The sequence below is a fragment of the Topomyia yanbarensis genome, chromosome 2 (genome assembly GCF_030247195.1).
Source record: "Topomyia yanbarensis strain Yona2022 chromosome 2, ASM3024719v1, whole genome shotgun sequence".
Classification (NCBI taxonomy): domain Eukaryota; kingdom Metazoa; phylum Arthropoda; class Insecta; order Diptera; family Culicidae; genus Topomyia; species Topomyia yanbarensis.
Window position 1 is genome coordinate 74510355 of NC_080671.1, and position 576716 is coordinate 75087070.

At 39.1% G+C, this 576716-nt stretch overlaps 4 protein-coding genes across 4 annotated transcripts; 3 read left to right on the plus strand and 1 right to left on the minus strand.

Moving 5' to 3' along the window:
- Nucleotides 1-34392: 34392 nt before the first annotated feature.
- On the minus strand, nt 34393-153155 carry LOC131679530 (zinc finger protein 335-like). The gene is made up of 6 exons (XM_058960270.1): nt 153025-153155; nt 43569-45608; nt 43054-43472; nt 35232-35613; nt 34723-35058; nt 34393-34432 (listed from the first exon to the last, which is right to left on the minus strand). Exons 2-6 carry the CDS (start codon nt 45575-45577, stop codon nt 34393-34395), a joined length of 3186 nt encoding a protein of 1061 aa, XP_058816253.1. The 5' UTR covers nt 45578-45608; nt 153025-153155.
- On the plus strand, nt 145920-324020 carry LOC131679531 (another transcription unit protein-like). Its single transcript, XM_058960271.1, has 2 exons — nt 145920-146065; nt 323120-324020. The coding sequence occupies exons 1-2, from the start codon at nt 145920-145922 to the stop codon at nt 324018-324020; spliced, it is 1047 nt and encodes a 348-aa protein (XP_058816254.1).
- Nucleotides 324021-379308: 55288 nt separating this feature from the next.
- LOC131679532 (uncharacterized) lies at nt 379309-380209 on the plus strand. The gene is made up of 2 exons (XM_058960272.1): nt 379309-380079; nt 380147-380209. Exons 1-2 carry the CDS (start codon nt 379309-379311, stop codon nt 380207-380209), a joined length of 834 nt encoding a protein of 277 aa, XP_058816255.1.
- Nucleotides 380210-381060: 851 nt separating this feature from the next.
- LOC131679533 (uncharacterized) lies at nt 381061-384726 on the plus strand. The gene has a single exon (XM_058960274.1). It carries the CDS (start codon nt 381061-381063, stop codon nt 384724-384726), a length of 3666 nt encoding a protein of 1221 aa, XP_058816257.1.
- Nucleotides 384727-576716: the final 191990 nt, after the last annotated feature.

Sequence of the window (576716 nt, forward strand, 5' to 3'; positions counted from 1 at the left end):
AAACAGTACAACAAAATGTTAGAAAAACTTGAAGAACTGTGTAATAACGCCCAAACAATATCACTCAGAAATTCCACAGATGCACTCTTTTCAATGGCATTCTTGATTAATAATAATAGTTGCCAAATTAGACAATATCTTCTCACAAATTGAGTTTTATTGGATTCTGAGATGATTATGACTTTCATTGGTTAAGTTTTCGACAAAAATAAAAAAATCAGTTTGGACAAGGAAACGTTATTTTCAAATAATTTGTTTTCCTTAAAAGTGCCCAACTTGAATTTTTGATGGTAGGTAGGGAACATATTTACCTATCTTGGAACAAAATTTCATCCAAATCAGAGATGGTTTTTTATAAATCGGCCTTAAATTTTTAAAATCGATTTTTTTCAGTGTAGAAGTCGATGAAGAATTTTTCTAATGTTTTTATTGAAAAATTTGACTAATTTTGAGAAAATCACTTCTACAACATTTTTTTTGTAGGATTTGTCTTTTTTGGACAATAGCCATTTAAAAAACCTGTTTTAATCCACCTAGAGGTGCAATTGTGCCTTTCTCATTTCTCCAAACTATGATATAATAGCTGGTTCGTACAATATAACATTATGGAAATCTCTTTCATTCTTATTACACTTGGCAAGTACATATATAAGAGCACCTTTTTGCATTCATCGCGGTATCGGTTTGAATCGGAGTTTTCTATGTGATCGCACTCCACAACCCGTAACTCCGGAGCCGGAAGTCGGATGGAGATGGAATTTAATATCAGTTTCCGGGGACGCGACACCTTTCATTTGAGACTAAGTTGATCAAATCGGTCTAGCCATTTTCGAGAAACCAATATAACCGTTATTCTGAATTTGGATACTTCAGGATCCGTCGATGGTGGCCAGTGTGACCAAAGAGCCTTTGAATGACTGTTGGGGACCTAGATCTACAAATTCAACAGTTGTGTACATTTTGGAAAAAAAAATTTCACCTTTTTACATTCATCGCAAAATTCGTTGGAATCGGGATTTGCTGCGTGATCGTGCGTATCACCCTGTAATTCAGGAACCAGAGCTCGGATCCACACAAAATTCAACAGTAGCTGATAGACCTTTCATTTAAAATTAAGTTTGTCAAAATCGGTTCAGCAAATTCCGAGAAACCGATGTGGACAAATCAACAAATTTTGTTTTGTAACCATACTCTTCAACTCGTAATCCGGATCAAGATGTCGGTTGAAAATGAAATTCAATAGCAACCTATGGGAATATTATACCTTTCATTTGAATCTTAGTTTGTAAAAATCGGTTCAGCCATCTCCGAGAAAACGATGTGACGCAATGCTCAACTGCATATTTTGCCTTCCATTTGAGACTTGGTTTGAGAAAATCGGTTCAGTCATCACCGATGAACCGATGTGACTTTAATTGTGGAATATGCCCGAAATTTCGGACTTCCGGAATCGTCGATAGTGGACAATATATTCAAAGAATGTTTGATTGGCAATCAGTGATCTAGATCTGCGATTAGAAGTAATTTGGTGACCATTTCAATAGTTTTTAGCCTCTGAGGTATTACGATTGTACCGATTTATATGGAAAATTCCAGTGTATCCTTACCAACACCCCTGTAACTCCGGAAGCAAGAGTCAGAACCGAATGAAATTCAGCAGCAGTCAATGGTATTACTGTATCTTTCATTTGAAATCAAGTTTGTAAAAATCGGTCGATAATTCGTTGTGGAATGGGTGTGATATTATTTTAGGAACTTGGCGGGTTCCCCGGGGGCGTCATGAACCGTCATAGGTGGCCAATGTGGTCAAAGCTGCTTTGATTGATCATTAGTGATCCAGACCCGCAAACTAGAGTAATGTTACATCAATTTTAATATGTTTTACATCATTTGAACATCATGGTGGTACCAGTTTATATGGGAATTTGCTGTGTGACCGCACTCTTCAACCCGTAACTCCGGAACCGGAAGTCGGATCAACTAAAAATTCAATAGCAGCTTATGGGAGCGTTATACCTTTCAGATGAAACTAAGTTTGCGAAAATCGGTTCAGCCATCTCTGAGAAAATTGTGTGAGTTTAAATGACACACACACATACACACACACATACACACACAGACATTTGCCGATCTCGACGAACTGAATCGAATGGTGTATGACAACCGGCCCTCCGGGCCTTGGTTAAAAAGTCGATTTTTACAGTGATTGCATAGCCTTTCTTTATATGAGAAAGGCAAAAATGTAAAAAAAAGTTTGACCCTTTTCAGAAGACAGTCTAGATCATTTTTGGAAAAACAAAGTATGCAAAGTGGCTTTTTGTGACAAAGTCTTCGTGTACAGAAAGTTTTATTAAAAACTGAGATAGTGTTGCCAACTCTGAATACGATTTAGCTCAAAATTCGTCCATTATTAGACGTCAAATTTGAAATGTTTTGGTAAACTTATGAGTTTTAGCTGGAAATGTGAATAAATTGGCTGTTAACTCGAGGGAAAACAGAATGCTAAATAAGAACAGTTTCAATCAATCCTTCCCGTCGTACTCGACCTAAATTTCTTTATTTTCATGGAAAACCTGCAGGAGCAGACTTGTTTAGTTTATTACATGAATTTACCAAAAATCAACTTGCAAACACGTTAACTTACAAAACAACAACATAAGAATCGGAGCTTCAAGATTCTGTCATCTACTAAATGACAGTTTTCACGACGCCACTCGCGTTACGGTTTGCTACTGATGAACGAGTGTCCGAGGAGGTTAATCAAGGTTGTCTGACGTGCTCCTGACGGGCACACCTCTGGCGTTTCTGCTAAAGTTAGACAGACCTCTAAAAACTTAAAAATCTGGAAATTATCATTGAATTGTTAATAAAAAACAACACACCCAAAAGCCGGCTGTCCGGAGCTGAAGTTGCTTGTTTCGAATTCTCGGAAATTGATCGCGTGCGACTTTCGTACATATTGCTAAGATCATATTGTCTACCACGAAATACCTCCTGATCTTTTTCCTTTCCTATTAACACAAAAGGCCCGTGATGCTCGTGGAGATGCAGAGGTAGTCTCAGTCTCTAGCAACGAACTAACATTCCTTTCCTTCCTCGGTAGAATAGCGTTGGACGTGGCCGGCGTCGTTATTGACCATTTTATGCAAGTGTTAAGTCAAGGAAACATGCACAGTGAGAATGATTTACTCCTCCCAAGCATTTTTTTTTTTGCTTCATTGTGAATTTTCACTCACTCGGTCAATATGAAATGCAACTACGTTCAGTCTACTTAAGCTAAGCTGAGCAAGCTAATAGAATAAAGAGACAATTGAATTTTACAAATGGGTAGTGTGCAAAAATTTCAATACCTTGGAAAAAGGCCCTATACAAAATTTGATTTCAATCGGACATGATTAAGAGGTACTGCAAAATAGCCAATGGTCAGAAATTTTCATCCGTCATAATCATCGAAGGGGATTCTTTTGAGTTTCAATAAATCGATTTCGTATTTTTGTTGCTTAGATGTCTGAGAAATGCATTAAACGTAAAAATCTGGTGAGTGACGGGCATAGGGTAGTTGGTAAATTCATTGTCTTCTACGTAACTCGCCTGGGTTAGAATCCCAAGGTGAAACCTTAAAATTAAAACCTTTAAAAGCGAAACAAAAAAAAATGCGTCAATTCCGAAAAAACATTATTTTTCGAGATATTTTATTGAAAATCTCAATTCAAAATTTCTCCCAGAGAAGCCACGGTTTTCAAAACAAAATATTTTTCTGTGCGGATATGTTCTAGGTTCTAATAGTTTTCTTATAGCTACTACTTGTACCTAATATTGAATGCATGCAGCTAGACACAACTCTATGATATTTCATGAAAAAGTGCACGGAACAACAAATATTGGTAAGTAATGTCATGGACATAGTCGAAGTGCTTAGGCTGTTAATACGCTGCTGAAATTTCTCCATCTTCTGCATGGTTGCATTCAAATCAGCTATTTCGGTATTTCTGGTGTAAATCCCGATATAATGATATACGTACACTGGAAAGGAAATTATTTAAAAAAAATTCAAACATCTATGCCCTTCGTCAAGTTTACAGAAAAAAATTAGTATAAGTCATATGTTTTACTTATGATTATTGACAGGGCCGGCGTGTCACCCTTTTAACCCGAGTGGTTAGTAAGATAAGTGGTGGAGGTGGTACGCCAAAATGGGACATGTTGTGACATATGGGGAAGTAAGCTGAAACGTTACGTAACATTTTTTTACTGAAGAGAATTTTTTTTGAAGAATTTGTTAAGTAGTAGGGGAGGGGCGATAGAGAAATTTGTGACAATTTGTTACATGGGGGAAGTGGGAGTCAATTTTGGGTAATTTTTGTGTAACGTAATTTATGAATGGTCCCATAGGGTGTGCGATCATTATATGCACGAAACTGGCACGGCTGTGCATCATTGGAATGATGACTGGCGGCCGTCATGGAATATATTGCCACCGAATACTTTGAGCAAATTGACGATTTTTTCTTATGTTTAATTGTGATACGTGTTTCGAAGTTCATGGGATGACAAAGGGGCTACCTTAGCAATGGTCGCTGCTTGGTCGAGTTGTACGAACTAATCATGGCGCAGATAATTACTGTCTTCACAAAATCAATTACTTACGTTATTTTTAGTAAATTTATATTCTACTGAATTATTTACAAAATTGTGGCACTTTATTGGATTTTGAGAATAACTTTTTTTCCTGCGTAAATGCGTGGTCTTGGTTTTTAGCCAGATTTCGATTTCGCGGTTTCATCAGCAAATCAGAACTTCGGTGCTTCCGAAACTCGGGATCACTCATTTGCTACGTGACTACAAGTTGTGTTATGCTTTTGAATTTAGCGTCTATCTGGTGCCAAATCGGTGTCATACTAATGAAATGGAATTAAAACGCACTCTGATGCGCTCGAAAGTCTATAATTAAAAATAGTGATAATCAAAATTAATTGCATTTCTTCATTCCGGGGTGAAAATCTTAAAACGAACATATCATTGACATTAATTCCGATGATCTTTAAAATTTGAACATAAACATCATAAACATCAGGATGATCTGTAAACTAATTTCTTGTTTTTATGGTGAAATCTTAAAGTCAATGAACAGTATTTGTTGATTGCAACTTTGCTATAAAACTGTTCCATCGCGAACACGCTCAACCCCATTTGATGTGTCAGACCTGATGTACGTTTGCCACATCTGAATCCGGTCTGATAGCAACGAAAACAGATCACAAAACACCCGTTTTTTCATTCCCGAATTCTGCGCTTTTATTCGCTTCCCTGCCATTGGCTGATATCCCGGCAAGCATCCATCTCGAGCTGCCTTACCCTTCTGATGGTGCAACACGCTGGAAAAAGGCGAGAGCGATTTTATCAAAATGTCAATCATTCTATCGAGCTCCGGTCTTATATCGTGCTGTGGAGAGAATCTGGCTATTCGATCCAAGCCAGCCAGTCAGGGTTTTGTATCCCGAGGGAACCAGTCACTGTGATATACTCTTGACATCTCTTCCCAGATAAGTTTTTCTCGTTCACTCTGCAATGCTCGACCGTGCTCTGGTTGTAGTTGTGCAAATATAAGGTTCTAGATTTTACACTCGTCTCGTCGGAAACTGGAAAGTGCGGAGAAAAGTAACTGACTGGCAAATACCCCTCCCAGTAAAATGGAAACCTTCCGACATCGTATACATCAAACATTTTCCCTGTGTATACACAGATTGTATCGAGCTGTTTTCTGCTCGTTTTTCTGGATGAAGCTGGAAAATGTTTTCTCAGGTTCCTTTCACAGCTGCCGGGGAAAACAGACACCCATCTGAAAAATATCTCCACTGCTGGTTGAGTGAGAGATGTCGGTCTACTTTGGAATGCTTTTGACGTAACGCATAATGTATGCTACCGAATGGCTGCGTTGTGTATTTGCATATTTATGTAGAGATAATATTTTCTTAAAATGCTTCTCTCATATTTTCCGAGATAAAGTTAATTTGGGAGGCATCCTGCTGCCATGTTTTACACCCTCTCTGCTGATGGTTGTCCTGTCTTGAGGAAAGCTTTGGTTGGTATTGTATCGAGCAGGTTCTTGCCTTTAGTGTAAGGCATGATTGCTGCATATCATTAAATTAAAGCTGAAGTGAGGACAAATAAATGGAAGACCTTAACTCGCACGTGTTCCGCAGCAGTATTTATATGTATCACGTTGTACTTCTAAATAAGCCATAAGAAATATAGAATAATATTAATTCAATAATTAGGAAATGCCAAAATAATCTACAATATAATGCACTCGGTAACTGAAGATGTGTAAGAAGATAACATTTAACAACTTTTCAAGAATAATGTTTTCATAGTGTTTTCAAAACACAGTATTTCGTTTTCTAGATTTATTCGAACTTATTATAGCTTCAAACTGATCTTAGAATAAATTAAGATTTCAACTAAAAAATCTCTATACATTGCACTGGTACGCAGTATTCTGGAATATGGATTTACCATCTGTAGGTCGCATCAGACCGTCCACTTTAATCGAATTGAACGGATGCAGAAGAATTTAAGGGGGTGTCTGGCGTAATGTACTCAAACTGAAAGTCAAAGGATGAACTGTTTAGACGTGAGGAATTTAGCTGCGCAATGCTCTACAATGTTTGAAAACAATTCAATTGGAGAAACTTAACTCAATAATCTAGACCTCTCTAATATTTCATTTATTATTATTTCTGAAAGATTTAAGGTAGGGTGGCTCTTGAAACATCTGGTTTCTTATATTATCTTTTCATGTGTTAGAGATTTTTAGAATATTAATTGGCATTTTTGACGAATAAATAAGGTTTCTATCTATTTTTGTTTGGACAGTTAAAAGCGTTTTTTGTGAAGTTGTCCTACTAGAGCTGTAAAGCCGAGTTCTAGAAAGACCTCCCTGTAAGAATTACTCACTACAATTGCAGACGAGCCGTGAAATGTCATCCACTAAAACACTATTAAAACCAATTGCAGCGGGACGTGATTCTAATCGTGATATTGAATGCACGGTTCAGATGTACGGATGGAGGGACTTTATGATGGCATGGGAATGAGCGTTTATTTGAGACCACGCAGATTATAAGTGCTATAGCTTTCGCTAAATCATCGGGGCGTTTTTATGTTTACGAAAGCTTGGGCGTTGTTGTGAGTGGATGATAACGATTGCACGTTCGTCTTTGTGTATCATCGTGAAGGGTCCAGGCATTTGTATATTAACTTGTTCGATAGCGTGGGCTTCTGTATGTCGTGTGTGATAACGTGTATGCAACTTCGCGTTTTGATTTTTTGGCCATAGGGTAGAGATTTCCGGACGTGATCGATTCATGATCACGCGAACACGGATGTTTGTAGGTTCACGTTTGAGAACGCGTCTGTAAATTTATAAGTGCTAGACGGTTCACTATGTCACCGGGGTGTTACCATGTTTGGAATATCGCGGGTGTAGATATGCGTGAATGATTACGAAGGGCTGCTAAAGACCATCTGGTATATTTTCATCTTCGGGTGTCCAGGTATGGAACACTCCAATTTTAAAAAACTCCCAAACTAGGGCTCATTGCCAAACCTAGCACCTCCAAACATAACTTGGCCCTAAATCCACTTTTTACATTGTTTCGATCATGACATAAGTGCGTCAAATTTTTTGACATTAAAAATGTCTTACTCCACTATCTGGGGCTAGGTGTCATTCTAAAATTTAAACTATCTCCCATGTAACGAAACTATGTAAGGTTTGCACGCTTATAACTCCGATATTACTATTTATTTATTTATTTATTTATTTATTTATTTATTTATCACGCACATCAACAGGCCGTACTCGGCCCCAATGATGGAAACTTAAACTAATTACATCTAAAAAACTGCAGGAATCGATTTCTCAATGATATTCGAGACAAATGAAAGTCGAACAAGTGCGACACACGATTGAAGAGGCGTTGTAGTCCCGTGATAGCGGCATTAGCTGTTTGAATAGTTCGTCGAAACGGCACTCTCAGAAGAACGTTTCCGCGTAACGTTCTGGACCTTGCTTGGATGTTAACTCGCTCTAGTAAATCTGGAGAATCGATGCGTCCTGACAGAAGATCAGAGATGAATAAGGCTCTTGCAGTTTCTCTACGACGCTGGAGAGTATCGAGCTGGATGAGTTGACACCGACTCTCGTAGCTTGGTAGACGAACAGGATCGCGCCAAGGCAGGCGTCGAAGAGCATACCGTATAAATTTTCGTTGAACGCCTTCAATTCGATCGCTGCTGTTCATGTAATTCGGGTTCCAGACCGCCGAACAATACTCCAGCGTAGAGCGCACTAAAGAGCAGTATAGGCTTTTGAGACAGTAAATGTCTGTAAAGGATTTAGCCGTACGGAAAATGAAGCCCAGGCTTCGCGATGCTTTACCAACAACATACGAAATGTGATTCTTAAATGTAAGTTTCGAATCTAACAGCACTCCAAGATCCTTAACGCAGCTCACCCGGGAAACAAGAGCTCCAGACAAGTTATATTCAAACTCAATGGGATCTTTTTTTCTGGTGAACGATATCACAGAACATTTCGCCGGATTCAGAATCATTCGGTTGTTTTCACACCATCTGCTGAAAGTGTCGAATTGCTGCTGCAAATATTGTGCGTCCGATCGGCTCCTAATTCTGTTGAAAATTTTTAGATCATCTGCATATGACAACCGTGGTCCTTTCAGCTGATAGTTTACATCGTTGAAATAGAGAGTGAATATTAATGGTCCGAGATGACTTCCTTGCGGAATACCAGTCGTTGCGGAGAACAGTTTGGAGTATGCATCACCTATGTTCACACTGAGTTGACGGCCAACGAGATAGGATTGAAACCATCGCAGGAGTGATCCACTGAAGCCAAGTTTTTCCAATTTAGCGACTGCGATATCGTGATTGATTTTGTCGAAAGCTGCAGATAAGTCAGTATATATAACATCAGTTTGTTGATTCGCATCAAACCCTTCGGACACAAAAGAGGTTAGAGATAGTAGATTCGTCGACGTAGATCGATTCGGCATGAATCCGTGTTGGTCTTTAGAAATATATTCCTTACAGTGAAAAAACACTGACTCCACCACGACTAACTCAAAGAGCTTGGAAATGGCACAGAGCGCAGATATTCCTCGATAATTGTCAATGTTTCTCTTATCACCTTTTTTGTGGACAGGAAAGATGAAAGCTGCTTTCCACAATTGAGGAAAAATCGCGGTTGTCAGTGACATTTTGAATAGTTGACAGAGAGGTTCCACCAAACCAGATATACACTTTTTCAAAAACACAGCAGGGACACCATCTGGCCCAGGAGATGAAGATGCTTTAAGCTTGGATGCTGCTGATACAATATCCGAGTGCTCCACATGAATCTCACTCACTGACCGTTCGAGTTGGGCCACGCCGCTAGCTGCAACGTCAATCTGCTGCGAGGACAGAGTCTCACTGACGAACACACTCGCAAATTTAGAGGCGAACAATTTGCATATGGCTTGTGAATCATGCCCAACTTCACCATTCAAGAACATTGTAGAAGGTAAGCCGGTTTCTTTCCGCTGCTCATTGACGTATCTCCAAAACGATTTAGGATCCGACTTAAGCTTACGTTGCATTTTTCGTTGGTCGTTTGAAAAACAAAAACTGTTCAGTTTTTTAAAATCGTTATTGAGCCTTACATAATAAGCTCTAAGTGACAAGGTACGGCGTTTGGTAAACTTTCGTAATGCTGCTCTTTTCGCAGTTTTTAGCTGACGTAGCTCGGCTGTCTGCCAGGGGGATTGATCACTTCGTTGATTACACTTTGGGACATGACGGTCGATAAGGTAGCTCATTATATGGCAGAACGTTTCAGCGGCGGAGTTCACATCATCCTTGCTTAGCACAGAATCCCAGTTAATACTTTGTAAAATATTCAAAATGCTGCTATAGTCGGCCCGCTTATAATTGTAACACACGGTGGGCGCGTGGCTCGAAAACTTCATAGGCGGTACGTCCTGGAGTGTAAGATGTAGAGGCGGATGGTGGCGAACATACTTTACTAGCGGGGTGAGGGCGGTGGAAATATACGGCGATTGATCTCTGGCATTGACGAAGCATAGATCTAAAATCCGGTCGTTCTCGTTCGTGGTGCTGTTGATCTGCTGAAGTGTAGCCGTGCTATAGCCATCCAGAAGAGTGATGCTGCCAGGATGAAAAACAGATTCGTCTGGGTCGGGTTGTAGAAATCCGTTATGAACGGAACGCCACTTTATTGTAGAAAGGTTGAAATCGCCGATAATCATGATTTCGTCAGTGAGTTGCGCCATCGCGGAAACAGAAGTCAATGATTCAGAATGAGAATCAACTAGTGCAGAGTCGCGAATTTTATCGGGAGGGAAATAAACCACACATATATATAATGTTCGATTTCCCAATTTTATCGCTGCCCATACTTGTTCGATGCTGCTCCAAGCGTCATTTGTTATATGTTGAACTTTTAATCCACGACGCACAGCGAGCAAAACATCGCCACCGGAGGATTTGTTGCTGTTGAGAGGGCTACGATCACATCTGAGAACCTCGTAGTCAGAGCAAATCACCTGGCGGGATAGAGTCTGCTCATTTAGCCATGTTTCTGTCAATGCGATGATGTCGTAACAGCAGTCCGAGGTAGCTAGACGATAGGTATTTGCACAGGAATTCATGCCTCCCACATTTTGATAGTATAAGTGGATGGGCGACGATTTTAGGCACGGAAGGCTGACCGGCACTCCTCGATTCATTCGTCTGGAATGTACACCGGGGCGATTGGAATGACTACTAACAGCGGAAGGAGCGGGTGAACTGCATGAATTGGTAATACTCGTGATGGAAGTTGGAGTGCTCCTCAGGAGGTTTCCAGCTGACGGCTGACAGCGATGACTCATTAATTGACAGTCGGAAGCATTCGAGCTAGAACAAACAGTTCCATCAGGAAAAACGGTTGATTCATCAACATAATTTTGAAAATACTTGCCAAAGAGGGCAATTTGGAAGTCCCCCTCTCCATTCCCAGACACAGGGCCGGGACGACTGAAGATACTGCTGACTGCAAGGGGCACGACTGTGCTGGGAGGATTGGGGGATTCCATATTGCTTTCTACGGTGCGTCCCGGTTGCCGTTGATCAACAGGCGAATTGTCGGTGCGTGGTCTAAAATAACTGCTATTTGCGATGGATTTATCCCAGTCGAGGTGTTTTCCGAAACCCAAGCTTCCCGTCATTATTACGTTCTTGCCGAAAGTCGATGAACTCGCGGAAATACATCCCATCCGGCCAGGTATCGGCATTGAGAGCCATTTCACGAAGTTGAGGGTCAACACCAATTTTGAAAGAAATGAAATTAAGCCCGCTCAAATTTGCGTCTTTTTTCACTAACTTCTTCACTTCGACCGGATCGTCCGTTGAGAGGCACTCCTTAACCATAGCACCAACCTCAGCTTCGGAAACGGTGGTAGCAATTCGTGACAAGTAAATCCAGCATTTACTAGTAGCGGGTTGAACAGTGATTGTGGGTACCTTTGCTACATCACCCTTTTTCTTGCCACACGTTAGACTAGGGACATCGGATTTAGAAGGAAATTTATCATCCTCCGTCTCGCGAGCACGTTTGGCTCCAGCTCTATTTGGAACGGGCCATGATATGGGAGTTGCAGGCAATGTCGTTGCGGATTCCACTGATTTTCTGGTTTTCTCCATTTCAGCCTTTAATGCCAAGCGCTGTTTTATGTGTGTCGGTCAGCAAACGGAACGCTTCGCTCAATGCTGTAAAAGCTGCGTTCACTGCGGAGGATTTCATCAAATCCACACAGCTGTCGCAAAGCCAAAATATATTCGCTGAGTCGTTAATCATGTCCAATTTTGGACGAGTGAGCGTTGAACACGATAGATGCATGATTCTGTCGCAAAATCCTTAGCATTTCAGCTGATTCAAAGTGGTTACCGGCTCGGAGCACTGCAGGCAGATCGAATCCATTGCGAATCGCCTACAGGTAGGCAACAGTAGCTACTTCGCGAGTAAGCTTTCCCGATATGCATCCACGGTTTCACCACAAGGATTCTATCACTACCGACGACACTTTGGGAGAACAAAATGTTTATCAATTGTCACCGCACGACCAAGAATCACAAATTATCAGTCAATTGATCAATAACTGCAGCTTAGGCGAGGGCACAAACTCTATTCTAATTGAGAAATCACTTAATATACACAAAAAAAACGATCCAAAATACGAGAACGAAAATAAACAAACTGATTCACAACAGTGTTACCAGAACTCTTGATGGATTTTAATCATTCATACACCAACCGATTCAGAAACACCTCACTTAAATATTGGTAATAATTTAATATCTCCCCAAGAAAAGTAGACTTTTGGAAATTGGTAAAATTAAAAAGTTCACGAAAAACGGGAAAATTACCATTCGTGAGGCAGATTTCTCAGACACAGCCGTCAAGAGAGGACAGCTTAGTTGCTCAATGAAACACGAAAAGTCATAAATAGAAGCAACGCATGTCCGTTTAAATCAGTTGTTGCTCTTATCCCATACGAGCAACATCGTCTCCGGGCGATGCAATAAGCGCTATCGATTTTCGGTAACGTTGGCATTTGCACACACTCGCACCTAAGTGACTAAACCATATACGGTTAGTTTATAAATAGAGGTGACGCGTACCCGTTTGAATCAGTTTTTGTTCTTATGTCGAACGGGTAAGATCATGGCTGCAGCGTCTGGGCACTACAATAAGCGGTAGACGCTATGCATTTTCGGCAGCGGTGGCCGTGTGCGGATTTTTCGGGTACCAGCACGGTGTCACAGAATGATTTGCAAAGTGGGTGGGCGGGGTGGTTTGGATTTAATTCAATACGTTCAATACGGTGTGTGCTGCTTAAGAGTGTTGCGTTTGAAAAAAAAAATATAATAGAGAAAATTTTCAATAGGACGTAAGTAACATTGAGAGCCTCTCTTTGTTTACTTTCTCTTTCATTTATTACGACGTCATTACAACACTTTGCACTAATTTTCCAGTACATATCGATAGCCGATATTATTTATTCTTATGCATGCGTGTGCGTTGTAACTTGTTAATCCATGTTTACGGCGCTTTGTAGCTGCGTAGGGTAAAGAGCCTATTGGTTTTCATGTTTCATATTTCGGTTATATGTTTTTTATCAGTAAGGCATCTGACAACGTGTTTCTGTAGTTATTGCACTGTTCAGCAGCGTAGTATTTTATGTAGGAGAGTACACTCAGGTTTTTTTACGCGGATTTTGAAATTTACGCGGTTTTCATTTATGCTTTTTTTGGAAATTTACGCGGTTTTCATTTACACGGCATGTATCCCCTGCGTAAAAAACCTGAGTGTAATTGCATCGGAAACAATCACATTCCCAGCAGAACTTTTTGTTTTCTAATTTCAAACACTTTTGTTTCGTACTGCACACAACGGAAAATTTTAAAACAGAACTTACCGTCCCAGCAGCAATTGAAGCGGGTGTTCTTTTTCGATTCAAATTCAAGCGTTCTTAAGCGTTACTGGACTTAAAATTGTTTTCCCAGTTTATCCAGTCAGAATATCTGTCCTACCCTATGTATTTAAAACACAGTTCTAATCGCGTTTTAAAGTATACAACAAATAGAACGGTTGGGTATACTAATTTAAATTTTAAAATAAATCTGTTTTAAATTATGAAACAAACCGCTGTACTGAAGATATAATTATGTCAGTCCTATTACCACATAAAACACCTATATAACATAAAACGCTGCAGAATTGGTTTAATAATACAATGTTTACACTACAGAGTTATAACACGTTTTAATAATTAGCAACAAGAAAAATGTCACCAAGATAGCATAAAAACCCGTTTTAACTGGTAGTGCGAACGTTGCATAACAATGTAATTTATCAAATAATTTCATTTTTTCCACCACTAATCGATCAAGAAATACTTAAACTTAAGATTGTTTACTTAAGTTCATTAGTACATTATTGAAAATTTAAATGGAAAATGAATTTCATATTTCATGGAGAATCTGTATATTTCCTTTTGCGGGCGTGGGCTTCCTCATCACAGCTCTCAATATGGAACTTTTCTTTTGAATATATTTTCTGGACAGACCAGCCTATTTTTACTAGATGGATCAGCCAAATAATGCCAATCACCTAGTGAGATACTTGATTAATTAATAGATTACCGTTAAAAGACCTTCAATAAATTATGTTTTGATGGGGAGGGTATATAGCAAATTGTAACATATGAAAACAGGCGAGTGAACAAGAACGTGAGTCGATATGTGTGATAGATAAAATTCATTTGCACGCTCTTGAAAAACGCTACATTTTTAATGTCACCGTGGTCGTGTCCTGTACACAACCCTTTAATTTTTTTTTCTTCACACCCATCTAGGTTTGGTTTTGCAATACCAAATATTACCAAAAAAATTGGAACTTCAATCGAAATTGCGATGTTACCTAATATGGATGGCCCGCTTGAGAAATTTTGACTTATCTATTAGCGTTCTCTCGAGAAAAACAATGGTTTTGCTAAAATATCTGATAATTCGCGAATTAAATAATATCAATATCATTCAGAATCATTTGATATCTTCTAAAAATAACATAGCATCAGTACATTTTAACTGAATTTTTTAAGTTTCTAGAAGCGAAACGTGTCCATCTTACCTACAGTATCCGTCTTAGTCTACTTTCTCTTTTCCAATGTGTCAAAAAATCAATTCATCACTGTAAGAAGAATTAATCCGATCTTTTGGGTATCAAATGTGGTTATAGGATGAAATTCTTTAAGAATGTTTCAAGTGGATGAAGGGAATTCAGGTCAAGGGGGGTGGGGGGTTCGATGTAGGGAAGGATGGTGTAAGGGGGAATGGGACAGGGTAATGGTGTGGTTGATGGAGGATGCAACACCTAGCCGCATATTGTTCCCTCCATTTGAGGCTTGGTTTACCGAAGAACCGATGTGATTTTATTTCTGGAATGCGCCCAGAACCCGAGAGTTCTGGAACTGTCGATAGTGAACATTATATTCAAAGAATCTTTGATTGGTCTTTAGACTTGCAAATAGAAGTAATTTGTTGTTCATTTCAAAGGATTTTCAACGTTGAAGAATTACGATTGTACCGGTTTATATGGGAAATTCTTGTGTGACCACAGTAACTAACCTGTAACTCCGGAACCAAATGTCAGATATGAATGAAATTCAACAGCAGTGCTTGGGATGATAGTATCTTTCATTTGAAATCAAGTTTGTAAAAATCGGTGACATTAACTTAGGAACATGGAAAGTGCGCGGGAGCATCAAGAACCGTCATAGGTGGCCAATAGTGTCAAAGCAACTTTGAATGATCATTAGTGATCTAGACTAGCGAATCCAAGTAACGTTGTACACTTTTAATATACATATATTCCACCATTTGGACATCATGGTGGTATCAGTGGTGACATACGGTAATTTTCTGTGCGACAGCGCCCTTCAACCTGTATCTTCGGAACCGGAAGTCCGATCGACAAAAAATTCAATAGCAGCTTATGGGAGCGTTATGCCGTTAATTTGGAAAATATATACACACACATACATCCCTCCTGATAACGCAAACTGGGTGGCGGATATATCGGGAACGGCTTTGATACAAGTTGTGGGCAGATTCCCCATTCAAGAAGTAGTAGAACGCTCATACGAGGGCTTCGTGATCGCCAAAACCAATGGCGTTTTCGTGTGCAGCTTTTACGCTCCTCCATGGTGGACAGAAGAGCATTTCAGCCTAATGCTGGAGCAGTTAACCGAGCAGTTGATCAGTGGGAAGCCGGTAGTCAACGCTTGGGCTGTGGATTGGGGCAGTAGAGTAACCAACACAAGAGGGTGTATCCTGCAGGAAGCTCTATCGAAGTTAGACATACTATTGTGCAATGAATGTTCTGTTAGCACATTTCGAAGAGACGGGAGGGAGTCTATCATCGACGTCACATTCTGTAGTCCTTCATTGATGACGAACATGGATTGGAGAGTATGCGAAATGCATACGCATAGCGACCGCCAGGAGATTCGCTACCTGCTGCAGCACGGAGAAGAATGACTGGCGAGCGAAAGTGAAAGACGAAAGCCTTCAACAAAGACCTTTTCGTTGAAGTTCTTCGGCCGGACGGCGGAACCGAGAACGCGGATGCGGCTGCTAACAATAAAGATTGTGACGGCTGGTGACACCACAATGCCGCGAAAACTGGAACCACGCAATAGACGGCGTCCAGCTTACTGGTGGAACGAGATACTTTGTACACTAGGCGCTGTTTGTCTCAGAGCCAGAAGGCAGGCTCAGAGACCAATATCGGAGCCAAGCCCATATGTCTGCTGGTTACACCCGGAAAACTGCTGGAAAGAATAATCCTTAATAGGCTGACGAAATGCGCGGAGGGTAAGCGCAGACTGTCCAAGATACAGTTCGGTTTCCACAAAGGAGCATCGACAGTGGATGCAATTCGGACAGTGCTCAAGAGTGCGGAGAAGGCATCTAAACAGAAGCGAAGAGCAGATCGATACTGGGATGTGGTCACGATGGATGTAAAGAATGCATTTAGCAGCGCCAGATGGGCAGCCAGCGCTGCACAGAATGAGGGTTCCCGACTATCTATGCCAGATCCTGAAGAGCTACTTCCAGAGCAGAGTGCTGCTGCACGAGACGAGCGAAGGGCAGAAGTCAATGCGAGTCACAGCGGGCGTTCCTCAGGGTTCCATTCTCGGTCCAACACTTTGGAATGGGATGTACGATGGAGTCTTAACACTGCGGCTGCCAGGAAAAGCGAAAATCATGGGTTTCGCGGACGACGTATCACTAACGGTGATTGGTGAGACACTTGAAGAAGTGAAAGTGTCGGTGACGGAGACAATAGACGCGATCGAGAGCTGGATGAACGGGGTCAAGTTGTAAATAGCCCACCACAAGACGGAGGTGTTGTTGGTCAGCAACAGCAAAGCGGTTCAGCGGATGCAGGTCGACGTCGGAGGGCACTTGATTGCTTCGAAGCGTGCATTAAAGCAATTGAAAGTGATAATTGACGACAGGTTGAGCTTTAACAACCACGTACACTACGGCTGCGAAAAGTTGGCGAAGGCAACGAACGTTATAGCGAGAATCATGCCAAACGTCGGCGGCCCGAGAAGCAGCACGAGACTTCTGCTATCTACTATTTCGTCATCGATACTCCGATATGGGGTTCCTGCACGGGTTCCATAGGAAGCACGGAGAGGTGAACTTTCATTTGACGTAGTTTTTGTCCGGGAACGGATGCTTTCGAAAGTACTTGCATCGGTTTGGACATGCCTTGTCACCCCTTTGCACGGAGTGCGTGAATGTGCAAGAGACACCGGAAACTGAATGCCCTAGGTTCGAAGAAGTTCGTAAGAGTATGCCTGGTATGACAATAACAATATTATCGAAGAGATGTGCCACGACGAGAATACCCAACAACAGAGTGGTTAAGAGTATGCTCTCCGAGCTGCAGAGAAAGCGGCGAAGGGACCACCATCGACTAGAGAGCCGCCGTGAAACCACAAATCGGGCTTCAGGAGAAATTTCACCGCCGAGGAACACTATGTCAGTGTAAACTAGGTCCACCGCTGGGTACCAGTCGGAATCGCCGGACCAACCTCGAGACCCTACCGGTTAGCTCGTGTGTAGATTAGATCCACCGCTGGGGATTAGAGCGAGTCGACCGCGTCGAACAGCAAGCAGTGGGTCGTTGGGGCTCCAGATAACTGGAAGCTACGTTGCCCCTGAAATCGCTGAACACACCTCAACACCTACTGGCTGGCCCGTTGAGTAGACTGGGCCACCGCCGGGGACTATATCGAGTAGATCGGGACGAAGCGGGGAGCTAAATGGCTCACGGAAACGAACATCGTTATCAGGAGAAATCTACCACCGGGGAATTCACAGTTGGGTAGATTTGCCGCCGGGGATTTACCGACAGAATCGTAACGAAAACGAGAGCTAATTGGCTCACGAAACAAACACCGAGCCGAGAAAAATTCCGTTGCCGGGGAACTCTCAGTCGGTGTAGGGTAGTTCACCGCCTGATAATATCCAAGTAGATCTCGATAAAGCTGGGAGCTAAATGGCTCAAAGAAGGGGGTATCGGTGTGGGTAGAAATTCCTTCGTCGGGGAACTGTCGGTCGGAGTAGGGGGTGAATTCACCGTCGAAGACTATCCAAGTAGATCGTGATGAGGCCGGGAGCTGAATGACTCACGAAAACATAAGCTAAACGGCTCATGGAATCCGCATCTAGACTGCTCAGGGAGACAAGAGGCAAGAGAAGAGTCAAGAGTTAAATCAAAGCTCAAAGGTCGAGCCATTTCATGAATGAAGTTAGGCTTCGTGATAGAGCAGAAGAAGGAGGTGCAACGAAAGTACAACGAGCCCCCCACAAAGTTAAAACTTGATGTAGTTCCGTGGCGAAGAAGGGCGAAAAAAGAGTAAGGAGTATTTTTAGTGGTCAGGCACGAACGTGAGTTGTGAGTCCCGCACAGTGTCAATACACCAATACACTGCAGGCCAGGCTTTTGAAGTTTTTTAAGCCTTACAAAAAACATACACACATACAGACATTCTCGACCAACTGAGTTGAATTGTATATGAAACTCGGCCCTCCAGACCTCGATTGAAAAGCCGACTTGCAGATTGATTGCCAATCCTGTCTATTGAGAAAGGTAAAACAGGTATTTTTAGTTGTCAAATGACAAATTTGAACATATGTTTCATTCAAAATGCAATAAAGATAGATAGTGGAATTTTAAAATTTTCATCTTCAAATATCCATATTACCCAGCAAAGTCATTTTTTTTAGATTTTCATAGATTTCCTATGTATATAAATTCTCAGTATAGAATTGATTTAAATTGGAATTGTTGTAGTTTTCGATTTTTGGGCACATGTTTCCCTATAGTGCAACGTTTCGGAGGGATATTACTTCATCTTCAGAGAAAAGCTGAGTTAAAATTGAAATTAATTAGAGTTCCTACTATTGGATTTTGATGAGACGAAGTCGAAACGCAAATTCCATAACTAATTTAGTTATAGGTTTTGTGCTCTTCACGCGCAAAGATGGTTTTAAATGATTTTCTCCTTAAAGGAAAAAAAATAGTTTTTACCAAAATTATTCCCCACTAAGGAGAAATATAGTATAGTGAATCCTATACATTTCTATTGTAAGAAATGTAATGATCGTGTTTACATTTCTTATAATAGAAATGTATAGGATTCCCGATGTTGCCCCGTTTTACGGTAACCATATTCCAGACTTTTGGCTGCGTAATCAGTTTAAATTTCCAGATCTACAATTGTTCACATAACTTGCTCTGTAAAAATCGCTGATACTCCTGTTGCCTTGTATGGATTATTAAGTAAAGCAAAATTAAGATAAAATCAATATGGTTGGGTGTTTGTGTAGTTCCCGGCATGCTAAATAAGATGTATGGACAAGAATTTCATATTCAGAACAAAGACATGTGACGACGTATTAAAACGTATAACGCTTATTAACTTAGTCACTATAATCAAAACAAAGGCTACAGATATATCTCAACACTATAACACGAACAAGATAAATTAGCAATAAACCCCTCCTGAAAGGTTCAAAATTTGGCGCGAGTCTGCCTCCATCTCCCATACCCTCGAGGAAGAAACTCCGAAAGGACCGCTTCGTGTGTTCAAGATTATTCTTCTCTTAATTGGTGCGCTTGTAATACCCCACACTTTCCATCAGGCACCCATACATATTCGTTTCAACTCCGGCGAGTCGGATCCTCCGAAATCACTACCATACAGCGTCAGTAGTATCACGGACGGGTGTCGTTGGGCAACCCTTTCAAAATATATGATATTAATATGACACATCGGGTGATATACACTGAAAGAGTGCATATATTACAAGTCCCCTACAGCTTCAAAATCTTTTCAAACGGGGGTGGGAAGGATGTAGGTTTTAAGATTTACTACACCACCACCACCTCCACCAACAACATCACCGCTTGCCACCCAATTAGGAACGGCGCAGTTGCTGCGCTAGCGTTGAACCGACATATTTGAGTGGGATTCTGGGGAAAGCGTTCACATCATATTGGAAGGACAATGAACGTGTAGCGAACGCTACACATGTACGGTGTACACTATACATATTCATCCACTGATGGTTCGAAAAATTTATCGAATAAATTTTGGCAGCATATGCATTGCCATCCCTGTTCCCCATTCCTAAAATTTCGATAAGGCCAAGGGTTCGATGGAAGCCAGTTGGAACTAATTACATATTCATACTGTAATTTAGCAGAATGATGTAGTTAAGATCTGTCGGTGTCACCCCTGATAACTGTAGGGTAGTTGATGTTGCATCTTGGTACGATTATTGTACACGAAGGATAATGAATTATTTTTTCATTAATTATGAAAAGTTTTCTAGCGTTTGTCTGCAAGAAATGTCTGAACATGTCGCATGTAATGAAAGTCAGACAAACAGATTGCCACAGTTCAAATCCCATCATCATTATTAAGATTCGCTCAACATCATATTTCGATAACGTTTCGCGTCTGTTGTTGAAAACTTTTCCCAGGGATGAAAAGACTCCCGCTTCGCAATAGGGAACCGTACCACTTCGTCTGTCGTCCTTATTTGCACGGCTCCCCGGTCGATCAAGGTGGAAAGTGAGTGGCACTTTGCTCTCAGTTCGAAAAGCAATCATTCGATTGACGGTTTTCTGTTCCGAACGTCAATGAAGAGCTCAGTTATCAGAAGCACACGAAACTCGCTTATGGTGGTACAAAAAATACAGATGCATTCGGGGCGAGCCATCAGGAAATGGTGAATCTACCGAAAACTCTCCGACTCACACACGGCAAAAAGTGCACCGAAAAGAAATTACGACGGCGAAGGAAAACTATACTTGATTATAATAATAAACATAAAAATTTATCACCACATTTATTTAAGAAATATTCCGAAATGACATTTGCATGAAACGAAAATGTCACACAGAGGAAGATATATATGATAATTGCATCGCTTCCGTTCAGTACGACCATGGCATCAACGCCAAAGATGAAGACACACCATAGTGAGTGTAGCTAGGACCATACGATACCTCTACGTGTATACGTAACTACGTGTACTACTCCTGCTCTAGCTCTGGGGGATGAATGGCCGAAAAGTTTTATCGTGACAAGCTCCTCATGGAGGAAGAAAAAAAATGATGGTCTGTTGAATATGCACTGTACACGAGGGTATAGGTAAACTGCTGATAGCACAGTGCATCTACCGTTGGCGATGCATATTGGAGCTTCATTTTGACGGAAGCCGCGGATGACGATTAGAAGTGAATGTGAATTTCATTTCATGTACGCGATGGCGTTTTTATTGAATGGGATTCGGAACAACGTTGGCTGCCCCATATATTTCGGGAATCGATGACAGTGGTGCCGCACCGTGAAATTTTTAAATTTGATATCGTTAACAGAGTTAAAAATAATCGAAGCTCTTTTTTGAAGGCTGAAAATGAACCTGATGAGATTCGTGGTACCGATAAGTCTCGTTTGCGAAAGAAATTATATACATCTAATACAATCGGCCAACGATGGTCTACTTCCGGACTGAATACAAGCCATTTAACATCATCTACATATTGCTTGATCTAACTAAACAACACTCGGCCGTGTACGAAGAAGTGTCTTGTCTACGTACCCACCTGGGAAGTAGAAATTGATGGTGTAGTCTCCAACTGGGGCCTTAATTGTGAAATATGGGGTCGGCTCCTTCCAGAACCCTTTGTTTCAGTCGGTGAAAATTCTGGATTGCAAGCAATTGCGTTCAGCAAAAATCGAGGTGTATAAGAAAACAACTTATTTTCAACCAGTTTTATTTCAAACCTTTTGCCGGATCTGCTCTTCAAAACTTTTTTTCTTTTGAACGGGGATCGTCTACCTGATCGCATCTTTGTGCCGCGGGGCATTCCGTCATTGCAAATAATTGGACCATACAGCTACCCATTATAGAAATAGGGCACGGTGTGGAAAAGGCGGAGAGAATTTCGAAAAAAATCCTACTGTGAAGATACTCCGCATGAACTCTCGACATTTTGCTCATTCATTTAAGGAACGCTCCGCGAAGAAGAAGGCTACGCTCCCGGCTACGACTAATTTCTACGCTCCCTTGTTCACCAAAGAGCGAGAGTCTCCTAAGCTTCCTAGTAAAGGCCTGCGAGTGTCTCTCGATGGGTGCTATTACAACACCGAATTAAGTGGCTCCTCGTCTCGAAAAGCTTAGAAACTAGCAAGAATTTTCACGTGTGACTTCAAAAACTCCAAACCGTACATCTTCATTTCAAATTGATGCTTTTTCATTCACCAACCAAAATTGTCATGTGCTCTGTAGAGGCCAGTTTAGGTCAAATGTTGGCATGTTACGCGTTTTCAAGCTTACATGAACAGCAAGAAGTATGTTCAGAGAAACAAGCATATCAGAATTATCAAAGTATGCTGGACGTTCCCGAGCATAAATTGTTGCAATTCAAAGAACTATGAAGTCCTAAAATATTATTGTATTACTAAATTTACACAATGTGTGAAAAAAATTGCTGCAGGTACGTTGGCTGTCACTCGCCGCCACCGTCGATCCGAAGAAGGACGAAACGAGAGGTGCTGGCAAAATCTTCAAAAGGCTTCGATGCTCATGGAACTTTTATTACTTTAAATTTTTGAACTATGTCCTTCCCATGGTAATGAAACGCTACATGGAGTTTCAGTCCGAGTCGCCCAAGATTCACTTGCTGCATACCAAAATGGAAGATCTATTCAAAAGAGTTGTCGCCGTCTACCTAGATGAGGATTACGTGATGCGAACGGATTTACGGATGATGAACCCGGTGATAAAAAAAACTAGGTTCCTCTTCGTAGTTTGGATCTGGGACCACTAGTTGCAGACTTGCAAGCTTTACCAGCAACTGTCTCCGTCGCAGACATCGACAGATTCTGTATGACATGTCGTCAATTTCTCGTCGTTAACATGCTGTAATTTTTCTATGCAAAAATATCGACAAACGTCTCGGTGACGAAGCTTTTTGTAGAACGTCTCTGGAAAAAACATGATTTGCGGTGTTACCTTCCAAGCATCAATCATAGTTTTATAGCACACTACAAGTGCATTCTAAGTTGAAAGGAGGTTTTCAAGAGTACCATAATACCTAAATTGTTACTAGGGCTGTCATTCAAAAACTACTTAACCGATTTTTTTCAAACTTTGCAAACACATTCTATGTAAAAAATACATAACTCCTACGTTGAATTTTTGCAGAGAAGAGAAGGGCCACTCGGAATCAAAACTTCTCACAATTCTTTTTAAAATCACTAGCGGCACGAGGTGTCGAAGCCCTGCAAAATACACTGTTAATCAACACATTAGTTCAAAGTTATACGACGTTACTGGTATGAAATATCTAGCAAATTCATCTCCGATAATCCGACAAGTGGTCAGAATATGTTCTTCCAAATAAAAATTGTCATGCAATAATTAACCCATCTTTCAAACATTTACTGCGTTTTTGGGTTCCAAACGGATATTTTGCTTCAAATATTTACCTATCCTTTTCCATCGAAAAACGAAAGTTTTAATGTTGAAGTATGTAAGCATACCTTTACGTTTAAATATCGAAACTTTTGACTGCACAGTTGATTCTTAGCGCACTGACCAAGAAAGATTTTCAATGGATATCTTCCCAAGGATTTAACGTCGCATTTCAATTTTTACGAAATGCCACCTAGGTCTGTAAACCATGATGGGCTTGAAAACTTCAGCGGATTAATCCGTATTAAAAATACAAACGACAATCGTTCTGACTACGCACCAGTGTTGCTACAATTAAATCTGTACTGGGAGTTGAAAATTCTTCGCATTCTGTACCAACACAATGACAAACAGAATCAATTTATATAATTATTTTTTCATTCGAGATAGTGATATACTGAGTTTTTTTTTTATTCATTTCGTTTATTTGATAGGCACAAATGCGTTAGCTTGGCGGTGCCAAATTCTTTTGTTTTTACATTTTGTATACTTTAAAACTAGGAGGTTACAATGTTGAAATATTTTTTTAAAAAAGAAAAATTTTACAGCTATCTTAAGACTAGAAATAAGATTCTATATACAAGAGAGGGGGCGAAAGATTATTTTATGAAAAAATTTTAAAACAAGGAATTCAATAGTAATAATTTTTAGGAAATATTTACAGTTATCTTAAAACTAACAATATAGTTTGGTACACAAAAGGGGGAACAAATATTTATGAGAAAATTCGCAGGTGTTTTAAGACTAGGGATACAATTCTATTTACAAGATGGGGGACAATAGTTTTAACAAAGAGGTAAAATTACAACTATCTTAAAACTAGGAATACAGAATACAAATTTGAACTTTTTTAGCGGAGACTAATGCTTGGTCAAGATATTCAGAGGGGGGCTGTAGAAGCAGTTGTATCAAGGACAGGGGAGAGAAAGCGTAGATGGTGACCGGGAGAGAAGAGCAAAACTTGCAACTTTCGCTCAAACGGGAGATCAGCGAAAGATTACCGCCTCAGTCTAGTAGGTCGGATTGGCGGATGGTATTCTTCGGACCCGCGGGGAATCCTTCAAAAGTCATCGGACCTTGAGTCGCTCTCGCTTCAGTTTCCGTAGTGGTAAGTGCGACGGCGGTTACATAGTTGCAGTCTGGAGCTGATCGGTCCCACAAGGCAAGAGAAAGCTTCTAAAACGAGAAATAAAAAGAGAGGGGCTAAATTGGGATATTTGTCGTTTTTATGAAAGTATAAATAAGGGACATATAGGGGAAATCACGATTTGCCAGTATATCTCGGACTGGGACATTGGGTGGTCTACCTCGGGCCCGAAGGGAATCCTTTAACTGAGACCTGGCGTCCAAGTACCCGGCGCATACCCAGACAACGTGCTCGATGTCGTGATAGCCCTCGTCACAAGCGCACAGACTACTCTCCGCAAGCCCAATACGCCGCAGATGCGCATCCAAGGTGTAGTGGTTGGACATAAGTCGGGACATTACACGAATAAAATCCCGACCCACATCCATCCCCCTGAACCAAGGCTTCGTTGATACCTTTGGGATAATGGAATGTAGCCATCGTCCAAGTTCACCATTGCTCCACGAGGTTTGCCAACTGTTGAGTGTCCTCTGACGACAAATACTAAAAAATTCGTTGAAGCAGATTGGTCTTTCGTATATGTCACCATTTAATGCGCCCACCTTTGCTAATGAGTCGGCCTTTTCATTGCCCGGGATAGAGCAATGAGAGGGGACCCAAACAAAGGTAATTTGATAAGATTTTTCAGATAACGTACACAAGGACTCCCGTATCTTCCCCAGGAAATATGGGAATTGCTTTTTGGGCTTCATCGCACGAAGAGCCTCGATGGAGCTGAGGCTGTCCGAAATGATGAAGTAGTGATCTGTGGGCAGAGTGTCGATGATCCCAAGGGTGTACTGAATTGCAGCTAACTCTGCGACGTAAACTGAAGCGGGATCGTTGAGCTTGAATGAAGCGGTGATAGTATTGTTGAAGATACCGAAGCCAGTGGACCCATCGAGATTTGATCCGTCAGTGTAGAACATTTTGTCACAGTCGACTTCTCGGAATTTATTATAAAATATATTGGGGATCACTTGCGGGCGTATATGGTCCGGAATTCCACGAATCTCTTCCTTCATGGATGTGTCGAAGAATACAGTAGAATCAGAAGTGTCTAGGAAACGAACACGGCTGGGAGTATATGAAGAAGGATTAATGCTCTGTGCCATGTAGTCGAAGTACAAGGCCATAAATCGGGTTTGAGAATTAAGATCGACGAGCCTCTCGAAGTTTTCAATCACCAACGGGTTCAGAATGTCGCATCGGATGAGCAATCGATATGAGAGTTCCCAAAATCGATTTTTTAGCGGAAGAACGCCCGCCAGCACTTCGAGACTCATCGTATGGGTCGAGTGCATGCAACCCAAGGCAATGCGCAAGCAACGATACTGGATTCTCTCCAGTTTGATGAAGTGTATGTTCGCAGCGGAGCGGAAACAGAAACACCCGTACTCCATCACCGACAATATCGTTGTTTGGTACAACCTGATCAGGTCTCCTGGGTGAGCACCCCACCATGTTCCAGTTATTGTTCGGAGAAAATTGATCCTTTGTTGGCATTTCTGTTTCAGATACCTAATGTGACATCCCCAGGTACCTTTAGAGTCGAACCAGACCCCGAGATATTTAAATGTGAAAACCTGGTTGATCGTTGCACCCATTAATAGAAGCTGGAGTTGCGCCGGCTCACGCTTCCTAGAAAAAACAACCAACTCAGTTTTCTCCGTGGAGAACTCAATACCCAGCTGAAGAGCCCAAGCAGACAAATTGTCCAAGGTATTTTGTAATGGTCCTTGCAAATCGGCAGCTTTGGGCCCTGTAACAGAGACCACGCCGTCGTCTGCAAGTTGCCTTAGCGTGCATGAATTGGCAAGACAATCGTCAATGTCATTCACGTAGAAATTGTAGAGCAGGGGACTTAGACATGAGCCCTGGGGAAGACCCATGTAGCTAAATCGCGATGTTGTTAAATCGCCATGCGAAAAGTGCATGTGCTTTTCAGACAACAGGTTTAGCAAAAAGTTATTTAAAATTGGCGAAAGACCATGCTGGTGCAGCTTCTCTGACAGAATGTTGATAGAAACTGAGTCAAAAGCCCCCTTAATATCCAAGAAGACTGATGCCATCTGCTCTTTGTTAGCATAGGCCATTTGGATTTCTGTAGAAAGCAACGCAAGGCAATCGTTCGTCCCTTTGCCTTTGCGGAAGCCAAATTGTGTATCTGACAGTAAGCCATTTGCTTCAACCCAATTGTCGAGGCGAAACAAGATCATTTTCTCGAACAACTTCCGAATACAGGACAGCATTGCAATCGGCCGATATGAGTTGTGGTCGGAGGCTGGTTTTCCTGGTTTTTGGATGGCGATGACCTTCACCTGCCTCCAGTCATCAGGGACAATGTTACCCTCAAGAAACTTGTTAAATAAATTCAACAAGCGCCTTTTTGCAGTGTCAGGTAGATTCTTCAGCAAGTTGAATTTGATTCTGTCTAACCCTGGGGCGTTATTGTTGCATGATAAGAGAGCAAGTGAGAACTCCACCATCGAAAACGGTGTTTCGTTCGCGGTATCGTGAGGAGACGCGGCGCGGTACGTTTTCTGTACCGGGACAGAGTCCGGACAGATCTTCTTGGCGAAAGCAAATATCCAACGGTTTGAATATTCCTCGTTCTCGTTGGTACTATTACGGTTACGCATACGTCGAGCCGTACCCCAAAGAGTGCTCATCGCTGTTTCTCTCGTTAACCCGTCGACGAACCGGCGCCAATAACTACGTTTTTTGGCTTTCATTAGACTCTTCATTCGCCTTTCTAACGACGCGTACTGTAGATAGCTAGCGGGTAACCCGTCTTCCCGGAAGGCCTTATATGCAGTGGACTTTTCCGCGTACAGCTCTGAGCACTCTTTATCCCACCACGGGGTGGGAGACCGTCCATGGGTATTCGCGCTGGGTACTGGTTTAGTCTGAGCTTGATTCGCACTGTCGAGAATCAAGCCAGCCAAAAACCTGTACTCTTCCTCCGGAGGAAGTTCTTGGGTGGATTCGATTTTAACGGATATCGCGGTCGCGTAACTCTTCCAATCAATGTTCCGTGTGAGGTCATACGATACATTGATTGTTTCCGATGGTCTTGAACCGTTAGCAATTGAAATCACGATAGGCAAATGGTCGCTACCGTGGGGATCAGGGATCACCTTCCACATGCAATCTAACTGTAGCGAAGTCGAGCATAGAGATAGATCCAACGCGCTTGCGCGTGCTGGTGGTGTAGGAATCCGCGTCATTTCTCCCGTGTTTAAGATGGTCATGTTGAAATTATCGCAAAGATCTTGGATTAATGTTGATCTATTATCATCATGAAGACAGCCCCATACCGTACCGTGCGAGTTAAAGTCTCCCAGAACTAGCCGCGGTGCCGGTAAGGATTCCGTGATATTACAAAGCGTTCGGTGCCCTACCGAGGCTCTAGGAGGAATGTAGATGGAAGCAATGCAAAGGTCTTTACCTTTGATTAAAACTTGACAAGCGACAATTTCAATGCCTGGTGTCGAAGGGAGGTTAATTCGGTTGAAAGAATAGCACTTTTTGATCCCCAAAAGTACTCCTCCATAGGGGTTTTCTCGATCCAGACGAATTATATTAAAGTCGTGGAAGTTGAGATTTATATCGGAAGTTAACCAAGTTTCACATAATGCGAAAGCATCACATTTTAAACTATTTAGTAAAAATTTAAAGGAATCGATTTTCGGGAGGATACTTCTGCTGTTCCACTGTAGAACAGTGATCGAATCGGTGACCTCGTTCGATGACTTAGCCATCGAAGGATACGATCGCTGCAAGGAGGGGCCATTTAGTAGTCAACTGCTTCAAAAATGTTTGCACTATAGGGAGAAAACGTATCAGAAGGCTTTTAAGAGGATCAGTAACATTGAAAGCTGTGAAAATTAAGTCCACTATGTCAGAAAATTTCATTAGTCCGCTACTGGACTGAGTATCTGTTTGAAAAAAGGGGACACTTGGGGTTTTTGGTATCCCTGGAAGTGGTGGGTACTCCTTGTTAGAATTAATATTTCCAAGTCCTGGAGCAAATTGCTTCGGCTTTTGTGCATCACTTCCGTTGGATTTATTGATTGCGGTTGGCGCACTCTGAGTGGACGACACCTTGGCACCCTTACGAGGCAATGTAGGGGAGGCTAGATTTCTCCTCTTCCTGGATTCCCCTGGGTTAACCAATGATGTTCCCTCTTGTGGGTCGTCAGATTCTTGCTCAACGCCAGCCAAAAGAGCAAAGGAATTTTCGGAAGGGACAGATGGCGAAGCATTCTTTAGCATTTCTGCATAAGAGTGCCTCGAGCGATCCTTAAGGGAGCGCTTAATTTTATCCCCGCGCTGCTTGTACGCCGGGCATGACTTAAGAGCATGCGGAGGGCCCCCGCAGTAAATACACTTCTCAGTTTCTCCACCGCAAGCGTCATCCTCATGCTCTCCCTCGCATTTGCCGCACCGTTTTTTATTGCCACAATAAGTGGCTGTGTGGCCCAGTTGCTTGCAATTGCTGCAGTTCATTACCCGCGGTACAAATAGCCGAACAGGTAGGCGAACCTTATCCAGGAGGACATAGTTGGGAAGAGCAGATCCGGAGAAAGTCACCCGAATCGAGTCTGACGGAGAATAAGTTGTCTTATCATCTTCAGTTTTTGCGGAATACAATTGCTTGCATTCCAGAATTTTCACCTTTTGAAGTGAAGGGTCCTTAAAGCAGCCAACCCCGTACTTCAACAGGTCTTCGCACTTTAGACCCGGTTCGGCGACGACCCCATCGATCTCCACAACTCTACAAGGCACATACACTTTGAATTGCTTCGTAAAACGCTCGCTGCGAGCAATCTGGTTTGCCTGGTCGAGGTCATTTACTATAACGCGTATCTTATTAGCTCGAACACGTGTTATCTGAGCCACGGACGGGTAGTTGGCAGTCAGCTCCCGTGAGATTTCTAGAATATTGGGCGATTTCGTGTTGGGCCGGAAATACACCACCCAGGGTCCAGTCGAACTGGCTGGGTATGTTTTAATACGGGGAGGACCGGGGGAATCAGGGGAGGGAGTAATTTCGGGTTTATCCGGTATATCCATGGGAATATCATTCCCATCCAATGTTACTTCGCCCTCGGCCATTTAGGCACGAGGATAACACGTGGTGTAAACGAGAGATGAAACTTATATTCAGGGGAAAGGGCAGAAGTAGAGACCGATCGGGGAAAGGGAAATGAAAGAAAAAAAAATACTTAGCTTATATAGCGGCGATTCCGGCTATTCTGGTATTCACTTCACCAGCCTGGGCACCGGCGAACAAAGACTGCCTCGAACAATGGTTGACCTTCACTGACAATTTATTCTTGTTCACTTTATGCACAGCACCAGAAAACGAACTGCTTCGATCGAGAGCTCGGAGGGTTATGATATACTGAGTTGGTGCTGATGCTGATATTTGGCTGCGAAAAACCAAAAATTCCGACACGGAATCAGTTGTTTCATTTGCGATAAAATTTCGCCAGAAACCAGTCAAAATTGCGGAGTGTTTGACTGGGTAATGTCAAAATCAGCTCCAGTTCAAATTCTCGTTGTCATTTTGTTTTCAACCTAAGCTGAGGGTTTCGTCAACAAGTTTGTTTTGCTTTACTCCTGCGAACAGAAAAACCCGTCCGACAAACATCTTTCATTAGTTCCGATTCGTTTGATGTTGGATCGAATCAACGGTTTTGTCGGATGATGTGCCCAGCAGTGCGGAGTAACGTCAGAAGAAACTATCAAGAAATAATCAACTGATCCAACACGTCTCATGGATTGCCTAATTGTTAAATAAATCTGTGAAATTAAAGAAAAAATGTGAATATGGCAACTCTGGCTGTGGCTTGTACTGACATTTGGATGCGAGATGTGACAAACCTGGATTCAGCAAATCAAATGAAGTCTATTGGCGATTCTACGCCGAAACCGCTCACAGACAGCGCTGGAAGCAAAGCGTTGCTGATTTGATTCTGTTCTGTCATAGTGCATATATTGGTAAAAAAATAACTTTTAAACACCAAATCACCGATCAATTTGTTGATAATTGTTTATGAAAATAAAGGAACAAATATGTATGAGCCAAATAGTTACAAATGGTTGTAATTTCAGAATAATTGCAAATAAAACTAAATTTCTTACTCGTTTTATTCATATTTCGGCAGTGGTAAGCTTTTTCCGAGAAGAAAATGAAGTTATTGTTGTAAGCTACGACTCACTTGCGGGTGAAAAAAAGCAAACTGTATCACTTTACCAGTTCACGCATGACTAATTTTGGTTTCGCCGCAAATCGCCAATGGGTGCTTACAGAGTGGTGGCGAGAAGCTAAGCTGGGGCTAGTTATATTAAAAATATTAAACTTAAGGGTGTTCCCATAGAAAACGCTTTATAAATCGATAACTTTAAGTCCTACAAGTTCAAGTTGTGCAACAAAATTCTTCATTACGAGCATTTCTAAAATTCTGTCCAAGATACCAACCTTCTACCTCGTCAGCATAAAAAGTTATTTTTTTAGTTTGATCGTAGTAGGCCATGTCTAATTTTAATTTTTATCAGGATTCTTATTCTTAAGAACAATTTGTCCAAAGATACCCTGTGAATATATTCGATGGTTTGGCTTCTAGTGAATTAAGTTCACGTTTTTGGGGTTTCCAACCACTATGCAGCGGTGTCTTTTGACGACTCCTTCTCGATAACAAACATTTATCCAATTTATTGAGCTGAGTCGTTTGGTTCACAACACTAGGTCCAAAAAAATGAAAAAAAAAACTTCAAAGTTTGAGGGTTTCTGTGCGTGTCTTTTAAAATAAACATTAAAAAACCAACCCCCCCCCTTTAAGAATTTTCTGCGCACGGGCCTGATGGCAGGTAACACCGCAAATCATGTTTTTCCAGAGACGTTCTACAAAAAGCTTCGTCACCGAGACGTTTGTCGATATTTTCAACAGAAAAATCACAGCATGTTATTGAAATGATACACTATAATGTACAAAAGTTTTGATTAATTCGCTTCACGCCAATTTCGAAAAATCGCAAAAAAGATTTTTTTTCAAGTTGAAACCCTTATGGAGAAAAGTAAAAATGTGCTCGCTTTCATAGAACCCGCAGATATGATATCTGTCAAAACATTGCTGCCGTTGCAGCTTTCTTCCAAATTGACGTTGACGAGGCAGACAACGAATTCAGAAGACTGAAGAGAACGTTCCGGTATTGACCTTTCGTTTGAAAATTTCTGGAACAAAGTGCCTAGTACGAAATATCCCAACGGCACACAAGAATTTCCTCGGCTCCTTCTGTTGATGAAGAAAAGGTGTAAAGAATTTTCAGGTTAATAAATCTGAATAAAACCGAAAGTCGTATTCAACTGTGGACACGTACCATGGCGGTCATTCGACATGGCAAAGCTTTGTAGCATTGGCTTAAAAAATCACGGATATAGATTATACCGATTTAGTAAATAGAAATTTAGAAATAGTTCGCGAGAAAATATCTACCATGAAAACCAGACCATGATCAAGATATAATATATCACGAATCAATTCATGTCATGTAGCCGGACTCTGAAGAATGTTCCAAAATTTATGAATCAAATCACGAGTAGACCTTTAAATTATGAATAATTTTAATAAAGTTGTGAGCTAGTTTACGTACAGAATATGACATAGCGGAAACCGTGACTGAAGTTCATAAAACAAACACAAATATCTACACTAATAAAATCGTTATTAAGGCGTTACTGAAGGGAAACTGAACATAATTTTAAAATACATAAGTTAGTTCACGGTCCTGTTTACGTAACGTAAAAACGTGATTCTCCAGAATTCATGACACTTTATTCGCGATTTTCGGAACATTTTTCCGTATAGCAAGTTGCTCTCATTTATAAAGTTGTTCATCACATTTTGGACAAACATTCTATACGATTGGTTGCTCAATTTGATTGAAGTAGCGATCCAAATGTGCGAATAGAACTCTAAACGCGATTCGTAAAATCACGGGACAATGAATCGCCCTAAAAGACATTCGGGACCACGGAAGTAATTCAAAAAGAGCGGTGCTGTAAAATGGCATATGACGTACCACTCTAGCGTCCATACGGCAAATTACCATCTAATTTTTATACCACGAAGCGATCATGGCGCAACTATTTCAACTAGCAAATTTGGAGCTACCAGTGAACGATATTACGTCTGTTACTCTGTGGTCCAAATTCATGTTTTTCGTTTTTTTGCTTTTAGGAACATGATAAATTTTAAATAACTATGGCCTAATCTGTACATATTTCCAGAAAACGACAAACTAACCCGGTAGAAGCAATTAGTCGTTAATCAGTTAACCTGGCGAAGATTTCCACTCTCCTTCAACTCTCAGCTCTAAATACTGCTACTCTCCTATTGAGATACCACACAGCTTGTAGATTGTAGATAAACATATAAATAAATCTATTGATTCTAGACCATAACGTTCCGTCCGTCCTGCCCCGGTCAAGAGTAAACGGTAAAAAGCTCGGCTCCAACAACCTGTTTCCTATTTAAAAGGAGGAAATAAGCCTCCCACCCGTGCTTGCTGACCAGTGGATTTGCACAGCACCACCAGAACAAACATCACTTTTGTATAAATCTATCAAGTCAAGTAGCTATTTTCACAAATTACGTTAGATTTTCTGTAATTAACTTTGCATTTTATCGGTTCGCTGTGTGTTATTCTTTCCTCGTTGCTTATTGCTTCTTCGAGCATATCACCTGCCCGAGGACGACGACGACGGGTCTCAGCTCTAATGCTCGAGCTTCATTGGGGGTATAGGAGGAAAAGCACTGTCCAAGAGGTGAGCAGAAACCACTTACAATGAATCTTTCTCTGCCGATAAATTTATTGAAATCCACACACGGTCAAATGAGTCTCTCGTGTGAGGGTGGGTTCCACGGAATTCGTGTAACTTGCAGTCCACTGCTGGAGTGAAGGCCGATGGCAAGTGTGATGCCAAGTCACGGATTAAGCCAAACGACACCGATGGTAATGATGATGATGGTGACATTTTGTTTTTCCCCGAAAACCAAGACAAGGATCCGGCGGGGAAACATCCTGCTGCTACTACATACGGTTGGGGTGTGTAGCACAAATTCTCGGTTAGAGCTAGAGGTGGGCTCACATAATACATAGATTCGAGCAGGATCAACGATGTTTGGACAGGGAATTTGAGGTTTTTGTTTGTCCTAGAGCAACGGCGATAGTAATTTGCCTGTATTATGTTTATCCAGGACCTCCGGTGGAGCTTTTGGATCGGCACCGGCGAAGAGTGGCGCGTGGTTTTTAGGGATCAGTCTTGTCGTATTGACAATTTCTGTCCACATTCAGCTCGCATCCATCGTTCGATAATGTCGGCAGACAACGACAGGGAAACACATACATACACACACACACACACACTCTGCTGAGTCGGAATGGGGGCTTATCTAAACAGTCGTAAAGTATGGTGTAAGGATATAAAAAAGTTTAATTATTTACAGCAGCCTGTGTGTATGCGGGCAGTTTTAGTATCAGCGCTGGATTTTGCAGGGAAGTCAGACCAGCTGTTGAGCTTGGGCTGTCTGATGAGTGTCTCTGTTGTGGTTGCATACCTCATAAAGATGTCAAATTTAGTTCGATTGTTTTTCGATTCTCCGTTAATATAATTATAGATTAGGTAACAGAATGTGTTGAGGTTCGGTTGTTATAAAACATAAATATATGTTGAAACTCAGACAACGGAAGTGTATAGAACTCTTATATTTTAGATTTTTCATCTTTCATCTTTCGATTTGAATTCATTCTTTTGCTAGTAATGTAGCTTTGAAAACTCCTTTCTAATTCCGATTAACTTATTTCAACTAATTTAGAAAATCCCTACTCACCTGCTTCCAAACGCCTTTCCGCAAGTAGGACAAATTTCCGGTTTTTCCGCGGCCATATCAGAACCATCATCACCCGATACGTTGCCCTTCTTCTTTGCACCGCCATGAACGTTGGACAAATGATTCTTGAGATTGGCTTTCCGGGTGAAGCTCATCGGACAGAGCTCACAGGGGAAGATCCTTTCATCCGTGTGCTGTCGCAGATGGCAACGCAGCGAGGCTTTCGAAAATTGCTTCTTACAAAACGGGCAGGTGATTTTCGACGATTTTGCTGCCAGCTTTGGGTCTGTTGAGTGCAAAATTTCGTGGAACAGGAATGTTGCTTGCGAGGCAGTTCTGCTCAAGTTGGTTGGTGAGTTTTTTGATTCAGGAAAAATTGAAAGAAAATAGAATAGATTGTATTTGAGGTGTGAAATGGAAATTTTTTCAACAAATTAGCACGGTCAGCATCAAGCACAGATAACACGCAATGAAAAAGAGAATGTAAGATTAAGGAAGGTGGCAAATACCTGAATGGGCATATTTTGCACTGCCAGGATACGACCGAACTGTCCTCGGTGATGGTGCCGACGATTTCATCAACGTAAACAGTATTATTTTCGGACGCATTATTAGCCATGGCGAAAAAGATTTCTGCTGACGAGGACGAACTGGTGACAATGTTATCATCACAGGCGAAATTGGATGTCGTTGAGGTCGAGCTGGTCGCCGTCGTTCGTCGAATTACAGTTGCTGCCAATGTCGGGGGCAGTGGGTTGGGCTCTGGGTGGTCGTGGTATGATGCGAAACGGTGCTTCTCAATTTCGGGGGTCGATCTTCTTGGTGCCGGTGGGGATGGCGAAAGGTTAGAAAAATGTTCCATCAAGGCCATTGTTTGCATGGGTGCCAGTGCTGTATTGGTCAGAAAATAATATTTAGGTGTTACGTGTTTGTATAACCTTTTAGAAAATTTATTTTATCTCTGGGTGGTAAGCTGTGTTGTGCAAAAAAAATGTTTATGCTTCTTTGATAACCTTGATATTTTTTAAACCCGCCTAATCCATATTCATGCTTCTATAACATATTTGAAATTATGATATGAATACGTGCCTGGAAATTTTATGTTTTCTGTTACATGGCATTTTTCACTTTTCATAACTCACTTGTTATACGCTTTTCGAAACAAATTTGATGAATCGCTTGTGAAAGAAAAAGAAATGCCTTACGCCGGGAATTTGATCACGGACTTTGAACTAGCAAAAACAATTAGATGAAATTTATATTTGTGTTGCCAATAATGCATGATAAGCACCAGATAGAGTATAAACACTCATAGTAATAGACTCGCGGATGTAAAAACCGCAAAACTGGCAACTAGAAAAATAAGCATTTTAAACTGGCATCACCTAAAAATGTGCAAGCTCGAACGTGCTCGACTGTATTCGATCATCTGTTTTTATCATAATAATTTTTCAAGAGGCTCAATATATGAATCCAAAGAGAAGTTATACGATTGATATTGAGCACCAAGAAATAATGAAAACCAAAAAAATATCATTTTTCTTCAGAAGCACAAAGTTGATGAAGAAGAGCATAATAAAATGCTTTTTATGCAGCAAGGTAGAGCACAATAATTATCTTTCTAAATAATATTATTCTAAATAATAAAATACTAATACGAACATGAAAAGTGAAACCTACTGTGAATAACAAAATACATTTTTTTAAATAAAATCGCAATACTTGTTCTGTTTTTATGCATTGCATGACGTCATGCTCGTTTGGCTCCGGATTTTGACAGTTTGTTTGGCTGATGTATTTAAGGTAGAGCATAAGGAAGCTGTGCGATTTTCAAAACCGTTGCTAGGAAGAGGAAATTACCTAGATGCACTAATTATCCACCCTGTCTAGTGTAATTATAAAATCATTTACGTGAATAATTCCATGAACATTATTATTCTTCGCCGTAAGAGTTAAAATATCGTTAATTGCCAACATTCGGAAGAATCGTTTATTTATTTATTTATTTAAGCGATTTGAATGACGTCACCGAAAACTGACATTCGCGGAGGAGTAGCAAGGCTTGTACATATGAATTATGGATTAAAATATTCATTCGGTTGAGTAGTCGCTCACTTCGTAGTCAACCGTGGGTGCGCAACGCTAAGCATAAATCTGTTAGACATAGGGGGAGGGTGGGGGGGTATAAATACGTTAAGCTTAATGTACGTTAGGCATAACTTGCAAAATAAATATTGCAGATTTCAACCTAAGACTCTAAAAACCTATGCTATGCTACACTATCCTCTCAGATAGCTTTAATGAGAGACTGCAAAATCAAATATATACGGGGAGATTGTTTTATATTTTTCCGTGTTTGCAAAGGGGGGAGAGGGGCTGATGCTTACTTAATTGATGGAATATTATTGATTCAGACACATTTCAAGCCCTGTAACCAAAACAATTATAACCGAATGTTGATGAATGATATTCAATAATGAACTAGAAAACAGTTTATATTTTCTAGTGGCTTCAACTTTACACTTGTTTGTCTAATGAACAAACATACATTTTGAAACTTATGAAAACTTGCAGTATTTTGGGTAGACTAAGTATTAGGCTACGAATGTTACGTTCGCAACGGCACCTTGTTTATTTCAACATTTCGACATAATACATGGATATATCTTTGATGGCTACAAGAACGGGTTCGGGTTCTGTAAATTTAAACTTCTCGGGTTCGCGTTTTCAAATTTGAATTTGTCGGGTTCAGGTCGGGTCCGGATTTTGGAAATTTTAAACTTTCGGGTTCGGGTCGGGTTCGGGTTTTTCGAATTCGTCCTTGTTTCTGATGGTCAAATATTATATTTTTTATTCATACATAAAATTTCTTCTCTTCAGATTCGCGAACAGCCCGAATCATCTTATTTTTTAAACGAGCACTCATGAGTCAATATTCAACAATAAGTGTTTCGCATCGAAAATCTCTATGCGATTTATTTTTCATGTTAATCATCAATTAACCAAGTCAAAGAAAATTTGACGGAAAATATTGGTTCATGCGAGTAAAAATCTACAGGAAGTAGAGACATCCGGTCCTGATTGGTAATTTTGATAGTTGCAAGCATTCGAAAAGTTTTCAAAAGTGTTACGAGTGCTCTGAATAGCAGTAATTTTTGATAAATAGTGAATTACAATCGTACATAAAGATTTAACTATGTATATTGTTGATAGAAACATGAATTAAAATAATAATTAAATTTAAATGCAGCACGATTTGTATATTCTTAGCATAGTTGCGATCCATTGACTGTAAAGGCCGTTGCAGCTAGGGGACAATTTAACAATTCCCATATATCGAACTCACAAATTTGCTGGTACTTAGATGGCATCATGGCGGGTCAAATTGAGTAACATTTGAAAAAGGCAATGCATAATCTGCTAATGGCTTGAACTGAACACACAATATTTTTACGATCAAGATCATGAACAACGATACCACTTATAAGGTAATGGTATACTAGCGCTACTATCAAATCAGTAGTACCTACATATACAAACAAGCACTTTCTGTTAGATTATCCCCGGGTTGGGCCGTTGCATGATCCGGATTCCTTCTTGAAAATATATAACTTTCCACGATCTTAAGGAATTGATCGTAAAAATATTGTGTGTTCTGTTCAAGCCAATTGCGGATTTATAGAAGTTTGAAGTCGTTCCGAGAGCTCCATTAGAGATGTCGAAGCATCTCTACTGGCGCACATACCGTACTAGCTAATTATGTGACAACAAGAACGCGTCGGAGAATCTTGATTGACACCCTTCGACACAAGTTTGATAGTATCAACCAGTAACGCGGGTGACGTCGTGTAAACTGTCGAATACGAATTGCCAATTGGCATAGCTTAATTTAATATATGTAATAAACTATACAAAACTACTCCTGCAGGAACAGTTTTTGATAAAAAAAATTAGAAACTTAGGTAAAGTACGACGCACAGTGGCGTAACTATATCAAATCCATGGCCAAAATTATTTCACATGTTTTTAAGCTTTTTTATACGATAACAAATGATGAAAAATGGTTTTTCATGGTTTTAGACAATTTATGACCAAAATATGAAAATATTAAACCTCCTCGCAGTGTGATGCAAAGCCGAAAATAAACGAATTTCACGAGCATTATTATTTTTAAATGTAAACGTGTTCTTGGAGTAATCTATCAGTTTGAGGGAACCTCGCATTGAGATTTAGTCTGTTTCAACTGTTTTCATAAATTAAAACATTTTGTTTCAAGTTCATATGTTTATTTTGCTTTTCTGGTTCGTATATTATAGAATATAGTAGAAAAAATATTCAAGTTTTTGTAAATTCGGTAATAGAAATCTATCCAAGTGATTATCGTATTCAATCTGGATTATTCACGTTAACATTGCCACCCGGAGACAAGGAACTGGAATGAGAAGTTTGCGTAATTTGTTTGATGCTTCGCTTACGTTTCCAAGGCAACTTATGTACGTTACGTTTCATATAGCAAGGTTGGTGGAAGTTATATTTCACATGCTTTTATATGGCTATCGTGGTCATAATAGCTCAAGTTAGTTAATGGACGCAATCTAACAAAAATAATATGGGGGTCTCAATCAAATCGTTCTTGGCATATAAGCTTGAGCTTGAGCTTGTGCGACCGCCCCTGGCCGCTACTCCGTTATCGATCTGGACTAGCTGAAGTTGCACAGGGAATAAGTAGATAAATATGCTTGGGAGTAGCGAAACATCTTTCAATGTGCAACTCCTGGTAAAATTGTTTATCGATCAATACCGGCGCCGGCCAAACCCTAACGTAGATCGCGGGAGGAAAGTGAAGGAATGGTTAGTCCGATACTTGCTTTTGCTAGAGGCCGCACTACTGCGCGCTCCACAAATTTCACGGGAGGAGGATATTTCTCGACGAACATATGATTACGGCCTAAAAGCCAACTGTCAAAATTCACTTTGAATAGAAATTCCAGACAAACCGTTACGCGCCAATCATAGATGTTGGTAGTAAACGAAAGAGAAAAGTTTTCTCTTTCACAAACTGTTGTGAACTGTGTTCGACTAGTAACGGTTTGTTCGAAATTTCCATTCAAAGTGGATTTTGACAGTTGGCTTTTAGGCCGTAATCATATGTTTGTCGAGATTTGTTAGTAAGTATAGAAGTTGGATACAACTTCTTCTTTACCGACGCCAGAGAGGTGACTTCACATCTGGAATAAATATCGATCCATCAACGCATGGACCGGGGACCAAACGGTTAACCTCCCTTCCGAAGGAAGACAACACCACAGATTTTTTCACCTCAAAAAATCTCAATGACCTTGGTTGGAATTGAACCCAGACCAACTGGAATGTGTGGCGGTCACGCTTACCACTCAACCACCGACGCCGTCTCAAATTATTATTTTCATATAAGATCTTTTAAATAGCCCCAATACTGATTTTTTTTAATTGTATTCTCTTAAATTTGAGCAAAAAACACGACATTTTCAAACAGCTGTAAAACACCGAATGCGATTAATTGGGAATGTTTTCTTCGTGGAACAGTGAGAGGATACTCCAAATAATCTTCTCTCTTTAACAGATTTATCCGACATTACCCGACAAGGTACTTTTTTACTAACGAATATGTGGAAAATTGGTAAAAGTGAGCACTTTTATAAAACCTACCCAAAAATGACAAAGAAAAGCTAAAATTGACCTCAATTGATTGTAGTTGCTTGAGTTTGCTATGAAAAGCATGATTTTGATTTATATATTGACTTTGGGTAATTAGTTTTTGAGCAATCTGAAAAATTTAGGGATGACGGCTTTCAAGCTAATAAAATGTGTGAAAAAATCACTGATTTCAAATAATTGCATACAAAAATTATCAAACGAAAACGCTTTTCTTTTTAAGCAAAACGTTAAAGTATGTTTCGAAGAACAACTTAATCTAAAAATATGGACAAATAAACAAAAACAATATTTTTTCTATTTTGGCCAGGATTTGAAGTTAGTTACGCCTCTGTGCGACGGGCAATGTTGTTTGAATCTGACATCATTAGGGGAGAGTGAGTACACTTGATCCCATTTTTGTTTTTTATCATAACTTTTCAATGAAATAAAAATTTCAATTGCAAAGTTCGCCAGCTTGCAATCTATTCGTATTGTAAGAGCTATGAATAATGTTTAAATACGAATACTATGTCCTGTCAGTAATATTAGCAGTTTTGAAAATCATGTCCATACGAGGTTTTTGTAAAAATGTGTGGTAACTTGATCCCCCGCCTACTTGGGCTAAAGAAACAAAGCACTATGACTTATAAGCACGAAAGTTCAGCTAATCACATATCCTGACAAATTACTTAATAAGACTTTCTTTTTAGAAGGACAAACTTTAACCACAGTAGAAATTTATGAACGTGTCCACTGGAAAACAGACAGAGAAAGAATGGCTGGAACGGTGAGAATGAAGAAACGGTGACCTTTATTGGAAACACTGAGAAAAGATATGTCCTCAAGCAGGAATCGAACCTGGGATCTTCCAGTCTCTAGTTGGGTGCGTTAACCACTCCGCCATCGAGGAACTGTGATGATGCCATCACATATTCCCGGTAGTATTAGCTATATATTTATTTTGCGTACATTCAAAATGCCGACAACTAATTCTCAGTGGAAGTAAAAACTGGTGATTAGGTAAATGACATTTCGAAGATTCCGATATTGAGGTGGCTGATTTTTTTTAAATACATTGTCGTTATGACAAGCACCATTTAGCACATTTCGAGAAAACGGTTTTTAAAGTTTGAGATTGAATGTCTTGAAACGTATAAATGGTAAAAACAATTCAGAGAACACAATTGATGCTTCTATCTATTCTGCATTAATCTCTCAAATATTACGAAGATCGGTTGACTATGTTGCGAGTCGCAGTCACACGTGTATTGATCACAAAATTTGTATGGCGTGTCATAATCGTGCATGGAAAATTTTCCATACAAATAACGCATAAATTTTGCACTTTTATTCATATCTTCGGCTTAATTTAATCTAAAAACAATCGGTTAGATGAATTTTGAAGGAAATGTGTCAGGAAATCTAGGAAAAAAAGTATTTTTTGTTCAAAGTGTTGCCAAATATGCGATAATTCCAGTTTAAAGCTTGCTGTATTTTTCTCGCCATTCGTGTGTTTTTATTTTGCCATTATGATTATGCCATTGTGTTTCTCAGATAGTTATACACAGAAAAGCATCTAATACATCAATATAACTTGAGCCATTCCCCAGACAGTGATTTGAAGCAAAAAACTCTTAATTTTTCGGCACATTTTTCGGTATAGCTCAGTAACCAAGCAGAATGTCAAAATTCTGAAAACCTACTGTGATAATCCACTTTTTGGTCAAGCACAGTTCAACCAACTTTTTTGTTTTACAACTGCGCTTTCCGCATAAAATTTAGCAATAATGTATACCATATACACGATCATAGAACAATATGGTTTTAACTCTTTCTACATTGTTCAACGAGTATATTTTCAATAAAACTTCAGGTAACAATAAATTTTACTGCTCAATTAAAAAGTGATACACTAATTTAACATTAAATACACTCATGTACAGGCCGCGTAAATGAAAACCGCGTAAATTTCAAAATCCGCGTAAAAATATCGTGCAAAAAAAATAAAAACCGCGTACAAAAACCTGAGTGTACTAGTTTTCGTAATAATGTAACAGGACATGGCTTAAAACCTGTGATGATTTATGGATGAATCGTCTAAATAAAACCCCAAATTAATTAATTAAATAATTAAATTAATTTCCAAATTCGAAAAACAGTCGATGATTACAAAAAAATGCATAATTGGCTAAATTAGAGATTGACATTATCAGATAATATCGGCAGCAGGACTTTAAGTTCCGTTAAGGGCTCATGTTGTAGCATGGTTCATATCGAATACCTTTATATTTAAAAAATGAATCGATAGTTAAGAACTTTGCATTCTGTGAAATTTAATTCAAAACTGTGTCTAGGGCATGTTTTATACGTTTAATGCCTTAATCCTGCCTGACAGTCAAATTTGGTTGAAACCAATTCCAGCAGTGAAAAAAATCATCTACCAAAAATCAACGCCTCCAGATTAGGAAACCAAAAGTATCCCAGAATGTTCGTGTAGAGGATACAAATTTTCATAAACTTTCACCCCCGCCTGTCATTCAGCTACCTCCATGTGTAATTCGCTAGCTGCTTTCCCTTCCCCCTGCTGTAGGCAGCAAACACCATCTGTTCTGATGAGATGGTAAGCGAAAAATTTATCTGAAACTGTACACATACCTTCCGGCTCATCAGTAGCTGCTGTCGCTGTTGTTGTTGTTGTTGTTGCTCCCGGTGGAGGTGGAATGTTCGCCGTTGTTTCATCCTGGACTGGTTCCGTTTTCCCGCCTAGCACCATCACCACCAACGGTGGCGAAGTCGAAGAATACAGATGTGACTCCTTTTCTATTTTATGATCATTCATATTTACTTTAATTGAATCATTTAGGATAATTGAATTTTCGTCCGAAAGATGCGCACGGGATGTTGATGGGAGAGTTTTCACTTCTGCGGAACCTACTGGAGCTAGTGTTGCCACTGCTGACGACGACGACGACGCCGGTGATGATGTGGCGGAATTGAAAAATGTACAATTTTTGTCACGTACGTGTCTGCCAAGTTCCTGGGCCAGTACGAAATTTTCCCCACATAGTGGGCAGCTACCGGGGTGAAACAAAGATGAACAAGTTTTGTGAGGTATATTAAATTTTGGGGCAAAAAAGTTTAAAACTGACACATTCAACTTTGTCACTTACCTGTATTTAATTTCCGGATGGTCGACTCGCATGTGATTCTTGAGTTCCAAAATATCGACGAGTTCTTTCTTGCAAAGTCGGCATTTTTTCAAGGAAACGATAGGCTTTTTGCGTTTTCTCGCCGACATCACTTTGTGAGCGGTGGTTCTTCGGTGCTGAACCGATTCCTTGGAAGTGCTGAATGACATCTCGCAGATCGAGCAGTAGTAGTTGGCCAATCGATGGAGTTTCTGGCCATGGCTTAGGAGCAGCATCTTATTGTGGAAGGAAGCTTTGCAGATGTTGCAAGTGAAAGTGTTTTGAAAGGCACGCTTAGCTTTAAAGGCGTCTTCGGGAGTACCTTCGTTGCACAACTGGTGGTGTTTCTTGAGTTCTGCGTTATACCGGAACTCATCGCCGCAAAATTCGCACAGGATCGGCGTGATTTTTCGAATAATGATCGGAACGGAACGATTGATAACGGAAATAACTTCCTTGTGGTCCGATCCAAGCAAATGATCGGTCATGTGGTAGTTTTCAGTGCATTCGAACTTGCAGAAACTGCACCAGAACGTGCCACCTTCGCTGACTTGCTGTTCGTGACCGGCAGAGTTCCAATGAAACATAAACTGCTCTTCGGTGTTCGCATAGAATTTACAGGGTTGACATTGGAACGGGGACTGTAGGACTATTCGGTGAATGTTTTTCAAAATTATATCGAAACATTGCTCCGGATGGTTCAACATCCGACGGTAGTGATAGCGAGAGATCAAGTGTTTTCCAAGAAGATTCGTTGGAAGTCGTGTCTTGCAGATCTCACATTTGGTGTAATAGCATTTTCGTTTTCGTTTGCTTTTTCGCGGGGTAGATTTGCGGCTGTCTGAAGGGGTTGCGAACGTGGGTGTTGATGTCTTTTCCGGGCTCAGATTGCTGCTGAAGAAGTCATCGCTCAGATCTACGGAAGGTTTGGTAATTCGTTTGGACAGCTCATTAGGGTAAAGTGTTGGTTTTAGTGCTCTTTCCAGTTCTGATTCTTCTTGGGCCCGCTTTTGATGAAGGTTGGATTTAAGGTGTCTCTCGTAAACGAATCGTGAGGCAAGTTTCCGATTGCAAATGCTGCACCAGTAATTTTCGTCGTAGGTTTTTGATGGTAGAGTAGGCATCTTATATTCTAGCCGGGTTATTTTTGATCCGGGTACCCACTTTCCTTTGGTGTGACCCGGAGGCGGAGAGAAACTCTTATACTCTTCTTCTTCCTCATGCTCGGTTGATTTATCCAGCTGCCCTTCCTGGTCAGGCCAATGACGCCATTGTGATGAAATGGGGCGATTCTCCGGTTTCCATTTGCCCCCTGTGTGAGTCCTCGGTGGGGCATCAAAGTCATCATCTTCTTCACTTTCATCTTCCGATGGTTCTGGGGACTCGTGTTCGAAGAACGAGAACATGGATTCTACTTTTTTGTTGCCGCTAATTTCGCTGACAGCCTTCATAAGTTTTTCCGATGCATGGTGAGGCGCGATCCAGTCGTCTTCGTGATCGTGCTCATGATCGGGATCAGTATTCGACATTGAAGTCGTCGGTTTTCTAACCTTCGCTCGAATAGGTGCATTCAGCTTGGTAGCAGACGAATGAATATTGGTTTTCTTTGAACTGCTCTGTAATTCAAGGGACGAGAAAAATAAATCCGCCCCCAATTCATAATCATAGTTAACATCATTCTTGTAGTCAGTTTTGCTATCCGGTCTCTGTACCGGATCGCTGTGGTGCGTTTCCAAGTCATAGTTGAAGCTATAGTTCGGTAGCTTCTTGTGGTGTTCCGGATCTTTAATTCCCTCACCAAAATCGAATGATGTATAGCCTTGTTCGGTACCAATCCGAGGGCTGGGTCCACTGGTAATCGTCACTGTTGCCGGCTTTGGTTGGACACAGCTTACCTTCCTATGTTTGATGTAATTTTCCAACCCGACCACTGTGCGGCCGCATTTGTTGCAGAGGTGGGTATCGTCCAGCTCGACCTCCTCGTGGAACATGACGCTGCAGTGGAGACTTGTCGCTGGAGGTCTGGAATGAGTAAATCAAACTTTTGGTCTTTGCTGCAGACTGAGTAGAGAGTCAGTATGTAGTCCGGTAATTATGGTCGGCGAGAATAGAGTGTGTAGTTTTCAAGGTGATAAAGAACTTTCTGATAAATATATCATGCAAAAACATTTATTGCCTTACTTTGTAGCCTCGGTCCGGATGCAAGGTTGCTGTTGCCAGCATGGACCGAAATGATAATATATTAGTTTCAGAAGGAAAACATGACGATGATGATGTTCATACTCTTCATCGAGTCGGGATGAAGTGGCCTAGGCATGGCCTCGAGAGAAAGTATGTGTATACATGGGAGACCTGTGTGTATAGGAAAGACGGAACAGCATGAAGGAAATTCTAGATACACTTTTCGAATTGAATCCGTTTGCCGGGATCACTCTCGAATGGCATGCACGGGGGGACCACATGACTAGAAGCGACTTGTACAACAACGTCGTTCCCCAAATGTGAGTACCAGCACCAGGAAGCAGCATCATAGAAGCATATCTGTGTACTAGAAGCTTCGCACACTGCCATACACACATATCAGACGATACCGGGCTTTTGAATATATATGATCCCTTAGGAGGATGATTATACTGCCATCTAGAGCTTGTTACGGTCATAAAACTGAAATCCTTATTTTGATGAATGGCCAAAGTTGTTGTCTAATTGTTGGAATAAATTCTATTTGATATATCACATGGTTATTACACAAATTTATGTACACACATTTCTACATCAGTGGGCCCCGAAAACGAAAACATCCACTCGGTTGCTCACTCTATCTCTCTATCTTTGCTTCGAGACTGGGTATACGGTCTAATTTTCTCCGACACTAGAAGTTTTATGCTTTGAGTGGAAGAAGGGAACCATCTCTCATAGCCGAATGACAGGACCTTGCCGACTGTTTTGCTTCCCGCGTGGGTACGAGTTTAGTTAGAATGGAACACAGTGGGGATGTGTTTACCTGGGCATTTGCAAGTAAATATGCCTAATTAGAGCTCATGACGAATGCTACTAGAATGCGTGTCTGTGTACAGGGAGGGGTAATATGCTTGCGTGAGAACATTCTTCAATTCGATTGAACGGTTGCCACAATGATTAATAACATATTAAGGTTTTTTAGTTGTTTCCAATATTTTGGAAATATATGATTTTAAGCATAATAAGGACTATTAGAAAATAGCGGAACTTAAGTTGTGGTAACACGATTGATTAACTTAATTAAATAAAAAATTTGCACTCACAAAGTCTCTCGTGAATTTAATCATAACTCTAAGATCGTATCAAGTACACTTTTTAAAACGAGTGCAATATTTTGGATCAGGAAGTGAAAATTAGCCAATCTTCACGAAAAAGTTTGCTGCTGGGTTAATTTAAAATTTGAGCCTTTTAAATTTAGTAAACACAATTTGTGACACAAGTTTGAAACAGAAAAATATTTATTAATATTGTTTGTAGCATTAACTATCGATCTAATCACTATTTCTGACAATGACCACAGGTTTACATAGTTGCGCTGTGATCCCCCCCCCTAAACTTGCAATAAACTATTCGCGCGAGAACGGTAAAGCGTGCAGCAATGATGTCTTCAGGAATGCTTTCTGACGATCCAAGACCTTATTATTGACCCTTGACGTGAGAATTCTTCAGAATCGCCGAAGTTATTATTATTTATGTACATTTGCGCCACGTGGTGACAGAGTTCCGATTTAACAAATCGCGGTCTACACCACATATGTATTATTATAAACTTATCGGAAGCATCGAATATTCTAGGTAGTCAGGATCACTTGATTGAAAAAGTTTATAATATCTAACACATATAAACTACCACATACATGGCAACAGTGTGCCGAATAAAAATGACTTCTATCAACACAGCCATATCCTTTTGAATAATTTTGCTGAAAACACGAACTATGTAGGCCGTTCGGAAACAAGGTAAAACGAGGTAAAATGCACAACTTCGCATAAACACTAGCGTGACATAGTGGCATAGTTCCGATCTAACCTGTTCACCTGCTGGACCTTTAGAACAACTTTGTTGAAGTGCGGATAAGCAGAATCTCCCTGGAGGTGATGCTAAACTTTTCGAGGTGTTACTATATTCAGTAAGGGTGTTTCAATACTTTTTGAATCGATTGCAAACTTTTAACGGGTAGTGTACAATCGAGCTGAATATACTGTACAATATTCACCAGACATTTTGGTATGATGAAGTGATATTTATTTATGCTCTCACTTCCAATTTCATCTCGTATAGATCAGAATTCAAAAAGCGGATCGCTTGCGAACAACATACTAACAAAAAATACCTTCCCGTGCCGTTCCGCTATATTGTACGGGTGACATACAGGCATACACGTATGGAGAAGTGGGATCCGTCTCCAAAGACATTCGGAAAAACTTTTTCTCTGGCATTCTTAACGGTGTTCGGGTGATGCGAATGCGGCTGAGCCAACCTATACTGTCTCATTTGACTTTCAAGTGCAGATCATCTGAAGGTATTAACTACCTACACAGAACCCAATGCGCATACCCTGGGAAGACGCCCTCGTGCCAGTGCTGTAACAGGACGGTACACTATGGTAAGCCATGCGCCAAAACTACTAAAGAAAATTCTATACATACTACATACTACATACTACAACCAACAACCATCAAACAGCTGCTGATACACCACAGACAAGCGGCCAAAAATAAAGGCCAAACAATATTCCACGATATCCCCAAGTCAGTGGTCAACATACCATGGGATCAAATAATCATAAAGGAAGACGGTTATACCAGTCACTCGAAAACACAAGAATCGCCAAATATGTAACAGCGAAAATCAAAGCTCATTTCAAATAAAAATTGCTATTTTCACGAAAAACTCCTCCATTTTATGAGTAAAAAACTCTCTTACACGAAAAATTATCTTGACAACTCAAGCTAGGGGTTAAGTATTTTCTACCTAGAATTTGTATGCAAAGTTTGAAATAAATCGGTTAAGTAGTTTTTGAATGGCAGTTAACACCGCAAATCGTGTTTTTTCAGAGACGCTCAAAAAAGCTTCGTCACAGAGTCGCTTGTCAAATTTGTTGCATGGAAAAATTACAGAATGTTATTGAAATGATACATTATGATGTACAAAAGTTTTGATCAATTCATTTTACCCAAATTTAAAAAAAAAAGATCACGAAAAAATTGTTTTCTTTTTTATGTTGAAACCCTTTCCCTTTTGGAAAAAAGTTATAAAAACCCAAACGTCTCAGGGAACGGGTTTGGGCTGCCATCACCCGATCCGCTTAAAAACCACTGCTTTTGCCCAGAACCTGATTCCTTCCCGGCACTACCTTACAGCATTACTTCGGGGAGGGGTTTTTATGTGCATAGCACCCACTCTAATTCAACTACTTAGTAGTTAGTTCCTTCAGTAGGATTGCAGCCCCACTCTCCGACCCACCACCAGTTCTCCAGCATCCAGACAGACTGGCAATTTATGTATGGCAGCCGGAAGCTGGTTGTGAGTCGAGACTTAGTGCACCTCCTCTACGAAGACAAGCTGGGCGGCAAAGTTCAGATTGTCTAATTCACTGAGCCCTTGGGCTTCCTTATACCATTCAGCAACACGACTCGGCTCCCCTGTGCCAGTTTGCACCGCAACCCCTTCTCCCCGCCATTTACTCGTTGAGTTTCAGACTTTTTCGCGAACTACTCGGTCTAGTCTCCGACGGTGGACCTAGCCTACTCCGACGGAGAATTCCCCGGCGAGAGAAGTTCTCCCGAAACCGAACCAACCAGCCAGGTGTTGAGATCAGTTCGGCGATTCCGATTCCGACGACCCGCAACTGGTGGTGTCTAGTCGGGGTCTACTCAGTCTAGTCCCCCACGATGGATCTAGCCTACTCCAACGGAGAATTCCCCGGCGAGAGAGGCTCTAGTAGCTTCTAGTTCACTGGCACCCCAGCGACCCTCTGCTAGTTATTCGACGCGGTCTACTCGGTCTAATCCCCGGCGGTGGATCTAGCCTACTCACGAGTTACCCAGTAAGGGTGTCGAGGTCGGTCCGGCGATTCCGGTGAAGCTGGACGTCCGGTTCACTGGCGCCCGACGACCCAAACCCGGTGCTATGTCGCGTACTACTCAACCACGGCCCGGCGGTTGACCTAGTCTACACCGTTGGAGAGTTCCCCGGCGGCGGAATTTCTCTCGAAACTCGATTTGTGGCTTCTTGTTGGTACCTTCGCCACTTCCTCTGCAGCTTGGAGAGTATACTCGTAACCACCTTGTTGGCTGCGTCCCAGGTATGCTCGTCGTGGCACATCTTTTAAATGATATTGTCCACTGTCGCACCAGGCATATCCCTTCAAACTTCTGCAAACCTAGGGCATTCAAATACCACATGTTCCGGTGTCTCTTGCACGTCCACACATTCCGGACAAAGGGGTGACGAGGTATGTTCAAACCGATGCAGGTACTTTCGGAAGCATCCGTGCCCGGACAAAAACTGCGTCAAATGGAAGTTCACCTCTCCATGCTTCCTATGCACCCAAGTCGGCACATTTGGGACGAGTCGGTGGGTTCACCTACCTTTCTCCGCGTTGTCCCACTCTTGCTGCCATTTAGCCAAAGAGGCCGCTCGGACCAGTCTCCTTGCATTACGTGCATTTCTCATCTGGTAGCATTACACGTCCTCAGTCAGAGTGCTGCAGATGGGGATCATCCCGACGATAACGCATACTGCCCCCGACGACATTGTTCTGTAAGCACTCGCGACTCGTACGGCCATCAGCCGGAATGTCCTGTTCAGTTTTTCACGGTTCCGCTTGGTTTTCAGTGCGGCACCCCAGGGAGGAATCCCATATCGGAGTATCGATGACGGAACAGTAGATAGCAGACGTCTCGTGCTGCTTCTTGGGCCGCCGACGTTTGGCATGATTCTCGCTTCGTTACCTTCGCCGACTTTTCGCAGGCGTAGTGGACGTGGTTGTAGAAGCTCAACCTGTCGTCGATTATCACTCCCAATTGCTTCAGTGCCTGCTTCGATGCAATCACGTGCCCTCCGACGTCGACCTGCATCCCCTGAATCGCTTTGCAGTTGCTTAACAACAACATGTCCGTCTTGTGGTGAGCTATCTGTAACTTGACCCCGTTCATCCAGTTTTCGATCGCGTCTATTATCTCCGTCACCGACACCTCCACTTCTTCAAGTGTCTCACCCATCACCGCTAGTGACACGTTCCCCGCGAAACCCACGATTTCCACTTTCTTCTGCATGCGTGCGTGTGTGTATAATATATATATATATATATATATATATATATATATATATATATATATATATATATATATATATATATATATATATATATATATATATATATATATATATATATATATATATATATATATATATATATATATATATATATATATATATATATATATATATATATATATATATATATATATATATATATATATATATATATATATATATATATATATATATATATATATATATATATATATATATATATATATATATATATATATATATATATATATATATATATATATATATATAATATATAGACTGCCCAGAAAAATAATGAATTTTTGAAAACTCAATCGGCCCACCCCTGAGTCGATTCCTAGTCCCACCAGGAGTAATCGTTCCAAATTTGAAGCAAATCGGACAAGTCTAGCTACCGGACCAACGTGCTTGAAGTTTGTATGGGATTTTTCGACAATTTACATGGAGAAAACCCTCTTGCTCACATTTTCGCCGCTAGGTCGCACTGTATACATCAGATTATCACCAAAAGTGAAACTTAAGAAGATAATTTTATTATCTACAACTTTGTTAAAGACTGCAAAGCGATCCGACTCCAATAGGAAAAGTTATTAAACTTTTAACGAAGTGATGTCTGAGTCAGTTTTGCATGGGGCCTAGCAGTGCATGGTAGTGTATCAGTACTAGGTTCTAACAAACTAAATATTTTTGTGGATTAATGGTTAGATTTAGCTGAATAGTATGTTCGGAAGAACTGCAGTACATAATACGAGTTATGTTTTGGTTAGAAAATTTTAGTTCAATCTGTGACCGCATAGATGGCGCCAACACTAACTTTTCAACGGAGAGAGATAGAATATCAAGATGTTCGGAAGAATTACTGCAATATTCTTGTTCTACAACTTTGTAGAAGACACCTAATTTCTATCTCTCTTCGTTGAAAAGTTAGTGTTGGCGCCATCTATGCGGTTAGATGTGGAACTACAATTTTCTAACCAAAACATAACTCGTATTATGTACTACAATTCTTCCGAACATACTATTCAGCTAAATCTAACCATTATTCCATAAAAATGTTTAGTTTGTTAGAACCTAGTACTGATACACTACCATGCACTGCTAGGCCCCATGCAAAACTGACTTAGACATCACTTCGTTAAAAATTTAATAACTTTTCCTATTGGAGTCGGATCGCTTTGCAGTCTTCAACAAAGTTGTAGATAATAAAATTATCTTCTTAAGTTTCACTTTTGTTGATAATCTGATGTATACAGTGCCACCTAGCGGCGAAAATTTTAGCAAGTGGGTTTTCTCCATGTAAATTGTCGAAAAATCCCATACAAACTTCAAGCACGTTGGTCCGGTAGCTAAACTTGTTTGATTTGGCTCAAATTTGGAGCAGACACTCCTGGTGGGCCTAGGAATCGACTCAGGGGTGGGCCGATGGGGGTCATTTTTTTTCTGTCACTCTAGTGTATATGTGTGTGTATGTGGAAAAAAATGTTACCTCTGATTCTCAGAGCTGGCTAGACCGATTTGCACAAAATTAGTCTCAAATGAAAGGTTGTACCTTCCCATTGATTTTTTTTATTGATTTAACTTCCTTTTCCGGAGCTACGGGTTGAAGAGTGCGGCCACACAGCAAATTCCCATATCAACTGAACTGAAAAATGCTCAAAGGGGGGAGTAAAGGAAAATTTCAAAATCGAATTTGCATTTTTGATGCCAAATGTTTTTAAAATGCATGAAACGCCGAGATTTGATGTAACCTCGATTTTGGCGAAAATTGACTTTTTGGACTTTGCACATTTTTGTCTTTCTCATATAGAAAGGTTATGCAATCACTCTAAAAATCGTCAACTTAATCCCAGAGGGCAGGTAGGGTTATAAATTAATGTGCCGCGTGAGTCAGTAGCTCTTCTGTCAAACAAGTAACATCGTGGCTATATCGTCTCGTACGACAGATTTGAGCACTACGCTTCTATGAATGACGTCATCCTCGACTATTTAACAGTTATGTGTCCAACAAAAAAAAACACCTTTAACAGGCCAACGAGGGTACCCGGGTACCCACAAATTGAAATGCTCATAACTATGGCTTCCTTTAACCGATTTGGACACTTTTAGATATTTTGGATTCAGGAACTCGTCCACCTTTTGATTCTGTACAATAGAACCGGAATAATGGATCTGGTTTTTGGAAATCCAGATATTCCGGAGTAATGTTCCAGTACTAGGATATGATTTGTAAATTTTAACAATGTACTAGCAATATGAGTATCAAAACTTTTCAAATTGTCGCGGAAGTCTGTTCTTTATTGTTATGGGACCCTATGGCAATTTGAAAAATGGAATTGGAATGGAATGGCCACTCACGGCCCCACGGGAACCTGCTCCGGAATGTCCGTTCCGAGGTCAAATCACCAAATGGTTCCAAAACCACGAGATACAGCCTACTGATGCAATTCCAAGAATTTTGATACCCATATTGCTAGTATTCCATTGAAGTTCGCAAATAGTACCCCAGCACTGGAGCCTGCTTCCGGAAACCTGGATTCCCGGGAACCGAATGAAGTAACCCGATTCATTTTTATCAAGTCCAAAAGTGGATGAGTTCCTGAATCCAAAACGGCCAAAAGTATCGAAATCGGTTGGATGCTACGTAGTAAAAAAATTTAGGAGCCCCTCCTCACTCCCACCCTTACTATATCAACAATATTATTAACCCAAAAGCTTGACTTAGTCAAGTTCTAAGATGTCACAAAGTTTCAATTTCCAGCTATGGATAAAACATAGGAATTTAATTAAACTTAAACTTAAACTTAAAAAGGTACCCGGGTACCGCGTCGGACACACAACGGTTAAGGAATATTATTCCTCGGTCTAGTTCATTCTTCCGTCGAACGTCGGGCCGTAAAGAACAGCAGTAGCAGCCAGGCATGTTAAGACAATGCGCTGCGATGAGTTCTACATTTGATCACTGCTACCACTGGGGGTGGAGACGACGACAGGTCTAGGTTCTTGATGTCTCCTTTCCTTGGCTACGATTGGCTGTATTGATTTTACTGATGAAGTCATCCTCGGATACATAGCTTTCAGCATTGCTCGGGCGAGCTCATTCTCTGGTCGAATGTCGGAGCGGAGACGATAGCAGTAGCTGACAGATATATTTAAATTATGCAATGCGCTGTGTACTGCTTTGCACACCTCAACTGTAGAGTTACGGCCAAGGATGCAAAAAGCCTACCTTTTCTGCGACTGTAATTTTTCTGCCTACATTCTCATTTCTCTTTTGACGCTACTGTCGTTCACTATTGCAGGACGCCCAGCGCTGTACGGCAGTCTGTAAGCAAAGCAGTAACATGACAAAGAAATACTGCCCCCAGTACAGCCACCAGAAGCGAGCGGTACAGCTTCTCTTTCCTTATTTTATACTTTTTAATATTTTTAATCTATTCAATATTTTCAATCACAAACGACGGCAATAAATGCGGTTCGTTTACGCCATGACCGACATCATCACTTTCGTGTGCGGGCCTCTCCCTTTGACTACGCAGCGAAAAGTGTACAAAGCGAGAGAACAAACTTTACTACGCCACACGCTCACCGAGCAGTCGGAGTACGGCAGCAAAACAAAAATGTATTCTACTGCTGTACGGGAAAATATACTCGGTTTGGCTACCGTTCTGGCAAGAGCTGTAGTGATGCGTCGCTGTAGCGGGCTCTACGGCTTGTGCAAATGTAAATATACCGAAAAAATGTAGTTTACCAGTACCTTTGGCATCCCTGGTTACGGCACTCAGTGTCAGTGCTTGTTGAGAGCATGCCGTTGCGATGAATATAGTACCGCGTTGCTTTTTGCGGCCCTAGTTTTTAAACTCGGACAAAAAACAAACCAACAGTTCTTAAATTTGGAAAACCGATTGTTTTGAGCTTCGTGGAACGCCTTGAAGCTCGGTTTGTTTACACCGGCACACTCTCTTGCTCATTTCGGTGCGTGTCGGAAAGATTTGATTTATTTAGGTACTCGTTCCGCATAAAAGATTAAAATCTCGGCTAACTGATTTGTACGTATCGAAAGTGTTTAGCCCTAGTTAGCTCGACCCACATCGTAACCCTATCCATTGGGGCCGTACACAAATGACGTTGATTTTTTTCGGCGAATTTGGACCCCTCCTTCCCCCTCGTAGCATTATGTGATAATATTCCCCTCTTCACACATCGTCATAAATTTGCTATACCCATCTACCTACCTAAAGTGCTGCGTCATTTATGCATGGCCCCATGGCACCGTACTGGCTTTCGCCAGGCTTATAGAGGTTTTCCGACTTTAATTGTGGAATATGCCCGGATTCCGGGACTTCCGGAATCGTCGACAGTGGACAATATATTCAAAGAATGTTTAATTGACAATAATTGATCTAAACCTGCGAATCGAAATAATTTGGTGATCATTTCAATAGTTTTTCGCCTCTGAGGGATTACGATCGTAGCGGTTTATATGGGAAATTCCAGTGTGATTTTACTAACCGCTCTGTAACTCCAGACCTAAAAGCCAGAGCCGCATTAAATTCAATAGCAGTCATTGGGATTACTGTATCTTTCATTTGAAATCAAGTTTGTAAAAATCGGTCAAGAAATCGCTGGGAAATAGGTACGACATTAGCTTAGGAACTTGGCGAGTTTCCCGGGGGAGTCATGAGCCGTCATAGGTGGCCAATGTGATTGAAGCTACTTCGATTAATCATTAGTGATCTAGACCCATAAATTAAAGTAACTTTGCCCATATTTTAGGTTGTTTTACATCTTTGGACATCATGGTTATACCACTTTATATGGGAATTCGAACTGAATCGAATGGTATATGACACTCGGCCCTCCAGGCCTCGGTTAGGAATTCGATTTTTACAGTGATGGCTATGCAGCCTTTCTTAATATGAGAAAGGCAAAGAGAAATAACACTCAACGTATGTGATTGATCAGATGTTAGCTATTGACGAGGAGAATCCAAAACATAAAACCTATTTTAATCCACCTAGCGGTGCAATTGTGCCTTTCTCAATCATGAATCACGAGAAAGTGTGCGTTGTTTATATTCATTAAAAGCTTTTAGATGCATATATTGCATTTTATTATTATACATCACATGACAACTATATACACAAAATTAAATCATTATTCGAGTTCTAAAAATTTGAAAAAGAAAAAAACAGCCACGGTAATATTGAACTGAAAAAAGGTGCGAAATCGGCAAAGTCCAAAAAGTCGATTTTCATAAAAAAAATTTCGAGATAACATAAAATCTCGGCGTTTCATGCATTTTAAAGATGTTTGGCATCAAAAATACGAATTCGATTTCTGAAATTTCATGGGGTCCCCCTTTCGAAAAAAAATTTTGAGTTCCGGCTTACATGGGAATTTCATGTGACCGGACGGTTTAGTCTATATTTCCGGACCCATATAAGCGATCCGTACGAAATTTTATAGACATCTGTGGGGATATTATAGCTATCATTTGGGACTAAGTTTGTGAAAATCGGCCCAATTATTTCCGGGAAATTGATGTGAGTTCGTCAATTTTGAAAGATGGCCACTTTTCTTGGGCACTTCCTGAACCATCTATGGTGGTCAATGTAGTCAACGAAAGTTTGGTTGGCCGTCGGTGACCTAGAACAGCAAATTTAAGTTGTTTGAGAGACATTTTAGCGAAATTTTTACCTTTTTTGCTTTCATCGGAGTATCGGTTTGAATCGCAATTTGCTATGTGATCGCACGCCACAATCTGTAACTCCGGAACCAGAAGTCGGATCGGGATGAAATTAAATAGCCATTTACGGGGACGCAATACCTTTCATTTAAGACCAAGTTTAGTTGAATCGGTCTAGCCATCTCCGAGAAACCGATGTGACTGTTATTCTGAATTTAGATACTTCCGCCGGGGCTTCCGGAACCGATGATGGTGGCCAATGTGGCCAAATAGACTTTGAATGGATGTTAGTGACCTAATACTACAAATCGAAGCAGTTGTGGTCATATTTTGGAAAAATTATCACCTTTATACATTCATTGCAGAATTTATTAAAATCGACATTTTCTGCGTGTTCGTACTCATCACCCTGTAATTCCGGAACCGGAAGTCTATCGGATCTATTAGAAATTCAAAGCCAGCCTATGGGAACGTTGCACCTTTCATTTGAGACTAAGTTTGTCAAAATCGGTTCAGCCATCTCTGAGAAAAATGAGTGACATTTTTGGTCACATACACACACAGACGCACATACACACACATACATACATACACACATACATACACACACATACACAGACATTTGCCTAACTCGACGAACTGAATCGAATGGTATATGTCACTCGGCCCTCCGGGCCTCCGTTAAAAAGTCAGTTTTCAGAGCAATTGCAATACCTTTCTATTGAGAAAGGCAAAAATATAACTTTACATGCGAACGGTTATGTGTACCTTGATACATAAGATCCGAAGTAAACCCCATTATGACTCTCCTAGGCGAATCATTTTGTCACTTTAGCGCGTTAGACACAAAAGTTCAGATTTAGTCTGGTCCTCATCAACAACCGTACACACAAGTTGTTTGTCAATTGGATTTATACAATAAACACGTTTCTTCATAACAAGAAATCACACTATTTGTAAGATAAAATTTTAATTCTTTTTTTTGCGCAAATGAATCTCTCCAGTACGCATTCTAGTGATTATTCCACCCATTTTTATAACAAGAACATCATTTGATGTTGTCACATACAAACAAGTATTTCAAGTTATGCAAAATGATTTTTTTCGCCCTGGCCACTTTGTTGGAAGGTATCATCTCCAAGTATCTCATATAGGTCGAACTGGATAGTGATGACTTCTGTAAGCCTATTCGTCATTTGGACCTTCAGTGTTCCGTTTCCTTTCCTTTCCTTTCCTTTCAGACAGCGCGCATTAAATACAAGTAACTGCTTTGTTGTTTGCTTTACGTTGGCTCGGGCAGAAACAGAAAACATAGCAAGTATCGTAACCAACGTCTTTTGTTGTTGAAAATAGACTTTAAGCGATATTGTTGTTTTCGACGCCTACTTTGTGACTATAAGGCGTAATCATAAGTGGGTTTTCTCCTGAATATAGATTCAGCTCCTTAACGGTTTTACAAACATAAAAATAACCTTTATTAATTCTCGAATGAATTAGATACTGTTTTATTTGTTGCGTATAGACTTGGTAGTGGTGGAAGTTCGCGCTTACCGTGGACGACTCGGATATTTGTTGTTAGATGATTATCCATTCTTTTATGGTTCCTAAACTTTTCAATTATGAAACTCCCAATATTGAACGGTTAAAATTATCAAAAAATAGCTTTTGTTTACATTTTTATGCAGCAGGGTTGTGAGAATTGGAATATGTGAAAATAACGTCAATATGAAGGTGTACAGAAAATCCATCTCTTTATGCATAAGTTGGAAAAATTATCCAGGTATTCTATGTACAAACCTAACGTTCTACTAACATATACGCCCTTCATTTTTTTCTATTTCATCAATTTAATTTTTAAAAATTGGTTGCCAACTCCAAGTGTATATAAACTTAAAACTAATCCTTTTGTTCTGGTAGCGTCTAAACGATTTCAAAGAAAAATAATTCCAATGATATTTGTGGATAATCTAACTTGTGTCGCTATTTTGGTTTTCACAGGTAAAAGCTGATCGGTAATAGAAGTAAATTTTTGTCACCTCCAAACACTCAATCCCCAATGTGATTGCTGAAAATCGGTAGATCTGGTAAGATTTTTAAGATCATTATCGACGTGTTTGAATGTTACTGACTCTGACGATTATTACTTATCAGCCGTATTGTTCCAGATAAACCGCATCATCAACAATCGTTCCATTATCCTTAGTGCAATTCCTCCTGGACTCCACACGCCCATCATTCTTACACAAACCTTCCGAAGTGCCGGCTAATTGCCTGCATCATTGCTCTCGTTGAGCCTGTTATTACACATCAGCCCATTCATCGTCTGCACCGAATTCTTCCATGAACTCTAGAAATTACCCTCTCCAAGCCAGGATGGTTCAGCCTAAGTGGAGAGTGATGAATCTCGCGGGAACGAAAATTATTCATTATTTCGAAATGTGCTATCGTCAATTTGTCATCGCCTTGTCTTGCGTGTCGGTGCTAACAATACCTTTGTTGCGGCTGCTGCAAAACATCCCGGCAGCGAATAAAGTATTTTCCTTTCCATGTTGTAAAACATATGGCCACCAAGAGACGCAACGACGATTCCATCTAGCCAATTTCAGAGGATCCCCACTTCCCCGAGCAAGCATGTGAGGGCACATACACACGCACCACGTTATCCTGTGAGCTACCAAACGCAGTTCGCCACTTCTATTTGGAAACGTGCCGAGAAGTGCCAATCTGCAGTACAACAACCTATTCTACTCAAGTCTCTACTCAACGTTCACGGACGGATCCCTGCACCACATGGCTGGTGAAGTTATGATGATGATTGCTGTGAGGAAATAGGCATTCTCCGGTGTGTTAACTTAAATCTACTGTAAAATAGCGAAAATTGCTAACAATCTCCCGATGTAAGTATATTCGCAACAATTCCCCCTCTGTTCTAAACATAAGCCACTCCAGCGAAAGAGGCTGAGCTCTGCAGCACTTCTATTTGTACTGGCTGCCTGGAGGACAAACTTCATACATTTGCGAGAATGATATCGAATTTGCGTTTTGCTACCGAGCGATCATGCCACACACCGTACCATGTCATGCGAGATGCGGAAAAGCGTAGTTGTACCTACTGTATACAAACATAAACAACAGCGCCTACCAGAGCCGGTCGTCAGGTACCTAACCTACAGAGAGTCAGAGCGGCCTCAGCAGCATCATCGTCACCATTCACGCACGCAACCGAATCTCTTCTTGCGGTTTCACTTGGATGGCGCGTTCTGAGTTTGGTGACTTGGTAACCAGTCAGTTTCGTTCCCATCGCATCGCATCGCAGCGAACAAGGTCCTGCCATGGGGGGAGCGGCGGAACCAACAGGATGTAGGTACCATTTATCTTTAGGCTAAACACACGTGAAACGAAACGCGTTAATATGGGAATGTTGTATGGAGCTCTTTGCTTCTAGCAGTCGGTAGCGGTGGCACAATTTTCAAGGCTCGTTGGAGTGCCCTCCTCACACAAGACTGCCGAAAAGGCGAACACGCGTATTGTAAATATGAAATGTACGGCTTCCGTGTGTTAGCCGAGGAGAATTAGGGTGAGCATGAGGTTTTTTTTGTGTCGGTGCAAATGTCAATCCGCACTATCTGGGGTTATTTGTCATAATGAAATCAACATATTCTCGAAGTCATGTGCATGTTAGTTATGGATGAATGGATTTTCCTCTAAACTAAACCATCGAAGAATTTCAAAACAACCAGTTTGAAAGTTTATTGATCTACTGATTTTGTATTTACACTATTGGAAATTGAACACAAAAAATAAAAAGTTGGTGAAATTATTTAAAATCCACACATGAGACTTTAGCTTGCTCCGGACAAAGTCATGGGGTTGAAGTTTCTAGGCCAAGAATTTCTTGCTCCCACGTCGTAAGTGAAAACAGAAAACAGGAGCCCATAAGTCAAGGTACCGACTAGGCCGATATTTGAATAACGGGAGGGTCCAAAACACCTGTCGCCTTTTCTGTGTCAAGCAAATCTCTGAGTCATAAAAATCACGCTACAAAGAAGCATGTATAAAGTTGTATAAATAACTTTAAGAGTAGTTCTGTATCCTTCAAATTCTCAGTTCCCCTAAAGTGAAGTGATCATAAATATACCGTATATGAGTTTGTTATCGTTTCCAACGTGTGTTTTAGTCAAAATATTACCCATATAAACTGCATGTTCGCTACATATATTTCAGCGCGTCCAGAGGAGATTGGAGAATGGGAGACGAATTGTCATCATTGCAAATTCTATGTACATTTTAGAGTATTCCATTATTATGATATTAATGAAAACGAATGAGCTGACAAATTAAGTTGGTTGGTGCAGAACCAGACTACCATTGCCCGAGTACTTTCATTTTCCTTTAAACAACTCATCCTGACCTCAGTAGCCCTTCAATCAATACATCTTTCTATCGGTAGTCACTAATAGTAACGAAAACAAGGAGCGAACTGTATGCTTCATCTTATCCCCTTGAAACTAATTCGCTCTATGGTTGTCTAAACCAGTGGTTTTCAACCTTTTTCGTTACATGTACCCCATTCCGAATATTGATCCTTATCATGTACCCCTTTGGTGAAAATTGCTAACCATTCTGTCAGCAAGAAAAAAAAATATTTTCAATTGAATGAACGCCATAGTATTCCCATTTGAACTCTGTTCCTGTACTTTCTCAGGCAGCAGTTTTATTCTTTACTCACTGAACCAATATGTAAAAGTTTCCTACAGGAATGTTAAAATAACAAGTTAAAATTTACCACGTATAAATCACCCCCTACATTAGTGTAATTTACCCCTGGGGGTGAATTCACCCCCGGTTGAAATCCACTGGTCTAAACGTTTATAAGAATTTGGCTAGACTTTCTCGTCGTTTCAATATTTCTCTATGGTGAATTCGGGCAGTCACCAAGTCTCCAGGTCGCCGGGCACCCAGAGACTTCAAACATCCTAAATCGCGCGCGCTTGTCAGAATATCTTATCGAACCACTATATTACTAACAAATATCCTGCTCCCGTGATACTTCTGGAGTGCGTAGTAGTATATACGGCCTCCAGCAAAAGCAGGTATCGGACTAACATTCCTTCCCTTTCCTTCCGTGATCTACGTTCGGGCATGACCGGCGCCGGTATTGATCAACAAACACTTTGGGATTACCAGGAGTTGCACATTGAAACATGTTTTGCTACTCCCAAGCATAATTATCTACTGATTCCCTGTGCAATTTCAGCTAGTCCAGATCAATTACGGAGTAGCAGCCAGGGGTGGTCGTACAAGCTCAAGCTCAAGCAAGCAAAACCAGACTACCATTGGCCGTTTGACCCGTAGCAAAATATTTTTGGAAGTTTTTTTGCACGTTTTTCGCAATTAACGCGGTGTTTGCAAAAATATTTTAAGTCCTTTTGAATGTAAAAGACTTCAGCTGAACTATCAGAGATATTTTTGCGAGATTTTGGGTGGTTTGAGCGTAAAATGAATTTTTGACAGCTTCTTGAAGGGCATAACTCAAGCGTTTTTTGCATAATTTTACCATAGGAACTACATTGGGTTATTTTCGTTTTTCGAAGAAACGGTTGATTTTATGCATTGCATTACTTCATCAAAATTATCCATGTGATTAAATTGTATCATAAAATTTTTAGAAATAAGTTACTAATTGGCTTAGTTATTTTTTTTTATTCATTTTTTTTATTTGATAGGCACAAATGCGTTAGCTTGGCGGTGCCAAATTCTTTTGTTTTTACATTTTGGATATTTTAAAACTAGGAGGTTACAATGTTGAAATATTTTTGTTCAAAAGAGAAAAATTTTACAGCTATCTTAAGACTAGAAATAAGATTCTATATACAAGAGAGGGGGCAAAAGAATTTTTTTATGAAAAATTTTAAAACAAGGAATTCAATAGTAATAGTTTTTTAGGAAATATTTACAGTTATCTTAAAACTAACAATATAGTTTGGAACACAAAAGGGGGAACATATATTTATGAGAAAATTCACAGGTGTTTTAAAACTAGGGATACAATTCTATTTACAAGATGGGGGACAATAGTTTTAACAAAGAGGTAAAATTACAACTATCTTAAAACTAGGAATACAGAACACAAATTTGAACTTTTTTAACGGAGACTTATGCTTGGTCAAGATATTCAGAGGGGGGCTGTAGAAGCAGTTGTATCAAGGACAGGGGAGAGAAAGCGTAGGTGGTGACCGGGAGAGAAGAGCAAAACTTGCAACTTTCGGGCAAACGGGAGATCAGCGAAACATATTAGCGCCTCAGTCTAGTAGGTCGGATTGGCAGATGGTATTCTTCGGACCCGCGGGGAATCCTTCAAAAGTCATCGGACCTCGAGTCGCTCTCGCTTCAGTTTCCGTAGTGGTAAGTGCGACGGCGGTTACATAGTTGCAGTCTGGAGCTGATCGGTCCCACAAGGCAGGAGAAAACTTCTAAAACGAGAAATAAAAAGAGAGGGGCGAAATTGGGATATTTATCGTTTTTATGAAAGTATAAATAAGGGGCATATAGGGGAAATCACGATTTGCCAGCATATCTCGGACTGGGACATTGGGTGGTCTACCTCGGGCCCGAAGGGAATCCTTTAACTGAGACCTGGCGTCCAAGTACCCGGTGTATACCCAGACAACGTGCTCGATGTCGTGATAGCCCTCGTCACAAGCGCACAGACTACTCTCGGCAAGCCCAATACGCCGCAAATGCGCATCCAAGGTGTAGTGGTTGGACATAAGTCGGGCCATTACACGAATAAAATCCCGACCCACATCCATCCCCCTGAACCAAGGCTTCGTTGATACCTTCGGGATAATGGAATGTAGCCATCGTCCAAGTTCACCATTGCTCCACGAGGTTTGCCAACTGTTGAGTGTCCTCTGACGACAAATACTAAAAAATTCGTTGAAGCAGATTGGTCTTTCGTATATGTCATCATTTAATGCGCCCACCTTTGCTAATGAGTCGGTCTTTTCATTGCCCGGGATAGAGCAATGAGAGGGGACCCAAACAAAGGTAATTTGATAAGATTTTTCAGATAACGTACACAAGGACTCCCGTATCTTCCCCAGGAAATATGGGAATTGCTTTTTGGGCTTCGTCGCACGAAGAGCCTCGATAGAGCTGAGGCTGTCCGAAATGATGAAGTAGTGATCTGTGGGCAGAGTGTCGATGATCCCAAGGGTGTACTGACGGTTTAGTTATTGTTTGGATAACTGTTTGTCATGAACTTTTATTGATTTCGAATTTCTAATGCGATAACAACAACGACGCCCGTGAATGCCCGCGATCACCTATACTCATTCGACAGCTTTTCATTTTCTCTTCAAAATAAACTTATGTTAGTTTTGCGAAAACTTGCGATAAGCAGTCAAAATTTAAAAAAATGAATGGAGACGCATGGTTATTACTGGTATTAAATTTGAATAATCACTTTATAGCTAAAATGATGACACGAATACATGCACAACTTTCAAATAGCATTAAGAGCACTATGGTTTTAGGGTAAACAGGTCAAATACGCTCCCCTTAAGCAAAAATAGCTATATTTCACCATTCGACACTATGATCTCCGCATCAACCACTGTAATTTATTGATATAATAGTTAGAAATTAGTACCCGTTTCATTTTTTTTTTATTAAAAACATCATGATACAAGTATTATTAAACATTTTTCAAAGATGAAGATGTGGGCATACCATCCTCAAAGAGGATGGTACGCCCCACAGCAATCGGTGAGTATGCCCCACAACAATGGGTGGGACGTTTTAGCCAGTGATGAGCTGCTGTGAATGCATGAATAATTCTACACGCACACATTGTTTTACGCTAGTAGTAACTATAATATTCTAGTAAGCTACTTGAAATAGTTCTATCAAATCCGACTGTTTCTAATTGGTTGTAATACTATTGGAAAAAGTGGGGGCTTACATCAGAATAGCTCTTTTGAAACTTTTGTGTATATTGTTGTTTTGCAACATATTCAAAATACCAAACTAACTTAGCTCTTCGATTTCATGAAACGATACTGTTATCAGTTATTTTTACTTTTTAGATAATTCAGGAAACCTGGGAATTTTCCACAGTCAATAAGATTATTTTGACTCAAGCGCAATTTTTTAAAAGGTGTTCTTCGTATTTTTCCATCAACAACAATTAGTTTTTTTCGAAAGACCCATAACATTTCCTGTAACTTTCCCATTAACATCAAGGCGATATTGCAAACCATTTGAAAGCTACGTGAAAACAACCAAAATATTCAACTATACAGGGTCTTTGGTTCATAGTTAAGAACCTCTCGAGGGATGATTGACTGTCTTATTTGGAGAAAAAATCGTATCACACATAGCATCAAATCTCAACCGTTACTAAATTATTGAACTTTTTGTGTTAAAAACTTAGTTGTCTTAAAATAGCTCTAACTTAAAAAGTATACTTTGTATTTCAAACCTTTTAGATTCATTGAATAGGCGAGAAAATTTTCCATTGAATGATGTCCTCACATGTTTCAGTTAATTAGGTTAAGTAACCTTTTCACAGTAATTTATTTAAAATTTTACAATTTTGATCGATTTTTCGTTCATTTTGCGAAAATCTTAATAGTTAACATCACCATTTTAATAATTCAGATTGTTAGTCTTGAAGAGCTGCATAATTTGTTCTTTGTCATGATACACTTATCTTTTCTTGTTTTCATGTGTTTGCGTTATTGAACTTTGATATTTTTATCTCATTTTCACTATTACTAGCTCTTATTGAAAAAGTGTGGCACTTATTGTGCCTTTTCTTATTTTTATTCGAAAGCCAGTAAAATTTTGCAGAGAAAGATGTATTAATACCTTTCAGTTAAGTGCATTTAGCATTATTTTAGAATTAAATTAGTTTAAAGTTTATGTTATTTTTAGCATTTTCGTTAATTTACTTAAAAAAGTAAATAATAAACTCCAACATTATTATCATCGAAATAATGCATCTCAGTAAGTTCTACAATTCTTTCTTTGACTCCATTCAATTATCTCTTTTAATTTCGAAGCAAAATCAGTTTTATCACCTCGCTTCATATGCAAAATCAACGATTTCGAACCGACTACATTCCTTGTCATGCTTTGTTAACTATTGAATTGCAGCGAAATGAAAAGCGATAGGGATAAAGTGTCAAACAACAAGTTATAGAGAATGTTAAGGGACACCAAATGAACAATAGTAATGATAAATTTAGTTGAATAATAATTAGAATGATTACAAAACTCTCCAAAAACGTTAATTTTTAGATATTTTACTAGTAAAAGTCATGCAGTACAATTAACTAAAGGATATTTGTACATACATCGAAAGGAAATTTTCTCAGCTTTCCATTGAAGCCATGGAAATAACGATATAAAGCATATTTTTAGACTCGAGTCTGTTAAACACTTTCAAGTCGATTACAGGAAATGTTTAGTAATGAAATTACAAAGAAACGAGAAAAGATAGGAATATGATGTTGAAAAACAAATTATGAACCGCTCCAAAACGCAACTTTTGGATAATAGATATTGCTATAATCATAATTCATTATTTTGAGAAAATTTACAAAAACCTCATCAAAAACGCCAACTTTTAACCACTTTACAACTTAAAGGTAAATAAAACTAATTAACTGAAAGATATTAGAACACATTTCAATAGTAAATTTTCTCACCTTTCCAATGGAACTAAAAGATTTAAAATACGAAGTATACTTTTCGAGTTAGAGGTATTTTAAGATAAATAAGTTTTTTACACAAAAAGTTCAATAACTCTGTAACGGTTGAGATTTGATAGTATGTGTAGAACGATTTTTTCTCCAAATATGACAGTCAATCATCCCTCGAGAGGTTCTTAATCATGCACCAAACACCCTGTATAGTTTAATCAACAGATCCCATGGTTGAATAATATTTTGATTGTTTTATATAGCTTTCAAACGGTTTACAATATCGCTTTGATGTCAATGGAAAAGTTACAGGAAATATTATGGGCCTTACGAAAAACTAATTGTTGTTGATGGAGAAACACGAATAACTTCTGAAACGGTCGAAAAAAAAACTCAATTATTGTGCTGTTAAAACAAAATTTAAAATATCTCGAGAACTACTACATTTCAGAAAATTTTTGTTATGAGCATTTTGATTTAAAATGGCGTTTAGAATCATATTCAAAAATTAAATTCTACTTTTGACTGCAAATAGTATGAATTATAAAAAATTGTCAAAAGTTGTTGTTAGGAAAACTTTTTTACTGAAAGTTTCTCCATGATATAAGTACACTGAAAAACTTATTTTATGTCTTTAAATCGATAAACATTATATTTTTGACAATTTATGATGGGGTAACGTGAATAATTTATAAAAAGGACATGATTACACGAATTAATTGTTCTTTTTCTAGCAAGATTCCAAATATCCCGAAAAATATCGCATTTTGGAAGATATTTGTTAAATACATTTTTATTTAAAATGATACTTAGAATTATATTCTGCAATAAAATTGCAATTTTGAATGGCAATTAGTATGAAATTTAAAAACATGTAAAAAGTTTTTTTTTTTAAAAATTTTTTGCTTATAATTTCTCTGTCATGTAATTTCAAAATATTTCATTTCTCTTTAAGTTTTTGCTGAAAAAATATAAAAATTAGAAAAAATGGGTTTTTTGCAATTCAAATTTTTATGATAAATTTTTGTTTTTTGTGAAAAATGACACATTTTTTTCAGCGCATATTTTTTCGTGCGGAAGTATTCATTCCCTGTAACTCGTTTTCAGATAGTTTTACTGTTTAAAATAATGCAACCGAACAAAAAAATGTTGAAATTATTGCACGTAGGAACGTCTACGCCCTTTTGAAAAATTGCCCTTGTATCAAAATATTGCAATTGCCAGAGAACATCATGGAGATTCCTAAACCGAACACAAATGTAAAAGTTTCGCTCGAATCGACGATGGTCGTTTTTTGCGGTCGGCCAGTTTCTCATGGAATCCCTCATAAATGGTGCACAAATCATGCAAATATATTTTAAATTGCTGGGATTTGTAATTCTAGCTCACTGACGCCCAATGTAACCTTCTTTCACGACTTTGGTTACCTGCGATGGAACCGGAAACTTCGATGAAGTAACAAAGTCCCTGAATTAAATATCCATCTTTTCCTTCGGGATATCTAATTAAATTTTCACAAACTTAGTTTCGAATGATATTCTTATTAACTTTCATTCGGATCGGAGTTATACTTTCAGAGTTATGAGTTAAAAAGTGCGGTTACACATGAAATTCTCTGAAGTTATCTCACATAGAAAGACTATGCTATGGCTAGAAATTCTGGTTTTTAACCGAGACATTTTTTATACGATTCGACTCAGTTCTTCGAGATGGAAAAATTGTCTATATGCGTTTGTATGTGCTGGGGATGCGGGCATATTCCAAAACCAAAGCCATTTCGGCGATGACTGAACCAATTTTCACTAACCTAGCCGCAAGCGGATAGCATAATATGCGGTTGGGTGTTGCACCCTCCATCCAGCATTACCGCCCTACTCCTTTCGTTTTCAATTTTTTGGGATATACTTTTTAACATCCTAAAGCACATTTTGAACCAATAAACAAAAATACGATTACTATTAACATGTACATTTTTGTACACTACAGTTTGTTCAAATAATATCTGTTTGGACAGACTTGAGAGCATATTGTTTCTAAGTATTTTCAGTAAAATGTCCATACATTTGCGTTTTCTAGCTTCATCAGTTTTGTTATACAAGATACAATTAAAATTTAATATAGGTAAAAAATAAACCGCGTTCAATTCGATTACTTTTCTCCATATCCGGTTTTCCTGGAGCTTACTGAAATGTCAACTACGACCAATTTTCATGCGGATATAGCGTAGTACGTAAATCGATTGCCTTCTACGTAGCTCACCTAAGTTCGATTCCCAACCCCGCACTTAAATTTTTTCTGGAGATATTTCTAACCCGAAAAGAAGTGAATGACCATAGGGTTGAAATATCTGTAAGCGAAATAAAAAAAATGTTCCCCGAATCGAAATGTAGTTCCTTCAATATTTATATTTATTTTTTGATTCACTTTGAAGACTTGTCAATCTTAGAGCAATCTCTTTCATTTTTTTCTATTGAAAAGCAACATTCTTGTTTAAACCCATAAAAAGAAACAAATCGTGCATCGCAAATTATTGAAAAATCTCTTGCCAGACGTGCCATATGTCAACTTTTCGGGCTGATGGTTTTAGATCGATTTTTCTTAAACTGCGTAGAAGCTCTATGGGTCACTGTCTATCGTTTAAACATAAGCAGGTCCAAGCTGGGCGATACCATGAAATAGTATAATATACCTGACTAAGTTTGGAGTACAAAAAATAAATCTAGCAATAGAAGATAGCACATTTTCCCAGCCTAATATTCATCGCTTCACGCCCTGAAACATGCATTACCTCCATGCGCCTACACGGGGTAACACGCCGAAACAACGCGGATATGAGCAGAGCATCTATTTCAGGCGGTCGTCTAATGTGCCCCCATGCCGGCGGTCGGCGCCCTCCATCCCGAAAGCATAATATCGTCATCGTCATACGTAGACTGTTCCGTGCTGAACTTTCGCACGGTGTCGTTTGTGGCATTGCGGCTAATAACCGCAGGAATTTGAAGCGCGGAACATTAAATCAGTGCAAGTTATTAGAGTACTTTAAAAAGCAATTGTTATATCATATATTTATTACGTGGAGCAGCTAGGCAGTCCGCCGGATCTCTTGTTCGCTGGCTGGCAAGATTGGGTTGACGGTATCACCACCTCAGCTAAATGATGTCGCACTCCGTGCAATTTTGGAACAGACCCCGTTGTTGGGTAGTGCACAGCAACCGACGTCGACGTGAGACCGTTCACTAATGGGTGCTGAGAAAACTAGGACTATCGTTGAGCCGGTTAGGAAACTGTTGACCGCAAGCGACTGAGTTGGCAAACACACAGCAAGTTCCGAAATCGTTAACAGCACAACAGGACGACAAGCTAGCGTCTAAATCTTGTCCACTTGCGTACAGAATCCGAAGCGTCGGCTTTTTCGGACGATGAAAGAGTACGCACCTAATAGGATGCCGGTACGGACTTCTGTTTGCATTCATGCGCTTGCATTATGATGGGGCCGGTGTATGGTCCCAGTCTCAACATATAGCGTTCAGACTGGTTGAAGCGTAATGGAAACTGGACACTTCATCTGGCCAGAGTTTAGCGTCTTGTCCCCTCGCGACACGTCTATGCGGTTGTTTTCGGCACGGTTAACGTTGGAAAAAGATGTCGCGACCGTTTCCACCCAACCGGAACCGTGCGCTTGGTTTCACTTTGTGGCGTGAGGAAATTTAATGGGCCTTCGGGAGAATTTTATTGTTTCCAATATCGCACAAATCTTTTGCCTTTGTCTATTTGCAGGACTATGAAGGGCTGATAATGTCAGAGGGGATGCGGGGTTCGAACTATATGCATAGTGGATTGAGGGATCATTTCAGATGAATGTCATAAAAGAAGACTTATTTCAGAAATTTCTACCAGATAAGCACTTTTTAGCTAAAAACTGATGCGAGTCGATACTTGCGTAGAGCATGAACCATCCTAAATTTGTGATATTTCAAAAAGAGGAATGTATATATGTGAGTCAAAATTTCTCAAACGGGCCACCCAAATTAGAGGAAATCACAATTTCGATGGAATATCCAATTTTTGATAGTATTTGACAAGGCAAAATCAAATCCAGATGGGCAGCACAAAAAAACTTTTTTTACCATAGTATTGATATTTGAAGTTTTGGATCGTTTATTTAACATCTGAGAATGGTTTGAATTAAGCATTATTTTTACAATTTGTTTGTTTGACGCGGCTCAAAACGGTAGTTTAACGAAGCCATGGACCTTTTATATGTTTTAAATATGTAAAAATAAAAATATAAACAAATGTTCTTGTATAAATATTGAACTTTTTATTCCGAGCGGAGACCTTCTTTCACGGGGGGCGAAATATTTTTCAGCCGGTGTACTGCCTCAGAAGGTCATTTAATTCTCTCTTGTTCATCACGTCCAGGACATCATTTTTGAAGCTGGCTTGGTGATCGCGATCAGATGTTCTTCCATGCTTCTTGCACTAACAGTTGACCAGTGTAAATCCGTCGTGTTTGTTATTACCTTCCTTGCCAATGTTGCTTACAATTGATTTTGTGGTGCTGGATGCTTCTTTTGCGGTTGTCATTATGGTCTGAACAGCTGTCACAAATTTGGCCACCGTTTGTGGTCTAGGTATTGGTATTGAAAACTCTGTTTTGGGATGGTTTGCCATAAATAAGTTGGAAATCGGTTGATATGCATTCTCCTCTGCATATTCCGCGCCAGATTGTCCATGATGTACTGTCTGATTACAGTACTTGCACGCAGGAGTTTGCCCCTTATGGGTGCATAGCGTAGTTAGTTTGATTGTTGTTTCGTGAATTTTGAGTTTTATAGTGAAGTAGGAGGGAACAGGTCTTTCGACACGCATCCTCTCTACAAAAACACCGTTAGGAGTACCCGGGTAAAAGTTTCTTCAAGTATCAGGTGTAACGGATTCTACTTCTCCGTGTTGCGACATGAATTTTGCAATTGGCTCAGAAGAGGTACGAGGTCATAGGTCACGAAGCCGTAGTCATTTTCAATTTCAATTCTAACGTTGTCACTTTCAACCACATGTTTTGAGTTGTTTTTCAAAGCGAATCTTTCGGCTTTCGCTTACGTGTTGAATGATATCAACACTGCATTGCGAAGATTATGATACTGAAAGCACGCGACTTCCGTGAGCCTAAGTTGTATTTTTAGCTTCAGAAAGTATTTCAATTCTCAGGGTCGTCAAACGGTGGGATAACAAAATTCTCACAAGTTTCCTATCTCATGCCTCCACGCGAGTCTAAGTCTATTGATGGCATTTGGTCCTTAGACCGGCGACGACTGGGTGCTATCAGCCTTCTGTCGATAGTAGCAGAATGAGAGGGTGCGAACAGATCTAGTCGAGAAAACATTGCCGTAAAAATGAATAGTTGATCGGAAATTAGCCCCAATACGATTAATCTGACTAGTATCTATGATCACGGGTCAATACGTATTGAAAATTCGCCGCGTCTGTTTTTATGAACCTAATTTCAAGCTCCGTTATTGCTAACAAGTCCGTGCATCAGGTTAACAATCCTTTATATTTCCCTTAAGTGTTCATTATAATCGCTCGTATACTCGTATTCCACAAACAATCTGATATGGAAAATAAGAAATACTTTCCTTGATTTATAACTATTTGCGCTATTTTTGCCTGTATAAGGTGTTATCACTCGGTAGTTTTCAAGCCAATAAATATATCGTAGAGAAGAAGTAGCGAATTCTTTCCAGATATTGTTGCAATAAATAGTGATCCGGCCCATTACGCATATAAGATTAGCTTTTCTAGGCAATACTCCCACGGTCGGCTGTGAATTGCTTTTGTTTAGGGAACATAGTATACTCTCGGTAGCCGGCTGCCCAGAGTTTAAAAAGAACCAAAAACTAAACAAGATCTTCTCTTTTTCGAGTGATCGTGCACTCGAAGACTAACTAAACAACTACCTAATAAAATGTGCTTTACAGGTCGCATCGCTTGCTTGGAGCGAATCCTAGACCTGATACCCTTCCAAACTACCAACTCCGCGACACCTATGAAAGAGTCTGATGAATCGTCGTCCTTCCGTTAAGTAGGTGGAGCATCAACACTTCCTGTCTACCTTATCCTTTATCCTTCCACGTGAACGATGGAGATGGGGGCGGCCGGCAATGATGGCTATCATGCTGTTGAGGTTTTAATATGGGTCGGATTGGTATGAATTCCTACTTACCATTCCTAAGCAACTCTTATTAGATAATCAGCAGTCAAACATGATGAAGTCAGTGTGCAATCCGCCAAAATCATCGTCACAACGCAACGCAACGCAGAAGGTTTTTCAATTCTCAGGTATTCTGAGTAGAGCTTTTTCGTCAACTTTACTCATGATGTCAAGAATAATCCGATTTTTCCTTTGTTCTCGAGACAATGCCCACTAGATCGAGAGGTCTGTAGTTCACTTGGCTCGATTGTAGGTCTGACTGCGGCAGAGGTAGAAAGTAGCTGACGCACGTACTAGCTACCAGCTTCATGACTGACATACCAGCTATCAGGAAGAGAAGCAAGCCGGTTTATTAGAAATAGATAAAAAGAAATGCAAGACATAATTTACTAATTTAATATACAAAATTAGAAAGTCTAAAAGACGCAGAAAATGGAGAAGTTGTCCTGTTTTAGCTTTAAAAATGCTTTAATCGACTATATGGGTCTGGGGCTAGGTGTAAAACTAAAATTTGAAATTCGACCCGCGTCACGAAAATTTGACATAATTTTAAACGATTGTACTGCCTAATGGGTGTCCAATAAAAAATGAGATTTTTTTCAGTCATGTACATAAAAAACAAAGAAAAAAATTCAACGAGTTCAGTATTTTTTTTAATTAAAAACATAATGTTTATTCTTCAAAAAAACGTCAATGAATATTGAAGAAGGGGCCCTGTCAGCCGTACGACGCAACTTAGTCGCGATGCTCTCACAAGAACGCTGGACGGCACTGACGTCCATCTTCCGGATACTATTCCAGATCGTGGTGGTCAACTGCTTCGTATCCTTGGCTTTTGTACACTAGGACACTGAGGGAGCCGAACAAATCCTCAATGGGACGGCACTGGGGCCAGTTTGTCGGGTTCCTTTCTTTCGGCTCGTACGGTATCTTTTTCTGCTCAAGCTACTCCAGTGTCTTCTTGGCGTAATGGGAAGATGCCTTGTCCGGCTGGAAGACGTACTTCCCATCCGCATGATGCTCCTTTAAGAACGGCAGAAGAATTTTCTCAAGACACTCCAACTGGTACGCTTGTTGATTAACCGCTCGGCTTGAGCCGGCTTTGAAATCCCTCTTTTCGACATGGCAATGTACAGCATAACTTTTTTTATCAAATTTATGCTTGGTGTGGCCGACTTGTCTCTAGAATAGTAGCTATCATTTCCTGGAAAGCGGGTCTTCGAGAGCGGAAAGAAAATTTCGTCGTCCAGCACGAACGACTTCCCGCGGTAATTCTTCGTCATCCACCGGCACTGCGATTTCACGATCGCTATCTGCTCATCCGTGTACTTGGGGAACCGAGTCTTCTTCTGATAGATAATGTCCTCCATTTTGAGGGTTCGGTGAATCAAGGTATGTGAGCAGTGTTATTTTCGGCCGGCGTCACCTAAGCATTTTCAACGCTTCCTTCTTCTTCTTTGTTATCTTCGCCGGACGACCGCTACCGGCCTTCCGCTTCACGCTTAGGGATGCTAGGATCCGGTGAAATGTACTCACGAGCATGTTTTCGTTTCGAAAGTGGTCTACCGAAAACTTTCTTCCACGATGACCATGCGTTTCGTAAAACCGTACAACACGCTCGCGGAGTGCTTGCTGTTTCGACGCCATGCCACCCATTTTTAGGAAGTCTAGAGAGCAATTCTCTTGGAGAGAAAAAAGTTTACGCTCTTAGCTTTAATTACAGAAAGGTATTGAAATCATTCTCATTTTATATTGAATACCCGTTATATCAGTGCTGTTTAATTGGCTTTTCCAAACTCCAATTACTTATACTATAATTTGTTCACGGAAAAAACATTTAATATCAAATAATAGTTCCAGATACTTTATGAAAATTATGTTTTTCTATTTCTATATATTTCGAAAGTATATGAGAGAGCTAATGATAGGGATCAATAATACCCAGTGTTACAGAGATCAAAGACACCGGATGTATGAGGTGAACAAAATTTAAATATTGTTGCATGTGTCGTGAAACTTTTGATTCAAAAAAACAAAACCCTTAGAAAAAATTTAGACAAAACCCTTAGAAAGTAATTGCACTTGAAAATATTCATATATAATTAGTTCGACGATCTCGTACAACCGTTCAAAAAAGTTCAAAACGTTTTGTGTATAGATTATGAGATATGGCCAGATAATAAAATATCCCCAAGGATAAAGTGCCCTCACTCTCCCCTACGAAGATTTCAATTTTGTTCCTTCTCCAACCATTATATTTATTTCCCATGGATAAACACTTGTACAAAAACCGAATAGTCTGATTTAGAAATTTCGAATTTTTGAACAATGATATTCAAAACAAAAATTAAAAATATTTTTTTGTTCTTTCGAATTAATACTAGATTTAGACGTTTCATGTGCATTTCCAAACTCAAGTCTTATCTCCCCTCAAAAAAATTTCTATGTCCCATAGAAGCAATTTTTGCGAGATTACACAAGATCTCTACTTTTCTTTACATTATAAGACATTTTATTCCACTTAAGCTCAAATTTTGCATAGAGGCTTTTTCGCTGAAACATTTGCGTATCATTAGATTTAAGTTACCAGTCCAACTGCCGTGACGACATTCCGGTTATGTCCCGGGCAGCCATCTTTTTGTACAAGCGTGTGAAAAAAAATGCTGTTATGATCTATTGCTGATAAAGGATTTTACATATTCTTCGTGCCAGTTGCTAAGAATATCGATAACATCCATTATCTATAACATGACTACATTATTACTTTACTATCCTCCGACTTACCTTTCAATTCGTTATATATCCTGTAATTTCTGTCCCTTCTTTCGTATTCTTTCAGTAATCATTTTGCATCTGGCACTATGCTAGTCCGTTTAAATTAAATTTTCCCAATCAGACCCAGCTGGTGATAAAATGGATGTTGAACAAGAATCATTATCGGTGTGACTCCGACTTCTCGTTTAAAATCAAACACATAGTACTCGATGGGACCATATCTGAGCTTATTTCGGAACAAACATAATCCGCTAAATATTCTAAAGATTTCGAACAAACTGACGCAGAAATATTCAGCCGTGACAGATATCTGGGAAGCCCACCCGGATATGCACAGAATTGTGATATTCTATTTAAATTAAGCGAATGGCGTTACGGGCGACTATCCTTTTATGAAGGATTACCGCGTCTACCTGCTCGATCACAAAGTTTGACGGTGTAGTCATCGATTCGAGTTTGACATGCTACATGATATACTAAAGCACAGGATTCGCTGTTTCAGCGAACGAAAATTTTGAATACCAATCGTACCGGACGGAAGAAATTGGTGTGTCCCATCCAACTCGTTTCGGGTGACTTTTCTCGGGACTACGTTTGCGTTTAAGTGCGTATTCTTCAACTAGGATCATCTGCCTATGGCATCATTACACTTAATACAAGTAAATGAAACATTGTACCAATAAGGCGTGACAATTGCACAAAGAATCATAAGGATGCGTCTTGTATTGCGAATGCTGAAAAGTGTGCTTATTGTGGGGAGAGCAACATTATCTAATACCATGCGCCACATAACAACAGAGCCTGAATAATCTTAAGTATTACCTTAAACAACGATCGAAGTATTCTTTTGCAATAATACTAAAAAGAGCTTCGCCGCTTACTACGAAAAATGATTATACACTCTCGGTTCAGGAAGAGTGTGAATCTGATGGTCCGCATGTGGAGACATCTTTTACTGCTCCTTAGAACTATAGGCAGATGAGATTCCTTGTAAGATTTAATTTATTCTCTTAAACAAATATAGTGATAAAATATGAATAGGAGTTACAAGGCCGTAGCATGGTCTTTTGACGGCTTTGGTGGAGTGTCAGTAGTGCGCCTTTTTGATGTTTACATTAGCTTTCTTTTGATTCGAATTTCGAACAATAATTTAGTGTGTACCTGGAAATGACACTTCTATCATGACTTATCTTTATTTTATAAAACATATCAAGATTTATACGCCCTTCTAATGTTAGCGCCTTTTTTTTGGGGGCCAACCCGGCCGACTGCGCGTTATATGGAATATGCCCGGAACCCGGGAATTCCGGAACTATCGATAGTGAACAATATATTCCAAAAATCTTTAATTCGTCATCGGTGATATAGGCCTGCGAATCGAAGTAAATTGATGTTCATGTCAATAGATTTTTAAACTATGAGGTAATACGATTGTAGCGGTTATTCTATGAAATTCCAATGGGACCACAATAACCAACCCGTAACTCAGGAACCAAAAGTCAGTACTGAATCAAATTCAATAGCAGACAACGGAAGTATTATATCTTTCAATTGAAATGAAATTTGTAAAAATCGGTTAAGAATTCGCTGGAAAATAGGTGTGACATTAGATTAGGAACTTGGCGAGTTTCCTTTGGGTATCAAGAACCGTCATAGGTGCCAAAGTGGTCTAAGTAACTTTGATTGTTCATTAGTGATCTAGATTCGCACATCTAAGTAATGTTGAACCCATTTGAATATGTATTACAACATTCGGATATCATTGTGTTACCGGTTTATATGGGAATTTGCTTTGTAACCGTACTCTACAATCTGTAGCTCCGGAACCGGAAGTCGGAAAAATTCAAAAACAGTTTATGGGATAGGTTCAGCCATCTCTGAGAAAACTGAGTGACATTATTTGACGATCTCGACGAAATAAATCGAATGGTATGTGACACGCGAGCCTCCGGGCATCGGTTGGTAAGTGGATTTTTGGAGTGATTGCATAGCCTTTCTTTATATTATTCTTTAATAAGGTAATGCAAAAATGGTGTTAGAGGGTTGTTCACAAATAACGGCATATGATGATGTCTGCAAAAACAAATCATCGTGAAAACAAACCATATTGATAATTTTGTATTGTTTTACATATTTTTGAAGACATGCAGCAAATTCCTGATTAATATCGACAATTATGTTACAAAATTGAGGATTTTAGTTCATCTATGAATATCGTAGAAGACATCATTGTTGTACACTTTTGCGTTTTCGCGTAAAAAAAATTTATCACATATTGAATCTTCTGAACTGCTTTGAAATGTGACCAATCAAAACCGTTTCAGTCACAATGAAACGGAAATTCAGAAAGCAGGTAAGTAAATACTGCAAATGGCATTGGTCTACTATATCGTCGCTGTTGTGTTATCTACTTACAAGCGCCATTTAGTAATTATCCAGATAACCCTTAAAACACCGGGACGACTTTGTTACATATTTTTGGTTATATCTTTTGATACAGTGAATCAATTTTCAATCAAAAAACTGTTATATTTAGGGGAATAGTTGCACTATCAAATGCAAAAGGAGAAACAGGGCTAAAATTGACCAATCTGGAGAGATTGCCGGAAATGTACTGTACACATCGTATTTTCTAAAGAAATCCATAACTGATTTTGATGTTTATGAATGAAAACGGGTGAAAACTTCAACTTTTTTCTCTTGAAATCATACAGGAATGCTTCAATTGCTTTAGCACACATTATCGCTTACCTTGCCGGATGTTAGGTTACCGGAAACTACGGAGTCCGGTTCCGGAGGACTAGTTCAGATTTAAAGGTCACTTTCATCGTGCGATACATCAAATCACATTTTCTCGATGAAATAAGACTGACGGAAGAGCAAGGGGGCCATTTTGGGCATACATGGCCATTTTGGGCATACATGGCCATTTCAACATCAGTTCCGGAAAACCGGTGTCTGGTTCCGGAGGATCAGTTCGGATTTAGAGGCTATTCCTATCCTGCAACACATCAAATCACACTTTCTCGACAAGATAAGACTGGCGGAAGAGCAAAGAGACCATTTCGGGCAGACATGACTATTTCAACATCAGTTCCGGAACACCGGTGTCCGGTTTCGGAGGACCAGTTCAGATTTAGAGGTCATTTCCATCATGCGACACATCAAACCACATTTTCTCGATGAAATAAGACTGACGGAAGAGCAAGGGGGCCATTTTTTCTTAAGTCTATATTAGGGGAGAGAGGGTAACAGTGGATCAGCAGGAACTATGAAACATTCGCAATAAAATCATAATGCATGATCAGAATCGTCTCATTCCCTCATATTTCACTAATTCTTTACACGTGTTGCTATATTTTGGAAGAGATCTGATAACTGTATCTCTTTTAATGGATTTCGTTTGTTTTGTGATAGCCAGAGTAAATTTGCAATGAAAAACATTATTCCACCTTTATGAGTTACCATTCATTGAATAAATGTTTAGTCTATTGCTATTTATAGCAAATTTTATGCTCAACATTTGCCGCGAACAAAGTTTTTTGGTAACTTCTCATGGTGCTGTGTAATTTCACAATTTTCATGAATAGACCGATTGGGTAACCGTGGAACGATGGAGTATGGGGAACAATGATTTTCTTTGTTTTTGTGGTCTGTTTCAAAATGTGAATGGGTTCCGATTTTCGACAGTAAATACTACTCATATAGTGCAAAATTAGTAAATTTGGGTAAGTTTTGTAGAAATTGTCTCTTATTTCAGGATTTCAGCTAATATGAATATATGGTGGTTCGATGTTACGCGATGATATAGTGGATTCTTTCGTAAACAAACGATTTTCGCCTCAATATGACTTTAATTCAAAGCGTTAGGATCATTCTTCGTCAAAACAAAAAAATAAAATTTATAAGTAGAATATTTCACTATAGACGACTTCGTGTTTCATAGTTCCTACCCATGGGGCACACTGATACAGCTGGAAAAATATATGTATTAGTTAACAACAGAGTGGCACTATGTATCACTTTTGGTTACACAAATAACAAGTATTATCATCAAAATTAAATTGTAGAAAAAATGTGTTTCATTGTTACCCTCTCTCCCCTACACAATCTTTCTATCATGCGACACAAAATGACCTCCTTGTTCTTCCGTCAGTCTTATTTGGTCGAAAAAACTACAAGGGGCAGCCCTATGGGGTTGCACGAACTGTAGACGTAGGACTATACTACTTAATGTAAAATATTTATTTTCTTAGTACTTAGTGTGTGGGAAAAACACCCGGACCGGTGAAGAAAAATCAAATTTTAGACAATATAATCACATCTCATGTATAGACCAAGCTTTCTAGTTGCTCTCAAACAGATCCTAAAAGTTCAAACACCCTTGGATAACCCTAAGTTTGTAGATGTGTTTCGATGCCACATGATTGTAAAATGGTTAATATTACGTCATGAAAATTCAATTCTTCCGTGACATTTTTTTGCCTGCAAAATGCTCTGTGTGTATGCAAAGGTCATGATTTGTTGGGATATTAGCACTGATCGGAAAAATGCTTTCCAACGCTGTGCATTGCATACATACAGGACATTTTGCAAGTCACCAGAAGCTGTTCATTTTACCACCGCCACATGTTCAACTTACCCACTCGCTATAAACATGTCTCATTTTTGGACATGGTTAGAAATCAAGAATCATGTTTGAAAAAATGTGTTTATGACGAAGTATTTTTACCAGATATGTACAAAACATGTCTAACAAGAAACATATAAGGTGATTGTAATATCTCATTCACTTATTAGTTAGAAAATAATAACTGCTTAACGTGTTCATTTTACCGCCACTTCCCCTACCTACCAACACATTCGCCTCAAACATTGAACCCAAGCGCACAATGCAAAATGAGTCAACGCTGATGATGATGGGTAGAGCGAAAGAGACAACTAGTACCACCACGACACTATTAGCGCATTTCACCAAAATTCAACGCGGCCATTCCCGATTGAAAGGAACGGCCGCGCTTAGCCCATCTGTCATAATATCGTGATTTTGCATTGCGAAGGGCTGAATGATTACACATTTTGTTCCAAAAACAGCCCTGCGTTATGCAACACCTTGTGCAGGTCGATTATACCAGTTGCAAGTGGCGCCAAATTCACCAACACAGCGCAGTGATCTGCTTCGCCAGCCGTTCAACAGGGAACTGAGCGTGTCTGGCCAAGTCCGTTCTTTAAATAGTCGATGATGACGTCATTCATAGAAGCGTAGCGCGCTAGGTACACCAATCTGTCGTACAGGGCTTGGGAAGCGCTATCTACTGTGTGTTAATGCGCGATATTTTGACAAGGTTGTATATTATTTAATTTTTTAATGCTATGATATCAAAAATCTTTGGGTTTATCTGTTGGAATCTATTCTTAGAAGTATTTCGGGGCGATTTGCGCAAAAAAAATCTAAAATTTATCGTGAGATGGCTGAATTATATGCGTTTAAAATTGGACCACTTTTCGTTACATACCATTTTTGTAGAATTTGCAGAGTGCACCCCCATATCGAAAACAAAGACGTAGTCCTACGTCAAAATGTGATTTGATGTGTCGCATGATAGGAATGGTCTCTAAATCTGAACTGGTCCTCCGGAACCGGACAGCGGTGTTCCGGAACTAATGTTGAAATGGCCATGTCTGCCCAAGATGGTCTTTTTGCTCTTCTGTCAGTCTTATCTTGTCGAGAAAGTGTGATTTGATGTATCGCATGATGGAAATGACCTCTAGACCTGAACTGGTTGAAAATTGATTCACTGTATCAAAAGATGTAACCAAAAATATGTAACAAAGTCGTCCCGGTGTTTTGAGGGATAAAATAGATTTTTAAAGTTCTACATTGAATATCTTGATAATTTTAAATATTAGAAACATTTCGGAGGAGAAAATTGATTATTCTGTGGTAATCTCTTTATTTATACGTAGTTAGATTGTCTATAGTGAGAGTTTTCACTTAAACTTTAAATAAAAGTCGCTCGCTTACGCATAATATGTCGAGTCAGAAATGTTTACAGAAGATTTCATATTTAAAATGAAACATCGATAAAGTTTGTGTCGAAAATATATTGAAAACTTTCTTTAATACGATTCCACTTTTTTATCATTTTTCTAAATTATTTAGCTAGTGCTTGTTGATTATATTTAAATTATTATTGGATTCATTCCATCGGGATAATATTTCCATCAGAGCATTTCTTTTATGGCTCCCTAATGTTTAAGTAGATCAAATCCAATATTCCTATCAATCTCCATCCGAACTTTGATCCTATAAAAAATGTATACGAGCGAAACGAGAGTAAACTGTTAAAGCAGAATTATGACGACGCGAAGAAAGGAAGCACAGAAAATTCATCTAATAAAATCTTTGAATAAATTATGAATAAATAAGGCAAGCTTTTATTCAATAGCTGGCTTGCATGTGAGTTCCTTCTCCCAGCTGTCAGCTGCTGGCAGGGGGTGCGCGCTCGGGAGCCATTGAAGGGGGTAAACGACGAGATAAGCAAGCAAAACATGTCCCACTGATCTTGGTCCGTAGAATGTGCGCTGGTATTAGATCGGCCGAAACTGATGGAAAATATTTAGGGGTTCAGCGGGGTGAGAGAGAAAATGCTGAGAGTTTACGGAATCGTGAAACTCGTGGATCTTCATACGTCAGTCTTTTTTAGTTATACATGTTATAGAAGTATTTTCTAACCTTTTCTAAAAATGATTTTATTCAAGCGCAACTACACTTGCCCCGGCATACCACAGATCTATATTGCCGTAGCGCAGAAGAAGCGGAATTGCTGGGAAAATATATCGCATATTATTTTGATTGGATGGGATGGATAGTGCGGTGGCATCACCAGGGTACATCAAAACAGCAGCAGCATCAGCAGAGTAAAGCGAAAGACAGTTACTCTGTGAGTAACACGAGGACGAAAGAAAGATGCTGCCTTCATGCTTCGATGGATAAATGGGCTAGCCCGGTGCGGCGGAACTTGCAGAGAAAATCTAGCTCATAGCCCCATTCGTTTTCAGTGGTTGTTTTTCTTGGCAGTTTCATAGCAGAGAAGTTGTTTCTGGACAGAAGCAGGCATTTTGCTTGATTGAAGCTGGAGCTTTTTGAAGCTATTAGGAGGACAACCAGCGCCCATAGGGTATGTCTAAGGAAAGTTGAGGGCAATGACGGTTTTCTCTATGATAGTCTAAAGGACACAACTAGTTCAATTTTTGTGAGCCTGATGTTGATGATGATGGTGGCGATGGTGCCCTCGCCAGTATCGTAAACATGGGGAGCATGGCAATCCAAAGCAGTGAATTTATTGGATACTCAGAACATGGCATCATAGAAAAGCAATCTTTTTCGGAGCATTAACTTTCAGAACCAGTGTCGACAGACTGGAAGAATTCCGTTCACGAGTTTAGAGTTCATCGGTTTAAGTACATAATTAGCAATCTATCGAACATGGGATGTATTCTTTCATTGGAAATTTCAAAAAAGCTGGCACCACTGCTGGAATTTTCCAAGTCCTTCGAACACAACGAAACTCATTTTCAGACATGACGAGCGAACCAACATCCGACCCATAAGATCTACTGTGTCAATCTTCGTTCCATCCATTTCCATAACCGTAATCATATTTCTTGGAAATGTGATATGGTTTTGATTCCTTCTTTCGTCCGTGCGATCCGGAGAAAACACCCACCAATCCACCCTGTTGGATGGTTATTGGCCACGGCTTCCACAGTTTCGCTGCCAGCCCAGCAGTGGGCACTATTTCACATTGATAGATTCAATACATATACGGGACACGTCTTCCGATAATGTTGCTTGCAGACGACGAGCGCGACAGACGATGGCGAGCAGTAGCAGTCTAGTAGCAAGACGTGGCCTCGGATATTTTGCTATAATGCGGCAAAGAAACGGTGGCAGGGCGGGCGTGCCGACTACTGCCGCACAAAATATAAACAATAACTTAGGATAACCCTCATAAGTCTCGTACGTGTTATTGCGCGTTCCGACGATATTGTGCACATACATATCTCCACCGGAGACTGGGAAAACAAAACAGTTTTGCGAAACACCATTGGAGCAATAGACGGCAAACTCGATGAGAGACTGAGACTGTTTGTGATGGCATCTGAGCTGGCAAAGTATGTAAGCGAAAAGGAATAATCTTTCCGGCGAAGATTGCATTGCAGCGAGCACTTTTCCCGTCATCCTTCGGCAGCCTGATGGGATGTATTTATGGTACGACACAGTTATCTACGATAACGAGTTTGCTTCGTTTGATTGGATGGAATTTGTTCTCGCTTGACATGGTTTCAGATATGGACAACACTTCGTTGATTTTTTTTTGGGTCACGATTTACGATGGAACGTGGTTTTTACAAAAATTGTTTGCGTTGCTAGAATAAAGATTTGTGACAGCTTTTTTGAAACCTAACGTTATTAATTATTGAAAATCGATTGGTTGGCTGTGAATGCTGATATGGGTCAGCAATTGGCTTTGTAGCTATATAAGGCCCTAGCAGCTTCTTGTCATGTTCAGTCGGTTCAAATTCTAACAACCACATTTTGGATCCTATCTCACAACAGCTGAGATTATGTGAGTGATGCAATGATGAGAAATAAGACGCAAATGGAATCATTAAAGTATCAAACAATCACGATACCATCAAAAAGTCAAATGGCCGTAGTTTTCCTCAATTTGTATTCCAACCTCATCACACCACCCAACCCCGCCAAGACCTTATATATAAAGCCGACATCGAAAAATAGGCGAAAAGCTGGGCTAGCGGTTTTCTTTTGGAGCTTGAAAATTAATGAAATGCATCTCTTAAAGTAAAACAAACTGAGCAGCAGGAAAACAATTTTTTAATGCTGTCAAAATTGTAGAGGTTGTGAGATGATATAGCTATATAGATGATATAAAATCTAGGAGAAGCAACCATATACTCCACGTGACTTTTTCACCTGATCTATGGAAAGCAGTGGGGGATAAAAGAAAAAAAATCGTCCAACCCACTACGTCCAGTCTTGTACCACCAGAACGGCGACCGATCTCTTTTCATTGCCAGGCGTTGAGTGTTGATGTTGATGTGAACGCTTGCTATGGAAGATTCGTGAAAATCTTTTATCAAATCTAGGAATGAAACTTGTGCAAAATGGACAGAAAAATTATCAAACATACTGGAATACTGGAGAAACATTACAGTAGACCGGCTGAATTGATACTTTTCAATGATGTGTGGGAAAGAGTGCTACAATATAATTGGAACTCGGTCAAAGTAGAAACCAACTAACGAAACATTTAAATTTGCCCTAGCACAGGTAACATGAAGTATTTTATATAGGGTTTTTTTCTTGAAAGTAGAATCAGAACTAAGTTGTATTTCTTTAGAATATTTGTTGTTGTTTGGAAGTTGAGCTGTTTTTTTATATACCCTTTTCCACCTACTCTGGTCTGGCAGTTTAGAGTGTAAGGCGGTGGTCTCAAAAGCCACTCGTGTTATGTTCGAACTTCAGCCTGGAAGAATTTTAGTGGTCAGCAGGGTCATAGAGGTAGCCCTGAAATTGTCCTGTACATAAGGAATCGGCCGCGAAGTCTATCGAATTAGAAGGCTCTAAATTCCGCTATAGAATGTAGTACTAAGCGTTTGCTTTGCTATAGCATTGTCCACAATCACCCGGCTTAAAATTTTCCTTTACTATACTTTACAATATTTCCAACGAGATATTTTTCAAATCTTGATGATCGGTTTATCTGTTGATAATCAATTGAGCTTCATACAAATGAGATCAAAACACCATGAAAAGTTATATAAAATGAATTAGTTATTGATTTGCGTTACTACTTCGTCTCATCAGAATCCGACAGTAACTTAGTCGCAGGACAAAACTAGCGCCGGATTGACGCTAGCTGCAAAAATGGAGACACTGTGTTCCTAAGCAAACCTCTAGTCAAGCGTGATGTCCCGCCAGAGAAAGAGTTCATTTTTAAGAGGGTTCTCTTCCAATTTTTTTTCGAAAAATCGTTTTTTTTAATTTTATAGATCGAAGACTGAAAGTGTCTAGAATATGTTTATAAAATGTTTTTATTTTGATCCGTGGATTAGTTCCGTCGCTACATGGCTTTAAACGGACCTATGTCCTGAGCATTTCCTAAGTGAATGTCAGGTGTGCAAATTATGTGGCTCTAACGTGAATTTTACTCCGCCGCACCAGGAGTAGCCTCCATCTTGGTGATCGAGTGTTCCTGCGCAACCTACCGAGTACCATCAAGTCCCCTCGTGAGTCCCTATTTTGAAGTGAATAGACGTCTGATGTATGTGATGCGGCTTTGCGGACTTGGTCTTCAAGGTGTCAAAACCTCCGCATTCCGCATTTCAACCAAACACGTTGGTGGCGGTGTTCGTGGTCAACCAGAAGAAGGCCGTCAAAGAAAAATTCTCGAAAATACTGAAGCTGGAAATAATCCATTGTATTTATCCGTATCCGGGGACAGCTCCTGGAACAAACGGGAGTTTTCGTCGCTTTTCGGGCTCACAACCTTGATTGGAAAATTCACCGGGAAAATCGTTTTGCCAGGCTTGTGTTACTTGGAAGTCGAAGGAAGGCACCGCAGAATATTTGGCGACCCCAAATATCCTTATATTCAAAGTTTCATTGATATTAATAAATATTTCACTTTTTTAGTTCGCCCTGTTGCATCCGCCATTTTTAATTTGTCAATTTTGACCTCAAATTCGTGTCCAGCGACTCCAAAAACCCATATATACAATGTGTCATTCAAATTTATAAATGTTAGTTCGCCACATTGGATTCCAAATATAACCTCAAATTCGAACCTTAGAAACCCTTAAATTCACTTATTCTTAGACAAATAGATATTAAATGGTACATGAAAAACCGTTTTCAAATTTTAACACGCGTTTTCTTGAAACAAGATTTTTCGAATATTCGGGCATTCTCGTTTTTGAACCATTCAACCAATCAAATTCCAATTTTTCCCGGCTAAGAGAAGACAACATTCTCCGGCGCTGTAACCTACAAAATCGCAATATTTTCATCAATAACGATTTTTTTACAGTCGGCCAAAGTGAAAAGATCGTTTTGGTTTTCTGCTTGTTGACGACGAATTCCGACCTGTATCGTGCCCGCAGATGAGGTCGGTTTTGAAAACACCTTTTGATGAAGTCGCCATTTTTGACACCTTGCACTCGAAAATTTTGACACCTTGCACTTCAAAATTTTAACTTAGTGACAGGACTGTATAAAAGGTTTGTAGTTTGCCCTTGAAATGAATCAAGTTCATCCACTTTTTTCATCTAGCGAGTAAATTTTTCATATTTACCTAAAACGTCTTACAAGGGGGTTTTCCGGGTTGCTGATTCTGATTCTGACGTCGAAAATGTAAAATCCAAAATGGCGGAGCCAATATGGCGACTGCGTTTGGCTAAATTTCATTTTTTTAAAATGGCCTAAAACGTCTTACAAGGGGGTCGGGGTCACTGATTCTGATTATGACGTCGAAAATGTAAAATTCAAAATGGTGGATCCAATATGGCGATTGTGCTTGGCTAAATTTCATGTTTTTTTAAATTGGCCTAAAACGTCTTACAAGGGGGTTTTCGGGGTTGCTGATTCTGATTCTTACGTCGAAAATGTAAAATTCAAAAGGGCGGATCCAATATGACGATTGTGCTTGGCTAAATTTTTTTATATTGACCTAAAACGTTTTACGTGGGGAGCAGCTAGTTCTATCTTTTTGTCTTTCTCGCATAGAAAGGTTATGCAATCACTCTGAAAATCGACTCGGCTGCACTATTTTCAGTATTTCCTTCATACTCGCTGTCCGTTCTACTCATTTTATATTTCTGATGATAGAGATGTCGGAGGGAGAGTTCTGCGGTCAATGCAGGCGCCAGAAGTACAGTACAAAAGTGCTCGCTGCAATCTCTTATACAGGCGAAGAGACAGGGGCGCCGCTGGTGGCAAACGTCGGATCTAAAGTACCGAGAGTTCAAATTGAAAATGTGCGAGATAAGCTCGAAAACAAAAAAGTGGATTTGACGATTGAATTGATGTAAGAAGGGTGAACAAGCGAAGCAATAGTTTTAATTATAACTTTTATGAACGTTAAAGTTTGTGATCAATGAAGAGTGCGCAGAACATCTTCTCGTATAGAAATCCGCGAAGCTAAGCTGAGCGTCGTCGAATTTTGTAATTATAATATCAGAATCGAAATCAGCGACCCAAACAACATCGGTGAATCAAGTTTTATACTAACTGTAACAAAATTTGTCAATTTCGTAAAATGGTCGTTATTTTGTAGACGCCATTTTCAATTTTGACTTCAAATTCGTAATCAGCGATCCCAAAAAACTCGTAAATCGAGTTTTATGGTCATTGTAACAAAATTCGCAAATTTCGCAAAAAATGACTGCCATTGTGTAGCCGCCATTTTGAATTTTCAAATTCTGTTGTTCATTTTTGCATATTTTGATATTTTTTTGAAAAACTAACCTACGAAAAATTCTGCAAAAAATCTTATTTAGTTCAATGTTTGAGATACTTGCAAGAAATTGTTTAGATCTCTAGGACTTTAAGTTCAGACATAGCCAGTGATGTACCAATTCGGGTTTTTATAATTTTGGGGAAAAAACCCAAGTTTTTTTTCCCGGTTAAAACGGTTTTTTCGCGGGAAGATTGGGTTTTTTGCATTTTTTGATATTTTGGTAATTGAACATTAATGTATTGTTATCCAAACATTTTTATTTTATTTATGAGCATTATTGTCATAAAGTTTTGCATGTATATGAATTCTGAATGGTTTTCCTCGATTGAATCATTGTTATAGCGGTGATCCAACATTTTTTTTACAAATATTGTGGTTAAATAAGTGATAAAACTTTTCAACGTTTGGGCTAAGTCGATTGCGTTTCTTACTGTGAATCCACCTAAACGAACTAAACATTTTTTCTACTGTTGCTGATGTAGTTGATGCCGAAAAAATTCGGATTGTGATTTGTGAGAGTTCTGATTACGGTTCATACTAATGACATTCTGCATATTACTCACTTTTCACCGAACTAAATAGGTATTTTCTAAATTCTGTGTGAATACCTACCTCATTTCGCTAAAAGTATAGCAACCCCTAAAATGAGTAACAAACAGAATAAATTAGTTTGGGCATCACACGATTATTCTAATTTTCACTTGTCAGAGTAAAAATGACTATTGTTCCCAGTATTATATGAAACCAGTTGGAATATGGAATGGACCGAAATTAAAGTCGCACGAACGGAAAATGCTTCGTAAAACCCGTATTAAATATATTAGAATGTGAAAATTGAATTTAAACTTCAAGTTTCAAAATTGGACAGGAGCTTTTCGATTATGTCCTACAGAATAAAAACCGTAAAAAAGTATATCCGGTTCTTACATTTGAGTCATTTGACTTTTCTTTATTCAAATTTTAATCTTGAATGTAACGTTGTACGGAATTTAGTCTGAGCGAATTATACTGGAGGTTCATCCTTGCCGACTTTTTCGGGTGAGAATATTCTAAGCGATTGTCATGCTCAAGGATCTCTGTTCGATTTTTACGCTTGATGTTTATATTCGATTTTTACATGCTAAGATATCTGGAGTGGATTCTAAAAAGTATGTTTCATCCTTGCGACTTTTATTTTCGGTCTCTCAAATGTAAATGCAAGATTCTTTAACCCTCCGGAAGTCGCGCTTATGGCCCACTGAATGAGCAGCCGCTGGTGCCCTAAGACGATTTCGCTAGATTTTCAGAGCAGCGTGCACTCAGTGCACTAGCGCGACTGCCGAAAGGATAAAAAAACATTAAATGAACATTATACATTCGATAAAACGAAAAAAACCCATATTTCGTCCTGGTTAAAATGATTTGGGAAAAAACCCGGTTAAAACCCAAAAATAAAAACTCGGGAAGATTGAATTTTTCCCATCGGTACATCACTGGACATAGCCGAATTTATTGTAAAAAACGAGATTTTCGAGTTTTAATTGTTCATAAAGGATTCGTATTTATTGGCCAACGCTGTCTGGAAATCCAATAAAACTCAGGAGAAGTAGATGGTACGTATACGTCCCAGTGCGTCGCAAAGGGTTAAATGCCATTTCAAATTAAATTGGTCATAACAAAAATTGTGTAAACTGAAGTTGTTTTCTAGATATTTTAAATTTTGATTCGACAAATACAATTATTTTATTTTATTACGACCTTTTCGTAAGTTATTCACGATTTGCTATCAAGAACAGCAGGTTTTTCAAAGTGCACATACAATTTTCCTTAACTTGTCTTTTCACAAGAGGCAATATGGTAAATTATTCGAAAGCTACAAGAAAAATATAAAAATATGATTCAACTACATAGTTGATTCACCATGTAGTTGAATTATTGTTAATTGTTTTCTTGTACCTTTCAAATAGTTCCCAATATCGCCTTGATGTCAAAAGGAAAGTCACAGGAAATTTTATGTGCATTTTTAAAATTCTGATGGAGAAACGCGAATAACTTATAAAACAGTTGTAATAAGAGGATTTTTTCAGTTGAGGAACCATTCATAAATTACGAAACGCAAAAAATGTCCAAAATTTGAACACCCCTCCGTCTATGTAACAAATTTTCATAAATTTATTTATGCCCTCCCTCCTCTAGTACGTAACAAATTCTTTAAAAAAATTGGTTTTCTTCCTCTTTAGTAAAGTTGTAGCTTTCTCCTCTTCCCCCTATGTCACAACATGTTACATGTTGTCCTACACCCTCCCCCTCCTCAAAAGCGTACGTAATTTATGAGTGTTCCCTGCAACAAAATTTAAAATATATCGAAAACAACTACATTTTCGATTTTTTTTTGTTTTGAACATTTTAGTTTGAAATGGCGTTTAAAATCATATTCAATAAAAAAATTGTATTTTTGATTGAAATTAGTATGATTTATGAAAAAATGTTAAAAGTTGTTGTTAAGGAAGCTTAGCTTTTCCCTGATCTAAATACACGAAAAAATCTTTCTGGTGTTTAAAACGATGAACAAATGTCATGATGGAGAAACACGAATAACTTATAAAAAGGGCATAATTTCACCTAATTGTTCTCGTTAAAAGAATTAAAATATTTCGAAAACTACCACATTTTGGAAGATTTTAGTTAAAATTCATTCACTGTTATTCTTCCTATGATAGTTTTCCTGTTTAAATATGACAATCGGATTTTTTTTAGAAAAATAGCAAAAAAATTCTACGCCCTTTTTAAAAAATGCGCTTGAGTCAATATAATCTCATTGACTGTTGATTTCAGTTGGCTGGTCACTATTTTAAAGATTTTCGGACGGATCTTTGTGGGATTTCTCACTTACGACTTTACGAGTTCTTTTTTTCCGTTATTTTGGTTCAGTCTACTCGATTCCTTGAAACAATAGCAAGTGATGTAGTTAGGATGTTTTCGATACATATTTTAATTTTTCGTGAAATGGCGCTTTTAATTCATTAAAAAATTCAATGAAATGATAAAATCATCTGTATGTCGCTGGATAAAACGATTTCGAATATACTGTGAACGATCGAAAAAGATTTTTTCTCGTTATAGTTCCGACCAGCTCGAAAAAATGGTTTCGAATAAAACGCGTTTAAAGTTTTCAGATATTATTGTGGTTTTTCGTTTTTCTGCTGCATCAGTTTTTGGCCCCAAAAGTATATTGTAGGCCAATAAATATTAATTTTATAGGTAATGGTGTTACTTGGGTGCGGTTCGACTTCGTCTCATCAAAAACCGACACTAACTTTTTGTGCGCCGGCTTGACGCAAGACAAGTTTCGGTTTCACTGTGTCTTATCGGCATAAACAGAACTTCTGCTCGGACGGGACATCACGTTTGACCAGTCGATCGATTGAAACACAAACTGTTTCAGTTTAAGGGGTTTGCGTCAAACCGGCGCTAATATATTCCAACAAAAAGTTAGTGTCGGTTTCTGATGAGACGAAGTCGAAACGTAAGTAAGAATTTGTGCCTTTCAAGTGCAAAGACTGGCTTTACCAAAAAAATTTCGTCCTAGTGAGAAATTTTGGTGTTTACCCAATTTTGCTCCTTAGGGTGAAATATAGCATAGGTAATGGTGCAATTCCTTAAATGGATTAGAGCTGGGCGATGCACTCTCTAATCTATTGTTGAAAAGGGCGTTCGAAGGTGCAATTCAGAGATCATATGCTTATTGGCTTCGCGAACGATATCGACATCATTGGCGTTGATCGCAGAGCAGTGGGCGAGGCATTTGTGCCATTTGAAACGGAGGCCGCGAGAATCAAACGGATTATAAACACTGGAAAAATAAAGCACATTGTAGCAGGTGGATTGCGAAGCAGTCTGAATGGAGTTGGTTAGGGGTAAGAAATCAATGGGATACGGTACGAGAATGTCGGCGGATTCATATATCTTCGAACACTAGTGCCATGCGATAAAGATGTTTGCTTATACTTTGTGCACACTACATGTTTAAAATATGTTGTAATAATTAGCAACAAGAAAAATGTCATCAAGATAGCGTTAAAACACGTTTTAACTTGTAGTGTGAAAGTAGTTTTAGTCAGCTAAAATCTCGTAGCCTACAGATGCACATAAAACTTGCTCTATGCAAATTGCTGATACTCCCTGTGCTTCTGTATGGCTATGAGGAATGGCTGTTGAAGGAAGCAGATTATCGAATGCTTGGTGCTTTTCACTTTTTACCTCTGCGTTCTATATTCGTCGGCACAGTAAAAAATTAAGAACAGCACAGACACGTGAACTATAAGTTGCACCAAGTAAACCAACATGCTGGCATCGAAAGGCTGAAAAACCTCAATAGACTAGAGTTCACTGGACATGTAGCGCGAATACCATAAGACACCAGCTAAAGATATGCTAAGTAAAGAACCTGGTAAGGGTCATCGACTTCAAGGCAGACCCGCATTCGCATTGTTGAAAATTTACAATACTTTTAATATTTTTTGTCCTCAAAAAATTGTGCAAAATGTATATCAGATACGTAGTATGAGGCTTGGGCTAATAAACACGTGCATAGAAGCATCAAATGTTCGACACGAGTTTACGAAAGCCAATAAAACTTAAAATAAAATAATCAAGTATTATAAAACAAATCTATATAACACCTGAAAACTCTTAGCTTACGACCTTGAAGTAGCTACCGACGATTTATAAGATCAATCTTTATAAAAGATCAGAATAATCGTAAATCAATTCCACGGCTCATCTCATCGAGGCGGCGAATTGGAAGAAAAAACAATTTTAGAACCAGCCATAAAACCGGAAAACCCCCGGCTAGCGCAACAATTAGTAACACTTTAATTCCCATGAAACTTTTACAGCAATTCGACAGCCAACCCGCGGCCCAGTTGTTGGCCGAACACCGCCCTTCTCCTACTAGGAGCAAATAGATTGTTAAACGGTTTTCCCGCGCGGTTTCACTAGCATGCATTCCGAACAGTTGGTCCACGTAAGACTCCCAAACCCTAACGATCGTCAAGTCTTTGGTTGGGGGTTCAGCAGCCGTGGAAAAAAAGTGTTGAAATGCCGCCATCAAATTCTAATCGTTTTACGAGTTTTTGTTTCGTTCCGGAACCTCCATGTTCGGGTTAAACCGTCGACAGACCGAAAGTAAGTGACAAGCATGTGCCTGCCCAGGCGCTCAGAGCGGAGTCCTCCTGTGCGTGTGATTTGCTTGTTTATTTATGCTGCGGTCATAAAAAGAAGTTAAATATCGAATAAATATTTTATTTGATATGAAATTTTATGACCTCGCTGTACGAGTTGAGAGAAGTAGGATTCGTATTCAAACCGTTTCATGTCATGTCTAAGGTATAATCGAATAAGATGTGTTAACAAAAGGTGCGGACTGCAGGGGAGAACACTCACGAGTTTAAAACTACTGATAAAGACTGAAATACGACTGGTTGAAAGGTGCTACAATATCACTCTCGATTTTTATGGTTCGACTTTTATGGCGCGGTTTCAGTATGAATGACATCAATACAACAGTCTTGGTATAGCGAAGTTCATAAATTTCCGATACAATAAGTAGATCGTCGTTAAATTTTCTTCTATCAAGAAAGGTATAGCGAAGTTTCTATCCTTATTTTTCGAGCACTAAGAATTCAAGTTGGTAAACATTCCCGCTATTCGGTTCTTTATATCAAAAATGAGCCTCTTTGTTGTCCTATAAATTATAACTTTAATATTTGAGAAGTACGTGTGTGTACTTTAAAAGTCCTCAAACAATCTCCCACTCCTACAGCTGTTTCAGCGAAACCAACAGAAATTCTTTATTCCCTGATATTCAGCGTTCATTCCCAGCCGTGTTAAATATATCAAATCTCCTTCGAAGAGGGTGGTTGGGTGCTTGGGTTCAGGCAAATACATGTGCACTCCTTTTTCTGTTGCTGTCGCAACCGTCGGAATATATAAATACCTACCGTAGCAGATCTGCTACGGTGATGAGTTTGTATGTAGATGGAATCATATCAGGAAAAAAATATCCTGTCACTCCTCTGCCATCCAGCATCCCCCATCACCCTCTCTTTTCTCCGACCGTGACAAGTTATGTCTAATCGATGCTGCCGGATGCGCTGTTTGACATGACGACTGGGATGCTATTACGCATCTTAACGTTGCTTTTCTCCACGAGCTGGTGTTTGTAAATACGACTTTCCAGCAACGTTGGTGTTGGTTTTGCAAAAGCTCGAGTTTTTATCTCCAGATATAGAACTACAACCTGCCGTTGAGAAATATCCCTCTATCCTTCGGCCCACGGTTGATGTGCTCTGCTTGATAGCAGCTCAGCTTAGAGCTGCGGTGTTTGGTGTCTGCGGAGCTGTCTCTTAGAGAAACACACGGTTGACGTGGTGAAGCATGGCGTGTAACTTTTGTGTATTGCAACACGAAGGTAGAAGAGAGATTAATTATATCTGGGTGATTTTGTACCGTACTTCATGCAAGCTAATATGAATTTGCGAAAAAAATTTTTTTTTTAGAAAATGGAAATTTTTCGACGGTAAGAATTGGACGGAATTGGAATTGAACGGACTTCTGGTAGTAGTTAAAACGTCTAATTGCTTGAAATGTGTTTACATAATTGAACAATGTTATCCAAATATTTCGAACTATTTTTAAATCAAGAAAAAAAAATTTCGGCAGTCGACAGGTCGATTTCTTTGCTGGTATGGAAGAAAGGTTAACAGTGGAACGGCAGGCACAATCAAACATACGCACTAAAATCAGAAGGCGAGTGTAGGGACTCACGATCGCGTGGAAATGCGAATTTATTTTTGTGCCCGCGTTTATCAGATTATAGATGCTATATAGCTGTGCGTGGATGATCGCGCTTGCATGCAAGGGCTCGAGCGTTTGTATGTTAACGTGTTCGATCGCGTAGGCGTTTGTGTGGCCATTGGTATATTCGCGTGTGTTCGTGTTAACGTGTTTCATCGCCTGGGCGTTTGTATGTCGTGTGTGACAATGTACATGTAACTTCGCGTATATAAGTTACGTGACAACCGTGTTGTCATTTGTATATTTGCGAGAATTCTTGAATCTTTCTCGCGGACAACTAGTATGATGTTTAATTTTGAGTGTACGACTCAGATGTCGGAACTGAAGACAGAGACCTAGCGGACTTGGACCAAGGGCGTTAAAACACATGATCACAAGAGCGTTTCTATGTTTGCCAAATCCCACCCTAAACTTTCTTGTAAAGTCCAGGTATCCCGTTAAGGGGGGCCCGTTTTTATGTTTGCCAATCGTGGGTGTAGTTTTGTGTGGATGATCGCAATTGCATGTTTGAGTTTGTGACCAGGGCTGTATTATCGCGCAGAACTTGAGCGTTTGTATGATAACTGGTTTGATCATGTTGGCGTATGTGTCGCGTGTATAACTTCGTGTCACCGCTTTCATATTTGGGTTGAATGTTCGCGCGAATCGCGAATTTGAGTGCACGGTTCAGATCTAGCTGGAAAAGAATTCCCACATATCACTAGAGTAGCCTGCTTTAGCAACTTAAGGCTTATATATGTATATGGGTCATTCCACGCGAAGTGATCAAAAAAAGATGCAAACTTGAAATCGACCTTCACGTATTTGAACCAAATTTGGTGGAATTGTTCATCTAGGGCCAATATATAAAAATCCAAATTTTTGTGTCAATTGAACCACCCGTCGGGTCATGGGAACACCCCCCGATTTGACAAATTGGTAAAACCTTGATTTTCTTTTTATGAAAATTATTCAAGTAGTCTAGAAAAAATATTTTTGGCGGCAGTGCTGCCAACTATGCAAATTTTTCAGTTAAATATTAAAAATTAATTTTTCTCTCAATACATATATTTTAATTTTGAAAATTCTAATGCTATCGTGTTCCTCAGACATTTTTACATAAGAAACACTTATAATCTCAGTATAATTTGAGCGCATCCTGAGATACACCGTTTTGAAGGGAAGAACTCGCATTTTCTCATATAAAATGCCATTTTGAGAAAATTTTCAAACTGTCATAAAAATCGACCCTGATCTGCTAGAAGCAAACCAAAAACGTAGTTTTTCATTATTTATCGTCTACTTCACGAAAAATCATGTTCGAACTCAGAATACTCAAGTTGATTTTTTTGTGTTGTGGGCTTGCGATTTTATATGGGAAATTGCGATTTTTTCCTTTCAAAACGGTGTATCTCAGGATCCGCTCAAATTATATTGAGATTATAAGTGTTTCTTATGTAAAAATGTCTGAGGAACACGATGGCATTAGAATTTTCAAAATTAAAATATGTGTATTGAAAAAAAAATTTAATATTTAACTGAAAAAATCGCATAGTTGGTAGCACTGCCGCCAAAAATCAATATTTTTTCTAGACTCATTGAATAATTTTCTTCAATAGCCATCTAGGTTCAAATCCGTGAAGGTCGATTACACGTGCCTTGATCACTGCGCGAGGAACGACCCGTATGCGTTATTAGATCGATTTCGAAGGCATGAATCACATTCGTGCTGTGATACCCGAAGCATTTAGACGTATAGAGCGTGTGGTGCCATGTGAGACAACAGAAACCTTTCAGTTGGTCTCGTCAAGGTTATCCGTAGACTCTTTTGTTCATCAAGTGCGAAACAGTACTGGTCGTGTTTCTTTGTCCTGCTGTGACTGGCAGAGCTGACTGGCTTTAAGATCTGTGAGACAAATCAAGTGGACCTTTTAATTATTTCGATTGCCTATATGTTTCCCTACTCTCTTTTTCTCTGCGCGTGATGTTGAACCCGCGCTAGGATGGATCCCTCAATACCAGATTCCTCTCCTCCTGATAATAAGATGGATTTCGAACAGGATTCGTCTCCAAAAATATCGCAGGAGCTGCAAAAATTGCCCGAAAGAAAGAATATCTTCTTTCGGACCAAAAACATTGAACATATTACAAATCTCACAACACCTGACGAAACAGTTCTCGACTGTTACTGAAATTGAAAAAGTTCGTCGTGCTATACCTAGAGTTGTGGTAGCCAGCTGCAAGCAAGCAAATGAGATTACTTCTTCCAAGCGCTTTACAAAATAATATTTTGTCTAAGTTCCTGCTAATAGAGTAGAAGTCAATGGCGTCGTCCACGATGAAAGTTGTGAACATCTGTTTCAGTATGAGGCTGGCTGCTTCAGGGGCCCTTTACTTCACCCGGTGAAAATACTGGATTGCAAACGTTTGATTTCAGTATTAATCGTAGGGGATGGTAAGAAACCATACCCTCAATTAAATTCTTATCGGGTGACCTTCCCTGAGTCCGCATTGCCAAACTGCATCCTTCTACACAAGGTTAGTTTGCTTGTTCGTCTATTTGCATCGTGGGTCATGAACTGTAGCAATAAGGCCCACTGTGGAAAACGTGGAGGGAAATAACGTAGATAACTCTTGCAGTAGGAATTCTGAAAAGTGTCCTTATTATGGCGAGAGTTTGCACGACTTCTCGGCATGTCCCGAGTACAAGTTACGTAGGGACAAACAATATCGTTCTCTTGTGGACCATTCCAAGCGATCTTGCGTCGAAATGCCATGTAGGCTTTATGTACCATCATCCTCAACAAACATCTAAGCTCTCTTACCAAGTAACGAAAGCGAGGCTGATGACCCACAAGGGGGATCATCTACTGAGATAACGATTGAACTCATCAATACATTTCCAGTTGTGGGATTGTATAAGTTTCTACGGTGTAATAGCAGCATAATGCATTTTTCTACCGGACCAATAATGCTTTATATGCATGATACTATTTTTAATGCATATTTCGAAATAGGATCATATATATTAACATATAAATCATACGGCTCACGTTTTGGGTGTAGGAGTTCTAGGAAGAGGAGGAACGTTTGCTTCCCTAAACTTCCTTGTAAAGGTCAGAAGGTGTCCTTGAAGGGGCTTCGAAAATAACATCTCTTGGAAGTGTTGAAACTAAACCGTCCTGGTCTAAGATCAGACAAGGAGTTCCGAGGACTTTCTGGAACATCAAAAATCCCAACTGTTCCCTTGTTACAGATCCCATTAAAAGTGTACTGTTAACATTTCTACCTACAGTAAGAAAAATTTTAAAGCTGTTGACTGCTAAATTCCCCTCCTTGCTACGATCGTATCCTTCGACGGCTAACTCATCGAACGAGGTCACGGATCTGGTCACTGTTTTACAGTGGAATTGCAGAAGTATCATACCAAAAATGAACTCTTTCGATTTTTTTAATAAATAGCTTCAGATGCGATGCACTTAAATTATGTGAAATTTGGTTGACTTTCGATATAAACCTCAACTTCTGCGATTTGAATATTATCCGCCTGGATCGAAATGTCCCTTAAGGAGGAGTACTTTTAGAGATCAAAACGTGCTATTCCTTCTACAGAATTCTCGATAACAGGTATAGAATTTGTTGATCGTAAAGCAAAAGCCAAAGACATAGCTTCCATCAATATTCTGGAAGAGTTACACCACCGCGATATCCGAAACTGTCGACTCGATACAGATGCTTCCTTCAGAGGAAGAGTACAAGCTTTTGTCTAACTTGATTCTCTATACCCAATCCGTGGAGAGACAAAGAGTCGTGTACGCGGAGAAAGCCGCCGTGTATAAGACGACGGATTACCTGCTAGCAATCGACAGTATTCGACGTTAGAAATGCGAATAGAGAGTTTGATGAAAGCTAAGGAACGCAGTTACTGGCGCCGGTTAGTTGACGGACTAACGAGAGAAACATCGATGAGCACTCTTTGGTGCATGGCCCGGTGTATGTGAAACCGAAACTATACTAACGATAGCGTGGAATATTCAAACCGTTGAATGTTCGATTTCGCCAAGAAGATCCTTCCGGATTCCACCCGGTACAGAAGATCTACCTTGCTGCGTCCCTTCGGGCCAGAAAGAATCAAATTGAACTTGTTAAAGAATCTGCCATAGTGTGCTAAGAGGTTCCTGTTGAATTTATTTAATAAGTCTCTTGAGCGTAACGTTGTCCCGCATGATTGGGAGACAAGTGAGTGTCACGATGTAGCTACATGAGCCTTTCCCATGGCTCATGTCTAAGACCCATTCTCTACTATTTTTACGTGAATGACATTGACGAATGTCTCGTCAGATCCTGCACGCTAAGGCAGTTTGCAGACGACGGTGTCTGCTTGGGCCCTTCAACTGGGTATCGAATTCTCCACGGGAATAGTCGTTAACCAGCGTAACTACAACTTCAATCAATGGGTCACTTGTAATGGTTTTAACATTCAAATATCTCGGAGTACGGTTCGACTCTAAGGGTACCTGGGCCTTCCGCTGAAAAATCGATTCTGGGACGTCTCATATCGATTGCTCATTCGATAATATCTTGAACCCGTTAGTAATTGCAAACTTCGAGAAGCATAGTGGAATTAAATGGAAGAAAACCTTTGAAATATTACGTACATTCCACTAAGATCTCCGTTCGCGTATATATTGTGAAATTTGAGGGGTTTTCCTCTCAGCTTCTGATTGTATTCTTCGATACATCCATGAAAGACCCTTGCGATTATTGATACCTTGCGCACCGATTATTACTTTATTGTTTCGAATAGCCTCAGCTCAATTGAAGTACACCATTTAATGAAACCTAGAAAGCACATTCCATATTTTCTGGGGACGCTTGAAAGTTGGCAGACATCTTTGAGCAATGGAGAGTTAGGACCGTGGCTACATTCTATCATCCCGAAGGTATGAACGACACCTTAGTTCAGAGGAATGGATATGGGTCGGGATGTCTTGGTTCATGTCTAATGCTACACGCTGAACGCTCATCTTCGACGTTTTGGACTCGCAAATAGCGGTATCTGCGCTTATGGCGACGATTATCACGATACCGAACATATTGTCTGGGCATGCGCCAAGTATTGTTCCACCAGATCATATCTATTAGATTCCCTTCGGGCCTGAGCAAGATCCGGTTCGGGATGTACTGGCACGCCGCGATCTGATCGTCCCTCTTATACGCCTTCTTAAAACCCAACAATATACATATTTAACAGCCCCTTTTATAGTACTACTCATAAAGATAGCTATAATTGATTTCCCCTACTCTTAATAAACTTCAGTCACTCTCTCTAGGTATTCCTTGTTTAAGATGGTTGTGAAATTGATCATCTTAGTTTATATTTAATTGCTCCAATGATCTTCCTGCTAAAAATTCTAATTCTAAAAATTGCTATAAAAAATGGAACTTAATGAGCCTCTAACCTCACGCATATCCCCTTTTGTATATGTATAAAATAGTAGTAACATTTCTTTACTTCGGTATAAAAATATATCAAACTGTAATTCTCTAATTTTAAGAAATTTAAAAAGTAGCGGTGGCCGGGGCTGATTGGCCGAAGGGGCAGGTTGGCCGAGTGCCTTTTATGAAAAGGCTATTATGCGCATTTGCGCGTGTTTTGATGGTGTCGTTTGTACAGGAGCGCGTTTGTTCTTTTTTCGGCACTGGTGAGTAAATTTCTGTTACTGAAAAATAATATGTGTAACGCGAATCAATTTACATCCGATTTCCAATAACTTTGTACTGCTGGAAAGGGTATTGAAAACCCAACAAAATGGTATAACGGTTACCAGTGTAACCTTATATTTTTTTGTGTAAATCGTAATTGTTCTCGAAAATATACATTGGGGTAGGTTGGCCGAGCTCTGTGCGGGGCTGGTTGGCCGAGTTGTAAATTTAGTGTAGAGTAATGTGCACTTTGATATATGTGAAATGCTAGCCTTTTTCTAAGCAAAATTTGATATTATGCTAATATTGATGATTATAAAAAAAAATATACACGAGAAATAAGTAATAAAAATAATTTGAAATTATTGCCAAAAAGAAATAGGAGATTAGAATCATTAAAAGTCGGAAAACGTTTATAAAAAAGTTGATTCCGATATTTTATGAATTAAATGTCAAGCAGGTTTTAGAGTTTCTGGCGTGTGCCGCTTCAATCCTGAAATTTTTCCTCCTGAGGAGTTTCTGGCAGGATTTGTCATAGATCGACCCAACCCCGAACAAAACTCGTCCATTAGCATAGAATCTGCTGCAAATGTAAGCCTCTCTGAAGACGTCAGACCTCTTCCCAAGGCGAGTGCACGATCTGATTCGAAGAAGTGGCAAGTTCGTAAACGCTGATCGTCTCAAATTCTGACAAATTCCCCAATAAAAGCAGTATTGGAGGAGCAGAAAAATGAAATCAAACGTAAGCGTACGCTGGCGGAGGAAAAAAAATCAGCGGGAGCTGGTAAAAAGTTCACTAAAGCTGCCAAAAGTAAGTCCAAAAAGGTTAAAAAGGCTAAAAAGTGAAGAGTGGATTTTATTTTTCACCTACACCCAAAACGGTGAGCTCAGATTTTCTGTTTTTGGGCTCACAATCTCATTCCCAAAAGCAATCCTTTTTGAACATTGAGCTGTTCGCGCACAATTCGGGATGAGCGCAACGCTCACGCAAAAAAAACGAGACACACACTCACACACAAGGAAACTTTGTTAGTATATAGTTTCGTATCTTCCTTCTACACCTTACATTCCCCCCACCCAACCACCACAAGCAATCTCATCACCATTGCTGCTGCATTGCATTTTGTTTTGTTTCATTCTTTTCTTCGCTGCTATAAATAGCTCGTGACCTGAAACTTCTAGTAAAAAAAATCTTATATCAGATTCAAGATTAGAACCGACAAACTTCTAATCGGTAAAAACACCTCTTTATTGCCCGTACCATGACGACACACTAGTGAAGTAGTATAATGGCGTATATAAAGCTTCACACTTATGATGAGTGAGATAATATCGTTTGCATCCCGCCGCCGCGTCGGTATTTCAGCATCGTCATTGACGCATTTTGGTTTGTACCATTTCCCCGCTGTTATTAATATTTTGTTTGTATGTATGTGTTGGGAACTAAGCCTTACTAGAAAAAAAGATTAACGGGTAGCATCAAGACTGGAAACGACAAACATCCACTCGCTAAAACGCCTGCTTTACACCTTATGCCATAACGACACATAATGAGCAGTCGTTCGAATAGGCTATATAAACTTCGCATCATTGCAGCAGTGATCACAAATGGGACAGTATGGAGACGATGGTATGTGTTATTCAAGTTATCCCTGCACTACATGAGCCAACAGTGTGTAGCTATGGGGTACGATATTGTATTCCACAAGTATGAGGTTGGTTGAACACTAATGCATCGTTTGGGAGCTTTTCGCTCACAGTTCGAGAGCGAAAAAAACAGAATCAATTCCGCTCTCAACGATTCGTTTTGGGTGTATATACGAAAAAACGATATTTTTTTTAATTAAAAGTTTTCCACTGATACATTTGACGTGTTTAACTTATTTTACCAGACTCGGCCAACCTACCCTAGCCCTGGGGTTGGTTGGCTGATTTTTCTTTCCGCATTTGTTTACTAATAACTTTTCCCTGATTTTTTTCATGAATGAAAAAAATTACATATATGCTCAAGGGTTGTATCTTCATGACAGGCAAACCGGTTTTCAAAAAGTCTAACCAGAATGAGTACAGAAATTCCGAAAGAAAAACTCGGCCAACCAGCCCCGGTCTCCCCTAAAACAAAACAAAAAAACCTTCAGTCATTAACCTTTGACCAGAGAAAAGCATCAGAATGAAATAACAAGTTTATAACAGAACAAAAATTTTGAAACACATTGTGTTATAAATTAGGTTTCGTTAGTACACCCAAAACGAATCGTTGAGAGCGGAATTGATTCTGTTTTTTTCGCTCTCGAACTGTGAGCGAAAAGCTCCCAAACGATGCATTAGTGTTCAACCAACCTCATACTTGTGGAATACAATATCGTACCCCATAGCTACACACTGTTGGCTCATGTAGTGCAGGGATAACTTGAATAACACATACCATCGTCTCCATACTGTCCCATTTGTGATCACTGCTGCAATGATGCGAAGTTTATATAGCCTATTCGAACGACTGCTCATTATGTGTCGTTATGGCATAAGGTGTAAAGCAGGCGTTTTAGCGAGTGGATGTTTGTCGTTTCCAGTCTTGATGCTACCCGTTAATCTTTTTTTCTAGTAAGGCTTAGTTCCCAACACATACATACAAACAAAATATTAATAACAGCGGGGAAATGGTACAAACCAAAATGCGTCAATGACGATGCTGAAATACCGACGCGGCGGCGGGATGCAAACGATATTATCTCACTCATCATAAGTGTGAAGCTTTATATACGCCATTATACTACTTCACTAGTGTGTCGTCATGGTACGGGCAATAAAGAGGTGTTTTTACCGATTAGAAGTTTGTCGGTTCTAATCTTGAATCTGATATAAGATTTTTTTTACTAGAAGTTTCAGGTCACGAGCTATTTATAGCAGCGAAGAAAAGAATGAAACAAAACAAAATGCAATGCAGCAGCAATGGTGATGAGATTGCTTGTGGTGGTTGGGTGGGGGGAATGTAAGGTGTAGAAGGAAGATACGAAACTATATACTAACAAAGTTTCCTTGTGTGTGAGTGTGTGTCTCGTTTTTTTTGCGTGAGCGTTGCGCTCATCCCGAATTGTGCGCGAACAGCTCAATGTTCAAAAAGGATTGCTTTTGGGAATGAGATTGTGAGCCCAAAAACAGAAAATCTGAGCTCACCGTTTTGGGTGTAGTTATAATAACAGAAATTTATAACAAGCAACAATGCGGGATATACCTTTGAAATATTTCTGTTTTGTGTTTTTGATCGGGTAGGTCAGCAGAAAAATGTTTTTCCGCCGCGAAAGAAGGATTACCCGCGCAATGCGTTGTCGAGATCCGACGGACGCTCAATAATATTTGTTTTTATTAATTTTTAATTACAAATGGGTCATTCCACGTGATGTGATCAAGGCACGTGTAATCGAACTTCACGGGTTTGAACCAAATTTCAAACCCATGTGTCAATCGAACCACCCCTCGGGCGATGGGAGTACCCCCCGTTTTGACAAATTGCCAAAACCCTGGATTTTCTTTTGACTATATCTCCGGTTCTGTTTACTCTTGAATCAAACCGCAAGATGGCTTTTGAAAATTGTTCAAGGAGTCTAGGAAAAATATTAACTTTTGGCAGCAGTGCTGCCAACCATGCGATTTTTTGAGTTATATATTTAAAGGTTATTTTTCTCCTAGTACGTATATTTTAATTTTGAAAATTCTAATGGTATTCTGAGTTCTCATATAATTTATCGTGAAGAGTCGAGAAATGATGAAAAACTACGTTTTTGGTTTGCTTCTAGCAGATCAGGGTCGATTTTTATGACCGTTTGAAGATTTTCTCAATTTTGACCAAAAAATGGATTTTTATATGAAAAAAATACAACTTTGCCTTCATAACAGTGTATCTCAGGATGCGCTCAAATTATATTCAGATTATAAGTGTTTTTATGTAAAAATATCTAAGGAACACGATGGCATTGAAATTTCGAAAATTAAAATTAAGTTCACGTTTTTGGCGTTTCCGATCACTGTGCTTTGTCACCGCATTCCTTTACGGAACTTGTCCTTTTGTTTTGACAGGTTTCGCAGCCGATTCATGGTGTACAGAACAATTGCAAGACTAGTGCTACGATCCAAATGATACTTCAAGCTCAAATCTAGAGCTTTCATTCAAAACGTCATATCTTACAATGAGAGACTCTCTTTGGTTTCTTTTTATTTGGATTTCGATTTTGGCGTCACTAATTTTACAGTACAGATCGAAACACGGTGGTTTTTTATGATAAAAGTTGAGGGATAAGTGTTAAAGCGACCGAATTATTAACAGAAGAAAAAGTAAACAATGAAAGTATCTCATTTTTGAAAACAAGCCACAAAAAATATCGTATTTTACAGATTGGGTTCAAATTGCCAACTCCTACTTTGAAACACCATTCTACCAACAACACTCTGCGAACCGTTTATGCAGACCGTAGAAAACATATTTAACCGTAATATTCATTTCTCATCAAAGGTTATAGACATTGACGTAGCCTCCTCTACCAGGTGCCTATCAAACATTATAAATTTCTTATAATTGTTTACGCTGACGAATGCGGTGACGCCCGCTCGTCGAATGTTTACACTCTAAGCACAACGCGATCCTACTGACACTCAGAGCACTCAGAACACTCGTAGCATGCTGGTCGAAGAAGTTCGAACATATGATCACCGCCTTATAAGACCAAGCACTTCATTATTGTATAGCCAGATCAAGGTCGAGTTATGAGTGTTGGTTGTAAATATTTACAATAAGTAAATTTTCACCACCAATCGTTAATGTGAACTCGGTCCATGCATGTGTAGCAACGTACAAGATGCAACAACCTGCCGAGGAAGTCTCATATGCTCATTTCAACGTCTTTTTCCATCGAACAAGGTGAACCATACCCGACCGACAGGCACTGACTGGTGGCTAGGAAAAAGAAACCAGCTTCTCGCTTGTCCACTTTGCGCCATCTCCGCTTACAAAGCTTAACTCGCACATAAAAATAAAACTAACATAAAGCGCCCAGCGAGATGCGAAATTAAGATAGGAAATAATGTAGGTATTTATGAAAACGTTTATTAACAATTTATATTGTTAAATTATGATATCATTTGAGTGTTAAATCATTTTATTGCATCCAATTAGGAAGGTGCACTCGGGGGCTCGTTGGCTCCTGGCTTCGGGAGGCTCTAGTCATGCATCATAGAGTGGTGGTGGTGGTGGTTATGGGGGCAGCGGCATCGGCTGCAGTGCTGTTTGCTTGGAAAGTTCCAAGTGTACATCTATAGGAAAAAGTGGCACGTTTTGCTGCCGAACGTGCCTCTTACGACCAAAAGAACGGTCCCTCGCGCATTCGGCAGGAACTGTTTGCCATGTTTACTTGTTCGCTCTGAGAAGAGGAAAAAAAAATATTTGCGATACTATCGATTGCAACAAAGCGCGCGTCCGGCGCGACCAATGGAAAATAGAGTTTATTCGGGTAACAACGGAAAATATTCCGCTTCGTGATTATCCCAAAAACGGTAACCGGGTGCGGGGGTACAGTATGCCTAAATGATTTAGTGCGAGGACAGAGGAAGTACAGATTCATTAAATTGATAACCCGGCGATACACCGATATCGGTAATTATAAACAAGCGAAACCGGGTTCGAGTGCATGTTTTTAATTTTCGATACCCGAAAGGAGCACAACGCAACGTGAGTCCAAATTTGTACCGCCATGTGCAGCCTGAACCTGATTGTTTGACCGGACCCAGAGATATGCGATCGAAAGTTTCCATCGCCCTTACGGACAGAGGCAGCAGCAAGGAAGCATTTTTTCCGCTTTCACTTTGGTCCTTTTTAGGAGGTTTCAATCGGGAATAGAAAGCTGATGGCGAGATGTGGCGGGTGCATTCTTACGGGATGGCTGAGAGGTAGAACAGGAGGAAAAAGCGGGACAACTCAATACAGAACTGATGATTTATGCCATTTTAACGAATCCATCCATGCTTTCTCATGGCTTTGGTATGTTGATGTATCGTTCGGATAGTTGTGTTTTTTTTCGAATGATGGGCTCGAACTCATCGTTATGAATTGTAAATCCGGTAAATCTAAAGAAACTATTTTGTTTTAATTAAAGGCAGAGGGTGATCGTCGTTCCCTCTGGTTCGATTGGTTTTAATGAAAACAAATCTCTCTTTGGGATTCATTCCCGATAGAAGAAAGATAATTGGGTACGTCAGTTGTGGCGTACGAAATATTTAAAATAAAAACGTGGATCAAACAATTTCAAAAACAAAAAAAAGCTCTGTGATAACTGGGTGCACTGGTATGGGCCTTAATTTAGGACAACTAACCACAAGCGGGTCTTACAAATTAGTAAAAGGATACAGTCTTTCCCGAAGTTATCCCCACAAATGTTCAAGCTTACTGCGTCATTCTGGTGATTCAAGACCAATCAGGTGTTAGGGTGATGAGCCTATTTTCACCATACTAAGCAAGGTGCCTCCCTAATTCGGTAATTTCTTGCCTTACAATCAATGGAATGCGTAAAAATTGACGTCAACCGCTTTGCTTCGTTGTTAAGAACCAATATAATAACACAAATGCGTTGAAAACAGTACAATTCTCGTGTTTGAGCACAATGAAAACTTGAATCTAGTCCCCCGATTGTTGCGCTACCATTTGACTCAATGCGTTGAACAAAGATGGCAGACACTGCTCTAACCAACGGCTTTAAATGGGTAGGGTGATAATAGAAACATGGCGCAAATAGGCTCATCACCCTATCTGTTAGAGTAAGCCATCAACATCTTTTCTCCTTAACCCCTAAACGCTCGGCTTGGGATTGTCGCATATTTTTATTCAAAAATAACTCTGGATAGAATTGATCCATTTCGATGCTTTATATATTCTTCTAGTTCGTACTAATGGAGACTGTACCTCGTGGTCCTAAAACACAGGAGTTATTCCGGATTGCGTTGGGGTAGTCGGTTTTGGCATTTGGGTTGTTTTATTAATAACATGTAAATTTTCTATGGGACTAATTTAAAACTGTTTTAAAACTTATAGGATTTACTACAAGACATCATAATAAAGTATTTTTAAGATTAGCCAATCTTCCCAATCTTCCTGGAACCGGTTATAAGGGACCAATACTGGTCGCAGTGGTTCGTTTTCTACAAAAAAGGGGCCAATAACGAATGCTCATTGGATCCATTGAAAAAATAATTCTGTTGTTTGTCACATCCGGGACCGTCAACGGAAAAATCTATAACGCTATTTCGTCGCTGTTGTGCTATCTTATGACAAACGCCATTTTGCGCATTTCGAGAAAAATGATTTTTAAAGTTTGAGAAATTGTTATTTTTGGTTACAGTGTTGCCAAATATGCTATATTTCCAGTTTAAAACTTGAATTGCATTTTTCTCACAGTTCGTACATTTTTGCTTAGAAAATGGTTATGCAATTGTGTTTCTCAGATAGTTTTACATATAACAACATCTTATACATAAAGATAATTTGAGCCAATCCCCAAACACAGTAATTTGAAGCAAAAAATTAAAAATTTCTCAGCGCGTGTCTCGCTATATCTTAGTGACCAAGCAGAATGTCAAAATTCTGTAAACGCTACTTTGTAGAGATCTTTTAGACAAGTAATGTGGCATATCTAACTCAGTTTACCCCAAAATGGCGTTTGTCATAAGATAGCATAACAGCGACGATTTTCGTAAAATCCCGAAAAAAGGTTAAAATCCCCTTGCTAAAATGATATTGAAAGCACAGACAAACAGACGTAACAGCTTGAAGAAAATTTTAAAAAAATCATCGCCCACGGTATACTAGCGACATCTGTTGAACACATTGCACAAAATGCGATTCTGGCAACCAGGGGACAATTTTTTTTCAACCGAAGTACTGGCAACAATGTCCACACCGCTTGTCAACAGCAAGATAGTAGATGAAAGGTAGGGGCATTGTTGCAGTTGCTAAATTTGAAGAGCGAAATAAAAAAATCGCCTGTCACGTACTTCAATTTTCCATGGCATAATTATTGCAATTGACAAATTTAAAGAATGCAGACTGCAGAGCTACGACTGCATTTTTAAAACCCAACAGAACCATTTTTTGTAACGGGAAATTAAGCAACGCCAAAATTGTTTTTCTTTTCGTGTGAAGAAATCAATTTGTGTCGTCGATTGGTCGTATGATTGATTTTTGTCTCTATTTACTCTATTTTGTCGTCGCTCTTTTGGAATCCCGGAGACATTAGGTACTCTTAATTTTATTTAGTCTATTTTTAAAGAGTCGGCTCTATCGAGGTCATCATCGGATCAAGATCACGGAGACACAACCCCTAAAATTTCCTTGCCAATATCAGGATCAATTCGCATTAACGATTTCATTTTTAACGTTTTCCGTAAGGGAAAACTCATCATGTAGGCTATGGGAGAATTTAATTTTATAAAATTCTAAACGGATGGTTCGCCACGATGATTCTGCATACGAGTACATGGCACTACTTTCCCTTTCAACGAAATCTTTGCTTCTGTCTTGAGTGCAAAGTATGTTCGATGTGTTGGTCTTCTACGGAACTGTATCCTGACGCAATCTAAATATATTGTGATTGTCAATCATAATAATCCAACGACTTGATAGTTCACCTCCTGTTGGGTTGCGACGGATCAATAAATTAAATAAATTAAATAAATATATCTAGATTGAATATGGTCTAAGCGTATCTTCAATTTTCGTGTCCTGCATCCCGCCAAAGTTGAATTTCTCCGTCAGTCTCCGGGGACCAACAAATTCGAATCCATTGCATACATCCGGTTAGATTTGTTACACCGAACCAGTTAAATTGGTAAGATCCTAAAATGTATCTGCTCACCGATCAGCATCGTGCAGGAAACTACGAAATGATTTTGAACAATTCTTACCTTGAGCACTTCGACAGGAATGCCATGGACCATTTTGTTTGTTTTGGTTTGCATAAAATGAAAATGGCGGTTATGTTTTCGGGAAGATGGTACAGGATGTCACATTGTTCCAACTATACGTACTGTTGCCATATTTCTTCGATAAAACCGATAAAACAAACGGATATGAAGAAGAAAAACATAAATAACGCTAACTGGAAGAACGACCACTTTGTTTTCAACAGATGGAGATGGCTTTTGGTCACGGTTTTAGCCAATATTATTTTATTTGTTCTATCGCCTACGTTTCGAAGGTCTACGCCTTCATCTTCAGGGCAAAACTACAATTAACAACTTGATGACATATAACAATCACAGATTTACAATCAGTACAGAATTACTTACAACGGTTACAATAATATCATAGTCAAGTGATTTTGAACATTGAATCTCAAAACGCAACACGCTACTCTACACTGTAATATCATTAAGTTTGGTTGAAATTAATTTTAAACGGAAATATTTAATGTAAGCTTTCCGATAAATTAAATATTTCCGTTTAAAATTAATTTCAACCAAACTTAATGATATTACAGTGTAGAGTAGCGTGTTGCGTTTTGAGATTCAATGTTCAAAATCACTTGACTATGATATTATTGTAACCGTTGTAAGTAATTCTGTACTGATTGTAAATCTGTGATTGTTATATGTCATCAAGTTGTTAATTGTAGTTTTGCCCTGAAGATGAAGGCGTAGACCTTCGAAACGTAGGCGATAGACCAAATAAAATAATATTGGCTAAAACCGTGACCAAAAGCCATCTCCATCTGTTGAAAACATAAATAACGTAGTGGGCAAAGGTTTTGATTCGGTTCAGTCATAGTTATTTTTATCGCTAGTTTCGAGATTAAAAAGTGTCCCTAAGTGTTCGAATCGGAAGATTCATGGTGAAGTTCAGCCTTTTCTCTCCTTTCATGGGGCGCCAAAGAATCAGGATGCTCGTTCCGATCTTTATGTTTACTTGTTTTATGGGTCGTGGAAGCCTTGTTCAATTTGACTATAAAACTAATACACTCAAAAGTCACGAATGTTCCCACCTTTCTTTCCCTTCATCTTAGTTTTCGGGTGCTTGTGGTAACGAAGTGATACATTAGGCCATGTGTCAAAATCGCTTCACAAGCGCCACGCTCGGTGAGATGGCGCATTTTACATAATTTAAATCGACCGTTTTTTCTGTGGGCGATGAAAATTCTTCTCGTGTTACGTCTGTTTGTGTGTGTTGAAAGGGGTCTACACTAGGGTTCGTCGCGGTTGCGGTAATTACCGCAACCGCGCGGTATTTACCGCACCCGCACCGCAAAATCTGCGGTGCGGTGAGACACTTTTTCCCGCAGATGCGGTGCGGGAAAGAGCTTTTACCGCGCGGTTTTACCGCAACCGCACCGCAAAAAATGATAAAGTGATAATTTTGATTATTCTAATTGATAATGAAAGAAAATCTAGCTGTGTCCGAAATATTTTGACGCTATTATTTTCACGACATATTTTGGACTAATTATTTTATACTTCCAAGTAAAACTTCACAAACTAGCCATTTCAAATATATAAAATGCAAGATCCAAATAGAGACAAAATTATTAGATCATTTAAAAACAATACATGTTTACTCTTAAATCCAATTTAAAAGTGAATCACTTCTCTCGATTTCTGTTGGAAATCGTGGAATTATGAATCGTTTTCGATATCAATTTGGTAAACACGTGATCAAACGTGATCACCCTAGTGAGAAATGTTGGTGTTTACCAAATTTTCCTCCTTAGGGTGAAATATAGCATAGTGCTTTCGCATAGGTCTGCTAAGCCAAGACAAGTCTCGGCTTCACTGTGTCTCATCGGCATAAACAGAACTTCTGCTCAGACGGGACATCACGTTTGATCAGTCGTTCGATTGAAACACAAAGTGTGCTTTAGTTTTAATGGATTTGCGTCAAGCCGGCGCTAATCTATTCCGACAAAAAGTTAGTGTCGGTTTCTGATGAGGCGAAGCCAAAACGTAACTGTGTAAGAAATAAGGATTTGTGCCCTCAAGTGCAAAGACTGGTTTAACCAACAAATTTTCACCCTAGTGAGAAATTTTGGCGTTTACCAAATTTTCCTCCTTAGGGTGAAATATAGCATAATGCTACATAACTTTTTTTCGCGTACTTCCTTTCAAATTTACTATAATTTTCTACCAAATTAGGTCCTAATATTTTTCAGTCAAGACTATTTTGTAGCTTTTTTGAAGCTTTTGTTGCCAAATACCACATAGTTTGACTTCCGTTCACTTCAATTGAAATTTTTGCCATTGGCTCTTTGGCAAAATATTAGAGGAAAATATATTAAATGCTAGAACTTTCGAACTAGCATTTAGAAAATTACACTTAATTAATTTTTAAAGGGAGCAATCTTAGTTTTTAAATGATAATACATCTGTTTCTTGAAGAATGCGGAAGTTAGAGTTTTGGGATATTTTATCCGTAAAACCCCCTATTTTTAAAAATCATTTCTGCTGTATGCTACAAATCATACATTTTTTGTAGTTTTTCTAATGTTCAATAATTCTGTGCCGGTTGAGACCGGACTCCTGATTAGATGTAATGTATAGAGCAATTTTTTCGTCAAATATGGCGTCGTTCTTATTAATGAAATACAATATGTTTTTATTTCACTGTATTGGAATATATGCGCTACTCTATAGAAGTACTGGTATTTCGACTTTAAATTTTTTTTGGTGAAATTCCGTTAAGAATGAAAGGTGGTTTACTACGTAAATGCGAAAATCATCCATTTCATTTTCATATGTCAAAAACATAATATGAAAATTTAAAGAAAAAAATATGCAACTTCATTTCTTATTACATTTTTATGCCACATTTTTCAATTAACTGAAGGGTTGCTAAAATAAAAGTTTTCCTATTACTGCTGTAGAACGTTTTTGAATGTATAATGTTTGCCTTAAAATGTATGGAATTTTATTAATAGAAAATGCAAAAGTTGATTTTTTCATAAACATTACATTCTGAGGAGTCTCTTAAAGTTAAATTTCGTGTGAATAAGAATAACATTTTATTATATATGGTAACACAAATGTACAATTTTTCAACACCATTTTTAAAAATATAAAAAATTTACCGCATTTACCGCATTACCGCGCGGTGCGGTGCGGTAAATAAAGTGCGGTTGCGGTAAGCGGTGCGGTTATGATATTTTTTTGCGGTTGCGGTGCGGACAATCCATTTACCGCCCACATCCGCACCGCGATGAACCCTAGTCTACACCAATTTACTCTACCTTTACTAGACCGCCGAACATTTGGTGGGGTATACAGGGTTTATTTTTGTTACGATTGGCTTCAATATTTTTGCCACGAATTATTTCTATGAGTAGTCTTATATTGTTATAAGCGAGGGGTAGGGGGAGATAGGTTTTTAAGATTCAAAATGGCTTAATATTTTTTATATGTCATGTTATTTAAATATTTTCGGACGGATCTTCGTAGAATTTCTCTTAAGTGCCTACTATATTCTATTAAACGGGTTTTTCGATCCACACATAAAAAAAAATTCTGCAGTCCACTGTTCGAAGCGGCGTCGCCATTGGACGTTCTAGGGTCAAGACGCGCGCCTCATGTAGAAACCTTTTCTTGGCATTATGCACGTTCTCAACATGCTTCGCAAGTTTTGAAAACGTATTGTACGGCTTGATCTGTAAAGGCATCGTAGGCTAATCGTGAGCTATCAAACAACCACACACCAACAGCGATGGAAGTTTTCGCACTTACGTCAAATTTGAATGCCCGTTCATAGGTTTCCTACAATAAATTTAGTTTAATTTAGAGCCTTATTGTTAGATTCGTGTTTCAGATCGATCCTGAGGCAGCAGGCTGTATTCAGGTTTGGAATTCCGCGCATATCTTAGACAGAAAGTTTCCACGGACGCCATTTTGTTTTGATTTTTATTAGCTTTAGAAACCTAAAACTGTTCCAAATTTTGCTTATTCCATATTCGAAATCCCAATTTGTTGAACAGGTAGACTGTTATTAATACTTCAAATGTACGTGTTCGTTTTTTACGCCTCCCCGAACCCGTCACAATAAACGAATGCATAAAACTTCTGTCGGAAAATATAATAAAAATCAACCTTGTCAGCAATTTGTGCAAAAAGAAACATTATTTCTAGGAATCGTTAGTTCTATTACTGCGGCAAAGAATGCCAACATTGAAAATAAAAGAATCTCTGGTCGACTTACGCTCTTCGATTCAACATAATATTGATTGATTTCAAAGACTGTAATATTCGGCCATCTGCAAACGAATTTGAATATTGATTGGAAGGAAAAAGATGGCTTATTCCAAAAAGTTCAGAACAACACTGAACGAAACACGGTGACTGAAAATATATAGGAGGACCCTGGGCTATTAAGACCGTGAGGGTAATTCAGACCCCCTCGATTTCTCCGAAAATCGCAAGACTTCTTTGACTGTCGTACATATTCGTAGAACCGCTATTCTAAAACATGAATTTTGACAGCTGAATCTAATTCTTTGCTTTTTTTTAAAAAAGAGAGGCATTTTTGTTTCATTTTTTCCTCAAAACAAAAATTACTATTACGGTAAAACCGCGATTAAAGCAACAAATACAGGTGAAAAAAATAACATGTAAGTATTCTATGGAACGATTTTTGTTTATGTGAAAACACAGATATTTTCAAGATACTCACCACTTTTGTGCTATTCGGACCTCCTTTTCCATCAAACACCGTTCGGCGGCTTGCGGCTACGCAGACGGTTACACACGCCACAGCAAAGAAAATACATGAAGTGCCAATCGACAGCTGTGACTAACCAGATTAAGTTTTTGTAACGCAATTTATTTTATTTTTTGCTTCTTAAAGAATTTCTTAAATAAATATTTTATAGGTAAATAATTACACTGCAAAAGAAAAAATGACGGTAGGGGGTAAAAGGATGGAAAAACGTTGAGTTTTGCAAATCGTCACCTAGTGCTGCCATGTGGTGAAAATGAACTTTTTTTGCATCAAAATGTAGCTGAGGTTTCAAACTGACGTTTGACCGATTTTTTTTTTCACATCTATCCACCTAAAAGGGCGATTAGCTTAGGTACGTCCGAATAGCCCCTGTTTCCCCTATTTATTAGCTTTAGAACTAAGTGAAGAGGACTGAAAAAATCTATCGAAAATACACCCAAGCAAACGCTTAAAATTTTTGCTTTCATATGTGAACAGCTGAACAACAAATCGCAATTTTTTTATCAGAAATGTTAATGAAGTTAACCATGTGTCGTAGAAGGAAGACCAACAGAAATCGTATAAGCATGCATTTTTTATCAGAATCGTATAATGGTACACTGTATGTATACGCATTATACAAAATTTATCTTAACTGGTGCATTGTCATGACTCCTTTACGATTCTCGTATATGAGTGCAAACTAAGTCATATAATGTATAAATAGGATCGTTATTATTGCAGTAATATGACACAATTACGACTAAACAAATGTGTGTCGTTAATAGCCAAATTAATCCAAGTATTGTACGCCAAGAATCGTAAAGCTTATTATATTAACTCGAATTCAATCCTCAAAATAAAACATCAGTTCTGTTAAAAAAATCCAAAATAAATAAATCGATACTTCGTAAAAAGGGGGTCCCAGTTACATGTTGCTATTGCTTTTAATTCATTCCCATACCAGTATATGCACCATATTGTTGCATCATGTCATAAATAAATACCAAGAACTATGCAAATATTGAAGGACTTTTAGATAATAGTTAAAATTGGGATATTTTCTATAGGTTGTTTATAAACAGCTTAAGTTAATTTCAAGACTGAAGCAAGTACTTATGTTAACAGGACAAAAAATATAAAAAAAAGGTCCAACTATCACCGTGACATTTTGTGTGTGCGAACCGGAAATAGTCAAAAAACATTTGCCATAATTTATTTCGCCTACACAATTACTCCAAATTACCCACACGCAAATCCTATAGCCTGTTCTATTTGTTCCAATTTAGAGAGTATGGTTCAATGTAGAAAATATATGTATATATTATATGTATATGTATGTACTAGTATTGTAATGCTGAAAAAGCTGTTGTCCGTGAATGGAACAAAATCCTCATATTTTGCCATTCAATTTTGGCCGTGTTGGTAAAAAGTAGCCAAAACCGAGTCAGTATTCTGTATTTGAAATTATTTCCGCACAATTTTTGTCCTTGAACAAAGAAAACTGATTTGATCGCATAAATGATATATAGGCTTCTGAGTAGGTAACACTTCATATCAGCCGCCCTGTGAATACAGGATAAAAAAGCTATTCCCTTCCCTTGGTGATCTGTGGGCATCAAACCACTGCGGTTAAAAGAAATGTTGTTTGAGGATAGAAAAAAATGCAAGGCTTCAATTTCATGCCATAATTGATGCTGGAGGTGATTATACGTTCTATTGAGGTAAAACTGTCAATGTGTCGATCGATACCGTTATTTAAATAAACTGTAATTTATGAAACAGATTACACATATCAAATTATCCACGTAGCAAAGTGAGGTCATGATTTTCCTCAAACCAGAGCTACTACAGTTTATATGAGAAATTAAAAATATCCGTCAGACTATCATATTTATGCATCTGAAGAATTTGTTTGGACTAAACTAGGTTAAATGTTTCAGAAAATGCTTTGTTTTGTTATTATACTATCACTAAATCGTTCATTTGAATAATACTAGAAAAATCAATAATTATGAATAAACTAAGATTCCCGGAGAAAATCTATATTCGTTCCTTATCCAACCCGTCCTTATCGGGCTTCGAACAAAAGCTATCATCGCCCAGCTGGCCCGTGACGTTTAAATTTCCTTAACAGAAATATAATCTGGCGCTTGTCACACACACATACTCTTCGCCAAAACCCTCCGCAAAAAGTTCCCGATTCCGTCGTAGAAATCAACCAAGCAGTGGCGCATAGAAAAAAAAAAGAAAACATCATCCCTATCATAAGGATAACACTAACACAGTACCGGATCGACTCGAATCACCCATACTGTGCCACTTCGTTGGAAGAGAAGAAAAATCATCCCTTCACAAAAGTTGATGGTTGAAAAACGTTTTCACCTTACCGCAGCCACCCTCCATCAGTCGTTGCATCACAGCACGCTGTGACATCCCATCCCTCGGTTTGTTTCCCATGCGCCTGATGTTGAAGCTCTATCAGCATATCCCTTCTTTCGTCGAGGCCACGCTTTCTCGTTCAGTTCAGTTCATCATCGTCGTGTCTCGCTTTCGCCTACTTTGATGCTCGTCACTCGTCGTCATCATCAGCCCACTGGGTTTGGTGTAGAGTGCAGCTCTGCTACCTACCTCCGGCACACACAGGGAAAATTTCCGATGGGTTGGGTGTAAGTCCTTGGCAGTCATCGTCATCATCGAATCCGTCCATTTTCAACGAACGTTTCCTTGATTTTTCTTCGTCTCCGGATTCGTCCTTCGGTATATAAGCGCCGATCTGGTACACATCACCTGGCAGTCAGTGTCATGACGAACCATCGCTCTGATGGTGAACGATGAAGTACACGACGTGAGAGGAGCGTGAGAAACGGATCCATCTGTGTGTGCTGTAGCAGCGCAGCATGGCACTACGCTGCCGAGACTATGATGGTTGCTGTTATTGTTGTTGTTTTTCTTTGGCGGTGCCTACGTTGGGTAGTACTAATGGTGTACAAGCAGAAAATGCGCCGTACAGGAAAGATGAATGGGGGAAATGGTGGCACTTTCCCGAATGTGACTGCATGGCGGTTTCTCTGGCTAACGGATGATAAGTTTGGAGGGTGCTGCTGATGTTTCGCTGTTTGTAGGGATGATGGCGTTATTTTGGGTAAGGTATATTGGATAACACCAACAAATTATTTGGATAACACTTTCAATAACTAATAGCTAAAAGATGTTTTGTTGGTAATCCTCAACGGAAACAGATTGGACTATAGTGAGAATAAATGTTACGAAGATATAACCCTTGATACAAAGACTCGAATCTGTAGTTTATTTTTAAAAATAGTCGAGTTGAAATTGGTGAGATCGCTCCATATTATTTCAGTTATTTATTCAACGGCACACCACCACCTGCTCACCTATTTGAATATCTATGGAGCAATTAATACCAACACGAATACTCAATCGCACATCGTTCACATTTACCTTCAAAAGAGAACATCCCTACCTCAATTGATTGATACTGCTGATTACACCGATGACTCCAGCGATGATTGTGTAGGTTTCTCAGTCATCATTACTTCAAGTGGCAAAAGTTCCTATAACACTCGCTAGTTAGTGAAATGGCAATCGTTGCACAGCAAGTCAGCATCGAGTGGTCCGAGTGTCGTAACAGAAGACGTCGGTAGCCTGGTGCGGCATTCGCACACTAGAAGAAAGCCATCGCAATCGATAGAGGAAAGAATAAAAAAACTCGAAAGCACTTTGAGGGGTGTAAATAGAACAGTTCGTCTATTTCCAGACATAATTCAAACTCCGAGACAGGCCGAATGTAATAAATCTGTCAGAAAATTCTTCTTCTGGCAGCAGTACTTTCGATGTGGATTGCTGGAAGTGGCACTTTTTGGATGGCTTGATGGTGCGGTAGTTTCCTTCGGAATGGTTACTGGTGATGAGTGTGGGTCGTTTTTGCCATGCTCGTAATTCTTGTTCGCTTACTCTAGGAGTCTGGCCCTTCGGTGGGAATACGGCAATAGTGAATGTCACTAGATTATAGATTATTGAGGATTCTGTATGCCTGTCGACGACATTCGACCGTTTATACGTCGAGCTCAAATGGTGCCTCTGATTTAAACCAAATAAAACCCGATTTTTGTTCATGCGACACAATCCATATCATCTATAAGATGCATTTTGTACAGCTAAGCTTACAGTTTATAACAAACAATGGTCATAAAATTCTGTTACAAAAAAAAAAAAATTAAAGTATCTTGTGCAAAACTAGCCATCACGGAAATTCAAAAGAGGCGAGTCCAGATCGATACCTCTTTTACTGGCCTCCCGCGCACATACCGCGACTTCGCTGATACAGCGAAAAAAAATAAACACATCCAACCGGCCAGATAAGAACATAAACCGAGAAAATTAGGCGTCGTAAAAGTTTTACGATCTTTTAATTTCCACTTGATAATACCGATGAAAATGTATTCATACCGACAATTTATGACAGTGAAATATTGCTTCGGATTTATACTGTTATTAAATTAGAGATCTTGTTTTGATCTTCCCTCCCCCGAGCACTGACCGATTCCGATCGGTTCATTCGTCCCCCTGCCTTCGCCTGAAGCTGTTTTTTTTTTTGGAATGTCACACTTAAATCCGTTGATTGATTTTTTATATTCGCCACTGATGAGTGAATGTTCGAAGATAGAGAGAGATAAAAAAAAGGTTTTCAGCAGAATTTCCGATAAGAATATATAATTTATGCAAAAGAGAACGCTTTTTTTAGATCATCGTTTCGATCAAGCAGCGACGGCGGTAGTAACCCGAAATCGAAATCAACTTGCACACACACGCAAACTGAAACTCTGTTGAGACGTCGGGAGCCATAAATTATAAAAGTGTATTTTAAATTTTAAATTAAAAACTGTGTGATTCCTTTATTTCATCGAATGAGCCGAAAGGAGAATGGGACGAATACAAATGGTGGATGAATTATTACATGATCCCATATGATTCGATATGATCGTATGCTTCTGTTGGATAGTGTTCGCCCGGTTTCTGGATTTGATTTTGTGTGACCCTAATTCCAAGACCAGATCCTTTCGTTTCTACATGTTTGGGCGAGACGAGGTGACGAAACGTGATGATTTGGTTGTATTAGTTTGCTCGCTATGGTCCTATTTTGGTTGACAAAATTTTGATAGAGGAACGATGGTTAGTCATCGAAGGAAGTGAATCAGGCGGCTTGAGATATACTTTTGTGAAAATTTTGCGATGTAGAATTTTGTGGAAATATTCTGGAAATAATCTATGTTATTGCCAAACTAAAGTCGACCGACAATAAAGTGCCTAATAGGTAGCACTAACTATCATAGAATGGACAGATATTCCGAGCAAAGTCAAACATCATCAAATGTTAAATTTTTATTTGTTTAACGAGTCTTCTCGTATTGTTTTGAAAATAAACTATTCATAAAGAGGCAAACACGCTTTTTATGAAGTATTTTTCAATTCATGTCATTGTCATTGGAGCCCATTGTACTTAGTAGAATGGTTTATGTTTTCCACGAATAATGCAAAAAATTTCAAACTATATTATGATATAAAATTTGAAAATCCATTTGAAACCACCACCTTTAATTCGTAACAATCATTAGATATGCGCCCCTAGTTCTAGTTTTTATCATAACATGCATTGCCACGTCTTTATTAGGATTGTTAATCATTCTTTACAAAAGAACGAACACCGACTCAGGATCAGTGCGCGAAGCATTGTAAATATTGCTATGTCTATGGGCGCTGTTGACTCACGCTGAATACGAAGAGAACTGAGCAGTATAGTGGCTCGACACATGCCATTTTGCAACACAGCCATTTTTAAGTTTCTTTTGTGGTCCCGTATGGTAGTGTAAATTTTGGTGGCGATTGGTTACCCTCCTGATTTGCGCATTGCGTTTGAAATTGGCATGGAAGTTAGTATGGGAAACAATACTTTTTTGCATCGCCGCAGATCGCTAGTTCACTCAAACTTAAAACCCGATGTTCATGTTTGGCATACATATGCAGAACAGTCGTCATAAATCACAGTTTTATTGACAATATACTAATAATAAACTCAAACAAAGCAAAATTAAGAATTTGTACATGATGCGATGTGATACGATATCTTGGACGTTCCGGATTTCGATTCCGATGCCAATTCTGGCGGAATAATAGTATATCTCATAATGTTGAACAAGTGACAATGTGGTCAATCAATGAAACTAATCTCAAAAATTTGTAATAAGCTTGAAAGTTTATATAAAATCTCGTCTAAAATGATATTAACATTGTGAATCAACTATTGACCCTGGATTCTACGTAAAAATCATCCGGAGGATCTGGAACATCCGTATGGTCAATTCATGAATCTAATTCTAGAGCTCTGAAGTTCGAAAATATCTGTTGCATTGGCATAAGTTCGCAGTGATTACTGGACAATTGGCCCCATAATGACATTCCAGAAGATCTGGAACATCGGCGCAGCTCTGAGATATTTTCGAGAACATATAAGGGTATATCATTCGCATAAATTCGTACCTTATAGTGGCACAGAGATCCATTGACCTTTCGGATGATCCGGCGTAGAATTGGCCAGTCCACAATAGGGTCTTTGTTCTGGTGACAAAAACAATTTCTTTGTAATAATAATTCCAAAAATCTTTCGTGGAAACCATATACTTCCAGAGACAGTTCCGGATATTCCGGAACGATACTAATAGGGATCATAGCTTAGTCACATGTACTAATTTATGCGATATTCCTGAATTTATGCGAATGATACACCAAAAAATCATGTTAATGGTTCATGAATTGGCCAGTTCCACTGATGTTCCAGATCTTCCGAAAGGTCATAATGTAGCAAAAAAAAATATGTGTAGGTCATAAGTACGAACTCTTTCAAGTAAGAATTCAAGAAACACTAAAATCCATGATTCAGTTCAGCGAATGTTCCAGATTTTCCGGATTGTCATTATGTGACCAATACTGTCAATTATTCACTCGGAACTAGAATTTTTTTTCCGATGCAACGTGAATAAATATTTAAAAAAAACTGCAGATTCTAGAATTTCACGCAGAATCCAGTATTTGAATCAGAGTATCTATATCATTTTAGATGGGATTTTATATAAGCTTTCAAGAACTTTACAAAACTTTGGGATCAGTTTCAATGATTGACTTTGTCATTTGTTCAGTATTATGAGAAATACTATGGTATCGCCGGAATTAGCATCGGAAGCGTAATGCGGAACATCCAAGATCGGTCCGATCATGTACAAAACTTACATGTACATTCCTATTTTTGTTTTGGTTGTGTTTATTGTTAGTATTCTGTCAATAATCGTATGATTTATGAAGACGGTTCTGCATACATCAATGCATGCCAAACATGACCCCATTCGGCACCGATTCCCGCTGGCCAACCTGGTCAAAAACGATAATATTTACGATAACTCTTACTAACAAGTTTGATGCAAGTTTATATAGGTTTGAGTGAAAATGTGCCTTAAAATTGAGTTCAAAATCGGTGTCAATATGACACGCTAACACCTTATTCGTAACTTTTTTTGTACTGCCCTTCAGGAATGTCCTAAAGTTTTAAACTCGTTTGAAAATCGTTGCGCTCCATGAAAGAGGAAAAGACCAGAAATTCCAAACTTCTTGGTGCAAAACTTAAAAAATTATCGCATTTTGAAAGTTCATTTTGGGTCATATTGATCCCAACACCTAAAGAAGGTTAAGGATGTACTCCTATTTTCAAAAAACTTTTTCTTAGAAAAAAAATAAAATTTCGTATTTATATGCCTCTAACTCAAAAAGTACGATTTGTATTTCTACTCTATTGGCTTCAGTAGAAAGGTGAGAAAATTTCATACTAAATGGTGTCTTCAGATCTTTCAGTTAATTAGTTTAAATAACATTTTAGAAGTAAAGTATCTTAAAGTTAGAGTATTTTTATCGAGTTTTCGTCAATTTCTAGAAAACTTAATATTAACATCATTAATATAAAATTAATATAAAACTTAATCGTTAACATCATTATTTTAATACTCCGGATTGTTCGTATAAAAGGCTGCATAATTTGATCTTTGACGTCATACACTTATCTTTTCTTGTTTCCACGTGTTTGGGTTAGTGAACTTGAATATTTTTTTATCTTATCTTATACTAGTTATTAATAAAAAGTTTAGTTCAGCTTAGTTTTTTTTTGTTTCCACTGCAAAGCTAAGAACATTTAACATAGAAAAATGTAAAATGTTCTTAATCTTACAGTTAAGCGAATTTAGTACTCTTTTATAAGTAAATTAGTTCAAAGTCAGTGTACTACTAGCGTTTTTGCTGATTTTTTTTCGAAATAGTAAGATAGTACACTTAACTAAAAGGTATTTGTACATAATTTGGTAGGAAATTTTCTCCGCTTTCCAATGAAATCTTAGCAATTTGGATATAAAGTATATTTTTTAGGCTAGAGTCTTTTAAGCACTTACAAGTCAACTACAGAAAAAGTTTAATAATGAAATTTCAACGAAAGGAGAAGAGATACGAATATCATGTGCAAGAATAAATTATGGATCGTTTTGAAACTCAACATTTGAATAATAGGTATTGTTATGTTCACTATTCTTTATTTTGAGAAAACTTGCAAAAACATAATCAAAACACAAGCTTTTGGCTACTTCATCTCTTAAAGGTTACTTAAATCCATAAAATGACAAATATGATAGCTTTATTCAGTAGGAAATTTTTTCACCTTTCCAATGGAACTAAAAGATTTGAAATACAAGGTACACTTCTTGAGTTAAATGCATTTACAGATAAACATGTCAAATAGAAAAAAAAGTTCTTAACTCTGTAGCGGTTGTGATTTGATAGTACGAGTAGAACGATTTCGTTTCCCCAAATATGATCCTCTATCACCACTCGAGAGTTTCTTAACCATGAACCAATTACCCTGTATATTACCCGCATAAATATTCTTAGCTAAATAAAATCTCCAGCTAAGTTACTTGAAATTAATCGTTATACAAGGTTGAAGAAGAAAAAAATCATTGTTTTATAAAACAAAGCTTTCTGAAAATAGGAGTACCCCTTAAAGATAAATAAGGTGCCAGCTAATCTTGATACGTAATCAAACATCACCAAGCTTTGCTGAAGTGACTTTATCACGAAAACATCATAGAAAGAAAACAAATACTTTAAAAATACTTTAACCATATTTGTTAGTGTTTGAAACCACCGTGCGTAGCTTATATTTCGAAATTGACGTCAAAACTAGCTATTGATTTCATGAAGGTTATGTAATTTGTTGGTATCTGACGCTTTGTAGAATAATGCTATGAGCTTGAGCTTGAACTTGTACGACCACCCCTGTATCGATTTGGACTATCTGAAGTTGCACAGGGAATTAGTAGATAATTATGCTTAGGAGTAGCGAAAATCTTTCAATGTGCATTCCTGGTAATCCTAAAATGTTTATCGATCAATACCGGCGTCGGCCCGAACGTAGATCACGAAAGAAAAGGGAAGGAATGTTAGTCCGATACTTACTTTTGCTAGATGCCGTATATACTGCTGCGCACTCCACAAATATCACGGGAGGAGGAGATTTGTAAGTATAGAGGTTGGATTCTACTTCTTCATGGTCAATGCCACAGAGGTGACTTCACTATCTGGACTAGATATCGATCCATCAACTCATGGACCGGGGATCAACGGCTTTCCTTCCCTTCCGAAGGAAGACGTGACCACAGATTTTTTTCACCTCAGAAAACCTCGGCTAGGATTGAACCCGGTTTTAGTTTTATTTTGTGCAGAAGCAATTAGGCAAAAAAGTCATACATTCGTTTCTAAGTGCTGTCGATAAAATATTCTTAATTTTGTAATAAATAATTAGTCTCACTATTAAATACTGAATCCTGAGTTAGTGTGTGTCACACTCTCCCTGAAAAATTACAGTGAACGTCAGGAATGAGATAAAACTTCGCAGTTAAGCATTATAGACAAATGGTATCTGTGGCAAAACTTAAGTTTTTGAGATAATTTTTCAATTTAGGGGGTTTTCATTCTTAAAAAGGAGGATTTTTCCGTGGAAAATGGAAATTTGAAAATTTATCTCGAATACTCAATGTAGGGGTTAGATATTTTTTTACATAGAATGTGTTTGCAAAGTTTGAAAGAAATCGGTTAAGAGGGTCTTTTACTCTCATGGTTAAAAAAAATCGATTTTTTTGCATTTTTTGATTTCAATCTATATGTATCTGAGAATACGCCCTAGAGAGGATTTGGTGAAAATCATATTCCTTGGCATGTTTCTGGGAATCGAAATGTACCCATCACCGGCCATTTCTGAGATACTAAACGCGGGCGCACCACGATGGCGCTTGTCTATGGAAAAATCATTGTTTTTTAATTCACCGGTCCATGCTTGACAGTTTATATATATGTGAGCGTCTGTGAATGGTTTCTTATTTTTTTGACGAGATTATCGTACTGAAGAACGAATGCGTCGGATATGTTGAGAGGTGTATGGGAACGAGATTAGGAAACCTGAAGAAAGAAAACAAATGTATCGGTGGCAAAGGAAAGGGAAAGTTGACGGACAAATCAATCGGCCAGCCAACAAAATTTTATGGGCTGGCGGTTCGGAGATACTCAAATTCTGTAGAACATATGCGAATTGTAATCTGGGCTTCCCTCGAACACTGCTCGTAATCGAACGAAAATCCCCAGCACTTAAAGTGTTCACCCGGCGAGGTCAGTTGGTGCAAGTGGCGCCAGTCTGTAACTAGGCTGTAAAAGGAACTTTAGAAACTTTCGAACATGTCAGGATCTACGAAGGTTGATCGCGACGGATCGTTATGCTGCCGGTTTCCCACAGGGTTTTCTTAATGCATATAGCTTGCGGCGAAACAGAATGAGATCTCACTATGAACACGAACAATTCGACGGACACTAATTTCACGATACACGGATGGAACTAACTGGTTTTGGAGTCGCGATGTTTCGGAACGTATAAATAAACACAATTTTTGTAATTCTTAAAAATACTGGCGGGTTTCGCGGTCGCGGTCTTTCGCTTTATTCACTGTCCCTTTTATCCTACCAAACAATCCATCTAGCTCTCCCCATCAATATGTGTGTGTTCGATTATTATTTCAAGTACAGTGGGCAAATACTTAAATTCTAGAGATTTGGGCTCATAAATTAAAAATGTGAAATAAATACTGGAATTGGGCGCCAACAAAGGTCTATCATCTAATGATTTATTAGAAAGATGCTTAGGAGCTCACACCCAAAATATCAATGAGTCTCTGAATAGTGGAATCTGTTCCTTAGCGCTAAAACACATGCAGAAATTCTAGCAGGCAGGTGGTCAATGTTGTGACTTATTTGGTAGTCAGTATCTTCAACCAAGGATTTTCATCGATCTTACAAGCTATAGAGGTGAGGCGAATTACCTTGGGGACTGAAGCTGAAAGATGTGCTACTCGACTCGACAGTGAACGTATAACCAAGATCATTTTCGTGATGAGGAAGGTGAGCTCTGCGGATCCGCTATAGTAGATTATCTAGTAAGTTACTACTATCGAGTTATACACTGTAATTTATCTTTAAACGCGTTTTCCCGAAAGTAGTGTTTTTAAGCGGTCAAGTAAGACTTTTCATAGAAGTACTGGCCCGATTTCAATATTTTTTTCTCCAATTGTTCAGAAAACATACCGCTTTGTTTGGTCGAGAGCCCTTTTCAATAGTTTGTTTTTCCAAAAATGATCTATACTATCTTTTGAAAAGGGTCAACACGGTGTGTTTGGTAGAACAATTTTATTCGAAAAAAATCGGCATCGCTAAAACTTCAACATGTGATAGAATGGGCTTTTCTCTTTCATTTGAAAGTAAAAATAAAATATTCTGTCAGGGGCTCCAGAACAACTTTTTAATTTAAAGTTTTTTTGCTTGAAAACTTAGGGTTTTCAATGAAACTGGTTCACATTTTTGCCCCTAGGTAGTACTTTAGACGTTAAAATATTACCAAAAGAAAGAATCTGATGGACAATTTCATTGTGTACAACTTTGTAGAAAACTACATAGCGATCTAAAATCGCCAGAGAAAGCTATTAAATTTTTATCAATGTTTCTAGATTCGCACGGGGCCAACTGGTTAAGAAACTTTATTCCAAAAACATTTTTATTGGTAAAAAACGGATTGCCTTATTTTAACAGTGTGCTCAGAAGAAGCTGAATGCTAGCAAAGTCCCACCTTCAAGCGTAAAAAACATAATTCCAGATTCCGCCGTTTTATGCGCACCAATGATATTTTAGGAGCATGGAGATATAGAGAAGAGTAGATAAAATTTGAACGAAATTAAGACTCTTTTGAAAAATGTTGGGCAATGCAGCAAAATGAAACAGTTTTTTTCTGTCACAGATACATTTGTTTCTTCTTTTTTTCCTTCACTCATTCTGGAGTCATTTGATTTGATGTCGATTGCGAATCCTGATTGACAGTTTCATGAAGGTTAGAAAATAATTCGATGAGATTTATGTTCAAGTTTGTTAACTTTTGGGAATCGCTGTACATTGAACAGAAATCGCAATAGTAAATGAGAAATAAATATTTTGTCTATTGTACGAAGATGACGATCTCAATATAATAGTAGATATAGAAAGCATCACCTTTACCCGAAAGACGTGTTGCTGTTAATGTCTTCAGATTCTGAACTGAACTGACAACTCTGTCTTCTTGATATGTTGTCTTTGCTCTTATCCCATATTATGAGGGAAATCTTCAATAAACAGACTTGTATTACTTTGAGAATATACTGAATGTATGGTCCACCCTGATATTTTCTTAATCGTTTTCTGTTGTGATCCATGGACAACGAGTAACGACTCCGGAATTTCTTCTTAAATGAAATTATGAAACATGGCTTTGCTCTTTTTTCTAAGATTATGTGAAGTGTGCTCGATTTGGAAATAAAATTTCAGTACAAGCAAAACCCTGCATCTATAAATTCTGATGAAATGAATCTACCCCAAAAGATAACAAACATGGATCCAAAACTCGAAGAGTTTTTTTTCTTTTTCAATCATCTTTCTTTTAATGTTGATAAAAACAAACAGGATTCTCATCCCAAAATTGCAATAAAATCCGTTTTTTATTACAATGACTCGAACTGTCTACTTTAGTTCATTCAAATATAAAGCTTTGAATTTAAGCCAATTGTATTTTATCAGGCAGGATAGGATCAGGAAGAAGGGTCATTCTAGTTTACATTAGCTATCCCCTAGAGCGAGAAAAAAAGGAAAAAGGCATGATAAAATCCGTTACTACATTAATCAATATCTTGAAAAGGTATAAGATTATCGAATAAATTTGGTCAACAACTTTCCACACCTCCTTGTTCATAAAGTGTCATTTTCACCCCAGAGAAATCTGAAAATATATTTTGCTGCTGAGAATGGGACTTTGTATACATTGAAATTTATCTGAATTTACTGTTCATTTAAACCCAACATTTTTTTGTAAGTCCTTGTTAATCGATTTCTTAATCCATAGGCCCCGCGCGCACCTAAAAACTGATAAAATTTTAATAACTTTCTCGGGTGATTTTATATCGATTTATAGCATTCTACGAAGTTGTAGACAATAAGATTGTTCATCAGATTCTCACTTTTAGCATTTTTTGAATGTCTATAGTACCAATTAGTAGCAAAAAAGCGAATTAAATTCATTAAAAAGCTTATGTTTTCAATAAAAAAACTTTAAAATAAAAAGTTGTTCTAGACCCCCCGACAGAATATTTTAATTTTACTTTCAAATGAAAGAGAAAAGTCCATTCATTCATATCCCGAAGTTTTACAGATGCCGAATTTTTTTGAAAAATGTTGTTCGACAAAGACACCGTGTCAAACTTTTTTACCATTTTTTTTCAAATGGCTATAGTCTAAAAATGACAAATCCAACAAAAACAATGTTGTAGGAGTGGTTTTATTTTATAAGTCGATTTACAAAAAAAATAATTTACTTTATCTGAAAGTACAACGATAAAATCGATTTTATGAAAAATGAAAAAGTACTTAACCCCTTAATAAAAATATGCTTAGTTGCTAAATTAGACAATATCTTCTCACAAACTGAGTTTTATTGGATTCTGAGATGATTATGACTTTTATTAGTTTAGTTTTCGATAAAAATACACTAAAAAATCAGTTTCGAAAAAGAAAAGTTTATTTTCAAATAACTTTTTTTCCTTGAAAGTGCCCAACTTGAATTTTTGACGCTAGTTAGGAAACATAATGGCCACATAATAATAAATTTCATCCATATTAAAAATGCGTTTTTTTCATGAATCGACTTTAAATTTTTTCCAGTGTAGAAGTCGATGAAGAATTTTTTTTCAATATTTTTATTTAAAAATTCAACTAATTTTGTAAAAATCACCCCTACAACATTTTTTTGTAGGATTTGTCATTTTTAAATTATAGCCATTTGAAAAAAATCGGTAAAAAAGTTTGGCCCTTTTTAAAAGACAGTCTAGATCATTTTTGGAAAAATACTAAACTAAAAACACTAAAATCTGAGAGGGTGCTGCCAACGTTTGTTCGAGTTGGCGCGAAATTCGTCATTTGCAAAATATCAATTTGTTCCATTTTTATGGCCCCCAACAAGTGCTCAATTTAAGGCTCCGCGAGTAAAAGACTCCCTTATGTAGTTTGCGAATAGCAGGTAACACCGCAAATCATGTTTTTTTTCAGATACGTTCTACAAAAAGCTTCGTCACCAAGTCGATATTTTTCCATAGAAATATTACAGAATGTTATCGAAATGATAAATTATTGTGTAAAATTTTCGCTTCACGTTATTGAAATGATAAGTTATTGTGAAATTTCAATTCGCTTCACGCAAAGTTCAAAAAGTGCTTTTTTGACGCTGATTTTTGTTTTGCTATTTGTCAATTCTGAAAATTGATCAATCATATTGCGGTATCAAGTAAATTTAAAACTCATCATCTATTTACTTAGCCACCTTAAGTACTGATAAAACATGACTTTGCTTCGCTGTGTTCAAAATAGTTTAGCCAATCATTGGATTTCAAATATACGGCTGATCTGAATTCTTCATTGGTATTAGTCAATCACACTTTTTGAACGTAACTAGGTACATTAGGGTGGATATACGTTTCATTACCAACAACTATTTTCAATCGAACAGAATCTCACAAAACGATAAATGCAAGTATTTTCATGAATTTGATTATCTAGTGCGTAAACTACAAAACATGACAATATAATTGTACCTTTGAAGGATTTTGTCAAAAATATTGAACACATGCTGAATTTGCTACGGGGCTGGATAAACTTTTTTACATACTGTACATTGTGATAAGGTGATTGACAACAATATTGAACAGCTAAGAGAGTTTTTAAAAAATCCTAATGGGGCAGCCATGCTTTTAGTTGCAAAATAGGTTGGGGTAAAATTAATTCAACAAGTGTACCATTTTCGGACATCGTCATTTGTGACAAAGGTACAGAAAATTCCCATTCCTAGCCAAAACCGTTCCCATTGCTACACTATACAAATACCATATCGACACGGAGCTATCTGTCTGCCGCCCGGATCCCTCCGGAAAGCCATCTCTCAAAGTCATAGAGTTTCTCGCTCGACCGTCTCTCGTCTCGGCTGTCTGTCCGTCGCTTTCTGAGTGCGCTGCTTTGTTCGGTTGCATATAAATCATTCATTAAGAAAATGAAATGGAATGAATAGATTGAGTAACGTATAAATCTTCATAATTTATGGTTTTTCTTTCATTGTGTGTTATTAATATTATTTTATTTTGAGCTCTGGTTTTGAAGTTTCCAAAAGTTGAAGATACCAGCCGTAGTTTTCGTCATCGCAGCGCAGTTTTTAGCCACGGAGGGCAACCGGAAAGCGGCAGCGTGAAATTGTTAGGGTTCCATTCCATTCCATTCCGCTGCCGTATGATGGAATTGGTATTTGGAAGAAGGAAGCCTGTATACCTATACGTATCGAGATATTTAGCAGCACTACCACCATCACTGGTGCTGATAGTCATTATCATCATTGTCACCATCCGAAAGAGTGAGTGTGCTATTTTCTTGGGTCCCCCTTTTCTGTGCTGCTGCGCGCTCGGCAAAGTGTCTCTCACACCCGTCCTACGACGGCATAGTGCTGCTGCTGCATGGGAGGGTGAACAGATTCATTGAAGTGCGGATTTTCTGAATAAATAATAGCTCATCTCGCGACTCCGATTATGTGCTTCTATCACTTTGGTGAGACATTTTTAGCAGAGCATTTTTCGTTCTCCTTTCATGCTTTTTATTATACGTATACCAATCTCCAAATTATCGCTTTTAGTTATGCAAATGTCGAATTCGAGTTAATCTTCTTTGACGGGCATTAATTGGCATAAATCGTTCGATGCGTCTGGGGTAGGTTTTGTTTTTAAATTTCTGCTTTAAATTGGACATTGAATAATCAACCATTTTGCTCAACAGAAAAATTTATTCATTCATCACGAAAACTTCCGCGGGTTAGTTAGCTTGTCCTCTCCCTTTTGGTACCCCTGATGTGATGGAAGAAAATTATTGCGCTAACAGCACCAATAAATCCTGCTAGTTACGATGTAAGCCAATTGCTCACTTAAACTATTCCACAATAAATTATCAAAATAACATGACTTAATTGCTTTCCTTCGCCTCGCCAACGAATCAAATCGTATCCATCCATTAATCCGCTCCAGTTCTATCGGTTGGCGTCTTGTAAGCGTCGTAGCTGAGTGGCTTTATTTATTCACATTTATGGATGCTCCCGCAGCCGAACAGCAGCGCCTGCAACTATACATAAGTACTACTCATTCAAACTAGAACGCTTCTGTTCGGATTTATTGTTTTCCAAACTCACATTATCCAAATAATTTATATCGCAGATGGAAATTTATCTTCGATAGACATGTGCGTGTTTCATTCGCACTCACGAGCTCCAGTGCGGGACGACGGAAAATTGATTTCAAAAATTAGATTCCCGCACTGATTTGGCGCCACATCAATTATTCTCTTGTGAATTTACACATTTATCGAATCGCGAGCGAAAATCGAATCCATCGGACGGGGTAAAAAGTTAGCTTCCCTTCTCAGCCATAAACCATACAAATTGATGAATTATTTAAATGAATCACTTTCCAGACCGTTCGCGCCCGACTGCTGATTGAGCTGGGCGAGGAGAACTTTCTCTCGTCGCGTTTCGTTGGCCTGGAGGATTTCGTCTGTGACTGCAGTGAAGTAGAATGCAGAGGGGGTCATAGCACTCAGAAGAACTGTTAAAATCGCACCTTCTACAATTTCTACCAGGTGTTGGAACATTACAAAAGGCTTGCGAAAGCTCAAACCACGAAATGCAATCCCCAAAAACCACCCCGGCAAACAGAGATAGACAGCTCTCTAAGCTATGGTGGCCACTGCAGTACCTAGTAGAATTATTATACCAGGACACAGTTCCCATAGCGTTCGATTAGCGAGTGTTTAACGTAAATTATTCAAATATTAACAGAGTGGTTGCATATCGGTGAGGACGAGATTTTCACAGCTGAGAATCGGAGATCAGTGCCCCGTCAGCAAGCTAGATAGGGATCGGTGTGTTCGTTGGGTTGCGATTCGTTTATGCTCTCTGAGTCAAACCAAACACGTACGTCACGCATCCTTACTGGGGCGCACCGCTACTGGATTTCTACTAATGCTGCTGCTGCTGGGTGCTGTATTTATGCCCAGCTGAAGAGTGGTTTTCGTTATACAAACAAGCATATACAATAATTTAATTTTGTGATTAAATCCGGTAATGAATGCACGGCTTTTAGTGACCGGTAAATAATTGATCTGCGAAACAAGTTGCCTGAATCGAGACGAACCTACTGCGGATCCTCACCCGGGTCTGTCACCGCACCACCTTTGATGGTTGTGGCAACGGAACAATTATTGTCGGTTGACACCACACCACTTCCATCAGGGCTTCGAACATTAACAAGGCGGTGCTGGCGGGATAAATTTCGATTTAAGAAAATCACATTTAATTTTGCTTGCACTGCGTTCCGACTGAGTTATGGAGCTACACGGTACAGCTCATCGCTCACATACATACAATGTGTACTTGCGTTGATTTATCGCTTAGTAGATACTTCTCTCCCTCCGCCTCATCGTCAGACGTAGAAGGTTGAAAACGGATCTGTCGATGGTGGCGGCGATGATGATGGTTACGACGATCGCAATCATCACTGAACATGCTGCTGCTAGAGGTTATGCGTGTGTGGAATAGTCTGTCGCCCTTACCGTAAAAAAATAAAACAAACTGACGACCCCTCACAGGTTGCTAATGGGTACATATAAAATGGATTTGTTTGTAGCAATGAGTAGGCGATAGGGATTTAGTTTTCTTCCAGAAAACGAATTATGCTTAACTAGAGTTTATTGGCAGATCACAATCTAATCGATTTATGTAATGATGTTCTTCAAAGAAGTTGCAAAGGAAAGGCCGTTGTGGATTTTTTTTGTATTTCCTTGCCTACCGTTTCATTATTTGGTGAAGCTATCTCTTTTCAACTCGTTTGATTCGACACGACTCGATGTGTTTGTTCAACGGAGTCGTGTGTAACATTTTAAGGGTGTACGGAATTAAACTGCATCACAAGAAAAGATTCGTCAAAATTCACTCATTAAACCTATCGTTTTAAATTTTTTTGGGGAAAAAAATGAAACAAATTATTAAACTTTTACCATGTTCGTTTTATTCGACTTCATAGCCGTATCCAAATTTAAGTATCTTATTCTTAACACACAAGTTTTTGTCGTTGGGCGAGAGGTGCGCGCTTCCGCGCTACGGCACGAATTTTTGGTAATTTTTTTTATCGCGCCGATATCTTTTACCTGAAATCGGCGGCATTGCGCGGCGGCGCACACCTCTACTTTGGGCCTACTTGTTTTTGTGTGGAAATTCATTTTTCCTCATTTCTGCTTCATATTTCACTTCATTAGGATACATCCGGAATGTCTGCGTTATGAAGGCCCAGTATTTATCAATTGGCCGCAATTCCGGTGCGTTCGAAGTATTAAGATTCTTTGGCACGAAATTAACATCGTTGGCCGCGGGGCACTCCACTCCAGTACATATTTCGAGAAATGTTACGAAACTAAATCCGGCCATAAAAGTGGACTGCCATCGTGAAACTTCAGAAGTGGAACTAGACGCTTTTGGCTATGAAGAAGCCAAGAGTTTTAGGCCTATCAGCTTAAGTTCTTTGCTTCTGAAAGCTTTGGAACGGAATATCCATTGCACAAAATTCAACATGCATATCAGTGTGGGAAATCCACGATCACTCTGCTTTACGATGTTGTTTACAACATTGAAAAAGCCTTCACGCTCAAGCAATCTAGCTTGGGTGTATTCCTAGATATTGAGAGTGCTTTTGACAATGTGTCCTTCCAGTCTATTCTGGAAGCGACGCGCGGTCATGGGATGCCAACATGTGTCTCGGGTTGGATAAACGCAATGCTTAGTAACCGCATATTTTGCTCGTCACTGCGACAGACGGAGATACGGAAGTTGAGTATTTGTGGTTGTCCTCAGGGCGGCGTCCTGTCACCTTTGTTATGGAACTTGGTAGCTGACGGCTTGTTGAAGAAACTCAATGAGCTTGGATTTCCAACCTACGGGTTTGCTGAAAATTACCAAATACTAATTACTGGATTTTGCATCGGAACAATTTTTGACTTGATGCAACAGGCATTAAGAGCTGTCGAGAAGTGGTGTCGACAAGTTCAATTATAAGTTAACCCAAGCAAAACTTGAATGGTTATTTACAGGAAGAAGCGAATAACAACCGAGGTTCGTTCCTTGCAGTACTTTGATTCTGAGCTACTGTGTACAGATCAAGTCAAATACGTTGGAGTTATATTGGATTCCAAACATGATTGGTCTGCTCACATTGAGTTCAGAGTCAAGGAAGCGTGCATGGCCTTCAGGCAGTGCAGACGAACTTTTGGGAAGATCTGTGGTCTCAAACCTAAATACATCTATTGGATTTACACGACAATTGTACGTCCAATACTGTCATACGGATGCCTTGTGTGGTGGCAGAGGGGAGAGGTGATGACAGTCCAGTCAAAGCTAAACCATTTGCGAAGAATGCGTTGACTGGTGTTTTCACCACGACTCCGACTGCTGCTCTTGAGGCACTTCTAAATATCAAACCATTACACATACACCTCAAACAAGAAGCATTGTAATGTACATACAGACTGCAGGTTACTGGGCTTTGGAACAGTAACCAATGTTGATCTTGCTACCAGTCATACACGATTGTGGTCACAAATGGTTACATGGGGTGAAGATATTCTTGCTCCCAGCGATATTACACTCACATGTAGTTTTCCTTACAGGACATTCTATGTAAAGATTCCCTCTCGAGAGGAGTGGTTGTCTGGCTTTATGGAAAGACAACAACAAACGCAAGTGGTCTGTTACACTGACGGTTCTCTGATGGAGGGACGTGCTGGTGCTGGTGTCTACTGTCGTGAAATGAAATTGGAACAATCTCACTCACTAGGTAGATACTGTACTGTATTCCAAGCAGACATCTTTGCGATTTTGTGCGGGGTACAATCGGTCCTTCAACTGAGTTTCTCCTGCAGAGTTATAAACTTCTGCTCCGATAGTCAGGCTGCAATCAAGGCTCTTAGCTCAGACAAATCACGGTCCAAGCTAGTGATCGCGTGCCAAACCCAAATCGAAGAACTATGCATTGTCAACACTATCTACCTTGTCTGGGTGCCCGGACATTCCGGTATTACTGGAAATGAATGGGCTGACGAATTGGCCAGGGCAGGTTCAGCGATTGACTTCGTTGGTCCTGAGCCCGCGCTGCCAATTTCGACAAGCTGGATAAGGGTAAAAATATGACCCTGGGCTTCGTCCGAGCACAGGAATTTTTGGAGAAATCTACAAACGTGTCGCCAAACAAAGGTGTTTCTAGAACAACCGTGCCCAGTGATTTCGAAAAATCTCCTACAATTTTCGAACCTGCACTGTGGCATGCTGACCAGGGTTTTAACCAGCCACTGCAAGCTCAATTATCACATGGCAACTATTCAGCGCGCTGAGTCTTTTTCATGTGATCATTGTGAATCCGACTACGGAACCTGCCCAGCAGTAGAGCAATCGCGATTTCGAGTTTTCGGCCGTCCTTATATAGATGAAACCATGTTTGGACGACTGAAACTCAGAGACATACTAAAGTTTCTTATCCAATGTGGTAAAGAGCCTTACTCGCAGGCGAACTACTTGTGAGTTTAACTTTGTTTATTTTTGTGCTTTTATTTTTCCCACCCTTCCAATTCTACTTCTCCACACCTCCTTGTCCTTTCCTTCCGCTCAGGAAATGATGAAAACACACGGCAAGGCACAGATCCCCGACTACATAGACATTCCTGGGCCTACTTGTTTTAGTGTGGAAATACATTTTTACTCATTTCTGCTTCATATTTCGCATCATTAGGATGCATCCGGAATGCCTGCTTTATGATGGCCCAGTATTTCTCAATTAACCACAATTCCGGTGCGTTCGAAGTATTAAGATTCTTTGGCACGAAATTAACATCCTTAACCGTGTAGCACTCAACTCCAGTACATATTGCGAGAAATGTCACGAGACTAAATCCGGCCATAAAAGTGTACTGCCATCGTGAAACTTCAGAAGTGCAACTAGACGCTTCTGGAAACTTGCTTTCGAATACACGTGTCCATTGACCGTTCCGGTTGTAACGAACGGGGTACTCCGCTTTCGACACGAGCAAATTGCTTGCCAAATCGTGTACTTTTTTGGCTAACTTCAGGAATCAGGAATCACCGGTGCAAATGGCACGTTTACCAGGTTGATCGGATATTTGTGCCTTGTCGCGATTTGTTTTTTCATCATTTTCTGATGGTAGCGATTGGGGAAGTGGTAAGGTTTGGGATAAAGAAAATAACACAAAGAACATACACAATACGAAAGTAATCGTCACTCCAAAGGGATTAAAAGACACTTCTCGATGAGTGGTTATACCAACACCCATGGGGGATATTGAGATAATAGAACGACTCCACCCCCGAAGAGATATTGTCTTTCAAATTCGGCTTAAACTACAGCTCTTTACCACACGGGGTTAGGAACAGTTGAGTTTCAGCTATTTGTACATAGGCAGAGCCGTAGCGTGGTATTCTGGCGCCCTTGGCGGAGTCTCAGTTGTGCGCCCCTTTAATGTTTACTTTGGCAGTTCGAACTTCAAATAATAATTTGTGTGCATGGCACACCTACTCCCTACTTAATTTATGTTTGACTGTCGTTCATTTCATCTAAATGCTAACCACAAATCTATTACTGTATATTTATGAAATCAGCTGACGCTAGGTGTTGGAAGGTAACGGAGGGACCATCTATTCAGAAGACTGTATTTTAGGGTGCCAATGACATGTATGGAAAACAGGTGATCATCAAATTTAATAACCAGACGCACCTCAACAGCATTAGCACCTCGAAAAAGTCTCGTTGCTAAAGTTTAGCTCAATCGTACACAGTTAAGAGGTTGTGAAATACGGCTCAGGGTGCAAAAATGTTCAACCGTGAGAAAACACAAAAAGGAATTCTAATGTTTGATGCTACATGCTACAAAATTGTTTGGACAAAGTTGCCTCTCTAGTACTTTCAATTTTTAAACTGAGATTTAAAAAGAAATTCAAAATAAATGTTATTTTTTTCGAATTGACACCAAATTTCGACATTTCATTGATTTTTAAAACATTTGGCATACAAAAAAAATCAATACTGCATATTCAAACTTAAGTCCCATCTCAATTCAAGAATTATCCTTGTACTACAAAGACATTTTTTTCAACATTACACCAGACCGCTTCATGACATTGTTTTCGATTGTGTTCAATTTTTTGCAAGCACCAATACTATTGGGGCGCGTCCGATTTGAAATTTCAGGAAGACCATAAATATTGGCACTCTACCGTAAGACAAGTATACTGAGGAAACAATTTTAGGAATTAGATGTGAAGATAGATGACCACTTTATTCCTTTACTATCAAATTCAGACTTGTCTTTCAAATTATATCCCCCATGATTTCTGTCTCTTCCTTCCTATTCTTCAGTTTTCAGTTTGCGTCTGGCTCTAGGTCATTGCATAAATAAACTCTCCTGAATCGACCCTGATGATCCTAAAATATATGTCGAACAAGATTCATCGCCAAAGACTCCGAGCTTCCGTATCCGATCTTCTTTCGGATCAAATATAGTCCACGAAATAGTTTAATATTACGCAAGGCACAGAAATATGCAGCAGTGACAGATATCTAGAAAGTTCGGAATTGTGATATTTTCCGCAAAGCAAACAAATTACGTTACTGGCGACAAAACTTTCATGAAAAACTAACGCGTTTACATGCCCGCTCACAAAGTTGAGATCGATGGTGTAGTTATTGATTCGAACTTGGCATACGTGGATCTACTGAAGAACGGGATTGTCTGTTTTGAAGACCTCTTGCTCCAATGAGCAAAGATTTTGAGTGACAATAGCACTGGGCAGGATAAAATGGGGTGTCCTTTCAAACTAGTGTCGGGTGGCCTTTTGCGAGACTGCTTCACGTCTTCTTCGACAAGAATCGTCTGTATGGTTGGTTGTTTGTGCCGCGCGTCATGCATGCAGTATTCCACTAATTACAAGCAAATGGGTCTTTGCTAGAATAATTTTGTTCTCTCTCTCTCTCTTGAAAGGTCGCTAAATATACCGCCAAGAAAGAGCTCTGCCACAAATCCGAAGCAAACAGCACCTGGTCTTAGACAATTCAGAAGAAACAAAGTGTTTCCAACGCTTCCAGGAACACCAAAACTCTCATGTGACATTTCAACCAGAGATCTAACTTAGTGTAGGATTGGTTGGACCTAGGTTGGGAATCGGCAACTTTGTGATATTGCGGAACTCCTCTAGGCAATTTTCATGGCACGGCGTGGGTTTATCTTCTCGATGGTAATTGATCTAGCTTACTCCACGATCTTAGCTGCAGCTTTATAAAGGCGGTTTGCTTTACTGCACTGACCACATTTCCGTTACCCTTGTTCCTATGAAACTGAGAAAACGAGCGGAAAAAGTTTGCAATAATTTTCGCTATTTTTGTTAAAATTTGAAGTCTTTGTATTGTTCGTTGTTTGTTCTGGAGTAACAGGACTGTACCGTAGTCCGCTGGCGCCTTTGGTAAAGTCTCAGTTATGCGCCTCTTTTCTGTCTGATTTGGCTTTGTTTATCAGTTTCAAACAATAATGTTATGTGTACCTGCGAATGATACTCCTATCCTGAATTATTTTATGACTTAATCTCACTTATTTTATAAAGCAGATCAAGATTTTAGCGCACCCCTAAGGTTGGCGCCCGAACCAAAAAATCCAGATTTCAGATTGCACGATTGCATTACTGCGTTACATATCGAATTATATGTAGTTTCGTAATCGGATTCACAAAGATTACACGAATAATACTCAGCACGCTGAATAGTAGTGATAATTGAGTTTGCAATATCCAGTCAGTGCCCCGACTAAAATACTGCAATTGTGCTTGGAAAAATGCAGTTGTTTTCGAATATTTTACTAAAGACAATAAATCTCGAACTAAATTTGTTTCAAGAGTTTTTTTTATAATTTCTTCTAGGAGGATTGACCGTCAAAATTAATTGAGGTACTGCTTTATGTTGTAATATTGTTCAAAAATTCTAAACATCCAAAGTTGACAGATTCGAAATGTGATCGTGACCCTAAAAAATGTTTTCGAGCATTAATTTGAATTGACTTTCAAATATACATCTTTAATAGCTACTATCTTGAAATGTTTTGAAATTTTTATTATTTCCATTCCTGCTTAGAGGCTATTTATATAATCGCTAATACAAAAAATACCCATAAAAACCGATCCTGACCTGCTAATGACAAACGAAGAACGCTATTTTTCATCATTTTCCTTCTACGTTCCCAAATATTATTGTCGTTGTTAATCACACTGAGTTTTTGTCTCAATTCTAAGCATTCTAAAAAAAATACATTTTTGGCAAATATTAAATTTTTCGGTGAGCAAGTTTATGTTTATAAACATCAAATTGCGATTCCCATTCAAAGCATTGTCCCTAGTCAATATTTCGGAGCATCTCTTAAAAAATAATGCAAGTTTGACAACTATGCAGTCTCGGCTAAGAGATCAGATACAAGATCCAATGCCCGCAATTTGCCAAAAGTCCCCATGCTGATTAAATCTGTAGGTTCTCAATGTAGTGATCAGACAATTTACTTCCAAAATTATTATCGTGCAATATTTAATTAAGTTAGTCAGCACCAATTAATTTGTTTTTTCTTCAATCGAACTAATTTTGGTTTGGGGAGTTTCAACCTACCCCCCCCCCCCCTTTTGGCTACATCATTGAAGCTACGTCAATGATTGGCATGTTCGTAGGCAGGCCATGGCGCAACGCAATGCGTAATATTGTCAAAGCAGAGAGTTACATCTAACAACTCCTCTCTGCCAGCTCGTGCAAATGTTTAAGCGATTTCCTACATTATGTATCTGCTGATTTGTACTGCTTAAGTAGTCCATCAATTTGGTGCCTCTCAAATTGCTATCTGAGCTGCTATGTGGTGGGCATTTGCATCACCGCCGAGTATGAGTGGAAACCCATTTCTGCTACAATACGATACAATCCTTTTGAAATCATCAGAAGGTGATGGTGCATTATGCGGCAAATATGCCGAATAATTGACGTATTGCTTGTTTATATTATCAACGGTCATATTGACCGTGACAGCACAAATATCGTGAGTTGTGAGGTCGGATATAAGACTTGCGTCAATAGCACTATTCGCAAGTATACATGCACGACGCACTTCACGTGGATCTGTCATGCCATTTTTGTTAAAAGTTACTAATTACGTGGTTAAGTAGCTTTCCAAAAAAGCAGATTCCTTTATGGGAATACGAGTCTTGAACCAAAGCTATGAAAATTTTTCCTTCCTGCACAATGCGGTATAGATTCATAGTTTTTGTATGTTTATACTGAAGATTCATTTTTGGTACTCAAACCATACTCGATCACAGCACTACAGATTTAGTCATCAGCACTCCGTGCGCGACTCGAGTATTTTAGTCCTTCATATTGGCACGAAGAAACACCTTGACGTCAAGACTCCTGTTTTCAGTCGCCTCTTATGACACGGTAGCAGGAACACAGGAGATCAATTCTTGGCGGAGATATTCCAACCGACCTCAAGGATGCTTTTGTCCGGAGAAAAACTGTTATCAATCTCCTAGTGGATCACAGCCACAGCTGTTGTTTGTCGCCTCTTATAACATGGGAACAGAAACCCATTGGGCCAATTCTTTGATGAAATACGGCAAGAGATATTAACCCGAAAAGTGCACAGCCATCGTGAAACTTCGGAAGTGGAACTAAATGCTTTTGGAGCCTTTCTTTCGAGTACACCTGTCCATTGATCGTTCCGGTTGTCACGAACGGGTTGCTCCGTTTTTGGTATGAGCGAATTGCTTGCCAAATCATGTTTTTTTTGGTAAGCTTAGACATCTTCTGCTATCTAACATCCCCAGGGACGCATAGTGGTCGGAAACTAAAAAAAACCCAAAAAATTAATGCATTATATATGTTTGCAAATATTTATTTTATGTTTCACTAAGTTTAAATAAAAGTATCTCAAAATTTTATGATAATTGGATAATAAATCATATTTTCACATTCGGTTTAAGCAAGTGATGTCGAGGATTTCAGTTATCAGTATTAGCTGAAATGCTAATGCCCAATTTTTGGCCATATACACCAAGTTTTATCATTCTGTTCCAATTCTGTATGAAGAGGTGCCGCAGTGCGATTTAAAGCACGAATGGAGTCTGATGACGTATTTCACAGGGATGAACATCACGTGCACGCTCTTTTCTGGTGAAATTTTCGCCGCTCAACGCTTCTCTCTCAAAGCATCGAGTACCTACTGGTGGCTCTGTAGGAGATAATCCTCTGCATCGTTTGATGATGCGTCCGGTTGATTGCGGTGCTTCTTCTTCGTGGAACTATGTCCCAAGGTTTTTGTTCTTAGGAGTTTATACTTTTTGAATAATTAATGAAAATCGTATTAAACGGTTGCACGATTTAACAAATTATGATTAATTGTGCGTGTGCTGGAATATTTAATTATTGCCCTTTGCTGGCAATTGAAACACAAGTTGAACCACCCTAGGCTAGCGAGTATTTAAATTAGCGTGGCATTTTGATCAAAATCAATTTCAGCCAGGAGCGAGATCCAGAAAAAAAATTTCGGAGGGGTTCCGAAATTTCGATTTTGAAATGTTCAATGTACAATACGTAATATGAAATACCTTTTTTAATTAAAATCAGTTTTGGTTGTCGAATCTGGTTTGGAATGACGTGGAATTGAGAACGAATTTAAAATAGAAAGTATTTTAAAATTTCTCAAGGAGGTAAAAATTTTAGGGGTGGGGTCCGGACCCCCAGGCCTAGGACCCCCAGGATGAATGAAATTTACAGTTACTTTCAAAGCTTATACGTGAAATTTAACCATTGTGCGGAGTGTTAAATTTATGCTGCTTATGCTCGTAATTTATTTGTCTAAATCAACACACCCGATGATGACTTGTTATAGGGGGCTTAAGTTTACATAATATAATATAAAAACCGAATCTCGGCAGCTGGCTGTCCAAATATTATGAGCACTTACCACGATAGCTTTTCTTAGTAGCTCGTAGAAATACAATCATTAAATCTAATAAAATATTTGAATTTATCTAAATCGTTCCAAACCTCAAATGTTTCGTTCATCCGCAAATCCGGCTTTTTTCCTTTCAGCATTTCAGTAGGCATCTGAGGCATCGAATGGCAAGAGGAGGCATAAAAAAGAATGATTACTTTTAAAATGACTCGCTGACGAGCAACGATGCGCGTTTTTTGCCTTCTTTTCGCAGGGTTCCCTCTCTGTTTCCAGTTTCTGTACACCACCATCATTCAGCAATACATCGGCACAATATCCGAAACAGAACCAGAAGCAACATTGGAAGTAATTTCGCCGTTTCCTCGCGCGCTGGTGTTGGTTACTCAGTCGCCTGGTTCGATGTTGAAGTGCAACGTTTGCCCATGCCATGGCGCGCGGTGTCAATCGATACTTCAAGGCCATCGGAGCATTTTACGACTACGCTTGGACCGGATCGTTCGGATGCGAGTTTCTTTTACGAACTTTCTTCAACTTGGCTTGGGTCGAGTTTCTTTCGATTACGTATACCAGCTTACGAGCGAACACGGAACAGAGGGCAACAGGCATGCAGCTACATGGAAGTGCGTGCTGAGCTGTACGAGGGATACCTACTGGTGCGAACAAAGAGGATAGAATGGAACGGAACCGAAACTGTGTAGTAACCGTGTAGTAGTAAAACAGGCATTAGATTGTTTTATTGCCCTACGCGTTAACCTTGCGTTATGGTTTTTCTCTGGCACTTTCGGGGGTCGCTTTTATGACTTTCTTTTCTGAAACGTCGTCGTTCCCTTCTCGGCCGCAGATGCAGACGGAGGACACCCGACCGACGGCGGTGGTGTTGGGCAATATTGAGACACACCGACGTGAATGGGTCTACGTCTGCTGCAGCGTCTAATAACGGTATGCCTTCGGATGGGCAATAAAATAATGGATTCCGTTCTTGGGTGAACTCGGAGGAGGGAAAAGGCAATTTTGCCGCTTTCCGCAAGGTGAAGGACACACTTGCTGGGATGGTTGTAAATTTTTTTACGACTTTCGAGATCGACAGGTATCGGTGGTTGACGGATGAGTGATTCGTGAGAGCTAGCAGTCCGTCTTTCTTTCCTGAATTGCACCTATGCGTTCAACTCCAAACGAGGAATAAAACGTGTCGAAAAAATACATTTTCAGCATCATTCAGTTAAACAGTGGAATATATTACTTTCAGTGTATTTTATGCATTATCGATTTTAAAATGATGAAAAAGAAAGCGCCAATTTTGTATAATTTTTATTCGTTGCGAATTGAGTCAAAGTAGGTGCAATTATAATTTCGATGGGAGATCCAATTTGTTGGTAGCATTTGGCCTTGCAAAATCAAATCCAGGTGGATTTCGCAGAATTTTTATTTATTTTTATTGTGCGAACGACCTTATTGACGGATTTTAACGCGCTAATCAGCGATGAAGTTGTCGTAGGTCACAGATTTTTTTCAATCCAAAAACTTAGTACTGTGTATATATTTTAAACGATTATTTACAACAAAATGAATGAAAAAAGGTGTTCAGGACCTCTTTTTGGTAAAAAAAAACCTATTTGGTAATTTTAGTACCAAACAACAGGCCGCTGAGGAAAATGACCCTCCATTTGTAACAAAGTTGTTCCACGCCGAACGTTGGTTGGGGTCCACGAAGAAAAATATATTTACCGAATGGGTATTGATATTTCTAGTCTTGTTTCCTAACGGACTAAAATAATATATTGATAGCATACAAAATCGATGTTTTACCGTGGAGGTCCGCAACAAGTGGTACAATAAAGGTTGAGAACCGCTGGTCTAGCCAATATATTTTTAATCAACGCTATATTACATGTTCAATTAATCTCCAAAAACTTTCGACAATTCCACAGTTAGTTAACTCGAAAATGTTAAAATTTGGGCCAAACATTTTTTTTTCTCCATCTGGATTTGATTTTGCAATGCCAAATAATACCAAAAAATTGAATCTTCCATCGAAATTTTAACTTCACCTAATTTGGGTGGCTCGTTTGAGAAATTTTGGTTCAATTATTCATTAAACGCTCACTTTTGACCTAGCTATAATAGCTTCCAATAATAAATTACATTTTTTTCCTGCCAGCGAACATTACCCATCGCTAAAGTTTAAAAACCAACTAGTGAAGCATGAGTGAAATACGAGATTAAATTATACAGTATAACAAGTCAGTTTACATTGATCTCATATCATACGAACGATTTCGTTGGTCGCACGAATTCGTTTTCGTTCATTGAAGAAAAGCTTTCGTATTTATTTACATATTATTTTTTTTATTAGATCTTTTAGGAACGATGTTTGACAACACCGATTTTTTTAGTGAAAAGGATCAATCTGGCAAATCGATTTAATTTCAAACTGCACACCACAATTGAGTACTAGAATGAATATGGTATTTTTAATTCGTGATATTCACGAAAATGTTTATGAAAGTTAGATGCGATCTTTTAATAACTATTTTTTGTGGAAGAATATTGTGGGGATTTTTTTGGCAGAAACCCTGAACAGCGCAAAACAAATTTATTGGGTTGATGAAAAATATACTTCGCAAGAGTTTTTTGATAAAATACACGAATTTAATATTTATGAACTTCATTAGGGGCCGTTATACGCACAATAAAAATATCATAACTAAGTAATGACATGATTGGAGTTGCACAGAAATTCTACCATTACTCGTACTTACACGCTCGTTAAAAGTGACATTTCTGCTCAGTAATGACATTACTTATACCTTGTGTAAGGGTACCTTTTCGCAGTGATAGAAATTTGAAAAAAAAAATCGATTCAGCCTTATTGAAATTTTAATCCGTGGATGAGGAAATCGATTTCTCGAGGTAAAAAGGTAAACACGTAACATGAATTCTGCGATCGACTAGATTCTATTCAAAAGGAATGATTCCTCCGGTTGGATGGCGGCTGGTTTGTTACGTTTGCAAGTAGAAGGGTATGGGTGTGTGCATTTAGTACAATCGGAATTCCTACTGTGCTGCTTTCTAAGTGACTTATGTCCAGCAGCCTCTCTATGCAAATGGATCATGTTCGAGCTAATGACACCCATTTGGTTGTGGTGCGAAAACAGCTTATTTCGACTTTCACTTTCCAACCTAAGCCCATTCTTCGTGGGGATATTACGGCAAGGATGTCGATTCACTGATGGCATCTCGAGGGATAATGAAAATAAACCCACAAAATGCTAGCGATTAAACGAACTTGCGCGCCAGTCAGGGTAATTCCAACAAATACTGGAAATTGCATCTGGTACGCATTAAAAAAATTCAAGCCGATTGTCCAGCAGTTATTTGCCTATTGGACGCTTAAACAACCCCGAAATTGAGTACCTATACTGTGGAGTTTCAGAACAAAAGGGTATAGGGAAGCCCAGGAGGTAATAACAACAACGATGGCTAATCCGGCGCTTGAGAACTTTATCACTAGTTGAAATATTGTCGTTGCTACGGTATTAGCCAAGAAGAGAGAAAGAAAACTCAAACTTATTCTATCAAAACCAACGAATAGTTTGTGATGGAACTGAACCCGATCGACTGCGCCGAGTTCTGGATCACTTGGAAGCGAAAGAGGTCTTCCTGAAACCGGTGGAAACGGACGAAGTAATTATTTGTCCTGACGCACAATAACAAGGTCACCATATTATACCTCTATTGAAGTTCTGAACGAAAAACTCGTAATAAAAATAAAAGAGTTTCAATAGGACTACTAATGATTCTCGTATATACGAAAAAATCGCATATTTTACGAAAAAATCTCTGTATGCAACTGATTCTTATCGGTTTACGAATATGTTCTCTCAGTATTCGTATTCACGCTAGTCGGTTTTTTCGTCATTCATTTAACCGTCATTGTACTACCAGCTAGCATCAACAGCAGTAACCAAGAATTATTTGCGCCATGGCCCGTACCAAACAGAGCGACCGCAAGTTCACCGGAGGGAAAGCTCCCCGCAAGCAGTTAGCAACGAAGGTCTTTTGTAAAAGAGCTCTAACCACTGGTAGCGCTAAGAAGCCCATACGCTACCGACCAGGAACTGTCGCCCGGTGAGAAATTCGTCGCTGACAGAAGTCAAACGAGCTACTAATCCGCAAGCGTCCCCTGCCAGCGTCTGGTCCGTGAGATTGAGCAGTACTTTAAATCCGATCTACGCTTCCAGAGCTCAGTCGTAGTGGCTCTCCAAGAAGCCAACGAGGTCTACCTGGTTGGTTTGTTCGAGGATACCAATCTGGGTACTCCACACTAACCGATTGACATGCCGAAAGATATCCAATTGGCTCCGCGGTGAGCGGGCTTAAATTATGACTCTCACAACAAACTACAAAGCAACTGGTCTTTTTCAGAAGCCATTAATTTTATTGTAGTAAGAGTTTATTGAAATTTTCATTTTTAGAAACATTTTCATTATAATTGAAGATGTGTGCGTTTTCCCCAAAAGTTTCTCAGGTGTGTGTGTTGTTTCCAGGAAGTTGTAGTTTAATTCAAAATTAAAAATTGCCCAGCGGGGAGATATGGTTCCATAAATGGAAAAATAGTAAACAAAGGGGATGTAAAATTATTTCGCATTTCAACTACTTTAGACGTTTTAGTTAAAATAAAACACATTTAAGTTGCGCAGCCCTTTTTTGGGTCTTTTTGTTAAAAAAATTTCAATTTTTCATTCATTTCATAAAAAAATGGTTTTGGATTGATTAGTGTGGTCCCAAACACACAAATAAAAAATGTCCTACCAACACAGAAAAGGTTACTTTTGGCTTTAGTATAAAAATGTGGTTCAGCGGTATATTATTCAAAACCAATAAATTTCACGCATTTTCTTGATCTTTGTAAAGTTCGTTTGTGCTTTCTATCCATTTATAAATATATCGTTTAACCACTTCAATTTTTTCGTCTGTGTTATATACATACGTCTTGTAAAACATCTTTTCTTTAAAAAAAAATCTATTTAATCAAGTAAACAAATGATTATACTAAATAAAACCCATCAGGTATTATCTTGTCTTTCCATTATTATTCCTTAAAAATGAGAACTCGCACCAATCAGAAAAAACAGCTCCTTTCAATAGTGAAAATTTAAAAGTATGTTTTACGCCTTCCGCGGTAAGCTTCTATCTAAAAACTTCCAAATGTTGTTTCTTTCAATCTGTCAACGAACGAAGGGTAACTTTCAAATGCGCGTACATTACCTCCGAAGCCTTGAAATATTGATTAGTTTCAAAATCATAATATAGGTCATAAATTCGTTTCATACTCTGTTATTATTTAATTAGAAAACTTTTCTAAACATATTTATAGTACGATTTTTCAACATACTAAAGAGTGAAACGCATAATGAATTTATGGACGCAGTTGGATATTTCACCCTAGAATGTATCGAAGCAGCTAATTGCAGCGCCAACTTGGTTTATACAAAATTAATACGATAGGAAATACGCATAATTGCAATAAACTCTTACTTCTCTTGTTATTTGATCAAACCTTTGACGAAAAATAGTTACCTATCAAGCTTGGCGCAAAACGGCGCAATACACCACTATGACATTCTGAAAGATGATAAAATTTCCTATGAAATTCAACTAATAGCGCGCTTTTCCGATTTTTCCTTCGTTAGTAAAAGTTATGATGAATATTCAAGGTTGTATATTAAGACGGTATTCTTTATTATAAAATGCTAACATTTCCAAATATTTCTAAATGCAAAGTTTATTTTCGTTGCATATTGCGGTAGCATGCATGAATTTTAAAGATATTGGGAATCAACTTGCTATGAATATGTTCTAGATTCAATTATGATTTAGAAGTGTTAAATGAGCTCGAAATCTGAAAATACCTCATTTCTAATCAGATCTCAACATCCAAAAAATACTTAGAGATCTTCAAACACCTCAATTTCTCGCAGGTTAATAATTCAACTATTTTAGACCATAAGAAAAATATTTTTGATGATAAAAATTGAATTTCATATTTTTAATTTTGGCCAGCTTTGTATAACTGTGCACTCGCATACGACCTCCGGTTTTGTACTTGGTTTAGTATACGTTCGAAACCAAAGGGGCTCGCCATCGAACGGAAATAAAATTAACGTTCGCGTCACTCGCACACCTCCCCTTACCTATAGGGTGTGCTGTGCTCGGTTCAGTTTACGTTACATGCAAAAAAGGCCGACTATCGAACGAAAACAGTGTATTTCCATCGTCAATGAGGTGGAGCTTCGAACGACACTTTAACAGGGAATTTGCGGTAAAAGAATTTATTTTTGCTTAGGTCAGGTTGCCCTGAAAGCACGTAGTTCGACAAATTCGAGATCGAAATTAGAAATCGCATTTCGCATTTCGTATGGTTGGAGGCTGCGACTGACATCGTTGGTCAAGAACCAGTTCTTCCACTGTTGATAATTTGGATAAAACAAAGATTCGTTCTTGGGCTGCATCCGAACATGCCAACCCTTGGCATAGCTTCTAAACTTGCGTTCCAACAAAAACTTTTAAGCCGGATAAAAGTCCGCAAATTTCGAAGAATTTGTGCATTTTTCCAAGTACAATTGCAGTATTCCACACAGGACACTGGCTGGACATTGCAAGCTCTTTCATCACATGGCTACTATTCAGCGTGCTGAGCGTTATTCGTGTGATCTTTGTGAATCCGATTACGGAATTTCATATCATTTGACATGTAACTGCCCTGCAGCAATGCAATTGCGTATCCAGATTTTTGGTTCTACATAGTTTAACCAATTTACAAGGATCTGAAAGTCAAAAAGTGAAAAATACTATGTTACTTTTCTTATCCCTAACCTGTCTGAAAAGATTTCGATTACTAACTTAGACTCATGAATGACACGTAGACGCAGGCACCTTGTTTCCTTTCGAGCTTACCGTCCCACTCTGCACGAGTGTTGAGAAAGATCAGCTCAGATCATTGCAATTAAACCTATTGTGCACAAAGTATTACAGTAAAATTTCCTTGACGTACTGAGGCAATTACAGCGTCATAAATAAAAAAATATCAAATATTGGTTACTTTAATACAGTTAGTGAACACTAATTTTGGTAATGTACAAACGTTTCGGCCGTTGGTTCCGGTCTTCTTCAGTCGAATTTCTCTATAATGTTTTTGTTAAACATAAAATTCCCCTGACACGACGACAGTCGTAACAACACCCAACAATTAATACAGTTATCTCGACTGTATTTAATTCTATATCTGACATACTTTTAAATTAATGACTTTTCGTTAAGTTAAGATGTTTTATGTATTGCATATGTATTGGTTATTTCGTATCAACAAAATAAGACGCAGGCAAATCCGAGATACTTTGCTAAACCATTGACAAGAAAGCCCTAGAGGTGTTGTCTTGCTAATTTCAGTTTTGTGCTGTGGCTTAAAAAATATATCTAAATTTTCATAACATATAGAATTCAACGGTTCCCATTTTCGTGAAATTATTTTTTACAACTTTGGTCGAAGATTAAGTTTACAATAATGCGTTAATTGACTTAATTTGATATTTTGTGATGAATTACAAAGAATCCATGCACGGAAAAAAATGTCCCCTAAGTTGTGAATAAAGTTCCACGAATTCTGGAACAATCACGTTTTTACGTTACGACAACAGGACCATGGACAAAAATCGTGTGTTTATAATATAATTATGTTCCATTTCCATTCTGTAACACTTATATAACACTTTTGTTAGTGGATTTATTTATTTGTTTTTGTTTTTGTTTTGTGAACTTCAGTAACAGTGTCCACCATACCATTACCAAATTGATTTTCTGTACGTGAACTAGTTCACAATTTTATGAATATTATTCATAGAGTCAAAGGTTGAATCGTGATTTTATTCATAGATATTGGAACATTATTCTGAGTCTAACTACGCGACGTGAACTGATTCATCTTGAAGTTGATCTAATTTTCGTGGTTGTGAAGAAATTCACAAAATCAAAATATTTTTTCATGAACTATTTCATAAAACCCGGAATATTATTCATGATTCCTTTCAATCATCGTGAACTAGTTTATGATTTCTAATATATTAGTCGTCATTCAATATCCGTGCTCGTGAAATAGTTCACAAAATCATAGAATGTTATTCACGCATACATGAACTGCTTCATGAATTCTAGCGTATTAGTCACAACTTATGCAATATTTCACTAGGCCATGAAATAATTTTCATGTATTCGTGAACTAGTCCATGATTCCTAGTCTAATAAGCACGACTTACCATTCGAGCTCGCACAATAGTTCACAAAATCGAACAATATTATTCATGTATACATGTAACTGATGCATGATTCCTAGCGATTGACCATTTGTGCTGGTGAAATAATTCACAAAATCATGAAATCTTATTCCTGGAAACGTGAACTGATTCATGATTCCCAGTACACTCAGGTTTCTTTTTGCGCAGGGGATACAGGCCGCGTAAAATAAAACCGCGTGAATTTCAAAATTCGCGTAAGTTTCAAAATCCGTGTAAATTTAGGAATCCGTGTTGATAAGAAACCTAGTTAAAAAATCCGTGTAAATTAAAACCGCGTAAATTCAAAAATCTGCGTAAAAATACTGCGCAAAAAACCGTGTAAAAACATCCAAAAACGTGATCATGATGCTGAAATAATGAACACAAATCACTCTACTTGTGATTAAAATATCACGATAACGTGAATAGAAATTACGGAAATCGCTACTGAGTTCCTGAAATTATGAACGAAATTCACAACGTAATTCACACAATTTTACCGGTAACGAATCTATTTTTGTTATAATCCTAAGGATTTTCCACGTTCAACAAGGTATAGTTTATGAAAATTGAGTGAAGAATAATAGAGATATATGCACGAGAAAATGATGAAGTTTAATATGAATGACAAAAGGCCATTTAACCCCAACTTCTCGTATTCGGACAAAAGGTCAAAAAAGCTCCGATCGATTTTTGAGATTTTTTCACATTAGAAAAACTAAAAAATATGTATGATTTGCATCACGGAGCAGAAAAATCATTAAAAATATGGGATTTTGGGGCCATAATGACCCAGTACCCCACTTTCCTAGAAGCAAAAATATCTCCATTCAAATATTAAGATTATTTCCTTTCAAAAGAGGTATAAATTGTAATTTTCTGATTGCTACTTCAAAAGTTATAGCATTTAATGTATTTTTCCTCCACATTTTCCCATAGTACTAATTTAAAAAAAAATCAAGCGAAGTGGGCGGGGGTCTAAAACTGTCCAAATGATGTGAAATTTAGCATCTGAGCTTACTTTGACATTTGTCACAATATGAAAGGGGGGGGGGGGCTTCGAGAATTAAAAAAAAATTGCTATGCCCTAATTCACACTACTCTGGTAGAAAAATCCAACACGAAACTCGTGAATAACACATCACGAAAACGTGAATATAAATTACGCGATTAAAGCCCTGAAATCATGAATGTAAATCGTGCTATTCTGCCAGAATAATCGGATAGTTAACTCATAAGAAAAATATCACTGTAATGTGATAAGAAATTACGAAAACCGCAACTAAGCTCCTGAAATCATGAACATTGCTTTAATTGATATACTGTAAACCAGTATAGCCCCAAAGTATGATCAAGAATCATAACAAAAACTAAACATGTTCAAAGAGTAACCACAGTAACCCAACCAAATATTGCAATGTAACGCCAAGCACATTTTTGCGCGATTTTTTTTAAACGCACTTAGTTAGATGAATTTCACAAACCGTTCAGTTCACGAAATCGTGGTTTTTTGTTCATGAATTCATCAACGGATTATTTTCTGTGTGGTTTTAGTTTGCTCAAGGAAGTTTCGTGAAGACCGATGGTGTGTATAATCGGTTAAACATCAACTCGATTTTACATTGAAATTTATAATATATAATCTGAACAAAAACAATCCATCCCAACAGCTCCGTGAAGCTAACGCATTGAACCGTGTAAAATAATCGAATTATAAAAATTCTATTTCAGTACCAGTTGCACCAATACATCAAATTCATAACAAAATATTCCATCAATCCTCAAAGAAAAGCAAATATTGAATAGGGGATGGATAAATGAAATTACACACAAAGCGTCCATTCCCGTTTCTGCTACATCGAACTAATCTTCCATATTTCTACCCACAGCACGTACACAGTCCATCAGCCATAATCGTTCCAAATAAATAATAACGCAACTGCCTGTCAAATGTATGATCTATTACGAATGACAATGGCAGCGGCTGCAATAACATCAACTCAACCGTTCGTCATCGTCAGCACGGTGCAGAGCGAGAGAGCTGCACCAGCTGCTATCGCATATTGACGTGCCAGCCAGTGCGCTGATGAACTAACATCAATAATAATAAGAGTAATACTATCAGCAGCAGCAGCAGCAGCGGTAGCGGCAGCAAGAGCAAAACTATTAGCAAGCCACACCTTTTAAAAGGGCGGTACGTAAAAACACACCGGTCGGCTGAATGTAGTGAATGTGTTCCATAAAAAGCCAAACAGAATAACAACAACACAAGCCAGAAATGTGTGAGAGCCGTCGGCAAAAGAGAAGAATATCGAAAGTGCACGCTGCTGGACTCCCGTGCCGTCGCAGCTGCCGTGTGCGAAGTGAACAGACACCGTCACGTGCTGCCATCTGCGCGGCCGATGGGTGAACCGGTGTTTATAAGCGGTTGTGTGCTGCTGTTCCGTGATGGATTGGTGCTGCTGTTGCACTAATACATTGACGGGTCGATGATCCGGAGCTTCCGAAAGTTGAGGTTATGTATGGTTGGCTTTCGATCTGTGCATAATTGTTGAATATTTTAATCGTTTAGTGGTTTCAAGGAGCAGAATTTATTGCATGTTGCTAATTAATAGCATGAATCGCAAAATTCACTAGATCTAGTAGCATTTCTGTCAACAAGCATTACGATATCGCTCGTTTGTTTACATACGGAAACTGTTTATTGTGGGACCAATTAAAAGAATACTAAACGTTTGTGAGCAATGATGACAGTACCTGTTTGTTGTATACTACCAAGTAGGGTCGATTAGGTTCACTATGTCCTTGTAGCACTTCACTTTGAGTCCGTAGATATTAAGTATGCTTCCACTTTTCACAAAACATCAACACAACACGCGACCTGCAAGCGAAACCAGTTTGCGCACTGGCAACACAAACACATGCTCAAATGTTTGACAGTTCTATCTTCAGTTCACATTTGACGAGAGTGTTGGTAATGTTTTCATGTAATGTTCGTTTGCGTCAGTGTGCCTCTAGTATGAGAGAAACGCGTAGTGCGAGAGTTTTGCCTTCGAGAATGTGTGTGCATGTGTGAGAGAAAGACCGATTATTAATGGGTAGTCATTTGAATTGCTCCTCCTATCTGTCAATGATGACAAGCATAAGCATACGCAGTCACAAACGCGAGAGTTGCCGATACGGGTGACAGTTGTTTATCCATCTATCGGTACGTTCGCTCGTCAGCATTGCCGTACATATATACGTTGGTGGTGCGTGTGTTTGGTTCTGGTTGAGGACAACATCTTCTGCTGAACCCAAAACCGTACACTGAGAGATGTGCCGCGTGCGAGAGTATGAGTTGATTGTTTCCCTGCTCAAGTTGTCATCATCTTTAGCGACGAGCTGAGTTTTTCCTCGACTGGTTTTATCGCGAGCAAGTGTAATTTTTATTTTTCTTTGTATGTATTTATTTTCCAGACTTGTCATCCGAAGACGTGCCGGGTGGATCAATGTTTATCTAGCGCTGGTAGATGGATAAGGATTCCCTATGTATGTTGCAGTGATGGTGAACCAGTGTTGGTAAAGTGGATCGATGGGATACTGTCTTTTCAATTCTGAATAATGATTGATAAGAAGGTCACAAATGACGACAATTAGTGGGCGATCATTTGTGCTATGTATGCTAAACTATATTTCTCATATACACAAATTAATCGGATGAATCTAGCTAATCTATTTCAATTGAATCTTCCAGTTCAACCAGATGTCATTGACTCGGTTGTCATCGAAGAGCTGGTTTGGAGCAAAAAGAAACGAAGAACATTACGCAGTTGGGATTTGTCGAATCGCGATCCAGTTTGAAAGTATTTGCACAACATGACGTACCGGCCAATGTGTGTGCAGCTTACCACACACAGTTCCGCAGTTCTTATGTATATACAGTCTGACTCCAGGGTCCACCGCAACGCTTCCGGCTCCCCCGCACCAAACATGATCGAATGGAGAGAACGAGATACTCTCGGAATTCGTATCGCATCCACCCGTGGAGAGGAGCGCATTCCGAAGTTCTCCACAAATTGCACCAGGTCGCATCGATACTGTTTCTTACCTTGCCACCGACCAACGTCACCGCGCACCGCATCCAGTGTCCGTTCTCCTCGTCGGCGCGATGGTGCTGCCGAGTTTGGCACTTGTGCCGTAGCACACGACGTCTCTTGTTGGACACAACATGCTTATGCTTTTAGGCGGGCAGGCAGGCACCCAGAGAGTCCACGGCAGCAGCGAAACTGGCTACGACTTCGCGAAATTGCACTGAAATGGTAGTAGTTTAGTGTGATATTACGTTCCATTTTCAGCAGCGTGTGTCGATATAGTCAGTGATTCGGTTTGTAGTCTCCCGGGTCGGGTCGCGGATTATTATTGAATTTCCCGCGTGCATGGTAGCTTTTTGCACCTTTACGTCTTCGGCAACGAGTGCCGGTCGTTTGCTGTTCTTAATTGCAGGTGATTAAGCCAATAGATTTCCCGTTTGCCAGCCGTGAAAGCCGACTGGTAGGAACTAGTCGATCGTGCGGTTACTCGAGCAGGCGGCGATTGCGTCACGCATGCACATGTGATGTCACGCGCGCGTATGTTTTCGAACACACACACTGACGTGATTTTCGTTGCGTTTTTTTTGTCCATGTGATATATATATATTGTTCCTTTTTCTCGATCCAACAATCATCGAAATGTAAGATATATTTTAAATGGAGCTATTGCGAGTGATAATTTCTAGTGTAGCAATCTGTTGGAACAAATAAGCAGGCCCCTCTCGTCGTTCACCAGCTGAAGAAAAAGGTAGGTTCAACCCTCCCACTCCGAATAAAAAACGCCACGTTCCGGCTCATCTTAGGAATGGGAAGGCAATAATTATCGATTCCCTGGCAGGCGTACCCATCCCTACGTAGAAAAACTTTCGTTTTGTCTTGTCGAGCTTCAGTCTTGCTCTGCCAGCTCGTCATTCAGATCCTTTTTCTTTTGCTTTGAATACGCTCTATGTTCAACGATTGGTGGCCCCAGAAGAGCTATTGATGTACCTAGAAGACGATCCTTGAATAGCAAACTGGTGTCGCCTGGCGGGGAGGGAGAGCTCTCGTCGACGTCCACAGTACACAGGTGTAGCACAACAATATGAACCGAAGAAATGCGATAGCTTGGTTGTTTGCCTGCCGAAGTAGACACTGCCAATGACGATGACGGTGATGATGATGATGATGGTGTTGGCAGAGGTCGTAAAATATAACGCCAAGCATGCGCAAAACTTTGAAAGTGGGAAGCAGCAAAAAATCGACGAGAATCATATCTCTTTCAACCCAAACTCCCGGACACCTCGGTCGTGAGGAATGGGAATCACCCACAAAGGAACGAAGAAAAAAACGGCTCATTTTGTACAGAAACTCAATCCGTAGCTTCGCTTCTGTCTGGGATTCAAATGAGAACGATCTCATTTATGTTAGTTATGTATAGCTACATACATTTCTCGGGGAAAAGGTTTCGTTTTGATAAAATTATGAGATTGCTTCCTCCGGGTTCGCTTTCCCGGTGGCGGGGTCAGGGCCGCCTTAAGACCACTCGGGGCCCCTGGGCACAACTGAGTCTTGGGGCCCTATACTCGAACAGGCATACACTGCTGTAGAGTAAGATTATCAAAAATGATCCTCAGCGTCAGGGAGCCAACTATGCCACCTTGAGATTTATTTTTAAAATTCAAACCAAATCATTCAACCATGCGGAAGTATTAAAAATGCTGTAGGAATCAAAATATACGGGGAAAAAATTTATGCTTCCATCACTATAAGTGGTACTGTAAATGTCCAGTTACCGTCGAAAAACGGAAAATGACTTTGATAGATCTTAAAAAGATATTCTGACCAATCTGCCCGAAAGTGGCAAAGGACCCAATACACTATATGTGCTTGTGGGAGTTCGAACTCAAGTGAGCTGCGTACAGTGTAATGGACTTACCAGCTGCGCTGTTCTCTCCCCACATGATATAATCTGACCTTTATAGTTATAAGACGTTGTTTGAGGCTGAGGAGTGCCTCCATCAATGATGAGGAATGATGGAGTAAGGCAGGCTAAACGTCAACACTACAATGTCGACGATTCATTCAATAATTGTCCTTACACTATAACAATCTTGGAAAAATATTTAGCAATATGCCAATAAAATTCAACTTGTTAATAGATGACGACTACGTTATTTAATGGAAGTGAAAACACGGGTCATGGGAGTGGGCTTTTTAGGTCTTCCATTTGTTGCGCAAATCGAGCAGGACTTCACCCATTCCTCTGCATCTTTCGACATGCCGGGCCACCAAACTCGCTCTCTTAAAATGCTTTTAAATTTAGCTGACGATGGTTGGCCTCTATGTGCAACCGCCAATGTAATTACAATGATTCGTACAATGTTGTTCTCAATTTCTTACTATTCCTGATATGATGCAGCTGGAAAAAGTCAATTGTCAGCTTAAAAAATCCATATATTTTCAATCATAATTCAACTACACTTGCAGATGGCAATATTGAATATTGTCGAATCTAATTGCGCGATTCGAGATTCACTCATTTTAGGTATTCGCATTTTTCGCTGCAGGAATAGAACGATTCTTTGAAATGGAAAGTCGTCATGTAGAAGTTGTTCGTGAGGTAGATTTTTGGTATATATTCTGACAGAAGTTTCGCGCATAAGTGAACGGTTTGGAGAGGCGAAGGTACCAAACAAGTACAAAAAGGGAATTCACTCTAGCCAGTAACAGCTACAAAACATATAATTGCTTTCTCTACTCAAGACATGTAGCACAAACCAGAGCTGCAAATTTTCAACAGTTTGTTTTGAACTTGAAGGAGGAAAAATTCTCAAATCATGCCCTACTATGTTCAATTCGCAGTTGTTCGTTTCCATTATTCATTCAAACAGCCGACCTGCTCAATCATTTTCCATTCATTTTCAATTTCATTGACCCTGTGAATGTCTCTTTACTGGGGTATTGACTAGGTTTTTCAAGCAAAACTACTCTGAACATAGTTCTTACTGTTCATGTAGCTTTGAAAACGCAAAACATGACGACATTTAACCTAAACTGGCCTCTACAGAGCAGATGACAGCTTTGGTTGGTGAATGAAAAAGCATCAATTTGAAATGAAGACGTACGATTCAGTTATGAAAATCCCGCCTACTTGAAAGTGAATGATTGAGGGAGGCTTTGAATTTGAATCATGGTTGGGTTTGATTGAACTGAAAGTTGGCATTTGAAAATGAAAATTTGCACCACTGGCACAAACCCAATCCAACTTAAAACGAAACCCAAAAAAGTTTTGGTCTTTTGAAAATGGGAAATGTAAAGACAATGGGCTTCCTTTTAGTATGTTTCTCGCAAATGAAACGTCCAACACTCCCAGCGGCATCTGTAACTTGTTCGCAAAACATTTTTTCGAGTGTGTTTGAAAATGAATCAGCTAATTCAACTCAGGTGGATTGTAGCCTTCAAGATGTTCCTCACGATGTATTCAATTTTGGAAACATACAATTTACCGACAAAGACATTCTAGCTGCCATAAGCAAGTTAAGCAAGTGTTTCCCGTATGCTGGAAAAAATCAGTAATGTTTCCCGTTTTCAAAAAATCGTGGCATAACTTCACTCTGCTCTGGGTCAAAGTTATTTGAGATCTTAGTAGGAAATATGCTCTTTCGTGAGACCAAAGCATACATATCGAAGAACCAACATGGCTTTTTTGCAGGCAGATTAACAACTACCAGTCTAGCCTAATTTACATCATACTGCATTGAAAACATCGAAGATGGACTATAGGCACTGTATACACTGATCTTAAAGCTACTTTTGATCGTGTACATCACTCTCTTCTTCTGGCAAAGATCGAGCGGCTGGGCGTTCCATCAAATTTTATTGACTGGCTTAAATCATATATCGTAGATCGTTCTCTGTCAGTGAAATTAGGAAGTAACGTGTCATATCTTCATCAACTTGCGGGTGTATCTCAGGGGAGCAATCTCGGACCGTTGCTTGCGATCTCAAACTCTTTCTTATTGTGCGGTCAATAGAGGACTGTATCGAACTTCAGCGACATCTGAATGCTGTCTATAACTGGTGTAATCGCAACTTGTTGTCTCTCAGTGTGGCCAGCTCCAGAGAATTGGATTTTTTCTGCGCGTGAAAGGTATTAGAGAGCACTATAATACCTTTCACGCGCAGAAAAAATCCAATTCTCTGAAGCTACAGCATCGCCGGCCAATTGAAAGAGAGAGTGTCAGTTATCAGAGACCTTGGTGTACTCTTGGACTCGCAACTGACATTCAGAAACCATTACTCGCACGTTACAGCACAGGTAAATAGAAACCTTGGCTTCATAATAAGAATCGCCAACGAGTTTACTGATCGATATTGTCTGCGGGTACTGTATTTTTCTCTTGTTCGGTCTGTCCTGGAAGCTTCCGCAGCTATTAGGTGTCCTTATACGAACATTTGGACTAACAGAATTGAAGAAGTACAAGCAAGATTCCTCCGATTTGCTCTTATAACTTTGCCGTGGCCTAACCCAACAGAGCTACCACCATACATCGATCGCTGTCGTCTGCTTGATATGGAAACTCCAGCAAAAAGGCGAAATACATTCAGATTTGTTGGTAAAATATTGACTGATCAAATGGATGCCCCAGATATTCTCTTACAAATCTACATCAATGTACCGCCAGAAACCTTAGATCACGTAACTTAAGACTCGACTTTCAGCGCACCGAGTACGGTCAGAATGAACTCATAAGGGCGATGCGTAATGTTTTCAATAGTGTGTATGACCATTTCGATTTTTATATTTCTAGTAATATTTTGAAGAATTGGCTTAGGACTTTTAGCTTATAAGATTATGTTACAATATTTCTGTAATGTTATTGTAATGCTGTACAACATGTATGTAATTTTATTAATTTCTAAAGTGAGTCATTGTAATCAGATGAAAAAAGTACGAAACAATTTGGGTTTTTACGCGCATTCGAGGTCTGCTTCTGAAGTGAACCTTGAAAGGCGCTTTTTCTCATAAAACAACAGCATTAAATTTCATGTAGACCAACACGGGTCAGATGAAAAGTGATAAAAAATAAATAAATAAATAGATAAACAAATAAATAAATAAATAAACATAGCGAAACATCGAAATTACTCGAACCTATTAATATGAGCAACACAATTCATTTCAATAATTAACTACCACAACTATTAGCAGTTCATTCATAATTAACCGCAAACAGAAACAGCCTAAAATATTTCTGATAAGGCAAAAGGTCTTACAAAAATAACCTAATTGGTGCTGTACCAGACTACGACGGCATAGAAGAAAATCATTTTTACAGGTTTTCATGTAGAACTGTCCATCCACAATCTCAGATGTGATGAAGAAATGAAAATTTGCCACATGCGTGGATGGTTTGCCAAACAAGGATTGTGTACCGAATTTCGAAATATTCTTCTTCCACTTTCTGTACAGCTTCCTTGTGCAAATTCTGCCACCTTGTTGGTTGCCGCTCCTGCTTGGTGCTTTTTAAACTTTTATACGTGTTTAGACAACATTTCATCGTTTTTGCTCAAAATAAATTGAAACTTGAATCGAAATGTTGGATTGACGTTTGTAAAGGTGTAATGTGCGAATCTGAGCAACTGATCCATTGTTACCCACACGATAAAGAGTTATAGACAATTGAGTGCTAGTATTTTTTGGAACACAGAATGATTTTATATTCATCCTAAGTTGGGGGCCCCTAAAAGCCCGGGGCCCCTGGCCCTGGCCCAGTGTGCCCATGCGTAAAGACGGTACTGGGCGGGGTAGGTGTGCGGGATGCGAGGGTAGTTTTGACAACACTGCGATTAAGGGCGTAGGTGCACGTGTTTGCCAGTTAACAATCTTGACTAAACGGAGCTTTAATTTAATTCGCTAATTAATTTGCGCATACATAAAACACGCACTGAGCCCGCCGCTTATATCTATATACAGCATGCCCGGAGCGACCGACTATGGCACCCGAACGAATGTATATCAATATTTGGATGGAAAAATTAATTACACTTCCAATAGGAAACACCATTTTTATGTTACCGAGCAAATATATTTATTAGTAAACACGATCGTGCACAAGGTGCGGCGGCTTTGTAAAATGAATGCCTGTGTGTTGATATCAAATGTCTTGTTCACGGCGGCGCGTTTCACTAAATGGCGTTTATAACATGTTTTTGCCTTAAAATTAGAGGTGTGCGCCGATGAAAAATGTCGTAATCGGCGGCGTAGGTGTGATTTGGGCCGGCGGCGGCGGCGTATCGGCGTGACGCCGTTTGCTAAAATCATCGGCGGCGGCGGCGGCGCAAAGCGGCGTGGGATATTTTTTTATATGGATGGAAAGTAGTAATTTGCTCAATCATCTTGCTATGTTGACTATTGTGTCTGCGTGTGTCAAAATTAAACCAAATATTGATGACGTAGCGGTGTCATCAGCTTTAAGCATAACACTGTTTTTTAACCGGGAATTAATTTTATTTGAGAAAATGGAAAAAAATAAAAGTAAATATCGAAAATTGCGATTACTAAAGATAAATTTAAACAACCGCTCCTAATACTTGCAATGCCAACTGTTACGAATATCGATGCTAACACAGTTTCAGAAAGCATGCAAAGTTTTATGCCATTCATTTTAATAAATGTTCCTCTGAGATAAAATAACAATACCTGGTCTTCAGTCTAATTTCTACTTCTGCCTGAGCCAGACCTATACAACCGAGTGAGGTGAAATAGAATATATTAACCTGTTACTTGAAGAAATTTCTTTATGCTGAGAATGCGGATCGATTATTCAACTAAAAATCACAGAACTATTAAATAAACCACGCTTTGTCCCCATAACATGCAAATTCCTACGCGCAAGTATTAACATCAGACGCCACATCGTGAACAATCCTTGCGCAATACAAAGATACATATACAAACGAGAATGCATCTCAGCGAATTGCAGACTCATCGACGATATACCTATTTGAACAGTGATCTCTATACAAATACCTACAAACGGTTCCCAAATTTGTAACAGTTGTTCAGGACATAATGACAACTGCTAAACAGCATCCAGCACCCCAAAATCAACTGTTTGCACTATCGGTGAGGATAAAAAGGCGACGTTGCTCACGCGCAAGTGCAAGAAGCAAGATACAACATCCGACCATCGGCACCAATACAGCTTTAACTATGAAGACCTGGACGTCAGACATGAGAGAAGCAAATAATCCCAAAGATACAGCAGACAAGCAGTCAACTGTATCCCCACCGCTAAAGAAGGTCTCCACTCTCAATAGAAAATCACGAGCACGAGATTCTACGGATAACCAATAATGTTTTTTGCTGAAATATTGAAATAGAAATCAACGGGACGTTTTCTGGGCCACTCTGATCGTTTGATACACCGCACTCAATATTTTGCCCACGTATATCGTTGGAAAAAATCCTTAGCATGATAAAATTACAAAATGGTGCGGCTTCCAATACAGGTTAAACATCGAATCACTTTCGAACAATAGGCCAATATGGTATGGTAGTTTCGATTGCGGCAAAGTTCTACTGTATCGATTTTGTAGACTTTTTCGGTGAATTAAAGGAAAAGAGAAACAAAGGATAAGAAAATTGAAATGCGGATTTTTCTAGAGAGAACCAGTTGTAAACGTACAGAAAACCTTCCATTATGTTGACAGAAGTATGTCTAGCACTAGTTTTTCGTTCCAAGTTTCATTTCGGCAGACTTTGCAGCCAGGTTTTAGGAATGTGCAGTGCTACTGCATGGCTAGTGTTACGAGGCTACTGACTACTAAGAATCCTTCCTGGCGGGGGCTGGCTTATACGACGGGTGGCTTATACGACACCAACGCCTTACCCTCTGAACTACCAGACCAAGGTTAATAGTTAAAAGTCGTACGGCTTGAATTACTATATCGAAGGCATGACGCTATACGAGCTTTGCTTGCGTGCAAATTTGAGTAGAATGGTGATTCACGCGTGCGATGGTAATTTGCAACGTATTTTTATTTAAATATTTACACAGATTTTGTAGAAACAATTGTACTGGCTTATATGTCGGTTCATTAAGTTTTAACTGTTTCTAACCATGAAAAAGTGACATCATTCGTTCGATATGCTATCTAATTCCGCATGAGCCGAATATTTTCTTGCACTGAGTAACTTGTGTCTTTAACTACTGAGAACTCGACAGTAGGGAGTATTATGGTTTCCACAGACTGACGGTTGATTGCTGCGATCCGGATGACTATGCGGGTAGGAAGTCAGCAAAAGTATTGTCCAGGCTATTTTATTATCATATCGATTGATTGATTAGTAAAACAAGAAATGCTTAGAACAAGTATATTGCTTAACTTCTGAATATCTTAATACCTTTTACCGACCTATTCGGCTGATATTCGCTTGTCCAGTCTTTAAACAGCGGAACACTATATAAATTCACAGTTCATAAGCAAACCGCTCGCAGACACGGTGACAGTTTAATTTCTTGCTGAATTGCCGTGCGGTTCGAAAGCAGCTTTGTTTCCATATGGGCTACAATATCCTGCCTCAAGATTGGTAATGGTAAGAATCACACAAAACTATTACAACCAAAAAGATTATCGCAAAATAAACCAAAATTCTTTCACTCAATACACATTCAGGTCAAATATGGACTCGGCGCGAGTTTAAATATGATCGGCGGCGCAGCACAAAAAAGGCAATCGGCGCGCTGACCATTTTTTCCTGAAATCGGCGGCGTGTCAGAATCATCGGCGGCGGCGGCGTGGCGCGGCGGCGCACACCTCTACTTAAAATAAGTATGAGGCAGTAGAATGGGGAAGTTGAATTGATTGTTGATGGTATAGAAGTAATCGTAAGCAGTTAAAGACCACGATAAGTTTCGACGGTACCAGTAAAAAACTTCGGATAGCTATAAAGTAACGTAGTTTTCCGGCCGGGCGGCAATAAAGTGTTGATGTTCCTCCATTGGAAACAACGGGTTTATTTTGTGATCTGCCCAAATTGAAAATGGCACAGGCAGATGCGTAGGGGACGGTGGGTTGGTGGACAGTAGGGTGTCCCAAAATGACATCATGTTAAAAAAGTCATCGGGCTCACTTCTTAAATGAAAGGTTAGGGCATTGGGACCACTTTCTTCTTCGGAGTGAGTTTGCTAAAACGCTTCCTACTGGTGGCGACTTTTGATTTTTTGAAAAATGGACCGATTTTGGATAAAATTTCAAATTTTTGCCTGTTGAAATGGTCCTGAACTGTCTTAGATTTTTTTTCAGCATTTTTTTATTTTTCTGGAGATTCAAACGGAGAAGTTTGGTTAGTTAGTTTGTACAAATTTGGAATTATAAGAGCGGCAGGGCCATTAAAACTTAGTAAATAGTGAAATTTTTGGTGTTTTTCAGTATTTTTTCTTCAAAACTGGATATCTACAAAATTTTGAAAGTACAGAAAACACTTTATATAGTTGAGCCGAATTCAGGGGCGTAATTTTGCTGAAGAAAGTGTATAGCTATGGCTAATAAGGTATGAGTTATTTAAGTTTTTGTTAGATAACCTTTGACATTTTTGGCAATTTATCAAAAATAATGCTGTTCCAAAAAGTAAATCAGTTCAAATGTGCTTTGACCACACATTGTTTTTCGAAAAATAGAAGGAAAATCATGAAAAATGACGTTTTCTGTACGTCTTTTGTATGTCAGGACGCGGTTTAATGAGCATCTGATGATTTTTGTTTGTAACTTAAATTATAAAAATAATAACTTTGCTAATGACGCCAAGTCTCTAATTATTTTTTGAAGATTTAATTCGCCATAATTACTTCTAGGAGGCATCTTCAACAAAACGATTGTGTCAGAAGATGTGCTGTATTCTGTTGTAAAACTTTTTCGAGGATATTTGCCTCAAATTTGACTATTTCGTAATTATGTGATCTAAACAGTAAATATCAGTTTTTCAACACTCACCCCACTCTTCTGCATTTTTCTCCACTTCAAAGTTCCTAACATGAAAATAAGACTTTATATACAAAATGTAAGTACGTTAATCAATTCAGCCATTTGTTCCCCCTTTTGTGTACCAAACTATATTGTTAGTTTTAAGATAACTGTAAATATTTCCTAAAAATTATTACTATTGAATTCCTTGTTTTAAAATTTTTTCATAAAAAAAATCTTTTGCCGCCTCTCTTGTATATAGAATCTTATTTCTAGTCTTAAGATAGCTGTAAAATTTTTCTTTTTTAAAAAAATATTTCAACATTGTAACCTCCTAGTTTTAAAATATCCAAAATGTAAAAACAAAAGAATTTGGCACCGCCAAGCTAACGCATTTGTGCCTATCAAATAAACGAAATGAATAAAAAAAAATCAATTCAGCCTTCAAATATACGCCATAACTTGCCATTATCTCGACATATTTGTTTAATTTTAGTGATTTTCAAACCCGCTAGGTGGTTATTAGTATATAAAATATTTTTTAAAAAAATCGTCGAATGCTCATAAAAACCGATTCTGATGTACTAGAGACAAGCGAAAAACGCCATTTTTCATCATTTTCCTTCTATTTTCCGAAAAATAATATGCGGACTAAGCCCACTTAAGTTGTTTTATTTTGTAGAACAGTGTTATTTTTTATGAATATCATAAAATGTCAAAAGGTTATTTAACAAAAACGTAAATAACTTATACCCCATTGGCCATAGCTATACACTTTCTTCAGCAAAATTACGCCCCTGAATTTGGCTCAACTATATAAAGTGTTTTCTGTACTTTTAAAATTTTGAAGAAAAAATACTGAAAAACACCAAAAATTTCACTTTTTACTAAGTTTTAATGGCCCTGTCGCTCTTATAATTCCAAATTTGTACAAACTAACTAACCAAACTTCTCCGTTTGGATCTCCAGAAAAATAAAAAATGCTGAAAAAAATCTAAGATAGTTCAGGACCACTTCAACAGGCATAAATTTGAAATTTTATCCAAAATCGGCCCATTTTTCAAAAAATCAAAAGTCGCCACCAGTAGGAAGCGTTTTAGCAAACTTACTCCGAAGAAGAAAGTGGTCCCAATACCCTAACCTTTCATTTAAGAAGTGAGCCCGATGACTTTTTTAACATGATGTCATTTTGGGACACCCTAGTGGACAGCTCTTGCAAATTTGGTCTAGTCCAAAATTTTTCCCATTTGGGTATCTTGCATAATTTTACTTCCTATTTCTTGTAATGCTTATGTGTTCTACACGGAAACAATCTGATCATAATTTAGTTAAATAAATCACTTTTTCGTAAAAAGATTCGTTTACGAAAATTGTGACTAAGCTCCCAAAACCATGAATAATAAATCTCGTATGCATGAAACTATTTCTGTTTTCACAAAACTAGTTCTGGCCAAAAATACATAGCATTTTACTTAAACATTTGGTAGGGTTACTATGTTGTGTCCTGAATATGTTTAGTAATTTTTGATTATGATTTAAGAATCTTTGTCACAGTTTTCATAATTTCTATTTGAATAGCTGACGTCCATTTCTCGGAAATTGACATTTTTGCATTTTTTGATAGTGCTAAGTAATCCAGTAATGTCTTCGGAAAAGTTGCTATTTGGCACTTGGTGCTTTATTTGATTGAATCATAATAGTTCGAAATTCAGTCGCTAGGACGGCGCTGTTATGAACTTTTGAATAAAACTAGATAGAAATATGGTGTCTTCGAGAAAGTTGTAGGTCCAATCATTATAAACATATCTTCTGAAGCTGCAAATTTTGTAGGTCCTGTATGTTTCGAGATAGAGAAGGCTTTGGTATCTTCAGAAGAGATATTACCTGACATAAAATTTTGCCGTAGATGCCATCTTGCTATCTCGTTCCTTTAAAAAGTTGATGACAGCGTCGCTCTAGTGACAAAATTCCGACCTAATCTGAATTGATCATATCAAGCGCTAGATACCATGCAACAACTTTGCCAAAGACACAATAACGAAAAATAAGGAAAGAATGTATGAATTGTCGTATTAAGAAACTGCTCGTGAATTGAAAACTAATACATGTAATGATCTTATTTTTTCTAGGCACCATGAGTCAATACTAACTACTAATAAAACGTTTATTTCTACAATAAAAACAAAGCTAAGATGGGAATGCGGAAAATTTTTTCATTTCCTGTAAAAATGCAAAATGTGGGTTACCTCTCTTCGGACATCAGCCATTCATTTGCATTATCGTATTCATAAGTTTACTATCAGATATTCTACGCAAAACATTATGAAATGGATCATAAAAGTTTAACTGATCGGCAGTATCGTATGGTTCAGTGAACTAGTTCACGAATACGATTTGTGACTCTGTTATGTGTTTTTGTCACTTTGGTTCTCTTTTCGGACATCACATTGAACATAATCAAATGAATTAGGGGAATTACGGGTAAAACCGACACCCTTTGCTCAACACTCTTTCTGGATTACCACAAAACCAATAAAATCATAATTCTATGCAGAATTCTTCTTCAGAAAACTTTTAACATGGCTTAATTTTGTCAGCGCCTGCCTTAATAAAATTTATTAAAAATTTTGGTTACAAAACTTGGAAAATAAAGTGGCTTCTTCTAGGCACTGCGGATAAAACCGACTCCAAAGGGGTAAGATCGACATCCCCTTTAATTTATTTTCTCACCACTTTTTTTTTTTATTAAAAATGTGATATATGCGTGAGTAATACAGTGTGAGTATACGTGGTGCAAATAAATGCTTGTTGTAGCTTCATCATATAGTGAGGGGAAGAGAGTTCGAAAGCGTAGTGATACAAACAAGAGTACTTTATGCTATATGCTATATGATTATTTCTTGTTATGGATATTCCCAAGTAATCCTTACGCACATCATTGCAACCTACAGTAGTATTTTATTTCGTAAGAGAAGATTTGCAAGCGTTCTACATCCTGCTAACAGGATTCATTCACTTGTAAGTGACACACTTCATAGTAGAACTACCTGGTTCACATTTAACGGGACTCTAATCATCAAAAATCTACCGGGGATCTTATTGTGATAAAGTTCATTTATGACAAACCAAAAGAACACTAGAAATTCAGTTTGATGAGCTTTTTGCAAAATTAGCAAAAGCTTCGATAGAATCTCATAAGCAATAACTCTAATTTTTTTTTATTTTAAAAGAGACTTATAAGAAATAAACACATTAAAAGTATTTCTGTGTACTTCTGCTAGTACTATAGTGTGCAAATAGTGTAATTGAAGTGTCACAAAGATCCGCAGCCTTTTGTAATGAATCGCAAATAAACACAACTATCTTACCCCTTTGCGACGCAGTGGGACGTATAATAGGGCGGCACAAATTTTAGAATTCAGTAGAACCGATTTATAACTACTTGCCATACGACCTCATTCAACCATGCAAAATGTTGATTTGATAGGTTGCACTATATTTTAGCACAAATTGTTTAAAAATTGTATGTGATTTAACATGGATAAACGATCCCTATTATTTAATATTTCGTAGACACGTTCCTATGTATTTTAAAAATATATGCTATGCTGATTTCGGTAGATACGAGTACCGTGTACAAGAGTGTAATAGGCTGCGACTTCTGGTTCAAAAGTTATTCTTTATACAATGCTTAAGTGTCTACATCGTTGGTGAAAATTGAATTTATCTGGATACTCTGGCTGATACTTCAATCAAGTTAACTGTGATATGCTAGCAATAAGCCGAATTAGGCAGCTATCAAAATAGACGGTTTTATAGTTCAGATGCGAGCGTCATAAATAGATAATCTGAAGGACACGAGTTCGGTTCTAAATTATTAATATTTTAATTTTTTTTTTGCTGCCTGTAAAGCAGGAACGTTATTATGTAGAATTGTTAGTTTCCAATAAAGTAAGTAATAAGGGATATCTAAACCGTTATTTCTGACGTGTTATTTTATTTCAGCAAATTTATATTCTAACGTTATATTCACGATGCTACTCCAATCTTAATCCCTGGATGATTCGTCCAAAAGTTTTGGTTAAAAACAAATCGTGCTTCATGGCCGGAGACTCTCTTGCTGGCGTATAGTGACAGATATTGCCCGACTTACTCAATTAACCTACCTTCAGTTTACGGGGCACTCTACAGCAGCGCCAGCTTCATAGGGATGTGGTGAACATCAGTTGAGCTTCAAAATAACGGGAATCTTGCCTGCTTCGTCTCGTTTCAATTTTAATTTGCTCAACGTACACAAAAAAAAATACATAAAAATATTTCTGTTACAATTCGATCCCAAGTCCTTTGGATCACATGTTTCGGATGATACCATCTGGACTATATTTCCGCTTTACACCAATGGCTTAACTGGTGACCACAAAAAATACGTCAAGGTTTACTTGATTGAAGGTTCAGCTCGCCGGGTAGCCAGAGACAGCACTATTTTTATAACTTTCAGGGCAATGAAAGTTTAATTTTGCAATAACTCATGAACCAGTTGTCATAGCTATGATCTGTCTTTAGAAGAAGTTGTTCTACTTGACTGAATCTATAGAATGCAGCATAAAATATATTTGCCAGGGGCACCAGGCGGCATATTTATGAATTTAATGAAAATGTATTATTTTCTCATAGTAAACTCCATAGAAACTTAGAATCATTTGTGCTAAATCATGCTTCAACAGATTTGATTCAAATTTAGCGTAGGAGTTCGTTGAACAATTACGAATTTTTCTAATTTGGTTCTGCGGCACTAATTTTTTTTCATACATCCTCGTGCCACCCTAACGTATATGTCCTACTTACTTTTCCGTTTTTTTGGATTTCTAGTAAGCGTTGACATATAAATACGAATTCTTTCTTTTAATCAACTCTTAGGGATGTAAGGAGTACAACTAGCACAAAAAGTTATGTGAATTTGTTAATTACTTATTAGTTATAAACAATTCAAACTCGAAAATCTCGTTCTTGCGTTTCTCATATAGAAAGGTTATGCTATTACTCTAAAAATCCTAATCCCGGTGCGGAGTTGAAAATTTTTGGCAGGGTCCGGACCCCCGGATCTTCTTTCTTGATCCGCCGGGGTTTGGGTTTCAAGCGATGTTTCAATATCGACACAAAGCATCTCAAGATCGTGGCTGTCGATCCATTGTATGTATGTGTAAATCGTACTGAATATGTAATATTCATTTACACCGTCGTATTGAACATAACCAGCCCTGGAATCGTAGTTTGGACAAATGAGAAAGGCACAAACAGGTTTTTTATTTATTTCCTCCATTTTATCTATTTTTTCTGTTTTTCTATTTGAACTCATTCTGATCATGCATTTTATTCATATCCACTTATTTTTTTCACTGTTTCAATTTTATGTATTTTTTTCATTTGTGCATGTTATTTATTTAGTTTTTTCGTTTTAACAATCTGACTATTTTTTCAGTCATGCATTTTATTCATTTCATCCAAATTAATAATTTGTCACAATTTAATTTATTCTATTAATTTCAAATCCTTTTTAGTATCACTTAATGTTTCATTTAAATTATTTAATTTTTTTATTCTGTTTGTTTTTTCACATTATCCTAATTTTATCGATTCTTTTTATTTTGTTTATTTAATTTTTCACCCTATTCATTTTATTGATTTTATTATTGTTATACAAATGACGACTTTCGCGCCAAATCGTACTCAGAGTTAGCAGCACACTCTCAGATTTTAATAAAACTTTCTGTACATGAAGACATTGTCACAAAAGCCACTTTGCATACTTTGTTTTTCCAAAAATTATCTAGCCTGTCTTTTGAAAAGGCCAAACTTTTTTTTACATATTTTTTTCAAATTGCTATAGTATAAAAATGACAAATTTTACAAAAAAATGGTGTAGGAGTGATTTTCACAAAATTAGTCAAATTTTCGAACAAAAATATTGAAAAAATTCTTCATTGAAATTCTTACACTGAAAAAATCGATTTTAAAAAAATAAAGTCTATTTACAAAAAAAACATTTTTGATTTGGATGAAATTTTGTTCCAAGATAGATAATTATGTTCCCTACCTACCGCCAAAATTCAAGCTGGGCACTTTCAAGGAAAAAAAGATATTTGAAAAAAACTTTGCCTTGTCCAAACTGACTTCTTCTTCTGTGTATTTCTATAGAAAACTAAACCAATGAAAGTCATAATCATCTCACAATCCAATAAAACTCAGTTTGTGAGAAGATATTGTCAAATTTAGCTAGCAACTAAGCATATTTTTATTAAGGGGTTAATACTTTTTCATTTTTCATAAAATCGAAATTCTTTTATTACTTTATCTGAAAGTACAATTTCTTGAGATTATATTACAAATTATAGAGATCCGAGAAATAGATCGATAGTTACAGCGCTTCCAAGCGCGCTTCGTCTACCAAGAGCAGTAGTAATTTGAAATTTTAAACTCGATTGTCTCGAAATGTCGTCTTACTAAAAATGGTTTTTCCGTGATCACGATTGCCGAAAAACTACTCAATCAATTTGCTTAAATTTTTTTTTCAATTGATCGTAATTAATTTTTCTCGTACTTTAACGATACTTTTTTTTATTCATAATTTTTTGCTTCATGGATAAGAATTTTTAATACAATTTTTAGAGCTTAAAACAGCGATTTTTTACTAAAACATTCTCGAATGCAGGAAAAAATTATTATTTATTCAATTAATCGTTAAAGTACGAGGAATACTCATATACTAAGAGAATTTTTTAAATTTTGGGATTTTAGATCTATTGGTCTTCAATCGTGATCACCGCAAACGTCTTAAATAAAAATGGGTTTCGGGGTAAAAGCCATAACTTTGCCAATTATCAATTTATTTTTATAAACTTATGCTTGTTTATTTCACTGAAAAAAAAATTTCTTGACAATTCTTTCACTTGAATTTTACATAATTATTTATTTATTTTTATATAAAACATTTGCTTTAAACCATCTTCATGCATGCTCTTTTTGTATCATTTCTATGCAAGGAAAATATTTTTGGTTCATCTTCTGATTTAGCATACCTTTTCGCCTCTACTTTGCCACCAGGAATAGGCACAAAACTGTGCATTTTTTTAGTTTCAGATGTTGTTTTGGCGTTATTTTACAGCTCTTCGAGTTCTTCTGACATTTTGTTGTACTGTTCAGTGAATATATAGCAGAAAATTAATTTTGTGATATTTTTATCAGTTTGTTCAACTGCCCAGTTATATAACTCTCAAGGAATTGTTGTGGTATTTCCATAGTCGCGAGCAGGACTGGCTCTTTTTACCATTCGCTTGAGAGTGCCACTAATAGCATCACAGGGTCCTTTTTCATGGGATGCTGCAACAAATACCATCCTGCGCTTAACTCATACTTTGACTGGAATCTACACAAGCTTGCGAAGTTTTTCTTATTTTTGTATTGTGCTGCTGCTCCATCAGACATAAAATAAATTTCAGAAATGTTTGTCAATTGTTTTAACAAATTTACCAGTATTGAGAGGAACAAATGAAATGCAGCCTTCAAGTCTTCCAGTCTTCTAGTCTTCAAGTTTTCCAGTCTTCCGATCTTCCAATCTTCCAGTCTTCTAGTCTTCATTCAAGTTTGTTATCAATATATATCAAATTAGTTACTGATACTTTTTGCATGTATCAGGCAACTAGCAACTGGGAAAATGGATCCAGAGATGATTATGACTTTCATTGGTTTAGTTTTCGATAAAAATGCACTAAAAAAATTAGTTTGGACAAGGAAAAGTTTTTTTCAAATAACTTTTTTTCCTTGAAAGTGCCCAAATTAAATCTTTGACGGTAGGTAGGGAACAAAAATGGAGTTTTTTTGTAAATCGACTTTAAATTTTTAAAATCGATTTTTTTCAGTGTAGGAGTCAATGCAGAATTTTTTCAATATTTTTATTCGAAAATTTGTCTAATTTTGTGAAAATTACTCCTACAACAATTTTTTGTAGGACATTTTTAGAATAGAGTCATTTGAACAAAATGGTAAAAAAAGTTTGGCCCTTTTCAAAAGACAGTCTAGATCATTTTTGGAAAAATAAAGTATGCAAAGTGACTTTTTGTGACAAAGTCGTCATGTACAAAAAGTTTCATTAATATCTGAGAGGGTGCTGCCAACATTTGTTCGAGTTACGTTGCGTTGCGTTCTGACGATGATTTTGGCGGATTGCACACTGATTTCATCATGTTTGACTGCTGATTATCTAACAAGAGTTGCTTAGGAAATGGTAAGTAGGAATTCATACCAATCCGACCCACATTAAAACCTCAACAGCATGATAGCCATCATTACCGGCCGCCCCCATCTTCATCGTTCACGGGGAAGGATAAAGGATAAGGTAGACAGGAAGTGTTGATGCTCCACCTACTTAACGGAAGGACGACGATTCATCAGACTCTTCCATAGGTGTCGCGGAGTTGGTAGTTTGGAAGGGTATCAGGTCTAGGATTCGCTCCAAGCAAGCGATGCGACCTGTAAAGCATATTTTATTTGGTAGTTGTTTAGTTAGTCTTCGAGTGCACGATCACTCGAAAAAGAGAAGATCTTGTTTAGTTTTTGTTTTTTTTTAAACTCTGGGCAGCCGGCTACCAAGAGTATACTATGTTCCCTAAACAAAAGCAATTTGAACTCCACATAGCCGACCGTGGGAGTATTGCCTAGAAAAGCTAATCTTATCTGCGTAATGGGCCGGATCACTATTCATTGCAATAGTATTTGGACAGAGTTCGCTACTTCTTCTCAACGATATATTTATTGGCTTGAAAACTATCGTGTGATAACACATTATGCAGGCAAAAATAGCGCGAGATGTTATAAATCAAGGAAAGTATTTCTTATTTTCCATATCGGATTGTTTGTGGAATACAAGTATACGAGCGATGATAACGAACACTGAAGGGAAATATAAAAGATTGTTAATCTGATGCACGGGCTTGTTAGCAGTAACGGAGCTTGAAATTAGGTTCATAAAAACAGACGCGGCGAATTTTCAATACGTATTGACCCGTGATCATAGATGCTAGTCAGATTAGTCGTATTGGGGCTAATTTCCGATCAACTATTCATTTTTACGGCAATGTTTTGTCGGCTAGATCTGTTCGCACCCTCTCATTCCGCTACTATCGGCAGAAGGCTGATAGCACCCAGTCGTTGCCGGTCTAACGACCAAATGTCATCGATAGACTTAGACTCGCGTGGAGGCATGAGATAGGAAACTTGTGAGAATTTTGTTATCCCACCGTTTGACGACCGTGCTGCCAACATTTGTTCGAGTTGGCGCAAAATTCGTCAAATAATTTATCGCATTTTTGATTTTTTTTGTTTATTTATTGTATTCATTTTATCCATTCTATTTATTTTTTGTTTTGTTTATTTCATTATTTTATTCATTTTATTCACTTTATTCCTTTTATTCAATGTGTTAATTTTTTTAGTTTGAAGCAATTTAATTTATTCTATTACGTTGATAACATTTTTTTAATCTGTGTAATATTGTGTTTAATAAGCTGAACGAGTTGGATTTTTTAATTTTATAAATTTGATTTTTATTAATCATTTCGCTCATATTTTAAATCTGGTGACCTTATATAATGTTTTATAATTTTTCTAAATTTTGTTCGTTTTATTGATTTTCTATAGTTTATTTGAGGTTTCGTTCGTGTAGGACTCGAAACAGTTTTTATCCCATCTCTTGTTGGTTGCCTACTTCGCATGAGTCCTGAAAACTAATGAATGATCCACTAGTGATATGTGTAAGGAATGTCTCATCTCACTGCTAAATTAAATTATTACTTTATTTATTTCATTTTATTCATTCCATTAATTTAATTATTTTCATCCATTTCATTCGATTTGTTCATTTAATTCATTTTAGTGATTTTATTAATTTTATTAACTTTTTTCACGTTGATTTTTTTATATATTCCATCAATTTTGTTAATTTAACTACTTTTGTTAATTTTTTTTATATTTTTCCAGTTCACACATTTTATTCAGTTTTTTTCGTTTTATTAAGTTTATTGATTCTATTCAATCATTCCTCTTATTCATTTCATTCAATTTGTTAGTTTGAATCGATTTAATGTATAATGTATATTGAAACTGTGTTCATCCCACATCTAGTTGGGTGTCTACTTCGCATGAGTTCTTAAAACCAATAAATGATCGAATAGTGATATGTGTAAAAAATGTCTCATCTCAGTGTTAGGTGGATTAAGTAGATTTTGTACTACAACGGCGTAGCACCAGATAAAAACGAAGGCTAAGTAAGTAGCTTGTAAAATATTTCAAAATAAATGTCTAAATATGAGATCAAATCCTCGCTCTAATATTTTTGCAACCCAACCGATAAGTCATCGTGCAAAAGTACACAACAACTGAACAATCATCAATTGCATTTCCCTCCAAAGTAGGTTTCATAAACGGCAAACACCTGTCGAATGGATTTTTCACGTGCATGCACCACAAATCAACATGCCCACATTTGCCTTCGGGGCCGCACTCTCTACCGGACTGACTGACTGACTGACTGGTTGGAGTTCGAACGAAACGGAACGTGTGTACACCCCGTATGCAGGGAGAAAACATGTGTTCGAGCAAGCGGCAGCAGCAGGGTGGAAAACAATATCAACCGGCCGACAGAAAAGCAAAAAAATGTAACCTACGGGCATTGCATTGCTCTATTGGCATGGATTGGCATATTAAACATGTTTAATGCTGGGGACATCGTGCTTAGACCGCAAAGGTTGCTTAGACTGATGGAAAAGAAATCGAGCCGAGAGGGAAAATTATTTACCTACCTACCTGTGGTGTGGTGTAACTAAATACGTTGAACGCGATGGAACGGTTTTGATGAAGGAGCAAGCCAAAGCAGGTCAAACGACACGAAGCGGCGAGTTGTGGGAGAAAGTGGATATTGACGCGAATGAGGCTTGAGATGTTTGTTTCTTTCGTGTATCTCCTTAAATATTGGTTATGCTTTATATGTTAACATTTATGTGCATTTTGCAGTCTGCCCATCTGTCAGTCTTATCCATTTGAGGTTATACCGTCGAGATTGCTGGTTTTGTGACTTATAGCAGTGACGTAGCAAAGGGTTTCGGTTGCACACAGCCGGCATGTTTGATTCTCAATAGTTGTTCCTTAATCCCAATTGGTCTACCCTTCGACATTCGCGCTACATGTCTAGCGCACTGCAGTCTGTCGTGATAGTTCAACTTTCCGAAGTTGTTCTTTCGTTTATATATTTGGTACAGCTTGTGATTCATGCATCAGTGTAATTTTTCAAAGAGTTTTAAATGATAAGTGTTTATTTAGACTACGAGTTTCGGAACCACAATTTTTTGGCGTGAATTCAAAAAAAAATTGGGATTATGAGCTAGCAAGTAAGGTGAGATGTTATTCTTTCACACACTCGAAATGCTTTTGTTTCCCAATCCACACATATTAAAAAATACCAAACTTCAAATCCTCCATCCAAGTCCTATTTTATCGTCACCGCCTGTTTTTTGGTGGTTGTACTATTATTTATTCATATCAAACTGTCTTACTACCTACACTCTCAGCCGACATATTTACCATTTGCGTTGGAAGTGAGCGCTGAAAAGCTAATAGATCGGTGATATATGAGCTGCGACAAGTGCTGCTTGGAGTTACCGACTACCCGTACAGGAGTGTAAGTGTGTATATAGGCACAGTACACACATATGGTTGTGAGCGATCTTTAACGACAGTTCGAAGAATTTCGCGCTCGGCTGCTTTCTATTTTTGCTTTCACATGAAACATTGGTTCACCCCTCCCACCCGGGGGGCAAAACTATGCACGTTTCCGATTCAATCCAACGTCCCACACACTCTCGACGTTGTTTATTCGATTATTGATATACAAATTGTCACAATTACAATTGATTATGACAAATTGTACCGCAGCCGGATTGGCCTGGAGCGGTTTTTGCGGGTTGGCTCAGAAAACTGCTTTTGTTTTTTTTGGTCAGCGAGGTCACGGTGGCGACCTACCGGTGTGGACACATGGACGTAATTGATTGAATGTACCCGTTGTCATTTATCCAAGCTAACTGCTTGTTTGAGTCATGCGTTGTGATTTGAAAGGAGATTTATTGAAGTTTACACAAGCTAAACTGTGTGCTCCCGTCCCCGCCAAAATGCTGCCCGTGTCATCCATGAATCTCCTTAATTTGATCGTTAAAAAGCAATTTTTAATATTTATTTACTGAACTCGCAGCGCAAAGTGCTGCTCGACTCAGCCTCGCCCGGTACAGTTTTTGAACTGCACTACACAAAAAAAGTGCAACAAAAAGTGCATCATTTCACATTTTACCACCAGGCAATTTGTTCTTCTCACTCGACTCGCTCTGCGCCTCGTTCACTCGAGTGTGCGATGCGTGTAATCAACATTTTTACGCGCATATTTTTCACCAAGGAAAATAAACGTTTTTCCCGAACGTTTTTATCCCCGCTGTTCCTCCAATATAGTCTCTAAATGAACACATCAACATTTGGTCGGTCGGTAGCAGCGCTTGGGTGGCGAAACCTCGTTGTTCTGATTTCCTCATGCCACCCTCATATGTATGGGTGGTTGGCTACTCGTTCCGTCCCTTTTAGTCTGACGCGATGCAGCCGCCGATCAGGAAAATACATCTCACCAACTACAAACGAGGTTGAACAACAAGGCAAATACCCCAGTGAACGAAAATCAAACAAAAAAAATGCGGGCAAGTAACCAGTTGAAGTTTAATTTAATTTTTCGCTTCAGTAGTTGATTAATGTTATAATTATTGAAATAAACATAATCGGATGAAAAATAGACCGAACCAATTATGATGAACTCTTTGATCTGTCCTCCCGTGTGGGTGGGTGATGACCTGTCTCTGCTTGGCTGGATTCGCGTTGTTGGTTGGTAGTTTTTTTTTGCAGGTGTTCGGAACTCAGTTGATAAGCGGTGGGTAAACTTTGCATTCAATGTTCATCCATCATATCAGTGAACGTCAAATGCAGCTGTCGTTGCTCGTATCGATTTTTTATGATTTATTCTTTATCGTGTAAGCACCAACACCATAAATGAAACAACTGGCAAGTGAATGTTATTGAAAGTTTGTTTAACAACTTCACATACAGCAGGGGATGTGTTTGATGGTATGTACACGTACAAGATCACAACTAGTGAAGTATGGCTATTGTAATAATGATTTTAGAAATGTTAGATTTATGTTGTTATGTCCGACATCTGAGTTTGAAGAAAAATGTTTTAGCAATCTAAAGAGTGTTTCGATCAACAATTCTTCAAGCAAGAATATGAAGAAATTAAACCGTGTTTCTTTTACAAGTTCAACTCATACAGAAAATAATAAATAAATCAGAATAGGAGAAGCCAAAGTAAACACCAAAGAAGCACATTAATGAGACTCTACTAAAGGCGCCAGAAAAGTGTCATAAAAACACAAGGGAACAAATATGTGGTCATGGGCAGTAGATCAATTACCATCGAGAAGACATTTGCCCATGCCGTACCGTGGGAATTGAAGTCTCCTTGATGCCGGAAGGAGTTCCGCAATATCACAAAGTTATCGGTTCCCGTACTAGGCTCAACCAATTCGGCAATAAGTTGAATCTCTGGTTGTAATGTCACATGAGCTTTCTTCTCAAATGTCTAAGACCAGGAGCTGTTTGCTTCGGATTTGTGGCAGAGCTTCCGCTTGCTGTTATATTTGGCGGCCTCTCAAGAGAGAAATTTGAGCCTTTGCATGGTATCTTTTTTTATTCATTTCGTTTATTTGATAGGCACAAATGCGTTAGCTTGACGGTGCCAAATTCTTTTGTTTTTACATTTTGGATATCTTAAAACTAGGAAGTTACAATGTTGAAATATTTTTTGCTTTTTTTTTATAAAAGAGAAAAAATTTACAGCTATCTTAAGACTAGAAATAAGATTCTATATACAAGAGAGAGGACAAAAGATTTTTTTTATTTTTTTTTATGAAAAATTTTAGAACAAGGAATTCAATAGTAATAGTTTTTTACAAAATATTTTACATTTATCTTAAAACTAACAATATAGTCCGGTGCACAAAAAGGGGAACAAATATTTATGAGAAATTTCACAGATGTTTTAAATCTAGGGATACAATTCTATTTACAAGATGGGGGACAATAGTTTTAACAAAGAGTAAAAATTACAACTATCTTAAAACTAGGAATAAGGAATACAAATTTGATTTTTTATCGGAGACTTATGCTTGGTCAAGATATTCAGAGGGGGGCTTATTTCCAAAATTGGTGTAGAAGTAGTTGTATCAAGGACAGGGGAGAGAAGACGTAGATGGTGACCGGGAGAGAAGAGCAAAACTTGCAACTTTCGGGCAAACGGGAGATCAGCGAAACAAATTAGCGTCTCAGTCTAGTAGGTCGGATTGGCGGATGCACAGTGGCTCAAAACAGCGTTTTGAGGTACTTAATTCATTGGAGACAAAACTGTTCATATTAGAGATTTTACATATTCTATAATGTTTGTGTGTGTAAAAAGCGCCAATTTTTGGCAACATTGTTGTTTTAAAAAATTTATCGTAGTACTCTATAAAAAATTTAACTTTTGAACTGAAAGAGATAGCGCTTGGCTGTCTTCGACAAAGTTGTAGAGGACCTTCCAGCAAACGCGTTAGTACACAGAGTGCGCGCCACTCCGAAAAACAAGCGAAAGCGTCTTTGAACACCAGCGCCTACTCGTTCAGTGAGCCATACGCGCGACTTCAAGAGGTCCAGACATACAGCTTTCAACAGGGTATAACTTCTGAACGGGTGATTATGGACAAACGGTTTTGCCTTCGTTTTGTAGGTGAAATCCAGCCCTATTAGAATAATTGATATTATAATTACAGTTTTTGCCGATAGGAAAGCTACACGGGTTCGAAAATAGGTTAAAATAAAATCAAAATCAGCCATAAGTCTTTACACAGCATTCACAGCTATTTTGTTTCTTCGAAAAAGTTGTGTGTTTTGTAATGATAAAAAATACCTTCGAACATTGTTAACGCGAAAAATCAGAAACAAAAAAGTTATAAGTAAAAATAAGAATTGTAGGACTTCATCATAGAAAATATCTTATAACTCGATAACTGTGAGTGACAGAGACAACATGTCTTCTGCAAAATTTATGAAAATACTCTCCTCTACAACTTTGTCGAAGACGGCCAAGCGCTATCTCTTTCGGTTCAAAAGTTAAATTTTTTATAGCCTACTATGATCAACTTTTTAAAACAATAATGTTGCCAAAAGATGGCGATTTTTACACACACACAAACATTGTAGAATATGTAAAATCGCTAATATGAACAGTTTTGACTCCAATGAATTAAGTACCTCTGAACACTGTTTTGAGCCACTGTGGGATGGTATTCTTCGGACACGCGGGGAATCCTTCAAAAGTCGTCGGACCTCGAGTCGCTCTTGCTTCAGTGTCTGTTGTGGTAAGGGAGACGGTGGTTACATAGTGGCACTGATCGGTTCCACAAGGCAGGAGGAAACTTCTAAAAACGGGAAATAAAAGAGAGGGGCTAAATTGGGATATTTATCGTTTTTATGAAAGTATAAATAAGGGACATATAGGGGAAATCATGATTTGCCAGCATATCTCGGACTGAGACATTGGGTGGTCTACCTCGGGCCCGAAGGGAATCCTTTAACTGAGACCTGGCGTGAAAATACCCAGCGCATACCCAGACAACGTGCTCGATGTCGTGATAGCCCTCGTCACAAGCGCACGGACTATTTTCCGCAAGCCTAATACGCCGCAAATGCGCATCCAAGGTGTAGTGATTGGACATAAGTCGGGACAATACACGAATAAAAGCCCGACCCACATCCATCCCCCTGAACCAAGGCTTCGTTGATACCTTTGGGATAATCGAATGTAGCCATCGTCCAAGTTCACCATTGCTCCCCGAGGTTTGCCAACTGTTGAGTGTCCTCTGACGACAAATACTAAAAAAATCGTTGAAGCAGATTGGTCTTTCGTATATGTCAGCATTTACTGCGCCCACCTTTGCTAATGAGTCGGCCTTTTCATTGTCCGGGATAGAGCAATGAGTGGGGACCCAAACAAAGGTAATCTGATAAGATTTTTCAGATAACGTACACAAGGACTCCCGTATCTTCCCCAGAAAATACGGGAATTGCTTTTTAGGCTTCACCGCACGAAGAACCTCGATAGAGCTGAGGCTGTCCGAAATGATGAAGTAGTGATCTGTAGACAGAGTGTCGATGAACCCAAGAGTGTACTGAATTGCAGCTAACTCTCCGACGTAAACTGAAGCGAGATCATTGAGCTTGAATGAAGCAGTGATAGTATTGTTGAAGATACCGAAGCCAGTGGACCCATCGAGATTTGATCCGTCAGTGTGAAACATTTTGTCACAGTCGACTTCTCGGAATTTATTATAAAATATATTGGGTTCACTTGCAGGCGTATATGGTCCGGGATTCCACGAATCCTTTCCTTCATGGATGTGTCGAAGAATACAGTAGAATCAGAAGTATCTAGGAAACGAACGCGGTTGGGAGTATACGAAGAAGGATTAATGCTCTGTGCCATGTAGTCGAAGTACAAGGACATAAATCGGGTTTGAGAATTAAGCTCGACGAGCCTCTCGAAATTTTCAATCACCAACGGGTTCAGAATGTCGCATCGGATGAGCAATCGATATGAGAGTTCCCAAAATCGATTTTTAGCGGAAGAACGCCCGCCAGCACTTCGAGACTCATCGTATGGGTCGAGTGCATGCAACCCAAGGCAATGCGCAAGCAACGATACTGGATTCTCTCTAGTTTGATGAAGTGTATGTTCGCAGCGGAGCGAAAACAGAAACAGCCGTACTCCATCACCGACAATATCGTTGTTTGGTATAACCTGATCAGGTCTCCTGGGTGGGCACCCCACCATGTTCCAGTTATTGTTCGGAGAAAATTGATCCTTTGTTGGCATTTCTGTTTCAGATACCTTATGTGACATCCTCAGGTACCTTTAGAGTCGAACCAGACCCCGAGATATTTAATTGTGATGGATGGTATCTTATCTGTTTATAGTTTTAGGACCAGTAAAAGTTATCCCAACATGGGGATCATCATAATAACATTCTTTCTGTTGCAAGCGAGCATACTGAAAATAAATAGTGCAATACTGCATGCATGACGCGTTGCTCAAGCAGCCGATCAGGAAGACGATTCTTGTAGACGCAAAGCAATCCCGCCAGAGTTCACTCGACATGAGTTTGAAGGGACACACCATTTTGCTCCGTGCAGTGCGATTGCCATTTAAAATCGTCGCTCACTGAAACAAGATTTCTTCAAAAAGCTAAGCAGCCGAATTACACCATCGATCTTAACTTTGTTTTTTTTGTCGACCAGCACTCCCAAGGCACTGATAGAATCCACCCTCTCAATGACACAGGCTTGAAGGGTATTTTCGCAATGCCTTACAATTGCCAAGCGCCCGAAACTTATCACCTTACACGTCTATATCATCTCGAAACACAGCAGAGTCGAGTCCTGAGACAACGAAAGATTTTCAGATCATCACAGTAGAGTAGTATTCCAGACTTGATGCGGGTGCAGAGATTGTTAATGAGTAAGAGAAAGATAAGTGGCCCTAGGTGACTTCCTTGAGGTACATCGGTTGGCGTTTCGAACGTGCTTGAACATGTTGTAGCGCTCCAGTTTCAAAACAGCAATGTTGTGGGGCACCTTGTCGAATGGTTTCGCGAAATCAAAATATAACAGTTGGAACCAAAAGGCTTGTGTACGTCATCAAGTTGGAAGTGGCGGAACGTTTTTGCCTTTCTCATATAGAATGGTTATGAAATCACTCTAAAAACCGTTAAGCTAATCCTGGCCGAGTATAATGTGCCATTCGACTCAGTTCGTCGAGATCGGAAAATGTCTATGTGTGGTGTATGTATGTATGTGTGTATGTGGAAAAAATGCCACCTCTGTTTCTCAGAGATGGCTGGACCGATTTGCACAATATTAGTCTCAAATTAAAGGTACAACCATCCCATCGGCTTCTATTGATTTTTTTTATTGATTGGACTTCCGGTTCCGGAGTTACGGGAAGTAAGGGAAAATTTAAAAATCGAATTTGCATTTTTGATCGCGTCGCTAGATTGTGTAGTTCGTCGATAGTTCAGCGTTTAATATATATCATCACGTACCCAGATCTCGGTAAGAAAGATAATATCGTAGTCGCAGGAAGTGAGGGCAGGCAAGAACGCCTGCGTTTTAGTTCTCATTCCGCGAACGTTCTGGTAGTAGACGGGCAGGAAATCATGCGCTGTATGCGACGGTGTACTATTAACCAAAAGGTTTTCAGGGAGTGGATTATCATTTAAGGGGTCCTCTTATATAATTGTGGCAAAAGTACCGAATGTTTGATAATTTTTTTTGAAGCAGTAAAATGACTTAGACATGTACGCTATAATGCAAAATGTTTATTAAGGTTTCATCTATAAAATGAAAATGTTCTAGCGCTAGGTGTCAAAAATGGCGTCCGAAATGGCGGCTTTCCCGGAACAAGATTTTCTGAACCATTCAACCAATCAACTTCGGGTTTTGCCCGCCTAAAGGAAGACAACATTCTCGGCGCTGTAACCTACAAAATCGCAATATTTTGATCAATAACGATTTTTAAAGCCGACCAAAGTGGAAAAATTATGCGAAAAAACGATACTTTATTTTCAAGTGGCCACCATTTTGTTTATATCGAATTTTTTCATATTTTTTAGGTTGGGATGCCTCTACGGAATGTAATCTTCAAGATCGTTTTGGTTTGCTGCTTGTAGACGACGATTTGCGACCTGAATCGTACCCACAGATGAGGTCTGGAGCCGCCATTTTGCACACCATTTTTTACACTCGAAAATTTTTATTTTATAGATGAAGCCTTATTAAACATTTTGCAGAATAGCGCACATGTCCAAGTCGATTTTATTTATCAAACATTAGGTACTTTTTGCACAATTATGTAAGAGGACCCCCTTAAGCAATATACTCACCAGAGAAGGGAGTTCGGAAGACCCCCCCCCCCATGACCTCCGAACGCAGGGCCGGGACGACTGAGCTGGTCGCTGGCTGGTAGCGCGACTGCGTCGGAGCGCTCGGGGGCTTCCGTTGTACTGTATAACGGGCGTCGTGGTGATGGCAGCGCAGCATGAGTTTGTAGATGTAGTCTTGTCTATAACCGGAATGTCGTGACGGCACTTGGATTGATGATTCAAATCCAGTGATATGCATCGTAATCAACAATCAGATTACAGATTCTTAATGTCCAAGGGAAAGTGGTTGAAAAATAATACATAATCAAATCAATGAAAAATGGGTATCAAATTTCTGATTCTATAGCTGTCGTTAACTAGTGGTTAGGTAAAATATCTTACTATCATTAGTATTAGAATCAGTGCAGAAATTTGTGCATTTGTGGTTAAAATCTAACATTAATTTTCTAAATAAGTGTCAATTTATTCGTAGACCTACACTGTGCAAAGTAATGATAAGAATTCATGTCATTTTTAGGAAAAAAAAAACGGTTTGTTAATATGTTAAATGATTATTTACCATTTTTTTTTTAAATTTTGATTATAGAGGATATAACCTTAGAGTCATTCGCCTCTTTTCGGGGTAAAGAAATCTCTTTTGGAAAAATCTCTAACCCTATGTGCGGGGTTGGGAATCGAGCCCAGGTGAGCTGCGTACAAGGTAATCGGTTTACCAACTACGCTATGCCCACTCCTATTGTTTACTTGTTTCAACTCACATTGATTGCTGTTTCAACTTACCTTGGTAGGAGCAGAGATGATACAAAGAGAACACTGTTACAAAAATCTATATATTGATACTTTGTTACTGATTTGTACCATTTATTCTGACGTAATTTGATAAAGCATTAACAGAAGTAAGAAATTTAAAAAAAAGATATCATCTAATGACATTTTTGTTGATTTATCTAATAAAAACAAAAAAAATGGTTTCAACTCTCCTGGGTCTCCTCTACGCCAGGATCGTTTTTAATGAGCATTATGAATTTAAAAAATAGCGAACACTTTGCTAATGACACCAAGTATTTTCTGATGAGTTGAGCCTCCATAATTACTTCTAGGCAGATTATTCACACAAATTATTGTGCACTGTATTCCGTTTTGTAAACTTCTTCGAAAATACAAATCCTCAAAAGTTGACTATTTTGGAATTATGTGCTGTTCACGGTAAATAATAGTTTTTCAAGATTCACTTTACTCTTCTTTATTTTTCTTCACTTTAAAAGTACATACTGCCCATGATCGCATATTTGTCCCGTTTTCTATATTTTCTATCTTTATGGGACTGATTTGCGATCATGGGCAGCATACATGTATTAATCATTTTGAAAGATCGTCAAAGGCTTATAAAAACCGATTCTGATATACTAGAGATTAACGAAAAACGCAATTTTTCATCATTTTCCTTCTACTTTCCGAAAAACAGGACAGGGTTCAGCACATTCATGTCAATTAATTTTATGGATATTATAAAAATATTATTAAAAAGTTATTTAACAGAAACTTGAATAACTCATACCTTATTAGCCGAAGTTTTATACTTTTTTTCTACAAAAATTCGCTTCCTTGTTCGGTTCAACCACCTAAAGTGTTTCATATACTTTTGAAATATTGTAGATACTCAGTTTTAAATTAATTTAATTTTTTTCGGCTCTAAAAAAATTTCTGCGCGGTAATTTTTCAACCGATTTTCAATTGTCTTAGTTTTAGAAAGAAGAAGAAATGACCTTTCCAACGGTTTGTTTCTTTTATTAAAAATACTACACGGTTTTGGAACAACAATATAAATATAACCATCATTGTACGATTTTTCATGAAAAATATGAAAATTGAAAATATTTTTATTAGGAAGCCTCTTTGTTTTAACCCATTCATGTCCATGTTGTTTGTGGACAACAACGTTTTTGAACAGCTACAACTTTTGATTGAGGTGAGATTTGCTAACAAAAATAGGTAACGCTCATTAATGTGATTATTGTCTTAAATTTGAGTATAAACAGTTACTAGGATCAGCTCTAGAACTGAAATTATTGCAATTAGTCTGATTGGATTCCGATGGACCAGTGCTGCCAGGGACAGTTTACGTTGACGACGGAAAATTAAATGTTCATATATCATCGTTATGGTGCAATACTATTGAAAACTGATAAAACTTATCAATTTAGACTGTCGTTGGCTACGTTTTCCACGTAATTGGGCTATTGTAATTATTCTAAGAGAATTGTATTGAGCATAAGAAGGTAAAAATTGACCAGCTTCTAGTACTGCCATGGAAGCACCTAATTTTATGAAAATAGGCTTTTCGTGTTTCTTGACCCAACCGTTTTCAAAGAAAAAAAGTTTACATACCCTACATGCACTAGAAAAAAGTTGGGCATGAAAGGCTTAATAAAAGTTTAGAGAGAATGTCTAATTTCGCATCCTGCGACCTATTTATGAACATAGTCTCATATAAAATTTACAAAAAATAGATTTTTTGCTCGATTACGTGTACACTCAAAAGTATATGTGTGAACTTTGAACTAGAAATTAGAAAAAAAAAAACGGAAGATGTACTTATATAATTCTATACTGCGCGATAATACCTCACTAACCCCTTAAGATTTCTTGCGAGCAAGTTTCTAAATTGGAAAAAATAACTTATCATTTTTCAAACGATTTTGATCATAAATAGGTAATTAGATGCGGGATAAAATTTTCTCTCTAAATTTTTATTGTAACGAATGTTAAACAAATTTTCATAATTTTTATGAAAAAAATTAAGATTGTTTTGATATTGTTCCAAAACAGCATAGTATTTTTGAAAAAAGAATATACCATTGAAAAGGTTATTTCATCTTCTTTCCAGAGCACTCAAATTTAAAATTAGTTGAAAATGACCGCTTGGAAATTTATTTAGTGTCGAAAGATCCGAAAAATAGTTCTTTTGCTATAAATCAAGATTTTGAGGGTACACAACATTTTTCAAATATTATTTTGTGTTGCATTTGATGATATCTAAATCCTATACACTCAGGTTTTTTACGCGGGGGATACAGGCCGCGTAAATGAAAACCGCGTAAAATTTTTCAAAATCCGCGTAAATGAAAACCGCGTAAATTTCAAAATCTTCGTAAAAATACCGCGCAAAAAACGCGTAAAAACTAGGTACTAGGTCCCTTGAAAAGAACAAAATCACTGTAGCACCGTGTCATTTTCCCTATAAAGTTGTCAATCATGAAGTCCGTGCAACTACCAAACTGCTGCTATGTATTTTCCTGCATCTCATCGAACTCATTAGTTGTATGAACGAAAGGACTGATTTAATACGTGCGGTTTAGCATCCCACATCTAAACGAAGCGACAAACTGTTTTGGTTTTGAAAACATGTCACACATGCACTTTTTCAATGTGCAACGGGTAATCGGAAACCCGACAACACATCACTCAGTGCTTCTAACTGACAGTCAAGTGCTATCTTTGGTGTGCTGATAAATTACAATGTTTTTTTTTCTCTGCTGGGCGATGTTAATACGAGCCTACCGCAAACCACAGTTCCCTCGTCGGTACGTTTTATTTTCTCAATCAAGAACCATAGTGTTAGCCGATATAGTATAAAAATTTCGGCACTTTGCCGCTAGTTTGATCCCTAAATTGTTTTATTTTTTTTCCGGGCGTCGAAGCTTGTTATGCCTTCATCGCTTCGCTTTCGTGAGCCAGATGCACATTTGTCCCGGAAAATGGGGAAAAATCAGTAGCGAAAAGCACAACCATAAAAAAGTCACGCTTTCATAGGTCTACCCGGTTTTTGCGCTACCACACGAAGCGCTGCTGGTGCCATCCAATAGTGCACACAGTTAGAAAACATTAATTTATCTATAATGGGAACAACAGGTTGTAGGTGGCAAAAAAGTGCTTCATATATGACAGTAGTGGCGCGGTACTACCCTACGTGTGGACACATGTGCTGGGTATAACGGGATCAGTGGGAAGAAAAAACACTCGCAACCATCAGCCCCCACACGGCTCGCAGCCACATTAAAGGGCTGTCGATGGCGCGGCCCAATGCAGATAGATATATGTACCAACCTAAAAGTGGCTGCCGCCGAGTAGCCTTTTTTGTGTGTACATATTTAGTTGTTTAACAAGCTGCCTAGGGGAACAGGGCAATTTTGTCAAATTGTCCGATTCAATTTGGCGCTGAGAATAATGGTTTTGCACGAAAACCTGATGTGAACATTACGGTGTACTGGCGGGTCGAAGTAGAGGTTCGGTAGTGTGCGAAAGCATAATTGCAATCACTTTTTTCAAATTTTGGAGGCTTCACTGTAGTTATTGATAAGTGGGTATTGAAGTATGCTTAGATTTTATGGTTACTTTCACATCAGTGTATCGGCTGATAGGCATTTTACCTTCCTACCTGTAGGCATCTCCGGTATCTGTAGGAGCGGGTTTCACATTGTTTCTCCGACAAAGAAATTGAAGAAGCTAAAACAAGTCTTCATTCTTTATCAGTGACGTTGCCAGGAGGAGGCAGGATGTTGGGAATTACAAAGTATTTCCTTATCAATATTTTGAAAAACTTGTTTGAGGAACATAAGGAATTTTGGAAAAAGTTTGGAATATATTGATTTTGAAACTAATGTCACAGTTGGGATCCCATGATTGAATAGCCAAATTTTAAAAGGTGATTGCCGCACAAATACTTGCTATTCATTAGAGTGGGACACGGTTATAGGAAAAAAATAAAATTTGGCTCCGAGTAACTTTCTGGGTCCTATTTAGGTCCCAGAACAACTCTGTAAATTTTAGGTTCGATCGGTGAAACTATATTCTTGCGCTCAAGGTTTAGACTTTACGTGGGATTTCGTATGGGGATATCGACTTTTGAATAATAATACTTCTGATACCTTCTAAAATAAATAGATGACAAATTTTTATAGGAAATTTGTCAAAGAAACAAAAACAAGAAGACCGCGAAACGATCTGATGCTTGCGGAAAAAGTTATTAAGCAAAAACCGATTTATGCCTTGAAGATTGATGAAAATTTCAATTTTCATAGCATAACAGCAGCTGACGGTCGAATTATATTCAAAATTTTTAACTGACCCTTATTATCTACAAAAGTAGCCTCAATCTATCCCTCAAAACTCTTGTGAAGTCGCCAAACAGCAGTTCAGATAATTGATTTAAACACATTAACAGAAGATCCAATCAACATTGCATATAATTGGACAACCAACAGCAGAGAGCATCAATCGGTTTCTGCTTAATAACTTTTTTATCAAGCGTCAGACCGTTTTGTGGTCTTCGAGACTTTATTTCTTTGTTAAATTTCCTATAAAAACACATAACGATTTATTTTTAGAAAGCTATGGGCGACTCCTGGAGGAATTATTTTGTGAAAGTTAATATTCCTATGCAAAATCCCACGTAAACTTTAAGCAGTGGATGCAAAAATATAGGTTCAGGGATCAAGCGAAGAATTTTCACAGTTGTTCTAGGACCCAGTCCCACCCTACTATTCACGTCTAATTCATGTTTTTTGCACGAATGTACATGTTCCAAATCCAGTAAAAGTATCATGTATTTACATTGAAACTTGACCAAAAAATATGCTATAAAAAGAAAAGGGCGCACAATGGTTGCAAAATGAAATACCGTGGGATCTATTTTCTTCATTTTAGAAATTTGATTATATCAAATTAGTTCGGACTTTGGTTGCGGGGCGGCATTTTAATAAAACCGGTTAGATAAATGGTAATTTGGCAGGTTTAAAAAATGTTTTTTTAAACTATTTACATTTAAAATTTTATTTTTTTTTAATTTTTCGAAGTAAAAATTCTGATTTGGCAGGTCATATGCACTTGTGCAACTGCAATTCATGACCAAAGGTAGGTTTAAAAAATGTTTTTTTAAACTATTTACATTTAAAATTTTATTTTTTTTAATCTTTCGAAGTAAAAAAATTTGATTTGGCAGGTCATATGGACTTGTGCAACTGCAATTCGTGACCAAAGGCACCATGAACGGTGAGATTTACAAAACTGAGTTCTTCCAAAAACGGATTTTGCCGTTTTTGAGACAACATAATTAAAAACTTTTGGATCTGCCTAATTTTTCGTTTTTATTTCTCATTACTAACAAAAACAAAAATTCAAATTTATTCAAAAATAGTTCACGCAGAATAATTATAATGTAAAAATCCGTAAATTTACAGTTGCATTCGTTTAGTCGCACACCGGATCGGATCGAAAGTAGAAAATTTGTTATATTTCCACCGGAGATTTAATATTTGTTAGCTCCTCCTTTACTCTTAATGATTTCGAATTCTTTGTTAGACATTGAGTTAACGAGGTTTCGGATAGTTTACGTATCGATTTGTTCCCAGTGTTCCCGTATACAGTTTTTGGGGTCCTTTGTAGAGTTGAACTGGCGCCCGTTTCGCCAAACCTTTGAAGCTAATATGCCCCAAAGGTTCTCAATTGGATTACAATCCGGACTGCATGCTGACCAATCAAGCACGGTGATTTCCTTCTCATTAAACCATGCTTTGGTTTGACGTGATACGTGAATCGACGCGTTGTCCTGTTGGAAAATTATCTTTTCATCAGAGTAATTATCCAAGTGGGGCACCAAAACATCTTCCAGTAGCCCACAATAGCTGCTAGAATTCATTTTTGTAGTAATCCAGCAGATGGGTAGCTAATGATCGAAAGAAAATCCTCCCCATACCACCAAAATTTCGCTTGGAACGAGTGATTTATCTCTTAAATCATGCCAATAATGGCTGTAACAGTCAGGGCCATCAAAATTGATTTTTTTCTCGTCTGAACAAATTACTTGGCGCCACTCATCGGTCCAGTGCATATGCTTTCGTGCAAACCGCACTTGATTCACCTTATGTTGGGATGTTAGGCTGGGTTTCGCCTTGGGTTTCATCCATTTGATGTTTGGTGTGGTATTGAGAACTCGACTAACAGTGGATTTCGCTACGTACGGATTTCTAACAATGGAATGAAGGTGAACACAGCTTGCGTTGCCGCGACCCCGCATGGGCCAGCATGGTTGTTATAGCTTTTGTCAACCAAAATTTCCCACCTTAGCCATCAATATAGAGCACCAATAGAACAGAAATTTGAAATATAAGTTCACTTTAAATTTGTCTGTAATATTATCCGCGATTGAAGACGGACGTAGCATTTTCTCGGAAGACAGTGAAATCATTTAACGCTAGGTGTTTGAAGACGACTTCCGAAGCATTCTTCCACGAGATTGTACATGCAAATCGGTTAACTGAGCAGACTATTTATTGGGGAATTCAATTCTATCATAGAAAAAATCGCCGGATTTTTTAAAATATTTGTTCTCTTACCAATAAATATAATTATTTCCAATGGTTAAAAAACTACGAAAACACCGATTTCTAAAAGACTGATTAACTGTAAAACAAGTTCACGCTAGGTGTTGGAAGGCAACGGACAGAGTGTATATTCAGTATTAAGACAAGTATTCTGACGAGGCAATTTGAAGGAACTGGGACCTGGTTGGTGGATTGTTGCTCGTCCGTGCATTATATTAGAATTGATTTGCCTGTACACATGCTGTCACAGTATTCTTTTTGCACAAGCGAGTAAAACAAAGATGTTTTTGTTATCTGCTACTATTAAAAGTTTTTACACATTATTTTCGTCATATGGTATCGGTTCTGCCATTTGATATTGGTAGCATCACCTGATTCGTATTTCAATTTATTATATCTCCCGTATTTTATGTCTCTTCAGCTTTTCTTTTTACTCCGGGCTATAGAACCGTACATAAATGAACTCGTCTGCAAAAGACTTATCCCAAAGATCTGGAACAAAAATATTCAGCCGCAAAGAATATAACGATAGTGCACTCAGGAAAGCTCTGTATTGTGATATTCTATCCAAAGTAAGTGACATTACTGACGACAAGTATTTTATTAAGGACTACCGTAATTACATTCCCGCCTACAAAGTAGAGACCGACGGCGTCATTACCGACAAAGTTTTAAATGTTATTTCAAAGCCGCTTCTGGCAAAATATGGGGCTAAAATTATATTTTACCGCTGTTGTGCATTAAAAATGCTGTTTACTGTCATGCAGTTTTTAAACAGATTGTAGAATTTTACAAGGCCTACGCAAATCGTCTTTGAGCATAGTAATCCGAGATCAAACGAGGAGTTTCTAGCGCTTCCAGGAACAAACTCAACTGGCTCAAAATTTCAACCAAAGATGCAACTTAGTGCAGGCCTTAGTGAGCTTGGTTAAGGACTGACCACCTCTTTCCGATGCCGAGGAGACTTCAATTCTCACGGTATGATATGGAGTTGTCCTCTCGATTTTTGTTTTATTTCGATTACGGAAGTTTGAACTATAGGGTCACGCGCACTAAATGCGGGTTTGGGAATCGAATCCAGGTGAGCTGCGTACAAGGCAATCGATTTACTAATTACGCTATTACCGCTTCCTGTCTTCTCGATGATAATCCATCTAGCTCACTCTACGGTCTGCTATAGCTGGTCTGTCTCATTTGTGTTTCTATGAAATGGAGAAAACGAGCGATAAAATTTGAAATAACTTTCGCTATTTTCCATTTGAAATTTTAGTGTCACTCAACGCAAACAAGTGCGATATTAATTATACATTACGTTACTTAACATGTAAGAACAACGCCATTTATTGTGAATAAATCTGGATGGGACGGCGCCGTAGCGTTATCTTCTAGAGCCTTCGGCGGAGTCTCGGTTTTGCGCTTCTTTGGTGTTTACATTGGCATCCGTTTTCAGTTCGACTTACCAACAATAATTTAGAATGTAACCTGAAAGTGGAACACTGATTTTAACTTGTTTTATGACTTATTCCTATTATTTTATAAAGTAATTCAATATTTCAGCGCCCCCCTAGGCTTGGTGCCCTTGGCGAGGCCAACCCGCCACGCTACGGGCCTGTTTATACATCAATCGATTGTAGTTGATACAGTCTACAATTTATGGAAGAAAAGTTTTTTGATACTAATCGGGCGCAAAAGCTGCGTGATCTTTTTGTTTTTTTGTCCAGCTACCAGTCAACACTTCAGCTACTCAAGTAGCAATTAATGTTTTATAGCACGGTAAAGGGCAATCTGAATTCAAAGAGTGGCTTTAGAATTACCATTGAATTGGCCCGGGTACTCATGAGACGAAAACGAAAAACAAAAATCCGACATAATCAAGTTTGGTATTGTGCTGTCATGCACAAATTTGGTTTAATCCAATTTGTTCCTTAGGTTTTTCGAGAAATATTTCCTAATTTCTGATACTGACCATATTGCAATTCCTTCGTCGACGCCACCAGTTTCTCTAATAATTAATCAACTGTTTTCTAAGCGCGCTCCGCATCTTCCCCTTGCTCTGTACTTCATCCTACAAAAAAACGTGACAGTGGTCATAACAAATCAACGGAACCCACAACGACACTGTCACAATGAAAGACAATTGCAGCAGTGTATTCCACCACGATGACTGTCGACGACAAACAGACAAACAGACAGACAGACAGCAGCAGCAAACTTCGCGCCGTTCGTTCCCTCATACGTGTGCAAAGTCAGCCAGCTCGAGCAGCAGCCGCCATCAGCATCAGTTCGCATGCAGCCAGCAGCAGGGGAGTGAATATAATCGAAACGACTCAGCGGTAATCAATCATTGTCATCTCTCGTTACAAATAGGGGTTTTGCATTGTTCCCCTTCAAGCGACCGAGACTGCCAAGTTTCGTTGTTGTATCCTGCACATTATATGGTCTGCCCGGTTCGTCAGCAGCGTCAGGCTTTTGTACATAAGCCCATTTAGTGGGCTGTCAGCGGCGTTGCCCGAAGGGGTGCGCCGGGGAATTCTCTGATTGGAGCAGCCAAGAAACCAATCAATTTTTATCTTTCGCTTCTCGCGACTTGTCCGGGTGAGCTGAGCTTGAACGGTTGGGCTCTTTTGAATGAAGACAAAGTAACACACACGCACGAGGTTGGAAAAAAATGAAGTAAAATGAATAATCTCTTCGTTTCTTCTTCGGCCGCCTCATTTGTGGTACCTTTCAAACGGAGGTGTAGCTGTTGGCTTATAAGTTTTGATTAATTACCTGTCCGGAACCTCCTGTTCCCTCAGTGGTCGGCTTGATTCGGCACGGTAGTGTTGTGTTGCAGTGCAGTCGATTGCAGTTGTACTGCGCCTGTAGCGACTGGAGGCGACCGACCTGCGGCTTCTCACGGATTCTCGACTCACGGAGAACATGTCTTTTGGACGAACGACTGTAATTTAGTGGTAACACAGAGCGATTGCCATTTGTCAATAGCGTAGATCGAGGATTGATTAAGATATTTAGAAAAAAAAAGAAATCTTCCATTTAATACATCTGTCAGTGTCTTATTCTTCGGTATTAGATATAAACACGTATTAAATATATTTTCATCTCACACCCAAAAATAATGAATCATACATTGCTTGAAATGGAAATTCTGGAAATGGACTGATCAGTTATTGTAAATGTGATTTTAATTAACGTGTAAGATTGAATTTTACTTCTACGTTCTGGGTATAATCCTCCCATCGGCTGCTATTGAATTTTTAGTTGACGGGTTGGAGAATGTGGTCACACAGCAATTTCCAGCATATGAACCGGTACCGTCATAATCAAAACCAAAATAGCTTCGATAACATTTGCCTCCTATGACAGTTTTTGATGTCCCCGGGGAATTTGTCGAGTTTCAAGTAAATGTCACACCTATTTCTAAGCAATTAGTCGACAGATTTTTGCAAATTGTATTTCAAATGAAACATGTATTACTCCCATTGACTGCTATTGAATTCCATTCGGATTTGATTTTTCGTTCCGGAGTTATAGGTTGGATAGTAGTTAAAAAGCTATTGAAATTGACATTAAATTACTTCGGTTTGCAGATCTAAATTACTGACAATTCCGGAAGTCTCGGGTTTCAGGGAATATCCCATCGTCCTTCAGAAGTTTTGTTGGTCACATTGACCACCATGAAAGGTTCCGGCAGTTCCGGGAAAAATGGCCATCTTTGAAAATTAACAAACTCACACCAGTTTCTCAAATATTGTTAGCCAGATTTTTACAAAATTAGTCTAAAATGAAAGGGATATGGTTATATGGTTCCAGAAATATAGACTGAATCGTCCAGTCACATATGATATTCCCATAAATCCTTGAAACGTCGAGACTTGATGTTATCTCGAACACAATTTTTTGACTAAATCGATTTTTTGGGACTTAACTGATTTTGTGCCTTTTTGCATTTTAATATTACCGTGGCTGTTTCGTCAAACTATTGTAAATAATTTTAGGCGTTTCGATAATTTCGGAACAACGGAGCCTTCGTACACGTGGTGCGAACAGCACCTTTCTTCCTCTAGCAACAGATCATGACAGTCAAACTAAATCTCAAAATGCTGCTTGCTGGTTCTGATGGCACAAGTTTTTCGTTGGGAATTTCTTATTTTTGAAAATTCTACAGTATTCGAGGGTAATTTCGGGAGAGCTGTCGCATCGGAAGAGATGCAGCACTCTCTAAGTCTAAGGTACTTTACTACGATAATATGATATTGTGAGTTTGTCCTTCTAAGAATTTTAAAACTAGAGTCGTAAAATAATTCCTATTATCCACCTACAAAAATATTACTACGTCCAGTTGTATCGCGTAGTACCGAAAATTTTCAGTACCACAATAACCCTCCGGAAGTTGCGCAAATTGCCTACTGAACGAGCAGCCGCTGGTGCTCTAAGACGATTTCACTAGATTTTCCGAGCAGCGTGCACTCAGTGCACTAGTGCGACTTCCGGAAGGTTCCAATTTCGTTTTTTGCCTTTCCCATATGAAAAGATTATGTCATCACCCTGACAATCGTTAACCTAATCCCGGCCAGGAAAACCGTGTGTCATATACCATTCAGTTAGCCGAGATCGGAAAATATCTGTGTGTATGTGGCACAAAATTCACCTGTGTTTTTCAGAGATGGCTGGACCGAACAGAGTCTCAAATGAAAGTTACAACTTTCGCATTGGCTGCTATTGAATATTTTGTCGATTGGTGTTCCGGTTTCGGAGTTTTGGGTCGAATCGTACAACAGCAATTTTCCATAAAACAGAGTAGGCTTTGGCGAAAGACGGACGCGTTTTCACAACATGTCACGTATTTTTCATTCATAAAATTCAGTCCTTGCAGTTTTGAAAAGCATTTATGCATTGTGTGAAGGCCGAGAATTGCCAAATCATTGTTTGAACTGAGTTTGCAGTTATGGTTGACGGAAGCCGGCAGTGGAGTAACCACTTTGAGCAGTTACCTGTAGCCATCCTGGGACGGTTTGTTCAGGGATAGCAGTTTCCTGGATCAGTCGGACTAGTTGCGGAAGGTTTTTGGTGTCAGATGCGTTCCTCCCCAAGAATCAAAATACCAAGAGGATCACTGCATGTCATTGAAAATGATTGTCACCAATGAATGAATGGTGAATGGTACTGTGTCTAGTAATTAAATGTAAATCCTTGAATACCAACTCCGTTGTCTGGAACGAAAGGAGAACCATAGTACCATACAGCATCATTGACGACCAGAGAGAGACGACGTTCATTATTGGATCAAGGATTCTACGAAGCAGTTAATTTAGTGAGATTTTTCTTTTTTACAACATGTTTTAATTATTATTTTATTTTGATTATTTAACCCTCATCGTGCCTTTAAGGTTGTTAAGATACCTATCAAAACAGCAGATTTTACTTGATTGTAACCACATAAAAATTCGTGCGAGTAAAGGCGCTATAACCGAGGTTCATTAGTCAGGACAGGGCTGAATACCTCTGTGCCATCCCAGGAACCAAAGGAGTGACATTAACCCTCTTAGCAAAGTCACTCCCAACGATTTATCAAACCCCCATCAAATTGAAACGGTTGTGTACGGTTGTTCACGTTTCCTTCTTATTCAAGGTTCAAAATAATACGTTGATTAAATTCTTCATTAAATGAATAGTTTGATTGTCGTATAATTTTGAACCATCTTCATTTTGTACGCTGCACAGTTGGCCTGGCCGCTTTAATGCTTGTGTCATATTCCATATGTGCCACAAACGTTAATAATGACAAGAAAAATTGTGGGCGAACGTCTGCAATTTTCCAGGATCCCTACATGTATTGGCTGTGCATGTGTAGACTAGACTAGACTAGAATCGCACAACAGCAATTTTCCATTAAAACTGGTTCTACCATAATATCAAAATAATGCATTTAAATTAAAATTGCAATTAATTTTGACGCCAAATGGCTTTGGAATGCATAAAACGTCGAGATTGCATGTAATCCCCTAAAAATTTATTTACGAAGACCGATTTTTTGGACTTTGGCTCATTTAGCACATTTTTGTTGTTATCATGTAGAAAGATCGATTTTGTTCTTCAACATGCCCATCATTACAAAAAATGTTTGTTAGATTCGTTCTCAAATCCCGAAATTGATTAACATAAACAACATGCACAATCAAATATTGGCGTCGAAAATTTAGTTTGCCTTCTTATCCCACCGCATCGACGTGCTTCTCATTCGACTAGCAAAAGTCGAATGAAGCACAGTGATACATGCAGGCCTTATATAACTTTTCAATATTTGATATCTCTTAGATGCTTCATGTTGACGGATATGATTGAAATAAGCTAGAAAATTTCCTTTGCTTTCTAAAATTGAAAATTAATGTTTGCGTTGTTTATAGAAGTCACACATACTTCGAAATTTAATTCAAGATTGGTGCACATTTTTCCGACGAATTGCTACAAACAATGTGGAAGTTAGTAACGTTCACCAACTCTTGTTATTGAAAAGTAAAAAAAAAAAACGATGTGCTGAACATCGAACCGAAAAAATCAAAAAGTATCCACGAAGTTTGTAATTTCTTACAAATATTTTTGTAGTCATTTCGAAAGTATCGATTTTTTCCATCATCCTTCTCCATTAGAAGGTATAAAACGGTTATGCTGTACGAACAATAAAACTTTTCAGGTATGCTGACGTATCAAATTTAGATAAAAATAATTCATGTAAAAGAGTCTCAATTCAAACTAGCGCGAATTTAATATTTTAATTCAATAAAGTTAATAATGTACTACGTGTAGAAAGTTTCGACTAGTCAGCAGATTGCACAACTACAGTGTTGATCCATATTTATGTATTTTCAAACTGGTAATATAGGTTCATTATTTAAACATAGAAAAGTATTCAGCTTGTGGGTTTAAATACTATCAGAATATAATCAAAAACAATATTGTGTAGCAAAATTTATCAAATATTTGCTCTGCTAAAGAAAACAGCAAAATTAGAAATTTAGTACTACATGTAATATCAACCAATTTATACTTGAGTGTTTTGATTATAAACTACCAAGTTCTGTCATGTCAAATAAAGGGCGAACACGAAATTATTGCGACACATTCAACAGGGCATAACTTTTTTACCATTGGGTAAAAATCAACCAAATTTTGCACACTTTCTCATTGATGTGTATTGTTTACATGCTGTCAAACTCGAAGTGTTTTTCGATTCAACGAAAATGGAGGTGAACCAACACGAGTCGAGAGAACAAATTCTTTCCAAACACCTGGAATTTCCTGACCTGTCGCAACGGCAGTTGGGAAAAATGTTGAACATTCACCATTCAACCGTCTCCAGAGTGTTGAAGCGTTTCCAGGAGCGGTTGACGTTGGACCACGGCAAAGGAGCTGGAAGAAAACCGGGACCGGAGAACAAAAAGACGGAGGGAAAGGTGAAGCGGATGATTAAAGCAAATCCCAACGTCTCAAGCCGTGATTTGGCTAAAAAGATCGGCATGTCGCAGAGCTACGTCCAGAATGCAAAGAAGAGAGCTGGACTACATACATACAAGGTACAGAACTTCCCAAACCGCGATGAGCGGCAACAATCGACCGCTAAAACTCGGGCACGGAAGCTCTACGAGAAGATGCTAACAAAATATGGCTGCTGTGTGATGGACGACGAAACGTATATAAAAGCCGATTTAAAACAAATTCCGGGGTGGAGTTTTTCACCGGCAAGAGCAAGTTCTATGTGGACGACAAATTTAAGAAGAAGAAAATGTCGAAGTTCGCCTCCAAATATCTCAATTGGCAGGCCATCTGCTTTTGCGGACGGAGGAGTGAGCCTTTCGTGACAAAGGACACAGTAAATGGCGAGATCTACAAAACTGAGTGCCTCGAAAAGCGCCTTTTGCCGTTCTTGCAGCAGCACGACGAAGCTCCGCTATTTTGGCCAGATTTGGCATCATGCCACTATTCTAAAAGTGTCCTGGAGTGGTATGAGGCCAATTCTGTCCATTTTGTTCCAAAGGACATGAATCCGCCAAACTGTCCGGAGCTGCGCCTGGTGGAGCAGTACTGGGCAATGATGAAGCAGGAACTTCGGAAGAGCAAGAAGACAGTCAAAGACGAGAAGGACATGTTAAGAAAATGAAAAAAAAACTGAGAAACTGGTACCGGATGACACTGTAAAGACTTTGATGGAGGGCATCAAGCGAAAATGCGTTCAATTTTACACTGAAGGCTCCATCGATTAACTTTTCTTTTGATTTTTGAAGTAAATATATGTATAAAACTACCCTAAAATTTTGGTTTGATTTTAAACATTATAAGAAAATTGGCATGACATTTTCGGTGTCGCAATAATTTCGTGTTCGCCCTTTATCCACAAAGTTTGAAATTTCTTACAAATATTTTTGTAGTCATTTCGAAAGTATCATTTTTTCCATCATCCTTCTCCATTAGAAGGTATAAAACAGTTATGCTGTACAAGCAACTGAACTTTTCAGGTATGCTGACGTAGCAAATTTAGAGAAATATAATTCATGCAAAAGAGTCTCAATTCGAACTAGCACGAATTTAATATTATAATTCAATAAAGTTAATAATGTACTACGTGTAGAAAGTTTCAACTAGTCAACAGATTACACAATTACAGTGTTGATCCATAGTTATGTATTTTCTAACTGGTAATTTAGGTTCATTATTTAAACATAGAAAAGTATTTAGCTTATGGGTTTACATACTATCAGAATATAATCAAAAACGAAAACAGCAAAACTAGAAATTTATTACAACATGTAATATCAACCAATTTATACTTGAGAGTTTTGATTATAAACTACCAAGTTCTGTCATGTCAAATAGTTTCTTGGTATTTTATGAGTAACCGCATTCCTTCATACACCTTTCAGTTCATAACTCTGGAAGCATAACTCCGATTCAAATGAAGTTCGACTGCAGTTAGCAAGGATACTATACCTTTCATTTGAGACTGTAAAAATCGAGTCAGACATTCTGGAGCAAAGTTTGTGTATTTAATTCAGGAACTTTGTCAATGTATTACCCGTTCATATGGAAATTTGATACGTGCCACACTCTTCATCCCGTAACTTCAGAACCATAACCAAACAAAATTCAATAGCAACCAATGGCCATGTTTCCTTTGAGTATAAGTTTGTTAAAATAGTCATCTCTGGGAAAAAATGATTGAGATTATTTGTCATATACATACGTACATACATTTATGCGCACATACACTACTTTGAAAAGTTCTGCCATGACGCCTCTGGAAATGTGTCCAGATAAACTGATGGTTACCGTAGAAGGGCTCTTTTCGGAGCACGTTTCAATGATATGGTCGATTCTGATTGTGATTTTTTCAAAATCGATTTTTTCACCTCGAAAAATCAATTTTTAGCATCCGATTTTTTTTGATTCGATGTTTGACAACATCGATTTTATTGATTCAAAAAATCGATTTGGTAAAATTGATTTTTCCTTTAATACGCCTTTTTTACAATCGATCTTTTTACCTAAAAATCGATTTTTTTTCATCCGATCTTTCCCGGGTTGATGTTTGACAACATAGATTTTTTCAATTAAAGAAATCACTAGTTGAATCTACTGTATGACGAGGTAGAGCTGGACGATGACGAAGTGATACAAGTTTCCAACTAGGAATTCGTCCCATTAGCACAGGATTTAAAGTTGAAGAAAGCGCACGGACAGATTCCCTACATCGCACTGAAAGTTGTAATGCAGACATTACCCGGATACGTTCAGAAAAGTATTTCAAAAGCTTCTAGATGAGGGCCATTTCTGTGTCAAATGGAGGATACAGAAGTTAGTGCTACTGTCTAAATCAGGTAAGCCCCCCGGGGATGCATCATCGTATAGACCACTTATGCCTGCTGGATACGCTCGGGAAACTCTTGGAAAGGATTGTCCTTAACAGGCTGACAACATTTCTGGAAAGCGATAACGGGTTGTCGACAAACCAGTTCGGATTCCGGAAGGGTATGTCTGCAATGGACGCCTTTACGATAGTGATCGACATAGCCGATATTTCGTGCCATCAGAAAAGAAGAGGATATCGATACTATGCCGTTATAAAGATAGACGAGGAGAAGGTGCTCAAAGGCGCAAGCTGGGATGCTATTGCGGAATTAGGGGCCGTACACTAATTACATAAGACTTTTTTAAAGCTTTTCAACCTCCCCCTCCCCCCAGATAAGAGTTCGTAAGATTTTGGTGAACTCCCCCTCCCCCTACATAAGATCTTATCATGATTATCGTAATTAAAAAATCGAATTGTTAATTCATCAAATAATAAGATAGGGAATATGTATAGAATTATTACAAGAAAACTCATGACAAAATTTAACTGTAATCATATGCAGAATTTTAATTGCATGCCAATCTCGCCCAGTAGAAAGAATAACTGTTGTAAGATATTCAGTAGCTCCAATATGGTCCACATGATCTGCTTTGCTATATTCCACTTCCTTTGGATCTATTTTTTGTGATGTAGAATTTAAAAGAGTTTATAACCTCTTCTGGCATGAATTTATTCTGAGTTCCAGCTGATACGCTTATCGTACGCATAGCTCCGAGTTAACCATCTTCGACTTTTCTTGAATTAAAATACAGTTCACACTCTGGAAATATTCAACATTCAAGATCTTTAACAATCGCATGTTAGAAGATTTTTCAGATACCTTGCGGGTTTGAATCGAACGTTTGAAAAGGACAAAGTCGGTTTAACAACACGAAGGGTATCAACACTTCTTAACTTGTAAGGCATATTGTGACTCCAGTTCCCGAACAGAACAATGTATAACCAAGAGCCAAAAAATTACTCATATTTTTTGATATACAAGGTACAGGATTAAATGGTACAAATGAAAATAGTTCCCTTTTCTTATTAAAAAGAATATTTTCCTTACGGATTTAATTTTTTAAACTTGTTTTATGATATTACGTAAGAAAGGACAAACCCTCCCTCCACCTCAGATAAGAATTTGTAAGATATTTTGAAACTCCCCCTCCCCCCATACGCCCTTACGTAATTAGTGTATGGCCCCTTACTACACAAAATAAGGGTCCTATGCCACCTGTGTAGAATTCTAAGGAGTTATTTCCAGAAGCGGGTCCTGATCTACGAGACAAACTGGGGATAAAATCGATTAGAATTACGGCAGGAGTTCCGCATGGATATTCGGATTCGCAAAGATCACACGAATAATACTCAGCACGCTGAATAGTAGCCATGTGATAAACGAGTTTGCTATGAACAGCCAGTGCCCTGACTAGAATACTGCAATTGTACTTGGAAAAATGCAGTAAATTCTTTGTTTGAACACATGTTTGCAAGCTACGGTAATGGTTGGCATGCAAATGCAGTCTAAAAGTGAATCTTGTACTTTATCTAACTTATCGGTAGTGGTAGAACTGGTTCTGGATCAACGAAGTCAGTCGCAGTGCGAGCTCCAACCAATTCGTCCGCCCATTCTTATCCAGTAATACTGGAATAACCGGGGACCCATAGAAGGCATTTGAAATGATAAGTTCTTCGATTTGAGTTCGACATGCGATTACTAATTTCGATCTCGAATCTGTCGAACTAATTGCTTCCAGGGCAGCCTGACTGTCACAGGAAAAATACAGTCATTCCTTACGAAGAGAAATTCTCACATTGCAAGTTTTGAAAGGAAAACAAAGTGTGAGTGTAAGGTCACTGGGGGCAAGTGTATACTCATCCCAAGTAACCTTTTGGGGCCACAGTCTTGTGTGGCTAGTTGCACGATCTATTGGGTTGCTGTTCCAGAGCCCAGTACACTTAAGACGTTATGCATAAGAAAGTGCTTCTTGTTTCAGAAACACATATAGTGGCTTTATGTTCAAGAGTGCCTCTGGAGCAGCAGTAAGTGTTGTCGAGAACTCACCAGTCATCGCCATTAAGACCATCCTCTGAAGATGGGTTAACTTTGATTGAATTGTTATAACTTCTCCTTTCTGCCACCAAACAAGGCATTCGTATGCCAGTACTGGTTTAACAATTGTTGTGTAGATCCACAGTCTAAAACCTACCTACGTTGACCGAAGGCCATGCAAGTTCAGTTTTGAGCCAAGAATAACCCCAACGTATTTAACTTGATCTGCGACAACAATTTCAGAGTCAAACAACTGCAACGGACAAGCTCCGGTAGTAATACATCGTTACGTGAAAAGCACCATTGATGTATTATTTGGATTAACTGGTAGTTCAACATGAAGACACCATTGCTCAAGGGGGACACGCATAGCGTAGTTTGTAAATCGATTGCCCTGTACACAGCTCACCTGGGTTCGAATCCCAACCCCGCACATAGGGTTAGAGATTTTTCTTAAGAGATTTTTCTAACCCGAAGAGGCGAATGACCTTAAGGTTAAAACCTCTATAATCGAAATAAAAAAACATTGCTCAACAACACATAAGGTTTGTTGCATCAAATCAAAAAGTGTGGTCATGCAGATACCGGTGATCATTATGTGATAATCATCGGCGAAACCCTATGTTGGAAATGCAATCTCATTAACTTTCCTCACCAAGCCATCGGGGGCAAGATTCCATCTAACTGGTGACAGCGCACCACCTTGAGGACATCCGCAGATACTCAGTTTACTTATCTCTACTTGTCTTTTAACGATGAGCACAGATGTCGGTTGTTAAGCATTGCGTGATATATGAAGGTACTCCATGACATCGTGCTGCTATCAAAGTGGATTCGAAAGACACGTTGTCAAAAGCACCTTTAATATCAACCTAAAAACTTCTACACTTAATTGCTTTTGCGATAAAACTTTTTCAATATTGTAGACAGCGTTGTGTAACAGTGTGGTAGTAGGCTTCCTCCGCAGATGTGCATGATGCATTGCACGTAGCAGGTGCTCACCCAAGCTAACATCTCGTATGTAGTGGTGGAACATTGTTTTGAGAAGGAAGGAGGTCAGACTGATTGGTCTAAAGCTCTTTGATTCCTCATAGGTGACGCGGCCACCTTTGGAAATGAATTTTAGTTATTTCCCGCTACGCTATTGGACGACTTTTTTTTTTCAAAATATGCTTGAAGTTTTCATATCCTCATGGAAGTAGAACTGAAATGATTCCATCTTTTCCCGGAGACTTATACGGAGCGAAACTTTCAATCGCCCATTTTATCGAATCGGTTGTCACAATTCTACGCGCAAATGTCCAAAATCCGTACTACCTGAAAAGAACTCAGGAGCAGTCGTCAATGATGGCTCCGTACAACCTGAAAAGTGTGTCAAAACAGACAGACACTACATCTTTGTCAGACGAGTATTCACCATTAGCAGTTCTAATCGAACTGACATGAGAGTCTTTCGATTTCGAAAGTAACTTATTTAATCTGTTAGTCTCATTGAGATTTGAGATATTTGTGCAGAGGCTTTTCCAACCACTTCACTCAGATAATCGAAGGGAATTTTTGTATACTTTTCGATCCAACTTTAATGCCTCTGACCCATCCCTGCGTCTGCGATGCAAAGCTCTTCTACATAACTTTTTGAGTCGAACGAGTTCGGTATTCCACCAAGACGTCTCTCTGGAAGCTCGCATAACTCGGAGTGGACAAGCCAGGTGGTATGCTGCTGCTATGAGTGAGTTTGTGTTATCCCTCGATCTCATCCCAGTCACTTGAAGATTCAATCGTCGGAAGATTCCCGTGAAACCTAGTCACCAAGCCCTTTTCGTAGAGGTCCAAGTTTGTAGATTTTGGATTACGATATGTGACGATATCTAGCGAGACGTTTAAATGATCAGAGACGATGTATTTACGATCAGATAATGATGGTTCGGGCTAGTTTGGTACCAATCATTTTGCCAATTCATGCGTAATACCGTTAGAGCAGAGAGTTACATCTAATGCCTCTTCTCTGTCAGCTTGTGCAAAAGTAAGGCGATTTCCTACATTAAGTATGTGGGGGTTGTAATTTGGTGCACAAACAATAAATCAAGCTTATAAAAACGCACCTTTTAACCATTTTTTGCACAAGTACTGATTGTGCGACGGGGATAACTTTTTTTTACATATTTTTTAAAAAGACCTACAACTTTTATAGATTTCACGCTTCAATAATACCAAATAAGCGATATAAATAAGTAACAGAATCATTCAAATTTGCAATATTTTCTATATGAGTAAGTACTACAAACAAACGTTACTAATCCCCCAAGACAAATGGTATAGATGTCTCGTAAGTAGAATCGAAAGCATAAACTTTATGAGTTACTCATCTAATTCCTTGGATTAAAAACCGATGTGTTGGTAAACCATGGAAAAATCGCTATCAAAAGGAAGAAATAAATGAGCACAGATGTCATCAATAATTAAATGCTACTTGGTTGAGCAGATAAATCACAGTCGTTAGTTACGATGTGTTCTTCAGTTTCAACTACCAACTGCTTAACTTACTGCCTGGCGGGCCGTGTGTTGTGGTTATTCTTCAATAACCGATATCCGCTATCGAGGATGCTGCGTGTTTCCATGAAAAAAACGAACGATTTTCCTCAACAAACAATGCGCAATGATTAATTCGAATCAGGAATGTATTTTTTCAATCTTCCCTTCTTTATTACGTCGAAATCTAACCAAAACCCACTTTCGTGGTATTGGTGGGATCCTCCCTTACATCCAACATATTCCGGCAATCGTCAGGGTTGAAAAATGATTGATTGCCGTTATCAAGCTGTCTTTCGTAGCCCTTTTCCCGGTTCCACACAAAAATCCTCCCATCTCGAAGCACGTCACGAGTTCTGTACACATTACTCTATTTAGTTCCAGCATTCTGGATTATTTTCACTGTTCTTCCCTCTTTTCGTCGGACGGTGTGATGTGTGTTTGTGCCGTTTTGGCATCCCATCTCATCCCATTCCATCCCGTCGGTCGGGTGGTTTTTGGTGTTTTGACTAAATCCGACAACGAATGGCGGTGGTGAAATGCTGCTGACTGTTGTTCCGTTTCAACAACTCTCTTACACCGAACATTGCTTACTTCATTTGAGCTCGAACCAAAATGGTGAAGAGAATTTGATAAATTAGGTTTTGTGTTGGAACATACATAGTTTTTTTGTTTGTCTTTTCCTCTTTTATCTACTGATGACTTGAATCGTTAGAGTGCTGATGAGTAAATAGTAAGATTTGGGTGTAGCCGTTGGTCAACGGTGGGACGAACAGGTTTCGCTGTGATGGGTTAATTTTGATAGTCGACTTGTATTCGGGACTGCGAAGAGCTGAGCGCATGACAAATTAGATGTCAAACCCGAAGATACTAATCTCAATTTGATAAGTTTGTTTTGGGATATCTTTGTTAAAAACCTATTATGGTAGAAATGTTACTAGAGAGAGAGAGATGTCAATTTTGTCTTTAGTTAATTTTGTCTCGATCTGAATAATCAATAGTTTAAGATTTAATTAGGGAATACACCAACATGAAACCGCAACTCGAACACCAAATGAACTGTCGAACATAAGACCGTAAACAAGCTGATTCAGCTAAGCTGATTCATTGGTCAGCCATAAATCTTGCGCCCCGCAGGTTTAGAATTCAGCGCTTTTACGCTCGAGCTACCATCAATTAATTAAATGGTTTTCCTGTTGAGCGATTTAAAAAATTAATCACCTAAGCCCGAACTGAAAAAAAATATCCCGCGCAAATACACAATGTATTCAACTGATCCACCAGTGGTCGGGTGCAGTATTCCGGGAAAAGGAAGTTTCGCAGAAAACAAAAAAACCCTCGGCCAAAGATCGCACCCGAACGATTTTGGCACACAACTTGGAACATATTGCCATTGAAATCGCATAAATTTCCTCATCAAACCATATATCGCTCACAGCCACAGCCAGAAGCACTGGTAACGGCCAGAACGAACACATTTCACTCGGCTGGACTGCAGTGGTGTGAAATTTATAGTCCTCAAGTCTGACGAGCCAGCAGCACTCAGCAGCACGAATGTTTGCCAGGAATGGAAGATGGCAACATTCATCTCTGCGTCGAACATGAAAACGAAAAACTAACATGCACAGGACGCGGAAAGGGATACAAACAACCGAGCTGCTTGTTACTTTAGGTGCTTTAGAGGATGTGATGAAAAAAAAATTAGACCACTCTGTAGATTCGTTCTTGGTTGACCGAAAATAAACTGCGAACAATCAAACACTATACTCCGTCGGTTTTTGCCATATTTCACTCAAAGCTTTGGTCCTGTTGATGAACTTGGCTGCTTGCTTGGGACATCTGCTCATACATTGGAAGCAGTGATCTAATTGATTCGATGACTAGTGTCGTTTGGTTTGCTGGATTTGATTGTAAATACGTCTCGAGCATGACACTAGTTTCAGTGTATTTCTTGATATTTTGAAGTTTTTAGATTAGTTATGGAATTTGCGTTTCAACTTCGTCTCATCAGAATCCGTCAGAACTTAGTGCGAGGAATAAGCCAGCGCCGGATTGACGCAAGATCCAAATACAGAGACACAATTCGTGTTCTCGAGCAAACTCCTATTTAAGCGTGATGTCCAGCAAGCAAGAAATTGACTCCACTTTTGTAGCCAGCGTCAACCAGGCGCTTGCTTAGTACTGGCACTAAGTTAGTATGGGATTCTGATGAGACGAAGTCGAAACGCAAATTCCATGGCTAGTTTAGTTATGGGTTTTGTACTTTTAATGTGCAGAAGTGATTTTTCTCAATTTTCTCTTTAGTAGGAAAAGAGCATAGGAGATAAATCGTGGAATTACGGAATAGCTATTGCAATAAATACAAGATCTAATGGAAATTTACAGCATACTTGCTTTCACTAATACTGGATTTTTTTGTACTTTATAGAGTAAGTTTGTATTTCATTTGTGTATTTGTAGCTATAATTTCAGAATAGCTTGTTGTAAAGGTTGTCTACTACTATATTTCGATACTCTGAATATGTGGGATATTTATGTCTTTGACAAAGTTGTTTGAAATAGCACTTTCGAAAACTTTGCTGAAGACATTAAGTCTCGACCCAAATTTGGTTGAAGAGTAATTCTTGTCTATAATTAACCGTCAAAATTATTCTATCAGCAGATGAACAGTTTTACGTTTTGAAATTTTTCAATGTTACTTAACATCGAAATTTGGCAGTTTCGAATGAATGTGATCGTGACCGTTAAAAATTTATCGAGCATTAATTTTACTTTTCTTCATTAGTCAACCTCACAACTTGCAGTACTAGTACGTAGCACACAAAATTTTAGTACGCCATTCATTGCATCCTGCTAAGAGGCTATTCATATAGTTGATAATACAACAAAAATCCAATGCTCATAAAACCGATCCTGACCTGCTAGAGACAAAATTACATCAGCTTTCAACTAATTTCTGAAATGTTATTCTTGATGTTAACCATATTGAATTGTTGTCTAAACTCTACACAATCTAAAAAACCTCTTTTAATCCACCTAGCGGTGCAATTGTGCCTTTCTCATTTCTCTAAACTATGGCACGGAGGCTTTTTATGTTCAACATAATTGTGGAAATGCCCATTACATTCTTAATACACTTTGCACTTATACACAATGGCATGCCAGCCACGAACTTGATGAGCTACGTGTCGACGGTGAAACACTTGAAACAAAAAAATATCATACTCCATTAGCCTAATCAGCATTAGATCAATGTTATCTGCTTGCTAACTCATTTTGTCATGCGGGGATGGGTATGTGAGGAGGGCGAAAGTCCCATGAACGAACGACTCCCCAGCTTAAATTGGTATGCTTTGTAATATAGTGGTGGTTTAAAGATGATGGGGTTGAAAGGGAGGGGTATGAGGTGGTGGTCTGAGGGGTGATTTAAGGAGATTTTTAAAGGAGGGGAGTGAACAGTAGAGGGGGGGGGGTGTAACCCCTCTCCGTAAACCATCAACTACGCCCCTGTTAAAATCCAGAAACCTTATGCGAGTCGAAAAAAAAAAATTAGGTTGACGTTTTTCAGAGTGATTGCATAACCTTTCTATATGAGAAAGGCAAAAATGTGCAAAATCCAAAAAAGTGAATCTTCGTCAAATTTTTTTCGTGTTTGCATCAAATCTCGACGTTTTATGCACCTTGAATACATTTAGCATCAAAAATAAAAATTCTATTTTTAATTTTTCCTATAGTTTTTATGAGAAATTTCTGTGTGGCCGCACTCTGAAACCCGTAATTCCGGAACCAGAATTCCGATCGATCCAAAATTCAATAGCAGCCGATGGGAAGGTTGCACCTTTCATTTGAGACTAAATTTGGGCAAATCGGTCCAGCCATCTCTGAGAAAAATGAGTGACATTATTTGACACATACGCACATACATACACACACATACACACACATACATACACACATACACACACACATACAGACTTTTTCCGATCTCGACGAACTGAGTCGAATGGGATATGACACTCGGCCCTCCGGGCCGGGATTAGGTTGACGTTTTTCAGAGTGATTGCATAACCTTTCTATATGAGAAAGGCAAAAATACATTTTCAGCAAATGTTGAAATGTATGTAAGTTTTCGGTAAACAAGCTTATGTTTTATATGCAATCAACCTATTCAAATTTAGATTCCCATTCGAAAAATTGTCTCTAATCCATATTTTGAAGCATCTTTCCAAAAATGAGCTCATAATAATTCAGACAGTTATTTTATTTTACATTGAAGTAATTTGACCACTATGGGATTTTGGCTAAGAGATAAGTTACAAGATCCCCTTCCCACAATTTTCCAAAAGTTCTCATGACGCTTTAAACACAGTTCTCAATGTAGTGATCAGAGAATATTTTTCCAAAAATATTTTGTGGTATATTAAATTAAATTCGTCAGCATCAATTTTTTTTTCAACCCAATTAATTTTGGTTTGGGGGGGGGGGGGGGTTTAACCCCCAAACCCCCCCCCCCCCCCCTGGCTACGCCACTGGAATGATAAGTTTAACTCAACTGTGGCGAAATTTCACGTACATGATGATATCGGTTCGTTGAATCCAATCACCGTGCGATGAAACCTTGGTTGAAGCAAGCCAGTGAAGCGTAGAGGTCGTTGCGAAGCGCGGAAGTTAATAAGCGATAGAATCTTTGGAAGTCGATTTCGGCGTTGATCACCTTCACCACAAACACTGCTTGTTGAATTTTTCTGCGTCGCTCTAATGGGTCGAGTCCGATCAGGCGGCATCGATCTGGGTACTGTGGTAGATCCAAAGGACTCCGCCAGGGAAGGTCTCGTAGAGCGAACCGAACAAATCTTATCTGCACACGTCTAATTCGTAGATTCCAAACAAGCTGATGAGGACTCCATATCAGACTGGCATTTTCGAGTAGTGGGCGAACCAACGAACAGTATAAAAACTTCAAGCAGTGCGGATCTTTAAAGTCCCGGCCGATTTTGGAAATAAACCCGAGTTGTCGAGTAGCTTTCGAGACTAAAGCTAAGCGGTGCAGATTGAAGGTTAGCTTAACATCCAATAAGACGCCAAGGTCGCTGACGTGATCCAGTCTATTGAGCCTTTGCCCCTCGATCTGGTAGTCGTAAAGTATAGGATTGAATATGCGGTGGAAAGTTATAATCTGACATTTAGCGATGTTAACAATTAGCCAATTTCTACGACACCAGCCGACGAATGTATCCAGAAACTCTTGAAGCCGAACGCAGTCGTCGATATTGTGGACTACGAGGTACAACTTCAGGTCATCAGCGTAAACTAGTTAGCATCCAAAACCAAGAAGCAAAGGTGCGTCGTTGAAGAATAGCACAAACAGAAGTGGTCCCATGTTGCTGCCCTGTGGGACCCCAGATTTGTTCGTAAACTGAGAAGAGACACAAGAGCCAAGCTGCACACGTAGAACTCTATCACGTAAGTAGGAACTCAGCTATTTAACAAAATTGCGCGACGCACCCAACCTGGACATTTTTTTTTAAAAGTATTCGATGGTTCATTCGTTCAAATACTGCTTTTAAGTCGGTATACACTGCATCAATTTGTGCCTTTTCCTCCATCTGCGAAATGCAAGTTGACGAGAAGTCCAAAAGGTTAGTACTTACGGATCGTCCTAGCATAAATCCATGTTGGTCGGTAGAGATGTAGCTTTTGGAGCGCGAAAGTACAACGGTGCTCACAACTATTTCAAATATCTTGGATGCTGTCGATAAGCTAGCTATACCACGGTAGTTCCCTACATTTCGACGGTCACCGCTCTTGTAAACCGGGAACATGAACGATTCCTTCCAAATCACTGGAAAAGTTCCTTGCTCAAACGATTTGTTGAAAATAATGCATAAAGGTTCGCTGGAAGCAGCACAACGACCATAAACGACAGCTGGTATGCCATCCGGTCCCGCAGAGTACGATTTTTTCAACCTGTTCGCAGCGGCAGCAATCATGTCAGGAGTGATCAAAAATGTGCTCAAATCCACTAAGTTTTCAGGAACATCCATCGAAGCAGCTTCAGCTTCTAAGTTGGAGGCGGTATTCTCAGCAAAGATATGCAAATTTGCGATATTATGACAGATTGGCTTAGCGCGGTGTTTCATGAAGCGCGGCCGTTCCTTTCGATCGGAAAAGGCCACGTGAAATTTTGGGCTAATGCGCTATTACTGTCTCTCTAAACGAGCAGCCGTTGATGCTTATCCCATTCATGCCCATGTTGTTTGTGGACAATAACGTTTTGTGAACAGCTATAACTTTTGATTGAGGCAAGATTTGCTCGCAAAAACAAGTAAGTCTAATAAATGTGACTATTGCTTTTCATTTGAGCATTAACAATTACAAGGATCAGCTTTAGAACTGAAGTTATTGTAATTAGTCTGATTGGAATCCGCTGGAGCAGTGCTGCCAGGGACAGTTTACGTTGACGACCGCAAATGAATTTTTCATATATCTTCGTTATGGTGCAATATTTTTGAAAACTGATAAATTTTATCAATTTAGTCTGTCTTTGGCTACGTTTTCCATGCAATTCGACTATTGTAAATATTCTAGGAGAATTGTATTGAGCATGGGAATGTAAAAATTGAACAGCTTCTAGCAGTGTAAGGAAAGTACCTATCTTTATGAAAAAAGACTTTTCGTGTTTCTTGATCTCCCCGTTTTCAAGGAAAAATAGTTTTGAAACCCTAAATGCACTAGAAAAAAGTTGGGCATAAAAGGGTTAACCCTTTGCGAAGCGAATTTTTTTTTTTTCATTGTTAGTACTATTATTTTTAGTTTTAAATAGGTTTTCGGGGTCGCTCATTCTGGTTCTGACGTCGAATATGTAAAATCAAAATGGTGGTTTCAATGTTTGGCTAAATTTCAAGACACCTTTGCAAGAAATGGAATTTATTATAAAGAACACATCTAGAATTTATTTTATTGTTTAAACCATGAAAATATATAAGACCCACGGTTCTTTTTAGCTAACACATTGAACCGAATCAAATATAATTAATATATAATAAAAAAGTAAGAGTTTTATAGAACACTGAGCATAAAAACTTTCCAAAAATGAGACTTTATCGCTAGTGATTGCCACGTTTAACAAAATTGAGAAATTAAAGTTAGTTATTCAAATGACAATTTTTTAAATTATACGGTAATTGCATTTCTGTAATAGGTTAGTTCAATTTAAACTTCGTATAAACACCACGCATTTCACTCAAGCGCCCTTGGCAAAAACATTTCAATTTGCCGATACAGGGGAGAAAACAGTTTTTATTTTTGCGTCATTTCAATGCAGTAGTATTTCTATAGGCACTCAATTTTATTTTTATGCTGGGAATGCGTTCCATACTAAAACACTGTCAATCCGGAAAAAAGCCAATAAGTGACAAAACAGCGGTTTTATCGAGATGTTCATATACCTACAAATTATATACACCCGTATATTACGAAATTTGCTGCTATGGAGACACTAAAGGTAGGGTCAACTATTGTGATTTTGTCCTTACTTTCCATTGGATGCTAATTGATGCTAAATTACATATTATTCAACAAATTATAATGAACTTAATGTTGCTACTAGCAGCAACCTTTTAGTCGCTTTCTACGGTTTCCAATTAATGCCTATGTTTGAAAACAGACATTAGTTGACAATCATGGAGAGCGACTAAAATGCTGTAGCTAGTTGAGTTTATAAATCAATAAGTTTGGATCATCTTTTAGATTTAATGTTTTCAGTATATAGTTTTTAATTTTATTTTTGTTCGTTATGGAATAAGATGAGACAAATGATCAAAAATCACGGAGAAAAGAAAGTAAAAAGAATGAATCAACTGAAATCGACTCAAGAGCACTTCCGTCTTTTCTATAAGCTCAACTAGAGTGCTTTCGGAATTGCGCTCTGTTCCGCTCATTTTTCAAAAACCCTTTCGTATTCGTTATCCGTAGGACTTTGATGCGTAAGGTAAAAAAACTTCAATTGAAACTTTACTTGCGGTAAAATGAACCTCTAATTAAACAAATACTACAGCTTTGTTCAAGTAATCGAAGATCTTGCTATTTTTGTGGTAGTTGTGGATAAAAATTAGAGCATATTACTTTTATTCAAAAAATAAACCAATTACTTAACAGATTAGTGTCAATATATTTATTTAACGAGGTGACGATTTGACTTAGAAAGTGTTACCGAAATCGTCATAGAAAATCTTCCGCAAAGGAGAAGTAAGTGCGATGTATTTTCTTCCATGTGTCGAAAGCAAGAGATCCTGAATACAGATGAAAAAATTCATGTACAATTACGCTAACTATAATGCACATAAAGAAAACTCGACCAAATTATGCGTGTGAGGAATTTTACATTGGCCACAAATTGTACTATAAATAACTTACTTTTATGTTGGTGACGATACCGACATAAAAAAAACTTCCCAAAAAATTATGCCAAGACTTGAACCGACAATCACTGACCCACCAAAGACACCCCCTTACTGACAGTGCTAAAGCCAGGCTTGTTATTTGCTCACACATTGAGCCACAAAGAGCGAAATACACCGATTAAAAATAGAGCAGCACAAAAACACTGCGATGTGCAGAACGACCACACAAAGAGAAACTTGAAAACGAAAAAGAGTAAGATCTGTGCACCAAGAGCTGCACAATTTCGTTCAAAGAGTCACCTTAAAGAACCACTTTTTGTGCCTCCCCTCACTGGAAAGCAGGTAGGAATGCGAATGAAACTACAATTCAGATAAAGTTTGATCGGAAGAACGTTTTAAAAATGTTTTTTGGTTGCCTTCTCTACCTACGTGCGCGTGGGACCAAGATACACACTAAAGAGCCTCTTTATTTCTACTCATTGTGGCGTGCAGCCATGGAGTAGAATACACGTGTGGGAGCAACACGAATCGGAGTGAAGAGGTTTATTGTGAAAGAGAAGAGCGGTGGTTCGCATGAAAAGTGCAAGGAGCGTTTGTTATTCTTCTCCTTATTTGCTCTGAGGTGCATAACATCCCTGGCTAAAGCAACACATAATAACGTGATTGCAAGGTGGTATACATAGGTTTCGCTTGAGATCGAACGATCCAAGCGCGCTGATCTGCGGCTCATGCATGTATGTGTATATAAAGCAGTTGGTTTTGTCTTTGTTCAACGTCGTTTGGAATAAAATCGTGTAAAAATAATATGTTTCGATGTTCTCTTTGCTCGAACAATCGATTTAGCGTTTAAAACCTTGCATTTTTTGCACCGTCAAGGATTGTCATATTTGGTTAGCGCATAAACGCTCATGAACTCTAGACTATCCGTTCTTGTAACGAGAGTAAGTTGAAACTTGTAAATAACTAATAAAAATGAATTTCAACATCAATAATTTGTCAATGTGCGCTAGCCTTTCTTGAGACAAGGAACATGTTTTTAGGATTTTTAGTTTCTATTGCCATAGATTTGGAATTGTTTTGATTATGAACTTTTCAAAACTTCATTCAGTTTTAGTGACTATCTCAAGTCATCAGAATGGAAAGTTCTATACCATAATTTATTAAAGCCCCTTCCGAAACAAAATCCTGGCTGCGGGCCTGGCGAAAGCCAATTTTTAAATAAATCCTTGTGCTCAAATTCTCCAAGGCTCCTGTTCGTGGCTAGTTTCCTGGTAGAATCGAGTTTGTTTTCACAATAAAGAATTATGGTTTTGTTCCTGAGGCAGGGAAATCAACGTTTTTGTGGCGGATAATTTACTACGAATTTGAAAGTATCAACAATGGGGTGCCATAACAAACAGATTTCACCTTTCATTAAAATCCATGACGCATCTAGACGCGTTTTGGCCAGATCTAGCTAGTTGCCTATGTAGCCCATAACCTTAATAGAACTGAATCCACTAACTCATTCTCAGTTTCGTCCAACAGACAAGCGATTGCCGATTATGAAGATTAGGTCAATACGGCAATATAGTCTGGGTACCTTATTACCAAAACGATATTTAACGCATTGAAGGTAGAAAGCGCAAATTCGTTCGTTTCGCACTCAGCTTCTATGGAGGGACCCACTGAACCAACCGAGCTACCTAGACCACTGTAAGCTTATTGATGTCGATCTCCTACCTGTACGCCGAGATATTTCGAAATTAGTTTTCATTGCCGATCGCTGCAATCTCGAGTTGTGGTTATAGAGAACCATTCGTCGGTATGTGTCGTCTTTTGAATAGCTGTGTCAAGGTCTTCCGCATTCATTTGTTCCAATATGTTCGTTTTTGAGCTCATTATCTTGTTCGGTGATATCTAGTGCTAGTTATTAAGATTATGCTGTTGGTTTTAACTGTAGTAATAAGTGTCGAAATGTATCATTTGGATGTATGTTATCAGTTGATATAAAAGATGAGGAGGTTTTGTACATACCTTAGAGATTAACGAGAACGTTACACTTTATAAAGAACTAGCTAATACCCATCGCGCGTTGCTGCGATATTCAACGAAATAGGAGCAAAACACATTTTTTTCCAAAGCGCCATCTGGCAAGCAGATAATCCCCAAGCAATATCACACAAACACGCCCCATAACAACTACCTACTGTGTATATTTTTTTACGGAAATCGGTTAAGGCGTTTGGGAGTCTATAAATCATATATATATATATATATATATATATATATATATATATATATATATATATATATATATATATATATATATATATATATATATATATATATATATATATATATATATATATATATATATATATATATATATATATGTATATATATATATGTATATATATATATATATATATATATATATATATATATATATATATATATATATATATATATATATATATATATATATATATATATATATATATATATATATATATATATATATATATATATATATATATATATATATATATATATATATATATATATATATATATATATATATAAACTTTGACTTTAGCTAATACCCAGCGCGTTGTTGCGACTTTCAACGAAATAGGAGGAAAACACAATTTGTCCCGTAGCGTCATCTGGTGGGCAGATAAACCCCAACCAATAGCACACAGACACGCTGCATAACAAATGCCTGTCCATGAATCACATACATACAAACTTTGACTTTTATATAGATATAGATATATAGATAGATTGTGCTAATCCGCTGTCAAGGTTATCTTACGCATTCCCCGCCTCGTCAAGGTTACCGCATTTTTTCCCTTCTTTTGTGTTTTGTGCGTTTACCGTTATCGACCAGTAGAACAGTGAAACAGCAGTGTTTCTTTCTACCAAGCCGTCTGGATACAGCTATACATACAAGTTAATTAGCGCTATAATATTACATTTTCCATTCTTTTCTTCAATACCACCCTACACTGGGCAATAGGACCGTGCAAAAATGGCTTCCCCTGATAATGATGTACCTACCCTCTGCAGCAAGGCCATTTGTGATCTTCTTCCGGACTAAAGACAAGACGTTTGAATCTATTGCAGATTTCTCGAGTTCTATCGAAGCGATATTTACCTGTGACAGAAACACCGAAAACTCGCCCTGATAAGCTTCGAGTGATGGTAAAAAGTTTGAAGGAGGCAAATTTAACGGGAATTTTACGAAGGAGTAAATGTGACAGGGTCGTCTCCGATTCTAGTTTGAAACGTTTGATTTCAGCATCAGTCGCAGCTGACGGAAAGAGCACATACGTCAACTCAGACTCTCGGGGTGACATTCGACAGCTAGGAAATGCGGTAGGAATCATACGGATGATTTCTGTGAAAGGGATGTTGAAAAGTGTCTCTACTGTGTCTCTACTACCCACATGATATACAGACATGTACCGCGTACAAACAGCGCGAGAAGAAACTTAAGCGTTCCCTTCAGGGACGTTCTAAGCGATCTTTTGCAGAAATGCTAAAGATAGTTACGCCAGCGGACTAAACGAACATCTATACCAACTTGTCTACTGACGAAGGCAACGGTGATGACCCCAGGAGGGAACATCTTCCGCTGTGTCTAGTAGCAATAGAAAAAGGAGGAACATCTCCAGTCCCAAGCTTCGTTGTAATGGTCAGAAGGTGTCTCTTCGAGATACTCCAAATATAACTACTTGAGGAAATACTGGTGCAAAAGAGAAGCAGGTAGCTCCCAATCTCAAAAACCTGAGCTCAGAAAAGGAGTTCCCAGCAATTCCTGGGACATGAAAAGCCTCGAGTGTTCCCAAATGTCAGTCAGCGGAAGAGACCAGGGATGGTTTAATAAATTTCTCTGATACAAATGATTCTGACCCTCTTGAAAGCATTCTATTAAGCTTTCTTCATGCAGTAAGAACATTCTTGATAAGGTTCACTGCAAAATGGCCCTTCCATTCAGCGACTGTATCCTTCGATGGCTAATTCATCGAACGAAGTCACAGATCACTGTTGTACAGTGGAATTGCAGAAGTATTATCCCGAAAATCAGTCCTTCTAAAAACTTACTAATTAACTTAGAATGCGATGCATTTGCATTATGCGAAATATGGCTTACTTCAGGAATAGATCTCAGCTTTCACGATTTCACTATAATTCGTTTGGATCGAGAAGACTCTTACGGAGGAGTACTTTTGGAGACCAAAAAGTGCTATTCTTTCAATCGAATCAACCTCCCCTTGACACCGGACGTTGAAGTTGTTTGTCAAACTAGAATTAAAAGCAACCTTTGCATTGCTTCCACCTCCACCCCCCCCCTCCCCCCCCGAGGCTTAGTAACCCACCGACGGCTTGACAATATTGCAGAACGCCTTCCCGCACTGAGGCTAGTTTTAGGTGATTTTAACTCCCACGGACCACGGTCCGACATGGAATGGCCTTCATGACGATAATCGATCTATCTCAATTCATGAGCTTTGCGACAACTTTAATATGATCATTTTGAACACGGGTGAAATGACATGGATTCCAGCCCCTCCAGCGCGTCCGAGCGCCTTAGACTTCCCAAGTAACATTTGAAGTTTTATAGAACACTACAAGTGTATTCTAAGTTTTAAGAACGACTTCAAGAGTGCCATAAAACCTGAATTGTTACTTAAGTTTTCCCTCTGCTCGATATTGCTGCGGTTAGATGGCACGTGGAAGGTAGTCTCTGATCCCCACGGTCCCGACCATCTGCCAATCGTAATAAATATTGTCAACGGTTCAGGGCCACCGAATACAACCAATGTTTCGTATGACCTTACGTGAAATATCGATTGGAAGATCCACGCGTCCGCGATATCCGGAAAAGTAGAGTCGACAAACGAGCTTTCTCCGAAGGAAGAGTATGGGTTCGTGGCTGGCTTGATTCTCGATACCGCTATTCAAGCTCAGACTAAACGCGTACCAGACGCGAACTCTCGCGGTCCAAACCCATGGTGGGACAAAAAGTGCTCAGACGTGTACGCAGAGAAGGTCACCGTGTAAAAGACCTTCCGGGCGACGGGCTATCAGACTGCTACCGAAAGTACGCGATGGCAGAAACGCGCATGAAGAGTTTGATGAAAGCCAAAAAACGTAGCTACTGGCGCCGATTCGTCGACGGGCTAACGAGGGATACATCGATGAGCACTCTTTGGGGTACGGCCTGGCGCTTACGAAACCGTAACAGTACTAACGAGAGCGTGGAATACTCGAACCGTTGGACATTCGATTTAGCCAAGAAGGTTTGTCCGGATTCCGCCCCGGCACAGAAGATCTACCGCGCTGCGTCCCCTCACGATAACGCGAACGAAACACCGTTTTCCATGGTGGAGTTCTCTTTTGCTCTCTTATCAAGAAACAATAAACCCCCGGGCCAGACAGAATCAAATTTAACTTGTTAAAGAATCTGCCCAGAGACGCTTGTAGATTTTGTTTAATAAGTTATTTAAGGGTAACATTGTCCCTCAATACTGGAGGCAAGTGAAGGTTTTTTCTTTATTTTGATTGTAGAGGTTTTAACCTTAGGGTCATTCGCCTCTTCTCGGATTAGAGAAATCTCTTTTGGAAAAATCTCTAACCCTATGTGCGGGGCTGGGAATCGACCCGAAGGTAAGCTGCTTACAAAGTAATCGATTTACCAACTACGCTATGCTCGTCCCGGCAAGTGAATGTCGTCCCATTCAAAAACCAAGAAAACCAGCTTCCGATCACAATTCGTATCGACCGCTTGACATGCTGCCCTGTATCTGGAAGTTGTTCGAGCAAAGGGACGAACGATTGCCTTGTGTTGCTCTCAGCCGAAATTCAAATGGCCTATGCTAGCAAAGAGCAGAAGGTATTAGTGTTCTTAGAGATTAAGGGGCGGGCTTTGGTTTAATTTCTAAGTACTTAAATTCTACATGTTATCATACATTTTATTCACCAGTCCAGCCAAGAAACCAGCCTTTGAACCCGTTTCTTTAATTCAAAAATCTAATCGTTCTCTAATTGTGGGTACGCCTTAAAATAAACTGAAAAAAAGATAAATCATTGCAATATTGTTCCATGCGCCATTTTTTTTTTTCCATACGTTTATTTGACACGGCATTTGCAAAAGCTTTTTACGCCAGTTTCTTTTTTTTACATAGCACGTTACAAAAATCCTTAAGACTAATTTTAACTATACTAGTACTTTGTCTAAAACTAACACTGAAATCACTTTATTGTTTGCTTTTTTCCTTACATTGTTGTATTTCATAATGATCTAGTATTTTCGGGTGCATTTATTTACTTTTTTTCTGTTATTGTCTAAATTTAAAAACTAAATATTCTAGGACACTTTAATTGGTGAATGATTAGCCTTGGATGAGAGTATGAGGAGATGAATTTAATTAAATTTTGACAGACGCTGTTTTTAGAAAAGGATAGATAAGTTCCATGTATAGAGGATCGCGATACGCCAGGATGTCTCTAACAGGAACATGGATTGGTCTTCCTCGGACTTGTAAAGAATCTACTAATTGTGATCTGGCTTCACGATATTCAGTGCAGGACCAAACAACATGCTCAATGTCATGGTAACCTTCTCCACAAGCACAATGATTACCCTCAGCGAGCCCAATACGACGGAGATGCGCATCTAAAGTATAATGATTGGACATGAGCCTAGACATCACACGGATGAAGTCCCGACTTACATCCAATCCTTTAAACCATGCCTTCGTTGATACTTTAGGGATAATTGAGTGTAGCCATCGTCCCATATCTCCATTGTCCCAAGATGTTTGCCAACTAGCAAGTGTCCTCTGTCGAGAAGCGCTATAAAATTCATTGTAAGCGATGGGTCTTTCATATATTTCACCATCTAGTGCACCAATCTTGGCTAAATTATCAGCTTTCTCATTGCCCGCAATAGAGCAATGGGCGGGGAGCCACACTAGGGTAAATTTATAACATTTTCTTGTCAGGTTACTCAGAGATTCTCGTATCTTCACCAAAAAGAATGGATCGTGATTATCAATCCTCTTTGAGCGTAGAGCTGCAATTGTGCTGAGACTATCAGTGAGGATAAAGTAATGGTTCGGGGGTAAAGTATTAATTATTTGAAAACTATAGTGAACTGCTGCTAGTTCCGCTATATAAACAGAGGCGGGTTCTGCAAGTTTGAGAGAAATTGAAAAATTATTGTTGAAAATACCGAAACCAGTGGCCTCACTGATTCGTGACCCATCAGTGTAAAACATTTTAAGGCAGTCTATGTGTTGATATTTACTTGTGAATATTTTAGGGATCTCCCGCGAGCGTAGATGATCCGGAATTCCACGAATCTCTGCTTGCATGGACGTGTCGAAGAATAAAGTGGATTCAGGAATATCTAGTATATTGACGTATGTGGGAACATACCTAGCAGGCGTTATTTCTTGTGACATGTGATTGAAATACACTGTCATGAATCTGGTTTGGGGTTGAAGCTCGACAAGTCTTTCAAAATTTTCAATTACCAGTGGGTTCATAACCTCACATCGAATAAGTAAACGAGAAGAGAGATCCCAGAATCGGTCTTTTAAAGGAAGAACTCCCGCTAGTACTTCAAGACTCATCGTATGGGTCGACTGCATGCAACCTAAGGCAATTCGTAAACAGCGATACTGTATCCGTTCCAGTTTAATAATGTGAGTGTTCGCAGCTGAACGGAAACAGATGCACCCATATTCCATTACTGAAAGTATTGTTGTTTGATACAATCTTATCATGTCACTTGGATGAGAACCCCACCATGATCCAGTTATTGTTCGCAGAAAATTTATCCTTTGTTGGCATTTCGTTATTAGATACCTAATGTGGCCTCCCCATGTGCCTTTAGAATCGAACCAAATTCCAAGGTATTTAAAAGTCAGGACTTGGGCTATCGTTCTACCAACCAATTGAAGCTGAAGCTGAGCTGGATCACGCTTCCTTGAGAAAACGACCAACTCTGTTTTCTCCGTAGAGAAATCGATGCCCAGCTTTAAAGCCCAAATTGATAAATTATCCAAGCTATCTTGCAATGGTTGTTGTAAATTTATAGCTTTTGGTCCTGTGGCAGAAACCACCCCATCATCTGCAAGTTGTCTTAAAGTGCATGGGCTGACAATACAATTATCAATGTCATTCACGTAAAAATTATAGAGAAGGGGGCTTAGACAAGAGCCTTGTGGGAGGCCCATGTAACTTATTCTGAGTGTCGCCAAATCGCCATATGAAAAATGCATGTGCTTTTCTGACAATAAATTGTATAAATAATTATTTAATATCGGTGAAAGACCACATTGATGTAGCTTCTCCGAGAGAACATCAATGGAGACTGAGTCGAATGCTCCTTTTATGTCTAAGAACACAGACGCCATTTGTTCTTTTTTTGCGTAAGCGAGTTGGATTTCTGACGAAAGAAGCGCCAGACAATCATACGTTCCCTTTCCCCTCCGAAAACCAAACTGGGTATCTGATAGCAAGCCGTTCGCCTCAACCCAATTGTCGAGACGTCGTAGGATAATTTTTTCCAACAATTTCCTGATGCAGGATAGCATTGCAATCGGTCGATACGAGTTATGATCGGAGGCTGGCTTTCCCGGTTTTGGAATAGAGATAACTCTCACTTGTCTCCAGTCGTGCGGGACAATGTTCTGCTCAAGAAGCTTATTGAATAAATTCAACAAGCGTCTTTTTGCTAGGTCAGGCAGATTCTTCACCAAGTTGAATTTAATTCTGTCTAGTCCCGGAGCATTATTGTTGCATGAGAGGAGTGCAATTGAGAATTCCATCATTGTCAAAGGCGAATCTATGAAATCGTTACTTGTGGGAGCATCGCGAGTGATTTTCTGCGCAGGAGCAGAATCGGGACAAATTTTCTTGGCAAAATTAAATATCCAACGATTCGAAAAATCTTCGCTTTCATTAGTCACGTTTCGATTCCTCATTCTTCTGGCTGTGTTCCAAAGAGTACTCATTGATGTTTCTCTTGACAAGCCATTAACGAAGTGTCTCCAATAACTAGATTTTTTGGCACGACGTATACTTTCAAATTTGTTTTGCAAAATGAAATAATTTTCAAAGTTCTCACGTATACCCCCTTTCTGTTTCATAATTTCTTTGTAGGCAACTTGTTTAGCTTCATATGCATCAGAGCACTCTTTGTCCCACCAAGGATTAGGGGGCCGTCTATTTATTGTCATTCCAGGATTGCATTTCGTTTGGGCTTGTTCTGCTGCTTCAATAATTAAACCCGCTAAGAATTCATATTCTTCGGTAGGGGGTAGCTCTTCTGTCGAAGCAAGAGAAGTGGAAATTAATGTTTCGTATGTTTTCCAATCAATATTTCGTGTTAAGTCATAAGGAACATTGATTGAATTCGTAAGGCCTAATTCACTGTTAATTGAAACAACGATTGGCAAATGATCGCTACCGTGAGGATCAGGTACAACCTTCCACGTGCAATCTAACCGAAGTGATGTCGAGCACAGAGATAGATCTAATGCACTTGGACGTGCAGGAGGTCTGGGGATGCGTGTTGTTTCGCCAGTATTTAAAACTGTCATATTAAATTCGTCACAAACATTGTATATCAAAGAGGATCGATTATCATTGTAGAGGGAACCCCACAATACTCCGTGCGAGTTGAAGTCTCCCAGTATCAGACGCGGAGCAGCCATGGATTCCACTACCTCAAAAATTTGACGTTGTCCAATTTGAACTTTGGGAGGTATATATATAGAAGCGATAGACATGTCTTTGCCTTTAATGTTCGTTTGGACAGCTACAGCCTCAATGCCCGCAAACAAGGGGATGTTAATTCTATAGAAAGAATAGCACTTTTTAATTCCTAGAAGCACTCCTCCATACGGGGTGTCTCGGTCTAGGCGAATAATGTTGAAATCATTTAAGTTGAAATTAATGTTTGAGGTAAGCCATGTTTCACATAGAGCAAAAGCATCGCATTTTAAATTATGCAGTAAAATTTTTAAGGAATCAATTTTAGGTATGATACTTCTGCAATTCCACTGTAAAACAGTGATGGAATCTTTCATTGGAGGAGGTGAATTACCCATTGAATGATACAATCGCTGCAAGGATGGGCCATTGAGCAATCAGCTGCTCTAAAAATGTTCTAATTGTTGGGAGGAAAGCTGGTGCGCCATATTATCACTTAACATGCAATAAAACTTTATCGCATTTAAAACAGCAGCAGCAGCAGCGATCATGCCCCGAACACCCAGCAACAAATGAGTGCAAATTACGTACAAACATTGTGAAGCACACCGGCCGGCGAATGTTGAATGAAATAATTGAACATTCGCTTCAATTGCAGTGAAGTGTGTTGATCAAGGGACCCATGTGACACACACGGATAATTTATGGCTTCGCTTCGAGTTGAACATATATATATTCTGTACTTACTGTTGCAATTTGCTTTTTAGCGGTCAGCAGCACAACTTTGCCACTCTCCACTCCTATAGCCGACCCCGTTGCACACCATGTTCCATCATCAACTTCATACATCGTTAACCTAAAAAAAATCTGTCGTGCGATGATCAATCGTTGGCCCCAAGTACTCAGAACCCGGCCTGGGGTTATTTATGGTGAAGTTCACATTAAAACATTTTGTCATCTTTCCTCGTAGTTCGTCGGCATGCTTGGCTGGATGGGGCAGATCGCAGAACGCAGATGATGAAATTGGCTCTGCCTCTTATGGTAAACACATTCATGATGTGACAGCTGAGGGCTCGACGTATCAAATTTATTAACTGCTTTATATTGGGTGTGAGGTTTGTTCAGTTCTAACTATATTAACTTGAGCAACATAGAGTTTGCTGAAATAATAGATTTGGAATTTGGCTAAACAAGGAGTTTTGATTTTTTGAATGTAGTTTATCATTAGTATTTGTACTGAAATATTGGTTATCTGAATAAAATATAATTTTTCTAAGCGTAACTATAGGTTTACTACCCATCATTGCAATGCATTGTCCGAATAAAGAAGAAGAAAGAGACTTACTCAAACTTGACAGCTGTAAATCATTCAATCTCGTATCAAATAATCCATGTCTCCGTATGATGTGGAAGTTACTCGCATGGCAGACCGAGTATGCTATGCGGGATAACTACATAAGTTTAAGTCGGACTAATTCTGAGAATGATGGCAAAGGAAGCAATTGGTGTATTGTTGTGTTGAAATTAGTATTTTTTCTAGTGCCAATAAAGCTCAATAACCCTTTAATGGCTGAGATTCGCGTAGATAGAAAAGGCAAAAAATTAATCAACTCCATTTCATTTGCAAATAAATATGCAATACCACGTTGAATCTCTCCACATTCAGATGAATCAACTTAACCAGAGACAGGAGAAATGACACCACCACTTCCCTTATTAGCGCTACCCATATATGGCAAGTCGAGATAGCTCAAAATTGTCGAACACAAATCATTCGGATTGACAGCGTCAACGTAGCAAGTGTCACCGGTCGTCGTAAAAGTATACCTATAAGCATATAATATGAATATTATGGAAACCTGGCGTTAGTGTCCTCCGCCAACGCCATTGGTACCGTTCGGGCAGATGCTTTTCTCATCCGACCACGAGTCGAAATTTCCTTCACCACACGAAACGCACTTATAAAACTCGAAAACAAGACAATAAATCAATAATATTCACATTTGACGTGTTAATTTATTTTATTTACATTCCTCATCAGCGACAAACGATCAGTCTCGGTTCAAGTTGTGTGTAGACATTTTTTTTCCGCGCGTAAATCTTTTCCTCCCTCCGGAGAAGCTGATGCGAGCGTGAAATGGCCATCAAAACCAGCTCCAGGAGGGTCCATAACTCTTGCGCTTGCCTGCCTGCCGGTTGTGCTCCATCGCATGTGTCAGGTCTCACTCCGTTAGTGTGTCATTATTACCGGTCAGCAAGCGAGAGGTACAACGTACACTCGAGCGAGAGCTGTCGGCCGAGCGGAGGAGGGACAACCCATCCATCTCGGCATGTGGACAGCGTGGCTGCTTGAATGCATCTTTCCAGAAGTGAAATGACATCACCGGAAAAAACGCTATCGCTCACCATTATTTGGTGTGGCAATAATTTATATTTATTTATACATTATTTATTGGGCCGCGAGGAAATTTACGAGTGTAGTTCGGAGCGCACTTTGCAGAATCGAGAGTGCACTTTCGGAAGTATTGTACGAGCACTGGGGGTTGATGTTATGGGTTGCTGTATGACGTTGCTGAATCAATATTTGGCTTTCTCCTACTTGGGTTGAGATCTACTGGAATTGTAGGCCAATATTTTTTTAATATGTCCTGCGCATTGCCAGACCTACTTGGTCCTGGAGGCCTTTGAGCCCTATTGAACCTATAGCTAAAGGGCATAGGAATTTTCCTTTCCTTTAAAAATCGATTTCTTTTTGCATTTCTTAAAAAAGAAATAAAGAGAATTCGCTCAAGCTTTGAATACTTTTTTCGAGGTCCGGAGGGTCGAATCCCATATACCAATCGACTCAGTTTGACAAATTGGAATGATGTCTGCTTGTGCGTATGTTTTTGGTAAGGTTTAAAAGCTTTAAAAGCCTGGTCTGTAGTGTATTGGCACTGTGTGGGACTCACGACTCACTTTCGTGCCTAATCAATAAAAACAATCCTTGCTCTTTTTTCGCCCTTCTTCCCCAGGGAATTACAGCAAGGTATTACTTCATGGGGGCTTGTTGTGCTTTCCTCGCACCTCTTTCTTTTGTTCACGAGTTTTCCGTAGCTATCTAGGAGCTCCATTTGATCCATGAAATGGCTCTACCTTCGACTCTTTTCTCTCTTTTCGTCTTCATCTATTACGTTTAGCCACAGAGAACAGACATATAAGCTAGAACAAAATGTCCTGAAAAACCGGTGTAAACATCTAAATGAAAATACATTGAAAATCACTATCGCATACAGGTTCGCATGCATGAATCACCATTGTATCCAAGTTTGCACGCAACGCCTCTGTAGCGTTCGCCGGCCGATCGTAGCGCCGGCTAGTGGCAAGTTGCTACTTGCTAGTAGCATTTCAAAACGACAGTTTTACTTCTTACACACATTGAAAACTTTACTTGTATGTCAGTTCTCAGTAGTTTAGCTGCTGAGTTGTTGGGTCATTGAGCTCCTGTTTTCGTGAGCTCCTAGCCTTATCACGATCTGCTCAGATAGTCCCCGGTGGTGAACTTTTCCTACTCCGACTGAGAGTTTCCCGGCGGAGGAATTTCTTCCGATACCGATACCCGCTTTCTTGAGCCATTTAGCTCCTAGGATATTATCCGGTGGTGAAACTACCCTACTCCGACTGAGAGTTCCCCGGCGGCGGAATTTCTCTCGGTACCGGTGTCTGTTGCGTGAGTCAATTACCTCCCAGCCAACTAGAATTTACGCAATTGTGAATTCCTCGGCGGTGCGTTTGTCCCCATACCGTTGCTTGTTATCTTGAGCCATTTAGGTTTCCGCTTCGTTCCGATCTACTCCATCTAGTCCTTGGCGGTGGACTTTGTCTACTCAATGAGCCAGTCGGTAGGTACCCAGGTCTCTCTAGCAATTCCGAGTGGAGCGTAGCTTCCGGTTCATTGGCGCCTCAACGACCCACTGCTGGTTGTTCGACGCGATTTACTCGAACTAGTCCCCGGGGGCGGATCTAGTTTGCATTCGAGCTACCCAGTAGGATGTCGAGGTCGGTTAGACGATTCCGATGAAGCCTGGTGTCCGGTTCGCTCGATGACTCGAAACCGGTGCAGCGTCGTGTACTACTCAACTGGTACCCTGTGGTGGATCTAGTCTATTCTCCGACGGAGAGTTCCGCTTCGGCGGAACCCGATTTGTTGTTTCACGGCGGTTTCCTAGTCGGCGACGATGCTTTCTTGGTCCCTCTGTCTCTTCCACTGCAGCACGGAGAGTATAGTCGGCACTACTCTGTTGGGCAGATATGCTCATCGTGGCACATCTCTTCGGCGATGTTATGGATTCGAACTTCTTCAAACCTGTGGCATTAAAATAACTCGTGTTCCGGTATTTCTTGCACGTTCACACACTCTGGGCAAAGGGGTGACGAAGCATGTCCAAGTGGGGTACACCGATGCAGGTACTTCCAGAAACAACCGTACCCGGACAAAAACTGCGTCAAATGGAAGTTCACCTCTCCATACTTCTTATGCACTCAAGCACCAAAAGGATGTGTCGGTGGGTCTTCCTTCCTTTCTCCGTGTTGTCCCACACAAGCTGCAACTTAGTCAACGAGTCCGCTCTTATCAGTCTCCTTGCAATTTGTGAATTCCTCCGCTGGTAGCATTCCACGTCATCAGCCTGAGTGACGATATCGTTTCTTAAGCGCTCGCGACAACTTTGTCCGACTTCGCTTTGAGTTCAGTGCAGCAGCCCAGGCCGGTATGCGATATCACAGTACTGAGGTACTCCCGCCGGGACTCTAATTGACCTCTACCCCATGTTCGTCTCGTAGACCAGTACTCGCTTCAGAAAGAAACTTTTCGGAACTTTGTACAAATAGTGCCGGGACCCATATTCTGTGCAGCGTCACGGTGATCACCATCCAGATGGCGCTGGTTCTTCACGATGATCGTTACCAGAGCGCAGCAGTAATTATTCCTTCTCCTTTGCTTCAATGCTTTCTCCGCGCTCGCGATGACTGTGCGGATGGCGTCCACCGTCGAGACCCCTTTCCGAATTCCGAACTACCTCTGCGATAGTCCGTTCTCACTACCAGCGTAGTTTGTCTGTCTGTTGAGGATGACCCTTTCCAGAAGTTTATCAAATGTATCCAGCAGGTCAATACGATGCTGAATCTCCTGATGGCTTCCCTGGTTTTGACAGCAACACCAATTTCTGGATCTCCCTTCTATACGGGAAGTAGCATTTCTATAGAACTATCCTGAACATGTCTGTAAACGTCAGGATCGCTGTCTTTAGTGCCACTTTGGGCATACCGTCCGGACCGGGAGCTTTCTTTGCTTTCAGCTCTTTCGCCACTATAAGGAGCTCGTCGTTGGAGACTCGATTGTCACCAGAGGCCATGCGGTTAGGTCGTGCTTCGGGAAAAGATCCTCCACGATAGTTTTCAGTTTGTCAGCGCACATTTCACCTGGCGTCGTTAGACCCTTGATCTTGGCCATCACGACACGGTGCAGTGTGTAGTGCTTACTAACTCGTCAATTCATGTTATCTATCAGTGACGGACTACAGAATGTGACGTCGATGATGGTTTCCCAACCGTTTCTACGGAATGTGCTAACGGAACCTTGGTTTCACAGTTTTCCATCCAGCTTCGCCCGGGCTTCCAACAGACTGTAACCTCTGGCGTTGGTCAGCCTGCTCCTCCACTCCAAGGCCCAAGTGTTAAAATCTCCTACTATAACAACCGGCGTTCGTCCGACTTACGAGTCTGTTAGTGCGTCCAGCATCCGATTGTATTCACCGTAGGAGGGCATAACAGTTACATACGAATACGCCGTTAATCCTGGCGATAATGAATCCGTCGTGTGTGCTATCCACCATCTCTTGGACAGAGAAACCGCCCACCGATTGGATTGCCGCTATTCCCGCCACCCAGTTACCTTTATCGGGAGGAACAAGATACGGCTCTGCAATAATTGCAACGTCGCACTTCGTTTCTGTTGTCGACTGCCCCAACAATTGCTGTGCAATGTCGCAATGATTGAGATTAAGCTGTGTTATCTTCATCATCATTTTCCTGCCCTCGCCTTTTTTGTACTCTGGGCATAAGAAAACTCCTGTCATGTGGTCCTTTCCGCACTCATTTTTGCAGAGCAAGTACTTCGGAGCACATTTTCTGCACAGATTGGATCTGTCCGGGCCTCTACAGTTTCTTGCCTGATGGCCGAAGCCCAGGTACCTTAAACACCTCGTGGTTTGTTTAGTGGTTCAAGGGATCAATCGTAACGAGCACACCGACCATCCGACATTTATCGGTCGACATAAGCTGGTTGGCAGCGGGTAACGATAAGCGTATTGCTGCTGTATATGTGCCACTATATGTGTCTTTCTAAACTTTATTGACATCTGCTCTTTCTTTTGGTTACATTGCTCAATTAGCGCGCTTCGCGATTCGTCTTCCATTGTGATCTCGTTCAGATTCCTGCACTCGACTAATACTTCCCGAACTAAATCTCTCACGTACGCTTCTCCTTTCACCGCTTCTGCCACGAGTTCTCGATAGGTCGAGCTCTTGACAAGTGGACACTTCGTTAGCTCGAACAGCATCTCGCCTTTTTGAGTGCGCCTCTTTCTTACTACGCTCTCTCTTAGCTACTTCAGCTTGGGATCCTCTCTCATCTTTTCGAAGATCGCAGCGAACGTCACGCGTCGTTTACTTTGAAGACTGGAGCGTCTCCATTATACCTGTTTCGTTGTCCTTACCAACCTTCTTGGGTTTTTTCTGTTCCTCTTCTTCTCCTGGTGTTTTCCTTGCAAAAAATATGGGGAAATAAATTCTAAAATTTAATATATTAATGGTTTTTCTTGAAATTAATTTATCACGAGGTTCGAAGCTGCGAAATTATCACGTTCCATACTGCATTGTCAGCAGATTCTCGCAATTTCTTGAAAGGTGAAAAGTTGGATCCGTGCGTACTGATGATGAAAGAGCTGTGAGATAAACTGCTTGTCCTGAGAATGAGCGAATATTTTAACCTCTGCTAATCACTGCTTCCTTGATCTGTCTGTGCACGTTGCCCTTGCTTTTCGCGAATTCGTAGAGCTCTTCGGTTCTTTCTCAGTTTCATCACTTTAGGAAGCTAAGACTGCTGGTATTATTGGGTAAGGGATCATCCATAAATAACGTAGCAGTATATGGGGGAGGGGGAGTTTTGCATTTTGTGATGATGTGCGACTTAGGGGTAGGGGGTCATGTCATGCTACGTAGCTTTTTTAAAGGGGAATAGGGGTTGACCTAATGTAACGACAATCTTACCCGATTCATCAAACATCGTTTTTTATTCTTTTTTATTTTTTTTACCGTGACTAGGGGGAGAGGGTTATCGTCAAGTTACGTAATTACCAGGGTGAGTATTTAGAGGTTTGTGACGAAATGCTACGATGGGGTAGGGGTGTTAAAAATCACTCAAAAATGCTACGTAATTTATGGATGGTCCCTAATACTTGATTACGGCGTGAGCACCTAAAACCCTAGCTTTCCTTGGTGTCCTACCAAAGTTTTAAAAGGAGAGGGGCAGCCAATACCAAAGACAACGTTCCTGTTTTCTGGTAACTAATTAGGATCCATCATTAGAGTAGAAACACCCGATTGTTTTAAATGACGTCGTCAAGGAAAGAAGAACGAAAAAATAAATAATTTTAATCGTGTTTAGCTCGAAACTATGTCTTCAAAGTCGGTATCATGGATATCTCAAGAACCGCTCAAGCAATCCTCTTACTTTTATTTTTGTTTGATAGCATATTAATTTGTCTAGTTGTAGACCCATTTTTTGGAAAATTTTGATAATAAATATTTTTTGTGGCAATTAAAAACGATTTTTCTAAGAAACACCCGACTTAATCCACTTAGCAGTGAGATGAGATATTTCTCACACATATCACTATTGGATCGTTAATTAGTTTGCAGAGCTCATGTGAAGAGACATCCTACTAGAAGTGGGATAAACACAATTTCGAGCTCTACACGAATGTAACCGCAGATAAACTGAATAAATTATAGAAAAACAAGAAAATAAATGACATTTAAAAAATAATATAACTATAAATGAATAAAAAGTTGTTGACATTCACCAAATGAGTAGAATGAAGAATATAAATGAAAGTAATAAATCAAATAAATAAGTTCAGCTCATTAAATGAATCATAAGATAATATTATAAAAATTATGAGGGATTAGAGTGCCAAAGTTTTTCTTTCCACTAACAGTGTCCAAAAATCCCGATCGATCTATAATGGGTCCCGCTTATGTTGATAGGTTTGACTAGCAAAATACGACCCTTCGAACCTCATGCACGTAAATATACCCCATTTGATTTCGGTTGTCTATCTAGTATCATTAGTCTATGTTGATTAAACAGAGTGCATGAAACCAACTGAACGAATATTCATAATATAAAAATCGATGGTAAATACGTTGGTTCCCGCTTCACTTTTGCCAGCTCAAATCACCCGCATCAGCGATATGATAGTTGATGGCTAAGCAATAAATCAATCAACTGACGAAATATATTGTCAACCCAAATCCGCAATACCATTTCACACTTCAGCCATAAATCGTGCTGATACGTCGAATTGCACCAATACTGCATTCCCGCCTGCAAAACCAACTTGAGCACACTGGTCAAGGGATTTCCATTTCATCTTTTCATATACTACCTCCCCGTTCCCCTGGACAATTCAATACATACTCGAACGACGCGTCGTTGAAGGCGAAAAAAAGATCAAAATAAATCAATACGGTACCCAATGTTTTATGACATAATATTCAGGGATAAGCAAACATTGAATGGCTGACTTACACCCACCCAAACTGACCGCAGCAGGGTATCCCCCGGTGGTGTTTCAATGCACTCCCAAATGGGACCTTCCGATGACAACCGTCCATCCAGCGGGCAATCACTCAATCCCTTCTGCGGGAAACCGTACTGACCGGTTGAAACATCAGCGCGCATCATAAAAGTAAATGATTTAAGTAAAATCATAAAAATAATTGTTGAAACAATAATACGAAAACGCATAAAAATGCATTCGCTATGCCCATTTATCATCTTCATTGCACTCCCATTGTCAAAAAACGTGCTACGAACCGGAACGGATACCGGCTCATGGTTGCCAGTCTGCACAGGTCCACGGGTGCATTCCGCTATCTTCTCGGAACCGGCAGCAACGTGTCCGATGACCGAAGGATGCACTCGCTCCACGTACCTGTACTGTACGAGACTAGGTACGTACCTGCTACTATATAGTCCCATTTTACAATTGAAGTATGTGTTCCCATCACACAAATCATTCAGAATTTCGCGGCTCTAGGTTTTTTTTATTCACCGTACTCTCCGGGTTTTTCTGGACTCCAGGAATATCGTCCATCTCTCACCCGATGTGATGCATATATGAACAATATTTTTTCGTCATTCGTGAAAGAGAATCCTGTGCACCGGGTTGACGGGTGTGTGAAAAGACGTACGGGTTCCCGCTAGATAGGGTGGCCCTGGGAGGTGAAAGCACCAATAACGTTTGAGTTTGTTCTTGCTAGGCTCCTTTATTTTTAACTATAGAAGTCCGAGATACGTTTGATTTTATAATTTGATTGTGTGGCGGACCTCCTAGGCTAAGAAGAATCAAAATGCTTGTTGGTTAGGTGTAAGCTTTCAATCGTTGACACATACCCGAAGAAAAGGGTCGTAGAACTAAGAACACTTGTATGTTATAAGTTTAATGCTTCAATATAGCTGGATCGATACTAATTCTTGAACGACTCAGTCGTATTTTGCATTTGGAAGCTCAAGCAACGGTTCGCTCTTCCAGACCCACCCCATCCTGTCAGGTTGCATTTCCGTCCAAATTCATACAAGCACGCAGGCTAATAAATAATTTACAATTATCGTGTCATTTTTTACAGGACCCCTTGTCCGCTCCACCATGCCCCGGTGGTGAAGTGATATTTCACAATGTAATCATTGGACACTTTTGTCCACTTTTTTTTCTCTCAAAACCTCTCCACCCGATACATCTGACTGTTTGTACATTTGAACGATCGCTTTTTTTGTCTCGCTGCCTGTCGTGACTTCCAGCATCGAGCCGAAAACTTATTTTCCTGTTTTTCAAATTCATAACTGACGGGTTCGGAGTTTGTTTTTTTTTGTATTTGCCGCATAGCCCCAATGGCTCCAACCAGAGAATTGTGTTATGTTGCGGTCGTTAGCTTGTGGCTCCATATTTCACATTGACGAATGATCGGTCTCAGAAAAATGTTCGACTGTTGGACTTGTGGAGCAATCCCATGAATACGAACTAACGGGATGGACAGGATGCAGTCAGTGGTGGACCGCGGGCAGCAGCAGCAGAAAGAAGAGAAGGCCTGTCCACCGTCCGTATACCGGCACGAAAGCTTATGATTTATTGGAAAAATAACTGCACCGGAAAAGTTATAGCATCGAATATTTGGGCAGAACCCAACTGCTCACGGCTCGTCATGGTGAGAGCTTTTCCGTAGGCCGATACTTTCAAATGCGTTTCTAACGCGGCTGCACCGGCTTCCAAAGAGGGGAGGAGGGTTCGTCAATTGCAGGCCGTGGTGAAGTTCGTGGAGGTATCCGGGTACGACTCATGCTGAAATGCAACTGCAGTCGGTTCTAATTCAAATGCAGATTTTGAAAACATTTGGTCAATGTGTGGCAAATTTATTGATTGGGTGGGCTGTCGATTCGGGTGTAAATCAAACCAACGCAAGTGGTAACGTGGCGTTAGGATATCAGACGAAAAAAGAATCATCCGGTGCTATGGCGGAATATATCCATGGCTGAATACTTTTGAATTTGAAAAAAACATTTGACAATGTGCCCGATAGTTTTTTAATCAGCGGAGATTGGTGGCTTTAAGACCACTAGGGGCCCCTGGGCACTATTGAACTAAGGGGTCCCCAACATTGAACAGGTGAAAATAGATGTATATTAGCATGGTTATTCATGCCACTTCCAAATTTGAGTCAAGTAGGCCAACAAACCATAAAAATAAATAGAGAAAATTCCCAGTTATAGATTCCACCGCCAGGTGGCATTATACAGGAAAGATGGTCTGAGTTGATCTGAAAATTTATTAGAAAGTGACTCCATCATGCGCAGAATTTCCAAAAAAAAAAACAAATTTTCGGACACCCTAAGGTAAAGTTAATAGCGTTTAAAATGATAAAGCAGAATATGGCAGAGTAGAATCGTGTTTCAATCTAAGAATTCTAAAAAGAGACATATTGTAAAAGCATTGGAAAGATAAAAGGACACATGAAGGATAGAAATAATGAAATATTGTGTGACGTTTTCCTTAATAGCAGTTGCATAATATAGCAGAAACCTGACAGAATTAACATGTGGTAATCTGACCTTCATAGTTGCATGGCGTTGTTGGCTTGGCCAGTAAAAAAATCTTTGTATTCCGTGATGAGTTTAGGTGGCTTTCGCGAACAAAGCGCGAAATTTCCTATTTATTGAGCATTTTTAATAGCACGGTTTTCACATTTTTCAATCTGATCATTTTAACAATCGAGACTATAGTTGCCAAACGTCGCATATTGGCTGAACGTTGATATTTTGGGAGATTAAGTAAAGTAAAGAATCACATATTCTACACCAAGTACACCATCTTTTAGTCTTCCAATCTTCCAGTCTACCAGTCTTCATTCAAGTATGTTATGAATATATACCAAATTCGTTACTGATACTTTTTGCATGTATCAGGCAACTAACAGCTGGGAAAATAGATTCTGAGAGTAATATGACTTTCATTGGTTTAGTTTTCGATAAAAATACACTGAAGAAAAAAAAATTCAGTTTGGACAAGGAAAAGTTTTTTTCAAATAACTTTTTTTCCTTAAAATTTTTGACGGTAGGTAGGGAACATAATTATCTATCTTGGAACAAAATTTCATTCTAATCAAAAATGGTTTTTTTTTGTAAATCGACTTTAAGTTTTCAAAATCGATTTTTTCAGTGTAGGAGTCAATGAAGAATTTATTCAATATTTTTATTCGAAAACTTGACAAATTTTGTAAAAACCACTCCTACAACATTTTTTGTGGGATTTGTCATTTTTAGACCATAGCCAATTGAAAAAAAAATGGTAAGAAAAGTTTGGCCCTTTTCAAAAGACAGTCTAGATCCATTTTGGAAAAACAAAATATGCAAAGTGGCTTTTTGTGACAAAGTCTTCATGTACAGAAGGTTTCATTAGAATCTGAGAGGGTGCTGCCAACTCTGAATACGATTTGGCGCGAAATTCGTCAATGATGGTGTTGGCTGTTAGTTTTGAGATACTTGATGCAGCTGTTGCCGTCAATATTACCTGAACAGCAGCCACAAATTTAGCAATTGTTTGTGGCTCAGGTGATGGTATTGCAACTGCTGCTATAACTACTGCAAGGCGTAGCGCTCCAACCAAGGCCTTAGATGCACTGCTTAACCTACTTCCGAAGTGGACAAGCTGTTAAATCGACTAGGGGAACCCCTTGGTGGAGGGCTGAGCTTGAAAGAATGGAGAAAGTAATGAGAAGAGCTTGGAACCGGCGTCAGCGTGATGACTCCAGGGCTTTCAGGTCAGCTCGTAGTGCATATAAGAAATGTCTTAGATCTACAGAGCGGGCTGGCTGGCCAAACCAATGCACTAATGTCTCTAGTCTGAACGAGGCTAGCAGGTTAAATAAAATTCTCTACAAATCCAATGATTTTCAGATGAACTCCTTAAAAATCAGAGATGGTGTTTATGTGACGGACGAAAAAGATGTTCTTAATTGCCTCTTCGACACACACTTTCCAGGTTGTATCGATCCGGAGTTGAACAATGTTCACAGATCTCATTCTGGTGATTCGGACTCGTGGGCGTTAGCACGCACATTGGTTTCCACTGAATCGGTCAAGTGGGCAGTTGACAGCTTTGATCCATACAAATCACCCGGAAAAGATGGAATACTTCCCGTGCTACTGCAAAAGGGATTTGATATTCTTAAACATGTCTTAAAAAGATTATGCTTTTCAGTCTTGCTACCGGGTATATCCCGAAAGCATGGCGAGAAATAACTGTTAGATTTATTCCCAAAGGGGGGCGCTCAAGCTATGAAGAAGCCAAGAGTTTTAGGTCTATTAGCTTAAGTTCTTTTCTTTGAAAGCTTTGGAACGCATAATCGATCATCACATCAAGAACGTTAGTTTAGTTGAAAATCCACTGCACAAAATGCAACATGCATATCAGTGTGGGATAATCCACGATCACTCTGCTTCACGATGTTGTTTATACCATTGAAAAAGCCTCCTCGCTCAAACAATCTAGCTTGGGTGTATTCCTAGATATTGAGGGTGCTTTTGACAATCTGTCCTTCCAGTCTATTCTGGAAGCGACGCGCGGTCATGGAATACCTGCATGTATCTCGGGTTGGACAAACGCAATGCTTAGTAACCGCATACTTTGCTCGTCACTGCGACAGGCTGAGATACGGAAGTTGAGTATTTGCGGTTGTCCTCAGGGCAGCGTTCTGTCACCTTTGTTATGGAACTTGGTAGCTGACGGCTTGTTGAAGAAACTTAATGAGCTTGGATTTCCAACCTACGAGTTTGCTGACGATTACCAAATACTAATTACTGGATTCTGCATCGGAACAATCTATGACTTAATGCAACAGGCATTAAGAGCTGTCGAACAGTGGTGTCGACAAGTTAAACTATCAGTTAACCCAAGCAAAACTTCAATGGTTCTTTTCACGAAGAAGCGAATAACAACCGAGGTTCGTTCCTTGCAATACTTTGATTCTGAGCTACTGTGTGCAGATCAAGTCAAATACGTTGGAGTCATATTGGATTCCAAACTGAATTGGTCTGCTCACATTGAGTTCAGAGTCAAGAAAGCGTGCGTGATCTTCGGGCAGTGCAGACGAACTTTTGGAAAGACCTGGGGTCTCAAACCTAAATACATCTATTGGATTTACACGACAATTGCACGTCCAATACTGTCATACGGATGCCTTGTGTGGTGGCAGAGGGGAGAGGTGGTGACAGTCCAGTCAAAGCTAAACCATCTGCAAAGAATGGCGCCCATGGCGTTGACTGGTGCTTTCACCACGACTCCGACTGCTGCTCTTGAGGCACTTCTAAATATCAAACCATTACACATACACCTCAAACAAGAAGCACTATCATGTGCATACAGACTGCAGGTTTCTGGGCTTTGGAATAGTAATCATGTTGATCTTGCCACCAGTCATACACGATTGTGGTCACAAATGGTTACATGGGGTGAAGATATTCTTGCTCCCAGCGATATTACACTCACATGTAGTTTTCCTTACAGGACATTCCATGTGAAGATTCCCTCTCGAGAGGAGTGGTTGTCTGGCTTTATGGAAAGACAACAACAAACGCAAGTGGTTTGTTACACTGACGGTTCTCTGATGGAGGGACGTGCTGGTGCTGGTGTCTACTGTCGTGAAATGAGATTGGAACAATCTCACTCACTAGGTAGATACTATACTGTATTCCAAGCAGAAATCTTTGCGATTATGTGCGGGGTACAATCGGCCCTTCAACTGAGTTTGTCCGGCAGAGTTATAAACTTCTGCTCCGATAGTCAGGCTGCAATCAAGGCCCTTAGCTCAGACAAATCCCGGTCCAAGCTAGTGATCGCGTGCCGAACCCAAATCGAAGAACTAAGCATTGTCAACACTATCTACCTTGTTTGGGTGCCCGGACATTCTGGTATTACTGGAAATGAATGGGCTGACGAATTGGTCAGGGCAGGTTCAGCGATTGACTTCGTTGGTCCTGAACCCGCGCTGCCAATTTCGACAAGTTGGATAAGGGAAAAAAATACGGTCCTGGGCTTTGTCCGAGTACCGCAATTATTGGAGAAATCTACAAACGTGTCACCAAACAAAGGCGTTTCTAGAACAACCGTGCCCAGTGATCTCGAAAAATCTCCTACATTTTTCGAAGCTCCACTGCGGCATGCTGACCAGGGCTTTAACTGGCCACTGCAAACTCAATTATCACATGGCAACTATTGAGCGCTCTGAGTCTTTTTCATGTGATCTTTGTGAATCCGACTACGGAACCTCATATCATCTGATATGCAACTGTCCAGCGGTAGCGCAATTGCGATTTCGAGTCTTCGGTCGTCCTTATATAGACGAAACCATGTTTGGACGACTGAAACTCAGAGACATACTAAAGTTTCTTATCCAATGTGGTAAAGAGCTTTAGGCTTATTCGCAGGCAAGTTGAACTACTTGTGAGTTTAACTTACCTGTTGTTTATTTTTGTTTTTGTGCTGTTATTTTTCCCACTCTTCCAATTCTACTTCCCCACACCTCCCTATCCTTTCCTTCCGCTCAGGAAATGATGAAAACACACGGCAAGGCACAAATCCCCGACTATGTACGGGGAACATGCCATGTAAGCCAATATATTCTGATTCTTTCCTTATATAACTACTGCAACGCGTAGCGCTCCAACCAAGGCCTTAGATGCACTGCTTAACCTACTTCCATTACACCAAATGGTGCAATTGGAAGCTGAAAAGGCTGCACTGAGGCTAAATTAGACTAAAAATTTCTTAAAAGGAAATCTTACAGAACATTCGAGTATCAAAGGAAACTTTGCAATCAATCTCATTGTATTAACTAATAAAGACTGGATGGAGAAAAGGTACATATTTGAAAAGCCATTCAATATATTCGAAACAGAACGTATTGAATGAGAATCAGGAGGTCCTGATTATTTTTTACACCGATTGTTCAACAATATGAAATAGAGTTGGAGCTGGAGTCACGGGCCGCGGGATAAACATCTCAATATCAATGGGAGCCTAGTCAATCGAATTTCAAGCTGAAATTCAGGCCATTATAGAATGTGTTGTAACTTGCCTAAAAAGGAATTACAGACATACACAAATTTGTATCTTCTCAGATAGCCAAGCAACCCTTAATGCACTTAGATCCTTTACATGCACATCCAAACAGATTTGGGAATGCATTCAATCACTTCAACAACTTGCTATGCAAAACAAAGTGAATCTATTCTGTGGTGCCTGACCACAGCGGAGTTGAAGGAAATGAGAAGGCGGATCAACTCGCAAGGTAAGGCTTTTCGAAGCAATTCATTGGATTAGAGCCTTTCTATGGTATATCTGGCTGTTCTCTGAAAGAAGAACTAAGAAATTGGCAGAGTAGTATGGTGGAATCCAACTGGAAAAAAACACCTCAACAGCTGAACAGAACACCAGATAATAAAGTGGCTCAAAAATTTCACAGCTTACTTACAAAGGATTTCAGTACTGATACTGGGTTAATTACTGGACACTGTGGTAGTAATGAAGATGATTGGGAGGCTTCAAGATGACACTAGTCGTTTTAGTAGAGTGGTAGAGGTAGAGGTAGTGGTAGAGAATCTTCGGAACATTCATTTGTACTATTCACAAAAAGGAACAAATTCTTTGGATTGGGACTTACTGTACCATTAAGAATCTGGTCAATCTCTCCTAAAAAGGTAGTCAGTTTCATACGATAAATAATACCTAATTGGGAAAATGCTAATAATCCAGTAACAGCGGTTACTCAAACAAATACTAACTAGCTGAGCTGGTAAGCATATAGTAAACTGGGGATATACCACAATAGATCAAAACACTGGTCGCAGTGGTTAATGTACCCAACAAAGGAAAAAAAATGTTATTAGAGACAATGGATATGGATAGATGTAATGTGTGTAGTGATACTATCGCATTATGTTTTGTACTTGCATGGTCAGGTAGGAGGTAATGCGTCGGTTCACCTAGATTCTCACCACCAAACACTATCTGGCATACGGAGAATTACTTCTTAGATGTATAATAAATTCAATTTCTTCCAAATGTGAACGTAAGTTGTATCAGTTCTTGAAGCCAAGCATTAAACCATTATAACCCAGGGGTTTCAAAAAGTAAGGCAAATGCAGTGATATCTTCAATTCCACCAAAAAATGTATCAAAGATTATGGGAAAAATAAAATCACCGCTTAAAATGGTTTTGGAAATGGAAATAACTCGTGCAAAAAATTTCGTACGCTTAAATAAAAACAACAAATTTTAAGTTGTTTGACATATTTCTTCGGATTTTCTGATAGACAACGCTTTTTTTACACCTGTAGGAACGTTTTGTCATATAATGGAATTATTAGCACGAATTCCAACAATAAAATTCAATTAAATGTATTGCTTACTTTTCTGCCGCCATTTGCCCCAACTATACACGGTTCAAAAATGTAAACAAAATTACAAAAAATGGCAGTTGTCTTGTTTCACAATGAAATATGAGGTGCTATGATCCCATTAGTGCAATAATAAAGCAGTTAGATGCCAAAATTCTGCAGAAAATACGCGTTAAACGATGGATAGTTCTGCGTATTAAATTTCATACACTAGGATATAATGGGTTAATTTTCTCGTCATCCATACATATGATCTTCATTATAGTGGTGTCACAGAAACCACGTGCTATAAGTCATGCAAAATGACTGGTTTCGCTTGGGCTAATTTGTCGAACACTATCTGCGCTGAATGCCTGACATAATAGAACTCGATAAAGGCGACTTCCGTAAGCATTATCTTCATTTTTACCTTCAGCAAATGTTTCGCATCACGAATGCCTTGTGCGTATTATGCGAAAAGACCTAAATTATTGTCTTGAAAGACTGACAAATATAACAGTTCAAATCAATAGTTTTAACAATTTGAGACCAATCCAGGAATTTTCAGCGCTTGTAGGAATACAAAAAATTGAAACAGCTTAATATTTTTACCTGAAATCCAACTTACTGTAGAACCGGTTAGGCTCTGGTGTTATTAAGGAACTCCTCCAGACACCGATGAAACTTCAAAACTAACAGTACGATATGGGATTGTCTTATTGATGATATTCGATCTAGCTTACTCCACGATCTTGGTTACAGCATTGAGAAGGTGGCCCGCTATACTACCCTTGAATGCGGTATCTCCCCGTCATGTTGATATGAAACTAGAAAATAAGCGATAAAGTTTGCAGTAATTTTCGCATGGAAGAGGCAACCTTATTTTGACTTATTTTATAAAGCAGATCAAGATTTCAGCGTCCCTCAAGCTTGGCGCCCTTTCCGGGGTCCAACCTGGCCAACCGGACGCTGCGGGCCTGGATTGATGATTAAATTCCCATACTTAATTCGTTCCTTATAGGTAAACTAAACTTCGTCAAGTGGCTATAGACTAAACTTAATGACGAGATTGAGAGAACATACGTATTTTCAAAGACACTGCAATAGTCATAAGAATTGGGCAAACATTTTACATGTGTCTTTATAGATCGAAAGTCATAGTTTGCCTTTTTGCTTCACGGTGGTTATTAATTGTAAATCCGTCCGTTGTAAAGGATGTTACGATTAAAAATTGATTAGCTGTAACTTGGCGTTTTTTGCATCATGCATTAAAAAACCCTACTCACCCCTCATTTTAAAGGTGTAACATCATGTTTGAAGACGATACACGTGGGAACATATTTTATTTTATTTTATATCCAGGTTTCCGGACGCCATGTTCAATTCTACAAATATAAAACTAAAAGACTCATAAGTGACAAATGTTCACACCTTTCGTTTTCTTCATCATGATCAGGCTTACTGTGTGAATGTGACATTTGCTCTTCAGTTGTGAAAATGGCATCAAGCAACAGGACCCAGTCAAAAAGGGCAACATGCTGGCTAACGGGGGGCTATTTGTCAACTCGGCTGCGCTAATTGCCCTTCAATTTGCCAGCAAATTGCTGGCAATTAGGGGGCTATTTCAAATGCAACATTTGGGCGATCTCTCTTTTTTTTGCCGCCCTGCCCGCCCTTAAATCGCGCCATTTAATCGCCCTTGATTGCCTTATATGAAAAATACAAATAATACTCATTTTCGGATTCATTATCTACTCACATAAACTTATCACTACACTAGGTAATCACCACCAAACTATACGAAGAATCAATGGTGAAATTGGTATTGCACACCAAAAATTACCACAATCTGACTTTCATTAAGACTTTAGGTCAGAGGTCTTGTTGCACTATAGTTACACACGATTCCACAATTTCCCACATTCGTTGGCTAAATGAAGTGCACTAGACAAACCAAATACAAGTGAGAACACGCTAATTGTTTAAAAAAACAATGTTAAGCTTAAGCCAAACATGAACCGTCATGTTTGAAAAACGCCAAAAACAACCTAGTCCATTTCAGCTACCAGAAAATTTGTCTAAGTATTGAAATTGCCTTTAAATCGCATTCGCAAATTGCATTTGTTCCTAGGGGCAATTAGCACAGGCGAGTTGAGTCAAACGTCAAACTGTTTAAATCGCCTGACCATGTTCGTCCGCATTTTTTTGACCGGGGAGCAACACAGCAAAATTTTGCTCGTTCATCGTGAACATTGTTGTCAAATTGTTAAACTTGCCAAATCAACTCAATGAGGTATATATAGGTGTAGCAGAACACACGGTTTGCTAGTATTGGCAACCAAAAATATGTAAACAATCCAGAAGCACAACGGGTCGACGTCATAGCGTTCACACGATTCAATGGGAGCGGAACGACCGGTATGACGAAAGCAAGTCGATTTATTCTGTGATCACTCACACCACTCATGTAAGATTCATCTTACGAATACCAAAGTGCCATCTTCGCCATACTCTCTATATTAAAATGACAAAAAAATGACCCCTATCGGCCCACCCCTGAGTCGATTCCTAGTCCCACCAGGAGTATTTGCTCCACATTTGAAGCAAATCGGATAAGTCTAGCTACCGGACCAACGCGTTACCATTTTTCATCAGCCGCATTCAGCCTCTTTCCGAGAAGTACAGCCAGGATTAACCTCACACTTGAGCTATGGGAAGAAGTTGGGGTAAAACTGATACACGTGTTTTGTCCGGTCATTCGAACTACCTTCAATCGATTTCCTGGATTATTTGGCATAAAAAAATTAGTTTTGATCAACAGCTTTCTGCTTCTTTCTGTAAGATTGAGTAAGGTGTATCACCACGCTTGTATTATGTAAATAATTGGGGTAAAACAGATACAAACGTTTCGTGCGGCCATTCCAACTATCTTCAACCGATTCCCCGAATTTTTCTATATAAGAATTACTTCTTTTCATCAGTCACCTTCAGCCTCTTTTCGAGAAGCACAGTCAGGTTTAACTTTTCACTTGAGATATGGGTAAAACGGGTACACATGTTTCGTGCGGCCATTCTAACTATCTTCAATCGATTTCTCAGAATTTTTTGCATAAGAAATACTACTTTTGATCAGCCGCAGTCAGCCTCTTTCTGAAATGTATAGCCTGGTTTGACTTTATACTTGAGTTATGGGAAGAATTGGGGGAAAACGGGTACATACATTTCGGGCGACCAGTCTAACTATATTCAAACGATAACCTGGATTTTTATACATAAGAATCATCACTTTTGATCAGCCGCATATAGCCTTTTACCGAAATATAAAGCCAGGATTAACTTCAAACTTTAGTTTTGCAGAGAATTGGGGTAAAATGGGTGTACACGTTTCGTGAGATGATTCTAAATGTCTTCAATCAATTTTCTGGATTTTTTTACATAAGAAATATCAATTTTTGTCAGCCGTTTCCAATTTTCTTCCGAGTTATATATTCAGTTTTGAAAATAAACTCAAACGAAAAGGAGAATTGGGGCAAAACGGGCGTACTTTACGGTCATTTTAAATACCTGCAATCGACTCCCCAGACATTTTTACATAAGAAGTATTCATTATTGATTACAACACTTAGCTTTCTATCAAGCTATTGAGTAAAGTCGCGTTTTTGATACTTTTTCCCCACTGTGCAACGTGCTCGAAGTTTGTATGAGATTTTTCGACAATTTATATGGAGAAAACCCACTAGCTCGCATTTTCGCCGCTAGGTGGCACTATATGTATCGTATTATCACTGTAAGTGAAAATAAGAAATATTATTTAATTGTCTACAACTTTGTCGAAGACTGCTAGCCAATCCGACTTTGTTGAAAAAAGTTATTAAACTTTTAACAAAGTGATGTCTGAGTCAGTTTTGCATGGGGCCTAGCAGTGCATGGTTATGTATCAGTACTCGATTCTCACGAACTAAACAATTTCGTGAAATAATGGTTAGATTTAGCTCGATAGTTTGTTCAGAAGAGTTGTAGTAAATAATACGAGTGATGTTTTGGTTAGAATATTTTAGTTCTACATGTTACCGCATAGAGGGCGCCAACACTAACTTTTAAACGGAAAGAGATAGAAATTAGGTATCTTCTACAAAGTTGTAGAACAGGCATCTTTCAGTAATTCTTCCGAACATCCCAATATTCTATCTCTCTTCTATCAAAAGTTAGTATTAGCGCCCTATACGCGGTCACAGTTGGAACTAAAATGTTCTAACCAAAACATACCTCGTATTATGTACTACAACTCTTCTGAATATACTATTCAGCTAAATCTAACCATTATTTCCAGTTCGTGGGAATCGAGTACTGATACACAACCATGCACTGCTAGGCCCCATGCAAAACTGACTCAGATATCACTTTGTTAAAAGTTTAATAACTTTTTTCAACAAAGCCGAATTGACTAGCAGTCTTCGACAAAGTTGAGGACAATTGAATTATCTTTCTTATTTTCATTTAAAGTGATAATACGATGCATATAGTGCCATCTAGCGGCAAAAATGCAAGCTAGTGGATTTTCTCCATATAAATTGTCGAAAAATATCATACAAACTTCAGGCACGTTGGTCCGGTAGCTTGATTTGCCCGATTTGCTTCAAATTTGGAGCAAATACTCCTGGTGGGACTAGGAATCAACTCAGGGGTGGGCCGATTGAGTTTTCAAGAATTCAATATTTTTCTGGACAGTATACTCTATATACTACATTGAAATCAACTGTCACCAGTGCAGTAAAAGTGTTGCATCGGGAGGAAATCGATAGCCGAAGCGCACAAAAACGACGAAAATAGTGTCTAGCTGTTTCAAGCGGAAGCCCAACCTCTTCTTTCAAAATGTCGCTGAAAGCTGGAAAATTAGCCGGTCAGAAGGTGGTGACTCCAAATCGTGACGATAAGCAAAACAGGTCGACCGGAGAATGATCACGGAAGCTGTACATTGTGACGAAGTTTTGATTGCATGGTACAGGATGACGAAACTTACATCAAAGCAGACTTTAAACAGCATCCGGGACAGTAATGTTATTCATCGACTGGAAGAGGAAAGGTGTCCTAGATTTTCAAACACATTAAGTTGTCGAAGTTCGCAAAGAAATATTCCGTTTGGCAGGCCAACTGTTCCCGTAGTCTGAAGAGGGACTTTTCGATCGCAATCGGTATCATCAATCACGAGATTTATCTGTAGGAGTAACTGGAAAAACGTCTGTTGCCTTTCCTCAATCAACAAAATAGTTCCGTTCTGTATTTGCCGAATTTGGCATCTTGCCATGACGGAAAAAGGCCGTAGAGAATAATGCCGCGAAGAAACATCCAGGTTTTACCCAATGACATGAATTCTCCCAACACGCTAGAGCTTCGCCCAATAGAAAAATACAATTTTTGATCGTAACACCCTTTAGATACTGTTTGTTCAAGACTCAAAGTGGCTGATCGTGAATCTCACACCATGCCTGAGCCATAATGCAAATGTCGCATGATGGTGTCAAATTGTATGACACGCGGTCGGGTTCGAGTGTAAAAGAACTGTAGAATCATGAATCAAATAGGAAAAAAAAGTTTTTTCATCCCATCCCAGCAAAGCCCAACGTACGACCAAAACTAGAACCACCAAATAAACAACTTCCCACGGTCACGTTTCTACCGCAATTGACTTCATACTAGTTTGACCAGTTTCTATCCACTGATTCCTAATCACCCCCAAAATTAGATCGAACATTAACTCTTATCCACACTTTTGCATAATTTATTTATTCGACTGTTCCCGCGTGGAACCGCTTGCATTTCGAGTTGGGAATAGTATGTATATCACCATCATCATCCTGTGGATAGGTAGGTAGATGCCTAGCTCTGCAAAAGTGTTACCACAAAATCGATCTACTAGTCGATAACCGAGGCAACTGGAAGAGAGTGAATGCCAAGTGTGTCACTCCGTTCCGTCTCGCTACCTCAGCCGTTACCTCTGATGCCTGGTGGGTGTGGCTAGACAAAACAAATCCACGTCAAGTGAATCCTCGCTATTCTATTCGAGCTTGGATGGGGAAGGTGGCTGAGGTCGGTTTCCAGAAAATCCAGGAAAATGTTTTGCAATTTTCCACGACAATATTATGCTGGGATGCTATCCGATAAGTTTTATTTATGCGTGCGTTTATATGTGACAATGACAGTTAATTATTATTAAAACGACATCTATACGGACATGACACACAATCAGCGAAATAATATTAGAGGCGCGAAATATCCTCGCTCTCCAGTTTTGCGCTGAGGATGGGAGCAGCCGGGGCAGTTGGGTTGGGCGGATTGTATCAGTCGGCCGGGTTGGCAGGCCCGGAGTACCCGGAAGCATTTGCTGTCATTCAGCGCGGCCGGCAGCGCCCGCAGGTGGCATGAGTTTAAGTGTGGGAATAGTGATGTGCTGCCAGTTTTGTGGACTTCAGAATTTCATACTTTAACTACATGGTTGTAAAACAACTTGTCACAATGGTTTAGATGTTTTATAGATATTCAAAATTTACGTGACGCAGTGATGATCCGATAGCTTTGTTATATAAAAGAAACTCAGTACTGCCTTGGCGTCGAAGTATTGCATTCAGAACTTGTCTCTAGAACTGAGGCGTAAGTTTGCGGTTGCTCTAATTCAGATGACGGACGTATTCAACAGGCCTATTGCATTTTCAAAAGATACAGATAACAATCAAACACAAATTTAGAAATTTTAAAAGGATTTATTAAACTTAAAAGTAATATTTAAACGAACTGCTATATTTTCAATAAGCTCATTACTCTGCCCACCACGTATCAGGCAACCCTGCCGTAGTTTCGACAGGACAGGGCAGTTCGAAGGAGGTGGAAACAATCCTGCTGAGTGAAAGCACGTATAAGTTGGTTCGTGCCGCTGCAAGCGCTCCCATTTTCCGGCCCTTCTTGCGCGTTTTTCTAAACTCCATCCAAACTACCGCAGCAGCAACTGCCCTGCTCCAGATAGGCTCTTTTACCTCGGCCCCACACGGTCCGGGTGTTTGATTCAACACTTTCAAAACGGTAACAGCTATCTGTTTATGCTGATTTAGCAAAGCTATGAACATCAAGAATGATAAAGTGTGCTCTCGTGGGTGGATTTCGGGTGGATTCGAAACTGCGGTGGTCAGTCAGTTATGTGTACTGCTGGGATCTGACCCCGGTGGTAGAGTGGTACAAGATGCAGCGGAATTCTAAATATATATACAAATACAGATACGCCAGTCGTACATTTCCACATTATAATGTTTTTTGGCGTGTTATTTTATAATGAATGAATGAATAAATGGATGAGGTATTATCATCTAGCAGAACATTACAAACGATGCCGCTCATATATTATATCAAATGTGAATTGTGTGATTGTGATTTAAATGTCACACGCATTTAGGCAGAGAGAGAAAGAGACAGAGCGAGCGTGTGGTCGTTTTGGCAGGCCTCCACGCTGCTGGCTGTCCGGTTTCGGCAGTGTGAAATTCACTCACGGGACAATTTTCGCGGGCTCTGTAGGGCCATTAGTGTACCAATAGGCTGTGCCATCCGCGTTTGGAGCTTTCAGTCAGAATCAGTGACTTTTGTGAGTGCATGTAAATAAATGAATGTCGGAATATGTGACATATCTGACTTTGGCAGGCTTTCTCATTCCCTCCTGATAACTGCATTGTTTCGCAACGCAACGGGTCGGAGCTATGGATTCGTTTTAGAATAGCAATAAACAGAAATATGTGATTATGGATGGGCATTGTCGTGTTGTGGGGTTGGAAAATCATATTCAAACGCATTAGGATCAGCGAGTGATATATTTCACTGCCGACTGGACGTGAAATGTACAATTGAGGATAAATCATACGACAGGTCTGATTCGAGTATCTCACACATCGTTGTTACCATGACATTTGAATAATTGCTCTGTAGGATTAATTAACGATAATTTTTCAGTATTTTGATTAATAATGCAGTATAGCAAAGAAAGGATTATTTTGAATTTTATGATTGATACATCGAAAACATACTAAGTGCCAATAGATTTTTTTATAAATCGTTTATTTTTACTCGGTTCAATGCGTTAGCTTAAGTGAGCCGTGGATCTTTTAATTAAAAAGAATGAATAATAATTTGTCTGTCAGATCCTTTGTTCATCATTGTTTTTTGCGTTTTCGGGTCATGAATGTTAGCCCGTCGTCATTTGAAATTTTTTCCTTGCTGATGGTTAATTTTGAAGTACTGGGCGTAGCTTTTTGCAGCTGTCATTTGGGCTTCAGCTGATGGTATTGCAGACTGCGTGATGGAATTGATTTCAGTGGACTAGTTTTCTTTAGCGCTTTCTGAGCATTACAGCCACATAGCTAGAGAGGGGCGGGGCTAGGGGGCTAAAGCCATCCCCCGAAATGTTTTGAAAATAAATTTCAAAAACATTATTATCAGCGACTTTAGCTTGTAGCTCGTTTGGTATGAGATAAAGTTAGAAGATTGCTGTTTCCAACAACCAAAATCAATGGTCACGAAATTCAGTGTGGTTTATGCTTCTATCTCAGCCGGTGTGAAGCGAACGACAAATAAAGTTACTTTTATATTGTGTTTCTTGTCTGAAGAACAAAGGAAACTTCTACTATACTATGCCCTAGTAATCTGTCGAGATGAGTGAGTCGCAGAAGCAAGAAGTGGTGCACCGGCCAAATACTGTGATTAGTGGTGATTCGCATAAGACCGAGTATTTGTGATGAGGAACATTTTCTGAAGGTGAAAATGGAGGCTATACTTACGATAGCCACCTGTATTGAGTTCTACCACCTCAGGTATTCTGCTCTCATAGCGTTCAACAAATTGGATGAGGCGAAATCATTCATTTTGAATGATTTAAATCCATTAAATTTTAATGGTTGTGTGTGACAATTCTGTAATTAAGATCTTCATATCAATGGACAGTGAGAGAATCAATGTTCGGTTACAAGATCGGATACCGCTTACTTGCAGATACATATCACATATGGGAGATATACAGTACAAAAATAATGCGATAGTACAATTATACATAGTATTCTTTGCACATATCAAAGGCAAACTAGTACGTTCTAGTTCTGTGAAAAAACGTCACATTACGATTTATTTGCCGCTGAATACAAACAATTACCAAATATGTGGCACATGTTCAGGTAATATTGACAACGGCAAAAGCTGCGTCAATATCTCAAAATCTACAGCCAGCGCAATCATTGAAGAAATTCACAATCATAAAGGCAACAAGCAAGCATGTTTGCGAACATAAAGGCACCACGATTATGACACGGAAGTGTTCAATAGCGAGATAGATATGAACGACCCCCTATACGCATTTGGTGAGGAAAAAATATTTCCCTGCTTCGTAAACAGGTATCTACGTGCGCTGATTAAGAGCTTGCGTTAGATCTGTTGGACAACCAGTAAAACTCATTTTATTATTTTTATTGTTGGAAACAGATATAACTAGATAACGGAACCACTGTTTCGATTGGTTAAAGCATTGGACCGAGTTCACTTATGAATTATTTAAAAAAACCTGTTTTAATCCACCTAGCGGTGCAATTGTGCCTTTCTCATTTCTCTAAACTATGGCACGGAGGCTTTTTATGTTCAACATAATTGTGGAAATGTCCATTACATTCTTAGTACACTTTGCACTTATACACAATGGCATGCCAGCCACGAACTTGATGAGCTACGTGTCGACGGTGAAACACTTGAAACAAAAAATATCATATTCCATTAGCCTAATCAGCATTAGATCAATGTTATCTGCTTGCTAACTCATTTTGTCATGCGGGGGTGGGTATGTGAGGAGGGCGAAAGTCCCATGAACGAACGACTCCCCAGCTTAAATTGGTATGCTTTGTGATATAGTGGTGGTTTAAAGATGATGGGGTTGAAAGGGAGGGGTATGAGGGCTGGATGGGGTGGTGGTCTGAGGGGTGATTTAAGGAGATTTTTAAAGGAGGGGAGTGAACAGTAGAGGGGGGGGGGGTGTAACCCCTCTCCGTAAACCATCAACTACGCCCCTGTTAAAATCCAGAAACGTTATGCGAGTCGAAAAAAAATTTGGCCGGGATTAGGTTGACGTTTTTCAGAGTGATTGCATAACCTTTCTATATGAGAAAGGCAAAAATGTGCCAAAATCCAAAAAAGTGAATCGTCGTCAATTTTTTTTTCGAGTTTGCATCAAATCTCGACGTTTCATGCACCTTGAACACATTTAGCATCAAAAATAAAAATTCTATTTTTAATTTTTCCTATAGTTTATATGAATTTCTGTGTGGCCGCACTCTGAAACCCGTAATTCCGGAACCAGAATTCCGATCGATCCGAAATTCAATAGCATCCGATGGGAACCTTGCACCTTTCATTTGAGACTAAGTTTGGCAAATCGGTCCAGCCATCTCTGAGAAAAATGAGTGACATTATTTGACACGTATGCACATACATACACATACACATACACACATACACACATACATACACACAAACACACACACACCTACAGACTTTTTCCGATCTCGACGAACTGAGTCGAATGGGATATGACGCTCGGCCCTCCGGGCCGGGATTAGGTTGACGTTTTTCAGAGTGATTGCATAACCTTTCTATATGAGAAAGACAAATAGTAGAAGAAGTTTAATGGACGACTGAGTACTAAAACTCTCCAAAAAAGAACGCATCATCGCTAGTGATTGCCCGTTTAACAAAACTCAGATGTAATACTCGATATTGGCAACTCTACTTTAATTTAAATGACAGGTTTTTGAATTGTACCCAATTTGAATTGCTGTATTAAGTCTGTGCACTCTGTACTCTTAGTATGAATACTAGACATCACATTCAAGCGTACCAGGCAAAACAAATATTTAAATTTACTGAGATGATATAGCTGAGGCGACAGATTTTGCTTTCGGGTCATTTTATCGCATCGTTATTTTCATTGGCACTTGATTTCACTTTCATGCGAGGAATTCGTTCTGTTCATGCGAGTTCGCTACACTGTTGCGACTAAAATGTTGTGACTGGTTGAATCTATTAGTCCAATAATTTCGATTTTATGTCTTAAGTATATTTGTTTTTATTCGTTTTGGACTAAAATGAGAGATGATCAGAAATCACGGAGGAGGTAAAGAATCAGCTAATCTAAGAAGCCTCAAGAGCACCTCTTCTATCTTTTCTATGCACTCAGAACGAGTCCTTTCGGAATTTCGCTCTGATCCTCTCAATTCGGTTTGAATAAAACGGCATTTTCGAGAACACATTACGTCTTCGTTATCCGCACAACATTCAACGTTAGGTGGAACAACGTTGATTGAAATTGTTTCCTAAATTTTGGTGAAACAAACCTGTAATCAAAAAGCATTACAGCTTTCTTCAAAAAGTCATGCATCTCTTCCAATCTTGATGATGATTGTAAAAAAACTTGAGCTGATTAAAAACGAACCAATTACTGAGTAGATTGTTTGAATTTACTTAGAAAGTGTAGCTGCAAGCATCTTCGCATCACTAAAACTGCCGCTGACAAAAAAAAATTGCAAAAGATTCACAGAAATCGGATAAATTACAATAATTTAAAAACATAGAAATCTGAAAGAAAGTCTCTTCGGCACAGGGGAAGCAGGTGCGATGTGTTTTCTTTGATTTGTCGGAAGCGAGTGAGATGCTAAAATTATTTAGCTCACCCATATTCATAGTTTCGAGTAATTCTAGTGGTGTCATCAATGTTACATTCAGTGCTTCGAAATTTCAAAATTAACTATTTCTGCTTATCGAAACTGACCTTCAAGATTCAACGCCTCGGTCATTCATTAACTTTCCAACTGTCTGAAATTTCATGCAGAATCGAATGTTTGAGGGCAGAGGTAATATAAATTCCTTCACCAACCAAAGCATTCATTAGTTATTATGAGCATTAGTGAGCTGCGTAATCTATGTCTAGTGCATTTTCGCTCAATAATCCCTCTCAGAGCTAGCATAGAAAGAAAAATTCAGTTTGCTTCAGAAACCGAACATATGCGAAGCCGAATGCGCTATGTCGGGAGAATGAATCACGAGGAGAACGAACCAAACATTTATTCATCGCGGCGGGCAGGAATTGAATTTCGGTTCTCTTTCAAGTTTTCGTAGGGATGTCAATTTTTTAAGCTCTGATTACATTTAACAAAATTTATGTAAATTGCAAGATAACAGTAATCAGGGGATTTCCTTTCGATTAGTGAACAGTCCTATAGTAGATAAGATTCCGGCTAGTTTAGTAAATTTATTCATTGAAACATCTCTTTTGTATTGTCCAAAAATCTATGAATTCCGAAATGAAACCTGTAAGCTTTTTGTGCTCAAATATAATATTTGCTTAATCTAGGTAAATACAGCTATAGTTCTTATTTATGCTTTGTAGAGAAATCAGTAGTATTTTTACATGTCAACAAACAAAATTGTTGATCTGTCTTTTGCCATAGTTTCAAGAATCTAGTAGAAGAATTGCCTAGAAAAATAAGCCTGTCTAATGATATAAAAAGTATTAATTTCATAAAAGAATGGGATCTGTGAAAAATCTGAATACTTAAATAGATAAATAATTAGTTGTTCTCTTTTGTCTGAAAATAGTCTTTAATGTATCCTCATTTAAATTAAAAGTTACTATAACTTTGAGTTGAATAGGAGTTGAACCGTTTCTGCGCATCTACAAATCGCCTGCCTAATCAGAAGATTTGAAGCAAATTTCGACATTCTCTTGTATTTGTATTTGTATTTAAATAATTGAGTCTTAGTGAACTATACTAAAAAGAAATGAACTGAAGTGGCATGCACGGAACTAATGACGAAGTCTAAGATGTCGTTATAATCGTTCAAGCGACGGGTCATTTCTAATATCGGTTGTTGCCAGCGTAGTTAGTGTTGTGCATTTCAGAGTGCAGCAGTGTTCGAGAACAAAGGACACGGGTTGGTGTGATAGAAGATCGGGAACATCATATTCAGCCATAAGAAGCTTAGATACGACGGTAGTTTACGACGCTAGTCTACGATCTTCTAAAGTGTGTAGTCCTAATAATCGACAACGATCTTCGTATGGTTCAGGTTCAGCGGATTGTTCCAAGGCAATTGATGTAACGCATATCGTATGAATCTGCGCTGGACAGCCTCACTTCGTTGGCTTCAAGTAATAAAAACTAAATTCAAAAGCAAGAATTCGTCGATGTACTATACCATTTCTTACCATACCATTGCCTTAGTTTTGGAAATGTTTTCACTAAGAAATTTTCAAAATTACATTTAGTTTCAAGTGATTATCTCAAGTCACCAAAATTAACACATTTATGCAACAAGTTTTAAGCCCCTCCCGAAACAAAATCCTGGTTACGGGCATGCTGAGCAAGGTTTTTCATAATGTGCCGCCTGATCATAGCCAATTGTGGAGATCAGACGACCCATTGTGGAAAACCATGCTAAGAATCTTTATTAAATTTGTCTTTTATATGAGCAAATAGTGATCTATGTAACAATACGGCATTGTGTTTTACCTTCCAGGGCAGGATGGAAAGGAATGGGCCGGTTCAACCGATTTTTTTCCGCTGAAACACCGAATTGCGACATTAGCTCAATGTAAACATTGCGAGTAAACAGTAAGAAATCACGCAGTCGTACCTCAATTTTCCTAACATTCATATGTATGGGAATCTTGATTGGAATCTTGTCACATTGAACCACGTGCTTTGAGTTATGCACAGTCTTTCCATATGCACATCGCACATAATGTTCGCTCTGGTTCTGTGCCCATATTAAACCCATACTTCGTGTACGAACTCAAACACGCTATTTCGCACCTAAACACGTGCACATGTGCGCCTGCACAACTGAACCCCATGTACGTACACGGTGTGCGTACACATCGGTTCGTGGCACCAGTTTTCTCTTTCTCACTCTCATCGTCACTAGCGCTGACTCTTTTTGCCATGTGCGAATCGTTCTCGTGTACGCACTCGGTGTACGTGCACGGATGTTTGAACTAGAGTTTGCACATCGTTCGCTTGAGTTCGATGTTCGAGGCGAACTTGTACATCGAGACGAAGCATGTTTGAAGTTGAACGCGTTCACGAAATTTTGTACACAGGTACAAAATTGTCCATGTTCATGGGTAGTCTGGCTATGCAAAACTAGATATGTGAACTCAAACCTCATATCGAACATCACATACTCACACTGCTCGGCAAAACTGATATTTTTATTTTGCTCGTTTTAACGCGATATCAAATCCTAAATTATTCTTTACACTAGGAATACGTTCGGTACTAAATCCCACAATCAAAATTCCACAGAGAATCAACGAATGGGGCCTGGGAGTAGCTATCCATTCTCAATGTGAACGTTGCGAGAGTACTATACTTTGAAATACCAATAACGGCGCCGGCCACGTCATTATAGTCATCGGGGAAGGAAAGGAATGTTGTGTAAGAACGGTTGTTATGAAGATCGTGTATACCTCTGCATCTCCACGTTTGCCACGGGAAGGGGTTTTCGTTAGTAAGATGGGGTAAAGAGTTACACAAATCGAAATTCACTTTGATAAGTGATTGGTTCTATGTAACTCTCAGAAGTGTTATAATGTGTTTATTGCTCTGGACAGCCAGCTGCCGAGCATTTATGATAGAGAAATCATTTGTTGAATAAATTTGGAAATGCTCTCAACAGGCTCCGTACAGCCGACAGTCGGCAGTGTTGCCTATGTTTAAGTGAATCAAAGCATTTACCTTTGCTGTCTCGAGACATTTATCGAAATAGATATGCTAATATCTATGAAATTAAAGATTTCGCAATTCAAGTCTTATTTATCGTTTATTAACTTTGCTATAGTATAATTGGTCGGTCTTAGGTGAGACTAGATTAAGTGACATACTACTGATTTCGAAAAAATGCGTTTAAAGTGTAAGTCGCAGCACTCTTTACGTTATAAATCGAAATTAAATTTTGGCTTAATTCTTGTTTATTGTAACATATTTTAAATCTGGAAAAAGTAGAATGTAGCTGAAAAAATTCTTTATCCAGTGCTATCATTATCGCATTTTTTAAGATTTTGCGATTTAGTCCATTTTGACTTAACATCGACCAATTATAAGAATGACAATAATGCATTGGTTTCTTTCTCCGCGAAAGTTTGAATAAGATGTCGAGATTATTAGTATTCGCATACATTGTTATGCTTACTGAAGCGCATTTTAAACGGTATAAAATAAGCACTATCGAAATACTTGAAACGACCAATTTTGTATGTCGAACCGATGGTAGCGCGCAGGTTTTTATGTTAATTACTAGAATATGATTGGAGACAATACCCACGAAAAGAGACTGATTCAATTGAAAAAACGATGTGGCCATAAAATGGAGCAAATGCAAGAAGTAAAGAAGAGACTCCTGGTTTTGTCCACTTTCACGTCAATAATGAAGCTATAATATTTAATACTCTCGAAGAAATATGTTTAACATGGCAATCAATAATATAGCACATGTACTACTTTAAGGTATATGAAAGTACTCAATACAATGAGAATAATTATTATAATTGATTGATGATTTAATGGACTAAAATAGACCAATGAATGTGCCATTAATACATTTGTTCTTCGTGCTGATATGACTGCCGCAAACTGGTAACTTGTTTTCGATTTTTCTCACGTATTGTCAATTATCAATCCTTATACATGACTAATCAGTCTTCATTCCACTCAGACAAGACTATGCGTATTCCCTACGCACAGTAAATGCTCAATGGGTTTGCTCTTAAGTTGGTCAAATAAACACTAACCAAACAAATAAATTAGTTTGCTCAGTCCAAAGAAATGTCAGCTCGATTGGCATCACCCGGCGGATATGTGTCCCCTTACAATACCATCGAATTAAAGAATAAGATCGGAAAAAATAGTTGCATGTCCAAGGTTTTCATTTTCAAAGCTAGCACTGTTGATGAATCACCCAATAAAATTGGTGATAAGGGACGTGGACGGAAAATAGCTGACCACCGCTGCACAAACAATCAGGGTAAAAACTGATATAAAATCGGGTTTACTGAAAGACATGCTTATTTAAGCGCACAATTGAATGTCGATTGCAGTTAAGGGGTTACACCACTGTAGAACTTTAAAAAAATCGATTTTCTATTTATTAGTCTAAAATGTGCTTTAGGGTGTTAAAATTATATCCCAAAACATGGAAGACGAAAACAGTACAAAAACGTTCAAATTTTCAATTCTTCCGCAACGCCTCTTATGTATATCCCGTGTGTATTGAAAACTAGAACCGCGTTTTGTTCGAAACTTTTTTTTGAGCTGCCCGGAAACTTACTCGAACAATTGATTTTTTATCGCTTTGAAATTTTCACAGTGTATTCAAAATTGCTTTCTCCGATACGTACGTGGGTTTTTATTTTTTTATTACTTAATTTTTTTTAATCAACAATTTTGTGTCGATTTTTATATTTTCGCCGTTTTTTCACTCAAAAATGCGCCATTTCGCATAAAATCATAATTTCGAAAAAATCCTACGTACATTGCTTGACATAAGGAATCACAAAATCTTTAGTTTTTGGCTCTAGGTCAAAAATTACGCGAGATAAATTTCCAGCAGTAGACCCCTTCCAAAAAAAAAAAAAAAACGCGCATGGGGGAAGATGCAGCTCAGACATCATTTTATGATGAAATTGTTCGAAAAAATTATTTTGAGTGATTCAGTACTTATTTTATAAATCCCATTTAACAATATCTCGATTCCCCTTTTTATTGCGCTAAGAAAAAATCTCGAAAATTTTTTTTTTCGCGCTCTACAGTGGTATTCAATAAAAAATTAGAACATCTTTCTGTAATTAAAGGGCGAACACGAAATTATTGCGACACCGATAATGTTATGCCAATTTTCTTATAATGTTTAAAATCAAACCAAAATTTTAGGGTAGTTTTATACAGATATTTACTTCAAAAATCAAAAGAAAAGTTAATCGATGGAGCCTTGAGTGTAAAATTGAGCGCATTTTCGCTTGATGCCCTCCATCAAAGTCTTTACAGTGTCATCCGGTACCAGTTTCTCATTTTTTTCCATTTTCTTAACATGTCCTTCTCGTCTTTGACTGTCTTCTTGCTCTTCCGAAGTTCCCGCTTCATCATTGCCCAGTACTGATCCACCAGGCGCAGCTCCGGACAGTTTGGCGGATTCATGTACATTGGAACAAAATGGACATAATTGGCCTCATACCACACCAGGACACTTTTAGAATAGTGGCATGATGCCAAATCTGGCCAAAATAGCGGAGCTTCGTCGTGCTGCTGCAAGAACGGCAAAAGGCGCTCCTCGAGGCACTCAGATTTGTAGATCTCGCCATTTACTGTGCTCTTTGTCACGAAAGGCTCACTCCTCAGTCCGCAAAAGCAGATGGCCTGCCAAATGAGATATTTGGAGGCGAACTTCGACATTTTCTTCTTCTTAAATTTGTCGTTTACATAGAACTTGCTCTTGCCGGTGAAAAACTCCAACCCCGGAATTTGCTTAAAATCGGCTTTTATATACGTTTCGTCGTCCATCACACAGTAGCCATATTTTGTCAGCATCTTCTCGTAGAGCTTCCGTGCCCGGGTTTTAGCCTTCGATTGTTGCCGCTCATCGTGGTTTGGGAAGCTCTGTACCTTGTATGTATGTAGTTCAGCTCTCTTCTTTGCATTCTGGACGTAGCTCTGCGACATGCCGATCTTTTTAGCCAAATCACGGCTTGAGACGTTGGGATTTGCTTTAATCATCCGCTTCACCTTTCCCTCCGTCTTTTTGTTCTCCGGTCCCGGTTTTCTTCCAGCTCCTTTGCCGTGGTCCAACGTCAACCGCTCCTGGAACCGCTTCAACACTCTGGAGACGGTTGAATGGTGTATGGTGAATGTTCAACATTTTTCCCAACTGCCGGTGCGACAGGTCAGGAAATTCCAGGTGTTTGGAAAGAATTTGTTCTCTCGTCTCGCGTTGGTTCACCTCCATTTTCGTTGAATCGAAAAACACGACTTCGAGTTTGACAGCATGTAAACAATACACATCAATGAGAGAGTGTGCAAAATTTGGTTGACTTGCCCTGTTGAATGTGTCGCAATAATTTCGTGTTCGCCCTTTAAAGTAAAGAGCGTAAATTTTTTTCTCTGCAAGTGAATTGCTCTCTGGATTCCCTGGAAGTGGGTGGCATGTTTCTCTTCGCTCGCATGCTGTCAGTTCAATCGAATATGGCGTCGAATTAGCAAGCACTCCGCGAGCGTGTGTTATGGTTTTACGAAACGCGTGGTCATCGTAGTTAACGGTAAACCACTTTCGAGACGAAAACGTGCCCGTGAGTACAGTTTACCGGATTCTGGCATCCCTGAGCGTGGAGCGGAAGGCTAGTAGCGGCCATCCGGCGAAGATAATGACGAAGAAGAAGAAAGAAGCGTTGAAAAAGCTGTTCAAAAATAAGAACGGAACGAGTTTGCGTGACGCCGGTCGAAAATATCACTGCTACCATACCTTGATTCACCAAACCCTCAGGATGGAGGACATCATCTGTCGGAAGAAGACTCGGTCCTCCTCGGTACACGAATGAGCAGATTGCGATCGTGAATTCGCAGGGCCGGTGGATGACGAAGAACTACTGCGGGACGTCGTTCGTGCTAGACAACGAAAGTTACTTTCCGCTCTCGAAGACCCACAGGCCGAGGACCCGGAGGAATGTCTTGGGAAAATTCTTCTGCCGGTCTTTAAGGAGCATCATGCGGATGGGAAGTACATCTGCTAGCCGGACAAGGCGTCTTCCCATTATGCCAAGAAACGCTGGAGTATCTTGATCAGAAAAACGCTTTTAATCCACCTAACAGTGTGATGAGACATTTCTTATAACTCTTATCACTCTCTTCGGATATTATATCGTTTGAGAACATTTAGAACTTGATGCTTCGCGATGTTTTTGATAACACATACTACATGGGAAAGTGGCAGGACTCAGAGAATCGCTCAAATCAGCATAGGACAACATGAGTGCTAGAAATCTCAAATCAAATCAATGGGAAGCGAAAAAATGGCCCATAAAATAGACATAGCTACGAATTATTGTTAATGCTCTGTTAATAAAATATCTAAATTGTAGTGGGAAAACTGAATTTTCCTAAAGGGGTTATATATTGTACTGAGCCAAAAAAATCGCATTTTTTTAATCGATTTGAAGTTTATACTTTACTAAAATCACCAACGCGACTGAGAACTAAGAAATCAACGCTTTTTCTTGAAAAGGGCGATACTAGCAGTGACACCATTCAAAGAAAATCAACAGTGAATATTTCTAGACTTTTATTTCCTATTTAAGAACTATTGCGTTTTTTACATCCTAGATTGCATGATTCAGTGATCGAAACCCAAAACTTCATAAAGTATTTGAAATTATTAAATTAAAATTTGTTTTTGCTATTGAAATTTACAAAATGATGGTATCGCGTCTTTGGCGATTGTTTTCTTTTTCGGTCCCACCTATCAGCATTGAAGTATCGTTCTTACGTTTTTTTACAATAACTACCGTTGTACACCACCGATTTCGTCCGGGTTTTTTTCAATAGCGATCATTGTTACTATTTACAGCTGGTATCAGCTTGATAATCCTAAAAAAATACGAAAATGACAGTTTCGCTTATAAACTGCTAGCAAAAAAGTATCGCCCTGTTTGTTTGCATGGAGCGTGGAGGGCGAAACTTTAAATAAACAAACAAAAATACAGTTTCGCCCGTTGTATTTTTTGCTGTAGTTTAAGAAAGCAATATCGTAGAATCAAAATTTTCAGGTTAATTTGTTGCGTTTCAAAGCCCTCATTCGCATGTATGAAAAAAGCCTTAAGTTTACATTTGTAAGTATCGCCATTTTCACAAAAAAAGGGTTGAAATGAAATCGCAGCTCCGGATATCACGCTATCTCTGAAGTGCATGCGTGCATAGTTCCAAATTTTACTTCGACATCGACTTTTTCTAAAGGTGACTTCCCAGTAGTATCCTTGATTTGAATTATTATCGCTAATCCTAATGCCAAAGAACAAATAAAAACCTCTCGAAAACGAACCGTTTGGGAAAATCATCATCATTACTGGAATTTTCATTTTCACGAAACTTTTCGATATTCTTCCGTCACTTGCGTTAATGCACTGGGTGCACAGTGCTCTGAAAATCTAGCGAAATCGTCTTAGAGCACCAGCGGGTCTAATTCAGAGCTATCTGCGCGGCGAGTAAAGTAAAGAATACCAAAAATTAATTTCTATTCCATAATTTTCAGTTCAGCAATTCGAGAGATCGTGCTCACCGCAAGCCATGAAAAATAGACTACGTTGTGAAGCGATGGTCACTATTTATTAAAAAATCACGGTTAAATAAAAAATAAAATTATTAAAAAAATTTCAAATAGTTTATAATTTTCACAAACTTATTAAGAAAAATTGTTTAATAATCTTTCGTAATATTGTGTAAGAAAAAAGCTGAAAATTTCAGTATTTTCTCTATCTGCAACACATTAACCCTTAAGTATACCAATTAATTGGTACACGAATTGGAATAGGTTCGCCAAATTTTGGACGAAGTTTAAAAAAAAAACCCCTTGAAAATTACCTAAAAATTGTTGTAGTTCGATACAATAAAAAATCCCCAAAAATGAAATGTACCTATTAATGTGAAACACAGTGAATAATACATACAATAAAGACCCATTTTTATCAGTCTCATGGCGTATTTTAGGCTGACAAAATGGGGACATTGACTAAAACGGGCATTTTTTTTCTTTATTATAAACTAAAGCTGTTAAAATATTCTTCCCGTCCCTTGATGTAGTCTGATAACTATTTCTGATTATGATGAACTTTTTATTTTTGCATATTTCCATCTTCATGATAAGGAAAACATGCCCAAGAAAGGATTTACTCGAATTCAGTCTTGTTCGTCTGCTAGAGCCCATCAAACATATGTTTATATTTGGCTGATAAAATCAGGGTTTCAATGTATTATAATAGATATTCAGCATTCGAAGAAGTTTCTTGTGAACGAGTGTAGAACGACTTTGTTTTTACTTACTTGAAGTCAGCGGCGTAGCCAGAAATTCGGTTTGGTGGGGGTTTGGTGAAAATCGATCATACTGTCCAAACGGCATAATTCCGAAACCGTAATTTTTGAAGTTTTAAAATTATGCAGAATTAATTTTTCAGAAAATAGTAACAGAGTTCGTGTCTAGCGAATTTGTTGAGACTTTATTGTAGTCATGAATATTAACCTGAGAAAAATCACCATAAATACTTCTTGGACGATATACCGTCAAAATTATTTTATCAAATGATGCGCTGTTTAACGTTTGTAAAACTCATCGAAGATACTAAACCTCCGAAGTTGGCGGTTTCAAAATGATGCTATCTTGACCTTAAATTACTGATTTTAAACATTTGACCTATACATATAATTGGTCATACAACAAAAATCAAATGCTCATCAAAATCGATCAGAACCTGCTAGAATCGAATGGACATCGTTATTTTTCATAAATTTCTCTCTACATTCGGAAAGTGTTATCCTCGTTATTAATCATATTACGTTTTCGTCTCAACTCGACGCATTCCCAAAATAAAAACCTGTCTTAATCCACCTAGTGGTGCAATTGTGCTTGTCTCATTTGTCCAGACTACGATTCCATGGCTGGTTACGTTCAATACAATGGTGGAAATGAATATTACATGTTCAGTACGATTTGCACATACATACAATGGATCGACAGCCACGATCTTGAGATACTATGTGATACTGAAACATCGCTTGAAACCAGCGGCGGATCATGGAGAAAGGTCCGGGAGGTCCAGATCCGGCCGAAAATTTTCAACTTGTTAAGAAATTTTAAACTAGTTTTGATTTTAAAGTAGCAACCCCTCACTGCATACTCCCTCCGGGCCGGTATGATTGACGATTTTTAGAGTGATTGCATAACCTTTCTATATGAGAAAGACAAAAATGTACCAAAGTCCAAAAAAAGTCAATTTTTGTCAAACATCTCAATGTTTCATGCATTTTAAAGTCATTTGGCATCAAAAATACAAATTTGATTTTGATAATTTTTCATTTCAGTTTATATGGGAATTTGCTGTGTGATTGCACTCTTCAACTCGTAACTCCGGAACCGGAAGTCCAATCAATAAAAAATTCAATAGCAGCCGATGGGAAGGTTGTTCATTTGAGACTAACTTTGTGCAAATCGGTCCAGCCATCTCTGAGAAACAAAGGTCACATTTTTTCCACATACACACATACATACACACACAGACATTTTCCGATCTCGACGAACTCAGTCGATTGGCATATGACACTCGGCCCTCCGGGTCGGGATTAGATTGACGAATTTTAGAGTGAATGAGAAAGGCAAGAACATTTTTAGCAAATGTTGAAAGTTATGCATTTTTTTGGTGAGCAGTTCTATGTTTCATAGACATTAAATCAATTTTAACTTCTCTTCCTATTTAATAAAGACCCTTATTACAGTACGTCTCTACAAAAACGAGATCAATTTGAAAATAAATCTGAGGACTATGATTGATTGCAGAACTCTGAAATTTTCTATTGGAATGTTTTCAGGCAGGAATTTGATATTGATGCTATTAGACAACTGTGAAATCAAGATCAGTTACATATCAGGACCCCATTTCGACAATTTATCAAAAGTCCTCATGATGTTTACAACAACAGGTTATCAATCTACGGATCAGATATGTGTTCAACTTCAATCCACTATTTTTTTGGGTGTGGTGGGGGGGGGGGGGTGGGGAGCGTTGTATGGTGTTAAACTTCAAAACCTTCTCTGGGCTACGCCATTGCTTGGAGTTATTTATGGTCATTAGTTAGAAAAATTGCAGTCAGAAGGTTCGCACAAATGAACATTTTTGCACTGATAAGTTATCAAGTTCCTTCCAGACAACTTGGAAGTGTTCGGTGATTATTTCTAGCGGTTGTAGATAGAAAAATGAAATACAAAATTCGTTTTGTCGAAATAATGTTTGGCTTATTTCAATGGATTATTTCTATATTGAACAATAAATAGGCGACAAAGAGTAATCCACAAACAACAAGCCATAACTTTTAAAGTATTCGAAATAGATATTTGAAGTCTTCAGTAAAGTTATTCGCAAAAGTAAGAGCTACAAATTTGTAGAAAGCATCATTTCGATATAATCACTTCCAAGAAAATTTGTGAAAATATCTCACTCATAGGGGGATCAATCAGCAAAAGCACAATACCAAAAGAGAGGGCATATTTCCTCCATTAAATTCTCCGAAGATACTATTGACCTAAAATAAGCCGTTTTGGCGTTAATAATAGATTACATGTTTTTGGTCATATTTCTGGCAATGGGAAATGATAAAAATCTTTCGTCCGCATTTAATGTTAAATATCTCTTTTGATAATAGTTTGATTTCAACAATCTATAGCTTGTTCGAAAGGTATTCGTTAAAGCTGTCTAAAACATATAAATTGTTAATCTATATTGTCAATTTCGGTAGATAATTCAAAAAAACTGCAAAAACGCCATTTTTACGCATTCAAACATTCATATCTTGGAAACTAACCATCAGAATCAAAAACAAATTAATAGCGTTCATACTGTTTTTTAGTTCTTTCATTTAAAATTGGTTTGGATAAGATCGGTTCAGCCATTGCTGAGAAACACGAATGAGAATTTGTCCATTACATACACACACACACACAGACACACACACACACACACACACACACACACACACACACACACACACAGACATTGTCCCAAATCGTCGAGCTGAGTCGATTGGTATATAAGACTCGGCCCTCCGGGCCTCGGAAAAAATCTTGAAAGTTTGAGCGAATTCTATACATTTCTTTTATAAGAAATGTAAAAAGATAGCATAAGCGCCGTAAGAAAGGAACCCGACCAACTTGACCCAGGCCGTCCCATTGAGGATTTTTTCGGCTCCCTCAGTGCCCCAGTGTACAAAAATAATTGGAGGCTAGTGTACAAAAATAATAAGGCACTAAGATTAATTAGGACACAGTTATCCTATGAAGAAAATCATCGAAAGTTAATGTTAATAGATGAGAAAAGCTAAATTACATCACTAGCGGGATTGAACCTTTTTTTTTATTTTTATGCATTGAGATACTGCAACGTTATTTAAGAAAGTCTATTGAATAAAATTTGATTGTGTCACCAGCACACAGATCTGATTGAAATACTGGTCTCAAACATGCCGCCCATCTCTGGTTAAGAAGTCGATATGGGCAACTTCTAAAAGCTCGGAATATAATAAAGTACACGGTCTTCTAGTCGAACCCGATCTGACCAGAGAACTATACGAGTTCGTTGTTAGGATTTTTCGTCTATCTGGTGGCCAACTTGATACTGCCAGTTACTGATGAGACGAAATCAAAAATTAGAAAATGTAAGTTACAAAATGAAAAGACCAACAGACGTTGAAATGAAATAAACTATAATCCACAACAAGACCATGCACCTTCGTCCTAGTTTAGCATTGCGGCCACTGCCTGTTATTTATTGGATTGTACCAGAGTAAGTGAAGCCAAAAACTCTGTGTCACGCTGTTACACTGAATTTAGCTTGAATCTGACCGCCCATCTAATTTATTGCCTCTAATATATTGATTTAATTTCTAAAATGGATCACCACGTTTTCATTCCCATTCAAGTTCTGGGGAGGAATCCAAACATGGTTACCAGCGTCTTTCCTTCTATCGGAGATCTGGGTCTCCTCACCTGGCTAAATTGGATTGAACGTTGAAACTTGTCATCACGCGGGTTCGCTTTTGGTCAGCTCCAAACTCGATCCGCGGCAGTAGCATTAATAATCATACCGCCGCCGCCGTCAGATGGAATATTGCTTTGTGGTTGAGCTGATCCAAACGAACCGAGAGAGAGACGCTCAGCTCAGCGTGAACAGAAAAATAATTGGAGTCGACATTAATCAATCAGACTTTCGGCGTAGGTCATTAGTGTTGTCTGGAGCACAGTTTTACCCCTTTGGCGCCGCCTCCTTTCCCATTCATGCAACTCGATTCATTTGGAGAAATAAATTTCCAGCGCCTTATGTCGACTGCAATGATCTTATCTCGAGCCCGTGATCAGTTCGAGACATATTGAATTTGGTCTTATCGATGACGATATTCATTTTATCCTGTAGCTTGCGTTTTACCCGCAGCTTCGTCTCGGGTCCCAAGCCATCAGATGAGCATACGTTATATTTAATTAAAACCCTGCTGTTACACGTATTCATAACTCACCGGGAATCGTTTTCCCCACAGTCGATTTCCCCATTTTTTTTCTGCCGTGGAAAGAAACTGATCGATCAGAGCCACACTCATTAGCATAAATACCTTTCGCTGCATATGGTGCAGCTGATGTTGGCTAAATAAGAGACACGAGTTGAAACTAGCATTACAATTTGTTCAAATCCGTTCGCGAATTAAAATAAATTCAATCGGATTAGACAATAAAAACTATTTCTTGGCGTGAATCGGGAATGGAAACAAGAAACAAAACTCAGCATTGAAGCACGCTTTCAACCTGATTCAAATCGGCCATAAAAGATTTAGAAGGCATTGGGTGGGTGCTTACATTGCATGGCATTGGAGGCGCAGGGTAGGGCTGGAGGCGTGTGCCACATATCGTTGCGGTACATGCAACAAACCTTCGCCTGAATGGGAAGTTACCTGGCCGGTCGTGGGACCACTGCCCGTAGTCGTAGTTTCCAGGCCTTTAAATGTTCGATTTTGTCCGCATTCAGCAAAAACCGGCGCGCGGAGAAATGCTTTCCTACGTCCCTCCGCGCTCGGGTTGATAGGCGGTTTGTTCAACGTGCATTGGCAGGACACAAGTTGGGTAGAGCAGGGCAAAACGCAGTCATCGTGTGTTTTGCGTATGGGTTTGGTTGGATTTCTTTTATTTCTGGATCGAATTTAATAAAATTTGCATAAATAACGAATGACACAATGTTGAATATTCTGTTTTATTTTCACGAACGAAATAATTTTTCGCTCAAGGTTCGCTATCCCATTCGCTATTAAGTTTTCTTCAGCGTAGAAGGAATCAACTTGCATATAAAATGAAGCAAAGCAACCTGGTGCTCCGAACGCATGCTAGTTAAAGCTGTAACAGCAAACGAGAAAGCTGTTTTTATGTTTGTTCCCAACGACGAAGACTTCGCTGGCGAAGCTTTTCACGAGGGACTCGTGATACCTAATGGATTTTAAGAGAGAATCTCAAAATCTCGTTGACCAATCGTTTTGAACCGAATTAACTTTACCCCGCTCCCCTTAAATCAAACATCTAAGAACATAAATTTCAAAATATATTTGATGAATCGTTCACGTCACATATGGTAATATCTGCTATGCTTCGTTATATGGTCTAAATAGTAGTAGGACTTCGCCAAGATTCCAACTTTGAAGTTTGGCATTGAATAAAGTAGCAGCGTGTGTTATTCTCAAATCCTGTTTGGGGACTGTTTTGTTTTAGCTTTATCGTTCGTTTGCACTGTGCGCATCTAGTAATACAGTGGTTCAGTTCCTCTTGCTATTTCAATGCCTTTTGCTTGGATATTATTAATGGTTATGGGTGTGCACTAAGTTTAAATGGATGTATCCCATCAGGCATAAATACGTTAGGAATAAGGATGTTAGACATACGTATGATGGGCATAATGATCGTTAGGCAAATATGGAAATATGGACGTTTGGATAATATACGTTAGGCATAATAGACGTTTGGCATAATGGACGCTAAGCATAAATTATCATGTTGATATTTCACTAAAATAACACATTTTTCAAAGGCGATGTCGGATGGTAAAAGTGTGAATGTTCGCACTTTTTTAATCTTGTAGAAATAAGCTATAAGCTGACTAATGTCGATTAACATTTTATCCCACTGTATTACCCTTCCGGCAGTCGAGCTAGTGCACTGAGTGCACGCTGCTCTGAAAATCTAGCGAAATTGTGTTAGGGCACCAGCGGGTGCCCGTCCAGTGAGTCATTTGTGCGACTTCCGGAGGGTTAAATTGAATTTTTTTTGCCCAAATAAAAGAACTTATTTGTATTTGGATACAGAAAACACACACGTATACTTTACATACATGCATGTTGCAATTATCCAATAAGAAAATATGTGATTTGAAGAGCAGCTCACGATATGAATGATCAATTTTATTACTGTTCATTCTACGAATATATAAATTTGGCTGCTTATACAATGATTTCTTCCCATATTATTCAATTTAATCATTGTAGTATTTTGCCATCAAAGACGCCAACTATCTGATGCGATAGAGAGAGAGTATTTTCCATATACTGTAACAAGTCACCCAACAAGCCGTCGTTAACTTAACATCCGTAGCCTAATACTTAATCTAACCAAGTATACACAAGCTCCGTAAATTAATTGCCTTTTATAACCGAACTAGCTTAAATCTGAGGTCTCCAAAACAAAGGCAAAAAAATAATTTGTTGTTCATAATTGAGAATTTTTTCTCAACATTTAGTTACAGAGAAATGAAATGTGTAAGGACAAAAACTGTCCACTTAATTGAAGATTCCTCCAGCCCCACTTCTTCAATAATATGAAAAAGGAACAGTAAATCTACGCCTATGAGGATCAAGCAAATTTCATTATTCATTTTGCAAGCTCTCGTTAAAGTTAAACAAGGAAATGATGTAGTATAGCCTAGATTTTACTAACCGAAAAACAGCCTAAGGTTAAAATTTCTACAATAAAAATAGCTGTGCGATTTTTTTATAAATTATGACTATCGTCCATTATACCTAACGTACAATATACCAATTGAACATGTCTATCGCTGTTATGCCTAACGTACTTATGCCCAATATATGTATGCCTCGCGTACTTATACCTAACGTCGCGCATCCAGTTTAAACTGCTTTCTGATCAATAGCTGGGAACAATAGTTTGACTCTGATAATCAGAAATAACTTGACGATTGATAACATTACACGGTTGTCATTTTACATGACTGTTACGATCGATAACAAAAATTAAATTTGCGTGAATTGTTTTGTAATTTCGTCCTATGTTAAAAATGATGTGTGGGATTTTTCATTGTTTCTATTGCCTAATCTTTCAACTTTTAACATTTTACCGGAAAGGTTATATTCGCTTAGGAGAATGTCTGCGTCGAAGACAAGCTTCGCGTTAGCATTGATAACCTCATTAGACAAGCTAATGAGATGACCTTCTGCGAGTGTTTTACGCGTGATTATCGCGTATACATTCCTTCGTGTGACGTAGGGATCGATGGTGTTATCACCGAAGCTAGTTGAATATTTACTGAACTATCAAATTGGTCGTGTGGCCATGTGGTTAGATGGTCAAACAAGTCAAGATGCAATCTCTTGCATTAAGCACCAAAGAGGGCAAAAAGGTTCACAATACTTTTGAAGTGGTTGCATATACAGTTGCGGGAAGAAGAAAGCTAATTCGTCATGTTACTAGAGGATTACATACAAATTATATTTGAAAAAGCGAAAAACAGTTTGTTAGCATTAAAAAAAATAGAAAAAAATCAAATTTGTGATAGTTGGCCGCTTCCCCGAAGCGCTTTTTTGCAGATACTTGCGATAAAAAAGATCTGGTCAAACAGGATGGCAGTTGTCTTTTTCGTATTATGCCAAGTATACACGAGGTTCAACCAAAAGCATAGACAGACATTGCATTTGGTTGTTGGGGTGGTGAGAGGGTGCAGAGGAAATGGTGTTATTCGTCGTATTTGTGCGAATATACTCAAAAATCCTACAAACCCAAAGAGTTAAGTCAGAACTTTTTTTGCTTCGTTTTTAGAAGAATTCAACTTTTTGTCATTCATCTCTTTTTTGCTTAGAAACATCCCTAACCCTGAGTGGGACTGGGAATCGAAGACCGGGGAACTGCGTACTAAGCCGTACAATCAGTTTACCAACTACGCTATGCTCGCCCCCAATCTAGAGCTACTCTTTAGTTAAAGAAAGACAATCAACTTTTCTAATATGTTCAATAACTCGTAAATATAGTTTCGTATGATAAATCGAGGTAACGAAATATTAATTCAGTAAATATTATTGCACAACCAAAGAGAAGATTTCTTGAGCGTTTTTTCAAAACGTCATATCTGCAATGAGTTACTCTCTGTTTATACTTTCTCTTTCGATTTTTACGGCGTCACTATAACACTTTTCACTTATTTTATAGTACAGATCGAAAGACGGTGGTTTTAGCTAGCATATTATGCAAAGAGCTGAGGGATAAATGTTAAAGTGAGCGAATTATTAACAGAAGAGAAAGTAAAGAAAGAGAGTAACTCATTGCAGATATGACGTTTTGAAAAAACGCTCAAGATTTTATGTTTAACTAACATATCATCGGTGATTCTATCTAGCGAACAGTCACGAAAAACTCGCAAGGCATGCGGGGAAAACATATAGTTAGCTGCTTTAATTGCAGGTTGAAACTAACTATAAAGTAGTATTATTTTCGTTCCGTTTCGAGATAAACTTCTGCGACTGAGATGTGTTATCTTTGCGACGCATCTAGACGGTTATTGTTAATTTCAGTAGCAGTAAAATAAGACCCCCGTTATAGAAATGGAGCGCCTACTGAAACAAAAAATGTTTAATTCCACTGTATACGAATAGGAATACGAATCCTTTGTTTTTCGTACCAACGTGAAATGTTCCAACAATATTAGAATCAAAAGATTTCTGTTGTGGCAGAGCGCACTATTTGTACATCCCCTAGTAAGTAATGAATGCGTTTGAAACACCATATTCCTTTCTTTGTGACCCTGTAACCTGGATGTGCATATTTTCAGGCTACGCGGTGTACTTAAGTCGATCAGTCTTCGACGTGTCTGTGCCAACCGAGGCATCAGGTCCGCACCAGTTGTGCTCAACCCTATAACTAAAGATATGCATATTTTAAGCACTTTTGTAGAACACATAAAGTTTCTAAAAAATCATTTGGACATTCCGCAAATGCGATTTATGAAAAATTATCATTTATAAGCAAAATAGTCGTATATATGCGGTTTTTGCAACGTGTTCAAAGCTTAATTATTTTTTTAATTTTTCTGTGGTCATTAGAGTGTGCAATACGAATGCCGCTGAAAAGATCAACTGAAGTAATTCTCAGCTGAGAATTTGGAAGAGGTCGGCGACTTCGAGGAAGGTTCGAGACGGCTTCGAGGCAAATTGCTGGCTGGGGGAAATCACGGAAGATGCATGTACGCACAAGCAAACTCGAGAGTGACGGCCCAATCTCAAGCAACCTGGAAGTCAGCAATATTTTTTGTTGTGATTGAAGACACCAGGATTGCTCGGCCCCGATGACCATAAAGTGTTTCTTATAGAAGATTCAATCTACAGCATTTTATTCACAGAATTAATAGCTATTTTATTCTCTAAGGTATAAATCACAATCTGAGCAGGGAAAGTGTATTAAGTCAGTATCACGAAGGAGGAATGACGATTACAGTGGTAATCAACGTTCCTAATGAAATCGGTGCTATATTTATTACATGATAGAACATCTTATATCAACTGAAACTGTAACACCAACTCACTGTGTCTTGAAAGACCATTAAACCTTGAATACAAAATGTGTCTCAACAATGATTTTTGTCAGGAAAGTTTCAGATTGATCTGATGTTTGGGAGCAAAACTCAGTTGTAGAAAAATACTACCAAATAAGAACTTTGCACGTGAGGTTCATACTTTTTGCACCCAAAATATCTGGGAATTGTTCAGTTCATCTTTTTAATCAGCAGAAGCAAAAATAATCACTACGCCAGTAGTGATTACTTTTGCTCACCAGTCACCATAGTCACCAGCGAAGCAAGTCAGCGCTTTGTTATATATCCAGTGCACAAACAATATTGCCCCCGCATTAAAATAAAATAGCCAAATGGAAGAAAAGTGCCCGTGCTACGAGATGGTACAATTTCGAGCGACTTCAAGAAAACTCGTGTTATCCCCACAGCTCAGGAAGTGGAACAATTAATTTAACTTAAATGGAGCTAAATCTCGCGGAAGTTTTGTACATTCAACTAGACCACGTCAAAAACTGTGTTTTTTATTTTTAGAAGTTTAGCCATGACAAAACACTTCATTGCAAAAAACAACATGGAATATGATGTCGAATTGAATAACATCTGAACCAAGATCCCCGTGTATATGGAAAATTAAGTGGTGGACACATGACCTAGCACCGAGCAGCAAGGCAGATCACATCAAACGAGTTATGTCGCAATACGGAGAAATGGAATCTGTTACGAATGGCACTTGTAGAAATTTTTCTCCAGTATTCCCAACGGCGTTCGTATTGTAAGAACGAGAATGACAAAACCTATACCTTCTTATATGACTATCAAATGCAAATCACCGAAGGATTGTGTAATCTAAAAGCATACAACGCTGATCATATATCTCGGGCAGACCCCTACATGCCAGTTCTGTAACCTGACAGTCCACTACAGAGAAAAACATGCACCAAAACAACTAGTCAAAACTCAGCTACTACGGATAACTTCAACCAGCAGCCACCGATACTTACAGATAAATTACAAACAAGCACCCAATCAACCAATAATGAAGAGCAGGGCCGCCTTGAGGGAGGGCGGGGGGGGGGGGGTGTTTCCCCCCGGGCTTGGAGTTCTGAAGGGGGCCCGGATTTTTAACAGAGACTAAAATTTTGACAAATACTTTTTCGACAAAAATTTATTTGAGCATGCAACTAAAAATTCAATATCTTGTGTATGAGGTAACTAGAATAGCAAAAATTCTAAACTACTGACTATTTGATATCAGCTATGTTTATACAAACCTAATTCTCACGTCGGTACAAGATCAGACTCGAGCGAGCATAGCGGAATTTGTACATCGAATACCATGTACGCAGCTCACCTGGGTTCGAATCCCAACCCCGCACACAGGAATAGAGATTTTTATAGGAAAATTCCTAGCCTGAGTGAAGAAGCGAATGACCTTAAAATTAAAATGTCTATAATCGAAACAAAAATATTTGAGAGCTCAATTGGTCAAATGAGTCATTAAAAACTCTTGATATACCTACTAAAATAATTCGAGATTAATCCAAAAATTAAATTAATTTTAATTTTATTTAACAAAAATATGATCAGACTTGTAAGGGTTGAACAATTAAATGGCTTGATTAGAAATTATGAAGTTGTCTTCAAATTTCTCCAATTTGAAATCAATTTTATTGATTTAAAATTCAATAAAATTTCCTATCTTCGAAAGTGCTGGATTAGTTTCGAAAATCATTACTGAAAGAAAAAACCCTGCTGAGGGTTGCCACACCGGTTGTTGGAGGCGAATTGCGTGTCTTCGTTGAGGTAAATCAGTTGGTAAATATTTAAAAAGTGCCATTTGGATTTACTTTACCCCATTGAACCTTCGCTTCAATGGATCAATGTTCCTCACAAAGATTTTCGAAAGAAACTGAAGTGTGATTTCACTCCCCGTGTTTGTTTACTGTGGAGCAGAGCAGAGCTCGCTCGGGTTACCCTTCACAGCGAGAGTGGCTGGTGCTTTTAGAATCTCTGTGAATATCCGAGGAAGCAAAGTACTACACCCAACTAAATCAATAAAACTTTTCACAAATGCAACAGCGTGTAACTAACTGTGAACGGCACAGAAAAGTGGAGTGCTTTACCAAAACATTACACTCTACGGTGAATGCGAAGAAACGATTTTCCAATTTGATCCATGTTTCTCAATTTTGTTCCATTTTTTCCAATTTGATCCATATTTCTCAATTTTTTTCCATTTGCATTTGTATTTCTACAATTTTAAAATTATGCTTTTTTGTCTCTTTCCATTTTATTTTAATAAATCTTTTCACGTTCCTTACTTTTGCTTTTTGTCACTTACTTTTATTTATAGTTTTTTCTCTGTTATTTCATTTTATTCGCAATTTTTCAAGGAAATTCTGCTTTCTTTATTTAATTTTTCTTATTGTTTCATATATTAATACCCTGCTTTTTATTTGTTTCTTTTGTCATTCCATCTAATTTTTAAATTTTGTCTATTTACTACATTTATTCTTATCATAGCCTTTTTCTATTTCCTTTTTTACCTTTCTCCTATAGAAAGGTTATGCAATCACTCTGAACATCGTTGACCTAATCCCGGCCCGGAGGGTCGTCTGTCATATACCATTCGACTCAGTTCGTCGAATTCGGCAAATGTCTGTGTGTGTGAGCGTATGTATGTTTGTGTAGGTACGTATGTATGTATGTATGTATGTGACCAAAAATAAGTACATCGGTTACTCGGAGATGGCTGAACCGATTTCATCAAACTTAGTCTCAAATGAAAGGTACAACGTTCCCATAGGGGACCATTTATAAATTACGTAACGCTTTTAGGGGGGGGGAGAGGTACGAAAAGTTGTGACAAGTTGTGACATAGGGGGGAGGGGGTGTTAACTAGATCGTTACGTAACATGTTTTCATCGAAAAAAAAATTTTTTTCTTGGAATTTGTTACGTAACAGGGGAGGGGGAGGGGGGTGGAAAAATTTGTGACAATTTGTTACATAGGGGGACGGGGGGGTCAATTTTGGGCAACTTTTGCGTTACGTAATTTATGAATGGTCCCTAGGCTGCTATTGAATTTCATTAAATTCCGAGTTCCGGTTCCGGAGTTACGGGTTTAAGAGTGCGGCCACACAGCAAATTCACATTTTTGCCTTTCTCCTATAGAAAGGTTATGCAATCACTCTGAACATCGTCAACCTAATCCCGGCCAATTTTTTTTGACTTACATAGGTTTTCTGTATTTTAACAGGGTCATAGTTAGGGAGATACGGTGAGGGCCCCCCCCCACATCACTCACCACCCTTCCCTAAACCGCCCTTCCCTCATCAAGTACCCCTCCACGCGAATAAAATTTTCTAATTCCACTAGAAGAAACTTTCCTAGTGGGTCTGAAAAACCAGTGAAAAATTTGGTTTGAAATGATTTTGAGTTGAGAGACTAATTTAAAATTTCTTAACAAGTTGAAAATTTTTGGCGGCGTCCAAACCCCCGAACCCTCCTCCTGGATCCGCCGCTGGTTTCAAGTGTTTCAGCATCGACACATAACAACATACCAAAAAAATCTGAATTTTATCGTTGACGTAATTGCAAACATGACACAATTCAACAAACCGTAATTTACGAAATGACGGGACATTACCGTGTTCCGTTTAATTTTACATGGAACATATACTTTACATGCGCAATAACATAAAATTACACTTCCTACCATTCAGAACAAACGCTGTATGTGGAGTAAAATTACTTGATTTACGAAATTAAACGTCATGTAAAATTAAAATCAAACGTAAAACTAAGTCATTTTTGATGCTCGTATATGTCAGGGTCAGGAGACGTAAATTTACACTATTTTTTCTAGGTGTGAACTCAAGTTCGTAGCTGTCATTCATTGATTCATTGTACGTATGTGTAAATCGCACTGAATATGTAATAGACAGTTCCACCATTATATTAAACATAACCAACCATGAATCGCAGTTTGGATAAATGAGAAAGGCACAATTGCACCACTAAATGGATTTAAACGGGTTTTCATATATTTTTTTTGCATTTCCAAAAGCAATTTTACTTATTTAAATTCATTCTAATTGTGTCTTATTGTTTAATTTTTTACCTTTCTAGTATTTTCTTCCTTATTTTCTAGCTTTTAGCTTTCCATTTTACGTAGTTTTATTTTTTCCCATTGTTCATTTAACATAGTTTTATTTATTTTTACACATTTTCCTTAAGCTTTAATTCGTTTCGTGTTTCCATTTAACGTATTTTGAAAGCACTTTTGCTGTTGAACATTTTCCTATAGGTTTACTTTGAATTTTTTTAATGTTTTTTTTTCAAATTGCATTTCTAGTGTTTGTTCTTTAACCAATTTAACCAATTTTATTCATTTTCTTTGTGTTAATTTCCCCATTTTGTGTGTTTCTATAGTATACCATGTTGGCTTTTTCTACTATTATTTGTTTTCCATTTGGTCTGTTTGCTCCGTTTTTGTTCAATACATTCAATTTTCTTTACTTTTTCGCCTTTTCATCATTCCTATTTTGCAGATTTTCAAAATTTTCCGGCTCGTCAATTTTTATAAATTTTTCTATGGTTATTTTATTCTTGTTTTTTATATATACTCCTCTAATTTTATGCATTCTTAACGTTTTATTTACTTTTTCTATTGCTTTAAATATGTCTTACTTTTAATGTTAAATAAGTTTTATTTTCTTGATTTATCGAGTTTTTCAGCTGTATTTTTCAAATTATAGTCTGTATTTTTTTAGTAGTTTTTATTTCATTTTCATTGATTCTTAAAATTTTTCCTACTTTTCTACCGAATTTTAATTATTTGCACCACTTGTTCAATAATGTTCGACTTCTTCGATCTTTGCGTTATGTTTTCCTAGTTTCCAGTTTATAGGCTCTGTTTTGGTTTTTCTCGATTACACATTTTTTGACAATTGACATTAATTTGTTTATTTGGTTGATTTTGTTGTTTTAGCTTTTTTTGTACATTCTTTTAATATTTAGTTTTACTATTGTTTATTTATTTGTTTTGCCGTTGATCGCCGTTTAGATAATATTTTTAAGTTTTGTTATCACTACATTTTTAATCTTTCTCCTTACTTTTAAAAATACTATTGACAAAAATGGCACATTTCAAAGTCACCAAAACTGTCGAAGAGGTATTGAAAAACTCCCAAAGAAAAGCTCTACGTTTTTTTCCTTCATTGGCACTACAAAAAACTAGAGCAAAAACTGGACATAAATATAAAATTTCAGTGTACTATAGGGTAAGGTGGGGCAAATCCGACCTAGTAAGTGATTTTGGCTGTAAAATGCTCATTTTACATCGGATCAAGTCGTTTTATATACCAAATTAAAGGTTAGACTTCTAGACAAATTTATATGTATAGCATTTTATTCGTAATTTGGAAAAATTTCAAGACGCAAGTGTTGTACGAAAACGTTCATTTTTGTTGTTTTCAAAAATGGTGGTGTAAACCCGACCGCCTATGTTTTTGGTTTGTTTGTTTGTTTGTTTGTTTATTTAATTGAAGGCTTTAACCTCATAGGTCATTCGCCTTATGTTTTTGGTTTATTTAGTTCAGATATTACTCAAATTTTATGGGTTTTCCATGATAAATCAATGAATGCTATGTTATTGAATTGTAACATGAAGAAAATGGAATTCAATGTCAATCTTGGAATGTCAAAATCACGAGCACGTAACACGTAAAGATATTCCCATTTTTATCGGAGCAATTGCTCGACGAATACTATATTTATTACATTTTTGTGTCTTTCGTTTGTAATTATGAACCATTGTGCAAAAAATAATAAATAATTACAATAAAAATATATTTCAATTTGATAAATGAACAGTTTCATACCAAAAAAGCGGTCTGATTTACCCCACTATTTAGAGGTCGGATTTGCCCCATCGCGTCATTTTTCATTACGATGCAATTAAAAAAAATATGAGAAAAGTGGGACTAAATTCTTCTATGCATTTTGTAGGACTTTAATCAAAGAATTCTTTATTGTAGTCAATGATGCACAAAAATCGAATCAAAAGTTGTAAAAACACACTTATTGTCGTTTGAGCATCTCAATGTAGACTAATAAAATGCTATCGTACCACCATTATGATTATTTTCGATGCTCTACACGACAACAATGACAACAATTCCCGAAGTGCTTCCGACTTTCGATAACAGAGGGGGGTCGGGTTTACCCAACGGTCGGATTTGCCCCACCTTACCCTACATAATATCAGTGAACTCCAATGGATTTCAAACATTAACTTTTTGTACTCAGGCAATACACAGTGGTGGGGGCCCGTATTTGCTCTCTGCGGCCCTGGTGAAGGGATAACGAATATGACACTTCCAAACCAACAACCAGTGTAAACTAGACTTGACACCCACCGCTCGTGTATGGAAGATGCAGCTATTCAAACAGGGTTGCTATGGTTATTAATAAAATCCACTTGTTTTGAAGTCATGCTGCTTCTTTAGTTAATAACTTTTCTCAGGGAATTTTCATAAACTTTTAATGTTCCACGAATTTGTTCAGTAGAAGATTACCTTTAGAAATATATAGTGTTCTGATTAATTGACTGATGAGGTGATTTTTAAAGAAATTATTTTCAATTTTAACCGATTTTCCATACAAACTTCCATATAAATTTTGAAATTTTTGGAGGGTCTGTTGACACAACCAATCGGTACCAAAATTTGCACAATGACTAAGGACCATAAATGGAATCAGAAAAGCCTGGTGGAGCTAAAAGTGAAAAATTGAACCAGTGAAAAATTGAACCAGTCTAATGTATATTGGCGTTGTGACCGGAACGTTTTTAAGGCCAAATATTGAGTTGAAGAGTAACTTTAATTTTGTTATTCGTCGATTTGATCGAATTGTTGAATTAGGCGGAGGAATCGCAATACCGGTTAATCGCAGAATCAAGCATCGCGTTTTACCCTCCTATGTGATCGAGAGTTTGGGTATTGAAATTGAAACCGATATTGGTATCATTTTTATTGCTGCAGCGTATTTGCCTTTTCAATGCACTGGTGAGCTCTTTAGAAGGGAAGTATGACCGGTCTATGAGTTGATGGGTCGATCTCTGGTCCAGATAGTGGAGTCACCTTTCTGACGTCGGTGTTTGGCCTCGTAGTGGAAATAGGCTGATGGAAAATAACTAGAACACGAAGAAGAAGAAAAACAAAACAAGCCATATTCTAAACCTTTCTGGAAACTTTCTAAGATTCTTAAGAAACCGCAGAAACCAATTCCAGTTTTTAAGGAAAAAATCGTTGCAATCATCAATTGAAACGCTCTCTTTATAGTTTATATGTTGGTTTTTAAGATTAACTTAACTATTAATTTGCATATTATATCTTAATAACAATTAACTGAATCGTGTAAGCAAGGATGAAAAGTCACCAGTTGTGGCTGTTCATCCACTGTATTGATTTTAAAATGTAATGTAAACTAAACAATATAATCCTATACAAAATTAGCTGCGTGCACGTGATCAGCCGGACACAGCTGCTAATATTCTCAATATCAAAAATACACCCGGCTCAGTACATTGAACCGTGTGAAATATAGGAATTGAATAAATAAATATTATAGATTCTGAACGTAGAACATTTCAACATTCTTGATTCTTAATTCAAATCTTAGAGTGAATTGTGCCGTCTATGCGGTATTACAGCGTGACTTTCGGCATTTCAGCTCCAGAGTGCCCATTTCGACCCATTCACCTCTCATCGCGAGGATTCTTAGTTGTAATGGTGAAAAAAGATAGAGCAAGGAAGCGATTTGCGCTAGAGTGTCTTCCACCCTGACAGTGTTTGCCTCCATAGCAGTTGCAGAAAGGAGCAAAACCAACACACGCCATACATAAATTTCAATGTTTTACAATAAAGCATTTAACATCGGTATAATTTAATTTGTTTGTAGCATTTAATCACGGCTTTTTTACATATGCAATTGCCGTGTGTGTGGAGTTTTTTTTCTCAGCGAATTACAGCTGATGGTGAAATAATGCTACTTGCTAGTTTGCTGTTGAATAATTAATGGAAGTTATTTTGTACCGCGATTTAAATTGAACAGGAATGATTGTACAACTATCCGCTTTTGATAGTCTAATTATGTTATCTCGAACATTAAATGGTCGAAAAGCTTTGTTTAACTAGGCTCACCCCCTATGCCCGCTATTGATAGTTTAAACAGGTACTTTAAACTGCATTGCATTCAACTTAATTTATGTTCACTGATCGGTTTCGGTTGGTCCGATGCATAGGACTTCTTTGGAACTTAATCGCGCTACACGAGTCAACCGAGTGGCCCGATTTGAGTTATAGTCGATACCGCCTCCCAGCATCAAACCTCAATTCAATCACCCGTTTAATTTATTGCACCCAGAGCGAATAAAAGGGACCCGCTGTCCCACCCCGTTAGACCGAACCGACCAGACGATTTTGATTACTTTATAATTTTCCTGCAAGGCCGATACACTTGGTCTTCCAAAGGCTCTCGGCATCTCCATCAATGCCAAGATTTATCGCTTTTTGTTACAACTTGCAACAGCGGAACGAGAGAAAGAAATTTTCTGACTTATAAAACTAACACCATTAACGTCAAAAATTATTTATATTTATAGATTCCGCATTAGGTTCTGTTGTTCACTTGCTATCACCCTTCCGGCCGGCATCCTCCCAAACCTGCAATCAAACCCCTTTCGGGACCGCAATGGTCTAGACTACGAACTCTCTTATACCCGAACGACGACCGCTGGGACCATATCAATCTGCAGAAAACGATGCTGAATAGGTCCGCCTCAGGCCACACCGATTGGAGAACAACACCATCGAGCGAGACTGCCTATACAGATACTTACTACATGCATATCGAAGCACTGGGAACCGGAACTTTCTGTTTATATCAATCTTCGACACTTGTTTGTACAACACCACTCATCTGCATTTTCGAAGTTGATGTTCTTCATCGGCAGGCAATGGGTGCTAGTATAGAAACCCGATCGAAGCTGCAGGTCATAAATTTCAGCAAAATACTGCATTCCGTGCACTCAACTCACTTCTTCACCGTGTCGTTGCGTTGAGCGGTAGAAGATGATTTGAAACAATGCAACGTTTCGAGAGAGAGAGTGTATTTGGATTTTTGGAGTGTAGTGGATGGGGCCACCCAGATAGCGACGATAGGTGAATAAATACATCACTTTAGTATTCTGAAGCGTTGGTTTATTGTGCACTTTTTGGACGGGCGGAATTGCCTCTTGCGTTGAATCTGATGGGGATCGATCGATTCGAAGTAAAAATGTACCTACTTACAAATCGAATGCTTAACTTTAAAATTTATTAAGGTTGGACAGAGAAAGGGTAAAAATAGAAAACGAAAAAAGCAGTTTTTTTCCACACCGTATGCCAGATCTTCATAAAAATCAATCAGCAGTACTGTAACAACATTCTACATACGCTGATTGATTTTACGGTGCATACGGTGTGGAAAAAAACTGCTTTTTTCGTTTGCGATTTTTGCGCATTCTCTGTCCAAACTTAAACATGCACGCAATACTGTACCGTCTTTACGCATGGGCACAATAGGTTACGGCTAGGGGTTCAAGAATCCTCGGTGGTCCTATTTAGGATAGATAATCATGCTAGCTGGCGAGGGTAAGAAAATTTCATAAATGGTGCGTTCCTATTTTCTTAGTGATCCGGCCCATTACACAGATAAGATTAGCTTTTCTAAGCAATACTCTCACGGTCGGCTGTATGGAGTTGAAATTGCTTTTGTTTAGAAAACATTCGATACTCTCGGTAGCCGGCTACCCAAAGTTTAAAAAAGAACCAAAAACTAAACAAGACCTTCTTTTTCGAGCGATCGTGGATAAATGGTGCGTTACTATTTTCTTAGTCATGAATAAAAGATGGGCGGGTAATGTCAGAAACACATTCGGAGAGTAGTAGAATACACCTTAGGCTGTTAATTCGATTGCAGCAATGTTATGAGCTCCCGATAGTAATTTTTCGGTAATATTTCAAATAAATAATCATCAGAATTTAATATAATAATCGGTCATGAAAAACGTTCAAATTTTTTTTTTTAAGTTCTCGTTTTCTAGACTTTCAAAAGGATTTTATTATCAAGGAGAAGGAATTAATTTCACGACATGATTGGGTACTCCAAATACTCAAATATCAGCGCGGAGAGAAACAAATGAATTGAATTCGTTGTAATAACGAACAATCCCGTCTGGTCGGACCCCGGATCAACATAATTAAGCAAATTTTACATCCATCTTAAAGCTAGACATACATTTCAGGAGGGGGCATTAAAATTTTAAAAAGATTAGGGGGGGTCCATTAGAACAATTTTCATGAACAGTGAAATAATTTCGAACTTTTTAGCGCGAAAATTATTGGAGCAAATAGAGTGTGTATCTTTGTCGCGAGCGGTTGACTCTCGTAGAGCTCCCTTCGAGTCGGTTAATTTTGACCATTTTCGGCACAGTTTACTGCCTCCCGGTTATCGAAAGTGTGAATAACGGTGCAATTTAACGATTATACAAAGTGAAGTGGCTTATAAAATCATTTAATAGCATGTTTTCGACTGACGCGAGTGGTGACAGCTTGTGAAATCGAATTCCAGCAAATGAAAAAAAAAATGTTTTCCTCGCATTACGGGCCGTCGCACAGTGGGGCCGAGCCGGTCAAAACCTCCAAAATTTATTGTCGATATTCATACTTTTTATATTTTTTTTTTCTAAATGTACATTACCTAAAGCTGTCTTCGTCAAATTTTTGAGTCAATCGATTGAAAAATATAAGTGCTACATTTTTTTTAACCGCGCAAGGTCTGAAAATCTGCAAGAATTTGAGTGACAAACAGTTTTTGTTCATTCCAATTCATCTCGCTTTAATAGGTACTACAATGATAATATAACAACACATATAGGCGTTTCTAATAGAAAATCATCTCAGGAACTCAATGGTGTATTTCGATTTGAGAAATAATGAGTATTTAAAAAGTTACCAAAAAATCAACATAACTAAGTTGTTTAACGCGGACTTATTTACATTCAGAGTGTGATCTCTTTATCGGTAAAAGCGTGTTGACGGATCTCATCTAGTACAACTGACGTAGAATTTTATCTAGTTTTCAAAAATCATAGTGCCATCTTGCGCCCTTTTGCGCCAAAGGTTGATATTAGGACATTTGTAAAATTAGTTTTTTGTGGAGACGCATGGTATTTTTTAATTCCATGAAGTTTTGCATTATTATTCACCGGAGAATTTCTTTTTCTGAACGCTGCTTGTAAATTTGGGGTTTGGGGCGATTTTCTTGATACAAATATAATTATGCCTCAACCGTCTTACAACTATGACTCGTGTTTCTATATTTTCAGAGTTATCTGCAATATAGAAAAATTCAAATAAATAGAAGCCAACGATGCAAACTAACTGCAACTATCATTATATCTTTCCATGAATGCTATCTCTTTGGTAGGTATTGGTCGTTAGCTTTACTGGTTACCGATGTAAGGTAAACACGTGAGTGTAGGAAGTGTTCTTTTTTAACTGATTTTTAGTTATTGGCCAATAATGCAACATTTATTTTCTATTGAATCTATCACAATCAACAATCAAATTCAAAATTTCCCTCAGTAATTCATTTCGAAATTGATGAGAGTTTCATGCAAAAACGCTCACACCTCTATTTCAAGGCATACACATACAGTGTAAAGTATGCTCAGGATATTTTCGTACGAAAAACCAAGTCAGTACCAAATGGAGAGATATTCATATCATCATTAGAATTGAAAATCACTGGAAAAGAATTGAGCGGCTTAGCTGCAATATGCATCGTATGAGCAACTGTGAATAGAGCATAGTAGGGCATGATTTGAGATCTTCATCAAAATCAAATAAACCTGTCATCTTTTAATAGCGTTGGCGATAACTATAAATAAATAAACCGACAAAACAAAAATTTAAGGCATTCTATCAAACACCTTAAGATCTTTTATAACTATTCTAACTATTCTAAACGCATACGTTCATAAATTAGTACATGAAGATTATCTTTTAAAGAGCTATGAAGGGAAGATATTTCCAATGATGGTATTCAGATTAGATTGAAAATCTACAAGCAAATGTATAAAGTTACATCATTTTTTATTCGCCAGATTTCGATAAATTGGAACCACCCTAGCTAAGTCGTTATTAAGGACTACCCTAGGAAATCAAAATATGTCTATTCACTTACGAAGTATCTGTTTTGAGAAGTTAATAAAATTCACTTTTGCGAAATTCAAAAAAAAAACTTTTGGGACCACCCTAGGCTGTCGAATTTTCATTTTAGCGTCCTAATTTAATCAAAATCGAGTTCAGCGCACCAAATTTACCCTTAGATGATATTTTCATTCATTTTAAACTACTTTTGAGGTTTTGTCCAGCTTTTGTATGGAGTAGATCCACTGTGCGTCGATTCCCGATGAAAGGACAATAAAAGTGCACAGAACACATCTAGAAACACAGTGTACATCCTTAATATAGTGAAAAATGGTTTTCCAGAGAATAGATTCGATCCAAAAAGTGAAAAAATGCGGCAATAAGAAAAATTGGAATTCAATTAGTTGGCGTTTCACCGGCGACTAGCGACTACCAGGTGTCGCCCCAAAATTCTTCGCCCGAAAAATAGGTGACAAACCAGCTGCTCGGTGCTCAGCTATTTTCGTCCGCGTTCCTTGTCACCTATTTTTATTGAGTGTTTCATCGGCGGTGCTATCTTTGAGAATGAGCCGCCTTGGATATTCAACTGTGTTTTTGTTTTCTTATTTTATTGCAAATGAGTAGAGGTTGTGATTCTTTTATATTCGGGATTGCATATATTTTGTCGCATGTAAATTTTGGGTGTTCGATGATGTGATGGCACTGTAAGGGAACACGTATCCGCCGGTCGGCCAACTTGTCTTTGGACTGAGCTAGCTAATTTCTGTGTTTGTTTAGGGTTTGTTTTACCGACGGGGGAACTGATCCACAGGCCATTCAATGTGCTTAGGGAGGGCGCATGGCCTTGTTTGAGTGGAATGATGACTTCAATCATGTGTGGGGTTTGACGGTTCGCGAGAGGGATCGGGGACCGGTTGGTAATTACCTTCATGTCAGCACGAGGAATAGGTGTTTTGCTGTCTAGGTCTGTTGGTGAAATTTGGTCCTTGGACCGGCAACGACTGGGTGCTGTCGGTCTTCTGCCGATAGTGGCAGAATGGGGGATGCAAACGGATCTAGCCGAGAAGACAATACCGTATAAATGAACATTTGATGGGAGGTCGGCTCCAATGGGACTTTGATTTGACTGCTATCGATGCACGCGGGTTAATACGTATTGAAAATTCGCCGCCTCTGTGTTGATGAATCTAATTTCAAGTTCCGTTATTGGTAACATGCCCGTGCATCAGGTTAACGATCCTCTGTATTTCACTTCAATGTTCGATATAATCGTTCGTATACGTGTATTTCACAAACAATCCGATATGGAAAATAGGAAATACTTTCGTTGATTTATAACATCTCGAGCTATCATTACTCTTTTTCTGTATAACGTGTTATCACTCGGTAGTTTGCAACCCAAAAATATATCGTAGAGAAGAAATAGCGAAATTAGTCTAAATAATGTCGTAATCAATAGTGATCCGGCCCATTACACAGATAAGATTAGCTTTTCTAGGCAATACTCTCACGGTCGGCTGTATGGAGTTGAAATTGCTTTTGTTAGAAAACATTCGATACTCTCGGTAGCCGGCTACCCAAAGTTTAAAAAAGAACGAAAAACTAAACAAGACCTTCTTTTTCGAGCGATAGTGTTCTTGAAAACTAACTAATCTACTATAAACTATGTTTTACGGGTCGTGTCGCTTGCTTGGAGAGAATCCTAGACCCTATTCCCTTCCAAACCACCCATGAATTGTCGTCTTTCCGTTAAGTATGTGGAGCATCAACACTTCCCGTCTACCTAATCCTTTATTCTTCTCCGTGAACGATGGAGATGTGGGCGGCCGGCAATGATGGCTATCATGCTGTTGAGGTCTTAATATGGGTCGGATTGGTATGAATTCCTGCTTACCACTTCCTAAGCAACTCTTTTTAGATAATCAGCAGTCAAACTTGATGAAGTCAATATAAGTAATACAAGTAATATGGGTCGGATTGGTATGAATTCTTGCGTACCACTTCCTAAGCAATCTTATTAGATAATCAGCAGTCAAACTTGATGAAGTCAGTTTGCATTCGCCAAAATCATCTTCACAACGCACCATAACGCAACAACGGAAATAACTCAGTTTGCATTCCTGTTTTCACACTTCTTAATAAAGTTTAATATTAATAAAAACCCCTGTTACTACGAGATCATTATACATGTTCAATTCCAACTATCTACAAAAATAGAACTCGACACAAGAAAAAGACGCAGGCAAATACCTTCTGTATAATATTCCGCATTTTATTCAAGCGATCGCCAGGTAAAATCAGCACCGACACGATAGAAACCACGAAAAATTCATCGCGTGATTGAATACTATTAAAAAATATAAGCAGTGCTCCTTATTGCCGGCTATCCGGAGTTCAGCTTTGCTTATTTTGCTAATCGTATTAATACAACAAAAAATAAATTTCCCAAATTCTCGGCAGCCGGCTGCCCATAGCAATTATTATATGATAACGTTATTGGCACACTTACTAACAACTCCACTCCTCCCGTGATACATGTGGAGATGCAGAGGATTCCTCGGTCTCTAGTAGCAACATGTATCGGACTAACATTCCTTCATTTCTCGGAAGATCTGCATTCGGACGTGGCCGGCGTCGGTATTGATCAGCATTAGGGCATCGCAAAAAAATTGAATTCTCGAAGGCCCCCCTCTCATATTGTGACAAATGTCAAAGGATGCTCAGATGCCAAATTTCACATCATTTGGACAATTTTAGACCCCCGCCCACATCGCTTGAAATTTTTTAAAACATGGAGGAAAAATATATTAAATGCTATAACTTTTGAAGTAGCAATCAGAAAATTACAATTTATATCTCTTTTGAAAGTAAATAATCTTATTATTTGCATGGAGATATTTTTGTTTCTAGAAAAATACGGGAACGTGGGGTAAGGGTCATTTTGGCCCCAAAATCCTCTATTTTTATTGATTTTTCTGCTCCGTGATGCAAATCATACATATTTTGTAGTTTTTCTAATGTGAAAAAATCTCAAAAATCGATCGGAGCCTTTTTGACCTTTGTCCGAATACGAAAAGTTGGGGTTAAATGGCCTTTCGTCATTCATGCTAAATTTCATCATTTTCTCGTGCATATATCTCTATTATTCTTCACTCAATTTTCATAAACTATACCTTGTTGAACGTGGAAAATACTTAGAATTATAACAAAAATAGGTTCGTTACCGGTAAAATTCAAGAACATAATATTATCTGACATATAGTTTCGATTTCACATTTTTATCATAAAATCGCACATATTAACTCCATTTAACAACGAAATTATTATTTAATTTACTACTTTTAGTATAAAATATGCTTAGTGATCATATGAGAAAAGTTTCATTCCTGGAAGGGGAAGGGGAAGATGAGGTATTAGGACAATTAATGAAAAAAAATGAGATTTGTAGAGTAAATATCAAAAAGTTTAATGTTTCTGAATTTTACCTCCAACGTTTTTATTTTTGTTTTATTCCTCAGATTTTATATGTTCAACAAGTTACATTTTATGAAAATTGATTGAAGAATAATAAAGATATATGCACGAAAAAATGATAAAATTTAATATGAATGACAAAAAGCCCTATAACCCCAACTTCTCGTAATCCGACTAAGTTCAAAAGGGTTCCGTTCGATTTTTGAGATTTTTTCACATTAGAAAAACTGCAAAATATTTATGATTTGCATCACGGAGCAGAAAAAATATAAAAAATAGGGGATTTTTGGGGCCAAAATGACCCAGTACCCCTCTTTTCCGTATTTTTCTAGAAACAAAAATATCTCCATTCAAATATTAAGATTATTTTCTTTAAAATGAGGTATAAATTGTAATTTTCTGAGTGCCACTTCAAAAGTTATAGCATTTAATATATTTTTCCTCCATATTTTCCCGTAGTACCAATTTCAAAAATTTCAAGCGAAGTGGGCGGGAGTCTAGAATTGTCCAAATGATGTGAAGTTTGGCCTCTGAGCTTACTTTGACATTTGTCACAACATGAGAGGGGGGGGGGCTTTGGGAATTCAAAAAAAAATTTTTTTTGCGATGCCCTAATCAGCATGCAGGGATCAATATAGATTGTTGTCCCAATGAACATTTTTCAACCTAATTTGGTTCTGGTCAATATCGCAGTAACAACTACGGGCGATTTCTTATGCTTATGCTTTTAGCGCGAAAATTATTGGAGCAAATAATTATTAAGGGGAAATACAAAATTAACCATCAACTATAAAAAACTAGGAGTGATTGAATTTTATTAACATTAGGAGGGTCAATTGGAATTATTTTATGAGTAGTAATACAGTTGGGAATTTCTCAACGATATTATGTAATTTAACAATAAAAACTGGGAGAAGACAGGGAGGGAAAATATGCTTCGGGAAGATTTTCAGTGTGGGAGTTAATTCTTATAGCTGGGTTTCAAACAGGCAATGGAAGGTGGACAATGATACAAGGGGAGAAAATTGTAACCCTTAAGTTCCAGGCAACGGCAGATCGCGGCATAGATTTTAGATACGGATGACCTTCATCTGGATACATAATAAACTGAAACGGCGTTTTCGATCAAATTAACTGTCACAAGCCACCGCCATATGCGATTCCAATAAATCGTATACGATTTGTGTTGGTACCTATGGTGGGACCAAAATATAATTCGAATTACAGACGACTTATTAGAGACAAACAGAGTATGGGTATGACTTACGAGAGAGAATATTTTTATTGACTAATCGCTACACGGTTTTTATATGCTAGCTTTATAAAAGACCTGCAAAATGATGAAATCAATTCTTCTAACACTATAAATGGACATCTATAGGAGCAAATTAGTCGCCCTAACACCAAACAATCCAACCTGCTCAGACTTGTCAGTATTGTATTCTGAGTATACAGGTCACGATGTGCAGTCCTGAAAAATCAGCTTCGTTAAATTCACATAGCTTGCTACGGGGGTACCGAAAAATCTTTTGCGGACCTATATTGAAAATATAAAAGGCTTGGGTAATTGATTTAGAGGATAAATAAGCCGTTAGATGCGGCATAAAATGTTCTCTCTAAATTTTTATTAAAAAAGGCACACTTTCTAAGAAGAATGCTGAGTAATTTTCAAAATTTTCATGAAAATATTGCAAAATAATGATTGTTTTAATATTGTTATACCAAAACCGCATAGTATTTTTAATAAAAGAACATGACATAGCATACCGTTGGAAAGATCATTTCCTCTTCTTTCCAAAACATTTCAAAAAATTTAAATCGGTTTTAAGATGAGAAAGTAGAAAATCTTTTAGTGCCAAAAGTCCCGAAAAATAGTTTTTTTTTATAAATCAAAATTTTGAGGTTATACAACATTTTCATACATTATTTTGTATTCAATTTGATGAGATCTACAACTTATATTAGACCATTTTTACAAAATCACTGTAGCACCGTATTATCTTTGTTCTATGATGCTTCATCGCTTTAATCAAATAATAATTCTGTTAACATTGCTCAAATATAGGGACCCGTCAGCTCAATGGTGCCCGGTAGCCCATAGTGACGACCTTGATGCAATAGAACCATTTTGGAAAGCTGTGTGAAACACAGGTATTAAAAGCTCCCGGGATGGATACGTCCTTCTTCATATTTAGTTAGAAGGTATTTAGCGCAAATGTAATTGTAAAAGTGAACGCTGGTTTGAATCCTAAGTTGTCAAGACAATTAAAGTTTTCATGTGAGATTATATAGCCTGCGTTAAGCCAAACCGAACTGAACGCAAATATTTTTTCTGAGATTTTTCTGGCCAAAATTCATTTTTCGATAACTTACATTTAGCACAGAAATTTAATGAACACTTATTTGCATTCACTTACTATTCGAGTTTTCAAAAATAAATTGATGTGGATGTTTCTAGTACTATATTGGATGCAATAACGTTTGTTGGGCATTGGAGTGACAAGAAAAGAATGACCCCCTTCGGGCTACCCCTGAGTCAATTTCCAGTCCCACCAGGAGTCTTTGCTCCTAATTTAAGTCAAATCGAACTAGTCTAGCTGCCGAAATTTGTATGGAATTTTTCGACAATTTATATGGAGAAAGCCGACTAACCTGTATTTTCACCGCAAAGTGGCACTGTTTGCACCTGTTTATCACTGTAAGTGAATATAAGAAAGATAATTTTATTGCCTACAACTTTGTCGAAGACGCAAATGAACTAGAGATCTTGGAAATCAATTAGTGATTTGCTACCATGTGCTGTTAGGCCCTATGCTAAACTGACTCAGACAACACTTCGTTAAAAGTTTAATAAATTCTCGTAAGTTGGATTGTATGCAGTCTTCGACAAAGTTGTAGGCAATAAAAATATCTTTCTTATATTCACTTGCAGTGATAATCTGATTCATATAGAGCACCCTTGCGGTGAAAATGTAAGTAAGCTTTCTCCATGTAAATTGTCGAAAAATATCATACAAATTTCGAACACGCTTGTCTGGTAGCTACACTTGTTCGATTTGGCTCAAAATTGGAGCAGAGGCTCCTGGTGGGAGTAGAAGGCTACTCAGAAACGAACCAATTGCGTTTCCAGAAATTCGTATTTTTTCAGAGCAGTCCATTGGGCATGTATCTCAAAATGGTATACAAGCTATTGTTCATAGTTGTTATCGATTTAATTAATATTTTTTGCAATCGTGTATTGATTTTCGTTTGGACAACACCGGGGTCCTGTGAAGCTTTAACCGAGATTGGCGAGTTACCGGCAGCTGGTGAGGTTTTGAAATAGGCTTGAAAGTAATTTTCCAAAGAGGAAGAATAGTAGTCTCAAAACTCATATTTTGAAAAATGTTATCTTCAAACTACAATAAATACATAACACTTTCTTCTAATGATATTTTAATCTCAAACAAACAGATTCGGAGCAACTTCCGCTTGGAAGGTGTACTGATTCTAATTTGGCAGGGCGTTATCATGAATGGCAGCTTTAGAATGCCAGCTGTCGCATTAGTCAGTCGGACCAACATTTCAAAGCTAAAACGTTCACAACTGAATCAACAAGTCACCTGTCCCATCAATAGTGGCGCTATTATAGCTGACATTAGTCTGAGCTGACCAGTTGACAGAGGAGTTCAAGTGCCATAATATACCTATGTGTATATAGATACATATCAACGGCTAAACCGGAGGCCATTATAATGAGCGCTCATCACTCTCTAATGACTTCTAATTATCACCCAATTAAGTGATCGTTTTATGCAGATATCGATTCTAATATCGAAAAATTATACACTTAATTGCTACACCAGACCTCTGGCTTTTCCTCCAGCATGGGACCCGTTCTTTCGAAGACGTGAAGTGTTGTTGCATTCCGATGCAACAAAGAGTGCAATGGCGAATTTCGCAGCAGGTGATTTTGGGCTTAGTTCCGCCCGTCGCCATTCTACTGATGACGATGAGGAGATGATTATGATGAGTCCGATTGCACGTTTCGCATCTGGGAGACAACATTCGGATATGTGCATCTATTGCTTATACTCGGAACCCTGTCTATTAAAATGTGGGTGGTTAAATATTATTGACGATTGCTTTTCGTAGTGCAACGAATCGAGACCACTGAAGATAAGCAGTGATCATTGTAATTCTAGCAACACTATACATGTGTGAATAAGTACCTGTATAGGTAATGTCGTAAGAGTATGTTATTTTGTCGTTGGTTGATACTGTTTGAAACGGGGTTAAATGCACTTGTTTGTGATTATTTGTTTGTAGACATGTTAAGTAATATTACTTTTCTTTTAATTGCAGGTACGCCAGACTACTATGTGTTAATTAAGCTCATTTTAAAAATTTGCGTAAGTATTTTGAGCCGTCCCAATCATCCAGTCTAGAAAAATTCGATAAAAGTTTAAAACGCGTTCTTTTAAACTCTTTTTCTCTGATCTAAAAATAAAGCATAAATCACGACTTTTTCAACGTTGTGATTTATGCTTTATTTTTAGATCAGAGTCGCTCTAGGTTAGCCCTGAAATGTCATTTTCACATGGATTTTGTAAATATTAGAGCGAACCTAGAGCGACTCGAATCTAAAACCGAAATCAGCATCAGTGCGACATTATTTATGCTTAGAACATTGATGTAAAACTAGCAACTCAAAGCATGCTTGTCCCAGTACGTTACACATTATCAATCTATTCTCGTGGAAAGTTCGTTTTCCCTTTTGTTCCAGTAATTGTATCATCACGAAAATAAATGCATTAGAGTTACTTAAAGCAAACGCAAGTGATAGTGAAGATGAATTATTTGGATTCGACGACGAAGCTGACTCGGGAGAAACGTTTCTTGATGAACACGTGCATCGTGAAAAGCTTTTCTATTCTATTCTATTCAAACCCTTATACAGCTAGTATTGAAAAGCATCTTGGAAAACAGTAATTATGTATTGTTTTTCTTATCAATATTAATACTTGAAGCATATTTTCATATGTCGCAAATATTAAAGCGGCCAGACCTACTGTGCAGAGTTGGGTTTAGAGATGTTTCAAAATTAGACGGTAATTCAATGAATAATTTAATTACGAATTGTTTTGAATCTTAAAGGAGGAGGAAACGAGGACAACCGTACCGACCGTTTCAGTTTGAAGGGGATATAATAAATCGTTAGGAGTGACTTGGCTAAGAAGGTTAAATGGGACAGAAGTATTTACTCCTTGCCCTGGCTAATAAGCCTAGGTTAAAGCGCCTTTACTCGCTCTACGTGCTTCGTGAAAAGCTTTTAGCGGTAAAACTATCTGTCGTTAGTAGTGATGCTAAACACGCGTCTATGATTTGGACGTAGCATAAATAACTTGTGGATTTTTAAAACATTTGAAATAAATATTGACCAAAATTTTAAAAACGAAACTACGGAGAATATTTTTCTCCGATTCCTTGGTATTTGGTTTTTAGTCAATATTTTGCTACACATATTTTGAAGTATACGAGCAATACAACTGCCAACGTAAAACTGTTTTTGGTTTCTGATATTGGTTCGTGAAATTTCGTGATGCTGCTGGAATCTTCTGGCTGTTTTGCGTATAGAATGCATATTTCAGACCTGATAACGAACACAAGACGCCCGTATGCCAATATTGGTCTAACAGTTGTCTCAACAAGCCATCGCGACAATGGTTTCATAGAAGTGGTGATAGCACACCACCTTGAGGACATCCACGAACACTCAATTTTCTTATCTCTACTTGTTTTAACGATTAGCGCAGATATCGGTTGCTAAGCATTGCGTGTATCCTTTTCGTGATATATAAAGGTGCTGCATCATCTCGTGCTACTCCCAAAAGGGATTCAAATGTGACGTTGTAGAAAGCTCCTAAACTTGATTGCTTCTACGAAAAGCTTTTTCGCAATGTTATGGACAACATACAACGCTGATATGCACGATATGCTGCAAGAAGCGGATACTCGCTCAAGCTAGCATCGAAATGTAGTGGTCGATCATACGTTCCACTGATTAGAGAAGGAAGGAGGTCAGCCTGATCGGTAACCTCTTAGGTATCGCGGAAAGAATTTTACTCTTATATTTCGCCACGCTAATGAAATGTCTTCTGTTGTAATATTGCGAGTAAGAACATTTTTAAAAATATGTTTGAAGTGTTTATACCCTCTTTGACATAGTAATGGATTGATTTCATCTGTTCTCGGAGACTCTATAACAAATATGTTCATTTCTTCTTCTTGTTTTCTCTATAACTAATTTGAACAAACTTGATTAGATATTTGGTCTTTTCGCTTGATTTCGATTGAGAATCCTAATCGACCGTTTTAATTTGATAAAAAGATGATGGATAGAAAAATTATTCTATGATATTTAGGTTCAAGTTTGTCAACTTTTTGGATGAATTCTTTTCATCGAATCGATATATCTGTAAGGTTTTCTTGTACCCAAATCACACTTTCAAAAGAAAACAAAATTTCACATTATAAAAGAAACAAATTTCACATAACTTAGCAGAAAGGCGTCAAATTCATAATGCTCTTTAAGAATAAATTCGGGAATCGCTATACGCTGAACAGAAATAGCAATAGTAAATGAGAAATAAAGGTTTAGTCTATTGTACGAAAATAGGGAGATCAATATAAAAGTAGATTTAGAAAGCGCCACCTTTATCCGAAAAAGGCGTTGCTGTCACTGTCTCCAGATTTCGGATAAAGTTTCCAGTCTTCTTCATATGTGGTATTTGCTCTTATCCTATATTATGCGATAAATCTTCATTAGACTTAATTAATTTACTTAGAAATTTTACTGAATGGATGGTCCAGCGTGATGTTTTCATTTAGCTTTGTGATCCGTTTTCAACGAATAACGACTCTGGAATTCATTTTTAAACTTGGTTTTGATCCATTTTCCTAAGATTATGTGAAACGCATTCCTACGGGAACTTTTTTTGCGAATTAAGTACAAGCAAAACTATGCATCTGATGTATAGAATCTACCCCAAAAGATAACAAACATGGACTAAAAACTCAGACTTTTTTTTTACTTTTAATCATATTTCTTCTAATTTTGAAAGGCACAAACAGGATTCTCGATCAAAAGTTGCACTGAAGTCCGCCATTTATTACAATGGCTCAAATTGTCTAATTAAATTCATTCAAAGAAAAAGTTTTTAATTTAAGCCAGCTTTATTTTCCCAGGCAGGATCTTATCAGGAAGGAGGGTAATTCTAGATTACATTAGCCGTCTCCTAGAATAAGAAAATAAATTATAGGAAGGCACAAATCCATTGTAGAAAAATAGAAATTGCTATATTAAGCAACATATTAAAAAAGGTAGAGATATCCAGCAAGTTTGGTCAACACTTCTCGCTACCTTCATGGTCATAAAATATCATTGGCGCCCAAAAACTAGTGGTATCTGAAAATCTAATAATACACTGCTCAACGAAACCCAATAATTTTTATAAGTTCTAGTAAATTGACTTCTTAACCAGTAGGCCGCATGCAAATCTAAAAACTGATGAAATTTTATTAACTTTCTCGGATGATTTCACATCGATTTATCTTTTCTACAAAGCTGCAGGCAATTAAATTTTTCGTCAGTTTCTCACTTTTAGTAATATTTGAATGTTTAATGTACCACCTAGTGGCAAAAACGTGTACTAGTTTTATCGTTGAACCCATGTTTTCAAGCTTTAAAAGAAAAAAGTTGTTCTAGACCCTTTTCTATTGTTCTATTGGTTGCAAATACAAGGGAAAAATACATTCTTTCATACACTGAAGTTTTTACAGATTCCGATTTGTTTTGAATAAAGTTGTTCAACAAAGACGTCGTGACGGGTATGGAATCATTCTATTATTATTATGATTCAGCCACATGGAAAATAATCCGTTCATAAATTTATGAACAAACGATGACGATTTCGTGAACTGAATGATTTACGAAAATCGTGACCAAGTTTCTGAAATAGTGAATAATAAACTTCGCATTCATGAAACTATTCGTGCTTCCTAAAAACTAGTTCGCCCCGAATATATACAAGGCGTTGCATTCGAACGTTTGGTTGGGTTACTGTTGTTGTTCCCTGGACATGTTTAGTCTTTGTCATGATCCTTATTCATAGTTTGGGAATATAAAGCCGGTACTCATACGATGTTCATGATTTCAGGAGCTTATTCGCGATTTTTGTGCATTTTTAACACGTTACCGTGCTATTTAATTCATCAGTTGACTATCGGATATTTCTTGTAGACTGGTGGGATTAATATTCATAATTTTAAGATCTTAGTCGCGACTTTCGTAATTTCTATTCACGTTATCGTGATATTTAAGTGATGAGTAGAGTGATTCATGTTTATGATTTCAGGATCTTAGTCGCGATTTTTGATATTTGTGATTCATTTTCATGATTTCGAGACCTTTGTCGTGATTTTCCCAATTTTTATTCACGTTATCGTGATATTTTAGTCACGAGTGGAGATTTGTGTTTATTTATGTTCTTGATATTAGGATCTTAGTTGCAATTTTTGACGTTTTTGGCACGAGTTGTGTGATTTATGTTTATTATTTCAGGATCTTAGTAAAGATTTTCGTAATTTTTGCTCACGTTGTCGTGATATTTTATTTTAGAGCTTACTTTCGAATATGACACGTGAAGTACTGTGACTCTTGTTCATTTTATCAGCAGTTTTATTTATGTATCTTGTTCTGTGAAGATGAACACAATTTGTGGTGCTCAACGCAGTTTTTTTTCCTGGCCAGACATCACACTGAACCTTATCAAATGAATAACGATGTTTTTTATATCAACTGCTAGTAACTTTCATTGGTCACTAGAAGTTGAACATTTCATGTAAAAGTGCGTGACACTGCGAAAAAGTTCACTTGAAAATTTAATTACCATGTTCCATGAAATTGAAAACAATTAGGAACATCTAAATATTTTTTGTAATTGTATTTGTATTTGTCATATATACACCAACAGGCAATTCAAAGCCCCAATTGTGTCTTAATGCTAAACTTATTGCTAACAGTCAAATCGTTAAAATTTTTGATATGAATAATTACAATACATTGAAAAAAAAAAACAACAATGAAGGAATCAGCCGAAATTAACGGGTCCGTTGAAGGTTCTGTAAAATTGTAGACGTAGAGTTGGGCGAGACAAATTAAAGTCAAAAGCTGATGCGACTCGGTTGAAGATCCTTTGTAGGCCAGTAATGGCCCCGTGCATACTATAATTAATGCGTTGAAATGGCAATCGAAACATGAGGTTGTTACGCGTTTATGTTAATTTGCTCCAAGGGGGAGGGGGGAGTTTTGTATTTTGTGATGATGTGTGACGACAGGAAAGCTAGGGGTCATGTCATGCTACGTAGCTTTTTTAAAGGGGAATAGGGGTTGACCTGATGTCACGACAATCTTACCCGTTTCATCTAACTAACATTGTTTTTGATGTTACGAGGACAACGAGGGGGGGGGGGGTGAGGGTTACCGTCAAGCTACGTAATTATCAAGGGGGTATATAGATTTTTGTGACGAAATACTACGATGGGGGAGGGGGGTGTTAAAAATCACTCAAAAAATGCTACGTCATTTATGGATCATCCCCAAGATGGCAATCCAGATGACCTCGCAAAGTATCAGCAATGAAAAAAAGCCTTTGCTGTATTCCTTCGAACAAGCAGCCCTAGTAACAATTGAGGTTTTATGGCACTCTTGAAGTCTCTAATAAAACTTAGATTGCACTTGTAGTGTGCTATAAAACTTGAATTGTTGCTTGGGAGGGGTTCCAAACTAATCAGTTGGCACCGGTTTTCGTAACTTGGCAGACGGCCGGGATCTCTCCATGGCAACCTACGAAGCGCAAAACGTAAAAAGCGTCGTTGCATGGACTCGATTCTCTCAACACCGTTGTTATAGTTTTGGCTTCAAACTTCGCAGCAGTACTCCAGGATTGACCGCGACAAAGAGCAGTACAGCACTTTGAGACAATAAATGTCCGTAAAATTTTCGCTATCCTGAAGATGCAACCCAGCATTCGAGATGCTTTGCTAACTGTATACGAAGCGTGCTGTTCAAACGTAAGTTGCGAGTCTAGTATCACTCTTAGATCCTTCACCTGACTAACGCGTTCAATTTCAGTATCCAGTAGACGGTAATTAAAACAAACCGGGTCTTTTTATTCGTGAAAGTGATGTCACCGAGCACACATATGGTTCGTTTTACGCCAGTCAGTGAAGGTTACAAACTGTCGTTGGAGTAATCTACAATCTTCAGTAGAGCGGATGAGAGTAAACATCTTGAGATCGTCTGCGAAGGACAGGCATGGAATCTTCAGATCTAGATGAACGTCGTTGAAGTAAAGCAGAAACATCAGCGGTCCCAAGTGACTTCCCTGGGGTACTCCTGATGTAGAAGTAAATGTAGGTGCCTGACAATCTCCAATGACAACCACTATTTCTCGATCTGAAAGGTAGGATCGAAACAACTGCAACAGACTACCGTTCATTCCAAATCTCTCCATTTTAGAGATTATTATGTCATGGTTCACTTTGTCAAAAGCGGCAGATAGGTCTGTATAGATAACATCGGTTTGAGCGCGACGTTCCATGCTCTCTGTTATGTAGGATGTTAGGCAAAGCAGGTTAGTCGTTGTTGAACGCCCAGACGTGAAGCCATGTTGATCGTCACTTAGGTACTGCTTGCAGTGAGCCTGAAGAGGTTCCTTAATCACCAGCTCAAACAACTTCGAGAGAGCACTCAATGAAGTAATTCCTCAGTAATTATTGACGTCTTGCTTATTACCTTTTTTATGGACTGGGCACATATTCGCGGACTTCCAGCAGGATGGAAAGATGCCACTGGCAATAGATACTCTAAAGATGCGAAGAGGTGGACTCGTCAATGTGCCTTTTCAAAAGTACTGAAGGGAAGCCATCGGGTAGCGGATTGAAAGACGATTTTAACCGAGAACAAGCTCTGGTAATCATCGTTTCATTGAAATCGATAGCGCTTAGAGTTTGGCTCACAACCGGAACTTGACTAACAGCGACTTCAATTTGATCTACTGTTAAGGCCTCATCTGTGAACACATTCGCGAATTTCTTCGAAAAAAGTCTGCACATATCTTGGGATGTGGTAGCTGTGCGGCCATTGAAAATCATAGACGACGGGAGTCCGGATTCCTTGCGATGCTCATTCACATATTTCCAGAAACTTTTTGGGTGCGACGCTGAATGTTTTATTGGTATCGAAAGAAACAATCCTGACTAGCTCGTTTATAAGCATGGTTGAGACTGACGTAATAGTTTCTAAGTGGAATTGTGCGATACTTGGTAAACCTCCGCAGAGCAGCTCTCTTAATGGACTTCAGCCGTCGCATCGTGCTCGTTTGCCAAGGAGGGCCGATTTGTTGATGATGAACTATCTTCGGGACGTGTCTGTCAATGACATAACCCAAAACGTTGGAAAATGTTTGAACTGCCGTATCAATATCTTCGCGGTCTAGAATATTAAGCCAATCGAGAGTGGAGAAGAGGTCTGCGATACTGCGATGATCAGCTTTGTGGAAGTCGTATAAGACGGGGACTAGAGGAACATTGCAATCGTGCGCCAGGGTGCGATTGATCGTGGCGATCAATGGTGGGTGATGTGTTACTGGTTTCACTAGAGGAGAGGGGGCTATCACCACTGATGTAGCAGAAACCTGATCGCTGACAAAACAAAGATCAAGGTGGCGGTTATTCTCGTTGGCAATAGGATTAATTTGTAGTAACGTGGCTGAGCTGTAGCTGTCCAGAAGCCTCACCGCACCTGAGTGAAGAACGGAGTGATCGGAATCCGGGTAAAGAAATCCATTGTGGGAAGATGGATGCTGGGGAGATTGAAATCTCCTAGTACGATGATCTCATCAACCGATTCGAGGATGGTTAAAACTGAGCTGCAGTGTGCGTCAACATATTCGATGTCATGGATTCGGTCGGGTGGGATGTACAACGCACATAAGTACAACTTACGGTCGCCAAGCACACAAAATAGATCGTAAATTTTGTACAAGGAATCGTGGATTAATTCACGAGTACATGAATAATATTGTATGATTTTGTGAACTATTTCATGATCACGTATAGTAAGTCATGATCATTATACTAGATATCATGAACCAGCTAACGAATACGTGAAAAATATTTTATGATTTTGTGAACTGTTTCATGAGCACGAAGTCATGAACCATACATGAATAATATTTGATGATTTTGAGAACTATTTCACGAGCGTGGATATTGGATCGTGACTAATATATTAGGAATCATGAATGGATGCATGAATAGAATTCCAAGTTTCGTGAAATAGTTCATGAGAAAATATCCAGAATGTTTTGATTTTGTAAACTAATGTTCCTGAATCTATGAATATAATCATGAGTCATCCTTTAGTTTTATGAATAATATTCATAAAGTTGTGAACTAGTTAACGGACCGAAAACCGATTTGGTACTGACATGGCGGAAACCGTGACTGAAGTTCACAAAACAAAAACAAATATTTGCACTAATAAAAGCGTTATGCGGCTTAAATGAAGGGAAATTGAACATAATTATAGAACACATAATCATTGTTATTGTTCATGTTCCAGAATTCATGACACTTTATTCACGATTTTGGGAATAATATTTTTGCCGCGCAGTTGCAAGTTAATATGACTATCTTTTTGGGAGTTAGAGTCACCAATTTGCTCGGTAATTCTGCTCTTTTGTGATGCTCATTGAATGATTGATTGCAAATGTCTCAAATCTATATATCTATACATCTATATTAGGGCATTGCAAAAAAAACTTTTTTTTGAATTCTCAAAGGCCCCCCCCTCTCATATTGTGACAAATGTCAAAGTAAGCTCAGATGCCAAATTTCACATCATTTGGACAATTTTAGACCCCCGCCCACTTCGCTTGAATTTTTTTGAAATTGGTGCTATGGGAAAATATGGAGGAAAAATACATTAAATGCTCTAACTTTTGAAGTAGCAATCAGAAAATTAAAATTAAATCTTTTGAAAGGAAATAATCTAAGTATTTGAATGAAGATATATTTGTTTCTTGAAAAATACAGGAAAGTGGGGTACTGGGTAATTTTGACCCCAAAATCCCCTATTTTTAATGATTTTTCTGCTCCGTGATGCAAAACATACATATTTTGTAGTTTTTCTAATGTGAAAAAATCTCAGAAATCGAACGGAACCCTTTTGACCTTTCCCGTATTTTTCTAGAAACAAATATATCTCCATTCAAATACTAAGATTATTTCCTTCCAAAAGAGGTATAAATTTTAATTTTCTGATTTCTACTTCAAAAGTTATAGCATTTAATGTATTTTTCCTCCATATTTTCCCATGGTACCAATTTCAAAAAATTTCAAGCGAAGTGGGCGGGGGTCTAAAATTGTCCAAATGATGTGAAATTTGGCATCTGAGCTTACTTTGACATTTGTCACAATATGAGAGGGGGGGCCTTTGAGAATTCAAAAAATTTTTTTTTTGCAATGCCCTAATCTATATATCTATATATCTATATATCTATATATCTATATATCTATATATCTATATATCTATATATCTATATATCTATATATCTATATATCTATATATCTATATATCTATATATCTATATATCTATATATCTATATATCTATATATCTATATCTATATTTATCTATGAAAATCAATGTATGTTTGTATGAATGTATGTCCGCTAACTACTTCTAAACTACCTGAGCCAAGGAAGGGGAAAGGAGAGGGTACATTGAAGAACTTGTTTTAGTTATCATTTTTGTTAAGCGTATTTCTTTCATTAAGGAGGTGGGTATGATTGATAGTTTCGGAACCTGAAGGAGAGGGATGGTTTCTGAAGCAATATAAATTGACGAATTCACGATGACACATAAAAGGAACCACATTCTTTTTCGAGCTCTCCATCGAGACAGAGGTTGTTTTTTTCTAGTCCGTAGTGCTGTGTGAGGCGATAAAGAATAGAGTTAATCCGCATTCAAGGTTATTTTGCCAGTTCGGTTCGGTCCTCAGTCTTTTGTTCGCGTGTGAGGATTAAACAATAGCCAGCTGTATAAGCTGGATCGGTTCGTCGTTGGACACCAGTTTAAAGCTAAGTGGTTTTTGTCTTTTGTAACACATTTATTGCTTTCTTCCGTCTGCGCGGGCGCTGACCCCGTGCGTTGACGTTTTCTATGGTTCCCTCTCCGGATGGACAAATGGAAGTTGAATCGGGTTCAACTTCTAAGGCTCCCCCCCGGCCCAAATGCTATCCAGAACTCTCAACTGGTCCATTTGTGGTCTTCTTTCGGCCCAAGACTAAATCACTGAATCTTCTTCAGATTTCTAGAGACCTGACGGAACGGTTCTCGGCTGTGACCGAAATTTCAAAGGTCCGCTCGGACAAGATAAGGGTGTTGCTAGCCAACTCAAAGCAGGCAAACGATATTGCTTGCTGTGAGCACTTTACGCGGGATTATAACGTGTATATTCCGGCTATAAGAGTACAATCCGAAGGCGTCGTAACCGATGAGAGTTTGACGTGCGAGGATCTGCTGAAGTACGGGGTTGGCCGATTCAGAGACCGCTTACTTCAGCCAGTTAAAATACTTGAGTGCAAACGTTTGCACTCAGTAGTAGTTGCGGGGGATGGTTCAAAAACGTACCCCCAATCAAACTCTTATCGGGTGACCTTCGCTGGTACCGCTTTGCCAAATTTCGTCCTCTTGCACAAGGTTCGTCTGCCTGTGCGTCTGTTTGTGCCGCGGGTCATGAATTGCACAAAGTGTAAACAACTGGGTCACACAGCCACCCATTGTAGCAACAAGGCCCGCTGTGGAAAATGCGGGGAGAATCATCTAGATGATTCGTGCAGTAAGCAAGCCGAAAAGTGTCCTTACTGTGCGGAGAGTCTGCATGATATCTCGGCATGTCCCGCGTACAAACTACGCGGGGATAAACTGAAACGTTCCCTTGCGGGACGATCCAAACATTCTTTCGCAGAAATGTTAAAGAATGCTACGCCACCATCCTCAGCAAACATCTATACTCACTTGCCTCCTGACGAGGGCGAGGCTGGTAACCCACAAGAGGGAACATCTACTAGGGTGCCTAGAATTTATAGGAAGAGGAGGAACATTTCCTCTCGTAAAGTTCCTTGTAAAGGCCAGAAGGTGTCCCTTGACGGGGCTCCGAAAGTGACATCTATTGGAAGTGTTGCAACCAAACCGAAGCAATTAGCTCCTGGTCTCGGAGGATTAAGCTCAGAGAAGGAGTTCCCAGCACTTCCAGGAACATCAAAAATCCCAAGTGTTCCTTTGTTTCAGTTCGAGAGTAATCACAGCACTGGAATTATAAAACTCTCGGACATAGTGGACTGGATAATAAAAACTTTCAATATTACTGATCCTATTAAAAGTCTTATGTTAGCTTTTCTCCCTACAGTGAGAACATTTTTGAAGCAGTTGACTGCTAAATGGCCCCTCCTCTCAGCGATTGTATCCTTCGATGGCTAACTCATCGAACGAGGTCACGGATTTGATCACTGTTCTACAGTGGAATTGCAGAAGTATCATCCCGAAAATTGATTCCTCCAAAATTTTAATAAATAATTTGAGTTGCGATGCATTTGCATTATGTGAAACTTGGTTAACTTCCGACATAGATCTCAACTTCCACGATTTTAATATTATTCGCCTGGATCGAGACACCCCCTATGGAGGAGTGCTTTTGGGGATCAAAAAGTGCTATTCCTTCTACAGAATTAACCTTCCTTCGATAACAGGTATTGAAGTTGTCGCTTGTCAAGTAACAACCAAAGGCAAAAGCCTTTGCATAGCTTCCATATATATTCCCCCCAACACCGCGGTTGGGCACCGACGGCTACAAGACATCTTAGAATCCCTGCCAGCACCGCGACTAGTTTTAGGAGACTTTAACTCTCACGGTACAGCATGGGGTTGCCTCTATGATGACAACCGGTCTTCCTTAATTCAGGATCTTTGCGATAACTTCAATTTGACAATTTTAAACACGGGTGAAATGACACGGATTCCTGCTCCTCCAGCGCGCCCGAGCGCCTTAGACTTGTCCCTTTGCTCAACATCGCTGCGGTTAAATTGCACGTGGAAAGTAATTCCTGATCCCCACGGCAGCGACCATCTGCCGATTGTAGTCTCAATCAATAACGGTTCAAGGCCATTGAAATCAATCAATATTTCGTATGACCTCACACGAAATATCGATTGGAAGAGCTATGCTGCCGCGATATCCGACAACATCGAATCTACCCAAGAACTTCCTCCGGAGGAAGAGTACAGCTTTTTGGCTGGCTTGATTCTCGACAGCGCGAATCAAGCTCAGACTAAGCCAGTACCCGGCGCGAACATACAAAACCCTCTCCTAATCCGTGGTGGGACAAAGAGTGCTCAGACGTGTACGCGGAGAAGGCCGCCGCGTATAAGACCTTCCGGGACGACGGGTTACCTGCTAGCTATCGACAATATGCGACGTTAGAAACGCGAATGAAGAGTTTGATGAAAGCCAAGAAACGTAGTTACTGGCGCCGGTTCGTTGACGGACTAACGAGAGAAACATCGATGAGCACTCTTTGGGGCACGGCCCGGCGTTTGCGAAACCGAAACAGTACTAACGAGAGTGCAGAATATTCAAACCGTTGGATATTCGATTTCGCCAAGAAGGTTTGTCCGGATTCCGCCCCGGCACAGAAGATTTACCGCGCCGCGTCTCCTCACGATAGCGCGAACGAAACACCTTTTTCGATGGTGGAGTTCTCACTTGCTCTCTTGTCGTGTACCAATAAAGCTCCGGGGCCAGACAGAATCAAATTCAACTTGTTGAAGAATCTGCCTGACTCTGCCAAGAGACGCTTGTTGAACTTATTTAATAAGTTTCTCGAGGCTAACATTGTCCCACTCGATTGGAGACAAGTGAAGGTCATCGCCATCCAAAAACCAGGAAAACCAGCCTCCGACCACAATTCGTACCGTCCGATCGCAATGCTATCCTGTATCCGGAAGTTGTTCGAGAAAATGATCCCATTCCGCCTCGACAATTGGGTCGAAGCAAATGGCTTACTGTCAGATACACAATTTGGCTTTCGCAAAGGCAAAGGGACGAACGATTGTCTTGCGTTGCTCTCAACTGAAGTTCAAATGGCCTATGCTAGCAAAGAGCAGATGGCATCAGTGTTCCTAGATATTAAGGGGGCTTTTGACTCAGTTTCGATCAACATTCTTTCAGAGAAGCTGCACCAGCATGGTCTTTCAGCGACTTTAAACAACTTTTTACTAAACTTATTGTCGGAAAAGCACATGCATTTTTCGCATGGTGACTTATCGACATCACGATTTAGCTACATGGGCCTTCCCCAGGGCTCATGTCTAAGCCCCCTGTTATACAATTTCTACGTCAACGACATTGATGAATGTCTTGACAATTCCTGCATGTTAAGGCAACTTGCAGACGATGGCGTGGTGTCTGTTACGGGACCCAAAGCTGTCGATCTACAAGGACCATTACAGAATACCTTGGACAATTTGTCTGCTTGGGCTGTTAAGCTGGGTATCGAATTCTCCACGGAGAAAACTGAGCTAGTTGTATTTTCAAGGAAGCGTGAACCAGCACAACTACAGCTTCTATTAATGGGTCAAACTATCGCTCAGGTATTCACAGTAAAATATCTAGGGGTCTGGTTCGACTCGAAAGGTACTTGGGGATGCCATATTCGGTATCTGAAACAGAAATGCCAGCAAAGGATCAACTTTCTTCGTACAATAACCGGAACATGGTGGGGTGCCCACCCAGGAGACCTAATTAGGTTGTATCAAACAACGATACTGTCGGTAATGGAATACGGATGCTTCTGCTTTCGCTCCGCCGCGAACATACATTTCATCAAACTCGAAAGAATTCAGTATCGTTGTTTGCGTATCGCCTTAGGGTGCATGCAGTCGACCCATACGATGAGTCTCGAAGTGCTGTCGGGCGTTCTCCCGTTGAAAAATTGATTTTGGGAACTCTCATATCGATTGCTCATTCGATGCGATATCTTGAACCCGGTCGTGATTGAAAATTTCGAAAGGCTTGTTGAGCTCAATTCTCAGACCCGTTTCATGTCCCTGTACTTTGACTACATGGCGCAGAATATTAACCCTTCTTCTTACAATCCCAACCGTGTGCATTTCATAAATACTTCTGAATCTACTGTTTTCTTCGACACATCCATGAAAGACAAGATTTGTGGAATCCCGGACCGCATACGCCCACAAGTAGTTCCAAACATTTTTTATAATAAATTCCGAGAAGTCGACTGTTCTAAGATGTTTTATACTGACGGATCAAACCTCGAAGGATCCACTGGCTTCGGTATTTTCAATCAAAAGTTCACCGCCTCCTACAAACTCAGTGACCCTGCTTCAGTTTACGCCGCAGAACTAGCTGCCATTCAGTATACCCTTGGAGTCATTGAAACATTACCCGCAGGCCATTACTTCATCGTTTCGGATAGCCTCAGTTCCATTGACGCTATTCGCTCGATGAAACATGGAAAGTACTCCTCGTATTTTTTGGGGAAAATACGGGAGCTACTGAGTGCTTTATCTGACAACTCTTTCCAGATTACCTTGGTGTGGGTCCCTTCTCATTGCTCCATTCCGGGCAATGAGAAGGCAGACTCCTTAGCTAAGATGGGTGCCTTAGAAGGAGACGTTTACGAAAGACCAATTTGCTTCAGCGAATTTTTCAGTATTACTCATCAGAGAACCCTCGAAAGTTGGCAAACTTCATGGAGCAGTGGGGAGCTGGGAAGGTGGCTACATTCGATAATCCCTAAGGTATCGACGAAACCTTGGTTCAAGGGGATGGATGTGGGTCGTGACTTCATTCGTGTGATATCGCGACTCATGGCAAACCATTACACGCTGGATGCACATCTCCGGCGTATTGGGCTCGTGGATAGTGGTATCTGCGCTTGTGGCGACGGCTATCACGACATCGAGCACATTGTCTGGGCGTGCACCGAGTACAGTTCCGCCAGGTCTCGGCTAATGGATACCCTGCGGGCCCGAGGAAGACCAACCAACGTCCCGGTTCGAGATGTGCTGGCAAGCCGCGATGTCCTCTATATGTCCCTTATATACACGTTCCTCAAAACCATCAACATACAAGTCTAACTGCCCCTTCTTATTTTCCTTATCATTCTCAGAACTCTCTTCCACCTGTATCAAAGCATCTGTATCGAATGAGCCAACAAACACGGGACCTACGGCACGAACATAACACGCTTAACTCGAAATGTAGCCAATCCACATCTGAGCCGTACTACGAAATCGTCTGGAAAAACCCCTGCCATCTTGAGGAGGACCACCCGGCGTCCCAGTACATGATTCCCCTGATGAAGGCCACCCGAGTTTGTAATCCATCCGTTGATCTCACGATGCCTGAAACTGAAATAATTTTCTCTCCCTGCCATCTTTGTCTACCCTCCCTCCCCTGACTCTTATACCCAGAAGTAAAACCCCTACCCCCCCCAATATATCACGAAGCATTTAGCTCTTCTTGTCTCTTCTAGTTTTAACTATTATATTATATAATCTCGTTGAAAATGCCCAACTCTACTACCCACAAAAATAACTATAATTACGAATCTTTACAAAATTCAATCATGCCCTCTAGTTATTCCTAGTTTTAAGTTAGTCGTAAAAAATTGTCCCCCTTAGTTAAACATTATTTGCTCCAATAATCTCACTGATAAAAATGTCAAACCATATTGCCACAAAAACTAAATGACCCCCCTAATCTTATGAAAATAATATTATCCCCTTGTGTAGATATATAAGATAGCTATAAAATCGCATTAGTTTCATTTTAAAAAAATCAATATGTAATCCCCTAGTTTTAAGCAATTTAAAATGTAAAACAAAACAAAATTGGCACCTTTAAGCTAACGCTACGTGCCTTATCAAATAAACGATTTGAATAAAAAAAAAATAAAAGGAACCAATCGAATATTCAATTTTTATTATCAAAGATTTGGTGGTGTGGTCGGCGATCTTCGTCAAATTTTACCCGTTGTTCCACACCTACTGATCAATTCTTGCATAATGGGGTATGTATTTTTGATGAAAAAATATCGCCCTCAAAAGAATTTTTTGCGGTACCGATTCTATTCGTTCAATAGTGCAAAATTTGAGCAATATTTTCCTAATTTTTCACCGTATTGAAAATTAGGAGAGTTACATGCGATGTACACCAATATTCAATTTCTACTCAACCAAATTATTTAAAATTTTGCACAGTGCTTCTTCTCATCATTAAATCATGATTTTTTTAAAACGAAAATCGCATTTTTGCTACAGAATGCTACGAAAATTTCAAATATCAAGAAAAAAGGGTTCGATCAATACCTGGGGTTGTGCAGAAGAACTGTGCAAACCTTGAAAACGATTGGTCCGATATATTTTGAGTTATGATGTAAGCCGCAAAATAAGTTTTCAACGAAACGCCTTCGGAGATTCGCTGTCACTGGCCCAATTTTCAGTATAGTGCTATGATATTTGAAGAAATATTGTTCAGCTGTGCAATGATTATAGGAAAAGTGAATGAATATAGTAACCCTTTCTGTATCACCAAAACATTTTTTTAAATGTGCAATTTTTCCGAACTAACCTTACCCACGCCCCCACCAACATTCTTTTATGTCTTCGTATCATAGTCACCATCGCAGGTTAACTCGTCAAGAAAATGGTGGATTTATGAATTGGGAAAATGTGAATTGATGCAACAACAAATTGCACCACTTTTTTACATGATTTTGTAAAATAGTACAATCCGTTGAAGAATTGATCGATTGCGTATATTGACTTAACTCTTAAAGGTGCAAACCGATTTTTTTCAAATTTTGTAAAAATTGTCTCAAAGTTTCAATACATTACGCAATAATTTTGAGACGTTTTTGGCAATGTTGTTTTAAATCAACATTACGCATTTAAGGGTTAAAATTCATACACTACTGCATGCATCGATTGAAATTCGGTTACTTATAAAAATCTATGAATTCTGTTTAATTCTTTTGATTCGCCAGGCTTTCCACAGCAAGTGTTGCAATCGAAACATTGTGTGCCTATTATTTTAGTTACTGCGAAACATTGACCCACTACGACTGTGCCTTGGTTGAAAAATTTCATCCAAGCAACCATTTAGAAAATATAAAGAAGCAGATGTATTGCTACCTCGAATTCGAATGATACCAACGGATTTCAAACGATTATGTTTAGGGAAACCGACCAATTTATCTAATTATGCTCCAGATGGTCTAACCAAAAACATTGTCTATCTGCGAGAATCGGTTTCTTCTTTGTAGTAAAAATATTTGTTATTTTTATTCATATATTTATTTTTATAGTAATAAAAATATTTGTTATTTTCATATTTAAACTATTTTGTTTAGTTAGTCCCGATGGGTGTAGCGAAGCGCACCGGGTTACATCTAGTTTTTTATAAAGATCACAAAGCTACGAAGCATTATGACCCCCTACTCTCCTACCCAAGTAGCACTTGCAACATGTTCTAGAAAAACAGCAAAAGTTATTTGTTGCATTACAATGACAACAAAATTGCAAAAAACACTACTGTTGCATGTGTGAAACGCAGCTGTTGCACGTTTCATCTTAGCTATTTATTTGTATTTCTAATGTTTTTTGAAACAATCAACTTTGACACATATTATGGATGTTTTTTGCAACGTGTTTGTGACTCTACTGCGCAGCTAAAACAATTTTGTTGCAAGCATTATCGCGAAAACTGGAGATAGCATTATTATTCAACTTGTCAGCAAACTTTATTCTGGATACACTTATAAAACTTATACTCAACTTGAGTTTGTAGCATAGTAGAAATAAAAACAACCGCCATATTTATTGATAAAATGAATTATTTCTCTAAAAAAATTGCTGACGAAAAGTAAATATGTTTAGATCTTTAGATTAGAACCCAAAATTTTAATCATTAATATGCTTTAAATTTTTTATTACTCTCGAAAAAAGCATATTTGAACACAGTGCTTTGCGTACGATAAATAATTCACAAATAAGTATAAAATTTATTGAGTTTATATCAACGTTGCACAGAGGAGTAATTGGGGTCGAATCCTGGCCAAAATTATTTGCTGCTGCAATTGTTGTTATTATGCCTTAATATGAACTAAAAATAGACAATTACTAGTTTTTGGAACAATTTGGCATCTACCCACCTACCAGTGCAGAGGTCAATTTTCTATATCTTTTCAAATACTAGTAATTTCTAGGTGATCTTTGTGAATACATTTATTTTTCCAGTTGCATAAACATTTGATCAGCGGGAAAGGGAGAAGAAAATGGATGCCTGTGCATATTTTCATAGAGATACATGTTGGCAAACATAATATTTGGCCCTACAGCATTTCGGTGTACCTCAAATTAGTCAAAATTTCAATATTTTCAAATCGCTTGGTATTGGTGGATCGGACAAGATCGGAAGAGTTCGAATATTTTTGTATAGCTGAAATCTTGTATTGTAATACTGCTTCAGCAACTTTGCCGGATCTAGCCGTATAATGTAACTTTTTTATAATTCAAATTTGTAATAAAATGTTAAAACAAGGAATTTTTTTAAGTTGGTGCAATACACAGCAAGTTTACTTTTTTTAGTTAGTTTTAAGCTGAAGTTAAACAAACGGTTGTGTTGAACTACGTTTGTAATAATATTATCTTATTTAATACAGTCATCATCACTAGAAAGCGATTTTGCTGAATATATAACGAAAACGATTAAAATATCCCTTAAAATATCACCATTTGGCATACATGCAAAAATTCTTTAACAATTTTTGATATACTCCTAATTTTGCCACGTTATACAGTAGGTTCTTAGGTATGTAAAAAAAATATAACGAAACAAAAAAATCGAAAAAAATTTTTTTGGTTTTTGGCCAAGAATTTGTTCTAGTTACTCCTCTGTGCGTTGTTTGAAGGCCCTTTAAAAATATCAAAGTATTTTCAAAAATTGCTCGATTCATTTTTATTGGTTATACATTTTCACCCATATTAATAATATTGTCATATTTGACTGTGGACGTAATATTTATGCTTTGTTTGCATAACAATTTCATGAAACACATTAAGTTTCATTTCATTTCGACAAAGTTGTTTTCAAAGCAATCGCTAGCATTATTGCAACAATCTTTGTTGTTATTATGATTTTTGGTACATCATTCGGAACAAATGAACATGTTGCCTATAAGCTCCACCTCCTGCGCTTTTTTAATTGCATAACAGTTGAATAACGCTTGCTGCACGAATATTTTCACAATTTACTGTTTGACATTGGTGTTGTAAAAACAGCTTATCAACATACCGTGTTGCTTGGGTATCGTCACAGAATACAAAATACCACCTCCCCAATAACGCTATGTAGGGGAAGATGGGGTAATTCGCACCCCCGGGGCAAAATGCACCCATTGCTTATATCGAAAACAGCTGAAAATTTCGAGAAAAGGGTAACACCCTTTTTTATGGCGGAAGTCCGTCATAGTTAACATACACTGGCAAAGTTTGATAACCGTACATCAATAGCAGCTTGAGAAATAAACAAAAAACAATTACGTGCTCTTCTCATGTAATTATTACGGCTCGTGCAACAAAGATTTTCAGCTCTTATGAATGCTATTTTACTATTATATCAGAATATTCCAGTTCTATTTATACCGTTGTTCATTATTCTGTCGCACTACATATGAAAAATCTACTAAACAATTCACTTTTTGCTAAATTTATTTCTCTGCTCCATCGGGGGCAAAATGCACTCTTCTTTGATTTTGCTGGTTTTTTAATCGAAAACAGCAAAATCGTTCTGAAAACCTGCTAATTGCATAACCTAAGGCTATTTAATGGCACACTTTTGTGATATCCCGTCAGAAAACAAAACTACTTGCTTGTTCGCCGAACATTCTGCCCCGTTGTTGCGGTGCATACTGCCCCGTTGTTGTAGTGCATTATGCCCCGTTGTTGTGGTGCATTTTACCCCCGCATAGGTGCATTTTGCCCCGCTTATTTTTCAAAGAGCAATTTGTAATGATTTTGAAAAATTTTGCAAAGTGTTATGATTGTGATCACAGAGGAAAATGTTGGCTAAACGATATCATTAATTAAATTCTCCCAATTGATGTTCTATAGCTGAGTTATGATCATATTTCCTTAGGGGGTGCGTTTTACCCCATCTTCCCCTAATGCCTTTAGCAAAGTGAGAAGGGTTCTCCACAGAAAAAAAATATAGCACAGTATGATTTAAGCTTTAGCGAAATCATTTCTGCACTGAACCGAATATGCATATACCAAATTATTCTTTTCATATGTTATTCTATACTGCTGAATGCCCTCCCCATCTAAGTATATGCTCAGAAACCGATCATCAACGCAGTACAATTGCATCTGCCACCTTTATCCTTGAATGTTTTCTACATTCATGCAGAACCGCGTCGCGTCGGGAACTGAACGATTGTGCGCTAATTCCTAGTGTACTCGGAAGATATCAGTCCATCAATCATTTTAATTGACAATTTTAAAACGATTGCAAGCGGTATGCGAAGCAAGTAGTGACGTTGATCATTTTATAGGCTCGAACTGCTGGAAGAGCCAGTACCAGTATGAAGGATGGTAACGTAAAGCTCCACAATCGGTGCCAAGCTGCTGCTTTATTCCTACATATGTACATTCTCAAACTGAAATGTAGGCTAACATCTCTCCCTGGAGAAAAGCACGCTGAGCTGATGCCTTGGCAGAGAGCGATATAAATTAAATTCAATATAAACGTCAAAATCGCAAACTAATTACTGACAATCAATGATTTATGCAGTCATAAATTCGCTGTAATCACTTGGGTTCGCTGCACTGACTGCTGGGGAAATCTAGTTCCTGCCGCACGGCACGGAATGCTCCAGAAAAAAAGATACAAGTGTATTTTGAATCGCGCCAAATAGCTATAATTTTAGGAAATGACCCTCTTCTTTTCGCCAGTTAACTCGTCATTTTTAACTCCAAATTATAATCATTATATGTTTCACAGTCAGAATCCAACCCCGGCAGGTCGTGCGCGATAGATATAAAGCGACCAGCACCTACAAGTTCCTACAAACGCGAGCCCCTTTCCAGCGCGAACCGGGAGAGGGTAGACTAATGGGTGCACACGCGAGTCATAAATAAATCAAAGATACGCACCTTGAGTTTCCCTGAGTTCTCCCCCGTTCGTCCCACCAGCCCCCATTCCGACTGACCCGCTCGCTGCGCTGTGAAAACCAGTGAGTGGTGCTCGTTCGCGTAAACATCGCACTTTACAACAGAAACTGTCTTAGGTCAGTGAGCAAGGCGTAGAACGATGGGGGTTTGGGGAATTAGCTGAATTGCTCATCGCGAGGTGGATAAGTGCCACTTGTGCTGACTGGACCGTAATCGAAGCGCAGTAATGTTACAACAGAACGTGTTTGTAGACACATTGTAAGACATATAAAAACAACGGCAGTTATGAGTTGTTCATTTGAGGCTAAACGAGCGTGAATTTAACAAGGGTTATTAATTGGCGCGCTTGTTGGGACTATGGGCAGGAACTAGTTGCTGCAAGTTATCGTGGGTGATAGAAAGAAATAAAATGAGAGGTAAAAAAGAATCTCAGAGGTGTTTTTTTCAATGCATATTTTGTCATATTTGGAGTTAGAAGTATTTCTGGTTAGGATATAAAATAAGTTACGGATTCCGATAAAAGCACCGATAAGCTAATTTAACAGGTGTAATAAATATTGAAACTAGGCAAACATATTGCTCAATCGTTTTTTTACACCAACTGATACACGTATATCAAATATTACAGCCAGACCATACACCTATCCCACACCTCAATGACAATGATTCACGCTGTCTATCATAAATCAATCCAGAGAAGTTTCGCAATTCAGTTCTCGTGTCGCTGTCACTCTTCTTGTTTGAGTTATTCACACAAGTGTTATCGTGCGAAAAAAGGCATCAATTTATCATATTAAAGTAATAATAAATTCCCCGCGGAAAACCTGTTTTCACTGCTGGGAACCTGGAAAGTTAAACCTTCTTCTGATTGATCCGGACAAATTGGAACGCTCTTCCGCTTCGTTGGTGCTGATTCGAAAACACGACGTCGTCGATAATTTGAACCCAAACTGGTTCAATCAATGATCCTAAAATTACCAACCTACAGCAAATCGTTAACAGTGATGCAATCCATCATATCCAGCGAAATTCATACACTATTAATCTTATTACACGCACCGGCCCCAGGCTTCCACTAGCAAATCGTAAATATGGGCACAGTTCGTGTCCCGATGTTTGGCTTGGATACGGATGAAGCCATAAAGAAGCGTAACCGCCAAAAGACCGCGGTGATGGACGTGCAACTGTCACATCAATGATCATCCAGGCACAGTAATACGCCGTCAATCACGGTCCCGGGCATCGCGCGATCTGCTAACGAGAATACGCTTACCTACCTTGAAGCAAATGTCGGCAAGAAAAATGCACCAAAGTGCATTGCAACGTATTTTTTTTTCTAACGACGATCCCATCCGATCGGGATCGAGACGTGTGCAACCGATGTTCCCGTCCTTGCGATCTGTCTTTGTTCGACAATCGATCGATTAACGATTCAATCAATTGGCGATTCCTTTTTTGGGGGACACTGTCACCGGCGATGGATGACAAGTTGATTGAGTTCTCTGGTTGTTGCGCCGCTTTGTCACTAACGGGGGAAGAATGTACGCAAACGTCTCTGACGTGGACAGGTGCACCAAGAGGGATTGATGTCTTTGGGTTGCACAGTGGTCAACGTTCAATCAAATTCGGACAAAACTTCAAACGTTGTCTGAATGTAATGAAAATTCTACGTTAGAATAATTTGGGGATGCTAATATTTTATTTGCTGTTTTGGTTACATTTTTGAATACTTTCGTCAATAGTATTCGATTCGTGCACAATTGCGTGCACAAGATTGAGCTAGCAGATTATAGTCCCCTCCTAATGTACCTGAATATTTTTAAACATTTAAAAAGAAACGATAAAATTTTTTAAGACATGTATATAATTCGCGCTGTGTTTGCTTAATACAGTGAAGACCCGATTTTATCATCCCCCGATTTTGCAGACGAACCAAGTTGAATTCGAGTAAATCCTTTCTTGAGCACGTTTTTTTTTTTATCTTAGAGATCCGAAATATGTAAAAATTAAAATTTTATCTTTTTTCCAGTTCCCCTTAAGGTTAATTTAAACTAAATTTTGAGAAAGAATTATGAGGCTCTGTCTAGTGACTAAAGAAGAATATTTTAAGAGCTTCGGTTTATTAAAAAGAAAGGTAAATATATTTCCCGATTTTGTCAATGTCCCCGTTTTTTTAGCCTAAAATTCACCAAGGGGCTGATAAAAACGGCTTTTCACTGTATTGCCTTAGCGATCTTAGAGGCTTATGAGCCTATTTAAGTTATGTATTTTTTCATACTCTGCACTAGCCCTAACTAACGATCACCCATTAGCCTGTGCCCCTGGCATGGCCGACTGGTTCAGTGCGCCGTGTTTGCAGACATTGTTCCATAGCTTAATGGCATTGTTGGTGGATAGCGTTTGTAGTGGGGGTCATTGTGTGTCGATTTATCAGTCGACTTCGTCATCGTTCATAGGCTAATTGACGAATTTCGCACCAACATGAACAAATGTTGGCAGCACCCTCTCAGATTTTAATGAAACTTTCTGTACATGAAAACTTTCTCACAAAAAGCTACTTTGCATGCTTCGTTTTTTTTCCAAAATTGATCTAGACTGTCTTTTAAAAAGGGCTTTTTTACCAATTTTTTTTAAATGGCTATAGTCGAAAAATTACAAATCGTACAAAAAAATTAGTCAAATTTTTGAATAAAAATATTGAAAAAATTCTTCATTGACACTAAAAAAAATCGATTTAAAAAAATTTAGAGTTGATTTACAAAAAAAAAACCATTTTTGATTTGGATGAAATTTTGTCGCAAGATAGGTAATTACTTGCCGTCAAAATTTCAAGTTGGGCACTTTTAAGGAAAAAAAGTTATTTGAAAAAAACTTTTCCTTGTCCAAAATTAATTTTTTTCAGTGTATTTTTATCTAAAACTAAACTAATGAAAATCATAATCATCTCAGAATCCATTTTTCCGGCTACTAGTTGCCAGATATATGCAAAAAGTACCAGTAACGAATATGGTATATATTCAGAACAAACTTAAATGAAGACTCGAAGACTAGAAGACTGGAAGACTGGAAGACTGGAAGACTGGAAAACTGGAAGACTGGAAGACTGGAAGACTGGAAGACTGGAAGACTGGAAGACTGGAAGACTGGAAGACTGGAAGACTGGAAGACTGGAAGACTGGAAGACTGGAAGACTGGAAGACTGGAAGACTGGAAGACTGGAAGACTGGAAGACTGGAAGACTGGAAGACTGGAAGACTGGAAGACTGGAAGACTGGAAGACTGGAAGACTGGAAGACTGGAAGACTGGAAGACTGGAAGACTGGAAGACTGGAAGACTGGAAGACTGGAAGACTGGAAGACTGGAGGACTGGAAGACTGGAAGACTGGAAGACTGGAAGACTGGAAGACTGGAAGACTGGAAGACTGGAAGACTGGAAGACTGGAAGACTGGAAGACTGGAAGACTGGAAGACTGGAAGACTGGAAGACTGGAAGACTGGAAGACTGGAAGACTGGAAGACTGGAAGACTGGAAGACTGGAAGACTGGAAGACTGGAAGACTGGAAGACTGGAAGACTGGAAGACTGGAAGACTGGAAGACTGGAAGACTGGAAGACTGGAAGACTGGAAGACTGGAAGACTGGAAGACTGGAAGACTGGAAGACTGGAAGACTGGAAGACTGGAAGACTGGAAGACTGGAAGACTGGAAGACTGGAAGACTGGAAGACTGGAAGACTGGAAGACTGGAAGACTGGAAGACTGGAAGACTGGAAGACTGGAAGACTGGAAGACTGCAAGACTGGAAGACTGGAAGACTGGAAGACTGGAAGACTGGAAGACTGGAAGACTAGAAGACTGGAAGACTGGAAGACTGGAAGACTGGAAGACTGGAAGACTGGAAGACTGGAAGACTGGAAGACTGGAAGACGACTGGAAGACTGGAAGACTGGAAGACTGGAAGACTGGAAGACTGGAAGACTGGAAGACTGGAAGACTGGAAGACGACTGGAAGACTGGAAGACTGGAAGACTGGAAGACTGGAAGACTGGAAGACTGGAAGACTGGAAGACTGGAAGACTGGAAGACTGGAAGACTGGAAGACTGGAAGACTGGAAGACTGGAAGACTGGAAGACTGGAAGACTGGAAGACTGGAAGACTGGAAGACTGGAAGACTGGAAGACTGGAAGACTGGAAGACTGGAAGACTGGAAGACTGGAAGACTGGAAGACTGGAAGACTGGAAGACTGGAAGACTGGAAGACTGGAAGACTGGAAGACTGGAAGACTGGAAGACTGGAAGACTGGAAGACTGGAAGACTGGAAGACTGGAAGACTGGAAGACTGGAAGACTGGAAGACTGGAAGACTGGAAGACTGGAAGACTGGAAGACTGGAAGACTGGAAGACTGGAAGACTGGAAGACTGGAAGACTGGAAGACTGGAAGACTGGAAGACTGGAAGACTGGAAGACTGGAAGACTGGAAGACTGGAAGACTGGAAGACTGGAAGACTGGAAGACTGGAAGACTGGAAGACTGGAAGACTGGAAGACTGGAAGACTGGAAGACTGGAAGACTGGAAGACTGGAAGACTGGAAGACTGGAAGACTGGAAGACTGGAAGACTGGAAGACTGGAAGACTGGAAGACTGGAAGACTGGAAGACTGGAAGACTGGAAGACTGGAAGACTGGAAGACTGGAAGACTGGAAGACTGGAAGTCTGGAAGACTGGAAGACTGGAAGACTGGAAGACTGGAAGACGGGAAGACTGGAAGACTGGAAGACTGGAAGACGGGAAGACTGGAAGACTGGAAGACTGGAAGACTGGAAGACTGGAAGACTGGAAGACTGGAAGACTGGAAGACTGGAAGACTGGAAGACTGGAAGACTGGAAGACTGGAAGACTGGAAGACTGGAAGACTGGAAGACTGGAAGACTGGAAGACTGGAAGACTGGAAGACTGGAAGACTGGAAGACTGGAGACTGAGACTGGAAGACTGGAAGACTGGAAGACTGGAAGACTGGAAGACTGGAAGACTGGAAGACTGGAAGACTGGAAGACTGGAAGACTGGAAGACTGGAAGACTGGAAGACTGGAAGACTGGAAGACTGGAAGACTGGAAGACTGGAAGACTGGAAGACTGGAAGACTGGAAGACTGGAAGACTGAAGACTGGAAGACTGGAAGACTGGAAGACTGGAAGACTGGAAGACTGGAAGACTGGAAGACTGGACGACTGGAAGACTGGACGACTGGAAGACTGGACGACTGGACGACTGGAAGACTGGACGACTGGAAGACTGGACGACTGGAAGACTGGAAGACTGGAAGACTGGAAGACTGGAAGACTGGAAGACTGAAGACTGGAAGACTGGAAGACTGGAAGACTGGAAGACTGGAAGACTGGAAGACTGGAAGACTGGAAGACTGGAAGACTGGAAGACTGGAAGACTGGAAGACTGGAAGACTGGAAGACTGGAAGACTGGAAGACTGGAAGACTGGAAGACTGGAAGACTGGAAGACTGGAAGACTGGAAGACTGGAAGACTGGAAGACTGGAAGACTGGAAGACTGGAAGACTGGAAGACTGGAAGACTGGAAGACTGGAAGACTGGAAGACTGGAAGACTGGAAGACTGGAAGACTGGAAGACTGGAAGACTGGAAGACTGGAAGACTGGAAGACTGGAAGACTGCAAGACTGGAAGACTGGAAGACTGGAAGACTGGAAGACTAGAAGACTGGAAGACTGGAAGACTGGAAGACTGGAAGACTGGAAGACTGGAAGACTGGAAGACTGGAAGACTGGAAGACGACTGGAAGACTGGAAGACTGGAAGACTGGAAGACTGGAAGACTGGAAGACTGGAAGACTGGAAGACTGGAAGACGACTGGAAGACTGGAAGACTGGAAGACTGGAAGACTGGAAGACTGGAAGACTGGAAGACTGGAAGACTGGAAGACTGGAAGACTGGAAGACTGGAAGACTGGAAGACTGGAAGACTGGAAGACTGGAAGACTGGAAGACTGGAAGACTGGAAGACTGGAAGACTGGAAGACTGGAAGACTGGAAGACTGGAAGACTGGAAGACTGGAAGACTGGAAGACTGGAAGACTGGAAGACTGGAAGACTGGAAGACTGGAAGACTGGAAGACTGGAAGACTGGAAGACTGGAAGACTGGAAGACTGGAAGACTGGAAGACTGGAAGACTGGAAGACTGGAAGACTGGAAGACTGGAAGACTGGAAGACTGGAAGACTGGAAGACTGGAAGACTGGAAGACTGGAAGACTGGAAGACTGGAAGACTGGAAGACTGGAAGACTGGAAGACTGGAAGACTGGAAGACTGGAAGACTGGAAGACTGGAAGACTGGAAGACTGAAGACTGGAAGACTGGAAGACTGGAAGACTGGAAGACTGGAAGACTGGAAGACTGGAAGACTGGAAGACTGGAAGACTGGAAGACTGGAAGACTGGAAGACTGGAAGACTGGAAGACTGGAAGACTGGAAGACTGGAAGACTGGAAGACTGGAAGACTGGAAGACTGGAAGACTGGAAGACTGGAAGACTGGAAGACTGGAAGACTGGAAGACTGGAAGACTGGAAGACTGGAAGACTGGAAGACTGGAAGACTGGAAGACTGGAAGACTGGAAGTCTGGAAGACTGGAAGACTGGAAGACTGGAAGACTGGAAGACTGGAAGACTGGAAGACGGGAAGACTGGAAGACTGGAAGACTGGAAGACGGGAAGACTGGAAGACTGGAAGACGGGAAGACTGGAAGACTGGAAGACTGGAAGACTGGAAGACTGGAAGACTGGAAGACTGGAAGACTGGAAGACTGGAAGACTGGAAGACTGGAAGACTGGAAGACTGGAAGACTGGAAGACTGGAAGACTGGAAGACTGGAAGACTGGAAGACTGGAAGACTGGAAGACTGGAAGACTGGAAGACTGGAAGACTGGAAGACTGGAAGACTGGAAGACTGGAAGACTGGAAGACTGGAAGACTGGAAGACTGGAAGACTGGAAGACTGGAAGACTGGAAGACTGGAAGACTGGAAGACTGGAAGACTGGAAGACTGGAAGACTGGAAGACTGGAAGACTGGAAGACTGGAAGACTGGAAGACTGGAAGACTGGACGACTGGAAGACTGGACGACTGGAAGACTGGACGACTGGACGACTGGAAGACTGGACGACTGGAAGACTGGACGACTGGACGACTGGACGACTGGACGACTGGAAGACTGGACGACTGGAAGACTGGAAGACTGGAAGACTGGAAGACTGGAAGACTGGAAGACTGGAAGACTGGAAGACTGGAAGACTGGAAGACTGGAAGACTGGAAGACTGGAAGACTGGAAGACTGGAAGACTGGAAGACTGGAAGACTGGAAGACTGGAAGACTGGAAGACTGGAAGACTGGAAGACTGGAAGACTGGAAGACTGGAAGACTGGAAGACTGGAAGACTGGAAGACTGGAAAACTGGAAGCCTGGAAGACTGGAAGACTGGAAGACTGGAAGACTGGAAGACTGGAAGCCTGGAAGCCTGGAAGACTGGAAGACTGGAAGCCTGGAAGCCTGGAAGACTGGAAGCCTGGAAGACTGGAAGACTGGAAGACTGGAAGACTGGAAGACTGGAAGACTGGAAGACTGGAAGACTGGAAGACTGGAAGACTGGAAGACTGGAAGACTGGAAGACTGGAAGACTGGAAGACTGGAAGACTGGAAGACTGGAAGACTGGAAGACTGGAAGACTGGAAGACTGGAAGACTGGAAGACTGGAAGACTGGAAGACTGGAAGACTGGAAGACTGGAAGACTGGAAGACTGGAAGACTGGAAGACTGGAAGACTGGAAGACTGGAAGACTGGAAGACTGGAAGACTGGAAGACTGGAAGACTGGAAGACTGGAAGACTGGAAGACTGGAAGACTGGAAGACTGGAAGACTGGAAGACTGGAAGACTGGAAGACTGGAAGACTGGAAGACTGGAAGACTGGAAGACTGGAAGACTGGAAGACTGGAAGACTGGAAGACTGGAAGACTGGAAGACTGGAAGACTGGAAGACTGGAAGACTGGAAGACTGGAAGACTGGAAGACTGGAAGACTGGAAGACTGGAAGACTGGAAGACTGGAAGACTGGAAGACTGGAAGACTGGAAGACTGGAAGACTGGAAGACTGGAAGACTGGAAGACTGGAAGACTGGAAGACTGGAAGACTGGAAGACTGGAAGACTGGAAGACTGGAAGACTGGAAGACTGGAAGACTGGAAGACTGGAAGACTGGAAGACTGGAAGACTGGAAGACTGGAAGACTGGAAGACTGGAAGACTGGAAGACTGGAAGACTGGAAGACTGGAAGACTGGAAGACTGGAAGACTGGAAGACTGGAAGACTGGAAGACTGGAAGACTGGAAGACTGGAAGACTGGAAGACTGGAAGACTGGAAGACTGGAAGACTGGAAGACTGGAAGACTGGAAGACTGGAAGACTGGAAGACTGGAAGACTGGAAGACTGGAAGACTGGAAGACTGGAAGACTGGAAGACTGGAAGACTGGAAGACTGGAAGACTGGAAGACTGGAAGACTGGACGACTGGAAGACTGGAAGACTGGAAGACTGGAAGACTGGAAGACTGGAAGACTGGAAGACTGGAAGACTGGAAGACTGGAAGACTGGAAGACTGGAAGACTGGAAGACTGGAAGACTGGAAGACTGGAAGACTGGAAGACTGGAAGACTGGAAGACTGGAAGACTGGAAGACTGGAAGACTGGAAGACTGGAAGACTGGAAGACTGGAAGACTGGAAGACTGGAAGACTGGAAGACTGGAAGACTGGAAGACTGGAAGACTGGAAGACTGGAAGACTGGAAGACTGGAAGACTGGAAGACTGGAAGACTGGAAGACTGGAAGACTGGAAGACTGGAAGACTGGAAGACTGGAAGACTGGAAGACTGGAAGACTGGAAGACTGGAAGACTGGAAGACTGGAAGACTGGAAGACTGGAAGACTGGAAGACTGGAAGACTGGAAGACTGGAAGACTGGAAGACTGGAAGACTGGAAGACTGGAAGACTGGAAGACTGGAAGACTGGAAGACTGGAAGACTGGAAGACTGGAAGACTGGAAGACTGGAAGACTGGAAGACTGGAAGACTGGAAGACTGGAAGACTGGAAGACTGGAAGACTGGAAGACTGGAAGACTGGAAGACTGGAAGACTGGAAGACTGGAAGACTGGAAGACTGGAAGACTGGAAGACTGGAAGACTGGAAGACTGGAAGACTGGAAGACTGGAAGACTGGAAGACTGGAAGACTGGAAGACTGGAAGACTGGAAGACTGGAAGACTGGAAGACTGGAAGACTGGAAGACTGGAAGACTGGAAGACTGGAAGACTGGAAGACTGGAAGACTGGAAGACTGGAAGACTGGAAGACTGGAAGACTGGAAGACTGGAAGACTGGAAGACTGGAAGACTGGAAGACTGGAAGACTGGAAGACTGGAAGACTGGAAGACTGGAAGACTGGAAGACTGGAAGACTGGAAGACTGGAAGACTGGAAGACTGGAAGACTGGAAGACTGGAAGACTGGAAGACTGGAAGACTGGAAGACTGGAAGACTGGAAGACTGGAAGACTGGAAGACTGGAAGACTGGAAGACTAGAAGACTGGAAGATTGAAAGACTGGAAGACTGAAAGACTGAAAGACTGGAATACTGGAAGACTGGAAGACTGGAAGACTGGAAGACTGGAAGACTGGAAGACTGGAAGACTGGAAGACTGGAAGACTGGAAGACTGGAAGACTGGAAGACTGGAAGACTGGAAGACTGGAAGACTGGAAGACTGGAAGACTGGAAGACTGGAAGACTGGAAGACTGGAAGACTGGAAGACTGGAAGACTGGAAGACTGGAAGACTGGAAGACTGCAAGACTGGAAGACTGCAAGACTGGAAGACTGGAAGACTGGAAGACTGGAAGACTGGAAGACTGGAAGACTGGACGACTGGAAGACTGGAAGACTGGAAGACTGGAAGACTGGAAGACTGGAAGACTGGAAGACTGGAAGACTGGAAGACTGGAAGACTGGAAGACTGGAAGACTGGAAGACTGGAAGACTGGAAGACTGGAAGACTGGAAGACTGGAAGACTGGAAGACTGGAAGACTGGAAGACTGGAAGACTGGAAGACTGGAAGACTGGAAGACTGGAAGACTGGAAGACTGGAAGACTGGAAGACTGGAAGACTGGAAGACTGGAAGACTGGAAGACTGGAAGACTGGAAGACTGGAAGACTGGAAGACTGGAAGACTGGAAGACTGGAAGACTGGAAGACTGGAAGACTGGAAGACTGGAAGACTGGAAGACTGGAAGACTGGAAGACTGGAAGACTGGAAGACTGGAAGACTAGAAGACTGGAAGATTGAAAGACTGGAAGACTGGAAGACTGGAAGACTGGAAGACTGAAAGACTGGAAGACTGAAAGACTGGAAGACTGGAAGACTGGAAGACTGGAAGACTGGAAGACTGGAAGACTGGAAGACTGGAAGACTGGAAGACTGGAAGACTGGAAGACTGGAAGACTGGAAGACTGGAAGACTGGAAGACTGGAAAACGGGAAGACTGGAAAACGGGAAGACTGGAAAACGGGAAGACTGGAAAACGGGAAGACTAGAAAACGGGAAGACGGGAAAACCCGAAGACGGGAAAACCGGAAGACGGGAAAACCGGAAGACGGGAAAACCGGAAGACGGGAAAACCGGAAGACGGGAAAACCGGAAGACGGGAAAACCGGAAGACGGGAAAACCGGAAGACGGGAAAACCGGAAGACGGGAAAACCGGAAGACGGGAAAACCGGAAGACGGGAAAACCGGAAGACGGGAAAACCGGAAGACGGGAAAACCGGAAGACGGGAAAACCGGAAGACGGGAAAACCGGAAGACGGGAAAACCGGAAGACGGGAAAACCGGAAGACGGGAAAACCGGAAGACGGGAAAACCGGAAGACGGGAAAACCGGAAGACGGGAAAACCGGAAGACGGGAAAACCGGAAGACGGGAAAACCGGAAGACGGGAAAACCGGAAGACGGGAAAACCGGAAGACGGGAAAACCGGAAGACGGGAAAACCGGAAGACGGGAAAACCGGAAGACGGGAAAACCGGAAGACGGGAAAACCGGAAGACGGGAAAACCGGAAGACGGGAAAACCGGAAGACGGGAAAACCGGAAGACGGGAAAACCGGAAGACGGGAAAACCGGAAGACGGGAAAACCGGAAGACGGGAAAACCGGAAGACGGGAAAACCGGAAGACGGGAAAACCGGAAGACGGGAAAACCGGAAGACGGGAAAACCGGAAGACGGGAAAACCGGAAGACGGGAAAACCGGAAGACGGGAAAACCGGAAGACGGGAAAACCGGAAGACTGGAAAACCGGAAGACGGGAAAACCGGAAGACGGGAAAACCGGAAGACGGGAAAACCGGAAGACGGGAAAACCGGAAGACGGGAAAACCGGAAGACGGGAAAACCGGAAGACGGGAAAACCGGAAGACGGGAAAACCGGAAGACGGGAATACCGGAAGACTGGAAAACCGGAAGACTGGAAAACCGGAAGACTGAAAAACCGGAAGACTGGAAAACCGGAAGACTGGAAAACCGGAAGACTGGAAAACCGGAAGACTGGAAAACCGGAAGACTGGAAAACCGGAAGACTGGAAAACCGGACGACTGGAAAACCGGAAGACTGGAAAACCGGAAGACTGGAAAACCGGAAGACTGGAAAACCGGAAGACTGGAAAACCGGAAGACTGGAAAACCGGAAGACTGGAAAACCGGAAGACTGGAAAACCGGAAGACTGGAAAACCGGAAGACTGGAAAACCGGAAGACTGGAAAACCGGAAGACTGGAAAACCGGAAGACTGGAAAACCGGAAGACTGGAAAACCGGAAGACTGGAAAACCGGAAGACTGGAAAACCGGAAGACTGGAAAACCGGAAGACTGGAAAACCGGAAGACTGGAAAACCGGAAGACTGGAAAACCGGAAGACTGGAAAACCGGAAGACTGGAAAACCGGAAGACTGGAAAACCGGAAGACTGGAAAACCGGAAGACTGGAAAACCGGAAGACTGGAAAACCGGAAGACTGGAAAACTGGAAGACTGGAAGACTGGAAGACTGGAAGACTGGAAGACTGGAAGACTAGAAGACTAGAAGACTGGAAGATTGGAAGAAGACTGCCGTTTAGTTGTTCATCACAAAAATGATAAATTTTATGAAATAATTGACAAACTTTTCTAAAATTTATTTTATATCTCAGGGCAATACAAAAATAAAAAAAACTTCGCAAGCTCGTGTAGATTCCAGTCTAAGTACGAATTAAGCGCATAATGGCATTATTTGGCGATTATTTATTTCTCTGATCCTTCCTCAGAACTAAACAAGAAAATAAAGAAGTATTAGTGCAATATTTGATTAATGACACGAACTCTTTTCAATGGGATTCTTGATTAATAATAATAGTTGCCGAATTAGACAATATCTTCTCACAAACTGAGTTTTATTGGATTCTGAAATGATTATGACTTTCATTGGTTTAGTTTTCGACAAAAATACATTGAAAAAAAAATCAGTTTCAACTAGGAAAAGTTTTTTTCAAACAACTTTTTCCTTGAAAGTACCCAACTTGAATTTTTGATGGTAGATTGGGAACACAATTACCTATCTTGGAATGAAATTTCATCCAAATCAAAGATGAGGTTTTTTGTAAATTAACTTTAAATTTTTAAAATCGATTTTTTTCAGTGTAGGAGTCGATGAAGATTTTTTTCAATATTTTTATTCAAAAATTTGACTAATTTTGTGAAAATCACTCTTAAAACATTTTTTGGTAGGATTTGTCATTTTTAGACTACAGCCATTTGAAAAAATTGGCTTTTCAAAACACAATCTATATCATTTTTGGAAAAACAAAGTATTCAAAGTGGCTTTTTGTGACAAAGTCTTTATATACAGAAAGTTTCATTAAAATCTGAGAGAATGCAGCCAACTCTGAATACGATTTATTCGTCAATTAAGAAATCAAAAAGTAGAAGCCTATTAGTGGTTGTGTTGTAGTGCTTGTAGTTTTCAGAACTAGTGTACAATAGCTATGTGCTAGTCGTATGTCTATCTGTGTATGTGATTGTCTGAGTATTTGTAAAAGGTAATGTATGCAGAACTGGCCTATATGATAGAATAGTGGGTAATCCTTCCTAGGTTACTATTTTCCGGTTTTCAATTCGTGCACTATATTCGATTCAGTCGAGTAGTATGGATAAATTAAGGTACGATTAATTTACCGACACACTTGAATCATCCATTCCCGGTCAGCATAGCATAATAAAATTGTAACAAAATGCAATCGTCGTTAATGGTAAATGAATTTCATTTCTGGTATTTAGACAAGTTCAAGTAATTTGATTGCATCATTAGTTCTTTTTTTCTACTTCATTAGTTTGTTTTTGTTGTACTTCTATTAGTTTGATTTTTTTACTACCCATGTGTAACAAAAATAATATCAGTTACTTAATACGCTTCTACTTAATTTCTTTGCATTTTTCTTAATTTATCTTAATTCAGCATGTTATTTTTCGTTTTATTTCTACATTTTAAGGTAGATTCTTTTTAGCACTCACTAATACAATCAATTGAATATTCTTTCATATACACTTACAATTTCATTCCAAATCTACAAACACTCGTGGCTTTCGCGATAACATATTTCTGGCCACAAACGCGAATGTGCAATTGCAACCATCAACACATCTCGCCGCGTTCTCGCCAACATTAAAACACCACGATAATTAAATGATCATTTTAGCACCTATAAATTTTCAAACGCGGTCTCAAGCATTAAGCCACCGTTCGCGCGATCATGAGTCGGTAATGTTACGTAACGTCCGGAAGACTCCACCCTCGGTTCTAGCAGCCTAGACTCAAGCCTTCAGTTAGATCAATAAAAAAATGACGCTCATATTCACTAGACAACACGATCCATATCACGCACGTTTACATATAAACGCTTAAGACCTCCGCAATCATCCACGCACACCAAAGCCCGCGGTTTCGCAAACATGAAAACGCCCCGGTGATTAAGTGAATCTTTTAGCACTAGTAAACTTACAAACGCGGTCTCAAATGGGAACATGCAAACGCCGATGTTCGCGTGATAATGCGTCGGTTGCATCTGAAAATCTCTTCCTTTGGTCTTAGCAACCTAGGTCAATTTCTTTTTTTATATATTAAATTTATTTAACGTGGCTCAATGTTGGAACCGGACCATTACATTATGAAAAGTCTTACTCGGCAGCGGTTGCAGCATCAATGTATTCAATGCCGTTTCAAGGTCATCAATGTTTTTTTTCTGCTCTTCAAAATTGAAATTTATAAGTCAAAATAAAAAATAAAAATTCATAATCCATTCCGTAGATACTTAGCAATTTGTTCCCCAGAAACAGCTCAATTTCGGACCTCGAGAGTAGATTCCCTTAAAGATTACATTTTCTCCGTCAACTGATATTTAATTTCAGTGCATTAAATTTTATGTTATTTTTCTTTAAAATGTTATCAAAATTAAAAAAGTTTATTATTTCAAAATTAAATTTGTTATTAACGAGTGGTATCGAGCTTTTATCCACGAATATGCCAATTTAACCGATCTAAAACAGGTTGGAAAACCGTGTAGATAAATTGCCACCAGTTCTAATTAGCCATCATTTTACTTTATGCTTTTAATACCACCGCACACTTTATAGGCATGAATCCTATTAAGCTAAATTATCACCCAGAGGAACGGTAAAGCGGATTTTGAACTCTCCATCAACACAGACCATGCGGTTGCTCTTTGGAGGCAAATATATAAAAAAAACTTGGAGACAAAAACAGTGTCATTCAGTTATTTAGCACATCGACATCCCCGCCAGGGGTTTCCCTCTACCGAACCCGCCCGAAAGGAACTCGCACGAAGCAAGCGCCTCAAATCTCTCGCTGGTCTTGGACATCGCCCGCGATCATCGTCGCCGCCGGCTGTTGGACAGAGTCGGTGCGGGTGACAAAAGATTTCGAGACTACCAACAAGACGGTCCCGCTTCGGCGGCGGTGGCGGCTGCCAGAGCGACTCTATTAATCAGCGAGTGCAACTTTTCCTTGTATTTTATATCGCGCTTTTGCCCCGCTTCACCACCAACTGACCGCTATAGCACTCTTCCATTGCTGATCGGCGTGCTCGTGGATGGTGCAGTCAGCAATGTTTGAGGTTATGAAATGAAAGAAATGACAGATCCATGCGCGAGTGGCACAAATTCGCAACGTCGACGACGACGACGACGACGTGTGCAAATCATCATCTCGCGCGCAGGGCTTTGAATTGTGCCACGACCGCGCTACCCGTCAGCCATTTTAACAGATCGCTGTCTTATATCTATCAGCTCGGTATAAATCAGTGTCATTAAATCATAAAAACTTCATTTATAAGGCAAGCGTTTTCTTTCTTTCTCACCACATCGTGGAAAACATTGCGTCAGCAGAAATTGATCGTGTGTCACAATTGTATGATTTGATTCACGCGAAAAATAACGGGCAAGAGATGATCTGATTTGAAATGAGTTATTGACATTTGATGGCTTTGGATTGGTCAGCAATGTTTTCTTTTTTTTACAAATTCTGAAACTAGCTATAGCCACCGAACGAGGGTACTCAGTCAAACAAAAACACTCTTTCCAAATCTACTTTTCTGTCCGGCAGTCGTTTTAAATTTTATATGCGTCTTCAACGATTCGCCGACTGTAATAATATGTCTATAAACTCGACAAATTATTGTCAACCCTTCTCTTCAATAAGTAGAGATTGCGTTGTTAAAAGCTTTGCCGTTGATAGTACCTATATTGAGAAGTTAGTCGTAAAAATACCCCATGTCTTTCAAGTTTTCTGGTCTCTCTTTAACGCGAACTTGGTTTATGATTTTTACTTTTTTCACCTATCTAGTTTCACGACATTTTCGGAACAGAAATGGGAGTAACGGTTCCTGATTTTGGTTCATTGATCACGCGATTCCTGACATTTGCATCTACGGTGGCATTTGCCATAACTCTAATTACCTTCCAATAGACAAGTAGGGATTTTTCATATCCTCTTCCCTCCCTTAGTTGGGTTCATGGAATTATGTACTGATAATTTTCAGTAGCTTGCACATCGTACACTACAATTTTAATTACGTCGTGGAGAATAAGCCCGATGGAATACAGATCTCGTGTATATGATGATGATCGAATAGAGGTACGACTACACGATTTATCATGGAGTATTTTAGATAAGTTGTTTGTAAGTAACTTGTTAAAATACTGAAAGCTGAGAAACTTCTTTCTATGTATTTAAATTGGTATTTGTGTTGTCAGTATGGTAGTGAATCGAACTATTTCTTCTTTTTTGACTGTACAATTCCAAATATGAGGCGCGCTCAATTTTCAAAGCATGGTATACACTCCAATTCTCACTTAAACTTCTACGGCTAGCCGCAAAGAATCCAAACGCACCAGCTACTCTCGCTGTGGAGGATAAGTGAAACGAGCATTGCTCTCCTCCAGAGCAGTGTGAGAAGCACACTGCGGTGTCTTTCAGAATTCTTATCACCAGAGTCGCTAGGGAAGTTCCAACAAAGGAGCACAGCTCTCTTCTTTGGAAAACAAACGCTGCAGGAGCAGCCAACGAGAACACCAGAAGAATTTCTTAGAATTTCAGTACTATAAAAGTAAAAATCATCCGTCGTCTCACCAGATCCGGCGCAATTTATGTGTGACCCGGAGGCTCGGATATCGCCTCCAAAAACCGGTCTCCGGGTCAAACCTGGAGGGGTGGCAACCCTCCCGCGGCTCATTAAAACTAACGCTTTGATAGCTGTGGAATAGAAACAAGCGTGCTGTGGCGACCAGCGACTGCTTCGCCTGCGCGTTGTTTTTGGGATATCAGGTAACACAAAAAATTAAATATTTTAAAAACCTTCCAAATTTTTTTTTTGGAATTAAAAGCTGATAATATATGCAACATTTTACAATTTAAACGGTATGAATATCGCGTGAAGAAACCATTTAAAACTGAATTTGTTTGAAAAATTGCTTAAAAAATAGTAGAAATAGTTTACATATGTTAAACAGTTTTTCAACATTTTCTAGACTAAACATTTGTTAAACCACCGGTGAATTTTGGTGCAATTCGAAATTAAACTTTGGCTGTTGAAAATATTACAATAAAAAGGTGTGTAAATTTTCAATTAACAAGAACTATTAAAAAAATTTCGAATGACGACAAAATATTTCACGAAGATGTTCACAGGTATTTAAACAATAAAATTAAAACATGTTTTGCAAAATTCACCACTTTGTGAAAAATGGGGGGGGGGGCACCTCAGAAATTTTTACTCATATGTCAGTAACAGTCGATATTGACCAAAATTTTTTTTCGAGGTTACATCAAAACTCGAAATTTCATGTATTTTAAGGACATTCGGCATGAAAAATACGATTCCGATTTCTAAAATGTCATGTCGACCACCCCCGCTTGTGTGTTCCGGTTTATTTGGGTATTTTATATGGGACCGGACCATTCACTCTACATTTCCGGAACCATATAACCAATCCGTACGACATTGTGTGGTAGTCTAAGTGGATAATATCTTTTTCATTTGAGTCTTCTTTTGTGGAAATCGTCCCATCTATCTCCAAGAAACTGGTGTGAATTTGGTATTTTGAAAGATGGTCATTTTTCTCGGGACTATCGGAACCTTTTATGGTGGTCAATGTAACCAACGAGACTTTCAAATGGGGAGTGGGAGGATGGGAGGCTTTATGGAGGTGCAATCAACCACGTTTTATACATTCCATTTCCTACTTGGTTTGCGAAAATCGGTTCAGTCATCGAAAGGAATAACCGATGGGACTTTAATTCTGGAATATTCCCGAAACCTGGAAATTGCGGGATTGTCGATAGTAGACAATAGCTTCAAAGAATCTTCGATTTACCATCAGTGATCTAGATCTGTAAATCGAAGTAATTTGATGTCTATTTTAATACATTTTTAACCATTGAGATACACTTTTAAATGGGATTTGTCTCTAAGGTTCACAGATAAATAAAAAAGAGATATTTAAAAAAAAGCATGGGGTTTGAAAAAGTCCCAAAAACCACTTATATACGACAATTATACTCAAAAATGACAAATTTTGATTTGTTCTACCAAAGTACTTAAAATATGCTTATCTTTCATTATAGGGTTGAGCACTATGAATTTTGGAACATCGATTTTTTTTTGGGACAACCTAACCAACAACATACTTCCTAGATGACTGCTCATTTGTTTGTAATATCATTCAAAGTAAAGTGTAAAATCAATTGACGCGACGAACGGAGACTGTACGCGCAGATCGGTTTACTGAGCACTCCCAACCCGCTCATATCATACAACAATCCGAACGATTTATGTGAATATTTGCCAATTTGGAAACTTGTAAATATACCGAAAAACCCTATTTCCTAAATAATTTGATCAAAGTTCATTCGTTATTCGTGCCAGAAATGCTAAGAAAATCTATACCAACCAAGCATGAATCGAGTAAAGATAGGTTGCTGTATTTTCGTTTTGCTTCGGTTTCTCGTTCGAAGTCATAGGAGCTTAGTTGAAAATTTTCTGTTTTTCTTTCCGATCAACGACCATCAATGACAGATAGCTCGAGAGTCCGCCTAGCTAATCTGAGAGTTGTGATATTCGTTACTGGCAAAAGTCCTTTCTGAAGGACAACCGCGTCTACATGCCTGCTCACAAAGTTGAGATTGATGGTGAGGAGACCTATTCTAGAGTGTCGTTCGGGGTTGACTACTTCAGGAACCATCTGCTCCAGTGGGTGAAGATTTTTAATGGCAATCACACTGGACGGGACAAAATGTGTGTCCCTTTAAATTCGAATCGGGTAACCTTTGCCGGAACTGCTAGTCTTCTTTGACAAGGGTCGTCTGTCTGTTCTGTAGTTTGTACCGCTCGTCATGCAGTGTAATAAATAAAGGAAATAGGCCATTGTAGCAATAAAGCTCGGTGTGATAATTTTGCGCAGAATCATGCGGACAACTTTTACATTTGGATTGCTTTAATGTGTATATTGTGTGGAGAGTTCACATGATCTACTATCCTGCCTCGCATACAAACAGTGCCCGAAGAATCTGAGGCGTTCCCTTGAAAGACGCTCGAAATACTCTTTGATAGAAATCATAAAAAGAGCTACTCCAAATCATTATGCTCCCTTGACTCAGGAAGAGTGTGACTCTGACGATCCCCATGCGGTGACATCTTTTAATGCTGCGAAAATCTCTGGGCAACTGATTCCTTGGAAAGGTTTTACCCACTCCCCGCGCGTGATACCATATCGTCGCTGTTGTGCTATCTTATGACAAACGCCATTTTGGGGTAAACTGAGTTAGATATGCAACATTACTAATCTGAAAATTCTCTACAAAATGGCGTTTTCAGAATTTTGAAATTTTGCTTGGTTACTGAGTTATAGCGAAAAAAGTGATGAGAAATTGTCAGTTTTTTGCTTTAAATCACTGTATCATGGGATTCGCTTAAGTAATGTAGAAGTTTTAGATGTTTTTATATGTAAAAATGTCCGAGGAACACAATGGCATAATATTTTTTAAAATAAAAATACATGTATTGCGAGAAATATGCAGTTTTATTTTAAAATTGGAAATATTTCATGTTTGGCAACACTGTAATTAAAAATTACTATTTTTTCTAGATTGCTTGCTCAATTTCCTTCAAAATGCATCTCATCGATTGTTTCTAGGCCGAATAAAGCCGAAGATATTAATAAAAGTTAATAATTGATGCTTTTTTTCTATGGAAAAATTTTCATGCACAATTATGACACGCCATACAAATTTTGCCATCAATACACACCTACGACACGTGTGAGTGCGACTTTTGTTTACATTTATAGTGAAAACTCGCAACATAGTCAACCGAACTTCATGATATTTGAGAGTTTAATACAGAATAGATTGAAGCATTAATTGTCTTCTTTGAATTGTTTTTACCATTTATAAGTTTCAAGATATTCAATCTCAAACTTTAAAAATCGTTTTTCTCGAAATGTGCTAAATGGCGCTTGTCATAAGATAGCACAACAGCGACGATATGGCATCACCAGCCATGCCTTCTGTCATTTTATAGTAATTATACAGTAATGCTTCAACATATTCGAACTGGTACTTGTACTTAATGACATAACATAGATTAAGCCGACATCACAATTGGTTCAATTATCATGTTGTGATCATAAAAATGTTGAGAAAATACCATTCTTTTTTTGTTTGTCTCTCGCGGGGTTAAACAAACAGCACCTGGTCTTATATATTGGAGATCAGAATAGAGTTTCAAGGTACACCAAAGATCTCCAGTGATATTTCATCCAAAGATTCAACTTAGTGCAAAACTGGTTGGGGTTAGGTTGGGTAATCAGAAATCAGACTATATTGGCTCAATCAGAAATCATAATATATTGGAGTAAGCCTAATGCTCTTTACCATATTGGATAAGAATTTTTAGTATGTCTCTGAGTTTCAGTCGTCCAAACGCGATGTTGTCTATGTAAGGACTGCCAAAAACTCGAAATTGTAATTACGCTACTGCTAGGCAGTTGCATATCACGTGATATGAGGTTCCGTAGTCGGATTTACGAAGATCACATGAAAATGACTCAGCGCGCTGAATAGTTGCCATGTGATAATTGAGTTTGCAGTGGCCGATTAAAACCCTAGTCAGCATACCGCTGTGGGGTTTCTAAAAATGTAGGAGATTTTTTGAAATCACTGGGCACTGTTGTTCTAGAAACGCCTTTGTTAGGTGACACGTTTGTAGAGCTTCTCCTTGTCGAAATTGGTAGGGCGGACTCAGGATCAACGAAGTCAGTCGCTGAACATACTCTGGCCAATTCGTCAGCCCTTTCATTTATAGTAATACCGAAATGTCCGGGCTATGCTTATTTCTTCGATCACTCGCTTGAACCCTGATTTGTCTAAGCTCAGGGTTTTGATTGTAGGTTGACTACCGGAGCAGAATTTTATAACTTTGCCGGACAAGCTCTGTTGAAGGGCTTATTGTACCCCGCACATAATCACGAAGATTTCTGCTTGGAATACAGTACAGTATCTACCTAGCGAGTGAGATTGTTCCAATCACATTTCACGACAGTAGACACCACCACCAGGATGTCCCTCCATCAGAGAACCGTCAGTGTACCAGACCACTTGTGTTTGTTGTTGTCAAAGGAGAGTAGAGCACCAGTCAATGCCGTGAGTGCCATTCTATGCAGATGGTTTAGCTTTGACTGGTCCCGCATCACCTCTCCCCTCTGCCGCCACACAAGGCATCTGTATGATAGTATTGGACGAACAATTGTCGTGTAAATCCAATAGATGTATTTGGGTTTGAGACACCAGGTCTAGTTCGTCTGCACTGCCCAAAGGCCATGTACGCTTTTTTGACTCTGATCTCAATGTGAACAGACCAATCAAGTTTGGAGCTCAATATAACTTCAACGTATTTGACTTGATCTACATACAGTAGCTCAGAATCAAAGAACTGCAAGGGACGAACCCCGGTTGTTATTTGTTTCTTCGTGAAAAAAACTATTGAAGTTTTGCTTGGGTTTACTGATAATTTAACTTGTTGACACCACTATTCGACAGCTCTTAATGCTTGTTGCATTAAATCAAAGATTGTTCCGATGCAAAGACCAAAAATTGGTAGTTGGCAATCGTCCGCAAACCCGTAGGTTGGAAATCCAAGCTAATTGAGTTTCTTCAACAAGCCGTTGGCAACCAGGCGATAGAACGCCACATTGAGGACAACTGCATATACTCAAATCCCGTATCTCTGCCTGTCTAAGTGACGAGCCAAGAATGCGCTTACTAAGCATTGCGTTATCCAACCCGTGATACACGCAGATACACCACGACCGCGCGTCACTTCCACAATATACTGGAAGGATTCATTGTCAAAAGCACATTCAATATCTAGGAATACACTCAAGCTAGATTGCTTGAGCGAGAAGGCCTTCTCAATTTTGTAAACAACATCGTGAAGCAGAATGATCGCGGATTTCCCATATTGATATGCATGTTGCATTTTGAGAAGTGGATATTCAACTAAACTAACCTTCCTGATGTGATGATCGATTATCCGTTCCAAAGATTAAAGAAGAATAAAACTTAGCTGATAGGCATAACAGTTATTTCTCGACATGATTTCGGGATATACCCACCCGGTAATAAGATTGGAAAGCATAATTTTCTTCAAGGCATGTTTGAGAATATCAAATCCCTTTTGCAGTAGCACTGGAAAGACGCCGTCTTTTCCAGGCGATTGGTTTAGAGAAAACCTACTAACAGCCCACTTAACCGATTTTGTGGTGACCAATGTGCATGCTGACGCCTGTGGGATCTGTGAACATTGTTCAGCTCTGGATCGATACAACCTGGAAAGTGTGCATCGAAGAGACAATAAGGAACATCTTTTTGTCCGTCACATAAACACCATTTCTGGCTTTTAAGGAGTTCATCTGAAAATCGTTCGATTTGGAGAGAACCTTATTTAATCTGCTAGCCTTGTTCAGACTAGAGGTATTAGTGCATAGGATTTGCAAGCCAGCCTGCTCTGCAGATCTAAGACATTTCTTATATGCACTACGAGCTGACCTTAAAGCCCTGGAGTCAACACGCTGACGCCAGTTCCAAGCTCTTCTCATACCCTTTTTTAAATTTTTGAGGGTGCACAGCAAAAAAATATGAAAATTAACTTTAGCTTATTTCATGATATCGTAGAAAAACTATTCGTGTAATTATGTTTCACGCATATATTTACGCTATATATCATGCACATAAAATGACCCCTGAAAATCGTGCAAATCTGTTTGTTCCTATGGAAATTTACGCTCAAGCGAAGGTTATGTACGCCACTTTGCAGTCACGTTGTTATGTATCGCTTTAGCCTAGTCCATAAGGGGGTGTCTCTGGTGAGTCGATGATTGTCGGTTCAAGTCTTGGTAGTATTATTTAACGGTTTTTTTTATGTCGGTATCGTCACCAATACATACGTAAGTTATTTATAGTACGATTTGTGGCCAATGTAAAATTAATCTCTCGCATAATTTTACACTATTAGTCGCGTTCCCTATATGTGCAGTATATTTAGCATAATTTTACATGAATTTTTTAGCATTTTACATGAATTTTTTTTTATCTGTGTGACATCAAGATTATCGAAAAATATATATATTTATGACCGAATAGAGAGCTTCAGTTTGATTTGGAACCGTCGAATTTTCCAGCTCATGCGAAATTATTGCAGAGCAAAGCGTTATGTTTAAAACCTCTTCTCTCCCAGACCTCGCAAAAGTTGGTCGGTTTCCCACATTCAGAATACGGAGATTTGTACTACTTATGTACTTCATCAGTTCAGAGCCTTTCAGATTGATGTCTGAGTTTCCCCAAATGATGTGATGAGCATTTGCATCACTGTCGATAATGAGCGGAAGCCCATTTCTGCTACAATACAATGCTTTTGAAATCATCAGAAGGAGACAACTCTTTTTGCGGTAGATTTGCTGAACAATATATGTACTTTTTGTCTATGTTATCGACAGTCAGTGTAACTGTGACTGCACAGACATCGCGAGTTGTTAACTTCGATATGAGACACGCTTCAATAGCCTTATTTGTAAGAATGCATGCACGAGGCCTTTCACGTGGGTTAGTCGTGCATGTCTTGTAGTAAGCAATGAAGGTAGTGTTAAGTAACTTTTCAATATAGAAGCTTCATTTATGGACGCACGGATATTGAACCAATGAAGCTTTACCTTCCTGCATAGGTCAAGATAAATTCATAGTTGCTGTACGTTTATGCTGGAGATTGATTTGTGCTATTCTAACCATTGTTGATTAGAAAACTGTACATTTCATTTCCAACATATATTGCACAACAACTAGAGGACACCAACCAAGTTGCGATGTTAACGCATGTAGTGAGCCATATCAGGTTTAAATGGAACACGATCATTTGATTCCCATGATTTGCGAAGCACGTACTGGTCCACTGTGTCAGAGATTCGCATAACACAGTAAGGCCAGGCCAAAACCCAAAATGCTCCGTGCACGATCGGCAACTAACCAGAGATTCAACTTAGTGCAAAACTGATTGGGGTTAGGTTGGGTACAGGCAACTTTGTTATATTGCGGAACTCCTGCCGGTCGCGGCTCCGAGGAGACTTCAATTCACACGTTACGACATGAGGTTATAATCACGATGATAATTGATCTTGACGAAATGACCGTCCTCAAAACGACTTTGGTAGGTAAGTAAAGTAAAGGTACGATTTGTGGACCGTGCACAGGGTTCACATGAGATATATGTGGTATTGATTTATAAATTAGTATTTATTTAACCCGTTCATGCCCATGTTGTTTATGAACAACAACGTTTTTAAACAGCTATAACTTTTGGTTTAGGCAAAAATTGCTCCAAAAACAAGTAAGGTTAATAAATGTGACTATTACCTTTCCTTTGAACTCTAACAGTTAGCAGTATTAGCTCCAGAGCTGATGTTATTACAATTAGTCTGATTGGATTTCGATGGAACAGTGCTACCAGGAACAGTTTACGTTGACGACGAAAAATGAAATTTTTATATATCTTCTTTATTTTGTAATATTATTGAAAACTAATACATCCTATCAATTTAGACTGTCTTCGACTATAAAGGGCGAACACGAAATTATTGCGACACCGAAAATGTCATGCCAATTTTCTTATAATGTTTAAAATCAAACCAAAATTTTAGGGTAGTTTTATACATATATTTACTTCAAAAATTAAAAGAAAAGTTAATCGATGGAGCCTTGAGTGTAAAATTGAGCGCATTTTCGCTTGATGCCCTCCATCAAAGTCTTTACAGTGTCATCCGGTACCAGTTTCTCAGTTTTTTTTCTGTTTTCTTTACATGTCCTTCTCGTCTTTGACTGTCTTCTTGCTCTTCCGAAGTTCCCGCTTCATCATTGCCCAGTACTGCTCCACCGGGCGCAGCTCCGGACAGTTTGGCGGATTCATGTCCTTTGGAACAAAATGGACAGAATTGGCCTCATACTACTCCAGGACACTTTTAGAATAGTGGCATGATGCCAAATCTGGCCAAAATAGCGGAACTTCGTCGTGCTGCTGCAAGAACGGCAAAAGGCGCTTCTCGAGGCACTCAGATTTGTAGATCTCGCCATTTACTGTACTCTTTATCACGAAAGGCTCACTCCTCAGTCCGCAAGAGCAGATGGCCTGCCCAATGAGATATTTTGAGGCGAACTTCGACATTTTCTTCTTCTTAAATTTGTCGTCCACATAGAACTTGCTCTTGCCGGTGAAAAACTCCAACCCCGGAATTTGCTTAAAATCGGCTTTTATATACGTTTCGTCGTCCATCACACAGCAGCCATATTTTGTCAGCATCTTCTCGTAGAGCTTCCGTGCCCGAGTTTTAGCCGTCGATTGTTGCCCCTCATCGCGGTTTGGGAGGTTCTGTACCTTGTATGTATGTAATCCAGCTCTCTTCTTTGCATTCTGGACGTAGCTCTGCGACATGTCGATCTTTTTAGCCAAATCACGGCTTGAGACGTTGGGATTTGCTTTAATCGTCCGCTTTACCTTTCCCTCCGTCTTTTTATTCTCCGGTCCCGGTTTTCTTCCAGCTCCTTTGCCGTGGTCCAACGTCAACCGCTCCCGGAACCGCTTCAACACTCTGGAGACGGTTGAATGGTGAATGTTCAACATTTTTCCTAACTGCCGGTGCGACAGGTCAGGAAATTCAAGGTGTTTGGAAAGAATTTGTTCTCTCGACTCGCGTTGGTTCACCTCCATTTTCGTTGAATCGAAAAACACGACTTCGAGTTTGACAACATGTAAACAATACACATCAATGAGAAAGTGTGCAAAATTTGGTTGATTTTTACCCAATGGTAAAAAAGTTATGCCCTGTTGAATGTGTCGCAATAATTTCGTGTTCGCCCTTTATTTTCCACGTAATTGGACTAATGTAAAAATTCTAGGAACATTGTTTTAAGCATTCGAAGGAAAATCTTGAGCAGCTTCTAGCACTGAGATGGTACCACCTATCTTTCCGAAAAAAAAAGATATTCGAGTTGACCCCTCTATTTTCAAAGAAAAATAGTCTTGGACCGATAGATGCACAAGAAAAAAGTGGGGCATGAAAGGGTTAAGAATTTGATTTTCGTCGATTTCGATACTTTTGAGAACATATTGCTGTAAACAAATATCACTAAGATATCTGGACCGATTTATTTGGTGTGTATACCGACTATGTTTACTTAAGTGATCATAAAAAGTTTGACTTTCAATGTTTTCTTCGACAAGCGGTTCTTTGCGACCGACTCCCATTTTGCGAGCACAGCCAATAATATTTTCTATTCCTTCCAAGCTTACGCTTGCCACAAATGCATACAGTTTTCTGCATATTGACTTTTTGTAGCACCGCTAATTCCTAGTCCATCCAAAGGCATGAGTTATGTGCATTTCCCGTGGCATAATTCAAGATTTACAATCGAACGCATTCGCATAAATGATGATTAAAACGGCCCGTTCAATAATTTATCAATATTATAATAATATTATTTAGTTAGCCATAAATACTGAAATTGCGTGAATAGAAATGAAATTTTGATGATTTATTACTAGCGTTTTGTTGCCGCGCGCGTCGTCGATTGCCTTTTGACCGGTCCGGTCCGGTCCCGGCTCGGATTGGTCGGGTGGGTTCTGTTAAACTATTTTGGTCCGCGAAGCGTGGATTTCTGATGGCGCCTAAACCGCACTCACACATTAATACTAACGGGTTCAATGTTCATGTGTCAGGCTGTGCTGGGTTGCTTTTCATGGGGGGATACGGATATGAAGTAAGGGGCACATCGGACGGATGTGCAATCGAACGGTGCGAATGGAGGTGGACTGTGGATTTTTATCTCACCAGCGATCAATACCGAACCGTTTCCCGTTGGTGGGCCGCCCGGTTGTTGTGGCACTCGCTCGACGCCGTTTCCGTTTATTACGGGGTCAACAATTTAGGATCCATTTGCGCAAAAACGAACGCCGTAATTCAACCGTGACCAGAACAATCGTCATCGGAAAATTTAAATGATAATCTATTTAGCTTTGATTTTAGCGGGTGGTTTTTTATTCTCTTCTCATCTGTTGTTGTAGGGTTCGTTGCGGTGCGGACGTGGGCGGTAAATGGATTGTCCGCACCGCAACCGCAGAAAAATAATAAAACCGCACCGCTTACCGCAACCGCAGTATATTTATCGCACCGCACCGCGCGGTAATGCGGTAAATGCGGTAAATTTTATGTATTTTTAATAATAGTGTTGAAATTTTTTTTATTTGTATAATCATATATAATAAAATGTTATTCTTATTCACACGAAATTTAACTTTAAGAGACTCCTCAGAATGTAATGTTTATGAAAAAATCAACTTTTAAGACAAACATTATACATTCAAAAACGTTCTACTGCAGTAATAGGAAAACTTTTATTTTAGCAACCCTTCAGTTAACTAAAACCTGTTTTAATCCACCTTGCGGTGCAATTGTGCCTTTCTCATTTCTCTAAACTATGGCACGGAGGCTTTTTATGTTCAACATAATTGTGGAAATGTCCATTACATTCTTAGTACACTTTGCACTTATATACAATGGCATGCCAGCCACGAACTTGATGAGCTACATAACGACGGTGAAACACTTGAAACAAAAAATATCATACTCCATTAGCCTAATCAGCATTAGATCAATGTTATCTGCTTGCTAACTCATTTTGTCATGCGGGGGTAGGTATGTGAGGAGGGCGAAAGTCCCATGAACGAACGACTCCCCAGCTTAAATTGGTATGCTTTGTGATTTAGTGGTGGTTTAAAGATGATGGGGTTGAAAGGGAGGGGTATGAGGGCTGGATGGGGTGGTGGTCTGAGGGGTGATTTAAGGAGATTTTTAATGGAGGGGAGTGAACAGTAGAGAGGGGGGGGGGTGTAACCCCTCTCTGTAAACCATCAACTACGCCCCTGTTAAAATCCAGAAACCTTACACGAGTCAAAAAAAAATTTGGCCGGGATTAGGTTGCCGTTTTTCAGAGTGATTGCATAACCTTTCTATATGAAAAAGGCAAAAAATGAAATAAAAATGTAATAAGAAATGAAGTTGCATTTTTTTTTCTTTAAATTTTCATATTTTCAATATTTTTAATATATGAAAATGAAATGGATGTTTCCCGCATTTACGTGGTAAAAGCCACCTTTCATACATTTCACCAAAAAAAAATTAAAGTTGAAATTCCATTACTTCTATGTAGTAGCGCATATATTCCAATACAGTGAAATAAAAACATTACATCCAATCAGGAGTCCGGTCTCAACCGGTACAGAATTATTGAACATTAGAAAAATTGCAAAAATGTATGATTTGTATCATACAGCAGAAATGCTATTAAAAATAAAGGGGTTATATGGAAAAAATATCACAAAACTCTAACTTCCGTATTTTTCGAGAAACAGATGTATTCTCATTCAAATACTAAGATTGCGCCCTTTAAAAATGTATGAACTGTAATTTTCTAAAGGCTAGTTCGAAAGTTCTAGCATTTAATGTATTTTCCTCTAATATTTTCCAATGGCAAAAACTTCAATTGAAGTGGACGGGAATCAAACTATGTGGTATTTGGCATCTGAGCTAACTTTCACATTGTCACAATATGAAGGGAGCTTTGAGAATTACAAAAAATGCAATGCCCTACACTATAAAAACACTAACTTCGCATAACTTTACCTCAAAAAAGGTACAAAATAGTCTTAACTGAAAAATATTAGGACTTAATTTGGTAGAAAATTATCGTAAATTTGAATGGAGGTACGCGAAAAAAAGATCTGTGGCATACTTTTTGAGAAAGAGTCCAATAAAATTGACTGCAGATTCGTTTGATTTGATGAAGATAATTATATTCTATGGGTTGTGTTTAAGTCCCAGCATAATTAGTTCATCTCTAATTCCTTTAAATTATTCAAAATTCACAGTTGAAAAATTGATATCGAAAACGATTCATAATTCTACGATTTCCAACAGGAATCGGGAGAACTGATGCACTTTTAAATTGGATTTAAGAGTACAAATTTATTGTTTTTAATGATCTAATAATTTTGTCTCTATTTGGATCCTGCATTTTATGTGTTTGAAATGGTTAGTTTGTGAAGTTTTACTTAGAAGTATAAAATAACTAGTGTCCAAAATATGTCGTAAAAATAATAGCGTCAAATTATTTCGGATACAGCTAGATTTTTTTCGTAATAGCAGTCTGCTTATTAATTTAAAATAACCAAAATGTGAGAAATCGAGGAACGATAAGTCAAATATTTACTTATTTCGATTTCTTCTCCAATCATTAGCAAGTCAATGGAAATTATACCAATTCAAAGTTTTTTTATGTTTCTCTATTATAGGGTGAAATATAAAAATCGAGCGTTCAGACAGAGGGGTTTTCCTAACAATGCCATTGTTAAGCATTTGCTAAGGAAATAAATCTAGTTGCGTCCTTCTCAAATGGTTAAAGTCCTAATTTTGATTTACTTTTTAATGCAAACGTGAGACTACCAATTATTTTTTTTGCGGTACGGTTGCGGTAAAACCGCGCGGTACAAGCTCTTTCCCGCACCGCATCTGCGGGAAAAAGTGTCTCACCGCACCGCAGATTTTGCGGTGCGGGTGCGGTAAATACCGCGCGGTTGCGGTAAATACCGCGCGGTTGCGGTAATTACCGCAACCGCGACGAACCCTATGTTGTTGTTTGTCGGATGGGAATTAGTGCTGAATGTTTCGGAATTCTAGTTGTGTGCGTAACTGAATTATGCCCTGATGAGGATGTAAAATTGTTCGATCGAAAACTTCAGATGACAAATGAGTTCCTGTTACTTTGTGGTTGATGTTTACGAAAAAAATAGACATATTAATGTAAAATTGTTAATACAAGTGGTGTTTCTTTTCTGGACATGCGTGGGGTAAGCTCAGTGCCGAGATACTGATAAGATGAAATCGAATCGTCTCAAGTTACATGTCTTTTCAACCTCTGACGTATATGTATAAACGTTAAGATCTTCTTGGCTGGGATTTACATAACTGAATTGTTATGTAATTTGATGTAACAGTTCAAAGTTAATATTAATTTCTGGTTCCTAATTAAACTAACAAAGTATTATGCAAATTGTCCCGAGCTAGGACAATTACATTCTCTATTGGCTTGAAGTACCAACTGCATTGAAAGGAGCATGTTCTCCGAAGGATACACAATCCGATGCCTTCCGGTTTTACTCACTAAAAGGATCCCCCCTGCTGATGAATGCTCGAGTTGCACTGCATTAGCATATGTCCGCTGTGTACACTTTCCGTTCCATCGAGACAAATCAGTATGAAAACAATTTTTCTCAAACTGTGACCGTTTGAACCCCATAGCCCGTTGGTCGTGTGTGTGTTATGCAAAAAGGTAGGTAGGTACGACTAGCAAAGGAAACGAATGCTAATTTATTACCGGTCATATATATTACGCACCCGTGTCGGGTGGTGGTCAGGTTCTGTGCAATTTTTCATTACATTGTCTTATCGCTCTGGGAATCTTTTGCTGTTCTTGTCTCCGGCTACAAGCTGTTTGTGGATGGATTGACCTAATTTCAATATTTTCTATGCCGAACATAAATAAAACAATGCAAAATAGAAACTGGTTAGAACAGTTGGATACTTTGCTAGAAAGTTGCAGTACATTTAAAATAAATCAAGGGATGCATTTTGACATGCAGGAATCGCCTTTTTAATATACGGGAGAAATGCGTGATGCTGATTGGGATGTCAGTAGGTTGAGTGCAGTAAGGAAATTATATTTTTGGCCCTCCATACAGTAAGCACGATTGCTTCAATTTTGTTATATTTTCGATCCTTATGGTATCATTAGTAATAGAAAATTTGGATTCAACAGATCGATCCAAAAAATTTCTGTGTATGAATATTTCATTGGAGACTAACTTTGGGAAAAGCGACACAGCTAACTACGAGTAATTGCTCTGATTTGGTTGATTTTGAGATATTGCCCCTTTCCCTAGACGTACAGAACCAGATATGATACCCAGTATGGCCAAAGGGACTCCCCATGGCCATCAGTGAGTTAGACATGCAAATCCAAGCAATTTGAGATCCATTTTAAAAATAATTTTTACTTTGTTTTCCAGTGCCCATTTTTAAGGAACTATCCGGTTGTCCTGAGACATCGACAAAATGGATTCAGTTGCGAAGCCAGAAATTTGATTTGGAAGGGGTTTAGTGTTTTTAAAAAAATGCTGGCTCGTCTGTTGATGACATTTGATCTGTAGGGCATCGACTGGGTACTACCGCCTTCTGCAGTAGTAGTGAAATGGGATCTTACTGTAGGAAGAACTTAATACCTATTACTGGTGTCAGTTATGTGGGGTGGCGGACTACGAGACAGGAAGTTTGGCCAAGTCCAACAAGTGGCCCAGAAAACGTCACTTTTCGAACAATCAGGAAGATAAGGACGAACTGAAAACTCGCCACATCGAAACCGTATAGCATTGTAGAAACTTTGCTTGGCAAGACAGAAGATGTGAAAAAGCGGGCATCGAGCGAGGGCACAACAAATTAGCTGGGCAACAGTCTTGATAGCACCGAAATTAAAGCACCGTTCAATTCTCGGATATGAAGATTTCTGGTGAGCTTCAAGCTTCGACTGACAGTTCAAGATCAGAAAGATATCTTGGAACTCATTATGCTCCAAGCGAAGAGAGGAAGAGAGGGAACTAAATGATGAGCAGGTCGAAATGCTAGAAGAAGTGAACGGGTTATTTAAGGTTGCAGTGAAAGGGGAGGTACTCGATATCACCGAGATGATATCTCATAAAATTGTTTTGAAAACGGAATTAAAAAATTCACCACCCATAAGAATAAACCCGTATCCAACATCTCCAGAGATTCAAACTAAGATAATCAGAGAGTTCGATAATATGTTAGATCAGAAAGTTATAGAGCGAAGCAAACGCGACTGGTCACTGAGTACAGTACCAATGCTAAAACCAACTGGGGAAGTGAGGCTGTGCCTCGATGCAAGGCGTCAAATGAAAGAACGGTAAGGGATGTCTTTCCCCTTTCTCACCAAGGCCGGATACTAAGTCGATTGGGATCAAGCAAGTACCTAACAACTATCGACTTGTCGAAAACCTTTTTGCAAATTCCACTTTATTTAATTGGGTCATTTATTTATAAAAGTATATCATTAACAGGCCGCAATCGGCCCCAATAATGATGTCCTAATCTAAGAATTCTTGAAAAAACTTAAAAATCTTGTCCTTATAACAGAACGAGTCAAATTAAAGTCAAATAGATGTGTCACTCGATTGAATATTCTTTGTAATCCTGTGATGGCCGCATTCGCTGTGTGGTTGAACCGCCGAAGAGACACTTTCAAAATAGTATTGCTGCGCAACGCCCTAGTTCTACCTTGGACGTTTACTCGTTCGATCATGGCTGGAGAATCGACAACAGATCGGCGACAACTAGAGCTCTTGCTGTGTCTCTGCGATGCTGGAGGGTGTCGAGTTGAATTAGTTGGCAACGGCTCTCGTAGCTAGGTAGTCGAAAACGATTTTGCCAGGGTAGCTGTCTCAGAGCGAATCGTATAAACTTGCGTTGGATACCTTCAATTCGGTCACAACCGTTCATATAGTGCAGGCTCCAAATCGTCGAACAATACTCGAGAGATGATCGAACTAGGGAGCAGTACAGACTCTTTGGGCAGTAGATATCCGTGAAAGATTTGGCAGCACGGAAGATGAACCCCAGGTTTCGTGATGCCCGGCCAATGAAAGTGAGTTTGGAATCTAACATCACTTCAAGATCCGTCACACAGCATTCTCGCGGAATAAGCAGTCCTGAGAGATTGTAGTCGAAATTAATAGATTCTCTTTTCCTCGAGAAGGTGATTGCAGAACATTTTTTCCGGATTTAGAACCATTCGATTATCGATACACCACTGGCTAAAGACATCGAATTGTTTCTGCAGGATGTGAGCGTCTGCCAAAGTCTTGATACGGTTGAATATCTTCAAAATCTCAGCATACGACAAGCATGGTCCACTGACTCTGTAATTCTCGTCGTTGAAGTAAAGTAGAAAGATGAGTGGTCCAAGATGGCTTCCCTGTGGGATGCCAGACGTAGCTGCAAACATTGCAGAGTAGTCGTTGCCTATATTCAAGCTGAGTTGCCGGCCTACTAAATATGACTGAAACCAACGGAGAAGTGATCCATTGAATCCAAGTTTAGCTAATTTAGCGATGGCGATATCGTGATTGATTCTATCAAAAGCGGCGAACAGGTCAGTGTAGATAGCATCAACTTGCACGCCATCCTCAAACCACTCATAGATAAAAGAAGGGAACGACAATAAATTCGTCGTAGTCGATCGGCTAGGCATGAATCCATGTTGGTCTTCAGAAATACATTGCTTACAATGAAAGAACACCGGCTTCATCACAACTAATTCGAAAAGCTTCGATACAGCGCATAGTGCAGAAATTCCTCGATAATTTTCTGCGTTCTTATTGTCCCCTTTCTTATAAACTGGAAACACAAAAGCTAATTTCCACAACGATGGAAACGTTGCGGTGGTAAGCGACAACTCGAATAACCGACGAAGTGGTTCAGCAAGATCAGAAATGCATTTTTTCAAAAGCACGGACGGAATACCTTCCGGGTCGGGAGACGACGATGATTTTAGCTTGGATGCTGCTGATATAATATGCAAATTACTCACTTGAAGCTCATTAATTGAACGTTCAAGTTGAGGTACACTACTTGTGGCCGCGGCAATCTGGTCTGGCGATAAGGTTTCTGCCACAAAAACGGAAGAAAATTTTGTGGCAAACAATTTACAAATACCTTTTGAATCATTCCCGACTTCGCCATCTAAAAACATAGTCGAAGGCAAACCGGTTTCATTTCGCTGCTCATTGACATATCTCCAAAAGGATTTTGGATCCGATTTCAGCTTGCGTTGCATTTTCCGTTCGTAGCTGAAGAAACAATGTGCACTCATTCTTTTAAAGTCGTGATTTGGCCTGATTTAATGATTTCAAAGTGACAAAGTGCGGTGTTTGCTAAATTTTCTTAGCGCTGCTCGTTTTGCTGTTTTTAGTCGACGGAGCTCTGCAGTGTGCCATGGATGACGACCAACTTGAAGATTCCCTTACCACGCCTGCATAAAAAGAATTAAAAGCAAGTGCAGGTCGATGATCTTGAAGGATTCCCGCGGGTCCGACGAATTTCTCCCGTCAACCCGTACCTGGACATCTTAGTAACCTCTAACTCATGCCGCTGTCTCCCGTTTGCCTGAAAGTTACAAGTTTTGTTCTTACCCTCCCATAGTTTCCGCCTACTCTCCCGTATCCCTGATACAACTGCTGTTGCTGTTACAAAAAACAAACTTGTATTATATTCCTAGTTTTAGTTAGTTTTGGCCAAATGACCCTTTCGGTCAAATGACCCTTTCGGTCAAATGACCCTTTCGGTCAAATGACCCTTTCGGTCAAATGACCCTTTCGGTCAAATGACCCTTTCGGTCAAATGACCCTTTCGGTCAAATTACCCTTTCGGTCAAATTACCCTTTCGGTCAAATGACCCTTTCGGTCAAATGACCCTTTCGGTCAAATGACCCTTTCGGTCAAATGACCCTTTCGGTCAAATGACCCTTTCGGTCAAATGACCCTTTCGGTCAAATGACCCTTTCGGTCAAATGACCCTTTCGGTCAAATGACCCTTTCGGTCAAATGACCCTTTCGGTCAAATGACCCTTTCGGTCAAATGACCCTTTCGGTCAAATGACCCTTTCGGTCAAATGACCCTTTCGGTCAAATGACCCTTTCGGTCAAATGACCCTTTCGGTCAAATGACCCTTTCGGTCAAATGACCCTTTCGGTCAAATGACCCTTTCGGTCAAATGACCCTTTCGGTCAAATGACCCTTTCGGTCAAATGACCCTTTCGGTCAAATGACCCTTTCGGTCAAATGACCCTTTCGGTCAAATGACCCTTTCGGTCAAATGACCCTTTCGGTCAAATGACCCTTTCGGTCAAATGACCCTTTCGGTCAAATGACCCTTTCGGTCAAATGACCCTTTCGGTCAAATGACCCTTTCGGTCAAATGACCCTTTCGGTCAAATGACCCTTTCGGTCAAATGACCCTTTCGGTCAAATGACCCTTTCGGTCAAATGACCCTTTCGGTCAAATGACCCTTTCGGTCAAATGACCCTTTCGGTCAAATGACCCTTTCGGTCAAATGACCCTTTCGGTCAAATGACCCTTTCGGTCAAATGACCCTTTCGGTCAAATGACCCTTTCGGTCAAATGACCCTTTCGGTCAAATGACCCTTTCGGTCAAATGACCCTTTCGGTCAAATGACCCTTTCGGTCAAATGACCCTTTCGGTCAAATGACCCTTTCGGTCAAATGACCCTTTCGGTCAAATGACCCTTTCGGTCAATTGACCCTTTCGGTCAAATGACCCTTTCGGTCAAATGACCCTTTCGGTCAAATGACCCTTTCGGTCAAATGACCCTTTCGGTCAAATGACCCTTTCGGTCAAATGACCCTTTCGGTCAAATGACCCTTTCGGTCAAATGACCCTTTCGGTCAAATGACCCTTTCGGTCAAATGACCCTTTCGGTCAAATGACCCTTTCGGTCAAATGACCCTTTCGGTCAAATGACCCTTTCGGTCAAATGACCCTTTCGGTCAAATGACCCTTTCGGTCAAATGACCCTTTCGGTCAAATGACCCTTTCGGTCAAATGACCCTTTCGGTCAAATGACCCTTTCGGTCAAATGACCCTTTCGGTCAAATGACCCTTTCGGTCAAATGACCCTTTCGGTCAAATGACCCTTTCGGTCAAATGACCCTTTCGGTCAAATGACCCTTTCGGTCAAATGACCCTTTCGGTCAAATGACCCTTTCGGTCAAATGACCCTTTCGGTCAAATGACCCTTTCGGTCAAATGACCCTTTCGGTCAAATGACCCTTTCGGTCAAATGACCCTTTCGGTCAAATGACCCTTTCGGTCAAATGACCCTTTCGGTCAAATGACCCTTTCGGTCAAATGACCCTTTCGGTCAAATGACCCTTTCGGTCAAATGACCCTTTCGGTCAAATGACCCTTTCGGTCAAATGACCCTTTCGGTCAAATGACCCTTTCGGTCAAATGACCCTTTCGGTCAAATGACCCTTTCGGTCAAATGACCCTTTCGGTCAAATGACCCTTTCGGTCAAATGACCCTTTCGGTCAAATGACCCTTTCGGTCAAATGACCCTTTCGGTCAAATGACCCTTTCGGTCAAATGACCCTTTCGGTCAAATGACCCTTTCGGTCAAATAACCCTTTCGGTCAAATGACCCTTTCGGTCAAATGACCCTTTCGGTCAAATGACCCTTTCGGTCAAATGACCCTTTCGGTCAAATGACCCTTTCGGTCAAATGACCCTTTCGGTCAAATGACCCTTTCGGTCAAATGACCCTTTCGGTCAAATGACCCTTTCGGTCAAATGACCCTTTCGGTCAAATGACCCTTTCGGTCAAATGACCCTTTCGGTCAAATGACCCTTTCGGTCAAATGACCCTTTTGGTCAAATGACCCTTTCGGTCAAATGACCCTTTCGGTCAAATGACCCTTTCGGTCAAATGACCCTTTCGGTCAAATGACCCTTTCGGTCAAATGACCCTTTCGGTCAAATGACCCTTTCGGTCAAATGACCCTTTCGGTCAAATGACCCTTTCGGTCAAATGACCCTTTCGGTCAAATGACCCTTTCGGTCAAATGACCCTTTCGGTCAAATGACCCTTTCGGTCAAATGACCCTTTCGGTCAAATGACCCTTTCGGTCAAATGACCCTTTCGGTCAAATGACCCTTTCGGTCAAATGACCCTTTCGGTCAAATGACCCTTTCGGTCAAATGACCCTTTCGGTCAAATGACCCTTTCGGTCAAATGACCCTGTCGGTCAAATGACCCTTTCGGTCAAATGACCCTTTCGGTCAAATGACCCTTTCGGTCAAATGACCCTTTCGGTCAAATGACCCTTTCGGTCAAATGACCCTTTCGGTCAAATGACCCTTTCGGTCAAATGACCCTTTCGGTCAAATGACCCTTTCGGTCAAATGACCCTTTCGGTCAAATGACCCTTTCGGTCAAATGACCCTTTCGGTCAAATGACCCTTTCGGTCAAATAAAGGGTCATTTTAGTCGTTTAGTTTTCTATTAAGATTCCAAGTCCCACTAAAGAAATTCAACATTTACAAAAGAAATGACAAAAAGTGCATATCATTATGAATCATCGAGAATACGTCCTATTAATGACAATACAATCAAAAATTGGATGCTGATAGTTTTGTGTTAGACATAAGGACATGTTTTAAATTTTCATCACATTTTGCTGGACTGGATGATTTGGAAAATGTGTCATCTATAATTGGAATGGCAGTATAGGTGTAATAAAATAATTTTTTTTTTCATTTTCCCGCGTAGAAAGGAAAATATGCTCGAAGATTATGTAAATGCTCGAAGATTATGTAAATGCTTATGATGACAAAATAAAATAAAATAAAATATAAACTTAAAATCCATGAAAGAAAACTACAGCGTACAATCAATATCCCTCCCGAGTGGGATTGATTTAAATGACGATCGCACTAAATTTTATTGAAAACATCCATCCGGTTCAATGCCGAGTGCATCGCGGAGCAAACGAAAGTTGTACCTTGCTCGAAAGCATTCGCATGAACATCATCTGTTGTGAAAGCAGGCGGCAACCGTGTGGTATTCCGTCAGTCGGCAAACCGGAGATGGGCCACGACACGAATCAATGCCGGCAGTGTGGGACGTACACATCTATCTTACACTTGTTTCGTTCCGCGAGCATTCGCTTTCGCTTGTTAGGCACTCAATCCCTCGGAAGTAGATCTACGTGCGTTTCGCACAGTGCACTGCAATTCTGCATCCCACGTCGCTAAACAGAAAACAACGACAGCAACAACAATGATGATGATGGTAATAATGTTTCCCTCCCGCGGTTGTCATCTGACTAGGATTTGGAATTGTCGCGTGCCTTACGAATTGCATCCCCCGTTTTCTGCATCGCAGTGCCACAAAACGATGCAAACCCGACAGGATGGATAACTGGATGGACAAGGCATGTACAACAGGACTCTCTCGCCTTCCGTCTAATGTGACTAGCCGAGATTTAAAACGTTTTTGCCTCAAATCGTCCGGTTTGTCTGTCTGGCTGTCCGGAGTTGGTCTGTCCGCCGTATCTGCCGTATATTGCCTTGGTCATTCCGAACTCTAATGATATAATCCGGAAGAAGGAGTGAGCAATTGCATCTGTCTGTACACGTATAGGATATCGCCCGGTCGTCGTGGTCTTGCACTGCAACGCATCGTATCATGATTGTACGCCGAAGTCGTCCTTCTGTGATGTGTGCTGGTCGTTCGTCAGAATCAAACTAGAAAGGTATACGATTTGAATTGGAACCACAGCACCGAGAGGCTTTGCTGTTGGGGAAAGTGGTTCACTTGTCTGGGACGTGCAGATTTGCAAGACCACTTGCAGCTGGAGGATCCACGGGGGCTGTGTGTTACAGATCTAACATAAAGTGTTTTTCCAGGGAATCAAAATAATAAACTTGAATGGACGTCTATTACTTGGAAGCGCTTCAATTGGATCTGTGACGGAGTCGTTCCTCACAGCATACGGCAATGGGGCTCGTGTGAACTTTTGCGGAAGCATCATTCGAAATGAGCAGTGTACTTTAGGGCAATTTTCAACCGAGGGGTCGGGTAGGAGTTGTTGTTTTTTCAAAGGGCACAACAATTTTGGAAACGATGCTGCAGGACATGTGGAAGTTGGGCAAACACAAGATTGTGTGTAAATAAATTGTGGAACATGCCTATTCCCAGTGCGGCGGCCGAGCTGGACGCCACAGCATACAGAAACGTTGCAGGGACACTTGTTGCTCTCCGGATTTTTGGCATGGGAAAACAAATTGAATGAATTAAAATTGCATATGGGACAATGTTTTCAGTGGCTCGTTGCACATCGATGAATATCTGATGAGGTTTTTCATAGGTGATTTGGTAGATGAATTTCGAATGTACCATAGATGAGAGAGATTGTATTCAAAACGATATATGTATCTGATACTTAAGATATTATTACAAAGACTATACGACAGCTTAGACAGCTGCACATTCATGTTATCACAGACCAATAATCATCGTCCAATCAAGTTTATTACATCGAAGAGAAAGTGCACAATGGTAGGTTGTAAAATAATTGCAATTCGCGAATTAGCTTCCGTATTTGTATCCATCCATGCAAATTTACACTGAAACACCACTCGTTCTCTCAATGGTTTCGATAGAAGCATTAACCACCCTAAACACACCAACGTCCGGCGGGATTTGTCATCACATCTCACCTCAGGTCAGCACATTAGATAATACGTCTATTTGTTGGGATAAAAGCAACGCAAGATTTTTTTTTTCTAAATCTTCCTTTCATCATCTCCTGGCGCTTTCTTCAAACCTGTCCTGCCAGTTGTTCCAGATTTTAACCCCCGTTCAGCGTGTGAGCGTCTCCGGATCTCGCTTCGGTTCGTTGGCTGCTGTGCTGACCAGATGGGTGTTGATGTTGATCGGCTGAATGTGAGATGTTTTGTCAGATTAATCAACATAATCATGGGGTGTCATGTGTCGTCGCCAGATGAAAGGAAGCCGTTTCAAGATAGGTAGCTTACGGTTATGCAGTGGGGTTTGGATATGTTTTACTAAAAGGTCTGCAACGATAGAAAGAGGAAAAAATGTCAACATCGAATGTTAAAGTGGTTGTCATGGATGTTATTATTTTTGAAAATTGTTATAGACTTATTGGAAAAGAAGCTATCAACTTACTTTAGGTGTTAGCTTTTTGTAACGAATAACGTGATAGCGTGTCATATTGACCCCGATTTCGCACTCAGTTTTAAGACACATTTTCAGTCAAATCTATATGAACCTGTGTGTGTGAACCTTCTAAATCCCAAAAAAGCTTTTTGACATTGAAAATGTCTTACTGCACTATCTGGGGCAGGGTATCATTCTAAAATCTAAAATCAAACGATGTCACGTTTTTGCGTCACTATTTTGAACGCTAATAACTTTCTTATTTATGAACGGATTTCCGTCTGGTTATCACCAAACAATTCGGAATTAACTGAAATTATGTTTTATTGCTATATTGTTTTTGTATTTCAATAGCACGCTATTGAAAAACAAGCAAAAATGAACAGATCTCGAAAACGTGAAAATTCCCATACATCAGTCAAACTATCCCCGGCAGCGCCGTCGACAGGGAGCAGCTTAGTGATTCAAACGAGCACGAAAAGTTATAAATAAATGTGCCGCGTGACTGTTTGAATCAGTTGTTGCTGTTTTGCCAGACAAGTAACATCGTGCCTATAGCGACTCGTACGACATATTGGAGCACCCAGCACACTACGCTTCTATGAATGACGTCATCCTCGACTATTTAAAGAATTTCATTCCTTGAGCGACTTCATTCTCCCTTCGAACGTCGGGCCGTAAAGAACAGCAGTAGCAGTCATGCATGTTGACAATGCGCTGCGATGAGTGCTGCATTTGATCACTGCTACCGCTGGGGGTGATCCGATGTAAATAGCGCGCGGCTGGAAGAGTTGGCAAACCTCAGTTAAAGCTGAATAATTGTTTCATTCTGCATGTTATTATTGTTAAATTTAAAGTCCTTTTAAAGGCTATAACAATAAAGAACAAATTGGAATATTTCCAATCATTGACAGCGATAATCCAATTGCGTAGTTTATATTCGTTATTTGTAGCTTGCGCGTATATCGCCAATCTGAAATTTGCACCAATCTGTCATTTGTTCCAATTAAATTTAAGCTACTTAAAGTACATTTCCAGGCTGAAATTGGTGAAAACCTGTGATCTATTAAATATAATTTTTCGGAAACATAATCCAAAACTCTGCAATGTTTCAGAAAATTGGAGGATGTTGCAACACTGCTAACTAGCGAAAGCCGTACTAAAAAGAATCCGCAAATATTTTTTTCGTTATTCTGCATGAAGGCAGTCCTTCTATCAACAATGCGAAAGTGATAAAAGCCGATGTCACGTTTCAAACTATCAGTATTTCAAATTATCTGCTGAAGGGGAAGGTTGTTTGTTTCTTTCCAATTTTAATTATTTATCCGATGTAAGTAGCGCGCGGCTGGAACAGACGGCAAACAATAGTTGCGGCTGACAGATTGTTCCATTTCGCATGTTATTTTTGTAAATTAAAAGCTCTTTTCAGGGCTATAACCAACAAAGATGAACAAATTTGAAAAATTCCTGACAGTGACTGCGATAACCTAATTTCGCCGTTTATATTCGTTACGTTTTGCTTGCGCGTACATTGACAACCTGAAATTTACAACAATCAGTGATTTGTTTAATATCCTTCCGAAACAATACAAAAATGTACAGTTATTTAAAAGTATATTGCCATGCTGAAATTGGCGAAAACCAAACCAAATCCAAAGGTCTGCAATATTATAGAAATTGGAGGATGTGAAAAATCCGCAAATATTTTTTCGTTATTCTGCATGAAGGAAGTCCTTCCATCATCAGTGCGAAAGTGATAAAAGCCGATGTCACGTTTCAAGCTATCAGTATTTCATATTAGATGCTAAAGAGAAAGGTTGTTTCTTTTCATTTCGAAATATTTATCTGATGTAAGTAGCGTGCGGTTAGAAAAGATGGCAAACCTTTTTTGCAGCTGACTAATTGTTCCATTCTGCATGTTATTTTTGTTAAACCAAATGCCCTTAGTTAGTTTAGTACTTTTAATTCCATAGCACGCGTTGTTGTGCATCCCTCAAATAGTCCTTTTCAGGATTCCATCAATGGACCCCACATATAGAACATTTCAGAGTTAATGTTAATTAAACCACCGAATATATAAAGATGCATATGTTAAACTTTCTTCGTTTACGAATAATTTGATTTATGACCAGTTATTTTTCTATCGTGCTTGCAAACATTTATTTGATAGCAGGTATTTAAAGATAGATGTAAGGTTTTGTTTGTGAGCATCATTAATTTATGTTCACATTTCGGGGATTTGAATAAAACTTTTTTAAAACTCGAATTTGTCAAACTACAGATTATCAATTTTAATTTAAAAATTCAACAATTATCTCTAGTGAAGAAAAGCATGCCTGTGTGTAGTTCTGAAACAGTCGATGACATTAAGATTTTAATTTGGCCACGGATAATATTGCTTGCTCATAAAACTGGCTGCATTTTCAATGTCATCGTGGTCGTGTCTTGTACACAACCCTTAATTTTGCATATAGTCTGGCTTCCTCATGCAAACAACTTGATTTCGGGATTTAATAGATGTTAGCTCTGCCGATTTTCCAATGACCCATTTCAGAATGATGATGACAAACCTTCGATTCCTTGCCACGAATAAGTGCGCATGGAACTGATGCGTATTTAATATATCTTGAAATTTAAGTTATGTTGACACATCAATCCATATTCTTATCTAGTATTGGCCAAAAATACAGTTCCCCTAATTACTACGAGGGCTCCCACGAACTGTCGACTGACGAACGCTACTCTCTTTTATGGCAATTCTTCTCGAAACCCGCGGACACTGGCAGCTTTTACATCACTGAAACTTTCTAGACTCACTGACTTGCCGATGCACCTGATTAACACTTCGATGTTAGCAGCATCCACTTTAAGAGAAACCGGAAACCGTTCAAAAATCTAACATTCAAAATCTTTACCGATTCTATAAAAAACCTTATGCGAGCGAAAATTTCAGGCATCCTACGCACTACGCTTGCTTTGATCGAATCTTAAGTCAAATCTATATGAACCTGTACTAAAATTGTGTGTCAGAGTTTCAATTTTCAGTTTCTGGTAAATATTACCGTTTTTGACCAGTTTGGCTAGAGGGAATCGGTGCCTAATGGGGTCATGTTTGGCATACATAGATGTATGCAGAACAGCCATCATAAATGATAGGTTTATTGACAAAATACTAATAATAAGCACAAACAAAACGAAAATAAGAATGTATATACTAAGTTTGTACATGTTACGACTGATCTTGGACGTTCCGGATTTCGATCCCGATGCCGATTCTGGCGGAATAATTGTATAACTCATAATGTTGAATAAGTAACAATGTGGTCAATCAATGAAACTTGTGGCACAGAATATGCGCGCTCAACTGGCACCCCTAGACCGGCCTATTGTACGTTATCAGATATAGGGGCCTCTGCCATAAGCTGACACTAGACAGGCAATGAGACAGTAGACAGACGTTGAAGCAACAGGTAGCGCGAGATTAATTGGTATTTATATTGATCGTATTTCGATCTATTAAAACTTAAATTAAAATCATTTGTTTATTAAAAATAAACTTAGGGCTAGAATACACCACACACGGATTAAAAAGTCTTACATAGAAAAGATATAAATAAGGTAAAACTGAATTAAAATGAAATGTTATATGCTATACATCCTAACCTAATATATATATATATATATATATATATATATATATATATATATATATATATATATATATATATATATATATATATATATATATATATATATATATATATATATATATATATATATATATATATATATATATATATATATATATATATATATATATATATATATATATATATATATATATATATATATATATATATATATATATATATATATATATATATATATATATATATATATATATATATATATATATATATATATATATATATATATATATATATATATATATATATATATATATATATATATATATATATATATATATATATATATATATATATATATATATATATATATATATATATATATATATATATATATATATTCCAACGTGGCTAGAGTGTGGAACGTCGGTTTAGAATATCTATCGACCCAGGTACCGTTTCTACTAGCTAACAATAGATTATTATAGATAGATTGATCACTGGTGCGAGGAAAAATATTAAATGTAAGTTACTACGATACATCTTAAAATTTGCATATATAAAGAAGTTTATTGAATTAAAACAGGTAATTTGTAACAAATGTTACTAACAACAGAACCGTTCATTCTCTTCGCCGAAAACATCACAAAACTGATCCCAAAAAATTGTAATAAGCTTGAATGTGTATATAAAATCTCATTTAAAATGAAATTAATACTGTGACTCAACTATTGACCCTGGATTCTACGTGAAAATTATTCGGAACATCCGTATAATTGGTCAATTCATGAATCTAGTTCTAGAACTCTAGAATTCATGAATCTAGTTCGAACATATTTTCTGCATTGGCATACATTCGTTGTTATAACCGAAAAATTGGCCACATAATGACTTACTGAACATCCGCGCAGCTGGTAAATTAATGAACATTGTCCTAGAGCTCTGAGATATTTTCGAAAACATAAGGGTATATCATTCGCATTAATTCGTACTTCTGTATCGATTTTGTTGGCTATTTTCGGCAAATTTGAGACTAAGAGAAACGAAAGCAATGAAATTGAAAGACGGATAGGTATTCTAGAGCAAATCAGTTATAAACTTAGAACGGAAAACTAGAACTAGGCAGGCTCATATGGGCATGATCGAAAGGAAAATGTAAAGAATTCTATGCCTTCTGCAGAGTAGGAGTTGGGTGTTGCACCCAAGTCTACCGCATGGTCTATGGTAGAACATAACTCATCATCATGTTTTACCGCCGGGCAGCCTGCCTAGTTCTAGTTTTCCGTTCTATGTTTATAACTGATTCGCTCTAGAATACCTATCCGTCTTTCAATGTCATTGCTTTCGTTTCTCTTAGTCTTAAATTTGCCGAAAATAGCCAACAAAATTGATACAGTAGAACCTTGCGGCAATTAAAACATAGTAACATTAATTCGTACTTGTGACACCCATTGCCCCTTCGGATGATCCGGCGTAGAATTGGGCAGTTCACAAATAGGGTGTTTGTTCCGGTCACAAATACGATTTCTTTACAAAAAAAAATATCGAAAGAACCATAGACTTCCAGAGCCAGTTTCGGATCTTTCGGAACGATACGAATCAGGCACGTAGCTAGAGGGGGGGGGGGCTAGGGGGCTAAAGCCCCTCCCGAAATTTTTCAAAAATAAATTTAAGAAACAATATTTTTTTCGGTGACTCGCAAAAAATTTTATCTTGTTTGGTTTGAACAAATTAATAGGAGAATGGTGAGGAAGATTGCTATATCGAACCACCGAAGACAGCGTTCCCGATATCTACTCAGTATACTGCTGTTACTTTAATTCTTGCTGAGGTGACCCGTCGGATGATTCAGTCGCAGAAGCAAGAAGTGGTGCTCCAGACAAATACGGAGGCAATATATTTCCAGTTTTTTCGCATAAGACATAATATTCATAAAAACTTGTAACACGTGGTGGTTGACCCTCATATATATGGACGATGAGAAAATGTTCGGCTACAAGATCTGATACCACTTACTTCCCAGTTAACCACAAATTGTATATCAATGTAGAAAAAGACTCGAAAATTTGTCTACAAAAAATCAAAATCGTTTAGTTAGTCTATTTCAGAAAGAAATTGGAATTTTATTAGAAGAAACGTGATTTTATAACGACAGTTTGGTCAGTATCGCATTGATGTATAAATTGCATCGTGTTTGATCGGAAATGGTCGTGTGGCACTGACAACTTACACTCATATAGCTCAATCATTCATATCCACCAAAATCATATTTTCGTTCACATTCAATCGTATTGTAGTTCAAACTGTGTCGGATTTATAGCTTCTCAAAGCTGTTTCTATGTGTTCATTATACAACACAAACTTATGTACGACTTCGATATACATCACAACGACTTCAAAAAGTTAGATACGATTTAACATGTCATCCCAAATATGAAGACGGATTTTTCGAAGTCTTTTACGACTTCCCTCATATGTTTCAATTCACAGTGCTGCATATATGGCGAACATTTAGCGGAATAACGTTTCTCCACTTACAGATGAAGCATGATTACGAAATATTGCCTAATTTCTCATAATTGAAACAGATCAACAAAATTAGTAATATAGTCGTCTCTGTGCTACAACTTAGACGTCGCAAGTTCGAATCCGACTTTAAGATGTGCAAAATATCGATCCCAGTCGAGTAAAATCCCAGTCTAGTAAACAGGTCTCCACGCGCAATCGCTAGTCGATCGTACGAGATCTGTTGGATTGTTTCATTGTTTGCATTATGGAAAAATAATAAAGACACAAGGCTTCATCTAGCTAATGCATCGAACTGAATCAAATAAACGATTTATATAATAAAAATGTTGAAATGATATAGAAAACCGAGCACAAAAACTGTGAGCATTTATCGCTAGCGATTGCGCCTAACAAAACTCAGATTTTATGCTAGATATTGGCCAAAATAAAGTGATTTAAATCACACGCAAATTCAATTTCGGCAATTGATTTCAATTAGCTGATGACAATATATCCGAGAAGACAGTTTTGTTTTCGCGTAATTTTAATGCAATAGTATTTCTATTGCCACAACATTTCATTATATGCGGGGAATGCGTTCCGTAATAAAACACTGTTAGTCCGGTAAATCGAACAATAAGCAAGGAAAACCGTGAAAAAGCAAACAAGCGCAAAATGGTAAAACAGTGATCTTCTTGAGGTATTCATCAATCCACTAATTATATACCCTTGTATATTACTAATTTTGATGACATACAGAAACGTACACAGTAGCGGTAGGACGAACTGTCGTGATTTTACCCTTACTTTCCATCGGATGTCAATTAATGCTAAACCACATATTAGTCAATCAATCATAATAAACTTAATGCTGTAACCAGCATTTTAGCCGCTTTCGATGGTTTCTAATTAATGTCTATGTAAGTTTGAAAACGACTTAACGATACAGTAAACAGACATCAGTAGGCTATTACGGAGAGCGGCTAAAATGTTGTAACTAGTTGAGTCTATAAGTCAATCAGGGACTATTGTTTCGGTTTATGTTTTCAGTATATGACGGGGGACGGGCATAGCGTAGTTGGTAAATCGATTGCCTTGTACGCAGCTCATCTGGGTTCGATTCCCAACCCCGTACAAATAATATTTTCAAAAGAGATATGTCTAAGCTGAAAAAAGGCGAATGACCCTAACGTTAAAACCTCTATAATAAAAAAAAGTATATGACAGTCTTTCGTTTTATTTTTGTTGTAATGGAATATAATGAGAGATATGATCAGAGATCACGTTGAAGAAGAGAGCAAAAAGGAATCAATAAATTGAAGTCGATTCAAGAGCAGCTCTTCTATATTGTCTATATACTCAACTCGGTTGCTTTCGGTATTGCACTCTAATCTTTTAATCTTCGAAAGACCGTTACGTCTTCGTTATGCGAAGGGCTTTGGTGCGTTTGGTCAACAGCTTCAATTAAAACTATTTCTCAAATTGCGGTAAATGAACCTGCAATAAAATAGACATTACAGTTTTGTTAAAAAGTCGAACATCTTCCAATCTTAATGGTAATTGTGGAAAAACAATTTTAGCGAATTATTTATATAAAAATAGATTGATAAATTGACTTAGAAAGTGTAACCGAAATCATCATAGAAAGTTGACCTTACACCTACTCTTCGGCAATGGGGAAGTAAGTGCGAAATATTCCCCTTCCATGAGACGGAATCAAGAGATGCTGAAATTCTTGAGCTTGTTCTTATTTATAGTTTTTAGTTATATTGGTGGTGTCAGCAATGATACATTTAACAAATTTTACGTAAATTAGAAGATATTAGTAATCAGTGTTAAGTGATTTTCATTCGATTAGTGGACCAATTTTCTTTAACAGATTACATTCTGGATAGTTTTCTTTACTTGTTTAAATCATTGAAATATATATTTTGATTCTATTGATCACCAAAAATCCTTCCTAACTGGGGCCAGGCCAAGGTCAGTTATGAAAGTAGTTTCATTTAAATAGAGTCTATCAAAAAATTGTGTTAGGATGATGCCATAGAACTGGTAGTAGTTGCAGGATGCCAGATCAAGAAAATAGATGTTGAACCGTTTCTGCGCATCTACAATTCGTTTGCTAAATGAGAAGATCTTTTGGAAATTTCGACATTCTCTATGTTCGAAAATTTGATGGATTTTTTTCTACTGATTTTAATTTAGCGTTTAACCTTTTAAACGTGTAGCTTAGAACACTTTTCGTTTTCCAGTACCGTCAAGGATTACAATATTCGGTTAGCGCATAAATTCTGAGAACCCTAGAATATCCATTGTTGTAACGAGAGTAAATTGTAGCTTGTAAATAAATATTAAAAATCAAATTCAACGTCAATAATTCGTTGATGTACTAGGTATAGCCTTTCTTGTGACAAAGAACATGTTTTTAGAATCCTCTTAGATTTGGAATTGTTTTCGTTGAGAACTTTACAAAATTTCATTTAGTTTCTAGTGACTATATCAAGACGTCATCAGAACTAAAAGCTTTAAGCAATAATTTTTTAAGCCCCTCCCGAAATAAAATCCTGGCTACGGGCCTGATACGAATAGGGTCTATATCCCAGTCACAAGTACGCATTTATGCGAATGATATTCCAAAAATTTTTAGAACTCTACGACAAAGTTTTTGAATTGGCCAGTTCCACTGATGTTCCAGATCTTCCGGAAGTTCATTATGTAGCCAAAAAAAAAACATGTGTAGGGCATAAATTGCGAACTCGTTCAAATGAGAATTCAAGAAGCACTAAAACCCATGGTTCCCAGTTTTATGAATTAATCAGTTCGGCGAATGTTCCAGATTTTCCGGATGGTCATTATGTGACCAATACGGTCATTTTTTCAATCGGAACTAGTAATTTATGCCAATGCAAGGTGAACAAATGTTTTCGAAAAAACTTCTAAAAATTCTAGAAGTAGATTCATGAATTAGACAATTCTATGAATGTTCCGGATTTTCCGGTTGATATTCACGTAGAATCAAGTATTGAAATCATCATTTTAGATGGGAGTTGGGATGGGAGTAAGCATTCAAGAATATTACAAAACTTTGGGATCAGTTTCATTGAATTGAATTGAATTAGCATCGGAAGCGTAATGCGGAACATCCAAGATCTGTCCAATCATGTACATAACTGACATGTACATTCTTATTTTTGTTTTGGTTGTGTTTATTGTTAGTTTTTTGTCAATAAACTTGTGATTTATGATGACAGTTCTGCATACATCTATGCATGCCAAACATGACCCCATTCGGCACCGATTCCCGCTGGTCAACTTGGTCAAAAACGGTAAATTTTACCAGAACCTGAAAATTGAAACTCTAACTAACAATGTGAGTATAAGTTCATATAGATTTGACTAAAAATGTGTCTTTAAATTGAGTTCAAAATCGGGGCCAATATGACCCGCTAATACCTTATTCGTAACTTTTTTTGTACTGCCCTTCAGGAATGTCCGAAAACTTTAAATTCGATTGAAAATCGTTGCTCTCCATGAAAGAGGAAAAGTCAAGAAATTCCATACTTCTAGGTGCAAAACTTAAAAAGTAACCCCTTTTTGAAAGTTTATTTAGGGTCATGTTGATCCCAACACCTAAAGAAGGTTAATTATATTTTTAAATACTTGGGGTAGCTTGAGAAATCAAATGTATTTGACCTTTACTTCTTCACCATCTCTTTCGTTACCAAGGTCGTCAAAAGCACCACATCGTACCCCAGTGCTGACAATACTGACGGGTCTTTCTTAAAAACATACACGTAAAAATATGTACCGGAAAACGCGAATAAAGTGCCATGAATTCTGAAACCATAACGATTTTACGTTTCAAAATCAGGATCATGAACAAAAATCGCGTGTTTTATAATTATGTTCCATTTCCGTTCAGTAACGCCCGAATAACCCTTTTATTAGTGGAGATATTTGTTTTTGTTTTGTGAACTTAGTTATGGTTTTCGTCATTACCAAATCGATTTTCTGTACGTGAACTAGACATGTGCGCCACTGCGCCACGCTGCCGTCGCACAGTGGAACGGAATCAAAAAAAGCCGGACATTGTTATTTGCGACGAAACTATTGGTTATGGCATTTTGATGTCTTCGGAAAGGTTTCTTTATTTTTAAGTAGTTTAATATAATGCTGGAAAATTTTGATTTAAGAGGGATAAAAAAATAACCTTGCAAGTTGTTGCCAAAATTGATAGTCATGTATGGAAAGTTTGTAGATGAGATGATTTAGTGAAACTTTGTTGAAGTATTGAAATGGCTATCTGTTAAGCGAAAAAAGTTATTGGGTGAAATTGAAGTACATATCGGAATACCCCCTTAAAAAGTGTTTTTTACTGCAACTTTTTTATTTGATTTGTTACAGTTTCTCGATTTTCGGAATGAAATGCGCTCAGCGTCAAAAATACATCACATATGCACTATTCATGTTCGTGAAATAATAAAGAAAACTATAAGATACTGCTGATCGGAAACTAATTTAAATATTCAGTTCATAGTGTCACGTGACTCTGTGTAAAAATCCGACGGTAACCTCAATACAAAAATATCACGATAACACGAAGAGAATTTACGAAAATCGTTGCACATCGCTCAACTCTCGACTTTTTTAGTCGATAAAATTGATATAAATCAGTGTATCCTAAATTCATGAACTAGAATAATAAAAACACTAAACATATTCAGACACAACCACATTAACCCTACTAAACATTCGAGTATAACGCCATTTTTTGCGTGAGCTAGTTTTTTGAAGAGGTTTACTTATCATTAGGTGACTGTTTTTAATTTTTTTCTCAAATAATTGTTGGGCAGAACGATCTCGACTTTTCGTGACACTGGTGCTCTGATTTGGCGATACCGAGGGTAAGATTTCTGGTCTTATAAATTATTCGTCGTGAGGGCGTGCCCCACTCAAGGAAAATGTTAAGTGTCAGCTGCCCAGCCCTGTATCACAGACAAATAGACGTAACACGAGTTGAATTTTCATCACCCATAGAAAAAAAAGATCGATTTAGATTATAAAAATGCGTGGCACTAGTGAAGAGATTTTGACACAGAGCCAAATGCGTTACTTAGTTTCCGCAGGCACCAGAAAACGTTACCGCCATTTTAAAATTATGCAAGCCAAAATCAACAAAATGTGCCGGAAATGTGAAATGCATTCTTGCCGATGTGCCCAAGCCAGGAGTTGGTCAAAATCATTTCATAAGTTACCACCCGATGCCGATCGGTGAGTAGGCACTTAATGGGATATTACTAATCTAATTAATTTGGCATATCGAATCTAATTATATATGCAATGGATTCGAATTTGTTGGTCCCCTGAACTGATGAAGAAATTGGCGGGGTGCAGGAACTACGAAGACCAATATACGCTCCGACCATTTTCAATCAGACATGTTTAATGATCCGTTTTCTATCCAACAGGAGGTAAAACATCAGGTCGTGGAATTATTATGAACGATATTAACTGCTTATTTAGGTTTCATCAGGATGCAGTTCTGTATGATACTAGCACATTGAGCATACTTTGCACTCAAGATAGAAGTAAATCTTTGGATGAAAGGAAAAGTAGTGCCGTGGAATCGTATGCCTTATCTTCGTGGCGAACTTGTACTTACAAGAAGTAAAAGTAAACGCCAGCCTGGAGAAAGAAATTATGTGTCTACCTTGACAGGAGCCCTTACACGATAACTAAAAGTGACATTTCTACGCAGCAATGTTTTTAATAACACCTGTGTAGGGTACCTGATGTCCGCGGGAAGAAATAATAAGAAGAATAAATATAAACAAAAAACAATAAAACGGTCAGAAGAATTGATTACCTCAAACAAAAAAAAACTATTTTACCATTGTTTAATTTTCTAAATATAGAACAATAAATAATTATGATGAGTCACCGCAAACGCCACCGCCACCGGTCAAAAATGTCGCCTACGCCGCCGCCGATCAAAAATACATCAACGCGCATACCTTAATCCAGTTCATATTGTCACATTATTTCGAGTAAAAATCTGTTAGTAACCAAAAAATAACAGATCGCGATTAGGCGCAGAGAAATTACGGATACCACGACACGCACGTGTCAAATTCGAAAGTAAGCTGTAGAATAAAATATTACGATAACGTAAACAGAAATTACGAGAATCGTAACTAAGATCCTGCAATCATGAACACAAATCACACAACTCGTGATTAAAATTTCAAAATTCGTGACAAAGATCCTAAAATCACGAACATGAATAACTCTACTCATGACTAAAATCTCACGATAACGTGAATAGAAATTAATAAAATCGCGACCGCGATCCAGAAATCATGAACGTAAATTTCACTAATCTGATAGAAAAATCCGATAGTAAACTCTTGAATAAAATAACACGGTAACGTGAATATGCTCCTGAGTGCATGAACATCGTTTGACTGTTGGCTGTTTATTCCACAATTACAAACAAGAATCATAACAAAAACTAAGCATGTCGAGGAAACAACCACAGTAACCCTACCAAACATTCGAATGTAACGCCATGTATATTTTCGACGTGAACTAGTTTTTTTTGAAAACCAAATAGTTTCATGAATACGAGGTTTATTATTCATAATTTCAGGAACTTGGTCACGGTTTTCGTAAATCCTTCAGTTCACGAAATCGTTTTCATGAATTTGTGTTTTTTTTTTCGTTTAGAAGATACCAAACACGTTGGATTATAATCGTCCATTGCAAACCCCGAAAGGAGTATTAGGGACATGAGCATCGTTTGAATCACACGATTTGCGAAGAAGCAAACGTCAGAGATTCGTGTAACACAGAAAGGATAAGACCCACGACACTCCATGTGCGACTGTCATATTCTAGTCTTGTCAGCCATTCAGTCTTCGGCATGGAGAAACACCTTGACTTGAAGACTCTTGTTTCAGTCGCCTCTTACGACATGGTAGCAGGAACCTAGTGACACAATTCTTTGCTGAAATACTGCGCGGGATTTCAGCCCGCCAGTTACCACACGGCTATTTGGCTTCTTTGCGGCAAGAAAAAAATGCTCAAGAAGACATTTACTCGATTTTGACTTGGTTCGTATGCTAGTGCCCATCAAATGGGTTTCCTTGTGAGGCTAACAAAATCGGGTCAAATAGTTAACAAAATCGGGGGTAAACAAAATCGGTGGCATACAAAATTGGGGCCTAATAATATCGGAGTTACCCTGTGGTTGATCTACAGATATTGCACTTTTTTGGAAAGGGCAGATAATTATTAACCTTTCGAACTTCGGACGTTTTTACGATAAGAAATAATTAGGATCGGTTGTGTCAACACACATTTTACGTGAACAAGTTATATAGCAAATGTTATATATGATTGCTCACAGCACAAATTTAAAAGATTTACAATCTGCAGTTAACATTTCCATCATATCCAGCTTTTTTTGTTTCTAGTTCTTTGACCCCAAAGTACTCTTGGAGAGATAATCTTCAAACCAGAAAATATTTAAATGCCAGTTTTTCAAAAGGTTGCACCCCTTTGTTCGAGAGGTCGTATTGATGTACTCCGATTTTGATGAAAATTTCAGCGTTTGTTTGTGCATATGTTGGATAGACTTCGGTCAAATATTAGAATACTACTTCGAGGAAAGTGGGCAGAACGGGCATTGAAAATGGGTCTGAAGCAATAGGTCGCAATTTTAGTATCTCTTTAACTCTGGACTTTCGGAGTGGTTGGAAATAGAGTATATTTTTCTGATTTGTAATCGATACATTGAAAAGCATCCATAGTTTACCTTGAATTAATGACAATTTTGAAAATGTAATTTTGAATGAAAATGCTCTTTGCAACAACCTAGTTGACGATAGGTTTGTATGGATGCATTTTAGACTTTTTGGGGTGTCTTGAAGTTCAAGAAATATTACAGATTTAGATACCTCGTATATTCAAAATATATTTTTAATTGGTGTTCCTTTCCAACCACTTTTCCATCCAAAATTTATTCATTTATTGTATGTATGTATTTATGTATTATCGTTATATATTTTGTCGAAAAATCTAAGGGGTTTAGCACGATCGAAAGATTTCCTTTTGAAAAAAATGTACGTAGCCTAGAGCGATATTTGATCAAAGAGTATTTTGTCACATAGAATTTAAAGTCTAGGAACTATTTTTTTACTTCAAATACCAATAGCTTTTTATTTTTGAAAATATCGAAATTTTTTTAGTACTTTATTATTACTTTGTACTTTCAGTACAACTTCTTGAGAATATTTCCCCAAATTTTTTATAGAAGTCTTAGAAATAGATCAAAAGTTACGCGCTTCCAAGCGCGCTTCGTCTACCAAGTGCATTTGAAATTTTAAACCCGATTATCTCGAAATGTTGTTTTTCCAAAAATGGTTTGTCGTGATCACGATTGCCGAAAAAACGCTCACTCGATCTTCTTCAACTTTGTTTTTCAATTAATCGTAATTAATTTTTCTCGCCCCATAACTATTCCTTTTTATGCATAAATTTTTGTATTGCAGATGAGAATTTTTAAATATAATTTTTATATTTAAAAATCACCGCAAACCTCTTAAATAAAAAAGGGTTTCGGGGAAAAAGCCATAACTCCGCCAATTATCAATATATTTTTATAAACTTATGCTTGTTTATTTCACTGAAAAATCTACCACCAAAATACTATAAGTTTGATGCAATGAAATAATTGCTTTATGACTTTACGTAAATTCAAACTTTCCTGACATTTTTCGCACAAAAAGGTATGTAACCCCTTAAGAAACCATAAGAAGATAGAATGAACTAGTTTTGTTTGAAAAATAATGTCTTGATGCATTGTTGATGCATTTTGAAAAAAAAGTCTTTCGACCTAATTTGACTATAATACATCAAAATGGAGTAGAATAATCCGAGGAATCTGAAAATGATAGAATTTTGAACGAAAAATTGGTTGAGAGCAACTTTGATTAAAATATATTTTGAAAACACGAAGGATCGGAAAAAATGAAGGATTTTTCGAATTTCTAATATGTTATTACCACACACTTATAGCCCTAAGTTTATTGTAAAATTCATCCATACAAACCTACCCTCAATTAAGTTGTTGCAAAGAGCTATAACGTTTTCAAAATTGCATTTTTTCAGAAAAAAAACTGAACAGAATTAGATTTCATCAAGTTAAACCAGAGTTAGAGAAAGTTGGCTCTTAAATTGGTTATTGGAAAATGTACAGTAAGTGGAAAAAATTAGAAGGTGGAATGGTATATGTAAAATAATTCAAAATGTTCTATTAGGTCAAAATTAGAATGGAATGGCCTTTCGAACGCACCTTTTAGCACGTCTAATCAAATTAAAACACATACACACATACATCCAACATGTAACAACAAAGGAATGTATTAGCCCGCCGGATTTGTGATCATTGTTCGAAGATTTTCTGTTATCAGCCCCGTTAACTTCAATGTCCCTGATCTCCTAATATATTGTTTGTGCCTCGCTTGGCATACACGGTGTGCGTGGGTTGGCATTTTTTCGCATTTCATTTTCCTATGATTACTGATGATACGGCTTTTGTCTTTTTCGAAGCAACGCCAACGATTGAATTCGATGGAATCCTAATTTCGCTCAATGCTCCCGGGGGACAGACTATCGCAAAACACATTTCTTATCGTGAAATTGACAGCCCATTGCGCACCGTGGCCTTACATCGACTTCGAAGAGGTGACCTTCCAGCTGGATTTCTGCAACGTCTGGCTGGTATTAAATCAATATTTATACTTGTCACATCAATTACCGGTAATTAATAACTACACTTATGCACATGTACGAATACACAGTCAGTGCACTCCTGGTGGAATCACGTGTAGTTTTGATTGATTTATTTTCGTGCACAGTGTGTTGTGTTGTGTTGTGGTGTCTACTCATACGGAAAGCGTTGCGCTGGGAGAAGCTCGTTTTCTTACCTTTTGGAAGAAAAGCGAGGGATGGCTTCGCTAACTTTTGACAAGGTTCAATTCAAACATTAGAGATATATACACATTCCTACAAATATAAATATTATTTGATTTCAGTTAAACTGTTATTTAATCAAGTGTTTATCCGGATATTGCTCGAAAAGTTGATAAACAGCACATGTGCATCGGATACGACTGAATACTACAACCCTGCCCAACATTCATATCTCTAATTGCTGACCTATTCATGGCATGCAACCCCCCATGGGTCAAACCGGGCATTCAGGTTGCACTGGATGGCGTGTACGTACATACTAGTCGCCATCATCCACTACAGTGGCAGTCGTTGACCATTAAATCTTATATTTCATATTTATCGTACATTGATAATTTTAATGATTGAGAGCATTCACATCATGAAGGTAATTCAATCAATTTATTACGAGCTGAATAATAAATTTGTTCACATACAATAGGCAACCGAGCGAGAGAAAACGACCGACGGTACGGTCGACTACCAGTTTTACTGACACCGGTTAGGAACGATGCTGGAGCTACTTCCATGCCATGCCGCTTGTGCTGTACCGGCAACGTCAACCTAATCCGGTTCTTTAACCTCAACACACGGAATATCTTGGATATGTTCCAACACGTTCTGTCTTACAATCACAATAATCATTCTAGTAACAACCACAGCCGGTGCCGCATCTCGTGATCGGATAGAGACAGAGAGACAGCCAGTTCCCTTTTGTCTTACGACTGAGGGCTTCATTACTGACGGTAAGAAACCGCTATTTCTAATAGTTGGGTTTCTACCTGCTGGTTGATAGATATCGGATTTAAATAGTGTTTATGAATAAAATTCAAATTAGCTAGTAGGCGCCAATCAACTGCCTCAAGTGGTGTTGGAATGGGAAGGTAGAAGCGTTTGCCGTCGTTAGGCATAGTTTTTAACTTTATTTAAATTTGATAGTTGATGGAAGATTTCCGTTATTTTTTGTAGTGTTAATTGGCGAAAAAAATGTTTATAGCCTTATTGATTTATTTGACCCGGTTTGATGTGGTTGCTCAACGAAGCATATTTCTGCATATTTCTGAAAAATAATTAAAAGAAACCGTTCCTCCGCTTCAATCATTTAGTATCTGGATATTGCCAAAAAAAATTGTACAACAATTCTAAATATAATGATCAATTGAATCTGATATTCTAATTTGGGCACCACAAGTCCACATTCACTAGAAGTTGCTTAGCTGGGACTGTAAGAGTGTTTTTCATGAAATAGAATGAGGTAATCAACATTTCACAGAAAAAAAATTGTTTGTAAATACATCAAAAAAATCACGGTAACGTAAAATGAAACGTTTACGATAATTGTAACCAAGTGCCCGAAATCATGAATAGTAAACCTTGTATTCATGAAAGTATTTTTGTTTCCACAACATTAGTTTACGCAAAAAATACATGGCGTTACATTTGGATTATGCACGAGTACGGATTCCCGGACAAACTGACGCGATTAGTGAAGGCGACGATGGATCGGGTGATGTGCGTAGTACGTGTCTCAGGGACGCTCTCGAGTCCCTTCGAATCACGCAGAGGGTTACGGCAAGGTGATGGTCTCTCGTGTCTGTTATTCAACATCGCGCTGGAAGGTGTAATAAGAAGAGCAGGGATCGACACGAGTGGTACGATTTTCACAAAGTCCGTTCAGCTACTTGGCTTCGCCGATGACGTTGATATTATTGCACGAAACTTTGAGAAGATGGAGGAAGCCTACATCAGACTGAAAAGAGAAGCCAAGCGCGTCGGACTTGCCATCAACACGTCGAAGACAAAGTACATGATAGGAAGAGGTTCACGAGAAGAGATTGAGAACCGCCCGCTTCGAGTTTACATCGGTGGCGACGAAATCGAGATGGTTGAAGAGTTCGTGTACTTGGGCTCACTGGTGACCGCCGACAATGATACCAGCAGAGAGATTCGTAGACGCATCGTGGCAGGAAATCGTGCTTACTTTGGCCTCCGCAAGACACTTCGGTCGAACAGAGTTCGCCGTCGTACGAAGTTGACCATCTACAAGACGCTGATTAGACCGGTAGTTCTCTACGGGCACGAAACCTGGGCCATGCTCGTGGAAGACCAACGCGCACTTGGTGTCTTCGAACGGAAAGTGCTGCGTACCATCTACGGTGGAGTGCAGATGGAAGACGGCACATGGAGACGGCGAATGAACCATGAGTTGCATCAGCTGTTGGGGGAGCCACCCATCTGTCATACCGCGAAAATCGGACGACTACGGTGGGGCGGGCACGTAGCCAGAATGTCGGACAATAGCCCGGTGAAAACGGTTCTCAATTGCAATCCGACCGGTACAAGAAGACGTGGCGCGCAGCGAGCACGATGGATCGACCAGGTGGAAGACGATTTGCGGACCCTTCGCAGACTGCGTGGCTGGCGACGCGCGGCCATGGACCGAGTGGAATGGAGGAATCTTTTGTATACGGCACAGGCCACTTCGGCCTTAATCTGTTAATAAATAAATAAATAAAAACATTTGGTAGGGTTGTCATAAATATGCATTTTTTTATTTTTATAGTTCATATCGACTAAAAGTGCTGACGATTGGGCAATGTTCATGATTCCACGAGCTTAGTTGCGATTTTCGTAATTTCTATGTGCGTTGTCGTGATATTTATTCAGTGCGGAGTAATGTGATTCATGTTTCACAACATTAGTAACGATTTTTGAAATTCGTGATATTTTGTTCATGAATACACTCTTGAATTTTTTGGAAAATGGAAAATTTTAGGAGCTTTTTGTTATTTTGTATACACGTCACTGTGATATTTTATTCATGAGTTTACAATAAGATTTTTCAAGCGAAATAAAGTGATAATATGAACTGGATCACGAACGTTTAATCGTCGATATCTTATGGTTTTGTGAACTATTTTATCAACACGATTTATGACTCTGTAATGTATTTTTGGCGTTCACACCCACACCCAACCACATCAAATCAATAACGTTATTCTGGTTCCTAATATTTTTTTCCGATATTCCTACTTATGGCTGGTCACTAGCAGTTGGACACAGCTATGTTATATTTCATGAAGCAGTTCACGGAATGATACTGAATCCATGAATGATATTTCAATTTTTGTAACATGATTCACGTGAAAATTTGTAGATCATGCGTAGAGTTGTGTGTAAGTGAAAATTAATATGGGATATTTTCCAAATTTAGCAGGCACACTAGATAGATCGAGAATAATATATTATGAATCAAGAATCAGTTTACGAACCCATTTCATGCTTTTCTGAACAATAGGGCAGAGCAAAAAATTTTTTTTGAATGCTCGAAGCCCCCCCCCCTCTCATATTGTGACAAATGTCAAAGTAATCTTTGATGCCAAATTTCACATCATTTGGACAATTCTAGACTCCCGCCCACTTCGCTTGAATTTTTTGAAATTGGTGCTATGGGAAAATACCTCCAATATATTAAATGCTATAACTTTTGAAGGAGCAATTCGAAAATTACAATTTATACCTCTTTTTAAAGGAAAAAGTATTTGTATGAAGCTATTCCTGTTACGGAAATGTGGAGTACTGGGTAATTTTGGCCCCAAAATCCCCTATTTTTAATAAATTTTTCTGCTCCATGATGCAAATCATACATAGTTTGCAGTTTTTCTAATGTAAAAAAAACTCATAAATCTACCGGAACCTTTTTGACCTTTCTATTCTATTCTATTCTATTCTATTCTATTCTAACCCTTACACAGCCAGTATTGAAAAGCATCCTGGAAAACACTATAATTATTCTATAGTGTTTTTTCTTGTCAATATTAATATTTGAAGCATATTTTCATATGTCGCAAATATTAAAACGGCCAGGCCTACTGTTCAGAGTTTGGTTTAAAGATGATTCAAAATTAAACGGCAATCAAATTATTCAATTAATGAATAATTTGATTGATGAATCGTTTTGAATCTTAAAAGAGGAAGAAACGAGGACAACCGTAGCAACCGTTTCCGTTTGAAGGGGATATGATAAATCGTTGGGAGTGACTTTGCTAAGAAGGTTAATGTCACTCCTTTGGTTCTTTGGGATGGGACAGAGGTATTTACACCTTGCCCTGGCTGTTAAGCCTAGGATAAAGCGCCTTTACTCGCTCTGGGTTACGCCAGTGGCTGCAGTTGTTTTTAACGCAGTGTCAAAAGTCGCTAGCAAAGGACTTTCAATTTATCGATGTATGAAGAGCCACAAAGTGTTGGGTCCATAAGTAGAAGTTCTATGCGCACTCCACAGGGACAAAGAATTTCTTTCCATCAATAAAATACAGACGATTAAATAGCGACATTTACAACACTCGTTAAGGCACTGCCTTATGGTTTGTATACGAAGGACGCATCAAACTTACAGCGTGGTGAAGATAGGAATATCTACAATAACCACAAAATTTCGAAAAATCAAGAAGTCAGTGCAGACATTTCTATCTTTTGGCTATAGACATATGTTCCACGTACACTAGTCCATAAAACAGTTTGTATTATGTCCCGATGTACTCTCCCTAGCCAAATAGTTAAATAAACAAATATCATGAAAATATGCATATGTCTATTTGAATTTAATTGAAATAGTGAAAATGGAAAGCAACGATATACTTAGAGGGAACAGAGTTAAATTTATAAATATAATAAAACTTATGTATTTTTGAAATATGTTTAATAAACGCATGATTGATCGAGTGCAACATTAACACCTGAAATCGACATCCGGCTCAATACAAGCAAGGAGGGTCATACGGAGCATGCTCATACAATACATAGTCTGCATCCTGGCACTTTTCAAGTAGAAATGTTATTAATCCAATGTATATAATGGTGTTTGCTTTGCCAATATATAAAAACACGCGCCAAGAATGAATTATTTTATTAGGTAAAACAATTGTTATAAATTTTCGGCATCTCACAATACATTTTTGGAGGAAGTGGTAAACGGATCCACGTCGCAGTTGTTGGACTTTTGCGACGACTGTATTCACCACTATTTTCACTATTTCAACTAAATTATTGTAATGTGAATGTGTAATGTTGGAATATTAATGAAAAAGAAATAACAAGGAAACTTAGCTTTTGTGTTGTTTGCTGGAACTCCTTCGCTACTATTGCTGCTGTAATCGCTGCGATGTCTAATATCCGCCAGAAAACAACGTTATATCCTCAGCGGGAAGTTGACGGGAGTGAGAGACCCATTTCGCACGCACAACGGATGTACCAAAATCCACATCCTACGAAACAACCTATCATGTTGTCCGGTTTGAAAATGACGGCCGCCGGTCCACTGAGCAATTAATCTTCTGCAGATATGGACGATCCGAAAGTATTATTTTTCACAATCAAAACTCTCGCGTCGGACTTGGGCAAGGCGCCGGTATTTAGGTATTGTGGAGGCGTTTGGCGGAGTGGAGGTCCCCAGGAAGATGAGGGGGCATCCAGGCCCATGGTTGGGGTATTGCTGTCTTAGCACTCACTCCTCCGAGTTGTAAAGGACAGTTTCAGTATGCGATCCGTTTCTAAGATGCGAAAATTAATGCGATACCTGTCGTTCGCCGGTAGGGATGACGCCGCCAATATAATAATTCGCCAATCCTTCCTGAATTGAGATTTTTGAATGGCTTTAAAAATAATTGCATGTAAGGAGACACTTTAGAATTCAAAGTTGAATTTTATCCCTACCTACAATTAATATTTTAACAGTGGTGCCAGTAGTTCTCAGTACGCCTCTGATCGGCCTGGCGTGACATCAGGCAAATGATTATATTTACTTCCGTAGCTTTTTCAACCTATTAGGTACCAAGATTATTTTTGGCGTAAAAAGTGCTAGTATTCCGACTGCATCGGCAGATATCTTGCCAAATAGTATACATTTGTACACATCTCGATTTGAGTAGTATTTTGTAGCTTGGATTGAATCGTCATTTTGTGGATTTCTTGGATCACAAATTGTTTAGGGTATGGGATATTCTTAATTTGTGTTGATCTGGAAAACGTCATCGTACATGTCTATCGTTGTAGCTTTCTTGGTGTTCACTGTCGTTCTTGTTTATTTATTGTTCTTGCAAGTCATTATTATGTATCTGCCGTTGGTTTACAGGCACACTGGGTGCAATCTTTGTTACTGCTCAGTTGGTATAAAATGTATCAATAATTTAATGGCTTTTTGATTGTGTTTTAGCAAAAAATTGATGTTGGTTTTTCTTATCGGATTTGACGCATGGTTTTCCGTAATGTGCCGTCTGGATACAAAACTTACACGTAGCAATCTGGACCAGAGTAGATGAACAGCGTTACTTTCTTGTATTTTTCTTGCTTGGTTAGAAAATGTTCATAGAAAGAGATAAGCTTGGTCAGCCATGCACTCATAACACAAACACCGTTGTGAACACCAATGAAAAGGTTTCACCAAGTATCGCTCGTAACGCGTTCAACTTCCCCGAATTCTGACATGAATCTTTAACGTAGTCTCTAGATCGTATGTACGTACTGCGATTTCATCGTCACCGATGTAAACAGGGGTCATGATTTTAACGTTGTCACGTTCGACTTAGTGGTACATGTTGTTTTTTTTGCAATTAAGTTTCTTCTCAACGTTTCCAATTACCGCTAATTTCTGTCATTTGACTACATAGCTGGAGGTAACGATACTATATTGATTGTGCAGTGGATGAATAACAAAGTGGCAGATACAATTGTTTACTTACTTTACTGATAGCTTTTATACAGTGCAAGATGAGACGGCAAGGTAATAGTACCGCACTGCCTCAAATGTTGATTTGTAACATATGAGTTTTGACATATCGGAATTAATAATAGTTTATAGTGAGTTACTATCTCGGGGTTTTGTTTATGAATATTGAGGGGACATACGAGTTTTCTAATGTTCGGACCATGTGTAGGCCGGATATTTTATGTCCAAAAGGTCTAAACACCAAATCGGTCAAAAAGTCAATTTTCGTCAAAAACTTTTTTGTCTTACTTAATTACTTAATCACGGCGTTTCATGCATTTTAGAGATATTTGGCATCGAAAATACGAATTACTCACAAAAATGTTTAAGTTTGTATTTAAAAAGATATGAAATATCGTCTATGGAAACTTCAGTAAAAAATGCCAGCATCATCTTATGTATCCTAAAATACTCAATTGTATATTGAAATTAATTCTCTAAAGATGAATGATTGTCTACGTTCTACTTCTACTTGGCGTTATGAGTGAAGTTGACGCAAATGCGCTGCTCCGAACCAACACTGCAATCGTTGACTTCAAATTTGTTTTTATACGACCAGATCTTCGCGAGGTTGGACTGTTTACTGAAGGTGAAAATGGAGCTTAGGCTTACGGAAAATGCCTAACAACAGTATCACCTACATATTGCAATACTGATACCGTTTAACATGTGTTGTAAGTGACAGCGTTAAAAGTAAGATTTCCATATATATATATATATATATATATATATATATATATATATATATATATATATATATATATATATATATATATATATATATATATATATATATATATATATATATATATATATATATATATATATATATATATATATATATATATATATATATATATATATATATATATATATATATGTAAAATGATACTATACGTGATTGTATATTACTTGTCGGAATTTCGAGATGTAGAATCCATCACACCTGATACGGGCATGCCAAACGTTGTTCTTGTCGTGAAAATGTGGGTCGAAAGATCAATCCTCTTCTACTTTACTATCTAATTTAAACATAACGGAAACGCACGCGCCCATGAAGGGCACATTCCTATATGCAAGTACTGTAACCAGACAGTATACTATGGAAAACTTTGTGCACGAGGTAGTTGGATGAATGCATCACAACCGATTGTCCACAAAGCTACGGCAAACCAATCCAATTCAATACGTTCTCTTCGAAGAACCAGTTCGTTTGAACCGTTCGTGAACCAATGACGCATCTCTAGTCAAGTTCGACGACAACCAAGTCTACTCGAGGCTTCAAGTTGCAATAGTTTGGTGAGTAAATCTTTATAATCGATTCCATCAAAAGCAATTTTGAAGTGTGATTCGTTGACTTGCGCTTCGTCTTCCATGACGAAGAGACGGGCAGTCCGATCAAAGTTTTTGGTTAAAGATCTACCTGGAAAATTCAATATGATTTTCAAATTTTTTTTTATTTTTGTCTACCGTAGTTGGTTGTAGCTATGGTTGAACTGCAGCCGAGACCAGTGTGAATAAAGCGATAGCAGAGTGAAAGAAATAGGTTTAGAGTAGAAAAACTACACACCAAAAAATAATGAAATTTAAACGACATGTAAATGAATACGAATACAACGATTGAATCCAAAATTTGATTGAAGATTACATTAAAATCAATTGGAGAATCAAACAGTAGGGCATTGCAAAAAAAAAATAAATTTTTAATTCTCAAAGGCCCCCCCTCTCATATTGTGACAAATGCCAAAGTAAGCTCAGATGCCAAATTTCACATCATTTGGACAATTCTAGACCCCCGCCCATTTCGCTTGAAATTTTTGAAATTGGTGCTATGGGAAAATGTGGAGGAAAAATATATTAAATGCTATAACTTTTGAAGTAGCAATCAGAAAATTACAATTTATATCTCTTTTTAAAGGAAATAACCTTAGTATTGGAATGGAGATTTTCCTGTTCCCAGAAAAATACGGGATTGTGGGGCACTGGGTCATTTTAACCCCAAAATCCCCTATTTTTTAAATTTTTCTGCTCCGTGGTGCAAACCATACATATTTTGCAGTTTTTCTAATGTGAAAAAATATCACAAATCGAACGGAACCTTTCATACCTTTGTCCGAATACGAGAAGTTGGGGTTATAGGGCCTTTTGTCATCTATATTAAATTTTATCATTTTCTCGTGCATATATCTCTATTATTATTCATTCAATTTTAATAAATTGTACCTTGTTGAACGTGGAAAATTCTTAGAAATACAACAAAAATAGATTCGTTTGTGTTAAAATTCAAAAACATCAAATTTTTTGACATTAACTCTACAAACCACATTTTTTTCATTAAATGTCCTAATACCTCAACTTCACCTATTTTTCCACGTATGAAACTTTTCTCATGTGATTCCTAAGTGCATTTTCCACTATAAATAGTAAATTAAATAAGAATTGTGTTGTTAAGTGGAGTTAATATGTGCGATTTTATGATAAAAATGTAAAATAAAGACTATATGTCAGATAATTTGATGTTTCCGAATTTTATCGGTGACGAATCTATTTCTGTTGTCTGTGTTCCTAAGGATTTTCCACGTTGAACAAGGTACTTTTTATGAAAATTGAATGAAGAATAATAGAGATATATGCACGAGAAAATGATAAAATTTAATATAAATGACAAAAGGCCCTATAACCCCAACTTCTCGTATTCGGACAAAGGTCTAAAAGGTTCCGTTCGATTTCTGAGATTTTTTCACATTAGAAAAACTGCAAAATATGTATGGTTTGCACAACGGAGCAGAAAAATTCAAAAAATAGGGGATTTTGGGGTCTTAATGTCCCAGAACCCCACTTTCCCGTATTTTTATAGAAACGGGAATATCTCCATTTCAATACTAAGGTTATTGTTCATGCATTTCGTAGATTAGGGACGGCAATCTGCTCGAATCAGACACATACGATTTACCCTTTCTTTTACCGTTTCCTTATCAGGCTATCTCAGCATCCGATCGAACAGACCGATCGGGTTTCTACCTATCTCTGATAAAACTTGCTAGAAGCGAAGCAAACGAGTCAGTCTCGAATAAAATACATATAGCATCACATCGAATATCGGTGTCGTATATTCAACGGAGCCAATAAATAGTTGTGTCGTTTCTTACTCCAAAATCAAGAGCACTGCTTCTTAATCCGAAGGACTTGATCGCGGCATCATAAATTGGTCCTTCGAACCGGATCAAGGACCGTTAAGAACAGTGTTCGCGATTTACGCGGTTCGGTGTGATCTTCGCGAGACAATTATTTGTGTTGGCCAATGCGCCAAATCTGAAACCTTCGAACGAACTCGTGGTGTGCAAAAGGTGCTAGATAATAAAAATTGGCAGTGAATAGATATGAACAATTAAAGCCAGTTAGATAAAACCGATTGTGATATAATTAAATTGCAAAGGTAAAGTGTGATTGTCATAAGCGGAATATATCGGCGTCATCGAAACGAGTGGCTACTGTTCCTTTTGTCAGCGCCCGCTATTGTTAGCCCAACGTGGCGTGGTTGGACTCGTGGTCCGAGCGTTGTAGCGTCGCAGCGTGGTGTGGCTTGGTTTCTCATTGTTCAGCGTAAAGACTGTAAGTACAATTGCATGCTTCTTCTAACCTGAATATACGGAGATATCAAAGATTAAATTCATCTGGCTCAATGGTGTTCCGCATTTCTGCGTGATAGAGTCGCTTGACGTAAGATATTTTTGGGTTGGTTGGCATATTGGCACACACGTGTGCGAGAACGAATCAAACGGATTATTTTAGTGCTGTCTTTTGTCAGGATGGCGAAAAATCTCAAAAGGCTTTCTAAAAAGGAGCGTTACTGTACAGATTCTTTGAACATTATCGAGCGCATGGTTGCAAATTATTCAGATGAAACAGACAGGGACAAATTGGACACTTGGATGGACAGGTTAGAATCGATATTTAGTCAGTATGAGGAAATTAGGCTTGAGATGGATTTATTAGACGATAGTGAGGTTGCGCTGAAACGCTCGGATAGTGTTAACGTGAATGATGTTACGATTGCCGGAGATCAAATTCAGACTTCTCGGGAGGAATTTGAAGTAGCCTATTTGAGATTAAAGGCTTTTCTCCAATCAGAAATGCGGAAACGCTCGTGTGCCTCCGACCAAGCAAATGTTAGCCATGCTGAGCAGGCACCCATATCCCAACCAGCTCAATTGCGAGTGAAACTGCCGGAGATTAGACTTCCTCTTTTCGATGGGTCTGTTAAGGAATGGCCAACTTTTAGAGATTCATTCAAGTCATTGATCGATTCCGCTCCTCAACTCAGCAGCATAGATAAATTTTCATATTTAATTTCGGCGCTTTCCAAGGAAGCTAAACGTGTGGTTGAGGTTATCGATGTGACGTCAGAAAATTATTATGTGGCTTGGGAGATGCTTCAAAGACGGTACGAGAACAAATATTTGATCGTTAAGTCCTACGTCGATTCCCTGTTTGCGGTAGAGCCTATGAAAAAAGAGTGTCACGAATCACTGAACCATCTTATCGACGAATATGAGAGAAATTTGATGATGCTAGAAAGGGTAGGAGAAGAAACAGAAAATTGGAGTACATTGCTAATTTTTATGTTGAGCTCACGACTCGATCCAGTTACCATGCGTCATTGGGAATCTCACCGCAAATCAACAAATGTCCCAACCTACTACGAACTGACTGATTTTTTGCGTAGTCATAGTCTTGTTCTACAATCTGTCGCGGCGTCCAAAACTCGCACGGTTGATACTCCTCGATCATTTTCCTCTTCACTTCGAAGCACATTTACTAAATTAAACTCCGCTCATCCTGCAATCTCGCCTCCTCAAAAGACCTGTCCATTCTGCAAACATTCTTTCCATTCTTCATTTAATTGTGAAGCATTTCGCAAGATGACGGCAATCCAACGATTCGAAGCTGCAAAAAAGAACGCATTATGCATAAACTGTCTTTCGCCGGCGCATCTAGTGAGAAACTGCACAAGTGGAGCCTGTCGTGTGTGCAACCAGAAACACCATACAATGCTGCATCAACGGACTAATTCGTCAAATAGCCAAATTAACCATACCCAGCCTAACAAACCCTCTTTGTCCGGAATGCAACCTTCTCCTTCGTCATCCACTCCGACCAAGCTCTCAATACCTTCGCAGTCACGCAACCTGCCACAATCTACTGAGAACCAAGTCCCCACAGTCTCCGCTCTCTCAACCAACCACTTGTCGTCACCTTCCGACATTATTCGTGGACAACTTCCTTCGACTGTGTTACTCTCGACGGCGCTCGTGAAAGTGTTTGACTCCTGCGGAAGGTTTATCTGGGCCCGTGCTCTTCTCGACTCAGGATCGCAACTAAATTTCGTATCGGAGCAACTGATCCAGAAATTAGGACTCAAACGTGTACGAGAATTCGTTCCAATCAGCGGCGTTGGACTCTCGTCTACAGCATCCAAACATTCTACTATCGTTCGCCTTCAGTCCCATCGCGCTGATTTCGAAGCATGCTGGAAATTCCACGTACTTTCAAAAATTACAATGGAACTACCATCCCAAGCAGTTGACATGTCCCGACTGTACTGGCCACTTAACATCGTCTTAGCAGACCCAACTTTCCATCAACCCGGTCCTATCGATCTAATATTTGGAGTGGAAAATTTCTATGATCTGTTGCGGGAGGGACAGATCAAAAATAGTCATGAGGAACCTCTATTGCAGAGTACCGCTCTTGGGTGGGTGGTGTCAGGCCGAGTCAACGTAGTTGCTTTACCGTCGTTCACGAGCTTCGCACATATGTGTAGTACACCGTCATTAGAAGAACAATTAACACGCTTCTGGGAGATTGAAGCTTGTCATTCGAAAAGCACATTATCGTTAGAGGAGTCTGCTTGTGAAGAACATTTCGCAACCAATACTATTCGAAATTCTTCAGGTCGTTTCGTCGTCGCCTTGCCAAAGAGAAGTTCAGTGATCGCAGAGCTAGGAAACTCAAAGGCCATTGCTACTCGTCGCTTTCTTTCCCTCGAACGACGCCTTACTGCAAATCCTGTACTGAAAGAAGCTTATTCTGAATTCATTCACGAGTACGCCCAGCTCGGGCATATGAAGCTGATTAATGATATTGCCGATTCTGATCGATCCTCTCCGTCCTATTATTTGCCTCACCATTGCGTCGTCCGACCAGATAGCATCACCACTAAACTCCGTGTGGTCTTCGATGCTTCGTGCTCCACAGACACAGGAGTGTCTTTAAACGACTTACTAATGGTCGGTCCACTCGTGCAGGATGACCTTCTTACCATTATCCTACGATTTCGGATGCCACAGTTTGCTATCATCTCTGACATCGAAAAGATGTATAGGCAAATTCTGGTCTGTGACAATGATCAGCCACTCCAACGAATATTATGGAGAGACTTACCATCACAACAGATTCTGAGCTACCAGCTAACAACGGTTACGTACGGTACATCATCAGCTCCTTACCTCGCAACAAAGAGTCTCCAGAGACTGGCTGAAGACAGTTCGGAAAAGTTTCCAGTAGCAGCAGAAGTCATCCGACGAGACTTTTACATGGACGATATGCTTAGTGGGGTCGACAGCGTGGAAGAAGGCCAAGAACTCTGTAGGCAGTTGATTCATGTGATGAACTCTGCTGGATTTCAGCTCCGGAAATGGGCTTCAAATGAGCCCAAGGTTCTAGAAGGAATTCCACTCCCCCTAAGGGACGAACGAACTATTTTCGACCTCGACTCGTCGGTTTCGCCGATAAAGACACTGGGTTTGCAGTGGGATACATCAACAGATGCATTTCTTTTCGAAGCTCCGAAGCACAGTGAACAGATACCTATAACCAAACGCGTGGTTCTGTCGGATATCGCTCGGCTTTTTGACCCTCTGGGGTTAGTTGGGCCAATCGTCGTCTTAGCAAAACTGTTCATGCAAGAGCTTTGGCGAGAAGGAAAAAATTGGGATGATGCGCTTTGCGATTCTCATCAACGTTATTGGTCAGAATTTCGCGATGATCTTCACGCTCTTTCGTTAATGAAAATACCTCGGTGGGTCGTGTCTACACCATCCGCAGTTTGTTTGGAGCTACATGGGTTTTGCGACGCTTCGGAGAAGGCGTACGGCGCTTGCATTTACGTCCGCGCAGTCTCTTCCAGCGGAAGCATCCACGTTAACTTGCTGACCGCCAAATCTAAGGTGGCACCGATTGGAAAAACGAAAAAAGATGGTACCGTCTGTTTGCCACGTCTGGAGCTCTCTGCAGCCCTCTTGCTAAGCCATCTCTTCGAAAAGGTTCAATCTAGCCTAAACCTTAAAGGTAGCAGTTTCTTCTGGACCGATTCAACTATAGTCCTTGCCTGGCTCTCCGCCAGTCCATCGCGCTGGAAAACTTTTGTGGCAAATCGGACCTCAGAAATCCAGCGAATCACAACCAAAGGCATCTGGGCACATGTTCCAGGTACAGAAAACCCAGCAGATGTCATTTCGAGAGGAATATCACCAACACAGCTACACGATTTCGTTCTGTGGTGGAGTGGGCCGCCATGGCTCTCGATGCCGTCTCGATTTTGGTCACCATTTACACGCCCCTCCGCAGAAACATTCACTCCCGAACAACTAGAAGAACGAGTGATTGCCCTTCCAATTCAGGTCCAGCCTCCTAATGAGTTGTTTCTGCGTTATTCATCCTTCAACAAACTCGTACGTGTTGTATCGTGGATCCAAAGATTCAGTTTTAACTCCAGGATTCAGAACCGTTACGAAAGGAAAACCGGGTTTCTTTCAGTAATTGAAATTAAACAGGCTACACACTGCCTGGTGAAACTCGCTCAGGATGAAAGATTCTCTCAGGATCTCGCGGAAGTAGCTCGAAATGGGCAAGTCAAACAGAATTCTCGATTGAAAACTCTTACTCCAATACTAACGAATGGCGTATTGCGTGTCGGTGGCCGGCTGCGCCATGCTCCCGTAAGCTACGACCAACGGCATCCGATGATCCTGCCGGACAAACATCCTTTCACTGAGCTACTAGTAGTTCACTACCACCGAAAGCTTTTACATGCTGGTCCGCAGTTGCTAATTGCCACCATTCGTGAAAGATTCTGGCCGCTGCGAATAAGAAACCTTGCCCGCCAAGCTGTTCACTCCTGCGTCAGCTGTTTTCGTTGCAAACCTAAGATCCTGCAACAGTTAATGGGTGAACTTCCACCGGAGCGCGTTACACCAGCATTCCCGTTTCTCCGCACGGGTTTGGATTACTGTGGACCTTTTTATTATCGTCAATCTCGCCGAGCTGCCCCTGTTAAATGTTTTGTTTCCATTTTCGTATGCCTTGTAACGAAGGCGGTCGACATTGAGTGCGTTGGAGACCTATCGACCAACTCATTCCTAGCTGCTCTGAAACGGTTTGTCGCTCGCCGAGGGAAACCAGAGTTGATTGAGTGCGACAATGCAACCAACTTTAAAGGAGCTCAACGCGAATTGAACGATTTAGCCCAACTATTCGTATCTCAGCAGCACCAAGAACTGATCACTACCAACTGTACGGAAAATGGGATTACGTTCAAATTCATACCTCCTAGATCCCCAAATTTCGGCGGGCTCTGGGAAGCAGCCGTCAAGTCGCTGAAGAAACACTTGCGCAGCACGGTCGGCAATGTTGTACTGTATCAGGACGAATTTCTTACTATACTAACTCAAATTGAAAGTTGCCTAAATTCTCGGCCACTCACTCAGCTCAGTTCGGACCCTAACGATCTGGAAGTGCTTACTCCTGGGCATTTCTTGGTACATCGATCACTGGCCGCCATTCCAGAACCAAGTCTCGAAGATGTGCCTTCCAACCGCTTAGACCGATGGCAGCAAACACAGGAATACGTCCGGCGAATTTGGAAGCAGTGGCAGTCGGAATATTTGTCCGGGTTGCAGCCTCGTACTCAATGGACTCAACAACGAGACAACATTTCGGTGGGTACCATGGTACTGGTGAAGGAAGAAAACCTTCCACCACTTAAATGGAAATTTGGACGAATACTACAAGTCTTCACGGCTGATGATGGCAACATCCGGGTAGTAACCGTTAGGACGAAGGACGGTGAATTTCGTCGTGGAATCTCCAAAATCTGCGTATTGCCCATTCAGAGACCTACGGAATACCTCGATGATGAAGCCACTGATCCACACGAAGGAACCTAGAATCCTTCCAACGATCACAGTGTACTCACTGTGCAACAATGGGAGGTCGTTAGACCTCCCATTCATGTAAGTCTATGTAATTTAACGAATTTGCAAAAAGTTTATGAATTTTTCGTCCACCATAATGCTACACGATGATGATGCCTGCTCCAACCCACAACCACGAGCAAACGACAAGCTAGCTGCTTCTTCAAGAGGATCTGCAGCTGCACTCAAACGCGTCCACTGTATGTCGGTGGCTCTGCAGCAGAGGAGACAAGGACCTGATGGAAGGCAGTTCAGCTCAACACCCACCCACTGAAGAAAGTCTCACCGATTCATCTACCTCCGACCTGGCTTCCTCGATGGATGACATCACAATCACAAAAGCACAAGTACGCTCAGTCACTTGATGCCAACGATCATCGTCCGTTTTCGGACCCGTGGAGGCCGGTTGCCTCCAATCCAGTTAAGTGTTGTTCTTTTTCTAATTTACTGTTTAAAAAGCCGTCTATGTTTGTTCCAGCATGACGACCCAGACAAGGACAGCCAAGCAAGGAAGACCAGGACGATCGACTCAGTCAACACAAAACCATGGTCATTGTCGAGACGTGCAGGTTCTTTCGAAGGGACACTCGGTCATCGACGACGAAAACCATGGCGTAGATGGAACAGGAAGCAGCTCGAGGATATGTGAACAACCGTTCGAAGAAGTCTAGAAGACAGACATCATCAGTAGCAGCATATGGACAGACGAAACAGAAATGATTACGCCACAATTTTGAATTCTTATGTTTTAGTTGTTTAAGAAGTATAGGTTTAGGAAGAAATCATCAAGTAGTAGATAGGAGTCATTTTGTTAAAAATCCGCCTTTTTAACGGTGGCCGGCATATGTTCATGCATTTCGTAGATTAGGGACGGCAATCTGCTCGAATCAGACACATACGGTTTACCCTTTCTTTTACCGTTTCCTTATCAGGCTATCTCAGCATCCGATCGAACAGACCGATCGGGTTTCTACCTATCTCTGATAAAACTTGCTAGAAGCGAAGCAAACGAGTCAGTCTCGAATAAAATACATATAGCATCACATCGAATATCGGTGTCGTATATTCAACGGAGCCAATAAATAGTTGTGTCGTTTCTTACTCCAAAATCAAGAGCACTGCTTCTTAATCCGAAGGACTTGATCGCGGCATCAGTTATTTCTTTTAGAAAGAGATATAAATTGTAATTTTCTGATTGCTACTTCAAAAGTTATAGCATCTAATATATTTTTCCTCCACATTTTCCCATAGCACCAATTTTAAAAATTTCAATCGAAGTGGACGGGGGTCTAGAATTGTTCAAATGATGTGAAATTTGGCATCTGAGCTTACTTTGATGTTTGTCACAATATGAGAGGGGGGGCCTTTGAGAATTCAAAAACAAATTTTTTTTGCAATGCCCTAATCAAACAGCATACAATTTTACACTTTCATTCGTGTAATATTACATGTCATTCATTTTACAACAATTTTCGAGTAAAAATACATTGAAGTTTATTGGTTTTCCGTTTAAAGAAACTATAATTTTCAATCCACGTGTAAAATTATAATAAAATTCGCTGAAGAAAGCACGACAAGTCGTGTGTATTTGTGGTGGAACTTAATTTTGCATTTATATTCATGCTCCAAATATGTGCATGAAAATAAACTTAAAATTACAAAATATTTTTATCTGTGTAGAACAACTGAAGCGTTTTCCTTGAATATCCAGAACACCACGACAATCAGTTAAAAAACAAGATATATCCTGGGAAAGTATGAAACATGTCTTACTGGAGCTGTAGAGCTGGGTTCTAGGAAGGGCTCCCCTTCAGAATCACTCACTACAATTGCAGGCGCGACAGAAAATGTTATCCACTAAAACACTGGTTAAGGCCAATTGTAGAGGGCTGCGATTCTGAATGTTATATGAATAAACGGTCCAGATGTGCGGGTGTAAGGATTTTGCGATCGCGCGGGAATGTGCAGTTATTTGTGAACGCTTGAGACCGCGTTCATTAGATTATAAGTGCTTTAGCGTTCGCTAGACCATCGGGGCTGGCATTTTTGTGTTTGTGTAATCGTGGCCATAGTTGTGCGTGGATAATCGCGATTGCATGTTCGTCTTTGTGTACCATCATGTATGTAATTTCGCGTGTATAAATTCGATTTTATAACCGTGTGCCTTATTCACGTGTGTTTTTGGGCGACCGTGAATCTGATGCTGTGTACGGTTCAGATGCTAGAAGAGAGTGAGTTCTACCGTATCACTTGTTAACAGCGCCACATAGTTAAGCGAGCCCCTCGGCGTCAATGCAACAAAAATAACAACAAACCGTGCCTGTCGCCTTCGCGGGGGATTGGCACCGGCAGCGGTCACGGAAGGACAATCGTACTAGAAAAACTTAAACCTCAAATTATTTGCCGCCAAGATTTGCACTATAAGACAGAGGTAAAAAAGGCATCGTAAACTAATTTCTAAATCGCGAGGGGTAGTGCTAAAAGTTAAAATTCATTAATCTTATTCCTTAAAATAAAAGTGAACTTACTAATAGACTGTTATCATCCAAGGTGAGCTGAAAACTCATTCAAGAACTAAAACAAAACCTAACAAAACTTACAGCTACAGTACGGATCAGGTTAGTGTGGAATCTAGTCAGTACGGAGTAAAACAGCACAGATAGCCTAATATTACCCAGCATTTGGAATTCAGAATTGAGTAACTAAAGTGAGTCGTTATATAACCCAACACGAACAAACATATAAACAGAACTGTACTTAGGTATTAGCGTTGTATGACAGTGAAAATTACTAAAAGTACGACTGAAATTGTGCATATAAGCAAAACACTAAAACTTTATTCCCCTATAGGAATTTATAATCCATCTTATCATTATACATCGAAGACCCTTTTTTATCAGCCCCTTGGTGTAACTTTGCTTGACAAAATTGGGGCAATGACAAATCATTTATTTATTTTCTTTTTTAAACCGAAGCTTTGAAAACATTTAACATTATTCCGTATGCATAGTCTCATAAGTCTGGCTGGTTAACGAAATCGGGTCGAAAAGCTGACAAAATTCCTGGGGCTGATAAAAACGGGTTTTCACTGTACCTGCAATAAAGAGATTAATAGAATCTGCTGTCGAGCAACATCGTGTAGTGTAGTGGTATGAGCGTTTTTTCCTTATTTGTTCAACTGAAGGCATAGACATAGACTGCTGTGGTCGAGTGTAGGTAAATTCGAACGTGATTGATTCATGATCGCGCAAACGCGTGCGTTTGTAGGTTCACTGTTGAGACCGAGTTTGTAAATTTATAGGTGCTAAATCGTTCACTTAGTCACTGGAGTGTTATCCTTTTTGCGAGATCGCGGGCTTAGGTGTGCGTGGATGATCGCGAAAAGCTCGAGCGTTTGTGTGTTAAACGTTTTTGTCGTAAGTGTTAGCGTGTATGTAACTTCGCCTGCACAAACCCGATTTTATAAAGATTCGCATGTATTCTTGGATGACCGCGCGCGGACCTTGCATCTGACTTTTTATTTTTAGTGTATGGTTCAGATGCTAGAGGAGAGTGAATTTCCCCATATGACTAGAGCTCCTGGTCATGTTGCCATGGAACGTGTTGTCTAGTAGATATGAGCGTCATTTTTTATTGGTTTAACTTAAGGCATGCACCTAGGCTGCTAGGACCGGAGGTACAGACTTCCGGACGTGATTGATTCATTATCGCGGGTTTATAAGTTTATAAGTGCTAAAACATTTACTTAATCACCGCGGTGCTTTCACGTTTGCTAGACCGCCATCTTTGTTGTGCGTCGATGATCGCGAAGGTGTTATGCTTTTGTATGTAAACGTGCTTAAAGCTAGTAGAGAGTAAGATTCCCCAAATCACTAATGTTTCCAGGCATATCGCTATGGGATGTATTGTTTAGAGGATATTAGCTTCATTTTTTATTGGTCTAACTGAAGATATGAGTACAGGCTACTAGAACCGAGCGTAGAGACTTCAAAATCAGTTATCTATTTCTGCTTGTATTTACCGAAACCATCATTCAGATTGCATGTTCTACATTTTCGCTATCATTACCAATAAAGAAGACAAATTTACAACAGCAACCCGCAAGAACAAGAAACACATAAGAACCCCTGACCGTGAATAGCAAGAAAGCAGTACCTATGACATGGACATGAACGATATCGCGAGAGAAGGCAGACTGAATGACCACCAAGCTGCGACGGATAAGGCAACTAATGCTTCACCGCCAAGAAAAAGGATCTCAACACGCAGCAGCAAACGTCAATAATCTGGAGGAGAGATACTCTTAGTATTTTTTTATTTTTACTTATTGTAAAAAAACATTAAAGATCCACGGCTTAGTTGTGCTAACGCATTGAGCCGTGTCAGATAAAACTTAAAAAAAGAGTACCAATACCTTCTGGGTTATAACCTACAGTAAAACGCTGCTACAGAAATCTCATCGCAGTGGCTGAAAAGTCTTCGTCTACTTTCCAACGATTGCTCCGGGATGGCTCCTCACTCATCACACGTTGATCCGGCGAAAGGCATGAAGATGGCAACAGTTTGAGTGAAAATTCTTATATATACAATATATTTTAGTTTTCTGACATTTACTGCTATCGCCGAAGCATGCTCGGAGTCGTCCTGGTTCTTTCTCCATCCGTCCGGGTGCTTCAGGATTTATTGACATAACGAGCTCTGAACGAACCGTGAGATGCTGGTTGCATTTCTCCCTGTCAGGACTGTCGTCCATAAGCAATCGACCCCGATTGCCGGATGGTGAAGGGTGGAGGAAATAAAGTGCAGGACTGACATTACTTGGCTTGGCGGAAGAGTTTATTCCGCCAGCCAGCCAACCGGCAGTAGAGCGCATCATCAGCATTTTTCGGTTTACCGATCCTATACCGAAGCGAAGCGACAGCCACGAGATAGATGGTAGTTGATGGGTGGTAGGTAGTCCTTTTTTTTCCTCCGGTCGCGTCACGGACACCACTGCGAAGGGTTTTAAAACAGCCTCGGATGGGATGGGAATATATTTATGCATTCACGACACTCCTTCTTCGTCGGAAAATAGCGGAACTGCAGTGGGATTCGATTTTTGAGTTTTCCATTCCTATAAGAGCTACGAAATGGAAGCAATTCAGCAAGAAGCGTTGGACAAATCTTGAACTGCCAGCTTGGGAGATGCGAATAGTTACGTGTATCGGAGTACGGCCATAAATTCGACTTGTGTCAGATTGCGGAGAATTCTCTGAATTATAGGGGGGACTCCATTTGAAATGTAGCACTGGATTATTTCGAGCGATTGCTTTGGATCGACGAAGGAAACAATTATAAATAAGCTACATACGTATAGGGTGTAAAACTCGTTGCATAAAGCTAACCGGAACTTGAAAATTTATGATCAAAACTTGCAACACCTTCAAACTAGCCAAACACCGCAACAACTTTTCCACTAAATTTTAATTTGCAGCGAGCCGAATTTTCGATTGTTTATTCCAGTCGATAAATTTTCCCCGTATTCCTTCAGCAACCGTACAAGTGTAGCGCTACTGTCGTGCATAATTGCAGTAGAAACTGACAAACAAACCCGCAAAAAAAAGTGTTTGGGTAATTTTACACTAAACAGCACTCGGCTATGTTGTGGCATTAATTTTCCGCATCACGAAGAACTGCAACCGACCCGACTGCGAACGTGGAAAAGGGCAACCGTTTTGCTGAGCTGAGCCATTCGGGTGTCCGACTTGAATCTTGATGCAGCTCGCATTTCATATGTCAAGAAGGCATCCGGAGCGGACGAGAAGAGTGCGGTTCGCTGGCTGACTGTCGGTGAGGGAAGACGTCGTACGGGGGTCCCACGTCTGATACGTGTATGATGCGGCGGGCATGAAACTCAAATGTATGAATGAACCGGCTCAACGAGAAGCAGAGCGGCGCGAAATATTTTAATTAAAAAATTCTAAGGAAACTATGTGCCTGATGCAAAAGGCCAATGAAAATAACTATATCAGACACAACTGTCAGCGTGAGATTAGGTGAAGCTGGTGTTGGATGTGCAAGATTTGTGATGAACTGCTCCCACTCTCCGTCTTGGTGGTTTGCAAATATTTAAATGAGAGTAATCTATTTTAACTGTAACAATGGCTTTAAGAGATCTAACCTTTACATCATCAGTAAGAGATGTGATTTTTTGTGTCAAGTATTCTACTAGGCTTTATCCATCAACTGAAATGCAGTTAGCCTGACATTTTTATTTAGGTTGGCGAGATGACCTTGAGAAACTAATCCCTATTTTTAAACTTGACACAGTGAACCACAAATAGAATTATTGCTTCCAGCCCGGTAAACTAGTTTCCCCTTTTCGTATCCAGACATAGCACCGCGGCCGTCTTGAGTATAACCAGTCTCGTTCGTCCGCTAAAAAAACCGTTGTCAAAGATTTTTGCGTTCCCTCAGCTAGTTACCTTCGGTCTTTACCGGAAACCCTTCCAAGTGAGCCTCGACAGGTTCGTGTGGTTTGCCATTTATTCGCACCGGACTCCGTTCTGCATCTCCTTGCATTAACCCAGTTTTTGACGGGATCTGCTCAAACTCGTCTCGGATCCTTCAGTCTGACGCATTTAAAATTGCTGTAATAAATATTCGAAAGATTTTATATCTGTCACTCAAGTGTCCGAAAAAGTTAGTGCATAATCGGGTTGAATGATACAGTTTTTGAGTGACATTGATATGAGGTGCATGAAGGTGGTAAAGAAATCTCGTTCTCGTTGGGCTCCGATCGCGGGGTGGTGGCTGGGACTGCAACCTACATATGCCTTTGCGAATAACTGCGCGTGTTCCGACTCTTGGTTTCTTTTTGCAATCTCATCAGTCGCGTCGACGTCGTCGTTGTCGGCGGTAGAAAACTTTATCCGGTCTGTGCGGTTTTCGAAGCACCGCTGTCTGGATTCTGGATGAGCAGACGGATGAGTGACGCATGTCAGGCGAAATGAATGCGTTCCAGTTTGATGAGGGTGAGATGCACACGGAAAGCAGCTGAATGCGTCTTAGGATGGATCTGCTTCATTTGAGTGATACTTTCAGGAGGATTCGGTTTTATAACTTTTAAATATGATGATAGTTTAGATGCAGTTGAAACGTTTTGTGTTAATTTATCACCAAGAAGAAAAAATATTATTTTCTAAGAATGCCGATACCTGCAAAATCCCTTGTCTCGTAGATTACTTTTGTTCACTTTGTTTATTTGACTATGTAAATTTGAAGGGAGCGGCTTGGGAAAGTAATTATCGTTAACAGTATCAGTAACAGGGGAGACGGACGACGATGACAGGCAATGGATGCGCACAAAACTTGTAGAATCGTGCTAAATGCTTTCCGCCTGTAGTCTCAGACTTCCAATGGGCACTTCATAGAAAGACAAAAGAAGAGAGAATCTAAATTTGATTTGATCACTATTAAGGAAATGCAAAAATATTAATATATCACCACTTTCCAGTACATTCCGAAACGGAGCGCATGATGATCGCAGATCGAAGGGAATACATCAACTGAGACCTATTGCCACAATATTTGGCTCGCGTCCAGACAACATGCTCGATGTCGTGATAGTTATCACCATAAGCGCCAGTCCATTATGCCGGAGATGCGCGTTCAACATGTAATGCAGTACAATACATGAGTGAATACTGCCAACAACAAAGTTATCTATTACTATACAAGTACTACCAACTTTCAAGCATTCATTGCCAAAAAATTATTGAAGGCGATTGGTCTTTCGTATGTCTAGCCTTGTAATGCGGCCTATTTTACCATGTATGGAACAGCTCATAGGAGTTTTAAACTAGGGACATTTGGTACGATTTATCTGATAAGGTACTCATGAGATTTCTTCAGGAAATACGGGGAGTGCTTTCGTTTCTTGGCCGTGGTCTACTAGGAGTTTGACAATAGTATATTATCTTTTTCCTGGCAAAACCAGCCTAGAGCCCGTGTGGCATCCGGCGGGTTAAAGAATATCAGCCAAGAATTGATCCACTGGGTTGCAGATCCCATGTCGTAAGAAGCGACTGAAAACAGAAGTCCTCGAATCGAAGTGTTTCTCCGTGCCGAGAATTGAATGACTGGCATGAATAAAATATGCCAGTTGCGCACGAAGTGTCGTTGGTATTATCCTTGCTGTGTTAAGCGAATCTCTTACACAGTGGACGTTTGTTTCTTCGCAAGTCGTGGAATTCAAATGATGGTCATGTCGCTAATGGGCGTGTTTAGTATATTCCAGTTTCTGTACAATAAGTGTTGATGATGAAATGTGCAATGCTCTGATTGAGCATGGCTAGAGTAGCACAAATTAATTTTCGGCATAAACGTACAGGAACTATTAATCTATCCCGCCTTTCACAGGTAGGAGAAGCTTCTATATGTTCAACAACCGTATTTCCATGAAGGTAACTTCTATATTGGTTCTGCGTTAACCCCATTTTCGCAGCATACAACAAAGCGGCATGACACGTCCACGTGAAATGCCTCGTGCATGTGAACTTGTGAATAGTGCTATCTTCTATCTGACCTCACAATTTGTGATATTTGTGCTATCACAGCCAATATGACTGTTGATAAAAAAACAAGAAATATGTCAAGTGTTGGGCATATTTGCCGCATCATGAATCCTTCTGATGATTTTATAAGGGTTATATCATACTGTGACAGAAATGTGATAATCGACCATATCCACAACATAATTTGGGGCAGCTCAGATATCAATTTGAAATGTACGGAAATGATGGACTTGAAAGCAGCACAAATTTGCATATACATGATGTAGGAAATCATCTAACATTTGCTCGATCTGGCAGAGAAAAGGTGTTAGATTTAACTCTCTGCTCTTACGGAATTACGCAGCTCAAACCTTAGTTATCGTAAGTACATCGTCTTTGATCGTTTAAACGTCTAGATGTAGCAACCTCGGTTATACTGTGCGATAATTTAAGTTTGAATCAGTGGTAGTAAAAAATTGGATTTAATTGTGTGAACTCTTATTGATTAAACCGTTGATGAGTGTAGATTTGACTGCCCAGCAATATGAAGAAATTTTGAAAACTCAATCGACCCACTCATAAGTCGATTCCTAGTACCACCAGGAGTACTTGCTCCAAATTTGAAGCAAATCGGACACGTCTAGCTACCGGACCAACGTGCCTGAAGGTTGTATGGGATTTTTCGACAATTTATATGGAGAAAACGCAATAGCTGACATTTTCACCGCTAGGTGACACTGTATGCATTGTATTATCCCATTCAATACTAACTCAGATATCACTTCGTTAAAAGTTTAATAACTTCTTTTAACATCGCCTAATTTACTAGCAATCTTTGACAAAGTTGTAGACAATTAAATTATTTTTCTTCTTTTCACTTGCAGTGATAATACAATGCATACAGTGCCACCTAGCGGTGAAAATGTCAGCTAGTGGGTTTTCTTCATTTAAATTGCCGAAAATCCCACACAACCTTCAGGCAAGTTGGTCCGTTAGCTAGACTTGTCCGATTCGCATCAAATTTGGAGCAAGTACTCCTAGTGGGACTAGGAATCTGGGTGGGCCAATAGTGGTGTTTGTGTCACTTTAGTGTAGATCTTTTTCGGATTTTAGGTGAATCGAATATCCAAAATTAAATTCTGGACAAACTTTTCTGACAAAATGAAAAATATAACGATTCGAGAATTCCTCTCTATCATTAGTTATGTTACGATTCCGAATTTTTCTAGTTGTGTTTCAAAGAGTACTCATTGATGTTTCTCTAGCCAAGTTATTAATTAAGAGTTCTTACAAGATGCTCATTTCAACACGACGTAAACTGTCAATTTTCTTTGCGAAATCGTAATTTTTTTACAAATGTCTCACGGATATCCCATTGACGTTAATGTAGCGTTGACATTAGTGCTGTTTGCCATCTGCTGATGCCAGCATGCTACCAGCATAATGTAAACGCATGCCATCTGCTGGTGCCAGCTGCTGGCAAGCGTTTACATTATGCTGGTAGCGTGCTGGTTGCCAGCATGCTGGCACCAGCAGATGGCAACCAGCACTAATGTAAACTGGGCATAAAGGATTTCTTCCCAAGCGATTTGTTTAGATTCATACGATACCATACCATACCATACCATACCATACCATACCATACCATACCATACCATACCATACCATACCATACCATACCATACCATACCATACCATACCATACCATACCATACCATACCATACCATACCATACCATACCATACCATACCATACCATACCATACCATACCATACCATACCATACCATACCATACCATACCATACCATACCATACCATACCATACCATACCATACCATACCATACCATACCATACCATACCATACCATACCATACCATACCATACCATACCATACCATACCATACCATACCATACCATACCATACCATACCATACCATACCATACCATACCATACCATACCATACCATACCATACCATACCATACCATACCATACCATACCATACCATACCATACCATACCATACCATACCATACCATACCATACCATACCATACCATACCATACCATACCATACCATACCATACCATACCATACCATACCATACCATACCATACCATACCATACCATACCATACCATACCATACCATACCATACCATACCATACCATACCATACCATACCATACCATACCATACCATACCATACCATACCATACCATACCATACCATACCATACCATACCATACCATACCATACCATACCATACCATACCATACCATACCATACCATACCATACCATACCATACCATACCATACCATACCATACCATACCATACCATACCATACCATACCATACCATACCATACCATACCATACCATACCATACCATACCATACCATACCATACCATACCATACCATACCATACCATACCATACCATACCATACCATACCATACCATACCATACCATACCATACCATACCATACCATACCATACCATACCATACCATACCATACCATACCATACCATACCATACCATACCATACCATACCATACCATACCATACCATACCATACCATACCATACCATACCATACCATACCATACCATACCATACCATACCATACCATACCATACCATACCATACCATACCATACCATACCATACCATACCATACCATACCATACCATACCATACCATACCATACCATACCATACCATACCATACCATACCATACCATACCATACCATACCATACCATACCATACCATACCATACCATACCATACCATACCATACCATACCATACCATACCATACCATACCATACCATACCATACCATACCATACCATACCATACCATACCATACCATACCATACCATACCATACCATACCATACCATACCATACCATACCATACCATACCATACCATACCATACCATACCATACCATACCATACCATACCATACCATACCATACCATACCATACCATACCATACCATACCATACCATACCATACCATACCATACCATACCATACCATACCATACCATACCATACCATACCATACCATACCATACCATACCATACCGTACCATACCATACCATACCATACACACCATACGGCCTAATTTCAGTTTTTAAAACGAGACGCGTTAGCCTTTTAAATACTCTACAACTTCGTAGAACACCAGATTGCTCTATCTCTTAACATTGTACAGATAGGCGTATTACCTCAATTTTGCTCACTGGTTCCATATGGCTGAATTTTACATTTTTGATATGAGTAAAGAAAGTTGTACAACTTCCTGGAAGATCAAACTGCTGCGGAGACCCTGGAGCTTTCAAGTGAAAACCGAAAGTCAATTTAATCCTTTATAACTTTGTGTAACATCACAACTTTCTATCTTTTAATTGTTTATGTGATATATGAGTTTTTCCGATCTTTGTCCTACCCATAAACGTGGTTCACATATCTGAGATAAGCGTAGTACGCCCTTTGTGAATGTTAAGCAGCACTTCAAATGTTAATAATTAACGGTTGGTTGGATTCCTGATCAGAAGCTCCATTTTTCAAAGTATTCAGGAGGTTTCCCCAGGAAACACAGGGAGTTCTTTCCTACCAAAAGAATGGCTGGTAAGACTAAAATATGTAGAGGCTTGTTTCCTCGAAAGTGCTATCATCGAGTATGGTTAGAGTAATAGAAGCAATCCTCAGCAACTGTGAATCCCACCGTGTGCAGGAAGGAAAAGCTTTTATAGCTTTGGTTAAAGAACCGTGTATCCATAACGGAAGCTTCTATGTTGCTACTTAACGCCGTCTTCGTAATTTTCAACATAAATGGCATGACAAATCCACGTGAAATTTTTCGTGCATGTATACTTGCGAATGTGCTATTGACGCATGTCTTATATCCAACCTCACAACTCGCGATATTTGTGCTGTCACGGTCAATCATAAACAAGAAATACGTCTATTGTTCAGCATATTTACTACATAATAAATCATTACCTTCTGATGAGTTCAAAAGGGTTGTAGGGTAGAAATGGGCTTTCCCTGATCGCCAACTGGATGTATCCTATTTCAGCATTGAACAACTCCGCTAATTTCCAGCCGATTTTGATAGATATTTATAATTCTGAAACATCATTTAGTGCCATTTTAGCTATGAGTCGATTTACACCAAAATAACGCGCTGAAATCGTAGCGCTTTACATTGAAAACGATCGTTCAATAGTGCAAACTGTGCAGGTTTATCGTAAAAAAATGTGGCAGGCATTCGGCGCCTACAAACAAGACAATCCGTAATTTAGTGAAGAATTTCTTTGAGTATGGGTCTATAGCAACTCCCCAGATTCCTATTAGCCAGCGCCCCCAACGTTCCAATGAAGTCGTTGTAGCTAAAATCAAGTTCTTGCGGATCAAATCCCCAAGACGCGTTGTCTCAAAAATGGTGATTTGGAATGACCTCCTCGTTCTCCGGATTTAACGGTACCAAACTTTTTCTGTGGGGTTACTTAAAAAGTAAAGTATTTCTGCGATTAAGCCCGAAATGCTGTCAAATGTCATGCAAAATGCCCGCAAAAGAGCTTCCTTTTGTGTATCAAATGGTGGTCATTCAATCGACGTTGTATTCCAACCTTGGTTCATAATTAATGGCGTAAAATATCGTAAACAAACTAGTTTACTTGTGGAAATCGGCTGAAAAGAGGCGAAGTTGTTGAATGTTGCAAAAGGATACATCCGGATGGCGCACCCTGTAGGTTGGGGTAGCTCAGATATCTGAGAAGCACCGAATTGATGGAATACAAATCTGCTCGTATTTAACGTAGGAAATCGCCTAACATTTCGCGAGCTCGCAGAGAAGAGGTGTTAGATGTAACTCTCTACTCTGACGGTATTGCGCATGAGTTTGTAAACTGGCTCGTACCCGATAGGCTCGAACCGTTGTTATCGGATCATAAGTACATCTTTTTTGATCATTTAAACGATACCGTCACATATCGAAAACCCAAATGCATGAATTAGACCACTACGAAGAGGGTTTGGCGAATTTGTTTCATGGGTATCTTCCGGCGATTGAATCTCCAAGTGTCTTAGATGAGGTGGTGGATAAAACAAATTCACTCATAACGAGTATTCAATATTTTTCAGTCATGTAGTTAAAAAAAACAAAAAAAAAAAATCAACGAATTCTGTTTTTTTTTCATCAAAAAATATATTTATTCTTCAAAAAACGCAATGTATATTGGAGAAGGGGTTCTGGTCAGTAGGGCATCGCAAAAAATTTTTTTTTTGAATTTTCAAAGGCCCCCCCCTCTCATATTGTGACAAATGTCAAAGTAAGCTCAGATGCCAAATTTCACATCTTTTGGACAATTCTAGACCCCCGCCCACTTCGCTTGAAATTTTTGGTGCTATGGGAAAATGTGGAGGAAAAATATATTAAATGCTATAACTTTTGAAATAGCAATCAGAAAATTACAATTTATACCTCTTTTTAATGGAAATAACCTTTGTATTGGAATGGAGATATTCCTGTATCTATAAAAATACGGGAAAGTGAGGTACTGGGTCATTTGGACCCCAAAATCCCCTATTTTTTAAATTTTTCTGCTCCGTGGCGCAAACCATACATATTTTGCAGTTTTTCTAATGAGAACAAATCTCAAAAATCGGACGGAATCTTTTAGATCTTTGTCCGAATACGAGAAGGTGGGATTATAGGGCTTTTTGTCATTTTTATTAAATTTTATCATTTTCTCGTGCATTATTCTTCATTCAATTTTAATGACTTGTACCTTGTTGTACGTGGAAAATTCTTAGAAATACAACAAAAATAGATTCGTTTGCGTTAAAATTCAAAAACATCAAATTTTTTGACATTAACTCTACAAACCATTTTTTTTCATTAAATGTCCTAATACCTCAACTTCACCTATTTTTCCAGGCATGATACTTTTCTCGTGTGATTCCTAAGCGCATTTTTCACTATAAATAGTAAATTAACTAAGAATGTTGTAGTTAAACGGAGTTAATATGTGCGATTTTATGATAAAAATGTGAAATCGAGACTATATGTCAGATAATTTGATGTTTCTGAATTTTACCGGTACCGAATCTATTTTTATTTTGTTCCTAAGGATTTCCACGTTGGAAAAGTACAATTTATGAAAATTGAATGAAGAATAATAAAGATATATGCACGAGATAATGATAAAAATTAATATAAATGACAAAAGACCCTATAACTCTAACTTCTCGTATTCGGACAAAGGTCCAAAAGGTTCCGTTCGATTTCTGAGATTTTTTTCACATTAGAAAAACAACAAAATATGCATGGTTTGCACAACGGAGCAGAAAAATTAAAAAATAGGGGATTTTGGGGTCAAAATGACCCAGTACCCCACTTTCCCGTATTTTTGTAGATACAGGAATATCTCCATTCCAATACTAAGTCTATTTCCTTTAAAAAGAGGTATAAATTGTAATTTTCTGATTGCCATTTTAAAAGTTATAGCATTTAATATATTTTTCCTCCACATTTTCCCATAGCACCATTTTCAAAAATTTCAAGCGAAGTGGGCAGGGGTCTAGAATTGTCCAAATGATGTGAAATTTGGCATCTGAGCTTACTTTGACATTTGTCACAATATGAGAGGGGGGGGGGCCTTTGAGAATTCAAAAAAAAAAAAAAAATTGCAATACCCTACTGGTCAGCCGTACGACGCAACTTAGTCGCTATCGCAAGAGAGCTGGACGGCACTGACGTCCATCTTCCGGGTACAATTCCGGATCCTGGTGGTCAACTGCTTCGTATCCTTGGCCTGCCAATTGTTTTTGTACACTGGGGCACCGAGGGACTCGAAAAAATCCTGAATGGGACGGCACCAGAGCAAGTGGATAGGTTTCCTTTCTTTCGGCACGTATTTTTTCTGCTAAAGATACTCCAGTGTTTTCTTGGCGTAATGGGAAGACGCCTTGTCCGGCCAGAAGACGTACTTCCCATCCGCATGATGCTCCTTAAAGAACGGTAGAAGAATTTTCTCAAGACAATCCTCCTGGTACACTTGTTGATTGATGGCCAGACCGCTCAGCTTGAACCACGGCTTTGAAATCCCTCTGTCCGATATGGTGATGTACAGCATGACTTTTTTTAATTTAATGCTTAAACTTACATTTTACTTCGGGGGTGTGGCCGACTTGTCGCTGAAATAGTAGCTGTCATTTCCTGGAATGAGGGTCTTCGAGAGCGGAAAGTAAATTTCGTCGTCCAGCACGAACGACGTCCCGCGGTAGTTCTTCGTCATCTGCAGTTTCACGATCGCTATCTGCCCGTCCGTGTACTCGGAGGATCGAGTCTTTTTCCGACAGATGATGTCCTCCATGTTGAGGGTTCGGTGAATCAAGGTCCATAGCAGTTATATTTTCAGCCGGCGTCACTCAAATTCGTTCCGTCCTTGTTGTCGAACAGTTTTTTCAACGTTTCCTTCTTCTCCGTTATTATCTTCACCAAACGGCCGCTACCCGCCTTCCGATCCACGCTCAGGGATGCCGGGATCCGGTAAACTGTACTCACGGGCACGTTTGCGTCTCGAAAGTTGTCTATCGTCAACTTTTTTCCACAATGACCATGCGTTTCGTAAAACCGTAGAACACGCTCGTGGAGTGCTTGCTGTTTCGACGCAATTTTCGATTGAACTGTCAACAGCCGATCGAAAAGAAACATGTCACCCATTTCTAGGGAGTCCAGAGAGCAATTCTCTTGGAGAGAAAAACAAATTATGCTCTTTACTTTAATTACAGAAAGGTATTGAAATCATTCCCATTTTTTATTGAACACCCGTTAGTAACAGCATACCAAAACATTAACCGCTTTAAATCCCTTGGTTGAACGCCGAATATGCTGTATTGAATAAGTTATTCAGAAGAGCTTGAAATCGTAGACGCAGGGACGAATCGGAGCCAATTAAGCTGACTCGCAAAGTATACAGCAATGCCCTTTGATCCTCTGAGCGAAGTGGATGGAAAAGTTTCTGCACAAATGTCCTAAGTCTCAAGGAGACTAGTAGAAAGACTTTCACGTCAGTTTGATAAGAACTGCTCACGGTGAATAGTCATTTGGTACAGGTTTTTAAGTATAAAACAAAATTAACAAATGAATTGAACCGAGAAATCTTTATTATCACTCGAAAGAACACTCTTTATCATTTATTGTTTGAAAACAAATTCTTTTAAATGTTGGCCATACCAGCGCTTGAGCTTTGTTCGAGTGGTCCGATATTTGATGACCAAACGTACTTCTTTGAGGAACTCCAGATTCTGGAGTCCAGAATCATTGAAACAGTACCGTCTTTATCCTTGAAAATACTGGGCCTGGGCCAGGGGCTCCGGGATTTTGGGGGGCCTGTACTGAGGGTGGATATAAATCCATCCTAAAGCCTGTATTCGAGAAAACTTACACTCGATTGTTTTCAACTCCTTAGTGCGGGACTAAAAATGACCGAAATTTGAAGTAATGATTCCAATTTTATTTTGGCATTGTTTCATCAATGCTCCTTATCGATGAATTGGCGTCGCTCCAACAATTCGAATCAAGTTTCAATTTCTTTAGAGCATAACAAGTAATATGGTTTCGACTACATGCGGCCTGTGGTAAGCCAAAAAGGACCAAGTGTCTGCCTAAAAATTGCTGTCGCATCCAATGTAGCACTAGAAACAACTACATCAATTAATTTTTTAGATCTCAAATAGTAATCGAAAGCAAATAAGTATCCTTAAATTTTTTATAATTGTGGTAAGTTATCAAAAAAATGATTTTTGGCATAAAAATACCGGGAAAAAATTATGGCGCTCAGTTCGGTTTGGCTTAATGTATATGAAGCTCGGAAGGAACCGAACCATAACGATAGACGGAAAACGTGTTTGGCAAGCGTTTTGTGGTTGTGGAAAAATTATTCAGCTCTTTAACATTTAACAACGGACAAATCTACAAGAACAAACCCCCTCAATTTCTGCATTTTTTTAAGTCTCGCGAAGGTCTGAGATTGTTTTGACCGGATTCAACTAGCTCGGAACCTCTGATGTTGCTTTTTGAACTAACAGAGGTCAACCTTCAGATATTCCAGAGTTTCGTTCTATCGAGAAAATTCAAATCGTCTCAAAACTAAACCTACGCCCAAACATTTAAAAATGAACTTGAACACCATAAAGCTGCAAAAAAATGGCGACTCTTTTTATTTTGTCACTAATAATTATTTGATGATCATGCTTTTATTACGAAGAAATCCTGTAATCTAAAAACAAAACGGTTTAAATTTTAAGAATGTAGTTTGTATATGTCAAATTCGAAACATTCGTTTACAGCCAAACGATAAACGCAAAGTCGTCATCTTAGAAAAATTCAATGATCTCGACTGGGATTAAACCTAGACACGCGAAGGTGAAAAAGTTAAGTCCACTAGTTACAAATTGTAAGTAGGAAGATTATTATTATTTAAAAAGTAGTAGTTAGTTCATTTTGTACGTCTTACAGTTTGACATGACAAGAGATCAGGAAATACCGATAGTAATGAAAGTCCCGTTTAAAAAAATCACTAGTATGACCAAGGCTAGTCTTGACCATACACTCATTAAATATCAAACCTTCCACCACCTCAAGATCTCTCTTCCACCCAACGCATTCAACGGACCACTTCCAAACGCGTCACTTCCAGATCCACGCAGCGCCAACTCAACATGAATGCGTGATGCGATGCACTCTCAAGTGCAATCCCGCAGTTTTGTGTGCAGTCAAGTGTCGTAAATCAATCCCGGGTTGTTGTAGCCTTTATTATTAATTTCTTCATTAAGCACTCATCTCTGATGAGGGTGCGCACAATTTAACGTTCATTCCCTTCCGAGACGAGGAGGCAGCTCTGGCTCAACTCCGGACGATCAGCGGCATCAGTGGTGGGTTACAAAATGAGTGGATTGAAATTTATAGCTTTTATGGTCGAGCTTCCGCGGCCATCAACCGGTTCGACACGCACGTTTTACGGTTACGGGTCGTTCGATGATCCGACGGCAGGCAGTGAATACATTTCGCATTTATGATTATTTCTTGAAACATTCTGCGTGATTGAGTACCCTCTACACGAAGGCAAAAAAATATGAAACCAATACTAGAATCGCCAAACCAAGCCATAATCTACATCAAGGAAGTCTTATTTCATCTCTCCTGCAACGATAAATTTTGAGCCCGCATTCCCGAATTTCCCCCAAATAATTAGTTACCCCATAAACTATCACTCTTTATGGATGGCATTCTTTCGCAAACCGAAACGACGCTTCCGGAAGCAACTGGATCTGCAGACGAATTCGAACATCTCGCCTCCATAAACCAACGACGACGGGCAGAGCAATCTGCTTGATGAAAATCCAGCATTCGGTAGATTTATTTCTTCATTTTCCCGCCAATGGATGTGCATTTCCGAGCTCGGCTGGTGCCAACCAGCGCCACCCACTTGCGCACTTGCAGTCACGAAAATGCGGAACCGAACGGGGAGATAATTGTTTTTATGAAAGCACTACTACTAATCACTCCGCCATTCAAGTCAGGCTAATTTCCGCTTCTAGGATGTCTCATCCTTCTCGGGTCCAGGCAACGGAATCGACACAAACTATTCCTCCGGGAAGAAATTTCCGTCCCGCGCAAAGGCACAGCAGCGCCCGTATTCGTCTACCTCAGATGGATAGTTTTTAGCATTGTAGTTCATTGCATAAATAAATTTTAAGACACCAACGGCCATAATTCTTCCTGATTGCTCTCCGCTGGTCGTTCTGTTCTGGTCGTTGTCGTCGTCGTCGTCGTCGCCGTAGTCGTCAGAATCAAGTGCGCGAAAAGAAAGGATACAGCCCGGGATCAGTCCATTTTATTCCGTCTGCTGTTGATGCTGAGCTGCGGAAGGACGTGCCATCGAATGTTGTAAAGTAGGTAATATAAGAAGGATCTGTCTGTATGCGTTGCTATGCCAAGACATTTTCGTGGGAATATTTGCTGGGGGGTTTCTCGCGGAAGTGAGGCAAGTGAGCGCGTGGAATTGATTTTGTAGTGTTAGCAGATTGCTTCGCGAGGAAGCGCTCTTCAGATTTTTAGATTTTCTTCAATTATTATTATTGAATCGTAATAGCATTGAGAGTAGGTTTGTAGGTATTTTTCATATTTTACTTTGAGAAACGCGTAGTATGAGTTAAAAAAATCTAATGCCATCAATTAGAAAAATTCAAGGAAATTTTAAATTAAGTGGTAGCACTTTTTGTTCTAGTACATATATTGTTATTCAGATGGTACTGTCACGTAGTATTTTAAGTGGAACACATCCGAACTCTTATAGGGTGGGAGCTAGCCAATAACTGCAATAGAATCCAGATTGTCATAAATTGGTACTTGCACATAAATTTGTTCCAGAAATGATTCCTAAATATAAGGAACCAATCACTGTTGTTATGTTTAACTAGTTCCATGATAAGCTCATCCGCCCTATAAGAGATATTGGTACACACTAACTATTTATGGGAAAATATAACGAAAACTATATGAATTGCTATAAGTTTTGAAGTAGCACTAGGTAAATTACAGTTTATACCTTTTCTAAAGAAATCATTCCTAGCATTTTAATGGAAACTTTTTCGTTTTTAGAAAAATAGGGAAAGATGGAGTTTTGAGACATTTTGTTAAAAAAATCCGTTAATAGCCATTCTACTGGATGTTGCAAATAATGCATATTTTGTAGTTTTTATAATGTGAAAAAATCGAACGGAACCTTTGCGGTCTTTGTTAGAATACAAAAAGTTGGGGTTCTTGTGCTTTTTGTCGTTCATTTCAAATTTTATCCATTTCTTGTGCATATATCTCTACTATTCTACTATCAATTTTTATTAAATTTAACTTTGGTGAACGTGGAAAATTATTCGAATAAAATTGAAATAGATTCGCTATCCGATTTTTTAGATTATTAATTTCTTTCATTTTATTTGTTTTATGCGATTGCTCTTTTAGGTTGAGCTGTATTACATTACCGTTGAATCGTTTTCCCACGTCCTTGGTACAATGGCAACTGGCTAGATCTAGCCAAAACGTAACTAGACCATCATGGGACTCAATTGAGTGTGAAATCTGTTTATTTTGGTACCCTATTTTAATACACTTTCAAATTCGTAGTCTTATCTGTCACTAAAAAGTTAATTTGCTTACCACAGTAATAGATCCCTAGCCAAACCATAATTCTTTTTCGTGAAAACAAACTTGAATCGGCCAGGAAACATGCCGCGAGCATGAGCTTCAGGATTTTGCTCCAGGATGAGCTTTCGCATCTGATGCGTCGTTGGACCAGACAAATCAATTGAATTTAATCACTGTCTGGTCCTAAAGCATGTGGTGTCTGGTAGTTATTCGCTGTTTGTTGACTGGGGCTTCGATTGGGTTGATTTTACAATTCTTACAAAAGAAATGTGTAGGATTCACTCTAACTTTGATATCTTTTTCCGATGCCCTTAGAACCGAGTTTAATATACCAATCGACTCAGTTCGACAAATTGTACATGTACATGTACACTTTTCCGAAATCTTGTTTACTTTCTGAGAAATGTGTGATTTTATCAAAACAAGACATGTTTTAACCCACTAACTTTCAAACAAAGATAAGATATTAATCATTGTGTATGTTTATTTATCACTTACCAATTTTCAATAGCGAACAAATAAGACCGTTGCATAAAGAATTACTGGTCATTTAGGGGCCATACTAAACCGATTTGGAATATCGGGGTATGAAAACAGATCTACGTGATTCAACGAATTCGATTCTGAAAACATTTTGTCAATTTGAATTATTAATGAATTAATAATTAATTAACATTTTCCCAAAAATTACTATGCAAGGTCACTATACAGATAATGAGCAAATTTTTCCAAAGTTAATATGTTTGACCCTTTTATTAAGCATTGCGATCAACCGTGAGATTGATGTTTGATGGTATATGAATACATAAATCATCTTATAATTATCCTAGTGTCGAGATAAAAGCTTTTTTTGTATGGTTCATACTCATTTCACCTATACCAGTGGTATTGCCGCGAGGAACCGTCTTTTAGAGTCCATGACTTCTAGTGAAAAATTAAAATACATGTGATACTTGCTATGGGGGATACTATTTTCGCCCTGATTCTATCATCACCCTATTCACACGAAGCAATTGGTTCGAACATTTGCCACCTTTGTTCAACGCTTTGACTCAAATAGTAGTGCGATAGACCAACACATGCCTGTTTTCAAAAAATTAAAACTTTTGTTACAATAATATTCATGCCTCAAAGGCAGTTTATATATCCAGGTATATTTTTCCACATCTCCCGAACGAGAATTTTCAAGAACTTGAATACTTATTCCGATAGTTTGAACCGTTTTTTCATGGTACTTTGTATATTGTATGGATTTGTATACGACTCATGAATCCATATCTCCCGAACGCGAATTCCGAATGAACAATAGGCAAATTATAAGGATAACTGGAAAAAGACTGCACAACAATCGACTGAATGCACGTCTTTTGTACTATTGACAATAAAATAATGCTAGACACTTCACAATCGCTTCAATTTACTTCTATGCAGATGAATACTTTGAAATATGTTCCTATCTCATTCAAGAATCGCATTCGTTCTCTGTTGCTCTCTATTTAAAAGGCTTGACAGCACATGCGACCTTATTTCAGTTACCCATATTTCCAATTACGTGTTAAATTACTGGACCTGAAAATTCCATTCTGTTCAAAAGTTCCAAACATAAGTGTTCATTAATTCCGCCATGTTTGCAAATCCCCTTCATTAGTGTTGTTCATTTCTAATAATTCAAACAAAATCAATTCATTCTATAATTTTACTACTTTTCAATATTGTTTAATTTTACATTTTAATCATTTAATTAATTTTATTCTGTTTTTTTCTCTTCTTTTTATTAATTTTATCAAACCGATTCGTTTTATAAATTTTATTCTTTCTTTTAATTTTATTTATTTCATTCATATTATTCAATTTATCTATTTTCATTTCGATATTTTTGATTTTTTTCAAATTTTATTAATTTCGTCCATTTCATTTTTCTTGTGCATCCTATTCAGTTTGTTAATTTTACCCATTTTATGTATTTTAGTCATTTTGTTCATTTAATTCGTTTTATTCTATTTATTCATTTCGTTTATTTTTTCATTTTATTTATTTTATCCATTAAATTTATTTTACTTGTCATATTCTTTTTATTAATTTCGTTCCATTGATTAATCTTCTTAATTTAAATATTCTTTGTACTCCATTAATTTGATTTATTCTATACATTTTAATAATTTCATGTTTTATAATTTTATGAATTTTATTGTTTATTTAGTCATTAAATGCATTTCGTTCATTTTTTATTTAATTCATCCATTGAATTTCTTTCTTTAATTTTGTCCACTCCTATCTTTATATTTATTATTATTTATTAATTTATTAATTCGATTCATTTAACTACGCTATGTCCGTCCCCATTCACTGTATTAAATTTAAGCCATTTTATTCGTTTTTATTTTGTTTTTAAAATTTCATTTATTTTATTCAACTCATCCAATTTATTGATTTGATTCATTTTGTTAATTTTTTATTTTATTTATTTTATTGAATTCATTTTCTTCATTTTATTTTTTAAAACTAGTTTTGTTTATTTTATTAATATTATTTCTATGATTTTGGTAATTTTACGATTTTTGTTAGTTTTATTAATTTCGTTATTTGTATGCAGTTTATTAACTTCGTTTATTTTTTTATTTTGTTGAATTCATTCATTTAATTCATTTCATTTAATTTATTCATTTTATTATTTATATTCATTTCATTCATTTTGTTCGTTTTCTTCATTTAATTCATTTAGTTCATTAAGGCATTCATTCATTTAGTTTATTATTTCATTTAATTCTTTCAATATATTTATTTCGTTTTCTATGATTTTCCTCAAAATACAAACTCCAATATAGAAGCTAAGATGATCTTAAGGGATAACCACAGTTTGTATTAATTTTAAGAGCTTCTGCTCTTTTCGTGGAACAGGGAATTTCATTAAATCCATTTAAATAATTTTATTTATTTTATTTATGTTATTTATTTTATTCGTTTCAATAATTTTAGTCATTTTATTTAGTTTACCCTTTTTATTTATTTTGATCGTTTTTTCAGTTAATACACGTTATTTATTTTCGTCGTTTTGTTACTTTTAATAATTCTGTCCAGTCATCTCTTTTATTCACTTCATCCAATTTGTTAATTTTTTATATTCTTTTAATTTTGTAACCTTTTTTTTATTAATTTGCCATTTGATAACTTGAATTGCCTTCCGAAGTATCGCTTTCTTCGAAGAAATAATGCTGCACAATAGCATAGAATATGTGCCGAGCTCTTAGACTCGTAGGTACGGAAACGACAAATGTCATCTTGACTTTTGTCAATTGTTTTCCGGTGACACTTGACAGGACAATGTTTTGCAACTAAACCTGTGATTATACGTTAGTCTTTTCGTTTTAGACCCATTAGTTTTTTGGTCTCTCACCCAAGTTGATACTTTGTGTTTGATCGGTTTTCAGTTTAGTTCTGTGAAGTAGTGGTCAGCCTTTGTGAGGGATATTTACCAGAGTTTCGGCCGGTGGTATGAAATTTCATTGTTCTCGCTGATTCGCATCAAGTCAAAATAGGTATTAGGTGTTTTCTTTTCTTTTCTGTTTTTGTCCACCTCCCGTATATTCTCGTTTGCATACCGTATTACCCGCATGCTTAAATGACCGAGGTCGATAGACCCCCTGATATGAACTTGGAAGTTGCCGCTGTTCCGAAAGATCCATCTGAAAATCGTACCACATAGGGTGGTGAATTTTGAGAACGGGAAGAAGCAAGTCAATTTAGTGGAAATTTCTCAGAACCTGACAGCACAGCACATGCGGTTCTTACTATACCAACCAACGAAAACTGGAAGCTGAAGCAGGCGAAATATCTTGAGATCATCCACAAAGTACAGTGGTGAAGTCTTCAGTGCTAGAACTGTACAGTATCATTGAAGTACAGCAGAAACAACAACAGTCCGAGGTGCCTTCTTTGGGGCATGCTTGACGTAGAAGTGAACGAAGCGGGCCTAGCATCCTTTCTCTCTAGATCTGTCAGGTAGAACCGAAATAACTATAAAAAATTTCGTTGATTCCAAGTTCCTGAATTTTAGCATTATTATTATAGCGTGGATCACTTTATCAAAAGCAGTGGATTGCTTGGGTAAATAACATCAGCTTGACTGTGACGTTCCATGCTCTCTGTTATGTTCGATATTGTAAGATGTTAGGCACAGAACGTTAGTGCTGTCGAACTTGCAGATGTGAGGCAGTGTTGATCATAACAGGTATTTGACGGCTTTCTCAGTCTTAATACTCTAGGCAAACGATTTAATTTCAGATTGCCATAATTGATCTTAACTTAGGCATTGCTGAGAGTAAGCCTGAAGAGGTTCGATGCTGAACAGCTCGAACAGCTTCGAGATAGCACTCAATAAAGTTATTCCATAGTGATACCTCCCTTATTGTCCTTTTTTATACTGGAACCATGTTCGCAGATTTCCAGCAAAATGCAAAAAATACCACTGGCAAGAGATGCTCAAAAGATGGATATAAACGGCTTCACCAAAACGTCAATGTAACTTTTCAGAATTAGCGATAGAAATACCCTGAATCGCGAAATGAAAAACGATTTAAACCGAGAAAAAGCTCTGGTAATTAAGTGCAGCGAATTTATCCGACATAACTGGCAAAAATAGCACAATTCTGAGAGCATCATTTTGAAAATTTTAACAGCTGCCGGAATCATGATGATCTCTATCGGCTACCAGATTTTCTTCAATGCAGGGTACAGTTCATTTCAAATGCGTATAATTGCTTGGGTGTTTCTATTTTCAAATTTCATGTGAAAAGTAAGTTAGACAGAGAAATAACATGACAGATTAGAAAGAGACATTGGATGGTACAACTGGAATATTCGAATATATTAGTTTTTTTTCTCGTATTCTGCGTGTGTTTACATTGCAGCCTTGATTTCGGTCGGCCATAACTGTGACCTGGGTCACCGACCAGAGTAAATTAAACGAAGACCTACATATTTTTATTACTTAAAGGAGAAAACCAGGACATGTATCAAAAAACCAGGACATCTGGTCACCCTATATAAAATAAGTTTGAAAATACGTAGTTTCAGTATTATTAATAAACAGCTTTTTATTCCAACTTATTTTTTCAACTTGCTGCGATTACAATATTTCGAAACGCTTTTCTGAGTTCCGGATTAATAGAGTAAATTCTCTAGAGCACGACTTTAACAGATATACCCATAAATATAGCCCACAGTACTGAACATGATGTATACCTTTCCCCAGAAACAGCTCTCTTTCGACATTCGTAATTAATCACAGATTAACATTCTAATTAGAAACCAATTAGCCAGATGACTCAGATCCGAACCCGAGTGGCGCCTACAGTCAACGGGGAGCTCGGATTCTCTTCCAATCAAAATCGTAACCAACGACGGTCATCTTGAGGGAAAAAAGCAAAAAAAAGTGATATATCGGTCTCCGACGAGACTAATTAATCATGCTGCAATCGAATGAGTGGAGGCGCCAGTGTCTCAGTTGAGTAGCCCTCACACTCCCGGACCAACTTCCGGCCAAGAGCGAGGTGGGCATTCAGGCATTCCCTTACTCCACGAATACCTAATAGGCAACATCGACAACAGGCCGCATCGGATGATGATGTAAACAGGTCACTTTATCATCACTTTTCTCCGGAGGAAATTGTTAAACAACTACGACGCACAGTGTCGCCTAGCCGGACAAAACCTCAAAATTTTATTTTTGATTTTTCATGATTTAACATTTTTCTCTGTTTCTTAACAGGTTGAGTAGAGTCTTCTCAAAATATTAAGTCCCGAGGACGATAGTTCGATTTTTTACATGACTTCAAAGGTGAAATAGATAATGAATTCTGAATAAAACTATTTTCAAACATAAGTTATTCAAATGAATATATCTTTTTAGTTAAGATTCCGATTAGGATCAAACTGATTTCATGTGAAAGGTTATTCGCTGGACTTATAGCTGCCATTCAATTTAGTCGATACAAGCCTTTCTTCTCGCTCAGACATGAAAAACAAATAATAAATCGAGCAATAGTTTAAAGTTGTAATATTCAAAGTGGCTATACTTTTTTTTGAAACGGTTCGGAAAGATCGGTTGTTGTTCACGATACTTGAAAATTAGTGTTTTGCCCCTTTCTGCCCCGAGGTATGAAAAAAGGTGATTTTGCATGATACGGCTGAAGGAGACGCATGGTAGCCTTTGACTACCCAGGGTTCGCAATATAATTTATAGATGTGTCTTATCATTATCAACAATTGAAAAAATGTGCATTCTGCTAAAAAATTCACCGTTCCTAATTTTTTTAAAATGAATTTTTGGAAATAGTGCACTTTATATTCGTAAATGTTGAATTTTCGAACCACCCAGTGCCAAAATTTTGAGGTAATAAAAAACAAAAAAATAAACATCAAATATGAATTCAGCGTCACAAAATTACCCTAATGTGAAGTTTTCATCAAATTCGGGCCACTTTTGTGGTTTTGTCCGACTTTTGTATGGAAGGTGATCACTGTGCGACGCCTCAGCATTCCGGCGTGGAGACTTCAGCCAGGGTGTGTGTGTGTGAATGTATGGTAATTAACAGCCGAGTGTGGCATGTTACTCAGCACTCGATATATCTCAACAGATTGGATCGATTGTTTTTCCACTAACTCGTTAGTTTGAAAAATTTCCCACCTACAACCCGCAAACTGATGGTCGCTGGAACAAGTGCCGAACGGGGGGAGGTAAATGTCTGAGCTGTCCTGGTGCGGGTACTTTTTCATTTCTTGCCGATTCTGTCCGATTTATTCGAAGTGTATAGGATTTACACATTCACCGTACAGTCCATGGTAGGAAGATGTAAACATCAGTCATCGGACTGACAGTAACCTGCCCGGCTGCTGCTATTCCCAATGGATTCATTGATTCCGAACGTCTGGCACAGCTTTGTTCGGGTGAGAAAGTGAGAATGGTACATACAAAATCGCTTGGGTGGTTGTACGCATCATTTTGACTAGCGTAGTTTGTTGGCAGCAGCTGGGCCGAGTAAGAACTCGGCAGAACGTCGTGTTATTAGAATTGGTTTCACTTGAGTTGTATTATTACAATGGATGGATACTCAGAAGATGCTTGACAGTCAAATGTAATTCAGTCAAAGATGCAACCTTCATTATTAAATATTAATAAAATGTTAATTGTTATTTATCTTTGGAATAAAGAACTGAAATTGCAGGAAAAAAACTTGCTTATCATATTTTAAGTCAATTCTACTACATTTCGCGGTACAAGCTAGTATTCAAGTTACTGCAACCACCCCGATTATTGTGAATTATTACATTCAAAATAATCATTTCTATATCTATTGGTTGCATTCCAACGACTCCAACATTCCAGCACCCCAAGTGAGATAGGAACCACCTTCCCAAATAGCGTAAGAAATGGTCGCTTCTTCAAAACAATCCGGATGTATGAATTATAACTGGAGTGGCAATTTCGCTCTGCCAACGCATACATCCCGTACGTGTTGTGAAACATGTATCCACACGCATGTGGCAGTGGGGAAATTAGATAATTGAATTTGTTGATGAGTCCAATATTTATACGATTGGCATGACGGTTGAAAAACAAATAAAAATTAACCGTCCAAGCGAAGAGTTTTCCGCTACTGCACTGCACGGATGCCGTTGTGTTGGCTGGCGGTTCCAGCATTTGTTGAACTATTTGTGCGCCGGACGGGTGTGCCGGACGGGAAAGCTGGGTGGCGAATCATTTACTACTCATTCAGCGCGACTGTGAGATTTTTCTGCCTTTGTACAGGATGAGAGGTTTGGTTTCGCGCTAAATTATGGCCCAGCCTACCACACGTGGTTATCGAAATGGACTACTATTTACGTATACAACGTACCTGGTATGTGTATTAGGGGGGCATTTATCGGTTCATGATGGGGGCGACTGCCGTTGTTCGACGGAAGTGATAAATCGTACCTACTGTTACAGTACATTTTTCGCACAAACGGGGGTCAATTGTGAATAATGTAAAATACACTGCGGCGAACGTTGATTTGCTGATTTATTTCTAATTACTAGTGACTGTTTGTTTTGTTTAATTTCCACTGTTTCCTACAGTGAGCGCTGCACTAAAACTGTTAGACCGTTTCGGCAATGAAATTCGTTGAACACTAGTCAAATAAAAGTCTAAAACAAGTGATGATGGGTACTGGCATTTTACGTGATGGGATAGTTGCACCGATTTTCGCTAATTACACATAATCAGTTGTAACACATAGCCATCATGAAATTCATGCGACAGAGGTTTGTAGCATATTTTCAAGTTTTTATCGATTCCAATCGAAGGTTATTATTTTCATTATCATCATTACTATACATAATAAAGAAAATTTTCAACAATAACAATTTTACAGAAAACACGCTACTCGGCTATGAATGTAACCTTTTGAAATATTTGAAGTACGAAATAATACGATTTTGGGCCTATCACTAATATCGATCAAGATATTAGTTGGAATAGTATTTAAAATCGAAAAGGGTGCCCATGAATAAACCCAAACTCTGAATCTCTTGTCATAAATGATTTTTTACTTCAATAGATAAACTATTGATATTGATGATTAATCTATTACCATAGAAATGAGTGCTAGTTAATTGAATTCGGCAACATTATACAGAAGTTCTGAATGTTTCTGTAAAATGCACAATAAATGCCCTGGGCTTTGGCGATGAGCTTTGGCGATGAGCTTTGGTATCGGGACTCTTCAACGTTGGTGCGTCCCAAGCCAGGGATCCCAAAGATCGCAGTAGATCAGATAATCTTTGACAATCTAAGGGTGCGTGCTCTGGACTGGCAGATCTGAGCTAAGGAAGATGAGAGCTAGTGCTGAACGTGCTGCCCGCCGTTGCATATCTCAGTTAGATGATGTCTGCTCTCCCATCTATGGAAGCTGTCTACTTCTTTCTCCGGACAGCCTAGATAAGTTGTGTAGTGTCGGTTAAGAATTACACTACGGACCAACTGTTTCTGTGTTAAAAACCCACCAAACATGGAACTCCAATTCCGTACTGTCATGTGATCCGTGCTATGGTTAGAATTGTTAAGCGGGCTTAGAATATTCTCAATGGCGAACGGAGTTCTGGAAGTGCCGGGCGAACTCCCCAGTATGTTGCATTCCGGCCAAGAATTGAGCCACTGGATTCCTGCTCCCACCGTGTCATAGGAGGCGACTGAAAAGTGGACTCCCGTAGTCACTATTCCGTGCCCAGGACTTAATGGCTGGAGGCTCTAGATATGTTCGTCATGCACGGAGCATTTTAGGCATTGTTCTTACTTTATTATGCAAATATCTGACACAATGGACCGTTATTTTCTTCGCAAATCGCGAAAATATAATTATGAACATATCCCATTTAAACCTGATATGGCGTTTACATTCAAACCTGATTGGTGTCCTCTATGTAGCTGTTGTGCAAGTTCACGTATAGTACTTCCATAAAAGAAACTTCTATATTGGAATACTGACATTATTTCTTACAACAAGATATATAATTCAAATCCACGTGAAATGTCTCGTGCATGCATTCTTGAATATAAAGCTATTGACGCGTGTCTCATAGCGGAGCTTACAACTCGCGATATCTGTACTGTCACAGTTACTATGTATGGTATCATACACAGGAAGTTTATATATTATTCGGCGTATCTGCCGCATAACGAGTTATCACCTTCCGATGATTTCAAAAGCGTTGTATCATATTGGGCAATGGCTCATTATGGGCAGTGATGCAAATGCTCATCACATCATTTGGGGCAGTTCAGACATCAATCTGAACAGATGGAGTACATAAGTAGTACAAATGTAAATATTCTGAATGTAGAAGACCGACCAACTCTAGTGAGGGCTGGGAGAGAGAAGGTGTTACACTTAACGCCTTCCTCTGAAAGAGTTTCTCATGAGCTGGGAAAGTAGCAGATTCTAAATCAAACTGAGCCGTTTGTTTCCGATCATAAATATATATATTTTTGATCATCTTGATGTCACCCTAAATATTACACTCACGTACAATTTATTTTACTGACATTCCATGTGAAAATTCGCTCTCGAGAGGAGTGGTTGTGTAGTTAAATGGAGAGACAATAACGAACGCTAGAGGCCTGATACACTGACGGCTCTCTGATGGAGGGACGTGCTGGTGCTGGTGTTTACTGTCGTGAAATGAGGTTGGAGCAGTCTCACTCGTTAGTTAGATACTGTGCTATGTTCCAAGCAGAAATCTTCGCTATTATGTGCAAGATACAATCGGCCCTTCAACAGAGCTTGTCCGGCAAAGTTATAAACATCTACTCTGGTTGTCAGGCTGCCCTTAGCTCAGATAAATCACGGTCTAAGCTAGTGATTGCATGCCGAATTCGAATAGCTTAGAACTTAGCATTGACAATACTACCAGTTTCGTTTGGGTGCTCGGATATTATGACCAGAACAGGCTTGAGGTTGACAAAAACCGTTAATTTTTTTATGTTATTACCTCGGCGAGTTGTGATACAGGGAAAAAGTTGGAAATCGCATTTCCGAAATTTCTTCGGAGATTTCCTTGGTTCCGGAGGAACGATTTCCAGAGAAAGGAATCTCGTTACTATGTCACCGGGCTTCGATGTTTCATGAATTTTTGGTTCATTAGTCGAGGGGGTGCTGTTTCCATTTTATTGGTGCCATAGTGTACACGCGAAGTTGTATACACGCTAGAATACGCGACATGCAAAACCGCACGCGAACAAATACGTTAACATACAAACGCTCGAGACCTTTGCGATCATCAAGGCTTTTGGCTCAGACTCGCACACTTACGCTCACGATCTCGTAAACACGATTACCTCCTCGGTGATTAAGTGAACCTTTTAGTACTTATAAATTGTCAAACGCGGTTTCAAGCGTTAACCTACAAACGTTTATGTTCGCGCGATCATGATTCGGTCACGTCTCTACCATCGATTCTAGCTGTCTAGGCCTATTCTTTCAGTTGGACCAACAAAAAACCTGTATTAATCCACCTAATGGTGCAATTGTGCCGTTCTCATTTGCCCAAACTACGATTGCATGACTGGTTTTGTTCAATATAATAGTATAAATGTAGATTACTTATTCAGTACGATTTGCACATACACACAATGGATTTACAGCCACGAGCTTGAAATGCTGTGTGTTGATGCTGAAACATTTGAAATAGTTGAAATAGTTAACATTTGTTAAACATTTTTTCGACATTTTCTAAACTAAACATTTTTTTTTTTTTTTTCAATTCGTTTATTTGATAAGGCAGGTTTGCGTTAGCTTAAAGGTGCCAATTTTGTTTTGTTTTACATTTTAAATTACTTAAAACTAGGGGCTTACATATTGATTTTTGAAATTAAACTAAGGCTAATTTATAGCTATACATATACACAAGGGGGTAGTATAATTTTCGTAAGATTAGAGGGGTCATTTAGTTTTTATGGCAATATGGTTTGACATTTTTAGCAATGAGATCATTGGAGCAAATAATGTTTAACTAAGGGGGAAAAATTTTACGACTATCTTAAAAGTAGAAATAATTAGAGGGCGTGATTAAATTTTGTAAAGATTCGGAGACATTAATTAGAGTTATTTTATGTGGTAGTAGAGTTGGGCATTTTCAACGAGATCATATAATATAATAGTTAAAACTAGAAAAGGCAAGAAGAGCTAAATGCTTCATGAAGATATTTGGGGGGGAAGGGGTGTTACTTCTGTGTATAAGAGTCAGGGGAAGTAGGGTGGACAAACATGGCAGGGGGAGAACATTATTTCAGTTTCAGACTTCGGGAGATCAACGGATGGATTACAGAATCAGGGTGGTCTTCATCAGGAAGAATCATGTACTGGGACGCCGGGTGGTCGTTCTCGAGATGGCAGGGGTTTCTCCAGATGATTTCGTAGTGCGGCTCAGATGTTGATCGGCTACATTTCGAGTTGTGCGTGTGATGTTCGTGCTTTAGGTCCCGTGTTTGTTGGCTCATTCGACAGGGATGTTTTGTGTCGCCTTGGAGTCGCATCAAACCATCGTGAGTGTATGGTACAGGTGAAAGAGAGCGCTTCTGAGAATGATAAGGAAAAAGGGGCAGTTAAAGTTGGATATTGATGGTTTTTATGAAGGTGTATATAAGGGACATATAGAGGACATCGCGGCTTGCCAACACATCTCGAACCGGGACGTTGGGTGGTCTTCCTCGGGCCCGGAGGGTGTCCATAAGCCGAGACCTGGCGGAACTGTACTCGGTGCACGCCCAGACTATGTGCTCTATATCGTGATAACCGTCGCCACAAGCGCAGATACCACTCTCCACGAGCCCAATACGTCGGAGATGTGCATCCAGCGTGTAATGGTTCGCCATGAGTCGGGACATCACACGAATGAAGTCACGACCCACATCCATCCCCTTGAACCAAGGTTTCGTCGATATCTTAGGGACTATCGAATGTAGCCACCTTCCTAGCTCCCCATTGCTCCACGAGGTTTGCCAACTTTCGAGGGTTCTCTGATGAGTAATACTAAAAAATTCGTGGAAGCAAATTGGTCTTTCAAAAACGTCACCTTCAATGGCACCCATCTTAGCTAAGGAGTCCGCCTTCTCATTGCCCGGAATGGAGCAATGAGAAGGGACCCACACCAAGGTAATCTGGAAAGATTTGTCAGATAAAGCACTCAGTAGCTCCCGTATTTTCCCCAAAAAATACGAGGAGTGCTTTCCATGTTTCATCGAGCGAATAGCGTCAATAGAACTCAGACTATCCGAGACGATGAAGTAATGGTCTGCGGGTAATGTGTCAATGACTCCAAGGGTATACTGAATAGCAGCTAGTTCTGCGGCGTAAACTGAAGCAGGGTCACTGAGTTTGTAGGAGGCGGTGAACTTTTGATTGAAAATACCGAAGCCAGTGGACCCTTCGAGGTTTGATCCGTCAGTATAAAACATCTTAGAACAGTCGACTTCTCGGAATTTATTATAAAAAATATTTGGAACCACTTGTGGGCGTATGTGGTCCGGAATTCCAATAATCTCATCTTTCATGGATGTGTCGAAGAAAACAGTAGATTCAGAAGTATTTATGAAATGCACACGGTTGGGATTGTAAGAAGAAGGATTAATATTTTGCGCCATGTAGTCAAAGTACAGGGACATAAAACGGGTCTGAGAATTGAGCTCAACAAGCCTTTCGAAATTTTCAATCACCAACGGGTTCAAGATATCGCATCGAATGAGCAATCGATATGAGAGTTCCCAAAATCGATTTTTCAGCGGGAGAACGCCCGACAGGACTTCGAGACTCATCGTATGGGTCGACTGCATGCACCCTAAGGCGATACGCAAACAACGATACTGAATTCTTTCGAGTTTGATGAAATGTATGTTCGCGGCGGATCGAAAGCAGAAGCATCCGTATTCCAGTACCGACAGTATCGTTGTTTGATACAATCTAATTAGGTCTCCTGGGTGGGCACCCCACCACGTTCCGGTTATTGTACGAAGAAAGTTGATCCTTTGCTGGCATTTCTGTTTCAGATACCGAATATGGCATCCCCAAGTACCTTTCGAGTCGAACCAGACCCCTAGATATTTTACTGTAAAGACCTGAGCTATAGTTTGACCAATTAATAGAAGCTGTAGTTGTGCTGGTTCACGCTTCCTAGAAAATACAACTAGCTCAGTTTTCTCCGTGGAGAATTCGATACCCAGCTTAATAGCCCATGCAGACAAATTGTCCAAGGTATTCTGTAATGGTCCTTGTAGATCGACAGCTTTGGGTCCCGTAACAGACACCACGCCATCGTCTGCAAGTTGTCTTAACGTGCAGGAATTGTCAAGACATTCATCAATGTCGTTGACGTAGAAATTGTATAACAGGGGGCTTAGACATGAGCCCTGGGGAAGGCCCATGTAGCTAAATCGTGATGTCGATAAGTCACCATGTGAAAAATGCATGTGCTTTTCCGACAACAAGTTTAGTAAAAAGTTGTTTAAAGTCGCTGAAAGACCATGCTGGTGCAGCTTCTCTGAAAGAATGTTGATAGAAACTGAATCAAAAGCCCCCTTTATATCTAGGAACACTGATGCCATCTGCTCTTTACTAGCATAGGCCATTTGAATTTCGGTTGAGAGCAACGCAAGACAATCATTCGTCCCTTTGCCTTTGCGAAAGCCAAATTGTGTATCTGACAGTAAGCCATTTGCTTCGACCCAATTGTCGAGGCGGGATAGGATCATTTTCTCGAACAACTTCCGGATACAAGATAGCATTGCGATCGGTCGATACGAATTGTGGTCGGAGGCTGGTTTTCCTGGTTTTTGGATGGCGATGACCTTCACTTGCCTCCAATCGTGTGGGACAATGTTAGCCTCAAGAAACTTATTAAATAAGTTCAACAAGCGTCTCTTGGCAGAGTCTGGCAGATTCTTCAACAAGTTGAATTTGATTCTGTCTGGCCCTGGAGCTTTATTGTTACACGACAAGAGAGCAAGTGAGAACTCCACCATCGAAAAAGGTGTTTCGTTCGCGTTATCGTGACGGGACGCGGCGCGGTAGATCTTCTGTGCCGGGGCGGAATCCGGACAAACCTTCTTGGCGAAATCGAATATCCAACGGTTTGAATATTCCACGCTCTCATTAGTACTGTTTCGATTTCGCATACGTCGGGCTGTTCCCCAAAGAGTGCTCATCGATGTTTCTCTCGTTAATCCGTCGACGAACCGGCGCCAATAACCGCGTTTTTTGGCTTTCATCAAACTCTTCATTCGCTTGTCTAACGTCGCGTACTGTCGAAAACTAGCGGGTAACCCGTCGTTCCGGAAGGTCTTAAACGCGGCGGCCTTCTCTGCGTACACGTCTGAGCACTCTTTATCCCACCAGGGATTGGGAGAACGTTTTTGTATGTTCGCGCCGGGTACTGGCTTAGTCTGAGCTTGATTCGCGCTGTCGAGAATCAAGCCAGCCAAAAAGCTGTACTCTTCCTCCGGAGGAAGTTCTTGAGTAGATTCGATGTTGTCGGATATCGCGGCAGCATAGCTCTTCCAATCGATATTTCGTGTGAGGTCATACGAAATATTGATTGTTTCCAATGGCCTTGAGCCGTTATTGATTGAGACTACGATCGGCAGATGGTCGCTACCGTGGGGATCAGGGATTACCTTCCACGCGCATTCTAACTTTAGCGAGGTCGAGCAAAGGGATAAATCTAATGCGCTTGGGCGCGCTGGTGGGGGAGGAATCCGTGTCATTTCACCCGTGTTTAGAATTGTCATGTTGAAGTTGTCGCAAATATTGTGAATTAAAGAGGAACGGTTATCATCATAAAGGCAACCCCATTCCGCACCGTGAGAGTTAAAGTCGCCTAAAACTAGTCGCGGTGCAGGCAGGGATTCTATGATGTCATGTAGCCGGCGATGCCCAATCGCGGTGTTGGGGGGAATATATATGGAAGCTATGCAAAGATCTTTGCCTTTGATTGTTACTTGACAAGCGACAACTTCAATACCTGTTATCGAGGGAAGGTTAATTCTGTAGAAGGAATAGCGCTTTTTGATCCCCAAAAGCACTCCTCCATAGGGGGTGTCTCGATCCAGGCGAATAATATTAAAGTCGTGGAAGTTGAGATCTATGTCGGAAGTTAACCAAGTTTCACATAATGCAAATGCATCGCAGCTCAAATTATTTATTAAAATTTTGAAGGAATCGATTTTCGGGATGATACTTCTGCAATTCCACTGTAGAACAGTGATCAAATCCGTGACCTCGTTCGATGAGTTAGCCATCGAAGGATACAATCGCTGAAAGGAGGGGCCATTTAGCAGTCAACTGCTTCAAAAATGTTCTTACTGTAGGGAGAAAAGCTAACAACAGACTTTTAATAGGATCAGTTATATTGAAAGTTTTTATTATCTAGTCCACAATGTCCGAGAGTTTGATAATTCCAGTGCCGCGATTATTCTCGAACTGAAACAGAGGAACACTTGGGATTTTTGATGTTCCGGGAAGTGCTGGGAACTCCTTCTCTGAGTTTAATCCTCCGAGACCAGGAGCTAATTGCTTCGGTTTGGTTGCAACACTTCCAATAGATGTGACTTTCTGAGTCCCGTCAAGGGATACCTTCTGGCCTTTACAACGAACTTTAGGAGAGGAAATGTTCCTCCTCTTCCTATAACTTCTAGGCGCCCTAGTAGATGTTCCCTCTTGTGGGTCATCAGCCTCGCCCTCGTTAGGAGGCAAGTGAGCATAGATGTTTGTTGAGGTTGGTGGTGTAGCTTTCTTTAGCATTTCTGCAAAAGAACGTTCGGATCGTCCAGCAAGGGAACGTTTTAGTTTATCCCCGCGTAGTTTGTACGCGGGACATGCCGAGATATCATGCAGATTCTCTGCACAGTAAGGACACTTCTCAGCATTCTTACTGCACGAATCATCTAGATGATTCTCCCCGCATTTTCCACAGCGGGCCTTATTGCTACAATGGGTGGCTGTGTGACCCAATTGTTTACACTTTGTGCAATTCATGACCCGCGGCACAAACAAACGCACAGGCAGACGAACCTTGTGCAAGAGGACGTAATTTGGCAAAGCGGTACCAGCGAAGGTCAACCGATAAGAGTTTGATTGGGGGTACGTTTTTGAACCATCCCCCGCAACTACTACTGAGTGCAAACGCTTGCACTCGAGTATTTTCACTGGCTGAAGTAAGCGGTCTCTGAAACGGCCAACCCCGTACTGCAGCAGATCCTCGCATGTCAAACTGTCATCGGTGACAACGCCTTCAGACTGTACTTTCACAGCTGGAATATACACGTGATAGTCCTTCGTAAAGTGCTCGCAGCAAGCAATATCGTTTGCCTGCTTTGAGTTAGTCAGCACGACCCTCAGCCTGTCTGAGCGGACCTTTTTTATTTCGATCACAGCCGAGAACCGTTCCGTTAGGTCTTTTGAAATCTGTAATAGATTCAGCGATTTTGTTTTGGGCCGAAAGAAGACCACAAAGGGACCGGTCGAGAGCTCTGGATATTGTTTGGGTCGGGGGAGAGCCTTAGGAGTCGACTCGATCTCCATTTGGCCATCCGGGGAGGAAGCCATCGACACCGTCAACGCACGGGGTCAGCACCCGCGCAGACGGGAAAAAGCCGTAAATGTATCAAAAAGGTAGATTTCACTTATCTGTATACTCGTTTCCCACGACGCACCAGTCCAGCTTAAATAGCTGGTTATTGTTCAATCCTCGCTTTACGAACAAAAGGTTGAGGAATGTGGCCTAACGGTTAACACACGCACAAAAGAAAATAAAAGTCCAAACCTCGAAGAGGCAGAGAATGGCAAAATAACCTTGAACGCGGATTACTGCACTGTTCTTTTTCCAACAGACCGAAAACAAAACACTTCTATCTCGATCGAGCGATGCGTAGAGACTGAAACTAAACATTTGTTAAACTACCAATAAAGTTTGGTGCAACTCGAAATAAACTTTGGCTGTAAAAGATTACATTAAAAAGGTGTATAAATTTTCAAATAATAGAAAGTATAAGTATTTCGAATAGCGACAAAATATTTTACGAAGATGTATAACAATACAATTTAAACATGTATTGCAGAATTCACCACTTTGTGAAAACTTTTACTCACTATCAGCAGGTCCGGTGTAAAACTTTTTTTCCCTTGTGGGTACTAAGATTCGGAGTGACGAAAGTTCAGACCTGGTGTGTGGATAATATCTAGTGGCTATTTGGAAACACCCTTTGTTAACTGGCTGTATGGCCGACGGCTCAGCGAAAATGTGTTCGTTGGTTGCTGATACTTAAAATTTTCCACAGCTAACTACCAATTACTCCATTCTGTTAAATGTCCTTGCATTAATTTTCCGTTCCCCCCGATAAAATCTTTCCCAGGTACTGAAACCTGCATTATAGTGTTGGCTAACGGCAATGGATTTCCAAAGACCGACATCCCCTCAGGTTCAATGGAGGTTGATTTGTATATTTCTCTGATGTCAGAAATAATGCCGCTAAGTCTACTTTTCGATACAAATTATATCCATCTAATACAACCTGACCCTGGAATGTCTTCAGGACCAAATATAAGCCATTTAACATAATCGATATATGCGGGAACTAACTAAACACTCGACCATGTACGAAAAAGTCTTGTATACGTACCCGCCTGAGAAGTAGAGATTGACGGTGTAGTCTCCTACAGGGGCCCTAATTGCGAAGTTTGGGGTTGGATTCTTTGATTTAGTCAGTGAAAATTCTGGTCTGCAAGTAATTGGTTCGGTAAAAATCGAGGAGTGTAAGAAAACAGTCAATTTTCCATCAGCCTCATTTCGAAGCTTTCGCAGAATCTGCTCTTCTACACTTTGTTCCTTTCAACGGGGCTCGTCTACCTGTTCTACCCGTTTTGTGTCACGGGGCATGAACTGCCCTCGATGCAAACCATTGGTTCTAGAGCTACCTATTGTAGAAACAAGACACGTTGTGGAAAATGTAGAGAGAACTATGAAAAGGTTTTCCTACTGTGGAGTGACTCCGCATGATCTCTCAACATATTACGCATATAAAGTATTTGGGGTAAAAATTGAAGCACTGCTTTAAACAACAGTTCGAGAAGAAATGCTAAACAGGGCAACGCTACCGGCCATGACTAATTTCTACGCTTCCTAGTTCGGTAAAGAGAGACTGACCATCCCATTGTGGGAACATTTTCTAGTGTGCAATATAAATTTTCGAAGGAGGAAAATCGCTTTCTCTCCTTAGCTTCCTCGTAAAAGCCTGAAAGTGTCCCTTGGAGGGTGCTGTTACAAAACCGAAGTAAGTGGTTCCTGGTCTTGGAAATCTTAGAAACTAGCAGGAATTTCCACATAGGACATCAAAAACGCCAAGTGTCTCTACATTTCAGTTCATACATTTTTTTCCCAGCTGCATTTGCACCTGGTTAACTTCTAATGTAGATCTTCCACAATTTTAACATTATTCGCCAGGGCCGAGAAAGCAATGTGCAAGAGTATTTTTGGGGATCATTATGTGCTGTTCTTTTAATCGGATTAACCTTTGCTCGGTACCAGGTATTGAAGTTGTCGCTTGTCAAATCCGAATTAAAGGCCCAGACTTATTAGTATTGTTTCAATATACATAGCACCTCCGCTGGTTCTAGAAGACTTCAATTCTCATGGTATGCCATAAGATTGTCTTCACGATGATGACCGATCTTTCAAACTGCCTGATATTTGCGACAATTTCAATATGACCATCTTGAATACGGTAAAAATGACATACAAATTCCTACACCACCTGCACGGCCAAACGCTTTAGATTTATTATTGTACTCGAACTCGCTGCAATTAGTGACCCCATTGATTGAAAGAGCTACGAATTAAGAAAAGGAAATTGTTGCCGTGGAGGCGTGCAAGGTTTTGACTAGCTTGATTCTCTACACTCTGATTAAATGTCAGACCACGAACGAGTACTCGGCGCGAGCAACCGTAGACGGTCTCCCACTCCATGGTGACCAGAGGGTGCTCCAAACTGCACGCGAAAATGTCCTTAAAGGACTTTCTGAAAATCGAATCGCTCGAATTTTTCCGAATATACGCGACGTTAGAAACACAAATGAAAAACTTGACGAAAGCTGAAAAACGCGCTTATTGGCATCGGTTCGTCGACGGATTAACGAGAGAAAAAAATATTTCAACTGGTGGACCCTACGTTGTGTATTCGCTTCAACCATTGATCGAAATACACGGAATCAAGCTCTAGTTCGGGTAATGAGAAGGCGGACACTTTATTTTTTTATATATTTGTTTATTCAACCATGTAACGTACGGCAGCTGCCTTTTTTAATGCTACACTTTGCTTAAACTCGGTATTTATGATTATATCGACATATCAAAACTAATTTTAATCTCCAATTCTATGGTTTCATATATTTTAAATTTAGTCCGTGTTGTTGAGTTCGCGTAATAACACCTAAAAGGTAACTTAGAAGTATAAGATTTAATGGGAGGGTATTCCAACAAACAACACCTCTTACAAATATTGATTGGTTGTAAAATGCTGTATAATTAAGTGGTAATGAAAAATTTAGAGTTCGAGAATTACGAAGAGGTATTAATTTCGAAAACAGATATTCAGGCCGCTTAGATTGGATAATTCGAAATAATGTTAGATTGGACAGTAAATTATAAAATTGACGAAACGGGCATCCAATAAGGTGGTGATGAAGATGGGTTACTCGAGAAAAATCTGGAAAGATTGTAGATGTATCGAACAAATGCATTCAAAGTCACGCTTTGTTTACGTAGTGACGTAAGTGATGCATTAAAATTTAGAAAGTCGCCATGGACAAAATGAGGAAGTATCAACGCTTTGAAAAGTTTTAGTTTAATTGAAGTTCGCAGGTGTTTCGTTGATAATAGTCTTTTTATTAACACTGATAATATAAATTCGTAAATATAACGAAATCGATCATGCAATGCACGTTGTTTTCTGCAACGAAATATTTTCGTTTATTGTAAATAGTAGGTTTCGTTCATTTCATTAACAAAAAGAGCCGTTTGCTGAATGAAAGCTTTCGCAAATTTTACACATTTAATGTACACTGCACGAATGTTATCGTTGATAACGACATTATTTTTTATGAATGAAATGAAATGTTTTGTTTTTTTTTAATAAACGTTTGTGTATATTAAGAACGATTTCGTTGATCGTACGATTTTATTTCGTTTATCTTAGAAAAGTTTGCGTATTTTTTAGCCGGTTGTTGATTTCAGTCGATCTTTTAGGATCGCTGTTGGATAACCTCGCATTTTTTACTTAAAAAAATCGACGTGGCCAAATCGATTTTATTGTGGTACGAAGAAATGGCCGCTTGATGAACGAGTATAATTAAATAAATAATGTAAATAAATAAGTAAAATTTACGATTATTTAGTTCGTGTATGAAACGAAATGTTTCGTTAATTTTAATGAATATTTATGTATATTACGAACAATTTCGTTGGTCGCACGAATTAATTTCGTACATCTTAGAAAAGTTTTCGTATTTATTATCTTCTTATTTTTCAGTCGATCTTTTGGGATCGATGTATGACAACACCGATTTTTTTTAATTAAAGAAACAGATCTGGCAAAATCGATTTTATTGTGATATGACGAAATGGCCGGTTGATGAACGAAAGTTTTCGTAAATTTTACTAATTTTACTAATTGAAAACGACATTATTTTTCGTGAATGAAACGAAATATTTGTCTATTTTAATAAACGTTTGTGCATATTACGAACAATCTCGTTAGTCGCACGAATTCATTTCGTTCATCTAAGAAAATTTTTCGCATTCAATGGCATATTATTTTGACTTTGCTCCTACAGAGAAAAACTCAAACTAATCCATACAAAACCAACGAGCAGCTTGCGATGGCTCAACTGAATCCATGCTGCCCCGGATTCTGGATCAAATGGAAGCGAAAGAGGTTCAGGAAATCTTCCTGAAACCAGCGGACACGGATACGGCTACCAAATAGTCAGAACGAGACCGTCGTGGTGATCAACAATTATCTGACGTATAGCAACAATGACTCCATATTCTACCTTTATTGAAACTCCTTTGACGTTGACGGTTGACGTTTGACGGTGCTCGTAAATATTATAAAGACTTTCGTATACAGCAGCGAACAATTCGTTTGCCTAATGAAGCCATTTCGTAATAAGCCAACGAAAGTCGTTTCGTGGTTTTCACGAAAAACTCGTAATAAAAATGAAAGTGTTTCAATAGAACTACGAACGTTTCATTATATGTACGAAAAATTCGTATATTTTCTGAAAATTTTCTATGCGAATCTAATTTCTAGCGATTTACGAATATATTCTACCAGTGAAGAGGCGTAAATTTTTCCGCATTGAGCATTAATTTGATCATATCAATTGAGATTAACCTAAAATAACTCCAACATTACACGGTCAACAAATTCAATAGGCTGATTGTTAAGAAACATAGCTGGATAAATTGTAGTATTCACCCGATTCTAAAAAAAATGGCTTACTGGGATTCATAAACAATAAATTTCGTTGTGTCCACGTATATATACTTTCTAAATCGCTATTGATTTTATTCGACATATCGACAATATTTGTATTTTTAGCAGCACAAAAAAATTTGAACGTCGTCGGCCAACAATTAGAACGTCATTTCTATGAAAGATCGTGTAATTTCAACGAGTTTTTCGGAATTTCTTGTCAGAGGACGCTCGAAAATTGACAAATTTCGTGGAACCATGAAAGTTTAGAGATCCCAAAGGTATCAACAAACCTTGGTTAAAAGGGATTGATGAGGGTCGTGACTTTCTTCGAGTGATATCTCGGGCCATGTCCAATTATACGTTGAATGCACATCTTCGGCAAAATGGAGTCGTGGAGAGAGGTTATGATGACATTAAACATGTTGTCTGGTCGTGCGTCTAGTGTTCTAGCGCCAGATCTCCGCTAACGGAATACATTCATTCCACTGCAAGATGTGCTGGCTATCCTCGATCTCCCCTATATGTCTCTCATATACATATTTTTAACCACGATAGATATTCAAATTTAGTTATCTCTTCTCTTTTGGTTGATATGTTAACATCTAATTGGCAATCAGGCCCCAAAAGAGTTGCCAGCGGATCCAAGGAGGTAGTGATCTTCCGTTTGCCAAAAAGCTGCAAGTTAAATTTCTTCTTTTCCCTGCCATTGTAGTCTGCAACAATACTGTATTCGCAATTGACGGCTGGTTCGCAGAACATTCCGGCATCGAAAGAAACAGCCGTGAATGTCTTCCAAATGATCGTCAATTAATGCAACTGAGAAGTGTGATTCTGTAAAACTAGACCTGTAACCGATCATAATCAGATGAGCACGATAACTCCGCTCCAGCTCCAGTACAAGAATTATCGGACAAGTTACTTTCACTATTGCGATTATATTGACCTTTATATGTAACCTAATTACAAGTGAGAGTAATTCACAAAAGAAATTCGAAGTGTGCAAAAGCTCTTTTTGGCAAAAATGCGATATTTGCTTGGTACAGCAAGAGAAAGACTCATAATACTTCGTTCTCTGACTTATTTTAATCACGAAGGTCGTTGGAAACAACGGAAAAGCTACCCGTCCACTATGTTCAAAACCGTCCTTGACACGACGATTCAACAAGCTCAGACGAAACGAGTATAGCCAGCGCGAACACCCACCCACTCTTCTCCGCGTATAAGAACTTTTTGGATGTCACATCACTAAATTATATTTAACTTCTCGCGATTGTTTAAAAGTGATGAGGTGTTCTTGCAATTAAAATTTTGCATGTCGAAAAACACGTATGCACTTCTTCTATTTTTTCGATTCATATACTTGAACAAATTGTGATTAAAACTATTCAGCTCTTTTTTCCACACGCCAATAAAAACCATTTGATGTTTATTCCAACACCTGGCGACCAACCGGTAGCAATCATCGTCGATCTATAAAAACTCCAACCCCTTGGCCAGAAGATAATCAAACGAGATTGCACCCATAAAACCGATTAACCACACAAATCTCCATCAATCACCTGCCGCAGGTTGCAACCCATCAATCCCGAACCAATCTAAGCAATCAACGCGGTCACGCTGCTGCTGGCGGACCCCTTCAATTTCTTTCGTGCCCCAGAGCTAGAAATTACTTAGCCCATCTATTCTCCGATCGCAACCAGACAGAATTCACCGAAGACGTTGGAGTATGCAGGGTGTGCTGCATCTCCGGAGCAGAAGGAAGATGATGATGGTTCACGCCGATGGCGGTAAAAATTTTATGCATCGCACGCCCGGATATGCTGCAGTTGGCTGCCTGACTGCCAGTACGTAAAATAGTTAGTAACGGCGGTGGCAGTGGAAAACCAGCCCTACAACTATACCTACTTCTTCGGTCAGATTTCTCTACCACCACCGCTGCTCTCGTGAAATGATAGATGAAGTAGCAGAATTCGTTCGGGTAGGTAAGCGGGTAGGTCCCTGGACACACACACACACACACACACACACACACCCGCGAGATGGGATGGATGCGAAAAAGCTGAACAGAAAAATGAGAAAGAACTTAATAGCTCTAAATTGGTCATAAAAATAATAACATAATTGCTTAAAATGAACCCGTCAATGGTAGCCGAGGATGGATCTTGTTTCTTCGGGTTTCTCCAAACTGAACTGCCGTTTTGCTCGTGCGGTTGTTTTCAAGTTTTCAATTTTTTGATTTTTCAACCCGCCATGCAATCGACCGTCGGACTTTATGTTGATGAAGATTGCCTGAAGAACGATGCCCGCCACCGATGTTGACAAACTAACGGCCAACCGTACCGTTTGTCGTGCCGGCCGGCTGTCGGAACGGTAGGTGCGTAGCTTCTAGTGGCAGTGGTTGTGCTCGATCATGTACATAAATTTTCAGATGGTGGAAAAAAAAATCTACCTTGTCCCCTCTCGGGGACACGATGATAGGTTGGAATGGTTGTTTCTTTGGACGGTGCTTTTCTGCAAAGTGCCATCAGTCCGGATCATTAATGGGTGGCCATAGCCTTGTTTGGGACGATAACTCACTCCTTGAATAAAAAAGATTGTTTTTTTTTTTTTTTAAATTTAGCTTTTAGCTATGATTAGCATTTGCGACAATGGATTAGGTTTCAGGGTTGCCTATGTACAGCTAATTTGGAGATTTGGATCTCCAAATCTCGAAGATCGTGATTTTTGCATACAAGATGTGAACTCACTGCTCTAAAGAGGGACTGAGAGTACATTACGGCTAAGGACACCGATGCTACTTTGTACCACGTAGGGTTATTAATCATTACAAGTAATTTTCTATATGGTATCACTCGATATAACGTAAATAAATTCACATGAAGCTCATATTTTCTGAATTTTTTAAGTTACAAATGATCCTAAAACATAACTTTTGGTGTTCTAATGAGCGTATTATGAATTGGGAACTTCGTCGGAGGTTTCCTAAAGTGATCTTTTTAAAACTAGATTAAAGAGAGACAAATCGTGTGAAACAAAAAATACTTTATCGAGCAGACCAATCGTGCAATATCAACAAATATTACTCATGCCTGAGTTGGAGGAGATAAGTATTGTATATCCGTCCAGAAAGAAATTGAATTTTTCGTCAAAATTTAGTTAAATCTTGATTATTATATATTAATAAAAACAAGCTTTAGAATTATTTCATCTCTTTGTTTCGAAATGCACATCATTTGCTAAACAAATCCAACGATCACCATACGGTTTGTTTTCAAAATATAATGGGAGTCATTTAAAGTGCAGCCTGTGGAAGCGGTTGCCAAAATGCTAGTGTTGAAATCATCCTACAGGGAGTGTTGCCATTTTCACTGGTTTTCACTCTTTGTCCTCCCTATTCTCTCTGCTATTTTCCTATTAAGGGGGTCTTCTACTCTCAAAAACGGGAAGTGTTTTCGGCAGTGCAGTCACGTAAGAATTTGCATCGATTCTAACTGATCTTCGCCGACGTTTCGATCCGTGGTTGGGATCTTCTTCAAGGCCTAATTTATTGCGGAAAGTAATTGTTGTATTACATGTATTACACAAATAAAAACATAATGTTCGCGAAGTGCTACTCACTCGACAATATTCAACAATGTCTTGGTTCGTTTTGCATACGTTTTGTCAGGTCTGAGAGGGTTAACATCGGGTGTTTTCAGGAGTTTGCTCATCGAGTTTGTCGATCTAAAATCGATTTAAAATCGCTTCAATTGAATAAAATAATTTGCTGAAAACTCGCACATGGTCACTTTAAGCAGCAGTAATGGTTTGAATCTATTTTGGGTGAGTATTTGTGGTGTCTACATGTTGGAGAGCGATCGTGTTTCGAATATCGATCTCTTTTATTTTTCTAATGGATTCCAGGATGTTTGCGTAGGCGCTGTTTACGTTGTCAATGTCTGTACGGCGGTTGACTTGTAGGGAGTAGTCGAGATGTGACACATCTCTAAGATAGGGAGAGCACTGGATTGGAAGCTGGTATCAATAATTGTGGAGTTTTTTAGATCGAAACGGTGTTGGTGTGAGATGCAATGTTCCATGAGAGCGGTTCTCTCTTTTAGCTCTTGTATTTCATTATCGTCATATTTGTGACTATCTGCTAGTCTCTTATCTAATTTGTTTATCAGAGATTGATACCAGCTTCAAATCCAGTGCGCACCACGATGGCGCTTGTCTATGGAAAAATCATTGTTTTAAGAATTCACCGGTCGATTCTTTACGGTTTATGTATACGTGAAAGTCTTTGAATGGTTTTTTTTGTTTTTTGGGACGAGAAAATTGTACGGAAGAAAGAATGCGTCGGATATGTTGAGAAGCGTATGGATACGAAATTACGCAAGCTGGAGAAAGAAAACAAAGGTGGGAAAGGAAAGGGAAAGTTGACGGCGGGCTAACTAAATTTTATGGGCTGGCGACTCGGAGAAACTCAAATTCTGTAGAACATATGTGAAATGCAATCAGGGCTTTCCTCGAACAATGCTCGTTATCGAATGAAAATCCCCAACATTCAAAGTGTTGATCCGGCGCGGACAGTTGGTGCAAGTGGCGTCAGGCTGAAGCAAAAGGAACTTTCGAACATGTCAGGATCTACGAAAGACTGTCATCTAATGATTTATTAGAAAGATGCTTAGGAGCTCACATCCAAAACAGCAATGAGTCTCTGCTGTTAGTTTTGCGTTCCTTTGATGCCAACTTTGGCTTTCTATTTTAGTTCGACCTTCAAATAATTTGTGTACATGGAAATGGCCCATCTAATCCCTACTTAATTCACGTTTGACTATCGTTCATTACATGTACATTTCAGCTACAAATCTTTTACTGTCTATTTAGGCGCTCAGTTGACGCTAGGTTTTTGGAGGCAACGGAGGGAGCATCTATTCAGACGAGTTTATATTAGAGTGACAATGGCATGTATGGAAAATAGGTGATCATCGAATTTAACAACCGGACGCACCTCAACAAAAAAGGGTAGCTAAATCGGACGCGATTAAGGGGTTGCATAACACGGCCAAAGTGCTAAAATTTTCACCAGCAAAAAACACAAAAGGACCCTAGAATATTCAAAAATTGAATTCGAATTTTTTATGCTAAATGGCTTAGAATGTAATGAAACGTCGAGATCTACCGGCATCCTGAATTTTGTTTTAAGATAGTCTTTATGAAACTTGGAAAATTCTGGATTTGACTTGATAATGGGGTCTCAAAAGGTTGCTTTTAAATTATTTTCTATGCCAAATGTCTTAGATCTGCATGAAACAACGGATCTTGTATCTTCTCATAAAAAAATGTTTTGACAAAAGTTGCCTCTCAGGCACTTTTAATTTTTAAACTGAGATTTTCAAATAAATGTTTCATTTCGAATTGTCACCAGATTTCGACATTTCATTGATTTCTAAAACATTTCGTCGCTGTTGTGCTATCTTATGACAAGCGCCATTTTGCACATTTCGAGAAAAACGATTTCTAAAGTTTGATAATGAATATCTCGAAACTTATAAATGGTATAAACAATTCAAAGAAGACAATTGATGCTTCTATCTATTCTGTATTAATTTCCCAAATACTATGAGGATCAGTTGACTATGTTGCGAGTTTTTACTATAAATGTAAACAAAAGTCGCACTTACACGTGTCATAGGTGTGTAGTGATGACAAAATTTGTATGGCGTGTCATAATCGTGCATGGAAAATTTTCCATAGAAATAAATCATCAATAATTAACTTTTATTTATATCTTTGGTTTCAGTTGGTCTATAAGGAATCGGTGAGATGCATTTTGAAGGAAATGAGTCAGGGAATCTAGAAAAAATAGTTACTTTTGGTTACAGTGTTGCCAAATATGCTATATTTCCAGTTCAAAACTTAAAATGCATTTTTCTCACAATTATTAAATTTTTGTTTTGAAAATGATTATGCCATTGTGTTTCTCAGATAGTTTTACATATGAAAACATCTCATACATCAAGATAATTTGAGCCAATCCCCATACACAGTCATTTGAAACAAAAAATTAGAAAATTCTCAGCACGTTGCTCGCCATATCTCAGCAACCAAGCAGAATGTCAAAATTCTGAAAACGCCACTTTGTAGAGATTTTTTAATTAAGTAATGTGGCATATCTAACTCAGTTTACCCCAAAATGGCGTTTGTCATAAGATAGCACAACAGCGACGATTTGGCATGCAAAAAATTGTGTTTCCAAACTCAAGTCCCATCTCAATTCAAAAATATTCTTTGCACCACAAAGAAATTTTTTTCATCATTTCACCTGATCTCGACACTTCATGACATTGTTTTTCGATTGGGCTCAAATTTTGAATGAGGGCTTTTTCCAGGTACCAATACTTTTGAGGTATGTTTGAAATTTCAGGAAGACCATACATATTGGCATATCTACCCGAGCAAAGTCCAACATCAAAATTACAGAAAATAGACAACATATTTTGATATCAAGCATCAAATTGAAATCTTATTTTGATATCAGTTTAAACTTTTTCAGATATGACATCATATTTTGATCTCATTTTGATGTGCTTACATTTTTAGAAAAAAATGTTTGTTTCTATTTCTTTGACAAACATCAAATTGATTACTTATTTTGCTATCAATGAAATGTTTCACCATCTCAATGAGTTTTCAATTTGCTTTCACTGATAGCATGAATAGTTTTCTGTTTGATGTCATAGTGAAATTTTTCTGCTTTCGATTTTGATCTTTTAACCGTTAAAACGACCAAAATGATAACAACCTGAGCAATCATTCCCTACTACATCACAACATCAAGTTTAGTTCTCAATTTGTTATCAGACTCTGCTCGGGTACCGTATATTAAGTGTACTTCTCAATTGACCCAAATGATCCTAAAATGGATGTCGAATAATATAAGAATAAGATCCGAGCTTCCATTTATAATCAAACATATTGAACTGGGTTCGACCGTATTCGATCTTCTTTCGGAGAGCTTCCGCGAAGTATTCTAATATTCCGCAAGACGCAGATATATTCAGTAGTGCCAGATATTTCAGGATTGTGATATTTCGTCTAAAGCAAACAAATTACGTTACTGGCGACAAGCCATTCATGAAGAACTAACGTGTTTACATGCCCGCTCACAAAGTTAAGATCGATAGTGTAGTTATCGATTCGAATTTTGCGTGGATCTACTGAAGGATGGGATTGTCTGTTTTAATGACCGCTTACTCCAGTAAGCCAAGATTTTGAGTGACAATCGAGCCGGACCTTCATATTAGTGTTGAGTGACGTTTTGGCGAGACTGGTTTGCGTATTCTTCGACAAGGATCGTCTGCATGATCTGTTGTTTGTTGGTCACACGCGTCATGCATGCTGTATTACACTAATTACAAGCAAATGTCTTCGTACGCTGATGATCTCAAACTATTTCTCATTGTGCGGTCAATAGAAGATTGCGTGGCACTGCAGCGACACTTAGATGCTTTTTGTAATTGGTGTAGTCGCAACTTGCTGGCTCTCAGCGTGGCCAAATGTTCCATAATATCTTTTACTCGCAGAAAAAATCCAATACTCTGGAGCTACACCATCTCAGGGGAATCGCTAGAGAGAATGACAGTTATCAGAGACCTCGGAGTACTCCTGGACTCACAACTGACATTCAGAAATCATTACTCTCATGTTATAGCACAGGCAAATAGAAACCTCGGCTTCATTATAAGAATCGCCAAAGAATTCACTGATCCATATTGTTTACGGGCACTCTATTTCTCACTAGTTCGATCTGTCATGGAAGCTTCAGCACCCATTTGGTGTCCTTATACGAACATTTGGATCAACCGAATAGAAGCAGTGCAGGCAAGATTCCTCCGTTTTGCTCTTAGAACTCTCCCATGGCGTAACCCAGCAGAGCTACCACCGTACATCGATCGCTGTCGTCTGCTCGATATGGAAACCCTAGCGAAAAGGCGGAACACATTTAGAGCAGTATTTGTTGGGAAGATATTAACTGGTCAAATAGATGCTCCAGATATTCTCTCACAAATAAATATCTATGTGCCCCCTAGAAATCTCAGATCGCATAACTTCTTAAGACTGGAATTTCAGCGCACAGAGTATGGTCAGAACGAACCCATTAGGGCGATGTGTAATGTTTTTAATAGTGTTTATGACCATTTTGACTTTTCTGTATCTAGTGATGTTTTCAAAAATAGACTAAGAAGGTTGACTTAGATTTTAAGATTCCATTTTTGTAATATTTGTAATTTTTGTTCTTGCAATACTGTGTACTATGTGATTAAGTTTAATTGTTGTGTAAAATCATTGTAATCAACTGTGAAAAATTTGAAAAGATGATGGGTTTTTACGCCCATTTGAGGATTGCTTCTGAAGCATATCCTGAAATGGGCTTTTCCCATTCTAGAAACATTTCATGTAGACCAACACAGGTCAGATGAAAAATAAGAATAAATAAATAAATAAATAAATAAATAAATAAATATTTTTACTCTCTATTGAAAGGCCGCTAAATATACCAGCAAGAAAAAACTCTGCCACAAATTCGAAGCAAACAGCAACTCGTCAATTCAGAAGAAACAAAGTGTTTCCAACCCTTCCAGGAACACCAAACACCATGTGACACTTAAACCAGAGATTCAACTTAGTGCAAGATTGGTTAGTCCTAGATTGGGAACAGGCAATTTTGTGATATTACGGAACTCCTCCCGGCATCGAGCAGACTTCAATGTTCATGGTACGGGTTATGTTCTCGATGATAATTGATCTAGCTTACTCTACGATCTTTGCTACAACTTTAAAAAGGCGGCCTGCTGTACAGGCTATGACCATATTTCCGCTCCCCTTGTTCCTATGAAACTGAGAAAGCGAGCGGAAAAAGTTCGCAATATTTTTCACTATTTTTGTTGAAATTTAAATTTAAAATTTTTTTGTCTTGTTTGTTGTTTATTCTGAACTAACAGGACCGTAGCGTAGTTTTCTGACGGCTTGGCTGTCTGCTTTGGCTTTCTTTTGCAGTTCGTCTCTCAAACAATAATTCTTGAGCGTTTTTTCAAATCGTCATATCTGCAATGAGTTACTCTCTTTGTTTACTTTCTCTTCTGTTAATAATTCGGTCACTTTAACATTTATCCCTCAGCTCTTTGCATAATATGCTAGTTAAAACCACCGTCTTTCGATCTGTACTGTAAAATAAGTGAAAAGTGTTGTAGTGACGCCGTAAAAATCGAAAGAGAAAGTAAACAAAGAGAGCAACTCATTGCAGATATGACGTTTTGAAAAAACGCTCAAGAATTTTGTGTGTACCTGGGAATGATACTTCTATCCTGACTAATTTCGTGACTTAACCTCACTTATTTTAAAAAGCAGATCAAGATTGGCGTCCTTGGGTGGGGCTAACCTGGCCAACCGCACGCTACGGCTCTGCATCCGGTTACAAGCAAATAGAAAGAACCAACATCAATAAGGGTGTCCTTTGAGAGGGGGTGGTCAGTAGATGAACGAGATTGATAACACGGTGCTACAGTGATTTTGCACTTTTCTAGTGACCTAGTATAGTTTGTAGATCTCATCAAATCCAGCACAAATGTATGGAAAATCTTGTGTACCCTCAAGATCTTGATTTATTGCAAAAAATAACTATTTTTCAGGACCTTCGGATCTAGAAAAATTTCTTCGCAGACAATTTTTAACCGATATTCAATTTTTTGAGTGTTCTGGAAAGAAGAGTAAATAATCATGCCCACGATATGCTATGTTATGTTGTTTTGTTACAAATAATGCGGGGACAACAATATAAAAACAACCATTATTTGGCTATTTTTTTATGACAATTATATAAATTGCTCAACATTCTGCTTGTGAAGTATTTTCGTTTCAATAAAAATTTGGAGAGCATTTCATTCGCATCTAACGATCTATTTATCATCAAAATCGGTTGAAAGATGGCAGAGTTATTCATTTTATTCCAAACTAGAAGCTTGCTCGCATGAAATCTTACGGGGTTAATGAGGCATTGTCGCACCCTATAGTATCTTTCGTTATGTTTTCAAATTTTAACTTCAAAGTTCACACACATAGTTTTGAATGTGTACATAATGGAGCAAACAATCGATTTTTTGAAAATTGTATATGAGACCGTCCCTATAAAAGTTCACGTGGTCTCGTTTCTAATTTAAAAAATAATAATAATAACAGGGTGTTATTAAATAAATGCGAAATTAAATAAATGTTCTCTCTAAATTCATGTATAACGCAGACGCTTTCTGATAAAAATGTTGAGCAATTTTCATATTTCTCATGAAAAAATCGCAAAACAATGGTTATTTTCATATTGTTGTCCCAACCGTATAGTATTTTTAACAATAGAACATAATATGGCATACCTTTGGAACGACAATTTTTCTTCTTTCCAAAACACTTGAAAAATTGAAAATCGGTTAAAAATGACCGTGTAGAATTTTTTTGATGCCGAAGGTCCTGAAAAATAAATGCTATAAATCAAGATTTTGAGGGTATATTACATTGAACTTCATTTGATGTGTAGAATAACTATGGAAACTGATCAAACATTTTATTCTGCTGAATATGCTAGAATAAATATTTGCTCAAATGAAAGAAGAAGACCAAATATTTGCCAAGCGAAACCTCAGCTCGAGTTTAATTCTCAGCGTACAACCGACAAATCGTACGTGACTAAAATGGGCTCAAAACTCTTGTTTAAAATCAATCTCATTTACCTTAAGATATGAATAATGCACATTAATATGGATTAGCATACATACATGCATGGTGTAATTGTCCAAGAAAACATTTGTCTTGAAAGCTCATGAAAGAAAGAATGATGCAAATTATTGTTCATTAAACGAATATATGACTAAAGTAGAGTAGGGTCAAGTAGGTCAGTTTTCTTTGCGAGCTCGTGCGATAATATTTTTGCACTGGTATTTACAAACAAGCACTCGTTGGAAAGGTTATACATCTGGCAACGTTTTGGCAATAATGCTTTTATGTCACTATATTTGAATTTCAATTAAACAATGTTCAAGTCTAGAAAATCATCGGTTCAACTTTTATTGGACGAGTATTAATACGGTAGATTATTTAAAAATTAAATTGACATCATTCAGCTAAGAAAATGTGAAGTGGCAAATGATGTGAAAAATCATGAAACCGCGAAAGAAAATGTTGAAAAAACATGGGCGAATACGTCCGGTACTCATAGAAGAGCAATAAAATAGTAATAGGAATATCTTATTAAATTTTTATATGATAAAAACGTAAAAAAGCAATAGAGCGTCAAATAGAAATGCGAGTGCATGGACAAACGCATCCGTCCTCTTCTACGTTCGTTTCTTTGATGGTGGTGCCGGTTGATGGCTTGGAGACACTGGGCGCTATTGTTGTTCAGTGAATATTTGTTCCTGTCAGATCGGTAGATATTGGATTTGTAGCCGTTTGTGGTTTGGCATGAGATGGCGGTTATAGTAGGTGGGCAATGTTTTCCGTAGCGCAATGTCTTTGTGCAGAATTCGCGCATAAGAACCTACCATGGGTGCGTAATCAGTGTTGTCTGATGAAACGTTCCATTTTCGGTTGATCTGAATGAAATAGAAGCGTTTGTTTCGCGAAACGAAATATATCGTTGGATGTGGCAACATGAAGTCAGTACACGAATTAGCACCGTGCACCTCTAATTACGTTGTTAATTGTTATGTACACCCGAGTATCCGTAAATTGAAAAACTCGTAACTATGGCAATTTTAACCGATTTGGATACCACGGAATAAGAAGCTGTCGAAATTCACTTATCTGGTACGCTACCTGCGGATCTGGTAATATGATTCAACCGCAGACTAATAGAAACCACGGACTCACGAATTTCCCATGGCTGAAGAGGTACTAACTCATGCTGAACTAGAGGGCTTTGATTTAAAATGGCCCGTCAGTGATATAAGCCTTGGGGCCCGATGCGGTTCATGACGGCCCTGGTTTTACCGAATAATGTAAAAAAAGGTACAATACGTATGGTAAAACCAAGTTCCGAAAAAGGTAACAAATTACCGAACGAATTGCCAAACTATTGATTGCGTTTATTACTCGGTAACTCCAACCACCAATAAAAACGAATTGTCAATCCGCTGATCCTACAATGCATTTACTACCCGCTGCATGTTTCCAGTCGAGTGGAAACATCCAAATGTATTTTATTAAATTAATGAGATATCATAGTAATTATGAACATTTTTAATCCAATTTAAAACATTCATAAAAGTGTTTAGTAGTGCTAAATTTCGAACTATGTGGGAAATGTGCAAATTGAGCCAATTTATTCTGATTGTCACGGTCTTTTTGACTTTTAATATGAACCAGTTCATGAATCTTTTCGAAAAGATTCTCAGTTTTACAAATGTCGTGCAAATATTTGGGTATCGTACATCGGTAATAGGTCTCTTATGCGTGTCCCGCATTCGTCTTGAAAACATCTTGTCACATTAATCTAATTCTATTTTAAACCAAATCCGAAAAAAATTTCAATTAATAGTCTATTTAAAATAAAAATTATGTACCGAAAACGACCAACAACTTTTTTACAAAAATGACCGAGTTATTCGGTATGTTTTTTGTTCTATTAACGAGCGCCCAGTAATTAATTTATAATCGAACGTTCAGCGTTCAATTCGGTAAAAAAATTGTCGAATCCTGCAGTCCTATCCAAAACAAATCCGATACACCTTTCAATTAACAGTCTCTATTTAAAATAAAAGCACTGTACCGAAAACTTATTCGAATTATTCGGTAAGTTTTGACAGATCTTCAAAAAATTTCTATTGCAGGACGCCCTAATAATTTATTACTGAACGTTAAAATTTCGGTAAAAATTACCGAATGCTGCAAAAATGTCTAAGTGTGCAAGTTATAAAATGATGCAAGTTGCAAATAAACTCGTTATTCGTTACGTATATATTTATTGCGTATGCCGTCGGCATTCAAAGCCCAACTTTCAATCTCAGATTGACAAAGAATCAAAGTTAGTCAAACAAATATTTCCGTTAAAATGTACTATTTTCAATAGTCTACGCATTACGAAATCACTTTCTCATAAAATTAACACGAAATTTGTTCAATTAATATCTTTTCACAACTCTTCTGGCGACCGTGAAATTTGCAACAAAATTCAATCAAATCTTCCATCTTTTTTGCATAAATGTAAAGAAAACACTATATTTTTCTTCCTTCAAACAACAAAACACAATCTACGAATTGTATTTTTTGTTCCCTGTCCGGGGAGCCACTCTTTGACGCCACTAGCTGCGGGGACCGCCAGAAGAGGTGCAGCACAAAGGGCACCATAATTCATTCAGCTTTACAACCGACACTTTCTGCGCTGCGCACGCTCACTGGCGAGATCATTGTCATCCTTCACCCACTTCCACCCAGCAGCGTGCTCGACCATCCCGATCCACTGAAGAAGGGTACGGTGGATCCATCAAATGGACAGATTTCTTGCCTCTCGAGTTCCTCAAAATCTGAGCATATTTGATGATTACACGATTGTGTGCGTATGTGAGCCTGCTGCTCCGACGGATGATTCCACACGATTCGAAGGGGTCTCTCCTATGGCGAACTCTCCTGCGAGTCTCGCTGGTCGGCGTTTTACACCCCGACGGGACTTTTTTGACGGCTTCTCGCGTCACTTTGGATCGGTAGTTTGTTTTACTTTGCTCGACAACACAGACACTCGACAAGATGACATGTCCCGAATGATTCTGTCGGCAGTATATAACTCGAAGACATAACTTCACTGAGAGCGCCCGGTGTTTCCTGGTTGTTTTGATGACTCTTTTCCCCTTCACAGGGAGGGGAAGCAAGAGCGATTTCCATCTCCGAGAGTTGGAGGAGAAGTTGAGAGAGCATAACTTTCGCAGAGAGCATTTGAGGGGTACTTTGTTTTAGACAAACGTGTTGCGTGAGGTGCCCCTTCGAGAGGACACACCAACACCGGCGCAACCGTGGACGTCTCATCCGGCTGCAGGTGGTTACCGTTGAGGGGCATCCCCATACTGATTTCTGCCAACTTTTCTTCACATCTCGGCAACTTGTCTAGGGAGAGCACACGGGGGCCACATTTGAAGGTTTTGCATTCATGCCATCTTGTTCTGATTCACAGGGTCCTGGTTCCGGATGGTTCGAACCGTCTCGTTTTCTCCACCCGAAGTCCACCGTCGACCAGCAAGTCAAGGTGGCAAGCGAAGAATTGCAGCAAAAACTGCACACGAGCGTACGACCAACGAAACACTGTCATTCTGCTGCATGGAGACCAGAATTTCATTCCCCGTCGGACGAATGGGACGGTCTCACAATTCTATATATGCGTTGATATCGGCCAAATCGCAACGGGGTCGTCGTCGTCGTCGTCGCGAAGCGAAGTAATAAAGCACATGATTTATTGACGTTTCTTGGTTCGATACTGGACCGATCGAATGTCCTGGAAGAAGTTTGTCCAGTGTCGTAGTGGTTGAAGTCGTGGTAGAAGGAGGTTGATTTTTAATGAAGTAAAAAAAAATGATACGAGTTTATCAATGTCGTAGTTATTGATCAAATTCTATCTAATGTCATAAAGGTACAATTCACTGACGTACAAGAAAATACTATTACTGTGAGTTACTGAGTGCAGTATTTTCAAACGTGGTGCCGGCGCGGCTGTTTGTCGATTCATGGCAGTGGAAAACGAAAACATAAAATCACATGTTTTTCACGAACGGACGCAAATGGTACACGCGTGCAGAAAACCGTAAAAAGGAATAAGCAGAGAGTGATATGCTGTTTGTGTGTACGAGCGTACCACCCACCACCTCCGCTACCCTCTTGAGCGTGTAGAAAGGACTCATAAAACTCCACCGTTGCGGCTCCGTCAGCGCAGAGTGATGTACGCGTGAAATTTATGTTTATGTTCGCTTCGGCTGTTGTATTGCGTTTTTATGAGAGCGAGATCACGATTTGCCTTATGTAGGTATGTGTACACGCATTTTCCTATTCATACCATAAACCGAACAAACGAAGTGGGAAGGTGAACGAAGTTATTGCCACTGCTGGTGGTTGTGGTGGTGGTGGTGTATGATGCAGATGGCGAAGTGAGAGGATTCTCCGTTGTTCCAACGAAACCGAGCAACAGATGGCGCACCGAGGCGTAAAGTTAGCGAAAATAAAAACGTGTTCGGTGGTTGCCGGCTTTTGAGAACGTATTACGTTTTTTCATTGTTTGCGCGTTAATACGTTCGATGGTGAGTTGTCAGATTTTTTTTTCTTATTAATGCAGAAATAATTAAGAATATCATTTCTACTCTACTTATACTCTCCTTATTCCCGAGCGTTTTAAAATTGTTAAGGAGATGAAACAATGATTGAACTAGTATTCCCATATTCAATTAAACATCTTAAATGAAACAAACCTTTGCCGACCTTCACAATTTCTGTTTTCAGATTAAAGTTCACTTGCAATCTAAACACATAAAACCACATATTGACGCAAAAAATGCTATTTAGTCTAAATAAGGATGTTTTATTGTACTTTTTTTTAAAAAAAATTGCAAAATTACACCCAGGTTTTTTTACGCGGTTTTTTTTGCGCGGTTTTTTTACGAGGTTTTTTTTACGCGGATTTTCTAATTAACGCGGTTTTTTTTCGCGGATTTTCCAATTAACGCGGTTTTTTTACGCGGATTTTTCAATTAACGCGGTTTTTGCAAAAATATTCTAAGTCCTTTTGAATGCAAAAGACTTAGACTTTTTTCTGAAAAAAATTTCTAAGTCCTTTTAAATGCAAAGAACTTTTTGCAGTTTTTATTTTGCGCGGATTTCGCCATTAACGTGGTTTTTGCAAAAAATATTCTAAGTCCTTTTGAATGCAAAAGACTTAGAAGATTTTCGGAAAGATGGAAGAGACGGGTCTGGAAGATTCCATATGGCCCGCACCCCAACAATATGGGTATTTTCGGAATGGTCTTGAAGAGTAAGTTCCAGAAATTGAATTTTGACGTCATTTTGAAATCAAAGAAAAATCTTGACGAGGAGTAGACAAAGATCGATGTTTGACGCCATTTTGAATTCCAATATGGCGACTTCCGGGTTAGCCACATTCTCTATAACCCAGTCAATATGAGTGTTTTTGGAATGATCTTAACGAGTAGGTTCCAAAAATTGATTTTTGACGCCATTTTTAAAACCATGATGGTGATTTCCGATTTCGCGAAATTCGCTATAACCCAATCAATATTGGTATTTTTGGAAGTTGAAGTTGTAGTACAAATAGTTTTAATTAAACAGTTGAATTTACTTAAATTTAAGCAATATATTTAATTTGAATAAATTCAAACCCCCAACTCACACCACATACGTCTCTTTCTTCTCTCTCTTCCATTCTCACCGCACTTTCCTGGATGAACATATAAAAATATTTTGCATTTTATTGGTTTATGATTAGATCTTATATTTGAGGGTGATTTAGATGATTGCCCAAATTTTTCATGCGAGAATTTCGGTAAACCGGTGGTCGCCATCTAGAATTTTAAAATGACGGCAAACATCGACGTTTGTCTGCTACTCGTCAAAACCATTCCGAAAATACTCATGTTGATTGAGTTGTAGAGAATCTCGCGAAACCGGAAGCCGTCATTTGGGATTTAAAAATGGCGCCAAAAATAAATTTTCATGGAAAACCTTGCGAGGAAGGAGCAGATTTATTTATTTCTCGTCAAGACCATTCCGAAAATACCCATATTGTTGGGGTGCGGGCCATAAGGGATCTTCCAGACCCGTCTCTTCCATCTTTCCGAAAATCTTCTAAGTCTTTTGCATTCAAAAGGACTTGGAATATTTTTGCAAAAACCGTGTTAATTGCGAAATCTGCGCAAAACAAACTTCCAAAAATATTCTAAGTGTTTTGCTGAGAGTTTTTTAGCGCGGATTTTCGTATTAACGCAGTTTTTTTACGCGAATTTTCCAATTAACGCGGTTTTTTACACGGATTTTCCAGTTAACGCGGTTTTTTACGCGGATTTTCCAATTAACGCGGTTTTTTACGCGGTACGTATCCCCCGCGTAAAAAAACCTGGGTGTGCTCAGTTGGCATCTCTAATTTCGAACCATTGTTCAGCGTCCTGATTTGAATTTCAAGCTTTCATTAACTTTTCGATTAAACAAATATGCGTGAAGTGGTGGATTGATATCATTGTGAACAAAGTCCTCCTAATTATCACGACACCACTGCACAGTGGTCCCGAATGCAAATTTAGCAGCAATTTTGAAATTTTACTAAAACTAAGCAACTTAGCCTCATTAAGTCTTTGGACAAGTTTTCGTAGTTTGTGACCTCCTTTTTTTGTTAAAACAACAGTCAGGGTGGTTCTAATTTTACAAAGATAAAAAAAATTAACTTTTTAATCATACCAGCTAGAGCCAAACGACCTTCAGCGAAGTTGGGTAAGTTTGCTAAAGACACGTAGGCTTTAGCGGTCATATTTTTCATTTTACAACAAATTTAAAATCGAAGGTTAGGGTGTTTCTTAAAAAACTCTTTTATTCAAATAACTTTTGCGGCGTTGATTTTAAACAGAAGTAGTCAACTTTAAGATTGTTTTAATCAATATAACTCATTGGGACAAACTAAAGATAATTCTTTTTCAACTATAAATAAAGTCAAGATTAGAATTATAATTGAGCGAAAAATGGCAAACACTATTTATTTATTTTAAATTTCATAAAATTTAGTTAAAACAATCTATTTTTGATATATTAAGTGCTTATATCTTGTGAACGATAGAAACTAAAGTTTTGATGTGTTAGAAGAAAATGTTCGTCATCAAAAGCTTCGATAAACATCAGAAGGATAGGTGGAAAAAAAATTAAAATTGGAAAAGTTATATTAAAAAATTGGTTTTTCATGGAGTGACCCTTTGTAATATGTTTAAATTACTTTCACCGTGGACAAATTAAAATATCATAGTTTCGCTTTCATGATAAAATATTGCCCCTTACAATAATTTTCTATTGTTTAAAATAGAGGGTAGGGTGGTTCGCAATTTATTAATATCTGGAAATTAGCTTTTTAATGGTTTGAGATAGAGTTTCACTGTCTTCCAGAAAATTGAAGAAAATAAAATTTCAAGAAACTGTCGAAGACCCTGATACTCTATGTCGTGTACTTTTCATTTTATAAGAAATTTACCAAAAAAAAAATTAGAGTGTTACTTTAAAAATGGTTTACTTTTCATAACTTTTGCAGTTTTGATTTTTCATTTAGATCACTTTAGAAATGCTTTCAGATATTTAGAAGGAGGACAATTTGTCTTAATATACCGAACCTCTAGCTTCTCGCGTTAGAAAGTTATACAGGGTGTTTGGTTCATGGTTAAGAACCTCTCGGGGGGTGATAGACTGTCATATTTGGAGAAAAAAATTGTTCTACACATACCATCAAATCTCAATCGTGACAGAGTTATTGAATTTTATGTGTAAAAAACTTATTTGTCTTAAAATACCTCTAACTTAAAAAGTATATTTTGTATTTCAAATATTTTAGGTCCACTGGGAAGGTGAGAAATTTTCGCATTGAGTGATGCCCTCATATGTTTCAGCTAAAGAGTTTAAGTAGCCTTTTCAAAGTAATTTAGTGAAAATTAAACAATTTTAATCGATTTTTCGTTCATTTCTTGAAAATCCTAATAGTTAACCTCATCATTTTAATAATCCAGATTGTTAGTCTTGAAGAGCTGCATAATTCGTTCTTTGACATGATTCACTTACCTTTTCTTATTTTCAATAGTTTGGGTTATTCTACTTGGATATTTTTGTCTCATTTTCACTAATACCAGCTCTAATTGAAAAAGTATGGCACTTATTATACTTTTTTCTTTTTAGTCGAAAGCCAGGAAAATTTTACAGAGAAAAATGTATTAATACCTTTCAGTTAAGTGAATTTAGTATTCTTTTAGAAGTAAATTAGTTTAAAGTTAGTGCTATTATTAGCATTTTCGTTAATTTTCTTAAAATAGTAAATAATAAATATCACCATTATTATCATGGAAATATTGCATCTCAGCAAGTTCTACAGTTCTTTCTTTGACTCCATTCAATTATCTCTTTTGGTTTCGATGCAAAATCGTTTTTATCACATCGTTTCATATGCAAAAATAACGATTTCGAACCCACTACATTTGTGGCGAGGTCATGCTGTATTAACTATTAAATAGCAGCAAAATGAAAAGAGATATAGACACAGTGTCAAATAAAAAGTTATAGAGAACAATAAGGGGCATCAAATGAACAATAGTAACGATAAATTTTGTTGATTAATAATTAGAATAATTAAAAAACTCTCCAAAAAAAGTTTTGAGTTATTTCGTTAGTAAAAAATCATTTAGTACACTTAACTAAAAGATATTTGTACATGCAGATAGGACGATTTCTCAGCTTTCCAACAAAATCTTGTAAATAACGATATAAAGCATATTTTTCAGATTAGAGTCTTTTAAGCACTTTCAAGTCGGTTACAGGAAAAGTATAGTAATGAAATTACAAAAAAATGAGAAGAGATAGGAATATGTCGTCCAAGAACAAATTATGAATCGTCCTAAAACACAACTTTTAGATAATGGATATTGCTATAATCATACTTCATTATTTCGAGAAAATTAGCAAAAACCTCCTCAAAAACACTAACTTTTAACTACTTTACAGCTAAAAGATAGTTAAAATTAATTGACTAAAAGATATGAGAACTTCATTGAATATGAAATTTTCTCACCTTTCGAATGGAACTAAAAGATTTAAAATACAAAGTATACTTTTAAAGTTAGAGGTATTTTAAGACAAATAAGTTTTTTACACAAAAAGTTCAATAACTCTGTATCGGTTGAGATTTGATGGTATGTGTAGAACAATTTTTTTCTCCAAATATGACAGTCTGTCACCCCCCAGGTTCTTAAGCATGAACCAAACACCCTGTATATACTTTTCACTAAAAATAAACTATTTATTGCAAGATATAAAAAAATATCGTACTTACCATTTTCTGTTGATCTGTACTACAAAGCATGCTATTTCATATGGCAGCAACGGCATTTAATGTTAAGTGCCCTAATAGAAGAATATTCCATTGGAAAAAGTTATATTTTTTTATATAAAAGTTCTCATAACTTTGAAACGAAAAGAGTTTAGTAGTGGTGTTTTAAAGAAAATAATGCGCCCTAAAATAATCTTCAAGTTGTCTAAAGGGTACTTTAGTGCAAAATAAAAACTAGAAAAGTTATAGAAATAAAACCGTTTTTTTAAGAAACACCCTAAAGCTTACATTTTGATTTCTCGTGCAATGGAAAGTATAAAAGCTAGAGCTTGCATGTCTTCAGCAAATTTGTCTAAAATGTGTTGCTCTACAACTTCATCGAAGACTATCTATCTAAAACCGTCAAAAAGGTCAATTTTAAGTATTGCTAAAATTAGAACCACCCTAGCATTTCTTTAAACAAAAAGAAGGCCTTGCAAAGTACAACAACTTTGCCGAACGTATTGTAAGGTTAAGCCATTTAGTTTTAGCAAAAAGTTGAAATTCCTGCTAAATTCACATTCTGGATGTGCACTGCATCATCTCTCGGCTGTTGTGGCTACTTGAAAATCTGATCAGAACGTCACTGAGCCCGTGAAGGCCCTAATAGTAGATGGTATAATATTATCCAGGCACTTGTGTTCGTTTTGGTGATGATGAAAAATTTGCTTTTGAGTCCTCAGCTGCAAATTTTCTGCCACATCGTCAGTTTGCGGACGAGTTTATCGGCGTAAACAGAATTAAATTGGCTAAAGACACCACCTCGTACTGTGACCAGATAAATTTTATATTCGGAAAACTACCTGGATCCCATTTTGATATAGATTTAGTAGTTCACGAATACTGAACTGGCATTGTCTGTACTTCTTCAGAACCCGTTTAACCGTTATGTGTCCGACGCAGTACCCGGGTACCTTTTTAGGTTTCAAATAATTAAATTCCCATGTTTTATCCATAGCTGGAAATTGAAACTTTGTGACATCTTAGAACTTCACTAAGTCAAAATTTTGGATTAATAATATTGTTGATATAGTATAGGGGAATTTAGGAGGGGCTCCTGAATTTTTTTACAACGTAACAGGCCGACGTGGTTACCCGGGTACCCACAAAACTGAAATGCCAATAACTAAGGTAATTTCCAACCGATTTTGATACTTTTAGGTGTTTTGGATTCAGGAACCTATCCACTTTAAGATTGAATGAATCGGGTTACTTCATTCGGTTCTGAGGAATTCGGATTTCCGGAAGCACTATTTGTGAATTTCAATGGAATACCGGCAATATGGGTATAAAAAATTATGGAATTGCATCAGTAGGCTGTATCCCGTGGTTTTGGAACCATTTGGTTATTTGATCCCGGAACGGACATTCCGGAGCAGGTTCCCGTGGGACCGTGAGTGGCCATTCCATTCCAATTCCATTTTTCAAATTGCCATAGGGTCCCGTAATAATAAAAAAACAGACTCCGAGACAATTTAAAGAGTTTTGATACTCATATTGCTAGAACATTATTAAAATTTACAAATCATACCCTAGTACTCGAACATTACTACGGAAAATCCGGATTCAATTTTACCGAATCAAATAGTGGACGAGTTCTTGAATCCAAAACATCTAAAAGTGTCGAAATCGGTTAAAGGAAGCCGTAGTTATGAGCACTTCAAACGTGGGTACCCGGGTACCCTCGTTGGCCTGTTAAAGGTGTTTTTTTTGTTGGGCACATAACCGTTAAACTGCTTCCGGGGTGCATGTTCTAGGCATTAGATTCTGCCTTACCATTCTGCTCCGCTGCTTGTTGGTACGAAATTAGCGCAAACTTTTGAATACGTATTACGTATACACGTAATCGAACAAAAAAACTATTTTTTTTGGAAATTTTATACTGTCTGTCTTAAAAGCTCATGCGAGCAAGTTTCTACTTTGGAAAAAGTTAATAACTCTGCCATTTTTCAACCGATTTTGGTAATAAATAGGTCGTTAGATGCGAAATTAAACGTTCTTCTTAAACTTTTAGTAAAAGAAAGACGCATTTAAATTAAAATTTTGAGCAAAATTCACACTTTCATGAAAAATAAATGCAAAATAATGTTTACTTTCACATTGTTGTCTAAAATCCGAATAGTTTTTTTAACGAAAGAATACAGCGTCGCATACTATTGTAAAGGTCACTCCTTCTTCTTTCCACAACACATGAAATATTGATAATCAATTAAAAAAATGGCCGCGTAGAAATGTTTTTTGTTGGAGACGAACCACTGCGACCAGTATTTAGATCTATTATGGTAAGCAATTTTTTTTCAGTGCCGAAAGTCCTCAAAAACAGTTTTTTTTTTGCTATAAATGAAGTTTTTGAGAGTATATTAAATTGAGCAAACGTAGTTTTGTGTTATATTTGACCAGATCTACAATCTTTAATGGGTTACATATCTTTTTGAGAGAAAAATGTTAAGAAAGTTTGAATTTACGTAAAGGCATAAAGCAATGATTTCAGTACATTAAACTTGTAGTATTTTGGAAGCACATTTTTAGTGAAGTAAATAAGCAGAAACTTGAAAGCATATATTGATAATTGGCGGAGCTATGGCTTTTTCCCCGAAACCCTTTTTCATTTATGAGGTTTGCGGTGATCACGATTAAAGACCAATAGATCAATCAAAATCCCAAAATTCAAAAAATTCCATTAGTAAATGAGTATTCCCCGTAATTGGAGATTTATGCCTTACCATGTGTTTTCATAATTTTCTGAGCTGAAAGAAAGGAGAAGGAGGTGTGGGAAAGTAGAATTGGAAGGGTGGAAAAAATAACAGCACAAAAACAATAACAAACAGCAGATAAGTTAATCTCACAAGTAGATCAACTCGCCTTCGAGTAAGGCTTATCCATATTGGATAGGAAACTTTAGTATGTCTCTGAGTTTCAGTCGTCCAAATATGTAAGGACGGTCGAAAACTCGAAATGGCAATTGCGCTACTATCGGACAGCTGCATATCAAATGATATGAGGCTCCGTAATCGGATTCACAAAGATCACTTGAAAAAGACTCAGCGCGCTGAATAGTTGCCATGTGATAATTGAGATCATCACTGGGCACGGTTGTTCTATAAATGCCTTTGTTTGGCGACACGTTTGTAGATTTCTCCAGTAATTACGGTGCTCGGACGAAGCCCAAGGCCGTATTTTTTCCCTTATCCAACTTGTCGAAATTGGCAGGGCGGGCTCAGGATCAATCGCTGAACCTGCCCTGGCCAATTCGTCAGCCCATTCATTTCCAGTAATACCGGAATATTCGGGCATCCAGACAAGGTATTTCAACTACGCTATGTTATTCTGCGTCGTTCTGAGAGGACTTGTGGTGCAATATTTTCGTGGATAAAGTTATGAGTGGGAAAAAAAGATCTGATGATTGTATGAATTTTTCCTGCATTTTGTCAGTATCAAATTTATCTAAAACTCTTTACTTCAGCGGTAGATTTCTAAGCTAGTAATGTTTGCTCATCTACCAATGATGATGAATTGAATAAAATGAATAAACAAAACAAGCGAATCAAATAAACAAAACGATGTTACAAAGTTATAATTTAATAGAAAAAAACGCGTCAAATAAATAATTTGGATGAAATGAAAAAAAAAAACTTGGGGGGTGGGCGTAGCGTATTGGTAAATCGGTTGCCTTGTACGCAGCGCACCTGGGTTCGAGTCCCGACCCCGCACATAGGGTTAGAAATTTTTCATAAGAGATTTTTCTAACCCGAAGAGGCAAATGACCTTAAGGTTAAAACCTCTATAATCGAAATAAAAAAAAAAACTTAAAAATGGTCATACTATTGAAATAAAGCAACTGAATACTTACTTACTTGATACTTGATGGACAACAATTCGCTTCGTTAAATCTACGCCGAGTGAAGAATTCTCCTCCACTGGACCCGGTCCTGGGCCAATCTCTTCCAGTCACCCTGGACATTGAGTGCTTTTAGGTCCTCTTCCACTGCAAACAGCCATCGTGTACGCGGCCTGCTCCGGAGTCGTCGGCCTCTTCCCGTTTCTCTACTGAATATTATCTTTGCCTCTCGTTCTTCCGGCATTCGTGCCACATGACCAGCCCACCGCAACCTGCTGTTTTTATTAGCTTGACAATATCCAATCCTTTATATACTTGGTATAACTCGCGATTCATGCGACGCCGCCAGATGCCATTTTCTTCTTTACCGCCGAGTATTGTTCGCAGCACCTTACGTTCGAAGACACCGAACGCTCTACGATCAACTTCCTTTAACGACCACGTTTTATGGCCGTACAAGGCAACCGGAACTATCAATGTCTTGTGCAACACGAATTTTTTCTTCGTCTGCAAACTACAGGGACTTCGGCTGGCTACGAAGTCCGTAAAAAGCCCTATTTGCAGCTGCAAGACGCCTTTTCACCTCGCGGGTAGCATCATTATCGCACGTCACTAGAGTTGTAAGGTACACAAATTCTTCCACTACTTCAAATTTATCACCACCCAACACCACTTCACCACCAACATCACTATTGGACCCACGGATTCTTCCAGCTATCATGTACTTCGTCTCGCTGGTGTTGATTGTGAGGCCAATTCTTACTGTTTCCCTATTAAAAGGCACGAATGCCTCTTCCACGGCTCGGCCGTCGATTCAAATGATATCAATATCGTCCACAAATCCTAGAAGCATATGCGACCGAGTGACGATGGTACCGTTTCTTTGCACGCCTGATCTCCTGATGGCACCTTCAAGAGCAATGTTGAATAGCAAGTTTGGTTGAAAACTGAATTACATGTATAAATTGGAGATAAAATGAATATAATGAAAACAATGAATAAAATAAGTTAAATGAATGATATGAATAAAATGCAAACTAATCATAAAAAATAAACTGATCATCATCAAAATGAATAAAAAGAGTGCTGAATGAAATAAATAATTATATTGCAATGATCATATACTTAAAATTAGTCAAATATTCAAAATGAATAAAATAAACAAGACGAATGAAATCCATGAAATAAAGAAACTGAAAATATTGACTATTTAAAATGAAATTAAAAACAATTTTTGAATAAAGTCAATTAATGAACCGGATTGTACGAATTTGAGAACCATTGTATCAGAAAGTTATGATTTGTTTTTGAAAATCCCAGTATCTGAAAAATGGCTAATTAATATACAATTGACTTTCTATGGTTTCCATTCTTTTTTGTTTTCACCTTTTCGTTTTCGTTCTTCTTCTCTTGACGGCGTCGTTTCAGATTATCTGGTATTTCTACTTTATTGATTGACCTTAATTAGTCATCAGGAACCTGGAACGTTCAATTTGTTTTCGAATTCAAAGTAGTTTTTTAGTCACATATTCCCGAGAAGAAGATTTTTGTTCAGAATACGTAAATACGCGCAACTCAAAATTGTAAAGTAAGACAAGGTCACATGTGCTTTCAAGCCCCTTAAACAGAGCGCGACAGAGGGAGAATGCGATTCGTCAATGAGACAGGTAGATATTTCAAAGCTTTCATTTGCATTGAAGTAAATAGTGTAAAGTGTCTAGGCTATATTGGTGATTATGTTTTTGTTGATAGAATAAAAGCCGTACATTCAGTTGATTTCAATGCAGTCTCTTTCCAGTCATCCTCATAGCTTGCAAATATTGTTTCCTTCGAAATTCTCGTTCAGAAAATATGGATAAATTAATCCTATACAAACCAATGCTATGAAAAATAAATGGTTCAAACTATCAGGACGACAACAATGTAATCAGATCAACTATTCCAAGTAACAATTGAAGTTTTATAGCATTATACAAGTGCAATCTAAGTTTTATGAGTGACTATAAAACTATCATAAAACCTCAGTTGTTACTAGGGATCTGCCCAATGCATAAACTCTTATTGTAATCCTCACTAATTTACTTGTACAATACGGAGAACTCAAACGAAACGTGTACTGAATTATCCAACGCCTCTCTACTAATTGTGACTGCCATTGAAACAGCAATTGAATTGTACTCAGTATAGAGCAAAAGTGGACGGCGGTAAGTTAGAAGACACATTGTACTAGCATCCTCCATCGAGAGTGGGGTCTTTGGGAGATTTCTTTTCCCGGGTCTAGTTCGTGGATATTTTTGGACTTTGATCCATTATTCTTCATACTAGTTTATATCAATACAATGAATATGTATTCTTTAATAATATCATCAACAAGAAATGTATTTTTACTTTTCACATGACATATTTGCGCATGTTTCATTCAAGATTCAATGGAGGAACGAAGAGTTTAAATAATGCACGTGGAATGTCTCTTTTCAAAATTTTAATTTTCAAGGTAATATGGATACCAATTCAAGTTAAATTTTTCTTCTGAGATAGTCATGAATTTCCTTAATTATAGTGTATATAAAATCTCTGAATCGAACTGAATCAAATGGGAGTTGATGTAGTTTTTCGATTTTTGGCCACCTACCTACCCATAGTGCAACGTTGCGAAGGGATACTTTTTCATCTTGAGGGTATGAACTTTTGAACATACTTCTAGTTTTCTCATAATACAAATACTTTGCAAATTTTATATTTATTTCTTTACACTTTTATTATAGATAACGTAACTAGTAGTTTTAGCGCCATGCCCAGCATAACCTAAATTTTGATAAAGAAGCCAAATTTTTGTTAGAATTTCGGGATTCAAAGTACAGTACAGATCTCGGTGATGCTACTAGTATAATTATATGAGAAATCTTTTATCTCACAACTAGTTGAATTGCTTCATGACCTGTGAATTTGTATGCTCCTTAACATCCATCTCTTGAAAAAAATTCAATATGAAATCAACTCACACATTATTTTGTCTTTGAAAAAAAACTTACATAGTAATTTTTGAGAAATAGTTCATTTATTATTTAGGTAATTCACAAAATGTTTTCAGAATCGAATTCCTTGAATCAGGTAGATGTGTTTCCATTCGCCGATATTCAAAATCGGTTTAGTTTGGCCCCCAAAATACCAGTAAAACAATACTTTTTATGTAACGGTCACATTTTTGCCTTTTTCATATGGAGAGGTTATGTAATCACTCTAAAAATCGTTTTTCTTAGATGGCTGGACCGATTTGCACAAACTTAGTCAAATAAAAGGTACAATCTTCCCATCGGCTGCTATTGAATCGGTAATGTTGAAAGCCGTGAATATCCAGTCCACAATGTCAGAGAATTTAAGGAATCCCGTTTTAGGTTGAGTTTCTGACTGTAAAATGGGAGCACTTGGGATTTTTGGTGCCCCGGGGAGTGCTGGGAACTCCTGGTTGTATCTCAATTTCCCAAAACCAGGAGGTATTATCTTCGGATTTGTGGCAGCACTACCAGTTGATGAATTATTTTTATTTTGTACCCTTGTTTGGGACAACCTAGGACCAGGGATGCCACATTGAAATCTGTGTTTCGGCCAAAAAATCGTTTTACCATCTGTGATGACTAAAAGAGGAAAAAAACTGTGGAAATCTGTGATAAATTTCCAAAAAATCTGCGAAAAATCACAATATTTCCAAAAATCTGTGAAATTTTCATCAATATGCCAAAAATCTGTCATCTGTAAAAAAGAATCTGTGATCAAAAATTATGAAAAAAATCTGTGACATTACAGAAAAAATCTGTGAATATGGTAACCCTGCCTAGGATCCTTACGAGGAAGTTCAGGTGAGTTATGATTAGGTCTTTTTCTAAAGCTTCCAAGCAGAGCCAAAGAATGCCCCTCGCAAGGGTCGTTAGAGGCGTTATCGTCAGTTGGCCAGAGAACGAATGGGTTTTCGGAGATAAGTGGAACAGCTCTTTTAAGCATTTCTGCGTAAGAGCGTATGGAGCGATCTTTGGCGGATCGCTTCAGTTTATCCATGCGAAGTTTGTACGTTGGGCATGTCAAAAGTTCATGCGGATTCTCCCCACAGTAAACACACTTCTCAGCGGGACTACTGCAAGTATCATCCGCATGGCGTTCCCCTCATTTACCGCACCGTTGCTTGTTGCTACAGTAGGTGGCCGTGTGACCTAGCTACTTGCAATTGAAACAATTCATGACCCGCGGTACAAACAGACGCACAGGTAGACGAGCTCATCCCGCTTCAGCGTAGCTCGGAAGTGCAGATCCGGCGAAGGTTACGCGAAACGAGTCTGATGGATAGTAATTCCCATCTTCGATGGACTTTGAGTGCAATTGCTTGCACTCCAAAATCTTAACTGATTGAAGGTTAGGGTCCTTAAAGCGGTCAACCCCATCATTCATCAGATCATCGACAGTTAGACCCGCATCACTTACCACACCGTCGATCTCCACATCACGAGAAGGAATGTAGACGCGATACTCCATCGTAAAGAGGCTATAGCTAACGATACCATTGGCCTGTTTCAAGTAAGTAACGACTACGCGCAGTTTATCTGACTGAACCTTTTTAATCTCGGTTACGGCCGAATAATGTTTTGTCAGCTCCCGTGCAACAGTTATGCTGTTTAACGGTTTATTTTTGGGCCAAAAGTACACCACCCAAGGACCAGCGGATCCATCCTGGTAAACCTTGACTCGGGGGGGGGGGGGGGGCTGTGAGACATTGGGGGAAAGTGGATCGCCCATAACATCATCTGTCTCCGAATCAGATACGCGTTCCTCTTCCCCATAATATTCGTCTTCGGAGGGTGATCCTTCTGTTTGTTCCATTTTGTTGCGGGAGCAACACGCTCGACCGCACTATTTAACTTAAATAAAAATAATAAATCAAAAACAATAATTAAAAAAAATCGATAAGAAAAGTAAAAAACAAAACACTTCACCAGTTGGTTCCTGACGAGCTGGTAGGCGAATTGATCCTTCGTTTCTTTTGTCCGTCACCCGCGTGACCTTCACACAGTAGGGAGCTGGTATAGCTCGTCTAAACAAAGCCGTCTTTCAGGCAAGAAAACTGTTTAGTACCGCACTACACTGCACTACTTGACACAATTTCATGTTTATAATGTTTATACTCCAGCCCTTGCTGGGATAAACACCTTCACCGATATCGCCTAACTCAAGGTAATGTTACAACAAACAACGCGCGTGTGTAAACTGAAAGGGCGCTCGGTTACGAATGTTGAAAGCAATACTTAATTGTTATTTCATTTCTTATAATAATACGAAAAAAATTCTTATAATAATTCTTGTTGGATTTATTTCGGCTAAGCAGTCATTCACTATTTTAGAACTTCTTATTTATTTATCCGACGTTTCGGCACTGTATAGCGCCATCTTCAGGGGAAACTATGGGTAACATTGTAACATGCATCAACTTAACTTTAAACGTCAAACACAAAGGTTACTTACAATAATATAGTTCGTATACAATTTTTAAAATTTTTTGACACTAGCTTGTCATAGGATTTTTGCGAGTAGTTTTTCATCCTAAAATAGTTATAGTAGATTTAAAATTGAATTGTTGTATAAAAATCACTAGCTTACAAAATAAATTATATCTCTCCTGCGGTTTGCTGTTTCAAGCACCATCGTTAGACCCAGCAACGGACTAAGCATTCCATGCCGCACCATCGTCATCGGAACAAACCAATCAGCACACGATCAATAACCACGTCACAACACAATCGCAGGTATTTACCTACCGTTCAATCCCGTATGTTCCAAAGCTGACTGAAAGAATTACAAAAAATTTCAATACTGACTATCCTCACCTTAGAATCTGTAGCAGGCAACATAACACAGTAGAACAGTTCCATAGCATGGTTAAAGATCCTAAAAATAAGAATGAATTAAACAATGTTATTTATAAAATACCTTGTGGCTCCTGTAGCAGCTGCTACATAGGAATGACCCAGAACAAGCTCAGCAGCCGACTGGCTGGACATAAATCAAATGTAAACAAATGGCACCGTCTAACAAACTCACACCAAAGTACCGAAGTCGAACTGAGTGAGTTGAGATAGAAAACAGCTCTCATCGATCACTGCATCAAACACGATCACCACTTTGATTTCGATAACACTACTATCATCGATCGCACCATTCATACACACACTCTACCATTCCTAGAAATGAGTCACATAAACAACACTTCCAATACCGTAAATAAGAGAGTAGATCTCGACGGGCTCAATACAGCCTATGCAGCAGTTCTTCACAATCTTTTACCCACAAACCATAGCCAAAGATAATAATACACAAAAAGACAAACAGCACCAAAAAAACTTTTCAAAGCCATTTTATCCGCCAGATTGTTTCCAAAAGAACCGCAGGAGAGATATAATTTATTTTGTAAGCTAGCGATTTTTATACAACAATTCAATTTTAAATCTACTATAATAATTTTAGGATGAAAAACTACTCACAAAATTCCTATGACAAGCTAGCATCAAAATTTTTTAAAAATTGTATGTGAACTATATCATTGTAAAAAACCCTTTGTCTTCGATGTTTAAAGTTAAGTTAATGCATGTTACAATGTTACATGTTACAATGTAAGAAACAGTCCCAACTGTCGATTGTTCGGACCTGAAGTTGTTTTTTTGAAAATCGAGCATTTTAAAAATGATTCAACAAATGATAAGTCTATCAAATTTTCGGCTGCCGGCTGCCCAGATCAATAAACACATGATAACACTTCTGAGAGTTTCATAAATTCCATCAATTATCAAGGAGAATTCAGATTTGCGTAACTCTTTACCCCATTCTATCAGCAAAGAATCCTTCCCGTGGCAAACGTGGAGACGCAGAGGTTTACATGGTCTTCATAAAAATGTTTGTTATACTAACATTCCTTTCCTTTCTCGATGACTGTAAGGACATGGTCGGCGCTGTTATTGGCAAGTATACAACTCTTGAAACGTGTACATTGAGGATAGATAGTTACTCTCAGACCCCATTCGTTGAATCGCTGTGCAATTTCGTTTGTTCTGGCCAATCACGGAGTGGCAACTATTTTCGCACTTGCATTGGAATCATGTAAAATCACTCGCAATCCGTTTGTGCTAATGAAATCATCGTACGTCTATGGCTTCGGACGCGCATATTGTGTGCGGTAGACACCTGCGTGACGGATTTCAAATTTCCTAAAATTTCCTAAAATTTGTGTGGGTAATTACCCACTCGAATATTTTCAAGTGTGTAGTGCTACCCATACTCCATCAACCAATCCTGGCTATGCCTTGCATAAAAAAAAAACAAAATTCCCCTTCTCCATTCGTTGTTGCAATGGTTCAGATTACGACGGAGAAATTTCACTGGGTGACAAGTGACCATCAATCACTTCATGTATCACTACTTTTCTTCAACTATTTAGCGAAAAGAAACCTGCCCCTCCTGTCACAGCTGACCGCTCTTGCACTCCGCCCGAATGGAATTAATGTATCAGCACAGTTTATTAGCACCAATCACGAAATATTCCCATCGCGGGAGTTTTCCATTTGTTGGTTTTCCTTACCAGAAGCAGAACGATTGACGGCACAAATCAGCCGCCGTTGCAAAGTGTTTTTGAGATATATAATCCCCTAAACGAACTAAACACCCTCAACTGAATAGTACCCGACTGAGCTCCAAAAAGCCTCGAGAATAGATTCCACGTGTAAGTAAAACTACACAATAAAGTAGGTATGAAATAAAAAGCAACCGAGTTGATCGAGTTTGTCCGTCTGATTATTACGGATTTACAGCCGTGCAAACGTCGGCGGTGGGTGTCGATGGTGCAAAATACAAAGGCTCTGACCCAACCCCCCCGATCGAATTGCATCAGCATATTAACTAGTTGGTCCCCAGTTGACGATGGATTGATTTGGTTGGACGTGATTTTGTGCATTCTTTTTTATCGCGGGCAGCATTGCACACAACTAGCGTGATTTCGGGGCTAATTTGTAACTATACAGGGCCACTTTCGGTCTGGATCAGATTATTAAATTTTAATTATATTTCCCTCTAGTGAGCACTTTTTCTGATGGTGTCACGGTTGTTGGTTATGAGGACGAGGAGTTTGACCTCAGGCTGGTTGGAGCTGTGAGTGATTGTGCTGGGGAAAATGAGGAAACAATACAATTGAAATCGAATCGGAGTAAAAAGTTCAACAGTTTGTGACAGAGCGCGGGTGCTATAATATTTTACTTTGTAATTAAAATATATTTAAGATAATTAAATTACTATATATACGACGGGTTCGGTTTTTATTCGCTTGTTTATCTGGAATTCGTGATTTTTTGCTGGCCAACGGTGCGTCTCCATGAGGGCCATTCGTTCCGAGAGCACATTTTCGCCGGCCGCGATATCACTGGTTCTGGTATTAATTACAGTTTTATTAATACAATAAAATTTAATGCGAATCACAGAAAAATGAATCCTCTAGGAGATGTGATTGTAAATGAATCATCGAGAAGGACGAAAATTACAATCACCACAGCAGATTCGAAATCGGTAAAATATTCTAGAGATTATTTATGTAATATTATGGCCATAACGACAAGGGACCTTTTAAACGTTTGAAACCAATTATTTATTTGAATAAAAATATATGAACTTGTGCATCTAACATTGCTGTATTCGTCGGGAATTTGTTTTAGGCGCCTTTTGACGTTGTCATGTAAAAAAGTAATAACGCCGTATGAATTATTTCCAAAATATACAAATCAGAATATTTAACCGCAACGTTTACCCCTGCCGGCGCGGCAAAATCTATCATCCTAATGAGAGCGCCTTTTTCATATTCCATCGAAAAAAAAAACACTTCCCTCCGTAACCACGTCGGCTAGTCAACCCCCAGGTGGGGTGGCATTTTTCTATGCGAAAACTACTCATCATTTCTGGTCTGCTCCAAGGTTGACGGACATCGAACGAGGTCCGGCTGGCATTTGGCGCAGTCACACATTCGTCGGAACCTTCCCGAACCTGTGTACACTGCAATGACGAGGACATAAATTAGCGGGAATCGCCGTAATAACTCCCCGGTTAATCTGGCTATTCTTGATGGTTGTGGGGTGTTCGAGGCGAGCACCCGACCGTTGTTCCTTGCGAGCGTTGAGTGAACGGTGGAGTTGTTTTATTTATTTGTAGTTTTTCCGGCCTCATCGTTCTGCTGCCTCCATTCCTCGGCATTACACGAAATTGACCGCAAGAAATATTCATAAATTCATAGCATAGCCGACGAATCAATCCTTCGGTGAAGGTGAGGCCAACAGATGCGGCTATTGGGGGGTGCTGGTGGACTGAGATTAGTACCTCGGTCCAGGCTGACCTGGAGTAACAGTGATATCTTCCTGCTGGACGCCCTCCCTTCAAAGAGCGACCGGTGCTGAGTGAATAAATAGTGCGCTCGTAAAATAACGTGAAATTATGACAGCCGTCATCACGCGCACTTGTGACCTTTTACCGACACTCTGCCAGGGAGGCTTCGTGTAAACTCCTGGATGCGGGGAGTAGTATTGGATCGTTGGGTATATGTAGAATTAGATTAGTGTAGTTTCTGGTCAATGGGACATTATGCTGACATGATGGAAACATGATGGTTGGGTATGTAAAAGCTAAAATATGTAATAAAAGTACTAGTTAAGGTGTTATAATATTTCTATATGATTTGCTTCGCCAGAGAAGTAATTCCAAAATCTGGACCCAAGATATCGTCCTGTAGTTGCGTTGCGTTGTGACGATGATTTTGGCGGATTGCACAATGACTTCATCATGTTTGACTGCTGATTACCATAAAGAGTTACTTAGGAAATGGTAAGTAGGAATTCATACCAATCCGACCCATATTAAAAACTCAACAGCATTATAGCCACCATTGATAGGCGTCCCCATCTCCATCGTTCCCGGGGAAGGATAAAGGATAAAGTAGACGGAAAGTGTTGCTGCTTCACCAACTTAACGGAAGTACGACAATTTATCACACTCTTCAATAGGTGTGGCGGAGTTGATGGTTTGGAATAGTATAAGGTGTAGGATTCGCTTCAAGCAAATGATGCGACGTATAAAGCATAGTTTAATATGTAGTTTTTCGAGTACACGATCACTCGAAAAAGAAAAGATTTTTTTTAGTTTTTGCAGTTTTTTTTAAACTCTGGGCAGCCGGCTACCGAAAGTATCTTAGGTTTCCTAAACAAAAGCAATTTGAACTCAAAACAACCGGCCGTTGGGGTATTGCCTAGAAAAGCTAATCTTATCTGCGTAATGGGCCGGATCACTACTTATTGCAATAGTATTTGGACAGATTTCGCTATTACTTATAATACGATATATTTATTGGGTTGAAATCTACCGAGTGATGAGACGTTATATAGAAAGAGTAATGATAGCGTGAGATTTTTTTTATTCAGTTCGTTTATTTAATAGGCACAAATGCGTTAGCTTGGCGGTTCCATTTTTTTTTACATTTTGAACATCTTAAAACTAAGAGGTTACAATGCACAATTTTTTTTTAAATATTTAGAGGAACATTTTTTACAACTATCTTTAACTAAAATACGATTCGATATACAAGATTATACAATAGTTATTTTTACAGCTATCTTAGGACTAGGAATATAGATTAATATACAAGAAGGGGAACAAGTTTTTATGAAAAATTTCACAGCTATCTTAAAACTAACAATTCAATTAGATATACAAGATGGGAAATGATATTTTTTTATGAAAAGGTTCAGGACTATCTTAAAACTAGGAATATAATACAAATTGGTTTTTGTAACAGCAGCAGGAGTTGTATCAGAAACAGGGGAGTGGGCGGGCACGATGACAGGGAAAGCAGAACAAAACATTCAGGCAAACAGAAGATCAGTGACATGAGTTAGAACCTCAGGCTGGTAGATGGTAGATGCCTAGGATCGGGTTGACGGTGGAGAATCCTTCAAGAGAGATCAGACCATCGACCTGCTCTCGCATTGCCTTAATTTTTTACAGGCATGGTAAAGGTGACGGCAGTCATATACTGGCACTCTGGTGCTCCAAATGGAAGAACAGGGAACTTCTAAAAACGAGAAATAAAGGATATGGGCTAGATTGGGATATTTGTCGTTTTAACAAAAAGGTAGATGTGAGATATATAGGGAAGATCGCGACTTGCCAGGATATCTCAAACTGGAACATCAGGTGTCTACCTCGGGCCCGGAGGGAATTCTTTAACTGTGATCTGGCGCCACAATACCCGGCGCACGCCCAGACAATGTGATCGATGTCGTGATAACCTTCATTACAAGCGCACCGGCTATTCTCTGTGAGCCCAATACACCGCAAATGCGCATCCAATGTGTAGTTGTTGGATATAAGCCGGGATATTACACGTATGAAATCCCGACCCACATCCATCCCCCTGAACCAAGGCTTCGTTGATACCTTAGGGATAATCGAATGTAACCATCGTCCAAGTTCCCTATTGCTCCACGAGTTTTGCCAACTGTCGAGTGTCCTCTGATGACAAATATTGAAAAATTCGTTGAAGCAAATTGGTTTTTCGTAGATGTCACCTTTTAATGCGCCACCCTTTGCTATAGTTGGCCTTTTCATTACCCGATATAGAGCAATGAGAGGGGATCCAAACAAAGGTAATCTAGTAAGATTTTTCAGATAACTTGCGCAGAGACTCCTGTATCTTCCCCAGAAAATACGGGAATTGCTTTTTAGGCTTCACCGCACGAAGAGCCTCGATAGAGCTGAGGCTGTCTGAAACGATGAAGTAGTGATCTGTGGGTAGAGTCTCGATGATGCCAAGGGTGTACTGAATAGCAGCTAATTCTGCGACGTAAACTAAGGCGGGATCAATGAGCTTAAATGAAGCAGTGATAGTATTATTGAAGATACCGAAGCCTGTGGACCCTTCGAGATTTGATCCGTCAGTGTAGAACACTTTGTCACAGTCGACTTCTCGGAATTTATTATAAAATTTATTGGAGATCACTTGCAGGCGTATATGGTCCGGGATTCCACGAATCTCTTCCTTCATGGATGTGTCGAAGAATACAGTAGAATCAGAAGTATCTAGGAAACGGACACGGTTAGGAATATATGAAGAAGGATTAATGCTCTGTGCCATGTAGTCGAAGTACAAGGCCATAAATCGGGTTCGAAAATTAAGCTCGACGAGCCTCTCGAAATTCAAAATGTCAAAATGTCGCATCGGATGAGTAATCGATATGAGAGTTCCCAAAATCCATTTTTTAGCGGAAGAACGCCCGCCAGCACTTCGAGACTCATCGTATGGGTCGAGTGCATGCAACCCAAGGCAATGCGCAATACTGGATTCTTTCCAGTTTGATGAAGTGTATGTTTGCAGCGGAGCGGAAACAGAAACTCCCGTACTCCATCACCGACAATATCGTTGTTTGGTACAACCAGATCAGGTCTCCTGGGTGCCCCCCCACCATGTTCCAGTTATTGTCCGTAGAAAATTAAACCTTTGTTGGCATTTCGGTTTCAGATACCTAATGTGACATCCCCAGGTACCTTTAGAGTCGAACCAGATCCCGAGCTATTTGAATGTGAAGACCTGATTGATCGTTGCACCCATTAATAGAAGCTGGAGTTGCGCCGGCTCACGCTTCCAAGAAAAAAAACAACCAACTCAGTTTTCTCCGTGGAGAACTCGATACCCAGCTGGAGAGCCCAAGCAGACAAATTGGCCAAAGTATCTAGCAATGGTTCTTGCAAATCGGCAGCATTGGACCCTGTAACAGAGTCTGCAAGTTACCTTAGTGTGCAGGAATTGGCAAGACAATCGTCAATGACATTCACGTAAAAATTGTAGAGCAGGGGACTTAGACATGAGCCCTGGGGAAGACCCATGTAGCTAAATCGCAATGTTGTTAAATCGCCATGCGAAAAGTGCATGTGTTTTTCAGAAAACAATTTTAGCAAAAAGTTGTTTATAGTCCGTGAAAGACTATGCTGGTGCAGCTTTTCTGACAGAATATTGATAGAAACTGAGTCAAAAGCCCCCTTAATATCCAAGAAGACTGAGGGACGATATTACTCTCAAGAAACTTATTCAATAACTTCAACAAGCGTCTCTTGGCAGATTCTTCAACAAGTTGAATTTGATTCTGTCTGGCCCTGGAGCTTTATTGTTACACGACAAGAGAGCAAGTGAGAACTTCACCATCGACAAGGGTGGTTCGTTCACGTTATCGTGAAGGGACGCGGCGCGGTAGATCTTCTGTGCTGGGGCGGAATCCGGACAAACCTTCTTGGCGAAATCGAATATCCATCGGTTTGAATATTCCACGCTCTCATTAGTACTGTTTCGGTTTCGCATACGTCGAGCTGTTCCCCAAAGAGTGCTAATCGATGTTTCTCTCGTTAATCCGTCGACGAACTGGCGCCAATAACCGCGTTTCTTGGCTTTCATCAAACTCTTCATTCACTTGTCTAACGTCGAGTACTGTCGAAAACTAGCGGGTAACCCGTCGCTCCGGAAGGTCTTATATGCGGCGGCCTTCTCCGCATACACGTTTGAGAACTCTTTATCACACCAGGGATTGGGAGAACGTTTTTGTATATTCACGCAGGGTACTGCCTTAGTCTGAACTTGATTCGCGCTGTCGAGAATCAAGCCAGCCAATAAGCTGTACTCTTCCTCCAGAGGAAGTTCTTGAGTAGATTCGATGTTGTCGGATATCGCGGCAGCATAGCTCTTCCGTGTGAGGTCATACGAAGTATTGGTTGTTTCCAATGGCCTTGATCCGTTATTGATTGAGACTGCGATCGGCAGGTGGTCGCTACCGTGGGGATAAGGGATTACGTTCCACGCGCATTCTAACTGTAGCGAGGTCGAGCAAAGGGATAAATTTAATTCGTTTTGTCGCGCTGGTGGGGGAGGAATCCCTGTCATTTCTCCCGTGTTTAGAATTGTCATATTGAAGTTGTCGCAAATATTGTGATTTTTTTATTTCGATTATAGAAGCTTTAACATTAAGGTCATTCACCTCTTTGGGTTAGAAAAATCTCTTAAGAAAAATTTCTAACCCTTTGTGCGGGGTCGGGACTCGAACCCAGGTGCGCTGCGTACAATATTGTGAATTGAAGAGGAACGGTTATCATCATAAAGACAACCCCATTTCGTACCGTGAGAGTTAAAGTCGCATAAAACTGGTCGCGGTGCAGCCAGGGATTATATGATGTCATGTAGCCAGCGATGCCCAATCGCGGTGTTGAGGGGGAAGCTATGCAAAGATCTTTGCCTTCGGTTGTTGCTTGACAAGCGACAACTTCAATACCTGTTATCGAGAGGAGGGTAATTCTGTAGAAGGAATAGCACTTTTTGATCCCCAAAAGCACTCCTCCATAGGGGTGTCTCTATCCAGGCCAATAATATTAAATTCGTGGAAGTTGAGATTTATATTTGAAGTTAATCAAGTTTCACATTGCTTTTCACAAGCAAATTCATCGAAACTCAAACTATTTATTAAAATTTTGAAGGAATCGATTTTCGGGATGATACTTCTACAATTCCACTGTAGAACAGTGATCAAATCCGTGACCTCGTTCGATGAGTTAGCCATCGAAGGATACAATCGCTGAAAGGAGGGGCCATTTAGCAGTCAACTGCTTCAAAAAAGAGCTCGAAAACGAATGATGCTGGGGAGTTGTGAACCGTCACAAAAATGGGAAAAAACGGAATATTCATTTTTGTGCAAGAAAAGGCAATTGTCCAAAAAAAAACTTTTTATGTGGAATTTTTAGACATTATTTACACAAGCATGAAGAACATAAGTTGTTGCAACATTTATCAATAGAAAAAGTGTTGTCGTAACAATAGAAATATTCGGCAGTAGTTACTAAAGTTTTATCATTTAAAGCTTAACGGGTATGAACGGTGTTCACAACTCCCCACCGCCCCCTCAATAAAATTTGGGAAGACTTTCCAATGAGTTAAATATAAATAAATTTGCTCACTTGGGTTTCTTCTATAGCATACCACGGTCACAATTAGGCACTGGGTGGAAAATTACTCACATTCACCGTAGAGTGTAATGTTTCAGAGAAACAACAAGACTGACCACTGCTCTGAATAATTCACATTGTTGTAAATTTTGTTAGTTCGAGTTCGTAAACCCTCGGGTTATTCAAGTGTAAAGGAAGACACCTTCTTTTTTATCGCGAAGAACCCAAATGCACCAACCACTCTCGCTGTGGAGGAAAAGCCGAACGAGCAAAGTTTTTCTCCACAGCGTCTTCGTCTGGGAAGCACTTTGTAGTGTCTTCCGGAATTCTAGGGAGGTTTCAGCAAAGAAGCAAAACTCGTCCTTCCAGTTAACAGCTGAGAAACGCAGGAGCAGCCAATGATATCACCAGGAGAACTAGATTGTTGAGTAAGTCTGCCAGTCGGTAGTAATAACTTTATTGGTCGAGAAGCGTCTCACTCTGCCCTTATCCTATGTCCATCGTTACCAACGCTGCATGTTCATCTTACCCACCCCAGATGTCCATCTTTCCCATACCACTTTTAAAATGACGATTTTGGGTACCTTTTTCAAAACCATTTTAAACATATTTCTGTTTGAAATTTTGTCTCAAATCACGGTTTACGTGCATTTGCGGGCAGTGCATCCATGATGTGTCGAAACCTAAAGGTGTCCGTCTTAGACACCGTTCCCCTACAATAAATATTAACGCGTCGGATTGTCTGAAAGTGTGTAGCACTTCGCTTGTCATGGTATTGCGCATCAAGCGAATCGAAAACAATCTGGATAAAGACGAGTTTCGATTTGCTCTACTCGACACATTTCGTATTTGAAGATCGGCTCACACTCGGCTAGCTTCAAAGCTCAGTCAGAAAAAAAAAACGCATCGGAATAGTGGAGGGTCCGGATGCAGACACTTGTTTGGATCTAAGCACCAAGTATGGGCCTGGTTCAGGTCTGGATCTGACAAGGGAATAAGGGGATGGGCTAGATCCAGGGACTGGGTATTGGTCCAGATCCGGGAACGGTTCCAGATCCGGATACTGGTCCACATCCGGCAACTGGCCCGGATCGGGAACTGATCCGGATCCGGGAGGGGAACTGGTCCGGATCGAGAATTTTTATTTCACTATCCAACCTACCCAGTAAAAAAATACATGATTCAGGCAGGTTTCTGCCAATATTGGGGCAGATTCCGGCCAAAGTTATGGCAGGAATCCGTCAGAGCTCCGGTTGGATTGCCTCGATACTAATACTATCATAGAAGTCGACCGAATTATCCTACATACGAATAGAGCCGAGGTTAATACATACTGAAATAGTTTTTGGTTGTGTGATGCACATACACGAACAACTACCGAAATTCGCCGTTCCACTCTTTTTGGTAATATGAGTTTAATACCGGAATGCGCAATTTAAATCTCTGCTCCATCGGGGGCAATGTGCCCTCTTCTTTGATTTTTCTGATTTTTTTTATCGAGAACAGAAAAATCGTTCTGAAAACCTACTAATTGCATAACCTAAGGCTATTTGATGACTTTTTTCCAATAGGTCCAATTTACAAAAGAGAGCCTCTCTTTGTTTACTTTTTCTTTCGCGAATTACTCGGTCACCTTTCTCATTTCACTTCAACTGTTTGCGTAATAAGCTAGTAAAAATCTTGGTCTTTCGAAACAAACTGATAAATGTTGAAAAAGTTTTATGGTTTTGCCGTAATAATCGAAAGACAAAGCGAAAAAAGAGGGCTCTCATTTGCAGATTGGACCTAATGACCTAATTGGACCTTCATTTAATGGCACACTTTTGTGAAATCCCGTCAGTAAACAAAACTGTTTGCTTGTTCACCGAGCATTCTGCTCCGTTGTTGCGGTGTGTCCTGCCCCGTTGTTGTAGTGCATTTTACCCCCGTACAGGTGAATTTTGCTCCGCTTATTTTTCAAAAGGTTTGAATGATTTTAAAGAATTGAATATTTTATGGTTGTGATTACTGAGGAAAAAGTTGGCTGAACGATATTATTAATTAAATTCTCCCAATTAATGTTATATAGCTGAGTTATGATCATATATCCTTAGGGGGTGCGTTTTACCCCATCTTCCCCTATTATTTTCATCGCTGTCAGGTAGCCTTATTCTATCTCACAAAATTTTGCGGTTCTCAGTTTTCGTGTGCGTGCGCTAGGGGCGAATATTGTTACGGAGCGCATTTTTTGAAAAATGTGCAAGTCGAAAAACACGATTTTTGTTGGCAACAACGATTAATTAAATCAAGTTGATTATCGTGATTTTGGATCTGCCGGATAATGTTTTTTATTTAATATCTTATTTTGGGCGAGACTTTCAACTGTTTTCGTTTAATCGGAGCGTGAGTATTAGAATATGGGTTAGCCCAATGCGGACCTTTTTGTCGTATATTCGAACTGATATGTGATTGCGAAAAACCGTTTGAGAGGAAAGTTTGCGCAATCGGTCGAGCTTTCAAGAAAACAAATCGGTTGACAGATTTCGATGTTATACCTCCTAACCTATTTTTAGGTAATTTTGCCTAGCTATTACTTTTTATTATATATTTACTACAAAGTTTTGTATATCAAGGAGAACTTTTTATTTGACATTTCGAAATTTAGTGAAAATCAAATACGAATAACTTAGGCCAGAATAAGAATTCATTTATATTGCAAAAAATCGAAAACAAATGGGTGGTCCGAATCGGAACATGGTTGGGGTAATTAGGACCTTATATGTATTTTTGTGTAGAACCGTTAATACACAATAGGGCAAAAGATCGTAAAAGTCGCCTTAGAAAAAATGTGCGCAATTGATCAGGCTTTCAGGAAGAAAATATTTATTTGTGAATCGGTTAACATGTTCCAGTTCTGTAGCTCATAAACCATTACCAGTTCCCCATATTAATCCAAATATATTAAGAGATACAATATTTCGCATTGAGTTCAGTTCAGTACAGTTCGTGCGACCCCATAGAACTGTCCCTTGTAGTTTTTATATTAGATATTCTGAAAGTACATATGTTGAGGCTAATTCTCTCATACATATCATTACGATCGGAGAAGTACGATTTGAGTTACAGCTATTTATAGACCGTCACTTGTTGACTACTCGAATGCGGCGCGTAGTGTACGATCAAGATAATTTGGGCAATAATGGGTTAAATTGAAAATACCATAAAATGAGTTTGTGCCAAATTCGCATTATGTCCCAGAACTAGATATAGTGGAAGGGCGCCAGATCATGAAAATAGGAGTTTAACCGTTTCTCCATATCCACAAATCGCATGCCAGATCAGAATTTTAGCAAAATATGGATTTGGGTTTCTCTGCAACATTCTCTGAAACGGTAAACTTCATGAAGATAGCTTTGGTGTACATATTGTCCTCCATCACTGTGGAATACGATTGGATGGGCGTGTAAAGATTCGTGAAACTGGTATTTCGGAGTGGCTTTTTAGTCACTTTTTAATTTGGCGTCTTTAACACCTTGGTAACGTGTAGTCTAGAATATGTTGCATTTTCTAGCACCATCATGGATTGTCATACATTGAAGACCCGTTTTTATCAGCCCCTTTGGTGTATCTTTGGTTGTCAAAATGAAGGCAATGACAAAACATATCTTTTTATTTTCTTTTATAAACCGAAACTTATTATTCCATATACATAGCCTCATAAACCTGCCTGGTTAACGAAATCGGGTCGAAAGGCTGACAAAATTAGGGGCTGATAAAAACGGGTTTTCACTGTATTCGATTAGCCCTTTAATACTTTCAACTCTTGGATATTCATTGTTGTAACAAGTGCTCATTTTATCATGTAAATATATAAGAGAAATTAAATTCAAAATCATTAATTCGACCTTTTTGCAACTGGGAACAAATTTATAGGATTTTTAGTTTCTGTTATCTTAGCTTTGGAATTGTTTTACTAAGAACCTTTTAAAATTTTCTTTAGAGACTATCTCAAGTCATCAGAATGAATTCTTGTAGCATTATCCTAATGTGAAGAATAGACTGCCCATAAAAATAATGATTTTTTGAAAACCCAATCGGCCTACCCCTGAGTCGATTCCTAGTCCCACCAGGAGTATTTGCTCCAAATTTGAAGCAAATTGGACAAGTTACTGGACTAACGTGCCTAAAGTTTGTATGGGATTTTTCGACAATTTACATGGAGAAAACCCACTAGCTCGCATTTTCGTCGTTATTATTAAATTATTATTATTAAAATTATTAAACTTTTAACGAAATGATGTCTGAGTCAGTTTTTCATGGGGCCTAGCAGCGCTTGGTTGTGTACCAGTACGCGAATTCCACGAACTATACATTTTTGTGAAATAATGGTTAGATTTAGCTGAATATAATTCGTTTATTTGATAAAGCAGGTTTGCGTTAGCTTAAAGGTGCCAATCTAGGTTTGTTTTACATTTCAAATTGCTTAAAACTAGGGGATTACATATTGATTTTTTTTAAATTATATTAAGGAAAATTTATAGCTATACACAAGGGGGTGAAATAATTTTCGTAAGATTAGGGGGGTCATTTAGTTTTTATGGCAATATGGTTTGACATTTTTAACAGGAAGATTATTGAAGCAAATAAGTTTTAACTAAGGGGGACAATTTTTATAACTAACTTAAAACTAGGAATAACTAGAGAGCGTGATTTAATTTTGTAAAGATTCGGGGAGATTAATTAGAGTTATTTTTTGTGGTAGTAGACTTGGGCATTTTCAATGAGATTATATAATATAATAGTTAGACCTAGAAGAGACAGAATGGGGGGGGGGGGTGGTAAGGGGTGATACTTGTGTGTATAAGAGTCAGGGGAGGGAGGGTGGACAAAGATGGCAGGGAAGAAAGTTATTAACTTTCAGTTTCAGGCATCGGGAGATCAACGGCATTGGATGTAGACTCGGATGGCCTTCATCAAGAAGAATTATGTACAGGGAGGCCGGGTTCTTCTTCGAGTCGGCAGGGGTTCCTCCAGACGGCTCAGATGCAGATCGGAAAGAGTTTGAGTTGCGCGTGTGATATTCGTACTGCAGGTCCCGTGTTTGTTGGCTCATTCGACAGAGATTTTTTGTGTCGCCTTGGAGTCCCATCAAACCTTCGTGGGTGTATGGTAGAGGTGGAAGAGAGCGTTTCTGAGAATGATAGGAAATAAGAAGGGGCAGTTAAATTTTTATATTGATGGTTTTTATGAAGGTGTCTATAAGGGACATATAGAGGACATCACGACTTGCCAGCACATCTCGAACCGGGACGTTGGGTGGTCTTCATCGGGCCCGGAGGGTGTCCATAAGCCGAGATCTGGTGGAACTGTACTCGGTGCACGCCCAGACAATGTGCTCAACATCGTGATAGCCGTCGCCACAAGCGCAGATACCACTCTCCACGGGTCCAATACGCCGGAGATGTGCTTCCAGCGTGTAATGGTTTGCCATGAGTCGGGACATCACACGAATGAAGTCACGACCCACATCCATCCCCTTGAACCAAGGTTTCGACGATACCTTAGAGACTATCGAATGTAGCCACCTTCCTAGCTCCCCATTGCTCCACGAGGTTTGCCAACATTCGAGAGTTCTCTGACGAGTAATACAGAAAAATTCGTGGAAGCAAATTGGTCTTTCAAAAACGTCATCTTCTATGGCACCCGCCTTAGCTAAGGAGTCCGCCTTCTCATTACCCGGAATGGAGCAATGAGAAGGGACCCATACCAAGGTAATCTGGAAAGATTTGTCAGATAAAGCACTTAATAGCTCCCGTATTTTCCCCAAAAAATACAAGGCGTGCTTTCCATGTTTCATCGAGCGAATAGAAGAATTGTAATACAATATGCGAGTAATGTTTTGGTTAGAAAATTTTAGTTCCCCCTTTGACCGCATAGAGGGCACTAATACTAACTTTTTATGGAAGAGAGATAGAATATTGAGATGATCAGAAGAATTACTGCAAATTGCCTGCTCTACAACTTTGTAGAAGACACCTAATTTCTATCTCCACCCATCGAAAAGTTAGTGTTAGCGCCCTCTATGCGGTAACAGGTGGAACTAAAATTTTCTAACCAAAACATTACCCGTATTATTTGCTATAATTCTTCTGAACATGCTATTGAGCTAAACCTAACCACTATTTCACAAAAATGTTTGGTTCGTGGTAATCGAGTACTGATACACAACCATACACTGCTAAGCCCCATGCAAAACTGACTCTGACATCACTTCACTAGAAGGTTAATAACTTCTTTTAACAAGGGTGGATTGAGTACCAGTCTTCGACAAAGTTGTAGAGAATTAAATTATCTTTCTTATTTTCACTTATAGTGATAATACGATGCATACAGTGCCACCTAGCGGCAAAAATGCGAGTTAGTGGGTTTTCTCCATATAAATTGTCGAAAAATTCCATGCAAATTTCAGGCACGTTGGTCCGGTAGCTAGACTTGTCCGAACTGCTTCAAATTTGGAGTTAGGGGTGGGCCGATAGGGGTCATTTTTTTCTTGTCACTCTAGTGAAAAATCTTTTGCCTTTTGCTTGCTAGGAGTGGGGCGTGCCACCCAAGTCTAGCAGCATGTTCGGTGAGAGAGCATAACTGTCATGTTTGCCACCGGTTGCTGGCTATTTCATAGCAGTTAAGAAATTAATTCAGATTGTTTTTCCAGAGCGTTTTGAGAAATTGACGAAATCCAACAATAGATATGTTGGATAAGGTCATTCACACTGATGAATGTGGGAGAGATTATTTGCGGGTCCTATTTTTACTCCCATCATTCGATCTAAGAAACTGATGGACTCTCTGCTTTCAAATTGCATTGAATTGGTTATAAACATTCTACTCCATGCCAACCGAACTCCGCGCTACTTACTCTTCTGCACAGTTTAATTCCTTTTTGATTGAATCTTTATGATCCCGTAATCTCTATTGTCCGTATATATTTCACGATCTTGGACAAGATCTTCACTGCAAACTGTAATTGCATCGGCCTGGTAAACTGTTCCCCGTGAACCATAAACACTGCTGAAATGCCCATAGTACAAAAGCACCGCCGAGATGATAAAAATGACGGTTCTTAAGTCTACAATTTATGTCACTCTTCCTCCCGCTTGCCAGCTTCCAGCTTGATTGGATATTAATTTCCATCATCATGATCATCATCATCATCACGATCGGCTCGACTTCGGAGGATCCCATCAGGAGTGCTGGCCGAGTCTTCCTCCCCCCCCCCCCCCCCTCCTTCGTCAGCGACAGACGGACGCTTATGGGACGAGATTTGTTCTGATGAGTCGGAGCCAATCAAAATTAAGACCATCATTCTGCCGACATGCAGGGGGATTGGCTTGCTGATTCCTCGGCAGGCTGCGGCAGACCAGTTCCTCCGTTGATTTCATTTTAAATGAGTCAACTTTTCGATTTATTGTTATTGAATCGGTTTCAATTCTAAATATTTCTACCGATAGCGCAGTTGATCGACGACTCCCATGGCAGAGAGCGAGCTTGTCAGTGCCTGTTGGGTGTTGTTGGCTGGACCTAAACATCAACATTTGTTCGAGTCAGCTTCTCGGCGAATAAATATAAGCGCATCGAATTGAAATGCTGATAACAGAATTTATGACTTTCGGGTTCCTTTTCGGTTCACCTTCTCCGTTCGTTCGAGTGTCTGTCTGTCCGTGATTCGATACTTCAAAACCGAGAAGAAATCGTTCCTTGCGGGACATTTGACGTTCCGGTGGGTTTTGCTGATTAGAGCGTCCTCGAAAGTTGGGTCACCTTCTTTCTGAAAATATCGCTTTTGGATGCGGTTTTGTGAGTGAGACAGCTGAAACCGATATATTTCTGTAAGTTATTGCCAATGATTAAGAAATTTATTACGAAATGTTGCTTTTGTCTTGGTCAGAAACATACGGGGTATCAAGCAAACGAGTGTGCAATCGACTAATGCATCGAACTATCAAACGACCGGTCTATTTTCATATATACCAGCAAGCAGGTACATCTCATCTATCACATCCTTTGCACTAAGAACAAATGCTAATCGAAACTGAATTAAATATAAAACCAGAAACAAAATGCATCACAGTGGATTTAGCAATTTGAAACAATTCAACAGAACCATTGTGTATCAGTTGCCTAAGCTTACCCTTCCCCCAATTATCCTTCGGGAAAGATCCCAAATCAACATCATATTCGAATGCATAAGGACTGTTCTTCCTATCTGTGCTGCATCCGAACAGCATTAGCCACCGAGAGAAGGCTTGTTATGTTAACCTAGAAATCGGCAGACATATGATTGTTTAGATTTTCATTTCACCTCTCCGGCGCGGTACAAGAATACCTGTTCGAAGCCAGCAAAACATTCCTGTTACTCAGAACCCCCCACCCCCCAACAATTTCTGGTAGGGTTCGTCGCGGTTGCGGTAATTACCGCAACCGCGCGGTATTTACCGCACTCGCACCGCAAAAACTGCGGTGCGGTGAGACACTTTTTCTCGCGGATGCGGTGCGGAAACTGAGTTTTTACCGCGCGGTATTACCGCAACCGCACTTAAAAAATAATTGATAAAGTCTGCATTAAAAAGTGAATTAAAACTTTGAATTTTACCATTTAAGAACGACGCAACTACAATAGGGAAACAGAATAAACATTTAATTGCTCTAATTTCCATGGACTTGACAATGATTTGAAAAGAAATCCGAATATAATCTGTTTTCGACCTATCGCTACTTGATTTTTTACATTTTGTTTATTCTAATATGATGAAACAATCTGTTGCTAAGAAATAAAGTCTACAAGCTGTGTCCAATATAATTTGGCATCATTATTTTTACGACATATTTTAAACACTTTGAAAAATTTACAAGCGAATCGTTTCAAATATATAAAATGCACAATCCAATCATTGAAAAACAATTGAATTGTACTGTCAAATCCATTTTAAAAATGCATCATTTCTCCCGATTCCTCTTGGCAATCGTGGAATCATTTACGATGACACTTTCTCAACTGTGAATTTTGATTAATTTGGAGAGCTTAAAGATGAACTTAAAAAAGTCTTAAGACTTGAAAACAACCCAAAGAATGTAATTAACAAATGTTTGAAAAGCGTCCAAAATAAGGAGGGGTCCAAATTAGGCTGATAACTTTATAATTCGTTCTTCAACATCGTATTTCTATCTCTTTGAGTTTTTGTGTAAATTCGCAATGAATTTTTCTGCAGTCCGTTTTTAAGACTCCTTCTACATAACTTTTTTTCGCATACGTCCATTGTTCGTCCAACTGGGAATATTGTCTACCAAATTAACAACTAATATTTTTCAGTTAGAAGTATTTTGTAGCTTTTTGAAATTAAAGCTTTCGAGGTTAGTGGTATGGGTATTTCGATTTTTTTGTGTTTCTCACAGCCTCCCTTCATATTGTGACAAGTGTCAAAGTTAGACCAGATGCCAAGTTTTGCACAGTTTGGACGATTTCTGACCCCTACCAACTTCAATTGAAGTTTTTGCCATTGGAATTATGGAAAAATATTAGAAAAAATACATAAAAAAGTAGAACTAGTTATTAAAAAATTACACCTCATACAATTTTTAGGGAGCAATCTTAGTATTTGAATAAGAATACATCCATTTCTTGAAAAATACGAAGTAAGTGCTTTGAGGTATTTTGTTCCTAAAATCCCCTATTTGTAATAACATTTCTGCTGTATGCTGTAAATCATACATCTTTTGCAATTTTTCAAATGTCCTTCAACGACTCTGTACCGGTTGAGATGGGATGGATTCCTGTTATGGTATGTGTAGAACGATTTCTGATAATTAAATTAAAAGTTTTCCTATTAATTGTTGCGGAAGAACGTTTTTGTTATATATACAAAAACGTTCTTCCGCAGTAATTAATAGGAAAACTTTTAATTTAATTATCAGAAATCAGAAATTAGGAAATACAGCTACAGTGCTATGCTAATATTTACCTTGTTTCGAAAGTATTTATCTCAAAATGTACGGCATTTTATTAATAAAACTTGCAAAGTTGACATTTTTAATAAATGTTGCATTCTGAGGAGTCCGTTAAAGTTAATGTTCGTGTAAATAAGAATAATGTTTCATTATATATGGTTATACAAAAAACGAATAATTTTTCAACACACTTTTCAAAAATACATAATTTTACCGCATTTACCGCATTACCGCGCGGTGCGGTGCGGTAAATGCAATGCGGTAAGCGGTGCGGTTTTATTATTTTTTGCGGTTGCGGTGCGGACTATCCATTTACCGCCCACATCCGCACCGCGACGAACCCTAATTTCTGGCACATGCTGCCTGGCAGATCCCCAACAGTTTGATTCATTCATTCAAATCTTATCGTCGCCCGGCCCTCAGTGCCAGTGCGTTGTTATCTGTCTATATCTAGCTTCTTTCGGCATTGGGCGCGTCTCAAGTGGTTCGCAAAAGATAGAGTACATCTATAGCCTTTCCTGGTGAAGACCGATTTTCCCAGTATGAACGAGCATTTACGCCTGTACATGATGCACCCGAGTATATCGAGGATAATCTGCAGCTTCAAACCGATTGTCCGGTTGGACTAAATCGTGAAGCGGTGATCATTTGCTGCATTGTATATGTAAACTATAGAATATTTAATTAAGTATCACAAAAATATTTTTATATTATTCGTGCAACGATTCGGAAGACTATCTCCACCCTCAGAGTCAACTATTGCCACTATTCGGTACAACAAATCTATAAACTTATATAAAATAACATGAATACCAGCAGAACACGGTGAACGGTGGTCTAAGATGGTAGTAGCCATGCATAACTGTCCGATCATCCACAATTTTTTGTGCTCAGGGAAGTCTTGGGAAATCATTTTGTGTATGGGGCATGCTAGTCTAGAACCAGAGTCCTCGAAATTTTAAGGATCATATATCATAATACTAGTTATCTGCACTTGCGGCGCCATAAAAACTACAAAAAAGGAGCGGACATATCCGTTTATAAAGAACAATAATTTCTTAGTATTCTTGGATTATCAGGAATTTGCAATCAAAATATGCTGGCAAAAAGTAAAACATAGTTTAAATTATAATGCGTCACTCACTAGTCGTAATTTATATTTTGTGTATCACAGGCAACTGACTCTTAAATGAGTTGTACCGCTAGTAATTATAATTTCGAGTAACTTTGATGTTTTGCTTGCAAAGCAATTTTTAGTTTTATAAGACCTCGAGATTTTCGAATATGGGTGTAACGATTTGTGCCAATTTGATTTTTTGACATTGAAAATGTCTTACTGAACTACCTGGGGCTGTGTGCCATTCCAAAATCAAAAATCATAGATGTTACGTTTTCGCGTCGTGGTTTTTTTCTGTTAACTATTGAGAGATTTCCTTCGTTTACCAATTCGAAAACTTATGGAGTTACAAGTAATTGCTATATTGTTTAAGTATTTCAATAGTATACTATTGAACACACGTGAAAAGGAGATCTCGGATAACACAAAAATGCCCACGAGTCTGACACTGGCAGTGTAACCAATTTGAAAGGCTATACATTTGCTTTGGAAAATTATTTTTATTTACTTCAAAGCACAGAATGTGTGAAAGTAATCTAAAACTCAGAACCAATTCACTTTTGCTCGATTTGATCACCTTTTACCTTGACTTGCGATGATCAAAAACGAAGCGCAAGTTGCCCGAATGTGATTTGCCGGTATTTTGGCCCACTCACAGCCAAGGGCTTTCTTCAGAGTCTCGAGGTTGGTACAGTAGCAATAATCCCTTAGATTCGCGTCTGAGGAATTCGAGAGCCACTGCGTGATCGTAATGAAGTTTGAAACGTTGGTTATCAGCCATACTAGAATCACTCGCGTTTTGTGAGACGGTACCGAGTTTTGTTGAAATGTCTGAAAGGTATGTGACCGAGGTGTCTGTCTACCCGCGGTTTCGAAGTAGTCTCCAGAACTCTTCCCCGTTAAGATATCGCATTTACTTTGACGCTAGGCTCGATGCAAGCGATTCAAGAACGCTCATCTTTGGTTACAGCGGCCTAAAACACTATGTGTGGCAGGTTTCGCCTCCTGGTGATCAACCGACGACTAAAATTCTCGTATGAACGGCGGATCAAGTAAACTTTATCGATTTGAAGGTTTACGAACCGCCTAATTAGATAATTTGACATTGAAAATGTTTTACTCCACTATCTGGGGCTAGGTGTAATTCTAAAATCTAAACTACCTCCCATGTAACGAAACTATATAAGGTTTGCACGATTATAATTCCGCTATTACTAGATAGATGTCAATCATTAATACACCAAACGACTCAGAAACACCTAATTTATATTGGGAATAATTTAATATTTCTGCAGTAAAAGTATTCTTTTGAAAATCGGTAAAATTAAAAAGTTCACGGAAAAAGGGAAAATTGCCATTCGTTAGGCAGATTTCTCAGATAGAGCCGTCAATAGGAAGCACCTTAGTGGCTCAATCAAACACGAATAGTCATAAATAGAGGCGGTGCATGCACGTTTAAATCAGTTGTTGCTCTTATCCCATTCGAGCAACATCGTTTCCGGACGATACAATAAGCGCTATCGATTTTCGGCAACGATAGCATTTGCACACACTCGCACCTAAGTGACTAAATCATATACGGTTAGTTTATAAATATAGCTGACGCGTGTATGTTCGTGGGGTGGTTTGAATCAGCGTTTTTTTACACTCAATACCGATATACCGACAGCTTCTCTCTAAATATACCGATTTTTAATTTCTTATACCGATGCATACCGATTTTGTACATAACTAAACTTTCTAGGTTGAAATATGGTTAAAAACCTGTTAGTGTGTATCTTTTTGTATAGTGCCATAATGTTGCATCAATCGATTAGAATTCTGTCTGGTTTCAGGTAAAATACTGGCTCAAGTTCAACAAGCGATAACGATTTAATCCAAAAATTTCTAATATGCATTCAAAAATAACTATAACTTAACACTGGTTTGCAGGATTAAAATTCATACCCATAAATACCGAATTTTTATTTCAAGTTATACCTCTATTCTATGAAACCATCTGACAACGCTGGTTTGGATTGAGTTCAATACGGCAGGGTGCTGCTTGAGAGTTTGCGTTTGAAAAAAAGATTTACGCATGCGTGATAGTTGTTACTTGTCAATCCATGTTCACGGCGCTTTGTAGGTGCGTAGGGTAATAAGCCCATTGGCATACATGTTTCATATTAGGGTTATATGTGATACGTTTTTTTTATCAGTAATGCATCTGACAACATGGTGCTGTAGTTATTTCTAAAGCAGCGTAGTATTTTATATGGAAGTGTGATTGGAACGGAAACAATCACATTCTCAGCAGATCTTTTTGATTTATTATTTCGAACACTTTTGTTTCGTACTACTTAAAATTGAAAATTTTAAAAAAATGAACTTGCTGTCCCAGCAGCAGTTTAGGCGAGTGTTCTTTTTAAATTAAAATTCATGTAATGTCCTAAGTGTTACTAAGACTTGAAATTGTTTTCCCAGTTTATCCAGTCACAGTACTTGTCCTATCCAGTGTATTTAAAATACAGTTCTAAATGCGTTTTAAACTAAACAACGAATAGAACGGTTGTGTATACAATTTTAAATTTTAAAACAAATTTTTTAAATTATGAAACAAACCGCTGTACTGGGGATGTAATTGTGTCAGTTCTAGTTCCACATTAAAACACCTATATAACATAAAACGCTGCAGAACATGCAGTTCATTGTTTTAGTTTCAAACTGGAACCGGTTTAATAATACTATGCTAACATTGAATACGTTATAATAATTAGAAACAAGAAAAACGTAACCAAGATAGTGTCAAAAACCGTTTTAACTGGTAGTGCGAACGTTGTATTACACTGTAATTTATCAAATAATTTCATTTGTTCGGCCATTAATCGATCAAGAAATACTAAACCTAAACATTGTTTACCTAAGCTCATTAGTACATTATTGTAAATTTAATTGGAAAATAAAATTTCATATTTCGTTGAGAAACTGTGTATTTCCGTTGGCCAGCATGGGCTTCCTCGCCACAGTTCTCAATTTCGAGCTTTTCTTTAGAATATGTTTTCTGGACCGAACCGCCTGTTTTTACTAGATGGATCAGCTAAATAATGCCAATCAGCTAGTGAGATACTTGATTAATTGAAATAATAGATTACCCTTTAATGACCTGTTAAATAATGTTTAAATGGAGAGAGTATAACCAAAAATCTTCAAAATCGTGACCGACTATTTTATATTCCGATGAAACTTTACAAGTTTCACCGACATGGAAAACTAAACAATTTCCACAGTCAATAAGATTATTTTGACTCGAACGCAATTTTTTAAAAGAGCGTACACGTTTATACGTGCTTTAATTTCCAAAAAAAAATATCTATTATTCTATTTTATATAGCAAAGCTATCTGAGAACGAGTTGCATGGAATGAATACCTCTATACGAAAAAAAATATGCACTGAAAAAATGTTGTGTCATTTTTCACAAAAACAACAATTTATGTTAAAAATTTAAATTGCAAAAAACCCATTTTTTTATTTTTTATATCTTGTCAAAAAAATTTAAAGAGAAAAGAAATATTTTAAATGTGACTGCATGATGGAGAACTTATTTGTTCTTATAATAACTATACATGTTTTTAAACGTCATACTAATTTACATACAAAACTGTAGTTTTGTTACAGAAAATAATTCTAAGTATCATTCTAAATCAAAATATATTTAATAAATGTCTTCTAAAATGCGATGGTTTTTGAGATATTTGTTATTTTGCTCCAACAAAACAATTAATTCGTGTAAATGTGCCCTTTTTCAGAGTTGTTTGATTTTCCCCTATCATAAAATGTCAACAATCTAATAAGTTAAAATGGAGTTTAGAATCATATTCAACAAAAATAGTATGAATTATAAAAATATGTCAAAAGTTGTCGTTAGAATTTTTTTTGAAAGCTTCTCCAGAATCCAAATACACTGAAAAAGGCTCTTTTACTTCTTTAAAAGGATAAATATTATATTGTTAAAATTTTATGATGAGGTAAAGCGAACAACATTGAAAAAGGGAACATTTACACGAATTAATTGTTTTTGTTGGAGCAATATTCCAAATATCTCGAAAACTATCGCGTTTTGGAAGATATTTATTAAATACATACAGTTTTGTATGTAAATTAATATAACATTTAAGAACATGTATAAAGTTATTGGAAGAAAAGCTTTTTTATGAATTAGTTCTCCATCATGCAATCACATTTAAAATATTTCTTTTCCCTTTAATTTTTTTTTTGACATAATATAAAAAATTTAAAAATGGGTTTTTTGCAATTTAAATTTTTAACATAAATTGTTGTTTTTGTGAAAAATGACAAAACATTTTTTCAGTGCATATTTTTATCGTATAGAGGTATTCATTCCATGTAACTCGTTCTCAGATCGTTTTGCTGTATAAAATAGACCAAATTTTTAATGTTATTTAATGTTAATGTTAATTTAATGTTAATTAATGCACGTATAAACGTGTACACTCTTTTAAAAAATTGCGCTCGAGTCAAAATAATCTTATTGACTGTGTAAATTGTTTAGTTTTCTATGCCGGTAGAACCTGTAAAGTTTTATCGGAATATGAAATGGTCGGTCACGATTTTGGAGATTTTCGGACGGATGTTCGTGTAATTCCTCATTATTGCAAGTGTCGCGAATATATAACATCTATGCTTACAGTAAGTGCACAAACAATTTTATATTATATATGTATCGTACTAGTTCCAATTATAGAACCAGCTCACCTATGCTAAAATTTTTGATTAACACTTGTTAAACTGTATCCTAACAATAGGACTGGCGACATTCTAAACAATAGAAATTACGATGCGCCTTAAAATATTGCCGCATGCTGACCAATGAAATTTGCGAGGTTCTGAACCATATTTATGCAATTTTGATCATACCTGCTATTTGCGTTCGAGTGAGCTGTTGCTAATAGATTATCTTGGGCAGCCCACAATTGCACCGCGCGTTGGATGAGCGTGTCGTGTGACAAGAAATTGCATATCTCTGGACAATCTTCCCAAGTGAACATCGAACACCAATGTCGTTCTAGTTTTGTGCTCATCTTATACTCACATTTCGTGTGCAAACTCGAACGCGCTAATGCGTATCAAAACACGTGCACATGTTCGTCTGCATATCCGAACCCCATGTACGTACTAGAGCACTCTAGTTAGAGAGCGGCCAAGACGCGTTTGACGTATCCAAACGAGCAGAAATCTGACGTATTTCTATTGTGAATACGTCAAATCCCATGTTCGTTTGGCTATGTCATGGCCTCTTGGCCACACTCTAACTAGAGTGCTCTAGTACGTACACGGTGTTCGTACACACAGGATCTTGACACTAGTTTCTCTTTCTCTCACTCATCATCATTAGCGTTGACTAAGTCAACGCTAATGATGACGCTCGCGTGTTTTTGGTAAACGGCCAATAAGCATGCTGTCAAAATTCACTTTGAGAGAAAATTCCGGACAAACCGTAGCTCGCCGAGAATGGATGTTAACATTTTATGAAAGAGAAAAGTTTTCTCTTTCGTCTGCCGTTGTGATTTATAATCGGCGATTAATGGTTTGTCCAGAATTTCCTCTTAAACTGAATTTTGACAGTATGCTTATTGGCCCTTTTCAAAAAACACGCGAGACTTATTCTGTTTTGTGTGTGCCTTTCTTGTGTACGCACACGGTGTACGTACACGGTCAGTGTTCCCAAATGAACATCGAACACCATGTTCGCTCAAGTTCTGTGCTCATCTTATACACATATTTCGTGTGCAAACTCGAACGCGCTAATGCGTACCAAAATACGAGCACATGTTCGTCTCCACAATCGAACCCCATGTACGTACGCCGTGTTCGTACACACAGGTTTTTGATACTAGTTCTCTCTTTCTCTCACTCATCGTCACTAGCATTGACTCATTCTGTTTTGTGGCTGCCTTTCTTGTGTACGCACACGGTGTACGTACATGGTGTTTAAACCTTTGTTTGCACATCGTTCGCTTGGGTTCGGTGTTCGATGCAAACCTGTGCACAAAGGCAAAGCATGTTTAAGGTTGAACGCGTGTACGAAATATTGTGTACGGGTGCAAATTTGTCGATGTTCATGGGAAGACTGTCTCTGGATTGGAACAAAAGGACAAACTTTGCGGTTTTCCGCATCGTTTGACATATATTTTGATTTTTTGTAGCGCCGAGAACATATTTTTTTACTCTCTATTTAAAATGTGTAAAGTACTGTTATTTAGAAAAATATACCATAAATATATATTTATAAGATAGTGTAAAAATCAGTCTATAAGTGTGCAAAATTTATTTCAGTTATCTGTAGTAGTTTTTTAGAAGCATCAAATTCAGCGACCGAAAGTAAAAGTTGCAAGAATATAACATGCTTCGCAAAACCCGTTTCAAACATATTAGAAAATAAAAATCGGAAATAAACTTCAAGCATAAAAATCGGACAGAAATCCTTCAGCATAAGAATCGGTTAAAAAGTTCTCACCCATAAAACTTGGCAAGGGTGAACCTCCAGTATAAAAATCGTTTAAAAATAAATAAATCGCTCGTAGGAGCATCCGTATATCTCGATGTTCAAGATTAAAAATCGGCTAACAAAAACTACTTTGTAAGAATCGGATGTATTTCTTTCCGGTTTTTTTACTGAAAGATTTTTTACCCGACTCTTACAAAGGAATGTCCCAGTCCGATTTTTATGCTTGAAGTTTATATCCGGTTTTTATATTCTAATATATTAGATACAAGTTTTACGAAGCATGTTCTGTCCTTGCGACTTTTATTTTCGGTCGCTCAATTAGAAATATATCAATTTTATCGTTTTTTGAAGTTTGAATTTCATCAATAAAAAGTAGTTTTACCAAAATATTCCTACCAAAAGTACCTCTCTATGACCCAATCAAAAAAAAATCATTGAAATCGGTGATTTTGTGGAAATTTCGGGGCTCACTTATCGTGGACTCAATAACCACTAACGACACCACACGGCTTATCTATTCCACTCGGAGAAAGAAGCTGACATTGAAGGACAGCTTGCATAGATGGTCGAGCAGCCAATTATACATTGATTAATTTCCATTAAACATATTCAAATAATCCAAGTTAATCGAAGAATTTCTAAGTAATTGAGTACTTACTCAAGAGATAATATTCCGTCTCCCGATTAACGCTGCGATGAAAGTGAAATCTAATCAAAGCAATGCGTAGGAGGTGGAACCGTAACTTGTTGCTATTATTGATTTGATTTACTGAACGATGAAGAGGTGTTACCAATGGAATAAAAGAAAAACATCGAAGCGGGGTATTTTTCTTCTTATTGACATTTTTGGTCCTTGTAATTTTTCAATGTAAAGACATGACAATAAAAGTATTAAAACATTGGAATCATAAATCTAACGCAACGTACCGTGTCATTTTTTATCTTCATCGTACAGTGGCGGATCTAGAAAAATATTTCGGGAGGGGTCCGAAATTTCGATTTTAAAATGAACATTGTACATTTCGTAATTCGTAATAAGCGCATGAAACGAATATCAGGTTTGTTGATCAAATTTGGTTAGGAATGATTTTGGGTGTAAAACTAATATAAAATTCATAATAATTTTTTTTTAAATTTAAAATTTCTCAACTAGTAAACAAATTTTGGAGGGGGTCCGGACCCCAAGGACCCTCCCCCTGGATCCGCCACTGTCATCGTAAGACTGATTGGCCAGCGATGGGTCCAGTGCAAACTTTATTAGAAATTCTATAGAAATCTTTTCTATTAAGCCTGCTTATTAATAGATTAAATCAAAATAGGTTCCGATGGATTTTCTGATAAATTTCTGCCTAAACACACCGTCGCTCGGCCAATCAGTCTTTCGATGAAGATCAAACCTGGATATGGATACTGGTCGTTTGAAAAAGCAGTGCCCAACTGGAAGAGAAGATGGCCCCCGATAGGTAGAAGAAAAAGGCCTGCAGTGTTGGTAGTTTGGTTGGAGGTAAACAGGAGAGAAGATTTTCCCAGCACCCCACTTTAGTTTCGTACGGTTCCCGTTCCTTGCTCACTCGGCCGGCCGGCTGAGGAAATCCAAGGCAGCACTTTATGCATTTCCATCAAACGCAATCGGAGAAAGATAATTTCGTTCTTCTGTTCATAGTCGGACGGATTTGTGATGTAGTTCGATTCTACTGCCGGTGGGCTGTAGTGCAGGCGGTAGGGTGCTCTGAATCCTGCAGTTTTCTCCATCTTCATCGAACTGCAGACAATTATCTAAATGTGTTTGTTTATCTCTATCAAGAAGACGACGATGGAGGAACGCAACCAGCAACTGCTGGTCGTTCATTTGATTTTTCATTACGCATTGCTATATCGGTTGTGTACTGTACGTTCATCCTTATGGCGAAACTAGGTTCCTAGAAGTCGGTGGATTGGTGCGGTCATTGGGTTTGGCTCTGCCGACGGTCAATCCGAATGATGGACGACACCAGCACTCACTCATCTCGGCATTATACGGACATACATTCGATTGTTCCGGATGAAATGAAGATTGTCTTGGCTGGAACCACTCTGGACTGCTCCAAAGGATGACAAATATGAGATTGAATATTTGCTACCATCGTTTCACTCGATTGGAGAGACGATCGGATTGTTGATGGTGTTTGGAACAAATAATTTTCATTTTCTTCATTTTGGGGTGTTTAAGCTGGACAGGAATACGACGCTAGATATTAGGTCTATCAGAGGAATATATTTGACTCTCAAGATAGATTGAACAACATAAACACTTTGTAGAAGTTAAACTGTGGATTTATCATAAGGGAAAACAGTATCGCTTATCACTCCTGAACTACTAAAAAGTAGACTGATACAAACACTGAAGAAGATTACAAGTAGTAATCGAAATACCGGTATCTGTTAAATATTGAAGTGCAAGTGCATCTAATTATAAAAACATAGTGGAATTAAATGGAAGAAAATTTTTGAAACATTACTAAAAAGTAGTAAAAATCGCCCCCTCTGCACAACACGCTCATGATGGAATAATAGCAATCGTTTTGGTGAAATATTTACTATCATCGATGAAGCTATTAGCTAGCAGCTACCGGCGATTGGAGTACTGTACTGATGGAGACGAAAAAGTGAATATATTCCTTTTGCTTATAACGCCTTTCTAGGAAGCGTTTAACGAGAGTTTGGATCCATCATAAATAATTCGTTGCAAATATGTTCAACGTGTTCGCAACGAGCAAGGAATGTTGAATGCTGGTTAAGCCTATTTTGCGGATTACATCAGTGCGAACAAACTGGCCAATCATAACTGTGCAGTGACATTTTAAAGAAACGACACTCGGTACCGTCCTAATTCCCGCCACGCCAACGACACGGTTTACCCTATTTTTCTACATCCATCATGCTCCACGTCAGCTGTTTGTTTTCCCCCGTTGAAATGAAACCGTTACAATCGAGTGACTGGCCAATCAATTACAAGGACTACCTTAACACAATCCGTCCGGTAATCAATTTTGCTGACACCATTTATGAAGTTGACCGACCAACTGAGCGACGCTGGATCGCGTCATCTCACTCCTGCTAGCTCAGGCTTGGCTGGGTTTGAGCTTGCCAGTCACACTCCTTGCCGGGGTAGATGGAACTTGCCAGTGCCAAGAGCAGGGTAGTAATAGGGTACGCTGTGCGCTTTAATGTCAGTCAGCTGTCACTCACGGTATGAGTGATTGGATCGCTTGACGTAGATATGCACTTTGATATTAATAAGTGCGGATAAAAGTGACAGGCTGCATACAAGCACTGAAGCTTCAATGACAGAAGGGTACCGGGTGGTATTTTGTGCATGTTTCTATGCGAAATGGCATTGCTCGAACTTAAGGATAGTAGGAGCATAATACGTGGCCAGAAAAACCAACGAAGATGAAAACACGCACATGCACTTTATATTTCATAAACAGTTAAATGCTTGATTCTATACCTTCAACTGATCCTATTTTTTATTTGCATGCTTCTTTGCTTCCTCATAAATAATCCATCATCAGTACTATCGGTGAATTGAAACACACTGATGCAAACTAAAACATGCAACCTGTTACGAATTATGATTTACGGTAACCGCAATTTGCCAATTGAACTAATCCATTCTTTCGCAAGCGCTTCTTTCTAGCGATTGCTAAACAATACATTTTGGTGCGAACAACCGCCGAATAACAACCACCCCCTCCTCACACACCGCCAACGAGCACCGCTAATCAAGAAAACATTCGGTAGTCTTTATGCATATCACGGCACGGCACACACGCATATTGCAGTCAACAAGTTGTTCCGTGCCACCAGAAGCCACAGCAGCAGCAGGCGGAAAACACAGTTCGCAGTCGCGGTTGTAACAGTTTAGCTTGATAGAACTCGCACCGGCACACCATCCAGAGTTATGCGTGTCTGTCTATGGTGCAAAACGGCTCCACCTTACTCTTGGCGGTGAAATCCCTCCCCTGCTAACATGCAGGATTCACACAGGGACCACGGTCTCGGCGGAAGTACGCGTGTGGTGTTCCGTAGAAAATTGAAGCAAATTTGTGATGTACATGCACAATCGTTCAAGTGCTTTTCGGAATAGCCTCGTTAAATGTGTATTACAAATCAGCGCTCTCGGTCGGGCGCTATTAATAATAATATTTTTTCAATGGTTTTTATGACACCTATTTTTGAAATCCTTTCTTTTTCAGCATTACTAGTGGTTTTGGTAAAATTACAGGAATATATTAGCTGATTTACTTGATTTGCTTTTACTCATGGTAAAGAGGGACATTCTATATTTGCTAGGAGACATGTTGGTAGACATAAGCGATTTGTTAAGTAATACTCGACTCTTACCAGCAGAAGACAATAGATTAGTCCGTAAGAATAAATGATAAAACTACAGAAATCAGGAATCAGTAGGGACTGGCCCAAATGGCATGCTCCCCATGTTGATTGGAGATTTGTTCTTCACCGTAATTTGTCTCTTCATCATTTCCTATAGTAAGAATTGGGGAAGTGGTAAGGTTAGGAATAAGGAAAATAACGACACAGAGAACATAGGCAATACGGAAATATGTTTCACTCCCAAAGGAATAAAAGACACTTCTCGATAAGCAAATACATGTACACTCGAGGGGATATTGAGATAACAGAACGACAACACCTCCGAAGAGATATTGTCATACAAATATGGCCTAACTATAGCTTTTTGCCATAGGCAGCTCCAGCCGGCTGGCAAAGGATGCCACACCTTTCTGACAAAATAGTGTTGAATTTTGAAAACTTATTTCTGAACATGGTTTGTATTTACAGATTGGCTAATAGTTAGACAAATCATATCATCCTTGAATGCAATGACTATTCTTTTTGCTCTACTAATCGTCAGGGAGTCCATTCTCTCTATTGATTTTGTTAACATAAACAACACGTTGTAAATGTTTATGTTTTCCAGTTAGTCAAGTCTAATTTTACGCAACCAATTTACTTTTACTTTCACTGAATACACAAATTGCTGACCCAACACCAGATAAAAATTCTTCATCCTTGAAGAACAGCGTGTTCAGTAATGTACCCATATTGCTTCCTTGTGTGACTGCTGATTTAGCAACTGTGAAGAAACACGAATATCTAGGTATTATTTTTTCAAACAAATAAAATCATGTCCGTCAGTTATCTATTCGGCAGGTCATCTTTTAAATTGGCATCCTTTGCATTTTACTGATTCAGGAGAATCCCTCGTTCCACAATTTCCGTAAAACCAACCAGAGACCAACTAGCACAAGTCCAAGAACAAGTGGTGGTTCAACCACATTCAATAAAGATTAGTCTGTTGAGAAGCGTCATTTCTCACTCGTTGACATTGATTGAAATCCAATAACTTAATGCCTTTGAATGGTTGATACCTCAGGCTCAATCTTAGTTGAAATGCCTACAGGTTTCACACAAGGAAGCCACTTGGGACAGTTGATTTTTGGTTTATTAATTAAAAATCTATGTCATTAAAACGAGAAAACTGAACACTGAATTGTGTGGCGAATCCGCCTTCTAGAAGGCTACAAATTTTCTCGAGCAAATAATCAACCTAATGTTTGGGGCTACCAAACATCAGAAACCGGTCAGATCCCGAGTCCGTTAGCTGCACGGCCGGGTGCTGACGAAATTTGATGGATGTGTCGTGATCGACGATGGAACTTAAGCGAACACCAATTTCAAAATTATTCAAAGGGCTCGAATTTTACAAGACTACTACTCACCGTTTTTAGCAGAATGAAGTTTGTTTTCGAAACATGTGATTTGGCAAGGGAACTGTTCCTGTGGCAAGAAAATTAGCATCAGCAGTTCCATAATGGTCCAATTACGTTATGGCCAAATCTAGCTAGCTGAACACGAAATTATTGCGCCACATTCAACAGGGCATAACTTTTTTACCATTGGGTAAAAATCGACCAAATTTTACACACTTTCTCATTGATGTGTATTGTTTACATGCTATCAAACTCGAAGTCGTGTTTTTCGATTCAACGAAAATGGAGGTTGAACCAACACGAGTCGAGAGAACAAATTCTTTCCAAACACCTGGAATTTCCTGACCTGTCGCACCGGCAGTTGGGAAAAATGTTGAACATTCACCATTCAACCGTCTCCAGAGTGTTGAAGCGGTTCCAGGAGCGGTTGACGTTGCATCACGGAAAAGGAGCTGGAAGAAAACCGGGACCGGAGAACAAAAAGACGGAGGGAAAGGTGAAGCGGATGATTAAAGCAAATCCCAACGTCTCAAGCCGTGATTTGGGTAAAAAGATCGGCATGTCGTAGAGCTATGTCCAGAATACAAAGAAGAGAGCTGGACTACATACATACAAGGTACAGAACTTCCCAAACCGCGATGAGCGGCAACAATCGACGGCTAAAACTCGGGCACGGAAGCTCTACGAGAAGATGCTGACAAAATATGGCTGCTGTGTGATGGACGACGAAACGTATATAAAAGCCGATTTTAAGCAAATTCCGGGGTTGGATTTATTCACCGGCAAGAGCAAGTTCTATGTGGACGACAAATTTAAGAAGAAGAAAATGTCTAAGTTCGCCTCCAAATATCTCATTTGGCAGGCCATCTGCTCTTGCGGACTGAGGAGTGAGCCGTTCGTGACAAAGGACACAGTAAATGGCGAGATCTACAAATCTGAGTGCCTCGTAAGTGCCTTTTGCCGTTCTTGCAGCAGCACGACGAAGCTCCGCTATTTTGGCCAGATTTGGCATCATGCCACTATTCTAAAAGTGTCCTGGAGTGGTATGAGGCCAATTCTGTCCATTTTGTTCCAAAGGACATGAATCCTCCAAACTGTCCTGAGCTGCGCCCGGTGAAGCAGTACTGGGCAATGATGAAACGGGAACTTCGGAAGAGCAAGAAGACAGTCAAAGACGAGAAGGACATGTTAAGAAAATGGAAAAAACTGAGAAACTGGTACCGGATGACACTGTAAAAACTTTGATGGAGGGCTTCAAGCGAAAATGCGTTCAATTTTACACTGAAGGCTCCATCGATTAACTTTTCTTTTGATTTTTGAAGTAAATATATGTATAAAATTACCCTAAAATTTTGGTTTGATTTTAAACATTATAAGAAAATTGGCATGACATTTGCGGTGTCGCAATAATTTCGTGTTCGCCCTTTACATAGGTTCATCTATGTATGAAGAATCAAAAATCCGAACACGCAATTGCATTACTGCAGGGCGATTACATATCAAATGATATGATGTTCCGTAATCGAATTCACAAAGATCACATGAATAATACTCAGCACGCTGAATAGAACCTTATGACAATTGAGTTAACCATGTCCAGTTAGTGTCCTGACTAGGATACCGCATTTGTGCTTGGAAAAATGCCGCAAATTCTTTGACATTTTGGGACTCACATCCGATAGAACACAAGTTTGCAAGCTACGCTAATGGTTGACATGATCGGATGCAGCCCAAAAGCGAATTTTGTGCTTTATCCTACTTATCGACAGTGCACAGTGGTCCAGAATGACAGGAATTTGGAGATTTTACTAAAACTAAATTCCTTCTTTTTGTTAAAACATCTGTTATAATTAAATAAATAAAAAATCAGAAGCAAAGTTAGGTTCTAGATAGAGCCATATGACCTTTAGTGAAGTGTAAAACGAAAAGTTCTAGAAAAGTTTTCTGAAGACATTGTTTCTATTTAACAATTGATACTTTACAATTGATACACCATTTTTTCACATGTCCTCGGCTAGAGTCTATCTGGGAGAAAAATGTGGAAATCTTCCCTTATAAATATCGACAGAGGAATAAATAAATCAAATGTAATAGAGAGCGGAAAGGGCTCATATCAAATATAAATGGTATGTAAATAAGAAAAGTATTTAATTTACCCCATTTTAAGGTGGGATAATTGGGAAAAGTAAAGGATCGAGGGGTATTGGGTATTTTTTAGCAATTCAAATATGAAATAAATATTTATAATAGGGTGACAAAAAAAAATAGAATAAAAAAAGAATAGAATTAATTCACAATATAATTAAAAAGTAAACAAATCAAAACTTATCTAGGGTTGTGTATGTGTATATTAATTATTTCATTTAGTTATTTATTATTTACATCCTCGGTCGACATCCATTTTGTAATCGACTATGAAGGTTGAAAAATAACGAATACGTTGGATTTTCAAGTTTCACAAAATTGATGCAAAAAAATCTATTTTTGAAGAAAATGTTTGTCTTTATTAACTATGAACACATTTAAAGGTTATGTTAGCAAAAAATGAAAACTGCCAAAGTTATATTAAAAATTGGATTTTTCAAGAATTGACCCTTGGTAGTATGTTTAAATTACTTTCACGGTGAACGATATAGAAAAGTCATTCCGCGCGAAGTTCTCAAAAAAGATGCAAACTTGAAATCGACCTTCACGGATTTGAACCAAATTTGGAGGAATTGTTCAACTCGGGCCAATATATAAAAACCCAAATCAAATTGCCAAAACACTTGTTTTTATTTTCATTGTATCTCCGGTTCGTATTTACCCTAGCATTAAACCGCAAGATGGTTTTTGAAGAAAATTGTTCAAGGGGTATAGAAAAAAATATTAACTTTTGGCGGCAGTGCTGCGATTTTTTCAGTTAATATTAGAAGTTTATTTTTCTCTCAATACATATATTTCAATTGTGAAAATTCTAATGCCATCGTGTTTCTCAGACATTTATACATAAAAAACACTTATAATTTCAATACAATTTGAGCACATCCTTAGATACACCGTTTTGAAGAGAAAAAGTAGCATTTTCTCGAATAAAAATCCATTTTTATTGGCCAAAATTGAGAAAATCTTTAAACGGTAAAGAAAAATCGACCCTAAACGGAAAAAATCTGTTCATAAATTGATGAACAACATTCATTCATGGTCACGATTACATGAACTGAACGATTAACGAAATACGTGACCAAGTTCCTGAAATTATGAATAATAAACCTCGTATTCATGAAACTGTTTGTGTTTTCTTCATACTAGTTCGCCCCGAATATGTACATGGCGATACATTAGATTGTTTGGTTCGGTTACTGTTGTTGTTCCCTGGACATGATTAGTTTTTTTTGTGATTCTTGTTCATGATTGGGAATACACAATCGACAGTCAAACGTTGTTCATGGTTTCAAGAGTTTATTTGCGATTCTTGTGAATTCCTATGATGTTAGCGGAATTAAAGTTCATGATTTCAAGATCTTAGTCGCGATTTTTGAAACTTCTGTTCATGTTATCGTGATATTTTAGTCGTGAGCAGTTCATGTTCATGATTTCAAGATCTTTGTCACGATTTTAAATATTTTTGTCACGAGTTGTGTGATTTGTGTTCATGATTTCAGAATCTTAGTCGCGATTTTTGTAACTTCTGTTCATATTATCGTGATATTTTAGTCATGAATAGAGCAATTCATGTTCATGATTTCAGGACCTTAGTCACGTTTTTAGATATTTTTGTCACTAGTGGTGTGATTTGTGCTCATGATTTCAGGATTTTAGTCACGATTTTCATAATTTCTGTTCATGATACCATGATATTTTATTTTAGAGCTTACTTTCAAGGAATCATGTAACTAATGTTCATGATATCAGCAGTTTTATCATGGTATTCGTAAATTCTCTTCATCTTATCATGATCTATGATTTTTGGTTACTAACGGTTTTTTTTACTCGGAATAGCGTGATAATATGAACTGGATCATTAAAATAAGACTCATTCGCGATATCTGGCTCTGTGCACTATTTCTCGCACACTATATCACACACACTATTTGGGGTTCCCAGTGCAGTTTTCGTTTTCTGGCCGGACATCACAATGTACCTTATCAAATGAATAACGATGTTCGAGGTCCTAATAGTTTTTGTATATCTACTGCTCGTACCTATTATTGGTCGCTAGCAGCTGGGAATTTCATGAAAAAGTACATGGAACAAAAATGATTCCACGAAAAATACTCCAAATTTTGTGAAAGAGTTCACGTAAAAATTTCATTACCATGTTGTATGAAATTGTAAATGATTGGGAATATCTTCTAAATATCACATACACACGAATAGATACTAGATGCATTGTAAATCATGAACCAGTTCACGAATACATGAATAATATTTGTATGATTTCGTGAACGTTTTCACGAAAACTAATGATAAGTTGTGACTATTATACTATCATGTATCATGAATCAGTTCACGAATACATGAATATTTCATGATTTCGTGAACTATTTCACGACCATGGATGTTGGATCGTGACTAATATATTAGAGATAATGAATTGGATTGAATAATTTCATGAACAAAATTTCGAATTTCGTGAAATAGTTCACGAAAAAATAGCCAGAATATTTTGATTTTATGAACTAATGTTCCAATATCTACGAAAAAAATCATGATCCAAGCTTTGATTTTATGAATAATGTTCATAAAGTTGTTAACTAGTTCGCGTACTGAGATACGAATTTCAAATAACTTGGCGGAATCCGTGACTGAAGTTCACAAAACAAAAACAATTATTTCCAAAAATAAAAGCGTTATGCGGCCGTTACTAAAGAGAAATTTAACATAATTATAAAAGCCATGAATTTTGTTCATGGTCCTGTTTTCGTAAAAACGTGATTGTTCCAGAATTCATGGCACTTTATTCACGATTTTGGGAACAATTTTTTTTCCGTGTAGTCTGCTAGAAGCAAACCAAAACGTAGTTTTTCATCATTTCTTGTATACTTCCCGATAAATTATATGTGAACCCAAAATACTCCAATTGGTTTTTTATTGCTGTGCGCTTGTGATTTTATATGGGAAATTGCAATTTTTTACGTAGGACTATGTCTTTGTTGTCGATATTTGGGTGCACTTCGCTAATTCAACAACAATGGTATGTAACGAAAAGTGATCAGGTTTTTGACGCTTATATTTGAGCCATCTCTCGATAAATTTTGGAAATTTTTGCACATATCGCTCAGAAATATTTCTAAGAATAGATTCCAATGGATAAACACATAGATTTTTGATATCATGGCAATAAAAAATTAAATTATGTATAACATAGTCAAAATACCACGCATTTGCATACAGAAAGTAGCGTTTTCTAAGTCCGTCACGACAGATTTAGGTACCTAGCATGCAACGCTTCTATGAATGACGTCATCATACACTATTTAAGGAACTGATTTGGTCGGACAAGCTCAGTTACCTGTTGAACTGCAGGCAGAGCACTTCGTTGCGTGCTTTCTGGAGGTACGTTGCGCGATGCCGTTCAACAGGCGACTGACTTTGTCCAATCAAACACCATGTTTTCTCTTGCACTGTATTCACTTCAAGCGCACATTGTATGTACCATCACGAACGGATTAAGTCGTATAAAATACGTGCACAAAACCGCTTGTACAGTCGAGTTACATGTGCAAATATTGTTAACATAGCGTCGTGGTACTAGTTGTCTCTTTCACTAGCCCCTTCGGCACTAGCGTTGACTAATTTTCCATTCGTGTACGGACACGATGCACTCACAGGGCTGTTTGATTCAAGCGTTGTACAACTGTACACCGTTCGCTTGGGTTCAATGTTTGAGACAAATGTATATACGCGGTTGCATGCGTCCAGATGAAAATTTCTTAGCAAATTTACGCGAATCTATGGAAAGCGCAGCGAAGGTTTATTACGGTTTATCATTTTATTAAACACTTTAACCGTTGTCTTCCGGAAGACAACGGTTAAAGTGTTTAATATCACATTCCACTAAGTCGCTCAAAACAGTGCTTTTGTTAAAGGTTTATCATTGATTCCACATGATTCATTTCCACTCAGCCTATCTACTTGATTCTAATAACACAATATTCTATTTGCTTCGATATATGAACCAGACCACTCCATTCGCTACCTTTAAATGTCTACTCTAGGAAAGTTACAATAATGGTAAAATATAACTAGAAAGCCTGTTCCACACATGAAATGTGACTATATCGCCTAAAATTTAAATTTGATTCACTGGTCCGGGTTTTTTACCTCACACAATCGAAAAGTTTTTACAATCATTGTCTGTGTTAAATAGACTAATTTTGAAACGGCCAATCAGGATTTTCAAATGACTAAATATCTAATCGAATTTGTTGAAATATAAATGTTTAAGTTTAAGCCATCTTACGGGATGTGGAGGGAAAAGTAGGTTGATTCAAGATTATACCAGCCATCCTCCAGAACGAGGAGAGAAATGAAAAAGAAGAAACGAATATAGTTTTGACAGAAAAAACACTCTGAATACACTGTTCAATTAAAGCAAACCATTTTTCACAAATGAAAATATTTTTTGAAATTGGCTTTTATTACCCAAAGGGCACCGCGTAAATTTAAAACTTTTGCAAAATTTTAATAACTTACCCGAACGATTTTAGATCGATTTATAGCTTTCTACATAGCTGTAGACAATGAAATTGTCCATCCAATTCTCGCTTTTAGTAATATTTGAATGTCTTTAGCAATACCTAGTGGCAAAAATGTGAAACTATTTTTTTTTTCAGTTTGCAAAACCTACGTTTTCAAACAAAAAGTCTTTAAAATAAAAATTTGTTCTGGAGCCCCCGACAGAATATTATACTTTTGATTGTAAATGAAAAGGGAAAGTCCATTCTATCACATGCTGAAGTTTTAGAGATGCCGATTTTTTTTCGAATAAACTTGTTCTACCAAACACACCGTGTAAGTAGTGTAGTCCTACGTCCACAATTCGTGCAACTCCATAGGCCCCTTGTAGTTTTTTGCTTCAAAACAGAGTGTTTCAGAATGCACTCAAATTATATTGTGATTAAAAATGTTTTTATGTAAAAATATCTGAGGAACACGATGTCATTAAAATTTTCAAAAGTAAAATATATGTATTGAGAAAAAAATTAACTTTTAATATTCAACTGAAAAAATCGCATAGTTAGCAGTACTGCTTCCAAAAATTAATATTTTTATATACTCCTTGAAAAATTTTCTTCAAAAACCATCTTGCGGTTTGATTCTAGAGTAAAAAGGAATCGGAGATATGACCAAAAGAAAATCAAGGGTTTCGGCAATTTGTCAAAACGGAAGGTGCTCCAATGGCCCGAGGGGTGATTCAATTGACACAAAAATTTGGGTTTTTATATATTGGGCCTAGATGAACAATTATTCCAAATTTGGTTCAAATCCGTGAAGGTCGATTTCAAGTTTGCATTTTTTTTTATAACTTCACGTGGAATGACCCATATTCTGTCTAAAGCAAGCGAATGACATTACTGACGACAAGTCTATTATGAACCACTACCACGTCTACATGCCTTCTTACAATGTTGAGATCGGCGACGTAGTCACCGATTTGAGTTTGTCATCATTAGATCTACTGATGCACGAGATTGACTCTTTTGAAGGCCCCTTGCTCCAGTGAGCGAAGATTTCAAATACGTACCGGGTGATCTTTCGCGGAACTACTTTAAGTTTTTTTTACACGGATCGTCTGCTTGTTCCACAACTGTAACATCGCGCCATGAAATGCAGCATTTCACTAAATACAAGCAAATGGGCGATTCAAGCAAAAAGGATCGGTTTGACAATTGCGCAGAGAATCATAAGTTTGACTTTTCCCTGGGAATGCTGAAAAGTGCGCTTATTATGGAGAGAATTCACACAATCTATTACTACTGCTCCGTGTAGAAACTGTTAGGAATCTGAGGCGTTTCCTTAAAATCCACTTTGAGCACTCCTTTGCAAAAATACTAAAAAGAGCAATTACCATTACAAATCATATGTTATACTTTCCTGGCCCAGAAAGAGTGTGACTCCGACGAACATCTTTAACTGCTTCTTAACGTTATATAACACATTCTTTCGTGACGTTTACAAAAATTCGACGAATCTTCATTCGACAAATACGTTATAACTTTATCAAATGAACGCCTACATGAAAAATTATTACAGATTCGGAAAGTAGACAAAATATCACTAAAGATTCAATCAACATAAACTGAATATATTACGATTTGATGATTTGACTTTTAATGAAATAAGTTTAAAGTTCTAATTTGTGACGCGTTGTAACGTCACGTTACACTATCGGTGATAAAACAATCCTCTTCCAGTATATTCAGTCCATGTTGAATTTTTCGTGAAATTTTGTCTACTTTCTGAATCTATAATAATTTTTCATATAGACGATCATTTGATAAAGCTATAACATATTTGTCGAATGAAGATTCGTCAAACCGTTGTAACGTCACGAAAGAATGCTGCATATGACACAAGACTGCTTGTAAAAGCTTCAATTTTACTTTCATGCTCGGCTCATCTGCTAAATTGGAAAATGTTTTAAGTCAATCAAGGAAAACTCAGGAGCCTCGGATTGGGATATCTCCAAAAAATTCGGTGTTTGCAGTAGTACTGTCTGGAGGATCACCCTGCGAATAGGTTGCTGTTCATTCTGTGCCTGTCATTATGTCTTTCTATATGAGAGAGGCAAAAGATCGAATTTCAACGTTTCTCCCCTACTCGCACTTCTCACAAATCAAGTTTATGATAGCGTCGTTGTGCGGTTTACATCTTATAACCAAGTAGCAATGAAGTATTTTGTCATCATCAAACTTCCCATGAACATCGACAAGTTTTTACCTGTGTACAACATTTCGTGCCCGCGTTCAACCTAAAACATGCTTCGTCTCGATGTACAGGTTCGCCTAGAACATCGAACACAAGCGAACGATGTACGAACTCTAGTTCAAACATTCGTGTACGTACACCGGGTGCGTGCACGAGAACAATTGGTCGGTGTTAAGTCAGACCAGACTAAGTCGCAAAACATCAAAAAATGAGATAATAATAGCACTGGATAAAGAATTTCGTCAGCTACATTCGACTTTTGCCAGATATGAAATATGTAACAATAAACTAGAGTTATGGCAAAAATTAATTTCCAATCATAATGTAAAGTATGCTGCGATTCAAACTTTGAACTCGTTTTTCTCGAAATCAATATTTTGTCACTTAGTCCGGTCTGACTTAACACCAACCAATTCGCACAAGGTAAAAAGAGTCAATGCTAGTGATGATGAGAGTGAGAAAGAGAAAACTGGTGCACGAACCTGTATGTACACGAGGTCTACGCACACCGTGTACGTACATGGGATTCGGTTGTGCAAGCGAATAGGTGCACGTGATTTGGGTACGAAATAACCCATTCATGCCCATGTTGTTTGTGGACACCAACGTTTTTATACAGCTATAACTTCAGATTAAGGCAAGATTTTCTCACAAAAACAAGTAAGACTAATAATTGTGACTATTGCCTTTCATTTGCGTATTAACAGTTACAGGGCCGGCGGATACAGTGGGTAGTATGGTTTACTCGAAAATAACAGAGAGGAAATATCCACTCGAAAGTTTGACACCATGAACCCGATCACCGAATGCCCTCCCTGGATACGCTGGGAACTCTTTTGTGACCAGATTTCCAGGTAGCTGTTACCATATCAACCAAATGACAAGAGATAACCAAATTTGGCTATCTATCATGTTTAAAAATCTGTATATGAGAGACTTATCGATCGAGGACAGCTAGCACATCTCGGACTGGAATGAGGTCGAAGGAATTCGTTTAATGGAGATCTGGCGCTATGGTACTAGGCGCACGACCAGACAACATGTTTAATGTAGCGATAATCGTCACCATAACCGCAGACACCGTTCTTCACGAACCCACTACACCGGAGATGCTCATCCAACGTATAATGACTGGAAATGACCCGAAATATCATCTGAATGAAGTCACGAGCCTTATCCATCCCATTGAACCAAGATTTGTTTGTGCCTTTGGGAGTCCCAAACTTTCTCTGTTAAGAAATACTGAAAGTTAAAGCTACGCGATCGTTCATGAATATCACCTTTAATGCCCAACTGTTCGCCTTTACTCATTACCATTCTAATCTACGTGTTCACCTTCTCATTACCCGGAATGGAGCAATGCAAAATAATTCAAACTAAGGTAATCTGATATGATTTTTCAGACAATGAATTAAGAAACTCCCATGTTTTCCCCAGAAAATTCAAGGAGTGCTTTCCATGCTCCATCGAATGGAGCGCACCCCTGGAACTGTAACGATGTGAACATCGTCGTTGATGGGTAAATATAAAACTATCAGTGTTGTGGGGAGAATGTATGCAGCGCAGCCTCATTTATGATCACCCTCACCACTACTGTCCTAATAATTAGCATAGAAGTTATGCATAGCTGTCATCATCCAACGAACGCTACAGTGATATGCGCACTATAATGCTTGGCGCGAGCATCTTTGCTGTCAGATAAATTTGTGTTATCATTTCGTTTAAATAAAGTATTATCATTGCATCGCAAAACATCATTTCCATATCAACTTTAGAATAGGGCTAATAAGATTTGTAAACAAACTTCTTTTTGCTGCTTAATTACAACCCAGAAAACGTTTGGAATTGGTTCTATCAAGTGTAAAGATGTTGATTCATGTGAATTTTTCGTGAAATTCAACTCGATAGCGGAATAATGTGCTAAATAAGTTTGTTTACAAAAATCTATTTAGCTCTTTTGAAGAATTAATATCGAATTGTTTGAGTGTAGATCTATATGGAATGCTGTTGTTGCCCTAAAAAGATTCTCGGTTCCGTGTACTTCGATCAACGATTGAGTAGAATACACAATGTGGAACCTAGTCACCAGATGAAACATTATTTTTCTCGTTAATCCGTCGACAAACCGGTGCCAATAATCGCGGTTTTCAACATTCATACAGTTATTCATTTGCGTTTCAAACGTTGCATATGTTCGGAAAAAATCGGGCGATCCGACATTCAAAAAGTCCTTATGGGACCTTTTCGCGTACAATTCTGAGTGCTCTTTACCCCCACGAAGTTGCATACCGTCCACTGCTGTTTGCGCCGGATCTTGTTCCGTCTGACCTTTAATCGCTGTGTCGATGATCAAGACAGTTAAACCTTGTATGCTACCACCGGGGGAATTTCTTGTTTTGATTCGATTGTTTCGGATATAGTAAACGCGTAGCTGTTCCAATCAATAGGCACACTAATTGAGGTCGAGTACAATGATAAATCCAACACGCTTGGCCTTGGTGGTGGAGTAGTCATGACAATATTAAAATTGTCGCGAATAGCATGCAATAAGATAGACTGGTTGTCAACGTGAAGGGCCAAATTCCTGTTAGTTTCCGAGACGAGGAGCCACTTACTTCGGTTTTGTCATAGCACCGATCAAAGGACACTCTCAGGCCTTTAAGAGGCAGCTTAGGAGAGGAAGTGATTTTCCTTTTTTCGGAAATTTATAGCCACATTAAAACATGTTCCCTCAATGGGATTTTCATCTGACGGTCTTTAGTGGACAAGGGAGCGTAGAAATTAGTAGTGGTTTTTACGTTTCAACATTGGGTAACTGTATGGACCAATTGTTCGCAATAAACGCATACCCGGCATGTCACAAAAAGGTGACGAGCCCCGTTAAAAGAAAAAAAAGTTTGGAAGAGTATATCCGGCGAAGGGTTCGTCATGAGACTGATTGAAAATAAGTTCTTATATTCCTCGATATATGCTGAACGCATCGCTTGCAAACCAGAATTCTCACTGACTGAAGCAAAGGGTTCTGGAAGAAGCCAACCCCATATTTCCCAATTAAGGCCCCTGTTGGAGACTACACCATCAGTCTCTACTTTCCAGGCGGGTACGTAGACACGATATTTCTTCGTACACGTCCGAGCGTTGTTTAGTTAGTTTACACGATATAGCGATGATGTTAAGTGGGTTATATTCGGTTCGGAAGTAGACCTTTCAGAAGCCTGTTGTATTAGATAAATATAATTTATATCGAAAAGGAGATTTATTGGCATTATTTTGCCATCGCATAAATATTCAAATCGTCCTCTATTGAGCCAGAGGGTCTGTCTGTTGTCGAAGATACCTTCCCATTAGTCAACACTATCATGTGGGCTTCAGTACCCACGCAAAGAAGGTTTTATCGGAGGAAACAGAAAAATAATGCTACGAAATTTAAAACAATGGAGTAATTGGTACTTAGCTGTGGAACATGTGTAGTATCAGTAATCAACAAATACATTTTCGCTGAGCTGTCGGTCACACAGCCCGTAGACAAAGGGTTTTTCCAAATAGCCACCAGGTATTATCCGAAAATTTTCGCTTTCACTTACATCTACAATTCAGACATGGTGTACTGAACTTTCGTCACCACGAGTAGAAATCACTCCGAATCGCACTACCCACTCGGGAAAAAAGTGTTTCACCGGCCCTTAACAGTTACAAGGATCAGCTCTATTATTGGATTCCGATAGTGCAGTGCTGCCAGAGATAGTTTACGTTGACAACGGAAAAAGAATTTTTCATATATCTTCATTATGTTGCAATATTATTGAAAACTGATAAAACTGATCAATTTAGGCTGTCTTTGGCTACGTTTTTTACGAAATTGGACTATTGTAAATATTCTATGGGAAATGTATTGAGCATTGGAAGGTAAAAATTGAGCAGTTTCTAGCACTGCGGGGGAAGCACCTATCTTTATTAAAAAGGGCTTTTCTTGTGTTTCTTGACCCCACCGTTTTCAAGGAAAAATAGTTTTGAAACTCTGCATGCACTAGTAAACAGCTGGGCATGAAAGGGTTAATATGGGAAGATTGGTCATCAGCTTGTTCACAACAAATTTTTGTAAACTGTTAGATAATTGAGATATCAGCAAACCATTATGATTGAAGGATTTATTTAAACGCCCAAAGCGTTAGTATCCCAATAATAAATTGTTTGATTATACTTATGTTTCCTGATCTTTAGGACACATGTTGTTATTAGTTTATGAAAAGTACTAATTTGTGTGTTCCTTTTTGTCGATAAACATCAAATAAAGTACTCAGGATACTTTCTTTTTATAAGGGACATTCAGATATAATTAGAAACTGAACCGGGGTGTCTATACATTCCATCTGATGATCGTCTAATTCAAAACAATACAAATGCAGTCGCCAAGCAGCAAGAAGAAACAAGGAATCAAACTCGCAAAATCTGTCATCAGTTCGGACAGATCGGGTCAGTGATTGACAGCCATCTTACCCATCTAGCAGCAGCAGCAGAAGAAGCAGTAGACGACAACCGACGGGAGCTGTTTGCTAAAATATGAAACCGAATCAGCCGCAGAAAGCCCCCAAGAAAGCACCCCACAAAAGTATGAGTACGACAATTGATCCAACGTCAATTTCACTGCGAGGGACGCAACGGGACCTGGAACAAGGACGAACCGAACGGTCCGGCCAAAGTTTGCTGCAGTTTTGCTCGTTGCCTTAAGGTGATTCGTTCGATGAAGGAGGGAGTGTAGGTTTGGCAAAACCGCATTTCCTGTCTCATACTGAGTCGATTAGGGTGGCCAAGATTTACGTGGGGATCTTCGAACAGCAATATGGAGTAGTATGGTAAAATGATATCCAAGATTTGTGATCAGTTACTGCAGTTATATGTTGCTTGACTTCTCGTGAAACATTTCCACTATTTTTTGGTTGGAACGAGGGAATTTTTCCACAACCAATGAATGAAAATAGTAACATTGGCTACGTCTAGTACAACTAGTTTTATCTGCGAAGTAATCATTCATCTTACATTAATTGTGCTTTTCGACCTATCTTCCCGATGAGGAGCGATTTTTACTTCTGATGTCCTGAGTCTAAATTTGAAGTATTTAGTCGGTTTTCACGCCTTAATACAATTGAAGTAGTTTTACGGAATCAGGCTTTACTTCACTTACTTTCATTTTAAGGAACATATATATGGTATATCTAACGGTCACCCTACTGGCTCGATTGTAGCCGGACTCCAGCTGAACTGAAATATGACTGACGGCCGGCTTTGCTTCTCACTCACCGGCTGCCCCAGAGCCCGCGACTGACACCCGTCAAGAACGCATCAGACAGCAGGGCGATCGCATAAGACGTTGCAAAACAAGATGTCAATCATGATTAGGGACTACGTGTCAACGTTTATTGATTTTCATCATCGAATTATGAACGCAGCGTGGCACGACTGCCAGGTCGACGGTTTCTCTTGCTGATATGTGCGACTGTTGGCACAGAAGAGAATGTTTTATTTTGCGATGAATAATTTTTGTTTCGTTCGGCTGAATATGGCATTTAATTGAAGGACAAAGATCGTTACCATCCGAAAATTGCATCATGCAAAAATCGTCCCAAGCCACAAACCGTTCTGCATCGCCAACCGTCTTACCACATACTATTCAAGAAACCAGTTCGGTACACCGGTAATGACAGCAAAAACACTACGCAACCTATATTCCCTCGACGCCAATCCATCATAGCTCGAACTTGATTGATTGATTCTTAGTTTACTTTGCCTCCCAGCAAACCGATCTCCTTTCCCAGTGCCACTCAACCAATCCGGTTGTGTATGCAATTTGCATTGACGTAAAACCAGAATAAGCGTACTGAGTGAGTGAGTTATCCACCCTACAAAGGGCAATAAAATCCATCAGTAAATCTGCATCAACTTCAATCTTCTCGTCCACAATCCTCGATTTCGCTCCTCGCCCCCGTCACCCCTCAAACAAACCACTCGCAGACCTAAATTACAGATCACTTCACCGAGCATGAAAATGGATTTAAACCAATTTCAGTCCATAACAATCATCAGCTGGACAGAGAAATACAGACACACGCACACATACCGGCACATTCTCGGACACATGCCGAACACCTTCACCGAGGAACTCCCTGGACTCGCTGGCCTCAAACTCAATTCCGCACTCATTGACCATGTCGATTGTGTAGTATGTCTCCTCTTTCTCTATCTCTCTCTCTCTCTCTCGCACTGTGACGAACCACGGTGGACCAGTGATGATGTTGATGGCTCAGGGTTACCCCGGGGAGATCCCCAAACGGGTTACGATTCGATTGCTATACCTCCCCTGCCAATAGTGGATCCCTCGGTTCCACCCAATCGCCCTAGAAAACTGCCATCGGAATTGCAAATAATTATTGTAATGCATCAATCAGTCGGAAAGCGCAGCAATACACAGCATACACTCGGTGGGCCGGCCGGTGGTGAACAGACAACACACACATACATACATACTCGTTGCCGGACGAGCATTAAAATTGCTGTACAAATAAAACACATTTCAATTCGATCAATAAATATAAATCTGTTTGATTAAATAATTATGGTACCGATTTCAGCTCGGCTGCATCGCAAATTGGACACGGAAATGAGCTTTGTGCTTGTGCCGGGGACTTGTTTCAGAAACTGACACATTTTGATCTCGCTGTATGTAGAGTTCAGAATTTTACGGTTCCCTGAACAAACCTTCGATAACTACTGCTGATCTGTTTCTGGATGTGACGTTTGAAGCTGTTGAATCAAAGCAAATTTGAGGATTTTCTGTTTGCTGCTGGTCAGAGCATTTCGGTTGCTAGGATTATTGTGGGAGGACAATTCATTCGATTGATTGATTACTAAATTTTGGAAAGTTTTTGTTTGGTAATAGAAACTCGCCTTTACATGTGGAAATGAATTAGTTTTGGAATTCGCGCTTCGACTTCGTTTCATCAGAAATCAACAATAACTTAGTGACAGAAAAAGGAGTTCATTTTAAGCTGATGAGAACCAGGCGCCTACGGACGAATAAACGGAAAACAAAATGTACCCAAAATCGTGAGTGTCATGAATTCTGGAAAAATCACGTTTTGCCTTTCTCATATAGAAAGGTTATGCAATCACCCTGAAAATTGGCAACCCAATTCCGGACCCGAGTGTCATATCCCATTCGACTCAGTTCGTCGAGATCAGCAAATGTTTGTATGTGTTTTTTATCGAGGGGGAATCTTCAAAAGAGACCACTATCGACTTGGCCGTGGTACTGTCGGATTCTTACTGCAGTTCTTTCTCCAAGAAGCCTACCAACTAAACCTTAACCTCCTGTATCTCCGAATCCTCTTTCTCCCGGGACCATTGTTGAGTGTTACTTCGGGAGGGGATTGTGCTCTTGTACCTCTTCTTTCTTTGAGCCCCTTGGCTCCTCGACAGCGCCTGTTCGCTGTGTGGGTGTTTTATCAATTTGTTATAATATTTTTGTTCTTTTTTTATTATTAATATTTTTTGATAATCATTTTTTTCTATTTTATTATCAATATTTCTTTTTTAATTTTTTTTTATTGATAAATTTTTTTATTTTTTTGTTTTATTTTATTTATTTTTTTTTATCCGTGTACAGTCTGCAACGTTTCCGGTCCGCCGGCGACTATCGTCGTCGACGTCGGAACCCGTCGAGACGTGAACCGATCCAGCGATACCGAAACGGTTATACGCATCCCTTCACTCCCACCCTTGGAGTATTTTTTCTTTTCTAACCGACGTTAAACTGCTTATTGGTGTTGCCAAACTTAAAGCTCGTATCTCCGCTGCGCTAGACCTTCGAAAGAATTAATGTTACTGTGATTAGCTCTGAGCTGTCCTTGAGCCCGTTGGTCCCTCTGCAATACGCGGAACCCATTGGCTCCCCTGCGTACGCTGAGTCAGCACGCTATCCAACCCTCGCTGCGTAACCGGTCGCCAACGTTGGAACCCGTCGAGACATGGACCGATCCGGAGATGCCGAAATGTGACCCGCATCCCTTTACATCCACCCTCGCAGGATTTTTAACCAACGTGAAGTTGCTTGTTGATGTCGCTAATTTAGTGCTCGTTTCTCCGCTGCGCTTGAACTCCTGCAGAATTAGTGTTTCTGTTTTCAGCACCTAGCTGTCCTTTGACCCGTTGGCCCCTCTGCATACTGTTGGCTCCCATATGTGCGTTGGGTCAGCACACTAGTCAACCATCGCTGCGTAACCGGTCGACCCCAGGACCGTCGCCACCGTCGGAACCCGTCGTGAACCGATCCGGAGATACCGAAACTTGACTCGCATGCGCAGGATTTTTAACCGACGTGAAACTTCTTGTTGATGTTGCTAACGTAGTGCTCGTTTCTCGCAAACGACCGTCACCGCGCTGGAACCTGTCGGTGCGTAAAACGATCTGGAGGAGCCATAAGACCTGGCTTCGTCCCTTCACGACCACACTTGTAGGGTTTGTAACAGACTTGAACCACTCGCCCATATCTTACTAGGTGGTATTGCCAGCTTGCTGTTCTATTAGTCACTTTCTCTGAAGTTCCGACAGTATTAGTGTCACTACGCTGCTGACGGCATTCCACGAGTTCGTCTCGACACATCCTTGCCACAATATTCTCTACATTAAGCGAAGGTCCCTCCCTTCGCACTGCATCAAATCTAGGACAAACGAGGATCACATGCTCCGATGTTTCCTCAACGTTTCTGCACTCCGGACAAAAGGGTGGCACAGCGTGTCCGAACCGATGTAGGTACTGTTCAAAACAACCATGACCAGACAGGAACTGCGTCAGATAGAAGGTCACTTCCCCAGGTCGAGAGAACCAGTATGAGTCTGTGAGTCCACCTTTCTTTTTTTTGACGAGTCCCAATCATGCTGCCATTTGGCCAACGAGTCAGTTCTCGTTGTTTTCCGTATTCCCTTGGTCCCCTCCCGCTTATAGCATTCGTTATCTTCCACTAGGATGATGTCGATAGGGATCATTCCATCGATAACGCAGAATGCCTCTGATGAAATAGTCCTGTACGCGCTCGCGACCCGCATAGTCATGAACCTGAACGTACTACTCAGCTTTACTCGATTCCGCTGTCTCCAGCGCTGCAACCTAGACCGGGCCTCCGTACCTCCGTATCGACGATGATACGCTAGCCAGAAGACGCCTCTTGCCGCTGCATGGCCCGGCGTTGTTCGGCATGATTCTGGATAAAGCATTTATAGCTTTGGCCGCCTTCTCGCAAGCATAGTCGACGTGAGTGTTAATGTTCAGACGGTCATCTATCATTACACCCAGCTGTTTCAACGCCCGCTTCGAGACTATGATATACTTCCCGACAGTGATTTCTGCTCGCTGCAGTACTTTGCAGCTGCTGACCAAAAGCACCTCCGTTTTGTGATGGGCTATCTGCTACTTCACTCTTTGCATCCAGTTTCCAATCCTGTCGATAGCCTCCGTCGCCAACATTTCCACCTCTTCCGGCGACTTTCCCAGTACCGTTTTTACAATGTCGTCCACGAACCCGACGATCTCTACGCTCCTGTCAGCACGCCGTTATACATCCCGTTCCAAAGCGTTGAACCCAGGATAGAGCCTTGCGGAACTCCGGCCGTAAGTCTAATCTTTTTTTGTCCCCCGTTTGTCTCATAGATTCGGTTCTGGAAGTAACTCCTTAGAATTCTAGACAGGTAGCTAGGGACTCTCATTTTGTGCTTGCGCTATTGAACGAGTTTTTGACGTCTATCTTTATCACGGCACAGTATCGATTTCCTCTTCTTTTCTGTTTGAGCGCCATATCCGGTCTCTCGATCACTGTCCTAATGGCGTCCACCGTAGACTTACCCTTCCGAAATCCGAACTGGTTTATTCGACAACCCGTTATCGCTTACCGTAAACATTGTCAGCCTGTTAAGGACAATCCTCTCCAAGAGTTTTCCGAGCGTATCCAGCAGGCATATTGGTCTGTATGACGATGGATCCTCGGGGACCTTACCAGGTTTAGGTAGTAGCACTAACTTCTGTATCTTCCATTTGTCAGGGAAGTGGCCCTTGTCTAGAAGCTTTTGAAACTTTTTTTTCTGAACATATCCGGGAGCATCTGGATTGCCGTTCTTAATGCGATGTTGGGGATTCCATCTGATCCGAGCGCTTTCTTCGTTTTTAAACCCTTTGCCAATGCGCTGAGTTCCTCATTGGATACACTTCAGGATTGTCCCGCTCCACTTCGCCATACGGTATAATCGGCCAAATCATTGGATCGTGCTCCGGAAATAGCCCTTCTACATTCAGTTTATCAGGGCACATTTCCAGAGGTGAAGTGGGCCCTCTGATCTTCACCATCGTCACATGGTATTCGTCGCCCCAGGGGTTAGCGTCAGCACCTTGGCACAACTCTTTCAAGCAAATCAATTTTCTTCGCTTTATCTCACAAATTTCTTCGCTTTATTTCCACAAAGAGATCATTGTCAAATGACTTCACCTTCTACTTCCGCTCGTGAGCTCTCGCCCTCTGTATTGACGCTTGGTATGGTTGACCAAAACTGTACCGGATTGCCAGGTGGTCACTAGAGTGACAGGAAAAAAATTACCCCTATCGGCCCACCCCTGAGTCTATTCCTAGTCCCACCAGGAGTATTTGCACCTAATTTGAAGCAAATAGGACAAGTCTAACTACCGGACCACCGTGCCTGAAGTTTGTATGGGATTTTACAACAATTTACATGGACAAAACCCACCAGCTCGCATTTTCGCCGCTAGGTGGCACTGTATGCATCGTATTATCACTGTAAGTGAAAATAAGAAAGATATTTTAATTGTCTACAACTTTGTCGAAGACTGCTAGTAAATCCGGCTTTGTTAAAAGAAGTTATTAAACTTTTAACAAAGTGATGTCTGAGTCTGTTTTGCATGGGGCCTAACAGTGCATGGTTGTGTATCAGTACTCGATGCACACGAACTAAACATTTTTGAGAAATAATCGTTAGGTTTAGCTCAACGGTATTTTCAGAAGAATTACAGTAAATAATACGAGTCATGCTTTGATTAGAAAATTTTAGTTCCACATGTTACCGCATAGAGGGCGCCAACACTAACTTTTCAAGGAAGAGAGATATAAATTTGGTGTCTTCTACAAAGTTATAGAACAGGCATTTTTCAGTATTTCTTCCGAACATTTTGATACTCAATCTCTCTTATATGAAAAGTTAGTGGTGGCGCCCTCTATGCGGTCACAGGTGGAACTAAAATTTTCTAACCAAAACATAACTCGTGTTATTTACTACAATTCTTGTAAGCATACTATTCAGCTAAATCTAACCCTTATTTCACAAAAATGTATAGTTCGCGGGACTCGAGTACTGATATACAACTATGCACTGCTAGGCCCCATGCAAAACTGACTCAGACATCACTTCGTTAAAAGTTTGATAACTTCTTTTAACAAAGCCGGATTTACTAGCAGTCTTCGACAGAGTTATGGACATTTAAATTATCTTTCTTATTTTTACTTACAGTGATAATACGATGCATATAGTGCCACCTAGCGACGAAAATACGAACTAATGAGTTTTCTCCATGTAAATTGTTGAAAAATCCCATACAAATTTTAGGCACGTTAGTCCGGTAGTTATACTTGCCCGATTTGCTTCAAATTTGGTGCAAGTACTCCTGTCGGGACTAGGAATCGACTCAGGGGTGGGCCGATTGAGTTTTCAAAAATTTATCATTTTTCTGGGAAGTCTAGTAATCACTATGCGTGTAGTCTTCGCAAACTCTTCAGTTCATGTTTGCCACTAATCACGGCCTACAAAAGGTAACATCGATGATGGATTCCCGTCTTTTTCATCGGAAAGTTATGCTGGTGCCCTCATTGCATAGCATAACATCCAGTTTGACTACAGCTTCCAACAGGCTATACCCTCTTGTGTTGGTATGTCTGCTTTCCCACTGGATTGCCCAAGTATTGAAATCTCCTCAGATGGCTACCGGTCTTCGTCAGGCCAGCTCTCCAGTAAGTTCATCTAGCATCCTATGGAACTACTCTATCGTGCATCTAGGGGGTGCGTAGCAGTTACATATAAAGATCCCATTAATTTTGGCAATCACGAAACCTTCGTATGAGTTTGAGGCCACTTTCTGTATAGGGTATTTGCCCATCACATGAATTGCAGCTGTTCCTGTTCTATCCGCTGCCCAGTTACCGGGATTCGATAGGGCTCCGCAATAATTGCAACTTCACATTTCGTTTCTGTTGTAGACTGCCACAATAGTTGCTCTGCAGTGTCGCTATGATTGAGGTTTAACTAGGTCACTTCCATCACTTCTGGCTCTCCATCGCCTTTTTGAACGCTGGGCATATTAAGCTCCCATCATGTGGTCTTTCCCACGCTCCTTTGTGCAGAGCATGCACATCGATGGCTTCGTGCAGTCTCTTGAAAACTGTCCCTTTTCCCCACATTTTCTGCACAGATCAGATCTATCCGGGCCTTTGCATTTTCTCGCCTGGTGCTCAAAGCCCATTTGAAGCATCTCTCCATTTGCTTGGAAACTCTAGGGACAGCCTTCAGTGAACACACTGAGCACCAAACCTTGATTCGGCCTTTTTCCAACAACTTATTAGCTACAGTTGTGGAGAGCCGTATCGACGCCGTCTGCATACCGCCGTACGCCTTCCTCATCCGAATTACCATTAGTGTATCTCCCAGATCACATTGTTCCTTCAGCGCACTTCTCAGCTCATCTCCTGTTATCTCATCCAGGTACCTGCACTCAATCACAGTCTCGTGGGCCAGGGCCACGAAGGAGCTCAGCGTACGTCGTTCCTTCCTTCATTTCGACGATTAATGCTTCGCCCCTATTTTTTCCCAACGGGGCTTAGGCATATCTTTCTTTACCTTCTGCGGTTTTGACTTCGCCTTTTGTTTTACAACCGTTATCCAACCGCTTACTTGCTTCCGATTGACTTCTTGCTCACTCTTCGTTTTTTCTTCTCTTCTTCTTCTTCAGGTGTACTCCTTTTCCGTTTCCCGGAACGTGCATTCCGGGAACTCTTCGGCATCTCTTCTACTACCTCAGATGCTGCTTTCGCCTTGACCTCGTTAAACGTTTTTTCGGCATGCTCGGCACGAGTCCTCAGCGGGATCTGCTCTCGTTTGACGACATTCATGGCGAACTTAATGGTCGTCACTAGATGCTTAATCTTAGTGTGGACGTTGTACTTGTCCTTTATGAACTCGTAGAGCTCCTGTATTTTCTTCTTGAGCTCCGTCCTCCCAAGCTGCAGTCTTTCTTGGGGTGTGCTATTACCAGTTCTGGGTATAAGCGTCTGGTTCGGCGCAAGGCCTAAGGTTCCTTGGAGTGCCTGCTTCATTTCATGCTGCTTGTCATTAGTGGAACTCGAGGTTGCAAGTTTTCCGCTTCTTGCGAACACGATCGCCTCTCCGGGTGCTGCTGGGATGCAGTCGTCGTCGACTTTTTTTCGATTTTTTCTTCTTCTTTTTGTTTTTTTGTTCTTGTTTCTCCGTGGTTTTCCATTTTGTTGGGTCCCAACTTCGGGCCGCCAACTCCAGTCATTGCACATAGTCGCCTCTCGTGATCCCATGATTATTTACACTACCAAAGCAGCAGGGAGGTCATGCAAGGCTTGACACTATCCTTCATGGGGAGTAGTGTTCAGAGCCGCATCGGCGTAAAATCAGGAATGTTTCAACCAAACCTAGTACCACCAACTGAATGGTGACGAGTTTTGAACGTACCCGTAGACCTGCCAGGGTTTTGTTAGGACGGAGGCAACCGTGCTGTTAGCCAACTCGCCATATCAAGTCGGTGTCATCCTTCCTTACTCAGGGAATAGAACAGCACGCCTCTCAGCCCAAAGTCGTCTTCAAATTCGCAATCCGTGTTCTGTCGTTTGACGTTTGCCATGGCCAGTACGCCATAATCAGGATGTTGCTGGCGTCGATCCTGATGTGCCGGTAGGCACTTCGGTCGGGCTAGAATTCTTTTATTGCTAAGATCTTAGATTATTGGAATCTTAGGATCTTGCCAGACTCGCTTCGTCGTAGCTGCTTTCGGAGTTATGGCTTTTTTAGATGTTTAAAAGAGCCCAATCCAAACTCCGATTAGCTTAAAATTACTTAGGGGAAGCAATGAAAACTTGTTACTCATAGTACTCAAGTGAGAGCAAGGATATGAAATATACAGATCAGAAAACTAGCAGTGGCAGGGTCAGTAGAAACAAGTTTAAAATCTTACGAAACAATCTTTTGTCTTCTGCTGGTACGAGTCTAGCTCAAACAAGACTGTGTGTAAATCGGTCAAACTTTTCATTAAAAAATCAAATCAATGTTCTTGTGCAACTTCAATTCCTACAGAAAAATAAGAATATTCACTCATGATTCCTTTTTGGCGAATGAGAATTGCCCGGGTTTTCGTTTGATTTCTTCCATCAAGTTTTGCGCAGGCTCCTTGGTCACGCCAATTTGTCTTCAATCGCATCTCGCTGACAACTGTCTTTTGGGTCTTCTTGAGATTCCGCTTAACGATTGTTCCACATGTTTCTAGCTGCTAGGCTGCTGCTGGGAGGGTTCATTCTCTTGGATACCACCTGAAAGTTCATATCCTTTTCCGTAATAGCAAGACGCCTAATCCGGCCAAAACAAAAAGGAACAATTAAGTTGCTTGAGTAAAGGTAACCGACGTTTCCTAAGCTCTCTTACTCATAATTTTCTTGGTTTATAGTCCCGGTTGCGATGTAAATGTAGCTCTTCAAGCCACAGGAACAGATGGCCTGCCACACGAGATATTTCTTTCTCTAACTTCCACAGTTTGAGGATTTTGAAAATCTCTGTCACCTTTACTCTTCCAGTCGACGAATAATTTTATTGTTTAGGTTCGTTCTCTTGATAATGTATTTTGCATTGGTGATAGCTGGTTGGGTAACAGTCAACAATTTTGCACTTTGAGTGCGAGTAGGTCGGATTTTCGCGATGCACGAGCAATATTTTGCTCCTCTCATTTCGATGCCATTTTCACAACTCAAAATCAAATGTAAAAATCAACAGTAGACCAGATGACATACACATACATCTTTGCACTTAGGGGTGTGCAGGTTTTTTTAATGCACGGTGGAACAAATGTAACAAGTTAGGGATGACCAAGTTGTGATCGTAACATCCTTTAATTTTTGGGTAGGCTTCATAAGGTATCTTGAGAGGGAAATATATCAGATAACTATGCAGGGTATTTGATTCATGGTTAAGAACCTCTCGAAGGGTGATTGACTGTCATATTTGGAGAAAAAAAATTGTTCTACACATACTATCGAATCTCAATCGTTACAGAGCTATTGAACTTTTTGTACAAAAAACTTATTTGTCTTAAAATACCTTTAACTCAAAAAGTATACTTTGTATTTCAAATCGTTTAGCTCCATTCGTATGGTGAGAAAATTTCCTATTGAATGGTGTTGTCATATTTTTCAGTTAATAAATTTTAATAACCATTTAGTTGTAAACCAGTTAAAAGATGGTGTTTTGAGGAGGTTTTTGTTAATTTTCTAAAAATAATGAATTATGATTACAGCGATATCTATTATCCAAAAGTTGGGTTTTAGGACGATTCATAATTTGTTCCTCATCAACATATCTCTTTTCATTTCTTTGTAATTTCATTATTAACCTTTTCATGTAGTCGACTTGCAAGTGCTTAAAAAGCGCTAGTCCTAAAAATATGCTTTATATCATTATTTCCTAGATTTTATTGGAAAGCTGAGAAAATTTTCTACTGATTTATGTACAAATATCTTTTAGTTAAGTGTACGAAATGACTTTTTACTAGTAAACTAGCACAAAATGAGTGTTTTTCGAAGAGTTTTGTATAATTTCTAATTATTAATCAACAAAATTTGTTGTTGCTATTGTTCATTGGATCCCCATTAACATTCTCTGTAACTTGTTATTTGGCACTTTATGTATATCTCTTTTCATTTCACTGCTATTTAATAGTTAACACAGGATGACCTCATCGCAAATGTAGAGCGATTCGAAATCGTTGTTTTTGCTTATGAAACGATGCGAAACAAAAAGTGATAATTGAATGGAGTCTAAGAAATAATTGTAGAACTTGCTGAGATGCACTATTTCCATAATATTAATGGTGATGTTTATTATTTACTATTTTAAGGAAATTAACGAAAATGCTAATAGTAAGTAACTTTTAACTTATTTACTACTAGAATATTAAATTCACTTAAATGGTATCAATACATTTTGCTCTGTAAAATTTTCCTGGCTTTCGAATGAAAAGAAAAAAAAAGTTCAATAAGTGCCATACTTTTCCAATTAGAACTAGTATTAGTGAAAATGAGATAAAATTATCCAAGTTCAATAACCCAAACACATGAAAACAAGAAAAGATAAGTGTATCATGGCAAAGAACCAATTATGCAGCTCTTCGAGACCTATAATCTGAATTATTGAAATGATGATGTTAACTATTAAGATTTTCGAGAAATGAACAAAAATCGATCAAAATTGTTTAAATTTATATAAATTAGGGGAACATGGGGAGACTTGACCAGGTTTTCAGCTAAAACTGCATAAATCTCTAAAAAGCCTTCAATCCCTCAAAAGTCATTGAGATATAATGTGCAAAGCTACTGCGCGTCTTCATGATTTTTAGAAAAAAATTTAATTTCATTTTTGAAAAGTTACAAAAGTTTTTCTGTGATCGTTTTTTTTGGTCAAGACTTGACCAAGGCGTGGGGAGACTTGACCAAGAAAATTTTGAAAAATCATAACATAAAACATACTGTAATTATTTTTTTCCATATTGTCGAGGTCCTTAGGTAGCAGTAAAAAATATAAAACGGTTGCATTCGATAAATTTCGATTTTTTTAATGCATTTCTTTTTAAGGATTAACTGTACTGCTTGTATTGCGTGTTCACACGTCACGAAATCAGTCCTACTGTTGATAACTTTGTTTATAAATACTAAAATATAAAGACTTATGTTTGAGGTGGGATTTTTTTATGGCGTGATTAACATTAACAGTAGATACCAAAGCATAATAAATATCAGGAATTTTGCATCTTTCTTCAGCTAATTGCTACTTGGTCAAGTCTCCCCATAAAATCTTGGTCAAGTCTCCCCAACATTAGTTATTGCGTTCAATGCCATGCAAATTCTAGTAATAACTATTCCAATGTTTCAATTTATGTAAAATCATTTCACTGCTTCACAAGGATTAAGATGGTATATTAGCACATTAAATGTCATTAGTAGTCGAGTAGATATGTCCATACAAAGTTTGATAAAAAATTACATCATTTATTGCAAATTTATTAATCACGTAATATTTTCTGTAAGGAAAGGATTTTTTATTCCAAACTTTTAAAATTATCTTAAGGGATCGAAACAAGCATAAAAATATTTTTGAAAAAATTTTAAGAATCGAATAGAAGACGATATAGCCAAAAATAGAATTTTGCGCTTGGTCAAGTCTCCCCATGTTCCCCTACTTTGAATAGGTTACTTAAACTCATTAGATGAAACATGTGGGAGAGACCATCACTTAATGTGAAATTTTCTCACCTTTTCAGTGGACTTAATAGATTCGAAATACAAAGTATACTTTTTGAGTTAGAGGTATTTTAAGACAAATAAGTTTTTAGCACAAAAAGTTCAATAACCTTGTAACGGTTGAGATTTGATGGTATGTATAGAACGATTTTTTCTCAAAATATGACAGTCAATCACCCTTCGAGAGGCTCTTAACCATGAGACAAACACCCTGTATAATTCACAAATATAATTAAGATAAAGTATAAAATGACTTGAATTTTAGCTACACGTCGCCAATCAAAGAGTTAATTTATATTGAATTATGTTGGTGTATGGTAGATCATTGATTAGCTTTTTCACAGTTCTGCGGAAAGTTGAACTGAATGCTAAATCCATTGAAATATTAAACAAGACGGAAGTTTCACAGGAAATCTTATCGAACACCAATCCCCAAATGCAATTCACGCCAGATAAATAATTCCAAAGCTCCCATCATGTGTCCGAAACTCATCAAAATTCGCACCAACTACAACAATCAACTTCTTGAAAACCCACCAGCCCATGAAATTATCACCCCCTGACGAAGCACTTTTTCAATTGCTTCCGCTCCCTGTCCGGAAATGCACTGCAACTGCTGGTGGTTCTGTTTCTGCTACTGCAGCCGGCATCGATCTTTCCCGGTTGGGTGTGTATTGGGACCGGGTGACCCAGCACGGAACTGGTCACCAGCCACCACTCACCGATGCACTGATGCTTGAAATACTCGAATATATATATATTCTCTCTCTACCCCTCTCACCCTACATCGAGCAGTACAATTCTCATCACATGTACACACACCCCACACTCAGCCAACGATGGAACACCGCAAGGAATAATCGAAAACGAATATTAGGTATAAGATGACATAGAATATCCACCTCAGACGTCTATCATCTACATCTTTCCTTCTGTGCCATCCGCTTGGAGAAAACTGCACGGAACTAATACCGTATAAATATATGGAAGTGTCAGTCACACCCAATCTAAAAGATGATTGAAATGTTTCCGGCTTTCGCCAAGGAATAAAACTTCAATCAACGAACGATAACCGAGTCTGGGGACTTCGAAGTGTGATCTAGAGTAGCGCACTCGAATGGGAAGTGGTTGTTGCTTCGAGACGTGTTCATGAACAGCTTTACCAGAATAAGGACGACGCCCGAAGAGCTCAAACGCTGATATTTCCCATTGCAGACCGAGAAAGGTGTTTGCTATTTATACTTTCATCCAGATTTTAGAGTTGAAGAAATTCCAAATAGTCCAGCAAAGCGGGTAGGTTGTCTAGCTTGAAGTTTGAAGACCTCCCTGATAAGCATGGATTCATCTTCGCCAACAGTACAGAGCTAGCTAAGAGTACCCATCATTCAATCTTCCCCCTGCCGAAGGCTCATACATTGTAAGAGGGGCCAATATTATAATCCGAAATCGCTCCGTAGCCGGTACCGAGCATGGGAAGCCGTAAGCCGAAGATGGGGATATCACTTTACCTTGCGGCTTTTGCTTTCCGTTTTGACTCGTCATTGCCCGCTCAAGAGCCAAGATTGACATCAAGATGATGACTACCTACTATGAGTGGGATGAAGCCGACGACGAGGACGCCGCCCGTACGGTGCGGGTGGCGTGCGGTGGTCGACGGATAGAGCGTGTGTTGGGCAAAATATGAGCGCCACCACGTGGCAGGCTATTTAGCCGTTGGGATGCAGAGACACTTATCCGGCATCGCTGGAGCGGGAAATCGGATTTTTGCTGAACTTTCTAAGATGTCCTTTGTTTTCGCTACCGAGATAGATTGTCGGTCCATACATGGAAAGCTTAGGACCGCGTGTCAATTTAGCTCTCTGAAATTGTTAACCTTTCAAATTGTCAGCACTTCTGCGGTTTGACATGTTTCGACAGAGTTCGTAGCCAATACTGAAGTCAGAGACAACGAAAAGGATTTTGATTTACGTCAAAACTCCGATTGGAATAATATATCAAGAAGCTCTCGTTTGTATGGTAAATCTGTCGTCTCTTCTTATCCTATGTATATCTGTCTGCGTTTAGGTGCAATGCTTTGGGCTCACTTTGTTCATACGCGAGAGCTAGTCGCAATCATCCCTCCTGTGTATACCATCCGAACTGTGCTGTGTTCCGAATTTCGCCTTTAGAAATTCATTTAGCTTTTGATTTTTAGGAAAAATAAATAAAATTTCAATCTGAATATGACATATAATTGATTTAAAAACGTTTGTTCTTTCTTTGCTATTCTCATTGTGAGTTGGTTGGCAGTGGTGGCGGCGGTAACAGCGAACGTTTGCATACTTTTGCCCGGTAGCGGCAGGCACGGTTCACCTATTCTAGGAAAATACATAGAGGTGAATAGAAAATTGACGAATAAATTTGCCCCAATCATAGCAGCAAAGTTTCCCTCCGGGCCAGTTTGCACGGGACATCCAACGAACCAGCTTGGTCCAGTGAGCGCTTAGACACGATATGGTCGAAGCACTTCTATCAGCTTATGTGATGTGGCCTGTCACGTGGTTTCGAGTTTTTAAGACCAGCAACTTTTCGGACAGGTTGGAAAGCAATATTCATTTAGCCCCTGCTCGCTTTTGTTGAGAGCATTAATTAACCTAAAAAGCGTGGATTTTACCTGAGGCGTATTTCAGAATGCTGGTGCATTAGCTTCTTCGGAGGCGCAATTGGACACGTCAGTGATAGAATGTGCTTTGAGAAATTCTGTTCGAGACCATTAGATCACATCGAATCTAAATGACAAACAGAGAAAATCTGGAAGGAATAAACTCAGCGTGTCTTACCAATCGATTGCATCCGAATTAACGAAAAACAAGGCCTTCCGCCTATTGCGTGCAGAACATATCTCGTCATAAGCACAACTAAGAAAATTTCGCTCAAATACAGAGCGAACCTAAATGACCCTTTTGCGGTCGGATGGTAAATATGTAAAATCTTTTCGTGAGGGGGAACTCGTTGGTTGTCCTTTGATTTGCTCGAACATCAAACAGTTTTTCGATTTTATTATATGAGGATTAAAACGTCAGAGAGATTATGCTCACGGCGATTCACGATTGGTTCGGAGTGACGACCGGTTGAATTCATTGCTGGTATGCCGCTTAATATGATGTGTTCTATGGGGGACGCAGCAAATAGTATTTACCGTTCTGTTCCAAGCACCATTCTGTCTGACGATGATTTTGCGTAAGATTAGTACTCAATATGCGGGGAGTTTGGCCCATGGTTAAGAACCTCTCTAGATATCGTATTTAGAGAAAAATCGTTCTAAACATATAATCAAATCTCTACTGTTACAGGCTTTTTACTTTTTATGTTATTAATATTTTCGTCTTAAATATCTCCAACTCAAAAAATATACTTTGTATTTTAAATCGTTTAGTTCCATTAGAAAGGTGAAAAAATTTCAAATTTTTTGAATTTTTACAATGATTTTCAAAAGAGTTCAAAATTTTCTGACATTCCTGAAGGGCTGTACAAAACAAGTTAAGAATAAGAGTTTTGCTGGTTATATTGACCCGGATTCAAACTTAGTTTTAAGACATTTTCAGGCAAACCTCTGTCTACTTGTGCCCGAATTGTTTGTTAGAGCTTTAATTTTCAGTTTCTGGTAAGTATTACCGTTTCTGACCAGGTTGGCCAGTGCGAATCGTTTCCAAATGGAGTCATGTTTGGCATACATAGATAAATGCAGAACCGTCATCATGAAGCACAGGTTTATGAACCGAATTCTAATAATAAACACAAAAACAAAAAACAAAATGAGAGTGTACTAGGCTGCCCAGAAAAATGATGAATTTTTGAAAACTCAATCGGCCCACCTTTGAGTCGATTTCTAGGCCCACCAGGAGTACTTGCATCAAATTTAAAGCAAATCGGACTCGGACATGTCTTACTACCGGACCAACGTGCCTGAAGTTTGTATGGGATTTTTGAACCATTTACATGGAGAAAACTCACTAGTTCATATTTTTGCCGCTAGGTGGCACTGTATACGTCGTATTATCACTGTAAGTGAAAATAAGAAAGATAATTTGATTGTCTACAACTTTGTCGAAGACTGCTAGTAAATCCGGCTTTGTTAAAAGAAGTTATTAAACTTTTAACGAAGTGATGTCTGAGTCAGTTTTGCATGGGACCTAGCAGTGCATGGTTGTGTATCAGTACCCGAGTCCCGCGAACTACACATTTTTGTGAAATAATGGTTAGATTTAGCTGAATAGTATGTTTACAAGAATTGTAGTAACTAATACGAGTTATGTTTTGGTTAGAAAATTTTAGTTCCACCTGTGACCGCATAGAGGGCGCTACCGCTAACTTTTCATAGAAGAGAGATAGAGTATCAAGATGTTCGGAAGAAATACTGAAAAATGCCTGTTCTATAACTTTGTAGAAGACACCAAATTTCTATCTCTTTCCGTTGAAAAGTTAGTGTTGGCGCCCTCTATGCGGTAACAGGTGGAACTAAAATTTTCTAATCAAAGCATGACTCGTATTATTTACTATAATTCTTCTGAACTTACCATTGAGCTAAACCTAACGATTATTTCACAAAAATGTTCAGTTCGTATGAGTCGAGTACTGATACACAACCATGCACTGTTAGGCCCCATGCAAAACTGACTCGGACATCACTTCGTTAAAAGTTTAATAACTTCTTTTAACGAAGCCGGATGTACTAGCAGTCTTCGACAAAGTTCTAGACAATTAAATTATGTTTCTTATTTTCACTCACAGTGATAATACGATGCATACAGTGCCACCTAGCGGCGAAATTGCGAGCTGGTGGGTTTTCTCCATGTAAATTGTTGAAAATTCCCATACAAAATTCAGGCACGTTGGTCCGGTAGTTAGACTTGTCCGATTTGCTTCAAACTTGGTGCAAGTACTCCTGGTGGGACTAGGAATCGACTCAGAGGTCGGCCGATAGGGGTCATTTTTTTCTGTCACTCTAGAGTGTACATATCAGTTATGTACATGATATGACCGATCCTGAATGTTCCGCATTACAATTCCGATGCCGATTCCGACGATACAATGGTATTTAACGTAATACTGAACAAGCGACAATGTGGCGAATCAATAAAACTGATTCCAATATTTTGTAATATTCTTGAAAACTTATATAAAATCCCATCTAAAATGATATTGATGGTCTGATTCAAAAACCGGCAAATTCATGAATCTAGTTCTAGAATTCTGAAATTTATTCAAAAACATTTGTTCACGTTACATTGGCATAAATACGTAGTTCCGAGTGAAAAACTGTCCCTATTGATCACATAATAACCATCCGGAAAATCCGGAACATTCGCTGAATTGATCAATTCATAAAGTTGGTCTTAGAATCAGGTGTTTTTAGTGTTTCGATAATTCTCATTTGAATGAGTTCGTACTTATGACCTAGACATGCTTTTTGGCTACGTAATAACCTTCCGGAAGATCTGGAGCATCTGTGGAACTGGTCGATTCATGAACCTTGTCCTAAAGGTTTGAGATTTTTTCCAAAATATTTTTGGGAATATATTGCGTTGCGTTGCGTTGCGTAAGCACGGTATACTTCGTAGATTGCAGACTGATGACTCTCATTTCCAGCCAGACTACTTGAGGAGCATTGTTTGGGAATAACAATTGATCCAGTCCAAGCGAGAATTTCGCCTGAGAGACACCATTGCGGGCCACGACCATCTTTACCGTAACTTGGGATGAGAAAGGAAGTGTTGATGTGGTACTTACTTAACGGAAGGCCCCGACTCAGTGACACTCCCATAAGTACCACGGATTGGGTAGTGGGTGGGTTGTTAGTCAGGATTCGCTTCAAGCAAGCGATGCGACTGAGAATATACTTTCGTGCATAAGATGTTTGAATAGTTTATTGACTGAAGGATACGTAAATGTTCTAGGCGTTTAAACTCTGGGTAATCGTCTATCGAAATTTTTTCATCGAAAACAACTTGAACTCCGAACAGCCGGCTGTCGGGAGTGTTGTCGACAATGTAAAATGGACCGCAAACAATGAGTTTAAAAGTGGTATTGTGGAACATTCATAAATTATGTCACGCAAAGATTACCCAACACTAACTAAGTCTCTGTCATATTACCACGTTATTTTTATCCTTGGTCTAATACGAATCAAATGATTTTAGTTTTTCCTTCATTTTGTAGTAGCACATTAATGCCGCTACTTGCAAAAGTGTTCATGTTCCATGGAATTTCCTATATACATGGCGCAATCGTGCGTAAAACGGCCGATTGCGTCAAAGCACATGGCTTCCCTCCCATTCATGTCACAATTAGTCATATCTCTTCCTCCTAATAGCGTGGCAGAATTTATAAATCGTCCTTAAGCATATTGTGATCCCGTAACTTGAAATTTTCCACCTCGTTCGAGTAAATGCTGCGTTCCTAAACGATATTAATGATGCACGAATCAAACACCCCCCGTTTCCAAATAGTACGTACTTATTCTCAGCTCAGTATAATTAACTGATGAGTTAATGGACTAAAAGTAAACCATTATATATGACTATAAAAATTTGTTTTTTATGTTGAAATGATTGCCGCAAATTGGTAATTGGATTTGAATTGATCTTGCGAATTGTCAATTCTCCACCCTCATACATAATTCAAAAGTCATACACTCAGACAAGACCATGCGTAGTTCCCACACGCATTAAAGACCCAGTGGATTCGTTACCTAGTTGGTCAAATAAACACTAAACAAACAAATAACTTAGTTTGCTCAGTCTAAAGAAATGTCAGCTCGATTAGCATCAACCGGCGGATACGTGTTCCCTTCAGGAATCAGAATATATTGGCTCAAATGGCACGTTCCCCGTACATAGTCGGGGATTTGTGCCTTGCCGTGTGTTTTCATCATTTCCTGAGTGGAAGGAAAGGACAAGGAGGAGTGGGGAAGTAGAATTGGAAGGGTGGGAAAAATAACAGCACAAAACAAAAATAAACAACAGGTAAGTTAAACTCACAAGTAGTTCAACTTGCCTGCGAATAATCCTAAAGCTCTTTACCACATTGGATAAGAAACTTTAGTATGTCTCTGAGTTTCAGTCGACCAAACATGGTTTCGTCTATATAAGGACGGCTGAAGACTCGAAATCGCAATTGCGCTAGCGCTGGACAGTTGCATATCAGATGATATGAGGTTCCGTAGTCGGATTCACAAAGATCACATGAAAAAGACTCAGCGCGCTGAATAGTTGCCATGTGATAATTGAGTTTGCAGTGGCCGGTTAAAGCCCTGGTCAGCATGCCGCAGTGGAGCTTCGAAAAATGTAAGAGATTTTTCGAAACCACTGGGCATGGTTGTTCTAGAAACGCCTTTGTTTGGCGACACGTTTGTAGATTTCTCCAATAATTGCGGTGCTCGGACAAAGCCCAGGACCGTATTTTTTCCCTTATCCAACTTGTCGAAATTGGCAGGGCGGGCTCAGGACCAACGAAGTCAATCGCTGAACCTGCCCTGGCCAATTCGTCAGCCCATTCATTTCCAGTAATACCGCAATGTCCGGGCACCCAGACAAGGTAGATAGTGTTGACAATGCTTAGTTCTTCGATTTGGGTTCGGCACGCGATCACTAGCTTGGACCGGGATTTGTCTGAGCTAAGGGCCTTGATTGCAGCCTGACTATCGGAGCAGAAGTTTATAACTCTGCCGGACAAACTCAGTTGAAGGGCCGATTGCACCCCGCACATAATCAACCGGCGGATACGTGTTCCCTTACAATGCCATCAAATGAAAGTACATTTAAAATTACATACGACAAAATACGTGCAATTCAGAATATAACGAAATGAAGATTGCTTAATGATTTGCATTTAAAAAAGACCGGAAAAATTAGTTGCATAACCAAGGTGGTTCATTTTCAAAGATAGCACTGCTGATGAATCACTTTATAAAAATAGGTGATAAGGGACGCGGACGAAAATAGCTGACCACCGCCCAAAATATTTTTGGGAATATATTTCGCATAAATTCGTACTTGTGACTGGGATAAGGACTTTATTGGTTACGTGGTGAATTTCTGGAAGATCAGGAGTTGGCTCTGGAAGTCTGCGGTTTGCTCGTTTTTCTTCAGAATTGTTATTGCAAAATCGTATTTTTGACCGGCACAAAAGCCCTATCTGTGAACTGACCAAGTCGGATCATCTGAAAGGTTCAATATTACTAGAAATACTATTATTCCGCCGGAATATGTATCGGAGTCGTAACCAAGCACATGCAAGATCGGTCATATCATGTACAATTTTGATATATACATTATCATTTTTGATTTGTTTGTGTTTATTATTAGTATTCTGTCAATAAACCTGTATTTTATGATGAGGGTTAAGCATTCATCTATGTATGCCAAACATAACCCCATTCGGCACCGATTCCCCACCGACTGTTGTAAATTCAAATGATTTTTTTTTCATTTCAATTTCTTTTCGACTATTTTCCGTCTTTCTCAGAAAGTAAATAGCATACCGAAAAAAACAAAAATAATAATGTCAAATGGCAACTTTGGGCCTCTCATTTGAAACTAATTTCGTTAAGATCGGTTCGGCGGTTGCTGAGATAACTACATGACATTAGTGCACATACACCCCCTCCCCCCCACACACACACCCACACACACCCACACACACCCAGGGGGCAGCAGGGACAGGAGGACAGAAGTTCAGAGGCTTAACGAACCCCCCCCCCCTACGGAGCTACTGAGAGTTGGGGAGTCTTGCTAGGATATGGTGGGGCAAGGCAATGTTGGGCTCTGCCAAACCTCTAGAAAAGCCATATAAATCCGAATGCAGCTCCGACGAAGCGACTCGATGCCGCTTCCGCTAAGGTTTTACCCAAGACTTTAGCATAAAGCACCCTTACCCAACGGGAGTGCCAACTGGCACATTAGGATCGACACCAGTAAGATCCTAATTACGGCATACTGGCGGCAGAACACGGATGTGAATAAGGATTTCATCGGAATTATCTACGGACCGACAGCCACACCATTCCACTACCCTAGTAAGGATGGATGACACTTCCCCGAAACGGCGAGTGGGCTAATGGTGCTGGCTGCCCCCCGTTCCAGTAAAACTTTGGTAGGTCTCCAAGTACGTTCGAAACCCGCCACCTTAGCTGGTGCAAGTAAGCTCAGTTGAAGGCTCCTGACTAGCGCCGATCCGCCTCTGAACGCGGTACCCCATGAAGGACCGCGTCAACCCTTGCATGCAACCTCACTGCTCGCAAAGGTAACCATGGGATCATGTGAGGCGACTACTTATTACGGGCGTAGATAGTGGCTTGGAGTTGGGACCCAAAAAGCATGCAAGAAGACAAAATCAACAAAAACAAGAAAAATTCTAACGGAGCAACTGTGGTGAACCCGTTCGCCAAAGGTGGGCTAGCGAGGTCACCGACCCAGCATAACGAACAAGTGCAACCACAACAGCAGCAGCAGCGAGAACAGCCTAGCGAGTCCATACGGAGCACGAGCGGCAACAAACCAACTGAACGCCAAGGAAAGCTAGGATTTCAGGTGTGCACACCGAAACCAAGCGTTACCCAAGAAGACCAGCAGTCTGGGTTACCTAAAGTGACGAATTTGATGCAAAAAATTGAAGAACTCTATGATTTCGTGAAAAGCAAGGGCAACGTGCACGGACATATCAAGGATCTAGTGATTACCATCAAATACGCCGTAGCAGCAGCCGAATGCGAACATATGGCGTAACTAGAGCGAGCTGAAAACGCCGAAAATACGCTGAAGTCCACAGCGATAGAAGAAGCAGAAGCCTATGAGACACCGAAGGGCGGCCGGGATTCTCGTTCTGTTAAAAGAATAAGGGAAACACCAGGAGAGGAGGAGGAACCGAAGAAGTCCAGGAAGGTCGGTGAAGGACAGCGAAAAGCCGACAATCGCAGAGTGAATAGCGTACCGTAGAAACCGCAGAAGAGAGGAGGAAAAGAAGAAAAGGAAGAAAGAAGACCTTCGGCCACGCCAGCAGAAGCAAAGGGGAGACGCTCTAGTCATCAAAGTAAACGAAGGCGTGACGTACGCTGCGATCCTCAAAAGGGTGCGAGAGGACCCCAAGTTGAAGGAGCTGGGGGAGAACGTTATAAGAACCAGGCGTACTCAGAAAGGCGAAATGCTGTTCGAGCTGAAGAAAGATCCATTGATCAAGAGCTCGACCTACCGGGAACTTGTGGCAGAAGCGGTGAGAGGAGAAGCGAATGTGAGAGCATTAGTTCAGGAAGCAGTGGTCGAGTGCAGGAATCTGGACGAGATCACAGCGGAAGACGAAGTGAGAAGCGCGCTAATAGAGCAAGGAAACCTGGAGAGGGAGCAGATATCAATAAGATTGAGGAAGGCGTACAGTGGCACACAGACAGCAGTGATACGCTTATCGCCAACTGCAGCCAACAAGCTTTTGTCGACCGGTAAGATCAAAATCGGGTAGTCGGTGTGCTCGTTGCGATTGATCCCTAGAGCCACTAAACAAATGGAGAGGTGTTTCAGATGCCTGGGTTTTGGCCATCAGGCAAGAAACGGTAGAGGCCCCGACAGATCTGATCTGTGCAGAAAATGTGGGGAGAAGGGACACATTTCTAGAGACTGCACAAAGCAACCGAAGTGCTTTCTCTGCACAAATGAGGTCGGAAAAGACCACATGACGGGAGGCTTCTTATGCCCAGAGTACAAAAAGGCAAAGGCAGGCCAATAATGATGGAGGTTACCCAGCTCAATCTCAATCATTGTGACATTGCACAGCAACTGTTGTGGCAGTCAACAACAGAAATGAAGTGCGACGTTGCAATTATTGCAGAGCCGTATCGTGTCCCTCCCGATAACGGTAACTGGGTGGTGGATAGTTCAGGGATGGCGGCAATCCAAGTGATGGGCGGTTTCCCTGTTCAAGAAGTGGTGGATAGCACACACGAAGGTTTCGTGATCGCCAGGATAAACGGCGTATTCGTGTGTAGCTGTTATGCTCCTCCACGGTGGACACCAGAGCAATACAACCGGATGCTGGACGCATTAACCGACTCGTTAGTCGGGCGAACGCCGGTTGTTATAGGAGGAGATTTCAACGCTTGGGCCGTGGAGTGGGGTAGCAGGCTGACCAACACACGTAAAGCTGTGCAATGAAGGTTCCGCTAGCACATTCCGTAAAGACGGTCGGGAATCCATCATCGACGTAACATTCTGCAGCGCGTCGCTGATAGATGACATGAATTGGCGAGTTAGTGAGCAGTACACACATAGTGATCACCAAGCCATCCACTACACCATTGGTCGGCGAAATCGTACGGTGACGCAGAGAGTGAGGACTGGCGAGCGGAAGTGGAAAATAAAGGAATTCGACAAGGAACTTTTTGTGGAAGCACTTCGTGCTGACAGCGCCACTCCAATTTCGAGTGCCGATGAGCTGTCGGAAACAATAGCTAGGGCATGCGATATAACAATGCCGAGGAAAATGGAGCCGAGGAACTATCGGCGTCCGGCGTACTAGTGGAACGAAAGGCTAAGCATCCTCCGGACTACCTGCTTAAAAGCCAGAAGACGCGTTCAGAGAACAAGATCTGAGGCAGTCAGAGAAGAGTGTAAGGTAACATTCCGGGCGGCCAGAGCCGCTTTTAAACGTGAGATAGTGCTAAGCAAGTCCACCTGCTACAAGGAGCTGTGCAGAGAAGTAGACGCTAACCCCTGGGGCAATACTTACCGTGTCGTTATGGCCAGGATCAAGGGTCCAATGACGTCAGTCGAAATGTGCGGCGACAAGCTGAAAATTCTCGTGGAGGGCCTTTTCCCGAAGCACGACCCAACCGCATGCAGGTGACAATCGGGTTTCCAACGACGAGCTCCTTATAGTGGCAAAAGGGCTGAAAGCGAAGGAGGCTCCCGGGCCGGATGGTATCCCCAACGTGGCACTGAAGACTGCGATCCTGGCGTTTCCGGACATGTTCAGAATAGTCCTACAGAAATGCCTGGACGATGGCTACTTCCCGGATAGATGGAAGATCCAGAAGCTGGTGTTACTGCCAAAACCAGGGAAACTACCAGGAGCTCCAGCATCGTATCGGCCTATATGCCTGCTGGATACTCTTGGTAAACTTCTGGAAAGGGTCATCTTCAACAGGCTGACGACCTACGCTGAAAGTGAGAACGGATTATAGCAGAGGCAGTTCGGGTTCCGGAAAGGGATATCGACGGTGGACGCCATCCGCACAGTCATCGAGAGCGCGGAGAAAGCGTCGAAGCAAAAGAGAAGGGAAACCGCTACTGCGCCGTGGTCACGATCGACGTGAAGAACGCGTTAAACAGTGCTAGCTGGAGGGTCATCGCCGCAGCGCTGCACAGAATGCGGACTCCGGACTATCTGTGCAAGGTTCTGAAAAGTTACTTCCAGAACCGAGTACTGGTCTACGAAACGAACATCGGGAAGAGGTTGATTAGGGTCACAGCGGGACTACCTCAGGGCTCCATACTCGGCCCAACGCTCTGGAATATAATGTACAACGGAGTGTTAACACTGGAACTGCCCAGAGGTGTCGAGATCGTCGGCTTTGCCGATGATGTTGTCCTGACGATAACCGGCGAGACCCTTGAGGAGGTGGAGATGTTGACGGCAGAGACAATAGATATGGTGGAAACCTGGATGGCTGACGTCAAGTTGCAGCTGGCTCACTATAAGTCTGAGGTAGTGCTGGTCAGCAACTGCAAAAAAATCCAGCGTGTCGAGATCAGCGTCGGGGGACAATCCATCCCATCGATGCGTGCACTGAAGCACCTGGGTGTGATGGTCGACGATCGGTTAAATTATAACAGCCATGTCGACTATGTATGTGAGAAGGCTGCGAGGACAACTAACGCATTAGCAAGGATCATGCCGAATCACGGAGGAGCAAGAGCCAGCACGTTACGTCTCCTGGCGGGTGTCTCTTTCTCAATATTGCGGTATGGCGCACCGGCCTGGGCTGCTGCAATGAACTCAAAGCGGAACCGGACGAAGTTGACAAGCACGTTTCGCCTAATGGCTGTTCGTGTAGCGAGTGCGTGCAAAACGATATCGTCGGAGGCGGTATGTGTAATTGCCGGGATGTTTCTCATTTGCATCACTCTGGCTGAGGACGTGGAATGCTACCAGTGGAGAAATGAACGTAATGCAAGGAGACTGGTTCGAGTGGACTCGTTGGCTAAGTGGCAGCAAAGGTGGGATAACGCGGAGAAAGGAAGGTGGACCCACCGACTCATCCCAAATGTGAACCTCCATTTGACACAGTTTTTGTCCGGGCATGGATGCTTCCGGAAATACTTATATCGGTTTGGACACGCTTCGTCGCCCCTTTGCCCGGAGTGTGTGAACGCGCAAGAGACACCGGCACATGTGGTATTCGAATGCCCTAGATTCGAGGAAATCCGAAGGGGTATGCCTGGTGTGACAGTTGACAATATTGTCGAAGAGATGTGCCACGACAAACATACCTGGGACGCTGTCAACGGAGTGGTTACGAGCATACTCTCCGAGCTGCAGAGGAAGTGGCGAAGAGACCAACAAGAAGCCACAAATCGGGTTTCGAGAGAAATTCCGCCACCGGGGAGCTCTCCGACTGTGCAGACTAGGTCCACCGCCGGGGACCAGTTGAGTAGTACGTGACATAGCACCGAGTTTGGGTCGTCGGGGCGCATGTGAACCGGACGTCAAGCTTCATCGGATACGCCGGACTGATCTCGACACCCTACCGGGTAGCTCGTGAGTAGGTCGAACAGCTAGAAGTGGGTCGTTGGGGCGCTGGTGAACCGGAAGTTACGCTCTACCCGGAATCGCTGGATAGACCTCAGCACCTACTCGATGGCCCGTTGAGCAGGCTAGATCCACCGCCGGGGACTAGATCAAGTAGATCGGGACGACGCGGAGAGCTAAAAGGCTCACAGAAGCGAACATCGGTATCAGGAGAAATCTACCGCTCGAATTCAGGAGAACAGGTTAGATCCATTGTTGGGGACTAGATCGAGTAGTTCGCGAACAAGTGGGTGCGGGAGCTGAATGGCTCATCGGGAAAGTTGAGCGAAATGGAACGAAAGGGCTCAAGAAATTGTGGTGCTAAAACCAAAGAAGAATCGGTATCGGGAGTACTTCCTTTGCCGGGGAACTCTTCGTCGGCGTAAGCTAGATTAACCGTCAGGGACTAGACTGAGTAGATCGCGAAGAGACACCCTCAGTCGCGGGTCGTCGGGGCACCAGCGAACCGGATGCCTTACTCCACCGGAATCGCCGAACTGATCTCGACACCTGGCTGGTTGGCTCGGCTTCGGGAGAACTTCTCTCTCCGTCGGAGTTGGCTAAGTCCACCATCAGGGACTAGACCGAGTAGTTCGCGAACAAGTCGGGAGCCCAACGAGTAAATGGCGATGAATTGTACGAGAAGTAAGTTGCGGTGCTAACTGGCACAAGGGAGCCGAGTCGTGGTGCTGAATGGAATTAGGGGGTCCAAGGGCTCGGTGAATTAGACAATCTGAAGTTTGTCGCCCAGATTGTCTTCGTAGGGGAGGAGCACTAAGTCTCGACTCACAGCCAGCTTTCCGACTGTCATGCAGAAATTGCCAGTCTGTGTGGATGGTGGTGAATTGGTGGTGTGTCGAGGAGTGGCGCTGTAACCCTGCAGAAGAAACGAACTAGTAAGCAGTTGAATTAGAGTGGGTGCTATGCACATAAAAACGCCTCCCCGAAGCAATGTCGTAAGGTAGTGCCGGAGAGGAATCAGGTTCACATACACACACATACAGACATTGTCCTATTTTGTCGAGCTGAGTTGATTGGTATATGAGATTCGGCCCCGGAAAAGGTTTTCAAAGTTTGAGCGAATCCTGAACATTTCTTTTGTATGAAATGTAAAACAAATTAGAAAGCTCTCAATGCCTGATTGTTTAGGGAAAATCGTCACCATTATTATGATAAACCCTTCGTTAAGCGGTTATATACAAAGTTGTGGCGAAAAAGTGCGCTAGGTTCGTGATTTTTTTAAAGTGTTTATTATAATTTTTTTTTTGAAAAAGCGAAAGACAGTTCGTTGCTAGTACTATCGAAGTTCGAAAAAAGCAAGTTGAATTAAAAAAATATTTAAGGTTGTCGGAGTTATGGCACACCCCTCGAAGCGTGTTTTTGGTAGAGGTTTGCGGTAAACGCTCTCCAAGCCGAACTGCTCAACTGAAATAAAAAAATTAAAAACTTTGCTGAAAAAAAATTTATTGTGGTGTACTTGAGCGGATCGGTTGCTCAACAAAAAAAATTTTTCTACAAAAAATAACACATTGAATTATGTGGTGTTCAAAATTTTAAACAAAAATTCATAGCTAGTAAAAAATTTTGCTTGAAATATTTTTCATTCTAAAAGGGCTTTAAAATTAAATTAGTTTAATATTTCTTAAGGAGTTTTCGGTGGGTTTCGAACCCCCAAAATAAATCACAATAAAATAATCATCCGAAAAAGAAGAAAACTCCAACCCCGAATGATGCTTCAAACATTCAAGCACCCAGAGGTGTTCCTCTGAGTCCGTTTAATTTACACGAAATTCATTGCATTTCATTCACCAAAACCGAACCAAATTTCAGCAATGCAGTCGGTAAATCTGCTCATGCCATACCGTAGTCCCTTATCAATCAAACAAATCATCACACTTTTGACGTTTTAATGCCAGCCGTTTTTGCATTCGTATGAACGGTCAGTCAGACCTCTGGTTCCCACTGCAAATTCTTAACGAGCGTGGAAATTTGAGCCGCTGAATGATGATGGTGAAGCCAGCTAGGGTTGCCAGCCTGACTCGTTTCTAAGGCGCTACAACTCCGATGGTTTCCCTAACCGTGTGGAGGAAATGACGAGGAAGAAATCACTGATGACGGATTGATTTCCCTCCGTCGTTGTCGTCTTTCACGGAATGCTGAGGTTGGCCGTGGCAAATATAGTCCGTCAGTTTGGGTTGTGCTTCTGCCCCTTGACGATCTAGGAGGCGACCGCTTTGATGGCCGCGACGCAGACAATGAAGAAGCAGCTCATTTTACATAACCCATTAATTATTGAAAACAAACAACATTACATACTGACATGCCAACTGCGCTGTGTACGGGCGAATATTTACGACCTGAACCAGATCCAAGCGGCCAGGACCGCGTCGTGTCGCGTTCTGGAGTCCTCCGGCGCTACGGTAGTTCGAATGTGGGTGCATGCATGGTGCATATGTCTATTAAAATGGGCTACTATAGTCTGAATTGACACAGTGTAGTTGAAATGTGCAGCGACATAATGTAATCACTATCGAAACCAATAAATCCTTAAATCACGTCATAAATCCATAAACATATTTTTTTGTATCGTAGGTATTTATATCGAGAAAAGCTCGGGTTTAATCTTATTCAATCGGTTCCAAAAATTCGAATCAACATAACAGAACATTGTTTTTCCACCATAAAGCCCCCAGCTCCACCGACAAAACCCAAATTATTTTACTTGAAATAAAATTTGTGGAGATATTGATAAGGATAATTCTTTAGTACTTTTTCGTGCAGACGTATCTAAGAAAGAGATACTCTCTTTTTTCTTCCTTTATGAATTATCACGGCACAATTACAACAATTTTCAATTATGTTCTTATCCATATTATCCAAAAGTTTAAGGACCAGCGTAAAAATGACTGGATAATTGGCAGAAGGGAAAGTAGCCAATGAGAGTATCTTTTTGTTAGATATTCTTATAGTAATGTTTCAATACATCAGCAACTTATTCGGACTCTAGGAAAATTTTGGGAGTATGTTGATTTTGGAACTGATCTATTTGTCTGGATCCCGTATTTGTAATCTCAAATCAGGATCAAATAAAATACATACGTTAAAACACACACATGGAAACAGTTCTCGAAATTAGGAACTAACCCCACAGAATTTTAAATTGTGTTTAGCTCACTTTTGGAAGGTTGTGCGATAATTGGGATTAGGGCTAATCCTTCGAATGGAAAGCTTGAAAGTTTGAATAGGTGAATTATTTATAGAAAAATTTGCTCAGCAAAAAACGCATAGGTTTCAGTATTTGCCGAAAATGTTACGTTGCAGTAGCAAATGGAGAATGGCACAGGCGCATTAACCACGAGCTGTTCTAAATATACAACCATGCTGTCACTGAAAAGATACTACTACGGCAGACTACAGTGGGCTGGACATGTAGTGCGAATGCTGTAAGAGAGATCAGCTGCTGTTATACTCAGTAGAGAACCTGAATGAGATGGTCGACTACGGGGCAGACCTAGCACTACCTGGCTCTGTATGTGTGAAATCGCGGAATATTCTCCTGCGGCGGGCCTTCAGGAGGGCTGAAGACCGTCCGCTTGGGATCGAGTAACCTCGAAATCTAAAACACATTCGGTCATGATTCTGAGTATTGCTCGGCCGCAATAATAATGACGATGATGTTATTTTTGAGAATGTGTAGAATTGAGAGGAAAAGTTAATACAAATAATTACGAGAACAACACGTTCCATAATTATTCACCATTAGTTTCACCCCGTTCATCGTTGGCAACTTGAATACATTTTTGCTCAAATAAAAAAAAATCGAATGCTTGGCATATGGATACTCAGGTTGCGTTAATTTCTAGACTAAATAATAATTTCAAATTCTTGTTTAATCTGTTGGTAAAAAGATAATGAACTTTAATGCCTGTTGGAGAGAGGGTTTAAATGAAGCCTAGCTCCACAGGGCTTTTCCAGATAAAACAAATAAAACAAAACAATGAAATCCATCTCGTTTAGTTAAGGTATGAAGAATATTAGTTGTTACATATATGCATGGTGCAATTGTCCAAGAAGAAAATGTATGTTTCGAAGAACAGCTCATGAAAGAAAGAATGATACAACTACGGATACTATTTGCTACGAGGTACAATTATTTCGTGTACTGTGACGAGTTACCGAAAATAAGGTATCGACACAAATACATAAAATCAATAAAAAAATACTATGAACTGAACTCGAAAGGTGGAAAAATCATTGTAAAAACAAAAAAATAGTTTTTCTTCTACGCCCACAGCGTAGTTGGTAAATCGATTTCCTTGTACGCAGCGCACCTGGGTTCGAGTCCCGACCCCGCACATAGGGTTAGAAATTTTTCATAAGAAATTTTTCTAACCCGAAGAGGCAAATGACCTTAAGGTTAAAACCTCTATAATCGAAATAAAAAAAAAAGTTTTTCTTCTGAATTTGCGTAATCAGATCAAAATATTTACGAAATATATTATATCTCTTTCTATCTCGCCAAGATTCGGTAATGGTTTACGGTCACTCATGACGTAATTTAAAGTGCATTAAAAATCTCGATGACCTTTGCTATTGGTCGATGGATTTTTATTATTTGTAATATATATTTTTCCACTGTAGGCCTTGATCTTCACCATTTTTTCAATTTATAGAAGAATCTCTATCCATAGTATTGGTAGAATTTTTAATGGATTTATAAGAAAAATGAAGACAAACATAAACTTCTCAACAACTCCGAGAATCAAATAGAAAATATAAAATCGTCTTTCTGTAGGAAAAATTAAAGGGTTGTGTGCAGGACACGACCACGGTGACATTAAAAATGTAGCTTTTTTCAAGAGCGTGCAAATGAATTTTATCTATCACACATATCGACTCACGTTCTTGTTCACTCGCCTGTTTTCATATGTTACAATTTGCTATATACCCTCCCCATCAAAACATAATTTATTGAAGGTCTTTTAACGGTAATCTATTAATTAATCAAGTATCTCACTAGGTGATTGGCATTATTTGGCTGATCCATCTAGTAAAAATAGGCTGGTCTGTCCAGAAAATATATTCAAAAGAAAAGTTCCATATTGAGAGCTGTGATGAGGAAGCCCACGCCCGCCAACGGAAATATACAGATTCTCCATAAAATATGAAATTTCATTTTCCATTTAAATTTTCAATAATGTACTAATGAACTTAAGTAAACAATCTTAAGGTTAAGTATTTCTTGATCGATTAGTGGTTGAACAAATGAAATTATTTGATAAATTACATTGTTATACAACGTTCGCACTACCAGTTAAAACGGGTTTTTATGCTATCTTGGTGACATTTTTCTTGTTGCTAACTATTAAAACGTGTTATAACTCTGTAGTGTAAACATTGTATTATTAAACCAATTCTGCAGCGTTTTATGTTATATAGGTGTTTTATGTGGTAATAGGACTGACATATTTATATCTTCAGTACAGCGGTTTGTTTCATAATTTAAAACAGATTTATTTTAAAATTTAAATTAGTATACCCAACCGTTCTATTTGTTGTATACTTTAAAACAGACAGATATTCTGACTGGATAAACTGGGAAAACAATTTTAAGTCCAGTAACGCTTAAGACATGGCTTGAATTTGAATCGAAAAAGAACACCCGCTGCTGGGACGGTAAGTTCTGTTTTAAAATTTTCCGTTGTGTGCAGTACGAAACAAAAGTGTTTGAAATTTGAAAACAAAAAGTTCTGCTGGAAATGTGATTGTTTCCGATGCAATTACACTCAGATTTTTCACGCAGGGGATACAGGCCGTGTAAATGAAAACCGCGTAAATTTAAAAAACGCCTTAATGAAAACCGCGCAAATTTCAAAATCCGCGTAAAACATGAGTGTCCTCTCCTATATAAATACTACGCTGCTGAACAGTGCAATAACTACAGAAGCACGTTGTCAGATGCCTTACTCATAAAAAATATAAAACCGAAATATGAAACATGAAAACCAATAGGCTCTTTACCCTACGCAGCTACAAAGCGCCGTAAACATGGATTAACAAGTTACAACGCACACACATGCATAAAAATAAATATATTTTTTTCAAACGCAACACTCTTAAGCAGCACACACCGCATTGAATTAAATCCAAACCACCCCACCCACCCACTATGCAAATCATTCTGTGACACCGTGCTGGTACCCGAAAAATCTGCACACGGCCACCGCTGCCGAAAATGCATAGCGTCTACCGCTTATTGTAGTGCCCAGACGCTGCAGCCATGATCTTACCCGTTCGACATAGGAACTAAAACTGATTCAAACGGGTACGCGTCACCTCTATTTATAAACTAACCGTATATGGTTTAGTCACTTAGGTGCGAGTGTATGCGAATGCCAATGTTACCGAAAATCGATAGCGCTTATTGCATCGCCCGGAGACGATGTTGTTCGTATGGGATAAGAGCAACTGATTTAAACGGACATGTGTTGCTTCTATTTATGACTTTTCGTGTTTCATTGAGCAACTAAGCTGCCCTCTATTGATGGCTGTGTCTGAGAAATCTGCCTCACGAATGGTAATTTTCCCGTTTTTCGTGAACTTTTTAATTTTACCAATTTCCAACAGTCTACTTTTATTGGGGAGATATTAAATTATTACCAATATTTAAGTTAGGTGTTTCTGAATCGGTTGGTGTATGAATGGTTAAAATCCATCTAGTAATATCGGAGTTATAAGCGTGCAAACCTTACATAGTTTCGTTACATGGGAGATAGTTTAGATTTTAGAATGACACCTAGCCCCAGATAGTGGAGTAAGACATTTTTAATGTCAAAAAAATAATAAAACTACCAACGTAAGCATGCATGTGTAATCCGTATAACTCGTTCTTCATGATTCACGGCAATTTTCCATTTTCTTTTCCTCATCTTAGTATTTAGTAGTAGTTTGGAAAAAAATATATTTAGTCATCTTATACTGATCTGCGATCGATGCCATTCCGAAGTCTTTCATGAAGCTAAGAAGCATGTGATTAAGGTTTCGTTTCTTCGTACGCTGTATCGTATCGTCTTTTCGAGTACATTTCCATGTTTCAAATTATCTTTTAATCTGAAAAGCCCGCAAGTAGTATTGTCCTAGGGCAAACAAATAACATCTATATAATTCGGTCGTTTGTCTTCTCGTAGCACGCTGTGGTAATCACTAACAAAATATTCGGTCAATGGGCGTCGTTTGCTAAACAGAACACGGAAGAGTAGCTGAAAAGAGCTATATTGAGGCGCGTTGTGTCACGATAATTATCACAGTCGAGCCTGTAGATTAGCCATATGAGGCCATCCAACCATTCGTGCCGTTTTTCAACTCCTGAATATAATTTTACACTGACTAACATGCTAGGCCATAATTCTCAAACCTTATACACCCCTGTCATGATTGTCTTTTTCAGCGGCCCTCAGCTCACTACATTGTTCCAACATATAGCCAGTGCGAGCAAGCAATATTCTTTCTGTAAATGAAATTCAAATATAATAAATTAACATAAAAGTTTTAAACTGAATAAAAAACTGAATAAAACCGCTTTTCAAAGATACGCCCCAAAAACCTATTTTCTTATTTCTCATTCGTATAATGAAGTGTTGTTGCACATTTTTTTTTTCTTTTACCGAAATTAAATTAGAGATTACTTAGTAGGGAATTTGGTAAAATTTAGATCCATAGTACTGAAGTGAGAGCAAGGATTTACAATATACAGATAGGAAAATTAGGGTCATTAGCAACAGGCTTTAAATCTTTCGGACTAATCTTTTATCTTCTGCTGGTAGGAGTCGAGCTAGACAGAGTTGCTACGAACAGCTTAAATCTATCAACATGTCTCACGGCAACAACAGAGTCGTCCCTCTTTACCATGAGAACCGACAGCTTTCCTAGCTGTACATCCGAAATCCTTTCATGACTAAATTTTTATAACTTTTCCTACTTAGTAATCTCTAACTAACTGAACGTCTTTAAAATAAATAAAGATAGAACTAGAATAAGTTGTTATCTAAACAAATAACATCTATATAATTTCAAAAGTGGTATGGACGGTCATCGATTTTTAAATTTCTTATAAAAGAAATGTATAGAATTCGCTCAAACTTTCAAGATTTTTTCCGAGGCCCGGAGGCCAGAGTCTTATATACCAATCGACTCAGCTCGCCGATTTGTGTGTGTATATGTAACGGACAAACTCTTATTCCTGAAAGACCTATCAGCCAGACACAACTCTATTAATTTGTTTCTGATTCTGATGTTTAGTTTCCAATATATCAATGTTAGTATAAAAAATGGGGTTTTTGCAGTTTTTTTTAAATTATCTGCCGAAATTGACAACATAGATAAACAATTTATATATCTTTGGACAGCCTATATGAATACCTTTCGAACGAGCTATAGATTGTTGAAATTGGAGTATTATCAAAAGATAATTTATATTAATTTATAATTAATTATGGACGAAAGATTTTTTTCATTTCTCATAGCCACAAATAAGACCAAAAACAGACAAACGCCAAAACGGTTAATTTTAGGTCAATAGTATCTTCGGAAAATTTGATGGATGTAATATGGCCTTTCTTTTGGTATTATTTTTTGCTGATTAATCCACCTACGAGTGAGATATTTGAATAAAATTTCTTGGAAGTGATTGTATTGAAATAATGTCAAATTTGTACCTCTTATTTTTGAGAATAACTTTACTGAAGACATCAAATATCCATTTTGAATGCTTTAAAAGTTATAGCTTGTTGTTTGTGGATTACCCTTTGTCGCCTATTTGATGTTAAATATAGTAGTAAAGCATTTAAATTAGCCAAATATTATTTCGATAAAGCAAGTTTCGTATTTCCATTTTCTATCTACAATCGCTAGAAATAACCGCCGAATAATTCCAAGTTGTCTACATGGAGCTTGCTAACTTATCGATGCAAATTTTTTTATTTGCGCGAACCTGATGATTGAAAAGTTTCTAAGTTATAAACATCGGATGGATCTGAGCTATATAAATAACTCCAAGCAACGGCGTAGCCAAGAAAAGGCTTCAAGATTCAACCCCACCCCTTGCCACCCACCCAAAAAATAATTGGATTGATGAAAATAATTCATTGACGCTGACAGACTTCATTCAATATTACAAGAAAATTATCAAATCAGTACATTGATAACCTGTCATTTCAAACATCATGAGGAATTTTGAAAAGTAACTGATCTATTGGTCTTGATCTAACAGTTGTCTAATCATATCAACATCAAATACCTGCCTGAAAATATTCCAATAGACACTCATTCTAGAGTTCTGAAATCAATCATATATTTCAGATTTCCTATCATATTGAGCTCACTTTTGAGTTCATCAACTGTAATATGGATTAGGGTCTTTTTTTATAAGGGAGCGAAGTTGGAAACACAGAAACATGAAACATAGAACTGCTCATCGAAAAATTGCACAGCATTCAACATTTGCTGAACATGTCTTTATTTTGGGAATCCGTAGAGTTGAGACGAAAACGTAATATGATTAATAACGAGGATAGCACTTTCTGAAAATAGACGACAAAAACTTATGAAAAATGGCGTTTTCCGTTCGACTCTAGCAAATCCTGATCAATTTTGATGAGCTTTTAATTTTGATTGTGTTACCAATTATATGAAGGGGTAAAATAAATGTTCGCAAACAGTAATTTAAGGTCAAGATTACATCATTTTGCAACCACCAATTCCGGAGGTTTAGTATTTTCGATGAATTTTACAAACGTTAAACAGCACATCACCTGATAAAATAACTTTAGCGTTATATCCTCTAAGAAGTATTTATGGAGAATTTACTATTCAAACAAATCTAGTTCGAGACTTAATGTCTTCAGCAAAATTTTGGGGAGTGCTATTACAAACCACTTTGTTGGACACATAAAGGCTCCGTGTGTACAGGGTATCAACATATTTTAGGTTATTTGCACCATTAAAATAAATTATTATGATTTTACTGTTTATGATCTTCTACTATTTATAAACATTATATTTTACATTTTATCCAATGCTTGAGTTTGAGAAGCTCACAATAAAAACTTGTTTAAGATAAAAAAATATCATTTTAAAACTCGATAAACTCCCTACACGTAGTATTCATCCCTGCAAATAAAGTTGTTTTAAATGATAGTCTCAACAAATTCGCTAAAGAATCGAACTCTGTTACTATTTTTTGATAAATTAATTCTCCATAATTTTAAAACTTCAAATATGACCGTTTCGGAATTATGCCATTTGGAAATTAGCCCATTATAACCCAGGGGTTTCAAAAAGTGAGCCAAATGCAGTGATATCTTCAATTCCACCAAAAAATGTATCAATGATTATGGGAAAAATAAAATCACCGCTTAAACTGGTTTTGAGAATGAAAATATCTCGTGCAAAAAATTTCGTACGCTTAAATAAAAACAACAAATTTTAAGTTGTTTGACATATTTCTTCAGATTTTCTGATAGGCAACACTTCTCTTACATCTGTAGGAACGTTTTGTCACATAATGGAATTATTAGCACGAATTCCAACAATAAAATTCAATTAAATGTATTGCTTACTTTTCAGCCGCCATTTGCCCTAACTATACACGATTCAAAAATGTAAGCAAAATTATAAAAAATGGCAGTTGTCTATTTTCACAATGAAATATGAGGTTCAATGATCTCATTAGTGCAATAATAAATCAGTTAGATGCCAAAATTCTGCAGTAAATACGCGTTAAACGATGAATAGTTCTGCGTATGAAATTTCATACGCTAGGATATAATGGGTTAAGTTCGATTTTCACCAAACCCCCACTAAACCGAATTTCTAGCTACGCCGCTGACCCTAGGTGTAGAACGACTTTGTTAGTAGAAACAAAGTCGTTCTACACTCGTCCACAAGAAACTTCTTCGTATACTGCCTATTTATTGCAATACAGTGAAGACCCCATTTGATTAGGCTCCGATTTTGTAAGTCTCATATGATAATATGATATGGGCTCTAGCAGACGAACAAGGCTGAAATTGAGTAAACCTTTTCTTAAGAATATTTTTCTTACCTTAAAGATACAAATATGCAGAAATAAAAAAATCATTTTTTTTTAAATTTGCGCTAGAAGGCCCCTTTAAGAGAAATTTATATTATATATTCAGAAATAGCTATCAGACTAGATCAAGGGAAGGGAAGAATATTTTAACAGCTTCAGTTCATTATAAAGAAGGAAAGAAATATGTCCCGATTTAGTCAATGTCAGCTTAAAACACACCATGACGCTGATAAAAACGGGTCTTTACTGTATTTATTATTCACTGTGTCCCTGAGTAAATAAAGAAATTTTCAGCTTTTTTCCTACACAATATTACAAAAGCTTATTAACACTACAACGCTTTCGTGACTTTTTCTATACGTAAACGGTTTTGTGGGGTACATTCATACCCCAAAACTAAAATCGCTCCGGATTATGTCTAATTTTCATTGGATTTATAATTAAATTGGATAGTTTTATTCTAAAATCATTCGCAAACTATCCTGTTCAAAAATATTCGAGTTTTGTCTATTTTATTATGTATTATTTCGTTTTTTATAGAACAAGTCTTTAAAGCACGTCAAAATTCCCTTTTGTACTTAACATTGCTATTACTCCGGTAGTTTCTAACCGATTTTGAGCATCTATACGGCGTTGTGAAGATTGTTAAATTGCTTTTTGAAGACGTAGTCAATTATTCAAAAACTGGTCAAAAAGTGGAAGGAAGAAGTAGAGCCATACAGAAAGTAAGAATGTTCTAGAGCCTGGGCTACAGAAGATGACGAATCGAGTGGTGCTTGGTGTATATTAAATACAAATCCTATTCACGAATGTATTTTGCCTCTTTTATCCGCAAAAGCAAAAAATACGATAACGATCCAAGCATTTTTTCTAGTTACTTTGCTATAGTAGTTTTATTATATCGAATAACAAATTCTATTGTTCAGCAATATTGAAGTTTATACAATTTCACACAAGTTTAACGCTTACTATGTATTTATAATTTGCTTTTAAAAAAAGATATAATAAATTTTCCGAACCATGTACACATGACAAAACACTAACGTAAACGGTTTTGTGGGGGTACATTTGTACCCCAGATAAACTTTAAGCGGGCACTGTTAAGTTGGTCAAGTGAAACAAATAGTTTGCACCTACTTTTATGGAAGTTTAATGATCAAATTGATTTATGATAAGGATTGCTTGCAGTTAAAATAAACCGTAACGGAATAACAGGGATTGCAATAAGCTCTGGGGCACAAATGTACCCCACAAAACCATTCTACACTGATGGAATATATTCGTAAATCTCTATGCATTAGTTTCGTACAGATAATTTTCATAAAATTTACGAATTTTTCGTACATATAATGAATCGTTCGTAGTTCTATTGAAATACATTTATTTTTTATTACGAGTTTTTCGTGAAAACCACGAAACGACTTTCGTTGGCTTATTACGAAACAGTTTCGTTCGGCAAACGAATTGTTCGCTGCTATATACGAATATCTTTATAATATTTACGAGCACCATTCGTCGAACCGTCAACAGAGCTTCAATAGAGGTAGAATATGGAGTCATTGTTGCTATACGTCAGATAATTTTTGATGTTCACGACGGTCTCGATCTGGCTATTTAGTAGCCGTATCCGTGTCCGCCGGTTTCAGGAAGATTTTCTAAACCTTTTCCGCTTCTAGTTGATCCAGAATCCGGAGCAGTACGGATTCGGTTGAGCCATCGCTCGATGGTTTTGCATGAATAATTTTGAGTTTTTCTCTGCCGGAGCAATGTAAAAGAATATGCTATTAAATACGAAAACTTCTCTTAGTTGAACGAAATGAATTCGTGAGACCAACGAGATTGTTCGTAATATACATTAGGGCATTGCAAAAAAAATTTTTTTTTTGAATTCTCAAAGGCCCCCCCTCTCATATTGTGATAAATGTCAAAGTAAGGTCAGATGCCAAATTTCACATCATTTGGACAATTTTAGACCCCCGCTCACTTTGCTTGAATTTTTTTGAAAATGGTGCTATGGGAAAATATGGAGGAAAAATACATTAAATACTATAACTTTTGAAGTAGCAATCAGAAAATTACAATTTATACCTCTTTTGAAATGAAATAATCTTAGTATTTGAATGGAGATATTTTTGTTTCTAGGAAAATACGAGAAAGTGGGGTACTGGGTCATTTTGGACCCAAAATTCTATATTTTTAATGATTTTCTGCTCCGTGATGCAAATCATACATATTTTGTAGTTTTTCTAATGTGAAAAAATCTCAGAAATCGATCGGAACCCTTTTAACCTTACGAGAAGTTGGGGTTGTAAGGCTTTTTGTCATTCATATTAAATTTTATCATTTCCTCATGCATATATCTCTATCATTCTTCAATTTTTAATGTTCATAAAATGTAACTTGTTGAACGTGTAAAATTCTGAGGAATAAAACAAAAATAAAAACGTTAAAGGTAAAATTCAGAAACATCAAGCTTTTTGATATTTACTCTACAAATCTCATTTTTTCCATTATTTGTCCTAATACCTCAACTTCCCCTATTTTTCCAGGAATGAAACTTTTCTCATGTGATCCCTAAGCATATTTTACACTAAAAGTAGTAAATTAAATAAGAATTTTGTTGTTAAATGGAGTTAATATGTGCGATTTTATGATAAAAATGTGAAATCGACACTATATGTCAGATAATTTGATGTTCCTGAATTTTACCTGTAACGAATCTATTTTTGTTATAATCCTAAGGATTTTCCACGTTCAACAAGGTATAGTTTATGAAAATTGAGTGAAGAATAATAGAGATATATTCACGAGAAAATGATGAAGTTTAATATGAATGACAAAAGGCCATATAACCCCAACTTCTCGTATTCGGACAAAGGTCAAAAAGGCTCCGATCGGTTTTTGAGATTTTTTCACATTAGAAAAACTACAAAATATGTATGATTTGCATCACGGAGTAGAAAAATCATTAAAAATAGGGGATTTTGGGGCCAAAATGACCCAGTACCTCACTTTCCCGTCTTTTCCTTGAAACAAAAATATCTCCATTCAAATACTAATATTATTTACTTCCAAAAGAGGTATAAATTGTAATTTTCTGATAGCTACTTCAAAAGTTATAGCATTTAATGTATTTTTCCTCCATATTTTCCCATAGTACCAATTTCAAAAAATTTCAAGCGAAGTGGGCGGGGGTCTAAAATTGTCCAAATGATGTGAAATTTGGCATCTGAGTTTACATTGACATTTGTCACAATATGAGAGGGGGGGGGGCCTTCGGGAATTCAAAATTTTTTGCAATGCCCTAATATTCATAGACGTTTATTAAAATAAACAAAACATTTTGTTTCATTCACGAAAATTAATGTCGTTTTCAACGACAGCATTCGTGCAATGTACACTAAATAAGTAAAATTCACGAAAACTTTCGTTCATCAAGCGACCATTTTTTCATATCACAATAAAATCGATTTTGCCAGATCTGTTTTTTTAATTAAAAAAATCGGTGTTGTCAAACATCGATCCCAAAAGATCGATTGAAAAAATAAGAAGATAATAAATACGAAAACTTTTATAAGATGAACGAAATGAATTCGTGTGACCAACGAAGTCGTTCGTAGTATACAAAAACATTTATTGAAATAAGCGAATGATTTCATTTCATTCACGAAAAATAATGTCGTTATCAACGATAACATTCGTGCCATGTACACTTGATAAGTAAAAGTTACTAAAACTTTTGATCATCAAGCGTCCATTTCTTCACACCACAATCTTTCTAGTATTCAATAATGATGAGCAGGTTGAAATAGAATAGAATTTGCCAGATCGATCTTTTTAATTAATAAAAAATCGGTGCTGTCAAACATAGATCCTAAAACATCGAATGCGACAAACGAAATCGTTTGTAATATACATAAACGTTTTTTAAAATACACGAAACATTTCGTTTCGTTCACGAAAAATAATGTCGCTATCAACGATTACATTCGTGCAGTATACATTAAACGTGTAAAATTTACGAAAGATTTCGTTCACCAAGCGGCCATTCTTGTTCATGAAATGAACGAAACCTACTATTTAGAATGCACGAAAATACTGCGTTGCAGAAAACGACGAATGAATTCGTGTATTGTATGATCGATTTCATTATATTTACGAATTTATATTATCAGTGTAGGGTTAAACAACTTTCCCTAATAAGGTTGTAAAACTTAAAAAGTATTTGAGAATTATTAATAGCTTGAGTAAACGGGGTAGTCCACAACGCAGTTTATTTTTCATGACCTGCGGTGAGCACGATTTCTCGAATTGCTGAACTGAAAATTATGGAATTGAAGTTAGTTTTGCCTTTCTCATATAGAAAGGTTATGCAATCACTCTGAAAAACGTCAACCTAATCCCGGGATTTTAACAGGGGCGTAGTTGATGGTTTACGGAGAGGGGTTACACCCCCCCCCCTCTACTGTTCACTCCCCTTCTTTAAAAATCTCCTTAAATCACCCCTCAGACCACCACCTCATACCCCTCCCTTTCAACCCCATCATCTTTAAACCACCACTATATTACAAAGCATACCAATTTAAGCTGGGGAGTCGTTCGTTCATGGGACTTTCGCCCGCCTCACATACCCATCCCCGCATGACAAAATGAGTTAGCAAGCAGATAACATTGATCTAATGCTGATTAGGCTAATGGAGTATGATATTTTTTTTTGTTTCAAGTGCTTCACCGTCGACACGTAGCTCATCAAGTTCGTGGCTGGCATGCCATTGTGTATAAGTGCAAAGTGTACTAAGAATGTAATGGACATTTCCACAATTATGTTGAACATAAAAAGCCTCCGTGCCATAGTTTAGAGAAATGAAAATGGCACAATTGCACCGCTAGGTGGATTAAAACAGGTTTTTAAAATTATTTACAGATTTAACCAGCCGAAAATCGCGCATATGGCTCGGAATGAGACCCGCTGGTGCCCTAAGACGATTTCGTTAGATTTTCAGAGCAGCGTGCACCCAGTGCTCTAACACAAGTGACGAAAGGTTATCGAAAAGTTTCGTGGAAACGAAAATTCCAGCGATGATGATTTTCTTCAACGGCTTTCGAGAGTTTTTTATTTATTCTTTGGCATTAGGATGAGCGATAATAATTCAAATCAAAGATACTACTGGCAAGTCACTTTTAGAAAAAGTCGATATTGAAGTAAAATTTGAACTATGCACGCATGCACTTCAGAGGTAGCGTGATATCAAGAGCTACAATTTCAGCTTTTAGTTCTCTGCATATGTTACCAAAAAAATCGCGAAACATAAAGTTCTAAATATTCTCAATCGATATAATATCAGAAAAGAGTGATAAGATTTATAAGAAATGTCTCATCACACTGTTAGGTGGATTAAAAACGTTTTTTCGGTGAAAATTAAAGTTTTACTTGTTATCGCTTTCCATGTAATACCTCCAGGAATCGCCATATATGCCTTTACCGACAGCATTATTCATTTGCAGCAGGTTGAACGAGTGTTCTTTTTAGTTTACAATTGCGGCCCCGTCATGTCTTAAGAGTTACTGTAGGCTAAACATTATTTTTCCCCAATTTATCCAGTCAGAGTATCTCCCCTGATCTATGTATGTGACAGCGAGTGCCTCTCGGTTACCGAAAATATAAGCTCATCACAACCAAATATCTATCGTCTATGACGGCGCCAATAAACCGCTGTCAGAATAAAAGGAGGAGAGATAAAAATAACACGTAGGAAAGAAGAAAAAATGAATGTTATTTGGAACGCGGAACTATTAATTCTTATAAAAACTAAAGCTTCATTCTGTGAACAAATTATTTGATTCGAATTGGTTAATATTAATCCTAGGTACTATAATTATTCTTAATTCTTACGATAAATTACAACGTCTAATCTTAAAATTATAGTGAACTCCAGGAAACTTAACCTAAACATACGATTAGCGAAAGCGAATACGATCGGTGATCATTTTTTTGCTTTAATAATTTTTAAACTGCATTTGTTTGATCGATTGTCTATAATTTATTCGAAGTATAATTCATGCAGAACTCGAAACTGTGTCCAACCCACCTCTAATTGGGTGCCTACTTCACATGAGTTCTACAAACTACAGTAATAAATGTAAGAAATATTTTATCTCACTGCTAGATGGATTAGGTCGGTTATCTAAGGTAGAGTTAACTGCCAATAATCGCAGTATTTTAAATGCTATATTATCTCAATGGCTTCAATAAGGAGAAAGAGATCTTTGAAGTTATCCATACATACCATTGGATCCTCGTTTCTATCCATTAGTGCCATCTGTTGAGCTAAAATTCTACTATTGAGTCAAGTAACCTGATCGAGTTCTTGGGTTTATGTAAAACGATTAAAAATGTTCTTTCTCGAAAATGAAATCGTGGATTATCCCTTACTATTTTTATGGGCGATTTCTCCGCTATGAGTATCTTACCTGAACAGTGACGCATCTCAGGCTTCATGTGAACCATGGAAAATATAAGACTGGTATGTATGTTAATCTGTGAATATAGCAAGCTGTGATATAATTCTATATTCTACACTACATCACCGCATGTTTCCCAAACAGTGCGTGCCTTAAAACCTTTTCCCGCTGTGCTGCCACGATCCCAGATAGACTCTCAACGCGAATCAAATTACTCTGCAAACATACTCGACTAGAATTTACCAATAGTTGTTCGATGAAATCCCAACCAGTCCCGCAAATTACTCGATTTGTGTAGTATTTCATCAACTATTGTCGTTTAATTCGATAATATTACCCACTAATGGCGATTGCTTGCAATATTTATCGCATCATCTGCCCATTTATTACACTGGCCCAACTGGACAAAAACATAAAATGCATCATTGATTTGTAATAAATTTACCAGTCACATACACATGGTCGCCATGTCCCCCCCCCATCCGACCTAGGGATGAACGGAACACTGTGCACTTTGCTTTGGTAGCTTTGCAACATATCGCAGCCCAGAACAACATAATACCCAATCCGCACGCCACATGCACGCGCGCCCAGCGACACACAGACAATAGCAGATTTCAATCAAAATTTATGTACCACACCGCAAAGTGGACATGATTTGAATAACAGCCAAAGCTTCCCAAATCACATAATGGCCTGTCGATATCCCGTCCGGCGTTCCTTCACCTAGTGCCACCTAAAACCGACGGCCTGATGAAGCACTAACTATTATGCGTGCATCACCAACTTACTGGCCATTCTGCTCGGTGCCATTCGCTCATAGAGTCCCAACTAACTGTCAATAAATATCCGTTCTGAAAAGCTCTGAAGTTTGTGTGATGTGAGTGATTAGGATTTTCTGCATAGTCGGTGCAATTCTATACATAAATTATAATTACTATCATATTGTGCCCTGAGCCTGCCACCGACCGGTCCAAGTCGATTACGGCAGCTCTGGCTCAAGCGGAAACAGGCCGAGTTCAGCAACATCAGCTGCTAGCGGGCCCGATTGCCCGCTGCGGTAGATTTTCCATTCAATTTTGAATTAAATATAATTCAAATCCAATCCGTCCAGATGTCCATAGTTTGAATTATTGTGTAGGCAGTTCCTCAGTGACCCCTTCGACCCGCTCGGTCTGTATTGACGGGACGGTGATTCCCGGTGCACACCGGCTAAGTGCACCATGCCCACGTCCGGACAATAATCATCAAGAAGTGTCCATCATTCGGATTGTTTATGGCTATCACTCGTATCAGTCACATGCGAATCGCACCTCGACTGGATGTGCAATGCACCGACACAGGCACGCTGAAGCTTCCTACACTTTGAACATCCCTATAAAGCCCGGCAGTCCGGATCAACGCAGCATCCAATGGTGTTTGTTTGTGCATCCGAGCCTGATTTTCGCTCTATCAAGCTGACTTCTATTATGGACCCGATGGATTTATTTGCCCCGGACTGATAAACAATGGACAGTAATAGTTATCATAAATACGTAATAATAATTATCATCATCGTCATCATTCATCGCAAATCATTCGGTGGTACTTGCTCGGAGTTCTCCTCATCTCTGGGACATTACGCTGATTGTGCTTAGAGCGGCTGCGGCAAAGGACGACGACGAAGGTGTTTCTGCAGGGGAGTTCAAAGCGTGGGTGTTTCTCCGGATCAAACGGCTGGTGGCAATCGCACAAATCATGCTGGCGTTAACATTTGTTATGCATTTGTGGATTGGGTTCCTCTACGGTAGGTTGGCGCTTTGGGGAGTTGTTGTAGAATTGTGATGGTTCTGTAACAAAATTTTTAACGTATATAAAGACTAGAATTTTTGTTTCTTATTCCGCGTACTCGTTTTTTCCTATTTCTCTTTTAATTTTCCACATCGAAATAGTATGTGCAACAGTATCTTACATGGTCTCGTAGAGCGAAACATCAACCCTGTTCATCTGTCACTCGTATGTCAGAGCCGGTTGCAAGCGATTGATTATCTCTCGGAATATCGCTTCTAAAAACAGCTGCAGAACATTTTTCCAAACCCGCATTTGAATGCCGAATGTGGCAGTGCTGTGTGTGACATCCGCATCGAGCTGAGCCGAGTTCCGGACATAGAATGTGGCACATTGCTGATTAATGGCAGCAGATTGTCAGTCTCAGCAAAATAAAACCGCACAAATTCCAGCAAGGTTTTGTTCAATACCATAGGTTGGCGTGGGGAGAGAGGGGGTTTGGGTTGGAGGAAAATTCGCTCATCAAAATTCAAAATTTTCGTTAGCTGCTGCTCCTGATCAATATTCGGAAAATGTGTTTCCACTCATTCATTGCAACTACCATTGCGTTGGGGGAAGAGGGAGTCGGGTTAGGCTGCGGTGCCAGAGGGATGCGCTCTCGTTGTTGTTGATGGTGACGCGCTGCTGACAGGTCATGATGATGTGTGTCGTAAAATGTGAGTCATTTATATTTTCATTTCGTCCGCTCGGTGAATGCTGGAATTTTCGCCTCCCCTTCCAGTTGGAATGGAAAAACGTGCTGTTCGAATCGATCGCTGCTCCGCTTCAGTCTCTAAACTGTGTGTATCACTTTGTAATTTGCGTTTTATGATGTGCGAATAACAGGATGACAGGTTTTGTTCATACGGTGACGGCTTTCGTCGCTGGGTGAGTTGGAGCATGTTCGTTCCTTGTTGGGTGATGTAGAGGAAATAATCCGAAGCCGATGCTTGTAATGTAAGTCACTAACGAAAATAAATCAATCCAGTAAATTTTAATAATACTTTAACCTTTGCTCATAGTTAATTCCCCACAAAGCTTGCATTAAAAAGGGACAACGAAACAATTAGTCAAACTAGTTATGGAGGTGTGTTTCGAGTTCCTCTCATCAGAATCCGACACCAACTTAGTGATAGGACTAAGCTAGCACGATATTGACACTAGCTCCAATAAATGACAACAGGCCCGTAGCCAGGATTTTGTTTCGAAAGGGGCTTAAAACTTGTTGTATAAATATGTTAATTCTGGTGATTTGAAATAGCCAATGGAAACTGAATGTTTCTTAGTGAAAACAGTTCCAAAACTAAAATAATAGACAATATGTCATCTACTTCAGGAAAGGCTTTAGACTTCTTGAAGAAAGTTGTAATGCTTTTGATTACAGGTGTGGTTTGCCAAAGTTTGGGAAACAATTTAAATTAATTGTACGTTAACACTACTGTATAGAAAAGGTAGAAGGTAGATGCTCTTGAGACGGCTTAGATTAGTTGATTCTTTGATTTCTGATCATCTCTCTCATTTTATTTCAAAACGAACAGAAAATAGACCATGAGACTGTCATATACTGAAGACATGAAGTCGAAATGATTAGGGTAGACTGGGGCTTGTTGGCGGTTGGGGTAAGTTGGCGGAATGCCCTTTTCTCCGTTTCTATTAGACATAAAGCGATGTCTCTCGTTGTGAACCTCAAGTAATGTGAAACAAATTATCCAATGTGTTTTTGTTGCAAATCATTTTGTTTTGTGGAAGCTGTGGGCGGTATTGTGTTTTTGAGCATACTTTGTAAATGTTCTTAATTTTACACATTTTGTATTATTTAAGGTGGTTTTCAATCTATTCCTCGAATGATTATATTTTTCGATAGAGCTTGAAAAGAGCTTTCAGTATCCGTATAGATATTACACCTATCCATACACAAAAGTATTTTTTGACGTAGGATTACGTCTTTGTTTTCGATATGGGGGTGCACATTGCAAATTCTACAAAAATGGTATGTAACGAAAAGTGGTCCAATTTTAAACGCATATAACACAGCCATCTCACGATAGATTTTCAATTTTTTTTTGCGCATATCGCCCTGAAATACTTCTAAGAATAGCTTCCAATAGATAAATCCAAAGGTATTTGATATCATGGCATTCAAAATTTAAATAATAAGCAATCTAGTCAAAATATCTACACACAGAAGATAGCGCTTCTCAAGTCCGGCACGACAGATTTGTGTACCTAGCGCGCTACGCTTCTATGAATGACGTCATGATCGACTATTTAAAGAACGGATTTGGTCGGACAAGCTCAGTTGCCTGTTGAACGGAAGGTGGAGCGGATCACTGCGTTGTGTGTTTTGGCAGCCAGTGCAACTGGGTTAGAAGTCCGTTACACTGGCTGTGGAGGTACGCTACTCAGTGCCGCTCAACATGCTTGTTCGTTCAAACACTATGCTTTCTTTTGTGTTGTTGCCGCACACTTTTATGTACAATCTCGAGCACAATTTTTCGTACACAAAATCGTACATTCCAGCTCCATTTTTTCACAATTTTTGATCACAGATTCTTTTTTCACAGATGGTTGATTTTTGGCATTTTGATGAAAATTTCACATATTTTTGGAAATATTGTGATTTTTCACAGATTTTTCGGAAATTTATCACAGATTTCAATGTTTGCTGCGGTTGCATGCGTAAACTGCATGATATCAATCTGTGCTTTCGTTGCGCAAAGACGAATACTTTCTTAGCAACAAATTTACGCGGATCGATGGAAAGCACAACGAAAGTTTATTATTTACGTTCAATCAATTCATTGATTCATTTCCACTCAGCCTATCCTATTTTGATTCTGCTAATAGGTACATACTACAAAGCCTATTTATGAATTAATACACCGCCACTCGAAAATCCGTTGCAAAAACGAATCTAAGTCCATATATAAAATTGTTTTCGGTTCCTGTATATTTATAACTTCGATATATGATTAAGACCACTGCATTCGATACATTTGTATGCGTACTTTAGGAAAGTTACAATGATGGCAAAACATAACTAGAGAGCTGAAAATGAAATGTGATTGCATTGTCAAAATTTGATTTTTCTTCACCGGTTCGGGTTTTTTTACCACACACAATCTAAAAGTTTTTACAGTTTTTAAAAGCTGATCTTGTGCTATAAAGATCTAGTTCCAGATATTAGTTCGATCACGGTTTTCTGTCTTCTTTCTTTAAATCCTTTCAAATAAGTTTAATCGGATTCAACGTGTTCTATTTTGCAAGATCTACCAAAATCAAAGCGGTAAAAAATGAAAACTGAAAACACTGCCAACTAGCCCCGGTCTCCCCTAAACTTATACATTCTATAGTTGGTGAATGACTGGACAATGCGTCATATAGACCCTGTGGTTCGCCACAGTGGTCCTGAGCCTCTTGTCCAGTAACTCCTATCCCTACCTCCCCGCGGTGCCAACTGGGGTACGAGTAACCATAGGAAAGATCGGGTAACCAACCCCTGTGGCACCATGGTCGTATGCTGACAGGGAAGGGGGCTCCTCTTTTCGGAGGGTGAGTCCATCCGAGCGTCTGTTCTCCATGTTAGGGGCGGCTGATGTATCGTACTCGTGTCAGCGTGGGACTCTTAACAGAGCTGACACGATGGTCCTTCGGCGAGACAGGGGGTTGGGGAAAGCCCAACAAGCCGCCCTGGAAATCTAACCGTTACGAACACTGCAGAAGAAAATACGAACAATCGGCAAAGACCTACGCGACGAACTTTGCTTGACAGGACAAAAAGTATGGAAAAGCGGGCATTGGGCGGCTGCTTTCTACCAGAGCTGTGGCACCACCACCACGAAGCTTTGTAGTGTTGAGTAGGATGCGTCAACGCGTGATTGGATGGACTACGATCAACGCAAGGATATGTAAGTTGAGGATCAAAGGCCGTTTCTTCAACTACAGCATCATCTACGTACACTGCCCACACGATGGGAGACCCAACGACGACAAGCAAGCGTTCTATGCGAAGCTGGAGGAGGTGTACGACGGCTGTTCGCAGCGGGACGTGAAAATCGTCATCGGTGATATGAACGCTCAGGTAGGACGGGAGGTAATGTTTACACCGGTAATCGGGCCAAATAGCTTACATACCGTATCGAATGACAACGGCCAACGATGCGTGAACTTCGCACCCTCCCATGGCATAGTAGTCCGAAGTACCTTCTTCCCCGCAAAGATATCCACGCAGGCCACCTGGAGATCACTTGACCAACGCACCGAAAACCAAATCGATCACGTTCTAATCGACGGGCGATTCTTCTCTGATATTACCAACGTTCGTACCTAACGCAGTGCGAATATAGATTCGGACCATTACCTAGTTACAGTATGCATGCGCTCAAAACTCTCGACGGTGAACAACACTCGTCGTAGTCGGACGCCAAGGCCCAACATCGCGCAACTTCGAGACGCCGGGGCACAGTGGTCGGAAACGCCAAAAACGTGAACTTAATTCACTAGAGGCCAAACCATCGAATATATTCACAGGATGTCTTTGGAGGAATTATTCATATGAATATTCCCCGCAATCTGATAATAATTGGAATTAGGCATGGCTTACTATGATCGAACTAAAACAATTAACTTTTTTATACTGACGAGGTAGAAAGTTGGTGTCTTCGACAAAGTTTTAGGAATGCTCATAGTGAAGAATTTTGTTCAAGAACTTGAGCTTGTAGGACTGTAGGTTATCGATTTATGAGGCGTTTTCTATGGCAACCCCCTTAAATCTAGTTTTTTAATATAACTTTTTTCATTTCAATTTTTTTTGCTGATTTTTGTATGGAAAAAGTAGAAAAAAACATGATAAATTAAGCTTACCCTATTCATAGAGTTCTAGAGTGCCACGCACTAAACCTTCTTAGCTTTATTGTGCATATTTTAGACACTGAAAAAAATTCTTGTTCGTGCATTTTGGTTTGCACCTTTCTTTCTTATACGTAGTTGAAGTTGCTGTAATGTAAAAATCTTCAATAACTTTGAAACGAATGAGTATTTTTACATACAGCCTTCGACAATATTATGTAGTTTTGATACCTACACATTTGTCTTGAACGTAGTTTGCACGAAAAGTCACAATGAAAAAAGTTACATTAAAAAAATAGATTTGAAGGGGTTGCCATAGAAAACGCCTCATAAATCGATAACCTACAGTCCTACAAGCTCAAGTTCTTGAACAAAATTCTTCACTATGAGCATTCGTAAAACTTTGTCGAAGACACAAACTTTCTACCTCGTCAGGATATAAAGTTAAATTTTTTAGTTCGATCATAGTAAGCCATGCCTAATTCTAATTGTTATCAGATTGTGGGGAATATTCATATGATTAATTCCTCCTAAGACACCCTGTGAATATATTCGATGGTTTGGCCTCTAGTGAATTGAGTTCACGTTTTTGGCGTTTCCGACCACTGTGTGGTGTTGCCCAAGACTGGAAGCAGCACTACCCACTGAAGCACAGCTGGGCGCAGCTACTCCTGAAGATGGCTGAAGAGAGATCCGTTCCGCCATAGGAAGTACAGCTACAGCGGTACTAGGTACAGCGATTCCGATTCGAGGAAACGACCGGTTCGATGACGAATATAAGCAGTTAATAGAGGAGAAGAATGCAGCACGGGCGAGAATGCTGGAGCACGGAACGAGACAGAATGTGTAGCGATATAAACACACACGGAACAGGCAAACCTCGGTCCTCCGAAGAAAGAAGCGCCAACAAAAGGAACGAGATCGCGAAGCGATGGAACAACTGTACCGCGTAAACGACACATGGAAGTTCTACGAGAAGCTGAACAGCTTGCGCAGAGGCTACGTCCCGCAAACCGATATGTGCAGGGACTTAGACGGCAACCTTCTTACGAACGAGTGTGAGGTGATTGAGAGGTGGAAGCAGTACTATGACGAGCACCTCAACGGTGAAGCAGCAGATGACGAAGGCGGTATGGCAACGGATCTTGGAGCACGCGTAGGAGATGATATCCTGCCGGCCCCTGATCTCCAAGAAGTCAAGGAGGAGATCGGTCGGCTGAAAAACAACAAAGCAACCGGTGTAGATCAACCCAGCGAGTTATTATAATACGGTGGTGAAACACTGGCTCAAAGGCTGCACTGGATAATCGCCAAAATTTGGGAGGAGGAGACTCTTCCGGAGGAGTGGATGGAGGGTGTCGCTTGCCCAATCTACAAAAAGGGTGACAAGTTGGATTGCTACAACTACCGCGCGATCACACTACTTAGCGCCGCCTACAAGGTCCTCTCCCAAATTCTTTGCCGTCGATTTTCACCATTTGCAAGGGAGTTCGTGGGGCACTACCAAACGGGATTCATGGGTTCCCGCGCCACCGCGGATCAAATATTCGCGATTCAGTAGGTTCTGCAGAAGTGCCGCGAATACAACGTGCCCACACATTATTTGTTCATCGATTTCAAATCGGCACGGAACATTGAGGCGATGTCGGAAACGTACAGATCAGACTGAAGGCTGAAGCCAGCAGGATTGGACTTACCATCAACGTTTCGAAGACAAAATACATGAGAGGAAGAGGTTCTAGAGACGACAATGTGGATCTCCCATCCCGAGTTCGGATTGACGGTGACGAAATCGAGATGGTCGACAAATTCATGTACCGTAAACCGGGGTGACATTGATCACTTTTCGAAGTAATCATTACATATTTTTAGACGCAACACATTTTTTTCAAGTTTAATATTTTTAAACCATGTACTGATGTAAGGAGAACAAGATTGGATGGTTTTACCTAAAATTGTCCGCTTACAGATATTTTTCCAAAAATGATTTCAAGTTGATGTCCGTTTTCGTATTCCGGGGTGACTTTGATAACCTGCATGTTCACCCACATTAAGTTATTGATGTCAATGTTTTTCATTCAAATGTTTGTTTAAACTAATTCTGGAAAGATGCTCATTGTTAAGTAGATGTTAATTGGTATTATACAAAGTATTCAATGTACTGTAAAATTCGAGTAACCAAAATTCGTATAATTTGTGTCCAAATAGAATAAAAGATTCTGAAAACTTTAAAACTGCCAAAATTGTTTTATTTCAGTGCTTTATCAATGTACAAAATGTTTCATCCATTTTAACATGTTGGAATATTGAACAATAAAAAAAAGTTGCGAGTTTCAGCTTAAAAAAATTTGAAATAATTCCCAACTAGTTTCACAAAAAATTGTATTTAAAATAAATAAACTCTTAAAAGTAAATTTGGTACGTCCCACTCTAAAGGAAAATAAAATCTCGCTTGTAGTTTATTACTCTTGCTCAAATCTGATATTTATTTGTTTCATAAAAAATAGACACTTTATGAAGCTTCGTAAAAATAAGGTAAAGTAAAATTTCGGTTTTTTGTAGTTTTTGTACCCAAAAACCGAACAAAATACTCAAAAAGTATAACAAACCAGTATTTCATAAGTTTAGAGTAAAAATCATTTCAAACTAAAATGATTTGGTAGACTATTCTGGTTTAATAAGCGATCTACGAAAAAAGTTTCGAGTGATCAAAGTCACCCCGATGATCAAAGTCACCCCGGTTTACGGTATTTGGGCTCACTGGTAAACGCCGACAATGATACCGGTAGAGAAATTCAGAGACGGATCTTGGCGAGAAATCGGGCCTACCTTGGACTCCGGAGGACGCTCCGGTCGAACAAAATTCGCCGCCGCACGAAGTCGATTATCAACAAGACGCTGATTAGACCGGTGGTCCTCTACGGCCACGAGACCTGGACTATGCTGTTGGTCCTCCAACGCGCCCTTGGAGTTTTCGAACGAAAGGTGTTGCGTACCTTCTATAGTGGCGTGCAGATGGAAGACGGAACGTGGCGCAGGCAAATGAACCATGAGTTGCATCGGCTGCTGGAAGAACCATCCATCGCGCATACCGAAAAAATAGGACGTTTGCGGTGGGCTGGACACGTCGTAAGAATGTCGGACGACGACCCGGTGAAGATGGTTCTTGAGGGCGACCCTACAGGAACAAGAACGACGGGCGCACAGTGAGCACGGTGGATCGACCAGATGGAGGAGACGGCCAAAGCATACAGCAAGAGACACCAATGCTCTAGCCTGAACGGTAAGTTAAGTATAGATTCAACCAGTTACAACATTTTAGTCGCAACGAGTTCCTCGCATGAAAATGAAATTAATTGCCAATGAAAATGATATTGCGTTAAAATGACGCGTAAACTAAAATTGTCGTCTTGGGCCTCGGCTATGTCGCTTATAGAAAATTGAAATTTTTTTTTGCCTTGTACGCTTGAATGTGATGCGTAGTATTTATACAAAGATTACAGAGTGCACAGACCTAATACAGAAATTCAAATTGGGTACAATTGAAAAACTTGTCATTAAAATTTAAAATATAGTTACCAATATTGAGTATTACATTTGAGTTTTATTAAACGTGATAATCACTTGCAATGAAGCGTTCACTTTTGGAAAGTTTTAGTGCTTAGTCGTCCATAAAACTTCTTTCACTTTTTTTTTAAATAATTCGATTAGTTCAATGCTTTAGCTAATCGAAGTAGAGGTTCTTTAATTTATTTCTTTCTATTTTCAACAATAGAAATAATAAAACGAGTTTTAATGGTCGTCCAGCAGATCTCGCGTAAGCTCTTAGCCATTGCACTTGGATGCCTATTTTACGAGGCGTGGAAATATTTTTTCCCCACCAACTGCGAATAGGGGGTCATTATTTCTATCTCGCTATTGAACATTTCTGTGTCATCATCGTGGTTGCTGCCTTTATGTTCGCGAACATCTGATTTCTTTCTTGCTCGTTGCTTTAACGAGTGTGAATTTCTTCAATGATTGTGCTGATTGTAGATTTTGAGATACTAGACGCAGCTTTTGGCGTTGTCACTATTACCTGAACAGGTGCCACACATTTGGTGTTCAGCCGTTTCTGATCAGGGTAAATCGTAATGTGCCGATTTTTCACAGAATAGGAACGTACTTGTTTGTCCTTGATGCGTGCAAAGAATACTATGTCTAATTATATTATTGCATTATGTTTTGTACTGAATTTCTCTCAAATGTGACATGTATCTTCAAGTGAGCGGTATCCGATTTTGTAACCGAACATTGATTTTCTTACCCTTCGTTTATATATGAAGGTCCTAATTATGGCATTGTCACACACAACCATGTGTTTTAAATTATTCAAAATGAATAGTTTCGCCTGGGCCAATTTTTTGAACGCTTTGAGCGCTGAGTACCTGACATGGTAGAACTCGATAAAGGTGACTATCGTAAGTGCGCGGCGAATCCCTTCGCCAAAAGTGGTTTAACGTGGTGCGACATCACCACGACCAGGAGAAACATCAGCCGCAGCTTCAACAACAGGAGCAGTCTCAACAGCACTAGCAGCACCAGAAGCAGCAAAAGCAGGAGGGTTGCGCCGGGCTGAAAATACCAAGCTTGCCGAGTTTAGCAGTAGCTGAAAAAATGGTGGACGAACTGCACAACTTTGTGCACATGGACATCAAGACACCGGACCTGAAGATACAAAGAAACCTCGGATTGGCCGTCATAGAATAGAGAACCTTGGAGCGGGAAGCAGGGAGCGGAAACCGTGGCCGAATTGGTCAAGTTCCAAGAAATACAAGAAGGTTTCCGGCATAGTGGTATGCGAGTTAACGTCGGCGCTACTTAGATTCGGCTGCATTCCAATAACGACACCACTGATGTCAGCAGCACGTGTATGGCAAACCAGCACCATGAGCACCATCAGCAGATTTTGAGGGCAGTCAATGGCACATCGACATCGTCGAATGGTGACAACGGTATCATCGCTTCCATCGATAGGTGAATTGTAACTTAGGAATAATTAATAAAAAAGCCAGTCTGGTTAAGACAGTCAGTGTAGTTGAACTTAACCTTTTTAAAAAGAACTCCGGGTCGGAGGAAAGCTAACTCGCGCAGCGATCGAAGCAGCCACTAACGTGGGTAGAAATATCAAATGGGAAGTCTATTTATAAAGAGCTCGCCGAGAAACGGTGGAAGTGAGAGCCTTGTACCCGGAGGCAACCATCCAATGTAAGGACCTGGATGAAATATCCTCGGAAGAAGAACTAAGAGAAGCTCTGAAAAAAAAACAGTGCGAACTTGGAGAAGTGCAGATGACGATTCGAATGAGGAAGGGACCTTTCGGCACGTAAGCGGCTTCGGGCAAACTTCTAGTCGAGGCCACAAACAAGATCTGGTAGCGACAAAAGCTGGTGTTGTTGCCGAAGCCATAGGCAAGCCCCGGGAGATCCTTCAGCATACAGGCCATTATGCCTGTTGGATACTGTCGGCAAGATACTTGAAAGATTAATCCTTAACAGGCTTACAACATACACGCAAGGAGAGAATGGCCTATTTAATATGCAGTTCGGTTTCCGGAAAGGTAGGTCCTCTGTGGACGCCATACGAACGGGCGGGGAAACTATGGAGGCTGCACAGATGCAAAAGAGAAGAGGAGTGGTTACACAGAACGCCTTCAACAGCACTAGTTGGGCTGCAATCGCCGATTCGCTGCACAGACTGCGAGTTCCCGAGCACCTCTGTAGGATTCAGAGGAGCTACTTTCAGAACCGGCAGCTGATCTACGAAACTGACGTCAGAAAAAGAAGTGTAAAAAGAACAGCGGGCGTTCCACAGGGTTCCATACTTGGTCCAACTCTTTGGGGGGGTACGACGGGGTGCTGAAACTGTGTGGCGCAGAAGATTGTCGGTTTTGCAGACGACGTAGTGCTCCTAGTGATCGGCGAATCACTCGAAGAATTAGAAGTAATCGCAACAGAGGCGAGAATTTTGGTAGGAGAGAGTATCATCAACTTAAAACGGGAAGTTCAACAAATGGGAGTGATGACTGATGATCGGCTAAGCTTTAATAGCCACATCAACCACGCATGCGGGAGGGCTGTTAAAGTGAACTCGGAACTATCTCGGGTCATTCTTAAAAATTCTGCGATCAGCAGCAGTAAAAAGCGACTACTGGCGAGTGTCTTCACATCGGTGCTCAGATACGCAGGATCTGCATGGATGAAGGCATTGCAGACAAAGAGGAACACGTCTGCGGGTGTCTAGCGTGTATCGTCAGAGGCAGTCTACGTAATATCAGAAAGGATTCCTATAAATCTTCTACTCGAAGAAGATAGCGAGTGTTATAGGGATCGAGGCACGAGAGGAGTAAACGAGTCCGAGCTGACACCTTAATCAAGTGGCAGCATCAGTGGGATAACGCTGTTAACGGTACATGGACCCATCGACTAATTCCATGCCTGTCGGTGTAGGTGAAGAGAGCGCACGGTGAAGTGAACTTGCACATGACAAAGTCCTTGTCTGGGCAAGGCTGTTTTAAGAAGCATATGAATATGTTTGACCACGCGAGATTTCCGATTTGCTTCGCGTTCAGTGATGCAGATAAAACGCCTGAGCACGTGGTCTTCTTTGAGGACGTTAACATGAACAATATTGTCCAATGAATGCGCGCCGATAAAGAAAAAATGGAAGGCGGTGAACAGAACAATCGTTCAGATCTTGTTAGCGTTGCAACGAAGATAGCTAGAGGAGCAACGACCAGCAACGTAGCAGTACACGGCTTCGGGTCGTCGAGGCACCGATGTACCGGAAGTTACACTCCAACCGGAATCGCCGGACCGACCTTGGCACTCGACAATTCAGTCTGCTGAAGAGAGATAAAGTAGACCACCGAGCGTGAGTGGAGGAGGCTAGATCACCGCTGGCAAATGGTCGTCGCGGCGCCCGTGAACTGAAACTCACCCTCTACCCGGAATCATAAGACCAACCTCGGAATCTGCCTGGGTAGCATCCGTTTTTTGAAGATCTTCCACTACCGGGGAACTCTTAGTCGGAGTAGAAAAGATCCACTGTCGGGGACTATCCGAGTAGCCCGTAGCTGGAATCGTCGGGGCACCAGTGAACCGGACGCAATCATCCACCTGGAATCGCTGGACAGACCTCGGCATTTTGGTGGACTGCATCGAAGCAAGAATAATGCGTCCGGCCAAGGGTTGCGGGAGACATTCTTTCGTCGGGGAATTCGCCGCCAAGGTAGGCTAGCTCCACCGTCGGGAACTACACCGAGTAGCGCCGAACGCGACAAATCACCAGTATGGGTTCGTCGGGGCACCAATGAATTGGAAGCCACCCTCTAACTGAAATCGCTGGATCGACCACGGCATCGAACTGGTAAACGCAGAGAGATGCGCATGCCGTGCAGGACTGATATGGATGTTATGAGACCAGCGAACTAGCACGACCACCTAGACCTGGAATCAAGCGAAGCGCATGAGGACAGCCTCCCCCGGAATAGTCATTGCAAGTGGAGTCCGGGGGATCATGCAAATATCGGACTCCTTGGTGGAGGTTAAAGGAGTAGGGTTCAGAGTTATCTTTTCTGTTCAGTTCCTCATTCTGGCACACGATGGACGAAATTGGTAGTATGGTCTATCAGGAATCAGTAAGTAGAATATATTGGCTTAAATGGCACGTTCTCCGTATGTAGTCCGGTTAGTATGTTCTATCTATTAAACGTGTGCTGGGTCGGTTCGCACACATACATACACACAGACATTTTCCGATCCGTATGCTTATTGTTTTATAATTATGTTCCATTTTCGTTCAGTAATGCCAAACGTCTTTATTAGCGGAAATGTTTGTTTTTGTTTTGTAAACTTAAGCCATGGTTCCGAGATACCATTACCAAATCGATTTTCTATACGTGAGCAAGTTCACAACTTTATGAATCGTGATTTTATTCTTAGCTTTTGGAACATTATTTAGAACTCAACTATGCGACATGAACTGATTCACGATTTGCCACATCTTGAACATGATCTGGTTGTGAAGTAGTTCACAAAATCGAAACATATTTTCTCGTGAATACTTCATGAAACCCGATTCCTAATATATCAGTGACGATTCAATAGTCTTGCTCGTGAAATAGTTCAAAAGATCACAAAATGTTATTCATGTATACGTGAACTTAATCCTGATTTCTAACGCATCAGTCACAACTCACCATTCATGCTCATAAAATAGCATAAAACCGTGAAATATTTTTTATGCATTCGTGAACTAGTTCATGATTCTTAGTAAAATAGTCACGACCTACCATTCGAGCTCCAATTAACAAAATCGAAAAATATTATTCATGCATACGTGAACTGATTTATGATTCCTAGCGACTGACCAACTGTGCTTGTGAAAGAGTTCACAAAATCATAAAACATAATTAATTGAATCGTGAACTGGTTTATGTCTCATAGTACATGATTCACGATATATTTTGAGTGCTTGTGATGTTTAGAAGACATTTGTAATCATTTTCAATTTCATGCAACTCTGCACATGGTCTTGAAATTTTCACGTGAACTATTTCACAAAATTCGGGTTTTGTCATGAAATATCATAGTTTATGTCCAGTCTATAGCGACTAGTAATAGGTGCGAGCAGCAGATATGAGAAAACTGTTAGGACCTCGACCATTATTGGGTTTCACTCATAATTCATTCGATAATGTTCAATGCTGGACAGAAAACGAAAACTGCGCTGAGCATCATACGCTTTTATGAACCAAATCATATTGTTACGTTAATCCGACTTAAAAATCCGATAGTAATTAAACATGAACATGAGTCCCATTTTCCACGTGTCGAATTCGAACGTGAGCTGAATATATGAACATAAGTCATACTACTCTGCCAAAAAATCCAACACGAAAAGCGTGAATAAAATATCACGTTATTGTGAATATAAATTATCAATATCGTGACTTAACAAGTGTTCCATAAAAATGACTTATTTTTTCAGCCAAGTAGTTAAAAAAAATTTCAGCGAATACAGCATTTTTTATTAAAAATAGAATGTTTATTCTTCAAAAAAATAAAAATAAACATTGAATATTGGAGAAGGGGCCCTGGTCAGCCGTACGACGCAACTTAGTAGCTATGCTCTCTCAAGAGCACTGGACGGCACTGGCGTCCATCTTTCGGATACAATTCCGGATCCTGGTGGTTAACTGCTTCGTATCCTTGGACCGCCAATTATTTTTGTATACTAGGGCACTGAGGGAACCGAAAAAATCCTCAATGTGACGGTACTAGGGCAAGTTGGTCGGGTTCGTTTCTTTCGGCACGTACGATATCTTTTTCTGCTCAAGATTCTCCAGCGTCTTCTTGGCGTAATGGGAAGACGTCTTGTCCGGCCAGAAGACGTACTTCCCATCCGCATGATGCTCTTTTAAGAACGGCGGAAAAATTTTCTCAAGGTACTCCTCCTGGTACACTTGTTGATTGATGGCCAGACCACTCGGCTTGATCCACGGCTTTGAAATCCCTCTGTCCGATATGGCGATGTACAGCATAGCTTTTTTCAAGTTTATTCTTAAACTAATATTTTACTTCGAAGGTGTGGCCGACTTGTCGCTCGAATTGTAGCTGTCATTTCCTGGAATGCGGGTCTTCGAAAGCGGGAAGTAACTTTCGTCGTCCAACGAATGACGTCCCGCGGTAGTTCTTCGTCATCCACCAGCACTGCGATTTCACGATCGCTATCTATTCATCCGTGTACTCGGAGGACCGAGTCTTCTCCCGACAGATGATGTCCTCCAGCTTGAGGGTTGAAGGTGAATCAAGATATGGGAGCAGTGATATTTTCGGCCGGTGTCGCGCAAACTTTTTGTCGAACAGCTTTTTCAACGCTGCTTCTTCTTCTTCTTCGTCATTATCTTCGCCGGACGGCCGCTACCGGCCTTCCACTCCACGCGCAGGGATACCAGGATCCGATAAACTGTACTCACGGGTACGTTTTCGTCTCGAAAGTGGTCTACCGTAAACGTTTTTCCACGATGACCATCGTTTCGTAAAACCGTACAACATGCTCGCGGAGTGCTTGCTGTTTCGACGCCATCTTCGATTGAACTGATAGCACCCGAGCGAAGAGAAACATGCTAACCATTTCTAGGGAGTCCACAGAGCAATTCCCTCGGAGAGAAAAAAAATTACGCTCTTTACTTTAATTACAGAAAGGTATTGAAATCATTCTCATTTTTTATTGCACACCCGTTTAGCCCTGAAATCATGAACATAAATCGTGCAACTCTGCCAGAAATCCGATAATAAATTCACGAATAAAATATCACAGTAACGTGATTTAAATTTGCGAAAATAGCGACTAAGCTCATGAAATCATGAATATACATAGTTTTAGTTGATATCCTACAAATTAGTGTATCCCCAACGTATGTATAAGAATCTTACCAAAAACTAAGCACATCCAGGGAACTACATACGGGGAACGTGCCATTTGAGCCAATATATTCTGATACGTCCAGGGAACAACCACAATAACCCAACCAAAAATTGCAATGTAACGCTATGTACATTTTTGCGCGAACGTGGTTTTTGTTCATGAACGGATTTTTTCCGTGTTGTCACACTGTAGTCAACCTTTAGCCAGTATCTCCACATAATAGAGTTATTCTGGAGCACAAATTGAGTGCAACGCAACGTTGTTATTAGAGGCAATTTTTTCGTTTTTAATATCAAAATAATGGTTGACATTCATAGGCCTTGCTATTCCAGTTTTGTTAATTTACCTGCGCCCGGTTGAAGCCCTATTACCTATCACCGAGCCAGCTGATCAAGCTCGAACAATAACTCCAATTGAGCCGTTTAAAATTGGTTGCCGGTTTAGGCGGCAGATCTACGTTGTTAGCGTCATGCTGACTTGACACGATTTTTCTCTCTTTCTTTCTCCTGCATCCAACGCATTGTACCGCCTTCACAACTCATTCGTCTATTATTACCTCCTTAAGCCCATCTGTCAATCCACTATGGCTACAAATCGTGAATGATTGATCTCTTGATTTGTGTTTTCCATACAGTCATGAAGGCATAAATGGTTCGAGCAATCGGCCCAGTCACTCTCAATTAGCACGATGCCCTAAATTGTCCGACTTGACATTTCAGCCCCAGACGAAAGACTGCCGTCAACGAACTCGGACAAAATGCAATCGACAAAGGTGTGTAGTGAAACTAAAAAGGAGGCTGAAATTAAAGCAACCCCGCAGAAACAATAATCATAAGCGAATTCTAGTATACGGCTAATGTCACATGCACACCGTCAAAATGCTACAAATTGATGTCATTTAGCGCGGATCGTTTGGTTTTTCGCACTATCTTTTTGTCACAAATCTGCACTATTTATACATACTAACGGAATGCAACGGCCAAATGCGCTCGGCCTGAATCTCTATTGGATCAGCATTCAGATGAGTGACTGCTCGGTTCAAAGTGTGACAGGTTCTCATGTGTTTTCATACGATCCGCCAAAGCTAATGAAAATCGCGCGCGCACATGAGACTCGGTCTGTGGAAGCGGTCGGCAATGAGATGATGCATTTGTAAATCCACGTAAAAACAAATATGTATGTCACCGAGTGATGCATTCGTGGTATTAATGATTTGAAATTTGAAATTTCTGAAAAAATACCAAATCTGCCAATGGCAGAATTTTTTATTAACTTAAATCGTCAATGAACGATAAACATTGCTACGAACCCGCCACCGATCTTCCTCAAGCGGGTGCAGCAGCATTCTCCCACTGCAGCATCCCTGTCAAAACGATTTTCCCGTGAGCAGCAAACAGGAATCCCTTGTTCTGGTGATGTGTGTCTGTATGCCAGGGACTGATGCCACGGGGAGCTACGTGTTCCGTCTGTCCAACTAACGTCAGATAAATTTATTCTTTTGAGTGACAGCGCCAATCAGCTGCGCGTTAATGTTGCGATGCGATAATAATATTCGTGATGCGCTTCTGTGCACTTTTGCACACTCACCGTTTTCGGATGGTTGCAAACCCGCTGAAACAAACCGCTAGCAGTGTGTGGCAGCGCGGGCGGAGGCCGGCTGCGGCCACAGCCAGCGACGGTAAATGCCATCATGTATTTGAGTGATAATGGTCATGACGAACGAATCGCCGCAACAGTTGAGGTTTTGATCTTCGCTTTGGCACTGGTAAGCCTGGTCCCGGCACGCACCCTCCCGCTGCCGGCACCGCACAGTTGTCAGTCTCGGACTCGAAAGTGACGTTGATTTACATCGTGACAAATTCGTTTCCGAGACGAGAAAGTGACCGACTTCAAAGCGTATCATCCTTGAGACGATTACGGCTGATGGGGAGTATGTGAATTGAGAATGGTAGGGAATTTGTTCCAACAAATCTATGGTTAGCACTTATATCATTTGAGCTCTCATTAAAGAATAATTTTCTCTTCGAGATGATTAGAACATATTTGGCACTCTTCACATTTGGCACTGAATTTGGTCTAAACTTTGTTCCTAAATCGTCATTTACACTGCTCCAATACGCTTGGATGTCTGAACAAAAAATCAAATACAACGCATTAAATACACCTAGCAGTGTGATAAGGTCTTGCTTATAACACTAAATATGTTTTTAACTTGCGATAGTGTACTCATTTGACGTAGGACTACGCCGCCGGTGGTCGTTTATAAATTAGCCTTACTATGATAAAATTTTGAAATTTGTAGCAGCAGTGAAGTGTAATCTTCCGACAGTCCAAGGTACTCCGGACCAGTGTGAAGTATGAAGATTTCAGTGAGTAGAAGTTCACAAAATCAACTGTGTTCCGTTTTAGAAAACCCAATGTTTTTTTATTTTTTTTTTATTTTTGATTATAGAGTTTTTAGCCTTAGGGTCATTCGCCTCTTTGTCGGGTTAGACAAATCTCTTTAGAAAAATCTCTAACCCTATGTGCGGGGTTGGGAGTTGAACCCAGGTGAGCTGCGTACAAGGCAATCGATTTACCAACTACGCTATCTACACCCCCTAGAAAACCCAATGTGACAAAAACTTCGCCGTTTTCTGTCGAATAACACTCCCAAATCATGGATTGAATTCTCCCTCTGGATGACACAGCCTACATTTGCAACACCTTAGAGTTGCCCAGCGTCCGAAACTTATCACCTTACATTTATCGACGTTAAACTGCATGCCGTTCAGCAAGCACTATTACTCTATATTGGATATATCTTCTTAGAGCACAGCAGAGGCAATTGAACGAAAGATTTTCAGATCATCAGCATAAAGTAGTTTTTCAGACTTGATGTGGGCGCAGAGGTCGTTGATGAATAAGAGAATGTTCAGAGGCCCTAGGTGACTCTCTTGAGGCACACCGGTTCGCGTTACGAATGGGCTTGAGCGTGTGGAACCAATTCTAACAAAGGCGGATCCTTGTGAGAGGTAAGAATTCAGCCATCTATTTACCATTCCAGGAAAACCTAGTTACTCCAGTTTCAAAACAGTAATGTTGTGGGACACATTGTCGAATGCTTTCGCGATATCCAAATATATAGCATCGACGTTGTTGACGCTTCTCTACGGCTGCAGCAAAAAAGCTGATTACGTCATCAATTTAGAAGTGGCGGAACGTTTTTTTTTTACAAATCCGTGTTGACGTTCATCTATTAAATTGGAAGAAGCATTGTACATCGCATTGTAGACAAACTTTTTCCAGAACTTTGGCCAAACAATTCGAAAGCGAGATTCCTCTGTATTTTTCAATATTATGGGTATTTTCTGCCTTTTGGATTGGGACTACAGTAGCTTCTTTCCAAACACTTAGAAAACATTTTCCGTGATCGAATACTTGAACAAAGGGGGCAAGCAATGCGGAACTGGCCCTTTCAATGGGTCAACGCTGGACAAAGCTCTCAAAACATCGGCATCATATACGTTAGGGCGGGGTCACAGAAGTAGGTACAGAAGAAGTATATACAAACAAGGCAAAAATCATGAAAACGAAGGAGTGCTTGTTTTTAGCAAGACGGTATATTGGAACAATAAATTTTATCAAACAAAGGGGGACATTTTTACAATCATCTTAAAACTAGGAGCATTCATAGTTATTATTAAGACTAGGGGGCCATTTGTTATGAGTAGTAGTTTAGTAGAGCATTTTTGACACCATTATTGAATTTGGCAATCAATACCAAATAAATACAGGTAGGGCGAATATGACATTCTAAAGGGGGTTCCTAGATCTGGGTATCGTAGACAGTGTGGGTGCACAATGATGATAGGAAGAAGAAAAATAAAAACTTTCAGTTTCGCGCAAATGGGAGATCAGCGGCGTCGATTACAAACTCGGCCGGCCTTCATCAGAAGGCATCATGAATTGAAAAACCGGGTGGGTTTCTCGAACTGGTATGGGTTCAACCAGACGATTTCGCGGCGCGGTAGATCTTCAGTGCCGGAGCGGATTCCAGAGAAACCTTCTTAAAGAAATCTAATATTCAACGGTTTGAATATTCCACGCTCTCGTTAGTACTGTTACGATTCCGCATACGTTGGGCGGCCCTCCGAATAGTGCTCATCGATGTTTCTCTCATTAAGTCGTCAACGAACCTGCGCCAGTAATTACGTTTCTTGGCCTTCATCAAACCTTTTATTTGCGTTTCTAGCGTCGTCTACTTTCGATAGCTAGCGGTCGTTCCGGAAGATCTTTTATCCCCCCAGGGGTGAATTAGATGTAATGTATATGTTATATTATTATATTTCTTGATTGTATTGTATTGTATTGTATTATTGATCATGTTTCATGATTTGATCTGTTTCACAATATTCCGCCACGTCACTCGGTCAGTTCCTGCTTGTCTCCAACCTCTCAGGTGCCTGATACTTGTCAGGTTCTGCTCCACTTGGTCCAGCCACCGGGAACGCTGCGCTCCTCTCCGTCTTGTACCTGCCGGGTTGGAGGTGAAAACCAACTTGGTGGGGTTGTTGTCCGGCATCCTCACAACATGCCCCGCCCACCGTACTCTTTTAGCTTGAGCTACTTTACTTGATAGGATACTTGGCTCACCAAAGAGTCGCGCAAGTTCGTGGTTCATCTTTCTCCTCCACACGCCATCCTCCTGCACACCACCGAAGATCGTTCTCAGCACCATTCTTTCAAAGACTTCGAGTGCATGCAGATCCTCCTCGAGCAATGTCCACGTTTCATGCCCGTAGAGAACCACCGGTCTAATCAGTGTGTTGTACATGGCGCATTTCGTGCGGTGGTGAAGCTTCCTGGATTTCAAAGTTTTGTGGAGCCCATAGTAAGCACGACTTCCAGAGATAATACGCCTTCTGATCTCCCGGCTGGCGTTATTGTCCGCAGTCACTAAAGAGCCTAGATAGATGAACTCGTCAACCACCTCGAACTCGTCGCCGTCGATCGTAATACTACTGCCCAAGCGTTCCCTATCGCGACAGGTTCCGCCAGCCAGCATGTACTTCGTATTAGACACATTTATCAGTCCTACTCGTGCTGCTTCGCGCTTCAGTCGGGTATACAGATCTGCTATCGTCTCCTTGTTTCTGCCGATTATGTCCACGTCGTCAGCGAACTGTCCGGACCTCGTGAAAATCGTGCCCCGCATGTTGAACCCCGCTCTTCGCATTACCCCTTCCAGCGCTATATTGAACAGCAGGCAGGACAGCCCATCGCCTTGTCTTAGTGCCCCGCGTGTTTCAAACGGACCCGAGAGGCCGCCCGAAATTTTGACACAACACCTTACACCATCCATCGCAGCCTTAATCAGTCTTGTCAGCTTCCCAGGGAAGCCGTTCTCGTCCATCATTTTCCATAGGTCCACACGGTCCACCGTGTCATATGTGGCTTTAAAGTCGATGAACAGGTGATGTGTCGGGACCTGGTATTCACGGCATTTTTGGAGGATTTGTCGTATAGTAAAGATTTGGTAGTTTTTTGATCTACCGTTGATGAAACCGGCCAGATAACTCCCGACAAATCCATTTATCAACGGTGATAGGCGCCGGAACAGAATCTGGGATAGCACTTTGTAAGCGGCACTTGTCTCTGTGATCGCTCTGTAGTTTTCACAGTCCAATTTGTCGCCTTTCTAGTATATCGGGGTGATGACTCCTTCCTTCCACTCATCCGGTAGCTGTTCCCTGTCACAGATTCTTTCGATTATTCGTTGCATGCACTCCGTCAGTTTCTCCGAACCCACCTTGAAGAGTTCCGTTCCTAGACCATCATTACCAGCTGCCTTGTTGTTCTTGAGCTGTTGAATAGCCTCGTTAACCTCATTCATAGTGGGCACTGACATAAGCGTCCTCCTCGAACACCCGATTGTCCGCCTGCGCACCATTCAGATGTTCATTTCGGCCCGCGGCACAAAACCGTTGCGAGATTCATTCAGCTTTTTGAAGAACGCCCGCGTTCCCTGAGAGCGATACAGCAGCTCCATCTCTTCTCTCAGACTCCTGCAGGCGGCGATTTTTGTCCTGAAAAAGACGAGTCTGCTGTTTTCACTACCGTCGATATGACTCCATGTTCTGACGAGTGGCTTGAAGCAATATCGCTGCGCGTGCTGCATTCTTCTCGTCCAATATCTCATGGCACTCGCGATCGAACCAATCGTTCCGTCGACTCCTCTGTACGTATCCCAGGATGCTCTCCGCAGTGCTGCTTATAGCTGCTTTAGTCCTGGTCTAGAAGTCCTCAAAGGGAGCATCGATGAGCTTCTCCTCCGGTGAGAGCGCTGCTTCAAGATGCTGCGCGTACGTTGTCGCGACGTTGGTTTCCCTCAGTCGGTCCAGGTTATACCGCGGTGGGCGCCGGTATCTTACATTGTTCACTACGGTTAGTTTTGGACGCAGTTTAACCATCACCAGATAGTGGTCCTAGTCGATGTTAGCGCCCCGATAGGTCCTTACGTCGATAATGTCCGAGAAGTGCCGTCCATCAATCAGAACATGATCAATTTGCGTCTCTATTTGTTTGCTCTGAATTAGACTAATGTAAGGGGTCAACTATGCGGGTTAAATTTGAACTTGTTATTTTAACATTCCTGTAGGAAACCTTTACGTATTGGTTCAGTGAGTCAAGAATTAAAATGCTGCCAGAGAGAGAGTACAGGAACAGAGTTCAAATTGAAATACTATGGCGTTTATTCGATTGATTTTTTTTTCTTTTCTGACTGGATGGCTAGCAATTTTCACATTTTATTCGGAAAGGGGTACAAGGAACAAAACAGGTTGAAAACCACTGCTCTAGGAGGAATATAGGTGGAAGTGACGCAAAGGTCTCTGGTTTTAATTCTAGTTTAGCAAGCGAATACTTCAATACCTGGTGTCAAGAGAAGGTCGATTCGATTGAAAGATTGGCACTTTTTGATCCGCAAAAGTACTCCTCCGTAAGAGTTTTTTCGATCCAAGCGAAAAATATTAAAATCTTGGCAGTTTAGATCCATTTCTGTTTCGCATTATGGAAGTGTATTGCACTTCAAATAATTTATTAAAATTTTAAATGAATCCATTTTCGGGATAATGCTTCTGCAATTCCACTGTCGAACAGTGATCAAATCCGTGACCTTGTATACAATCTCTGAAAAGAGGGACTATTTTGCCTTGAACTGCATGAAGAACGTTTTACTGGAAGTTTATTATGATGCTCTTAAGAGGGTTAGACATATTCAAAGCTGTGAAAGTACTGTCCACAATATCAGAGGATTTTTTAAAGCTAGCGCTGGTTTCTTTCTTTGGCTGAGATATGGGAATACTTGGGGCTTTTGATGTTGCAAGAAGTGCTGGGAACTCCTGTTCTGAGCTAAGGTTTCTTAGACCACGAACTACTTGCTTCGTTTTGCACCAGCACTGGTCTATAGCACCAGCATCTGGTCTATACAACAAAGCTTAGGGGGGAAATTTTCCTCCCTTCTTATTTCTAGACGCAGCCGAAGATGTTCCTTCTTGGGTTTTATCAGAGTCGTATTTGGTCCTAGCCATGTTAGTATACATATTTGTGCAAAAGATCGCAATCATCGGAAGGGTAAGCTTATGTTTTTCCTCATGCTTTTTGTACTCGGGACATGTCGGGAGACCATGTGTATAACCCCCAAAGTAGAGATACTTTTCAACATCCCTTCTACAGGAGTCTTCCAAATTAATTTCCCACAACGAACCTTATTACTACAGTGGAAGGCTGTGTGTCCCAATTGTGTGCAATTAATGCAGTTCGTGACACGACACAAGACGGTCAACAGGTAGACAAACCTTGTCAAAGAATAGGTTGTTAGTTAAATCAGTTCTGGCAAAGGTCCCCCGATAAAAGTCTGTGTTGATATATTTCATCTTCCCATCAGCTGCGATTGATGCTGAATGCAATGGTTAGCAGTCCAGTAATTTCATTGGCTGAAGCATGGGGTCTTTGAAACAACCAACCCCGCATGTCAGCAGATCTGTGCAATTCAAACTCGAATCGAATACGACCCCATAATTTTAAACTCAATTCACGGTGTTCCTAAAACCGTTAATAACAAAAAGAAAGATACAGTATCCAAGCATCTTCTCAGTGAATTTCAAAATGATCCATCGAGGGATTCGAGAGAAATTGCAATTTGAAGTTTTATGACACGTTTCATAAGGCTACCAGCAAACAAAAATTTTTTTTGTCTACTTATTTAGTATATGGCATTCGAAAGATATAGTAATCAAGTATATCTCCTGCAAGTTTGAAAATATTTCATTGACGGAATCGAAATTTATAACGGTTTGGATGTGGTATGCGGTCATAGATGGGTTTTCTACCAGACTTCAAGCGTGAATCCATGTTTGTCCATTGACTATTTAGATCGTTTATACGTGTCGCGATTTTTAAAGGAAAACCTGACCATTAATTACATAAATATAATGTACAAAAGGTATTATTTATATGGTACACTGAAAAAATATGAAAATAGGGTTGCCTACCAAACGTTAAATATAATGTGTAAATTAAAAAAAAAAATGGATAAAAGTCGGAATGTTTTCTTCAAAAGGCCATATTTCAATGGTTTGTTGACCGATTCTAATTATTTTTTCATTATTGAACAAGTAGACGTTTCATCGTTAATTTTCAGTAAAAGAAGAATATAAAATAGAGTTGCCTACTTCAAACAACAGACAACATAATTATCCTCAATCAGGGTTGTTAATACGAAAATATACATTTTTCACGAAATTTATAGGCGTTACTCGTTAACGATAATGTATCGTCATCGGAAACTCCGTTAACGATAATGTATCGTCGCCTTCATCGTCATCGTCGATAATTGTATCGTCGTTTTCATCGTCATCGTCGGTTCATCGGTTATCGCGATACATTTTGCGTTACTTTCCCATTTATTGGAGTTGAAGTTGATCCGGTTAATTTTCAATTGTTTAGAAATAAATATCTATTGAAGGACATGTTGTTGGCAGTTGAAAATCAATAGTTTTGGACATTTTCTATGCACAGGGGGGTCCAACGATGCGTCAAAATGAAATAATTTAAACTTTTCGGGAAAGTGTATTATATTCAAGGGAAAGTTGTTGGCAATTGGAAATCAATAATTTTGGACATTTCAATACGCAGAAGGGTCCGACGATGTGTCAAAATTGAATTTTTCAACTTTTCGAGTAAGTTTGTGCACAGAAGAGTCCCAGGTGCACAGTGTTTCCCAGCGGCAAAAAGGTGATCAAAATTGTTTTGACCATGAAGAAAACAAATTTTGAGCTATTGTGTAATTAGTAATTTATAGCACGCAAAATTGTAGTGTATTGAAAAAAAACTTCTAAACCACTATTATTAGGCCATTCACAAATTACACTACACATTTTAGTGGTGTGGTGATTAACAGATTTTATTATAATTTTAATTTAAACTAGAAGATTCCGGATTTAAAAAAAGAGAATATACATACACATTTCCAATGTTTGAATACATTTTCTAGTTAGGAGGCTTTTAGCCCCCTCCTCCGTTTCTTCTCTACACTATGTAACAAGATGCTTCATTGTTCCTTCTTTTACCCTTAAATATGTAGTGTAATTTATGAACGGCCTCATAATAGAGTTTTAGTCGGTTTTTTGAATACAGTGAAGACCCGTTTTTATCAGCCCCTTGGCGAATTTTAGGCTGATAAAACGATGACATTGGCAAAATCGGCACATATATTTTCTGGTTCTGAAGAGACGAAGTCGAAACGCAAACACCTGGACTAACATATTTTTTCTTTCTTTTTAATAAATCGGAGCGGTTAAAATATTCTTTTTTAGTCCCTCGACAAAGCCTCGTAACCCGTTCTGATCATTTAGTAAAAATTTCCCTTAAGGAGGTCTTACAGTACAGTATTATTATTTTTGTATATTTTGCATCTCTAAGATAAGAAAAATATGCTAAAGAAGGAATTTACTCGAATTTGACTTGAACGTAGGTTGGAGCCCACCAAACGATTTTGATAGTGTTTGTTTTGCTTTTTGGACACAACATTCGATAACTTCTAAGTTGTAAGAGATACAAATAAACTTACATTATTAAAATTCTGTATTTTCTTATGCTGAACAAAATCTTGGAACATTTTGAAATTCTACAAAATTACCAGGAAAAGTATTTTTAAAAAAGCAATTTTCAGGGGTATATCAAAGAAATCTCCACAAATGTAATTTAAAATCGACAGATAGACACATAGTCTCTTCAGCGAAGTTATTACTTAAGATATTCTCAACAACTTTGCCAAAGAAAGTTTTTTTTTATTTTCATAAATGACCAAACAAAAACTTGCTGCTCAGCTTTAGAGGGATTAATCACCCAACTAATACTTTTTAAATGCAAAAAAATATAAATAAACTTTGCTGAAGACACTATAGCTAAAAAATGTTTTTCGTGGTTCAAAGAATTTATTTCACCTTTTTGCCACTTTGGAAACACTGTGCACTGGTGGATCCTCCTGTGAATTGAAAATGTCCAAAACTATCGATTTTCAACTGCCAGCAACCTGCCATTCAATATAAAAAGTTCGCGAAAAGTTGAAAAAATTTGTATTTTGACGCACCGACGGTACATTGAAAATGCCTAAAACTATTGATTTTCACTTACCAATAACTTCTTCAATATAATAAATTTTCCCTAAAAGTTGAAAAAATCCATTTTGACACATCGTCGAACCCCCTGTGTATTGAAAATGTCCAAAACTATTGATTGTCAACTGCCAATAACTTTCCCTTCAATATAAAACTCTCCCGAAAAGTTGACAAAAATTCCATTTTGACTCATCGTCGGACCCCCCTGTGCATAGAAAATGTCCAAAACTATTGATTTTCAACTGCCAACAACATGTCTTCCAATAGTTATTTATTTCAAAACAATTGAAAGTTGACCGCATCAACTTCAACTCCAATAAACGGGAAAGTAACGCAAAATGTATCGCGATAACCACCGATGAATTATCGACGATGACGATGAATCCGACGATAAATTATCGTTAACGGAGTTTCCGATGACGTTGACGGGTGGTTAACGTTATCGACGATGACGATTAATTATCGATTAACAACCCTGTCCTCAATTATATGTATTATCACTATTTATTGAATATCTTTGTGTTCAAAACGATGACCTATACATTAGTTGAATGCAACGAACGCAAACTACAAATGATGGAAAAATAAAACCATAAATTTAAAAAATATGAAGGTATTTGCTGATTCAGATCAATTTATGTTATGATACGGTTTTTGTTGGAAATTTTGTACAATCGCTGGTTGGGTTGAAAGATGTTAAAAAGGGGTCAAAGGGGATGTTATTAGTACAAGTTCATCTGCTCATATCTCTAACTATTGTCAGTTTTATTGTCGAATTGAACTTATCATGAGAATTTGACATTCAGATGATTATACAGCAATTGCAATCAACTAGTATATAAAAATGGATAGGCAGCTATTTTTAAAACAAAAATATTTACTAAATAATCATAATACATATAGTTGAGATCAACTATATCGCCTATTTATTGATGTAGATGACTCTGTTTTATATTCTTCTTAATGTAAATTAACAGTGAAACGTTTACCTGTTCAATAATGAAAAAATAATTCGAATCGGTCAACAAACCATTGAAATATGGCCATTTGAAGTAAACATTCCAA

Bases quoted from the DNA above. Each gene is read 5' to 3' on its own strand.
- LOC131679530 (XM_058960270.1), bottom strand. From the start codon at position 45,577: ATGTTCCACGAGGAGGTCGAGCTGGACGATACCCACCTCTGCAACAAA. The intron at 43,473-43,568 runs GTAAGTGACAAA...TCACCCCGGTAG, and splicing joins CATCCGGAAATTAAATACAG to CTGCCCACTATGTGGGGAAA. The intron at 34,433-34,722 runs GTGAGTAGGGAT...CAACCACAACAG, and splicing joins GGAAAGGCGTTTGGAAGCAG to AGACACTCATCAGACAGCCC.
- LOC131679531 (XM_058960271.1), top strand. From the start codon at position 145,920: ATGGCCCGTACCAAACAGAGCGACCGCAAGTTCACCGGAGGGAAAGCT. The intron at 146,066-323,119 runs GTGAGAAATTCG...GAAAACCGGAAG, and splicing joins CGACCAGGAACTGTCGCCCG to ACGGGAAAACCGGAAGACGG.
- LOC131679532 (XM_058960272.1), top strand. From the start codon at position 379,309: ATGGCGAAAAATCTCAAAAGGCTTTCTAAAAAGGAGCGTTACTGTACA. The intron at 380,080-380,146 runs GTAGGAGAAGAA...GACTCGATCCAG, and splicing joins ATTTGATGATGCTAGAAAGG to TTACCATGCGTCATTGGGAA.
- LOC131679533 (XM_058960274.1), top strand. From the start codon at position 381,061: ATGGAACTACCATCCCAAGCAGTTGACATGTCCCGACTGTACTGGCCA.